The sequence below is a fragment of the Vicugna pacos genome, chromosome 32, assembly GCF_048564905.1.
Source record: "Vicugna pacos chromosome 32, VicPac4, whole genome shotgun sequence".
Taxonomy (NCBI): Eukaryota; Metazoa; Chordata; class Mammalia; order Artiodactyla; family Camelidae; genus Vicugna; species Vicugna pacos.
The window spans coordinates 2,538,068-3,063,360 of record NC_133018.1 but is presented as its reverse complement, the minus strand read 5'-3'; the positions used below and the strand labels follow the sequence as shown (position 1 = coordinate 3,063,360).

General features: G+C 54.5%; 25 protein-coding genes, 5 long non-coding RNA genes and 1 pseudogene across 66 annotated transcripts; 13 read left to right on the top strand and 18 right to left on the bottom strand.

The window, feature by feature from the left end:
* The first annotated feature begins 11,131 nt into the window (after positions 1 to 11,131).
* UPB1 (beta-ureidopropionase 1) lies at positions 11,132 to 35,690 on the top strand. Of its 2 annotated transcripts, none has more exons than XM_006213282.4 (10): positions 11,132 to 11,345; positions 17,057 to 17,228; positions 18,427 to 18,514; positions 22,687 to 22,781; positions 25,565 to 25,726; positions 27,298 to 27,467; positions 31,383 to 31,464; positions 32,370 to 32,412; positions 33,518 to 33,672; positions 35,377 to 35,690. In XM_006213282.4, exons 1-10 carry the CDS (start codon positions 11,242 to 11,244, stop codon positions 35,458 to 35,460), a joined length of 1,155 nt encoding a protein of 384 aa, XP_006213344.1. In that variant the 5' UTR covers positions 11,132 to 11,241; the 3' UTR covers positions 35,461 to 35,690. The 2 variants fall into 2 exon arrangements, with proteins under 2 accessions (XP_006213344.1, XP_072809063.1); XM_072952962.1 differs by having other exon boundaries at positions 11,178 to 11,345; positions 33,518 to 33,648.
* Positions 35,691 to 45,101: 9,411 nt separating this feature from the next.
* Positions 45,102 to 57,804, bottom strand: GUCD1 (guanylyl cyclase domain containing 1). Of its 13 annotated transcripts, none has more exons than XM_072953461.1 (6): positions 57,615 to 57,804; positions 52,231 to 52,318; positions 51,278 to 51,443; positions 50,051 to 50,142; positions 48,033 to 48,274; positions 45,102 to 47,418 (listed from the first exon to the last, which is right to left on the bottom strand). In XM_072953461.1, exons 1-6 carry the CDS (start codon positions 57,802 to 57,804, stop codon positions 47,324 to 47,326), a joined length of 873 nt encoding a protein of 290 aa, XP_072809562.1. In that variant the 3' UTR covers positions 45,102 to 47,323. The 13 variants fall into 13 exon arrangements, with proteins under 13 accessions (XP_072809562.1, XP_072809563.1, XP_072809566.1 ...); XM_072953462.1 differs by having other exon boundaries at positions 45,102 to 47,415; XM_072953465.1 differs by having other exon boundaries at positions 48,033 to 48,175.
* Positions 57,805 to 57,910: 106 nt separating this feature from the next.
* Positions 57,911 to 68,817, top strand: SNRPD3 (small nuclear ribonucleoprotein D3 polypeptide). 2 transcript variants are annotated; one of them, XM_006213283.4, is made up of 4 exons: positions 57,911 to 58,041; positions 59,433 to 59,576; positions 64,794 to 64,986; positions 66,857 to 68,817. In XM_006213283.4, exons 2-4 carry the CDS (start codon positions 59,451 to 59,453, stop codon positions 66,916 to 66,918), a joined length of 381 nt encoding a protein of 126 aa, XP_006213345.1. In that variant the 5' UTR covers positions 57,911 to 58,041; positions 59,433 to 59,450; the 3' UTR covers positions 66,919 to 68,817. The 2 variants fall into 2 exon arrangements, with proteins under 2 accessions (XP_006213345.1, XP_015102624.1); XM_015247138.3 differs by having other exon boundaries at positions 57,951 to 58,068.
* An 11,081-nt stretch (positions 68,818 to 79,898) lies between these two features.
* Positions 79,899 to 86,408, bottom strand: LRRC75B (leucine rich repeat containing 75B). Of its 3 annotated transcripts, none has more exons than XR_012066433.1 (4): positions 86,211 to 86,408; positions 83,658 to 83,786; positions 82,102 to 82,217; positions 79,899 to 81,985 (listed from the first exon to the last, which is right to left on the bottom strand). XR_012066433.1 is itself a non-coding variant. In XM_072953539.1 (3 exons), exons 1-3 carry the CDS (start codon positions 86,385 to 86,387, stop codon positions 82,176 to 82,178), a joined length of 348 nt encoding a protein of 115 aa, XP_072809640.1. In that variant the 5' UTR covers positions 86,388 to 86,408; the 3' UTR covers positions 79,899 to 82,175. The 3 variants fall into 3 exon arrangements, 1 of the variants encoding a protein (XP_072809640.1); XR_012066432.1 differs by having other exon boundaries at positions 79,899 to 80,683; XM_072953539.1 differs by having other exon boundaries at positions 79,899 to 82,217.
* A 6,161-nt stretch (positions 86,409 to 92,569) lies between these two features.
* On the top strand, positions 92,570 to 108,694 carry GGT1 (gamma-glutamyltransferase 1). The gene is made up of 16 exons (XM_015247081.3): positions 92,570 to 92,892; positions 95,378 to 95,577; positions 95,801 to 95,870; positions 97,619 to 97,791; positions 98,288 to 98,452; positions 99,051 to 99,181; positions 99,330 to 99,416; positions 102,417 to 102,609; positions 102,925 to 103,082; positions 104,027 to 104,176; positions 104,583 to 104,719; positions 107,258 to 107,445; positions 107,551 to 107,678; positions 107,774 to 107,886; positions 107,954 to 108,067; positions 108,407 to 108,694. The coding sequence occupies exons 5-16, from the start codon at positions 98,292 to 98,294 to the stop codon at positions 108,551 to 108,553; spliced, it is 1,707 nt and encodes a 568-aa protein (XP_015102567.1). The 5' UTR covers positions 92,570 to 92,892; positions 95,378 to 95,577; positions 95,801 to 95,870; positions 97,619 to 97,791; positions 98,288 to 98,291; the 3' UTR covers positions 108,554 to 108,694.
* A 710-nt stretch (positions 108,695 to 109,404) lies between these two features.
* Positions 109,405 to 124,623, top strand: GGT5 (gamma-glutamyltransferase 5). Its single transcript, XM_015247082.3, has 12 exons — positions 109,405 to 111,528; positions 117,176 to 117,306; positions 117,602 to 117,697; positions 118,215 to 118,410; positions 118,880 to 119,037; positions 119,457 to 119,603; positions 120,434 to 120,570; positions 120,864 to 121,054; positions 121,416 to 121,522; positions 121,689 to 121,807; positions 121,943 to 122,053; positions 124,179 to 124,623. The coding sequence occupies exons 1-12, from the start codon at positions 111,362 to 111,364 to the stop codon at positions 124,323 to 124,325; spliced, it is 1,707 nt and encodes a 568-aa protein (XP_015102568.1). The 5' UTR covers positions 109,405 to 111,361; the 3' UTR covers positions 124,326 to 124,623.
* Positions 119,997 to 120,980, bottom strand: LOC140691001 (uncharacterized). The gene is made up of 2 exons (XR_012066435.1): positions 120,847 to 120,980; positions 119,997 to 120,212 (listed from the first exon to the last, which is right to left on the bottom strand). It is a non-coding gene; the product is annotated as an uncharacterized lncRNA (long non-coding RNA).
* Positions 122,062 to 125,807, bottom strand: LOC140691000 (uncharacterized). The gene is made up of 3 exons (XR_012066434.1): positions 125,402 to 125,807; positions 122,712 to 123,758; positions 122,062 to 122,272 (listed from the first exon to the last, which is right to left on the bottom strand). It is a non-coding gene; the product is annotated as an uncharacterized lncRNA (long non-coding RNA).
* A 5,560-nt stretch (positions 125,808 to 131,367) lies between these two features.
* Positions 131,368 to 141,077, bottom strand: SUSD2 (sushi domain containing 2). The gene is made up of 15 exons (XM_006213347.4): positions 140,931 to 141,077; positions 139,548 to 139,755; positions 139,201 to 139,352; positions 138,648 to 138,815; positions 138,088 to 138,262; positions 137,769 to 137,970; positions 137,459 to 137,544; positions 137,108 to 137,376; positions 136,879 to 137,022; positions 136,631 to 136,789; positions 136,049 to 136,297; positions 135,686 to 135,958; positions 135,366 to 135,542; positions 135,162 to 135,267; positions 131,368 to 135,036 (listed from the first exon to the last, which is right to left on the bottom strand). The coding sequence occupies exons 1-15, from the start codon at positions 141,004 to 141,006 to the stop codon at positions 135,012 to 135,014; spliced, it is 2,469 nt and encodes an 822-aa protein (XP_006213409.2). The 5' UTR covers positions 141,007 to 141,077; the 3' UTR covers positions 131,368 to 135,011.
* A 2,143-nt stretch (positions 141,078 to 143,220) lies between these two features.
* CABIN1 (calcineurin binding protein 1) lies at positions 143,221 to 236,147 on the bottom strand. Of its 2 annotated transcripts, none has more exons than XM_072953337.1 (37): positions 236,071 to 236,147; positions 230,119 to 230,194; positions 229,543 to 229,635; positions 228,366 to 228,479; positions 225,755 to 225,889; positions 224,872 to 225,052; positions 222,456 to 222,585; positions 221,018 to 221,167; positions 219,275 to 219,564; positions 218,120 to 218,288; positions 216,100 to 216,236; positions 215,440 to 215,657; positions 214,293 to 214,371; positions 213,573 to 213,760; positions 212,683 to 212,835; positions 211,636 to 211,830; positions 209,933 to 210,175; positions 209,114 to 209,270; positions 204,949 to 205,064; positions 201,842 to 202,003; positions 200,646 to 200,852; positions 200,393 to 200,538; positions 197,347 to 197,608; positions 195,327 to 195,587; positions 194,060 to 194,211; positions 192,537 to 192,715; positions 184,772 to 184,921; positions 182,578 to 182,915; positions 174,457 to 174,570; positions 152,164 to 152,327; positions 151,423 to 151,519; positions 149,962 to 150,636; positions 148,743 to 148,817; positions 146,769 to 147,051; positions 144,986 to 145,150; positions 143,738 to 143,964; positions 143,221 to 143,656 (listed from the first exon to the last, which is right to left on the bottom strand). In XM_072953337.1, the coding sequence occupies exons 2-37, from the start codon at positions 230,119 to 230,121 to the stop codon at positions 143,513 to 143,515; spliced, it is 6,552 nt and encodes a 2,183-aa protein (XP_072809438.1). In that variant the 5' UTR covers positions 230,122 to 230,194; positions 236,071 to 236,147; the 3' UTR covers positions 143,221 to 143,512. The 2 variants fall into 2 exon arrangements, with proteins under 2 accessions (XP_072809438.1, XP_015102565.1); XM_015247079.3 differs by lacking the exon at positions 236,071 to 236,147 and adding an exon at positions 235,753 to 236,021.
* Positions 236,148 to 238,187: 2,040 nt separating this feature from the next.
* On the bottom strand, positions 238,188 to 240,763 carry DDT (D-dopachrome tautomerase). 2 transcript variants are annotated; one of them, XM_072953348.1, is made up of 3 exons: positions 240,514 to 240,763; positions 239,933 to 240,189; positions 238,188 to 238,435 (listed from the first exon to the last, which is right to left on the bottom strand). In XM_072953348.1, the coding sequence occupies exons 1-2, from the start codon at positions 240,619 to 240,621 to the stop codon at positions 239,977 to 239,979; spliced, it is 321 nt and encodes a 106-aa protein (XP_072809449.1). In that variant the 5' UTR covers positions 240,622 to 240,763; the 3' UTR covers positions 238,188 to 238,435; positions 239,933 to 239,976. The 2 variants fall into 2 exon arrangements, with proteins under 2 accessions (XP_072809449.1, XP_006213411.1); XM_006213349.4 differs by having other exon boundaries at positions 240,014 to 240,189; positions 240,514 to 240,755.
* Positions 240,764 to 242,230: 1,467 nt separating this feature from the next.
* On the top strand, positions 242,231 to 261,344 carry LOC140690969 (uncharacterized). 5 transcript variants are annotated; one of them, XR_012066387.1, is made up of 8 exons: positions 242,231 to 242,426; positions 242,812 to 242,956; positions 247,867 to 248,034; positions 255,198 to 255,364; positions 255,622 to 255,754; positions 255,871 to 255,954; positions 256,297 to 256,448; positions 259,471 to 261,137. It is a non-coding gene; the product is annotated as an uncharacterized lncRNA (long non-coding RNA). The 5 variants fall into 5 exon arrangements; XR_012066384.1 differs by lacking the exons at positions 255,622 to 255,754; positions 259,471 to 261,137 and adding an exon at positions 261,147 to 261,344 and having other exon boundaries at positions 242,232 to 242,426; XR_012066383.1 differs by lacking the exon at positions 255,622 to 255,754 and having other exon boundaries at positions 242,232 to 242,426.
* LOC140685392 (glutathione S-transferase theta-3-like) lies at positions 243,176 to 248,080 on the bottom strand. Of its 3 annotated transcripts, none has more exons than XM_072953343.1 (5): positions 247,941 to 248,080; positions 246,500 to 246,587; positions 245,784 to 245,934; positions 243,942 to 244,118; positions 243,176 to 243,609 (listed from the first exon to the last, which is right to left on the bottom strand). In XM_072953343.1, exons 1-5 carry the CDS (start codon positions 248,050 to 248,052, stop codon positions 243,415 to 243,417), a joined length of 723 nt encoding a protein of 240 aa, XP_072809444.1. In that variant the 5' UTR covers positions 248,053 to 248,080; the 3' UTR covers positions 243,176 to 243,414. The 3 variants fall into 3 exon arrangements, with proteins under 3 accessions (XP_072809444.1, XP_072809445.1, XP_072809446.1); XM_072953344.1 differs by having other exon boundaries at positions 243,176 to 243,467; XM_072953345.1 differs by lacking the exons at positions 245,784 to 245,934; positions 246,500 to 246,587; positions 247,941 to 248,080 and adding an exon at positions 245,294 to 245,662.
* On the bottom strand, positions 249,541 to 256,072 carry LOC102525826 (glutathione S-transferase theta-1). Of its 5 annotated transcripts, none has more exons than XM_006213294.4 (5): positions 255,861 to 255,987; positions 253,956 to 254,043; positions 252,416 to 252,566; positions 250,157 to 250,333; positions 249,541 to 250,000 (listed from the first exon to the last, which is right to left on the bottom strand). In XM_006213294.4, exons 1-5 carry the CDS (start codon positions 255,970 to 255,972, stop codon positions 249,806 to 249,808), a joined length of 723 nt encoding a protein of 240 aa, XP_006213356.2. In that variant the 5' UTR covers positions 255,973 to 255,987; the 3' UTR covers positions 249,541 to 249,805. The 5 variants fall into 5 exon arrangements, with proteins under 5 accessions (XP_006213356.2, XP_072809441.1, XP_031530590.1 ...); XM_072953340.1 differs by lacking the exon at positions 255,861 to 255,987 and adding an exon at positions 254,975 to 255,143; XM_031674730.2 differs by lacking the exons at positions 250,157 to 250,333; positions 252,416 to 252,566 and having other exon boundaries at positions 255,861 to 256,072.
* On the bottom strand, positions 258,613 to 265,418 carry LOC102526214 (glutathione S-transferase theta-4). 2 transcript variants are annotated; one of them, XM_006213296.4, is made up of 5 exons: positions 265,206 to 265,418; positions 264,232 to 264,319; positions 260,214 to 260,364; positions 259,548 to 259,724; positions 258,613 to 258,918 (listed from the first exon to the last, which is right to left on the bottom strand). In XM_006213296.4, exons 1-5 carry the CDS (start codon positions 265,315 to 265,317, stop codon positions 258,721 to 258,723), a joined length of 726 nt encoding a protein of 241 aa, XP_006213358.1. In that variant the 5' UTR covers positions 265,318 to 265,418; the 3' UTR covers positions 258,613 to 258,720. The 2 variants fall into 2 exon arrangements, with proteins under 2 accessions (XP_006213358.1, XP_072809447.1); XM_072953346.1 differs by having other exon boundaries at positions 260,214 to 260,328; positions 265,206 to 265,406.
* Positions 265,419 to 282,250: 16,832 nt separating this feature from the next.
* Positions 282,251 to 283,000, bottom strand: MIF (macrophage migration inhibitory factor). Its single transcript, NM_001287197.1, is given in 3 exon segments — positions 282,251 to 282,416; positions 282,498 to 282,670; positions 282,817 to 283,000. Coding segments are annotated over 3 exon segments (348 nt in total). The 5' UTR covers positions 282,925 to 283,000; the 3' UTR covers positions 282,251 to 282,349.
* An 8,009-nt stretch (positions 283,001 to 291,009) lies between these two features.
* On the bottom strand, positions 291,010 to 306,116 carry SLC2A11 (solute carrier family 2 member 11). Its single transcript, XM_072952890.1, has 12 exons — positions 306,052 to 306,116; positions 302,607 to 302,705; positions 299,960 to 300,120; positions 297,377 to 297,501; positions 296,321 to 296,450; positions 295,651 to 295,799; positions 292,762 to 292,949; positions 292,537 to 292,647; positions 292,074 to 292,175; positions 291,920 to 291,995; positions 291,539 to 291,666; positions 291,010 to 291,310 (listed from the first exon to the last, which is right to left on the bottom strand). Exons 1-12 carry the CDS (start codon positions 306,070 to 306,072, stop codon positions 291,110 to 291,112), a joined length of 1,491 nt encoding a protein of 496 aa, XP_072808991.1. The 5' UTR covers positions 306,073 to 306,116; the 3' UTR covers positions 291,010 to 291,109.
* LOC140690839 (uncharacterized) lies at positions 305,489 to 306,541 on the top strand. Its single transcript, XR_012066160.1, has 2 exons — positions 305,489 to 305,576; positions 306,259 to 306,541. It is a non-coding gene; the product is annotated as an uncharacterized lncRNA (long non-coding RNA).
* Positions 306,542 to 314,455: 7,914 nt separating this feature from the next.
* On the top strand, positions 314,456 to 316,669 carry DERL3 (derlin 3). 3 transcript variants are annotated; one of them, XM_015247101.3, is made up of 7 exons: positions 314,459 to 314,645; positions 314,763 to 314,825; positions 314,904 to 314,977; positions 315,071 to 315,164; positions 315,614 to 315,809; positions 316,248 to 316,338; positions 316,440 to 316,669. In XM_015247101.3, exons 1-7 carry the CDS (start codon positions 314,553 to 314,555, stop codon positions 316,519 to 316,521), a joined length of 693 nt encoding a protein of 230 aa, XP_015102587.2. In that variant the 5' UTR covers positions 314,459 to 314,552; the 3' UTR covers positions 316,522 to 316,669. The 3 variants fall into 3 exon arrangements, with proteins under 3 accessions (XP_031530551.2, XP_015102587.2, XP_006213360.3); XM_006213298.4 differs by having other exon boundaries at positions 314,466 to 314,645; positions 314,760 to 314,825; XM_031674691.2 differs by lacking the exon at positions 314,904 to 314,977 and having other exon boundaries at positions 314,456 to 314,645; positions 314,760 to 314,825; positions 315,062 to 315,164; positions 316,248 to 316,669.
* A 2,004-nt stretch (positions 316,670 to 318,673) lies between these two features.
* On the bottom strand, positions 318,674 to 337,942 carry SMARCB1 (SWI/SNF related BAF chromatin remodeling complex subunit B1). 2 transcript variants are annotated; one of them, XM_072952844.1, is made up of 9 exons: positions 337,664 to 337,942; positions 334,461 to 334,599; positions 332,723 to 332,852; positions 329,588 to 329,725; positions 327,915 to 328,042; positions 324,116 to 324,282; positions 323,316 to 323,506; positions 319,281 to 319,412; positions 318,674 to 319,019 (listed from the first exon to the last, which is right to left on the bottom strand). In XM_072952844.1, exons 1-9 carry the CDS (start codon positions 337,754 to 337,756, stop codon positions 318,980 to 318,982), a joined length of 1,158 nt encoding a protein of 385 aa, XP_072808945.1. In that variant the 5' UTR covers positions 337,757 to 337,942; the 3' UTR covers positions 318,674 to 318,979. The 2 variants fall into 2 exon arrangements, with proteins under 2 accessions (XP_072808945.1, XP_072808944.1); XM_072952843.1 differs by having other exon boundaries at positions 334,488 to 334,599; positions 337,664 to 337,929.
* A 1,071-nt stretch (positions 337,943 to 339,013) lies between these two features.
* Positions 339,014 to 348,399, bottom strand: MMP11 (matrix metallopeptidase 11). The gene is made up of 8 exons (XM_072953121.1): positions 348,273 to 348,399; positions 343,577 to 343,806; positions 342,522 to 342,665; positions 342,307 to 342,440; positions 341,923 to 342,164; positions 341,603 to 341,819; positions 340,627 to 340,884; positions 339,014 to 339,779 (listed from the first exon to the last, which is right to left on the bottom strand). The coding sequence occupies exons 1-8, from the start codon at positions 348,381 to 348,383 to the stop codon at positions 339,646 to 339,648; spliced, it is 1,470 nt and encodes a 489-aa protein (XP_072809222.1). The 5' UTR covers positions 348,384 to 348,399; the 3' UTR covers positions 339,014 to 339,645.
* Positions 348,400 to 351,196: 2,797 nt separating this feature from the next.
* CHCHD10 (coiled-coil-helix-coiled-coil-helix domain containing 10) lies at positions 351,197 to 353,097 on the top strand. The gene is made up of 4 exons (XM_072953023.1): positions 351,197 to 351,354; positions 351,597 to 351,828; positions 352,657 to 352,804; positions 352,904 to 353,097. The coding sequence occupies exons 1-4, from the start codon at positions 351,314 to 351,316 to the stop codon at positions 352,921 to 352,923; spliced, it is 441 nt and encodes a 146-aa protein (XP_072809124.1). The 5' UTR covers positions 351,197 to 351,313; the 3' UTR covers positions 352,924 to 353,097.
* A 349-nt stretch (positions 353,098 to 353,446) lies between these two features.
* C32H22orf15 (chromosome 32 C22orf15 homolog) lies at positions 353,447 to 355,336 on the bottom strand. The gene is made up of 6 exons (XM_072952820.1): positions 355,312 to 355,336; positions 354,641 to 354,727; positions 354,414 to 354,548; positions 354,106 to 354,171; positions 353,872 to 354,024; positions 353,447 to 353,481 (listed from the first exon to the last, which is right to left on the bottom strand). Exons 1-6 carry the CDS (start codon positions 355,334 to 355,336, stop codon positions 353,447 to 353,449), a joined length of 501 nt encoding a protein of 166 aa, XP_072808921.1.
* Positions 355,337 to 358,902: 3,566 nt separating this feature from the next.
* Positions 358,903 to 360,013, top strand: VPREB3 (V-set pre-B cell surrogate light chain 3). The gene is made up of 2 exons (XM_006213352.4): positions 358,903 to 358,959; positions 359,697 to 360,013. The coding sequence occupies exons 1-2, from the start codon at positions 358,911 to 358,913 to the stop codon at positions 360,011 to 360,013; spliced, it is 366 nt and encodes a 121-aa protein (XP_006213414.1). The 5' UTR covers positions 358,903 to 358,910.
* A 1,340-nt stretch (positions 360,014 to 361,353) lies between these two features.
* Positions 361,354 to 369,152, top strand: ZNF70 (zinc finger protein 70). Of its 3 annotated transcripts, none has more exons than XM_072952984.1 (2): positions 361,354 to 361,401; positions 364,146 to 369,152. In XM_072952984.1, the coding sequence occupies exon 2, from the start codon at positions 364,209 to 364,211 to the stop codon at positions 365,553 to 365,555; it is 1,347 nt and encodes a 448-aa protein (XP_072809085.1). In that variant the 5' UTR covers positions 361,354 to 361,401; positions 364,146 to 364,208; the 3' UTR covers positions 365,556 to 369,152. The 3 variants fall into 3 exon arrangements, with proteins under 3 accessions (XP_072809085.1, XP_072809084.1, XP_072809086.1); XM_072952983.1 differs by having other exon boundaries at positions 361,384 to 361,424; XM_072952985.1 differs by lacking the exon at positions 361,354 to 361,401 and adding an exon at positions 363,379 to 363,420.
* A 7,954-nt stretch (positions 369,153 to 377,106) lies between these two features.
* VPREB1 (V-set pre-B cell surrogate light chain 1) lies at positions 377,107 to 386,850 on the bottom strand. Its single transcript, XM_072953682.1, has 5 exons — positions 386,805 to 386,850; positions 386,413 to 386,714; positions 382,875 to 382,880; positions 378,770 to 378,821; positions 377,107 to 377,447 (listed from the first exon to the last, which is right to left on the bottom strand). The coding sequence occupies exons 1-5, from the start codon at positions 386,848 to 386,850 to the stop codon at positions 377,128 to 377,130; spliced, it is 726 nt and encodes a 241-aa protein (XP_072809783.1). The 3' UTR covers positions 377,107 to 377,127.
* Positions 386,851 to 392,213: 5,363 nt separating this feature from the next.
* On the top strand, positions 392,214 to 412,379 carry TOP3B (DNA topoisomerase III beta). Of its 3 annotated transcripts, XM_015247144.3 has the most exons (19): positions 392,236 to 392,290; positions 392,943 to 393,107; positions 398,637 to 398,813; positions 399,602 to 399,733; positions 400,807 to 400,913; positions 401,381 to 401,455; positions 402,631 to 402,827; positions 403,262 to 403,418; positions 404,315 to 404,428; positions 406,009 to 406,099; positions 407,404 to 407,558; positions 407,647 to 407,752; positions 408,415 to 408,561; positions 408,677 to 408,850; positions 409,746 to 409,874; positions 409,963 to 410,112; positions 410,451 to 410,551; positions 411,125 to 411,326; positions 411,837 to 412,379. In XM_015247144.3, exons 3-19 carry the CDS (start codon positions 398,744 to 398,746, stop codon positions 412,313 to 412,315), a joined length of 2,586 nt encoding a protein of 861 aa, XP_015102630.1. In that variant the 5' UTR covers positions 392,236 to 392,290; positions 392,943 to 393,107; positions 398,637 to 398,743; the 3' UTR covers positions 412,316 to 412,379. The 3 variants fall into 3 exon arrangements, with proteins under 3 accessions (XP_006213369.1, XP_015102630.1, XP_015102631.1); XM_006213307.4 differs by lacking the exon at positions 392,943 to 393,107 and having other exon boundaries at positions 392,214 to 392,290; XM_015247145.3 differs by lacking the exons at positions 392,236 to 392,290; positions 392,943 to 393,107; positions 398,637 to 398,813; positions 399,602 to 399,733; positions 400,807 to 400,913 and adding an exon at positions 402,077 to 402,159 and having other exon boundaries at positions 401,410 to 401,455.
* Positions 412,380 to 413,724: 1,345 nt separating this feature from the next.
* On the bottom strand, positions 413,725 to 414,476 carry LOC140690837 (uncharacterized). Its single transcript, XR_012066156.1, has 2 exons — positions 414,283 to 414,476; positions 413,725 to 414,058 (listed from the first exon to the last, which is right to left on the bottom strand). It is a non-coding gene; the product is annotated as an uncharacterized lncRNA (long non-coding RNA).
* Positions 414,477 to 414,548: 72 nt separating this feature from the next.
* PPM1F (protein phosphatase, Mg2+/Mn2+ dependent 1F) lies at positions 414,549 to 433,809 on the top strand. The gene is made up of 8 exons (XM_072952931.1): positions 414,549 to 414,608; positions 418,228 to 418,473; positions 421,118 to 421,254; positions 425,304 to 425,506; positions 426,078 to 426,266; positions 427,898 to 428,041; positions 429,793 to 429,886; positions 430,843 to 433,809. Exons 2-8 carry the CDS (start codon positions 418,277 to 418,279, stop codon positions 431,178 to 431,180), a joined length of 1,302 nt encoding a protein of 433 aa, XP_072809032.1. The 5' UTR covers positions 414,549 to 414,608; positions 418,228 to 418,276; the 3' UTR covers positions 431,181 to 433,809.
* Positions 433,810 to 447,532: 13,723 nt separating this feature from the next.
* MAPK1 (mitogen-activated protein kinase 1) lies at positions 447,533 to 520,686 on the top strand. The gene is made up of 9 exons (XM_072953573.1): positions 447,533 to 447,876; positions 488,239 to 488,421; positions 490,032 to 490,221; positions 498,639 to 498,755; positions 502,719 to 502,833; positions 503,130 to 503,261; positions 510,403 to 510,512; positions 512,176 to 512,301; positions 517,170 to 520,686. The coding sequence occupies exons 1-8, from the start codon at positions 447,761 to 447,763 to the stop codon at positions 512,290 to 512,292; spliced, it is 1,080 nt and encodes a 359-aa protein (XP_072809674.1). The 5' UTR covers positions 447,533 to 447,760; the 3' UTR covers positions 512,293 to 512,301; positions 517,170 to 520,686.
* LOC116279039 (small ribosomal subunit protein eS28-like) lies at positions 461,276 to 461,616 on the bottom strand (annotated as a pseudogene).
* Positions 520,687 to 525,293: the final 4,607 nt, after the last annotated feature.

The window sequence follows — 525,293 nt, the reverse complement described above, 5'->3', positions numbered from 1 at the left end:
CCTGTGCATTTTTGCATCTCCTCTAACTCCTCTGAACTTACTGTCTCATCTTTCTGCATCCTGGCTCTGGGTGATCTGATCCATTCCCATGGACTCAATAATCGCTATTTGCTTAGATTTCTAACTCTCACTCTCTCTAGACCAAATTCTAACCCTTAGGCCCCAGGCCTGAGTGTCCAACTGTTCACAGGGAGGTTCCATGAGCATCTAAACCTACAAACTTGCTTTTCCACTCATGGCTCCTATTTCCTAAATGGCTTTACCATTATGCCAAGGCTCAAGAAAGAAGCCTGATTCATCTTGAATGTCCCTACCTTCCATATGCCATACTCTGTATTTGAGTGGTCACAATTCCCTTTTTTATTTCCACAGCATCTCCTGAATTTACCCTCTTTATTACCAGTGCCTTAGATCAGGGCTTTGTCATGTCTCAGCCAATGCAGCAGACTGGAAGCCCCTACTTCCAGGAACTCACTCTGCTCAGCTCCATGATTTCTCTAATTAATAGATCTGAGCATATTAATCACCTGCTCTAAAATCTTCCACAGCAGTGACCAAACGAAATTCTGAATATTTATAGCCCCATTAAAATGAAGGCACCTCTAGAGTACATTAAATATATATCAAGCAAGCTTATTAAATGAATACAAACCCAGAACTATGCCATGGACAGTAGAGAGTATGAAAGAAATACAATGCGGTCCCTGTCCTCCAGGAGCTTATACTCTTTTGGGAGAGACAAAATGAACACAGAAACTATTAAGTGCCCAAACTGAGATACAAATTCTGAATGCCAGAGGAGCTCAGAAAAGAGAGAGGTCAATGTAAGGTGAAACTGCTGATGACGATCTCACAGAGAACAGACTTCCTGGGGGGAGGGTAGAGCTCAGTGGTGGAGTGCATGCCTAGCATGCACAAGGTCCTGGGTTCAATCCCCAGTCCCTCTGTTAAACAAACAAACAAACAAACAAACCTAATTACTTCTCCCTCATTAAAAGAGAGAGAGAGAGACTTCCTGAGGATCTTAAAGGATGGGGCCACACAGCTGTGTGCAAGCCCTGTACTGAGCACTACTGGCAAAGATAAACACAGCTCCTGCTTTCAAAGATCTCAAGATGCAACCAGAGACAGGTACACAAGTGACTACCTCATAAACAAGTACTTACATGTCAACAACGTGTTAAGTATTGTCACAAATATGCACACAAGATGGGAGTATTATTTTAGGAAAATTAATCTAAAAGTATTCATCTGAAAAGGCTCTATCAGAAGATAAAAACACTGAAATCAGAGAAATGAGCTTCCTAGCTAATACAATGATCCAGGTAAGACCCCGCAAGGAAGGTGGTGCTGGTGGATACACTGAGACTGGAAAAGAGGCAGAACATAAAACATTTCTAAAGCAGTAATGACAGCAACAGGTTTGATGTTAAGGGGGAAAAAGAATCAGACAAGTTTTTAAGTCTGGGAAACTGAAAGAAGGACATTGGTAAGAGGAAGATAAAGTCATCTGAAGGCATACTGAGTTGACGACAAAGTTAGACCACTCAGCTCAGGGAGAATCTAACAGGCCTTAACATAGTAAGATTTAGAAGTGAGACTATTTACATTGCTAGCACCCAGGCTTGAGTGGTATATAATGAAAGAATTTTTAAATATTTTAATGAACTCTGTGCCAGTAGTATTTTCTGTGGCTTTCTTTTCTCCTCACATTCTGCTAGCCTTTATTATCAGTTCTGTTTGGCATATTCTTTCCACAGAAATGAGGTGTGATTGTAACGTAACAAAGCTGAAGTTTAAACACACAAGAACTTATCTATCCAAAACTGATTCCAAAAATGCTGTTTTTGCTCAACACTTTTCTGGAACCGCTCTGTTGGAGTTGCTTGCAGGGTCAATCTACAATCCAAATTTCACTTTGTTAATTCCTCCAACCTGATCATCCAACAATTTAGCTCTGAGTTGGCGTTTTGTTTTTAAAAAACCCTTAGTAGCACTAAGGTTATTCCAGAAATTGCATCACAGACTCTGTAGGCAACTTTCAGAGGGGCTTTCCAAATATTCTAAGGAGTGGCAACATCACTGTGGGGAAGGGACAGCCCCACTGAGAGCATGGCATAGTACTGCTAAGTATTTCACAGACCTGCTTTTCATTTAATTCCCGAAGTAGCCAGAGAAGCAAGTTATTATCATCTTCTGATAAAGAAAAGTAAAAGAAGGTCCAAAAAATTACATAATTTGCTGAAGGTTATAAAACTAATATATAGTAGAGGTGGAAATTTAATTTTAATTTTCTTTTAATTTCATTTGTTTCCTCACAACTTTCTGGTATCTATTTCAACCAGTCATGAAAATTTGTCATAGATCTTGAATTAAGTCTACCTTATAGAAATATAGAACTTTAGAAACCAAAATGTCTTTAAATCATCAGGCCTCCCTTGATTTTATCATATGGTTTAATTATGTTATAATCCAGGTCAGCAAGAAAATAGAATTCCCTTCTCCTCATATCATGTGTTCAGCTGAAGGCTCCTGTGTATTTGTCATCAGGGCTTTATTCATGCACTCTCCGTTGAATACAGACAGTAAGTTTTACTTATACCTCCTTTAGATTCTACTCCTTCACCACCATACACATTTATAAATAGCAGGTGATTATACTGTCTTAAACTGGGTTAGAAGCCTGCAGACTTGAATTATTTAAGAGAAAAACATTTCCACTTGTCCTGCCAAACACGTTGATCAATGTTCACTTAAGTGATGTTATCATCTCCTCTCATTTTGTAAGGTCTACTATCTCTCTTCAGGTGACTAAGCAGTCTGCAATCTTCCTTCCTTTAATTGGATAATTTTCAGGCTTGTCTTATCCTTCCGGTTTTCACAACTTCATGCAATCCTTTTCTCCTGTGAGTACAGTGAAAGGTTTCATGGCTGGAGTCCCTCTGTAACACGTCTGTAGAACTCTCGCCAGCCTCCCACACGCGGCTGCAGTGCCACAGTTCATCTGCTCCGCTGTTCCAGACGCACCGCCTTCTCTGTAACAGCCACCTTTTTCGGCTTATGGTCTTGCTTTTCCTCCTCCTTGGATTGACCTTCCTGTGTCCTGCACACATCCTTCTGGCTCAGATGCTTCTTCTCCCACCTCTCAACCTGGGTGGCATTTTCGGTAATGTTATCACCTAACATTGTAAACACAGCTACTGTTGATCAAGCACCAGCCATGTGCTGTGTCTGGAGCCTTATGTCTGTGACACAAACTACCCAGCTTTTCCTCCTACACCCTCACAAAACATCCCCCATCCCCTGTAAAGTGTGTCACTTAGCGGTCTAGCCCAGAGCCTGACACACAGGTACTCAAGAAGGAGGAGCCATTATTATGATTATGAGAATGAACCCCATGTGACTTATTCATGCTTGACCCCAGGGCCTGGTACAGCGTCTGGCTCACTTAATACATGTTTATCAAAGTGGCCAATGAAGAGAACAAATGTTAAATGGCCATACGATCCTTGTGAGACAAGGACTGTATGGACTGTGGACTGTGAAAATTAACTCTTCAGCATCTGGACAGGAAAAGCACCTAGTAGAGTAAATAGAGATGGTGCTGGGGAGCCCAGAACCATGGCTCTGAGGCCCAGCAAAATGCATGGTAGCAGGTTCAGGAAACTCCTGTTGGCTAGTAACTACAGAAGCTGATCACGGAAGACTGCCTCCTGTGGACGGCTCCGGGCTTGGGTCAGGATCAGTCTGGCGCCCTGGGTGCAGATGGCATGGACAGACCAACTTCCTTGCTCAGGGAGAAACTGCACTGTAGGAGAGGCTTCTGGCAATGAAGGGGCTGCCTGGTTCTTAGAAAACTGAAGCCTTTACCTGCAGCACCCACAGAGACCCAAAGGTGAGCCTCTGGGGCTCTGAGACTTGGCAGTGGCAGTCCAGAAAGTGGTCTGTGCTGGAGCCCAGCAACAGCTAGCAGGGCCCAGTGAGCAGAATGAGACTTAAAATCCAGATCCAAATCTTTGGCAATGTCAAGTTTAAAAAGGAGTTGGTGTGCTGGGATGCCAGAGAGAGACTCGGGTAGCTTCAATCACTAACCTGGAGTGCCAGAAGGTTTAATGCCCCAAACATGGCAGACTAATTATTTCATTTGGGGCATTAGTTACTCAGGAAGAGCTAGCAGCAAAGTTTAAATCTGAAGCAGGACTCAGAGTCTGGGACTAAGCACAGGACTTGCCAGTGGTCAGGCTGGTGAGGCAGAGAACCTGGTATGTTACTATGACACAGCAAGCCCTCCACAATGGGTAATTCACACACAAGACAGCCCTCAGGGCACAAAGTCTACCTTGCTTTAGTGTTAAGGATTTTGAGACACCAGTAAAGTACAGAACACCTGTGTTTGGTCTGGCTTAACAAATACCATTCTTTCCATATACATGCAGTTTCACCCCTAGGCTGTGCACAGCTGTGGACCTGCTTGGTCTCTTAATCCCTATACAGTGTTCTTCTCCCTAACTGAGCCCCAGATACTACTGCTTCCAAGTTGAAATTACTCTCTACAACCACAAGATAGTTGTTTTATCCTTTGATTCTGGGACCAAAATTCCTGTCATCATTAGGTCCTGAAATCTAAGTCCACACCACGAGCAATTAAAGTGTTCCTTTCCCTTTAAAACCAACCAAACCAAACAAAGACACTATGACGATGACAACTACTAAAATCTCCCTCTCACTTGGTCCTTCAGTAAGAGCACTCTTTTCGATGTTCACTTCTTCACATATCAAACTATCTTACTATCTTATATTGTTTTATGGTCTGTTTGTGGTTTCTTGGATTTGATATCCTTGGTTTTTTCCTTGTTCGTGTTAAAGCAGTTCATACAAATCATGGACTACCTGGCTCAACCAACCATCTGATGATTGACTTTCTTCTACAATACTCCCACCAAGTGGTCATCTGGACAGTAGTTGAACACTCAGAACGACTGAGAACTCACTGCCTACAGAGGTAGCCGATTTCATCTTTGGATCACCTGTTGGAAATAACTGTGGGGCTGAATTATGCCTCCCTGAGTTTCTATCCATTGACTCCAGCGCCTCTCCTTAGGGCCATGTGGAACAAATATAAACCTCTTAGGCGTGGCCCCCTTCAGATACCTGAATAAAGCAACAATATCCTTCCTGGGTTTCTTCACTCTGTTCTGCTGGATAAATGCTCCCGGTGCCTTCCACTATTTGTTGCTGTTAGATGTTCTCACCAACATCATCTATTTCTTTTCTGGATGTGTTCAAGGGGATCTATATGCCTGGTATCCAGCCCAGAGCTACAAAGATTTTAGGTGTGTTCTGGACACTATACCTCTCATAACGCAACCTAAGATGGTATCAGCTTTTTTTGCAGCTACAACACACTGTTGACTCACAATGAACTTATAGAAAACCAAATACCTCTAAATGCCACATGTATCGCTGCTACACCCGCTGCATGTTTATGCGATTGTGTTAGTGGGGAGCAGGAGGTAGAGAGGAAGGTTCAGTTAAGAGGAAGGTTCATTTACACGTTGACAATTCATGAATTTGGGTCCTAAAAATTCAACCTGGGATTCTCCATTTCTAATGATACACAAGTCGGTGCCTAGTTTGATAGCCCAAATGATTAGACAAACCAGTGATGGGCCATGGACTAGATTTCAGCTTAGGCTAATCAGCTTTGATTTATCTCATGGCTTCCCTCAGACTGCAGCCTTCTTTTTTCAAATATATGCTATTTATTACCAGAAGAACTGGTGGAAAGAGCATAAATGATTCAAGGCAAAGGCAGTATCACCACTGGAAAAATACCCCAAAGATAGGAATCTAGTACATTAAGGATGGTATATTTATGATTTTCCATGAGAATATTACATCTAAACACCTTTTCCTTGATTAAAAATATCTTACAGAAATACTGCTGTACAGATTTTCAGAGACATTTCAACTTAGCTTATTTGATTATTTCAAATCAAAGAAAGTGGAAGGGGTATTATTATCCTCATTGATAGATGAAGAGACAGACCCAGAAAGGTCACAACTTGTCTACAGTTACATGGGTAAAAAGAGATAGAACCAGGGCTGAACCCCAAGTCCTTGGATTTCTAGTCCACTGCCATTCCCATCGCTCCCATGGCACTCTAATACAAGGGAGGCCCAGCCCTAGCCTGAAGGTACTAACACCCAAGGCGTTCTTCTCCAGCTGTGAGAAACATGTGCTCTACTTGTTCTTGTCATATGGAGAAAAGAAAGTCTCAGTGAAAAGTTGAAAAGCTGTTACAACATTTAAGAGATGCCAAACTCCAGCCATTATAAAATCACAGAATTTATGAAAATCAGTCCAATACCTTTAACTTTAGAGATTAGGAAGAGATAGAAAGTAATTTATCTAAAGTTACCTAACAGCAAAACCAAAATTAAAACCTATTTACAACCCAATTCAATGGTTTTTCTGTTACATTGTACTTTTTCTCAAAATACAAGTGGGCAGCTGTTACCTATAGTTAGGACATTTCTGAAAATGAGGTCTGATGTTTATTATTTACAACTCAAGAATGTTAAGGCTAAGGACCTCACCAAACTCTTAATCCAAGAGAATATGGGCCAGGAGATAGAGAGTGATGAAACATGAGATATCGAACCAGCAACTTCCCAGGAAACAGAGCTGTGCTGTATGAAGTAGCCCCTGAGGGGGGACTTCTTCCCTGCAACAACAGTACTGTCACTGGAATCACTCAAGGACTTGGACTACTTGTGCCTTGATGACCAGGGTGCAAAGATGGCTGAAAGTCTTATTGAAAGAAGAGGATTATGAATCTGCCATAGCCAAGGGTGGTCTTTTTAAAAGCAGATTAAATTAAATAAGCAGCTACAAAAAGACCTGGTAAATGCAATCACTTATAGAGCACCAATTATATGCAAAGCACTACAGATGCTAAGACATGTCATACCTCTATCCTCAAGAAACTCAACAGATTAAATATTATGGGAACACAGAAGTGGGAAGCAAGCCTGAAGGAGCCAGGAGAGGATTTATTGAAGAGGAGACACCTGAGTTGAATCTTAAGGTTTGAGTGAGAATTATCCAGGTGAAAGAGCTGAGCAAAGACAGAGGAATGAAATGGTGTGCAGTGTTTGTACAACCAGAAACAGTCTGACAATGTTGGAGCCCAAAGTATGGGCAGGGAAGAGTCATAGCATGAGATGAGGCCAAATCAGAGGGCCTGATGCCATGCCATCTTGGACTTCAGCCTAAACTAATGGAGTGCACTAAAGAACAGATCACCCTGGGAACCAAGGCCGAGGAGGAATTTGAAGTTGGGAGGCAGAAAACTGATCATGAGTTGGTTGAAGTTCATTTAGGAGATGAGGGGAGTCTGTAAAGGAATGTACAAGTAGCGGTAGGAACGTATAGGATGTATCAGGTCATATTCCAGAAAAAAAAAATAAGGCTATTGAATGATGTTTTCTGATGGGTGGGTCTCCTGATTTAAATATTTCTCTCAGGGCTTTTTTCATGCCTGACGTTTTCATCATCAGAAGTTCCTTCAGTAGGATTTCCCCCACTAAAGTGGAGGTGATCACTACATTTTAGTGTTGGTCAGCTAATATTAAGATGGATTATGAAAGTTTACTGAGAATAGGCAGGGCTAGTCATGAGGGGAGAAGCACGGGACTTAGAGCAAAAACAAGGCATGGAAGTTTAGGCTGCTAAAAAGGAGATAAACTTTGTATGTCACCATTTTGGCTGGGCTGACCCTGCTCTGCTACAGAATCCATTTTCAGTCAGCTTGGGTGCACTATTCCAAAACTCTTTTACGTGAGACGCTGAAGTCTACAGAAGGACGGCAATAACAACAATAAAATAAACCCTAGCAAAAAAGGAAGAACTATGACTTCTGAGCTAAGGAACACCGTATAGGGGAAAGTTAACCCAGACACTGGGCTTTTAGAAAGTTGCTTAGAAATCGGGTCATTTCAGATCTTTTCCCCCTTGACTATAAGTGAAATATTGGCTCCTGTATTTTCATTTCCAGTAAGTGTCATGTTTAACTTGGAAATCTGACAAATACCAAGAACTCCTGCCCCACAGTTCACAGTATTACTGAGAGGATCAAATGGGACAAAAAGAGGCAAAAGCCTTTGTGTGCTATAAAGTGCTAAATGAGGTCATAAGCAGTCCCTCTGGCTCACAGGAGAAAAGAGGTAGATGGGGGCTCCGTGTCACAGCCCTTGCAAGGACTGCTCCCTAATGATGATCATAAAAATCTACCCAACATTGTCAACTGACTATACTTCAATAAAATAAATAAAATAAAATCTTTCAAATCTCTCAAATGTTAATGAGTAGAGCCCATAGTACCTTAAATCCTTCCCTTAAAGATTAAAATTAATGCAGGTTGTGAACTTAAAAGTAATACCTAAAAACAGACACGAATACATTTTTAACAAATCAGCTCTTTCCATAAAACCAGCCTCTATAATGAAACTCTTTTGTCACAAACAAGCATGTAAATAGAGGGATTTATATATGACTAAATTATTAGATTTATATTTCATTAGAATTAGAAAAGGCTTAGATCATTTCTACAGACTGTCTTTCCAGCCTCCTCTCCTTCCCCACTCTCCTTACAATAGGAAAACTGAGGTAATGGTAGAACCCAGACTAAAGATTTCCTGACTTCTGGTCTAAGGTTCTTTTTCTAGAAAATAATTTTCTAGAAAATAATATTTCAAGCATAAGGAAAAGCACAACAACAAACACTAGATCTTTTTAAATGTTAGTATCATATACTTTGAATCTTTTCTAAAAAAGAATAAAACATTATATTTCAGCAGATGATCCCCATTCCTCTATTCCATTCACCTATCTCCTTCTCGAGAGGTAACCACCATATTGAGGTTGTGGTGTCTTTCCATCCTTCTTGTTCATATTTGTATACAATTACCAAGTGATTATATACCCATTAACCACACCATGTTGCCACAAAAAGAGCTGGTCTTCAAACAAGGAAGAATCCCTCACTCTAAGTTGCAATTAAAACCTTTGGGGTTTGGCTGGATTTTGTAAAAAGAAACTAGGGCAGAGCTTAAGCTCCTTCTTAATGATTACCACAGAAGGATCTGGTGAAGCGTCTTGATATTTAGAGTGAAAATAATTTGGGCAAATATAAAAATTTTAATACTTTAAAAAAGTCCTTCTCAAGTTAGCGTTTCACATTTGTGAAACCTTGGTTTATAATGACCTAGTGTGAGTGACCTGTCACTGAACAATAGGGAAAGATGGATTAAGCAATTTAACTATAATAATAGTTTCTACATTTGCTTCAGGGTCCGGCTCTAATGTCACCACCTTAATGAATCTGTCCTCGATCCCTTCAGACTTAATTCCTTCAGCAGTCATTTATTGAGAGCCAAAGCCCTGAGGATACCAATGTAGATCAGTCCCTGCCCAGAGCTCAGAAATAATTACACAATAGTGTTTGATAAATGCTCTAATAGAGGTATCCATAAAGAGCTCGGGGAGTCCAACTTCTCCTGGAGCAAACGGTGAAGACTTTACAGAGGAGGTGCTATCTAAGCTGCATCTCGGAGGATGAGTGAGAGCCCACAAAACAGAAGATATGTCCTAGGTAGGGAGATACTGAATGAGGGGGTACAAAGGATGTTAAGATATTAGTCTTCCAAGGACAACCAAGGACAGACATCGGAGGTAGAGAGCTAAGTTAGAAGACTAGCAGCAATTCAAGCAAGAGATGACATGATTACAGGCATGAGGTGGGAGAGGGAAGGATTTTAACAAAAATCAGGAGATAAATTTAACAGAAGTTGATTGTAGGGGGACCGGGAAACAAAGAACATGGAGGAGATGGGGATGACTCCCAAAGGCTGGGCAAATGAGCGAGCAGTGAGGCCGGTGCCTACAGTAGGCAACACCGCACACGAGGCAAGAGCAGGCCCGAGGAGCGGGGCTCCCAGCCCCTCCGGAGCATCTGCAGGCCGCGATGCGGCCGCTCCTCTGAGACTTATAGACAACCTCCCTTTCCGGGCCAGAAACCACCCTTCCCCAGGCCCAAGGCATCCTGTATCCCACAGCTTCCTCACACCGCACTATTTAAATCTGCTGTATTTCCAGGTTTGTCTCTGCAGTAAGTCTCAGATAAGCGAGCTGGGTCTCGGTGTCCAGGCACCGCCCTCGCCCAGCGCCCAAGCACAGGGGGCCGCAGAGGTTGCCGTTCCTCACAGTTTGCTCCTCGGACACCAGGAAACGCTCCTCAGAACGATGACCCAAGCCGGCGGCCAGCGGCCAGCGGCCAGCGGCGCATGCGAGCCACTTGAGGCACCCGGCCCCACGGCGCCCACTTTCAGCTTCCTCCGCGCTTGTCTCACCTTCAAACACCCCTGCAAGGCGGCGACGGCGGCCCGATCTCTGGGGTCACAGGGTGTGCAAGGAGCTGAGCCCGGCTGTGCCGTCGGGGGCGGGTCTCACTGCCCCAGCTCGCAGGCGGGCCCCGAGGGCTCCCGGGAGCCGACAGCCCCAAGCCCACCCCACCTACCCGCAGACGGCGCAGCGGCATCAACCCCACGACGGCGTGAGGGTCGCGGAATTGGGGCGCGCGACCCGGCCCCCCCACCCAAGGAATGGGTTCTAGAAACCGGGCCTGGAAGGCAGTGGTGCGGCTCCGGCCCTCAGGACACGGCTGGTTCCGTACCTACCTCCGCGGTCCCGAGGAAGGCCCCGCGACGGTCCGACAGTGCGTTCACCTCAGACCCGCTGCAGCCTCCACCGGCCGCGTCCTCGCCGCCCATAGGCGCCCTAGGTCCTGACGCTCGGGGCGGGAGCCTGAGGCGAGGAGGGCGAGGGGCAAGCGCGCCCGGCACCGGGACCTGCGTGAGGACCTCTGACTGCAGCGTTCAGGCGGGAGCTACAGCTTCTGAGGCGAAAGAGGGGGCGTGGCCGGCGCGTGCCAAAGGAGGCGTGAAGGGCGGGGGCGGGGCCACCCGCGAGGCTCGGGAGCGCTGATTGGCTGCGCGCGGAGGAGGTGCGAGGAGGGGGTGCGTCCCCAAGCAAGGCCTCGAAGGGCCCACTGCACCCGGAGCAGAGGGGAGGGCGCGTGCACGGCCCTGGCCACCGCCTCTTCCGCCGCCTCCTCCTCGCGGGGACAAAGGGCAGGCAGGCTGTGTGGGTCTGGACATCGGCACCTGCGGACTCCAGCCATGGCCGGGGCGGAATGGGAGTCGCTGGAGCAGTGCTTGGAGAAGAACCTGCCACTCGCAGACCTGCGGGAGGTCAAACGTATTCTCTATGGCAAGGAGACCAGGTGTGGGGGTCCGGAGATTGGAGAGGGGGGGCCATGGGGCCAGCAGGTGTGGGTCCGGGGGACCAGGCAGAGTGTTTCAGGATCTGAAGGGCTCCTTGGGGGCAGGGGCGAAGACCTGAGTGGGCGAGCAGAGACCCTGGGAGGTCTAGATGTGATGGCTCTGTGACCTCAGATTGCACAACCTGGAATGACCTTTATAACCTACTTGCCCCAGCTGCTCGGAGGAAAAGGACGGTTTTAACTCTTTGTGCTTTCTCTGTCCCAGCCTCCAGTGACCAGCTTCTTCCCGAGACCAGGTCTGTCCCCTGGGTGTCTGTCTGGGTCTGTACCTTCAGCCAGAGCTCCCAGCAGGTCCATTGTCCAGTCCCAGCACCCCCTTCCTGCAGTGTCCCAGCCTCTGGTGTATCCTTGCAGGTAGAGGCCTCTGAATCGGGTTGGCGAAGGAACTTTTTCAGCTGGCAAGTCACGAGAGTTGGTTACTATGCCTGGCGTACATGTTTTTCCCTCCCAGCCAGTTGTGTGCCTCGTAGGCTGTTCTGAGGGCAGCGCACTGCTGGACGCTAGGTCAGCAGAGCTGGAAGACACTTGCCCTTCCACTCTTGTTTCTCTTCAATTCCCTGTCCTCAAAGCAACCAGAAAACAGAAATCCTATCTTGTTGCTCCTTTGCTTAAAACTCTATAAAGGATTCCCACAGCCCTTAGAATGAAATCCAAACTGTGACCCCATGAAGCTCCTGATTAAATGTCCATCCACTTTCTGGCTCATTTGCGGACTCCCCCAGTCCGCCTGGACTGTGTGCTCCTGACCTTGTGGCAGTGACCCAGAGGCAGGAACTTGAAACTCGAGAGTATTGATTGGACCAGGGGTTCCCAGCCACCTGCGGATGTGGAGTTACTGCAGGGAGGCCAGGCCTTAGAGTCACAGGTGTTTTCACAGCTAGTTGATGGTAGAAGTAGAACAGCTGCCTTTCCGGGTGGACGTGGTATGGAACCTTGTCAAAAAGGGCCCTTCATACCCAAAGAGGGGTCCCGGGACTGGATGACCTTGAAGGCCCCTCCAGTGCACGCATTTTGGATTACTGCTTTCCATCTGCAAAGGCTCATCTTGGAGGAAAACCTCTTAGAGTTGAGGCTCTCAAAGAAGGTGTCTTAAAGCAAGGGGTGTCTCAGGGAATGGGTTGGTTTAAGAGTGAGATGGGCATATTCTCCTGGGGAAAGACAGACAGAGCTCGTGGGTGTCGGGGAGAGTCTTAGAAAAGAGAAATAAATTTCCCACGTAGGGCAACTGGCTGGAACCCATTCTAAAGTTCAGGGCGAGGACTGCCATGTGAAGGACTTTGTGTGCACATTTGGATCGTTCCTGAGTGGGGAGGGATTGGAATGGGTGGTCCGATAATCAGTGAGCACCAGGCCTCTTCCTGGGGCTTGGTTCACAATAACCAGGTAAGCGGTTCCCCTTTTCCATTCTCCTTCCTGTTCTCTTTTCTTTGTTCTCTTCCATGCAACACTGAGCCCTTCCAGGCTTTACCTCTAGGGTATAAACCTTTCTGTTGCTCAGTCCTTGTGACTGGGTGCGATTTGGCTCTGAAGAGATTGCAAAGTGAAGATACTGAATTTGTCACTTAAAAACTTCTCCCGTCCACTCCTGACCCCTGACCTGGAACGTGGCCGCCTCTACAAAGGCCGGGTGGATCTCAGCCCCTCCTCTGGTCTCCCCCTGCACTCCACATGAGACCAGCTTCTCTCCCAACTACTTGCTGTGCCCAACACAAAGACGATGCTTAGTAACTGTTTGCTAAGTGAATGAGCTAAATGGGCCTTTGCCTGTGCCAGACAGATGAAATCCCCAGAGAACATCGACTCTCGATTTTAAAACAGCCAGAACCAAGAAGCATTTATTCATTCGACACACATTTACTGAGTGTTTATTTTTGTCTTGGGCACGAGGAGTACAAGGATGAGTTAGCCGTGGTTCCTGCCCTCGAGGTGCTTTTTGTCTTTTGATGGTTTGTCCTATGTCACGAGAGGACGCAAGAAGAGCTGGAGAGACTTTACATGAACAGGCTTGGGGGCAGGTCAGGAAGGCTTCCCAGGGGCGCCAGCTTGAGCTGCAGCCTGAAGGAGATGGAGGAGTTGGTTTGGGGACAGGGAGGGCTCAGGTACTCCGGGCCAAGGTAGACACCAGGGGACATGCCCATTTGGGAGCCATGGGTCTAGAGTGCTGGGGGCATTGTCCAAGAGCAGAGGCAGGAATGGTTGGGGTGGATGCTGAGAAAGTGGGATTTGTCCTGATGGTAATGGAGCCTTCAGAAAATTTGTCAAGGCCAGATGAAAGATGAGGAAGCCTAAGACAGACAGAGTGCCTGTGGGTAGAGAGGAAGAAGGTTCCAGAAGTCTGGATAACTAGACTGGTGGAGGAGGCGAGGGTGGTGCTGGCTTCGGGCTAGTGCGTTCACTTGGTGAGGAGCAGCTTTGGGGAGGGCTGATGAGTGGAGCTGGGGGTCTGTAACAAATTACCACACACTGGGCGGCTTAAGCAAAAAGAAATTTATTCTCATGGTTCTGAAGACCAGAAGTACACAATCAAGGTGTCGGCAGGGCCACAGCCTTCCAAAGGTTCTGGGGGAGAATCCTTCTGTGCCTTTCCTAGTTTCTGGTGGCTTCTGGTCCCTTGGCTTGTCACATCATCACTCCAATCTCTGCCTCTGTCTTCACGTGGTCTTTTTTCCCCCGCGTCTCTCCTCTGGACGTCTCATAAGAATACCCATTAGTGGATTTAGGGGTCACCCGGATAATCCAGGAAGATCTTATCTTGAGATCCTTAATTACATCAGCAAAGATTCTTTTTCCAAATAAGGTCCCATCCATAGGTTCTGGGCATTAGGACATGGACGTATCTTTGGTGAGGGGCACAATTCAGCTCACTACAGAGGTGGGCGTCAGGGTCGGGGGGGAGGCTGGGCTTGGGATTGCCCTAGAGGTGGTCACTCCAGGTGGCGGAGTGGGTGCAGAGTAGCAGTCTAGGGAACCCAGTGTTAAAAGGGGCAGAGGAGGTGGAGATTTTGTGGGAGACTCCAGAGGTAAGATGCAGGGATGGATGACCCCTAGGGCCAGTGGGGAGGATGCTGAGTGGGACAGGGACAGACCTCAGGAAGGTCTGAAGGATGAGGACAGCAGGGAGGCCACTGGCTTTAGCAACCAGAAGGCTCATGATTCTGGAACAAGAGGGGCCTATGTAGAGCACACACCCCTTCTTTCTTTTTTTCCTAGTATTTTAATGGGAGAGACTCAAGCAGCTATCATGATGGATGCGGAAGGTCTGCAGGAGATGGGGAGAGATGTCCAAGGTGTGCATGTTGTTAAGTGAAAAAGGCTCGTGAATGGAAGAGCCTCACATGCAGAAGGACGCCTTTGCCTGTGTAACGCACACACGTGTAGAAAAATATTGGAAAGACTTAACATTGTTAAGGGGGTCACGTCTGAGGTTCTGAACTGGGCTTGGGGTGGGTGGAGGGGAACTCATTTTACATTTGATGCCTTCTCCACTGTTAGATTTTTTTCCCCCGTGATCACGTGTTTCTTTTGTAACAAAGCTCCGGTTTAATTATTTAAAACGCTGATGGTAAAGAGCCATTAGAAGGGAAAGAGAAGTTCCAGGAGCGAGAGGCTGCCAGGGAAGCCAGGGCTGGGCTCCCTTGGGTGAGGTCTGCTTTGACCCCATGAAAGAGGCGGGGAGCTGGGGGCAGGGCCGGAGGGTGTGTTGGGGCCTGGACAGGAAATGATGGACTCCTCTCCTTGAAGTTGGAGGTGAGGCCACCAGGGTTGGGGGCTTAGTACCAGGATAAGGGGCAAAGAGGTAGAGAGGCAGCTATAGGGACCAGGGGAGGGTTGGGGACAGCACGGAGCCCCCTCCCCTCGCCGTGTGAGGTTGCAGCTCATTTGCTTGTCCCCGCCCCTCCTGGGCTGTGGCTGGCCGGTGCCCAGCATCCCTGAGCAGAGCCTTTGTGGGGCACAGCACATGGTTAGGGGTGGGGCTTGAGGGCCGGCTGAGTTCTCCAGGATGAAGTGGGGCAGGGTTTGGTGATGGAAAGCCAGGAGAACGGGAGGAGGGGGAAACCTAAAGGTGGTGGCCAGACAGTGGGGTGGGGGGAGTGCTGAGGAGAGGTGGAGCCCAGAAGGCAGGTGGGGCAGCCTGGCCTGCTTGGCTGCAGCCTAGGAGAAGAGTGCCCACAGGGAGCTGGCGGGTAGGGGTGGGAACAGAGGCAGGGAGGTTGTGCATCGTGGAATAGCTGGCTGATGGTTGATGGTGGAAAGATGGGGCAAGCAGACAGCTATAGGCAGTGGATGGGGAGAGATGGCTGGAGGCTGAAGGACCCCTTCCAGGTGATGGTTCCAGCTGGACTTGTGAACCTGAGACAAGAGCCCTTCCACCTGAGGCCTTCCTGGGGGAGGCTGCAGGCGGAGCACCGGGCTCGCCAGGCCACTCCCAAGGGCAGCCCGGCCTAAGGGGAGGCAGACAGAGCCCTCCTCCCCAACCTGCCCACCAGGTGATTTGTCCTGGGGAGGGTGAGCTTCCTCCTGCAGGCGGGACAGCCTCTGAGGCAGCGGAAGGTGTGGTGTGGGCTCTGCTGCTATTTCTAACCTGCTGAGGCTCACGGAACCCTGCCTAGTTGAAAAGCAGGCTGATTGTCAGGGGCGGAACCCAGCTCAGAGCTGTCAGGGCCATCACCAGGAAACCGCCTGGCAGGGGGCGGTGGCAGGGGGCTTGGGCTGACAGGGCTGTGATTTTGAAAGAGACATCTTTAAGAAAGTGATTTAAAGTAGGAGAGAAATATTATTAGATAATGGCTGTCAGGTTATTTTTTGATGCATTCTCTGGGTATTTCATAACCATCATGGCCCTAGATGGTGAGGCCTTCCTGGCTGGGGCCACATCCTGTCCTCCTTGCAGATTTCACCTCTGGGTTGGCACAGACCACATGTCAGAAGTTTGCCATTTGGTCCATGGTCACGTTAGTGGGAGGTTTTTATAAATAATCCACTTGCTTTTGTTAATAAACAACAAAGCAAGATGAGCCTTTTGGCCTTTGGTCTGGACACCGGGGCCCCGCCAGGCCCACCCAGCACCAGGCATGCAGCTGCCCCCTCCCCTGGCAGGAGCAGCAGGACAGGGTGGTGGGGGTCACCAGAGACTCAAAATCCTTAATGGCAGTGGCCACAGGACCCTCTGTCCACCTGTCAGTCCTGGCCTCTCCACCCAGCCGGCTCTTACCCTCCTTCTCAGCACACAACCAGGCCCCAGGCTCAGCGGTGCACAGATGTTTTGGGGAATCCATTCCCTCTCTCCTGAGCTGACTGCTGAGACTTTCATTCCACACCCCCCCTCACTGTGATTTCAGCAACTCTCACAACTAGTTTCCCTGCCACCCCTTCCCCGCTGCCCCCCTGCCAGACCTGACCACGTCCCCCTCCCCACTCAGGTCTCCCAGGTGACAGTGACTATCAGGCTGGGTCCGCTCTCCACCAGCCAGATCCTCCCTCCTCCTGGCCCATCCCCAGCCTCCCCAATGTGGACTGCTTCCTGCTTTGTGTGCCTTCCTGCCAGGATGCCCCCTCCTCTCCACTGGCTGAAGGACTCTAGGTGTGTGGGGGGGACTCTTAAATGCAGCAGACCTGTTGCAAATCTCCCCTCTTCTTTCCTGCCCATTTAGGGAGCTCCACCTGCCCAGTGGGGCTTTCGAAGCTGCCTCCAAAGGGGACTTTGAGCTGCGGGGCTATGGCTTTGAGGCCGCTGAGGAGCAGCAGAGGCGGCCCCGGATCGTGCGCGTGGGGCTAGTTCAGAACAGGACCCCCCTCCCCACCGACACCCCTGTGGTGAAACAGGTTTGGCCTCTTTTGACCATAAATACATAAATGGGCGGTGGCCCGCTCAGTGTTTTGAACACGAGCACAGTCCCCTACCGGCTGCTTACTCCAGGCCCCCAGGCACGTCGAGGGGTCACCCAAGTGCTTCTGCCCCGGCTGCCCCCTGCCCTCCAGCCTGTCCTTTGTCTTCTTCCCTCCGGGCTCCTACCCTTCCTCTCACTCCTCACTGTTCACCCCACCTCCCCACCTCCCTCTCCTGTGTATGAGCTCAGGTCCCGCTGAGCAGTTGGAAGGATGCCCTTTCGGCCGGCTCACGTGCTCTCTGTGGAGCTCTGTCTCTCGGGCTCCAGCCAGCACACGCCAGTCAGCACCCGTCTGTCCCATGTGTTTCCTCTGCCTCGATCCTAAGCCCTAAGCCAGGGACTCACTCTCCCCAAGCATCTGCCAGACAACGGTGTCTGCAGGGTTGTGGAATACACAGGCATTCGCTTGTGACCTTGCAGTTACTATAAACGTGACCGCATCCTGCATTTCCCTGAAGAAACTTGACACCACCATACATACTTTTCACCACACTCCTCCAGCTGCTCAGACTCTCAAGGCCCTCCCTCTCTGCACAGGTTTTCTCAGAATTCAGCATGCTTGAGAATTCTTAGGGATCCTCAAGAAACCAAAGGTCCGCTGGATTCCAGGTCGGGCTCTGCCTCATCTTCACGTTGGTTGTCCCTTCGCTTTTGTTAGGTTACTTTTTGCCTCTGCATTAGTCGGTTGGGAGTATGTCTCCTTGACCATCCCAGCTTGTCAGGCCATCAGGGGCAGGAATGCTGTCCTCAGCTCTCCCCGCCCCCCACCCCAGCACCTTGAAGTATGCTGTCGGGCCCCCAGCAAACACCACTGGAGCTCTGGTGCACAGTCCCTCGGGGGAGACGGAGCATCGTGAAGCGCTGGTCTCTCTGGGTCTTCAGCCTGGTTCCTCTGGTCTTTATTTGAACAGACATTTCTCGGAATGTCTTCTGGGAGCCAGAAGCCATGTTGAGGACACAGAGACTTTGAGGACACACTCCTCCTGCTCCCACGCTGCTCCCTCCCTCCTGATCCTCTTGCAGCTGGCTGGGACAGGGAGGGTTTTGCTCCACAGGTGTTGAAATGAGTTCTAAAAAGTGGTCTCAACCACTAGAACGAAATGGGTTCTAATCCTCGCTTTTGAAATTGCCAGGTCACTGCCCTTCACAGACGCATCGAGGCCATCACAGAGGTGGCTGCCACATGTGGAGTCAACATCATCTGTTTCCAGGAAGCATGGAGTAAGTCCGTCCCAGGGTGCTTTCCCTGCCACCTCCAAACAGTGCTGACATGTCCCTGTCACCAAGAATGTCTACTGTCTGATTTCTTAAAATCTCCTTTCTTTTCTCATTCATTGAAAGGTCTTTGGTCCACAACACCAGAAACCCAGGAGTGCCTTTAGTGCCATTTCGTGGGATTTCAGGAAAGAACACAGGTGTGCATCCAGCCTGCCACCTGTACCCAGGAGTTCATTGTTACATGTGTCCGGCCACTCTTGTGTGACACTTTGAACTTGTCTACCTCTTCCATTAGACTATAAGCTCCACGTGGCCAGTGCCTGGATGTTGTTTATTTTTCCCATCCCAATCCCCATCCCTATTTTTTTAACGTTAAAAATTTTTAATTGTAAAATATGTGTACTATTTATCGCTGTTGGTAAGCATACAATTCAGCAACATTAAATACATGTGCGAAGTTGTGTGACCATCACCACTATCTGTACCCAGACTTCTTCATCACCTCTCACCCAAAACTCTGTCCTCATCTCACAGGGACCTCCCCTTCCTCTCTCACCCCTGATAACCTCTATTCTACTGTCTGTCTCTCTGATTTGACTACTTCTGCCCCTACTTTTGTACCTCATGTAAGTAGAATCCTGCAGGATTTGGTCTTTTGTGTCTGACTTGCTTCACTGACAGTAATGTTTTCAAGGTCTATCTGGCTGCACGTGTCAGAATGCCCTCCCTTTTTATGGCTGCGTAGTATTCCATTGTTTGGTTGGACCACATAGTGTTTATTCTTTCCTCTACCCTCATTTTGTCTTTAGTGGCTTGAATAATTGCTGGTACATGGCAGACACTAAAAAAATACTTATTGGATGGTTTAACCAACTTCTTCCCTTTCTAGCATCTGGAAAACTCCCACTCATCCATCAGGGCCTAGTACAGATACCCTCTCCTTTGGGGGGCCCTTTGGACTCCCCTGCACAGAACTGAGCACTTTTTGGTGTCTCACAGCCACACCAGGTCAAGGATCAGCTCCTTGTCCAGGCTGGCAGCTTCTGAGGGCAGAGCTGGGTCTCAGTGTGAAGCCCAACTCTCTGAGGGCTGGTTCAGAGAATGGGGAACCCCCTTCTCCTCGAATTTGAACTTTGTAGTTCAAAGTTCAACAGGGAGGGTTTTGCTCCACAGGTGTTGAAATGAGTTCTAAAAAATGGTCTCAACCACTAGAACGAAAGTTGGAACTTTGTAGCCAGCCTCCCCCAACCTCCCTTCCACCTGCTTCTTTTGAAAGTTTGTTTACAATATAGTGGTTGTGAAAACAGGAAAAGAAGCCATTAAAATGAAAATGGAGAAATTTGGAGCGCTTAGCAACATGAAAATGAAATCGGAAAGGGAGGTTTTATTCTCTCGGGGCATTTGAGTCTCTCCTAATGCTCTAAAAGCTGAGAGTGAATGGTCATTAAGGATCTTTTTTTTGTTTGTTGTTATCAACAGCTTTCTTGTTGACTTCCTTAAAATAGCTCATCCTCTTTGCCAAAGGAGCCTGGGGAGGCTTGAGCTCAATGCCAAGGCCCCCGAGACTGTAGCTGGCAGAGCCTGCTGCCCACTTAGCTGCCCCTATGGCCACCACAGCTGAGATGGTGGTGGTACCGCTGCAGCACTGGGCTTCTGGGACTGGAAGGAATTGGGAGGCGGATGCTTCTCTTCCTCCTCTGAGGAGTGAGGAGAGTCACACCGACTTTGCAGGGGGATCAGGGACAAGCTGTGCTGGGCGCATGGCCCATGCTGGGGAAAGGTTGGTTACAGTCATGGTAAAAGAGGTCACACGCCCATATGGCGACCAGTTGCATCCTCACCAGCCACATCGCACAGCTTCCCACAGACCTGCCCTGCAGGTTGGTCAGTTTCAGGGCGATGGGAACAGTAGCAGGTGTCTGGAAACATCCCTTAGGCTGATCCCCCTGAAAGTAATGGACTTGGTTACTGGGAGGAGAAAGATCTAGAGAGAACAGTTGTCCCTCTGAGTCCACGGGGATTGGTTCCAGGACCCCTGCAGATACCAGACTCCGGAGAGGCTCAAGTCCCTCATAGAAAATGGTGAAGTATTTGCATATAATCTGTGCATATCCTCCTGTATATCTTAATGCATTTTATTTTATTTTTTATTTAAAAAATCTTTTTAATTGAAGTACAGTCAGTTACAATGTGTCAATTTCTGGTGTACAGCACAATGTCCCAGTCGTTCATATATATACATATATTCGTTTTCATATTCTTTTTTATTAGAGGTTATTACAAGATATTGAATGTAATTCCCCATGCTGTACAGAATAAATTTGTTTTTTTATCTATTTTTATATATAGTGGTTAACATTTGCAAATCTCGAACTTCCAAATTTATCCCTTCCCACACTAACTTTAAATCTTTAAATCATCTGTAAGTCACCTGTAATACCTAGTATGGTATGAATGCCAAGTAAATAGTTGCCTGTGTGTGGCAAATTCAAGTTCTGCTTTTTGGAACTTTGTGGAATTTTTTTTTCAAATATTTTCCACCCACGGTTGGGGGAACCTGTGGAGGACCAGCTGTATACAGAATTGGTCCAAACAAGGAATTCAGGGCTCCAGATCAAGAAGAAAAAGACAAACAGCCTGGCAGGAAGTGGGCAAAGGGGAGAAGATTGCCTGGAGAATGAATCCAGAAAGGGCTGTGACCATGTGCCAGGTGCTCCCCCTCATTGGTGATACGGGAAACACTTATTTAATCCCAGTGAGATCCCAGCTCCCACCATTGGACTGGAGGATGTGAGAGTGTGACTGAAGCTGCAGAGCAAATGGAACACACTCAGCTGGAGGCCCCTGGTGCCCCCCCCTTCAGTCCCCTCCACCCCCACAAAGGACCACCACTGAGAGCCTGGGGGGGTTGTGTAAGGCTCTCTGAATTGTTGCTACGTGTATATGTACCTGCTATTTGGGGGGGGGGGAAGCAAGGAAAGGGGGCAGGTACAGCTCAGTGGTAGAGCATGTGCTCAGCATGCACGAGGTCCTGGGCTCAATCCCAGTACCTCCATTAAAATAAACAAATAAATAAATAAACCTATTTACCACTCCCCCCACCCCCCAAGAAAACACACAAAAAGCAAGCAAGCAAAAACCAGTGAGTTGCCCCTGGTGGCATCTAGCCAGAGATCACAGAAATAATGCTTTTATCCCTGGGAAGTGCTCGGCACATTTAGTGGTTCCCAAACTTCTGATGAGGGTCATTAAATGAATGGCTTTTCTTGTTTCTGAAGAAGTGTCTTGGTCCCTGGGAGGAGGAGCATTCCTATGGTGAGGTGCGAGGGTCCCAGTGGCCCTCTGACACTTTACCCAAGGAGCCTTGGCCCTGCTCTTACCAACCTGTAGATTAGCCAGCAGCTCAGGATCTGCTGGTTGGGAACGGTTTCTGGCTGTACCCTTTGCAAAAAAATTTTAACATATATATGTATTATTTTAATTGTGGTAAAATAGATATAACGTAAAACAGACCATTTTAGCCGTTTTTAAGGGTATGGTTCTGTAGCATCAAGTACATTCACGTCGGGTGTAACCACCACCACCATCCACCTCCAGAACTTTTCCATCTTCCCAAACTGACACTCTGTCTCCATGAAACAACAGCTCCTTGTTCTCCCCTCCCTCAGCCTCTGGCCCCCACCCTCCTACTTTCTGCCTCTATGAATTTGCCTGTCCTTGGTTCCCCCTGCAAGTCAAATCACACAACAATTGTCCTCTTGTGATTGGCTTCTTTCACTGAGCATCACGTCTTAAAGGTTCACCCATATCTTGGCAAGTGTCAGGGTTTCCTTCTTTTTTAAGGCTGAATAATGTTCCATCAGATTTTGTTTATCTGTTCATCCATCAGTGGACAGCTGGGTCCTTTCCATCTTTTGGCTGCTGTGAACCACGCGGCTGTGAACATGGGTGTGCAAGGGTCTGTTCCGACTTCTGCTGTGACTGCCTTTAAGACTGTAGGAAGGGCATCTGGTCTCGTCCTCATTTTACCTTGAAGTTTCAAAGGGCAGAGCCTGCCTGGCATCCACAGCCGGGGACGGGACTTGGGGCTGTGTTCTTCTGTGGGGACCTCCCCCCCACCAGGTCGAGGAGCCCCCCTCCTTGGATATAATTCTGATCTCTCTCCTCTCCAACAGCGATGCCTTTTGCTTTCTGTACGAGAGAGAGGCTTCCATGGACGGAGTTTGCCGAGTCGGCAGAGGACGGACCCACCATCAGATTCTGCCAGGAGGTAGGATGGTCACTGCTGCTCTAGCAGCTGAACGTGTGCGGGTCACAGAGCGTGGCCACACTGCCGTGGGTGGCCCTTCTCCATGGAAAAGGCACCCAGGTGGCTCTTGTTTTGCCAGATAAGAATATTTACTTCCCTTTTTTTTTTTTCATGTACTTAAAATCATAGAGTTTCAGAGCCAGAAGGGCCCTTAATGGCTTTTTGAGTGAGGGAGCTGCAGCCCAGAGAGTGGGGCGGGGCTGGGAGTGACCCCCACAGTAGGGGCGGCAGCTGACAGGTGGCTGAGCTGGCACTTGGGGACCAGGGGCAAGGTCAGTCCTTGCCCAGAGCTCTGCTACCCCACTTGCTGTTTGCCTGAGTTCCAAAAGCATCTCCGTGTGGCCTGTCTCATTTTCCCTATTAAACCCTCATACTTGGTGTTAGATGACCCCATCAATGTGGCTTGTCTAGGAGAGGCCAGTGCACGGAGGCAGAAAGCAGAGGAGCAGTTGCCAGGGGCTGGGCGGGGAGAGGGGATGTGGCGAGACGGTTCGGGGTTTCCATATGAGGTGATGAAAATGTTCTAACATTGGTTTGTGGTGATGGTTGTGCAGCTCTGAATGTACTGAAAACCACCGAGTGGCACGCTTTGATAGAATGAACTTTATGCTGTATGAACTATCTCTTAATATAGAAGTCCTCCGAAAACCCCACGATGTTCCAAGAGGTTACGAATGGTAACTTATCCTTATTCTCAACTTGAGCAGAAGAACCCCTGTCGTTTCTCCCTGCCCTACTTCAGAATCGATTCATGTATGGAGGAGTTTTCTGAGCAGAGTCGTGATCATGGTGATTCTATGAGCCCTGAGTAGTCCGTGCGAACGTCTGCTCTCGGGCTATAGGGGAAAGCCTCTCATTCACCAGGTTGTTGATTCTTGTGCTGTGAAAAAAGAGGAAGGGGATCAGCCAAGAGGTGATGATGTGCCTGAACTGGGTGGGAGGAGGAGGAGAGGAAGGTGGGAATCAGAGCTGGTCCCTGGGATACCTGTCTGCATTGAGGCGCCTGGGACCACGGCCGCCCTCATGTGGCTCATAGCATCCCCCTGCCCGCCATGCCTTCCCCCTCTGGTCTTTCAGGCCTCTCATCCTGGTCACCAGGTGCTGAAGTTCTTAGAGACAAAGAGAATTTGGTGTCCACAAGTCTGATGTGGATTGGTTCTAGGTTTTGTGTTTTGTTTTGTTTTTTTTTAATAGATGAGATGTATGATGATCTTTTTTCCTTTTTTGTGGTAATAAAAAAAAACGTATAAAGCTTAGCACCTTAACTATTTTCAAGGGTACAATTCACTCATGTTAAGTACGTTCACCTTGTTAGGCAGCAGACCTCCAGGACGGTTTCATCTTGTAAATCGAAACCCGAAACCCATGGAATAACTTCCCTCCACCCCCAGCCGCTGGGAACCAGCATCCCACTTTTTGTTTCTATGAATTTGACCACTTTAGAGACCTCACATAAGTGGGCTCCTGCAGTGTTTGTCCTTTGGGACTGGCTTAATTCACTTGGCACAGAGTCTACAGAGTTATCCATGTCAGGGATTTCCCTGTTTGTTTTTTTTATTGAACTGTAGTTGCTTTACAGTGTTCAGGTGGACAGCAAAATGATTCAGTTATACACACACACACATAATTTTTCAGATTCTTTTCCATTATAGTTTATTACAAGGTATTGAGTATAGTTCCCCATGCTATACAGTAGGACCTCGTTTTTTATAGGATTTCCTTTTTTAAGGCTGAATAATACTCCACTGCATGTATACACCACACTTGGTTTACCCATCGTCCACGGATGGGTGTTGGGGTTGGTTCCACCTTTTGGCTGTCATTGCAGTGCTGCTGGGAACATGGGTGGGGAACTCTCACTCCCAGAGTCTTGCCTGCATTTGTGCATGGTTGCAGGTCAAATGGTAGCTCTGTGTTTAACTCCTCAAGGAATGTGGCATCACTTACGTTCCCACTGGCAGTTTACAAAGGTTCCAGTTTCTCCACATCCTTGTCAACGCTTGTCATCCTCTCTTTGTTTTGTTATTGCCTCTGGGTCTCCAGGTCTGTGGGAAGTGGCATCATATCTTGCTCTTATTTTATTTGTATTGTAGGGTCTGTGCTCTTGGGATAGGACTCTCGGAGTTGGAATACGAAAGTCTTTGGACTCCGTGTACCCTTTAGAATTGGAAAGTCAGCCCTCTCCACACTAAAAAGGTCCCCATATTTCAGTATGTCAAAAATCCTGATATAACGTCTACGTTCCCTCTCATTAGGGGTCCTAGGCTAACTGAAACGTCAAGTGATTGAATTAGACTAGAATTAGTTAAGTTTAGGCTGCTGAAGAATAGAGAATGCATTTCCCCTGTTAGCACAAACCTAGCATATAGTAAATGGTGAAGGAAATGAATAAATAATTATTCATTCTCATTTGTAGCAGAAAAAAAAAAGACTACTTTTAATTCCTTTGGGCATATACCCAGAAGGGGAATCGCAGGGTCATGTGGTCGTTCTGGTTTTGACTTTTGAGGAATTGCCAGGCTGTTTCCCGCAGCGGCTGTACTGTTTTCACACTCTGCACAAGAATGCTGGTGATTCTTACTTAGCTGAGCTTGGGCGCTGGGACAGCGCTGGCATTTCATCCTCCGAAGCACCGATGCAGGAATGGCTCTGAGCCAGGTCTAGGTGTCTAGGAGGACCAGTGAGTTCGTGCATAAAAACTGAGGGCAGTCGATTGGAAAGTGGGACTCCGTTGGTCTTTGCAGCTGGCGAGGAAGCACGACATGGTGGTGGTGTCCCCCATCCTGGAGCGAGACGCAGAGCACGGGGACGTTCTGTGGAACACGGCCGTGGTGATCTCCAACTCTGGAGCCGTCCTGGGGAAGACCAGGAAGAACCACATCCCCAGGGTGGGCGACTTCAACGAGGTGAGCCATCCCTCAGGCCACCAGCCTGGCAGAAGCACGGCTGCGGTGCCAGGAGCCTCCCTGCCTTCCCTGTGTCACACAGGCAGGCGGGGTTCAGTGGGGTTCCCAGTGAGCCCCAAACACCTTCAGCACAGACAGTGGTTCCTTTTTTAATAAAACCTGACTTGGCTTCCTCGAATTATTCTTTGAAGTAAGCAGTGTATAAATTAAAACAAACAACACACAAACAAATGTGAAGTGACTCCCGCAGCCCCTTTGAGGCTTCGAGCTCCTTGCCCATCACTGTCCAGGCCTTGATGGGGGTGGAGGTCCTTGTCCGTGGCTCTCGTGGGGTCTGAGCCAGCCACGTCCACGTGTCGGGTGACAGCGGGGAACGTGTGTGCACAGGTGTGTGAGCTGGGGCTTCATGCCCATAGTCAGGGTGTAAGTTGGGGGGCCATTTTGATGGGTTAATGCCAGTTTGTGGGAGGTTAGGATGCAGGGAGGTGGACGTTTGAAGGAGGGAAGTGAACTCATCTGGTGCCTAAGATGTCTGAACTTGATCTGCAGTAAGTACAGTTGCTCAGGAGGTGACGTCCCCCCCGCTTTGGCACACTCCCTGACTGCAGGGGTCCCGGCCATGCTCAGGCAGACCAGAAACGATGTGCAGAGCTAGCTCCAGTCCCCCAGGGAGAAAGAAGAACCCAGTGTTCCCTGGGGACAGCTGGAGGTGGGGGCGGGAAGACATGTCCCTCACCTGTTTACCCTGGGGTTAATCTTTAGCTCCCTGCAGATGGCCACGGCCTTGTCTCAGTGCACCAGTATCCCAGTTTTCCACTCCATGTGCACATCCTGGTTGTTGGCCGACCCTGGTGAATTTTGAAATTAAAGGGAGGAGGTAGAAGGCAGGGAGTAGATCTGTCTGGGATGCTGACCAGCACCCCCAGGGGGCAGGTGGAGCGGCGGGGCAGGCAGGACCGTGTCTCACCTGCCTGCCCTGCAGGGCCGTCTTTGACCCCGGGGAAGGATGCCCAGGGAGCTTTGAGGAGAAGGGCACTTTCCAAGTGTGATTCTAGTCTCAGACTGGCCTTCGTGAGCGGGGCAGGCACATGCCCACCGGGCTATGGTGTGCCCCCCGAGCAGGGCGAGGGCGGCTCTGGACGAGCCGCCGTTCCTTCCGCTCTGACACTCCTGCGGGGACAGGCGGTTGATGAGGACACTGACCATCTTGTGTTCACACTGACCACACCTCAACCTCTGGTTATACCAGGATTGAAACTTCACCCAACTTTATCCTTGGAAGCAGGAAGTTGCGTTGGGGACTTTTTAACGTGTCACCAAAGAAATTGTGGGTAAATGTTCAAACCACAGTGACTCCGCCTTGGGTTGGCTTGTTGTTGTCATGGCTGGGTTTGGGGGATTTTGGTTCTTTCTAGCGGATTGAAATTTTGGAACTTAAGAGTTGAGCCATACCAGGAGTGTTCCTTTTGGAGTAGGGGTGGTATTTCTTTTTTTTTTTTCCTTCTGTTATGTCTAAGGAAAGGGAAACCCAACTGCTCAGAGGCACCCATGCATGACCCTGTGTCTTTCAGTCAACTTACTACATGGAGGGGAACCTGGGCCACCCCGTGTTCCAGACTCAGTTCGGGAGGATCGCCGTGAACATCTGCTACGGCCGGCACCACCCCCTCAACTGGCTCATGTACAGCATCAATGGGGCTGAGATCATCTTCAACCCCTCGGCCACCGTCGGAGCGCTCAGGTCACTCAGCACGCGGGGCATGGGGCGGCAGGGCTTGCGGGGCGTGGTGGCGGGCAGGTGCGGCCGCTAGGACGTCTGCCCCACCTGAACCCTGGGATGGTATGTTGTATAGTTAACCTGCTTTTCCGGGAGGAAGACACTCAAAAGTCTCCATTACAGTCCCCCCTGAAGAGCTGCTCTCCTGGAGGACATTGTCCTTTGCTGTGATGACGGGATGGTACTGATCCCTGCCCCCAGAGTCGTCAGGACTCAGAAAAGCTCCCCTTCCAAAGTGCCCAGAGCATAGGAGATGCCTGGCCATCGTCACCTCCCTCCTGTCACAGCTGAGCTCCTGGAGGAAGTGGAGGGGTGAAGACTTGGGATTCCTAAGGCTCGTGTCTGCAGAGTCCAGAGCGTGAAGGGCAGACACTGGGGACAGAAGGAGCCAATGAGGAGTCAAAGCTCCTCCTCTTGAGAGGGGCCTCAAGAGATTGGTCAGGTGGCTCCGAAACCTGTTTTGAACCAGACAAGTGTTTTCTTCTTTTTTTAAATGGAGGGACTGGGGATTGAACCCAGGACCTCATGCAAACTAAGCACGTGCTCGACCACTGAGCTATTCCCTACCTGCCAAGTGTGTTCTTCTTATAACACCTAATGCATGTGTGGGTGTTAGCCTCATCCTGGAAAAGACTGAGCAATTGCGATCAGGGCAGCGGATGGGGCACTGGTGGCCCCGAGCCCCTGGGCAGCCCCGACCTCACACTGACTCCTGGTGGGCGGGCTGCGATGACCCAGCATGACGGCACTTCCGTTGTTTTGCTCCTCCCTGAGCCGTTGGGTGGTTTCCAGTTTTGCGTCATCCACAAGTACCAGAGCTCTAGGAATTGTGTGCAGAGATCTGTCTCCCCAGCTCACTTCCTCCACAGCGGCCTTCCTGGCTCAGAGGTGCTGGCTCTCGCTCTCTGCCATGCTGCTGGCCTGCCGGGTGGGGCTGGAGGCCGGGGATCCCAGTCCCAGTGTGGGGGGAGCAGGGGCTAGTTCTGGTGGACAGCTTTGAGCTCCCTGTCGGCCACTCCTGCCCCTCTCATGCTCGCTGTCGGCGAACTTGCAGTCGAATTTCTTGTAAATGTCAGGAGGTGACATTTACTTTACTTTTCTTTAAAGCACGGTGCCCCTGTCTCAAGAGTGGCATCCCTCAGCATTCTGTTCTGTTACTGAGGCAGAACACAACCCTCTCGGCTGCCTCAGACCCGCCAGCCTGTCTGCACGTGGAGGCCTTGTCTGTGTCCAGGGGACACTGTCCCACAGAAGGGGTCAGTCACGTCACAGGTTTCGCCTCGGAGACTCTTCCTGGGCCTCCTGGCAGCATGGCCATTATGACAGTGTCTGTTGGCTGTTGTGACAAAGGGTGATTCCTGGTCGTTCAGCCACAGGCCTGGGCAGAACCTCCTGCTGGCTGTGTGTAAGGCATTCAGCACACTCTGTCTCCCCGACGTGGTCCCTGGATGAACCGGAAGCCAGTGCCCCACTGGGCACAGCTGTGGCCTGGACTCAGAGGGCCACCTCCCTGACCAAGCACCCAATTAAGCAAACAGAAGCACCTCAACATGACATGCATACAACAGCTCACATCCTCAGCTGCCTGTTACGCTTATTAAAGATGCTCCATCTTCCTTCCTCAGCCAACAGTGGTCCAACTCCTATCTTCCAAGGACCTGGTTCTGCAGGCAGTCGAAACACCAACAGGGCTCTCGGGAGCAATATGTTCTACCAGCTCCCTTGGTGTTCACATCCTCGACCAGATCATTGCGGTCTGAGAACCTTAGCCCCAGGAGGCATCTGGGAGAGGAGGGGAAGGCTGTGTGTGTAAAGCTGTTCATGGCAGTGTGATTTATAACAAGGAAAGGTAGGAGGGAGAGGGGTGCCTGGGTCAGGGGACTCCAGCCTGTCTCATCCATGGGTCATGGTGCAGCTACTAAAACAAGTCATCATGGAAGTGATGCAGCATCAGGACAGAAGCACGTGAGCAAGACGTTTCCAGGCTGGGGTCAGAACTCTGGGATTCTTTGCTAAGGATGGTCGTGGAGTGCGGAAAAATTACAACAGATGGCTCACTAGGATGGTGGGATTCTGGGCAAGTTTCTTAAATGCTGGAGTCGGTGAGTGTTGTAAGCAGGATGCCAGACAAATCCCCACCAGCTACACATGAGCATCGGCTTCCAGAAGCATCCATCCCCTTCTCTGGCATCTCTGGCCTCCCCTGTATCAGAGGCCCCCACATACGCACACATGCACATGCTATGGTTTGGCAGGGTGACCTCATTTGGGGTTCTCCCCATTTGAAGCACCCAATAGAGACAAAGTGCTTTTTGATGAACTCAGTCACCCTGACCATCTGTGTGGCCGTGGGGGTCGGAGATTTCTGCCATATCTGCATTACTCGGGAGCATGCCCTCCCACCCCTTGCTGCCTTTCACCTTCCCTCTGAGATTGTTTTTAGGGGATGTGGTTGTTTTTAGGGGAAATGAGGCCGATGTCCTTGTACCCCCGCCAGGCTCTCTGCCGTCCCCACATGCCCCGGGCTCTCAGGAACCTTCCTGTCCCTCACTCGTTGTGAGAGCCTCCTCTTTCTTGCCAGCTGTGGGTGTGAGTCCTGCACACTGCACCCTCCCTGGAGGCCTGCAGGAAAGATGCTCTACAGCTCTCGCTCAGCAACCGTCTGTTTAATTTCTGAAAATGTCATTGACGGGTGTGTTTCTGTAAAAATCCTTTCTTAAAAGTTTTGTCAGCTCGACTTAGCAGCTGGGGGGGCGGGTGGGGAGAAGCAGCAAAATGAGGCCCCTCAATCAAGCCTGTGATTTTTTTAAATCAGACTCGTGCCTCCTCCTGAGAATTAGGCTGGTGACAAGCACCCACCCACCCCTTCCACCTACTCGCTGGTTTAAACCAGGTGCACAGTGACAGGAAGAAAGATTCCAGGGCTTTCCGCTCCCCGTCACTCAGTGTTTCTAAGTGGGCATTACGTCTATCAGTCCAGAACCCTAACGATGTTGTTCCTCAGACAAGAGACAATTAGTGATGAGCAGGCCCCCTGAATTCTGTGGCACGTTTTCCTTCCTGGGCTGGGAAAAGACAGGGTGTCCGGTTGGGGCGAAGTTTCCCACCGCGTCCCCTCCTTGGCAGGTGCTGGACTGAGAAACGCCCGCAGCTCAGCTGTGCCTGTTGGGTGATTTCCTGGACCAGTAGGAGAACCAGGGCGCCTCTGCTTAGAGACCTGGTGGGGTTCAGAAGAGGAAAATGGAGGGCACTGGGAAATGGGGGCCAGCTGGGGGAAGGTGATGCCCGTGCAGAACTACCCCACCCCTAACCCCAACCTGAATCTTCAAACTGAAGATTGGCTCTGTTTGCTCAGGCCTGAAGGGATGAAGACTGGAGAATGGCTTTGTGGGCAGCAGAGCAGGGGGGTGGGGGGTGGGGCAGGCAGTGAGAGCTTCCTCGGGAGGGAGGCACACAAGCCCTTGACCCCCCTGCTCCCTCCCACACACACCAGGTGAGGCTCTGCCCAGCCTGGAAGGTAGGTTCCCGACCCCACCAGGGAGAAGGGAGGAGTGAGAAGTAGCCACACACCTCCTCCTGCCCAGAAGCTTCACCAGCATGGCTGTCTGGTCTCCACACCTTCCCTCTAAAGACGTTTTAGAAAAGGAAACTGAGTCAGGGCGAGGATTTGAGCCCAGGCTGCTTCTGCCTGCAGCGGGCCCTTTCCAAAAGGCTGCTCTGGCTTGAGCGTGGGCTGAACTGACAGGTTTGTGGGTATGGGGTCACCCATGAGCACAGAAAGTCTCGGGGCTGGCCGCCGGGGCTGCAACGAGGAGCCGAGCATCCACAGAGTCTGGCCGGGAAGTGGGCAACCTGGCTCCTCTTCTTCCTCTCTCACAGCGAGTCCCTGTGGCCCATCGAGGCCAGAAATGCAGCCATTGCCAATCACTGCTTCACCTGTGCCATCAATCGCGTGGGGGAGGTAAGTCCCTGAGGCCTGGGGATGGGGGGCCTCAGGTGGGGTGGTGGGGAGACTCCTGCAGGGAGGGGGACCGAGTGCCTTTTCAGACCAGCAGAAGCCACAGTAGATGGAACCGCTGTGGCCCTGGTGGGGACACCTGGTGTCACCCCTCCTCTCTCTGCCCCCTCTCTGCCTGCAGGCCCCAGGTCCTAGGGTCCCCCAGGGAGGTGGCTTGATCCGTTACTTAGAAAGCTATGACTGCCCTTCCCCTATCTTTGTCTGTTTTTGTTTTTAGCCAAAACCATTTTGAAAGGCTCTCAGCCCATCACCACCAAGTACCTAGTCTGTTCGCCCCGCTGTTGACCCCATGCACCACATGAGTCTGACTACAAACACCGTGTATTTGTTACATAACAATCCTCTTCCTCATTCTTATTAATCATATGTCAAACTCTAATCAGAGCATCTGATCAGCCAGAGATAACCACAATCTCCACACTAAGTGGATCTCATTTTTGGCAACATAAAGAAACTCAGAGATTTAATTAGCCAAGCTCACCCCAGCTTGATGCAGTTTCCATTAGGTTTCGGGGAAGATACTGAAAACCTGTGTGGACACCCTCTTGCTGCCTTTGCAGCCCCAGGGCTGGGCTTTGTGACTCCAGCAGGTGGCCCTCAGACACCACCCACAGCCCCAGCCACTCCGCCCCGTCTTCCTCTTCTCCCAGCAGGCGATCATCTCCCCAGAGGGGAAGTCTGGGTCTTCCCCTTGCTGGTCAGATTCCCCACTGGCCCATTGATTGTCTGGTTCAGGCCGGCCCTGGTCACTTTAACTGTTTCTTAACCCACTTGCTCCGGGGCGGGTGCTGATAAGCATCTCAGGAGCTCCCCCTATGGGTGCATCTTACCTCGGTTTTCTTTCCCAGGAGCGCTTCCCGAATGAGTTCACCTCTGGGGACGGGAAGAAAGGTATGTTCCCTGACTTGCCGTGGGGCTTCTCTGTCTGCCCCCCAGACCATGTTTGCATACTTGGCGTGTGGGAGCCTGACTGTGCCCTGGCGTGGACAGCAGTGACTGCCTCCTTCCCCAGAGGAAGATGGGGAAGGGATGGAGTCTGCTCCCTGGGACTGGGGTGAAGATGGGCCGAGGTGTGGGGCAGTCCTGGGGAGTGCCCTGAATAGGGAGTGAGCCATCCACCCTGCAGACCTCACTGCCCCCTTCCTTGTCCTTGTCCACACCCCTCACTCTGGCTGTACAAGTGCCCTGAACCCAGTACAGATAACTTGGGTTACCAGAATCCACAGTTTGTTTTGATCTGAGAGCAGGTCCCACCTCACCTCTGCTAGGAATCTGCCACCTGCCCCCCTCCACTTCTCAGGCCAGGAATGTGGGAGGGAGGGGCCACCCCCTCACTGAGGAGGTGTCTGAACCATCTCAGGGCTAGTCCCCCTGGAAGCAGAGGGGGCAGAGGGGTCCATCTCCCAGAAAAGCACTTCCTGAAAGGGCTCCCGATTCCCCACTTGAGGCCTCGGGGACCCCCCCCCACCCCAGGTCTCCAGTTCCCCCCCGGGTCCCTTCAGGGAAGTGAGGCCCACTGGGCACCTTCTGTGTCCAGGCCCCAGGTGGGCCCAGTGCAGGGCCCACCTGCCCTCTATACACCTTCTGTTACCCTACTTTGTTGGTGAGGGGACCAAGGCTTGGGGGCGGGGTGAGGACACAGCTGGCAAGGCTAGTGATGGCAGGCCTCCCGCTCACCACGCGGGCCACCACAGGAAGCAGGTCACACAGGAAGCCCTTCAGAGCCATGCGACTCCCTTGGGCTACAGTGGCTGATGCTGGAGCTAACACCTCTACAAGGGTGACCTTTAGAAAGGTTCTGGGGCAGAGGTGAGGGTGTTGAGGGTGACTTGCAGCCACCTGCTGGGCCTCCAGGACTGAGGAGGGAGGCAGGGGGGTCCTTGGGACCTTGAGCAGATGCTGGGGAGGGCAGTGGGGACCCTTTGTCCCAAGTGCCCCTCCGCAGAGTCCACCCGGGTCTGCATGAGCTCAGGGCCTTTCCTCTGCTCCTTCACAGCTCACCGGGACTTTGGCTACTTTTACGGCTCGAGCTACGTGGCGGCCCCCGATGGCAGCCGCACCCCTGGGCTGTCCCGCAACCGGGATGGGCTGCTGGTCACTGAGCTGGACCTCAACCTCTGCCGGCAGGTGAATGACATCTGGGGCTTCAAGGTGGGTCCTGAGCCCCTCCGCTCCTCCATGAGGGGCCACCCTGCTGTCAGCACTGGGAACCGCGCCTGCTCTGGCCTCTGAGTTGACCAGAAGCCCAGTGTCTTGCCTCCTCTGGGCCAGGCCTGGTGTGCGGGGGAGGAACCAGTGGGTCAGACGATGCCCAGGCGGCAGGCCTTGATAAACGCTCCACTCATCTGATTTAGATTCTGGGCGCCTTTGAGCAAATTAATCTCAATTTCATTTGTCCAGAGAATAGAGTGGATTGGCCTGTCTAATGCTTTTTTCCTTTCTAGGCGTTTGCACTTATCACAAGATAAATGTGCATGTCTGGCTCTGCCAGTGGCCGGGCCCCACAGTCCAGGCCCTGACAATGGAGGGAAGTGGGTCAGGCTGAGGAATGAAGTCCAGGCCTGCCTCTGCCAGCACCTGGCCAGCCCCTTCTGCCCTGGCCTCACTCCCACTTGTAAAACCAGAGGCTGACCGCGAAGGTCCCAAGCCTTGGAGACCTGACCTCCTGGGATACCACAGGAGTGTGAGTGCCCTCCTCCTGGAAGGGGGCACCGGCAGCCATGGCCTGGGACCCCCCAGAGCACAGCATCTTATCAAGGATGCAAATGGAATTTGCTGTGTTCATGTCCGGCAGTATTTCTGCCGGCTCAGCACTCATTTACATGCAAATCATACACACAAACGAACGTCACATTTTCACGACTGAATGACTTTGCCCAGCATGTCTGGGAGGAACCAGGGCTTCAGATCCAGCCAGATGTGGGCTACAGGCCCCACTCCCCCATTTACGTGTGGATGGGTCCTTGGGCACGTCCTCTGTGTCCCAGGTTCTCTTCAGATAGACCAGGCATTGTCCACATGAACGTCTCCTGGATAGGGGAGAGGAGAGGGCATAGCTCCGTGGGAGAGGGTGTGCTGAGCGTTCATGAGGTCCTGGGTTCAATTCCCAGTACCTCCATTAAAAAAATAAGTAAATAAATAAACCTAATTACCTCCCCCCCAAACAAAATAAACCAAACCAAAAAAAAAGAGAATCTCCTGGCTTGTCTCTCCTCCTGGGAAGCTAGATTAATGCAGGATTCCACAAAAATTAGCATTTGGAACCAATAAATAGACTGTTTCCTCAGCAGTAATTTTTTGAAAGTGGAAGCCTTCCCAAGCTATGGTGATGGACATCAGCTCCTGTCAAGGCTTCAGAAAGGGGGAGGGAGGGTATGCCTGGGCGTGAGCGCCCTGGGTGGGCTTTACAGCCCCACCCCCAGCCTCTGTCCATGTCCATGAGATGCCGCAGGGAGTGGACGGACCTCCAGAGCCGGGTGACCAAAGTGCGAATCCCGGCGACTCCACTCCTGGCTGGTGACCCAGAGCAGGCCATGCCCCTCTCTGGGCTGCAGAACAGCCTTCCTCCCCGCTGCCTCAGGGTGCCCACAGCTCCCTTCTGGTGAACAGAGCACAGAGGTCTTCCAGCAGGAGGGGCTGGGGCATGTGAGTGATCTGGGCATCCGTGATCCTCACCACAGAGCCTGAATTGGCGCCAGAAGATCACACGGGGGTTGTGTCCCTGCATTACAGTCTGAGATGGTCCTGATGCATTTCTGTCCCACGGCTGCCCCCTAGTGGCGGCAGGTGGTGGTGAGTAAATGAGGAAGTTGTGAAACCAGGAAACTCTAAAGTTACTCTGTGTTCCGCTTTCAGATGACTGGCAGATACAAGATGTATGCACGGGAGCTCACCGAAGCTGTCAAACCCAACTACAGCCCCAATATCATGAAAGAGTAGCGGCCTTCAGCCCCTGCGCACCAAGGAGGGTACCTCTGCCCACAGCAGATCAGACATGCACGAGGCTTCTTCATGTCCAAATTCTCTGCTGATGCCCTGACAACATTGCTGTCCAGATTGGTTTAAAAGTGCCCAGGAGGGATGGGGGCATGGCTTAGTGGTAGAGCATATGCTTAGCATGCATGAGGTCCTGGATTCAGTCCCCAGTACCTCCATTTAAAAATAAATAAACTCAGTTAAACTTTAAAAATTAAAATTTTTTTTTAATTTAAAAATATTGGGAGGGGGTATAGCTCAGTGATAAAGCGCGTGCTTAGCATGCACGAGGTCCTGGGTTCAATCCCCAGTACCTCCATTGGGAAAAAAAATTTTTAAGTGCCCAGATTGGGAGGGTCAAATGAGGAGTGATGGCTGAATGGGTGCAAGGTTTCCTTCTGGGCAGGTGATGAAGATGTTTTGGGGTGAGATAGAGATGATGATCACACAACATTGAGGTACTAAATCCATGGAATTGTTTACTTTGAAATGATTAACTTTATGCTACGTGAATTTAATTTTAAAAAAATTTTTTGTTACATGGATTTAAAAAATGCAATTAGAGAAAATCCAAGGCACCAACCATGAAGACTGGTTTGAAGTTAGGAGGGTGGGATACTTCAGTCCTGGGGGTCTGCTTCTCCATTTAGACTGTCAGCAACTTGAGGGTACACGGGGCAGGGCACCGCTGAGGGAGTGCATGAGCCGGACGGCTGTGGGCAGGGGGACGGTAACTGGAGGAGCCAGCTCGGCTGGGCTGCTGTCCCCAGTTATTCGATCACATGCTAATCTAGGGAGGGCTGTGAAGGTATTTAGTGATGTGATTGAAGCCCATAACCAGCTAACTGAGCAAGTGAGATTATCCTAGATAATCCGCATCGGCCTGATTCAACCATGAAAGGCCCTCAGAGCAGAGCCGAGGTCCCCGGATGAAGGAGTAATTCTGCATGTGGACGGCAGCCTCAGCCCATGCCTGAGTGCCAGGCACCCCATCCTGACGGCCTGCCCTCCGGATTTAAGGGTGGTCTGCCCAGCGCCCACAATCAGGTAAAGCAATTCCTTGCAATGAATCCCATAATCTCTCTCCTACCATTTGTGCTTCTCTGCTGGACCCTGACTGATGCAGCTTCCGGTCCTGGAACTGGTTCTAGAGGAAAAGAATCTCAGGGAGGAGTTCTCTGCATTGGTTCTAGGTTTTCTGGAATTCTTCCATAATTTGATTGGATTTAAAGGCACAATGACGATTCCTAGTGGTAAAGAGGGGAGCGGTGGTGCATGGTACGATGTGGTAACAGACGTTTATATGTAGGCCAGCTACCAGCCTGCCCTTTCTGTGGATTTAGGGCTTACCTAGCCAGCCCCCTTCATCATGTGAGGCACTTCTCACTAATTCTCTTTTTTTTAATTTTTAAAAATTATTTTTATTTATTCATTTTGTGGGAGGGGTGATAATTAGGTTTATTTATTTATTTTAATGGAGGCTTCGGGGACTGAACCCAGGACCTCATGCATGCTAACCATGTGCTCTACCACTGAGCTGTACCCTCCCCCCTTCACTAATTCTCTTTATACCTCTCTCCCTCCCCCCATATATATATATATATATATATATATATATATATATATACGCACATGCATACGTATACATACACGTGTGTACATATGTATAGTATATACATGCATAAATTCCATATGTGTATGTCCTCTACTGATTGTGCTTTCTGGTTGGGCCCTGCCTGCCTGTCTAATATAGCAGGTTACTCACCTCTCTGCACCTTGGTTTCCATATATGTAAAATGCGACCATATCTCCTATCTCACTTTATGTCACAGAGCGGGGGGAGTGACATAGACTAGCTGGGCCAGGAGCCCCTTGGCAGTTGTCAGTGAAGTGCCTGCCTGGGTTCTGTTCCTCGGACCACACAGCAAGAGTCCAACCGGTGAAGTCTCTACCCCCTGCAGGTGACCAGCATGTCCAAGGTTGTGGGGTGGGGGCCTCTGGTCCCACTTTTACTGTTCTGAGTCAGAGGAGGGAAGCCTCTTCCCTCCTCTGACCCAGTAGCTGAATTGCATGAACAACCTCATGTCAGGGCCGGGGTGCTCCTGGACAGCCACCTGGGGTGAGGAAACCAGTTATGCCTGGCTATAACTCTGTGTTAACCCCTTTCACCTCTCTGAGCTGCAGGTTTTCACATCTCCTCATGGCCCCCTTTGTACTTTTTCATCAAATCCAGTCCCTCAGACACAGTGAGCTCTTCTGTCTACCCTCCGACTCCAGAACCTTTGTGCTTGTGGTTTCTAGAAGGAGCATGTGGTTAACCTAACACAGAGGCCAGCTTGTGTGACAAGCTGGTGTGTTTATGAAATAGGTACTAATTACCAGAAGAGAGAGGTTTGATTATCCACACCTCTTGCTGCCTGGAAAGAAAATCATCAGGCCTGTCTCAGAGTAGGTAGTCCCTGCACAGATGGAGTCATTTGAAGGTTTAACTCATGCCTGGAGGGTGTAGATGCTTAGCAAAAATTTGTTGGATGAACCCGGGGTAGAAGTTTCTATTTTGTGTGATCGTTGCTGGCTCCACAGGGGAGAAGTTTCTATGTTGTATATGGGGCCTGTGGCCCTTCAGTGAAGTCTTCTGACCCCTCTGAGCCTTCTCATGTCTAAGGTGACAGGTGGCTGGATTCAGGGCTGTCCAGTTCTGCAGGTAGCACCACTGCTGGCTTATGGCTTTACTGCTAGCATCTGGGGGGTGTGTGTGGGGGGGGGTTGCCAAGCCACAGTGTGCCCAATGGGAAAAAGGGCAAGGGCATTCTCCAGGATAGACCATTTATTAGGCCACAAAACCAGCCTTAATACATTTTAAAATGTTGAAATCATACAAATTATCTTTTCCAATTACAGTGGAATTAAACTAGAAATCAGTAACAGAAGGAAGACTCAAAAATAAGGTGAAGATAAATCACACATTCTTAAACAATCAACAGGTCCAAAAAATCACAAAGGAGATTAGAAAATATCTTGAGACAAAAACGAAACCAAAACTTACAGGATGCAGCAAAAGCAGTGCAAGAGGGAAATTTATAGCTGTAAACATTTACTTTAAAAAGGAAGAAAGATCTCAAATCAGCAACTGAATTTTACTAGAAGTAGAAAAGGAACTGGAAAATGAAGAGCAAACAAAATGCAAGGCTAACAGTGAGAGGGAAATAATAAAGATTAGAGCAGAGATAAAACAGAGACTAGAAAAACAGAGAGAAAAATAAAAGAAACTGAAAGTTTGTTCTTCAAAAAGATCAGCCAAGCTGGCAAATCTTTAGCTAAGGTTGACTAAGAAAAAAGGAAGAGCCAAATTACTAAAATCAGAAATGAAAGTGGGGATATTACTTCTGATCCTGTGGAAATAAAGAGGATTATAAGATGGAAGTAGGAACAATTTGTTGGAGGAGTCATAAAAAGGATGTGACCACTTGACCTGTGAGCTGGACCCAGGCAATTGGAGGCTCTCACCCCCTCCCTGTCCTTGGACTATCCTCTGTGCCCACTTTTCCTACACTAGGAGCTACTTCAGTGATGCAGCCTTGAAAGAGAAATGTGTTATTGAGACTATCTGGACTGTATCTATGACTGAACCACATAAAGTTCTCTGTATAAACTCTTGAGATTTTGCTGGGCAGGTGCACGTATCTACTTGTCTTGCAGCTTCATATGTGAATTCCCCTGCCCATTAAAACTGCCACCTGCCAACCTGGTGTGTTCTGCCTGTTTCTATGGTTCTCCTTCCCTCTGTGTGAAGTGGCTGGTTTTGAATTTCACCTGGGAAACTTCTGAGGTTGCGAACCAACATAATTATACACCAACAAATTGGATAGCTTAGATGAAATGGGACAACTCCTAGAAATACAAAACCTACCAAGACTGAGTCACGACGAAATAGAAAATGTGAATAGTCCTGTAACTAGTAAGGAGATAGAATGAGTAATCAAGACCCTCCCAAAAAAGAAAAGCCCTGGACCTAATGGCTTCACTGATGAATTCCACCAAACATTCAAGGGAGAATTAACACCATTTCTCCTCACATTCTTCCACAAAATTGAGGAGGAGGGAGCCCTTCTTAACTTATTCTATGAGGCTAACTTTACCCTGACACCCAAGCCAGACAAAGATACTACAAGAAAACAAAACTACAGACCAATATTCCTTTGAATATTGGTGTAGAAATCCTCAACAACATACTAGAAAACTGAATTCAGCAGTATAGCAAAAGGATTATACACCATGACCAAGTGGCATCTAGTCCCAGAATGCAAGGATGGTTCAAAGTACAAAAATCTGGGGGAGGGTAGAGCTCAGTGGTAGAGTACATGCCTAGCATGCACAAGGTCCTGGGTTCAATCCCTACTATCTCCATTTAAATAAATAAATAAAAACTTAATTACCTCCCCACAAAAAGAATTTTAAATATAAATAAATAAATATATATATATATATATGTGTGTGTGTGTGTGTGTGTGTATATATATGGCTATTTGCTGCAGCATGGTTGGATCTTGAGATCATCATTCTAAGTGAAGTAATCTAGAAAGAAAGAAAAATACCATATGATATCACTTATATGTGGAATATAAAAAAAAGACACAAGTGAACTTATTTACAAAATAGAAACAGGCTCACAGACATAAAAAACAAACTTATGGTTACCAGCAGGGAAAGGGGGTGGGAAGGGATAAATTGTGAGTTCTACATTTGCAGATACTAATTACTATAGGGGACTCCTACACACAAAGTGAGTTGCATTAAGCAGAGAAAGGTAAAAAGAGAGAGAATTTGAATATTTTATGCTGGACAGTAAAGTCAGTCTTCTCCTCGCTCTAAAGGCAGACACTGTCTCTACCAAGGTCTCGAGAACACCTGTGCTTTGCTCCGGAGGGAGGCCTATCTATCTTCCAAGGCCATTGGCTCTACAAACATCCTTGAAAAATTGTCCAGGACAAAGGCATTCGTGGTGTTAGCTGCCAAAGTCATGCAGAAATTCGAGAAACATGAGAGAATCATGACAATAACCTCCCAAAACATCCACCCCTCATTTCTACACCATCTTGACTTCTGGCAACTTCCCCATGAGTATACCACTCCAACAGTTGCTCTAATTAACCTGATCGACAGAAGCAATTCAATTTGTGTCTCAGAGTTTAATTAATTTTATCCACAGCACTTCCAGGGACACAGTGAGTCCTACCTGCAGTTTTAACCTCAATCCTGCCTCCCTGCCAGAGTCTGCAGTCCAACAGGCTGGACAAGTCCCATAAACCATCAAGGCCTCTCTTAGAAAAAGTCAAGCAGCTTTCTCAAATATTGACCCTTGCACTTAGCCCAGATCATTAATCCAGGAATGGCAGGATATATTAGATATTGCTCAATTGCCACTTTGGCCCACAAGGAGGGAGTCTGGGCCAATCTATCATTCATACCAGTCCTGGCCAGTAAGTCGACACTGACCTGAATGACTTTCCGGGCCGAAGTGGTCCCATCGGTCATTTCAACCAAAGTCAGGGACTAATCAAATGGCTACCTCATGGGGTAACTGCCCACAGAGTGCACCTGAATCTCGGGTCACTGATCTGTCTAGGAAGCTCCCCTGAGTAACTCAGGCTAACCTCAGGTGTCTGTGGGCTACCTGATCTATTGGTGATGTTTGTTTAAACAATTGCAGTTCTTTTACAACCACCGCAAAGATGCAAGACACTGGGGAGGTTGGCAAATTAATGCCTGGCTTTCACACAAGCACAATCATCAGGGCACATGTGGTAGTATTTACAATTGTTGGTCCCCGCAGGGGGACCTACAACAGTTGGGGCAGAGGTTGATAACACCTCCAGTGTGGCTTCCTGGCCAGCCGGTAGGCCTTCGGGTTCCCAGTTTAGTTTGAATCATTGAGTCTAATCCTCCTATTTGGAAGGACTTCCTGAGGGCAGTCATCCAATCTGTCCTGTTTGCCCATGCCCCCAGCTAGGTGGCATTGTCACCGAGCAGAACCCTATCGGGCCTTCCTAGAACAGAACCCCCCTCACCATGTCCTCCGCCTGCTTCTTGTCTGTAGAAGAACTTTAGTCTCCTAGGCTTCCCCAAGTTCCAAAGAGTACATTTCATCAGAGAAGTGAGAAAGCAAGGAAAACAGTCAAGCAAGACAAAATAATCATAGTTTAGCCATTAAACAAAGTCAAGGACTGTTAGCTCCTCCCCAGGGGCTGTAGATGATATTCTGAGCCTTGTCCTTTGAGCTGTTTTGCAGATCCCGAACCCTCACCAGGTGGAAGGAGTTAGCCCTGTGCTACCCACAAGCACAGAGACCCCGGACCACCTGGAAGCAGGTTGATGACGTCGACTCCCAGTGACCCCACCACCAGCCAATCAGAAGAAAGTCAGTGAGCGTTCACACTCCCCCACAGCCCCTCTCCCTCACCTTGTCTTTAAAAACCTTTCCCTGAAAGCCTTTGGGGAGTTCAGGTCTTTCAAGCACCAGCCGCCTGGACTCCTTGCTTGGCGTCCTGCAGTGAACATTGCACTTTCCTTCACCATGACTCATGACAGTACATTGGCTTTACTGCGCTCTGGCTAGTGGACCCAAGTTTGGTTCAGCAACAGCATTTGTCTTCCCCACAAGATGACCCGGTGAGGCCTGTGGGAATAGGGGTTGGGAAGACATCTGGTGGTACTGCAGAAATTTTTCCTGCAAGATGCGGGAGCCAAGGATATGCCTTGCATTTCCAGCAGACTTCTGGTAATTAACAGGAACAGTGGTCGCACTAGTCAAAGCCACCCAGTCAGGGAGAAGGCAAATCCTGCGACCAGTTACATTTAAGGTGCTTGCAAAAGTTTGGGACAGCTGCACCAGGGCATTTTTGTTTATAAGGAAGGCTCCAGAGGCAATTAAAAAGGCAAACATCATTCCTGAGTCATGCCCCTCTCCACCCATCTCCTGGGATCTAAGGTGTTTCCTACCTAGGGGCTAAAGTTGCTACTCCCCCTCCAAAATTGGTAAAGCTAAATCCAGTACCTAAAACATCCCTTTTTTCCTTTTTTTTAATGGAGGTGCTGAGGATTGAACCCAGGACCTCCTGCACGCTAAGCACACACTCTACCACTAAGCTATACCTCCCAAGTGTCCCTTTTTATTTTTTCCCCCAGTTATCTTTTTCTCAGACCCAAACCTTTTGTTTGGAAGGGTCAGGTACAAGAGGTACCAAGGACATTTTTATAAAATGCATGGAGACCCAGTATGTTCCCCATTTTGTCCTACGGGGGCCACCGTGGAGGGTCTGTGAGAGCTGTTGCTCACCCACACGGTTGTTTTCCTTGTGATCTAAGACCACGTCCATCCAACGAGGGAATCCAAGTGGCTACTGGCATCAAGATGGACTCCCTGGGCCCCTTCTGGCTGGGCTGTTGCCTAGATGTGCTGACCAGGCTGGCCCGGGGCTGGTCTCAGGGGAAGGAAAGAAGCAACGCGTCCGGAAATAGTCTGAATCCCCAAATTTTGAAGTAAGTTCTTATGATCTTCTCAGCACGTTCATCCAGATGTCCCCAGGAAGTGGCCTTTCTCGAGGCAGCTGCATTCGGTAATCAAACTGCGTTATAAAGGTGTGTGGACCAGGAGGCAGTGAGGGAGGTAGAGGCAGAAACCTTTTTGCGTGGATTTTTGAGGAGGCATCCCCGTCTTGAACGACTCCAGATGCCCGTGGGTGGTGGGGAGTGGGGAGGAGCCACGGGATCCCTTGACTGCCTGCCCATTGTTGAGTGGCTTTTGTGATACAGGGTACACCCTCATCAGACAGCAAATGGCTAAAAATACCACATGGGTTCGTTTCAAGGGCCACAAACAGTGTGCTCAGAGTTGGCTGGTTGGACCCGAATGGCAACTCTGTGACCCTTAAATGTGTCTACTGTGGTGAGGCACCACCAATAGCCCCTAGAGGGGGTCAGAGGTGTGCCGCTGGGGTCATGCACTGGGCAAGGCGACCTCTTTCCCCGCGAGAGAAATGGGCCAGCCGGTGGTGGGGATCACACCTCTGGCCTGCGATGGCAGCCTCTGCCTCAGAAACCACTTTTCCCCCTGGGTCGGGTCCACGGTGGAGGTGTTCTCATGCTCAGCCCAGTGAAGGGCCCAGGTGGCAGTCTGGGAGGCACCGGTGCTGCAGTCAGCAGCCTGATCCCAGTTGGTCCCATCAGAGAACAGGCTCTCACCTTGGGTATCACCATGTGTGACCTTGACAGTTGGAGGTTTTCCAAGTGGCAGATCCGACAGCTCAGCAACAGCCCGAGAGTCAGTAAAAATGTGTCAGGGTTTACCAAGTGGAATGCTGGCCCAGAGCTATGCAAACAGCCTGGGGTCTACCTGCTGAGCAGAGGACTCACATCCATTTTCAGTTCTGGGCCGTGCTGCCCTGGCGCAGTGTACACCATCTGATTTCAGTCGACCCATCAGTGAACCAACCAGACCTGGGCATTTTGGGGAACTTGAGATCACCATTTAGCCAGTGGCTTGGCTTTGCTGGAAGGAGTGGAGGAGTGTAAGTTCCCCCCAGAGGATCAGCTGTCAGAGATAAAGCTGAGGTTTCCTTTGGGCCAGGACAAGTCCAGGACGTGTGTTCCTGGATACTGCAGCTGGGGCAGGTCAGATGGAGGCCAGGCAGCAAACGCCAGCCTTCCTGCCTGGAAGCAGGGCCCCGGGAGTTCAGAGTTCACTTCCTGCTGCTGTCAGCACTGGCTCAGCCCTGTAAGGTCACCAGGGTTGCCTCTGACCATGGCCTGGGCTGCGGGTTGGGAAAGCAACGATGGCTTTCGGTCAAGCGCTGTTTATAGCTCATTGAGTGATGACCTCGGGCCACTTTCTGGGCTGCAGTGTCCCCCGGACTGGAGCAGTGGTTACCCAAGAGTCAGTGTATCTCACAGAATACCAGTGTTACACAGAAACAAACTCTGTCGCTAAATAGTTTGTCGCTAAACCCTCAATGAACAGGGTCCCCTTTGGCAGGATTATTCAGAGCCTTTTCTGCGCATCCCAAATCTCCAGGCGGGGGCTGTAGCCTGTGGTGTTTGCCAGGCTGAACCAACCAGGGCACCCCGTCATATAGAGCTTCTCACTGCGGGCATTCTGAGGGGCATGCCTCAGGGCACGCTAGATAGGGTGGTTTCTGGGGTGCTGAGTTCTGTTCTGAGATCTAAAAAAACAGAACCACACGACCTCCAGTGATCCCTGCCTCCTGGGGTTCATGCTGTCTCTTGCTCCCTCCCATTACCATCTGTCCTGAGTGAGGACACCTAGGCAGCCTGTGGCCTGCAGCCCTGAGTGAGCTTGGAAGCAGATGCTCCGGCCCCAGCCAAGCCTCGAGGTGACTGCAACCCCCGCCAACAGCTGCAAAGACCCTCATGTAAACCCATGGTGACCATGGGGCTTCCAGCAGTGCCAGGAGAGTGCAGGTCTGAGAAGCAAAAAGCTGGACTCCAGTCCCAGCTGAACCCGCTGTGGCAGGTCAGGGACCTGGGTTCCTGTGAGCGCCTGCCAAGAACCCGGGAAGGAGATAACAATCACAAAGGTGGGCCAGGGCTGCCATCGTTTTGCAGTGAGGATGTTTATTGAGAATGGCTCATTACAAACAAAATATATTTATGTATAAAATCTCTGCAATGCAAAAGATCCCTTTTATCCCCGTGTGGCTGGAGTGAACAGCGTGGCCTGGGGCTGCACTCAGCCCCCTGAGTGCGGACAGGGGTCGAGGTGGCTGCAGGCAGGGTGCCTGTTGTCCAGGCTCTGTCTCCAGCCCCATTTTCATGATTTCTGCAGGAACGTGACCCAACGAGGCTCGCATCCTGCCTCCGTGTTGCTCCCCAGGCAGACGGCACCATCGCAGGGACAGGAAGCTCTCATGAACTTCCGGGAGGGTGACCTCTAACCCGTGGCTTGCCCCGGGAAGCCCTCCTCCCAGCCCAGGGACTGAATTTCTCTACAAGATGGGTGGAGGCTGCCCTCCATGTCAGGGCCCCCTCCTGTGCAGCCAGCCCCAAAGCTTCGCTTCCTCTCATTGTTTCCCTTGACACATCCATTCTCGCCAGTTTTACCCCGACCCCTCTTAAGGACACCCACGCCCCACAGCTTTCACGCACGGTACCCCTGGGCATGGGAACCAGAGCTCCCTGGGATCGTGGGCCACCCAGCATTAAGGCCATGGTGATGAGACCAGCTTGAAGGCATCGCTAGTCTCTGAAGCCCAGGGTGGCTGCCCAGCCAACAGCCCCTCCCCAACAGCCGAGGCTGCCGGGTGTTGAGGAGCAATACGGCTGGGCGGTCTGACAGCCCTCAGCAGCGGAGCCCACCCCTGCCCCTCAGAGCCGCCACAACCTGGGGGCGGAGCACGCGGGGCAGATGCTGAGCGTGGTTTGCAGCCTGGGGGAGGGGGAGGGGCAGCAGCTGCCACCGCCGCGCCTTGGGCACTGGAAGACCAAGACACGGAGGGGCCAGGGTGTTGCGGCTGTTGGGGCTCCCCTGGCCCCTCTGGCCTGAGACAACCCTTGAGGGGTGGGGGTCCCCAGCCCCTTTGGGAATAATCCATTTCCCTTATTTTTCAGGTGCAGACCTGAGTTCGAGACCCAGCTCCACCATGGTCCTGGGCTGGGTTTGTGTCCATGTGGAGAGGGGCCCCAGCACGCAGCCCACCAGCCGTGAGTGCCCTTCTCTTAGAAAGAGCGTGGGCTGTGAAGAGAGGAGTCGGTGGTTCCAAAGTACCTGTGATCTCACTGCTACTGTCTTACTTGAGGATGAGTCTCACTCCCATGAAGTGAAAACTTAAATCTCAAAAACACCACTCCCCCCAACCCCAAAAGAAGAAAGAGAAAGGACACAGCTCTGTCCACGCCATGTGCTGTGCTGTGAGATCCCGGGTGGCCACCACCCTTCTCTATCAAGACATGAGACCCAACACTGTGCCAAGGCCCTGGTGTGAACACCAGGGTGGGTGGGAGGCCAAGGCTGCCCCCGGCCACTGCCTCCGGCCCAAAGCCCCCGAGCCCAACCCTTGCGCTCCCCACTCTCAGAGGCAGACCCCAGGCTGCTGTCAGGAGATCCTGGGGCCGGGGGATCGCTAGGCCCAGGCAGCCATTCCTGGCCCTCGGGCTCAGTTGTTCTTGAGCACTGCCCGCCAGCAGGAGCCAGGGTCCCACCCACTTCCCAAGCCCCAACCCTCTCGAGCCGGAGTACCCGGAAGGCCACAGGGCCCTCAGAGTACTTTCTGCCTGAGGTCCAGCCCTCCCCAGGGGCCAGAGGCCTGGCAACCACCACAGGGCACGGGGTCCGCAGCACTTCTGTCCCAGAGGAGGCCCAGAGAGTCTGCAGCCCCTGGGGCTGAGGTCAGCTACAGTATCCAAACAAACACGCCACCCTGACAACATCTGTCTCCAGGGCTCAACCACCAGGCCTGCGGGGAGACGGGCTCAGACTCCTCCCCCTGCCCTGGGTCTGGCGGGCAGGCCACATGGGCGCCCGTAAGGGTGGGCATCTCCTGGGCACAGCTGGAGTTGGGCTTGGGGTCCTGGGGGAGCTCCACGCAGATGCTCTGGGGTACCTCTACGCAGATGCTCTGGGGTCCCTCTAGCCACTACAGTTGTGCGAGGGAAGGGGCAGGATGAAATCAGCGCTGGTGGATTAAGCAGGCAGGCCTCAGCCTCCTGGAGCTCCTGGCAGAGGCGGCAGCTCCACACCAGAGCCCGGGAGCCCAGGCCAGGGCCAGGGCCTCCTGAGTGAGCCCGGCGGGGCAGGCACAGAGGGTTCCCACCGTCAGCTGTCCAAGTAGACAAAGAGGATGTCTTCGTCCGTGCCGTAGCTGGTTCTGGCCTCCTCGAAGTTACTGAGGCTAGTGCTGCACATTCCTGCTGGGCCAGGAGGGGTGGAGCGGGCTCAGGGGAGCACCGGGTTCACTGGCACCTGGTGAGCCACCCCTCACCGTTCAGGAAGCCCTCCCTGCCTGTGGTGGACTTTGTGAGCCTGTCCTCTGACCCTTCCCCAGCTCAGCAGACGGAGAAAGTGAGGCCCAGAGAGGGGAAGAAACACATGAGGCTGCCCAGGGTAAGTCTGTGTGAGTCATGGGGGGTCCTTCCCTGTCCCCATGGGCTGTGGGGAGCCCTGGGTGGGTCTGGAGCAGGGACAGGGCTGGGAAGACTCTCCTTTCTGTCCTCAGAAGGCGGGCCTGGGGGAGACGGGTGGGGCCCTGGGCAGTGGCATGGGGCTGGCGCCTTGGGGGAGAGATGTCCTGGCCCGGCGATGGTGGGGGTGTGGAAGAGGCTGGCACTGCCCCAGGTTGGTGGCTGCTTTGCTGCACGGCGAGAGCGTGGCGTGGATTAGGGAGCCCAGGCAAAGCAGAGGCTTTGGGGAGAAGGTGGTGAGGGGCTCTGGGCCACACCAGGTTGAGTGGAAGGAGTGGTGGGGGCTGAGGGCCCGCCCCGCCCATGTCCCCGCCCACATCCCCACCCCACGTCCCCGCACTCACTGTCGGCGTAGGCTGGGTTGTTGTAGAAGATGCAGCCGGTGGCCCGGTTGTAGCCACGCAGCACGATGAAGTGGCCCTGGTAGTCGGGGGTGCGGCAGAAGCAGCGGTGGCCGCTGGGAGCGAAGCAGCAGTACTTGACGGGGCTGGAGCAGAGGTCACAGTGCAACACCCCCGAGTTCACCAGCACGATGGCCACGTGGCCCTGTGCCAGGTGCGCTTGGATGTCCTGCACGCTGACTGTGCTGTGGGCGGGAGGTAGGTCAGCCAGCGCCACTGGGCGGCCTCCCAGTCTCTCAAGTGGACCCCTGCTTGGCCCCCGCTCTGTCCCGTGTCACTAAGCCTGGGGACACAGCTCGTGTCCGCCCTGAGCTCAGTGCAGAGGGAACATCCTGCTGTGCCCCTGTGGCCCAGGCGCAGTCGGGGGCCAAGCATGAGACCAGGGTTTTGGGCTCTGAGTGTGCCCAGGACATCCTGGCCCCAGCAGACCCTTCACTGGGTGATGAGAGTTCAGCTCCAGAAGGGCCCCCCATCAGGGACCTCTTAAACATACCCCACCTCTCGACACAGTGGATTCTTTCTACCTAGTGCCTCCCTCAGTCCTTTACCCTAAATCATCTGTGGTTCACATTAGAAATTGTTGGTCCAATCGATTTCCCCAAATCTCAGCCAGGCATGGCTTCACCAGTTTTAAAACCAAATTCTTCCCTGAAGAGTTTATTTTTCTTTTTTTCCTAAGTCCACTTGTGGCAGAAGGGGCTGCCTAGGAATGGCTGGTCAGTGTTGCTTCCAGGGGACCCCCAGTGCAGCTGGCTGCTCCAGACTCTTAGGCACTGGCCCCTTCGATGCCCCCTGAGAAGACCAGACCAAACAAGAGCCAGAGGGGAGAAGGGCTAGGGGGGTCACTACATGGGGGGCCCACCATTATCACTGGTGGGGATGCTTACCTACTCAGGGCCCTTCCTTCCTGACCCTCTCCTCAGGAGTGGCACGTTAGCGCCATGTGGCCTGGCCCCATGCCAGCCACGCCAAGTCATGTGACCATCTAGTTTGCTGCCCTGGCCCAGGGAAAAATGCCAAGTTTTTCCATTTGGTCTTTGAAACGAAACAGCTGGCTGAGTTCCCCACAGTCTGTACCAGAGCAGGATTTCAGCTACAGGGAAAGGCAGGGGCTGGGCTGGAAGGAAAAACAGCAGGCTTCACGGGACAACTGGGGTCAAAGTCCCAGGTTCAGTTCACAGCATGGCCGTGGTGCTGGGCTGACCCTGGGGCTCACACTGCTTTGCTATCCTCAGCTCCTCACCTGCGGGATGGGGACAGCCCAAGCTCTCTACCCCACTAAGCAAACACTGGCTGCCTTTCCCTCTAACACGTGCTCAGATGGCTAGATGATGTGTGCGGACATCTTCCCTGTTTCCTGATGGGCTACTGTGTGCCTACATTATGTTAATAATGAAAGCAAACCTGGGAAGAATGGGAGACCTGAGAAGAGAGGTGGGGGGAGCCAGGCCAGGGTCTGAGCGGCAGGCCTGGGGAAGGAAGTTGCTTGCATTGGGGCAAGTTGCTCCCAGGGTCTGCCTGAGTCCTTCCCCCAGATGTAGATGAGCAGGAGGACTATGTCAGGTCACAGCAGCCCGTGGGGTGGTCTGGCAGCCAGGCCTCCCTCGATGGTCCACACCCTGGGCTGTTTCCGCAGCCTCCATTGCCGAGCCAGCATGCGCCTCAAGCCATCACCCTTCATCAGGGTCCCTGTGCTCCATAATATGCCACCGCCCTGTGAGCCCCTGGGGGCTGGCTGGAGTCTGCCTTGCTCACTTGCCCCTCCACCCCTGCCAGGACCCACCCCATGTGAGAGTCTGTGTACAGTCGGTCACGCAGCCTGCCTTGTCCCCACGCCAGCTGGACGGGAAGCTCCAGTTCTGCCTGACTCTCCAGCCTTCCCCATACGTCACCCCCAACCTCCCCCACCGCCAGTCTGGTGAGCAGGCGTGCAAGGAAGGGCAGGGTGGGCGCGGACTCACCATTTCTCCACCAGCACCTTGCAGGCTTTGGCTTGTGCAAACAGCTGGTTCACCCGGGTCTCCTCGGTGTCAAAGTGCTTCCTGTAGAAGGACTGAAAACAGAGGGGCAGTTAGAGAAGCCACCGGCCTGGCTGTCCTCACCCCTGTTGGATGGAGTAAAGAGCATGTCACGGAGTCAGAGATGGTGGGAGAGCAGAGGAGTCTGGCCCACAGGGAAGGCGGCACAGGCAGCAGGCCCGGGCGGAAAGCTGTGTCTGTCCTGGGCCGGCAGGGCAGCTGCTGGGGAGCAAGGGACCACACAGAGGGTGAGGAGGGTGCTCAGGAGGCGTGTGGGCACCCTGGGGAAGGTTAGCTACCCTGAGCTTGTGTCCCCTGGCGGGCATGAGCAGGAGTCTGGAGTAAATGCGTAAAGTGCCCCGGGATGTCCAGCCACCACTCGGCTCAGCCAGGCGAGGTCCACGGAAAATACTGTTTGGTGCAGGGAGCCAGAGTCCTGGGGTGGGGGGGAGGCAGAAGAGACCCTGCTCTTGGGCCCTTTCCTTTGCCCTCATGGCCACACTGATCAAGCAAGATCAGTGAGCCTTCTTTCCCGGCTTGGAAAGTTCAAAGGAGAGTTAGGGTGACCGGCACTGGCCACGGTGCAACAATCCTTTTGCCAATGAGGCCGGCAGCGACTCTGCTCGGCCAGGTTTTGGAGCCCAGGCCGAGATGTGCCTCTGCAGGAGGCGAGCAAGACCAGCTGGAGCTGTGCAGGGAGGGAAACGCACTGGTGTATCGGCAAGGCTGCCATGGCATTCTTTTCCAAAAGACAAAAAAGAGGAAAGGAAAGATGGCACACTGATTTTTTTCCAGAACACCAATACCCAGCTTGGAGCCGGCTGTCCCCATGAGGAGGAAAAAATGATGGCCAGAGGAGGGCAGGGTGTGCTGAGGCTTGGGCCCTGCTTGTGCTGGGAAGGACACAGGAAGGCTCCTCTGAGCATCATCAGCAGCTGTCGCAGGCAGGCGGGTGGTCTCTGGGGAAGGGGGAGGGGTTGCCAGGAGAGACCTCGCTTGCTGCTCAGGTCCTCTGGGCAGCTGGACCCAAGATACCTGGTCCGATTGCTCACAAGTCCTGCCTGGAGCCTGGCTGCTGCTGCTCCCTGGTCTCCACATACTGCGTGCACACTCTTGACCGCACCCTCTTCCAACGACTGCACCCAGTGAAGGCCAGTGGCCGGCGCTCACCTGGTTCTTGTAGCCCTTGTCGACGCCCAGGGTCTGGGTGCAGAAGCGGTGCCTCACGCCAAAGTGGCGCATCAGGTAGGCCAGGTCAATGGTCCAGATGCTCTTGGTTAGCCGCAGCTCCCGCAGGGCACTCTCAAACTCACTGTCGTCCAGCTGGCCCAGGTACCTGTGTGTGGATGGGCCGCAGAGGTCACTCACCTCAAGGGGAAGCTGGCCAGGGTCACCTCCCACCGAGGGCTGCCACCGTCTGAGTTCCCAAGCCCCTGGACTTGGTCGTGAAATCCTACAGCCTGTCCTCATGCTGCCCAGGCACCACGCTGGACCTGGAGTCCAGGGCCTGGACTCTGATCCTGACATCTCTTGCTGGTTGTGTGACTTTGGGCAAGTGACCATCCTCTCTGGCTTCCCTAGCTTCATCTCGAGGATGAAGTGCTTGGACTTCAGCAGAGGCTTTCTAAGTTTTAAGCACAGAACTCTTCTGAACCCTATTGTGCCTGGAATTCCAGGAGGTCAAATGGGTAAGGGAGAGGCTGCCCTGGGGTTCCATGCTGCTATCTGAAAACTCTCCAACAAGGAGATGGAGATGGTATGGTTCCTCTGTGCCCTGATGGTGGTAGTCACACAACCTCAGCTCAGCAGTCAGCCCCCTAGTGACCCAGTGGTCACATGATCCTGTGTCTCAGTCATGGGGTCACTCTGTGGGCCAGGCCTGGGCACCGGGGATTTCCCGGCCATCCCAGAGCAACCGGCACTCTTGGCATGCAGATCCGGAAGGCCTGGTCCACTCTTTGCTCACTTTTGCAGATGGGATAGGGCCTGGATGGAAGCTGGGCCTCCCACAAGCCCCAACCGAGGACAGCCACAGGGACAGTGAATCCCACCAGGTCTCTCCCTGTGTGTCCCCCAGCCAGGGCAGGGGGTGGGACGCGGAGGGCCGAGGCCTGCCCACTCACCGCAGCACCATCCTGGAGCAGGCCAGGCCGCAGTCCCAGTGGTAGAGCTGCTGGATGATGGGCACAGGCAGCTGCACAAAGTCCCCTGCTGGGAAACACAGAGGTCACAGTACCCACCACTGCCACCCGTCTGGAGCCACCGTCCTCAACTCCTGCCCAGATGCTGCAGGGGCTGTTCAGGGGCTGGGCCAAGCCTTACGGGCCACCACCCGTCCATTCTCCTTACAACAGCAGTGATCTCCCTGAAATGCCAGTCAGAGCAGGTCAGTCTAGCACAAAATGCCAGTGAGCTGGTTCCCACACCTCTCAGGGCAGTGCCTTCATGGCTGCTGCCCAGTGCCCTCTGCTTCCTTGCCTCTCTTCCCCTCCCAGCCTGCCCTCCAGGCAGAACGTTCCCATCATGAGCCCACATGCCCCGGGGCCTTTTTACACCTGCTCCCTCTGCCAGGACTGTCCTGGCCCTCCAGGTAGCTGAGCGAACGCCTGCTTGTGGACGTGGCTTCTCCACCACGCTGCCCTTCCATGCCCAGCCCCCGCTGCGTGCACTCCCAGCCCCACAGGCCTCTCTCTCTGAGCCTCTTCGTGATGGGAGTTCCAAGGAGGCAGGGACAGGGCTGGATACAGCAGGTGCTCAGATGTTCAAGTCTGAGTTCACAAGGCCAAGGACTCCAAAGCCCCCAGGGCCACCACAGTGTGAAGACCACAGCTCTGAGGAGGGGACTGGCACGTCATCTGTACGTAAAATGCTACCCTGGGTGACCTCTCAGTCTCCTTGCCAAGTGGTGAGGCGCAGCAGAAAGGGCCTGACGCAGGCGTTCTAGCCCCGGGCCTGCCACTGGCTGGCTGTGGGCTGGGCAACTGACTTCCTCGTGCTGGGCTGAGTCCGGCCGCCTCTAAATTGGGGACTTGGATCTGATTCAGGCGTTCAGTCAACAAGTATTGCCCAAGAGTCTAGTAAGTGCCTGACATGTGAACCAGAGAGATGGTGGTGAGTGACACAGACAGGTCCCTGCCCTGGTAGACAGCAGAGACAAGCAAGTGAAGAGAAAAACAGGGGGCCCAGCTAGGGGAAGTGATCGGGGTGTGCTCTAGAGAGGAGAGTCAGGGCACCAGGCAGAGGGCTGTGGCGGGGCAGGCTGGCGCACACCCTGCAGGATCCTCCTGCCCTGGATCCTGTGACTCAACAGCCAGAGTGGAAGAACGGGAGGGACTTCCCTTCAGCTGTGACTGCTGTGCTCACTCACGACACCCTTTCAGCCCATGTTGGTTCCTCACCTCAGAGGTCCTGAGGACTCTCCTGAACCCACGACCATCCTGCGCAGAGCTGCTCTGGCTCCCGTCGTGTGCACCAACCCAGAGGGCCATGCAGGAGCTCTGGAGCCCATCCTGGCCTTTCGACCTGCTGGCCTTGCCCGGGCAGTCTCTCGCCTGGTGTGGATCCCAAGCTCCCACTCTCCTGTGTCTAATCCCTCCCCAGCTCTTAAGGCCTGGCTAAGATGCCAGCACTTCCAGGCCTTCCCTGATCCCAGGCCGGCTGGACCCCAGATCACACTCTGGCTCACAGGCAGGACCCTCACCTCAAGCTTGTCAGTGCCCTGCTGGGCTGTCGCGTGTCCCCAGGAGGCAGGGACCTGACTGCTTCTTTGCTGCACTATACTGGCCTCTCCCGTCTAAGCCTCACCCGCAGGGCTTGTGGATGGCAGGATGGCGTGGTGAGTGCAGGCCACCCACTGGCTGAGCCATCTGGCCTCTCGGTGCCCGCGTCAACCTCTGTGAAACGAGCCCTCAGGTGTCAGCCTGCAGGATGCCGTGGGCACTCGGGGTGAGAATGTGTGTGAAATCCTTTGCAGGTGCAAGCTGCACCCTGCCCTCCATCAGCCGGGGCCCGGCGCACTGAAGCCAGTCGGGCCCAGGCTTTGCTCCCCACTTCCCCTGGCCCCAGGAGCCTCCAAAAGGAACCCAGTTTGGGGGAGGATATAGCTCAAGTGGTAGAGCACATGCTTAGCACTAACAAAGTCCTGGGTTCAATCCCCACTACCTCCTCTAAAAATAAATAAATATATTAATTAATTAATTAACTATCTAACCCCCCCAAAAATAAAAAATCTCTTTAAAAAAAAAAAAAGGAACGCAGGCCACCACTTAAGGCCCTCCAACATTCTCCCCATGCCGTAGATTCAGTCCTGAGGGCGTCCTGCCTGACTTCTGCCTGTCCTCTGTCCCAGTTCTACCCCCAGCCCCTCTCCTGTTTCTGTACACCGTGGCCAGAGGGATCTCTCTTTTTTCTTTGACTGTTTAAATTTTCATTAACAACTTAGTTACCTTTATACCATAATTTACATGTTTTAAATTTTATTTTGGTCAGAGGTTTTTTTAACTTTTTTTTTAATTGAAATATAGTTGATTTACAATGTCTCCTACTGCTCTTAGAATAAAATTCTCACCCTTTACTAAGGCCTCCAGGGCCCATCCCACCTGCCTCACCTTGGTCCTCACTCCAGGATCTTTGCACGTGCAGCTCTGAAACTCTCTTTCCCCTCAGTACTCAAGGCTGTCTCTTTTTGTCATTCAGGTCCCAGGTCAAAGTCTCCTCCTCTGAGAGGCTTTTTCTGACTATGCCTTTGTGGGGAGAGGCCCTCCTTCACAGTACTTCCTTGTCTCCTCCAGAATACTCAGCAAAACTAATAAAAACATAAACATAAAATACAGCTATCCCGTCTCCCCACTAAACCGTAAGCTTCCTAAAGGCTGAGAATTTGCTAATTTTGTTCAGTGTTACTCCCCATGCCTAGTGTCTGAGGCTTAGTAGTAACTTAGTAAACGTTTGCTGGAAGAAATGAACTTTTTAAGCACCCACTGTGTGCTAGCTCTGCAGACACTACAGGTGCCTGGGACCAGAGCTCTGCCTTCGAGGTATTCATATTCTAAAACAAGCCCCCATGGGGCTGAGGGGAGGGAGAACTCTATGCAGGCTGTTGGGTCCTCGTGGTGGGCGCCTCCCTCTTCCAGAAGCCCTCGCTGTAGCTATAAAGTGCCTTTTTGTTTTTCTTTACACAGGCTGTTTACTCCCCAGCCTTTGCTCCTGCACACCCTTCAGTCTGGAACGTTGTCTCCCATCTCTGAACATCCAGATGCTCTGGCTCCTTCCCTCCCTGAGGCCCTCAATACGGAGGGTTTGAGGTGGTGTCTGCCTCCCACACCAGAAAGACCAGTAACTCCCCAGTGGCAGGCAGGCAAAGGGTTGCATTTGCCTCCTCCCAGCCCTCTGACCACAAGAGGTATGCAGACATGCCTGAACAGTGAACGGAAGGAGTTTTTTTCCTTTTTGGACTTATACCTCAAGATGCCCAGTCCCACTTGTCACCGCAACGTGCTCCTTTCCCCTAGGCTTCCAGACTGTAGCCCTCTGTTCACAGCTCCCTCCTTACTCTGTGGCCTGGGCTCTGGCACTGGCTAGCTGGGCCATCTCTGGCCAGACTTTGACTCTGCCCATGCCTCCCCTATGCTCCGCTGGAGATGTGGCACAGGACAAGTTCTCTAGGGCCCCCGGGAATTCTGCTGCCCCTCTTCGTCTTGCCCTGATCTCTAGAACCCTTTGATCCTCCCCACACCCTACCCCCCTGGTAGCTAAACATCCCCACATGGCCATCCCATCTTGGCACAGGAAGGGCAGCCCACAGGGACCCAGAGGTACTCCTGTAGGGAGTGATAAGGGTAGGCGAGGCCTTCCGAGGCCAAACTTGCTGCCAGATATTGATGCCTGGAGCCAAGAGACTGTCCCACCTGAGAGTTAGGGACTGCCTGGCAGGCACTGGCCTGGCCTCAGTTGGCAGCTCACGGGCCCTGAATACTTAACCCCTCTCAGCCTCAGTCTGCTCAAAAGTGCACATTACAATGGGTTATGAGGATTAATAAGGCTCTGCATGTAAACAGCTTAGCACAGTGCCTGCCCACAGAGACCTCCCTGTAAACGTGACACACTACTCCACTGAGGTTCAGGAAAGGCAAGTGTCTGATCAAGATCACTGGGTCAGATATTTGGAGGAGTAAGGAGGCAAAACCCAGGGTAGCACCTACAACTTGCTGTAATCACAACCAGTGCCCTACTAATGCCTTAGGGCGGGGGTCCCACATGCTCTTGACCTCTCCCATGAGGTGGCACCTCACTTTAAGTTTACCAGCAAGCACTGTCTCTTTCTCATCAACCCTGTGCTTGAAGCAGAGCAGGAATTATTGCTCCCCTCCCCCCACTTAGAAAAGCAAACTTACACCAGGGCACTGAATGTCAGTCTTGGTTTCTGCCCCAAAGGAACTCAGGCCACATGGGACTGAAGGAAGTAGAGTGAAGAACTGCAGCAAGAAAAAAAAGCTGAGTCTGGGGGGCCCTTCCCCGTCGCTCTGTGCTCACAGCCAGTTCCCTGCCCTTCTAGGCCTCAGTTCCCTGAAGTGACAGATCTCCCAAGGCGGGTCCAGCAGGACTTTCCGTTTCTAGGGAAGATGCCGCCCCTGCCTCACAACCAAGATCTTCCCATGACCGCTAACAGAGCTGACTAGGGTCCCAACTAACCGGGGCTGGGGATGGGGGCCAAGGCGGAGTGCACACCTGGCCAGGTTTCGCTCAAAGCTTTACAGCCTGGGCCGTGGGGGCGGTCGGCCCACGGTCGCGCGACGGAACCCTGCCCCGCGCTAGGGTGAGGTTCCCCTTGTTCCCCGGGGTGAGGGCTGAGCCTTCAGGGAGGCACTGACCGGGCTCCAGTGGTGGCCCCTCTGCCTCCGCCTCTGTCCTCATGACCCGGGCAGCGCGGGGCTCCCATGGCCCCGGCCCGGCGCCGGCTGCAGCTTTGGCTTCGGCTGGGGCGGGAGCGGGGCCGGTGCGCGCCGGGTTCCTGCGCCGCCACTGCCACCGCCAGCGCCAGCGCCAGTACGGCGGGGAGAAGAGGAGGCGGCTGCTGGGCCACCCCAAGCCCCGCCCCGGCCCTTCCAGGCCTCGGCCCGCCCTGCCCCTCCCCCGACTCCTACGCCTCCAGGCCCGCAAGCTCTGGATCTCAACGGGTCCCTGCCGCTCGGGGTCTGGGCTCCCGGGGACCCCGCCCCTGGCCTCCCCGGGCCTTGCGCGAACGCGCAGCCCTTCCCCGCCTCGCTCCCCGGAAGCCCCGCCCAGGCCCGGGCGTTCCGAGAACGCTGGCTCCCCAGAGGCTCTTCCCCGGGCAAGCTCCGCCTCTGCCCAACACCGCGCCTCCGCCAGCATCGGGTCCGAGGCACAGCGCGGGGCTCCGCGAGGCCCAGTCTTACTCCGAATCCCGTGGGCCGGCCTCCGCTCTGCTCCGTCTCTGTTCCCCTATCCGTTCGGTGGGGTACCTCGCCTCGCTCAGGGCGCGCCTCACCTGGCGCTGCCGAGTTCCGAAGTTTAAATTGTGAGGGGAGGTCCTGGCCCTCGGTCCCACCACCTGCCGCCACTGAGCCCCGCCGGGCGGTCCAGCCCGTCTCTGGTGTCGGGTGCTTGGAAGCGCGAGCCCCACTTTGCCCTTGCCGGCCCGAGGGTCGGTGTTTCCGGCGGCACCTGGGTCCCGTCATCAGCTCTCTTCCGGGGCCGGAACTATTGTACCAGAGCCTAAGTTTCCCAGCCGGCGGGGTGAAGAGGAAGCGGAGGCGAGACCAAGCTCGCCACTGCGAAAAGGAAGAGGGGGCAGGCCCTGCGCAAGGCACTTTGGGAACGCGTGGTATTCTGGGAGCGCGGGCCCGCCATTCGCTCGCCTCACGCTTTCGTGGTCGCCAGTCTCCGCAGCACCAGAAAGGAAGAGACCGGAGCCGGTGAGGAGAGGCCGGGGGCGGGCGAGGGTAGGTCCAGGCACCCGCGAGGGGCCGGGGCTGGAGAAGGACGCGCTGCGTAGGAGCTCTGCGGAGTCGGGGATGGAGAAGGGCGGGAAGCCCGGCCACCCAAACAGCAGCGTCGCCTCACTGGCGCCTGGAAGCGAGTTCATTAGCTTTTCCTCAAAGTGCGTGCTCTTCACTGTCTACACCTCTCCAGGACGGTGCTTTTCTAAGCACCCAGGCAGTGGTCTTGAGATCATTTCTGGCTGTCTCCTCCCCCGAAATCCTGCGTAATCTTCTTCGAAATCCTTTGCATCTCGGCCTCCATCCCCTTTCCAGGCACGCTCCCCTCAGGCTTTCCACACTTACACAAGATTCTGTCAAGTTTCCCTGTTTCTAAGCTGTGTTAAGTCCATTTTGTAAGTGCTGCCGCCTTTCCATTAGATAGTTCCTGACCTGTAATCTGCCGTGATTCCCCCACTGTGTTCGGTATAAAATCCACCAGGCACCTCACCAAGGGAGCCTGTCTTTCCCAGCCTCTCCTGTTCCCTTTCCTGTCTTGACCACACGGGTGTTCCAACCTTCAGCTACTCATCTTGGAATTTAAAAGTTCACTGCTTTTTCTCTTTTAATTAGGTCAAGTCAGGCACTTGCCCCAATTATGTTTTTCCTCCAAGATAACTATTTCCTGCTTATAGCACATTCTTTGTGAACGCTTTGATGTTTTCTCTGTAGCCTTAATGGTGATGTAAGTGGAGGGTCAGAGACCACTTAATGAGTTGAATTAAATGCACAGTCTTTTCTAGATTGGCTCTTTTGGTGGTGGATCTGCACTGCCCGATACTGGCCACTTGTGGCCACTGGGCGCTTTAAATGTGGCTAGTGTGACTAAGGGACTGAATTTTTAACTTAATTTAATTTTAATTGGGTTTAATTTCTGTAGCTAAATGTGGACACTGACTACCCTTTGGGACAGCTGAGGTCTGCATCATAGGTTCTTGCAGTGGTGTTACCTGCAACTTTGGGTTGACAGGTACACATGCATCCCAGCCCCTCTCTTCCTCAACACACCAATAACTGTCTGTTCCCAGTAGGGGAACACATAGTTATTTGATGAAGATAAAGGGACATGTGGTGGTGGGGAGATGGGAGGCACTTTATTTTCATTCCCATTAGCTTTCCCTCTATCCAGTTCCCCATTCCTCCCCACCCACATGTTGCTTGTGTTTGCCAGGTAGGTTCCTCCAGCTGGGAGTCCTCCTTTTTTCCTGCTTAAAAAAAATGCAGCTTTGTTAAGTTTCATGGAGTGTGAGGCCTTGAGGGAGACACGGTGTGTGCCACTTGCCTTCTCCAGCTCTGAAAGATGAACTCATTGTTGTCTCTCTCCCTAGGACTCTCTTCCTGCCAAGATGTCTATTGGCGTGCCGATTAAAGTCCTGCATGAAGCAGAGGGTCACATCGTGACTTGTGAGACAAACACCGGTGAGGTGTATCGAGGGAAGCTCATCGAAGCTGAGGACAACATGAACTGCCAGGTATCCTGCTTTGCACACGAAGCTGTGGGGGCAGCGTGAGCCTGTGTCTTGGAGGACAGACAGGTGGTGATTGGAGGTGTTTTTGAAGTTCTGGTTCAGTAGTTACTTACTGGGTGCCTGATGTGTGCCACTGTTACAGGTCCCGGGGGTGTGGGCATAAATTAGAGCCGTTTGGAAGTTTGGGATATTTAACTTTGTCCTTTCTTTTCCCAATCCTGTAATCATTTTCCCCCATATTTTGGGGACCTGTTTAAGAGAAGTCACAGGTGTGAGTTTAGAGGACAGTTTTAAGCTTCCTACAGGCCAGGTAGAGGGACACCATCAGTTCTGAGGTGCATAGTTTCCTTTCAGTGAAACACCAGTGTGTGTTTCCCTGACCCTGGATATGAGAGACCATCCTCCTGGGCGCAAAGGAAGGAGATACAGTGTTAGATAATCTCCTCAACAACACCCCTGCACAAAATACACCTTCTTTCTGGATTCTTTGGGTATTTTTAATGTAGCCTGTTATCAGCCCTTTTCTAACATTTGAAAATGTGATGTATGCGCTTGTTAAGTCCCTGTGGTGCTTCTAGAGTCAGGGAGTGTAGGCACTTCTGAGCATCTGAAGTTTGGCTGGGAAGGCAGGGAGCTTTTCTCTCTCAGCTCCCCACAGCCCACGCCTGCAAGGCAGGCCTGATCTGGTGGCTGCAGGACATGGCATCAGCATGCGTGCTGCTGAGGGCCCTGCATCAAGGGATGAACAGGCCTTTATTAAATGTACAGGGATTCGGGTTTACATTCCTGGGTACCAAGTGCCTGGCTTCATTTCACTGTCTACCCCAGCTTACCCACTCCTTGACCTTTGTGTCTACTTTTACCCTACCAGATAAGTTTGTGTGAGTCTCCTCTAACTCTTTGTGAAAGGAGGTAGAGTTTTTACTTTTTAGTAAATACTAAAAACCCAAAATATGTTCCCTGGGGAAAACGTCCATCCCAATTGTGAGCTTAGATATTTAGTAAAATATCAGAAACCATAAAAAGAGCTTTAAGGTGAGGAATAATGAGTAGAAATAAGCACATCATTTTGATTTTCTAGGCTAGACTATATTGATGTAGCCTTTTGGGGGAAACTTTGATGGCAGTGGATTGGATCCTGTGTTCGGTGCGCTGGGTCCTAGATTCTTAGTGAGGCTGGGAGTGGTCTCCTGGCCTAGCTGTGTCAGTATTCAGACTTTTAGGACAACTCGTGATTTTTTTTATGATGAAAGTTTGTTTTATTTAATATATAAGTAGTTTTCACAGTAGTTAAGAATGTTAATTTCCCATTTAAAAATGGGTAGATAATTCACAAAAATACTGGACATTTGACATCCAGAAATAATGACGTTGTTAATAATCAGATGTGCAAATTAAAAACAGTAAGAATGTCTAAACTTGTAAATTAGCAGAATAAAATTAATAATGCTTCCAAGGAGTCCTTGCTACTCTGCCAGCAGAAGTGTAAATTGTTACCTCCTTTCTGGAAGCATATTTAACATATGTCAGCATATCTGAGTTCATGATCCTTACTGTGATCTGCTTTCAGAAATGTATCCACAGTTGTGGACAAAGGGTATCCATTGCAGCGCTGTTTTTAATAATGCAAACCTGAAAACAACCAACATTTCTAACAAGTTAAATGAATTATGATTAACCAAACTAGTGTATGTTACAAAGAATATTATTCACCAAAGAAAATAGCATAGAAGAGTATTTAATGCTGCGGGGAAATGCTGTTGACCCGAATGGGGGAGGAATACAAAACTCTACAATATGTTCCCAGTTAAAAAAAAAAACAACCCAAGCTACAAATGATACATTAAGATGCTTTAAAAGTTTTTGAGGAAGACCAAAGTGAGTGGTTGTCTTTTGGTAGAAAATTGTATGTGATTACATTTTTTAAAATATTTTTCTCATTTTTAAAAATGATAAGCATATGTTAAGTTTGTGATCATAAAGCACAGTAAGTGTTGTCTTTTAAAAAGAGGGTAAGAGTCAAATCCAAAACTTCACTGTGCTTGAAGCAATGTAATTCCAGCTGTTTTGGTGGGGAAAAATGATAGTTGACGGTTAATAGATTACACAGAAGTGATGCTTTGGGGCTCTGGCGTGATCACCTCACCACTGACAAGACCGTCTGAACTGTTCACTTGGCTGCGGCATAATGGTCTGTGGGAAATGGTCTTGGGTGGTGTCTTCATATAAAGGTAGCAACCCAAAAGAAGTTCTCAACGTGACTCAGTAGAAAACCTCCCAGAATTAGTATCAGGAAAATTTTTCAAGTTTCTGGGTAGGAATTTCTTCAGATACCTAGCTCTCTAACTAGAAGGATAACTAATTATTAAGTTATCTACTATATGTTCTTTCTGAGCAATTTGAGAGTGGCTTGCAGGTATCATGCTCTTTTATTGCATGTACTTATGTGTCTTTCCTCTCACTGTGTCCACAGCACAGTTACTAATTCAAGAACTCCAGCACCGAGCTGGTACTCTGACCTGCGATGTGTCCACTGACTACACGTGTGTGCCTTGTGTGTCCTTTATGGCCATGCTGTCCTTTCTGCCTCATTCAGTCCAGGGTCCCTTGCTGCGCTTCACTGTCAGCCCGCTGGATGCTTCTTTAGTCTAGGATGGTCCCTCCAAGTTTGCTTTTCACACCATTGACGATTTTGAAGACTAGAGACCAGTTATTTTGTTAGACTGTCCCTTGATTGGGGTTTCTGTGATGTTTCCTCATAATTAGATTTGGGTTATGCCCTCTTTTAACTGTTACAATATAAGTGATTTTGTCTCCTGGGGTGTCATTCAGGCCCGAAACACTTGTCTGCCCCCATTGGTGCTGTTAACCTTGATCTTTTGGTTAGGGTGCTGTGTGGTCTCTCCAGTGTGTGTTCCTTTCCTTTTGTAACTAATGAGAATTTTGCTGGGGCGGTTCTTTAAGTCAGTACTTGAGAGTGTTCTGTTCCTCTTCATTCTCCTGCCACCCCCCCTCCCCCGCCAAGCCCCATTTAGCATCCAGTGAGGATTCTTGCTTGAATCTTCTTACAATTAAGTTTGCAAAAGGATGATTTATTTTCCTCCATCATTCCCTCTGTATTTATTGGGTCTGCTGCATGGAAGTGCCTCCCCTTATCCCCCATTTATTCATTCATTCATCTGTTATCAACATGGGCTCACATTATCAATATGTCTTGTTAAGTGGGTTATAGTCCACTGCTGGCCTTATTTATTGTGCTGTTCCAGTGATCCCAGATTTGGCCAGTAGGAACCCTCTCAAGCTGACTTCTCTGTCCTTTATGTCTTGGCTGTTTTGGGGAGCACATCCCTAACTTGTGGTACAAGATGTTTGTTACAGGCTCATCTTTAACCTAGCTCTGGAATCAGCCATTTCTTCAAGAGCTTTGCTTTCTTTCAGGTTGGGAGTAGAATGTAGAAACCAGGTTCTGGGTACTGTTGAGTATTTTAAAAGTCTTAGTTTAACTTGTCAAGCTAGGACCTGTCTCCAAAGGGCTGTGAGCTTAATAGTACCAGAAGATTCTGTTCACTGCATGCACGTTCTGTGCCAGGCACTACGCTGAGGTTTTTACATACAGTAGATCCTTCAGTCATTACAGGACCTCTCTGAGCTCAGACAAGGTTCCAGATGCCCAGGGTGACCAATCACATGTGGAAGGAGCTGATCTAAACCCAGTGTGTGACTCCAAGTCTGTGATAAGCCTGTTGGATCCTGTTGCTCATGCCATCTGTGTTTCGTTGTGGCTGCTGGGAAAGTTGAGTGAAATGGGTGTTCCTGCCTGACTTTAATTAAAACCTAGTTGCTGCCTTTGGCTTATGGTACAGACATAGCTGGGCTTGTTGACACACTGTGCAGCCGTAGCGGGGCCTGGGGGCCTTGCACACAGCCTGGCCGTTTCTCACTGGCGCCACGGTGAGAGCCGGAGAGCAGTAGCGGGCCAGTTCTCAGGGTTGCAGTGGGAGTGATGATACTGGACTCTTGCTTCAACCAGGACACGTGCCGTGTGTGAAAGCACTTAGTGTAAGTCTTGTTGCTGTTATGTAACAGCCTCTGTCAAGGACCCTGAAGCGGGTTGGGGAGAGTGTGGCAGGCGGGGGTGAGATGCTCTGGGAGGCAGTGGAGGAGAGGTGACTTGGCAGCAGCAGAGCCCCCAGAGTAGGCGGTGGTGGCAGCCTCAGAGCGTACTTGGCCTTTTCGTACGCTGGGTTCTCAGTCAGAGGCCAGGTGGCCAGTCAGCACTGGAAGGAAAGAGCAGCAAGCCAGTCAGAAATCTGGGAGGCAGCACACCTCCTGCAGTGTGGGCTTGACTGTTCTGAATACACTGTAATCCGTTCCCATCCAGAAGGCTGGGAAATAAGCTACTTTTTCTGTTAAATGTGGTCCCTGTTGAGATTGTTGGCAGGTCTGTGTCCCCTTCCCACACCGAGGCAGTGTACTGGCTGGACTCACCTCTGGCACCCCAGTCCCATCCTGCGGTTTGTCCATGCTGGTAGTCAGCTGTTCAGAGGGCTCCCTGGACCCTGTCCCTCCCACCTCTGTCCACAAACTTGAGGGAACCCATGGTCTCTGAGATGGTGGTCCCGTCTCTTTCTGCAAGCTCTTGCCTCGCACCCCTCCAGTATTCCGGGCCCTCAGTGCAGGCACTGCCACCTCCGCTTCTCAGCACCTGTCCCAGGCCAGCGGGGCTTAGTCTCACCTACTGGAGTACGTCCTCTGGGAGGACGGGAACCTTCACGATGCCTTTGCAGTCTGCATGCAGGACACAGTTTGGACAAGCAGTTCTAAGCTGTCTCAGTTAGCATTATCACCGCCAGGAGCACTTTATGTGCTGGCAGGAAGACTGAGTTAGGGCCCTGGGGCCAGGCCAGTAGAGTTCTAATCAGGAGTCCCTGCATTCTGGCTCTTTGACCTTGGACAAATGCCTTAGTTTTTTTAATCTTTAAAAATGAGAAATCTCATACCTACCCTGCAGGTTCTGTGAGGATCAATGATACGAAGTGCTGAGCACTGTCCCTGGCTCATATGGTAGACACTGGAATTACCCCAGCTTTGCCTGGCTCCTTGATTTTGTTATGTTAGTTCTGCCTTTCTGGCCTCCTTTCCCAGCAGCCAAGGCTTGTCTCCATGTGCCCCTGTTCCCTGCTATCGGCCCTTACTGATGAGCTGGTGATTTCCTTCCAGATGTCCAACATCACAGTCACCTACAGAGATGGCCGTGTGGCGCAGCTGGAGCAGGTGTACATCCGCGGCAGCAAGATCCGCTTTCTGATTTTGCCTGACATGCTGAAAAACGCACCCATGTTGAAGAGTATGAAAAACAAAAACCAAGGCTCAGGGGCTGGTCGGGGAAAAGCTGCTATTCTGAAGGCCCAAGGTAGGTGCTCCTGGTGCACTGCTTGTGACATGCGGGTGTGTCTGGTACCTTTCAGAAAGGGGCCCTGTTATTGCTGGGGCCTGTGACTGGACCTGACCTCTCCACACCACTGCCATCCCTTTTCCCTGCACTCTTGGGGGATCCTGGGTGGGGGCAGGTACCCTGCCTTCTGTATGTTGCCTCACCTGGTCCAATTCAAGGGGCTTATGCAAAATCCAAAGTGGCCCCTTAGAAAAAAGATGGGGATTTAAATGAAAGAGTAGTTGGTCTCCCATAATGGCTCTCTGGGAGGCCCTTTGTTTTCAGAAATTCTGGGGAGTCTGCCTTGGTCTAGTTTGCTGAGCAGAGACACTGCAGTGTGGATTAGCTGACTCCTAAAGCAATGGGGTAAATAGTTCCTAGTGGGGCTGAGGGTGTGTACTGACACCCAGCATTAACAGGGGGAGACAGTCGGGGGGACCCATTTCCAGAAAAGAAAGAAGCAGGTTTGAGCCATCTTTACCCATTAAAGGGTGCTGAACTTATATTTCCAAAGCTTCTTATATTTAAAAGTAAATCCTTCCTTTTACATTCCAAAAATGGACTGGTCTTTCTTGGTGACTTAGTGCGACCTTTTTTCTGGGTTAGCCCAATCAGAGTTTTGTATCTGGGTCCTGAAAAGTTCAGCCATGCTGATAAGTTACGAAAGCAAGTGCAATCGTTAGAAACGGTCTCAAAGACCATCGTGATAAAGAGGTGGACAGTGCAGGAGGGTCACTGGAGGCTCTGTCAGTATCTTCAGCTGCGGTCCACGTTGTACGTGAGGCAGCTTTTGAGATTAAAGATGCAGTTGAGTAATCCTGTACAGTGCCCTTCAGAATAACTGATCAGAGAATCTCATTGACCTTCTCCAACGAGAGGTAGTACGGAGAGAGAACCAGAAGCTCTGGACCTTTTATCCTGGGGAAGGAGTGATTTTCAAAAGTGCTGGCTTTGTGCGGGCACTGCTATTCTGTCTGCTTCGTCCACGGGGGCTGCCCTTGTCGCTGTGTGACTGTCCCGTCTTCTCGCCAAAGGAGAAGCCCAGAGGTGCTTGACTGAGTTGCCTGGCTCACTGACTTCTGCCTGAGCCATCTGTGCACCCCCCCACCCTCACCCCAGCCCTTGCTCGGGTCTGTCAGCACGTGACCCGATTCTCCTGTGGTTTCCCTCCCTCTTCAGGCCGGTTCCAGGCTCTAAAAGGAGAGGGGGTGAGGCTCCAGTTAGTAGCTGTCACGATATTTCCACCTGTTCTTCAAAGCTACTGGTCCTGTCCCAAAACCCTCAGGTCGCAGAACAGCAGTCTTGTGCCCTTTGTATGGGGGGTGGTTTTGTTTTGGGGTTTTGTGGGGGGGTTCTGGGGTTTTTCTTTGTGGTTTTTTCCTCCTATTATGAAACATTTCACACATGTAGAATAGCTCAAAGAAACCTTTCACCCAGATTTAATAGATGTTAACATTTAACTGTATTTGTTTCAGAATTTTAAGTGTGAGTTAAATGCATCTGTCATGTTTTATTAGCTCACCCTCAGCCAGCTCTAAGAATTCATCTTTTCTGTGGTTCCCACAGTGGTTCCCTAAACCACCTTAGCTTTTGGGGCCCTGCCTCCGAGTCTCCTGTAGAGAGCAGTGCTGGGCTGGAAGGCAGGAGTCTGGGACCTCCCACTCTGAGGCCAGGCACCAGTCCCCGCCCATTTCCTGCTGTGAAATGTGATGAGGTGGGCATGGTGCTGGACCAGGTGGCCTTTCAGGCCCCTTCCTGGGCCGACGTCCAGGGCCCTGGCTGCTCTGTGGTATGAGTACTCACTGATCACACTGACCTGGCCTTGTCCTTTCTCTTCCCCATCTTTCAGTGGCCGCAAGAGGGAGAGGACGTGGAATGGGACGTGGAAACATCTTCCAGAAGCGAAGATGAATTTATCTGTTGGACAGAACTTTGCCCTTATTTTTTCTTTAAGGTTGTCTGGGTTTGGGGGGTGCACACCTGTGTATATGTCCTAGGTTATCTTTTGACATCATTTTCTTTAGATCAGGGGAAATGTTAAACTAAATAAATAAGGTGATGGTTGTTGTTTTTTTTTTCTTTTTGACAACAAAAGGACTGTGTTCATTTTGGAGTTTTTGATTGTGTTTGCCTTGGCAGCAGGTTAAACTCTGATACCCAGGGCGATGTCCTGGGATCGTGCCAGTACTTTGAAGTAGCACAGGTTTTGGTAAGAGCATTTGCTGCTGCTCCAGGCTTGTTGCTGGTTAAGCCCTCAGAACGACTCCGAGGACGCACAGATTGTCTCATTTGTCTTCAGACACGGGCCCTCACACAGCACTTTGTTCAGGTATCTGTGGAGGAAATGCCATCAGCTCAACTTGAACAGCCCAACACAGATGATCCTGACACAGAAAATCCAGTGCTTTGCCCTTGTAGCCTGGAAACCCTCTTGGCTCAGCATTTGGCAAAAGTAATCTAATATAAAAAGGTGATTCAGAGAATCCTGGTGGCTCCTGTCCTGGCTTCATAAGCATTTTTGTTGTGATTTGGGGGGACAGTTCTTGTGTGTTGATCAGTGTCAACTGGCACAGCTGCAGGTTTTAACTAAACAAAGGCAACTAAAGACAGAGTGTGCACAATGAAGAGCTGGCAGAAGCATGGAGATTGGAAATGCAGCCTGGAGAAGTCAGACGTGGGAGAGAGGCCTCGCAGGGGTTCCATATAAGGTGAGCTACAGCAAAAACGACTGAGGAAAAGGGATCACTTATCGGCCCTTAGAACATTGCTCACTGAATGTTGGTCAAGTAGTGGAGGGAGAGGAAGAACCCGGCACCAAACAGGTTTTCTAGCAAGTGTTGTCCTATAGTCGTGATGCTACCACGAGGGGACAGACCTTATATTCTTCCCGTAGTAAGAACTGGCAGAGAGCAGGCATCTGTGATCGGTCAGCTCACACGGGCTCGTCCCCTGGAGCAGCCCCTGTGTTGTGTCTCTTGGTCCTGCACCCCAGCTTCTCTGCCACCTTTGGATGAAGTCTGGCCAGTGGTCCGGCAGGCAGTGCTGCTGCAGCTGTGACATGAACTTAACTGTGGAAGGAGTTAAGAGTTAATTTGTTTTAGGTTTAACCAAGAGTTTATTTGTTTCTGATAAGAAATGTGTACATTGAGTTACATATAGAGTAGATTTCGTTGAAGTCCTTTTAAGTGGAATTCTTTCAGGTAGAAGTTTCAGGTCTAGCCTGGATGCCTCCCCTTCCCTGCTGGTGACCTTGATTTAGACATTGGTTTATTGGCTTTTTAATTGAGCCTTTTGCATTGTTAACATAGTGAGCAGTGGTTTCAGCATCAGCTGGGGGTCTGGTTAGAGATGAAATGCCACGGCCTCACCTTACCCTAGAGATGCTGGTTAGTTGGTCTGGAATTGAGACTCAGGAATCTGCATTTTAAACCATGCCCTTGCTGCCCCCACTTGGTGTTTCTGATTCAGTATATCTGAGGCTACATTTTGACCGTGATTTAAAGTATGTTACTTTAGTGTGATTGCTACTTTAATTTTTGTACTTTCACAGTAAACAGTACTTTAATAATAACACATTACACTTAATAGTGATACGTTGCATCCTGAATCTGAAAAGCTGACTTTGGACGTCGTTCTCCCTGGGAACCATGTGGGAGTACCAGCCGTATGCATTCTATACACAGTGAAAGCTAGCTTAACCGTCCCCAGATCCTGAAAAACAAAGGGTGTTCTCATGTTTTTGTTTCTAGTTAAATATTCACTGTAAAAGTTTAGAAGTTTTACAAAATAATAAAATTAACCCAAAACACAGAGATTTGTAAAGTTTCATGTCCTGCATTTTAGAATAATGTTTGTCAGTTATTCGCATTGAAAGAGCAAATAGTTCTGGTAGATTTATTGTGACCAACAGCAGCCCTCCTGCTCTGTCGGCCCTTGTCCCCATTCCCGCCTCCCGGTAGCCCTCTCCAGCTCTTGGCTGGTGGTTTACATTTGCTTCCATGTCTCAGTGTAAACTGCCTTGTGTGGCTCCTCCTTGAAATTTTGTTCAACTTCCTCCTCCTGCCCACCATGCATGAACTCTCCATCACCACCTCCCTGGTGTGATGCTGGTTAGATCATATTCAGTGTTTACATTATTAGGGCTGGGTATTTAATTCACAGCTGAACCAGGTAGTAGACTACTTTGCTGCAGAACTTCCTCTTCCCTGGAATTTATAATCCTCACATTTTGGGGGTGGGGGGGGGTAATTAGGTTTATTTATTTATTCTTAGAGGAGGTACTGGGGATTGAGCCCAGAACCTCATGCATGCAAAGCTCATGCTCTACCACTTGAGCTATACTCCATCCCATTCTTAATTGCTTAGTTTTCCATCTCCTTGTCATGAGTTCAACTCCAAAGTTCTCTGAAGCCATTAATACACCATCTGTTTTATCCATTCCTTCTTGATTGGCCCCAGTCTAGACTGGCTGTCCTTGGTGCCTAACGTGTTGCTGCTACCCTGGGCTTTCCTCTGTAGAATCTCCTGTTGTTTTGTGTGTGTAACCTCTTCCTCTCATGGTTTATTACCTCATTCTGGTAGAGACCTGCTATAGAAGGGGTGCATGGCCAGTAATTTTTTGAGAGCATTGCATATTTGAAAATGGCTTGTTCTCACAATACTCGACTGAGTATGAAATTCTGGATTGGAATTGGTTTTCCTTTAGAATTTTGAAGGCATTTTTCTTCTGGCATCTTGTGTTGCTGTGGAGGTCTGAAGCCACTCTGAGTGCTGACCTGTGTGTGTGACCCCCTTTCCCATCTGTCGCCAGCGTTCTGAGATTTCACACTGACGTGCCCTGGCTCAGGTCTGTTTTCACGCATCGTGCCAGGCTTTCGCTGAACCTTTTCAGAATGGACTCTAATCCTTCCTTTCTGGGAAACTTTTTTGAGTAACTTGTTAATGATTTCCTTCCTTTGGTTTTTTGATTTTTTCTTTCTGGAATCCTGTTATTCATATGTTGGATTTCCTGGACTTCCCTCTGTTTTTCTTTCTCTTTTCTCTCTCTGCCACCCACACCCAATTTTCTTGTTTTTTGATCTCCGATGTGGCAGATTTCCCCAAGTTGATTATCTTAAGATTCCTTTTAATTTTTTTAATAGGACTTAATTCCATGGTTGCAATATCTTCCTCTCTCTAAGGACGTGAGTGTGCTGTGTTGAAGCTTTCATCTCCTGTGTGATGTTTTCTTACCGCTTTTTGTTTTTCTTTTAGTCTCATTTTTATACCTTTCTTTTTAGCTGCCTGGCATTCATCAGTAGTCTGCTTACATTGAAGACTGGGGTATTAAAAAGAATGTGTTTGTGAGGTGAGCTGATTGGACTTTTTGGGTAAATCCCCAACATACTTTTAGGACTTTCCTCTTGGGCTGGTGAGATTCCTTGAAGAAACCTTCAGTCTCTTGTCAGGAGGGCTTACCTTGGCCTGCTGGCCTCCTGGGAGCTGAGTTGAGGGGAAGAGGGCTGGGGATTCTCAGCGTTCATGTATGTCCAGATTCACTTCATCTTCTAGGCTTCTGGGAAGGCCTCCTAGTCCAGAAAGCTTGTCACCCCCTCTAGGGAGTAAGCTTCCAACTTTTTCCAAGGCTGGGGAGGAGCAGTCTCAAGATCATCAGGAGATCATTTTAAGCACATGCTATCATTTTTTTTAACGTGTTTTCTTAGAAAATATATTTAAAATTGAAAACAACTTGGCAAGATAAAGAACCAAGGATGAAGTCATAGAAGGATAACTAGACCAAGATTTAAGAGGTGAATTTTGGCTCTGTTGCCACTACAAATTCTCTCTAGACCCCTGGTTTGTTATCTGTACAAGGGAGCGTTTAGACTCAATTGATTCATTGATACTGACTCGCCTGCTGGGTATTCCATAACTTTAAAAAATAAAGTCAGAGCACACAGACGTTCTTTCTGCTTCTGGCCAAGATGGGGGTAATTGCCTAGATTTATACCTTCATGCCTGCAAAAAGATAAAAACTCAAGAGACTGAAGAAGAGTAATCCCTAAGAGATGGGTAACAAATGGGGTGGTAACAAATACTGCATTGTGAGAGTTTCCAGGCTGTGGCACAAAGGGATCACGCCAGCCTTCCTGGGCTGAGGAGTCATTTAAGTGTTGAGAGGCTGAGGCAGCTCGAGCTCATAGGACAGAATAGCAGAGAGAAGAAAGCTGCACAGAGAACCCAGGTGGTCTGCAGAAGATCCCTCTTGAATATTCAGAATACTGATCAGCATAGGAGTGGGTAAACAGTCTGGGGAAGGAACCATCAGAAAAGTTGTAACAGTGCCTGGCATCACACAGGGCTGGGAAGGGTCCCAGCGGCCAGAGAGGAACTCAGGATAGTGAGTAGACTATTGTTCAAAATATACCAGGGGTTTTATTTTGAATAAGTATAGAATTAGATAGTTTGAATAAATTCAGGGCTGTGAGCTATAGGGGTCATCTCTAGCTGTGCAGTACCTGGCACTGCGATGATGTATAGCAGGGGAGATAGTGGCTTGATGTGTGAGAGTTAAAGATGGTTGGGGATAGACTCTGGATTGGTTAGTTTGTGTGTGAAAGGTATATTGTGCAAGCAAATTGTTTACTATCTCTAGGAATTAACTATAGGAGGGGCAGTCTCTGAAGGATTAACAAGGCCCCAAGGTGTCAAAGCATCATTAAAAAATTTAAAACATTCAATAAAAACATTTGTAATACAAAAATATGTGTTTTAATACAAGTATCCAGGAAATTCTTGGCTCATAAATGAAGAATGACTAGCCCTAGGCTGAGTTCTTCTGGACCCAGCTGACAAATCATAAAAACAAGACATGAAAGGATCAAACTGCTGCCAGGTCAATTAGCTGTATCCTGGAACAGAGCTAGAGAAGATTTATAGAAACATAAAAATATCTAGCACCCTACAAAGTAAAATTCACAATGTCTGGCATCCAGTCAAAGATTATGAGATATGCAAAGAGGCAGGAAAGCACAACCCATATGAGAATAATTAAAACAACCAAAACTGACACAAATGTAAGAAGTAGCAGAGGACATCACTGCAGTTATTTTAACTATTTCGTATATTCAGAAAGTTAAGTAGAGACATGAAATCTAAAAAGGAGGGTTGTAAAGGGAGGAGACATAAAAAAAAAAGAGGAGAGAAGGAGAAACTTCCCACTGACCTATAGCTGGGTGGGACTCACAACAGATAAGACATTGCAGAAGAAAAGATTAGTGAACTTTAAGGCATAGTCATAGAAACTATCCAAGATGAAACAGCAAAAAGGAATTTGAAAAAGAAGAGAGCTATGGGACAACTCCAAGTGTCCTAGTATATGGGTAGTTGGAGTTACCAAAGGAGAGGTGATGAGGGAAACAGAAAAATTATTTGAAGAAATGGTCAAAAACTTCCCAAACTTAGAGGGGAGGATATAGCTCAAGTGATAAAGCATGTGCTTAACATGCACAAAGTCCTGAGTTCAATCCCCAGTACCACCTCTAAAAATGAATAAACCTAATTACCTTCCCACCATTCCCCTCCCCCAAAAAGAAAAATCTAGAAAATTTCCCAAACTTCATGAAAACTAAACCCACAGATCCAAGAAACTAAATGAACTCCAAGCATAAGAAATACGAAGAAAATGACACCAAGGCATATCATTACTCAAAACTGGTGGTTAAGAGAAAAATCCTAATAAGCGGCTAGAGAAAGAAAAGTTATAATCAGAAGAACAGAGATAAGGGTGGCACTTCTCATTGGGAACCATGCAAACACAAAGATAGTGAAGCAACATCTTCAAAGCACTGACAGAAAAAAACTAGGATTCAATGCCTGGAGGGAACTTTTTTTTTTTAATGAAGGCAAAGTAAAAATGTTTTCAGAACACAGAGGCTGAGAAACTTCATCACCAGGAGACCTGCTATACAGAAAAATATTAAAGGACATTCTTCTAGCAAAAGGAAAATTAGACCAGCTGGAAATCTGAATCTACACAAAGGAGTGAAGATAGTATTACGGGGTTTATGACGTATGTAAAAGTAAAATGGGCATGACAATATTAGCATAAAGGTCAAGAGGGGAAAACGTATACCATTGTTAATTTCATTTACAGGAAGTGGTATATTACTGGAAGCCAGACTGTGATAATTTAAAAATACATAATAAATTCGAAAACAACACTAAATACAAAGAAGCCAATGCTCAAGTGTCCAAAAACTGAAGAACGGATAAACAAAAGTGGTATACTCATACAATAGAATATTATTTAGCCATAAAAAGGAATGAATTACTGGCACATGCTACAACATGGGGAGACACAAAAGACCGCATGTTGTACACACAATGCAAGAATAGGCAAGTTCATAGAGACAAAGGCGATTAGAGATTGCCAGGGACTGGGAGAGGGCAGAATAGAGAGTGCCTGCTTAATGGGTATGGGGTTTTTTTTGGGGGGGGTAACAAAAATGTTCTGTAATTAGTGATGTTGGCTGCACAACATGGAGAATATACTAAAAACAACTAAATTGTACACTTTAAAGTGATTGACATGATGAATTTCTTATTATGTGGATTTTACCTCAATAAAAAGAGGAGAGTTAAGCCAACGCAGGTTTATAAATAAATAAAATTACTCCAAAAGAAGACAGAAAAAGAGAAACAATAGATGAGATAAATAGAAAATAAATAGCAAGATGATAGGCTTAAGCCTAACCATATCAATAATCACAGTAAATGTAAATGGTATAAACATTTCAATTAAAAAGCAGAAATTGTCATGAACATAAATACAAAACAGAAACAGACTCATAGACATAGAATACAAACTTGTGGTTGCCAAGGGGGTGGGGGGTGGGAAGGGACAGACTGGGATTTCAAAATTTGTAGATACTGACAGGCATATGCAGAACAGATAAACAAGATTATACTGTATAGCACAGGGAAATATACAAGATCTTGTGGTAGCTCACAGAGAAAAAAAAATGACAATGAATATATGTATGTTCATGTATAACTGAAAAATTGTGCTCTACACTGGAATTTGACACAACACTGTAAAATGACTACAACTCAAAAAAATGTAAAAAAAAGAAAAAGCAGAGATTGTCAGATTGGATTCAGAAAAGCAAGACTACCTACAAGAAACACATTTAAAGACATAAATAGGTTAAAAGTATAAAAGGATGGAAAAAGATAATACCATTGCTAACACTAGTCAAAAGAAGGCTGGAGTATCTATATTATATCAGACAAGTAGGTTTCAGGGATAATGAAAGTCATTTCATAATGATGATAGGGTCAGTTAATCAAGGAACCATAGCAATCTTAAACCTTACACACCTAATAATAAGGCTTCAAAATACATGAAACAAAAAATGGATAGAGCTGCAACAAGACATAGACAAAAGTACAGCCAGATTTCAGTTCCCCTCTCAATAATCAATAGAGCAAGTAGGCAGAAAACCATCAAGGATATAGAAGATTTGAACAACATGGTAAGTCAACTTGACTTTAACATAGGACACCCAACAATAGAAGAATATACATTCTTCTCAAGTACACATCGAACATTTATCAAGATCCAAAGGCTTCAAGCCATATTATGTTGTCCGACCACAGTTTAATTAAATTAGAAATCATTAGAAGAGAGATCCTTGGGAAATCTCTAAATACTTGGAAACAAAATAACACATTTCTAAGTAACGCATGAATCAATGAAGAAACCAAAAGAGAAGTTGGAAAGTAGTCTGAACTGACTTGAAAATGGAAAGACATCAGAATTTGTAGGATGCCACTACAGCAAAACTTAGGTAATTTATAGCACTGCCAACTAAACAGTGTCACTAGCCATCTGGCTCTATTGAATCATTAGACACTGCAGTCGCTGACCTTCAACACACCCTGAAAGGAGTTCAGGGCAGAGATCAGGGATGAGGCACTCTGTGCTCTGGGAAAACTGGCAGAACAGACCTTCAGATAGTTAAATATTTTCAGGAGAAATATTTTATAAACCTGAATTCTCACATCGTTCCATACTTAAAAATGCACTAACCATTAACTAAGATTTCTGTTCCTTGTGACCAGCAGCAACCTTCAACCAAGATGTGTGCTTGGTTGTCCGCACCACCTTCAACAAAATCACGTATATACTGACTTCTCCCCCTAACTCTTTGGAACAGTTTCTCAGAGCTACCTGGGGGGCTCTTTCCTGGGCTGTAGTCCTCAGGGAAGACGCTGAGTAAACTTGACTCACAGCTTTCACATTGTGCATTTAGGTTGTTTTTTTTTTTTAAGTAAACAGCACTAAACACCTATATTAGAAAAAAAGATATGTCTCAGAACAATTAGCTCAGCCAAACTAATCAGACAAGATTTCATTTAAGAACAGAAAAAGAAGAGCCAATGAAATCAAGTAAGTGGAAGAAAAGAAGGCTCCAAGGAGGTATCAATGAAATAGAAAAGAAAACAATAGAGAATAATCAGTGAAATCAAAAGATGATTCTTTAACAAGATCAATAAAATTGATAAACCCGTAGCCAGACCAGTCAGGCAATTAGGGAAAGAAAGAGGAAGACACAATTACCAACCTCTGAGATGGGAGAGGTGACTACTACAGATTCCACAGATGTTAAAAGGGAATCTTATGAACAACTTGATGTCAACAAATTCAATGACTTAGATGAAACGGACAAATTCCTTGAAAGACCAAAACACCAGCGTTCATTCAAGAAGTACTAACCTGAAGAGCCCTACCTCTATTAAAGAAATTTAACAGAAAACTTCACCCAAAGAAATCTTCAGGCCCATGTGCCTTCACTGAGGAAGTCTACCAAGTATTGAAGGAGGAAATAATATCAATTCTATGCAAACTCTTCCCAAAAAATTGAAGAGAAGGGGATGCGTCTCAACTCATTCTATGAGACCAGCATTATCCAACTACCAAAATCTGAAAAAGATATTACGAAAAAGAAAACCATACTGAGATATCACTACCCAAGAGAAAAGGAAATAGATGTTCATGCAGAAACTTGTACATGGATATTCATAGCAGCTTTCTTTGTAATAGCTAAACACTGGAAACAACCCAAATATCCATCAACAGGTAAGTGAATTGTGGTATATCCATCCAGCAGAATGCTACTCAGCAATTAAAAAGGACTGTTGATACATACATCTTCATGGGAGTCTGAAATAATTATGCTAAGTGAGAGAAGTTATTAAAAAAAAGAGTGCACCCTGTATGATTCCATAACCTAAAACCAGAAAATGTGCACGAATCTAAAGGGACAGAAAGCAGGTGAATGTTTGCTGGGGGAAGCATGGAGAGAGGTGGGAGGGAGGCATTACCAAGGGGCACTAGGAATCTGTTGGGCGTGACAAATGTGTTCACTGCTTTGATTAGGGTGGTGGTTTCAGGGATTTATCCACAAATCAGAATGTACGTACCATATTGCACACGTTAAACTTACAACACTTGTGATGTCCACTTAATTATACTTCAATTGTACTACAACGAAGAATTATTTTTTGTTGCTGTTTCGGGGGTGGTAATTAGGTTTATTTATTTATTATTTTTTAATTTTAATTTTTTTAAATGGAGGTGCTGGGGATTGAACCCGAGACTTCATGCATGCTAAGCATGTACTCTACCACTGAGCTGTACCCTCCCTCCAAGAATTATTTTTAACATAAGATATTATTTTAAAAAGTAAAATTGAAGTATATGGCTGGAAAAGGAAATTCCAGTTTCCATTGGTGATTGGCAACTCTCTAGAGGGAGAAATCTCTTCCTTTCTCTCCAGGACCTAGAGAAAAACCTCTGTGCTACATTAATATTGGCCACTGGGGTGATCAGTCAGTTGCCTGAGATTTTGGATTCTCAAGATGAAGACTGTCAGAGCAGCTGACATTTGCTGTAGATTCGTATCTTAAAGCACTTTATCTGGGCTCACATGTCCTCCCTTCTGGGACAGAACCAAAGTCCCCAAGTTCCCGAGTCCTTGGAAAACAGGCATCATTTCTACGTCTTTCCGTGAGAACATCAATCTCAACCTCCTGACAAGGCCTGAGGACGCCGAGTCCCGGGGAGATGAACGCACCCCCGAGCAGGGCTTAGTCCAGCAAGTGCTTCCAGACTCACTCCTCATCAGTCCCCTTCCAGGAGAGGGTACAGCCCGCATCCCCGCTGCCCCCCACCCAACCACTTCGCACATGAGGAAATGGGGGCCCAGGGAGGTCCTGAGCAGTCTTACTGGAGGTCTCTCCCTAATGCAGGACACATGCCAGCAGATCCACCACAATGGTCTTCGGCCCCTAATGGCCTCTGGCAGGAATCTGGGTGAATCTGCCTGGCTCACTTCTTGGCTCCTCCAGTTCCTAGCTCGGTGACCTTGGACAGGTCACGTTACCTCTCCCTGCCTCAGTTTGCTCACCTCCAAAACAGAGGTGGTAATAGCTCTGCCCTCCTACAAATGCAAAGAGAATTAAAGGGGTGTAAAGCCATCAAAACAGTGCTTAGCCCAAAGAGAGGCTATGAGTTGCTCCTTAAATAAATAAATGGCTTCAGCCCTGCATAGTCCCGAGGTTTGGGCTCTTGCCATTCCCCACCCAGAGAGCCCTGGATGGAGGCCCCAATGAGGCTGCAGTGCATGTGCCCGGAGGTCCCATGCAGCAGGGACTTTCCAAACCTTGTGTCATCCCCACTCCAGGAGGATTCAGGGAGGCTTGGTGTACCTAGTTCCCAAGAAGAGGGAACAGGCCCCAAGAGGACCACACCACCAGCGGGTCACAGAGCGGGACCAGGCCAAGTCTGTCTGCCTCCAAGCCTGGGCCTAGGAAGAGGACTGGCCTGAGCGAGGCCCACCTGCAGCCTCCTCGGTCTGGAACTTGGGCTGGAGCTGGCCAGGTGGACACCATCTGCCCACCAGGCTGGGTGAGGCACAAGCCCCCACTTCCTGGCTGTAGAGTAGCCTCGCTGGTGGCCGTAAGGGCCCCAAGAAGGGGCTATGGACACCTGCGTGGGAACAAGACCAACTGGCCTCTTTCAAGCTGTTTCTTGCTCCAGCTCTGTCAGTGCACTGCGTGCGTCCATTTGACAGGCGGGGAGATTGAGACCAGCTGCCACTGCCTGCATTCTCCCAGAGCTCGCCGGGCGATACCTAGCTCAGGTCCTCACACCATCCTGGTGGAAATCTCTCCGAGTGGTCACATTCAAGATGTGTGGGCAGATTCGGGCCAGTGGTGGGCAGGGAGCGAGGCGGCAGGAGGGACACAGACAGCTTGGCATTTCTCCAGCAAAGAGGCGCAGGATATGGGCTTATCAGCTTGCCCGACCCCAGGCCTGCTTCCTCATCCTGCCCTTCATGGCCTCTTCCACCCCGCACCCTGCTTTGCCTCCCCCCAGGAGCCTCAGCCCCCTGCCCCAGAGTGGGGGCTCAGAGGGACACTTCCGTAGCTCCCAGCCACTGGGCAGACCCATGTCTAAAACACGGAGGCCAAGGAGGGGCCAGGACCCCAGGATGCAGCAGTTGAGGGTTGGAAGGCATGGCAGAGAGTGGCCCTGTTTAACAGAGGGGAAGAAGGAGAGACCTGAGGCCCAGAGTCGGGAGGGTCTGGCTGGGTCGGGAGTGGAGCTGGGCTGAACCGGACGGTCTTCACACCCTTCCTACCACCTCCTGGTAAGTGTTCCACCAAAAGCAGTGAGATCAGCAGGACCCGACCTCCGGATGGGGGCGGGGGTGGTGGGCAGACAGCATAGGAGGGGAGCTCCTTTCCTCCCCACCTCCTGCCTGGTCCTGGGACTGACCTCACCCTTCTTGGCCATCTCCCTTCTGGCCCAAGAGGCTTGTACATCCGGCCGCCTGGGGTTGTGTGTAATCAATGCCGATTCACAGTCCCCTGTGGGCCAGAGCTGGTGGGCCCGGGGACGTGGGCCCAGGGGGCCCCGCCTTCTCCTTGCCCTCGGAGCTTTCCTCCGCAGCTGGGTCTCTCCTCATCTGGCAGGATCCTGCTGCCCGTGGACCTGCCCTCCCAGCTCTGTAGGGGAGCCTTGGGCCATGGCTTCCCCACTCCAGCCTCAGTTCCCCCTGGACATCTCTAAATTCCTTTCTTGTCTCTGCCCTGCCCAGCACCTAGTGGGGCTGAACCCCAGCTCCCCACCCAGGGCTGGGAGGTGACCACGGAGTCTGGTCTGGAGCCTGCCCTTGTGGTGCTTGTGGAGGACAGGAGAAGGCCCCCTGCTGGGAGCCAGCTGTCTCCCAGGGCCGCCCCAGTACTGCCCCACCCCAAGGTCCCCTGATGCTGGCCACGCTCACCCCCACCCCCTGCCTGCTCTCTTGGGTTCCCCCACTGGGGAGGACTGTGCATTTGGACCCCCCAGAGCCTGGAGGAAACACATAGTTCTTTGTCTCTGGCCTGATGTTATCTCCTACCCCTGTAGAGCTGCACACTGGCCAAGTACAGGAGGCCTGGGGGTGGGCAGCACTCTGCCCTGTGGAGCACAAGCCTCACTTCCTGTTGGCACAGCCTTGTCCTCAGCCCAAGGGGCCCTGGTGGGGGGTCAGCAGCTGGGGCTCAGGCACGAGCTCTGCCTCTTTCTGGGCTCCCAAACTGCTGCCTCCTGCTCCCTCCTTAAGATGCCCAAGTCCTGCCCAGACGTCAGGGCCCAGTCCCTGGAGGCCTCCTCTAACTCCCAGCCCACAGATGGACCATCCCACCTCCTTTGGTGTCTTGTGGGAATCCTGCCCTGGGAGCACCTGGCGGAGGTCAGTGTGAGCTTGGTCCCTCCCTTTCAGGCGGGCAGGGTCCCTGAGTCCCCAGCCACGGGGCTCACACTCAGTGGCTCTGAGGCCTACAATGCAGAAAGGCCGAGGCAGAGGGGGCATCACCCTTTATTGCGGGGTCTGCACAGCAGGTGCCAGGCCCCTCCTGCTGAGGGAAGGCTGAGGCTCCAGCCTGGACTGACCATCTGGCCTCCAACAAGCCCATCCTCCTCTGTGCCATGAATCCCAGGCTAAGCCTCTGCACTGGATCTGGGGTCGGGGTGGGGGGGTGCTGGGGGCCTCTATCACCCCCTCAAACATGCTCGGGAGCATTGCCAGTCAGGAAGCAGGTACCAGGGTGGGTGGCAGTTCACCTGGTGCAGCAGGCCTGAGGCTTGGGCCCTGGTCCAGCAGCTGCAGAGTCCCAGGTGGAGGCAACGGCTGTGGCCACAGCCATGTCGCCCTCAGGCTCCAGGTCTCTACCCTCGTAGATGGTGGGCAGCGAGGTGCACTGGCTCAGCCGCTGGCGCAGGCCGACCAGCAGGGGCTGGGGCAGGGAGGCCACGTCCACACTGTTGCCCAGGTCCACCCAGGCCAGCACCGGGAACTTGCTGGTGTCCTTGACAGCCTCGGTGAGCTCGCGGGTGGCGGCCCGGGTCAGCCGGTTGCCGTTGAGCAGGAACTGGGTGAGGCGGGGCAGCGTCCAGAGGCTGGGCAGCAGCCGGCGCAGCAGCTCGTCACTCAGCCCTGTGAAGCTCAGGTCCAGCACCGCGAGCCCGGCGCCCCGGCTGCCCAGGTAGCGCGTGATGTGCTGCACGTCCTGCGCTGACAGCGGGATCCCTGACAGGTTCACGGTCTCCCCCGCCAGCAGAGTCCTCTGGAGGCTGCTCTTGAGGCTGGGGGGCAGTGGCAGGTGGGGAGGTACTGAGCAAGGGCCCAGGGACTGCCTTGTGGGTCCCCACCAGCCACAGACAATGGCCTCTCAGGGCAGCCCTGGGTGGTGGCAAGGCCCACCAGGCCCTGCAGGCCGGCCAAACTGGGGTCAAACTGCCACTTGCTAAATGACTGCCCACGACTAGTGCTCGGAATCGCTCTGAGCCTCAGAGTCCCCTTTGGCTAACGGGGGACCTGGCCATGAGGATTATATGCCCATGTGTTAAGGCTCTGTGAGCTGGGACCCTAAAAACCTGTCATGCTCCTGCTCACCACACTGTCACATCTGCTGTCTCACTTATTTTCATGCCAGCCCGGTGGGATGGGAACGACGATCCTCTTCTGCAGGTGTGCAGAGGGGTACTCCAAGAGGTGACGTGATGCTTCCATGGTCACACACCTCTAAGGGGGAGCCAGGTCTCCAAATCACGGGCACTCTGACCCCTGCCCACACTTTTTTTTTTTTTTCACTTGGCTCGTCTAAAGTCAACCCTTTGGAATAAAGATCGATGTTCCTGTGAGGGTGACGGGGTATCAAGCTTGGGGGCTAGAAAGGGAACAGGCCCAGTGAGAGGGGAGGTGTTGGGCATGTAGGTGGGGACCTGTCCTGGGGGAGAGTTCCCTGTGTTCTGAACTGGGAGGGAAGTTTAGAGGCGCTTTCCCTGGAACCCCTCGCTGGTTCTCTCCTGTCATGTGAGCAGGGCTCACTAGGCAGACAGGCCTGCCTAGGGACTGAAAGTGCTGAGAACACCTCCAGGGCCCCCGCCTGCCAAGGCAGGGAACAACCCCATGGGCTCTGGGCTCAGCAGGGGCCACCAGGTCCAAGGGGGCAAGCAGGGGAGAGAACCAGGGCTGAGGTTCTGGGCCTGGGCGCCAGTGGCTGAGTCTGGCCATGAGGCTGTGATGGAGTGACTGAGAGGGGAACCCCATGGCGGAGTAAGCCTTTGGGCTGGTTGTGGAAGCCTTAGCCTGGCAGAGTGCCCAGAGGGCTGCAGGAAACTCAGGGCAAGACACTCTGCCTCTCTCGGCCTCAGTTTCCTTCCCTGTAAAATGGGCATCACGACCCAGAATCTCCGTCCCTCACGGCCTGTCATGGGGACTCAGCTGACTCCTGCTGAGGTCCTCTTGGTCCAGGGGGCCAGGCCCTGTGGCAGGCGGAGGGCTGAGGGATGGCCCGAAGGCAGCAGGCAGGTCACATGGAGAGTAAGTAACTGGGCTTGGGGAGCTTCTGCCACCACTCCCAGTGGCCAGGAGGCGCGGCTGTGCTGCAGACGAGGGTGAGGGGCCCATGGTGGGATTTCAGGCACCAGCTCTTACTGAGAAGGGCCTGGAAAGGGACCCCCAAGGCCTGTGTGGTGGGGCTGTGGCTGAGCTCCCTTACCAGCTCTGGGTCTTCCTCTGGGGCAAGCTGGACCCTCGCTGCCGCTTGGAGTGAGGGGTGAGGTGGTAGATGAGCTACCGACAGATCTTGTCCAAGGACTTCCAGAGCTCATAGTCCTGGGGGGAGGCAGCGTTGTCAGGGGGAGGCTGAGCCCCTCCCGCCCCCCGGGCCTTGGGGACCCAAGCCTGTGCATGCGCACAGTCATTCACTCACGGATCACTGAGCTGCCCACTGGCTCTCCCCCTCCACCCCCACCCCCTACTCCGCCACGGCCTGGCTCCGAGCCAGGGGAGGCTGCCCACTGGGAGCTGGACAGGCAGGTCCGAGGCCCGCAGTGCCCGGCGGGAGGAAGCCCAGACAATGGGCCCTTGTTCCCTGTCCTCAGGCCCTGGGCCAAAGTCTCGGGCTATCAGCCGGCTCCCTGTCCATCCTCAGCGCCCCCCTGGTACACGCCACAGGGGAAGGCAGGACCAGGCCCCTCCAGGGAGCCCTGCTCCACTGACGCCACCCCCAGGGAATAGGAACAAGCCAGGTCAGCATGCTCTTCTTCCTCTCACTCTCCAAGCGAGGCCGCGCCCCTGGGGCCTGGGTCTGGGCTGCCAGGGCGGGGAGGGTTAAGGTTGTGCAGCCCCACCACCTGGTTCCCTCTTGGTCCCCATGGGCCCTCGCAGAGGCCCAGCGCGGGCAGGATACGGGGTGCTCTGCTTTCCACAAAGCTGGCACTGAGCACGCTCCACAAGCTAGCACATTCTTCTACCCAGTCCCTCTGGTAACAGCGCGCACACACAGTGGCAGCAAGCCCTAGTGGTCACCGTGATGGCTCTAGGCTAGCCTCAGAGGACCCTCGGCAGCCCGCGCAAGTGAACGTGGGAGTTCCGAGCTGGCGGGGCCCCTAGTGGGGCCCCGGAGACTTGCTGTGACGAAGGGCTGGGGGCTGGTGGCTGGCCACATGCTGTGTCAGGAGCACGGCACCTTCAGTGCTCCTTGGCAAGGCATCTGCAGGTGCCGACAAAGTTGGTGGGGGCGGGGGAGTGATGTTCTGGGCAGATGTGGTGGCACAGGGGGGAGGCTGCAGGTGGCAGATGCCAACTCAGTGTAGGAGGGACTTGCCTGTGGCATGAGCTGCTGTGGGAAGCAGAGGGTGCTTGTCCCCAAGGGGACATGTGGACAGGGGTTCCAGGTAAGGGCAGCTCTCTTCTGGCTCTGGGAATCGGGCTGGGAGTTTGGTTTTATCAGCGGGTTTGTCAGAATGTCTAGATCCCGAAGGGTCCCCATACGATTTCCTGCCTGGGTGCCAGGGCCTGCACACAGTCCCGCTGCCACTCAGGAAACAGGTCTACCCAACACGACTTCCCAGGGCTGGGAAAGCACACTTCACATGTGTTCTGACTGCTGGCCAGTCTAATACACTGAAACTGGCATCAGGTCCTAGAGAGGGGCGGGGACCTGCCTAAGGCCAGGCAGCAGGCCAGGTGAGGACCCAGATCCTAGCTCTCAGCCCAGGGGTCTCCTGGCCCCTGTCAACCAAACAGCTCAACCTGGAGCCCAGGCCTCACCGACTTGGGGCACTGCAGGTCCCGGGCCAGGATCACAAGCAGGTCGTGGGAAATGGGGTCCACCAGATTAAGGAAGGCCACGTTCCTGTAGAGGATGTCTGTGAGAAGGGTTCCCTCGAGGCCCAGGTCCTGCAGGAGTGAGAGTCGAGTGAGCCAGGGCTCAGGCCTCCCTTCCCCAGGGCCCACCCCAGCCAGCCGCAGCCTCTCACATCCAATCCCCTCTCTCCATTTCCCTCCCAACAGGCAGTGTTGGGTCAGCTGTCCAAGGGCAGGTGGACCCTTTAGATGAGCAGAGGGTCGATGCATCAGGGGCCTCAGGGAGGTGATAAGTAGGTCCAGGAACTCTTAGACTGGTTCCCTGGAGGTGAGACATTCTGCTGAGACACCTTGCCTCCTCTGGGACTGGGCTTGTCTGGGGGATTTTTTGGGGGCTACTCTGATGAGGACCCCATTGCCCTCCAGCATCCCCTTTGGGCCCCTTGCCTCTCTGCACCTCTTCCCAAGCTCTCCTGAGCTATGACTACCATCTCTTTGCTGACAGGTCCAGGCCCTTCCTATCAGGGTGGACCCCTCTCTCAGCTCAGATGTCCCAAAGGCAGCTCAGACTGGGCGTGTCTTGTCTCTTGTCCCCAGCTCAGTAAAGGGTACGACTATCCCCATCTTCCCAGGCACCTGAGCCTGAGCCCAGGAGTCACCCCACCCTCTTCCCTCACCCCATCCCTGCCCAGCTCTCACCACCCCAACTCATTGCTCAAGAAGGTTCAGCCTCAACCCCCAACAGCCTCTTCCCAGGGCTCCCGTTTTCCTGACACTCCTCTGGGCCATCTGGCCAGCGCCAGCTCTATGAAACGTACACCTGAGCTTCACCCTTAACCCCTTCGGTGGAGACCAAGTGCTCTCAAGGTTCTTTGATGGCAGAGACACTCACAGCCTATGGTTTCAAAACTCACCACAGCCTGGCATTCATGACCCACCCGCCTGCCAGCCTCTCTGTTCAGCTTCCAAGCCTCCCACCCCTCCGACAGACCCCACCGACCGACCCCTGGCCTGCCCGCCTTCATTCCTTGGCCACCTCCTCCTGTTTCTCTCACAGGCTTGGTGTGGTGCCTTTTAGGGAATCCATTTAGAGGATATATGGACAAGCTGATGGGGCAGGCACAGCCAGGGCCTCCAGACCCCACGTGGGCCCTCCCCAAGCCAGACAGTGATGTGTTCTGTGCATAAGCCCAGGGCATGGGAAGACAGGCCGGGCCAGAAATTCGCCCAAGGGCCATAACTGCAAAGTCCCTGTAGCTTATGGGGCAGGACAGGCCCCTCAATGATCCTCGAATCCCAACCTCTGGGACATGACGGGCCACCTAGCCAGTTTCCCAGCTAAAATGCCCAGTCAGTGCCTTGAGCTCCAGACACCATGCCAGAGACCATGTCTCTAGGTGGTCTCTGGCTGTTTCATGCTGCTCTGTTGTTTGCATTTTAAACACTGTTCAAGTTGCAGGTGCTAGCTAGGGAGGATCCAGACGAAAGGAGGGGGAGCCGTGAGCCTGGCCTGACCCAGACAGGGTCCCAGACCGCAGCCTGCCTTCTATTGGTCTGGATGGCTCCTCTTAAAGGGCCAGCCCCACCTTTCCAGCCAGCTGGGCACAGAGAAAGGAAACCTAGTGCAACAGGAGGAGCAGAGCTGGGACACTGGCAGCTGGGCTCTGGCCTTGGCTGGCCCCCAGTTTGCTCTGTGGCCCTAGGCTCACTACTTTTCTCCAGGCCTCGGTTTCCCAACTGTAATCATCCACCTGCAAGCCAAAGACCACCAGCTGATTTCAGCTTACAGGGTGGGGCAGGTTGTGGTGGCAGCTGCCACAGGGTGTGGGAACGTGGGCAGAGGGGGAAGTGGTTCGCCCAGTGGTGATGTTGGGACCAAAACTCATGTCTCCTAGGGCAACTCCACTCAGGTAACTGGTGTATGTGGAACCAGAGCCCCGCCCGTCCAGATGTGCTGTTGTGATGTACAGATGCCAGGTGTGTGTATTCGCTGGGTGTGAGCTGCTGTTAGGAGGTCGGGCATAGTGTCCTGTGGCCCTTTCTGGGCTGCCATGGTACCATGGTAAGGTGGCGCCCACTGACCAGCTGGGCTGTTGCTTCCCAGGTCCTCTCTCCGGGGTCCAGTGCCGCACCTCCCTTCACCCTAGGGTGGGGCGCTGCCCTCTTCCCACTGCCCCGCAATACAAGATGACTCGCCCATCACCTGCCACTCCTTTCAGCCGTCCTCCTTTGGGGCACCCTCAAAACACACACACACTACTGGCCTCAAACCCCAGAGATGCGGACCGTCATGGGACCCCCTCCACACTCACAGTCCCCTCCTCACTAGAGCCGACTGCTCTCCCTCGCCCTCCAGCCCAGACGAGACCCCCACCCGCTGCAGCCGGTCGTAACCTCCCCTCGGAACCCGCCTGGCCCGCGCGCGTCCGGGGCCGGCCCTGCCTCCCGCGCCCGAGGCCAGCGCCGCATCGCCTCCCGGCCCCTCCCCCGGCCTCCGGCCCCGGCTCCTTCTCTCGCCTGGCGCAGGAGGCGCAGCAGCTGCCGGGCGCGCTCAGGCCGCCGCTCGCGGAGCGTGGACTGGATCTCGCGGAGCCAGCGCACCCGGCGCTCATAGGGCGCGGGCCCGCACCCCGCCGCCGCCCCGGCCTCCGAGCCCGCGTCGGACCCGGCCCGCCGGCACAGCCGCGCCCCCATGGCCGCCGCGCGGCGCGCGCGGAGCGGGCGGGAGGCCGGGCCGCTTGCGCCCCGCCCCCGGCCCCGGCCCCGGCCCCGCCCCCGCCCCCGCCCCCGGCCCGATCCCGCCGGGGCTGCGCCGGGTGGGGAGCGCGGGATCCGAGTCTGCCCGCCGGGGCCGAGGACCGGGCGTTGGAACTGAGGAGGCTCCTGCTGGGGGCCCCGGAGCTCCCACACATTCAGTTCGGGGGGGTCTCGCTGGAGCAGGCCCTCGCCCGGGCTAGATCTGGCTCAGCGCTGTCGCCCGGAACCAGAGCCGCTAGGGAGAGGCGCTGAGCCGGGCCGGACGAGGTGGTGCCTGGCGCCTCTCAGCCCTCCGGCCCCAGTGCTGACTGTGGAACAGCTGCTCTGGCCGTGCATAGAGCACTGGACCTCGAGTCAGGGCGGGGGGACGGGGGGAGGGGTCCGCTGCTGTTTGCCAGCTTTAGGCAGTGCCAGCACCTGCTTTCCAGACTCTCCCCCTGTAGGGAGCAATTGTGGTATCCGAGCTGTCCACCCTGCGTGGACACTCCTGCACTGACAAATATTTACCACCCCCTCCTGCTTGGCTCAGGGCAGACTTGGACAGGCGGGCCCCCTCTGACATACACCTGGGACAACTGTGGGATTGAGAAGGCTGGTTAACCATTCAAGCCGAGGCTACCAGTAGGCGGGCTGCACCTGTCCCTGAACTTAGGCTTCCTTCCTGACAGGAGTGGGCAGGCAGTGTGAGAAATGGGGTCCCTAGCTGCTCCCGGTTACCGATTTGAGCTAGGAACCCACTAGCTGGAGGGGCCTTTGCTGGAGGCCTGCTGCACCTTAAAGCATACCTCTCCCCAGCTCTGGGCCCCTCACATTTCCAGGGTAAGGGGTATTTGGGGCACTAGACTCCAGACCCCGACTCACACAGCAAGGAGAGTGTGTCTAGCCTGGGAGGACAGTGTAGCTGAGCCATGTGGTGAAGGGAGGCCATCTGAGGGCCCATGGTAAGTTAGGGAAGAGTTAGGCTCCTTCTTCTGGGTTAAGAATTGCTCCCAGGAGTGTGTCTGGAGACAGAATGCTGGGCTCTGTGATCCCCTGAGTCTGAGCCCCTGAGAAAAGGCAGAAGGCAGGTTAGTGTCCTTGTCCCCTGACTCCCCACTGAACCCTAACCCCTGTTGTTGCCTGCTTAGGCCCCCCCATTGGGCCTGTTCCTGGGCCCATCCTATCCTGGGCCCCCCTCTTTCCTGCCATCTGCCAGCTGGACCCATTCCTCCCCCAGCCCCCGTGCCTGGGGCCACCTTGGCATCACAGGTTTCCTCCCTGGCAAACCTACATGCTTGCCTGGCCTGCCGCTGGGGCCAAGGTGTAGTCACTAAACTGACGTGGTGGTGAAGGGACCAGAGACTTCAGCCGCAGCCCCCTTGCCCCGGAGCCTCTCAGACCCCTCTCCTTAGAGCTGACAGCCTGGTAAGACCCCTCCCAATCTCAGGGCTGGAGCCAGAGCTGGGATGTGTCCCAGGTCCTGACCATATTCTTCCAGAGGCTGAGCCAGGCCTGGACACTGTTCCCTCAGATGTGAGAAGGCCAAGGGGGTGGGGGCGCGGTGTCAAGGGGAGAGAGGGCCGAGCCTGGGTGTCATGAAGTGGGCAACCCAGGCAGTGGCAGAGGGGGATGTCCAGAGCTGTGAGTCCTATGGAAAGTGGAGGAACTGTTCCCCAGGCCGACCCCTCACCCCACCGCCCCACCCTCGGTGTCCTTGGCTGAGAGATTCCTGGAGAACATTTTCCGGGAAAGGAAGGGGGGTGGCATCTGGGTCCAAATCCCTGGATGGGCCTCCCTCAGCCTCCTGAGGGGGTGGGGGTGGCTAGCTTGACTTTCTGGCCTAACCTGATTGGGGCAGGAGGCCCCAGATATAGAGCTGTGCCCTTGGGAGTGGGAGCATTGTTCCCCCTCACTAGCTAGCCTCCCTGTGTGCTTAACTGAAGGCTGCTGGCCCCCTCCCTGGAGTTGCCCTGGGCAGCAGAGCTGTGCTAGTGGAGACCCCGTGGAGTTGGGGGGGGTGCTGTGATGTTGCCCTCTCAGCCCTCAGGGCTGAAGTGGGGGTTTAGGAGCTGGCACCCTGTCTCTCGGGGGCAACCCTGCCACCCCTGGGCGGACAGCCAGAGAGTCTCTGGGGAGCCAGAGTCAAGTGAGAGGGATACCGCCGGACCCCAGGCCCTGCTAGGGGCATCCTGGGCCCCAAGTGGGGCCCACCAGGAGACAAGCAGCACTGACAGCTGGTGGCCCAGCTGGGATGACAGGGAACCAAAGTCCAGATGACCCAGCAGGCAAGGTGGAAGGCTATGGCCAGGGCTGCACTGGACCTGTCCCACCTTTGGATCTCTTGTCTACCCACTTAGTGGGCTAGTCCAAGCCCAGGAGGAGGAAGGCCAGCCCAGGACTGACGGTACCTCAGCAAGTAGCCAGGTGCCACTAAGCCTCTACAAAGAAGGACACAGGATGGTTTCAGAACTCACCAGGAGGAAGGAATCAGACAGACATGCTATAGAGACAGTTTCCCCTGGAGCTGGCTCTAAGGGACAGGTTGTGAGCCTTCTGCTAGGCTGGGAAGCACCGTCAGGGTCACAGGTCCGGCTCAGGCTTTGGATTCAAATCCCCCAGAACCTGCCCCCTTTTGGGTTTACAAACTTGGGCAAAGGAGGTACCTGTATTAGCTTTCTCTGGTGATCATAACAAATTACCACATACTTGGTGGCTTAAAATGACAGAAATTCATTCTCTCCAAGTTCTGGTGGCCGCATGTCTGACATCAAGGCGTTGGCAGGGCCGTGCTCACAGTAATTTCTGCCAAACTGTTTCCTCATCTATAAAATGAGGAAAATAAAATGTCTATCTGGCAAAGATGCTGTGGGATTAGATGCGTCAAGGGAGGCATCCAGCACACATCGGTGTTGGACGTGTGTGAGCTCTAATAAATCTTCCCTGGCTTCATACCAAATCCAGCTGACAGCCATCTAGCTTCCATTTAGTGATAATCACTGAGCCCTGAGGATACTTCAGAGATAAAGGCACAGGAGGTCAAAGTAACAGCAGAGGTAGGGAGCTGTGATGGGGGTTCTGGGGCACTGCAGGAAGACATCTGACCAGGAGGCATAGGAGGGCTTCCTAGAGGAGGCAGTGCGTTGAGGTTGGGATCTGATGGCAGAGTGCTAGCTTGAAGTCCCTGGGGCAGGGCAACCGGTAAACCGTGTGGAGGAAGAGGAGGGGCCCCAGCTGACAGGAATCTATCTGGAGGGCTACGTGCACCTTTGAAGGGTTTTTCAGTGGGGGAGGGACATGCTCTAGCACTGGGGCTGCAGTAGGGAAATGGAGGGGCTGGGGACCCTGAGGAGTTGCCAGGTGAGGAGGGGTGGCGGTGGGGGGCTGGGGGTCGGGGGCGCTGGGCGGGAGGGGTTGCAGAGGCGAAAGCTGCTGGACGGTGCGGGCTGTGGCTAACGTGGCAGGTGGAGGTCTGGGGAGGGTAGCTGCCTTCCTCAAGCCCAGGCTTGTGAGTTGACCCGAGGCGCCTGAAACATCAGCCAACAGAACGTTTCAGCAGGACCCAGGGAGAGAGTAACAGTCCAGCGTGAAGAGCTGAAGGAGGAGGCCAAGGAGATGCTGAGAAAGAGGGAGGCGGCAGGGCCTCAAGAAGCCCAGGCTGGCCAAGCAGGGCATTCATGGAAAGTGTGGGGCAGTTTTGGTGTCTGTGAAACCACATGTCTATTAGTCCTGTGCAGGGTCGGGGGGTGGGGGCCGGGGGCTGTGGACAGGTGGGCTGGGGCATTGCAGCCCCCCTCCCCCCAAAGCGAGGGCCATTGAGGCAGTATAGCGACATCCCTAGAGATGAAGCCTGGGGCGGTGGTGGGGGCTGGGGTGTGGGCAAGACTCAGCCTTCAGCCCCCACCCGCCCCTGCAGCTCCCAGACACGGCAGATAATTACTAGGTGATGTGATAAATGCTACCTGTGCAAGGAACCATGGGCAGGGAGGACAGGGCGGCCAGGAGTGGGGTACTTGTGACCGCTGAGCTGGTCACCCGAGAGGGACAGACTTGGCGCCAGGCGCCCAACAGCTTTTAATTACCCCTACCCCTGCCTTCCTGGGGTGCTGGAGACGGGAGATCAGAGGCCAAACATCTGAGATTCTATGACCCTAAAGTTGATTAAGATGAACTTTTGTTCAGCCAGTTTTACCAAATGTCTCCTTCATGCATGTACCAGGGGACATAAACTGCCTGGATGATCTTAGGTTTCCTGCCTCCCACCGGAGCCCCAAGATCCTGCCTGGCGGTTGTAGAGGATGGGGGTCTGGACCCGCCTGCCTGCCTCACTCACAGGGAGGCTCACCACTGCGTTTGGGGTGTTGCATGTTTACCAGCCATGGCCCAAGATTGACAGCGGGGTGAGGCAGCGCTGGCAGGAAGTGGTTTGCAGGGTCTTCCGGGTTCCCTGGGTTGCTGTCCTGCCTCATAGCTTTGGGCAAGTTCTTTTCCCTCTTAGGCTGCCGTTTCCTATGCGAGGAGCACCCTGCTTGCCCCACCAATGCCTTGTTTTTCCAGGCGCAGAGATGGGGCAGACTACAGCCTGTTAGAGCAGGAAGGGCCTTGGAGGCCACTGTGGACCCATATCTCAGAGCGAGGGGTGGGCCAGATGCCTGCCTCCCTGTCCACTAGACAAGGGCCTGAGCCTCTTGTCTGGCCAAGGCCCCCTGAAGCTTTAGGCTGCTGGTGCCAGCCCGGCAGGGGTGATGAGATGAAAGGCATTGGGGTGGTGGTGTGGGGCCCCCATGCTGCCTTGGCAGCTGCCCCTGGCTGGAGGCCAGCTTGGCCCAAGGAAGCTCCTCCAGGAACAAGAACATAGAGAACCCAACTCAGCAGGCTGGCAACCAGCGTCGCCATCAACACTCCCTTCTTCCCAGAGCCCCTGCCCTCTGCCCGGCTCCCGGAATGGCTGAGGAGCTGATGGTCACCCACCATCTTAATGAGTGAGCCAGGGTTAATGGGTTACCCAGCCCAGTGACACATTCACCAGGCTCTCAAAGTCCAGACACATTGGTCTGGCCTTCAGGGTCTGAGCTCAGCCACTTCCTTTTCCAGTTTTGATGCCTCAAGGCTCAGGAATGGTCAGGGAGGTCCAGGTCTCCCTTGTACCCTCACTGCTCTGGAGATGCCCTCAGGGCCTGGCTTGTGGGCTCAAACATTTCCCTCTGCCTGGCTGGCCTCCCCAGTCCAGCCAGCCTGGACTCCCACCCCCTGATCCCCATGGTGTCTGCCCCTCCCTCCAGGTCCTGGGCCCCTCCTCCTGGGCTGGCTGGGAGCTCCTTGAGGGAAAAATCTGAGTGGGCCAGGAGCAGATGGGAGAGTGAATGAACGAATGATGGATGAGGACATGTAAGCCAGGGCCAGGCTAGTGGTGTGGTTCTGGCAGGCAGCAGGCCCCATGAGGACCTCAGAGGCACCTGCAGGCCTGGGCCTGTGGGGGCACCCACCCCACCCCAATGGGCTGGGATATGAGCAGATGGCCCCATCTTCTGCCCCAGCTGCCCCATGTCCTCTGTCAGCCTGCCTGCTCCTGATCCCAGAAAGCCGTGGGGCAAGGAAAGACTCCCACAGATCATGTGACTGCCTTCAGCCCTGGTGACCAGGGTGCTTAGAGTGGCGGCCTCTGGACATCTGAAGCTCTGAAGGTAGGGGAGGGAGCATCCCCTAACCTAGAGATGTAGGGAAATTTCAGGCCTGGTAGGACCCAGATGCTCACACTCCCGCCCCTGCTGGTGCAGGCGTCTGGTTGTGCCCCAGTGCTGTGGGACCCCTCTCTTCGTATCCTAAATGGCTGGGAGCCTACCTCCTCCCAGGGAACCCTAAAACCCAGCCTCATTCAGCCCCACTGAGACCCTCAAAGCTCAGGTCTGTTATGCAGGGTTTGGGACCCCCCTGGACTCCAAGAGGCCAGCTGCTGTCCTGGGTCACACAGCCCCAGGGACAGGACAAGGAGCCAGTCCTCTTCCCACCTGGAAAGGTTCCTGTGCCTTTAAAGCCTCCCCCCACCCAGGCCAGCAGGGGGAGGGAGGGGAGGAGCTGAGCACTGGGGACTCGGCTCTGAGCAGGAGTACAACAGGACCAACCCTGAAGCCAGGTGAGCTGGGGCAGTACAGGTTGCACTCAAGAGCTGTGTGACCTCAAAGCGCGGCTCACCCTCTCTGTGCTGCTGGATAGCGTAGGTGTGGGGAGGGCCTCCTGGGGGTGTCTGGAGACCTGGATTCCAGCCCTAGCTCTCTTATGTCCTGGTGGTGCCCTGGAGGAGCCCCTCTTCCTCTCTGAGCCTTGGTTTCTGCATCTGTGTAATGGGAGTGAGCTGCCCTTCAGGGTGATGGGAGCAGGGCTCATGTGGTCTGACCCTGCAGAGCTGTTGCACAGAAAGGCAGAGCCTTAGACCTGGTCTGAGCTGGGAGCCTCTGTTTTTCATCCGGTAAGTGGATCTGAGTCTGCCTGACCAGGCTTTGTCTGACTCTGCCACAGTTGTGCAGTGAGTGGAGGAGGGCCAGGAAGTGGACTTTTGGATTAAGAGAAACTGAGGCCCAGAAAGCTTTGACAACCTGGGGTGGGGAAGGGGTGGTCACTAGGGGGGTCCAGGTCTGCAATGGAGCCAGAGCGGTGATAGGGGAGCTGAGGTGCCGTGTCCTCAGGCCACACCTGCCCATCTTGGGCTCGGGTTTGTGGCTGTGGTAGGGGTGGGGCAGGCCAGTGGTGCAAGGTGTGATTGCACAACTCCAGGGGGCGCCCACCACCTTGTGGTCATCACGGGCATGTATAGCTATTTCCACATGTTTCCGACTGGTTGTGGTTATTAAGTTTGGGGGAAGAAGCCTTTTTCTTATTGAGAATACGAATTTGCATGAGGGTGGGCACAGAGAGACAGACCTCAACTCCAGGCCTGGCTCATGGTAAGCTTCCTGCCGGGAGCTGTATTCTCATCCCTGGAGGACATGACTCCTCGCCGTGGCCAGGCAGTGGGAGGGAAGACAAAGGGGCGGGGGCGGTCGTGGGTCCACCTGCCGGTCCACGTGCTTCCAGGGCCAGCTGACCTTGGCCGAGGATCTTCTACTGAAGCCTCACTTTGCTGCCTGCGAATGGACTTAGGGCTGTGCCTGGGTTCACCCCCGTGGCTCTAGGGTTGGAGGAGTAACAGAGAAACCTCGGCTGTCTGCTCTGTCCCATTTCCTCACGCTCACCTCTCTGCTATGTCCTGGAACCTGCTAGCTCAGCCTAGATTCAGCCAAGGGGATGGGTGTGTGTGTGTGTGTGTGTGTGTGTGTGTGTGTGTGTGTGTGTGTGTGTGTGTGTGTTGGGAGGGGATGGTGCTGATGGCAGAGTCATCTGGGTGGGTGAGGTTTGCATATTCCTGGAGATGGAGAACTCACCACTTTGTGTGCCTGGGAGGGGAGCCATGGGGCCTGGAGGAGACTGTCAGCCCAGACCCACTGCCACCAGGTCCCCTCTCTGCCTGTGGGGGTGGGGAGCTGACTCGGACAGAATGTAACCACTTGACATGTGAGGGAGTTGCTTTCTTTGTTCGTACATCTTGCCTTTGTTGACACGGCCTCTGAAGCGCCTTCCCTCTTGTCTCCCCTTCCTGGAACCTGCAGCTGCTCCTGGACTTCCCCTGAGCCCCGTGGCCGGCAGCGCTCTGTACTCCACCTCACCCCAGCCCCGAGTTGTCCTGTTAGGGTCACCTGTGGAGTCTGGGCCATCCTCTGCCCACCCAGACCTTCTTGCTACCTTCCTGCTGCTGCCGAGACTGCCCTGTCTCAGGCCACCCCAGGCAGGGAAATAAAACTACAGGGCAGGCTCAGGCTGGGGACAGAGCCTTGTGGCGCTCCACTACTAATGCCTCCCAGCTGACTGCTGTCCAGTGAGCCACTTAGGCGGGGCCAAATCCCCTGATGTTTCTGAGCCTTGGTCCTTGCCTCCTCCTTGTCTATCTTCTCAGTCACCCTGGGCTGCCGGGGGGTCCAGGGAAAGAAGTGTCATGGCCCCTCATGCTGGGGCCATCCTGGTTGGGGATTTCACGGCTGTGCATTTGGTGGGTTCTGTGCTATGCATGCTCAAGGGCAGTGGGTGAGGGGACAGGGCCGGTTCTGGCCACGTGACAAGGGCGTGCAGCAGTGTCTGGTCAGCCTCTCCGTCTCCTTCCATCTATCAGATGGCGCAGCCTTGCATGGTCCTTGTGGACTAGATGTTACAGGTGGGGGCTGCGGGGGCTCCTGGGCCACCTGGACACAGCTAGCTGGGGAGTGGGGTAGGGAGGCGTGACTTAGGAAGTGGCTGAGCCTTGTCCTTGGCAGATGAAGGCAAAGGGGGAATGGAGGGCAGTGTCCAAGTTCCCCTGGGCTGGGTCTGCAGCTACTCCTGACTCAGGACCTTGGTGGTGGGCTAATCAGGGACGTGCAGCAACTTAGGGCAGGCACAGGGTGGCTGGGTGTTCACTGGTGGGCTGTGTGACCTTGGACCTGCTCTGGCCCTCTCTGGGCCCTGCCTTTCAAGGCTGTTCAGGTGGTTTCTTGGGCCTGGATAGGTGGAATCTTCTGGACGTAAGGCCCTAGGCCTTGCTCCAGAGAGGTACCCTTGCCGTCCAGCTACCAGTCCAGGTTCTGGTCTGGTGCTGGTGGAACCTCTGCTGCATGACCTCAGGAACCATCTCTTGGACATTGTGTCTGGTTCTGGAGTTCAGATGCTCTGAACAAAGACAGGATGAGCCAGTGGGGGACCCAGCCTGGGGCTCACTGAAGGGCTTGCCCATGGACACCTGCCCTTTGGAGGGCACTGAATCTGGGGGGTGGGGACTCCAGCATCTGTTACCACCTCTTTCCATCCCACTGGGGCCACACCCTTGGCCTGCTGCCACTGCCAAGGGGACCCTACGGGTCACTGATGACAGTACCTCCCACCTCCAGGGCCCTCCCAGGGCTGCATGAACTTAAAGTCACCTGGTGATAGACTGAGTCCCTGCACTCCTTGCTGCTGTGACGTGCCGGCAGCCTCCGGCCGTCCTGCCTGCCAGGCTAGGCCGCTCTTTGAGGGCCGCCCACTCTCCACCCTGTTCTGAGGCTGTCAGCTGCCCTTCCGGGGGTGCTAGGTGCCCCTCCGGGACCAGGTGAGCCTGGGAGCTGCTCTGGCCTCTCCTCCTCCTTTCCTGCCTCTTCCGCTCCTCGGAGGGGTCCCCTCCAGATCCCAGTCCCAGTTCCAAGGCCCCCTGAGGAGCTCTGCAGGGGCCGCAGGCGTGGCTCTGGGCAGCTCCCAGGAGTGGGGGGGCCCTGGCCCGCACTGTGGCTGCGACTTTCTCAGGGAGACGAATCTGCCTCTTCCTCCCTGGCCAGTGACCCAGCCCAGAGCTGTCTTCTAAGGAACAGAAGCTCTCTTGGGCCCTCCACTCCCTCCAGGCCTCAGGTAAGCCCACCAGGGTCACGAGGAGCAGTTTGGCTGTTTCCCTTCCCGACACCGATTTGGGTGACAGCCAGGCCTCTTTGAGAAAAATGTGGGGGGGGGTGGGAACGGAAGCACAGTTCCCTGCAGGGTGTCTTCCGCCGGGCTGAGGGTGTCAGGCTGGGCCAGGCCTCCCTGTTGCCCTGTCCAGTGAGATGGGGATGTGGTCAGTGCGGCCCACCCCTCTTCCTGCTCCCTGGCAGTCTGAGCCTTGCTGGGTACCTCCTACCCTTTCGGGAGGCCATTGGGCCCTTGGGTGGAAGGATGGACAGACAGATGGATGAACAGGGGAGGCTGGAGCTTGGACCTCAGGAGGTCTTGGCTGGCTCACCCCAGGGACCTGAGGGGAGAGAGGAGGGCCTGAGAGGGCTTCTCAGCTGATGGTCCCAAGCCCGGGGGGAAATGAAGGCAGGCCCCCAAGGTGCCCAGTGTGACCTGACCCAGTGGACAGAGAGGACTGGGGGGCCTCCTTGGTGGGTGGGGCTGTGCCTGTGCCAGGGAGGAGGGCACTGGCCCCTGTCCTGCCCCCCAACCCCGCTGCCTGTGATGGGGAAGCTCAGCGTCTGGACACAGGTTGCAGCCCAGCCCTCCCAGCATGGCTGCCTCCATCAGGAGCCTTAACCCTGACCCAGCCTCCCTGCCAGGGCCCAGGGTGCGCCCTGAGGACTGTTAAGCCTGGCACAGGACAGAGGGCAGAGGACATGGATGTCCTGGGGCAGTGGCAGGGGCAGGGCCTGGTTGGCATTTTGGAGAGAGCTCTCTGGCTGTTTGTTGGAGGACTGAAGGGCAGGCAAAGCCAGCGGGAAGGAGGGCAGGGAGGAGCTAGAAACGGTGGTGTCGAGGTTCGGTCAAGTCGTCAAGGTGGAGAGGAGGGCTGAGCCCTGCTGGGGGTGTGGGGTGGTGGTCTGCTGTGTGACCCCTGAGCCCAGGGAGGAGAAAGCCCTTCTGTGCACGTAGGGGTGGGATTCCATCCTTAGACCATCCCTGGGATACCATGTCTGGCCCTGGAGTTCACACCCTCTGAACAGGGACAGGGTGAGCCAGAGAGGCCCCAGCCCAGGGCTCTCAGCAGACACCAGTCCTTTGGAGGGAACTGAGTCTAGGAGAGGGGGACCCCCTGCCTGCCTCTGTCATCACACCTCTCCTTCCCGTTTGGGGTCACACCCTTCGCCTGCAGCCATTGCCATAGTGACCCCACGGGTCACTACCATCCCTCCCTGCACAGCCTGGTAGGCGGCCAACAGGGAAATAAATGGTAAGCCAGAGGCTGGCCAGCTCCCCTCTGCCACACACAGGCCACCAGGCACCCCCAGCGTTGCTGACGTTCACCTAACACTTGATAGTTTCCAACCTACTTAACCTTCACAACACGCCCCAGTGGGCCCCTCTGTCATTCCCTGGACAGACAGTCAGTGACTTACCCAAGACCCCACACAGATGAGATGGGCAGTCTGGCCCCCATGCCTGCAGGCTCCATCCCCTCGGCTGGCACACGGGGCTTCACCCCTTGGTCACGTGACAGCTCCCTGCCCTGCTCTGTGCTAACCCTCCTCAATGAGCCTGGGAGAAATGCAGGGGGAATTCACACCAACGTGGGAGCAGCTGACAGTGTCCCCTTGACTCCAGAGCTCCTCCGGAGGTAGCGACACCTCACATAGTTCCTGGGGAGGGCTGGGCCCAGCCTGCTCCAGGAACACCCTCTCCCTTTTCAGGAAGACAAGCCTTCTGCGTGGTCCAGGAGTCTCCCTGGAGCAGATTCTGTGGCCACAGGCTCCTGCAGTGCACAAGGGAGACCCCAGTTATTCCTCCAGCCGTTTCAGCCAAACCCATCTTTTGTGACCACCTACCTCCCTGGGAGGCTCAGGGCTGCCATCCGCTGAGGAAGGTAGGCCCTGGTCCCGCAGTGGCTGATCTGATGATTTTAGGAGGAGACTGTGGGTGTCCCCTTGGAGCACAGGATGGAAGCTGAACCCTACATTCTGTGGCTGGCTACTCTGGGGACCCCAGGACGGTGCCGGGGAAGAGTCAGGCCAGGCAGGTCCCTCCTGGAGGAGACCTTTGCCACTGTGAGGAAACAGACAAGGCCCTGCAGAAGCAGGGGCTCCTCCCCAGAAGTGAGATCTGGGGGCTCCCAGGAGGGATCCCTGCTGGAGGTGGGGTTCCTGAGGATAAGCAGGAGGATTTGGGGGGCAGAGATGGGGCCAGGAACTTCCAGCAGAGGGAGTGTCATGAAAAAAGGCCTGGGGGCTGGAGAGAGACACAGGGAGGTATTTCTAAGGCCTGACTTTGGGCTGTGCCTGGTGGGATGGGGGTCGGGGTGTGCCAAGGCCAGGCCGGCAATGGTCCCCTGACCTTCGACTCCCCTGCCCCCATGCCCACAGAGCCATGAAGAAGCGGTATGTGCTGCTGGCCCTGCTGGCCGTGGCCCTAGTGCTCCTTGTCATCGGCCTCTGCCTCTGGCTGCCCTCGGCCTCCAAGCCACACAACCACGTGTACCCCAGGGCGGCTGTGGCCACGGACGCCCAGCGCTGCTCGGAGATCGGGAGGTGAGTGGAGCAGGGCGTGGGGACACAGGCCCTGGGGTTTAGCCACTGTAAGTGGACCTGGGGGAGACCCTCACCCTTCTGGGACTGCTTCCCCCCTGGTAAACGGGCTGCCTGGATGAAGGATGTTTAGTGTGTGTGGAGCTGCCTGTCCTGTCCTTGGGCCTTCTTGGCACCTCTGGTCAGGGGAGAAGGGGACACCACCCCTGAGAGCAGGGTGCGGGTCTCCCAGTGTTCAGCTGAGCCCTCTTCTCAGTTCAACGGTGTCTGTCTCTGCAGGTAAACTCTGTTTCTTTATGCTTTTTTTTAGACCCCTATCTCATATATACACAGATCAATTCCTATTTAAAGACTTAAACAGAAAAAATTAATAAAAAGTAACAATTTTCCATTTTTTTCCAATTATGAAAGTCACATACATCTGCTTGAAGAAGCAGAACGTATGAAGCCCGTTGGTTTTGGAATTACATTAAAGCACCCCAAACGATGGATTCCTCTCCCTGGGGCGGGGTGGCCAGGCGGTGGGGAGGTGGGTGGCGGGGTGTGCATCTCAGGCTGAGGAGCCCGCGGGCTCTCACTCCCCGGCACGTGTGGCCGGCAGGGACGCGCTGCGGGATGGCGGCTCGGCGGTGGACGCTGCCATCGCGGCCCTGCTGTGCGTGGGGCTCCTGAACGCCCACAGCATGGGCATCGGGGGCGGCCTGTTCCTCACCATCTACAACAGCACGACGCGTGAGTGCCAGGCGGGAGGCGCATGGCGGGGCTGTCTGCCTCAGGCTGGACGTGGGCTGCGGACGCACAGCTGGGTGGCCATGGGGTGCACCCGGGTTGGGTGAGGGGCTGGTGTTGGTCCCACCTGCCCACCTGCTTCTCCTTCCAGGAAAAGCTGAGGTCATCAATGCCCGCGAGGTGGCCCCTCGGCTGGCCTCTGCCAGCATGTTCAACAGCTCAGAGGAGTCGGAGGAAGGTGAGGCGGATGCAGTGGGGTGCAGGCTTGGGTGTGGGCGCGGGGCTGAGACGAGGTGCTGGGAAGGCTTGAGCATCACCCCTCAAGCCCAGTCTGGGGCTGGGGATGGCTCTCACGGTCGCTGATGCTCTCCCACCCCTTCCCGGCCCACACACCCTCCATAATGAATGGTCAAGCCCATCATCACAGTGGGTGGAGCTTCTGTTATTTCTGCTCAGGTCCCTCCAGGGCACCTGGTGCCAGCATGGGCACAGGATGATGACTATTACAACAGCTTGCACACCCTGGGGGCCCCAGGCCAGCACTCAGCTCAGCTCTGTTCGTCGATGAGCCCCTTGAATCCTCCCTTGTGCTTGGCAGGGGGAGCATGGTGTCGATGTCCATTTTACAGGTGGGGATGCCAAGGCCCAGAGAGGTCATGACCAAGATCACACAGCCAGATGGTGGTAAAGCTGGGCTTGAGCCCAGGCTGTGTAAACCCTGGGTTTTTGACAGGCATCCAAGCCATTCATTCATTTGTGGGGAGAGCTCTCTGGAGTAGGGAGCAGAGTCTTTTTTTCGCCAACCTGCCTTGAAGCCAGAGGCCCCAACTGCTCATGTAGCCGAGGGGAACCAGTGGCCACCAGGGGGCGCCGCCGCAAGGACCCCAGTGGATTGCGGGATGAGGTTGGAGGGGAGGAGGGGTGGGGAGCAAGGGCTGTCCTGAGTCTGATCCCCACTGCGGACTCTGCCCCCTGAAGGCTGCCGCTTTGGACTCCTCCCCAGCATATATGCAGTCTAAATTTTTACCCGTCAGGAAACTCGCAATATGTAGAAAGGAAATCCTTCAGAGTGAGAGACTGCAGGAATCTTACAGACTTAGCATCTTTGGGTGCTTGGAAATCACATCTTTAACTCGGACTTGTTGAGGCATCAGGGGCTGTTCCCCAACAGATGAAATCAGACATTCCAGGTGGAGCAGGAAAGATAACTGGTTGTGGGTGTGCCCGGGAGGCAGAGGGCGTGTGGTTTCAGCAGGGTCAGGACATCTGAGCAGAGACCCAGAGGCTGGGCCTGGGTGGGGCAGCCGTGCACGTGTCGGGAAGGAGGGGGTGGGAGGACACAAGGTCAGGCAGGTCGGTCCAGGTCCTGTCCGACCTCATGGGTCATTGTGAAGACCCAGGGGACTTGGGTGGATCTGGCCTTCGTCCGACAGGACTCCTCTGGCTGCTGCAAAAAGGGGGCCAAGCTATCTGTCCATCAGGTGACCTGTCAGGAGGTCACGGTGATAACCAGGGAGAGCTGAGGGTGGGGTTGGTGGCTGGTGGCTGGTGCTGGCACACTTGGGGGGACTTTCTGTCAGGCTGAGTGTGATGTGCTTGCCAAGAGTCCCAGATGAGCTTGAGTCTATGCCTGGAGGCATAGGGTGGCCCTAACAGAGACCGCTAGGCTGCAGGGAGGTGGGACTGGGCGACAGTCAGGAGTTGGGGTCTGGCGTGTTAGGTTTGAGATGCCTTTTTCAAGTGGGCAGGTACATCCTCAGGTCTGGCCATGAGGGGAGCAGGCCAGAGAGTGACTTTGGGAGTTGTCAGCAGGTAATGGAACCTGAGCCTGATGTGGGGGAGGGCCCCCAGAGTTAGTGCAGACAGAGGAGAGTGTGGGGGTCGCTGGTGACCTTGGTGAGGGGTGGCATGAGAGCCTGTGTTGGGCTGCACCCTGCAGGCCTGCAAGCCCTGGACCTGGCCGCCCTCCAGACCGAAGAAAGAGCCCAGAGTCAGTGACAGAGACACCCCTAGTTTAATGGACAGGAGGTCTTACATGCCTGAAGCGAGATCCTGGAGCCACACCCATCCTGTGCAGCAGACGGGGCAGGACCTGGCAGTGGTCTTTGTTGGGTGGAGGGTGTGGGTAGGGAGGTTACCAGTTACTAATTTCAAGTTGCTTACCAGGGAACCAGCAGAGGAACACACCCCGCTGATAAGCAGTCAGAGTGGAGATATTCTAATCTAAAGATTAAAACAATCACTAGCTTGGTTTGGGGCGAGTACCTCTCTGTGATTAAGAGGGAATAGGGTGTGGGTGAAGCCAGGGCTGACTAAGTGGGGGGGATGTACAGAACAGGAGGACAGCCATCTTGGGCGGTCTGGCCACACCCCCTGACCCCCTGATTGGCTGGAGGGCAGGGCAGGGTTTATTTAAGATGGGGGGCTTTGTGAGCCACGTGTCAAACCTTCTGGGATGCAAGGCTGTTGGAGACTTGTGCCCAACTTCAGGGCGGGAGAGGCAGCTCTGGAGCTGCGGCCACCACGCCTGGGGGTGGCCGAGATAGCCCCAGTCATCTCAGGGGTGAAAGCAGGAGGGCGCCTGGGAGCAGGGGCTGTGGCTGAAACTTTCTGGGTCAGTGTCCGGCTTTAGGGCCCAGTCGGGGCAGTGGGCCCAGTGGGGAGCCTGGGTCCAGGGGTCTGTTTCCAGTGGAATCATGGGCTCCTCAAAAGACACTGCTAGGACAGGGGAGATGGGGATACAGACCCAGAGACAGGCAGGACAAGGGTTTGGGCTCAGGTCCCAGTTGGGACAACGGAAGAGCAGGGGCCTTGCCATGGGAGCCAGTCCAGCCTTGGGGATGGCCTGGGCTTCCGCTGGGGACTTTGGTGGGCTCTGGTGGAACCCTTGAGTCACAAGAGAGGCTTCGTGGTCCGGGAGGCTCAGCTGGAGAGATGGTAGGGGTCCGGGTTAATTATACTCTTGCTGCACAGCTGTGAGCCTGACACAGGGTTTCAGACACGGTGGCACCTGCAGAGACAGAAGTCTAGGATGGACAGCAGAACCCAACAGGCGAGCCGCCGCCTCTCCCTCCTGTGTCCTTGTCAGGCATCCCTGGCCCATTGGCTCTCCTGCCTGCGCAGTCCTGGCGTGACCTCAAAAATCCATTTCCTTCCTGAGCCTCACAAGTATCATCTGGGGATGTGCTGGGGAATTCCCCTGTGTGGACCCACTAACCATGTCCCTCTCCTTCCACAGGGGGGCTGTCGGTGGCAGTTCCCGGCGAGATCCGTGGCTATGAGCTGGCACACCAGCGGCACGGGCGGCTGCCCTGGGCTCGCCTGTTCCAGCCCAGCATCCAGCTGGCCCGCCAGGGCTTCCCTGTGGGGAAGGCCTTGGCAGCAGCCCTGGAAAGAAGCCGGGCAGCCATTGAGGGGCGGCCTTCCCTGTGGTACGTCTGTAGTCCCTGCAGGGGGCGTGGCAGGTGACAGTGCACTTTCAGGAATCCGGACTGATAGAGGGGCGGGGTCTAGGAGACCAAATCCCTGCCCCTTCTGAGCCTGGTGGTGGGGTCCTGGCCCAGGGATCCCAACGGGCAGGGGACTCTAGGAGGCCTGGACTGGACACTGGAGGACAAGCCCTGAGTGCTGGGGCCACCCACCTGCAGACAGGGGCTCCATGTTCTTGATTCTCCTCCGAAGATGGGTGGGGTGGCTGGTTGAGTCAGCCCTACCTGCCTGCCTCACGGGAGCCCCCTCTGCCCCAGCGAGGTGTTCTGCCGGGACGGGAAAGTGCTGCGGGAGGGGGACCGAGTGATCATGCCTCGGCTGGCCGACACGTACGAGACGCTGGCCTTCGAGGGTGCCCAGGCTTTCTACAACGGGAGCCTCACAGCCCAGATTGTCAAGGATATCCAGGAGGCCGGTGAGCGGGTGACCTCAGGAGCCTGGGGCGAGGAACTCCACAGCAGGAACCCTGAGCCAGGGCCCAGAGACCTGGGTCCTTAGGTCCTACCTGGCCTGGGCACTGGGCCCTCGGGGAGTGCCTGGCAGAGGATGGTCACAATGGGTGTGCAGTCAGTGTCAAGCCACATGGATCCACAGCTCCTGGTTAGCTCAAGGCTAAGACCCTGCAATCTAGGAGAGAAAGCCCTGATGGGTAAATAAATGCAGGTGTAAGCAGGAGCCAGGATTGGGGAAAGCTCTGAAGTATGAATACCGGAGAGCTTCCTGGAGGAGGTGGCACCTGGATGGCAGATGAGGTTAGAGTTTGTAGGCAGAGAAAATAGTCTAGGGCCCTGAGAGAAGGGGTTTTAGTTCTCCAGGAGGGTCACGGGGGATGAGAGTGGGCTTGGTGAGAGAGGTGTGGGAGGGGCTGCATGCAGCATCCTGCAGTTGGGACCTTGTGGGCAGGTTGTGATGGATTCAGGAGCCCCACACTGCCTCTCCCTGAGCTGTGGCTTCTTCAGGTTATTTTTATCATTGTGTCACGGAGGAGGGGCATTAGACAACAACCTTTACCACTGACGCCAGAAATTGGCCTGTAAAGACTTCGTCTGTCTGGAGCTATTTCCCTGGAGAATTAAGAGCCTCCTTCCACCCACACATTAGTCGTAGGAGGAGGGGCCTAAGCAGGGGGGAGATGGGAGCAGATATTTCCCACTTGAAGAAGACCTTCTGGCCGTCAAGAGGGGAGTAGTGGGACCCCGGGGCCAACAGGGCAAGCAGGTGAAGGGCACTGGCCTGGGCCTGGCCGTGGGGTGGGAGCACCATCAGGGAGGACCAAGGAGTGGACAGAGCACCCAGCTCGACAGCCCCCCGATAGTGCGCCCCATCCCTGTGTCACCCCCGAGGGCTGTCCTGTTGCAGGGGGCATCGTGACGGCCGAGGACCTGAACAACTACCAGGCCGAGCTGATTGAGCACCCGCTCAGTGTCAGCCTCGGGGACGCCCAGCTCTATGTGCCCAGCGCCCCGCTCAGCGGACCTGTGCTGGCCCTCATCCTCAACATCCTCAAAGGTGAGCCGCCCTCTGCGGCCTACAGGAGCCGCAGGGTGGGGACAGCCATGCGAGGGCCTGGGGCCCCGGTCAGCTCCCAATGCCAGAGTTCACGGCTGGACAGCTTGGTCCAGAGGGCACGTCTGGTAAATCTAAGTGGTCATCTGTGACCGCGTGGACTGGGTGGCCCTGTGGCTGGATGTGTGAGGCCCAGGCCCAGGGATCCTTGCTTCCTTCTATCCCTACAAAGTGGCCATTGTTCTTGGTTATTAAACACTTGCCATCTCAACGTGGGCCAAGCGGCTCGGGGAGGTGTCAACCACCCTCACAGCACCCCCGCCCCTACTAGCACTCAGTTGTCCTGCCTCGGCTGGGATGTCCCGGGGATCCTGGGGCTGCTGACCCTTGCCCGGTTCTGCCCAATCAGGGTATAACTTCTCCCGGGAGAGCGTGAAGACCCCTGAGCAGAAGGGCCTGACCTATCACCGCATCGTGGAGGCCTTCCGATTTGCCTATGCCAAGAGGACCCTGCTTGGGGACCCCAAGTTTGTCAACATGACTGAGGTAAGGGGCAGAGACTGGCCTGCAATGGGCCAGGAGGGCTTCCTGGGGCCACCCCAGCCTTACTCAGGCTTTACAAATCCATTTCTGACACTGACTTTGGCCTCGGGCCTACTTTGTGCTGGGATGGACTGGTGACCCTGAGTTCCAGCCTCTGACCCACGGAGCTCACAGGGTGGGGAGCACTGCGGGAGACAGACTTGTCAGTGAGTAATTACTGCCCACCTCCTTCACACTCCAACCTCAGGACCTTTGCACGTGCTTTGCCATCAGCCTGAAAGGTTCTGGAGTGGTCAGTGCTGACCGTGAGGAACCCACAGGGGTGTCCTAGCCCTCAGGGGAAGTGATAAGGATGGATTTGACATGGAGGACCAGCGTTTCAAGTGGGCAGAGACCCTGGCCACCTGCTCCCTGGTCACACCCAGGAGCTAACTTTCTAGATCCAGGCCCTGCACTGCCCCACTACTCACCTGCCGGGTGCCCCGGCTTCATCCCCATTATGTCATTGCCTACTTGCGGCCCCTCATTCCAAGGTGGACCTGCAGAACCCCTCACACTGACCTGTGACCTCCCACAGCTGCCCTCCTGGGTCTCTTTTCTTTCCCAGGGACGATTTTGCACCCCCGCCCCCCCCCAGTGACCTGGTGTCCCTAGGGAGGGGTGGGGGAAGCCTGCATCGTGGTCCCCTCTGCCCTCCCTCCCGGCTGAGGTCGGCCTCCTGCTCGTCCACTTGCTGACTCAGCACACCCTTCCTGGAAGGCTGCGCTGTCTCTTGGGTTCCCAGTCTGCCCTTTCTTGTGGGTCATCCCAAGAGAGACGTTCTCTTGGGGTTCCAGAACACTCCAGCTGCTGCCTGTCCCTCTACCCTCCTTGGAGCAAACTTGGCCAACTCCATCCTCTCTGGAGCCCCTCCTATCCTGCCCGCCCTCCTGACTCCACCCTGCGAGTCCAGCCCCAGCGTCCCCTTTGGGCCACTCCCAGCAGCATCTCACCCAGTTCACCAGCTCCTCCTCAACTTTCTGTTTTGCGAAGTTGTAGACATTTTGGCTCATTCCTTCCTCTCTGCCTGTCTCAGCCATCTCTCCCTTGATAAACCCGTTTCCTCCTGAGTCAGTGGACAATGTGTCACAGAGATCCCACTTTCAGTTGCATCTCCCGAGAGCAAGGACTTGTACACAACACATGACCTATTGGACGCCTGGGTCGGACTTTCCCCGAGGCTCCTGTCCATGTTTGCGGGTTCAGGGCCCGTCAGGCTCCCACCGGCACCAGCGGTTCTGTCTCTCCAGGCTCTTGCCCTCTGTGGACCCTCTTGGCTGTCTTGTTGATTTTAAGACCCGGGGCAGTTGTCTTGCAGGATGTCTCACTCCCTGGATTCGACTTTCTGAATCCTTGGAAGTAGGTTCAGGCTGAAAGTTTTCCCCTTGGGTTAGTCACTTTATCCACGGGTGTTGCTGGAAGCCTCCCGAGGCATTTCTTCTGCTTGGCCTCCAGGAACTTTCCTCACTGGCTCCTGCATCTTCTCCCATCTCTGTCTGTCATCTCTTCTTTGTCTGCCCGTCCGGGCCTGCGGCTTCAAGCTGACGAGCCCATGCTTATGCCTCAGTCCAGCCTTGCCCGTGAACTCACACATCAGGTGTGGCCCGTCACCCACCTGAGACAGGCTTTCCAGGGTCCAACGAGCAGGTGTCCCGAATCAAGCTCCCAGCTGTCCCCACAGCTGCCCCTCCTGTAGTGTCCCTCTTTCCAGTCAGGGCCACTCTGGACCGAAAACTTTGGGGCATTCCTCTCTACCACCTGCTGAGACATCATCTCTCACCTGGTTGATGTCCGTAGCCCCCACAACTTGGGTTCCACCCTCCACTGCTGCCAGAGGGATCTGTGAAAACACCTATCAGCTGTTCACTCCTCTGCCCCAAGCCCAGGTGGCCTAGAGCAAACGCCAAAGTCCTTATGGGGCCTGTAAAGACCTAAGGGATCAGCCCCTGCCTGCATCTTCAACCTCCTCTCTCCATAACCCCATTCACTGTCTGCCTGTCACTCACAGGCCTGCCTCAGAGCCTTTGCATTACCATTCAGGCCTCATTTGAGGTGGCTTTTCAGATGTCACCTCCTCCGAGAAGCCCTCCCTGACCACTCTACCCCATCCCGTCCCTCTCCACCCCTCTCACCTGGCTTGTTCTTTCCATCACATCCCTGCCTGCCTTTGTCTTTCTGCTGTGAGGGTGGAGACCTGCCTATCTGTTCCCTGCTCATCCCCCAGTTCTAGGCATGAAGTTACAAGCTCCATGAATGAATGAATGCATGCATGAAGAATGTGGTGAGAGTAGGGGCTCAGAGGACGGACAGACACTGAGAGCTGCTGGACTGCAGCAGAGACAGAGGCTGGAGAGAGGGGGTCAGATGGGCCACGTGACGCTTAGGGTGCAGGAGGGTTGTGGTCAGAGCCAGGGTCGGGGGCTTCCTGAGAGCTGCTCGCACAAGCCTGTACCCCCTCCCCACCTCCCCCACCTCCTCAGGCCGGCTCTGGGGTCTCGGCAGGTGGTCCGCAACATGAGCTCCGAGTTCTTTGCCGCCCAGCTCCGGGCCCGGATCTCCGACAACACCACTCACCCAACCTCCTACTACGAGCCTGAGTTCTACACACCGGACGACGGGGGCACCGCCCACCTGTCCGTGGTCTCGGAGGATGGCAGCGCCGTGTCGGCCACCAGCACCATCAACCTCTAGTAGGGCTGCTGGGCGGCCTGGGTGGGCCAGGGGCTGCCGCGTGGGGACAGGAGGGACGAGGCGGGCGGGGCCAGGCACAGCGGTCTCACCTAGCCGGTCGGCAGCTTTGGTTCCAAGGTGCGGTCACGGATCAGTGGGATCCTCTTCAACGATGAGATGGACGACTTCAGCTCCCCTAACATCATCAACCAGTTTGGAGTGCCGCCCTCACCCGCCAACTTCATCATGCCAGGTGTGGTGGGGGGTCTTGGGCGAGGAGGGGGCTGGTGTTCCAGCGGGTGGCTGACCAGCACCTCTGTCCCCTCCCTCCCTCCCTCCTGCCGGCAGGGAAACAGCCACTCTCGTCCATGTGCCCAGCCATCATTGTGGGTCAGGACAGCCGGGTCCGAATGGTGGTGGGTGCCTCTGGGGGCACGCAGATCACCACGTCCACTGCACTGGTACGTGCCACCCCTGTCCCCCGATCCCTTGCCCTTGGGCCACGCTGACACATCCCCACACCCCCAGGCCATCATCTACAGCCTGTGGTTCGGCTATGACGTGAAGCGGGCGGTGGAGGAGCCCCGGCTGCACAACCAACTTTTACCCAACACCACGACGCTGGAGAAAGACGTGGACCAGGTGGGGTGGGGGTGGGGGACCGAGTCGCAGGAGGGCCACCCAGTATCCTAGAATGGAGGCCTGGGTCTCCTGAGTCATCATGGAGGGGACAATGGTGACCTCTGCCTGTAGCAGGTGACCTTCACATCCACTGTCTGGGCCATCTTGAGCCCCCGGGCCATGAGAACCAGACCACCTGCTCCTATGAGACACAGGAGGCCCAGCTGCCCCCAGCTTGCTCTTCCTGGCCACGTGGCTGGAAGTGGCACCATCTGGGTCTGTGAAGCCCATGACCGCACACGTGTGGTTCGGATGGTGTCTTGGGCCTGGCTGAGGTCCCGTGTCCCTTCCTGTCCCCAGGCAGTGGCTGCAGCCCTGAAGACCCGGCACCACCACACCCAGGTCACTTCCACCTTCATTGCCGTGGTCCAGGCCATTGTCCGCACACCAGATGGCTGGGCAGCTGCCTCAGACTCCAGGAAAGGCGGGGAGCCTGCAGGCTACTGAGCAAGTGCTCAGGCAGGCAAGGCGGGCTGGTAGATTGCCCAGGGATGAGATCCCACCCGGACTGGGAGGGGGACTTCGGGGGACGTGCTTCCCCTGTGAGCGGCAAAGCAGTGCAATAAACGGGGCTGCAGCGCCAGGCTCTGGGCAGTCTTGCTGGCCGGCTCCCGATTCCCTGGGCCTCAGCATCCTGTGTAAAGTGGGGCACTTGGCAGGGAAGGAGGGAGAGAGGGGATTTGATTCCACCTTGGGTGCTGGAGCCAACAACCTCCGCCAGGTGGGTGTGGTGGGGGCTGGGGGCCCAGGACGGGCCATGCCAAGCACTGTCCTTCCTCACCTTGAGCCCCAGGACAAGGGCCAGGCCACCTCTTTGCTGCGCTGGGCAGCAGCACTTCCCAGTGTCAGCCGCTGGGAGGCGCATGGCCCCAGCGTTTCCTCCATAGATGCTGGGAAGCCCGGTACCTCCTCAGCCTGGTGGGCATCTGGCCTCACCCTGCCCAGGTCACCCAGAGGTGAAGCCGAGGTCTGGTGGGTGGGATTGGGCAAGAGGCTGGAGAAAAATGTGTTGGTCAGAGGCAGGCCCAGGGGGCTTTCCAAGCAGAAACCCAGAGTGAAACCCAAGCTGAGCTCAGCTCTGAAGGGAGGCCCGGTTCTCAGGGATTAGTCAACTGGAGGAGGTCCCCAGATCCCTGAGGGTCAGGGCTTGGATCCATGCCCTGGGGAGGGGGCAGGTCTGGGGGGACATAGTGAGACTCAGCCTCCCACCTCCCTCACCAGGGCCAGCCCCTCCCGCCCTCCCTCGGGCCTCCTAACTCATTCTTTACGCACAGTTTAAGGCCAGAAGTGAGGCTCTGGGAAAGCCTGGTGGAGGTGGGCGGGGGAGAGGGGGATCGTAGCCAGATAACCCCCTGCCCAGTGAGCATCCTTGGGGCCCCCTGAGGGCAGGGGCCCAGGGGCCAGGGGATGCCAGGTCTGAGCCCTCCTTCATGAGGTAAAAAATCCTGGTGCTTCCAAAATGTCCACAGGAAAACAGTGTTGGCCCGCAGAGACCCCTTGACCCAGGTCTGAGCCCTGAGCCCTGAGCCCTGGAGTGTGGTGTCTCTGAGGTCCCTGGGGGCAGGATGGAGGCTGGGCTGGTGGGATGGGCAGGTCTCTCCTCAGCCCTCATTTTAGCCCCAGAGAGGCCATGGCCCATTTTCATGAGAGAAGACTGCGGCCTGAGGGGCAGGCCTTGCTGATGGAGGTGGGGGCTGGCCTGGAACTCCCTGGGCCCCAGGCACAAGTGGTGTGCAGCCTCTTCCCCCAGTAGCCTCTCCAGCTTAGGCTGGCAGTGGCTTCAGACTTGGGACCTGGCAGACTGTGTGGCTGTGTGGGCACAGTCCCTCTCTGCCTCAGTTTCTCCATTGTACAAGGGGGCTAGAGACCTGGGAGGGCAACGCTCAGCTGGAAAGGAAGCTGGGAGAATGGGGGCTATGGGGGACTGTGTGGGTGGGACTCCAGCCCACAGCCCCTGCACCCTGTGCCCTGCTAGTCTGGTCGAGGGGTCACTTCAGTGGGCCCTCACTCCCCCTAGCCACCTCCCAGCTGGGCACCCTGAGGCCCAGGCAGGGCAGAGCACAGGCCAGTGTCGCCAGGAGAGAAGGAACCGTCAGCACAGGAAGAGGGAGGCAGACATGCAGCAGGGATGGGCAGAAATGCAGGTGGAAGGGACCCCCATTTCCCCGAGGTCCCCAGTGGCCTTTCCAGGACAGCAGGCCCTAGGATTGGACAGTCTGATGGGCACTGGGTGTGAGGGGCTGGTCACAGGCTCTGTCCATATTCCCCACACAGTGGTCTTGTCATCCTGGGTGTCTGGAGCTCCAGTTGCCTGCCCCCTGAGCACACAGGGAAGTTGAGCGCCTTCCTGGCCCCCTGCCCTGCACCAGCCACCCCCAGGCCGGGCTTTGGCTGAGCCGGGACTTGAACCCGAGTCCTGAGTGACATTGCCTTGTTTTTCCCTTCCCTCTGCCTCTGGCCCCATTCAGCCCCACTTCTGTGCCCTGGCTGCCCGCAGTGTCCTCTGGCTCTGGGGATGCTGAGGTGAGCTGCTGCTGGGTGGGGCTAGTGAAGAGAACAGAGTTGGGGGTTCCACCCTGGCCCCCTATCCCGCTAAGCCCAATTAGGGGCAGGGGGTTCTGCATAGGCCTCTACTGTGCTGTCCTGGCTATGCTGGGACGCGGGATGCCCTGGGAGTTCTGCATCCCAGCCCCTGCCCTGGGACAGCAGGTGCCCAGGGGACAGCCCTGGGCACTGGAAGGGCGCTGGCCATGGTGGGGTGGGGTGGGGGGCATTTGTTCCAAGGTTTATGGTGTGGGTGGTGGGAGTGGCAGCGAGGGAGTTAATAGTAGCCAGTTACCCTTCTCTGGAAGGAAAAACTCCCCATAAAAGCCCTGCTGCCTGGCCTCCTGCCAGGGCCAGACCAGAAGCGGAGAACTGGAAGCCCGGCCTTCGGCCAGCTCTGCCTCTGCGGTGGATGCTCCAGGAAGCAGCAGCCCCACCGCAAGCCCTCCAGCCACGCACCCGCCTGTCTACCTGGCTGCCTGCTGTGCGTCTGGAAACCTGTCTGTCTGTCCTGAAACCTCGACTCTGTTCAACTGTCTCTCTGACCTTCCTTCTCTTACTAGCCTCTGCCCAGCCTGTCTCTGACCTCGTCTGTCCATCTGTTCAATCATCTGTGAGTCCATCTGCACACCTTCTTGGCCACTCATCCACCCATCTCTCTGAGCATCTGTCTGCCTTCTTCCTTCCCCTCTCCCTCCGGGCTGCAGAGCCATGGCAGGGGGCCATGGGGCCACGATCAGCCTGGTCCTGCTGGGGCTGGGGCTGGGGCTGGCCATCATCTTGTCCACTGTGCTCCTCTCTCAGCGTCACTGTAGCCCCCAGGCCTTTGCCCACGCTGCAGTCGCTGCCGACTCCAAGATCTGCTCGGACATTGGACGGTGAGTAAGAGGTGGGTGGGAGCTGGGTGGCCCTTGGCGCTGGCCCCTCCCGGACACTTTGTGACCAGTGGTGAAGAGTGTAGAGAAGCGCATGTGCATGCCTGCTGGCATATGGGGGCCACGTGGATTGGGCTCCAGCAAGGAAGCAGCCCCAGGACACAACCCTTGCACAAACTAGGTAGCATGTGACTGATGGAGGTTTGAGGGTAACGACAGCGTGGGCAGAGCAGAGGTGGTCTGTGAGTCAGTCCTACTCCAGGGCGCAGGAGGCCCAGAGAGGGCACTGCTATGGTGTCACTGGTCTGGCCCAGGTTGACCACTTCGAAGAGGCCATGACAGTTTTCCCAGGCTGGGGTCTTCCCCCAGGGGCATGGGTAAGGGGCTTCAGGGGCTCAGAATGTGAGTACTGGCTGGCGCACAGTGCTGCCCGGGGCCAGTCTCTGCTCCTGGCTCGGGATCTGGGAGACCTGCCCCTGATGATACCATGTCCCCAGGGGTAGCGGGGTCTGGAGTCAGGCCAGAGGTGAGTGGAGTGATTTTGATGTTTGGTGGGCTGAGTGAGGGGGGCTGTGGAGAGGGGCCCCAGCTGGCATTTCCCGACCCTCTTCCAGGAAGCCCAGCCCAAGGTAGGCTTCCACTGCCCACTGTGGCGGGACGTGGCAGGATGCCCCTCTTGGCCCTGCCCCAGTCTGGGCCTGTGGGAGCCCTGGCTAGCGTCCCTTCCCTGCCAGCCAAGTCTCCTTCCTGGAATAGCTGCCTCAAGGGCCCTTGTCAGGATCAGAAGTGCTTTGTAAACCGAAGGGGACTGTCCCGGGGCAAGGGGTGTGTGGCCGAGTCCCACCCAGGGTACACTGGACAGATGGCGTCCGTGCCCCCTACGTCCTGGGCTCACTCCTCTTCCTCATGGCCTCACTCTGCTTGATTCATTCCTTCCTACTTCATCTGCCCTGCCTCTCCCACTGCCCCCTCTCTGCCTGCTCCTGGTCTGATCATCTGGGCTCTACTCAAGGCTCCCTGTCCCCTCCCCCCAGGACTCCCTCTAGGGTAACAGTGGCTGAGAGTGGCAGCTCAGGGACATGTGGGCGGGGGGAGGGTGGGCAGGCAGCTTGGTCTCCCGAGGGGGCTCCCGGGGGACAGGAGCCCCTCCCATGCTCTGGAGAACTGCGCAGGCCCCGTGCCCACCTGAACCTATATTTGCAAAGATGCAAACAAGTCAGGGTTTCAGCCGCAGGGACCACTGGGAGGGGAGGCGGCCCCCAGGGGTGGGGGGCTGCTGCCACGTATGTCCGAGGTGGGTGTGGGCCCGCTGTGTCTCGCCAGGTCTTTGCTTGGGGGGTCTCAGAGGCATGCCCTGCTGTGCGCAGGAGGGCGCAGAATTGAGGTGTCTGCTCCGGGGCACCCCCTGCAACTCCCGCTGGTGAGGAGGGCGGATGTGTTTTCTCCCTGTGTTCTGTGTCCCGCCAAACAGCACTCCACTTCCTGTCTGTGTTTTTAAGAAGCCAGCAGCAGGGGGTAGCCTGGAGCGGCCCCAGCTGCTGTGGAACAGGGTCACTCACCCCGGCTGGGCTGAGGGCTTCCCAGCTGAGATCACACCCCCGAGGGCCCCCGGCCATGCTGCTGTGGGGTCTGATGGGGGCCACCCGCTCACAGCCTCCTCTCCTTCCGCCCCCTCAACCCCCATCTGCCCTCACCAGCAGGGCCTCCCAGACCAGCCTCCTCCCCCTCATTAGCACTGGGCGCTCTTGGTGGGGCTGGGCCTTCTGCTGCCGCAGAGCCTGGCGGGAGGGCTCCTCAGTTACCTGAGTGAGGACCCTGCACCATGCCTAGTGGACAAACAGGAAACACGTGGTGACAATGAGGGTCCTTCTCTGGCCCGCCACCTTCCGGCGTGATTGGCCCAGCGTATTAGGCGTGTGTGCAGACTGGGTGTTCTGAGGCTCCGAGTGAGTGCTTGTCATCTAGGTAACCTGTGTGACCTTCAGGGTTCATGGTGGCTTATAGGCTTTGTGACGTCTGTCTGCTGTGACCGCTCAGAAATGCCACACAGGATCCTCAGGAGAGGATTCATTGTTCCTTCCCAGGAGGCACCTGCCTGGTGTCACAGTGCAAGCAGGCCCAGCTGGAGTTGTCATTCTCTGCTGTCCCTGCAGGGAGGGAGACTCACCTGGGATGCGGGAGGGTGAAGCCCTCCCAGGGTCCCCAGAACCCCAGTGCCCCTGGGGTCAAATCCTAAAGGCCAGAGCATCCTTGGTCACATGAGTAGTTGTAGAGGAGCCTGGCAAGGGCCCAGAGCGCTTGTCCTGTGGGGCACTGGGGTGTGGGCTGGCACTGGGCTGTGTTGGTGGGGAGGGGTTGGCCCCCAAGGACTGGGTCTTGTCAGCCGCTCCAGACTGTCCAGGGGTCTGTGGGTCATGCCTTCGGTGCAGAGGAGAGCAGGGACTCTGGACAAATCACTGTGCCCAGTGAGCCTCGGTTTCCCCATCTGTGAAATGGGGCTGGTGTCCGCACCTCCCTTGTGGACGTGCAGGTGATGAGGCTCAGAGCTCACCTGGCCCAGAGGAGGTGTCCCTTGATGGCAGCCACTCTGACCACTCACTGTTACAGTGGCTTGGACTGGACGTGGTCGGACTCTAAACAGGGGACCCGGCTGTGGGGAAGGCTCCGAGAGCACGAGGGTGTGGTTCCTTCCTCCCTCCCAGCCCCTGTGACCCCAGTGGCTCTCTGGACTCTTGGCCAACTCACCAGGAAATTACTGCATTTCCTTCCTGCTGGGGCTCAGGAGGGAACAGCCTGCTTACCTGGGCACTGTGCACACGCACGTGTGTGTGTGTGTGTGTGTGTGTGTGTGTGTGAGTGTGCGTGTGACAGCAGTGATGGTGACAGCAGCTTCCTGGCTCCTTGGGGACAGGCATCCGCTGGCCAGAACTACCCCCGTTCACAGCTGAGGAGACCCAGGCTCAGGGAGGTCAAGTCATGTGCCTGGTGTCACCTGGCTGGTGAGGAGGAAGCCCAGCCTGGGTGGCCCTGAGCATGTTTGTGGCGCATGGTGGTGGGCATTGTGGATGTGTGAAGGTGTGTGATGCTTCTCTACCAGCCGCCCCTCCACCTGCCTGCCATTGTCCTGGGGTTCACGGCGGTGACCAGGTGGTCGAGGCTCTTGTCCTCGTGGTGGGGGAGACAGACAATAAATCCATACCTGGTGCTGAGGGGTTGGAAGTGATTATTGGTCATTCTGCATATCCTCCTCTATAAAGTTTCTGTTAAAATCTTTTGCCCACCTTTCTATCAGGTGCATATCAAATGCATTTGCTGCATTATCAAGACAATCAAGTCATTTTTCTCCCTTTTAAAAAGTACAATGGACATTAAACCACCCTTGCATTCCTGGGACAAACCCAGCTTGTTCATGACTTAATATCAGTTTTATTTATTATTAGGTTTGATTTGCTAATGTTTTGCTTAGGATTTTTTTTAGATTTTGAAAAAAATGTAAGTTTATTTAAGTTTATGTATCTATTTATTTATGGAGGCACTGGGGATTGAACCCAGGACCTTGTGCATGCTAAGCACATGCTCTGCTGCTGAGCTGTACCCTCCCCACTTGCTTAGGATTTTTCCCTTTATGTTCGTGATAGCTACTGGTCTGTAATTTCCCTTTCTTACCATGTCCGTGTCACAGGTTGGTATCAAGGTTATACTGGCCTCATAGAAAGAGCTTGGAATTAAACAACAACAACAAAAAAAGCTGGGCAATGTTTTCTCCTTTTCCATGGTTTGCAAGAGTAGGCTTTGTTTTGCTGTTGTTGTTTCTTGTTCTTAAAATTTGTGTTGCTCCTAAAATGTTTGGAAGTGTTTACTGGTTAGTCTTCTGAGCCTGAGTTTTTTGTGTATATGTGGAGGTTTTAAGTAACAGATTCTGTTTCTTTAATAAATATAAGACTATCAATTTTTATTTCTTGTTGGGTGAGTTTTAGTAAGTTCTTTCCAAGGAGTGTGTCCAGTTTATGCACGTCATCATGTGTACTGGCATACAGTTTTTTATCTTTTTCATGTCTGTAGGGTCTGTAATGCATCCTCGTTTCCATGCTTGATATTGATAACTAGAGTTTTACTGTTCTTGATCTTGATAAGGGTTTTTTTTTTTATCAGTTTTATTCTCTTTTTGAAGAACCACCTTTTGGCTTTGTTGATTTTGTATAATGACACAATTATTATATATTTATTTCCTCTTTCACTAGTTTCTCCTTTATCTTGATTCTACTTCCATTGAGTTTATGTTGCTTTAAAAAAAAATTCCTCTTGAGATACGTCTTGGGAAGCACAGATTATAAGGTGGGTACATAGATGATTGATCTTTAAACTCTCTTCTAATATATGCATTTCAAGCTATAATTTTCCCTCAAAGTGTTACTTGGCTGCATTCCACAAGTTTTTGTTGTTCCCATAAATATTTATATTTTTATTTTGAAAAAGTTTTGCACCCACAGAACCATGGAAAGAGTACCCATATACTCTTCAATTAGATTCAATAATTGTTTATATTTGGCCACATTCTCTCCCCCCACCCCCATATATCTATCGTTCTGCATTTTTGGAAAGTAAGTTGCAATTATCATGACACTTTTTCCCTAAATACTTAATACATGTATTTACTAAGAATAAGAGTATTCTTCTGTACAACCTTAATACCATTATCACACACAAGAAATTTAACCTTTATACAATCGTACACCTAGTCCAATTCAGATTTTTTCCTAGTTGACCCAATCTCTCCCCCTCCCTTTCCTTCTTTCTTTTTTCTTTTCCTTTCCTTCCCTTCCCTTCCCCTTCCTTCCTTCTTTTTTCTTTCTTTGTTTCTTTTCTTCTTTCTTTCTTTCTTTCTTTCTTTCTTTCTTTCTTTCTTTCTTTCTTTCTTTCTTTCTTTCTTTCTATTTTTATTGAAGTACAGTCAGTTACAATGTTGTGTCAATTTCTGGTGCACAGCACAATGCTTCAGTGACATAGGAACATACATACATTTGTTCTCATATTCTTCTTCACCATAGGTTACTACAAGATATTGAATGTGGTTACCTGTGCTATACAGTATAAACTTGTTTATCTGTTTTATATACATATTAGTATCTGCAAATCTCGAACTCCCAATTTTTCCCTTCCCACCTCCTTCCCCCCGATAACCATAAATTTTCTATGTCTGTGAGTCTGCTTCTGTTTTGTAAATAAGTTCATTTGTCTTTTTTTTTTTAGATTCTATGTATAAATACCATGTGGTTTTTTTCTTTATCTTTCTGGCTTACTTCACTTAGAATGACATTCTCCAGATCCATCCATGTTGCTACAGATGGCATCATTTTTTATTTTTTATGGCTGAGTAGTATTCCATTGTGTAAATATACCACAACTTCTTTATCCAGTCATCTGTCAATGGACATTTAGGTTGTTTCCATGTCTTGGCTATTGTAAATAGCACTGCTGTGAACATTGGAGTGCATTATCTTTTTGAATTAAAGTTTCCTCCAGATATATGCCCAGGAGTGAGATTGCTGGATCATATGGTAACTATATTTTTAGATGCTAGCAGAGCAAGCCCAGATGGGGAGGCCAGGGCAAGGGAGCCAGGTTGCTCACTCTGTGCCATGTCCCCCAGAGCCATCCTCCAGCAGCGTGGCTCACCTGTGGACGCCACCATTGCGACACTGGTCTGCACTGGGGTGGTCCACCCCCAGAGCATGGGCCTGGGTGGAGGGGTCATCTTCACCATCTACAATGCGACCACAGGTGAGTCCACACGGGACCCCCATGGGGAGGGTGGCCTTGTCCACAGGTGCTCACAGTGTGGGTCCTGGAGACATCCCAAGTGTACGGCTGACCTGCCCAGTCCACCCAGGCCCCTTCCTGGGTCCTCTTGGTGTGCACCCCCCATCCCTGCAAAGCCTGCAACACAAATATTAGCACAGGGGCCAGCTCATGGTACAGAGAGAAACGGAGGCCCAGAGCAGGGCCAGGACCATCTGAAGGGGACCATGGCACACAGGGAGTGCCCCTGACCCCCGCACACCCCGCACACCTCCAGGGCAGGTGGAGGTCATCAATGCCAGGGAGACGGTGCCTGACAGCCATGACCCGGCTCTGCTGGACCAGTGCGAGCAGGCTCAGCCTCTGGGCACAGGTGAGAGCCTGGAGGGGCCAACTGCTCCCACCCAACCAGGCCACTGGGCTGGCCAGAACCCCCATGAAGGGCCAGTGCTCCTCGTGGACAGGCCAAGACACCCCGGCACTGGGGGAGCAGCTGGGGATGGGGGCGTTCTCCCGGGGTAGGGCTCTCTGAGTTGGGAGGGGTAGTCCTAGCAGAAGGACCAGCCTGGCTAAAGGTCTGGAGGGTTCAGTGGAGGTGGGTTGGTGGTGTGGGGTCTGGGGGTCCTGGGGCCAGTTTTGTGCTGAGCATCACAGGCCTAGCTGTGGACTATGTACAGAGGGGCAGTGAGGGGCCACGGGGGTTTGAGTGGGGAGGGACATGGTACAATGTGGGCTCCAGGAAGCTCACTCTGGGCTGCTGTTGCTGAGGGGCTAGGCGAGGGGGGTTGGGGGGAGGTGGACCACGTGTGAGGGTGACAAGAGCCCTTGGGGGCCAGAGGGCAGGGTCGGGGTGGCACAGGGGCTGGGGCGTGACACCCTGCTCCGTGCAGGCTCCCAGTGGATTGGGGTGCCCGGGGAGCTTCGCGGATATGCCGAGGCCCACCGCCGCCACGGCCGCCTGCCCTGGGCACAGCTGTTCCAGCCCACCATCGCTCTGCTTCAAGAGGGCTTCCGCGTGCCCCCCGTCCTGGGCCAGTTCCTGAGCAACAGCCTCCTGCGGCCTTCCCTGTATGCATCCTCCCTGAGGTGAGCACCGCTGGGGGGCCCAGGATCCCTCCTCCAGTCAGGGGCCTTGGACGGCCCGTTCTTCACTGTCTCAGTCCTCAGACCTCTGGGCTCTGCGTGGCAGGATGGAATCGGAGGGGCTCAGGCTTGAGGGAGTTTATGCCCAGGTGATCAGTGTGGATTTGGGTTTGGCCACCGCCCTCTGGCCCTCCCTCTGACTCTCTGGACCAGCCGGCAGGATTTGGCCGCCCCACTTGCCCACCCTGCCAGCCCCCGACCAGGTCCTCCAGAAGCAGGGGGCACAGGCCTGGCGGGGGGCCTGGGTGATGAACGAGGTGAGAGGCACCAGCCCCACCCACTCCTAGAATCAGCCCCCATCCACCCCTGCCCCTCAGGATCCTGGACCAGGACCACCTCCCCGTAGGGTTCCTGCAGGAGTGTGGCTGCCCTCCTAGAGCTGGCCCTGCCCTGAGCTGCCCCCACCCCCCAGGCAGCTCTTCTTCAACGGGACAGAACCCCTGAGGCCTCAGGACCCTCTCCCGTGGCCCGCGCTGGCCGCCACCCTGGAGGCCGTGGCTGCGGAAGGCGCAGAGGCCCTCTACACAGGGAAGCTGGGCCAGCTGCTGCTGGAGGACGTTGCCAAGGAAGGTCAGGGCGCTGAGGTCCCCCCGCCCCGCCAGAGAAGGAGGGGTCTGAGCTCCGGGGTTGAGGGCAGAGCCTTCCCAGGCTCCAAGGGAGGCCAGCTGCTCCCCAGGCTTGGAGAGGCCATGTGTCCAGTCCTGCCTACTGCTAGCCTCAGGGTCCCTGTGGTCAAAATCCCGAAGAAGTGGGGCCCTGAGGATTAGGGCCAAGGGAGGGGAGCTCTCGGTGGCCTCCTCCACCTCCCCCATGACCTGCCCACTTCTGGTCTCTGTCCACCAACGCCCCCCAAAGCCTGACCACTGTCCACATGCCCCCCACCAGCCCTCTGGGGACGATGGGAGCCCTGCCATGTGACCCAGGGTCACAGGTGATAGTCCCCGCCTCGGTTTCCCATCTTACACGGAGCCCTCTCCGTCCCACCCCAGGCAGCCGGCTGACCTTGCAGGACTTAGTGTCATTCCAGCCAGAGGTGGTGGATGCCCTGGCAGTGCCCCTTGGGGACTACACCCTGTACTCACCGCCACCACCTGCAGGGGGCGCGATTCTCAGCTTCATCCTCAATGTGCTCAAAGGTGAGGCCCCAGGCTCTGGACAGCCCTCACCTCCTCCAGCTCAGCTCCCTCCTCAGATGCTGAAGACAGGGCTGGGAAACAGGCCAAGACGGTGTGTTCTGGAGCCAGCCTCTGGCGTGGTCCATGCAGGAGGCTCTGCTGAAGGGTCTGGAGTCCTCTACCCACTGAGACCCCCCAGGTCACTGGCCCAGGGCAAGGAGCAGGTGGCTCTGCAGGTGGTGAGCTGCCTGTCCAGTGTGTGCTTTCGGGGCTGAGGCCTGGCCCATTGCAGCCTGCAGGGTGGTGGCGGGGGGTGGTCCTGGCAGTGTCTGGGGCTGGGGCTGCCGGTATGGACTGTATTCATTCCCTGTGGCCGCCAAAACAAATGATCACAAGCAAATAACCAAAACCTGGTGGCTTAAACAACAGAAATTTATCCTCTCATAGTTCTGGAGGCCAGAAGTTCAAGGTCAAGGTGTCCACTGGGCCCCATTCCTTCCCAGGGGCTCCAGGGGAGAATCTGTTCTTTGCCTCTTCCAGCTTCTGGCAGCAGCCGGCTTCCCTGGGCTTGTGGCTGCATCCGTCCAATCCTGGCCTCCGTGCTCTCACAGCCCTCTCTTCCTTGTTTGTCTGTGTTATGAGGATGTGTGTGATTACATTTACCGTCCACCCTGATAAGCCAGGATAGCCTGCTCCTCTCAAGACCCCTAACTTAATCCCACATTTTACTATAAAAGGTAATATTCACTCTTTTCCCATGTAAGGGAATATTCACAGACTCTGGGGATTAGGACATGGACAAGCCTGCCACCGCACAAGATGACCCCCCCCCGCGCCCACCCCCTCCCCAGGGTTCAACTTTTCCGCCGAGTCGGTGGCCAAGCCCGAGGGGACCGTGAACTTATACCACCATCTTGTAGAGACGCTCAAGTTTGCTATGGGGCAGACGTGGCGGCTGTGGGACCCTCGAAGCCACCCAAAAGTCCAGGTGAGTTGCCCTGGGCTGGTGGAGAAGCCCCTCCCCTCCCCCAGATGAGCAGGCCAGTGGGCCACTCCATCAGCAGACCCTGAGAGCCTGGCTGGGTGAGGCTGGAGGGATGTGTACAAGGTTGTTTCTAGAACAGGATGGCCCAGAGCAGGGAGGGTGCACCCCCTGGGGACTGCAGGGAGCCTGGAGTGGCAGGTATGGGAGGCAGTGGTGGCACTGCATCTCAGGGACCCTCTGCTCTGTGGGCCCCACCTGGCCCCTCCCTGACCCTGTCACCTGTCTGCCTGCCCCAGAACGCCTCCCAGGACCTGCTGGGGGAGGCCCTGGCCCAGCACATCCGCCAACAGATCGACGCCCGGGGTGACCACCAGCTCAGCCACTACAGCCTGGCTGGGTCCTGGAGCCACAGGATGGGCACGGCCCATGTGTCTGTGTTGGGAGAGGATGGTAGTGCCGTGTCCGCCACCAGCACCATCAACACACCGTGCGTGGGGCCCGGGGGCAGGCCGGCAGGCCCCGTGCCTTCTCTCCCTAGACCCGAGCCCCCGCCTCCCCTTGCTGTGTCCGGGGGGCAACACTTCCTTGCTGTTCCCTCCCCTTCTTCCTGTCAAAAGAGGTCCTACCCTGACATCTCTGGCTGAAAAGGCTGCTGAGAGGGTGGCCCTGAGCCTAGATAGGGAAGGGTCTTGCCTGGGAGGATGACCTGGAGGGGGCAGGGTGGATCTCTGGGGGTGGGGCCAGGGACAGGACAGCACCTCCAGCATGCTGGAGGTGGTGCTAAAATGAGGGGCTCCTGGAGAGCTGGGGGGCGAGAGGTGGGAGCCCAGCTCACATCCCGTCCGCAGCTTTGGCGCCATGGTGTACTCACCGCGCACGGGCGTCCTCCTCAACAACGAGCTCCTGGACCTGTGCTGGAGGCGCCCGTGGGGCTCCAGAGTCCCCCCGCCGCCCGGTGAGCCGGGTCCCAGGGTTGGGAGGGGAGGTGGGCGGCCCCTGTACCCACCTCACCTCGCCCAGCTGTGGCCATGCAGTGGTGCATGGACGGAGACGGAGGGGCAGCCCAGGAGGGGACTGGCGGCTCAGAGCGAGGCTGCGGGTGACACCTGTCTGGCCTCCAGTTCCAGGCGAGCGGCCCCCATCATCCATGGCCCCGTCCATCTTGGTCAACGCAGCCCAGGGGTCGAAGCTGGTGATCGGCGGGGCTGGCGGGGAGCTCATTGTCTCCGCTGTAGCCCAGGTGAGCCCTGGGGCTCCTGGCAGGAGCGTGCCCCCGCTGGGCAGCCCTGCTGTCCCGGGGCAGGGAGGGGCTGGGGAGGGTGGCTAGTGCCCCACGCTCCCTCCCTCCTGCCCTGCGTCCTCCTCTCTCCCCCAGGCCATCATCCAGAAGCTGTGGCTGGGCCTCAACCTGCAAGCCGCCATCACAGCCCCCATCCTGCACGTGGACAGCAAGGGCCGGGTAGAGTACGAGCCCGGCTTCAGCCAGGTGAGGCCGCGTCCAAGCCCCCCTAGGCCAGACGCCTCAGTGCCTGCTTCAGAGCCCAGGGGTGGGTCTCAGCTGCTGAGAGCCTTACACCGGGCATGCTTGGCTTTGGGGGCCACCAGGAGTTGAGCATCTCAGTGGGGGAGGCACCAGGCTGGTCTTGTGGCCTCCGAGGCAAGGGACAGGGTGTCATCCATGCGTCTCCCTTGAGCACCCCAGTACCTTGGTCTCTGCTCTGTATGGGCCGTTCTCTCCAGACGCCCGTTTCCCAGGTGCAGCCTCTCAGCCTCTCCCTCCCGTTTCCTCAAGTGATCTGTAGCTTGTGTCTTCGAGTTTATCTACAAAAGAGTCTATTAACCCAGGGAGTATGCAGAGGACTTCCCTCCAGGCACCGCGGGCTGCCTGGCTGCTGGTTCTGATTCTCAGTTCCCCAGAGGAGCAGGTCCCGGAGCTGAAATCTCTCATCAGCTTCCTTGAACTTCTCTGGGCTGGCAGCTGCCCTCATGAGGACCCAATTTAAAAGACTAGCAGCTTTTCAGGGCTCCAAGCTGCCTTTCCTTCTGAGCCTCTCTGGTCTCAAGGCTGCCTCCCAGGGCCCTTAGAATTCTGGGGACCACAGAGTGAGGGGCTTGGGTCCAAGGGGGTATATAGTCTTAAGAACCTTGGTCTTTGGGCTGGTGACCTCAGTCCATCAGGCTCAAACTCTCAGGGTCCAAGATCCTCCCTCCCTCCCTGTCTAGGGTCCTCCCCTCAGCAGGACATCAAGGGCTCCCCCCAGGGCTCATCCTCCTTGGCCCTTCTCCTTGACCTTGACTGAAGGTCTTTATTCTGTGAACACCATTCTCCAAGGACCTCAACTCTGAGAATTCAGACATGACAGTCTGGAATCCAGTGACCCACTAGCTGAGACCCTCAGCTCCCTTGGAGAGTTGGAGTGTTGGCTGTGCAGGTCTAAGGGCTCCCAAGGAGAAGGTCCTCGACTCTGGGTGGAGACCTCACGTCTCCCAGGGTCTTCCCGGCCAAGGCCAAAGACTGAGGCCGGGAGGGTCATTGTTCCCCAGGGCCTTGAAGTTTGGTGGCTATGACCCTAAGGAGCAGTCTCCGAGGACCACGGGTCCTGCTGTGGCCATGGGGACCTTGGCCTTCAAATCTAAGGACAGTGGGTGGTTATCACGTCAGGTGGAGAAACAGAACCCAAGGCGGTGATGTCTGGAGACCTCACACTGCCCGCACTCAGGCCTTGCCAGCTGTCAGGTCGGAGGCCCTGGTCCTTAGGGCCCTGGTGGGTGAGATCTTCAACCTTAAGTAGGAACATGCGGCCAGAACAGCACAGGTCTTCACGCGCCAGGAGGGTCACAGACTGGCAAGAGTGGGGACCACACCGGAGGCAAGGCACTCAGCACCTTAGAAACCAGCATCTGGGCCCTGACGTCCTCCAATTCTGTACTCACCATCTCAGACCTGAGCCTTTATTTAGGGCCCGTGCTCTGAGTGCCTCACCTTGAGGACTGTGGGTGCCTTGGGCCTGGGGTCCATGTCCTTGGCCTCACGGGTGTTCAGAGCAAAGGGGGTTGGACATTTCCAGCTGATTCCTCACCAGTGGGGCCCTGAGGAGCCTGGCTCCCATGTCCCTGGCATCTGGGGTCTCCGTCTTCTCACGCCGGCAGGTCCTAGGCTACCAGCAGCGCTGGCACCAGGGCGGGTCCTCCTGTTCGGGAGGGGCGGGAGCGGGATGTTGAGTTGGACTCTGCCTTCTGGAGGGCTTTGCTTTCAAGGTCCTCGAAATTGGAGGCCTCTCAGCTCTGGTCCCCAGTACCGACCTTTTCCACCGAAGCCCCTGGAGTCCTCAGGTGTCACGCTGAGGCCCCGGGTGTCTATTTAGGACAGAAGCGAGCCTGCAGCCCCAGCTCTTCTAGCCTGGGCGTCGTCCTCCGGTCATGCTCCCCAGAGCTGGGCTTCTCCTCCGAGGCCCTTGGAGGGGAGGCTGCAGACTCCATGCCCTGCAGACACAGCTGCATCCAGTGCCCTCCAGCCTCACCCTGAACCCCTAGTCCTGCCTTCTCAGTCGGGGTCCTCAGAGCCCCACCCGGGCCTGGCTCCTCTGTGACCTGGCCTTCTCTCCTTCCAGGAGGTGCAGAAGGGGCTCCAGAACCGAGGCCAGAACCAGACTGAGAGGCACTTTTTCCTGAATGTGGTCCAGGCTGTGTTCCGGGACGGGGCCTGCGTGTATGCCGCCTCAGACCCCAGGAAGGGTGGAGAGGCCTCAGGCTACTGAAGAGGCTGCCACTGCCTCCCGTCCCCCGTCCATGTGTGCCCAGGCTGGCCTGGCCCATGGGACTGAGTGCTCTGGCAGGATCTGGACCCCTTGGCCGGGTGGTCAGCCTAGGGCCGCAAGAGGTGGGGACAGCCGGGCAGATGGACTGTGGGGGCCGAGCCCTCCCCCTGATCCCCCTGTGGCCCTGCCCTGGCCCCTCCAGCTTCCCCAGGCCTCTCACACAGGGCTGTGCCCCCTACCCCTGACCCCACTCCCTGTGTATCCTCCAGCCCAATATTAAAGAATAGACTTCACTGTGGCCCAATTCAGGGTCTTGGTGTGGGAGGGGCCCTCAGAATGCTGGGGGTGTGGCCTGGGGGCACCTGCCCCTGACTCCTGGGGGCCACTGGCCAAGGCCCAGGACCTGGAAGACGCTAAGACCTAAGACCTCCCTGTCCCCCATCCCCAGCATGTTCTCAGCACTGTTGACATTTCAGGTGAGACCTTTTGGTGGGGGCCGTCCCTGCATTGTGGGGCACTGAGCAGCATCCCTGGCCTCCCTCACAGCCAGTCACCAAATAAACCACTGATTGAGAACCGCTGCCCTGGACCCCAGAGCCCCAGCCACTGTGAACGGCCAGCCACTGGGCGGGCCACCCTCCCTGGGGGCGTCTCGCTGTACTGGCCTGGGGGTCCTGCCCTACATGGGCTCCTGGGAGCACCGGGAGTTCCTTTTCCACCCCAAAGGTCCCTCAGGGCATGCCTCTGCCTGGCAGGGCTCCACGTCCCATTCTGCCCTGGAGTTGGACACATAGGCCGGGGATGGGTGTGGGCTTCCTGGCACTGCTGAGCCAGAGCCCCACATGCCGAGGCCTTAAAACAACAGACGCCCGCCCAGCAGCATCCACAGAGCAAGATCACTGGGTCCTGCATGCTGCGGGGGGGTTGGTGCCCCACTCCCGACACCATCTGCCATCCCCAGGGCTGTCACCGACCTAGAGGTGCAGTTGTTACCCCTTGCAAGCTGACAGGTCCCCACCCAGGCTCTAGCCCAGGTTTCTGGAACATCAGACCCACATAGCCACTCATCCAGTCACCTCCAGTCCAGAGCATCTGGGATCCACAGGCACTTCAGACTCAACACGCCAAACCAGAAGCCGCTCTGAGGCAGCAGGAAGTTCTCGGGTGTCCAGCTCTCCCTCCATCTGCGTGGCTTGGCCTTGGCTCCATCTCCTTGTCCCTCTGTCTCCTTGCTGCTGCCACAACCTCGGTCCACACGTGTACCTGCCGTGAGGCCGGGTGTGGCCCTCCTTGGCTCCTGGGGTTCCTGAAGGAAGCCCACTCCTTTCTCTCCCTGCATATCCCACCCCAGGAGACCTGCCTGGCCCTTGCCCACATCCCTCCTGGACCACAAGCAATGCCAACCAAGGTGCTTTCCCAGCCCACGTAGTGACTCCTACAGCCTCTTACAACATCTAGTAACACAGAGGAAATCAAAACCGAGACTGCGGTATCTTTAAAATAACACTGACGTCAATATAGCTCAGCCCTCACAGAATACAGCTAAATAAAGCAGAACAGTTACATAGTTACATTAATAGTAACTTAAATAGTTACATTAATAAGAAGAATCAAAATAAAGCATCTAACATAAGAAAAGGACAATCAGAACAGTAAGGAAAGCAAGAGGAAGGGCTTAGCAACAACCGAAGCAGAAACTGATAAATTTGAAATCAGAAGAGGTTTATAAAATAAGCTATTAGGTAGCCAATCAGTAAAAATGAAGGATGTGTAAATATGCCAAAAAAAAAAAAAGAGAGAAGGGGAAATAACCCAAGCTACAGAACAAGTTAAAAGTATTAGAAAAAATTACTCATTTTTACTAAATAAATTTGGCAACTTTGACAAAATTACTTTCTAGGATGCTGTAAGTAGGATTGTGACAGTTAAGGTATACTTACACTAAAAACATTGCTGTTCATCTGCAATTCATATTTAATTGGGCAACCTTAAATCTAAATGACAAGCAGTCCCAGAAGGGGTGGAGATCTAGACATGCCAATGATCACAGAAAAACTGAGCACACGGCAGCAACGCCCGCCTGCCGCAAGTGCCCGTCTGGAAGGTTTCCCAGGGGAGGCGCGTCCTGTCGTCAGGACCGAAGGCGTCTCCTGCCACTTCAGCTCCCACCGCGCAGAGCAAGAGGAACATTTCCGGTCACTTTATGGAGTCGGCACAGGACTAGCCCCAAACTTGGCAAAGCAAACCAGGGACCTATTGTGTTTGTGCAACTCAACACAAAACTCAACAAAATACTAGCAGGGAGAATCCAGCAACACGTTCAAAGGGACAGCAGGTCCCGGAGGGGCTGACACAGTCCTGCGGGCCATGTCCCCGAGGACCCCTGCCTCTCATCTTCCTCCAGATGAGAAAAGTCAGTCACCTCCATAGAGAGGCATTTGACAAAATTCAACACTCCTTCTTGATTTAAAAAAGACAAAAGAAAACAAAAAACCAAAAAAATCACTGAATAAAATGGAAATAAATGGATATTCCCTTAACATGAGTGTATATATCTCCAGACAGGGACGGCGTCTGTTGGACGCTGACTAGGGGCTATTGCATTGCTTTACGTGTGAAAACTCAGTTCATGTAATTCTCCCGGACGGTGGGAGCTGCGACCCTCCCAGTCTCACAGTAGGTACTGAAGTGCTAACGCTCCCAGGCCGCGTAGGGTAAGCCCCAGAAATGGGAACTGGGCAGACCGATGGGAAAGATGAATCTTGACCCCTACTTCACACCACATACAGAAATTAATTCCAGATGTCCCTCAGGCTTGCAGAGGAAAACGAAAGTAACTTCCTGGGCGAATGTTCCAGCGTCATGTATGACAATGACCTTTGTTTTCCTCATTGAGTTGCATCAGTGCTTTTGTAAAACAAATAAAAAACTCAAGTAAGCAAACCCATCAGATTTTAAAACACACTGTAAACAGATAGTAGTTAAAATGGCATAAAGGGGAGGGTATAGCTCGGCGGTAGACCATGTGCTCAGCACGCACGAGGTAGGTCCTGGGTTCAATCCTCAGTCCCTCCACTAAAAAAATTAAACAAATAAACCTAATTACCTCCCCCACCCCCCAAAAAAACCCCAAAACAAAAAAACAGCAGATAAATAAACCAATCAATCACAACACAAAGTCCACAAAGAGAAGCAAATAATTATGGAAATTTTGTCTCTGCTAAAGGAACGTTTCAGCAGTTATGAAAAAGAAGACTGGTTAACAGTCAGGAGCAGAAGCAGCCGTCGGGGAAAGCAGTACAGTGGGACCCCGCCTTTTCATTTCCACCCAAGTAAATTCCAGTAGGATCAAACATTTAAGGATTAAAATATAAATATCATATAAGTATAAATAGTATATAATAAATATAAATATCATAAGAAAACATGAGAACTCTTTATTTGTGTTCTCAGAGCGGGGAAGGCCTTTTTAAGCCATGACCTAACATCAAGAAGCCATAAAAAAAAAAAAAGGATAGATTGGAACATATAAAAATTTTAAAATTTGATGCGGAAGGTATCTTCAAAGACCAGTGAAAACCTTGGGGAGAGAGTTTCAATACATAACATGATATGGGGCTGGTTTCTTTAAGTCCTTGAATATTTAATATCAAAGATACAACTCAACAGACCACAGAAAGAGAACAGCTGTTTCAACATATAAAAAGTTGCTCAACCTCACTGATAAATATGCCAGTTAACATAACAGTGAGATCCCACGGGGACAAAGTAACTATCTCCAGCCCAAAGGCTTCCTCTGTGAATGCTTCCAAACACTGAAGGAAGGGAAAAAAAACAACAAAAAAAACACACCAGTGGTACACAGACTCCTCCAGAGAACAGAAAAGAGAAAACATTGCCCAACTTTGAATGCAGCCATCAAAATCCTGAGATGCAAACCTAACACAGACATTTCATGAAAGAAAAGCAGAGGCTGATTCTACTCATCCACAGAGACGCAAAATCCCTAAACGAAACCAGAGCAAGACAAATCTGGCGAGACGTGTATAAATAAACACGTAAAATAACTCATCACCACCAATTTGGATTTACTCTGGGAATGCGTGATTGGCTGAACGTCAGAAAATCAAACAATGCAAGTCCCTGTATTAAGACGCTAAGGGAATAGAGAGGACAAAATCATTGACCATCTTAATAAACGCAGAAAAGCATTTGATAAAAATTTCCCAACTCTCACTCCAAATAAAAACACTCAGTTAAAGAGACATAGAAAGGAGCTTCCTTAATCTGTTAAGCTGCTGTTACAGAACCCTACAGCAAACATCATACTTCATGGTAAAACATAAAAACCTTCCTTTTGAGACGCAGACAGGCACTGCTAGCAAAGCTCAGTTTCTTCCCACAGTGTAAGAGAAGCCTTGCCAGGGCAAGAGGGCAGAAAAACAAATAAAAGGTATAAGGATCGGAAAGGAGAGCATAAAACTGGCAATATTTGTAGATACTTTCCAGGTAAACTAGTAGAAATAAATGAATTTAACAAGATCACTGGAATCAAGGAAAACACAAAAATCAATGATATTTCTACTTACTGGTCACAAATAGAACACACCTTTTGAACAGAAATTATTGACAATAGCATGAAAAAAAAAATCAAAGCCTAGAAGTAAAATTAACAGAGGTATGCAAGACCTCTACACTGAACACTACAACATATGATCAAAGAATTTGAGGAAGACCTGAATAAATGGAGGGTTATACAATGTTTATGGCTTATCATTACGGAGACGCCAAATCTCCTGCCACCCGCTATTCATCTATAAATCCAACGCAGTCCTAATTAAAATCCTCTCAGGCTATTTTTTGTGTGTGGAAATTGGCAAGCCGATGCTAAAATTCATATGGAAACACCCAGCACCAGGACCAGCACAGGACATCTTGAGGAAGAGCAAAACGGAGGACTCCCGCTACCAGAGACCAAGAATAAGCTATGGCAATTAAGGCAATTTGGTTTTGGTACAAAAATGAGCTGGGCTCTGGGACAGAGCAGTCCCCTGACCTCTGATGGTGGGGAACATAGCAGTGCACGGGGGAAGGAATGGTGCTTCAATAAACAGTGCTGATCAACGAGATAACCACAGGAAAAACGTGTATCTTGACCCCTACCCCACATCATGCACAAAAATCATTCCAGATGGCTTGCAGATCTAATTATGAAATACCACACAATAATCCTTTTGTAGGAGAACAAAGTATAGCCTTGTGACTTTGGCGCAGGCAAGTGTTTCTTAAACAGGACACAGCAGGTACTCACCATAAAAGAAGAAAACTTGACAAATTGAACTGTATTAAAATTAGGAACCTTTGTTCAACAAGACATCATTAAAACAGTGAAAAGGCACCACATGCGATGCGAGAGTATTTGCAGTGCTTCTATCTGACAACAAGCCCTTATCCAGAACAAAGAACTACAAGGCAATTAGAGAACTCCAGATAACCCAACAGAAAATGCGCGAAAGACCTGAACAGGCACTCATGAAAGTGGAGCTCCAGATGGCCAACGAACAAATGAGAAGGTGCATGGCTTCACTGGTGCCAAAGAATGAAAAAAAAGCTGGAGGGGAGGGTATAGCCCAGTGGTAGAGTGTGTGCTCAGCATGCAAGAGGTCCTGAGTTCAATCCCCAGTATCTCTATTAAAAAATAAGTAAATAAACCCATTTATCCACCCCTTCCAAAACAAACAAAATGCAAAGTAAGTCCACAATACGCTACCACTATACACCCATCAGAATAGCCCAAAAGCAAGAAACAGACATGCCAAGTGTTGGCAAAGACAGGACATAATGGAACTGGCACACGCTGGCTGCCAGTGGGAGTGCCGATGCGTAAAACCACTTTGGAAAACTGGTGTTATCTGCTAAAACTACCACATCCCGCCTCACACCCAGCAGTGCTCCTCCTCGGAACTCACCCACGTAAACGCACACGTCTGTGCATCAAGACACATCCAAGAACGCTTCCAGGACTAGCCATCTTCCAAACCAGAAACCACTCCAGTGTGCTTCCACAGAAAGACAGATAAATAAATCCATTTGCTGGGACGATTCTCAGGACAAAAAATGTCAATTTCGGCACACCGTCCCACGGATGAATCCCAGGGACGTAATATGCAAACGCATCTGGACACAGAGAGCGCCTACAACTCTACAACCCCCTCTGTGTCAGATGCCACCGGGCAGAACCCACCTAGGGTGCGGAAAACTGGAGAGGGCAGTGACCGACTGAGAAGATGTGGGGCTGCATGCCTCTCCATCTCTTGACCCAAGTGGTGGTTAACTGGGCGAGTTCGCTTGGGACTGATTCACTGAGCTGTGCCCCGAGCAGTGCACCCCTGCTTACAACTTATACTTTATTTACCAGAGTCCCTTTGGAGGCGGAACACCTTTATGCTGATGAGGGACTGCTGTCGAGGGACCAGGAGATCTCCGAGGCCATTGGTGGGGTGCGGGGGCAGGAGCTACAATGCTAGGAAGAAAACACATGCGCTGTTTAACCAGCCAGTCATCTCGTGTGAATGCTCCTACGGTAAATGTGAACTCACCCACAAAGCCTGCAGCCTTTGAAGAAGCAAAAACACATACTAATGTCCACCAACAGGAGCCTGGTTGGTGATGTAAATTCTACTGTTGGAGCTTTTACATTTCTAATTGTAGTAAAATACAAATAACACAGAATTGACCGTCTTAGCCATTTTTAAGTGTCCGGCTGGGAGGCATTAAGCACAGTCACACGGCTGTAAAACCATCCCCACCACCCACCTCCACCTTTCCCACCTTTCCAAACGGAAACTGCCCCCATTAAGCAACAGCTCCCCACCGCCCCTCCCAGCCCTGAGCCACCTCTATCTAGTCTACTTTCTGTCTCTGTGAATTTCCTCATGGGACCTCCTGTAAGTGGAATCCTATAGGATTTGTCTGGCTTATTCCACTGAGAATAATGTCAAGTTTCATCCATGTCGTAGCCCGTGTCAGAATGTCCTTTTTACGACCCAGTAACACTCCATACTATGAATGGACCACATTTGTTTATGCATTCATCCGTTGATGGACACCTAAGATGCTTCCACCTTTTGGCTGTTGTGAATAACGCTGCTGTGAACATTGGAGGACCCACTTGAATTTTTTTTTAACGGAGGTACTGGGGATAGAACCCAGGGCCTTGTGCACACTAAGCGCGCACTCTACCACTGAGCTATACCCTCCCTCCCATTTGAATTTTTTAAAACCTTGTGTACGTATTTTCAACACTAATGAGAAACATAAGGCCACCACGTTTTCAGAACTCTGCCTCTGGTGTGGTGGTTAGACAGACCAACTGCTGCAACAATTAGACCCCAAAATATATTACGGCTTAACCACAGGGAAGTTTATTATTCCCACAGCGGCACTGGATGGGTGACAAGGTGGGGCATGGGGATCCTTCCACATGCTGGGGACCTAGGTTGGCACGGCTCCCAAAGCCATGCGGGCATCGGTGGGAGCGGAGAAGGGCATGGAGGGGTGCCTGTGGCGTGTTATGGACTGGCCCTAGAAGCGCCCCACCCCTTTCTGCTAGAAACCAGTCATGTGACTGCGCCAAGGCCAAGGGGGCCTGGAAAATGTAACCCAGCACTTTCAGAAGAGGTCCTGGGGCAGCTGGGACTGCTAAATGCCTGGCAGGTACCTACTCAATCCCACTTCCCTAGTGGCTTTTGTCCTTTGAAATCGGCTGGAGCCAGACTCCTCCAGGAGGCACCCCCTGGGCTCCTGCTCCCACGATGACCACCCCCTCCTCCCAACCATGCACCATGGGGATGGGGGTCTCCCAGCAGAGGCTTGGCCCAGGATGGGCACTCCATCACCTGGGGCTTACGGGAGGAAGCAGCCTGTTGGAGGAGGGGTTCCAGCTCCCATACTGGTCCCTCCCCCATCAGCCACTTCCCACTTTTCAGTCAACAGAAGACCCAAGTGGGAGGCTGGAGGAGAAGTGGGTCTTCCCCACCTCAGGCCCGTGGAGGAGTCTGCGGCAGGGCTGCTGCCTCCGTGGCTTTGTGGCTTGGGCCCCACGCGCCTGCACGGCTCCTGCTTTGGTGGGGACCTAGCCTGGCTGTGGCATCCTGCCCCCTGCCCCTCACCCGGGGTGCAGCTAGGATCCTGGGACTGCCTCACTGGCTCAGGTTGGCTTCCTAGCTCTCGCACGATGTCCCCGGATTACTGTCCCCAAACCCCACTAGTACAAGGGATATGGGACTGGCCGCTGGGTTCTGGTGTCATCACTCCCTGGAGCTGTGGTTTGGGGAGACCACTTCTCTGGTGCCTCTAGGGAGTCTGTGTGTGGTTGGGGGATCCTGGGCCCTCACACACACCCAGCAGCACTCCAGACTCCTTAGGAGTCCCTGGGAAAACCCATCAGGTGTCGGGGCTTCCCAGCCTGGCCTGCCCCTGGCACTGGGATTGTCTGAGGTCTGGGGCCAGGGCCACAGTGGATCCCTTCTCTTGCTGGGGAGGGCTGGGCAGCTCTAGGGCCTGTCCTAGAGTGAGGCCTAGCAGCTCTGTCCCCGCCACCACCCCCACTGCTCCTTGGACCTGACTGCATGTCCCTTCCTCTCAGCCTGTCCCTCTGCCTGGAAAGCCCTCTGACCAGTCACCTCTCTGAGAATTCAACTCGTCCTTTGAGGCCTGTTGGTCTGGATGCTGAGAAGCTGCCCCTGCTCTCCTGAGCCCTGGTGCACCTGCTCCCATGTGTCCAGGCTGCCGCGTGGGAGGAAATTGACCCTGTGCCTGGCCCCGTCTGGTTCACATCAGGAGGCACTGTGGACCCAGGCTGGTGGGAGGCCAGCCCTGCCTTATGTCATCCCCCAAGCGGAAAGCACCTGCCCAGGGACCAAGGGGCGGGCCCTCAGCCCCGTCCTGAGCTGGAGGCCCAGAGAGGTGGGGAGGCAGGGCACGGGGTCTGGAAGGACAAGAGCACTGGCCCCATTCCCCTCCTCCAGTCTCCTTGGTGCCGCCCCAGGAGGCCCCCAACCTCAGGCTCTGCTCTGATCTTTCAAACGTGCCCCAGCGTGCCTACTCCAGGAATCCCTCCAGATGGGATCTGAGGCTGTCACCCAGCCCCTGACCTCTGCCCAGGACCCTCTGCTAAAGGTGAGGCTGAGGAGGCAGGGTGGCCTGGGCTCTTGCCCAAGTGGTCAGCACTGGCTGGGCCACCTTGGGTAACCTGTGCCACCTGAGACTGGGGGGAAGACTCAAGGCCCTCCCAGACGAGGGGAGACGAAGAGGTGGCCTGCACGGACCTTGCCTGAGGTTGTGACCACAAGTCTGCTGGCCCAGCTGCATGGCAGGGGCTGAGTGCTCTTCCTGACGGCCTGGGTCCCAGCAGAGCCTCTGTCTCCACTGTCCTTATCCTCTGCTGCTTCCATGTGGCCACTCTTGGCACTGCAGGCCGCTGTGTAGGGCTCCTCTCAGAGCCTCCCACCCACTCCAGATCTCGTGGTCAACCCCGTCCCTGGCCCAGCCCTCAGTCTGAGTCACCCACCCTGCTGAGGGGGCATCAGCCTCCAACTCCACCCTCCCCAGCGCTTTCTCCATCTGTGACCTGTGACGCAAATCTGACCCCATCCTACCCACCCCAGGCCCCCATTCAGCACCCTGGCCAAAAACAGGGCAGCAGTGGCAGGAGGCCTGAGCTCTGCACCGGCTTCTGGACACGCGTGGCGAAGAGCCCAGGGACCTGGAACACGGGACCTGGTTGGAGCAGCACTACCAGACTGCCTCTGGGGCAATGCCAGGGCAGCGTGGGGGGCCCAGGGCCGGGTTGCCAGCGCGCTGCGGGGTAAGCGGCAGGCACCTACACTGGGGGACGGCAGGCCGGGCCCGCCCCTCCTCCTGGGTACTCCATGGAGACCCTTCCCCTTCCCAGACAAGGTCATTGTTCTAGCTCCACTTTACAGATGGAGAGACAGAGGCTGGGAAGAGACCTGTGCCAGGTGACCTGGCAGTGAACAAAAGCCCTGGACCCAGGCGGACCGCATAGGACTCCCCAGAACCGAGGCACAGCACCAGCATCATGACACCAGGGTAGAAGCACCAGGCTTGTTTTCTCCTCCTCCAGTGGGGAGGGGTGTTTCAGATGTTCCAGAACACTCAGAATTACAAGCCTGGAGTTTAGAGGGTAACTCTCCACACAGAAGGCTGGAGCCACCTGCAGTCTCAGGCCAGGCCCAGGGACTGGGAATCAAGGCAGCCTGGCCCTGGGGCTCCCGTGTTGGGGCCCTAGGTCTGGGGAGCAGGGTCGTAGGCAGGGAATTCTGAGGTACTGGCCTTTGAATAGCAGGTGCTGGAGTATTCAGGCTCGGGAGACAGGTCTCAGAATTCAAGCATACGGAGTCTCCGGCCTGGGGAATTAGAACCATATTTGGGGAACAGTGCTGGGTGTCAGCTTCTGGAACTCCACGGTTAGAGCTCAAGATCCGGGGCTTCGGTGACAGAGCAGGGCACCAGGCCTCGGGTCCACAGGCATTAAAGGCTCAGGTCCCAGGTGTCCAGGTCCCAGGTGTAGTGTGGGGTGCACATTCTTGGGAGTTTGGAAGGCTGGTCTCTGGCCCCGGGGAGGCCCCATGAGTCTCGTGCTGCTGGCCAAGCATGCTCCCCTCAAGGTTGCGAACCCCAGGTGGCCCTGCAACAGAGACTTGTTCTAGAGCAGGCACAGCGGTTCCACTTGTGCCCCAGGGTGAGCCTAAGAGGGGCACAGGGGTTAGGAGGAGTGGGACCATGGGTCTGGGAGGGTGAAGGGGGTCTCACGTGCCGCTCTTCCTGTGACGTAGGAACACGTAGACGAGTGCGACCAGAGCCACCACCGCCAGGCTGCCAAAGATGATGCTCAGCAGCACCGCATAGCTCCGGTGTCCTGGAGAGGCGGCAGGTGGTGAGGGCAGACCAAGCATGGGAGCAGGTGGGCAGGGCACTGAGTGGGGTGGGGCTGGCAGGTGGACAGGGCATCCTCACCTGGCTGGCACGTAGGTGTGGGCCTGGACCATGTGCCATCAGCCCGGCAGGTACTGGCCTCTGCGCCGGCCAGGCTGTAGCCGTTGTCGCAGTGGAAGTGGACAGTGGAGCCCGCCAGGTAACTCATGCCCTCCTTGCGCCCATTGAGGGGTGGGGCCAGCCTGCCGCAGGACACCACTGGTGCAGGGGTGGGGCACAGATGGCAGGCCTGAGACGCTGGACGCTGGACGCCGCCCGCTGGGGGGGTCGTGTCCCAGCACCAGGTGCCCACCCCCTTGCCCGGACCCCCCACTTCCACCCACACCCCACGCTGCTCTCACCCGGCTGCAGACTCTGTGCACGAAGCAAATGCTGCATGTGGGCCACCCGCGAGGCATTGCCTACATTCGTGCTCCCGGTGGCTGCCACGTCGAATCTGCAGAACATGTTATCCCCACACAATTCGGCTACCTCAGCTGCCTGGCTGGGGCCGGAGGTGATCTCCTCTGGGAAGAGGGGTAGGAAAGTGGAGTCGTGCTTGGGCCGGAGCAGGAAGTTGGTGACCAGGAACTCAGAGTCATAGGTGAGCAGAGAGGAGGCGTTCTCCACGGCCCCTGGGGAGACATGCAGTGCCTGGCTTGTGGGTCTGGGGTCCCCCCAACAACCCCTCCATCCCTTCTAGCCTATGCCTGCTGGTCGCTCACAGTCAGCCCCAAACTGGAACAGCTCTCGGGAACTGGTGCTGGGAGGCAGGACCCGGCCGCTGCGCATGGTGAAGTCATCTGTAGGATCATCATTGAGGGTCCCCAGGAGGCCTCGTGTGTGGGTCAGGAACTTCTCAGGCAGCAGGACTGTCACACTCAGGAACGGACCCTGGACATTGACCTCTAGGCCAGCCCCCGATGACAGCATGACTGATACTCTGTCCTCAGCAGCTGCTGACAGGAACATGCCTGGGCACAGGTGGATTTGGGGTCAGAGTCACCCTTTAGGCAACATGCTGTGACCCCTCAGCCCAGAGGTGGATGGGCATCACCCATGAGCCTCAGGGGCAGGGGAGGGCACCCCAGGGCCCAGCCCGCTGTGACACTCCACCTCCCTCGGCCCCATAGGGAGCCTCATACAAGGGTTGTACGTGGCGGCTGTCTGTCGGCTCTCACACCCTGACACTGGCTGCCCCATCTGTGCCCTGGACTCCACCTCCACTTCATGCCAGGGCCAGTGAGAGGTGTGGAGGCCCCGGGTGGGGAGGGCAAGGGAGCGAGGGCCCCCACTGTCTTACTCACCCTTTAGGTCCATCCAGCTCTGCTCTGCAAAGCTGAGCACCTCCTGGTTCAGCAGCACCTGCAAGACCCTGTCCCTACTGGCCAGCCGGACCTCCACCACGTCTGAGTTGCCCTCCTGGACAGCCACAGCGGTCAGCCCAGTGCCTCGGTCCTGAGAGCCTGGGATGGTGGGTGCAGAATGGGGTCCACTCAACACCAGCCTCTTTTTCCCCTGGGGTGACCCTGAGCCACCTGGAGCCCGGCCTCACCCTCAGGTGTCGTCCTGGTCTGGGCCCGCGCCTGCACCCTCAGGTCAGTCAGCACAGCCTCCAGCAGCACATACTCGCCACGTCCGTTGAATGTGTAGTTGGTGCCATCAAAGGTGACAAAGTGTGGGTCCCCAAAAGCGGAAGCTGGGGAGAGCTGAGGGTCAGGCGGATCTCCCTGGCCCAACCCATGGCCCCCTCCCTGGCTGGCACCCACCCGGCGGGCACCCACCCAGGCGCGGGGGCTGGTAGCTGCGGCAGTCACTGGAGGGCCGCCGCTGCATGTAGCGGGAGCACTCGGGCGCCCAGAGGCAGCAGTGGTAGAAGCTGATGACATCATAGATCCAGTGGGAGAGGCCGGGCACGCGGGGTGGCATGCGGTATGGGGGTGCGCCCCAGTCGTGGCCGCGGTCTGGAGTGCTGCCGCCGGTGGAGTCGGCCGTCAGGAGCTGCATGCCCGCCGCGGTGTAGCAGCACTGCTGGCCTGAGCCGTATCGGGGGCTGGGGACAAGGACGGGTCAGGGTGCTGTGGGATCCTGCCCCCAGCCCCCAGCCCGCCTCTTCCCACTGTCGTGGGGCTCACCTGGCTTGCACGGAGCGAACGCAGTGCACAGCCCCGGGGTGGTAGGTACACACGCTGCCGCGCTCGATGTCACAGCCGTAGTCCGTCTGAAGAGCAGCCGGTTGGTGTCACCTGCCCTGGCTTTGGGCTCTGCCATCCCTTCCCTGGGATCCAGCCCCTCAGGGGCCCTCAGATCCCAGGCTCCCCTCCCAGGCCTCTACCTGCCTCCCCCTGCGCTGCCTTGGGTGGCCTAGCCATGTGTCTGGAGGAGGCAGCTCGCCCCTCGTGCCCCCTCACACACTCCTGGGCCCAGACTGGGGTAGGAGCTCACGTGGAAGCGGCCAGAGTCAGCCCGGGCCTGGGCCAGGGTGCAGGGGCAGTCGGGCAGCTCCTTTAGGAAGTCGGGCAGCTGGTCCTCCTGCTCCTCCCAGGCCAGGCACTGAGTGCGGGCCCAGGCCACAGGGTCCTCCCGGAAGTCGTCGCCCAGATGCCAGGCCAGCGCATGCTCATTGCTCCAGAGCGCGTGCACGTCCCTGTGGAGACGCATGCACGCTAGGGGCCAGCCTCCCTGCCCATGCCCCTGGCTGCCCGTCAGTCCCGGGGGGCAGCAGGCAGACGGGCCCTGCCAGCCCTTGGCAGGGCGGCCTTACTTCTCCCCTGCATGGTGTTTGCTGTCGATGATGCGGAGGGCTCCCACTTCCCATCTCTGGTAGTTTCGGGGCGCAGGTTTTGGTGTGAAGGTGAAATAGCCAGAGTTGTGGATGTTTGTGGCCAGGGAGTACAGGTAGGACCACGTTGCTGTCCATTCCTCTGAGTATGGCTTCCCTGGGGACAGAAGGCCTCGTCAGCCCCGGGGCCTGTCCCAGGACCCCCGGGGAAGAGGAGGGGGCGGGCACCAGACTTTGGTGCTCAGAGCAGCCTGGTAGATGGACAGAAGTATGGACAGAGTCTCCATAGGAGGAACGGCCCTGCTGGGTGAGGGAGCCAGGTCCAGCCATCCAGGGGCTCAGAGAGGATGGGGCAGAGCAAGTTTTTTCTATTTCCAGGACAAGCCTTATATCCAAGAGCTGAGATTGTCCATAGCCCTTCCCAGAGCTGATACTCAAACATCCAGGGGTCGGCCTCCCTATGCTGCTCCCCTCTCCCTGCCCCACACTCCAGCCAGTGCCCCTTCCTCAGCTGCACTTTCCTCTCCCCCATCTCTGTTCACCTGTCTCCTCATAGCCCCACAGCTCAATGGTGACGAAGTTGGCAGGCAGAGCCGAGGTGTTCCAGGTCAGGGTGAGGTTGCCAAGGGTGCCGGCAGTGCCGTAGTACTGCCAGCGGGTCTCGTTCACTAGCTGGCTCTTCTCTGACTCCGACACTTTGCTGGGGTGCACTGGGCAGGAGGAGGTGCAGGGTAAGCGAAGGCCTGGGGCCCTTAGAGCAGGAGGGAACCTCCCACAGACAATGCACAGCAGTCCCACTGGAGCAAGGGTCTCCCCCAGACCCTGATGGCAGGAAAAGACAGGGGTCGCGGGATCCTGCACTCTGGTTCTGGTCCTGCACTCTGTCCCCACTCCCTCCATGCTGGAACTCCTGTGTGGATGCCAGCAGGTGGGGAGGGAAAGGATCTTGGGGAACCCACACCCCTGTCATCGGGCGGGCCTCCAGAGGGACTGGTTCAGCCAGATTTGGCCAGGTGTGCATAGATTAGTGCCAGGGAAAGTCCCTGTGGGACCTGGGAGGTTGTGGCCAGGTGCCCCCAACACGTCGGGGCTCACCAGCCAGCCAGGTGCCTGAGCGCAGGAAGGAGCGGCCGTTGTCCATGGAGAGCGTGAAGGGGATGCGGCCAGTCTCGTAGAGCAAGGGTGACACGCAGTGCACTCGTCCCGCGGAGTCCACTAAGCCTCGGGTCTGGACACTCTCCTTAAAACTGAGAGGGGCGGAGGAGGAAGGAGAGGCTGGGCCAGCGTGGGCTGACTCTCTGTCAGGCTCCCAGCCTCCTCCCTGGGGAACCCAGCCAGCCAGCTGTCCCTGTCCTCCTTCCCGGCAGCCCCACCCAGCCAGCCAGCCGGTCTGGGCCCAAGCAGGCATGGAGCCCTGGTGGCCTGGCCCTTGTGCCTCCCACCTGCAGATCACGCCGTCACTGGGGCTGGACCAGTTGAGATGCTGCACCACCAAATCCTTGCCGCCCATCATGGAGCCCGAATAGGGCAAGACCTCCAGGCAGAAGTCCCGTATGTCCAAGCAGCAGCTGCCCAGGCCAAAGCAGGTCGGGTGGCAGGAGCATGGCCCGCTTCGGTCCCCACATCTGTGGGAGCAGCTCCCCAGGGCACCTGGAGGAGAGGGTCCTGAGTGCCCAGCCTGGCCACCTTGTGTTCAGGGCCCGCGTCTACCCGCCTGGGGCTCGTTAGAAGCACCCCCAGGAGGATGCTGACCTGAGATGCACTGCCCACTGTGTGGACAGAGTGGAAACCTTCAGGGCCCCCCGGACAGGATAATTCTTATCCAGTTGGTCTGAAAGACGGAAATGCCTCCAGACATAAAAATTTGGGGGAAGAACCCCTGGGCCGGACTACCCCAAAGGTAGCCCACTTCACCCTCTGGGGAGAAGGTGAGGGGAGCCCCCCTGCTCTCAGGGGAGAGGAGGGGTAGTTCCAGCAGAGGGCCTAGCAGGGCCAGGATAGGGTTGAGGGTAGTTTGGTCGGGGGCTGCAGGGACCTGTCCCTCTGGAGCCGGTGTGGTGGGGAGGGGTGGAGTGTGGAAACGGGTGGGGTGCAGGCACACGTCCCATTTGGCCCTTCCCTGTGCCCCCTCCCCACAGGAGCCAGTCAAGGGCCAGGCCTGGGCCTGAGCCACCACTGCGGCCCTACTTCTCCAGCGCAGGGCCTGGCACTCAAGAGCTTCAATAAATATTTATTGACCGAGGATGTGATGGCTCAGCGGGGTTGGGGAGGAGGCCGAGTGAGCCGGTAAGTGACCTAGGTGGCAGGAGGGTGGGGGCGAGTCCCCAGGACGAGAGACAGGCCAGATAGGGGTTGCGGAGCTGGGGAAAACCAGTCCAGCCCAACCCGGGGCCAGGGTCCCAGCTCTGGAGTTCGGGCCTTTCCCTAGACTTTCTTGGGTTCAACTCACCCTGAGGACCCACAATCTTGCTTTTGGCCAGGCTGGGGGCCCTCTGGGGCTAGGGGCTCCTCCATGTGCGAACACACCCTCCCTCCATCAGGGCCTGGGGTGCAGGCCAAGGGATCTCAGCTCCCCACCTCCCTTCCTGGCAGCCACCGCCTCCTGGCTTCTAGCCAGTTTAGGGCAGACTCGGCCCAGACCACCCCCTGAATCCCAGCCAGCAGCCCCTGGGCTCCCCAGAATTTTTTCTTCCCACCCCCAGTACAGTCACAGATGGTCCAACAGATGGACAGGGGCTGAGCCCAGGGAGGTTCTGCCTGGAGTCTGGCTACAGCAGGCAGATGGACAGACAGATGGGGAAACAGAAGGGTTGGGGGGAGCGTACCTGCTGTAGGCTGGGGGCCTGGGCCAGTGGCTGTCGCCAGCAGCAGCAGGGCCCAGGGCAGGAGGGATCGCTTCATGGTGCAAGCGGCCTGTGTCTGCAGCGCAGCAGTGGCTGGGAGGTGATGGCGCTCACTTGCCAGGGCCTGGCCCCGCCCCACACTGCCGCCCTGTCCCGCCCCGCCCCGCCCCACCCCACCCGACCCGGTCCCCTCTCAAAGTCCACAGGTGCCCAGTGGGCCAGCGGGGCCCAACCTGCGTTGTTAGCACATTCCTGGCCCGAGGCACAGGGGAGGGGGCCCGAGCGAGCAAGCATCCCAGAGCCGGATGTCCGGAGGCTGCAGCTCAGACCCTGGATCCCAGTCCCAGGCCAGACCAGGGCTCCTGCAGGGTAAGGGATGCTGCAGTGGGGGAGCGAGGCCGGGTTGTCCTTGAAATCCCAGGTTTCAGCCTCGCACCCGATTCCCCGTGGGGAGCAGGAGCTCCCTATTCCTCTCCCCAGCCTGGTGCAACTTCGCACTGGGGGCCTGCCCCAGGCTGGCTGTGCGGGTGCAGGCGGAGGGCTCCCTCTCGGGAAGGATGGGAGCTGTCAGACAGACTCCTCCTTGGAAGGAGGAGGGGAAGTGGGGACGGAAGAGCCCAGCCCCAGGAAAGTTAACCCTGGCGTAGGAGCTGAGACCAGAACCCTGGATTCCCCCTGGCCTGGCTCTGCTGGGCCCCTGCAAGGGCTCAAATAGGTAACAGGGTTCCCCTTCCATGGGCTCCGGAGCCACCTGGCGAGCAAAGAAAGGAGCTGCCCAGCCCCACCCACCCCTGCCCTTTCACACCCAAGAGTTTGCATAATCTCCTTTGTTCACCTCCCTCCTAGTGGTGCAGGTGAGGAAACTGAGGCCTAGACTGGGGGCAGGGTCTTCACCAGGAGAGGTGGCTGCTGGGAGCCTCCTCGGCCTGGGTGGGTGGGGAGGACCCAGGCCTGGGACTCACTTGGGCCCCGCCACCTGGGCTAGGGGACTGGACAGGCGGAGGTCTCTCCCCAGTGGCAGTTTCTCAGGGCATCTGAAGGAGACAGTCCTGGGCCCCTCAGGGAACTGAAGCTAGCAGGGGCGTGAGCTTAGGCCTGCAGGCCTGGGCCTTGGGGGCTGCATTCCTGTTACCACCCCTCTCCGCGGGTGGGCGAGCCTGCAGCTCCCCCTGTGAGCAGGGCTCCTACTGTGGGGAAGCCAGTCGGTGGGGGTGGGGGGTTAGGAATCACAGCTCCCAACTGGGTCTTGGTGCACTTGGAGCACCTCTATGGGCAGGTGCCCTGGGTTGGGCCCTGGGGTCCTGAGCAGGGGAGCAGCCCAGATTCTGGCCTGGGGACTGGTGCTGGGGCTCACCCCAGCCCAGGCCCCCCACAGCTTAGGGAGGGAGGGTGGTAGGAAGGCTCCCAGGGCAGGCTTGAGGTGCCTTGAGCCCCAGAGCCAGCAGGGGCCCTGGGGATGTCTGGGTTGCCCCCAGAAAGGGCCCCGAGGAAGGAAGGTGGCTGCCTCCTCTTCCCAGCCTGTGCTCTGGCTGCGTGCATGAGAGAAGCCAGGAGAAGCAGGAGTGCAGCATGGGGACCCAGGGAGGAGGAGTTGGCTGAGTAACTGCTGGGCCCCTCAGTCCCTGTGGCCTTGAGAAAGGCCGGAATCAGGGCCGGTTCAGTGCCTCTGGGTTCCCACGGTGGCTCTGCCAGGCCTGTGCTGGGGACCCTGGCTGGGCCTAGCCTCTTAGACCTTTCTTCCTGGGCAGGGGCGCAGAGAAGGAAGGAGGGTCTCCGTCCCCGTCCTGGACAGAGTGCCTCTCAGGGGAGGCACCAGGCACTAAGGTGCCCGGCTGTGGAGAAGGGCAGGTGGGCCCCGAAGCCTGTGCGTCCCCAGACAGATGGGCTTGGGGCCGGGACAGCAGGACCTGCATGGCTTTGCTGTTGCCTCAAGATTCTTTTTGAACAAGGGGCTCCACGTCTGTGTCCTGCACCGAGTCCCCCGAAGCAGGCGGCTGGTCCTGTTAGAGGGCACGTGGTGGGAGGTCAGCACCCACCAAAGGTCCCCATTCCACTGGGGTGCAGGCCAGCCGTCCAGCACAGCCAGGCCCCCCCTCACTCCTCTGCCCTGTCTAAGCCTGTCTCTGGTCTCACCTGGAAGGGTCTGCCCTGGGTCGCTCCCCACCTGCTTCCCGGCCTGCCGGCCAGCTGGGCCCTAACCTGGCCTGGGGAGGAGGGCCCAGAAGCCCTGGACAGCGATCTTGATCGCCCAGGGGAACAAAGAAGACAAAACAAGTGTTCCATCTTTATTAGAAAAGCAACCAAAAAAAGGATTCTCTGCCACAGGGCCACCTCTGGACGGACCCAGGCAGAGCCCGTCCCACCGAGCCTGGACACGGCCACCTGGGCTGGGGGCGGGCACGTTTACAAAGTCAACACTTCATAAAAAAGGATGGGGGCCTGCTGAGCTCACAGGACCCGCCACCTTTGCATGGCCCGTGGCCCTGTGGTGGGGACGCCCCGCCATGTGGGCAGAGAGTCCCCTGGCAGGTGGGAGCTGGGTGAGTTGCATGGGGAGTGGCCCCTCAGATGTCCATGTAGTCGTCGTCCTCATCCGTCTCACTCTCCAGCGAGGACTCCTGGCTCGACGTCTCCAGGACCTCCAGCGCCGGCTGGCACAGGCTCTCCTTCCTCACGTTGGCAGCCGACTGGGCAGACAGGATGGCTGACTGCACAGACCGGGCAGGGCACTGGTCAGGGGCAGCCCAGGCCTGGCCCCCGCCCCTGCCCCTACCCAGGAGCCCAGTCACCTTCAGCTTCTGCTTGGTCTCCTCCGAGATGCTGCCTTTGGGTGAGAGCAGCGTCGGGGTGGGTGGCGTGACGGTGATCTCAGGGGGGAACTTGGTGGCGGCCGAGGGGATGACCAGCTTTGGCATGTTGGGCAGGAGGCGTGACTTGGCCCGGCCGGGCTCTGCCTTGCCCGGGTGGCCCTCGGGTGGCTGGGCACTCCCACCGCTGGGCACTTTGGAGCTGGCGCCTGCAGGGTGGACCAAGGGGGCTGAGCCGGGTTGCAGCCCCTCCCCTGCTGGGGCCTCAGTTCTCCCCAGACAACAGAGGCACCAAGACGCTTCCTCTCGCTGCATCAAACTGCAGTGCCCTCTCCCGGCGTCTTTGGCTCTGCTGGCTGTGGGCTCCTAGGCCTCCTGCTGTCTCTCTGCCTCCACAACTGCCCGGCTCTGGCTCTGGCTCTGGGCTGTGGGGACGCCCCCCGGCGCCCGGTGTCCTCTGGGAGCCCAGCACACCCGCGAGCCCTGAGCTCCCAGGCCTTGTGCTAGTGTTAGTTCTTACAGCCGGAGACCACCCTAGGATGCATGTCCTGTGGTTGTCCTCCACAGGGAAGATGCTGGGACCCAGAGCCAACACTCGGCCAGCATCCACCCTCCCCTCCAGCTCCAGGCTGAGCCGGAGCCAGGAAGCAGCGGTGCCGGGGATGGCGGCCTCCGGGGAGCAGCAGGAGCTGGGACTCTGGCTGGCGTCCACATTCCTCTGCAGTTCCATGGCTTTAAAAGGAGCAGGGCTTACTCAGAGCCCATGCCGGGCCCCCTGGGGCTGGCACCAGGCCCTGCTGTCCTGAGTGGGGTCTGCGAGAGGCCCCGGCCCTGAGGAGTCCCTGAGGGGCATGGCTGGATGGGGCGGCTGGTGGGAACAGGCTGGGACTAGGACCGGACACCCGTCTGGCTCAGCTCAACCTGCACCTCTGCCTGCTCCTGACTCCTCCCCCCACGCCTGCCCCTCCCCTGGCCCCATTGGGGCACGGCCCCCCGCCTCCCCTTCGGCCACGCAGCCTTGGCCTGGGCTCAGCTCCCTAGCTGTTACCCTCTGTGAATCCGAGGGTGGAACGGGGTGGGGGGTTCTCAGAGCCATTGCCTCCCCCACGAAGCTCTCCAGCCCAGCCTGCCCTGCCTGGCCTGCCTAGCTCACCCCTGGGCCCCCCTCAAGCCCTTCTGCTGGGAAGCCCACCCTGGGGACAGTGCTGGGCTGCTCCTGCCTGGCCTTACCTTGGCTGCAGGTGGGCTCAGCGCCTGTCTGGGGGGTGGCCTCTGCTGGCCAGCAGTGCGACTCTGCTGGGGGTGCCTCAGGGGCCGTCTTCCCCTGCTCGCTGCACCGTGGCTCCTGGGGTGGGAGGCCTGTGCCCTCTGCCCCTCCTGCCAGCTCTTCTCCTCCTGTGGGGACATGGAGGGGCTGTAGGCGACGAGCTTCCCCAGCCCTGGGACAGGACTCCACCTCCACCTGTGCCCCTGGACCAGCATGGGCTCCTTTGGAATAATCACCCGGGTGGGGCCAGGCTGGTACTGGTAGGAAATGCTCACCCGCTATGGACATGCTGTGAACCTGACACAGTGGGGGCCCCACCCCAGCTCACAGGTACCATTGGAGCCAAACAAGCCAGCCAAATACAAAACAGATGGAGTGGTGGAAGCATGGTCAGGCCACAGCATCTCGGTGTGAGGCAGGGGTCGGTGTCAGCATCAGGGGTGCCAGGCAGGCAGCTGGCACCGGCGCGCTCGCCCTGTTCCCCTCTGCCCTGGCCGTGTCTGTTCCCCAAGCAGCTGTCCTCTGCCTTCTCATTCGGCCATCACCCCAACACCCTTCCACTCCCCCTTTGCCAGAAGCAGGTGACGCCAGCCCTCGCTGGCCAGGCAGGGGACAAAGGCCTCCTGCAGGTTGGCTCCAACGCCTGTCCCACTGCCTCCCTTCCTTGGGTCTGATCTGACCCTCCAGTGCTGCCGCCTCCAGCCTTCACACTGTGCGTGGACACTGAGAGACACACTGATGGCTGAGAGGAAGACACAGCGCCAGGGTCTCCATGGGGCTTCGGGGGTTCCAGCTCTCTGGCCTCAGGGGCTACTCCTGGAACAAACGTCTGCAGGACCTGACCCAAAGGGATGCGACTGTCTCACAGCGTGGCTGTGACGGGCTGGGCAGGGGTCCTGCACTTCCCTGACCCTCAGACACATGAGGGAAAAACACCAGTGCTCGAGAGGCGGGGGTAGAGCCACTTTGGCCTCGGTTCAGGGAGAGCAGCATTGGGCAGTGCTCTTGGGTCACGGCCAGCTGGGCACTCCAGACAGGAGGGACTGTCCCCTTGTTCAGATGGGTCAGGAAATGACACAGCCAGGCCCGCACGGCTGACAGCAGCAGCCCCATCAGTGGCCCTCCACGTGGACGACCACCAGAAGGACCGGCAGGCCTGGCCTTCAGGGATGGGCCGGGGTGCATGGGCAGGTGGGCACCCACCCGGGCCAGGGCGGGTCCATGGAGCAGAAGGGAGATGGAGCAGGGGTGGGAAGGGTGTCCTGAAACAGAGAGCAGGACAGCCCCTTGCCCACTCCCCTCTCACCCACTGGTCTTTAAGGTGCTGCCTCAGTGTCCCCTCCCAGGAAAGCCACAGGCATGTCTGCCCTCCCTGGGCTGCCAGCTGCCCCTGTCTGTGGGCTGCCGTTCTCAGTGGCACCTTGGTTTGGAAGGAACTGGGGCTCCCTCCTGCCAACAGAGCACCCGGTCCGTCCTTCACAAGCCCAGGGGCCCGCCTCACCACACCCCAGCAGACACCCAGGGACCACTCACAAGCCTGTGGGGCTGGGACCCCTCCTCTCTCCCAAATCCATGTGGGAGGAGAGACACGGCCAGGTGGGCGCTGTTGGGGGCGGGGAGATGACAGCTTATCAGGGATCGCCAGGCTGGAGGGCGCCCCTGCCTCCCCGGCCCACACTGTCCATGTGAGGAGCAAGGCTTGCTGCCGGCTAGTGGCCAAGGCCAGGGCCCTGCTCGGGGACTCACCTGGGCCCGGAGAGGCCGTGCTGGGGGTGGCCTCAGGCCTGTGTGGCCGTAGGGGCCCTGGGTCCTTGGACAGGTCTGCAGTGGAGGCTGATGTCGAGGGAGGACCAGTGATGACAGTTGAGGCAGGAGCCGGCACAGGACGAGGCTTGGTGTGGGTGTCACTGGGCCGCTGGAGAGTGTCGGCTGGCGCAGGGTCAGAGGCTGTGGGGGTCACGGCTGCAGGGAAGAAGTTCTCTCGGCTGTCCTTGGGGTGCTTTGGGGTGGTGGGTGTGTCCCCTGCAGCCTGTGAGAATGAAGGGGTGGTAGGGAAGGCCAGCTGGGCAGTCCTGAGTCCACGCCACCCCCAGGACACCTGTGTGGGTCCCTGGTGCTACCAAGGAGGCCCACAGGCAGACCTTCAGGATTCTGGGGACACTGGGACACTGCTGGGGGCCCAGCATCCCTCCCGAGGAGGACGTCCAGGCCATGCTGGTGGGGACTTGGTAGAGGGGCTGCTGGTGGGCCAGGATCTCCAGCTGGCCTCACCCTCCCACTCCCGGTGCCAGCCTGGGAGGAATGTGTCAGCCATGACCCAGGGCACAGGGTGGTGGCACCCAACGTGAGGACTGAAGAATGGGAGGTCAGTCATGGAGGGCAACTTCCCAAGGGCCACTAGTGGAGCTGGCCTGACACTGTCAGAGTCGGCTCCTGGGCTCAGACTGCAGCCCCAGAGCCATAGTGCCCTTCACCGCCCCCTGCATGGCCCTTTGCCTGCAGCCTGGCCATGGCTGCCCTGCAACACCCCGCCACAGCTGTGTTCTCAGGAGAGCCAGGCCCTTTGGGGCCTCCCCATCTTCGTCCACACAGTTCCCTCTCCCACCAGGCCCCTTCTACTCTGCACCCAAACCCCACCCTCCCGGCCACATGTGACGGCCATGCCTCCCTGAAGGCTGCTGCACGGTGGGGCTGGGGGCTCCAGGCAGCCTCCTGCAGCAGAGCTGAGGGACTACCCTGTACACAAGCCACCCTCCCTGCTTGCAGGCCCCTAGCTATGGGCCCACTGTACTATCTGAGCTGGTCCACACCAGGGTGGACACGTCTCTCCAGGGATTCCGGTCCTCAGTGAGGGGTCTGCCCACCTTTGTGGCCCATGGCCCACTTGGTGATGACTGAACCCCTGGGCGTCTTCAGACCCAGAGCCCGGGCGGAAAAGCGGCTTTATGCCCCGCTCCACTGAGAGAAAACCCATCTGGACACTGAGGGCAGCTGCCAGCCAGCTGCTAGGGGACAGGGCACATAGCTCCCTGCTGCAGCTGGATGCCTACTTCCCTGAGCCCCTGCCTCTGGACTCCCTCGTGACACATTCCCCCAGGGGGCCAGAGGGAGGGCAAGGGGTGGGAAGGCCAGGCCCGCTGCTGGGGAGGGGTGGTCAGGCCATGGTGGGGACAAAGAAGCCACACCTATTCAGATGGCAAGTACCCACCCTTTGACCACCCCCACACCCCGCAACCTGGCCAGAAATCACTCCCACCCACTGATGGCTCTTGGACCCCTGCGGCTCACCTGACCGGGTCCTGCCCCAGCCCATCTCCTCCACCCGACAGCAGGGAGTCTTTCCAAAACACAATGAGGGATCAGTGCCCTGCTCCCTCTAGAACAAACACCAGGACCCCCGCCCATCCTGCTCCTAATCAGCCTGCATACCCAGCTCCAACACCATCTGGACACTGAGGGCAGTGTCCGTCTTTCCAGATGAGGTCAACTGGGTAGGGACCATCCTGCTTATAGAGAAGGTACTGGGGTGAGGGGACCCCTCAAGCCACACACACACTCAGAGCTGGGGTCTGGGCTCCCCACTTAGGCTGGCAGTCAGGGGCTCCTTCCAGCCCGTGGCTCAGCTGCATCTTGCCCACCTCCCCTGGGCCCCGTGACCACAGGCACAGTCCCAGCCTGCAGCCCGGGTTCTTGGTGTGGGGCAGGCTGAGTCAGGCTTACCTGCCTCTGGGCGGCGGCCCCGAGGTGGACCTGACAAAACTTCACGGCCTGCTCCAGCGCAGCCTCCTCATCCACCTAAGCAAGGAGGTGCCCAGGTCAGAGGACAGGGCTGCAGTGGCCAGCCTCCCCCCAGCCCCTGGGGTTTGAAGACAGCTCCTAGGATAAGCCCTCCCACTGCTGCCCCCCAGGACCCCAGTGTTGTCTCCCAGGCCCAGCCCCAGCTGGCCATGCCAAGTTCACATCTGTGACTGTGTTATTTCATCCTCAGAGGCTGAGGGTGGCGGGATCTGAGCCAAATCGGCCCTTCAAGCAGGCAGGTATTCAGGGCTTTATTGGAATCTGGGTGGTAGGCAGGTCTGATTTGGCCCAAAGACTGAGAGCCTGAGGCACAGAGAGCTGAGAATGCCAGGGAGGCCTGGAGACCTCTGGATGAGCAGCAGGTGGGAGGAGAGGGGCGAAGGAGCTGGAGGTGCTGGGAGGGCCTGCTCCCAACCGGCTCCACCCTGCCCCACCCTGCCCTCACCAGCAGGGAAGGCAGGGCTCCACTTTTTTCTAGTTTACTACTGGTGAGGCGGTGATAAAACAGGCATTCTCAAAATTGATAGTGAAGATTGCCACAATTTGAGAAACATGCAGTTTCATTTCCTTTAAGAGTGAATACAGACTTTTAAAGGTCACTTTTCTTGTTCTTTTGTGAAGGAAAAGCCGGGCTGGTCTAACAAGATAACTCACAAGTCTAGGAATGTGAAGGAGAGGCTGAGCTGGGCTAACAAGATAACTCACAAATCTAAGTATCGGAATACTGATCTGAGTTCGGATGGACTAATTTGTAAATCTAAGTTAATTAGTGTTGGTTTGCTGTTCATGTTTTTTTTGCTTGCCAGCTGGATTTTCAAAGAGAAATATCTGGCTTTGGAATATTGGTTTGCTGTTCCCCTGCCTCCACTTTTGTGATAAGGATGCTGCTAAAGCTGTTCCATGCCTATTGGCCGAATACCCCAAGCTTGTACTTTACCCTATAAAACTTTATGCGCACGTTTTGTATATGTTTTCCTAGCTTTCTGAGGTATAGCTGACAAAACTGTAATATACTGAAACCTACCCCATGGAAAGGCTCAGGGCAGGGCGTGAAAGGCCCTTTCAGGGCTGGGGGGGCTGGCCCAGCAGCGACCTCGCCCAGGATGAGGGCAGCCCAGGACCAGGGCAGCCGGCCACCCACCTGCCTGATGAGCATGTAGGTCTCGGCCATGATCCTCTCGATGCGGCCCAGGTCGTAGGCCATACCCTTCTGGCCCTGCTGCCACACGCGGTAGGCGTCCAGCAGGAGCATCTTGCCGGACTCTGTGTCTTCCAGGAGCTTCCTCTTGCGGCTGGGCCGGGGGGCTGCCTCCTCAGGCTGGCTGCTCACCCTGGTTCCAGGGGCAGTGGTGGGGGAGGCAGCAATGGCTGGAGGGGCCAGGGTGGGCGGGCCAGGCTGCTGGCGGGCGCTGATGCTCAGCTCCTCCAGGGACAGCTCAGTGGGCCGGCTATCGGGGCCCCGATCCCTCGGGGTGCGGCCTGGCTGCAGGGGTGGCGCCTGCTCCAAGTCCAGGCAGTGGGTGGCGGCCTCCCCCGTGTCCATGGGCTCGGCGGGCCCTGCCCGAGGACTCTCCTTGTCCCTCCGCTCCCCGCCCTGGTCGGCGCCGTCTCCCGCATCCACAGTTGCAGGCCGGTGGTTGAGGGGACCCTCTTTGCCCCCTGACTCGGCCCCAGGCCCTGAGCCATCAGCCAGAGGGGGCTTCTTGGGGTGGGGGAGGCCATCCTGGCCATCCTCAGGGCTGGCCTTGTGGGGGACGTCGGTGGTCATCTTGGCTCCAGGGAGGCCACAGGCCTTGGGCCCTGGGCGTTCTGACCCCTGTGAAGAAACCGATGGAAGACCCGGTGTCTCTGGGCACCAGGTGTGTCCAACCCAAGCCTCTCCCGCCAGGGTCACTCTGGCCTTTCCCATCTGCCAGCTGGCCAGGGCTGGTCCAGAGAGCTGCCTAGGAAGGCCCTCCCCGCTCTAGGCCTTGGCCTCAAGTGGGACTGATGGCGCCCTGGAGGTGGCGCTGTGCCTGGGGAATAGCTGGCCGGCACCAGGCGGCCTCCTGCTCGCAGGTGCCTTGCAGGGAGGTGACCTGCCAGGGCCACCGAGTGTGCCCTCTGCAGAGCCAAGTCCTTGTGCTCCAGGCTCTAATGTGCCTTCATGCACAGAGACCAGGGCAAGGGTCTTGGGGGTCCACCCTGAGCCCTTGCACACGTCCAGCCAGGCCTACTGGGCAGGGGAAGCTGTAGCCAGACAGCCCTGGCTCAGGTCCCAGGGCCTCGCCTGCTAGGCTGGTCGCCTGACCTCCTGGGCCTCAGGGTGCCCAGCTGTGAAGAGGGACCACGTGCACACCCTGCTCGGCCACCCTGGGAGCTGGGGGTGAGGCTGTGGGGCCGCCAGCTTTGCCCTCTGCTGCCTACTGGGCAGGACTGCCTCAGGAGCGTCACCACTGTCCTCAGTGACCACCAGCCTACACTGGCCAAGTGTCTCAGTGCTTCTCAAGGTAACTGCAAGTTCCTTCTCCAGCTGACCTTCCCACCCAGGGAGGCAGGTGAGTGATACTCCCAGGTGGGGGTGCGGGGACCTGGCCAGGGCACGGGATGGAGGGGGACACACCTCTGCAAGCTCACTCAGTGTGTCCTCCAGCACCTTCACAGTGAGGATGAAGGCCCGCTGCGCCAGGACCTGACGGTCAGCATCTCGCAGATACTTCCTGCAAGCACAAGGGATGACCAGAGAGGATGGCAGAGCGTCAGAGCCACACAGCACCACCGAGAACATCTGCTGGCCCCTCCACAGCCCACCTGCCCATCTGCCTGGGTCTGCTCCCCAGAAGCCTACCCTGAGCCTCCTCCCTCCACACCCGGCACAGTGTCCTGGGCCCTCTGGCTAAGTGAAGAACCCTGGAGGCAGGGTGGGCAGGTCAGCCTCACTGAAGTCAGGGGTTCTGGGTTCTCTCCCACCAGCCTGTCTCTAGGGTGCCCCTGCCTGGCTGAGGACCCCCCAGTGCTGGGCACAGCACCAGTGAGTGAGACGGAGAAAAGGTGGGAGGTGCAGGCAGGGTGAGGGTGCTGGCAGCACAAGGCCTTACAGCCGGGCCAAGCAGGAGGAAAGGAAGGGCCGGCTCATCCAGGGTCTCAACAGGGAAACCAAACCCAGAGGGGAAAGCCTGTGTCTGCCCGGGAGTGCGGGGCAGGGGCGGTGGTTTCTGGGTTCCAGACAGCAGGACAGAGAAGGCCCTGAGGAGAAGGCTGGGCTGGGCTCCTGCCAGCATAGAAACAAATGCCCAGGAGGCCAAGGCCAAGGGGCTCGGCTGGTGCGTGTGCTGGCACCCTGATCCCCGGCGGCTGCACTCACTTGCCCTGGTCTGGGGTCCGCTGCAGCATGGACGACACCTTCAGCAGGGTGCTGTGGTCCCGCAGCTGGGCCAGCACCTTGAGCAACAGCACTATGGAGCGGTTCATGTGCCAGGCAAAGCTGCCCGGCCGGTCGATCTCGTCCACGGGGATCCGCCAGATGCCCTGTGGGGTGGAGAAGGGCGCAAGAGGAGGGTCACTGCAACCGGAGACCACCATGGTGCCGAGGGAGATGGGGTGCAGCTGCTGCCCCCACAAACGGGGCAAAGGATCCCCGCATACTCTGCACCCTTCCCTTTGGAACAGCGGCAGGGCCCATGCTGACTTGATCAGGCCCCCAAGGGAAGTGCCTGATCAAAGGCCAGGCTGGGGGAAGCCAGGGCCTACGTCTCCGACAGGCGTGGACTTAGCATAGGACTGGGTCCCAGAGGGTCTGAAGGTGCCACTGCGAATCACGGCAGCCATGGCTGGCCAGACAGGCCCAGGTGTGGGCTCCGCCTACATGCATGCCCTCCAGCAGTGCCCAGAGAAGCACCTGCCAGCTGGAAAGGACCTGCAGCTCCTGGGAATGCCTGGTTGCCTCAACCCACCTGTGTCCAGCATTCTGCTCTGGCCAAGACCCCCTCCACATTTCCTACCCTTCTAACTCCACTGTCTGATGGCTGAGCTGGGGCAGGACAGGCTCTGGGGAGCCCCACCACGATCCCCCCAAGCCGTGCTTAGCCTGTCGCGGCACCAAGCACCCGCCCATCGCCGACTCCAAGGTCTGGTTCCCTGCAGCAACCCCACGCACTCTGGGCCAGTCAAGGTGTGGTGAAGCCCAGGACGGCCAACGGGGCGAACAGAAGCCCAAACCTCTGAGCTGCGCGGAGGCCGCAGTGCTGGACACTAGGAGCCATGTCTCCAGGGCAGGCTCCCAGATGGACCCCTACAGCCAACACCCAGAGAAATTTCTGCCCAGAATGAACAGAGCTGTGAGCACCACTGCCTCCTTCATGTGAGGCCCAGGCAGTGCCCCTCCCAGGGCCCTGGTCCTGCGAAGGCTCAGTGACTTCACAGAGCCCACCTTGCTCCAGCAGAACCGGGAGGGAAGCCAGGGCACCTCCAGGACTGACCCACAGCCCCAGGCTAGGAGTGTCCTGACACTGAGAGCCACCGGAAATCTTACTGACACCAGGTGATGCCGCAGTGAAGACTTTCCGGACGACACCAAGTGGGTCTACCTGCCACCCGTGCCCCACCTCGCCCCATCACATGCCAGCACTGCCCACCTTCCCATCCCACCCTCTAGGATTGCCCTCCCCACCTTTCCTGCACCCCCTTTCCAATTCCCAGGACACTGCTCCCCACCGTACACTGATGGTTTGGTGGCATCAGTCACACGGTACTGGATATTCCCAAGCACACTCATTGTTGGAAACAACTTGCTCATTGTGCGGGTAGGAAGCTGAGGCCTGGCGAGGGGCCACCTAGCCCCTCCCCACTGACAGCCCACTTTCCTGGGCCAGGCAAGGCCGCTGACCCCACGACAGGCTCAGCCCACATCACACATTTCACAGCTCAGTTTGGATCTCTTCACATGAAGGCTCCTTGTTAACCTGTTTCCTGTCCACATAGGTGCACACAGGTGTAACATTACACCACCTACTGCAGAAAGAGACCCAACAAATCAGGCAGCAGGTCCACAGAAGATCAGAAGGGACCCAGATACTAAGTCCTGGGAGATGCCTGGCCTGTGGGCACAGCTGGCCTGAGAGCGCGGAGTCCCAGCGGCCGGCATGCAAGCCAACATGGCCTCCTCCGCAGCAGGTGGGCAGGACTTGGGCAGGGCTTTGCAGCCAGAGCCCCAGGACCGTGTGGTATGTCCTGCCCCCAAGGAGGAGGGGAAGGAGCCAAAGCACCCCGCCACTGCCCCTTGGGATAAATCAGTCCTCCCCGTGTGCCCCTGGAGAACTGTGAAGCCCCCGAGTGAACAGGTGCTGGGCACATGGCAGGAAGGAGCCCCACCTGCAGCAGCAGAGGCCCCCGCACCCACCCCAGAGGGCATGCGTGCAGACCTCAGGGACTGTAAGGCAGCACAAGCCGGGCCATGGGCAGGCCGTGGGCAGCAGTGCATGAGAGGGAGACCTGCTGGGAGCAGACGGGGTGTGGAGATCGTGGGGGGGGCAGCACTGGGGGGACCTGAAGGACTGGCCAAAGCAGGATCACAGCGGAGCAGGAGCCAGGGCAGCAGGCCGCCCAAGGAGGGTCTCTGGGACGAGCTCTCCTCGCAGGAGGGAGGCAGCACTGGTGCCAGATGGGACTGCGAGCACGACTCAGGCCCTGCCCAGTTATGAGCTCCCCCCAGACGCCCCTCTCCCAGTCAGCAGTCACCAGCTTCATCCTGGCCAGGGTGATGCCTGCTTGGATGGCTGGGGCAGTGGGGGGCATGCAGTGGCAGCCTCAGAGCAGTTAGAGACACCAGGACTGTGTCAGAGCTTGCCCGTGTGCCAAGCGGCTCATCCGGAGTGTCTCAGCCAACCCCTCAGCCCACCGCAGCGGCCCCGGGCCCCGACCCCCCGGACCACCGCAGCGGCCCCGGGCTCCTGGTTGGCAGATGAGGTCACCGAGACAGACCGTATCCACCTGAATGATTCCTGGAGCCCGGACTCTGGGCTGAGTGCTTGACACAAGTTACCAAACCCTCCCTGTAGCCTGTAGAGCCGGGCGCCCTTCTGCTGCTCTGGAGAAAACCGCATCCCACAGAGGGGTGGGCCTGAGAGGCCTGGGAGCTGGGGTCGGCCACTCTTGGAGATGTCCCTAAGGATGCTGAGGCTGGGTCAGTGGAGTGACAGGGTGCTGCTGGGCCTGCCTGCACCCTGGCCCACGAACATGCCACCCACTTACAAGGGGGCTAGGAAACAGGGCGAGGCTGGGGCCTAGGCAGGAGGGCTGTGAGGCTTTGGCCTCTGATCACTGCAATCTCAGAAGGTGACGCCACCACTGGCTAGAGCACTGCTTCTGATGGCCAGTCCAATGCCAGGCTCAGGCCTACGGCTCACACTGTCTCCAGGACGCTGTGGCCGGGGCTCCTCTCCCCCTCGATTCCATCAGCACCTCCCTGATCACCTCAGGGTGGGCCAGAAGGACTACAGCTCCCTGCACACCAGGACTGCTGGCGCAGCCTCTTCATCCAGTTAGGGGCCAAGTCTGAGCCTGGTGGACGGAGGGCACAGATCCAAACACAGTTCTGGTTCGCACAGCCACCCCAACAGCCCTGTTCAGCCACAACTCAGGCTGTTCTCCAGGGCACCCAAAGCCATTCCAAGGCTCCCACCCCACCTGTCACCTTTGTGGACCCCCTACTTTCAGTCAAGGCTCCTCCCATCCAAGGGCACAGGCAAAGGCTCCCAGAAGAACACGTGCCTGGAGAGGCCAGAGCAGGGGAGACAGCAGCGCTCCGTCCCGGCCACGCTCAGACCCAGGCCAGCTTGTCTGGGAGCAGACGAGGCTCAGGCCACGGGGGCGGGTGGAGATTCAGATTTGTCCTGTGTCCACACCAGCAGGGGAAGTCAAGTGAAGCCAACCACCCCTCGTTCAGCAGAGGAGGAGACTGAGTCCAGACAACCTGTCCAAGGCTGCCCAGTGACCCTGGGGTGGGACCAGGACGCAGGGGCCAGACTCCTTGTCCCCAGGTCTCTGTGCCCTCCCTGAATGCTCACCAAGGAACAAGAAGTTGGCAACACCACCTGTGATTTACAGACAGAAAAACTGGGCACAGTAACACCCTCTCTCCTCAGTCTTCAGCCATGGCCTTGGAAGACCTGTGGACTCCCCCTCGCAGGGGCAGGCTGGGACCGGAAGGCCTGTGGCAAAAGGCAAAAGGATGGGAAGCCGGCGCCATCCGCTGGCACTAACAGCCTCAGAGGCTCCATGATCAAGTCCCTGGGGCCCTGCTGCAGAAGTGGCCTCCAGCCCAGTCTTCCCGGAATCCCGGCCCCTCCCGCTGCCCCCCGCTGCCCCCCCCCCCGCAGGGCCGCACATGGCCCCTTCCCCACTCCACTGTGACTGGGGCCACCCGCAGGGCTCAAACAGAAGCTAGGAGGAAGCAAGCACACCTGGGAACATCCAGAAAGGCCACGAAGGAGCTGGGCCTGGTGCCTTGGGAAGGAGGTGAGGCGGGAAAGGCGGTAAGGCCCCCAGCACATGGAGGAGAGAAGGGAGGAGCAGGCGGCTGGGCAGATGATCCAGAGGGGCCTTCCCAGGACCAGCCCAGCTTGATCAGGGGCTGCCCCGGGGTGGTATCAAGGGCTGACGTGCCTCTCAGGTCAGCAGCCAGGAGGAGCCGTGGGCTCTTGCTTACTGGCCCTTCCAGCCCCTGAACAGAGCTAGCCTCGAGGGGAGGTGGAAGGGCCGTGACCTGTGAGATGAGAAAGTCCCAGGGAGCTCCTGGAGCCCTCAGGGGGAAAGAAAGCACACCCACAAGAGAGTCAGGCCCAGCAGAAAGAGGCATGGGCCCACCAGGCGAGCCTGCAGGCCCTCCAGAAAAGGAATGTTCCAGGTCAAGGCCACAAACCCTGGCCTCCAAGTCCCCTTGACCTCTGTGCAGCTCTCAGGCAGCTCTGAGTGAGTTCCCAGCACTGCATCTGGGCCAAAGCCTGGACAGGCTCTGGGGTCCGTGCCTTAGACGTAGTCCCTGCAGGTCCAGGGGAGGCCCAACTCAGGAGCTGCTCCAGAGTGGCCTCTAGGTCACCCAGGGAGGTCAGCAGGGCAGTTTCTCAAGATAGCCAAGTGCATCCTGGGGTCCAGAGGATCATGTAGATGGGCCAGGCACACTCCCAGAGGGGTTTGTGCTAGTGGGGAAGGCAGACACAGGTGACCTCCAACCAGGGCGAGGGGCAGGGGAGAGGCTGGCAGGAGGAGGAAGGGGCTGAGAGAGTGAAGATTTGGGGCAGTGGGGTGTTCAGGGAAAGCCAGAGAGGGAGCCAAGAAGGAGCAGGAGCTGGAGGAAGAGGAAGGGGAGCCTCTGCCAAGGGAATGGGCAGCCCCAAGGGCCAGCCTCATCACCCAAGTGTCCTGAACAGATAGCACAAAGCAGCATGAACTTTAATCTTACTTTTTAAATCAGTAACAGAGCACACATACTTTTTCACAACTTCAGAGACTCCCCCACCCCCATAGGAGTACCTGACTTATCCAGTTTCCTTTGGATGAGTTTCTGGGTCTGAGTCTTTGGGAATGTTGGGAAGAATGCTGGCTGAACAGCCTTCCCCACAGAGCTTTTCTCCCTCTCCCCAGGACGGACCCCTCTACACTGAGGGAAACAGAGGGTGGGCTCGCAGCAGCAGGCACTATCCTGGAGGCCAGGCCTGGGCGCCGGACCTCAGATGATGAAGAATGCTCTGTTTTCCCAGCTCTCCCAGCCCCTGCCGGTCCCACATCCATAGGTGACAGGTGAGCAGGGCTTCCCAACATCCCTGTTCACAGAGAACACCACGCCTTGAGCACCCGAGGGACAGCCCGCATCCCCAGCAGAGGGATTCCTGCAGCACCCCCGGCACGGGTGCAGTAGTGACTCAGCGCTCCAAGCTCGAGGGCGGGAGAGCCTGCTGGCATCCTACGCCCAGGAGCAGCGGGCTTGGGGCCAGAGAGGAGGCAAGCAGAGGGCCAGCTGTTGCAAGGGTGGCTGGAGCTGGGGAGTGCGAGGGAGCTCCTCAGCAGGGAGGGAGGTTGGGGCAGGAGATTAAGGGCATTTTCCCCAGAGAAGCATAAAACCTTTCAGTTTCCAGGACAGCCTCAGTGTTGCAGCCCAATCCCAGGCTGAGCAAGGAATAGGTCAGTATCTGGACTTTTAAGGCCCTGAGGTCAGGAGCAGCCTTGGGAGAATACCAGCGCCCTCCACAGTTTTGGGGAGACACCTGTCATCTGTAAACCCATGCAAACTTCCTAAGCAGCAAGACCACTTGGAGACGGGCAGGGGGATGTGTGGGGCTGCACTTATGGTGCCTGAGTCCCCGGGACCAAGGATGCTCACAGGGTGCCCTCTCAGCTTCTCCAACACATGACCCCATGACACCTCCAAAAGAGACTAGTTCCAGGGCACACAGCCAGCAGGAGGCTGAGATGACAGCAGAACTCAGCCTACCTCGCTCTTTCTGCTCCACCCCACCTGCCCCCAAGTAAGGGGAGCATCTCAGACAGAGCCAGGCCAGCAGGGAATCACCTCTCCCACTGCTGGCCCAGACGGCTAGGTCTCCTCCAGGAACTGCCCTGGTAGAGCCCCGAGTCCTTTGGGGCCAGGCCTGAGTTTCCAGGTGGCCAGCTTCCCATCTTCCTGGTGCCCTGCAGAGTTGACGGCCTTGCCCTCCCACAGCAATAGGAACCACCATCCTGCTCCAGGTCTTAGGTTAAGGGTGCACCAAGGGCGGGATCGGGTGAACACCCTGGGGGCAGGAAGTCCTGTAGCTTCCCCTGTAAACCCTGTGCCTCTCTGGTGGCAGGGTTGTACAGAGGCCACCAGGGGCGCCCTTGCCTTCCCCCCACCAGCTTAGGTCCAAGCTGGGCTGCGGAGGGCAAGGGATTCCCGCGCCATCCACAGGTAATGAGTCCCCAGCGCAGGAAGGGGCCGGGGAAGCCTGCAATTTGCCTGCCTCTGGCGCCCGCCCGCCCGTTTTCCAGCCTCTTCTGCCAAATGAGAAGTCGCACATGGGGTCCTCAGAACTGCCAGGCTGTCCGTCCCCTCCCCCTCCAGGGAAAAGCAGAAAGGACGAACAACTAAGTGTGTAGAGGCAGCCCACCCGACAACGCCGCCGCGGCCCCGCCCGCGCCGAGCCTCTCTGTCCCGTCCCTATCACTCTGCGGTGGGGCAAAGTGCTGGCCCAGCTCAGGGCTCCGAGCAGGCCCCGCGCTCACAAAGCCCGGGCACCATCTTCCCGCCCCCGCACAGCAGCTATTTATAGCTGGGGAGGCACCGCGCGGGGCGCCGCTGCCCACCCCCGGCCCGCTCACCATCCCCGGGAGCGGCCGGTGTAGCTCCGGGTCGGGTCCGCGCCGCCCGCCGCGAAGTTGCTGGGTCGGCGCGGTGAGCGGCTTTCGCTTTCGCGCGGCCGGCGCAGCGCACACCCCCGCGCGCCCACTTGCGGCCCCGGCTGGGTCGGCTGGGCTCACCCGGGGCTCGCTGGCTGGCTTGTCCCCCGGGCCGCCGCCCACCCCCTTACGTCGCCCCGGCCCGCCCGCCGCCCACCTGGCGCTGTGCGGGGCGCCGGCCGTGGGCAGGGGGCGCCTCGGCCCCGCCGCCAGCGACTTCCTCCGCAGCGGCGCCCGGGAAACCGCGGCCCGCGGGCTTCCTGCTGCGCCAGGCGGGCCAGGAGTCGGGTGGGGGGCGTCCGCCCGAGGCGGCCCCGAGGACTGAGCCAAAGCTCCGGAGGGCGGAGAGCCGAGCAGGGAGAGGGAAGAGACGGTGGCGGCCCCGGGCAAGTTCCTACCCGCCGGCCCCGCCGTGGCATCGGTGCAGCGGAGCTAGGGCGGGCGCCGGGCCATGGCGCGGAGGCTCGCTTGCTCGCGGCGGGCCGGGGCGGGGCGGCAGGGCCGGACGGGGCGCGGGCGCTCGCTCGCTGCTCGGCCTGGAAGCCGGCCCAGCGGCACAACTGACTTTGCCGGCCAATCCTCGCGGGTTCCGGGCCGGCGCGGCGGTGATACCGGGGGCACAGCCCTCTCCGCGAGACTGTGGGACCAGGCATCCCAGACATAGCAGGTTAGGGGCGGCCGGGAGTGCGGAGGGCCCAGCGATAAGAGGCCAGCGCCGCACCAGGCTGGGCTGCCGTCCTCACCCTGCACGGGGTACCTCTGTGAACGGTCCCCTGGAGTTGTGCCCTGAGGGCCCTGTGCCAGGCAGAGGTGTGGGTGCGGGGGGCACTCAGCCAAATAGAGCAGTCCTCACTGCTCCGGTGGGGCTGTGGGGGTTGGAGTGAAGAGGAGGGCAGGACACAGAGCCCAGTGTCCCCGAGTGGGCTTTCCAACTGGGAGGGGCCTTGTTTTACACTGGGCTGTGAGGCCCAGCAAGCAGAGGGCACTGGGCAGAGGAGTGGGAGCGGCAGGGCTGGGCAGAAGCCAGGTAGGCGCAGGATCCCCCCAGCCTCTGCATCTGGCAGGGGATGATGCCCATTCTAAGACAAGGATGCCCCCACAGTGCCTTCCTCTCTGGTTTGCTGTGGTGCAGATGGCCCTGGAATTGTCCACCTACTCCTAGAAGCTTCTGCCCCAGCTGAGAGGCCAAGCAAAGGCAGGGCAGGGCTGGATGGAGACACGCTGCCCCCAGCCCTGGTCAGGCACCATGCCCCCACAGTCACTTCTCTCTCACACCTCAGCACCATGAGCGCCTGGCTCTGTCCTCCTTCCCAACACACCCAGCAGCCTCAGAGCCACCTGGCCCCTATCCTGGTGACACCTGACCTAATGACATCTCCCCAAGCCAGGTGGTTTCCACCTTTCTACCCAGGTTCCTGCACCAGCTTTCCCATACTTGCCACATGCCCCTACCCCTTCAGCCAGGGAGATGTCACACTCTCTGTCTGCCCTCCTTCCTGGGGACACCAGGGCAGTGTCTCACACTCCCTGGAGGACCACACCTGGATTCCCAGAGGTCATGCAGGGAGGCAGCCACCTCGAGGCGGTGCCCATTGAGGGCTAGGTCTTAGGCAAGGGGTTCTCAAGCCACATGTCCTTAAGTCACAATAGTCACCTACTGTCCATACTGAGTCATCATGACACCCACACGTGGAAACAGACTCAGAGTGACATGGCAGTAAGTCCAGTGTGGCCAAGACCACCCCCAGGCCTGGCCGGCTCTAGAGAGGGTAGGGACACTCCCCCACCGGCTGTCCCCAAGGCTGGAGCAGACCCAGGACGCTTGTGCCCTGCACAGCTCACAGCCTCCCTTCATACCTCATCCTTTTCCTGTGAGGTCAAGTCAGACCCAGGGAGGCTGAGGACACATGCTCGTCACACCTAGGCCAGGAAGAAATGATCTGTGTTGTGTGTGGATCCCCAGAAACCATATGGTGCGCACCAAGGCCTGGGGTGGGTGTGGGTGGCCCAGGGTGGGTGAGGGGAGCTCAGGGGTGAGGGGAGAGGTGCCCTGGGTGAACGCTGGCTCCTGGCACCACGAGATGCCCTGCACTTGAGCCGTTTGTGCTAGCCTCTCCAGAGTTGAGACAGGCACCATCTCCAGCCAACATGCCACCAAACAGGGAGGTGAAGACTCCTCCCTGAACCTCAGGGGTATGTGCTTCTTTGCACAAGAGCCACCCCTTAGAGCTTCTAATCAACGCGCTGTGATGCGGGGGACTGGTGGGCCTGGAGAACTTCTGGGGCCTGAAAGAATCTTGTGCCCTATGCAGCACCCTATGCAGGAGAGTCTGTGGGTTCTAGAAGCCCACAAAGCACTTGGTCATGCAGGACACAGGCCCCAGACTGCTACCTGGGAGAAACAGTCACTCAGCCACCTCAGGCTACCCCCGAGCACAGTGCCACCCATGGGGCCACCCCACGGCCAGCAGGAGCCCCATGAGCAGGGAGGTACTGGCTGTTCTGGGTTCATCCTGGGGGTGGGGGTGTCCCTGTCCACCTGCCTGGGCACTAAAGGGTGTGTTCCTGTTCCTGGAGTCACTCTTGTCACTGGCCAAGTCACAGCAAGTGCCGGGGGACTGCCTGAGCCTGGACAGGCTCCCAGGAGGAGGATGGATATAGTGGTGGGTACTCAGCCTGGGGCGGAAGACGTGCCCAGCATCTAAGAAGCCCCTCACCCTCAGGGCAGGATGAATCTCCCACTATCAGGGTGCACCCTCTACCCCACTGCCTCTCCAAGGGACACGCAACCTTAAACCTCCCAGAGCAAACGTCAACAATCCATCCTAAGAGGAAAACAAACTCAGGGCATCACCTAATCACCACGAGGGCTGCCCCTGTTCATCCTCTGCACCGCAGCCACTTCTGAGATGCACAGTGCCTGCTGCTCTAAGGATGACACACGTGCACCCTCCTGGTGGCTGCAGAGATGGAGCTGAGAGCTGGCCATCTGGGGGCCCAGGGACAGTTGCCGAAGCCAGATGCAGCCAGAGAAGGTGAGGCCAGACAGCCATGGCCTTGTCTGTGTGGGCACCCCTGGCAGGGGCAGTGGGGGTGAGGAGGAGGGGGCCGGAGGCTAAGTCCAGACTGTCTTGAGATATTGATGTCAAGTGAGGGGCAACAGAAGACTAACAGTGGCCTTGAGGAAGAGGCTCATATACGTTCATGAGGGGAAGGAAGACTCCAAGGCCAAGAGGCACATGGTGGACCTGGGAGAGGAAGCCAGCCTGAAGGGCGAATGTGTGCAATACTCCAAGCCCACGCCCAGGGCGGCTAGCAGACAGCTTGGGGCAGCTCACACTGGTTGGCAGCACAGCTCCCTGAGCAGCCACAGTCCTCCTTGGAAACATGCACCTGGCCTTTGGCTCACGTGCTGGTGAGGGTGAGCCTGCCACAGGCCCGCATCCCCAGCGAGGTGGGCTCCCAGTCCTGCAAAGCCAAGGCCCTGACCCAGAGGTGGCTGCTGCCCAAGGTGCTACCTGCTGAGCTGCTAGGGGGTGGGGTGGGGGAACCACGTGGCCCTCGCGGCCACCTCTTCTCAAGACCTGAGCCCACACAGACCTGCAGGTTGCTCCTGGTTCCTCCTGCCGGCAGTTACCCCAGCACCCTCCATCCCCATTCTAACCCCGGTCTTCCCCAGGCTGGGTCCAGTGCTGCCTTTCAGGCAGCAAGGACGCTTTCTGGAGTCAACAGTCCAAATTCTCAGTGCCGGCGGTTGAAGTTGCCAGCTGGTCTGGAGGCACAGGCCTCCCTGCTGCGGACACTGGCTCTGTGCGCCACATGCCTGGACAACCTCTCTGCCGAGAGCATGCCAGCCAGAGATGGCTGGGCCTCAGTCCCACGCCACCCAGCTTCCTTCTGGTGCACAGACCCAGCCACAGGCTTGCTACATTCTCCCTGGAGCCTCGCCTGGGCTCTGAAGCTGCAAAGTGTCTCTGACGTCACTGAGTCCAGCTGCTCTGCCTATCTGACCCACGAGCAAGGACACAGGCAGGGAACAGGGAAATGACCTGCCCAGGGAAACACAGAAGGTTGAGTGCCAGGACCCCGTCCCTGGGTCTGGGGCCACGTCTGCTGCAGCAGCTGTGCCCATGCCACACTCGGCTCCATGGGGACGAGCACATGAGCCCCTGGTGTGCACGCATCCCCACCAGGGCCTGAGCTAGAGGGCCTGCCTTGGCCCCAGTACCACGAGGCGGAGCCGGGGTCTTGGTCGCGGATGCCAATGGGCAGACACTGACATGGCTGTGGCCCGAGTCGGCCTGGCTCACCCGCACTTCCAGCACAGCTCAGGGCTCAGAAGCAGAGCTGGCCACTGAGGGAGAGAAACGAGGGTGAGGTGGGGGAAGAAGTGGCCAGTGTCTAGGGTGCATGCTGATGGACAGTGAGCTCCCCATATCAGGGGAGCGGGGAACAGAGGGGAAACGGGCGAGGGGCCTGGGCAATCAGGGTTGGCCAGTGGGCCCATGTGGAGGGCGGGCAAGGGTTTAGTGTGTGCAGTGGGGCTGCTGTATGCGGCCTCCGTGTAAAGAGGGATTGCATGGGCCTGGGGAAGGGGCAGGGTAGAGAGAAGCCAGCAGACTCTGAAGCCTCGGGCTGATCTGGGACTTGGGGTGTGTTTGATGGGACCCACGAGAGCCTCCTTGGAGCAAGAGGATGATAACCCTGGCTCCTGCGAGTCTGTCCCATGTCAGGGTAGAAGCGAGAGCCGCTGCCCAGGCTTCTAGAATAGCCCACACTTTGGAGGGCTGCTGAGCTGCTACCGTTTCATCTCAGGAGGGGAGCCCGCATCCTAGAAAAGCCGTGTCTGACATGCACGCTGAGAAAACTAGGACAGCCCGTCCATTGTCTGACCCCTGGTCCCCAACGAACGGCCTCTCTGGGCCTCCAAGTGGGCTGCTGAGTGCGTGGGGCAAGGCTGAGGCCACAAGTGGGGCAGTGGCCTTGGCCTGTGCCAGATGTCTTACCTGGATGACCTGCACAGGATCCTCGTGCAGGGAGGGGCTGAGCTGAAGGGGCAGCAGTGACCAGGCACTGATCACAAAAGAGAGCCGACGTTCCAGAAGCCGGCACCTGCACGGGCCTTCGGGTCCTGAGGTGGCTCACAGCCGCCACGGCTCAAGCCCACCGCCTCCTCCAGACCCTTCAAACCTCATGTAGATTATAAGGGGAACGAACTTGTCCAGGCTTGTCCTGCAGAGCAGGGCTGAGCGCCTAATCTGCAGAGGTGCCCCCAAACCAGAACAGATTCTGGTGTGACCAGAAGCCACGACCCCAGCACAGCACCCTTCCCTCCTCTAGAGCCACACGCAGCATCTGCTAAGGCCCAGGGGCCTCCCACTGTACTGTGGGAACAGGACAAAGACTGCCCCTAGGAGGGGGGCCACCATTCAGAGCTCACCACACCTGTGGGACACTCCTGCTGGCCGGCAGCGGAACTTCCAAAGGCCTAAGTTTGCGTGCAGCCCACACTGCACCGTGTGTCTGGTCACCCCGTGGCCAGAACTCACCCTCCCCCACATGCCCCTCTGGCTCTTCTCGGTCCACCTGTGCACTCTGGAATCTCTCCAGGCACCTTCTTCAGGTCCACCCTCCAAGCTGCACAGCCCTCGACCACAGCACTCTGCCCTGGAACCCTGCAGTACTCCCACCTAGGCAGGACAGAGGCAGCCTGCTGACTGTGGATGCAGGTGGCCCTATTGATGGCGCGATCTGCTCTCTCCAGGATCTAGGGCTGCCTGCATCCAGCCCAGTGCTGACCCGCACATCCCACTGTCCTCCTGTGCTCCTCCCTCCTGGAACACCTTTGCCCCAGTCTATCCAATAGTCTTGCCAACCCCAAGGTCAGTCCAGGTCACTAGGAGTGTTCCGGATCACCTGCCTCCTTCCTCCTGCTGTGGCTGGTCGACACTCCTCTCCTGCACCCTTAGCACCCAGAGACTCACCCAGGGTGCCGGGGTGCTGCTCACACCCAGCCTGACGAGGAGGTGAAGCTGGGGAGAGGGCTCCTGCAGGTTCAGGGCCCTCCCTCTGAGGGCTCACTGTGCCACTGGGAAGGGCCCGGGTCTGAGCTGAGCATGGCCTGGAGCCTGGGGCTCCCCAGCCCTCCTCTGAGGGGTACCAAGTGGGTTCCTCTCTGGAAATAAAGCCCAGTGCTGAGCCAAGGGGACCAGGGGGGGCCTCCCCCACAGCCCAGAGCTGACCCTCGCTCGTACTTTCTGAGCAAATCTGCCAATGTCCCCATGTAGGGGACAGGGTCTGGGAGTCTGTGCCACAGCTGATGATAGTCTGGGGTCGCTGGGAAAGGTCCACGTGCCCTGGCACATCCTAATTTTAGACTAAATTTAGACACACATTTAGAGGTCAGCTTTCCCAAATTTATGTTTTTAATCAACTAAACTACTGCATGTCCTTCAAGGGCCTTCCCAGTTGGCCCTTATCCACCTCACCTCCTCCCCAGTGACCCTCATCACCCTTGTGCTCTCATCCACAAGCTCCCCCGCCCTGCTCCCTCGTCCTCCTGCAAGGGTCCTGACCCTGTCATACAATGGCCCAGGGCACACAGCAGTAATGGTCTTCCCCGATCCTCGATAACCCCCTGAAGTAGGTCTGGTCAGTCCCACTTTGCAGAAGAAACTGAACATTACCAACGTTGACCAGCTTACCCAGAGCCATCAGCTAGGGTTTAGGAGGGACAAGCATGGCGCAGGGCCCAGGCTGGCGGGAAAGCAGAGCGAAGCCGTGGGCAGCCCACGTGTGTGAGGTCTGGGCCTGCGCCTGCGAGGGAGTCCTTGCTCCGCCCTCCCCTGGCGCTCAGGGGCCACAGCTTGTCACCATGGAAACCAGGCAGGGGCTCCTGCAGCCCGCAGCTCTGGTTTGGATTTCAAACCCAATGCCGCTCTCTCAGGAGCAACTTGTCAAACTTTCCAAATAGGAAATGTGGAAAGAAAAGAGAAAAATTTCCAGTTTGAAGCCACCCTAGAAAGATGGCCTGGCCTCTGAGCCTGGGAAGCCTTGTCTGGGTCAGCAGAGCGGTGGCAGTGCAGAGAACCCGCAGCCTCCCTGGGCTCCTGCCCCTCCTTCCAGGGAGCTGGCGGGTGGGTGTGCGGCTGGGCAGGTGGGCCCGCCCTTCCTGTCTCTGCTGAGCAGCTGCCCGTTCGTGTTTGCTGGTGGATGTGTGAGAAAGGGTTCTTTGGAAAAAGGGCTGGAAAACCACTGACCTCATCCAGCTGTCCCACCCTTGGAGATGGGGAAACTGAGGTCAGAAGGGGCAAGGACCAGGAAGTCAACAGCAGGGCAGGGTCACCAGGCCCAGAGCAGGTTCCCAAAGGATCTGCAGGTCAGCCCAACGTGGACCCCAGGCTGTGGCCCCCGAGTCCTGCCAGGCTCCGGGCCTCCTGCTGTCCACAAGCCCCAGCCACACATACAGAGGCTCCTGGAGCAAAGCCCCACACAGGGCAACCCTGCTATTATGCACAGCAAAGGAAGGGAGCCCTCGGGCCAGAGTGTAACCTTCAACCCTGGGGCTCGAGGGCACTCAGGGCCCCAGAGAACCTCAGGTGGCCCCAGGTTCACGAGAACCTCCCCACCCCCCGACAAGCAATCCCAGGCAGCCTGGCCATGTGAGACACTCCCGAACTGGAGCAAGCGCAGTGGTCGCGCCTGGGCCATGTCCTGAACACCAGGCTGCTCCCTGGGCCTCAGGTGTGTGGCTTGTGGCCACCTCGACACAGTTGGGATCAGAGAGCCCTCGAGTGCCAGGTGCTGGGCACTCACATCCCCACCTCACAGACAATGAGACTGGGTCTGTGTGGGGACCTGGCACCCTGGCTCAGCCAGAGGCACCAGGCCTCCAGGGCATCCTGGCAGGAAGCAGAGAGCTCTGGCTCAGCCCCCAGCCTACCACTCCCTGGCTTGGTGGTTCAGGGCTTGGTGGCTCAAGGCCTCACCTCTAAACACGGTAACGTGACGCCCCTCTCTCTCCCCTGCCAAGCTTGGATGTGGCCAACTCATCGAGGCCAGGCAAACAGGAAGACACCAGGCACCATGGCCATGCAGAGTGGGCTCTAGCCTCCAATACTGCCAGGCTGGGTGCAGTCTGGGTGTGGGCAGGTGGTGGGCAGGGGGCTCGGAGAGGCACTCCAGCTCTGATCCTCACAGGCTGCGTAATGCTGGCCTCTGCTCGCTCATTGCTCATCATGAGGTGGGAATACAGGGCCATGGGGAGGAGGAAATGGGAGCATCGGGGCGGCGTCTGCCACCCCTGAGATCCTCTGCGTCCCAGGGAAGCCAGCGGGGGGGCCTCCATCCACTCGGCAGAGGCCCACTCACTGACATGCTTTCCCACCTCAGCTTAGGAGCCAGGCCACATTCACCACCCTCCCACAGGCCAGAGTCACAGGGAGGGCCTGCGTGGGGAGGGAGCCCCAGTGCTCTGAGGACAATGCAGAGACCCGGCACAGAGGTCTCTGGAGCCCCTCTTCCTCTCAGCCCTGGGATGGGCCCCCGCAGCCCCTGCCCGGCCAGTCCTGCAGCCTCAGCTGACACAGGCCTCCTGTAGCCCTCCCCACGCTCCCAGCCATCCCTGGTCTGGGCCTGCCCTGCTCTGCTGCCCAAAGGCTCATGAGGGCCCCACACCTCCTCCCGGAAGTGCACCCCCTGCTGCCCTCAGAATCAGGTGCTGCCCCTCCAGGGATAGAGGTCAGACCTCCATCCAGGCTGAGCCGCTCACATGCCTCAGAAAGATGCAGCAGGGTCGCCTACTCCAGGAACAAGCCTTTGAGCAAAGAAGGTGACACTGGAAACGTCCTCCTGTCAGGAAAGTTACACAGCAAGCTCTGGACAGGGGCTGGTCTGGACACGGATGCGGACAGTGCAGTCCTCTGGGCTGGCCAGAAACTGGCGTGGAGGCGCCTGCAGGATGTGGGCCAGGGCTAGTCCTGCTATGTAGGTCGCCTGGCAAGGACCGGCACAGCGGGGTGGCAAATGCTAAGGGCTGATGAACACTGCCTTCCTCTGCCCGAGCATCCCAGCACGGCCTCCATGGGGCCCACACCAGGACACAGGGCTGCCTCCGTGGGCCAGGCCAGATGCACGTGGGGAGGACGTCGAGAGGCTGCTTATGTCACGTTCTAGCTGTGAACGCTAGCTCTGAACAGGGGAGCTTGGCCTGGGCAGAGGTTTAAGACTGCTGTGGTACTGTCAGGCCAGGGGCCTGGGCATCCCATGGCCTTGTCCCTGCCTGGTACCCACAGACAGAGGGGCCTGGCTGGGGACAGAATGGTCTTCACACCTGCTCTTGGCTGAGCCTGGCCCAGTAGGCCGGAAGCTGAGAAGTCCCACGAAGCTTGCAGGGCCCAGGACACAGGAAGGAAGGAGAGTCAGAGCTAAGCAAAGAAGCCACAAGTTTGCTAACCTTTTAAAGACTTAAAAACTGGGCCTTTTTCCCCCAGAGAACTTGAAGTGATTCTTTTGTTTACTCTGCTTTTGCAACCGGCCCAGAGATCATCTCAACAACGCTAAAAATAGCACCAAGGCAGCAATTCCTACTACTAAGCAGCCAAGCCGAGGAGCTCGTGTTTCCCCAATTTAAACTTTTCCCTTCCTTCTTGCTCTCTAATTCCCACCGTCGCAACTGGGCTTCCTTTAACCTGACGTCAGGGCAGTAACCCGCCACAGTCCCCTCCATCGAGGGCAAGGCCGGGAAGAGAGGCCCGGATGGGGCAGCCGTTGGTGACAACAAATCCCAGACAGCTTCTTCCCGGCGTCAGTCAACGTCGGTGCGTGGAGCTGAGCCTCTCTTGGGGAAATGGTGGGCTGAGGGGCCGTGGGCCTCTGGGGCATACTGGCGCCCCACTCGAGCACAGACGCAGGTCCGCACGCGGGGCAGGCGCGTGGGACGGTGGGCCTGGTGTGCCAGAGCAGGGCTGAGCTGCAGGCCAGGCTCCCCAGCCCACCTCTGCCTGCGCCCACACATCCCCTGTCCTTCCAGCCCCGCCTGGATCCCAGCTCAGGCGCCCACTTGCCGTGTGGCTGAGTCTCAGTTTCCTCACCTATAACGCAGCAAAGATGGTATCCACAGAAGTCAAGAGCGGTGTGTGCAGCAGTGCCCGGAGGCACGGCAGGTCGGCTGGCCCCTCCCGCCCATCCTCCACCCCAGCCCCTCTGCCCTGTGAGAAAGCCTACATTCCAGGCAGGGCCCAGCGGTGTCCAGCACCTGCCTCTGTGTGCCCGCAGCCCCCACCGGCCCCCACAGGGCTCCTGCTGCCTCCTCTGCTCAGAAGCCCAGCCCTGCTCTGTGGTGTAGGCATCTCCCATGTCACCTCCTCCACCTTCTCAGCCTCCTACTCATGGGACCTCTGGTCACTCCTGTGGAGGGAGGTGGTTTATTCAGGCCTGGGGGTCTCAAAGAGCATGTGTGCAAAAGTGACTGCAACAGTGAGGCAGGCAGGCTGACACCTGCCAGAGGAGGCAGCCTGGGGCAGGGCTGGAGGGCCTAAAGAAGCCGGTGTGAGCTTGGGAAGGCTGGACTGTGCAGTGATGCTGTGCATGGAAGAGCCTGGGAGGGGACCCCAGAAGGGATGCCCAAGCAGTATGTTTTAAAAGGCTGAGGAAGGCACTGAGGGAGGCCGGAGCATGGAGGGACTTACCTGTGGCTTCAACAGACCTGCCTCGTCCCCACGTCCCCACACTCCTTCCCCATCTACCCAGCTCCACCAGACCCACTGCAAGCTCAAACTCAGGCTGTGGCCGCCGCCCGCCCACACAGCCGGGGAAGCAGGCACAGTGCTGACTGGGCCTGTACTCCCTTCACGGTGGCTGGAAACTGGGTTGAAACAAGAAAAAAGCCCTGCCTGCTAAAATCAGTGAACATTTTGGGGAGGGAGGCAGGGCCACCTCTGGCTTGGTTACTGTGGGAACAATTAAAAAAAGTTTTTTTGATGGAGGTACTAGGGATTGAACCCAGGACCTCGTGCATGCTAAGCAGGCGTTCTACCACTTGAACTATTCTCCACCCCGAGGAACTGTTTCTGAATCAACTACAAAGGGGAGAGAAGCTCGCCACACACTGGCCCTGTTTCAGCCTCCACGGGCCTATCTGCCCGGAGGTGCACACACCCGCACCGGAAGCCATGAATCTTCCAGGCATGTGGAGATGAGCCCCTGGCCTCTGTGGTGACCTCAGCGCCTGCTTTGCAGGCCTCCTCTGCCCAGGGAGCCCCAACTCCGCTTCACTGCCTCCCACCCAGGCCTCGTGCCCGCCCTGGGCTCCCCGCTCCCTGCACTGTCGTCCTGAGGAGCCACCTCTGAGTCACGCGGCCACACGCCAACTGCCTGTAGCTCTCCAGGGCCCAGGCCAGGCTGGACAGGGCAGGGAGGGCCACAAGACCGCAACCAGCGATGTCCAACAACTCCAACTTTGTTCTGGCAAAGGCCAGACTGCTCTGCCTGTTGGGAGAGGGCGGGGTGATGGGGCCTTCAGCCGGGGCTGTCCTGTCCTGGTCACGAGCCTGGCCCAGGATCCAGCCTGCTCGGCACACAGCCCACAGACGGGGTTTCCACAGCAGATGAAGGGGTGGGTGGGAGCCGTTCCCTTAGTCGAGTTGTGGACGGCGGGGCTGGAGATGCGCCAAGCTCATTCCTCTCCCTCAGACGCGCGTCCAGCCGCACAGCTGGGCCGCTATGCGCCACGTCTCTGCTGCGGGGCCCAGGCCACCACCCCCTTCTGCATTCAACCCTCTGCCTGGCCCCTCACGCTCCCTGCAAAGGCTTGAACAGTGCTGCCTCAGGCATGGAGCAGCCCTGAGGTGCCCCCAAGGCTACTCTAGCCCCTGCCTCCCTCTGCCCTACCCCATCGGCTGAGCAGCACCCACAGCCCACCAGACTCCTTGAGGGTCCTCGTCTCTCCCGCTGCCCCGCAGCATCCTACAGAGGCCTGAGGGAAGGGACGAGCACGCAGGGCTCCACTGCAAGCTGGCAAGTGTCCCGCAGCAGGACCCACAGCAGCCAGCACTGGCGGACCAGAGGACACCCCTGGAGACTGCTGTCAGGGGGACGATCCCCAGACATACAGCACAGATGCGCGGGAGTGCCCGCCCGCAGATCCCAGGCCGCACACCACGCAGCACCGGGCAGCTGCAAAGGGCCGTGGTCTGCACCTCTCACAGGAGATGTCTCCAAGACTTAGCATTGGAGAAAAAGCTCAAGTTGCCAAAACGTAGCCCCGCCCCAATACACGTACACCCATGTATTTTTAAATGCTGCATAGCAAAACTGTCTGACTGTACACATACACCTTGAAAAAGAGAGCAGCCAGCCACTCACAGAGGTACCTCTATGCAGGGCAGGGCGCCTGGGGTGGGAGACCGGAGGGGCTCTGCCGTGCCTCTGAACTGTCTGCAGAGATGACGTGGTCCTATGCGGATCACACAATTTTCAGAAATTGCCATTAAAAAGTAACCAGCGGGTCTCCCAGCTGAGGCTGGATGATGAAGGGGGCCACCCGGGACGGTGGCAGCTCAGAGGGACGGCAGGTCAGGGTGCTGATGGCCCTCCCTCACCCTCCCTGCCCTCTTCCCAAGGGTTGCCCTGGCCTCTGTCCCCACCCTGGCATAATCCCCAGTGCACACAAGAAGGGAGGAGAGCTAGCCTGCTCACCTGCCCTACAGCCCAGCAGCCAGACCTGGCCCGTCACCACAGAGTCAGCCAAGGTCTACCCTAAATGCTCCTCCACAGATGGGCCTGCTAAGACCTGCTAAGAGCAAGCAGGGCCAGCATTTGCGGTGCACGGGACTCAAGCCATGGCTGGAAGCCATGTCCACCCTGAGGGGCCACCTGCAGGACAGAGCGGAGTCAGCCCAGCAAGGGCCTTCATCCCTCAGGGAATGGCATAAAAGAGGGTGTGAGCCTCTGTCTGGCCTCTGCCCAGAGGTTAACTGTTCGCTGGGAAGCAGAGGAGCAAAAGCTGACCTGGAGGAGGCAAAACCACCCAGAGCATCCCGTTCAGCAGTGGGTGGTCTGCACCTTCAGGGGCTTCTGGCAGTGGGGGGCGCTGCCCAGGTGTTGGCCTGTGTCTCTCCCACAGGCACAGACTGACTGCCCTTCTGCCAGACTCGTTTTCTGGAAGGCTCTGGAAACCACAGGAGGAGCTACAGGGAGCATGCCCAGTGGGGGAGTGCCCTGGAGCACGTGGATGCCAGCTGGGATGTCCTAACTCTGTCGTTAGGAGGCTGAGTGCCTCCCCATGAGGAAGAAAGGCAGGTTGGGTCCCTCCTTCCAGCATCACTGCACAGCTTGTAAGGGCCAAGCACTTCGCCCGGGAGAGGGAGAGAAACTGTCTTCTTGAACACCTACCCTGTGCCCGCTCACGAGTTAGGGGCACCCCCTTGCATTACCTAACTGAACCCCTACAACTACCCTCCAGGCAGGTGAAGGGAGCCCACGTAAAGGAGGGTGAGCAGGAGCTCAGGGGACTGAGCTACTCGCCAGGCTCTTGCTTGGGTTCTGCAGTTGCAGAAGAAAAGATCTGCCAAACGCTGAAGATGCGCCTCTTTCGTTAACAAGTAAAGAGTTCTTATAAATCAGTAAGCAAAGGACCACTAACCTGACAGGAAACGAGTGAAAAGAAAATGCACAGAAAAAAAGACAACCGCTTACATGACACCACAGTCAGTCCCACTCGTGATAAATAGAACACAGCAGCGTTTTCACCCACTGAGAGCAGATGCGAGATGGTTCCACGACAGACAGTGCTGATGAGTCTGTGGTGGGGTGGGGCTAGAACTTCAATCCACCACAGACCCTGTGACCCGGGGATTGTTCCTTGGAGCTTATTCTAGGAGTGGACTCCCACACATGTGCAAAGTTTTACACACCAAGCACTGTCTGCAGTAACAAGAGACTGGAAGCAATGAAAACGACCACTGACAGGGGTGGGCAGGTAACCTGGGACATCTGTGTGCTGGGAGGACTAGGCAGCAATTAAAAAGAACAGCAAGTTCAAATACACCCTCCAAGGTACACTTCCAAGTGAAAAGAACCCAGAGGCAAAAGCATGTGTACTTTGCTTTCTGTGCACTGGCTCATAAGTGGGCAGACACCCCTGGACGGACACCCGCCAGATGAGGGACAGTGGCTGTGGTCTGGGCATCTGGGTGGGAGGCAGCTTTCTTTCACTGAAAGCCCCTTGCTACCGAGTAAACTGATTACAGATCACACCCATCGCTTATCTATAAAATACCCACCAGGAGAGGGCTGGCAGGTGCAGGGGCTGGGCTCCCAGACTCTGAAGCCCCAGTCCAGCCCCCAGGAGGTCAAGCCTGGGAGAGAAGAGCCAAGGACTCAGACACCCCATCACCTGGCTGGCTCTCAGGGGACCTTGTTCTGCCCATATGGCTCCAGAACCAGCCTCTGCCACACCCTCCAGACTGAAGACCTGCCCTCCTGGCTCCTGTCCAGGCCAATTCCACCCTTTGGTGTCCCTCCACATAATGGGAACCAAGGAAAACTCAGAAGAAACCACAGCACAGAGGGACTGTGCGAGGAGCTGAAGCCGCCCAGCTGAGGACAGGTGAGGACAGGCGAGGACCTAAAGGTACGTACAGCAGAGTGAAGGGCCAGCTGTTTCTGTGCAGGGCTAAGCAAAGGAGGGAGGCCTGGGCCCAGGCGGGGTGGCCAGGGGACAGATGTGGGCCCTCGGGCACCTCAGGGATGGGCCATGCCGGCCCGAGGGGTGGGTCTCTACCCCGCATGGAGCACAGGACTGGAAGAGCAATGACAGGCCAGCCCTGGCCACACTTGTCTTCTCAGCAGTGGACCAGCTTCAGTCAGAGTCCCCAGGTGCCCGAGACCACATGGGGGCACGTGGAGCTGCTGCGGGGAAGCAGGGAATGGGCCTGGAGCCCCACCCATCACTGCCTGCCGCGGCCCCAGAGAACCCCCAACCTCGTTGGTGCCTCTCCCCAGATGGGCAAACCGGCGCCGGGAGGGGGCAGCGACTTGCCAGAAGTCGCTTGGCAAGCGGGGACCCACTCTTGCGTCTGGCGCACTCGACCGCACCACCTCGCCTGCCCTCTGAGGATGCCGCAGTCCCGCGGTCTGGGGAACACCCACCCCGGGGTCCGTTCCCACGCCTTCCGTGAGCAGCAGCGGCAGCCAGCAGCCTCAGAAATCAACAAGGCAAAGTACTCACGTTGAAGAAATTGGTCTTGTTCCTCTCGCAGAAGAGCCCCTGTGCCGGCATGTGCTGCAGCTGTTGCCACGGGATACTGCTGCCTAGCAACACGTCGCGGGCCCACTGGAGGTTCTGGGGAAGCAAGAAGTAGGTTGGAAGTGAGTGTGTGGGCAGCTCTCAGCGCCCACGGAGAAAGGAGGCAGTCCCCTCCCTCCCAGCTGCACTGGTAGAGCAGCAGCGAGCAGCAGCTCCCGCAGACATTGATCCTGCAGCGCCGGGCGGCCCTGGCAGCCGGCTTTGATCATCTGGCTGTGGGGTGTGTTTCTGGAATGGACATCTCGCCGAGCAGAGCTGACAGAGGAGAGTGGGGCCTCATACTGCCCGAGGAGGGCACAGACAGGGACGCCTTACCCTGATGGACTTCACAAGCTGGTACACGGACCCAGCACCCCACCTTCTGCCAAGGGACCCCCCCCCCCCATCAGCCTGAACAGTCAGGCCTGACTTGGTGTCAGGCTATCGGCAGCTGAGGCTCTGCAGGACGCCTGTCGGGGAGGGTGCTTGGCCCCAGTGCTCAGGCCACTGCCCTCTGGGCAATGAATGGTGCCTCTTGGTGGAACCCAGGCCCAAGGAGCCTGGCAGGGTAGGAACAAGAGCCTACTAGCCCAGATGGGACTGGCGGCAGGGAGAGAAGACAGGTTTGGGTCGCCTTGGCCTTCTCTGGGCCTTCTCACAGACTGGAGAGCAGTCCTTCCCAGCAGCTGGCTGGCCAGCCACCCCTCTGCCTCAGGTCTTCACCACAATGGCTCCTACAGTGGGGACCAGGGCTCAGCTCCTTGCACACACCATCTCACCTACTGCCGGACGGTGCTGCCCTACAAGGGAGAGGCCACCAGGGGCAGGGCCAGGACCAAACAACGCAGCGCCTTACCTCCACCGCATCCACCCTCCTGGCTGTCAGTCCTCAGACACACCCCCACCTCCCACCCTGGCTGGCTGAGTCCCTTCCTCACCTCACCCTGAGGCCAGGCCTTCACCACTCTTATGTCACTTACCAGCTGACAAGCCCGGCCCACCTGCTCCCACCCTGCTCACTCACTGATCAGACTGAACTTACGAAATAGCTCCCCTGCCACAGCTGCAGGCAAAGCGGGAACTCCCACTCCCTGGCCTGCCTTGGAGCGTCTGCTCCCTGGCCTGCCTTGGAGCGTCTGCTCCCACCTCAGCACAGAGAGACAGCCCCCAGAGGCTGCTTTGGGGGCTGAAGGTCCCTCCGTGCCCAGTACTCCTACAGTGGTCGCAGAGGAACGAGGGTCCCTCTGGGATGGGGACAGGCGAGGTTTCAAGCATGTATCTCCTGGATGACACACAGCAGATAAAGCTGGCTCTTCTGTGGAAGCCCAGGGGGAAGTCATGCTCTGAGGAAGCCTGGATGACTAAGCCTAGCATTGACTCCAAGGCCAATTTCTACAGGGATGTGGCCAGGCTCTGAGAGTGGCCACAGGCTGAGGCTCCACAAACTACAGGCCACCCTTCCCGCGGGACTGCAGCCCCACCTGGTCTAGGAGGCTCGACGTGGGGCTGGGGGCTAGAGGGCCACGGGCAGTCCTGGTTGTGCAAGCGGGCATATGCCTGCTCAGAGCCCACCTGGGGCCCAGACACCTGCCCAGACACGTCCAACAGGCCGAGGTCAGGAGCAGATGGGACAGACCCCAGCCAAAACAGCAAAGTGGGGCCATGTGAAACCAAGGTGTGTCTTCTGTGGGATCCAGGGGCCTGGCCAGGGCCTTGGGGAGCCAGGCTGCAGCCATTTCCAGTGAGCTCCACCAGGGAGGAGGCAGAAGCAGGCAGAGGAGAGGGGAACCTGGGCAAACAGAGCCCTTGACCCTGGAGCCAGACCCCGCTCTGCGCCACACTCACGAGGGAGGGTGAGACCCCAGTCTCGGCCTTCAGTGTGCTAGGAGGACCAGCCTGCAGGTCAGAGGCATTCAAACCCACATCCCAGACCAGTCCTGAGCCAGTTACAAGACACTGCCGTGCACTGCCCTCTCCACAGCAGGCCCAGGGAGGAGCGCCAGTCTGGCGTGGGGAAGCAGGCGGGCTGGGCGACTTCGTTACAAGGAACACAATCCAACTCAGGTTAGCTCAAGCTGGCTCCTCAGGGCTCCAGGACTTGAGAGAGGAGGTAAAGCCTCAGTGCTCAGCCACAACCCCTTGGTCTCAGGGCTACTTGGTTCAAAATGTCTCCCTAGGGAGATCTGAAAGGCTCAACCCCAGCACCCACTGCCTATCTAACTAGGCGTGGACAGACCCTCACAGGAGAGAGTAGGGTATTGGAGACTTCAACCTGCACTGTGTAAGATGACAGGAGAGCCCACCTGACCGTCACCGGGGAGGTAGAATACAAAGGAGGCCCACCTCTGGGCCAGCCTGGGAGGTCAGGGAGGGTTCCCAAGGAGATGACACAAGCCTGTCGTGGGGCCAGAGACTTACTTAGACAAGAGCCCAGGCAAGGCAGGGCAGCCAGGACCCAGCTGAGGAGGCATGGAGACAAGACATGGGCACCTGTGAGGCCAGTGGGGAGCCAGAAGACTCCTCCGAGGCCCTAGGTCAACCTCTCCTAGAGGCGAGTGACCCTGGGAGACCCAGGGCACCGAGCAGTAGGACTGAGAGAAGTTATCCTGGGGCCGTGACCCTAAAGCCTCTTCCAGGGTCCCCTGGGAACCTGTAGGAAGTGTGCCGGTGACCCCTCTGAGCAGCAGCGGCAGGGTGAGAGAGAACAGAAGGCTGGAAGACGCATCTCTATCACCAAGGATATGGTCATGATTTTCATAAGAACACCAAGAAATAAACACAGCAAAGGCTTTCTTCTGGTCAGCACATGTTGGAGTGCAGCACGGAAGTGGGGTGGTGCGCCTCGTTCTAGGACCCCTGTGGGACAGGAATGCACAGCCTCTCCACTGCACCAGCATCAGATCAGGACCGCCCCTCTGACCAAGGGGTTGGGCAGAGCGAGGACCACGGGGTGGGGGTGGAGGTATGAAGCCTGAAAATCAGGCCCTAAAGAAGAGTGCAGAGAGCACTAGCCAAGCTTGCAGACCGTCAATCAGCCTCCCACAGAACCGGCAGAGGGCAGGCTCTGGGCGCCTCCCAGACCCGCCAGGGAGCCGATCGATGGCCAAGGCACAGAGCGTCCAGGCAGCTCCCAGGGACCATCGCTAATCACGGCTGAGGCCCAGGACGGGAGCTGCCAAGGAGGTCGATCCCTCACCCCATGCAGTCGTGTTTACGGACAAGGAGAGCCAGGAAGCCACAAAGCAGGGCTCGCGCTTGGGGCCAGGCCACAGCGGGCGAGTCACTTTGCACGTCTGCCTGGGCCTGTGCGCCTCCGGCAGCAGCTCCTTCTCAGGTTTCGCATAAGCTGTCCCCACACGCTGGGCTGGAGCCTCTGGGAGTAGAAGGAATCCCCCAAGGCCCTTCACCGGCTTCACCAGCACAGGGGTCCTGGTGAGGGGCAGTCCTCTGCCTGAAGGCGCACCTCCCTCCCTTGGAGCAGGGCCAGCTCCATACCCTTGCTGTCCAGCCACACAAGCCTCGTCCAGACTCACTGTCCATCAGCTCCCTGAGGTAACAGACAGTCTGACTTCTTCACTGACAGCTACTCGGGGGCTGGACCAGTACGGGGTCCACATGTGGGGTGTGACAGATCTTTGGGGAAAGAATGAGAGGACAATGGGCAGCATTTGAACTTGCAGGAAGTGAGCAGCCCATCAAGCCCAGAGGACAGGTGAGGCCCAGAGGCAGGACGCTGCCTGCAACATGTGGGGATGGGGGCTGGCCCAGGTGCTGGAGGCTGAAGTGCTGGAGGCTCAGCAGCGAGGGAGCTGCAGGGAGCATGGCTGAGCACTCAGGTGCTGGGGAGACCAGAGCACGAGGCCACTGCTGAAACACCCTTCACTGGTTCCCCGCACGGGTGCTCAGAGGCCCGGGGTCCGCACGCAGACCTACATGCGGGCACGGAGCGACGCACACAGGGTTTTGGCGGTGGGCCTGGGAGCCTTAGGGAGTTTCCCCCATACTGCCTCCCTGGGCCACGGCTGCCCCCTTGGAGGATGGCGGGGCAGTGCTGTCCAGAGCAAGTGGCCTCTGCCCCACCAGAGCCACGTGCAAGCAGGGCTTCCAAGGCAGGCGGCTCTGTCATCAGGGCACACATCCCGCCCAGCGGGGCAGCATTAATTCAGTCCACCCTCACACCACAGCTGCTGCGAAGGGGCCGCCAGCCCCGCTTTACCCCTGAGAACCTGCCCGTGGGGCTGCACTGGGAGCCGGTGTCTGGCTGGGCCCAAGTGAAGTTCCAGCAAGGCGCACTAGCAAGGAGGCCACGCCCTCAGCACAGGGGCTGAGGGCCAGGCCACAGTCGGTCAAGCATGAGCTGACTGAGGCCAAGCCTCGCAGGCAGCGCTAGCCAGGCCTCTCCCCCAGGACGGCCCTTGTGTCAGCCCTGCTTCTGCTAAACCCCAGCCTCTCACACAAGGCCTAACGCACAATGGGCCGTCCTCGCCGAGGGGTCCAGACATGATGCTGTCTCCTGTGGGCGGGTGCTGTGAGCAGCAGCATGGAGGCTGGGCCATCTAGACACCCCAGCAGAGGCGGCTTCTTGTCCTCTTTCTCTTAAGACATCAAGGGGCCCAGGAGGACCGGGGAGAGCAACGAATGGGAAGAACATCCCGTGATGGGACCAGCACACGGCAGGCAGGGACCCAACCAGAGGCCCCCGAGGACAGCAGACCTGGGGCTCCACGCAGGGCACAGCCCGGGGGGGGGCCCACTCCTCACCCCTCCAGGCCCAGCAGTGCACAGGCGCCCGCGAGAGGAGGCTTGACTCAGGTCTTTGATGCCCGCCCACGTCCTAGTTGGGGAGAAGCGGCATCTCGGTTGGCTTGGGTCCACGGTTGGTCCCGATGGTGCCAGGCGCCTTTTCCTGTGCTTAATGGCCGTGTGTGCGTCTCTCTGGAGAAGACGTCTAGGCAGATCCTTTGCCCATTTTCAAACTGGGCTGTCTTCTAATTAATGAGTTGTAAGAGTTCTTTATATATTCTAGATACAAGTCCCTAATAAGAGATGTGATTTGCAAATATTTCTCACCATTCTGTGGACTGTCTTTTCACTTTGACTGTGTCCCATGAAGCACAAAAGTTTTAAATTTTGATGGTGCATAGTTTACTTGTTTATTTTTGGTCACCTGTGCTTTTAGTATCACATTTAAGAAATCGTTGCCTAATTCAAGGTCACGAAGATTTACATCTATTTTTTCTTCCAAGAACCTTACAGTTTTTACTCTGAAATGTAGGTCTTTGATCTATTTCAAGTTAATTTTCGTACAGTGTGAGGCGGGGGTCCAACTTCATCCTTCTGCACATGGCTGTCCAGCTGTCCCAGCGCCAGCTGTCGGAGAGACTGTCCTTTCCCCACTGAAGAATCTCGGCAGTCTCGTCGAAAATCAACTGACTCTAGACATATGCACTCATTTCTGGACTCCCAACTCTACACCACTGACCTATGTATCTCACCTTAGGCTAGTACCACATTTTTAAAAATTGTGATACAAAACACATAGCATAACCTTTACCGTATTAACCACTTTTAAGCGTTCAGTTCAGCAATGTTGAGTACACTCACATTGTTATGCAACAGTATCTGGAGTATCTCCAGGATGCATTTATCTTGCAGAGCTGAAACTCTGTTCCCATTAAACAACAACTCCCCACACCCGGCACCCACTCTTCTACTCTGTTTCTGTGAGTTTGACTCCCTAGGGACCTCACATAAGTGGACTCTTACAGGATTTGTCTTTTGTGACAGGCTTGTTTCACCAAGCATAACGCCCTCGAGGCTCACCCCTGCTGCGGCAGGGGTCAGAATCCCCCTCCTCTCTAAGGCTCAACGATACTCCACACTGTTTTGATGACTGTAGATCTGCAATGAGTCCTGAAATTGGGAAGTGTGAATCCTCCAAGTTTGCCCTTTCTCAAGATTGTCTGGCTCCAGGGACTGTCTTATAACCCACTCTGTCCCAGATTCCCTGCAGCAGGAGGTGGGGGCCTTGGTTCCCACTGGGTTGGGGGCCCAGGCAGAGGCCCCCAGGCTTCAGCCTCCTTCCCGATAAGGTCAGGACCCCAAGATAAAAGGTGTCTGGGTGCCCATGTGGGCTCAGGGAGCCAGGATTTTATGAGCAAGGCTGACAGCCCAGGGCTCAAAATCCTGGCCAAAACCATGCTCTCAGAGATTCCAAGTGATAACTATGGCCAGACTCCGGCACGTGGGACCTTCCTGGGGTGTGGAGGGTGTATGGGAACCTGCTTCCTCAGGTGCCCCCAACTCTCAGGAGCCCACCAGGCCTACCCTGGGGGATCGGGGGAGAGAGAGGTTGTATGCAGCAAAGCCAACCTTGGGCAGGAGGTCAGCCTTAGGTGGGTGTCAAGGGTCCAGCAGGGGCAGACTAGCCCTCAGAAGGCTCGGGCAGGGTAGGAGCCCCGGGCAATGGTGACACTGAGGAAGCGGCCCAGTGGTCCTGGCAGGAGGTCCCACTGAAGGCGAGAGGACCTGGGGTGTACCCACGCCACCCTCTGCTGTCACAAGAGCTCTGTGGGAGGGTCACGGGAGAAGAGCCCTGAGCTCTGCTGGTTCCCTTGCTGAGCCCACCCTCCTCCCCTCTCCCAAATCCTACAGCCAGTAGCCAAGCCAGCAGAGCCCACCTGGGCATGTGTGCCAGGCCTGAGGGGCTGTGGTAAACCCCACTGGGGCCTCTCTGCCCCAGCCAGCCACCAAGCCACGAGATGGCAACAGGAAAATGCCATTGCCAAGCCCACAGGCAGGCTTTAGGAAGAAATTCACTGCTGTTGAACACCCAGCAGGAAATGCGTGTTACCAGACAGCTGTGTTTGGAAAGTGGTCACTGCTGGTCACTGAATGGTTCTGGTTGTGCCCCAGGTCTGCAGACAAGCTGATATCTGGTGGGCAGAACTGTGTGACCCAGCTCTCAAGGGAATGAGGCGCCGCTGCATGGGGCACCAGGACCAGGGGAGCCTCTAGGGCTTGGCCAGGCCCATGGTGCCGGCTGCCTGGCAGCGCCAAGGCACGTCGGGTGCCCACACACAGTTACTGCAGGAAAGGGGTCTCTCTCAGATTCAAGACCAGCACTCCACCTCAGAGAACCAGGGACGCCAGCCTGGGAACAGAGTCAACAGGAGAGCCACAGAAACAGGGTGCCACGCCCCGGGGGTAGGCAGCCTGAGCAGCCTCTGCCTCCACCACCAGGTCTACCAACCCTCTGGGGCCATCACAGAGGACCAAAATGACCTGAGGAATTCACGGAAAGGGCAAAACAGCCGACTGTGAGCAGGGGCAGGGGCAGTGAAGTCACCTGGCCAGGCTCCCCAACATAGATGTCAAGGAGCGAGGATGTGACCCGCCTCCTGTGCCTGAAGCAGGAGCTGGGCAGCGCTTGAGCGGGGAGGAAATCCTCATGCACACAGCCTCTGATTTATGCTGACAGAACCATGGATGCCCCTGCTCCAATGTTCCTTTTATTTTGACATTAACATTGTTTCCCACTTTCAAAAAGTCTGGCCGGTGAGGGGACAGGGTGCAGTAACAGCAGCCCGGGCCTGCTGTGTGGAGTCCTTTATATGCGCGACTCTCACGCTCGCTCGAGCAAAGCCATTTGAAGGGAGGTAGGGGCTGACCCACGGGCTCTGGGGGGCCCACCTCCCTCCACCCTATCCTGTCACTTTCTCCTCCTCCCCTAATACACATCTCGCACAGCAGGAGGCCTGGATGAGGGTGGCTAGTGTCCCTCCTGCCCGAGGCTCAGAGCTCCTGCACAGGCTCTGCTGCTCCTGAAAGGATGGGGCAAGCTCCCAAAGCAGCCAGGGCATGGCAGGTAAGACCTGATGAGCCTGTCAGCCCTCCACCCTCACCCCAGTCAGTACCTGAGCCTGAGCAGCCCCGTGTCCACCCTCCACAATCCCACACTGCCCCTTGTCACCAGGAGGCTAGGCCACTCTGGCAGCCTGTCTCCTGCACCGCCCCACCCCTGGTCTCCCTCCACCCCTCCCTGGTGCGGCCCCAGCCCCTCACCCGGTGGGTCTTGCTGTGGGTGTAGAGGAACGCCAGCCGGTAGAGGCTCTTGTAGTGCTGGGGGAAGCGGCTGAGGCACAGGCGGAAGGAGGCGATGCACTGCTCTGTCAGGAACTGGCGCTGCTCCTCGGCACCTGCCGGCAGCCCCTGGGGGAAGGGCGCCGGCTCCCCAAGGGGCTCTGCTCTCTTCCTCCCATCCCATGGGGAGGGTGCAGACGCTGGGGGCTTGGCGGGGACCCCAGCGGAGGCTGGAGGGTCTGCAGTGGGCTTCTGGCTGCCCTGCTCTGTGGCCTGGAAGCCCTCCGTGCTCTCCAAGGACTCCTCGGCTTTCCCTAGAGCTGAGAACAAGGGAAAGACAGTCGTCTCAGGCTCAGGCCCTCGGCAGAGTGGGGCCCGTGCCCAGGCAGGGCCAGGCTCCACTGTCAGGGCTGCCTCTGCTTCCCTGCAGCACCAGCAACTGGCACTGACCTGGGCGCCGTTACCCGCTGCTCATGGCCGGACGTGGGCTTGCGCCCTGGAGCACTGACGAGGGAGCAGTAGGCTGGTGGCAGAGCCGCCCACAAGGATGCGCCTGGCAGGTGAGGGAGAGGAGCCCACTCGGGGCTGGGGCTGCTGCCCACCAGGAGCGCAGCAATGGTGTCAGAGACCACCCCATCAGACCAAGCCTGGGGGGCACTTGCCCAGCCCCCTGCGCTGTCTGCTGGGTGAGGGCTCTGGACCCATCCCCTGCAGCACCCACATCTCAACAGGAATGTTATCACCTTCACCAACGTGGTGACCGGGAAGAGGGCTTGGAAGGGAGAAATAGGTCCACGGAAGCAAGAGGCTTCATGTCAAGGCCTCTGGAGACTGCAGTGACTTGTTCCACCCTAACCTTTACCAGGGCCAGCCCTGCGTGCTCTGAACTGAAGGGAAGAGGCGGGATGGGCCGCTCTGTGTCTGGAAAGCCGTGCACACACCGGGCTCTGTACAGCCCACAAGCAGGCTGGAGAGAGGCCCTGAGGATCCCCTATATGGCAGACTTCACTACTCGATGGCCCAGGTCTACACGACAGGCCTCACCGTCTACCGGTGAGAAGGATCTCGTCTCTAAGACTGGACATGGGCCGAACTGGGAGCATGGCTGCATGCCCCACCCCTAGCCCCTGACAGTATGCCTGTCAGCCGCAGAGGGTCAGCGTCAGTTTGGGGCAATACAATGACTGCCCAGTGAAAAAGCGGGACCCAGGGCTTCAACACCCACAGGCCTGTTCAGCCCCTTCCCAGACCCTAACAGGAACACCTTTCCCAACCTACAGGGGATGTGGCTTCACCTCCTTCTAAGGCCAGCTGGAGAGGCCGGCAAGGAACAGAGAGCTGCGGGAGCCCTTCCCTAGCACCATACCCACACGGGAGCCCCCAAACCCCGACTCTCCCATCCAGGGCCTGTGCGGGGACTGGCTGGGGCCAGACCTGGGCCCAAGGGGACAGGTGATCCCCAACCCCACCTGTCCTTCCAGCACACCTGGAGAGGCAGACTGAGCCTCTCTGAACCTCAGGTTCTTCTCCTGGAGAAGGGACCAGTCAGTGTTTTTCCCCAGGGTGGCTGGAGGCTTGGATGTTTAGTTACTGATGTCCAGCAGGCACCTGATGGGAAAGCCTTCAAAATCCTCGGCAGCCAGACCAGCCAGGCCTCAGGGCAGCGCCAGGAATGCCTAGCCTGCCTGCAACCTCCCTGCCAGCAAGCCTGGGAGAGGGCTCTGCCCACTGACTTCCACAATGGGGCCTGGGGATCCCATTGGAGCTGGGCACACCCCAGGACCAGATCAGGGCTCCCCACCAAAAAAAAAAGGGGGGGATTCAGACCAAAAAGAAAGCACATTTGTGACACTTAGGATCCAAAGACTTGGCTCTCCCCCGGGGCTGCGGTGGTCATAACCACAAGGACAGGGTTGCTGGGGCTCACCACGTTCCTGGCGCCATCTTTACTCTCACAACCCCAGGAGCAGGCCTGGGGAATCACTCCCAGCCTACAGGGAAATAGTGAAGGCCCAGGGAGGTAAGAAACTTGGTCAGCTGAGGTCCCAAGACAACAGGCAGGGCCATGGGGACGGAGGCCGAGTTACCCAGGCTGCTCAGGTGTTCAAGCAGTCCCTCTAACACCCGGGCCAGATCTCCACACCTCCCTCCTCTCTGGTTCCCAGAAAGTCTTTACCGAGCAGTCCTGCTTGGGAACCGGGAACGGGCAGCCTCCTTTCTGCGCAGGGCTTCCGGGAACCCTCCAGGGAGCTGGTGGGCTCGCTGAAGAAGTCCTGTGTTGAGCTGGAGTCTGAGAGTGCCACAGCCGTGCTGTCCTGGCTGCGCTCTGTTGGGAGAGGGGAGGGGCAGCAGCATGAACCCCCATACCTGCAGGATGGGGGGCCTCCCAGGGTGAGTCCCCTGTCGGAGGCCTAGTGACTGCCCTGCAGAGCAGAGGGGACGGCCTGCACAAGGCCACTCTGATCCGGCCTTGCAGACCCATCCTGTAGGCCACCAAGCCACTCACTAGAAGCACCAACCTCCATGGTCACCTTCCTGGGGTTTCCCCAAAGAGTGGTGTTCTGGTCAATGTGTAATAATTGGCCCTCGGGAAAAAGCCGGCATTTGTAGCATTTACTGATTTCTTTGGTGTGAATACTCCCACCAAGGCCGATTTCGAGTTGCCAGTGCGGTGTGTCTGAGCGTGGAGTTGAGAGAGACGCAGAAGCGAATTACACACCAGCGGATCATGTTTCTGCTGTAACAGGCGCACACAACCAAGCAGGCAAGTGCTCAGCACAAACGCTTAACCAGTTGCTGAAGGGCATGTGAGGACTACGGTGGGAGTACAGACCCCTGGGAGGCACAGACGCCAGGCAGGGGGCACCCATGGGCCTCCGCAGGTGCTTACGAGGAAGGGCGGGGTGGGAGAGAGACTGGATGACCCTCCTGGGGTGCAGGCCTGGAGAAAAGGGGTGGCTGCACGCAGTGCATGGAGCCCCGGCTGGACCCTTCTCCCCAGGGGAACAAAAGCCTTAAGCCACCAGGGGAGGGGCAGCAGGGGACAGGTGAAGACCACTGCAGAACGGAAAAGAAAAGGCCGACCCTGAGGGAGGGGCTGGGAACCACCCAAGGCCCAAACACTCCAGGCCGCCCACCTTGAGACATGGACAGTCTGCCGAGGTCCGAGGTCAGACTCAGATGACAGAGAAGCAGCCACACCCCAACCCAGGCTGGCAGAAGCAGGGCAGGAACCTTCCAGCAAACCCACCCTCTCTGAGTACCGAGTACAAGGTCAGACCAGAGGACCTGGAGGCCGGGGGACACTGAGCGGAACCACAGCAACAATAGAACCCAGCCCAGCTCAGCTTCTGCCTTGTCAAACTCACTTTCCTTCCTCCGGCCTAGGGACAAAGGAAGCCCACTCCAGGCATAAGGATTAGTTCCTTCAGTCTCTTCTGTTCTACACACGATGTCAGTTTTCAACATGAACAGTGTAAGACGCACACGCGTGTGCAGAAGGAAAGAGCACTGTCAGGATACAAAGTAATCACCAGAACCAGGCTCAGAGATGGCCCGGATGCTGGAACTACTGACTGCGAACTTAGAGCAACTAAGACAACACAACTCATAAACCTGATGAGCGTGCTACAGGCTCCAGCAGGAAAGGTGGACACACCCACGAACAAAGGGGGAATTCAAGGAGTAAGAGGGAACCAGGCAAGAATCAAACGGAGACACCAGAAATAAAAAACAGTGGATAACAGAGACGAAGAATGCCCCTTGTCAAGCTTCTCAGCAGACTTGACACAGTTAAGAGGAAAAAATCAAAACCTGAAGGCAGGTCAGTAGAAATAATCCAAACCAAGAGAAAAAGAGTGCAGGGGGCTGGGGGGGGGGCAGTGACGAGAACAGAGCACCCAAATGCTCACTTACTAACTGGATCCCAGAAAGAGATGAGTCAGAAACAGGACAAGTATTTTAAGAGATAATGACAGAATTTTCCAAAAACAATGAAAGACATCAAATCACCAAAAATCTCAGACAACACAAAGCAAGGCAAGGACTTCCCCCACACACGTTAGGGGGAAAAAAAATCACACCTGGATGCATCATATTAAAACTGCTGAAATCCAAAGATACAGAGAAACTCTTGACGGTGGAGAGAGACATGTCACACATGGAGGAAGAGTTGAGAACAACACAGACAGAAGCCATGCAAGTCGGATAACATCTTTAACAACTGCTGAGAGGAAAAGCTGTCAACCTAGATTTCTGCAGCCAGTGAAAGTACCCCTCAAAAATGAAGGACAAACAAAGGCTTTTTCGGGCAAACAAAAACTAAGAGGATTCTTTACCACCAGCTCGGAGCCAGGAACCACCGAAGACAGCTCCTCGGGTAGAACAAACTGAAACGAGACAAACTTGGATCCACATAAACATACGAAGTTCCTCAGAAACAGATAAAGAAATAATAAAAATAAAAGACATCTTTTTCCCACTTCCTTCTCTAAAACATCACTGACTGCTGTGCGGAGCAGAAGCGGTAGCAGTGCCCTGTGGATTCATGGCACGTGGGGAAGCGAAACGGATGAAGCTAGGGAACGGGAGTGGGGTGGCCCTCACTGCACGCAGTGTGGTGCCGGGCGTCACGCAGAGATGTACTTTCTTAGCCCTAAGGCAGTCACTATATTTAAAAAAACAGAGATACAAATAAATCAGAAATAGAGAGAAAATGTTACCATTAAAAAACAAACTGTGCTTTGTCCTGAACTTGGCATCTCTAAAGGTGAAGCACAGTTACATGGGGCCGCCCGTGCCATATGACCTTGAACAGGTCAGTCCCAGCCCCACCTGTGAGTTGCCACCACATATCATCTCCGAGAGGCCAGTGAGGCTACGGGGAGAAAGGCAGATATGCCCCCAGGCCTAAGCCAATGTTTGGTATTGACTCCCAACTTGCTGATGCCTAGAGAGGGCACCAGGTGGGCAGGCAAGGCAGCGGACACACCAGGGATGGTGTGGGCAGGAAGGTGGCACTCTGCCCCCAAGGATGAATTGTGGGGCTCGGCTGACCCTCCTTTAGAACAGCATCGAGGGCCACCAGAGAGCCGTCCTGCATGGCTGGCACTCATGGCTGTGTTCCCCCTACCACCTCAGCCAGCATGTGGGGCCATGGAGGGGCCCACACTGAGGGTGTCCTGGCCCCTGTCCTGCCGCGGGGCCGCTCAGTTGCAGAGCCTGACTCCGCCCAGGACAGGCGGGCCCCTGGGGACCAGCCACTGCCCAGGCCCCTGCAGGAAAGAGGGTAGCCCCAGCAGGCAGCCCTCTTCTTCTTCCAGAAGCCCATCCACACAAGACCTGCTCCCGCTAATTACTAGTGAGGCCCGGTTATAAACAGTCCACTCTCACTGTGAATCCCTGGAGCGTTCACTTCCATGCCTCGGGCTGCTCCACCCCTTCGCAGCATTCTTAGAGGGACGCGCACCAGTCTGACGGCTGCTCCTCAGCCCTCTGCTCCAGGTGGGCCCACAGCCCGGTGTCAGGGAACGGAGCAGGGTGCAGAGGTCACAGCTGGCCTGTCTCACCAGGTCTTTCCTTATGCAGATTTGACTCAATTCAAATCCCCTGGACACTCAGGATTTCCAGACCAGCCTAAAAGAGTTCTCTCGTGACAAGACAGAAGTTTCCTGTTGTGTTTTCTCCACTGGCTCCAGCAGGATGACTAGAAAGGGTTCACAGCCACCTAGTTCATTAGCTCAACTCCATGACATTTTGAGGAAAAAAGCATGTGGTCATGTGATCAAAAATGCAGCAACTCTGGCTAGTGAACCCTAAAAAGATCACGAATGTTCTGCCAACCAGAAAACCACAGGTTTCTAAGAGCAGTAAATTTGGGTGGAATCAATATTTTGAGAAATGTTTCAGTCGGATAAAATCTGCTCATGTGGTCCCTGATGACCACTGGGAAAGGACTCGCCCCCTGGAGTGAGGCTGGCTGTGGGGCGGGTGCCCTGCAGGCCAAGGAGAAGGAACAGACGCACACAGGAAGAGACACCAGAAGCCCGGGCCCCGATGCCCAGCATGGAGAGATGGTCTCACTGCGCGCCCCCTGGCCACACCCCCACCACACACCACTCTGCTCCCCGGGCCAGCTAGATGCTGACCAGAGAGGCCTGGGCAGCTGCTCTCGACGCTGATGCCAGGAAAGCAAAGCGGCATCCCACAGCTACCTGATGAGGGTCCCAGGTTCCTCTTCCAACAAAGGACGACTGGGGAAACCTGCCCTTCTTAGAGCCAGAGAGAGAGACCCCAAAACCACAGCACTCCCCTGCTGTCCACAGGGAAGACTCTGCTCGGGCCCAGCTGGCTCCCAAGCTCCCTCCCCTCCAGGTCTCTCTTCACCTAAGTGGTCACCTTGGCATCTAAATACCACAGGACTCTCCAACCTCTGTGTTTTTGCTCCCATTGCCCCTCCCCCAAAATGACCCTGCAGGCCTCTCTGGAGGCCCACCTCCTCCAGGAAGTCCTCCCAATGCACCCAACCCCAGAGCCAGCTCACAGCACTCCCACTTGGCACCAAACATTGCCCCAGGGACACACAGATCTCACCAGGTAGCACAATTAGGGCGAAAATGCCATGACCAGCTACAGCCTGAAGATGTTTTTTAAAAGATGAGAATGAAGGAGAAAACAAAGAAGGTGATAGGCTCTGCCCTCTGACAGACTCCTTCCCTGGCCCAGCACCAGTCCCACCCTATGGGAACACCCCTGACAACCTGAGCTCACATGGAGATGGTCCCTGGGGCCCACCACAGAGCACCCTGGACCCTACATACAGTGAGTGCTTTCACACACCATCCTTGTAAGGCAAGGTGGCATCTCAGAGTCTCAGGTCTCTGTTACTTTTTTAACCAAGAAAGAACAAAGCAATGGAAATATAGGGCTGAGCTACTGGCCGGACAGGAGGGCAGACCGTGTGGGGAGGCCAGCACTGCACGTGTGTCTGGCCAGAACCAGGAAGATGGGCCGTGGGCAGAAGCCAAGCACATCAAACACACACCCTCCAAACCACAGGACCAGCGGGTGGCGGCGCTCCGGGTCACGGGGAAGCAGGGAGCCGGACTGAGGGTCAGCATGCGGTCAGCTCGGTCCCCGAAGCGAGCTGAGACAGTGCGAGCAGAGGCAGCCTGGAGAGCAGTGTGGGCGGGTTGGGGCAGCACGGGCAATATTGGTGGAGAAAGGTAGGCGAGCGGGCGAGGACGAGCACGGATGGGACACAACACGGACGGTGAGGGTGACAGCATGGCAGGTGAGGATGGATGGTCGCTCCCGCTCTCCTGACCGTGGCTGGCCTGCCCACCCCCGTGAGCTCCAACACACCCCTAAGACACTGGCTGAGCTTTGCCCCTCGGGAAGGCCTCCCCCCACCAAGGCCAGGTCCCCATGGGACCCTCCGCTGTTCCATCGCTCACACGTGTCTCCTGGTGCCCACCACAGGGACCAGGGCAATGTAAGGGGTGCCCAGATTGGCACGGCCACAGGCTGGCTGGAGAACCCCGCCCGCAAGGCTCTTTCTGGCTCCAGCATCAGAGGTGACAGGCAGCACATCCTGCAGAAAGCGAGGGTCCTCCCACGCTAAGCTAATTGTTAAGATAATGATTAATTGTCAAGCTGGAGCTATTTTCCTAAATCTCTTCCAAATCTCACGCCAAGTAAGCACTGGCCAGGGCTGATTTCTGGAGCGGCTGAGGCGGGACCCCTAACCTCACACACAGGAAGTGCCGACCCTCGGCTTCGCTCCCGGTCCAGCTGGCGGCAGGTCCGCCTAACAGGCTGCTTGGTGCAGGGGTCTCTCTTGAAGCCACACCACAGCTGGAGAGAGTCAGGGTGACTGCCCCCGACCCGGGCTCCTCCTGCTATGCGGCACCGCCTGCCCCCCCGCCAGCCCCGATGACCTGGGGGGCCCTGATCTAGAAGACAAGGACCTTTGTTTACCACCCACGAGAACATTGCCCAGTCCTACAGCTGAGGAAGCTGGGGCTCAGAGATGTACTACAGCTGAGGAAGCTGGGGCTCAGAGACATTGCCAAGCAAGTGAGGGGAAGGACTGGGACTGGCACTCAGATCCCTGACTCCAGGGCCTGCTCTGCCGGGCCTCCCTGTCCAACCTCAAGTGGGGCCCCAAACCCCACCCCCACCTGCTCCTCTTCGCCTGCAGCAAGGCGAGGCACACCCAGCATCCTGACCGCAGAAGGGCTCCCCTCTGGTGCGCATCCTCGCACAACAGGAGAGCCGAGGCTGGTCTCAGGCTGGGGAGTTGACTGGGAAGCAGGAGGCCACAGGCTCTCGTCCTAATGCCTGGTCAGCCAACCCCAGCTGGGGCACAAGAGGCAGAAAGAGAGTTGGGTGGTGTGGCCCCTCGAGGCTCCAGCATGTCCCCCAACATCAGCAACCTGCTGCTTCTGCCGGGGGCCAGGGCCCTTCCTTGGAGCTGGAAAGGCTGCCCAAAGGCCACTGTCACGTTACAAGATTATAGCTAGCTTAGGGTCCCGAACATCTCCACATTGCGGACACTGCTTTCTCCCCAGGGTGAGGGGTGAGAGCTCCAAAGGCCTGCACAGCCAAGCTGGGTGAGGACACCGGCTGGGACCAGCAAAGGCAGGCCAAGCGATCTCGATGGCCCCACACCACCGACAAGAATCAATGCCAAAAAATTTTTACCACCATTCAAAAATACACAACCATGGAAATTATATTTCAGCATATTCACACGGCTTCCTCTACAAACTTCCAGAACCGGACACACTCTGGTGGCACCCAGGACAGGTCCCACCAGCACCTGCCCCCAGCACCCTGCTTCCACAGCTCTGCGCACACACGGGTGCCCGGGCGGGATGCTGGCAGTGGTGTGGGGCGGCGGCACGGCCCTCCCCCAAACCCAGGAGGCTCAGGGACACCCTGAGAGGAGAGCCTCTCTCCCCACACCTGCCTGCACTAAAGCCTCACAGGAAGGAAGAATCCTGCAGGAAGAACTCCCAGAGCAAGGACTTGTCTCCAGCATGCTTTTCAGTGTTCTCAGGAGTAAATGGTTGGGGAGTCCTTGAACCTGAGGTGAGTAGGAGGGAAGGATCAGGACCAGGACCACAGTGCAGGCAGCAGGTGGGCCAGTGCCCCGGCCAGGCACAACCCCTGTGGCCCACGCTCAGACTGGTCTCTGCGCACACACCATCCCGAACCCAGAGGAGACATCACCAGCGTCCTCTGCTCTCAGATCACAAACTGCACCCCGGGAAGTGAGGCCCTGCCTCCCTGTCGCCCTACAGCAGTCCTGCCCTGGCCCTGTGCTCACAGCCTGTCTCCTGGGCGCGCGCACGCAGCCTGATGAGCTGAGTGACACAGGGCTAAGGGCCCAGATGGCCTTCAGCACTGTCACTCCCCCAGGGCTCCACGCTGCGGCCCTCCAGGCCCACCAGTCTGGTTCATCGTTTTAACAGTGAGGAGAATGTGAAGACGGAGCTGTGAGGCCAGCATGCAAGCCTCCCGGTGTTAGTCAGGGATATGGTGGACGGGCCGCCATCTGCCCATCCCGCGTGGGAAGCCAGCTGACCCCCACCACCAACCCGCCCGGATTCCCTCGACCCTCCCCGACCGTCAGAAGGACGTGCTATTCCTGCGGACACCAACAGCCTTTCAACTGCCCTTAACGTCCCCATTTTGCAGGTGGGGAAATGCAGATCGGAGGGCTCCCAGGCGGGCGGTGGCAGGCGGCGACCCCGAGCATGTCTGGGAAGCACAGGATCACGAGGGTCCATGAGGTTAATGAGCAGCCGCAACATTGCCCGTGTCACCCCAGACCCAGCACCCCCCTCACCAAAACAAAGCGACTCATTGCCCAAAGCGCCCTCCCCCGAGACTGGCGTGCTGCCATGGGCTGGCAGTAGGGAGAACAGGGACTGTACCGTCCGGCGTCGCCTGCTGGTGGGGTTTTTTACATTTGACGTAATCGTGGTCAATCGGAGTGGCTGTGTAAGGTGGGGATGTCAGACCTGGGCCAGAGGAGGAGGGGAGGGAGGCTCCGGGGCCCGGCAGTGTCCCAGCTGAAGAGTGGGAGTCCTCGTCCACCAGGCAGGCCTTCTCCCTATGGGGCAGAGGGTGGGGTGCAGGTCAGAACCTCCACATCACATTGAAACAGGACAAGTGCTGGTCTGGATGGTACCGTCACAGGCCTCCTCCACCATCCCCAGGGCCCCCTGCTCCCAGGAACTCTGGTGACACCTGTTCCCTCTGGCTAGTGTCCGGGGGCTGAAGGAGCCAGGAGCTGTCCAACCTTTACGACTGGGCTTGCTGGCAGCTCAAGTCTCAGGCTGGGAGACCCCTCCTCGGAAGCAGCCACCCAGCACCCCTCCAGGCCAAGTCAGCCCCCTTCATGTGAAAGCCAGGGCTTGACAGATTTCACCCCGCCAAGTGCACAGATGGAGAAGACGACTGGATTCAGCGCACGCTCACAGGTGCATGAGGGTATCTGCTGCAACACCACGGACAAACAGAAACACCCGACATGCCCGACACGCCCATCAAGGCAGCCACAGAGACCACAGTGCACGCGAGCTATGGAGAGCACAGCCACAGACGAGGGGTGCCGCCTCTGTGCACTGGGTCCCAGACCCGCTTCGGGGAAAAGCAAACTCTAGAACACCTCCAGTAGTTTGTTTTTATAAAAGAATCACTGTACTTGTAAGCGTACCTGTAAGTGTGTGCAGACACACAGAGAATGACCTATGAAACAACCTGAACAGTGGCTAACCCTGGGGAGGGGAACCTGACACGCTTCAGTCTACGTGTTTACGTGCCACTAGCATCTTCTGTAACTAGGATATGCTTGTGTATTATTCGTGTAACTTATAAACTGAAAAAGAATTACAAGCTATTTAAAAAAGAATTATCACTGTGCCTTGGGGGCCCTTTGTGACTATAACTTCTGGGCACATTGTACCCACCCGTCCACCTGTCCCATCGCTGACAAGTCTGGAGGACAGGCCCGGGTGGGGTCTCCCTGGCCCTTGGCAGAGCCCTCACAGTGCCCGGCCAGGGGGCCCCAAGACAGGGCAAGCTGAGCCAAAACTCTGGGATGAGGACGCAAGGCCACCCACAGCAAGAGGAGGCCCGGGGGTCTGTCCCAGGCCCACAGAGGGAACCACACTGGGACCCTAGTGTCCCCGAGCTCTCTGAGGCCACAGGAGGAGCCCACACCTCCCACAGCCCTTCCAGCCTCCTGGGAGAACGGGTAGCAGACCAGGCCCTCAGGGGCTCCCTGCAGAAGAGGCCAAGGGGCAGGAGGTTGCAGTATGAAAATGCAGTCCCCAGAGGGGAAGGGGCCACCTGAGGATGTGGGCACAGCTAGGGAGAGGTGACAGGGCTGCACACGCAGGCTCTCGGGCTCAGAAGCACCTCGGCCAAGGGAGGGGGAGTCCATGCCACTCACTTCTCTGAGGCTTTGGGCGCGCTTTTCTCCTCGCCCCTGGCAAAGGGCCCTTCCGCAGCCTCCTTCATAAAGCTGACCAGCACCTCTGCGTCGACCCCGGAGTCAGGCCTCCCCAGGAGCTTCAGGATGGAAGCGTGGAGCCGGAAGTACACCTGGATGACAACACTGGGGTGTGAGCTGCCTCCCAAACTGCAAAGGCTCGTCCCTGCCAGTCAGTCACACTGACCGGCCCACCCAGCCCTCACTCAAGGCCAGCTCCACCATCAACACAGACGTGGACTAGCAGCATCCCAGCCCAAATGCTTCTCAAGGGCCAGGGGACAGGGAAGGAAGCCCCAGCCCCCTCCACTGCATCTTGTCCAATAAGAAAGACAAGTCAAAAAACAGAAAGGAAACATTACCATGTCTACATGTTAGTAGGAAACAAATCTAGAAAGACGAGGACGCGGCCAAACTGTTAATACGCATTTTTGGGGCTAGGGAACGAGGGCCATAGGGCACTTTAACCTCCCACTTCAAACACCTCTGAATTATCTGATTCTCATATTTCTTTTTAACCATGAATTGTGTTCATTTTATAATAAAAAAAAATACCTAAGTGCAAAAAAGGCATAAGTAAGCAGATTCTGTCCCAAATTTCAAGCTTTCGGGACATGTGGGATTCGCGGGAATGGACACACAGCCTCAGAAAGGGTGAAGCTAACAAGCCCAGGGCTTAGGGAAGACAAACGCACCCAGATCTGCACTGTGTCCTCAATTTCCTCCCCACGAAGCACGCTGGCTGCAGCCAACAGACCCTCCCAGGAAGGCCATGGGCACCAGTGAGAGCACAGGGTGAGCACTGGGAAATCACAGGCACAAATCCCAGTCCACACATGCTCTGCTCTGAGGGGGCAGTGGAGGGCCCCGAATCGGCCCCTGGCTCAGTCCTGCCAGGCTGGGTGCCCTGGGCACACCCTGCAGTAGCAGTCTCTCACCCACACCTGGGGACGAGGGCGCCGGCCCCCTCCTGCCAGGCCAAGGGCATGAATGCTACTCTCACATCACCACTGAACCTGATTCTCAGACTAGTGTGCTAAAGAAGAGAGACCAAACACTCCCTTCCTCAGAAAGGACAGCGAGCGCCCCTCAGAGACAAAGGAAAAAAGGCTGTGTGAACTGAACTGCACACAGATAAGTTCCAGCTGCTGCAGGGGTGTCACTGGGACCGTGAGCCCCATCCCCAGGGAGCCGGACGGCCCTCCACCCCCACCCTGCACAGTGTCACCTCCAGGGCCTCCATGGCAAGCTCGGGGGGGTTGTGGTAGTGGATCTTCTTGGGGTAGCGGGCCGCCTCCTCATGCAGGTAGTGGCCAGCCTGGCGGTAATGCAGCAGGTAGACAGTGGGCGGCTGCTGCTGCTTCTCAGCCACCTTCCCCAGCATGTAGTGGATGAGCCACTCTTCCTCGTCCCCGTCACCCTCGCAGCGGGCCGCCGAGGTGAAGCAGTGCCTGGCAGTCTCCAGCATGCTGTCCCGCCGGTCCTCCATCTGGAATGAGACAACAGTGCCCAGCCAGCCTCAGCCCTCCTTACCCTGTAGCGGCCTGACTGCAGACGTGGGATCCTCCCAGCAGCCCCAAAACCCAGAAACGCGACCACCATTCCACTGTGGGAGGCTAAGCACCAGGAGGCCCGGAGACTTCGGGGTCGCACACATCAGGCACGGCACAGGGCTGGACTGACACCCAGCTCACCCGCTGACTTGTTCTTTCTTCTACCTCCTCCTGCAGGACCTAACACTGTTACAGGCTCATGAAGAACCCACAGGACAGCCTCTAAAGACCCCAACCACAACCTGCGTGGCAGCAAAGAGAGTCCCTGTGCCTGGGCAGGGGAGACCACAGCAGGAACTGCGGCCGGCATTGCGGGGAGCCCGCAACAGCTCCCGCATGGCGGCAGTCTTGGGCCATGGGCAGTTCCAAGACGAGCCTCTGTTGCAGGCAGCGCAGCTGTCTCGCGCCCCTTCATGGTAAGCAGGCAGAGCTGGGGGGACAGGCCCGGGCCACGGCAGGTTTTCTCGCCCCCTCCTCTGCACACTTCCTAGGGACCAGGGTGTTTGGAAGGGCGGATCCCGAGCCCCGTTCACTGCCCGCTGACTGGGAGCCTGTGCGTCTGGGGCGGAACCTACTGCCTGCAGAGTCAGCCAGGACAGAGGGCCAGCCTCTACGAGGTTTTCCCACGGGGACCACCACCTCTTCCCGCCCCTGCGTGAGGAGCTCTGGGCCAGTGTCCTGGGTGCTATTCTCGCAGGACGTCCACTCTCCAGGCAGGTGTCCCTTCACCCCAGGACTCTGGGGCTGGGCACCGCAGTGAGGACTGTGCAGGGCCCGGGCAGCTGCTCCAGTGCCCAGGGTCTTGGACCCTCCTCTCCATGGCCCCAGCCTCCTCCCATCTCTTCTCAGGGCAGAGGAAGGAGAGACTGTGAGCACCAGGTTCTGGCAAGGGCTGTCACAGCACCATGACGCTCACTGCTGGATGGTCCCTCTCCAGGAGCCCCCAGCAGCATCACCCTCCCGTCACTGCTGCGTCCCTTTCGCGTTCTTCCCTATCAGTTTAGCTTCCACACCAAGCACACCCCATGTTAGTCAGAAAGAGCAACAAAGAGCTGTGACCTCTCTGCAGCGCTGGGACTCCCCCACTCAGAGCAATGTTGGAGGTGGGGCATCACGAGGCCAAGGGTTCTGGGAGCCCGTGACCTGTTCTGCAGGGTTGCCAGGCACAAGAGAGTCCTGGGCATGAAGACAGAGAGCCCCTCAAAGATGGAGGGGCTGTCAGAAGATGAGGGTAGCAGCCATGGCTGAGGGTCTTCCATCACTGAATCCTCCCAGCAATACCCCGATTATTAACAGAGCCACTGTCACATTCTGGGATTTGACTGCAAATGATCAGTTCAAGTACAGGCCCCCTTAGCACCCTGCGCTCCTGGGAGATCTTCCTGGAGGTGGTGTCTTACTGCCACACCCGCCCAAACCTGCCCATTGGCCCTTCACTTCCACCTCAAGGAGCCAAGGGTGTCCTGCAGAACACAGACTTTGGGCCAGACACCCAGCACCCTACACTGGGCAAACCCCACAAGAGGGCTTCAAACTTCCCAACAGTGTCAAGAATTGCACAAGGGAACAAAGAAGAGACGGCTGCCTCTCAATGGCCCTACTCTTCAGCCATCCAGTCCCAGGAGCCGGGCCCTGGACTCACCCACTGGGTGTCCTTGGGCCAGGGATCACACTGCCACTGAGCCCTGTCCTCACCTGCTGCACGAGCTCGGGGGGCAGCTCAGGCCTCCACTGCTTCAGCTGGCGTGAGGCGAAGGAGTGCAGGGCGTAGGACATGGTGCCGAACTCAATCCACAGGGACAAGTTGGAGCTATCGATCTCTAGCGCCCGCCGGAAGCAGCTGACGACAGGCGTGGCATGCCTCCAGATGGGCCCGTCGCTCTTCAGCTCATTGGAGTTCAGCTTGTCCTGAATGCGGCTGGCCCGGGCCAGAGCCATGCCTGCCCAGGAATCGAACCTGCAGTCATGACAGGGCACTAGCTCACCTGCCGTCCACAGGCGAAGTGCCCACCTGGACTAACTCCGCCCCTCGCTAACTCTGCAACCATCACCTGTCCAGCCACAACTCTGAGCCTCGGTCCTTGACCCACAGAATATGGCCCTGCAGACCCACCTCAAAGGGAGAGCGCCCAACCAGCGCAGGTGACCCAGGCCCTCACGGGCGCCCAGCCACTGCTCTAAGCACCACCACCACCTGCAGCCCACAGACCACCCCCAGTACAGACTGGCCTGTCACTCAGCTTGCCTCTGTTCCCCTGCCTGGAGGGGGTCTCTGCAGGACAGTTCTGACAGGGAGGAAAGGGGCTGCTCTACAGGTGCAGAACAATGGCCCGGCCACAGCACAACCTTGTGACCTGTAACCCTGCCGACCCCACCCTGGCAAAGCCGGCCTTCCACTCTCAGCGACCAGCAGCAGGGGGCACCCAGGACCCCTGCCACCCAGCTTCCACCCGGTTCTCCCACGGGGACCCTGAACAGACCCTGCCCTCTCCAGCTCAGTCCCCAGCAGCAAGGTGGACAACAAGGGGACCACATGATGGCTGAGCCCCCAGCACCCTGAGACCACCCTGAAGAAACTGACAGTGAGAATGCAGAAGCCTCTCTGAGACATTAAGACGATTTCGAGGCCCTTGAGAGTCTGGCACTTCCCAGCACAGAGAACAGACAAGGCAGCAGCCTCCTGGGCAGATGCTGCCCTCCATAAGCCAAGCATTCCTAGCTGCCCCTCAACCTAACCTCACAACCAGCCCCCTGGCTTCCCCAGGGCATGTAAGGTCAGGGAGACGCATTGCTTGCGAGGCTCACACATACGCTTACTGCAGTCCCAGCCCCAAGGACGAGAAAGCACCAGTGAGGGAGCAGGAGAGAAGCCTGGAGACTCAGTGGTGATGGAGGACAGCAACGGAGCAGGCTGCGCCCCGAGGCAGGTCCTGTTTGCAACCCTTCCTCCTGGGGGGACTGCCCCGGGGGGCAAGCACGGGGTGGGTGTCAGCCTCCCCCACAGATGTGGGACCTGTCAGGGACTCTCCACCTGGGCCAGTGCCTTCCACACTGGGGCATCTCCTCTCTAAACTCCCGAGCGTCTGCAGCAACCCCGCCACCCTACCGTGAGAGAAGGGGCCACATCACGTGTGTGCCAACGTACCTGCCCTAGATCAAAACAGAAACCGCTGTCTCCCATCACCAACACAAGTGAACAAGAACACAGACATGTTATCACAAAAACTTAAAATGCTCCCCCGGGGGCCACCAGGAGCCTCATCCTGATATGGGTCCTGATGTGAGCAGAGCAGTGCCCAGCCCACACAGGAGCACTGACCCACAGGGACCAGGGCACCAGGGACAACATAAGCTCAGGAGGGGCATGTCTGAGGCCTGCACTCCCACCTGTGCGGGGCAGGCCTGGTCCTGGCACCAGGCTCAGGGCGGTTTCTATGGTGGAGGGCTGAGCTGTACTGGGCCTGCTCCTCCCTCCGCCCTCCCCCCTCCCCAAATGTCACTTTACAAAGTGCCCAGCCAAGGTGGACCACTTCTAGCTCAGCAGGAGAATGTCTGTCACACAGGGGGTAAGACACTGCTGCCAGCGCCCTCACAGAAGGGAGAGCTCTGCTCTCCCCACAGAGCTGCCACCAAGCACTGCACCAGAGTGCTTTGCTGTCCACCAGCCGCCTGCCACGGCTCCCCTGCACCCAGCGGACTCAAGAGGTATGGAGAAGAGTGGTGCCCAAACTTGCATTTTAGCGAGCACAGAAGATGAGGCTGAGCTCGTGTCTGCCTGCCTGCGGGGGCAGGGCCCGGACAAACAAGGCCCAGGGCCACCAAGTCCCACATTCCCAGGGGCCTCTCCAGGCCTGAGGGCTGATGCCTTCTGAGCAGGCTGGGGGAAGGCCCAGTAGAGCAGTCGTGACCCTCATGTCACTGACTGAGGGGCCATGCCAGGCTCCCCGCCCCCTGGGACCAGTGGGCATTGTCACCTCCTCTCTTCAGAGGTGGAGGCAGTAGTGACTGCTGTCTCTCGCGATGAGCACTTGGCCAGCCTGGGCGCAGCTCTGACACATGGCCCAGCCCCCAGCGACCCTGGGGAGGACAGCCAGGGCCACCACCCTCTCTGCCTAGAGGAAACCACAGGCTGAGCAGAAGGGGATCCGGGGGAGCCTCGCCTGCTGCTGGAGAAGCCAGGCAACTGGCTTCCCCACAGATCCCAGCCCTTTCCCGGCCAGCTGGGTCCTGGCGAGGTGAAACTCGCGGCCCCCGTGAACTCTCAGGAAGGCTCCCAGGGCCCACAAGGAAGAGAGCAGGAGCCTCACAAGAGGCTCTGCTGCCAACACTCCGCGCCAGACAGGGACAGAACTCCCGGCTCGGAGGTTTCTACTACCCTCTCCCTGCCCCAAGAAAGAAATCGACCATAGTCAAAAGACACTGCACACCAGAGACTGACACACTGTAACTGACTATACTTTAACTAAATAAGAAAGATTGTAGCAGAAAAAGCTAGAGCCTCACCAGCCGACTCTGGGGGGCCAGGGGCCAGGAGACTAGGCTGGGACAGGTGGACGTCTGCTGCCCGCTCTGAGCCTAGGCCGCCCCGGGGCTGGGGAAGACAGCCCTGTGCTGCTCTTCTCTCTGAGAGTCTGCCTTTCCTTGGCACCACCCTCTCCGCGCTCTCTCCCTCCTGGGCCTCCCCACTGGTGGCAGGGAAACCCCAAGCTGAGCTGCCTCCCCTCACCGCAGCAGCACTGACCTGTCGGGGCAGACGCAGATGTCATGCATGTAGAACTTGATGGCCTTGGACTGCTCCTTGTTCTTGAAATGGTAATCAGCCAGGAGGTAGTAGAGCTCATTTACCACTGGAGGGGAGGGGTCAGCCCCTTCTGGGAGGCAGGGCACCTGGCAGGTGAGAGGGCAAGGATGCAGGGAGGCAGAGCAGGGACTCAGGTGTGACCAGGGCCCTGACGGCAGCGGTGTGGGACGCGGTCCAGGCGCCAAGCTCCTACCTCAGTGGAGGTGCCTTCAATGTAGGCAGAGACTCTGTCCAGGCTCAGGGCTGGCCTCTCCGTGCGGGGCACGATGGTGGCGATTCTCTTGAGGAGGTTGGCCAAGTCAGCAGACACGGTGCTGGTCTTGTAGCTGTCAAATTCAGGAAGAGTCTTGGGCTTAAAATACTCAAACATGAACAGGGCATCCTCCCATATCAGGTCCATCTGGAAAGAAGGCAGAGGCGGGTCACTGTGTGGTCCAGGTAAAGAACATGGGGAGTTCATCCACGGAAATGCATGGTGTCTGATGTAGGCCAGCTCACAATACACAGAGAGCCTAAAATGACTCCTATGTACTTAAAATACCTGCTCACCCACTGTAATCTCCAAACCCAGGTGTCTGGTGAGCAGAAATGTGAACCAGTGCAAGCCCAGACTTTATGAAGACAAACACTGGAACCGAGGGCGCACTCATGTGTCACGAGGCCACACAAGAGGCAGGTTCAGGGATAAGTGTGAGGGGCAGACCAGACGCCCCCTGTGCCCCAGCGTCCAGTCGGTCCTCTGGCTGACAAGTACTGACCAAGCACTAGCTCTGGACCAGGGTGGGTCTGCACACTGTAGGGGCCCTGCTCAATGGAGTGCACGTTTAGGGGATGAACTCCCTTAAGGTCAAAGAATAACTGACCGTGTTAAGAAGCCATATCATAAAATGACACACCTACTAGTGGTCTGAAAACCACACGATAAAAAATGGAAACCTTATGTGGGGAGGGTATAGCTTAGTGGTAAAGTGCATGCCAAGCATGAAAAAAAGGTCCTGGGTTCAATTCCCAGTACCTCTGTTTAAAAACATAAATAAATAAGCCTAAAATTACCTCCCCGCCATTAGAAAACTTTTTTTAAAAAAGAAAGAAAGAAAAACAAAAGACAAAACAAAACAAAAAAAGGAAACTTTCTAAGGAATGATATGCGTTATCCAAACTGGGGGGAATCTACTGGAAATTGCCAGTCTGCATTTCTGAATGATTAGTCAACATTTACGAAATTAGTCTCTGAAAGGAAAGCCGTTTTCCTCGGGATTTCGATGAGACTAGTCCACCTGACACAACTCCAGCTCACCTGCCGGGCTGTGAGACAGCAAACCTGACACCCTCAGGGAGCACAGGCTCCCGCAAGCCCAGCCCCTGAGCAGGGGCAGGCGGCGCCCTCACCTGCTGGGCCGAATGCTCCTCCAGGTACCTGGCCTTGCTCTTCTTGCTGGGGTAGCTGTACAGGCAGTAGAAGCACTGTTCCAAGGCCGTCTCCAGCTCCTCCTTGTATGGATGAGTGTCTTCAGAGGTGGATGCGGCAAGCTCTTTCTGGAGTACGCGCACCTACAGCGGTGACGGAGGAAGTGCCTGGCGGGGGGGCCCGCAGCCCTCGGGCACAGTGGGCCACCAGCTCTGTTACCCTGAGGGGTGTGTCTGGGCCTGTCTTGCTAGGGGGTGGTAGTCACCTTCGAGGAAGCCGAGGGGCCACTCAAGGCTCCCCATCCAGCACCCCACCAGCTTCAAGCAGTGCTACACTTGTCCACCAAGCCATTCATCTGTCCCCCGAAATATCTACTGAGCACCTTCTTATGCTGGGCAGGGAGACACCAACTCTGCTCTGGGGAGATCAGACTCCCACGAGGGACCATGAATTAAATAGTTGTAACGTAAGATGACTCATCCCAGGAGGGCCAAGGAAATCTCGAAGACAGACGTTAGTGAGGATCACGGAAGAGGTGGTGTCCGTGGATGTTAGACCCAATGGCTACTGTTATGCCAACTATTAGCAAACCATACTTTCTTTTCAAGCATCCATGGTATTTTTACCGAAACTAGACAAAAAGCAAGTCTCAACAAATTCTAAAGACCAGATATGATGTAGATCACAACCTCTGAACATAATTCAATAAAATTGGAAACCAATTACATAAAGATAGCAAACACCATGCTCATGGCATGCAACTAAAAGTATACTTGGGAAAACTTACAATATTCAACACATGTATTAGAAGAGTGATCACTAAAATAAGCATTTACTTCAGTAAGTTAGAAAAAAACACAAAGCAAATCCAAAGAAAGTAAAAAAAAAAATAAATACTGAAGTGGCAATGGATGAACTAGAAAGCAAAGAAAAAAATTGATCAATACACCAACAGCTGGTAGTTTCAAAAAAACTGATTTTGATAAACTTCATTAAAGACTCATTTTTCAAGAAAGAGGAAAAGAAGCACAAATAAATGGTTTCAGTGATGAAAGAGGGGGCATAACTAAAGGTGCTAAAGAGAGTTTCATAATCATAAACAAATGCGATGAGCAAGCTGATGCTTACATGGACACTATTCCAAAAACATTACTGACTTTAGAACAGAAAATCTAAATGAACCCATAATCACCAAAGAAACAGTCAACAGTTTAAATCTTACTCTGAGGGGGTTGGGGACAGGGAGAGGGACTGGCAGTGCACACTCCAGACCAGGGGTGGGGTGCAAACTACAGCTTGTACAGCTCGTGGGGCAAACCCTGTATTGCCTGTTTCTGTACAGCCTGAGAGCTAAAAATGGCATTTACATTTTTAAATTATTTTTAAAAATTAAAAGGAGTTCTGCTCTGTAACACGTGAGAATTATATGAAAGGTTCAGCACCCGCAAGCTTTCGCATTAAATCTTTATACACTGTTTACAGCTGCATTGGTGTTTCAAAGGGCACACCTTTGAAGTGGTTTCAACAGAGACCGTGTGGCCTGAAAGCCTGGAAAATTTACCCTCTGTCCCTTTACAAAAGAAGTTTTGTTGACTTCTGGCCAAGACAACAGGGGAAAAAAGACTGAAAAGGAGGGAAGACATATGTATGGACAATATGACTGTCTACATAGGAAACTCGAGAAATCCGTAACCCACCAGAACGAAGAAAGGCAATAAGCAAAGGACCTGTGTGTAAGAGAAACTTCACGGTCTACCAAAAAAGCCACCAACTGAGAAAACCCGGGAGCAGGGCCATCCAGTAACCGCCCCTTCCCTCCAGGCGCCACTCCCCGAGCCCTGGCCTCACTCTCAGCTTGTCCTGGTCAGCACCAGGGTGCAGGCAGGCAGGGCACCGGGACAGACAGACCCTGTGCGGGTGGAAGGGGAGACGGCAGAAGGAGCTGCAGATCCCTGGGCAGCAGGATGGACAACATAGACTCTGCCTGGCATGATCCTTCCAAAACTGGTTCTGGACTCCAAGCTAACCCAGGGGAGCTCCCAGAGGCCCCTGGAGCTCACAGGATGGGCCAGACACTCCAGCATCCACAGCTGGAGCTGGAGCTTGCCCTCCTCGGACACTGACCTGCTCCGGGGCCCTGAGCCAGCCAGGGCTCCCTGCCAAGACTCCATGTCCTCAATACCAGAGCTGTGCAAATTGTGAAGCCCCTCGACACATGAGCTCTACACACAATCTCAGTCCCATTCACTCATTCAACCCACACTTATTAAGCACCTGCTATGTGCCGGGTGCTATGCTAGGTGCTTGGATCATTCAGTGAACAAAACTAGAAAACACACCTGCATGGAAGCTGCATTTCACTGACAAAGAGATAGACCAACAACAAATAAAATGGCACGCTGGGGCCAGAAGAGGGCCCAGGGAGAGTAGGGGGCAGAGGAGGGGGATCAGGAGGACAGGAGCCATGTGCTCACCACGAAGGTACAAAGCAAAGGTCAGCAAATCTTTTCTTAAAGGTGCAGATAGCAAATATCTTAGTAAACATGGCTTTAGAGCTGACATGCAGGGGAATGGGCACGGCTCCGTCCCACTGACCCATCTATGACCAGGCACCAGAGCTGGGCTGGGTGCCCCTCTGGCCCTGTAACTGGTCTGTGTGCCATCCAGCTTCTCACTCAACAGCAAAGTCTGGGAACAAGGATTGGGCTGCTTGTATCTCGAGTCAGCTGGGCAAGTGAGAGGAAGCCCACCTGCGCCCCCCAAGCATCTCCTGAGAGAATGAGAGCAATCGCTGCTGATGGAGCAGCCACTACAGCCTGAAGGGTGGTGCCTGACAAACGGACCAGCGGGCGGCAGGAGACTGAAGTCACCACCTCTAAAATTACTAACAAGGCAACAGACTCAGTGAGGGCCAGGGGGTCTACGTCCACCAGCAGTTCAAGGCCAGGTCCAGAATCCTGGGCCTCAGGTCGCAGGGACTCCAAGCTCAGACTTTCTGGCAACTGTGAGTTATCACCAACATGCAACAGTCAGAGAAGGGCAGGGCCCAGTGGCAGGGGAAGGCCAGGTGAGCCCCAGCAGCACTTACGTAGAAGCGCAGCAGAGCCCCATCAGAATTGCAGCACCAGGACCTCCGGCCCAAGTACTCATGGGCTGTGTTGAGCAGCATGAGGGAGGAGGGGAGCACGGGCGCCTCGGCCATCACTGTGGGGAGACCAGACGGACAGATGGGTTAGCGTGGGGTGTGTACAGGAGCAGCAGGGTTCAGCCTCTCTTGTCCTTACCATGGGGATCAGAGATTTCCCCTTCTTTCCTTTCTCATCTTCCTTTCATTTCAAATATGTAATGACTTGACTGACTCTACTAAAGCAATACGTGCTTATCAAAAAACAATTCAAATCACACAGCAAAGTATAAAGAAGGACTGCTTCCTCACCAAGCTCCAGCCCCCAGATAACCCACGCTGGGACATGGAGAACAGCCCTGGAAGCATCCTTCTATGAGTGGGTGAGACACTTTGAAACAGAAAGATAAGTAATTTGTAATGATGGAACCCATAGTACACACATTACTGCTTAACTTAAAAACTCTTGTTTAGGTCTATCTAAATATAATAGAAGAAAAAAGAACTCCCAAATCTCAGTTAAATATTCACCACTGGAACTATCATTAATTCCCTAAAGATCCCTTGGTGCTTTTGAAACTCTAGGCCATAACCTCGTGGTCTTGTAAGTAACACTTTCTAAGAGTATCAGGATAGAGTACGTTAAGGCAGAACGTGCTAGAGGAAATCATGCCCCATAGAGCGAGGGAGGATTCTTTCACTTTTTCTTGGTTAGTCTCCGTCAAAGAGACATGAAAAGCGCTGGTAAAAAGAAGTCGGAAAATCACTCAGCTTGAGCCATTCTGGGTTTTCATGGGTCTTCTACGTTCATTTCCATATTCAGCAGCACCAAGAACGATGACACAAGATCAGTGACAGCAGTGACACGTCCTTCCCCCAGCTCCCCGTTTTGCTGTGCATGTTGCCTGCGGTGCTTCAAGGTTCTGTCCTGCAGCCATGAGCCCAGTTGCTTTCCCTCAACCGCAACTCCACGTGGACTTGGTGCTCATGGAAGAGTTCTCTCCCCTGGCTTTTCCGGTCCTGAGGAATTTCATTCTGACTCACGTTGGTTGACTGACTTCACCCTCCAGCCATGTTTCTAAGAAGCACCCGGAGGAGCTGGAACCCACTGTAATTACAAACTACTTGGCCAGCTGCCTTGGCTCACGCCTTCCCTGGGAGCTGTGCAGACAGTGGACATCACCCCAGCTGCACTGGACACTGCTACGGAGAAATCTGAAATGAGTCTCACTCCTTGTCCCGTGAAAGTAAATCGCTTTTTCAGTTTAGAAACCTAAAAAATCTTTATCCTTAAAATGGATCCTTAACCAGGAGGTATCTTGACATATTGTTGTTACCGACTTTTCCTGGTATATACTGCACTTTGAATCTGCGGATTCAGCTGTTACTACAATTTAGAGACGCCAGGTTGGTTGCTTCTCTCACTTCACTGCCGGGGCCTTGCGATCCAGGGCTCTGTTCACCGTTACCCTGGACCACCTCTGCTTTCCACATCCGTCACCTTCTTAGCCACACTCCTCGCCTCAGTCTGTCACATTCACTCTGCTTCTTGCTATTTGTTAGTGTACGATGGCCAGATATGGTTTGCGGCGTTTTCCTTAGTTCTACAGTTTTCCTTTTCATTTCACTGTTTATCGTCTTAAAAACTTTACAAGTGATTTCCTCGTGCCCACCATTCACAGGGCCTCTGCCTCCACTCCGTGATACCTGCTTTCTTCCAGGCCGAAATGGCCCATTTTTCGCAGGGTATGTCCTTCCTTCCTTTCTGTCCCCACTTGGCGTGGGGTAAGCACACCTGCCAGGTCACTTCTTTCTGTCTCACTCAAAGTCAGCCAGGGCGGCTGCTCAGATCAGGGACGTGCCCCAATCACCAGGAATGAATTTTCTAGGGTGCTCTCCCATCAAGAAGGCCAAGCTGCCCTTTCCTTACAGCTGTACTATTAAAGTGGGCATCTGGCTCGGTCACCTTCCACAGCCAGTGTCCGCAGAACAGAAGGGAGACCGCTTGACCAGGGCTGCAGGCAGTCCTTGCGGGGCCACAAGGTCTCGTTCTCTCCTGAGAGCCCCTTAAAGGTAGGGTGGCTGCATGGGGAGAGGAGTGTGGTCAGATAGTCTTGGGGGCAGCTCCTTCAGGGTCTGCTGTGGCTGCAGAGGCTCCAGCTCCCAGACTCGTGGACCCCCATGGGAGCCACGTCCAGTCACTGAGCGTGATGGGAGGGCACAGGGACCTGGACAGGCACTTGCTGCAGAGCCCCCACCAGGTGGCCAAGGCACAGTCAGGCCACAGCCCAGGTCTCAGTCCGCCCTGCATCCTCTCACGAGCACAGATCCCCAGTGACCCATCTCAGAGTCTGCTCCAGAGAATCAGTGTGTGACAACGTCCCACACTAGCCCCTCACCACCGGCCAGAAGTGCCCTCCGTGCTATCTGCCCCAGAAGGCGCAGGACCCAACAGCAGCCCCGCCGCTGCCACGGGGGCCATAGCACCAGCCATGCTCTACAGAGGAGAGGACTGTCAACGCACCACCCTCCCTCGGTTCTCCTCCTGGAGGTGGAGGCAGGGACAGGCACCACTCCAGCAGCCAGAACCCCTGATCTGTCCCTGGGCCTGGCCGTCCAGAGTCACGGCATTTGACTGTTCCCCTTATTTGCTTACTGACAGGTTTTTTTTAAAAAACCGTGTTGTGTTTGCACAATTAATTGGGGAGAAAAAGAGACTCTTTATCTGGAAGTCTTTTTGTATCATTCTTATAAGAAAAAGAATACACATTTATAGCTGCAAACCTTAATTTTTCTTTTCTCACCACTAAAACCTTTTTAGAAAACACACAGGCAGCACCATTTGTCAAGAGCTCTAAAGATATCCATTCTAAAAATTTATCAAATAAATCAATTCAGCAGAAACAAAAGGGTACAGTGAGGTGCTGGCGACAGAGTGACCCATAAGAGAGAAACAATGCAGCTGTCTTGACAGTCCGGCAGGGGGTTCAGCAGACCAGGGCACCTCTCGTCAGCACCACGAAGACCACGGGATGAAGCGGACACAGCTTTACAAAAGGGTGTGAGAGCCTCTCTGTCTTGCTCCTTCTACATTCAACCCACACGGACCAGCTCCTCGAGTCCCTGCCCAGCTCCCCGGGTCTCCATCAGGCCTAAGCCCAACGCCCACCCTCGCTGCCACTATGGCACGGTGCCATGGATGCTGTGGGTGCTGTGGGCACCCTGGGCAGTCCCGTCTGCCTCCCCCACGTGAACTTGTCAGGTCAGAGGCTCTCACTCACAGAGGCCTGACAAGCAGTGAGCAGCAGTAACTTTCAGGGGAGTAAAGGACGAAGCGGGAGCAAGTGGGAGGAAGGAATCTCGAGTTCACTCCATGGTCGTTGGAACACAGCTGACTTCCCTGTCCGCTTTGCTGACTTATCAAACACTGAGGAAAAATCCCCAATAAATTCAATTTTAAGCTGGCTGAACAAATATGTAAGTCGAGTATTATAACCACAGCTATATAAAAAGTACATGTGTACTGGCCAAGTTTAGGTAGAAAATGCAAGAACACCAAAGGGGAAAGCTCCCTTCGGTAGGATTATAGACACCCTGCCTCAGTGCCGTTTGGCTGCTGTTTCCATGTAGTCTCTTCCACCACGCCGACCCGCTCCAGTGCCATCCCCAGGCTCCCCAGGCCCCGGGCAGCACTACCCCGGCCTGGACGTGGGGAGCCGACGCTGGAGGTCACACACCCAGAAGTGGAACCTGCGCTGCCGGCCCAGCCTGCCCTCCAGCCGCCACATCCCAGCCTTGAAGGCCCACATGCAGGAGAGCTACAGGGCTGCATGGGGACCAAAGGAGGTGGCAGGCATGGCGCTCTTCATGGGCCCTTGCCACCTGCCATTTCCTCCGCATTGCCACCCGCACCAGACGAGACAAACATCACACGCCACAGCCCCGCCCCGCGCTATACAGCGAGCTCCCTGGGGAGCCTCTGCCTCCATCCAAGTGCCACGAAAAATCCTGCCAACCAAGCCCAGGCCCACTCACAGCACCTGGCCCTGGGGCAGAGATAAAAGTCCAGGATGTTCAGGCTGAAGACCACCCCACCGAGGGCCACCCCCACTGGCCCACGTCCCAGCACCTTCGTCAGCCGGGTTCTGGAGCTGCTGCTGGTGGCACAGGGAGCGGAAAGTATCCTCCTCCTGCCGGATGACCCGGTGCAGGATGATCCAGGGCAGCACGGAGGAGACATGGGGCTCCTTGGGCTCCTCCTGCACAGCCATGCTGCAGTCGATGACCTGGGGTGGGGGGTGTGTCTCAGCAGGGCTGGTGCCCCTGCACCTAGCAGCATGCCGGCACGCCATAGACCAGAGCGCCACAGCCACAGCTGGCTCTGCCCTCCCTCATGCCGCCTGCAGTTCCTGATGCACCAGACACGAGGCTGACTGCTGAATGGGGCACAGGGGAGCTGACAACCCAAGGAAGGAGAGCTAGGATCAGCCTGGCTGCTGTGAGGGAAGCAAACAGGGGCCGCAGTGGGGCTTCAAGCAGGGGAGGGTCAGGTAGAAGTTTCCAGGTGAGCGGCTGTGCCAGGCCCAACCCCAGAGAGGCACCTGGGAAGTAGGGGGTGAGGGAGGAGGCGGAAGCAGTGGTCAGTGCGTCTCCAGTGACCACACCCTGGAGGGAGGCTGCCAGGGGAGGCGCGGGAGGAGCACATCCCTAGTTCTTGAAATGTGCCTCCATGGAAGGGCAATGAGGCCCGAGGGTAGCCTGGGCTCAGCAGAGCAGTGATGCCTGCGGTGCCAAGTGCAGCCCCGTCTCTAACCCCAGACACGAGCGGCCCCGGCATGTCTGCTATCAGTGCACAACCGGCCCAGCTGCCGCAGCCAGGGAAACCCACACCCCCAAGGGGGTGCCCGCTGTGAAGGAGGGGCCGGCAGGGCAGGAAGGGGCTGGTTACCTGGATGAGGTTGTTGGTGAGCCGGGTGAGGACGGCAGTGGAGGACGCCTCCTCCAGGATGCCGCCACTGCTGTCTGCCGAGAGCGCCTGCTCAATTCCCCGCAGCAGCTGGGTTACTGTGGCCACCCACTCCTCTTTGGCGGCCGCTTCAGTGGCATTGACCATCTGCTGGACTGCCTCATTCAGAGCCACTTCAGAGCACTCGAAGCACTGCTGGTGGTCCTCCAGCCGGAGCAGGGAGTCCTGCACGCGGGAGAGGGTGGGGAAAGGTGCTGTAAGGGGCGGGGAGTGGGCAGGGAGCTGGGGACAAAGGCACGAGGGGCAGCTGATCCCACCATCTAGTTGGTCCTCCCCCGAGCCGCCACCAACCGACCGCAGCTCCAGCACCATGGCTGGGGGAGTCTCCACAGGAAGGGCTGTCTGTGGAGGGGGCCTGAGCATGGCCACAGAAGGGTGGCCTTGGCTCCATCAGTCCCTGCCTCTGGATGCCAGGTCAGGGAGGCCCGCAGACAGTGCTCCGCAGAGCAGCTGGCCCAGCCCTCTGGATCCCACACCTGCTCCCACTTGCCTCCAAATCTCCCCTGCAAGCGTTGCTTCTGTCACGCTCCCCTTCCTTTGTTCCAGGTCTAGTCTGAGCCTCCTTTATCACCAGGCCAGCTGGTGAGTGGGACTCAGCCTGGCCGTGAACGCACAGAGCTGCTTCTGGGAGCCCCATCAGGCTCTGATCTCACCCCAGCCGAGAGCTACCGCCCTTAAGGTGACAGACAGGTGTGGGGCAGAAATGCATCTGAATGCAGATCAAAACCACCTCCAGATTTAGACACCCTAACTGCCAAGATATCGGGACCTGTTTCTTTAGGGAATCAGCACTCGAGCAGGGAGGGGCCACTGAGGTGTGATGGAGCCATGGGCACAGATGTGGAGGCACAGGACTGAGCCGACCCCTCATGACTAAAACAGGCCCGGGGCTGGGCCGCCAGAAAGTCAGAGACAAGACAAGGACATGATACCACCCTGGCACGTGAGGCCAAGGAGAGCTAAAAAGCAGAACGACCACCGATGAACACGGAAGCCTGGTCACCAGTGGCCTTGTGACAGCCGGCACCCACCCCTGGTTTGCTGCGCCCCAGGCCCAACGCTCACAGCCGCTAACTCAGAGAATCCCCACGCCGGCCCCCAAGTGAGGACAACGCCCATCCCCACAGCAGAGGGCTGAGAGGCCGCCCAGCGCCCCGCAGACGCAGGTGCCCACCAGCTCAGGACAGAGGCGTGGGGGGAGCCCAGAGGGCACTGCTGTCCTTTCTCTTCAACCATGCCATCCTATGTGGCTATGCACCCTCTCTCCAGTCTTTACACTGTGTGGGTATTTTATCCACTTTCACAGGGACTCGGTAGTTAATTTAGACAGTAGTAAGAGAACACAGGCAGACACACAAACGGGGGGATGGGATGGCTGGTACCCTGCTGGCTCTCCTTCCTCCTCTGCTGAGCAGAAGTTCAGAGCCAAGCGCGGGCTCACCCCAAGCCAGGCAGACCTCTAGGTTCCATTCTCCCAGCGCCTTCTCACCACAACTTCCTGGCTGCCGAGGGAGCAGGTTTTTACTCCCACTTCTCTCTGTTACCTTCTCAAGGAGAATTCTCCAGAGAATAAACATGTGCAGAGCAAACAGGACAGGCGGCTGAAGGCACAGGGCAGCACACACCTGCAGCAGCAGCAGCTGGGCCGGCCTCTCGGGAACAGACGTCATGAACTCTAGGTGTTTGGCCCGGTCAAGCCCGCTGGTGCACAGGGTGGGGCGGAGCAGGCGCACAACCGCCTTGTGGTCGCCAGCCTCGTAAAGCCGCTGGGTCTCCTCCAGGGACTGGCATCGCTCCAGCGATCTCAGGTTCTTGTCAATCTGGAAAAGGCCCGGAATCGCTGCCTGACGACAAACCCTTCACAGGCTCCTTGAATGCGGCTGGGGTTTTGCATTTATCACACCCAGACAAGGAGGACAATGAATACTTTACCAAAACCATTTCTGTTAAGGTCAAGGCATTTAAGTCTTTGAAGAATAGACATACCAAAAAAACAAAACAACCTCAGAAGCAGAGAGGTTCCAGAAAGTATCTGCCAAAACAGTAGGGCAGCCTCGTGGTCACAGCTCAGCCAACCAGACTCCTGGAACCACAGTGTATCAGGCTGCCAGAGACCCGGCGAGGCCCTGGCCAGAGGCTGGCACTCACTACTGACCACAGAACCCTCTCCTCACAGGAGGCCCACTGTAGTCCCTGGACATCAGCAGCAGGGGTGCTGCATGTGGCCTGGCCCTGAAACCACTCCGCAGGAGTCTGAAGGCCACCTTTGGCTAGTGTGGATGCATCACAGACATGGACCTGTGGGCATGGGGCCTGAGGCTGCAGTGAGAGCAGGGTTGGAACCCCAGCCCCCTGACCCAGCCCCAGGCCCGGACCAGCACTGGCTTGCTTCTGCTGGGTGCCTCCAGCTCAGCGGGGTCGCTGCCACACACAAGCCGGAGAGCTGAGCAGCCACACTCTCAATTGTGCCGGCAGACACCCCCGCTCCCGGGACCTGCCCCCAGGCGAGCCCCCATCAGCGGCACACCTGCGAGTCCATAGTGTCCCGTGCGCCAGAGCTGCCTCTCCCGGCCTGCAGCCTGCCCTGCTCACCACGGGGGCTGCCCGCCTTGTCCTCACAGACAGGGTGGGCCTCTGACCAAGAAGACAGCAATAAACAAACGCCCACTCACCTCCTCCAGGGACACGACCGAGTCATTGTGGAGGTTCGGCAGGCGGATGACGATGTCTCTGGGCTCGGCGCCTGCCTCAGCACGAACAGCCGCGGAGCTCTGCAGCATCTCCGTGCAGACATCATAGTTCTCCAGGGCCTGCTCCATGTCTCCCTGCACAGGGGACGGGCACTGACTGCGCCGCCCTGCGGCCTGCCCTTCTCATCCCCCAAGACTGCGGGCCCCATGAGGGCACTTCCAGCCAAACACTGCTCTCCCCACTAAAAGGGCGGGCATGTAGCTGGGGCTCGGTAAGCATCTGTTGAATGAATAGCTGAGTGGATGATTCACACCACTCTGAGGGGCGTGTCTTTAACCTCATGGTGCAGGTGAGGACACAAGACCCAGAGCAAGGCCAGGAATCTGCTCGAGACCTTAAGCGAAGGTAGCAAAGCCAGGATCAGGCCCAAATCTAGACGTAGTCCCGAGTCCAGGACTAAGTGTGGCCGTGTCCTCATTCTCCTGTAGTGCCCTGGGCACCAGTGCACAGTGCTGGGTGACAGGCAGCCCGCACCGGCCCGCAGACAGGCTCCACCAGGAAGCCCTCCGAGAATTCACCCAGACAGGTGGCTACTCCCATCCAGAGAGCACTGCACCTCCTTGTGCGCGCACTCAGGCTCCCAAGAAAACACACAAAGAGGCCATAATGTATGGTCTACAGGGGCATACAAGACCCCTTCCAGAGCTGCGGTTGTGCCAGGATTCCCAAGATGTGCCGATTCCCCACCATATCCACTTCCTTAAACTAAGCCCAGGCCCCAGCAGTGCCGCATGCATGCACACACCCCAACCATGCGCCCGGCTCTCTCCCCACCGACAGGGTCCTTCCTGGAGGCCAACCACACACCAACCTGCAGTGCCAGGAACCGAGCCTTCAGCCAATACACGCGGACCACGAACTCCAGCCAGCCATCCTCAAACAGGTCCCGCTGGGACGAGGCAAACGACAGCTGCAGGAGGTCCCCCAGGAAGTGGGCTCCTGGGAAGTCAGGCCCAAACCTGCCACTTGCTGCACCCGTGGGGCAGTTCCGAGGAGACACTGAAAACCACCAGGCCTGGAGTCAACCTCACATCCAGGGCCCACATGCCCTTCTGCTCCCAGAGGTCGCCCCAAGCCCTCGTCACACCGGCCTCAGTGCCAATGGGCACCCCAAGCAGCAGGTGTCAGAGCCAGACAGAGACCCTGAGAGTTGGAGGACCTCGTCCCGCAGGCTGGATGTGGAGCATCTCTGTTCAGCAGGTGATAGTCTGAGTCAGAATGACCCACATCACCTAGAACAATTCCTGAGGACACATCAGGTGATAACCGGAGAAAACGAGCCCACGTCCTTCAGTCCTGAGTAACCAGAGCAGGCACATGGCTCCCCCTGGGGCTCAGCTGCTGCCAACTGCTTCCCGAGTATCCAACGGTCTCTCGGAGCCCCTGGATCTTTCCTGGCCTGACAAGCTGACCCAGGAAATGTGCCCCCTACACAAGTAAGTCTGAATCATGACTCAGCCTCCCCAGCCTTACTTCCTCCCAGCTGCCAAGGGTTCAGTCACCCCTACCACGGAACACAGGGCACCCCTACCTGCAGAGCTTCTACCCTTGGTCAGCAGCCACTGGTCCAGCTGCAGCTCCATGCAGGAGAGAGCCATCAGCATCATGTCCTGCCAGACAGGCAGCAGAGGGTCAGGAAGGGGTCAAAAAGAGGGGTTAAGGGTCAGGAGTAGAATGAACCTAAACTAAAATTTACTCTGATGAGAGCATCAATCTTCCCTCTACCTACTTTCTGCTTCATAAGTGATCAGTGGCTACTTGCCAGGATGTAATAAAAGGCTCGTGGACGGACACTGGGACAGATGTGCGAGGAGCCAGGCGACCCACCTTCAGTCCTGAGGGGCTGCCCTATGGAAGTGGCAGCCCTGCCACCCACAACGCTCAACCCTTAAAAGTGCCAGAGGGGTCAGGTGGCTCCCGGGGCACAGGAGGAAGCTGGGACTCAGCAGTAAGGAGACGCTGCTCTGGCCAAGTGGGCACAGCTGGGAAATGACCAGCCTGATTCGTCTGAGAATCAAACTCTTGTCTCCTCTAGCTGCTTCGCACTGCCCTAGGGGAGCAGGCCTGGTGGGCAGAAGCTGCCAGAACGCTGCCCCTGAGGTGTCCCAGCAGAGGCCACACGGCCAGGGGCACTGACCCACATGGCCCTATGAACATGTCAACCCTGAGCTCCCCCACCTTTTGTGCCCCCAGCCAGAAATACTGCCTGGGGGCTCCGAAAGCTGCCAGGGCTGCCTCCTAGGAGTCAGCTTTCCTCCTCCAATGGGAGAAGGGCCACAGCATCCGGTTCCCTTGGGCCCCAGGAGGCACTGAGTGCAGGGGCCTGGCCAGCCGAGTGCATGTGCAGGGGGTGTCCTGTATCCACTAGGAAACCAATAACGGCCCGGCACCCGGATCACAGCGAGTCTGCACTCTTTCCAGATTCTCGCTGCTCTCCCACATCTCACAGACCACCCCATCACTAGCCGTCGGAGCCCAAAGCCCTCCCCGCCAGAGTTCCCCAACCCACCACCTTGGTTCCAGCAGCAGCAGCCTCCTGAGGGCCCTGCACCCCACTCTCACCCCAACTGCATCGCATCCTCCACTCGCCCCAGGCATCTTTTTCGGCACAAACCAGCCCTATGGCCCCTGCATCACACCCACTGGGGTGCCCAGTCCGCGACGGCCCCGGCCCCAACCTTGATGTGCTGGTTGCTGCAGTCCCGGAGCAGAGGGTTGGGCAGACTGGTGCTGTGCCTCCTCCAGCTGTGGTAGGTGCTGAGCACCACCTCCGCCAGGCCTGGCGGCCACCGCAGCAAGAAACGAGAGCCCATGCTCTTCAGGTAGCGCATCATCAGCTCCAGGGCGCCCCCGTTGGTCAGGTTCCCCAGCAGGAAGGCCTGCACGTCCTGCTTCTCTGCCCAGAGGAGAGAAACAGCCTGACTTGACTGAAGGCCCCTCCAGGCCAGGGCAGGGGCAGAAAGAGGTCAGCTCCCTCCCACTCCGGCCCACACCACCGTAAGCAAGTCTCTCTCAACCTCCGGGGCCACGGTGGGCACAGGTGCGGAGTGAGACCACGCACAACAGCACCGAGCCCAGCGCCCAGCGGCCCGTCCACACGCAACAGCCGTGTCAGACACGTTCAACCGGCAGAGCCCGTGCCCTTCAGGCAGCAGGGTCAGGTGCCAGCCTGGACGGTTCAGCAGACCTACCAGCTGATCACAGAGCTCAGGCCCAAGACAAACTCAGACAGCCCCTGGACCACACTTGAAAAAAAACCCGACCCACCCCCCACCCAGAATAGCCCTTGGAGTGTTACAGGAGACCGGCAGGGAGAATTCCCACAGCTCGACTCTTACCAGCTTCCATGAACGTGGCCGAGTCAAAGGACAGCCTGTGAGGCCCAGCACTCGGGAAGCTCTCCAGTTTGGCTTCTGACTGGACTTCGTAGTTATTAAAGGGATCATCTTCCTCCTCAGGGTCCAGCTTTCTTAACCTGCGCGGAACGCACCAAACTCACATTCCGACACAAGCACCTGAACTCCTCCCAGGAGAAAGGAGACCTGAGATAGGCACGAGGCTATGACACACGGGCAGCAGGTCCGGGACCCGGGCCTCTCTCAGGCCCTGGTGACCTGGCCTGGCCTGTGCCCCCTTCACCCATTCCGTCAACAGGTGATTATATGCACCCGCCCAGTCAGCTCACCTCCTAGTGGGAGGGACAGAGAGTAAGCAGACACACAAAGAACCCAAACAGGGACCAACCCCACAGAGAGCCTGTGACAGAGTCCACAGGGTACCACCCGGAGAGCAGTCAGGAAGGCTGCGCGGGGGGACGTCCATGCGAGGATGCAGGACAAGAACAGGAACAAAGGCACAACCCGATGAGTCCCCTAGACATCCTGAGACCCAAGGGAGGGGGGCCTGGTGAGGCAAGAGAAAGCAGGGGGGCGGGTGGAGTGCAGGGCCACCCGGGGCCCTTCAGAGCGGTCCCCACGGGTCCTCAGAGAGCCTGGGCCTGGGGCAGCCTCTCTGGGCCAGCACCCCTCTCCCCATGCTGCCCAGGACCCTGCTGGAGCAGACCCTGCAGACGGACAGTCAGGGCACATCTCGCCTACCCCCTGTCCCCAGGCACTGCCCTGAGCCAGCGTCGTGTGGCTCCTGCCTGACCATCCAAAGCAGCTGAGTGGAAATCACACAGGAAACCAGCAGTCGAAATAAAGACACAAAAGAAGGGGAACACCGTTCCACACAGGGGCCAGGGGCAAGACCCAAGTGTGGGAGACGGGAAAGGTCCCTTACACCTCCTGGCACCTTCTGCAGCTCTTCCGAAGGGAAACGGCTCCTGGTGGGGCCTGAGGAGCTGAGCAGAGGGCCTTGTGTCCCCGGATCTCTGAGAGCAACTCCACTTCTGAGCATCTCACTTTCACCACAGAAAAACAAAGGCAACAAATCAGGAAAATCATTAATCCTGCAGCAAAACAGACTCACAACCCACCTAAAGCCCCTGGTCCTCCTCCTCCTCCACTTGGACACATCGTCACTGAAACCAGCTGTCACTGTCACAAGCCAAAATGCCAGCCGAGGACACAGGTAAGGATGCTCGCTGAGCCCACATCTTCCAAACCCCACTCCAGTACCCGTGAAAGAGTAAAATGGTACAAACGCACAAACACAGGGATGGGAGAAGCCCAGCCAACAGGAGACATGCCATCAAATGTCAGAAGGCAGAAGCTGACCTATGGCAGAACTGAACTGCTCTCTGCACTCAGCTGGGGGCGGAAGGCGGGGCACGGAGAGGTCCAGAACTTGCCTCCCGCCCACCCCAGGAAGGCTCGGAAACCATGGGCCCTGGAGCAGCTGATGGAGGTCGGAGGTCAAGGACAAAAAGCAAGTGAAGAACCACAGAAGAGGCACAGTGCACAGTCGCACAGCTCCGGGACACCTGGCCCGTCTCCTCTGGGCACCTTCCCTGAGGAACACTGAGAACCAGGGAAACCAAGGGATGAGCCCATCACCTGAGGGAATCTCACTGAGCCTGGAGAAGCTCAGCAGTGGGGTGCCCTTCCGTGGGGGTGCCCCAGCGTCTGCACCCAAGAAGCAGCAGCCCCAGGCCCCCAGCAACAAGTCACTTCCAGCCCCACGAGGGCCAGGCAGCGCAGGGTCCTCGGAAAGATGCACAAGTCGTGGCTCCTGCCTTCAGGAGGATTCAGAGGCAGCAGCAGCAAGAAAATCCAAGATCCCGGTCCACAGAGCCCTGTGCCCGGCCATTTGCACCGATGTCATGGGAAGACAGAGGAGGCACACAGAACGGGGGTGGCCACGGAATGAGAGACATTACGGGTGATGGAGGCTGGAGGTTTGTGAAATGCACAGTACCTGGACGGCAAGAACTTCACCAGGAGCTCCTGGAAGTCCACCCTCTCTTCTTTTTTGCACTTAGTGTTTCGGACGCGGGCAGACCGCCGCTTTGCTGTCTCCCCGCTCTCCTCTGAAATCTTCTTCCGCTTTACCCCTTTCTTGGATTTGTCTCCCCCAGAAACATCACCTTCACAAAGAGCGCAAGTTGAAATCTTATAAGCAGCAAGCTCAGAAAAGGTGCCGCAAGGCACGGCAGCCTGTCATGTCTCTGCCTACACCTTTAATCTTATCTTCTCTGGCCTCCAACCAACCTCCCGTCTCCTCCTCAACCACAAAGGGCCCAAAAGAAGTCCACTTCAAACCGCTCAACTCTCACACCTTTCTCAAATTCACAGGGCCCACAAGCCACATCTCAAAACTCTCTTCCACAGCTACAGACCGCCAGGGTCTCAAACTCCTATTCCTCCTCCCTCCCACCGGCTGGCCTCAGGATGAACCTGGGACAGGACAGAGCAGGCAGCGATGACCTGACATTGCCCACCGCCCACCACCCAGCGATACAATGTGGGTGTGTCATGTGACTCATACACAGAGCAGGGGTGTCATGTATGATTAGGTCAAAAGCGAGAAACAACCACGTACACGTTCATTCAGAAACTTCCTCATCAGTGACACAGAAATCGAGGAAAGGCTTAGGACCTTCTGTCGGAAATTATTTCCCAACTCTGATGATAATAAAAATCTATAAAACCATTCAAAAGTATACTACCCTGTGTGGTGGTAACTTCGCTGACTGTTTCTTAAAGCCAAAGAACTCAGAATGCCAGTGCACAGCAGCGCTGGGTCTGGACACAAGACAGCAACAGAGCAGAACAGCAGAGGGACCTGCCAGCTCACAGGTCACAAGTAGGGGCGAGCTTTATACCAGGACTTACCAACTGGGCATCGAGTGGTCTGAGGAGCTGCCGCCCTGAGCCCCAGCCCCTCCCTGTGGGAGCTCCATTGCTGAAGCAGCCCCTGATGGGGAGGTCCTGGGAGCAGACCCAGAAGCACCCCTGTGGGGCAGGGAGCACCAGCAGGACCCGACCCTCTGGAGAAGCCAGAGCCCCTCAACACTCATTCCTGCTCAGCAAACGGGGTCTCCCCAGAAACCAACCCCACAGGCCAGCTCACCCGTGGGAATGCCTGTCTCCAACAGGCTGGGGCTATGCAGCGGGAAGCTGGCTGTGGCCACGGGGCCATAAGGGAGCACGGGCTCTGCAAGGGTCACAGCCGGGTTGGTGCTGACAGGGCTCGGTTGGATCACGCTGACAGGTGCCACCACCACGGAGGATGACACCGGCAGCTGGCTGGGGTCCTGGTAGTCGGAAAGGTCGATCCTCCTGCCGAGGCTGGGCCGTGGGGGCTCGCAGGTGGTGAGGTGGTTGTACGTGGCCAGCAAACTCTCCCCAAGGCACTTCCAGCTGCAAAGAGAGGGTCACCATACCTGGTCAGTACCCACCATGGGTGCTCCAAGCACAGGGCCAGCCGGCCTGTGAGGATATGCAGCAGAGGCGCCCAGGGCCCTGTCTCCAGGGGGGTGGGTGGGTGGTCCCAGTTCACAGACAGCTGGTGGAACAGCTGGGCTGGACCAGGAGCCCAGCACCCCCCACCACCCCAGTCCCCAAGGGGTCTTGGCCTCAGGCATGTTCCAATCCCACCAGGCAGGCAGGGAAACCACTGACTCACTTAAAAACTCCTTCCCAACAAGGCTGAGTCTCTCAGACCTCTGTGACATCGCTCTGTGGCCACTACCCTGATTATCTGGGAGTAGGGCTGCTGACAAGGATGTGGTTTAACGGGGTGAACAGCTCGTGGGCTGGGGCCTACAGGATGTGCACTGAGACCGCTGTGCGTTCTGTCGTGACAGGTTGTGTGCTGCGTGTTCTGCTGTGGTAAGGTGTGGCATGTGTTATGACACATGCTATGTGCATGTTTTATCATCATGGTGTGTTCTACTGTGTGACATCTGCTCCTCTGTGTTGTGTCGTGAATCACTGTGTGTTGTGTGTTGCGCAAGACGTGTTGTGGCATGACATACCCACTCACCCTTCAACAGCTTCCTGCGCCCTCAAACTGAAAACCAAGTACTCAGCCTGTGCCCCTGGGGCTGCCCCACCTCCTCTCACACCCACCTGCACTCTCCCCATGCCAGCTTGCTTTCACTTTTGCCACAAACCTCAGGGCCTTTGCACAGGCTTCTCTCTGCCTGGCAACAACATCCGCCCATGCCCCTAGCCCCTATGCCTGATCAGTGCCCACTCCTCCATCAGACTCCAGCTCTGGCTCTGAGCCTTTCCTGACCCCCAGAGCAGCATGGACGCCATCATGAACTCCCTCTCCTCGAGGCACCAGCCATCTTTCCACATGTGCTCCTCCTGCTGACTGAGCACCCAGGGATTGGTGTGAGGGATGGGGCCCCATCACACCGAGCCCCCAGCAAGAAGCCGGCATGCAGTGAATGTTGTGGAGGAGTGAGGATGGGCTTCAAAACCCAGAGTCTAACCAAATGAAAGCTCCTAGAAGAGATTTCTTACTTTTCCTTCCCTGCCTTGGCCCCTCACAGCCCCCAGGGACCCTCCCCAGCCCCCACCCCCTAGACGGGATGGACATCCCGACCACCGATGAAGGGAAGGGAAAGGCACCTGCCCAGAGTCCAAGAGCAGCCCAAGGAGCAGCCCACCTTCCCAACAGTGGCAGGGGTAGCTCAAGACTAGCAACAGCAGAGCCAGGCTACCTTCGACTGGGAGGAGCCCCAGCCTACTCCCTGCAGCCGGCAGCTGGCGTGTACCCAGCTCCTGCCCCGGCACCAGCCCGGTGGGACCTCGGCCCCTCCTGCATAGAGCCCCGCACCCCCAGCCCCAGCCCCGGACCTACGTGAAGAAGGGGATGGGCTGCACCAGCTTCAGATCGGGCTCCTTCTCCCGCACGGTCAGCGCCTGCCTCCGCCTCCGCAGCCCCAGGGCCTCATCCACGATGGCCTGCGTCTCGGCCGCGCTCACCGATACATCATGGATTGACATGTCGCTGCAGGTGTGAAGAGAGAAACTGCCGTGTTACACGCTGGCGCCAGGGTTGAAATTCTACACAGGACGGATGCAGTTAATACCCTCTAATCTGTACTACTGCTTCCTGTGCATAAAACAACCACCTGAGTGTGGGTCAGAAAGGGCAGTAATTAGCATTCTTAATACCCACATACACTAAAAATGACAAATGCCCCCTGTTCTGACTACCGTTCATCACTGAGCAGCGGGGTTTCCTCCGTATTAACAGGATCATAGAAGTCATGTCAGATAAGCCACAGAAAATAAAACCTTGCTCTTAATTATTGTTGAAAACCTTTCAAGGATTTAATTATCCCATCCTGCCCAACCCAAAAAAGTCATCAGACCAAGCGAGTTCAGCAAAGCCTACAAAACTCTACAGAAAGGGCAGGAGTTTGAGGCCTCGGATGCCTCCCACAGACACACCTCTGCCTCCGGTGGCCGGACAGGACCTGTCCCCCTGCCCCCCTGCCCCCCGCCTGCACCTCGGAGCCGCACACATGTGGACTCATCATCTGTCCACACGCTCCGCAACTCCCTCTCCAAAGAAGGTTCGTTCCTTCCAGACACATGTGAACCAGAGGCACAGTCTCATGAAGGATAAACACCAAGACAAATAACCACTAACCCCCCAGCAGGTAAGTTCCTGGACCAAGTAAACACAAGAGGGCAGGGTAAAGGGAGGCAGCCTGAGCTTGGAAAGTGGCCCAGAGGGGACCTGGGAGCTAGAACATGGAAGGAGGCACGAAGACACAACTAGGGGAGAGGTGGGATGTCCAGGTGAGGGCAGCGTGGGAGCCAGGGTACGGGACAGCACAGAGCACAACAGGGCCAGGCCCGGAATCTGCCAGAATATGGGATGGCTTTTCTGGGGGACCAAGGAGCAGGAGAAGCAGGGGGTCAGGTGACAAAGGGCCTCCTGGGCGAGGCCACCAAACATGAGCCTGGTCCTGGAGGCAGGCGGTCAGCCAGGGTTAGAGGCGAGCTGGGGACATGGAACATGGGCAGCGCAGGAAGCACAGCCTGGGAGAGGGGAACGGCGGGCAGGGCGGGGCCGAGGGGACAGCAGGCTGCCTCCAGCGCCCAGGGATGCCACGGGGCCAGGGCAGGAGGCACCACCTAGATTAGGTGCATGGTAAACAGACACAGCAGATCAAAGCTGGTCCACCAGGTGAGGGCGAAGCGGGATGAAGTACAGAGGACAGGAGCTTAGAGAACACGGTGCACACGCTGCAGACAGTCCCCTGGCCACCAGGCTGCAGACCCACCATTTAAGGAACATGCGGAGGGAATCTTTGCGGAGACATGGCTGCTCCTCGAAGATCTTCTCCTTGAGAACCAGCCCTTTGCTGTACCGGCAGTCCTTCTCCAGAGCTTTGCAGATGAAGTACAGGCACGCTGGTGGTGAAAGAAGCAGCGTGACCTTTGGGCGTGCACTGAAGCTCTGGCCTTGCCAGTGACACCAGGGACCTGTCCTACTCTGGGACCCAAGAAATGCAGGGTAAACAAGGAGATGCCACTTTAACCGATTCAATCGGGAACCGCTTCTGAAAGAAATGATACCCACAGTGATATCCACGGGTCGAGGGGCAAACCCACACGTTGCGGGGGGAGGGCAGGCTGAGAATCACAGGCACCCTGCACGACCCTCGACCCAGAGATCCCACCTCTAGGAAAGTAAACCCCACGGGCCTGCAGGGACTCGCCTGTCTGAACAAAGCCCTCAGGAAATCGGGAAGCAGCCCAGGGCCCTGCCCGGGCCTGGGTGAGGAGGTCACCACCCCCCCACATCACACACAGGGCTGGGGCTGCACCTGCTGAGCAGCTTGGGGAGGGAGCAGGGACGTCGTCAGGGAGGCCCGCTCGCATGGGGAAGAAGGCTCCTGCGCTCACCAGTATCTCCCACTCTCCTCCTTTTCTTTTCTTTTTTAGAAACTGTTTTTACAAAAAAAGCTGCTGCCTGCAATATAAGGCACGTGCATCGTTCACACCAATATAATGAGGGGGGGCTGAGGGCTCTGGGATCACCAGCAGGAAGGCTCCTCCAGAGGTAGCAGTGGTGACAGGCAAACAAGCACCCAGGGAAAAAACAGAGGGTATGGAGGCCCCAGGGGTCACAAGATCTGTGCGCTCACCACGGAGGAGGCCCTGGCCGGTGTGACCACTCAGGCCCACAGCCTCCCCAAGGACCCCCGGGAAGCGGCACCGGTACAGGGCGCCAGCTCCACTCTGCCTGGGCACTGGGACCCCTGCGCCTGGCCCAGCTCCCGAGACTGAGTGTGGGTGCCGGTCTCTTGTGTCCAGGACAAGCAGAAAACGGAGCTGCGGAGGAGGAAGGAGAGGCAGGGCGGACACAGGGGCATGGGCGCAGGGAGAGGAGAGGCGGCGATGCTGCTCATGAGCCACCAACTCCCCGCAGGACAGGCAGCACAGCGGTTCCTGCTCACACAAACTAGGACACGGTTTCTTCTGGGACTGTGGTGGCTGGAGGGTGGCCCCCCGAGACTCCAGAGAGAAAACCAGGGTGGCATTGAGCATCTGGACAGGGCAGAGCTGACCACGCCACTGCAGAGGGAGCCCTGGAGGTCCCAAGGGAGCAGGAGATGGTCAGCACGTGGGTCCTGAGCACCCTGCCTGCACATCTGAGTGCATGAGCTGCCACTAGGCCTCACTTTAACGCGTGACTTTTGCTTCTGGCCGTCAATGCATATAAATCCGTCAGGGTTCTCACAGACACCCGTGTCAGCAGGGAGCCAACCCGATCCTCCTACAGGGATGCAAGCTCAAGTGCACCTTCCAAACCAGGGGCCCGGGAAGGAAGGCAGAACACTGAAGCCCATCCACCTCTAGGTGGCATCCAAGCTCCAGGAAGAACACCTAAGAGCCCAAGTCTCTTGCACCCCACGGGGTGGAAGCCAGGGCAACCGTCAGCAGGCACACAGGAGGCACACAAGGACGTTTGTGGTGTAGACACGAGAGCCTAAGTCTGCAAACACACAAGCGTGCAAGCACAGGGTGGTCAAATTGTATAGACGAACAGGGCAGACAAGGCGTTCAGATGGCCCCACAGCCAAGAGGGCAGAGAAGGCCCACGCCCCACATGGCCCCACCTGGAGCAGACACACAGCAGGCTGGGCGGGCTCTGCTGACAAAGGAGGCCAGAGGGCATGTGGAGGAATTGAGCCTCAGAACCCCAATTGGTGCCTGCCACGGGATGGCCCACGCAAGGGGCCAGCACGCCCCCTGCAGAGCAGGGCAAGGCTGGGGACCGGGATTGAACCACCTGGAAGGCAGACTGGGGCCCCGCTGGGCACAGATCAGACCAGGTGCCCTGCTGCCCCACCAAAGAACGAGACACCGGAAAGAGGAAGTGAGCTCCTGGCAGTAGGAGTGGGGCTGCAGCCGCTAGGCCATCTGTCAGCACATTACAGAAACGGCCCAGGATGGGATGAAACAAGAACCGGAGGGAAAACTTCTCAGAGGACACACTTCTCACTGCAGTTACTGCCACGCATGGATAAACCTCAAATGAGGAAGAAAGACATCAGAGCAAAGCAGGGAAGCAGACACAGCTTCACCTTCCCTGAAAGTTGGGCAGGAAGCTTCCAGCTACCCAAGCCGTGTGCCCCCACATCCCAGACCAAAACTCGAGGGACTAGGGGGAAGCAGCCACGCCTAACTCACTTGTGTAATCGCTGAGGGTGTACAGGACGGTGATGAGGTTGTCCAAGCAGGGCCAGTGGTCAGGATTGCACCGCAGCCCTTCCTCGAAAGCATGGCGAGCCAAGGGCACCCGGATGAGCCTCAGAGCCACGTGTCCAATCTTATACCAGAGATTGACGTCGGTGGAGTCCAGCATGACTGCCTGGAAGCAGCACAAGCAGAGGGCCGCGCTTGCTCAGCTCCCCACTGAGCAGGAGTAGGGGTGACAGGCGGGCTCACACCGGCCCAGCCCCCCAGACAACTGGGACCAGAAAAAAGAAATCACTTGGGGCTCCTCATCTCACTCAGAACACTTTCTTAATATGTTTCGTCACCCTGAACATCTGCATTCCTTACATATTTAATAGGTAAAAGGGCAAGCAGAACTAAGAGAAAATACAGGCAGCATCTGAGATTCTAGAAAGATCTCTTCATGCCCTGAGGGGGACAGCCCCACCTCCTCATCCCTAACGTGAGCACAGAGACGCCTTCCTTGCAGGAGGGAGCAAGGATGGATCTGTTCAGAGGGTGCCGGTGAGGCAGAAATAACGGTAATACTATGGAGAACAGGCACAGGTGCCAGGTGTCAGACTCTGTTCTCAGCATCCTCCTTTATATCACTCTACCTATACTGCTGCAGACCTGGAGACCCAGAGAAAGTAAGCAATCACCCAGGGTCACGTGGGCCCTGCACAGCAGAGGAAGGACGCACACACAGCCCCTGGACTCGCTGACATCGCCCACTGGGCAGGGCCTGGGGCACCACAGCTCACTGGTGCACTGCTCACTACACACTCTGCAGCCACAGGACCATCACCCCACTGGCTCCCCGGAGAGCTTCAGAGACACTGCAGGCGGTGAGCACCTCCAAGTAGAACTCCATGGCCGTCTCCAGGTCCTCTCGCTGCGCTGCCAGCTGGGCCAGGTTCTTGTACGTGGAATACTTGAGCATCAGCCCCGGGTGCTTCAGGCCCTCTTTCTCATCACCAGACGAAACTGCCTGTGAACAAAACAAGAGAGGAGCAAAGTGACACAGAGGCCTAGAAGCCTCGGGCACAAGACATCTGTCTTCAGGGCTGGCCTCTGCTGCAGGCCCCCAGGCCAGCCCGGTGCCACTGGCCACTGGTAAATGAAAGCACAGCCCCAGAGGATCTTCAAGGACTCCCTCCAGACCTGAGCATACAGAAAAGAAAGGCCAGACCACCACGAGGCAGTCTGCAGGCCACCAGGCCACAAGAGACACAGAGGGAGCCCTCTCACCATTACCCATGCCAAGGGCCCAAGCTTGGCCGGTGACCTTTATGGCATTGGAGCCAGCCGGCAGCTCCTCCCCACCCCTGCCCCAGCAGCTCTGAATGCGGACAGGGTGTAAGGAGGCTGCTGGGGTAACAGGCAGGGCCCGGAGCTTCACCTCAGACAGGTGCCTGGCAGCCAACCTGCGCATCTGACACACCCCACAAGAGAAGGGCAGTCAGGCAGCTGTCACTCGTCACGTGACTGGACAAGCCTCTTCAACTAAAAAGTTAGTGTCCCAAAGACCCCTGCAATGTGTGGACAGTAAATCCTACCCAAAATATCAAGTGTGAAAGTGAGTCAAAAGAGGAGAGACTGTCAACATGCTTTCTATAAACTCTGATTCCACTGCAGCTTTTGCGACCACTCTTGAAAAACCTTACAACTTTTAAGAACCCCTGATTAGGAAAACCACTGCTCTAACCACAGGACAAAGGCAATGTTCTCAAAGAAACACACCCCTCAGGCTGACCAGAGCTGGCCCCCAGGAACCTCGGCCCCTCCAGGCCCAGAACTATTCAAAAAATGACACTGACAGAGAGTGCATGCATCTAGACCAGAGGTGGACAGTCAGTGGGGCATCAGCACAGCAGTGGGAGCTCTTGTAGCCAGCTTCCACCTCACTGACCAGCTGGACTCAGCACCATTCTGATCTCCAAACAGGCACTGCCGCCCCCCGGGGATAGGGGTCGCTCCCCGCACACGTCCCTCCAGCAGGCCCAGCACGTGCGCCGGCCAAGTTGCACACGTCTTTGAGGGGGTCAGAGTGTTCTAGGGCCTGTTTATGCCAGGTGTTTGTGGAACTGTAATTACGAAATTTACTTTAATGCCAGTGCCAAATAAGTGTGAAAAGAAACTTTCCTATGTATTTTCCATACTTTTCAATTGTTCACAATAAGCGAAAGGGGAGGATGCTCAAACAATCTTTTAAGGCTGAAAGTGATACAGAGATGGACACACCTCTGACCACGGGGCCGATGCTCAGCCAGTGAAGCGGTCAAAGGCCCCACGCCCCGCCCCCGTCGGGTGCCAGGCCCACCAGCATCAGCTCTGAGCTCAGGCTGCCAGCTCCACACTGAGCCTTACCCACTCCCATCGACTCCATGGCCTGCAACGGAAGACGCACTCCTGCAACAGGCCCAGCATGTGGCCCACGGAGAACGTGGAATAAAGTCATCTCCCTCCCTGGGCCCTCACCTACTTCCTACTAACGGGGCGTGGAGGTCACAATTCCCATGGCTCTCATTTCAAGAACTAAACCAGCACCAGAGAATCGTAACAAGCTACACACTTAGGTATACGGAGAGACACAGTGAGTGCAAGAAGGGATAACATCTTACTGAGCATACTCATAGGTGGTAGAAACCACCCAGGCAGGGCTGGCAATGCAGTGTCTGCCTTCCTGGGACACAGGAGACTCTGCCCAAAGGAAAGGTTGTATTCCAGTAGACGGAGCCTGTCCCGCTTCCTCAATGCACATCATCTGGGTTTGGTGTTTGCTTGGAAACAAGTCCTTTCCTCCTAATGAAACATTCATCTTCCTAATTCAGTTTCAGGCTAAGACCTGTTCCCAAACCTCCCAGTGACACTGCCATGACCTGCCAACCCAAGCTCGATGCACTCACCACCATACGGCCCCTCTGCTGGGCCCACATCCTGCCCTGCCCGCCCCTCTCTGTGTCTCCACGTGGCTGTGGAGCTCTCCCAGCCCTCTCCCCAACGATGCTTTTCAAAAGCCCCTGGTGCATCTACACAGGCCTGCCAAGCTCAGGGACCAGCACCCCAACAGCATCTGCCTGAACGTGCTGTCAACCGGATCTTCAGGGTCAGGAACTGAGGCTCCAACCCTGGCTCTGACTGCTTGGGTACGTCACTAAGCCTCTGCTTCCATGACCAGGAAACGGGGACAGCACGCTGCCCCACAGGGCAGAGCGGCTGTGAACGTCTGGGAGTAACAACAGCTGGCAGTTACGAGCTCTCACTCTGCGCCAAGAACTGTCCTATGTGCTTCTCTGGATTCACCCGATGCTCATGGCAACCCAGTAAGGGGACACCCTGCGGGCAGAGGAGCTGAGGACAGAGGGGGACATCATGTGCCCAGGCTCCCCAGCCCAGAAGTGGGCAGGGAGAGGGCAGGCCCAGGCTGCCTGGCTCAGGGCCCACCCGGCTTCCTGGAGCCTCACCTCTCGCAACAGGCGCGCCTCCAGGAGCTCATGGTAGGCCTTGGCAGACTCCTCAAACCGGTCATGTTTCTGCAGATCCAGGGCCTTGTGGTACAAAGCAAAAGCCTCTGCTTCCTGCAAACCAAGACAGGAGGCATTTTTATGTCGTACAGAGGTTTGTCTCTTTAAGCCAACAACGTGTGAGGGGGTTGCAGTCAAGGCCATGTCTCTGGATCCTCTGTGGTGGAAACAGTTCTAACACTCCAGCCCCCCAGGAGCTCCTCACTGGGAGAAGAACCCCTCAGCAGACCCCCACGAAGACATGAGCAATGCAGGCTCAACTGAGCCTAAGCAATAGTAAAACACAGACTGAGGGCACAGGGTCAGAGCAACGCCAAGGTTCCCGGAGACCCGCAGATGCTTCCCGGGTGAAGGCAGGAGAGCGGCCACACCAGCCGGAACAAGTCATGGACTAGGCACGAACAGGGATGGTTTCCACGGTTTATGCCCACCGCGCTGACCTGGCCTGAGCACTGCTCGGAGGGGCGGAGGGGGTACTGGGTGCATCAGGCCCCTCTGACATCCCTTGAGGACCAGAGACAGCTGGCATGAGACATAAGAGGGCTCCGGCTGTCCTGGTTTCTCCCATGAAGGGGAGGTGTGTGTTTACTCAAGGGAAAGCCAAGACAGAAGCCAATCCTGTCGTACTCAGGCAGGACGTGGGTGGAGGATGGATGGAAGGGAGGTGAGCAGCTGAAGTGAGAGTGGAGCCAGGCAGTAAGGACAGACCAGGAATCGAGAGCACAGACCGTTGGCGAGACCCAAGCAAGGCAGCTCCCCTCCAGGACCACCTCGCCTGGGAAAGCAGGGAGCGCACCAGGGAGCCTCCACGCATCACGGACTGTCAGCGCTGCCAAACCCTGGGTGCCAGCTCCTGAGGCCCGTGCGGAGAACACACACAGAGAGCCAGCCCCGGCTGAATGGGCCGCGCACACTCACAGAAGGAACAGGGTTCTCTGCAGCGTGACCATCTCGCACCGAAGCAGGCTGAATGTGAGGCAGAGAGCGGGCCGTCTTTCAAAATGGGATCTTCCTCTACAATCCCATTAAGAAGACATCTGAACACATTTAAAAGAGGTGCCACCTACAGAAATGAGAATCGCAGTCCACTTGCAGAGAAGGACCATGGATTACGCACCTGCGCCTCCTTCGTCTGGGTTTTGTGACTTTTAAAGCTTCCTTCGTGCTCATCCTCAATCGTGGAGCTGGCATTTAAGGCTGCAATTCGAATCTAGAAGCAGAGATTTGACAGAAGACAAGAGCTGCTTTCAGATGAGCTGTCACTCGTCTCTCCAATAACCCACCGCGAACTTAACTCTGTGTAACACACACTGCCTCATACAGTTACGCTCCCTCAGCACGCGGGACTGACAAGCGGTCGTCTAGGAAAAAAGAAGGATCAGAACAATCTGTTCGGCCAGCATGTCCACTACAAAAGGAACAGAGGCTGGGCACACCCCAGCAGCAGCCCGACACAGCAGGAGACCCAGGCGTCGGAGAAACAGATCCCAACAAAGCGGGTTAACTTTGTGCCTTTGTAGCAATGGTGATGAGGCCCTGCAAACCACATCAGCAAAAAGTCAGGCATCCACAACCTTGAATGTGCCAAGAGCCCTCCCAGGGAAAGGCTGCCCTAGACTGACAGCCTTCAGGGCCCACCTGAGAAAACACCCTACCACCCCCACCATGCGGTGAATCAGGGAGTGGTACGCACCATGCTCAGAGGGCTTCACACTGCACAGCACAGCACCGCTGCCCATCACTGGGGGGCGCACCCGCCCACAAGTGTCCTGGAGAGAAAATGGGACAGGCTGAAAGAAGGCCCAGGAAGAGCCAGGAAGCCACCGGAACCATCTCCAAACCCTCGGACCTCCAGGCTCTGGGCATACAGGCTAATGAGACTCAGGACGGCTATGCGGCTTGTCACCTAGGGAGGCCCTCAGTCCATGGGACAGAGCATGTGCCCTTCCAGGTAGGGCACCAGGCTCCGGGTACCCAGAAGACTGAGACCAACTCATTCCCCCAGGGCTCACTGCTCCCTAGGGTAACAGATCTATAAACGATTATCTTTTTCAAAAGCTGAATGAAGTAAAGAGAAAGAAAGGCCACATCAAAAGCTGGAGGAGAACAATTCATTCCAAGGGACGGAGGGAGGCCAAGGAGGAAGCCCTGTGTTCAGTGAGGACCGGACAGCGCTGTGGGGATGCAGGGCCAGGCCAGCAAACTGCAACAATCCTCCGCAGGCAACAGGGGCACCACCGTGAGCTTTCGGGAGAATGAAAGTTCAGAAATATACAGGAAAAAATATAGAGGTAGGCAGACCAGTGCGAAATCTGCAAAAAGTGATAGGAGGGGTGAGGACATGGGGAAATGAGAACCTCATACACTGCCGACCAGGGTGACAGGGGAAGAAATACACTGATGTCCGGGTGACAAGTGGAGAATTCAGAACCTCATACACTGCTAAGTGGGGTGACAAGGGGAGAAATCAGAACCTCACACACTGCTGACCAGGATGACAAGGGGAAAAATCAGAACCTCACACACTGCCAAGTAGGTGATAAGAAGAGCAATCAGAACCTCATACATGGCCAACCGAGGTGACGGGGGAGAAATCAGAACCTCATACACTGCCAAGTAGGTGACAAGAAGAGCAATCAGAACTTCATACATGGCCAACCGAGGTGACGGGGGAGAAATCAGAACCTCATACACTGCTGACCGGGTGACAAGGGGAGCAGCTGCTCAGAACATCTGACACAGAAATTCCACTCCTAGGTTTCTACCTACAGTGAAGGAAAGCACGTCCACATCAAAACATGTTCACAAATGTTCCCAGCAGCATTACTCATGACAGAGTAAAAGTGGAAGCAAATCAAATGTCATTGCTGATGTATGTCCCTATAATCAATTATTACTCAGTCATAAAACAGAATACAGTCCTGACATGGGGGTGTGGGGAAAGGTGAGGGTGATCAGTAATAGGTATAGGGTTTCTTTCTAGGGTGATGAAAGTGTTGTAAAACTAACTGTGGTGATGGTTACACAACTGTATGAACACAGTAAATCTTGCTGACTTGTATCACCTAGAAAGATGAGCTGTATGGTGTGTGAACTACTCGCTGTTATTAAACAAAGAGATGCCAAGGACCTGACTGGGGCAGTGGCAGTGGGGATGGACACATTCCCGGAGGCAAACGCACAGAACTGGGCACCCAGAAGGTGGAGATGGGTGTGGGGACACCAGGGGTTCTGGCCTGAGGGGCAGCATTAGCAAAAGAGTCCTACCTGAGAGGCTGGGAAAGGTCCTGGAAGGGCCCCACAGGCAGCGGAAAAGAGCTGTGGCAGACAGACTGAAAACGTGCTACACTAGGATAAAATACAATGAACACGACCGCTGCCAACAGCAACGACTTCACGCCTGGGCTTCCGCCACAGGCTCTGAGTTCTCCACAGGTCCTCACAAGGAAGGTTCACAGACAAGGAAGACTCAAGACTCCCCTAGGCAGATAGCTATTTTATCTCCAGGGTTATCCATGTAGGGAAAGACAATGCTGGTGATTAACTCTGGGAATTGCCGCTTCACCATAAATTATGCCATGATGGACACTGTGACCACCACACAGTAACGTAATATGTAGCTGCAAAATTAATGAGGGAATGTTCACAGCATTATTATGCAGAATAACCAAAAAGTAGGAACAACTCAAATGTCAATCAACAGATGAATGGATGAATAAAATGTGGTATATCCACACAATGGAATATTACTCAGCCATGAAAGCGAAGGACCACTGACAACACAGATGAACCATGAAAACAGGACGCACGAGAAAGTAGTAGCCACAGACTACACGATGTATGATTCTATTTCTCTGAAGTGGCCACAATAGGCAGATCGATAAGGCAGAGTTCGACCAGTGGCTGCCTAAGGCTAGGGGAGGGGTGATGGGAAGTGGCTGTTAAATCAAACAGGATCTAGGGGGATCACAAAATGGAATTTAAGTATTATCAATGAACCTGCTGAGTTACAAATAACATAACTACACTGCAGGGGATGAGGAGGAAAAGAACTAGCCTTTGGAAAACAGTGTCTTGACTGGATACCATATGACTATAGACAGAAAAGAACTGTGATTCCAGGCCTGGGGCAGAGAAAATACACGGTAGGCTGGAACCTTTTGCGGTGCCAGAAAGTAAACGCTGAAAAAAAAAGATGAGGGTTTGTTGACAGGACACAGCAGTAAACGCAAACGAGACCCCAAATAGCCGGAGCCAAACAACAAGCAAGAAAATAATGGTAATATTAGATTTCCACTCACAGAATAAAACAAATACCCTGGGATCCACACCAATACGATAAACAGCCAAATAAACAAGAAGGGATAACACTTCCCTCAACTGAATTTCAATTAATAAATATAGGGAAAAAAAAAAGAAACAGATAATTATCTTCAGGCAAACACCACAAAGACCCACAGATGGACGGTCTAAGGTCAGTGGGTATAGATTTGCCAGAACCAGGATTTGCATCCTCTCAAAGTATCTCCCCCAAAGACACTTACTAACTGGAAAGGAAAGACAGCAAGTTTTCAGTGTAGAAAGCTGGCAGACACCAACTAAACCGAGAGATCAAAGGAAATATCACCAGCAATAAAACATCTCAACATCTTGACCACTAGATACAACACATTGAGGACACACTGTTACTCAGGCCTGAAACCCATAACCTCGCCCCAACCACGAAAGAACAATGGACAAGTCTAAACCGAAGGATATCAGACAAAGTAACTGACTAGGACTCTTCAAAAGGAGAGAGGCCAAGAAGGTAAGAAAAGACTAAGAAATGTACAGGACTAAGGAGGAGACTAAGGAGAAATGACTAAACGCACTATGAGATCTTGGAATGAAAGTAGACCACTAGTGGAAAACCTGGTGAAAATTCCAACCAGGTATGTAGTTGAGTTAATAATAACTGTATCAATATTAGTTTCCCATCCTTGATAATTGTACCAGGATTATGCAAGATACTACCATTAGGGAAGCAGGGTGAGAGACAGATGGACACTTACTGTGTTATTGTTGCAACTTTTCTCTAAATCTAAAAGTAGTTTAAAATGAAAACTCTAAAAAGAGGTAAGGGGGAACTGACATAGAGAACAAACTTATGGTTACTGGGAGTAAGGGGAGGTGGGAAGGGATAAATTGGGAGTTCAAAATTTGCAGATACTAACTACTATACATAAAATAGATAAACAAGTTTCTTCTGTATAGCACAGGGAACTATATTCAATATCTTGTAGTAACCTATAATGAAAAAGAATATGAAAACCAACATATATATATATTTATGTATAACTGAAACATTATGCTGTACAGCAAAAATTGACACAACACTGGAAACTGACTATACTTCAATGAAAAAGAATGCTAAAGAAAGAAAGAAAGGAAGAAAGAAAAAAACAAAGAAAGAAAGAAAGGGGATAGGTGGAAGGATGGGGAGGGTATAGCTTAGCAGTAAAGCAGTTGCTTGGCATATATGAGGTCCTCGGTTCAATTCCCAGTACCTCCATTAATAAATAAATAATTAAATAAACAAACCTAGTTACCCTCGCCCCCCAAAAAGAAATAACCACTTGAGATTATGTACTCATCATCTGTAAGCAACGTGAGGATGAGGACCATGTCCATATTATTCACCACAGACCTCAGAACCCCACTTAAAGGAGCTTTAAAAAACATAGTAAAAAAGCAAGCAGCTTTTGCATAAAGATGAGAAAAAAAAGTATCCAGTACTCATTTCTCAGACTCCCAGCAGAGCAGCTGCATTTTCTCAGAATAGCACATCCAGGAGTGAAACCTAACAAGTTTCCAGACTCTTTAATAGAGGCTGGTTTCCGTGGCTTTCAGGACACATAACCGCAGCACACTAAACACCTCATGCGCTGATCCAGTGATAAGTGGTGATGTTTCCTCACCTGCCCTGGGAGTTGGGAAGCCTAGGTCTCCAGCTCAGCTGGGGCACTACCCGGCTGTGTGACTGACTTGGCCAAAGATGCCCCTCTCTGGATCTCAGTTTCCTCCACTGTCTGAGGCTTCGGACTAGACCAGGGGTCCACAAGCTAACTAGCCCACTGTTTCTGTACAGTCCAAGAGCAAAAAAAAAAAAAGCTTTTTACATTTTTAAATGGTTGAAGAAATTCATATTTGTGACACGTGAGAATTACATAAAACATAAAATTCAAATAGTGTCCCTATACTGTATTGCAACACCACCACTCTCAGTACAATACCAGAGCTAAGTAGACAAAGCAACACTTCTGAATTCTGAGGCCACTATCACCCTGATATCAAAACCAGACAAAGACACCACAAAAAAAGAAAATTACAGGCCAATCTCACTTATGAATATAGATGCAAAAATCCTCAACAAAACACTAGCAAATCGACTTTAACAACATATTAAAAAGATCACACACCATGAACAGGTGGGATTTATCCCAGGATCTTTCAATATCCGCAAATCAATCAATGTGATACATCATATTAACAAACTGAAGAATAAAAACCGGGGCGGCAGGGGGGATAAATGGAGGGAGGGTATAGCTCAAGTGGTAAAGTGCATGCTTAGCATGCACGAGGTCCTGGGTTCAATCCTCCAAATATAAGTAAACCCAATTACCTCCCCCTCATAAAAATAAAAAAAAAGAGGAAAAAAACCGTATGATCATCTCAATAATTGCAGAAAAGGCTTCCGATAACATCCATTTACGATAAAAACTCCCCAGAAAGTGGGCACAGAGGGAACTTAATAAAGGCCGTATGTGACAAACCCACAGCTGACATTATCGTCAATGATGAAAAGCTGGAAGCATTTCCTCTAAGATCAGAAACAAGACCAGGATGCCCCCTCTCCCCACTTTCATTCGGAGCTAAGCAGACAAAGTACGGCCCCCAAAAACTTACACTAAGTATAATTAGACTTATTATAGTCACAGGGCATGATAATAATATTATGAAAGCCACTGTATTTACAACAAAAGTTTGCCGACCCCTGAACCTGAACTCTGAGTTTATTTCGGGTCCAACCCCGGCCCCAGGTAGCACAGAACCCGCATACACAGCACGCCCTGAAGTAAGCTGACCCCAGAGAGTGGGGCCCCCAACCCAAAGAGGCGCTGCAGACACCGGGAGATTCCACCTGGCCAGCGTCCGCCTGCGCCGGGAGGCAGCGCGGTCAGGGCTCTCGGTCGGAGTCGCCCGGCCCTCGGGAGAGCTGGGGACTTGGGACAAGCGAGTCCCCTCGGCTTCATCTCCGCCCTGTGAGGGGCGCTACCCGCGCACTCACCGCCGGCGCTGCCGTGAAGATGAAGCGGAAGGACGGGAGCAACGGGCGAGCGCCGGGCTCCGCACCCACAGCCTCAGGCTGGACAGCGGCTCCCGCGCAGTCACAGAAACCCCCTCGCCAGGGCGGAGCCCTTCCCAGGCCCCCCGAGCGAGGCGGGAGCCGGCGGTAGGCCCGCGCGGTAGCCGGGCCCGGGCCCGCCGCTCGGTTCCCCGCCTTGGAGTCCCCGCGCCCACCGCCCCTCAGGCCCCGGCCCCTCGGGCCCCGCGGAACCGCGCCCCGACCCGAGGGCTGCCCCGACCCCGCAGCCCGCGAACTCACCGGACGTCTCCACGGCAACGGCCCGTCGGTTCGACCCCGCGCCGGCCGGCGGCGCGCCTGACAACAAGGCGCGCCCCCATTGGCTCCGGTGCCGGCTCCGCCAACCAATCGGCGAGCGCGCACGCGGCGTCCCGCCGAGCCGGCGCGCGGGACCAACGGGAGGCCTGGCACCTCCGCGAGATCGCGGCTGCGGGCCCGCCGCCCCACCGCCTGTTGCACCTGGGAAGCCGAGCCTGGGCCTGCCCCGAGCAGCCGCCAAGTGACGGGCCGCACTGTTGTTACAACCTGCGACAGGTGCTCTGAGGGCGGTGGGAAACTGGGGAAACCTGGAAGGAACCAGCGGAGGAAGAGCATTCTCACCCCTGTTACCCGTGCCTCACCTCTTTCCGAAAAGGATTTGAAGCCCCAAAGGCACAGATACAATTAACTATTGAAGTAAAAGAAAACGAGCGGAGGGTGGAGAGGGATAAATGGGCCGAGGAGGGAGTAACAATTTCAGAGGCGGAAAGAGGGTCCAGCGTTCAAGGGTTTCTGACAACTGCCTGAGACTGACAGGTTACCTACGATCTTGGGAGCCAAGCGTTTTAGGGAAGGGGTCCCACTGGTTGAAGTTCATAGTGCTTGAGTTCAGCAGGATGATTTAAATAAGAACGAATGTTATGGCTTTCTCTTTACTTAAGGATTGTAAAATCTTGGTGAAGAACTTGTAGACTCATTTCAGTACAGCAAAGCTTTAATGATATACCATAAGGTACAAAACTAATTGTCACCAACCTTGATTTTGAAGGGAGAAAACCGGGTGGGGGAGGGAGGTGAACAGCATAGACAGATGATTTTGAAGTTTCGTGATTGCAGACTTGCAGCCTTGGATGCAGCTCCCGCCCCTGAGTTGTGTCTTTAAAGGTGCTCTGGAGTGAAGGTAGAAAAAAGATGGGGAAGGAGGGCCAAGCAGCAGGGTGTTGTGCGGGAAGGATTTACAGTCGGGAAACACTGCAAAAAACAGTGCGGGCCTTGTGGGAGCCTCCTGCAGTACCGTCTTACCAGGGGGCAAAGCTCGAGGCCACAACAGGGAGACATAATGCCCGAGTGGGCAGAGGGGCCAGTCCTCACACCAAACATGACATCACTCACTAGAGCACGGATGAGTGACTGAAGTTGGGGAGACCACATTGGAGGCTGTCACCTTATAGTCCTGAATCCCTCCTTGGGCACTTCAACTCTTCATTTATATTCAACGCATAAACATTCCCTGAGCCCCTTTGGGAAGCAGAAGGAATGAGTACAGAAATAGGACAGGGAGCCAGGGGAAGGAACTCCAAGCTCTAGCTTTTAGTGAGTCCTCGGTTGCAGTCAGATACAAACAGAGCACGCACAGGAACATTCCTTTGAAAACTAACTTATTAACTAGGTGGACTGCACAGCCTGAAAATCTCAGTTTGGTATTTCATTGGTGAACACGGATGGGATGATCGAGGCTTTCACTGCAGGGAAGCACAGCATCTGAGAGATGTAAACTGCATCTGGAAGGAAACTGAAAAGGAGACTTCCTTTGGGTCCTCCCCACCTCACCTGTATATCCTCTGAAATGTGAAAGCATGATACGGTCTTTAGGTTGGGGGGGCGGTCTCATTCATTCCACTTCCAGAGGCAGACATTGCATTTCCAAGTTTGCCCTTCTGGGATATGAATTTTACAAGTCGCACAGCTACAGAGAATTCTCAGCTAGACACATGGGAGGAGATGGAGTTTGGCAACGCTCAGGGAAGGTCCCTGAAGTCCAGCTTGCCCTGCTCCCCTGCTGGGCACAGGAGTCCATGGGCAGGGAGCTGTCTAGGCTGAGGTCAGGAACATCTGGTCAGCAGAGTCTGCAGGAAGGCCCAGGCTGGACCAACTGCCAGCCCCTCCCCACCAGGCTGAACTTGGACATGGAGGACAGGGCCTCCAAGCTGAGCTCTCCACCCTCAGGCTTGAGCAGCCGAAATACAAGATGTAGAAACGGTGGCCCTGAGACAGAAACATCCCACCTCCCAGGTTCCCGAAGGTCCCCACCTCCTAAAGCAGCCCTGCTGCCCAGGGTACCCCAGAATGACAGGGAGGGTAAAAGGGAGGTAAAGAAGTTATGTTTGAAAGACAAAGCTGTCTTCATTTATTTGTCATGATGATGGGGAAGAGGACCGTGAGTTCACAGGCATGGCTGCACAGAACAGGTGGGGGTGTCTACCAGGCTCTCACTGCCAGGAGGCATCTCTGGAAGGGGCTGCCAGCTCACAGACTCTAGACATCCTCCATGCCAATCAAAAAAGTCATGACTGTCCCATTCTTGCCAATCTGCCAGGGCTCCAAAGGGAGAAAGCGGATAATTATCCTTCAGGAGACAGAGAAAAAGATGTCATCAGCTCCTTGGCTATTGCCTCATATTCCAAGACCCCTAGCCAGGCACTCCCACCATGGGCTCCCAGGCCAGCCTGCCTTAGCCCACCAGGTATTTCGCAAGCCTGCTTCACCCCATTAATGCCTGCCCCCCAAGCCCCCAACAGGGAAGTGGGTATGTGGGGGCGGGATGGTGACTGCACATCCCACCCAGGACAGACTCTCAACACAGCAGCCTCTGTGGTCACTGTAGGCTCTGTCTGTGGGCTCAGAGAGCCCCCCACTTCTACACTGCAGGCTCCCTGGGGGCATGTGCAGTGCCCCCAGCCACCTAGTTTCTCAAAGCCTGGCTCAAGAAGCCCAGGCACAGAGTGACCCCCATCTCTCCAATAATGTCTGTGGAGTGAATGTGCCCCTCTCACAGAAGTGATAGGAAGTTCCTTGTGAAGAAACAGGACACCTAGGATTGCCTGGGCCAGAGAGGTATATTGACAACCTCACATAGACAGCTTTCCCATCTGTAAAAAAGCATAGTGGAGGTATCCGCCTCGTCATGGACAGGGGGACAAAACTTATAAGGATTAGATGGGATCATGCATGTGAGTTACCATAGAGGATCTGGCACCTGGTATGTTACATGTTACTTATTGTTAGAATCATCACCCAGCTTGAGCACTAGGTCTGAGCACCCCCAGGGAGTGACCATTCTTCACCAGCCTTTCTGGGCCAACAAAGGCTCCATTCCGGAAGGTTCTTTGAAGCTTCTCATGCACTTAGTTCCTTGTAGGCATGGACTTGGCTCGGGAATATATTTCACCCAGTGAGAAACTTTAACCTTGCCACAGAATCCTAGGTTTGGGAGCTGTAGGGGCTTCTTGGGAATCATTTAATCCATGCCTCTCTACTCACAGAACAGAAGGCTACAAACCAGAGATGGTTCACTTCCAGGTTCATCTGGGTCCACCAGCTGCAGTGTACCCAGAACCCAGGTCTCTAGACATTCAAGCCAATGCTTTTACACTACTCCATGGCCCTCCCGGGAACCTGACCTGGGACATGGTTGGGCCACAGGCCCAAACTTCACAGCCTCAGGGCATACCCAAAATTCCTTCTGACCAGCTTGGAGAAGTTCTAGAAAATTACTCCTGTTTTCCTAAGATGTGGAGAAGCCTGAAGGCAGATGATAGTGGCTCTGGTTTTGTCAGAGTAATGACATCCTACTCTGCCAGGTGCCAAGGCAGGTACAGTGCCATCCCATACAGCGTCCCAGGGAGTGATTAAAGGAGAGCCTTCCCACTTCACAGATGGAAACACTGAGGTCTAAGAGGCCACGCCTTGGCCAGGTGGCATAGGGACCACTGCAGAGCCAGGAATTCATTCAATAATGCTACCACTATCAAGGTGGACCCACCACAGGGGCCCCGAGGTGTCGAGGGGCCCAGCGGCACAAACCCTTCTTGCGGGCGGTTGAGGAATTTATTTCTTCTCTAACCTTAGGAGGAGCCTTGAGGTGGGTTCCCTGCCCTGGCTCTCGCATCAGTCCCAAGGGGGTCCTCTCCCTGCCCCTACGCACCGGTCCTGGGCCAGGTCCAGCTGCTTGGTGAGGAACTCGAAGAGGCGAGCGCTGTGGTCGCGGTTGTGCTCGGCCGTGCCCACCACACCGATGGAGGAGACAAGTAGCTGCGCGCAGGGCTCTGCCGAGCCGTTCACCACCATGGCCAGGCCAGGCCGCACCGCCACGTTCACGCGCTTCAGGGACACAAAAGTTTTCCCTTAAGCCGGTTTAGGCCGGGATCGCACTGAGGAGCGGTGGAAACGCGTGGGCCCCGCGGGATCTGGGCTGGGGGCACGGGCCGGGGTCCTTGGAGGTCACGTCGGGGTCATGGCTGGGCAAGGTGGCACGGCGCAAACGTGGAGGGTGGGGCCTCGGGGTCCTGAACAGCAGGAGGTCAGAACTTGGCGAGTCGCGGGCGGGCACGTTAGAGTCGGGGTCACGGTGGGGAAGCTGAGCGCGGAGAGCCCGCCCCTGCCCCTCAGCCTCCTCCCGCCCCCTGGTCCCCAGCCCACGCTCACGTTCTCAGGTTTGCCCAGGATGGTCGCAATGGCCGCGCAGAGCCGCTTCTCCAGTCCCGCGGGCACGCGGCCAGCAGGCAAGTTTGTGTCCAATTCAACGAACGGCATGTCTGCAGGAAGGCAAGCAAATGGCTGCGGGGTAGAAAGGACGCCCGGAGTCCAGGTGGGTGTTCAGGAGGATCCAGCAATAGGGAGCAGCGACGGGGCGCCGCGGATGTCCGCTCCTCATTGGCTGGGCAGGCACGCATCCCCGATTGGCTGACCAGGCCACACCCCTGGCCTCAGAAGACAGCCAGGGTGTGCGCTGGTGCGGATTTCCGGAAGTACTGTGGCCGCGCCCTCTCGTGTAACCCTACCCCAACCAGACGGCCAGGCCCGCCCACGCTCCGGCAGCCCTGGCCGCAGTTTTTCGTCTCTGGTAGTTTTCCGGCGCTGCTGCGGTAGTCTGCTTCTTAGCCAAAATTTCGATGGACGTCTGAACACCCCCCCCCAAACACACACACCCGTAGGGGCCTTCCCCAGGCTCGACCTTAATAACGTTACATTGTCACGGAGGCTCAAAAGTTTTTGAATGAATTGCCTCCATGTCAGATAGACAATTTTACGTTCAATGCGGGAATCCGCGTTCCTCTTGATCAGACCTAGTGACACGTGTGGGCTCGAGTGGGCTGCACAGAGACCCTTGGGCTCACTGCATCCTTGCCTGGGCCCCGCAGGTATCTGCCTTTGTGGCCTCTTCTGCCTGTGGGACCCTTGCCTCACGGTGAAGGACCGCCCACCAGGCAGGGTGGGAGCCAGGTCCCAGCGGAATTGAGGCAGGAAGCCCCATAAAAAGACCAGCAGGACCCCTAGGCAGGGCCACTGCTCTTCTCCCAGCACCGTTCTGTTCCCTGGCCCAGAGGCTCTATCTCACTTTCTGCCTCTAAAGCGGCTAACTTACACCTAAAATGCTATTGGTTCCCTGAGCTCACTTCTGATTGGTTATTTCTTTCACTCCTGACTGGGTATTATTCTCACTTCTGATTGGTCTACTTCCCCAACTTCTGATTGGTTCATTTGTAGTACTTCATTTGCATGGAGCTCATTCCTGATTGGTCTATTTCTACAAAGCTTGTTCCTGGTTGGTCAGCTTCTGTTATACTTTATTTGCATATGATGTTGCAAAGTGTAAAACTGGCAGCCTATAAAAAAGGCCTGTGTAAACCTACAAACAGGGTCCAGAGCTGGAAGTATTAAGTCTTCTGGGCCTGCTGGTGTAATAAATTTGAGTTCTCCAATTTTCTTGAGAACTGCTTGGTTTCTCGCCAGGATCCAGGTTCCTGTCACAACTGAGCTGTAACACATTTTTCTGCAACAGAATTATCAGCAATGTTTACAGGACCCTATATTTTTATAGGCAAAACAAAAAATGTTCTTTAAAATGTGGAAACCTATTGACATGGCTAAAATTGTACTCTCAGTGTTACAAGTTTTTTTAAATTGTAAATAAAAAATATAATTGAAATTGTGTGGGTGTATATGAAAAATTTCAATTACCCATCCAAAATTCTATATAAGTGTGCATATTAAAGGAGCCTCCATGGGAGGCAGGGAGGCCAGGAGGCTCTATCTGTCTGTGACACTGTCCCCTTAGCAGTTTATTAGATGATTCAGATATCAGAGGGTCTATGACATAAGACACATAGATTGTGACTGTCCTAAGGGACAGATGGCAGGTCTGGGACCCAGAGTGGAGAAGATAACGCTGGGGTCACAGGTAGACATGGGAGAGCAAGGCTTCTCAGCAGCACCTGGAGGGCCAGGAACTAACCTGAGACTTCCCTCCCTGCAAGGAGGTTCATGAACCAGCTCTGTACCCCACCTATGGGAGACAGTGTCACCCCAGAGGGAGGAGACAGATCTAGGAGACTGAGGTAATTCCTGGTTGAGACATCTCTTTACCAAGTCAACTGTGACATGTGCTCAGCCCAGGGGGCATGGAACTGTTAGGTAGTTTAGACAGAAATGAGCACAGGGCAGGGGGAGACGAAGGGGAAAGGAACAATCCAGAACTCAAGGAACCTGAGCTGTTAATCACAAAACTAGGATATAAAAACAGGAAAAACAAAGGAACAGTGCCATTTTTTCCTCTCTTGGATTGACCACCTCCCAATTCTCGGGAGGGTACTTTTACTATTTTTTTACTTCACTAATAAAAATCTTGCTTATATCACTCTTTCTGTCTCTCGTCAAAAATTCTTTTTTTTTTAAGGTGGCTAAGAACCAAGGTAATTCTTGTTTTCCTTTTCCTGGTAACAGAACCAGCTCCCTGGTTCCCTGAGAGAGAGAAGCACTGAGGCTGAAGGGCCCAAGTCACCTGACTTGGCCTAGGGCTGAGGAGGTCTCCCTGGAGAAGGGCATGGTAACAAATGCCAAAAGACCAGGAAGAGCACCAGGCAAAAAGGTGAGTAGAGACCCTGTAAGCTTCGGAAATAGCCTGCACCAAGACCAGGAGAAGCTGGGAGCTGGAGCATGGCAGGAAAATGATGGGCTATTGTGGGAAATCAGAGGAGGTGCCCCAGAGGAGGTGGGAGGGGCAAGGCCTCGAATGCAAAATTCAATGACTTGTCCCCTAGTCTCAGAGCAGTAAGGCACCAAGGGAAAGTTTCAAACAGGAGAGGGCCAGGGTCAAATTTGTGTTTACTAAAGCTCTTTCCAGAGATCACACGAAAGTCAGCGTGCAAAGGGTAAGGGTAAAGTAAGCAGACAGACGGAAGAAGGAACGCAGGACCAATGGGTGGAGGGCACTGTGGACCCGATGCTGCGTCGCAGGGTGTCTTGCTCACAGTCAGGGAGAGGCAGCGCCATTTCTTTATTCTGAGGACAGAGCTCCACCGATGTTGCCCTGCAGGCCTGCCACTCTCACTGCAGCAAAAGCTGCATGAAGGGCTTCAGCTTCTCCTTCATGGCAGCGTCTGCTGGAGGCAGGTCCTTGGCCTTCATGATGGCTGCATGGGCCTCCTGGAAAAGGCCCTCCCCCACTGCAGCCTCCACACGCTGGCGCCAGGCCTCCAGCTTAGGCCGGCTTTTGAAGATTTGGCAGCCAGCACTGACAGGCTAAGGGGAAAGGGAGCCAGCTGGAGGGGTGGGGCCCGGCCAAGCCCAGGGCAGCAAGACCTCATCCCACCCCTCCCTTGGGTGGATTTCCCCTCCTCTGCCACACATGTGATGGGCTGGGGGTTCTCATCCAGGAAATGCTGGGAAGCCCCTCAATACCCCTGCAGGATGGGGTTCTGAAACCCCTTTTTACAGATGATGACACTGAGGCTCCGAAGGGGAAGTGACCCACCCGGGGTCCCCCAGTCAGAATGGGCAACTTGAGCTGGTCCATTGCCTCCCTCCCAGGATGCCCCACTGCCCAGTGGCCCACCTCACCCCATGACACTCACATGCATCAGCTCTGTGATGGCCACCAAGTCAGCCACTGAGATGTGGGATCCTGCAAGGAAGTCCTGGTCCTTCAGGAACTTGTCCTCAAACAGCTGCAGGCACCTGTCCAGCTCAGCCAGAGTAGATGCTAGCGTTTCGGGCGGCACTTGTTGGCCCAGGAACACAGGGAACATCATCTGGCAAGTGGGCAGGTGGAGAAGGGTTCAGGGACTCATCTCTTATACAGACACAGATAGCCTCCACCTCGCCCTGGGTCCTCACTTTGGGCAGCCACAAGGATCCTTCTGCCATGCCAGTCTGCCCATATCTTCTCCCTACATAAAAGCCTTCCATGGCTCCCATGCCCTCACTACAAAAGTCCCAATACAAGGCAGAAGCCATCCTTCACCCGCCCTCACTTCCCACTCCATGCCAGGCTTCTCAAAACTGGAATGTGCGTGCAAATCCCTCTGGGGTGTGGTTAAGTGTACAATCCCTTCTTTTTTTTTTTTTATGGAAGTACTAGGGATTGAACCCAGGACCTCCCATATACTAAGCATGCACTCTACCACTGAGTTATACCCACCTCCCCAGGTGTACATTTGTAATCAGTACACATGGGTGAGGCCTGAGACTGCTTCTCCAACAAGCTTCCAGGTGGTGCTCAAGCTCCTGGTCCACAGACCACACTGAATGACAAAGATCTACACCCACTCTCCTCGACTTCTCCCCACTCTGCCCTCCAGTGCACCAGGCTCCCTCCCCCAGAACAGCTTTTAAAGCTATGAAAACCTCTGTGCCAAGTGGACCTCCAGAATGGTGGTTGTATACCTCCGACAGGGCCTGAGCAGGCCCAGCTCACACTTCCTCACACACACAGGGTGCCTGCTGTATACCGGGCACTGTGTAAGTGCTCTTTGGGTAATAACACAGAGTTCACATTCCAAAAACATCTGCACGTTTGGTAAGTGAAAATGGTATCTGCATGCTGTTTCAATGTGCACTGACTTGATTTAACTGGATTTAAATGTGTTTTCATCCATTTATTGACCATTTGTCTCTGTCCTTCAATTACATCTCTGCCGCTTTCCTTTGCCCATTTTTCTCCTGTGTCATTATCTGATGGGTGTCTAAGAGCATCTTAAATATTAAGAATGTTACTTTGGCAGGGAGGTTATAGCTCAGTGGCAGAGTGCCTGCCTAGCATACACAAGGTCCTGGGTTCAATCTCCAGCACCTCCATTAAATAAACAGACAAACAAATAAATAAATAAACCTAATTACCCCCCCAAAAGAAAAAAATCTATTTAAAAACTTATAATAATTTTACTTCTTTCTAACATAACTGCCGAGATCTTTCCCAGTTTTTTACCTGTTTTAAGTTTAATTCTTTTTTTTTCCATATACAAATTTCACTGTGTAAAGTTGATTAGTCTTTTTTTAAGTCTCCCGCTGTTATTAGGGTTATAAATTCTTGCCTATCCAGAAGTCAGATTAACATTTATTTCTTCCGGGTTTTTTTCACGAACACCTCTCCATCTGGAAAGTATGTGTGTAGCAAAGGGGGGTTCAATTCTTTTCTCCCCCAAAAGGCAATATTCCCAGGCAGCCTGGAATGTGCAAAAGGGATTAATTTCCAGCAGCTGAGGAATCAAGGCAGATTGGGGGAGTCACTTCCCAGCTTTGTTCCTTGGTTTCCCCGCTAGGAAACAAGCCAGTTGGACTAGGGAGTCTCTGGCATTCTAGAATTTGGTGTTCTGAAGTCTCAGGTCTGAATGGAATGTTTTAGACAGAAAGCACCTTCCCCCGAGCATCCTGGGAGGGCTCCCTCCCCCGTCCCCTCCCCCAACACCACGGTTCACCTTCTGCCACAGGGTCCGGGTGCAGCTAGTTCGCAGGGCCGTGTGCTGCCATGCCAGGTACTCATCCACGCGGGCTCGGGCCTGCAGGTCCTGGGGGTACCAGTGGTCGGGCGTCTCATACTTGCGGCTCAGATATAGCAGGATGGCCACACTGGGGGATGTGGTGGGTGCAGGGAACATGCCCTAGTCACTTTTGAGCCATTCCACAGGGCCCAAGCCCTGGGTGAGGCAGGCCCCTGCCCCTCATGTGTCTTTCCCCAGCTCCTGTAGGTGAAGCATTTCACCATCTCCATGGTACAGAGTAGGACTGTGAGGCTCAGAGAGGTCAACTGATTGCCCAGGATCACACATCTCTACACTGGGCCATCCCATGATCTGACCTGAGGGCACCAAGTGAAAAACAAAATGCCATGGGATTTCAGAAAATAGGGGCATGCTCAGAGAAAGCTTCCACTAGGAAGGGGAGCCCACCTGGGTCCTGAAGGATGAAAGCAACTCCAGTACCACTCCCCAAAATATCCAGAGCATGGAGAGCACCAGGAGTAAGATCAGCTGCCCCTCCCAGCCCTGGGCACCTCTGCCCATTTCAACCCACTCTACCCTGGGACCAGCACAGGTGCTCAGGGCACACAAGCCATGATCCGAGCCATCAACAGTGGACAAACAGATGGCTTACTGGCCCTACAAGGCCAGGCAGCAGCCCAGGGACCTATTACCTCTCAGCCAAGGTGAAGTCCCCATCCTTCAAGGCTGGCACCTTCTTCAGGGGATTCACCTGGGCAAAGTCATCGCTGTGGTGCTGGCCTGTGGGAGAGACCAGTGAAGCAGGTGGGAGAACTCCAAGCTCTCAGATCTCTTCCTACCCCACCCCCAAAGTCCAGGCACCAGCTTTCTGAGGCCTCTCTCCAGGTGGGGCATCAGGGAAGAGGAGGCCACTCTGCTGGTCACTGAATCACACACACTGAGCCCACCAGAGGTCCACCCTTCCTCTGTCCACCCTCTTTGGAACCTGGGCCAAGTAGCATCTCCACTTGGGCTTTAGGGGAGGGTGACTTCCTGCAGCTGTAACCCCCCCAGCCCCACCCAACTCCACCCCTATGTCAGACACTCCAGCCTCCTCCCTGGGCTCTAGGCTTGTCCCCTGAAATTCATGTTTCTACTTCAACTGGGTGAGCCGCCCACACCCCTGAGCTCCAGCCCTCCGCAATCCTCACTGTCACCAGCAATCCCTTCCCTTCTCATCCACTCAGCATCAGGCAGGTCAGCTCTTCTCTCCTTCCTGTGCCAAACCTTCAAGGCTCCTCCCCCAGGGGTGTTCCTGGGTCTGACTCACTTCTGCATACCTCCTCAACCAGGGCCAGTGTGGAGGATACACCAATTAATGTGTGGCATTGAGGGGCCTCAGTGGAGCCAGGCTCCAACCTGGCCATAGGACCACCTTCTGGCCTCTTTGCCCTTCTACTGGGTGAACTGAGTCACCCCTACACATTCTCCCTGAAGAAATTGCCTCTGCCCAGCCCCCACCCCAAAGAGGGCTGAAAAGGCAAAGCAAAGTGGCACCCAAGCAGCTGGTGGTCCAGGCTGGGGCACCAAAGGCAGAAGGTGGGCAGGCTCAGCCAAGCAGGGCTTTCCCTCCTGGCCTGCCTGAGGGTCTCTGAACCCAGAGGTTGCCCTGCTGTCCGGTTGCACCCTGCCTCCGCCACTGGATTCTGTAGAAGTGGTGGGGACCTAGGCAGGCACTGGTAGGAGTAAAGAGGAGACCAGATGCAGGTGGACAACCTTCTCCTGTCGTCAGATGCAGAAACTCAAGAGAGGGGAACTGCTTCTACTGGGAAGGAGGAGACAGTTTCATTGCTTTCTCCCAGCCCCAGTACGGAGGTACCGGGTCCCTTCCTCCACTTCCCTACACTCTCCCACACATCCACACCCCCACTGCTCTCTGCCTGCTCTGTTCTCTCTTAACCTGTATATTAAAGAACGGTTAGTATTCATTAGGCAAAGGGCGAGACACTGAAAATACACAACCAATGGGCGATACCACGGTTTCCAACGGTAGTCTGTCTTTTCCCGTCTGTCTGCACAGGTCGCCCGACAGTGTGGCGCGGGGGTCCGTGTGGAAGCGGGGGCCCAGACCCCGAGCCTGCCTGCCGGACCCACCTTTGAGCAGGTCCACGGTGCGCAGCTCGAAGGGGATGCCGTTCTTCTTGGCGAAGATGTAGACGGCACGGCAGGGCTGGGACAACAGGTCCAGGTAGAGCTCCAGGCCCATGGAGGGGGCGAGGGCGGCGGGCGGCGGGCGGCGGGCGGCGGGCGGGCCCGGGGGCAGGAACGGCGGGCAGGAACCGCCAGGGACCCAGCCAGCGGCCGCGCGCCGCGGGGACCCGAGCCTGGCCACGCCCTCCCGTCTTATTGGACTGCGTCAGACAACTTTGGGCCAATCAGCGGCGGCCCTGCTCCCCCGCCTTCCCTCTTCGGGGTTCCCCGAGTCAAGTCTCTTTCTTGGCGGGGTGGACACAGAGAGACAGACTCTGACCCGGGTCTCGCCGCCAGGTCACTCCCCTTCCCAGGACCACAGTGCCTACCTGCGTCAAATGGGGCGGGAGGATGGTACCGGGGAGACGGCGTCAAGGGCGCTTCCAGCGCAGACCCTCAGTGAATTTAGGGTTGAAAGGGCTGCGCTGCAGGCAGTTGGGCCGAAGCCCCTTTCCCCCAGGGAGGGAGGGGGCTGAGGGAGGACGGACTTCAGAGACCCCAGGGAACACAACTGGAGGAGGAGGAGAAAGGAGCAGCAGCCCCTGGGCCCAGTGCCCAGGATGGAGGCTGGGGAGGGTGTCTGGGCAATGTCCACACCCCAGGAGGATTCCCCTCCCCAATCCCCGGGGTCAAATTATTTTACGCTCCGCTCCCAGCTAATCCCTCCAGAAAAGCAGAAGCCCTATGGGGCCCATCTAGAGGTCTGCAGAGGGGCCCAGAGCCCCCGCACTTGCTCTGCAGGGCCAAATTCTCCCAACCCCAAGCCCCCTCTCTTAGACAGCCTCCTGGGTAAAAAGACCCTGGCCCCAAACCCAAGATTCAGAGAAAGCCCCTTGGCAAGAGGATCCATTTTGGAAAATTTGAGAATAGCTTGGCCTCCCTGGGCCCCCTGCTCCCACTTTGAGGAAGACCTGTCTCCCCAGGAGGGCACCTTCCTGGCCAAGTGCTGAAGCCCTCTGCAGGCTGGGCAGGCCATGTTCTCCACCCCCTTCAGTGGACTGCCCTCCTCCACAGTCACTTTTGGCCAGATTACTGCAATATCTAATCTCCCTGCTCCCTCTCTGGCCACCCTCCAGTCCAACCCCCACCAGCAGCCGGAATATTATTCCAAAAGGCAGTCTGAGCACTCTGTTTCTGTTTATGGTTTGCAGCTCCTAGGTGTGGCATTTAAGGCCCTGCATGATTGAGTCCTAACCCCAAGAGTTACTTGGGTTTTCCCTGTCCGACCAATTCCTCAGGACTCATGATTTACAGTCCTTGGTGCCAAAGGGCCACGTCCTAGGAGGCTGGATCAGTATGCCTGCAGCAAACACATGTGGATGCCTGCTACCCCTGCTGTCTTTCTCTAAGAACTAGAAGGCATTTGTTCATTTCACTCTTGGAAGCCATAGTTGGGGGCTGGGGGCAGCTGACCCACAGGGCCTAGGAAAGGGGGCTGTCTTTTGAATAGAAGCCAAGACCACGGCCAGGGCAAAAGGAAGGTCAAATAAATCACACATTAGAGTTAGAAGCAGAGGCTCAGGCTGAGCCCAGGTTTATTTCCCAAACCTAAAAGAAAATGCAGTGGTTAAAGGAGACAAGATCAGGGCTAATCATGGCTTTCAGGCAGCTGTGAAGATGGGGTGGGGTGGGAACGTGGCCCAGGGAGCAAAGGTGCTGTGGGACTCAGGCAAGTCACTCCTGCTCTCCAGGTCCCCCTCCCATGGGACATTGGAAATGAAAGTGCTTTGTGAACTGCCAAGGGTAGAACAGGAGAAAGGCTTCCAGGCTCACTGGATCATGGCCAGCACCCTGGACATCAACTTCTGCTTTATGATGGGGTCTGCAGGCTGAGAGTTCTTGGCCTTCAGGATGACTTCATGGGCCTCCTGGAAGAGGACCTCCCCAACTGCTGCCTCCACACGCTGGCGCCATGCAGCCAGCTTGGGTCGGTCTTTGAAGACTTGGCAGCCAGCACCCACAGGCTATAGGGAGAGAGTGGATAGGATGGGGGTGGATGGGTGAAGCCAAGCATGGTAGCATCTTCCTGGTTTGGGAAGGTTTCCACACATAAGCACAGTCCCACCCAGGTGGGGCAGTGTGAGCAGGACTTCAGCGGCACCCCTGCCCACAGCACTTACATGCATCAGCTCTGTGATGGCTACCAGGTCAGCCAGAGAGACGTGGGGCCCAGCAAGAAAGGCCTTGTCCTGGAGGAACTTGTCTTCAAGCACCTGCAGGGTCACATCCAACTTTGCCAGCGTGGCTGCCAGCATCTCGGGAGAGACCGGCTCACCCAGGAAAACAGGGAGCATCACCTGGTGGGCGGGCAGGCAAAGTGGGGGGTTAGGAGCCATCCCAGCCTCGGGGCAGGAAGGCCTCCCCCAACCCCCCCACCACCACTTCCTGGTTCTGTGCATCTTTCTTCCACCGCCTGGCTAGGCCTTCAGGGAAATTCCTAAAGGACTCCTTATCCTGGAACTGTTCCTGCTTCCACAGTCTCTGATTGGCTGAGCCCTGGGCATCTGAAGAAGGACACAAACCCCTCTGAGATCTGAACAATGAGTTTAATACTTTGAGGGGCCGGGGTTGGCTTAGGAACTATCTATTTTTTAACTGCTTTCCCCACAATGTAAAATCAGTACCTCATACCAGATAACCAGGAGGCTAAGCTTTTAAGGTCTCAACTCTGTCGCTTCTAAACTACATGAACAAGAGCAAAACACCCAAACCCTCTAAGCCTCTGTGTCCTCATCTATGAACTAGGAATAATAGTACACGGTTCATCTAAGGGGAAAAGTAAAGCCCAGAGAGGGATGATCAGTTGCCTGAAATAGCACAGCCAAGAGAAGACTAAGCCAAGCATGGAACTGATGTCTTCTGCCCCAGTGAGCTACTAAGGAGGAGAGTGGGAGAGGGTGGCGTCCAGGATCCCAGGGGGAGGGCATTTTAGGGCAAAGCCATCAACAATCTCAGGCCTGACAGAGCTGTCAGGGCACACAGTGGCTGGGGAGCCTGAGACTCTGGAAAGGTAAATAGGGCTAGGATTGTACACACGCCCTAGTGGCTTCAGTTTTCTCCCCCAAACAAGGTAGACAAGGTCAGTGATCGTCCACCCGTGGCCTGGAGGCCAGTGCTGGGCTAATGACATTCCTTTGGCTGCAGAGTTTTTAAAGCTATGGATCAGTTGGTGACATTTAAAAGTGGAGACATTTCATAACAAAAGTCCAGATTTCCAGCTTTTTTTTAACATAAAGGTGCTGGCCACACAGAGCCAGCATTCCTACCTGGCTTCCCTGCTCAGCATCTAAGCCTGCTGCTGGGGAGAAGCTGCTCCTTGGGGGTGGGAGGGGTGGGGTACAACGTAATCAGTCCGCCCAGCCCCACCTGGCCCACCTCTAGTATAAATAATGTCTATATTATCTGCCTCACCCCTGCAACAGACTGTCTACGTTTCCCTTCTGTTCTGATGTGGTGGTTCCAAAGTTCTTAGAGTTTTAAAGTGTTTCTATTCCTCTTTAAATGTAAAAGACCATCAAAGAGTAATAAACAAATTCTGATTTATTCACATAAGGAAATGCTATAGAGTAGTTGGAAAAACATAAATTAGATCCACCCACAGGAATACGAGAAAATGCAAGTTGCAGAATGGTATGACAGCGTTTATATAAAATTTCAAGCACTCAAAGCAAAACCTTATTTACAGATACACATAAATGTAACAATGTAGAAAGCCATGAACTGGAAGGACTTGAACCTGATCCCAGGGCTTCAGGAGGGAACAAAGGCAACAAAGAGGTCTTTTGACTTTTGTTCTTTAATGTTTCTTTTTATATTAAAAAAAATTATAGGAAAGAGAACAATGAAAGTCATGACCCAGAATTAGCCACGCACTTTCCAAAAAATGAGGAATTCCACTTCTTTTTTGTTTTTAATAGCTTTTTTTTAATGGAGGATCTGGGGATTGAACCCAGGATGTGCTCTGACACTGAGCTATACCCTCCCCCGAGGAGTTCCACCTCTGATTAGGACACCAACAGCCACAAAAAACAATTGCTCCCACCATAACAACACTAGAAAGAAAATAATCTTATTTCTCTTTAAAGTCATCAAGGAATATAAACTCCTTGTTCCCCACTACCCCTAGATGGCGAACAGATGGTGAATTTGAAGCAGAGAAATGGAAACGCTAAAAAGAACCAAATGGAATTTCTAGAACTGAAAAATACGTTTCTCAAATAAAGAACGTCTAAGATGGGTTTCACAGCAGCTTGGGCAAACAGAAGAAAGAATGAGGAAGTCAAGTTCAGGCCAATAGAAGCTATTCAAACTTAAGAATGTGATGGTGCCCTTTTGGGGGTGACGCTCTCACCCCTCCCACCTGGGTGGGGGCACCTCACCTTATGCCACAGGGCCCGGAGGCAGTTTCTCCGCAGGGCCGTGTGCTGCCACGCCAGGTACTCATCCACGCGGGCTCGGGCCTGCAGGTCCTGGGGGTACCAGTGGTCGGGGACCTTATACTTGCGGGTCAGATACAGCAGGATGGCCACACTGTAGGGGAGGGGAGGATGTGATGGGTAGGGGCAGGCACGGTACCAAGTCCCTTCCTTAATCTTCCTGACCACATGCCAAGGTATTTGCTCAGTTTCCAGACTAGGAAGCCAGGCTCAGAATAGGGAAGGGACTTGCCTTTGGTGGCAGAGCTGAAATCTCTCTAAGGCTAATAACCAAGCTCATCCTATCACCAGGCAAAATCCCACGACAGAGTATTCTGCCAAGTGTTCTGAGACAGATTCTGATGGGAGGACCAGAGAGAGCTTCCTGGAGAAGGTGGCACCAAAGCTGAGCCTTAAGGAAGTTCAGTTCTTTCCAGCCTGCATCCATTCCCATCGCCCGACATTCAGACCCCCCATGGCCTGATTGTGCAAAATGGCTTTCCTATCATCCCTTTGTTCTCCCTAAAGCATCCTGCTGGAAACACTGGGGTGCTGCAGGATCCTGGACCAACAGGACAGAAAAGGCTCTCCTCCTGTCCTGGGTTATGAGGGCTGCCACGCTGTTGGGAGGAGGATGGACCTGGAAGGACACTGAATGTGGGAATTTGGAGCCATAGGAAGGCCTTCAGAAGTTTGGGGTACCCCTAGAGCTGGACCCCTCAGCCAAAAGGACAGTAAACCTCTATCTGCCACTGGCCCAGGCGACCTGGGAGGAAAGCTGCAGGTTGCTGGGAGCAAAGGACCTCCCTCGGGGCAGAGAAGACTCAGGGCGATGCAGATTACACGCTGCCCCAGGTGCGTCCCCACGGGCACCCAACACTGGGCAACACTGGGCTCAGGTAGGGGCAGCAGGAAGGACGATGGCTCTGCTCGAATGTCAGGGGAGTCCTCTGGGGTTGCATCCATTCCAGGGGCAAGTTCTAAAGTTCTAGGTTCCCCTTGTTGTGGGAGGGGTGACTTAGGTGATGAAGGGGACGACCTGGGTAAAGACTGGACTTTCCCCTAAAGAGACTTCTACTTCTTGGGACTGCTGTGTTGGAAAACATCCATGTGTCTGGGGGTCCAACCACTAGAAGCGGGGCCCACCCAGGGAAGCAGCAGCTCAGAGAAGAGCCACTGGGTAGCCTAGATGCCCCTGGGGCATCTCAGCACAAGTCTGCCCAGAGGGCTGCCCTATGGAGGATGAGGCTGCCTTACCCTGCACCCCTGCCTTCCCCCTCCCGCACACCACCACAGGAATGGTATAGATGTGAAAAAGCTTGCTCTGCCAACTATCCCTGTGAACTGGTACACAGGCAGGAGCCTGGGTTCCAGCCCTGACTCTCTGGGATGCTGGGCAAAGGGCCCTTCACCTCTGAGGGCTATGGTTTCTCTTCTATAAAACAGAGAGCTCAGATGAGGTGGTTCCATTGAGGTCTGGTGGCAGTCCCAGAGCCCTGGTTACCTCTCAGTCAAAGTGAAGTCCCCATCCTTCAAGACAGGCACCTTCTGCAGGGGGCTGATCTGGGCAAAGGCATCGCTGAGGTGCTGGCCTGCAAAGAGCCCACCGTGGTGGACAGTAGAAGGAAGCACTGAGCCTGGGGTGGCTGTGCCCATGCACCCCACCCTGCCCGGTGCAAGGCCCAGGGCCCAATTTCCTGGCTCTTCCCAGCCCCCCACTGCTCTCTGGTGTGGGAAAGGCTAGTGGTGGGGAGGGGAGGCTGCCCTGCTAGCTGGTGCAAAATAGACATTGACATCCTTTGCCAAGTCCTGGGGGGATCACCTCCCCCATCACAGCACCCCCACCTCATAAAACAGAGACAAAGGTGCTCCAGCCAGGGCACCCCCGCTCACTGCCTTTCCACCATCACCAACATCAGGAGCTTACAGGCAGGTGTCCCCAGCTGCAGGGGTGGAGCAGCTGGCCACCTGAGTGGACTCTGACTCCCTCCAGTGCCCCTTTCCCTATGGACTGGAAGGTAGGGGCCCCTAATACAGACAGATGACCTTTTCCTGGTGTCTACTTACTAGCAATCAACTTCCCCTTGCCTCACTGTGTCCCTTGGCTCACCCTGCCCTGAGCACTGGGGAGAGAGATGGCCCCATCTTTAGGCTCTGCATTCTTGTCCCATCACAGCCCCTGAAAGATGCCGCCCAGTGTCCCCAGAGGACCCTGACCTCTGCTTTGAGCTCATATGAGTGTTTTCTGTTCCTTCAGATGCAACCAGAGAGAAGCTTCTGAGGGGCACTTACATGTCATAGCTGCCCTGCTCAACAGCCTTCAGTGGCTCCCTATTACCACAGGATCAGGGAGAAGCACCTCAAAGCCCTACACTATTGCCTGCATCTTCCACCTAAACCACGCCCTGGCCTCCATCTTCAGACTGTTCTTTCACCAGGGACCCTCTCCTCCCCACTCCCACTGCACCCTCTATCTGACAGCCCAGCCAGGACATCCCTTTGTCCCCATGCCCTCTCCCCTACCCCACATTCTGCAGGGTAACTCCTGGGCAGAACACGTGGCAGTGCCCAGAGGAGGATGGGAAGAGATGGTGATTCAGGCGGAGGGGCAGGCTGGTCCACAGGAATGGTGGCTGGCGAGGCCCACAGTAGCGGGAGCACTGGGTGGATGGCTCAGCCAAGTTGAGTTGTCCTACTCGCCCCTCTCCCAGCGACAAGGAGTTTCTGCTTTTCCCCCACCCATCAGCTGCCTTGGCATGCCAGCTGTGCCCTTGGGGCCTTGGAGACCTGCCAGAGCAACAAACACTTCTGCTCAGCATACAGGGCTCGGAGCCCCGCAGTCCCCCTCCTGCTCCCAGCACCCCTGGTGGTGTGCCCCTCTTCCCAGCAGGAATAAGACAGGCAGAGGGCAAGGTAAGTGAAGGCAAAGCTGGAGGAGGAGGAAGGGACTGGGGTGGGACAGGGGCAGAGGACCCAGTGCAGCCAGGGCCTGAGCAGAGAGCAGGGCTTTAGCCTGCGGTTGCTGAAACTCAGCAGTTGGGGTCACAAAGGAGGCACTCACTCTGCCGCATCCCCACTCGCGGCCCCCTGGACCCCTCTCCTCCTGCCTCCATTTCTTTCCCTGGGGCGCCCTATCCCTACACCCAGGTGCACCCCACTCTGTTCTCCAGGTCTTGCTTTTCCTCATGTCTCCACACCTCTTTATTTGCTGTCAGCTGAGCCCCGCTGTCCGTTTTATGGGACCCAGCAGAGTTGAGGGGGATCCCTGAATCTCAGAGCTCCCTAGTGGCTCACATTTTCCGGGTAGGCCCAGGAAGTGGGTGGCGAGGGGAAGGGTCCCCCTAACTGGCGTTTGGCCTCCCGGATCCCTCTCCGACTTCTCTGTCCGCCAAACCCGGCCCGGGCCCACCTTTGCGCAGGTCCACGGTGCGCAGCTCGAAGGGGATGCTGTTCTTCTTGGCGAAGATGTAGACGGCGCGGCAAGGCTGGGACAGCAAGTCCAGGTACAGCTCCAGGCCCATGGTGGGGGCAGGCCGGCCTCGCGACGCCAGGGACACCGGACACAGCAAGGCGGGCGCTGGGACTGACGACCGGCGGCGCGGCCCACCCCCCGGCCTCTCCCCATTGGTGCCCGGGCCTCGCACTTGGGTCCAATCGCCCGCGCGCGGCGGGTCTGCGGGCTGGGCGGGGGCTGGGTCCAGCGCGCGGAGCCGGGAAGGTCCGCCTGGGGTGGGCGGGGGCGCGCAGAGGGGCCCCAGTCCCCGGCTCTTCTCCCAGAGGACGACGTCTTCAAGGCTCAAACCCGATGTAGCGTGCGTCAGAAGTTCCTGTTGTCCCCATTTTAGGGATGAAGAAATTGAGGCACCGAGTGATTACAAGCTCAGCAAGTCTGGCTCCGGCGTCCATGCTCTTGGTCCCACGCTCCAGAGATCGTGTTGCTAACAAGCGGCAAATCCTCAGGGCTTGAGGTCTGCGTGGTCACTCACTTCGCCCCAATGTACGCCTAGAATTTGACCACTGGTCTTGCTGCTCCTCAGTCCAACTTCCTGAGCTTGCTACATCCCTCCTCTGGGCCTCTGCTTCTCCATCTTCAAAATGATGGGGAGAGGGGACGGTGTAGCTCAGTGGTGGAGTACCTGCTTAGCATGCACGAGATCCTGGGTTCAATCCCCAGTACCTCCATTTAAAAAAAAAAAAAAAAGGTGGCGCTTTTAGAAGCAGAGAGCAGAATGGGTTACAGGGAGCTGGGGAGAGGGGCACATGGGCAGATGTTGGTCAAAGGGTATAAAGTTTTGGATACCGACGACGAAAAAGTTATGAAGATCTAATGCACAGCCTGGTGATCAGAGTTAACAACACTGCATGGTGTTCTTGAAATTTGCTGAGTGTGCAGTTTTTGTTTTTTTTAAGTATTTAACAATTTTTTTTGGAGGGGGAAGCAATTAGATTTATTTATTTAGTTAGTTAGTTATTACCAGTACTGGGGATGGAACCCAGGACCTCGTACACGCTAAGCAAGAACTCTACCACTGAACTATACCCCCCTTTTTTTTCTTTCTAATTTTGTTCTTACTTTATTTTATTTTTTTAATGGAGATGCTGGGGATTGAATCCAGGACCTCGTGCATGCTAAGCACATGCTCTACAACTGAGCCATTCCCCACCTCCAAGTAGTTCTTAATTATTCTCGCAACAACCAAAAAATGGTAACTGTCTACTGAAAACAAACAAAAAACACACCAGAGTGTTGTGAGTTAAGTTTTATCCAGGGTCTTGTTGAGAACTATAGTCTGACAAATAGCCTCTCAGCTCTAGGGAGCTTCTCTGAAGAGGTAACAGGGGAAAGGTAGTTTATATGTGATTTTTGTTAGCAATACACGCAGTCAAGCAAACATCTTGGTAAAAGATTACTGCTAGTCACTTTGGTATCAAGGTAATGCTGGCTTCGTGGAACAAGCTGGGAAATGTTCTTCCTCTTCTATTTCTTGGCAGAGTTTGTGAAGGTTTGGTGTTAATTCGTGAAGCATTTCATAGAATTCACCAGTGAAGCCATCTGGTCCTAGGCTTTTTTTTGTAGGAAGTTTTATGATTACTATTTCAAATTTTTTTTTTTACTATTTCAAATTCTTATCTGTCATAGATCTATTCAAATTTTCTATTCTTGAGTCTATTTTGGTAAAAAGGTGTTTCTAGGAATTTTCCCATTTCATCTGGGTTATCTAGTCTGTTCACATACAACTGTTCACTGTACTTCCTTAAAATCCTTTGTCTTTCAGTAAGATCAGTAGGGGTGTGCACACTTCCATTACTGATTTGAGCAATTCAAGTCTAATTTTTCTCTCGGTCATTCTAGTTAAAAGTTTGTCAATTTCATTGACTTTTTAAAAAATCCAATTTTTTTTGTCTCATTGATCTTCTCTAATTGTTTTTAATTCTCTATTTCACTGATCTTTCCACGTTTACCTTTATCATTTCCTCTCTGCTGCTGCCTGTGGGTTTAGTTTGCTCTTCTTTTTCTAATTCCTTAAGGTGTAAATTAGGTTATGGACTTGAGATCTGTATGTGTTTGCAGTTTAAATGTCCCTCTTAACATTGCTTTTGCCCACATCCCATAAATTTTGGTGTGTTATGTTTTTGCTTTCATTTGTTTGAGGTAGTTGCTAATTTCCCTTGTGAGTTCTTCTTTGATCTATTGTTTAAAACCGTATTGTTTCACTTCTAGACATTTCTTTTTCTCGTTTTCCTTCTGCTATTGATTTCTCACTTCATCCCACTGTGTACAGAGAAAACACACGTTGTATGATTTCAGTCTGTTTACATTTATTGGGATTTGTTTTATGGCCTAACGTTGTCTATCCTAGAAAGTACTGCACATGCACCTGAGGCTGCTCTGCTGCTGTTGGCACAGTGCTCTGTGCACCCGACAGGCCCGTGGGTTCAGAGCATGGTTCAGGCCCTCTGTTTCCTTGGTGGTCTTCCGTCTCACTAGTCTAGCCATCAGTGAAAGTGGAGTACTGAAGTCATCAACTATTACTGTTGATAGTTTAATCACATCTCAGCCTTAATTTTTAAGTTCTCTTTGGAAGCTGGGGGGGCTTGCACCTACCACCCAGCCCTGCATCAGATGCTATGCTCACCCTACATCCCAAGCTCAGCAATGGTGGCTGCTCCATTCTTTATTAGTCAAAGAAACAGTGGTTTTCAGCGTCTCCCCTAAGGAAGGAGGCTCAGAGGGCTGAGCCAGCCAGGCCCTACTGGGGGCGCTGCTTCTACTTGAACTTCTGCAGCAAATTGCAGATCCTCTCCTTGACCCATGGATCCAACGTTGAGCAGTCCCACTCTGCCAACGTCATCAGCCGCTGGTGGGCCTCCCAGAAGAGGCCGGAGCCGAGGGCCAGCTCCACCCTCATGCGCCAGTCAGCCAGCTTGGAGTTGTTGAGAAAGACGTTATGGTTGCCCCCCATGGGCTGTGGAGAGACAAAGAGGATGGAGTGGTCAGCCTGGGGACCCGCCAGATTCCTCTCCTACAGCCTCAGCGGCTCTCCCCATCCACCCCTGAGAAGAGTGAGTCTGCTGACCCCCAGGTCCTGGGTCAGGGGTCGCAGGCTGTGTAATAGATGAGGGGTGGGGATGAAAGATCCAGGATCCCCCAGGACTCTCAGTCACTGGTCTTGCTCCAAGGCTCCTGAATCCATCTTGGAGGTGACCCTTACTCAGGGGGTTTCCACTGCTCCAGCATGAAACCTCCCATGGGGTCCTGCCTTCTTCCAGGAAAACCCCTTGTCCCCAGATGAGGGTGGGAGGAATTCAGTTATCTGTCTCCTGTGTTGAGCCTCCCTCTGTGATCAAGCACAGGGCTGGAACAAGAGACCCAGGAGGCAGCCTATGACACATGCAGCCAGGATATCTGGGAGATATCCCACATGGGGTGGGAGTGGGCAAAGCAGAAGGGGTGGGGGTTGACAATTAAGGGGTTGCACCTCCTTGGACAGAAAAACTGGAATTTTTTCCCGGTGCAGGTCTGCACTGCGCACGGACCAGGGACCAAAGTGGCTACCTTGCATACTGACCAGGGCCCCCATCGCCCCCTGCACACCTGCATCATCTCCACCAGAGCTACCAAGTCGGCCAGGGAGATGCAGTCTCCGGTGATGAACATCTTGTCCTGCAGAAACTTCTCCTCGAAGAACTGCAGGTTGTTCCTCACCTCTGCCAGCATCTGCTCCGTCTTCTCAGCAGGAACCTCCTCGCCCGTGATCATTGGGATCAGCAGCTGGCCAGGGGAGGGGAGAGGAGGCTGCATCTGACCCTCCGGGCCTCAGTACCCTTGTCCGCTAGAGAGGTGTGGACAGTACCGAGGATAGAAAGTGGTGTCACCTCATTCAGCAGGTCTGGTTAGTGGCAGTTGCCTGGAGCCATTGTTCAGAGGGATTCTGAGGTCCCAGCAGGAAAGAATCCTGCGACTGATCAGTGATTTGTCACAGGCATAGGACAGGGAGTCACGGCACGTGGGCTGGTTATGCATCATCTTCAAATCTGCTGGTCTTTATGGGCCCTTGGACTCTGATATTTTCTAATTTGGAACGAAATGTCTTGAGTCCCCTCCTGGGCACCCTTCCCCTTGTCTTTATAAGGCTCTTTCATACCCAGTGGCTCACATCAGACTCCCGTCAACTCCGGAAGGCGGGCAGGAAAGGGCCCTGCGGAAATGAGGCCCAGAGAAGGAGGACACTTGCTTGAGACAAGCCATGGCCCCACTCACCTTGATCCAGAGGATCTTGTTCATAGGCAGCTGGATGGCCGTGTGCTGCCAGGCCATGAACTCGTCCACGCGGGCGCGTGTGTGCAGGTCGGGCGGGTACCAGTGCGAGGGTGTGCTGTACTTGCGGCACAGGTAGAAGAGGATGGCCACGCTGCAGTGAGGCCAGTCAGGGCTCGCCTCTGCCTCCCTAGCACCCCTCCTCCACCCACCCAGAGCGGACGGGGCCTCCAGCCACAGGCTCTAGGCATTGACCCACCTCCAGAAGGAGGACCAGCCCCAGAAAGGCAGGCAATCTGCCCATCAATGAGGGCAGGGAGGGAGAACTTCAGGCGAGAGGGAGTTGGTGATTGGGACAGGAAGGGCAGTCCAGATGGGGACAGTGTGTGGAAATACGGATAAGAGGGAGCTTGGTAAATTTGGAAAAACTAGAGTCTGTGGGTGTGAGTGGAAGAGGGTAGGGGAGGAGGGGGAGAGGTCAGAGACGGTCGGAGATGCCTGCAACCCTCTGCCCATGCCCACTACCCCCGCCACCACACTCTCAGTGTCTCTTAGTCCTGCATCTTCAGGTTGGGACCTCCACATTTATTAACTGCCACCAGCCCTCCCGCCAAGTGGGGCCCACCCACGCCACCAAGTTCTCCTATACCTCCTGCCTCCAGAGCCAACCAGAGCTTGCTGTGACTGGAGGAGCCCCATCTCCTGGGGGACAGGCACCTGGCAGCATCCCAGGCCCTGGGATGACCCTGCAACGGGCATTTGGCCTTTTGTCTGCACAGCACCATTTCCCCTACTTTGCCTGCAGGGAACTGCTGCTCCACCATCAGCGATTCTGGCCAGGGGTGACCAGCAGTCATGGGTCCCAGTGCCCCGACCAGTGAGTGACCCACAAGCAAGCAGGTGACTCAGACTCTGCCTGTCCCTGTCCTTCCCTAGGAACTTCAGATCACCCACGAAGGAGAGGCTGCTTGTTTCCCGAGGAATAGGTGCTTCAAAGATGCAGCTTCAGAACTGCTGATGAAAGTGAGAAGCCGAACGGTGGGCTGGGTGGGGAAGGGCATCAGCCCCCCAATAGCCAGGCCCAAATTCCCCTGGTTTGTCACGTCCACCAATAAATTCAAACTGGTCAAGCTGTGTCTGCCTTCTGTGGCTGGTGTCCTTAGCCCCTCACTCAGAGCCCTGATAGACACACCTGGGCAGAGGGGCTGGGAGGCTGGAGGGGGTGGGGGAGGAGCAGGTCATGGGAGAAGACCCAAGAGGGATGGTAGTGGATTCACAGCCTTCCCAGGCCCAGGACTGGGACCTGGGAGGGAAGGACCACCTGGAAGAGATGGTGGCATATAAGGCCAAGGGCAGAGGGAAGCAGCCCTGGCACTTTGAGGTTGGGGCCCTGCTCTGGAGAGAACACGGAGAGTGCAGCTGACAATCACTTGGTAAAGAGACAGGTGTGGGGGCAGGGAGGGTATAGCTCAGTTGTAGAGCATATACTTAGCATACACAAGGTCCTGGGTTCAATCTCCTGTGCTTCCATTTAAAAAAAAATTAAATAAACCTAATTTACCCCCAGAAATAATAAAATAACATTTTAAGAGATAGGCATGTGACTTGTGGATCTAACAGACCATCAGAAGGAGCCAGATGGGGTGAAATGAAGGAAGACTGTGAGGCACATCTACAAAATGGGCTGATGGGGCTATTCAACTGTGCATGTGTGTTGGCCTTCAAGAAAGGGAAAGAATGACCCAGAGGGAGTCTCAGGGCCAGAAGGGCTGTCCTGCCACCACAGGCCCAGGATAGTGGGGGTGGGGCCAGGTTTTGGCCTCCCTGGTCCCAGAGGGTGGGGCCACCACCCTGATGGGCAGAGAACAGAACATGGAGCCAAAAATGATAATCCTGCTAAAAAAAGAGAGAGAGAAACCAAAAACCCAAAATGGAGTCACTTGTGCTAAGGCCCATGTCAGCAAACCAAGACTTAATATCTAACCTAACTGAAGTTTCAGCTTTTCCCAGAAATGTGACCTTTTACCAGTCAGTCTTGAATTCCCTGGTCAGCACTAGTGAGGAATTCTGCCTGATAAACCCATGCCTGCCCCCCAAAGGAAAATGACTTTGTCCCAGACAATCCACTCTTTCCTAGAAACTTCCTTTTCCTACCTCCGTTTGCCTACAAAAGGCAGCTCTTCAGAGCTCCTTTCTAGGTGGGATGCTGCCCCATTCATGAATTGTTGTATAAAGCCAATGAGATCTTCAAATTTACACAGCTGAATTTTGATTTTTAACAATTTTCAAGCCTTGAAATCCAGTGCAGCTTGTCTTGCTAGGTTTCAGATTTGCTGGGGATACTCGAGCTCTTTCCCTTCCTATTCCTCTGTTTTGGAATGGGAAGGTCTAGCCTATGTCTGTCCCTCCCACTGTATTTTGGAAACAAGATAACTTGTCGTCTGGTTTCACAGGGTCATAGATGGAGAGGAATTTTGGCCCAGGATGAATCAAACTCTGAATCTCACTCAAACATGATTTGGGTGATTTAGAGGATGGCTTTTTGGACTTAGAGTTGATGCTGAAATTATTAAGTCTCTTAGAGACTTTGAGGGGAGGTGAATGTGTTTCACACATGGGCAGAACATGAACGGGGGGGAGACTGTTATGAGTTGAATTGTATCCCCTAAAAAGACATGTTGAAATTCTCATGTCCAGTACCTCAGAGTGTAACCTTATTTGGAAAGAAGGTCTTTACAGAGATCATCAAGTTAAAATGAGGTCATAAGAGTAGACGCTAATGCAATATGACTGGTGTCCTTTTAAAAAGGGGAAATTTGGACACAGAGACACATGCACAGAGTGGGGTGATATGAATACACACAGGGAGAAGACGGCCATCTACCAGGCAAGAAAGAGCTGAGGCCACCAGAGTCCAGGAGAGAGGCCAGGAGCAGATCCTTCCTGGCCCCGTCAAGGGGAGCATAGCCCTGCCAACACCTTGATTTCAGACTTCTGCCCACAGAACTACAAGAAAATGTATTTCTATTGTTCCAAGCCAGCCAGTGAGTGGTGCTCTGTTACGGCAGTCCTAGCAAAGTACCAGGCCTTGGGCCCCAGACTTCCATGGTCCACTTGGGAGCTAGACTTTAAGTTATGAGACCCCCTGTGAAGCCATCTGACAATCAACCCTGCACCTTACCAAACCTCAAGACCTAACTACCAATTTACAGGAAATAAAGGGAAAGGAATCCACATTATGCAATACCAAGAAAACACAGTCAGCAGAATTCAGACCGTGGCAAACTCTGCAGGACAAAGGGCCCGGCTTCTTCACTCACAGCAAACACGCAAAGGTCCAAAGTGGGGCGTGGAGGGGGCTGCAGGGAAAAAGAGACTGAACAGGCAGATCAGTCGGCTGCAAATCTTGCCGCTTATGTGGACCCTGATTCCAATGCACGAACTACAAAGGAAATATTTATGAGATATTCTGAGACTTTTGAATATGAACGGGCTATTTGATGAATTCCAGGAATAATTATTAATTTTATGAGGTGTCGTCATGGCATTCTGGTGGAGCTTTTTTTTTAAGAGCCCTTATCTCTCTTAGAAGTTCATTCCTAAACACTTTATGAGTGAAGTGATGGGGTGGCCAGGAGGCTGGGGTAAAGAGTGGGGTTCAGATGATGCAAAAAGGGCCCCTAGTGGACACCTGCTGGAGCTACGGGGATGGGTGCAGGGGCTCGTTCTGCTCATTACTTAATATTTGTTCTACTTTGGTGTATGTGTGTAATTTTCATCTAGTTTCTGGGGGGTTTTGGGGGGATGGTAATTAGGTTTATTTACTATTTTTTTTCTATGGAGGTACTGGGGATTAAACCCAGGACCTCCTGCATGCTAAGCACGCACTCTACCACTGAGCTCTACCCACCCCTTGTAATTTTCCATAGTAAAAAAAAAAATCGGTCGGCACTAGCCGGTGGGGCTGCCGCTGAGTCTCCGCAGAGGCAGACGGCAGAGAGGCTCCAGGGAAGACTATTACCTTTCAGATAAGATAAATTTTCCATCTTTGAGGCTGGGCAGCTTCCGCAGGGGGTTGATCTCGATGTACTCCTTGCTGTGATGGTGGCCTGAGAGGGGCAGGAAGGTCTGAGGCTGCTGGGACCCCAGGGAAGAGAGGCCCGGGTATTCCAGAGGGAGAAATGCCTTTCTCTCCAGAGGAAGCACGTGGCTCCCCCAGGTAAGAGGGCAAGTCAGCAGCAGAACAGGGTCTAGGTCAGGACTCCGGACCCCATTCCAGGCTCTGTGACCAGGGCAACTCTGGCTCACAGAAGCTGAAGGCCTCCAGCTCCCACTCCCAACTCTGGGCCTGAAGCCACAGCCTATGAATAAAAGCTCTAGGGTCCTGGCTCCCCCTGCCCCCCTCCCCCAGCCCCCCGGAGACCTCCTTCAGATCCATCGGAAACATTTCCAGGGAACCCTACTCACACCCTAATTATTTCTGGGTCTCCTGTATCTCCTCTGTTCTAGAGGCTACTGCCTCTGCGAGCAGAGATTTTGAAGCCCCCTCCGTGCCTGGGTGGCGTTCAAGGCTATGAACCTCACCTGGGGTTGGGGCTTGAACACTGGGAGAGGATGGGTGTGGACGGAAGCAATACGAAATCAGCACCCACCTCTGTGACTTTTGCCAGCCTAATCTGGCAGGTCCTGCAGCTGACCAGGTGCTAGACACCCACAAGGAGGAGGTGAGGGCACTGGGAGGGAAATCGGGGGCCCTCCACCCCTCCTCCCTCCATTTCACCCTGTAAAACCTGTTCAGCAGAGTCAGCAGGGACTGGCGAAGGCAGGGTGGGCAGGTGCACAGCCCATAATTCTCTTGGGAAGCATTTCTTGTCCCATGGACTCCAGAGGGGAGGGGGCTCTGATCTGTCCCTGTCTCCGTTTCTTAGAAACGCCCCAACATTGTGTCCTGCCTTCCCCCAGGACCTAGCCCAGCCAGGCAGTGCTGGGACCCACCTTTCAGCAGATCCACAAACTGGAAGTCGAAGGGGATGCCGTTCTTCTTGGCAAAGATGTAGACGGCACGGCAGGAGGCGGACAGCAGGTCCAGGTAGAGCTCCAGGCCCATGGAGACACAAGTAGGGCCCCAGCCACGGCTGGCAGACACCCAACCTGAGCTGATATGCAGCCTGCACCCTGGCCCTGTGCCCACCAGCCCAGGCCCAGGACCCCGCGTTCTGGAACCTCTTGTTCACTTGGTGCTGTCATGAGGCTGGGAAGCCTGGAATTCTCGCAGCACCAGGATTCTGAGGAGGCCAGGAGTGGGCTGGGGAGAGGCCTGTGGATCGGGGCCAGGGGGTGGGGGGTGGCTGTGACCCTGTCCTTCCCCTCCCTGGGGGCACCCATATGTGTCCCTGGCCTGGGTCTGAGAACAGTTTACACATGGGAGTTCCCTGGGCCAGGCCTTCAACGCAGAATGTGACTGAAGGGGCTTTGCTGGGTCCAGGGATGATGACTCACCCAGGAGGGTTCCAGAAGCAGAGACTGGGGGTATTCACAGATCACCTTGTCCTGAATTGCAACTAGAAATGGGTGAAGAGGAAGAAATGGGAGCATGGGGAGCTGTCGGGCCATCAGGGATGATGCCACCGCAGACACAGTGGGAGGCTAGCCAGATCGTGCCACGCAGAGGAGCCTGGGAACTTCCAGTCTGGGTTGGGACTGGCTGTGGCCAGGCTGTGTGTCTGGACTCAGCACCTGGCAGCTGAGAAAGGTAACTGGACACCAGGGGGAGGCCTGAGTGCTGCCCACTCCAAGCTGCGTGATCCTGTGAGAGTTCCCAGGAGGACTCCCTCCTGGAGAGACCCTACTTCCCTGCACAGTGAGGCTGGAGGTGTGCGGAGGGAGAGAGCAAGTTTACTGCAGACGGCGGAGGGCAGGGGCCCAGTATCCCCTCAGTGCAGCTGCTCCTTCACTTTCTGCACCAGCTTCTGGGCCAGCTGGGGGTCCTACTGGGCCTCTTGGGGGTCCCAAGCCTACAGCACAAGCCTGTGGGCCTCCTGGACAAGCTTCGTGCCCAGGGGGTTCTCCACAAGGGCCCACCAAACTGCCAGCCAGGGCCAGTCTCAGAATAGGTCACAACTGAAGGCAGTGGGCTGGGAAGACAGAGCAGTTGGAAGGGGCTCAGGCTACACCCTGAGTACCCCGAGAGGGCAGGCGGGCAGGAGAACCTCACTTGCATCAGCTCTTTGAGTCCATCAGATCTGCCAGGGAGAACTGCTTGGTGGCCAGGAAGGGTTTGGCTGCCAGGACCTCCCAATCCAAGTGCTGCAGAGACAGTGTCAGCTTCCCCAGCAGCCACTCCAGCCACTTGGCATCCACAGGCTGCCTAGAGAAGTCGGGTAGGAGACACTGGGCCAGAAAGAGAGGGGGCACTTATATTGGGCCCCTCCAAGCCTCCTCAGCTTCCTCTCCACCCTCCCCAGATGCCATTTATCAGTGATGCCCTCTGGGGCTCTGTGTTCAGAAGGAATCTGAGCTTTCATTCAGGCTCAGAAGAAAGACAGCTAGGATAGATTAGCAGTGTCTGCATAGGGCAGTACACAGCAATTAGTATATGGGCCAATTGGTCCCTTCCAGCTCTGGGGGTCTTGGCTCCTGCTTACCTGCACAATAAGGCAGGAAGGCTCACCTTGCACAGGTAGACGTTGGTGGCAGGCAGCTGGATGGTGGTGTGCTGCCACGCCAGGCACTCATCCACAGGTGCAGGCCTGCTGGGCTTCCCTCTGCCCTCCTTCCATGCCCTGCCTGCACTGCGACTCTCCATCCTGGTGCACACAGCACAGGACCAGGGGGGAATTCCTGCCTGCTTGCTTTTTCATGTTGGGAGTCCTGTGGGACTGCCCCTGCCTCACTCCACCCATGAGAAAACCAAGCATTTCACTGAAAATAGAAATGTGGGTAAGGGAACAGGGCTGTGCTTTCACCTGCACTGTTTCTATCCCTTATGGGCAATTCCCTAAATGCTTGTGTCTGGACTCTCTGTTGGTTGTAAGGAGCCCTTGGTTATAAAACAGGGTGTAGGCTTCCTGGTAATTAAAGACAGCGAGTTGTTTCCTCTGGATCCCGCTAGGATGCTAGCCACGGAAGTAGATGGCACACGCTCAAGCTGTCACCCTCTTAGAGCCACAGACTTGAATATCTGCAATGAATGCACCAAACTGGCAAAAGATTGGTAACCACAAAAGTATTAAAAGTTCTACCTGTCAGTAGGGAACAAAGCACAATGAAATAGAAAACTGGGCAAAAGATATGAACAGGCAATTCACAGAACATGAAAACTGAGTGGCCCAAAAATACATAAAAAGAAGCTCAAACTTACTAAAAGTAGGGAAATGAAAATTAAAATTACAATGAATACCATTCCACACCCATCAGGCTAGTGTGTTTATAATATGTTCAATATGCTATTACAAGCTTGTAAGAGCAAAGAATTGGAAACGTTCTAAACGGCCATTAGCAAAAGAATCTAACACCGTGTAGAGTGAGAATTAATGAATTAAGCCCAGGTACCTGTGTGAGAGCATCTCGGACAGCTGTGGGGCAGAGAGACATTAAGGAAATCCCAAATCATGAAGCCAGCTACAAGGATTGTGTTAGGAAGGTAAAATTTTACCTTTGTCCTCTTGGGTTTTTTTCCAACTGGGTCTGACTGGCATTCAACAGGAGAAAAGCTTCTAAATGTATTTAATACAAGTTTCACCTGACTTGGGACCCTTCATAAGGAATGAAGACACAAAGTAATGGCAAACTTTATGCGCCTTTCTATTAGATTGAACAAAGAGAGGCAATTGCGGGAAAATAACTAAACTATGCAAAGAGGCTAATGGGAGACTATTTTAACAAGGTTTGTACTAAATTCTCTTGATCTCAACTTTTCCCCCATGATGGTAAGAATGTTACTTTCCTTCTGGTACTTGGAGGACATTTTTCACACGGCAACTTCATCTCTTGGTTTTAAGAAACAGAAAGAATGTCAGCGTTTTTCTTGCATTTGCTGTTTTTCAAGTGTCTGACTCAAAACAGTCAATATAACCACCATGCGGTGGCTGTCCGTGAATTCCTTTGATTATAAACACATACACGACGGCAAACACCAGATTCCCGAGCGTGGTTTCCACGGTGGAGGCTGAGGCGGAAGCGCCTGGGGGCTTCACTTAAGCCTCACCCAGGCGGAGAATACATTATTTGGACACAGTCTTTCTAATGATAAATGAAAGCCACCATATTAACAAAAAGGTCACTGAAAAAAATAAAAATTATGCCAGACGGCCCTCCTCTTGGACGCGCGCCTCACCCCGGCCCTCGGCACAGCATTTTAACAGCAGTTACTGGCCCCTCAGATGCAGCCAGTGCGGGTGCCCTGGAGCCCCGGGGGCATCACCGGCCACGCCCCGCCGCGCGGAGCTTGGTGGGAGCTGCCCGCCTCGCCCCGCCCCTCAGAGCACCGTCCCGCGGGGAGCATGCTGGGGGTGGCAGGGCCCACGACTTCACCAGCCCCACCCAGCCCCGCCCACGCGCGGAGCTTGTCGGGAGGAAGGGGGTAGGTGCGCGGGTTGCTCTGGCAACGGGCAGCGCCGGCTACTGACGGCCGGAGTGCGCTGGTCAGTTACAGTCCAGTGACCCGAGCAGCCACTGTGTGCCCAGGGCCTCCGAGGGCGGCGGGTGGTTCCGTTATTGCCAAGAGGCGGCCGGGGCTGGAAGAAAGGGGCGGGAAAGCGCTGGGGCCTCCTCTAGGGCGGGAAGGGAAGGGTCGGGGCCTCGGGAGCTTGGACAGGGACCCGGGGGGCGAGGGAAGGGAGTGCAGAGTCTGCGGCCGTGTCGAGTGGAAGGAACTGAGCAGGGTCTCAGCGGCAGAGAAGGAGGAGGCGCGAAGGCGCGAAGAGGAGAGGGTGAACTCGAAAAGTGGAGGGGAAAAAGGGAGTTGGAAGAAAATGAGAGCGGGCGCCGCGCCCCACTCCCCCACCACCGCCTGGCAAAGCTGAGTCCACGGCGTCATTCCCAACCTTAGAAGCCCCATCACGGAGCAAACCCTAGTAGATCCCTACTAATTTTGGGAAGATGAATGTTTTATACACAGGAGAGCGGAGGGAAAGACCGGTCAGGGAAAGGAGGGTGGGCAGGCAGGAGGAAAAGAAAGGAAAGCTGTTCTGACCTGAGTCAAGAGTCCAGTTCTGGAGCAGGAAGGGATCTGAGGATGCTTTCCCGTGTAGGTGGAAGTCTGACCACAGCTCTTAACCACCCTGAGTCCTACCTCTATTTGTGGGAGACTTACCTGTGGGTTAAGGAGGGAAAAGAGGAAGGGACAGATGGACAGTGGCAACACAAGACTGTGATGCCAAAGGGAGGAGGGGGAGAGCACACATGGGGCCCACCCTGGTGAGAACTAGACACTGGTTTTAAGAGAAGTATGTGTCATAAACACCCCAGTCTCATTTCAGTCCTTCTAGGTGAAGTGGACCCAGTGTTAAAGACTACGGGGTCAGGGCAAGAACCCTTTCAGTAACCCTTGTCAGTAGGAAACTTCATGTGAGATTCCACCCCCCACATCTAGTTCATGCTTTGTTCATCCTTTGCCAGGGCACCTTGGGATCCCAGCCCACCTCCCTCAAGGAGGACCTTGGAGGTCTTCCAACAGAACCTGCTATGACCTTGGGTGTACAGTCCCTGCACCTGCAGGGCAACTTACTGCTGACCACACCAGGGAACATCCCAATAGGGAGGTAACTGAGCCCCAAAAAGTTTTCTGAGGCTGCTTTGTCATCTGTAAAATAATTGTAGCTCTACCTGCTCTGGAGGTGCTTATAGAGACCTAATGAGACACTGAAAGTGCTTTTAAAGGGTGCGGGGCTCTCAAATGCAGGGACGTGTTACCAAGAAAGCCCAGTCCACGTAGGTTAGGGTGCCATCGAGGAAGAAAGGGCCTGGAGCCAACCTCTCCAGCCAGGCCTGCCACTGCCATTTGCTAGCAGGGCTGGGACAGCTCCACGGGCTGCCAGTCTGTTTGCCCTCATTCTCTCTGACCCTGCTCTGGGTCCAGAGACCCGAATTTGAATCCTGGATCTGTCACTTACTAGCTGAGTGATCTTGGGCAAGTCATTTCAGCTTTCCTGTTTAAGTGGAGCTAAGATGGCCTGTGAATGAAACCACACAAACCAAAGTGTTTCTGGCTCCGGAGGAGGCCACTACTGTGGGGGAGGAACCCTGGTTGGGAATCTATTAGAGACAGTTATTTTGTCACCAACTGAAATGGCCTTGGGACAGAGTGCTGCAGCTGTCTTGACCTCATGGTTGCCTTGACCTCATCCTTCATGTCATATCATTTTCAACACTGCCACTTCCATCAGCCATAGCATTGACCTTGGCCCCGGTTTTCTCCTGTGTGACTTGGGGATAATGATGCTCTTAGGTCTCTGCATCGGGGGGATGTTCAGTCCTGGAAGGCAGCACGTGGTGGTGTGAGAACCGAGCCGTGGAGAACATCGGGGCCCCCTTTATAGCCTATAAGAATCTGACCCACAAACACCGGGGGAGGCATTGAGTTATGAGTGAAGAGCTGGTTGGAAAAGGAGACTGATCAGAAAAGCAGAAAAGCAGGTCATTGTCAATACACTCCAAAGGATAAGTAATCCTTTTTATATAAAGTGATTATTTAGATTGAAAAATTAAGAATTTTGAAAACCAGTACCATAACCATAGCAAACACAAGCAAAATACCCTGACATATGATTGCTGGACACACCATCTTTAAAATACTCCCTCCTGCCATGTTTTTTGACTGCAGACTCTGATTTCCTTTCTTTGTGACAATGATTTTGTAATATTTCCCACAGACAATAGACGATTCCACCTTTTCTTTGGCAGTAAGCGTGTCCCCTGGAGCTGTTTATGCACCAACATAGTGATAGTAATTTAAGAAGACACCGAAGTGACTTCAACGCAAGTGAATATATCCCACTTAACCCCTACATTAGTGATCCCCCAACTCTACCACCCTCCTTAGCCACATCCCAAATGCCCACAGCTACTCCCATGGGAGATGCGTGACAGAGGAATCTGCAATGGAAAGAGACAGTGGGCTTCCACCAACTTGTAGAAACCTCTGCTGCAAATTTTCCAAAAGCACCTGACGACACTAAGCATGGCGAGGACCCCCTCCAGGGCAGTCAGATGCCCTGGAGCTTGAGCTCCATTGGTCTTGACTCTAAACCCAGCTCTGGCCTGGGTCACTGCAGCTGTGCCAGGCCCCATGGTCACCCAGAGAGTTCCAGGGGGGATGGCATATGACTTTGTGCACACGGGTGACTGGGTCACTCTAATTCTGCCTAATTTTGTGTTGACCTGCAAGCATCTCTACCCACCCACCCTCGCTCTTCCCCCTCCCATCCACACAGCAGGGAGGTTCCCGGCATGTCTGCCCACCCCAAAAGCCCTCCTTTGGATGGGAAGAGGGTCCTAGGCCCCCCGAGCAGCTTTCTCCCAGCTGAGCACCCCCTGCCTTCTCTTGCACACACAGAGCTGGTCAAGCTGATCTTTGAGCCACAGGTACACTTCTGAGCAGGCTAGGGGTGGGGGCCAGCAGAGGCAATCCCTGCTCGGATCCCTGGCAAAGCCCGGGCCGGTTCCCCTCAACCTGCCTGTCCTTTGCCAGGACTGAACTGCTGAGACGCCCACAAGTATAAAAACTCCTTATCAGTCAGGGAAAGGAAACGCATAAAAGAAGAAGAAGAACTGGGAGAAAAGAGAGAAGGCTGAGCTTGAAGGGAGGGTGGGGGTGAGGACGGGTGCTGGTCCTGCCACTGACCTGCTATGTGACTGCAGGGGAGGCGCCTTCTTTCCATCTCTGGGCCTCAGTTTCCCCTTTCAAGTAGGGCCACCAACCCCTACCTGACAGAATTGTTGTGAGGATAACATGAGGCAATGTCTTCTTGAGAAACTGAGAAAGGCCACTCAGCCGGAGCCCTATCCTTGTGGCCCCAGGGGGATGGTCGGCCTGGAGGCCCTGGACTCAGGCTGGGGCCCTGCCTGTTTAGAGAAGTCGCCCTGGCCTTTAGTCAAAGCTGAGCCTGCCCTGGGTGGAGCAGGCGGTGCGGCCCAGGCCCCCGGCGCCGGCCCAGCCATCAGAAACTCCCAGCGCGGTTGGTGAGCCCGCCTAGCCAGGCCACTGGAGAAGCCTGGAAAATGGAGGGGTTGCTGTTGGCGCTGCCACTCCAGGGGCTGCAGAGAGGATGACCCGTGGAGGCCAGGGTCCAGGGAAGGAAAGTGAGCATGGGCAGTGACCCCTGGGGGCCAGGCCATGCAGCAAGGAGCAAAGGGTCCAACTCAGCAGGCAGCTCTGCCTCTTCCCAAGCATTCAGAGTGGGCCTTTTAAGAAACAAACAAAATCTTACCTGATAGGCTAGTTTGGGATTCATTTCCAGCAGAGCATGGGTGTCAGGTTCTGGGGACAGGCCGGCAGCAGGTCAGGGTCAGCAGCGCAGCTTTGAGAGTGAGGAGGAGGAAGCCAGGAAGGGTCGGGTTCACAGGCGGGTGTAGGGGCGAGGAGGCTGGGTCAGCACCCTTTGGGAGTCTGGGGAGATGGAGAAAGACCTGCACAACCTGGGTGGCTCACTCTGCTTCACCCTCAACTAGAACGAGGGTGCCCCTGGGCACCCACATGGCACAGTGGGCCGAATCCCCAGAGAAGCTCCAAAGAAGCTGAATGGAACCTGCCCACTTTATTTTCCCAAATCCTTGGGTCAGCGATATCGCAGCCGCTTGCCGCAGAGGGGGAGGGGATGGAACTCTGTGGGAGTGAAAGGCGCCCCCCACCTCCAAGCCCTTCAACTGTTTCTGGGGTGGCGGGGGACGTAACCCCATTCCACCCTCCCCCTTTGGGGCCCATGGTGGTTTAGGTCCCCCACCTCGGCCTTGGGTTGGGCCAGAACCCAGTGTCACTGAACTTCAAGGGCACGTTGGATCTCAAACTAAGAATTCTCTCCCAACTCTTTCCCATCCCAAATGAGGTCCAACCCCCAGATCCAAATTTGGCTCCAGTGTTCTGCAGAGATAATCAAAAAGTCAATGTAGAAACACCCTCTCTCACGAATTTTTCTAGGGTGGAATTCAAATCAAGCTTTAGGCTAAAGCTCAAAGAAATAAAAACTGAAAGTCTGAAGGTCAAAGGATTAAAGACCAAAGCATTCACAGAGCCTGGCCCTCAACTCCCTCTCCAGGGACCGCGCCGCCAGCCAGCCACGCTGCCGGGATGCTCTCCACACCTCGGTATTTGAACTGGCCTGTCCTGCTGTCCACTTTCAACAGGCTGAGTTACTAGGACTAACCAGATGGTGACAGCCCCATAGCCCCACTGACTCCAGGAAAATCAATTCCTAGGGCAGCCTGTAGGCTGCTGGGTATCCTCAGAACTCAGTGCTTAGCCCCGTGCAGACTCCTCTTCCTGCCACTTCAAGATCCAGGCAAACTTGGAGGAGAGCGGACAGGGGAGAGTGAGGGCCCAGACCCCACACCCTGCGGGTTTGACCCAGGGGAGGGGTCGGATAGCCCATGAGACCGTGTTCGGTGGGGCGGGGAGCAACTGCTGCCTCCCTTCTCCTCTCTGAGCGCATCTGTGCCACTCCTGCCTTCTCGGGAATGGTCAGCCCCTGCTCTGTGGGCAGCCCAGCCATCAGGGCCCATTTACGATACCTTCTTTCTTCCAGAATGTTCGAAACCACATAATTTCTCTTTCCCTCTGGGAATCCAGTGCTGAGCCCTGCCTAGTGACAGGTGTCCAGGTGTGGGACTGCCCAGTGCAAGGCCCCCACCCGTGTCCATGCATCCTGCCTAGAGCAGGTTCCCGAACTGAGGGCTCTGCCCGGTTGGTGTCCAGGACACCAGCTGTCCTCCATTCAGGATGCCCCGGCCTTGAGTGGCCGCTGTTTCTGCAACCTAGTTTCTAGTGGGAGGGTCTGAGGCCGCTGTGAGCATCCAGCCGGGCAGCTGCCCGCAGCCCCAGCATGGCTGGTCCAAGCCCCACAGCCGAGCCCCGCGCGATGGTGCTGGGCTGGCTCCTGACGTGATTTCATCCCTTTTCCTCACCACACAGAGGCCTGGCTGTTTTTGTTGGATTCCAGGGCCTTCCCTGCTTTTACTTTCTCTTTGCTTTCTGGTCCAACAATTACTTTTTCTGACATATTCCTCTAGATTTTGTCTCTTGGGGTCTCCCATGGCAAGAGAAAGAAAAACCAGGCAATTCTGGCATTCGCTGTTGAAACAGTCTCCACCCAGGAGACCCAAGAGCAGCCACCTCCCCTCTGCCAGCCCCACTGTGGCTCTGGGCTCAGCTGAGCCTTCTTGAGACCAAATTAGGTCTTTAAAACCTAATTACCTTTAAAAACCCATTACTTTAGGGCTGTGTCCCCCTGACCCCCACCCACAGTGGTTGTGCCACCCCAAAAGACGCCCCCAGATCTTCTCAGAGTCTGGTGCTGATCTTCCGCCCTTGGATTTGCCCAGGCCCCCCAGCCTCTGAGAGCTGCCCAGCCTGTGGGATGGCTTCTGGTTCTTACGGAGTCCCTGTCTGCCTCCTTAAGCGGCCAAGCCCTCAGGAGTGTTCTGAGCCGTCTGGCTCCCCGCCACAGTCCTTGCCGCTTCCCCATGCTCTGCCCTGTCGGCCCCCACACCCTCCAGGGCATTGCTGGTCCTGGAGTCGGTCTCTGGTTCCCTTCTGGGTCTCATGAGCCCTTCATCTCTGCCCAGCCTGTCCCCTGCCACCTCACAGTCTTTTGAAGACATTCCTCTTTCTCATTTTCCACCGCTCCTGTGCTGGGAATAAGACTGGGGCATGCGTTTCAAACCATTCCGGTTCCTTCTGCACCTCCCACAGGAGCCTGATGCCCAGGGCAGAGGACTCCCAGCCCAGGTCTTGGGTAGGGCCTGGCTAGCTTCTGGGCATGCCGCGATTTCCTTGGGTTGTTCTATCTCCACCCTTCTTCTCTAACTCCTGTGAATACTGTTGTCAGTTAGCCACCCTTCACCTCCTGCAGGTGAGCCAGGCTCTGTCTCCCAGTTCCAGCCTCGGATGGACTTTGAGGTGCAGAAGGGGTTTTGACAGGAACTCGTGGGCCACTGCCTCCATGTGGCCTGTGACTCACACCAGGAGCCTCCAGCCCTGGCTGACTTTGCAGTTGAAAGTGCCTGTCTGACCCAGGAGAGGGCCCAGCAGGGGCTCTCTGCACAGACCTGCCCTTGCCGCCAACCCTGCTTGCTTCGCTAGGGAGCCTCCCACAAGGGCCACTAGTTAAAATCCACTTACATAACCTAGGCACCAGCACACAGCACCCAAATCCCATGGGGAACCGCCAAGCCCCCAAGCACACACAGGTGTCTCCAGAGCCTCAGACTTGACGTGGGTCCCTGGTGAGGGGGTCACTGGTGGACTCAGAGCTTGACGCCAGCGTGCAGGAGAGTGGGTTGGAAATGCCTGCTTTCTTCCAATGCCAGGAACTTTGCCACAGTGTGGGAATCATAGAAGGTGCAGAGGGCAGGCAGAACCCAGCAGAACCAGCCAAGGAGGGCCCAGCTGGCAGGCCAAGGGTAGTGGGGCGGGAGGGCCACTTTAGGGACAGAAACACTTCACAGTGAAATGTAAGGAGATGAGGGAAGCCCCCCTCCCCCCCACCCCTCCTCGGCAGGCACACCAGTGGCTCTGGTTCAGGGAGGCTGGGGGTGGGCTGGGGGGGCACAGTGAGGGCACCTTTGTCACAGGCCAGAGTTGGGGCAAGGACTCGGAGGGATGGGGGAGCTGTGTAGCCCCCTATATGGTGGTGGTCTTCCTTCTATGAGTGTGTGTGTTTGTGTGTGTAGTTGTTTGTTCCATGAGGTATAACATACACACAGAAAAATGCATAACAGTTTAACAAGTACAATGCAGTCACCTGTAAGAAGAGGGGGGAAAAAATCACTGCAGCCCCCTCGTCACACCATCCTGACAGGAGGGGGATCATTTCCTGGCTTTCATCACAGTTTTACAGCCAAGGCCTGGACCTCTGAACAACAGTTTTGGGCTCCCTGGTAGTTGAACTTTAAAGAAATAAAATTGTATTATCTGTATCTTGGATCCTTTTTTTTTTAAATCTTGCATCTTTTGTTCAACATTTTATGCCTGTGCAACTGGTGCTTGGTGGTACTAGTCCCATAGTATAGCTTGTTCATTTCACTGCTGTGTAGTGTTCCATGCTGTGAATACACCACAATTTATTTATCCATTCTGTTCTTGATGGACATTTGGGTTCTTCCTCAATGCAGGTTTCTTTAGGGTATACATCTGGGAGTGGGATAGTGGGCATATTAATTTACAGCCAACGTGATGGATGGTACTAGCATCTTGTGTCTTTAACTGCATTTCCCTGATTTCTACTGAGGTTGAACACTTTTTCCACGTGGATGTGCTGTTTTGTGAAGTAGCTTATAAAATCCTTCACTGATTTCCCATTGGGTTTTCTATTACCAATTTGTAGGAGGTTTTGTTTGTTTTTTTTTTAATTCTCTGGATGTGAGCTTTTTTATGGTGTCTTACTAATATAACGTCAAAGGTGTCCATCTCTTCTTCAGTTGTTTGTGTTTTTTGTACCTCATTTAAGAAATCATTAAGATGATATTCTCTTATATGATCTTTATTTCTTAAATTCTTGGAGAACTGATTTCTGCATGGGTTTGTTCTTTTTCCCCATGGGGTGCCAGCTGCCCTGCACTGCTGACTGAATCATGCTTCTTGTCATGCTGATTTCAACACTGCCCTGACGGTACATCGGGGGCCACGTGTGTGTAGGTGTCTGCTCCGTGCTGATTTCACTTTGCCGAACCACATAGCTCAATAACAAATCTTGATATTTGAAAGCAAGTCCTCCCACCTTGTCTTCTTCAAGAAAATGTTTTGGCTTCTCTTGGCCGTTTGGATTCTCATGTAAATGTTGTAAATTTGATTGCCAAATTCCACCAAAAAATCTGTTAGAACTTGTTGGGACTGTGTTGAATCATAAAGCAGACCGGGGAGAAGTGACAACGTTACAGTACTGCCTCCCATCCGTGAATGTGCGTGGGTCTCCCCATTTACATGCTTCTCTGATGACCCTCAGGGTGTTAGTTTTCTCTGTAGAGTTTGGGGCATCTTGGATTCGTCCCTTGGTACAGGGCAACGTGTTCTCTGTTTGCTTGTTTCCTCCCCCGCCCCGCATCTTCTCTTCTCTGCATGTATGGAGTCATGCTCTGTATGGTATCTGTGAAGTCTCTGTGAATTCACAGCCTATCCTGAAAAATGTCTGTTTCTGCACCGATACTTGCTGCATGCTGGTCTGCTAAATACACTATTGGTGTGACACCATGGGGCTTAAATGTCTAACATGTACGAATTCACGCCTGAAGCCACGTGCTCACTGGAAGCAGTCCAGTGTCTGCCCCTGCCCCTGCCCCTTCCCCTCCTGACCAGATCCTGGAGTTGAAGTCTAGTTGTTCACCAGGATTTAAAGAAAAGTCGAAAGGAATGAAACCCAAAGAGTCTTTTCAGGTCTCTCTGAACAAGGAAGTGGGCTTATTTTATCATCAAGAATGTGATCTCTGAAATATCAAAGCAAAAGGGGAGACCCGCTCCCCGAGGAGTCGGCTTTTCTTCTGGAGAAATACTGGAAGGCTCTAACAGACTTTTAAGTTAAAAAAAAAAAAAAGCAAAGTGCAAACTAGTGTCGAATATGCTACCATTTGTGGAAAAAAAACGTTAGGGGAGGGCGGAGTGTTCTACATATTTCTATGTGCATAAATCTCTGGAGGGATTTGAGGGGTTACCTTGTGAGGGAAGCTGCAGGCAGGAGGGGCTTCTCTTTGGGGACCCTCGGAATGCTTTGAATTTGAGCCACGTAAATCTATTACCTATTCAAACGAGAGCAGAATTAGGCAAGGAACCAAGTCGCAGGGGGACACTGTCGCAGAGACTACTCATTTGGATTTGTAGCCCCGTCTGGATGTTTGCAGGGGCAGAGGGGACAGTAGACCTACGAGAATATATAGAGTCCAGACCCCGCTGCTCCTAGATTTTCTGAAAACTTTGTCTTTTTATGTGGGCTTCAAACACGGAAGTGAGGTGTGCTGTCTTCACCAGGAGGGGAATCTGGGCCAATGGCTGCTGGGTTTGCTTTGCGTCGCCCCTCCCGGACCCTGCCCCTCCCCCCTCATCTTCCAAGTCCGTTTTGGAATTCTCGCTGGGAAGCCCAGAGGGCAGGGACCTGGCTCTGCTCATCTGGGAGGAGGGGCTGAGCAGCAGGAGAGAGTTTTACAGAACAGTTTTAGGGGTGGCCCTTAGTGCCCGCCCACTGGAGCAAGGAGTCAAGGAAGATGCCAGCAGCCCAGAAACACTGGAAACTTCCTGAGCTCCGGGGCCAGCTGAACCCCCACCCCCAAGAAAACTGAGGGTCAGCCCTGCGCCGTGTGTATCTACTGCTCTCCAGGCAGCAGGGTGGCCCATGGCCGGGCCGGCCCACTCCTGTGATTGGTGGTTCACCCCACCCCCATCCCACCCCCTGCCAGGGCCGTGTGACCCCTCTGGGCCCTCCTCCTTCCTCTCCTACCCCTGAGTGGAGCCAGCCACCCACCCACACCCTCTTGCTGGACTGGGTTCCTTGACTTCTCAAGATGTGAGCACAGGCCTCAGGCCACTGCCCTCCACTCCAGCTCCCCTGGTGATCTGTGATGCCCGGCAGCTCCGTGGTTTAGGGAATACGCAGGAAGGACATTTGATGTATCTCTTCATTTCACAGATGGAGAACACTGAGGCCAGGAAGGGAGCAGAGCAGCACTGGACCCCAGAGGCCCTTGGATCTGGCTCCCAGGGGCAGTCCCTGAGGCAGGGGTCTCAGGCAAGGCGGGGAGGAGGGCAGTGGGGTCTCTGCCATAAAGACATGCCTGGAGGGGACAAGGTGCGAGGCCAGTGTAGAGGCTCCACTGCTGGGCTCTCTAGAATGGACAGCTCTGAGTGGCCCGGGGGCCACCAGCCCAAAGATCACAGAGCTGGGTGATCAGAGGCTGCTGAGGGACACAGGACCCAAGAGAAGCTCGCAGGGCCTTGGCTGAAGCAGAGGCGGGCCTTAGTGCCCTGCCACACCGGTGGCCACAGGGAAGGCATCCAAGAAGTTTGCAGCATGGGGCTACAGTGGGCAGGTTGGGGCAGGCATTCAATGCAGAAGGAACAGCACCGGCAAGGGAGGTGAGAGGCAGCAGGGCTTGTGCAAAGTGGGGCTGAAGACAGCAGGTCATCCTGTAGGCCAGAGGTCTTGGTTGGCAGATGACCGCTGGAGTGATGGCAGAGCAGGTGGCAGTCTGGGCCCTGGCTTCCATCTGTCCCTCACCTCCGTTCATTTGAGGTGTTATTTGGAAATGTTTCTACTGCTATTTCCAAGGCTGACCACATCCCTGTGGGCCTTGGGGGAGCCACTGGGGTTGGAGGAAGGGACAGGCGGCTTGGGGGACAGTGCAGCCCATGCTCTGGAGGAAATGGAGCTGACTAGGAGCTGGCTGAGAGTGGGGTGCAGCTGCTGCCGTCCTTGGTGTGCAGAGCACTTATCAGCTCCAGGGGACTTGGGAGCATGGTGGGCAGGACCTAGAACATGTGTCCCTAACCCACAGATGCCCCCTCTGCCCTTGGATTCCAAGGAGCTACTGCCTTGGCAATATCCCAGCTGGCCACAGGGCCTCGGGCACTTCCAGATTCCTGGGAGGCAGAGTGCCATGCTCGGCTCTCCTGAGCACCTCCGTCCTCCCCGACAGAGCAGGCCCCCAGCCTGCCCTTCCTGCCTCCTCAGCCCTCAGGGGCCCCTCCAGTTGGGGAGACTCTTATGTGAGGCCAAAAGGTGAGTTGGGGCCAGTGGGGGCAGATGGTGAGGCTGGATGCTGGGAGATGGCTGGCCTGGTGCCAGCACAGCCAGAGGCCCAGGACAGTGTCCTCACCTGGGAAATGAGGGAGCTGGACAAGACGTTCAAGGAGACTACACTTCAGCTCTCATGACCACAGATGGTGCAGGCTCCAGAGCAGGGAGAGGCTGAGCTGGGAACCAGAGTGTGCCGGGGAGCCAAGGGGATGTGACAAAGGCCAGGGCCAATGTGCTTGTACCCAAGGAGGCCCCAGCCCACAGCAAGGCTGCAGCTAGGGTCATGCCACCCCCTCCCCCAGCAGAGATGGACATGAGGCTCCAGTCCTTTCACTGAGGACAGAATGAGACTGAGGTAAGCTGGAGGAAAGCCCACATAGACCTCTGTGGAAGAGGAGTGTCTTCCCTCAAAGGTGGGCCACTGCTTCCAGACTCCCTTGAGCTGATTCTCCATCTTTCTAAGGTCATGACCATCCCCACAGGTCTTCTGAAAGTAAATACTCACTGCCCAGGGAGTTGACTGGGGGCTGCGGGAGGAGAGTGCCCCCCAGACCTAGACTGAAAGAGAACAGGCCTCAGACATCCCTCTTAGCAAGGTGGCACTGGCAGGCGGCCCCAGAGATGGAAGGGGGTGGGGTAGACCTACGTGCAAAGTGCCCACAGGCTGGGCTACGCAGCCCTGGGCTGTTCTGTTGCCACAGTCAGAGGGCAAGTGTGACTTGTCCCCTGCCACAAGCCCGAGGTGGGTACCTGAAGCTTCCTGGCCTGCCTGCAGGGAGTTCACACCCATGCCACAGCGGGTGCAAGGGCCGGGCAGCTGGCAGCCTTCCCAAGGAAGGAGCTGGTGGCCACAGAAGGGAAGTGCTCGAGGCCTGGCCCAGACAGTAACCCTTTTTCCCAGAGCCCCTCAGCTTCCAAAGACAAATTCACACAAATCTGGAATTTAAAAAATCACCTCCATCTAGGATGTTCTTGTCTACCTTAGGGGCTGTGGAAGAACAAGGGGTCTCAGTGGTGTGGGGCCAGCAGGAGTCCAGAGGTGATGCCCCCAGGAATGGGGTTCACATGGCCAGAGGAGCCCCTTGTCTGGGCAAGCAGCTGAAATGAACTTGACTTCTCCCACAGGGCAGGAAGGGTGGAGCTGGCCCCTCACTTTAGCCAAGACACAGGTGCTGGTTCTGGCCAAGGAGTGCTGGCTCCAGGCACATGAATTCCCAGCACTAGGGGCTGAGCATCACTTGGTGGGGGCCACTGCATGGGGACAGGGAGGCTCTCACACTGCAGGGTGGTGGGACACTCCAGCCCAAAGGCAACTGACCCAGCCAAGCAGCACTTTGCGGCTGGAGGACTGCCCACTGTCCCATCACTGCCCGTACAAGGAAGCTAGCCCCTGCATTTGGGGAAGGGGTCCTGGGCCACAGAGCACAGTCACACTGGACCTTGACACTGATTTAGTTCTTGATGGTACCCTGGGCATCAGGACCATCACTGTCCTAGTGGGGTTAACTAGCTACCTGAAGGCATTTAGAGCTCCTGTACCACACACCTGAAGGACACCCAAACCACAGGGTGCTCCCTCAGGGAACTGCTGTGTCTGAAGGGGCCTGGGCCCAAACATGGAACTGGGGTGAACAGGGCAAAATAACCAAGACCTCCGCCTCCTGAGCAACTACCCCCTCTCCCCCTAAACTGTCATAAAGTTCCAGAACAACAGGATTTTCCAAGGCAAGGCACTGATGCACCAGCCTAGCAGAGAGTGACCCTGGGGTGGAGAGGGGAGGGCTTTCTCTCCTGTCCGCACACTGATCCATACCTCCCCCTTTTCCCTGCCAGCCCTAGCCCACGTGGTGGCCCTGCCTCTGGGAGAGTGGGGAGGGAGGAAACAGACAGGAGGACAGATTCCCGAGTACTGATTCGAGTTTGATTCCTGGGTCTGCGGCCTTTGCTGCCACCTGCGCCTTGGGCCTTCTGCTAGGGGCGAGAAAGGCGAGGCGAAAGGCGCCCTCTCAGCAGATTCTGGGGTGGGGCGGACCCCTCTCGGTCTCCTAGTGACTGTCCCGACCCTGCACCGATTCCTCTGAAAGCCAAGGGAGCCCGAGGCAGCCGTAGTCTCCACATCGTTTATTTCTCCCTTCTGGGAAGTGGAATTGCTGGGGGCGGGGTGAGCAGAAAACCACGCAGAGACCGGGATCTGGGGCGCGGCCCTCAGGCGAAGGTGGAGCCGTTCCAGCCCACGTTGGCCGCGTTCATGTCGTAGTAGTTGATGTAGATTCTGCGAGGGAGGAAGGGGGCTGAACGGGCTGCGCGATGGCCACCGTGGCCGCGCGCCTCCAGCCCCCGGGCACCCACGCACCTGTCCGGGCTGATGCGCAGGCGTTCGGCCAGCAGGCCACACAGCAGCTTGCTGTAGGAGCGGTTCTGCGCGCCGCCGATCTTGCCTATGCTGTGCAGGCTGCAGAGCGCGCACGGCTCGCTGGAGCCCCCGAAGGCCATGAGCTGGTCCGGGACCACGTGCACTGCGATGTACTGCGGGGGAGGGGGCGCGCTCAGCCCGCCCGAGCGACCTCGCCGACCCGGGCGGCCCCCGTCCCTTCCCCGCCCGGAGCCTCATCCCGGATTCGCAGTCCCCCTCCCCCAGCCCGGTACCACCTCGCCCTGCCCCTCCGTCAAACCTGCGCCGGCTTGCCCGTGGCCTGTGCCAGCTGCTGGGTGAGCTCGGAGAGGAGTCCGTCCGGCACAGAGGCGCGGGGCACGTTGGTGTTCACCACGAACATCGGCATGATGGCGAGGATCCGCGGGATCCGGAACACAGGAACCGACCAACTCGCGCGCGAATGCGGCGGAAGAACCTGAGCTACGTGACCACCGCCCAGTGCCCCGCCCAGTGCGGCTGTGGCCCCGCCTCCCGTGACGCCACCACCGGCTGAGGCCCCGCCCGCGAGGCAGCGGCTTCCTCCCGACTGGTGACGTCACCGCGCCAGAGGGAGACCCCCCCCAACAAAGCGGGACTCCGAACTCCTACGTAGGGGTGCGCCCTGAAAGTGTCATTTGCCTCCTCACTTAAGCGTCTCCACAGTGTTTGTGTGTCCAGGGCTCCGTTATCGCTGATGCACTGTCTCCAGCCCGGGGTGCTCCTGCGAGTGCACCCCTCAAATCCCTTCTCCAAGCGGCGGCCAGAAATCGGCTCGTCCCTCACTTGTCAGTCCTTTCATTTAGTCACAGATATTTACTCAGCGACGACTGTGTGCCGGGAGTAGGGATACAGCGGTTAGCGGGACAGATGGCCCCTGGCCACTGAGCCTGCACCCTTGCTCTTCAGGGTGGGTGAGGATGCTGGGAGGTCCCCAGGAGAGGGGCAGGGAATAGGAGGTGACCCCCAGACAGAGCTCCAGGGGCCCAAGGCAGTCGCCATCTCCATCTCAGAGCCCACCCCAAACCTCTGGTTCCTTGGGCAACCCCTCTGCAGGCCTGGGAGACTCCAGCTCCTCAGGGAAGCCCCACCCTGGTCAGGTCCTCTGGGGGTGCCCTCTTACTGAGGCCTGGTAAATTCTCTGTTTCTTCCATCAAGGGAGAACCCAAGGTGCCACGCATACAAGGCATGGAGTAAGTACTGGCTGAATGAATGCATGGGTGAGTGAAATTAGCCAAGACACAGCAGGAAGAAGGCACGGCAGCAGCTGGGTTGGGGTCCTGGCCATGCTGAGGGCCAGGAGTAACTCTGCAGGCCCCGCCCTCCCTGGGCAGAAGGGCCACCTGATTCTGCTTTAAGGAGACCCCTGGTTAGGGGGCTGCACTGGGGGTGGGATCTCTCTCAAGGGAACATGCTGGTTTGGCCAAGTCTGAGAGCTCTCCAGGAAGGGCCTGTCCTTGGTCTCTGGCAGGTGCGGTCTGGTTAATAAGGCACAGCACAGGCTGGCCTGGATGATGGCCATTTGACAGAGTAAGGTCACTGTGCCTGTGGGACCAGCCAGCCTCCAGGTAGGAGGTCCCATAGCCCGGCTATGCAAGTACTCTGTAAGCGGAGGTCCCTCACGCTGGGCCCAGGTCACTTCCCTCCTCAGTCTCACACCCCAACAGTCTTCCTGTGCCCACAGCTCCGTTCCCACTGGAACACTCCACGCATGTTTCCAGCTCAGGGCACTCCTCCAAGCCCCAGCAGCCAAGTCAGCATTTCTCCCTATGTCCAAATCCAAGGGCATGACTTTTCTCCCACCCCTGATTGCCTGCCAGTGAAATGTGCCTCCCTCCGTGGTCCTTTATTCTTACTTCTCTCTGTCCCCCACCCCAACTTTAGTCTAAGTTAGCTGGCAGCACCTTTGGCCTAGCCTGGTCTGCTCTGGGGGGAAGAGTCTGTTTCCCTAGTCCTGGGGCACCAGATCTGGCCATGTGACCCACTTTGCCCAATGAAATGTAAACAGAAGTGACACGAGTGACTCCAGGCAGAAGATTCTCTGTTCACCGTTTTCTAATAGTGGAAGTGGGTGACACGGTGGAGCCTCGCCAGAAATATCTGCAATGCCTCATAGGTAGCGAGCCGCTGAGGTCTTCAGTTTGTTACTGTGGCCCAGGGGAACCTTCCCTGGTCAGGACAACCTCTGTTTACCCTAGCCCTTCCTAGCAGCAGTCAGTGCCATTTTTCTAGAAGGGCTTCTGAGGAGGTGCTAGGTTCCCAGTGCCCCCTCTTACTAGCTTTGGATTCTTGGCTAACCTCTCCGAGCCTCAGTTTTCCCACCTGTAATTTGAGGGTGACAGCAGCATCCACTTTACAGAGGGGTATAGTGAGAACCAAGTGGCCTAATTACTAGTGAGAGTCCCCTCTGATGCTAGAGGTAGTACTATCACGATGCCTGGGGTGACCCGGTCCCCGCCCCACATCTTGCACCACGCTCCCTGGTTCTCTGAATCTTGTGTGCTGCCCTTTGGTGCTGGGCTCCCCTCTCCTGGCTTGGACGTTGGCCCTGAAACGCTGTTGGCCTGCACGTTCCCTCATCTGCCTTGGGCTCAGGTCATTAGGTGAGCCCCAGAGCCCCTGGCCTGGTCAGGCCCTGTCATGAGCCCGGCACCTGTCCTCTCCTTCAAGGCCATCGCCACACTTCTATTTGTGACTTATTACTTCATTTTTGGGCCCCACGGAGCGGGGAGGGGACTGTGTCTTTTTGGCTACTGCTGTGTGCCTACCTTCTGACCCATTACTGGGTGACAGGCAGAGGGCCTCCAAAGATGCCCTGGCCCCAATCCCTGGAACCTGTGAATACGCTCCGTTACGTGGTAAAAGGCACTTCACAGATGTAATTAGGGTTACAGACCTTAATGTAGGGAGATGCTCATGGATTATCCAGGTGGGTCCAGCGTAATCACATGCCCCCTTAAAAGCAGAGAATTTTCTCCAGCTCAAGTCAGAGATGCGGCTGAAGAGGCAGTCAGAGATCCTCGGAGCAGAGGGCTCAGATGTGCTGCTACTGGCTTTGGAGAGGAAAGGGCCTCCGTTGGACAGCCCGGAGGAATTGAATTCTGCCAACAATCTGAACGAACTCCGAGGTGGGTGCCCCCCAAGTTGACTTGGAGACGCCCTGACTTTGGCCGTGAGACCTGAAGCAGAAGACGGATGGTTTCGCATTCGGTTTGTGACCCACAGAAACTGTGAGATAATAAATGTGTGCTGTTTTAAGCTGCTAAATTTGTGGTAATTTATTCTGGAAGCAATAGAATAGCAACACACCTGGCATTACGAGAGGCTGTATAATTACCTGCGGAACCGCAGCACCAGGCGGCCCAAAGTCCTCTCCCCATCCCCCCACTGACACAATCCCAGGTCTGTTTGCTTAGAGCATTCATGGCCCCAGGGCCACTGGCAAGCAGGCGTGCCCACCTGAGGCAGCTATGGCCCATGGCGAGGGGGCGGTTTATAGGGAAGCAGCTGTTTTGCAGATGGTGTGAAGGAAAAGCCAGGCTGGGCCTACTCATAAATCTAAATGTAACAGGTGTCGGATTACTGATCTGAGTTCTGCTGGGCTAACTCGTAAATCTAAGTTAATTTAAGTGTTGGTATGCTAATTCCCTGCTCTTTTTTTTTTTGGCTAGCCAGCTGGATTTTCAGAGAGACATATCTGGCCTTGGAATGTCGGTTTGCGGCCTCCCTGCCTCTGCTTTTGTGATAATGATGCTGCTAAAGCTGTTCCATGCCTATTGGCCGAATACCCCAAGCTTGTAATTAACCCTATAAAACCTCATGCACACATCTTGGAGGTGCTCAGAGCTTCGGAGCAGAAGCCCCTCTGAGCCCACCGGTGTAGTAAATCTGAGTACTCCAGCCCTCTGAGTGGTGCTTGTTTCTTGGGCTGGTCTGTCGTTTCCGTAACAATGGAACCCTTCCTCCTGCCCCCGACTGGAACTTGGACATGACCCCAAGATGTGCAGCAGCTGCCAGGCAACGCTGAGCTGGAAAAACACAGGCAAAGGAGGGGGAGCTGCAGGTGGGAGGAGCCTGGGGCTCTGCCGGCCCCTTCAGCTGCCTTTCCGTTACAGGGAAGAAGCCCTCAGGGTGGAGGGAAACGCCCCCAGACGAGGAGAAATCAGCCCACACGAAAGCTAGCAGTGGGCGCCCTGGTGGAGTATCTCCACAGGCAGGACCCGGGTCACCCACGCTACTGGTGGTGGGCGGGCTGCCGGCCCCCTGATGCAGGGCTACTGCTGCCCTCTTACTGCCTCTCCCAACCCAGACCTGGCCATCGGTCCCTGGGTGGTCCACCCTCCCGCCGGCTCCCACGGCCCCTCCACCAGCCTCATGTCCCTCAGCATCCCTCCCTGGTCCATTGCTCCCAGCAAGAACCCAGCTCCCGCTGTCCCTCCCCACCAGTCCCGGGTCCCTTGTTCACTGAACGTGGTAAAGGTTGCAGCAAAGACAACCCCTCCTCACCCACGCCCAGTCACAGCAGAAGATCAACCCTGCTGGCGACCCCCCAGCCCCACCCATCCAGCTGTACTCGAAGGTACTGGAGTTTAAAAGGGGTGTCTGCCAGGAGACCACCAAGCTGCAAAGGCAGGGCTAAGTTTTGGTGAAGAGCTAGCGGTCACGGCCAGCTCTCCCTCACCAGGTGAGACACAGTTCAGAGAGGGCGATCTGGGCTGAGTCTCTTAAAAGTCTGAGCCTCAGCTGCACAATTTCAAGATGGAGGAATCCCTTTCCCATAGACTTGCATGAAGATTTAATGAGATTAGGGACAAGTCAAAGTGCCTACCTACAGTTGGTGCTCAGTAAATGCTACCCAGTCTTACCTCATTGTCACCAAGTGTCCTGGAGCAGGAAATGGACTACCAGGCCTGACTCTAATGGTGGGCAGTGGACAATGTGGGGGACGATGCTTCCTTCCCCTTTTTGGTGACTAGGTCCCATCCCCCCCATCCCTCCCTGGATCCCACCAAAGCCAAGGCCAGGCTGTGAGGGACCCCCCAGGGTACTGGCTGTACCACCTTTCTACTCTCTGTGTCCACCCTGCCCTTGGCTCTCAGTCTTCCTGTGGGCCAACACGAGCCAGATAAGGCCAAGTGGACACAAAGGTGGCGTCTGCCCCTGGAACGTCACTCCACTTCCAGGGCCATGGGGAGGGGCTCAGCCCCCAGTGTCCTTGTCCCTCTCTGGGTGCTTGGTTTTCCCCAACCTTCAGGGATTCCCTGCTGCCTGCAAGGCAAGTTCTTTATGCTACAACAATGGTCAATTTTTTTTGACCTAGAAGTCAAGGTAACTCAATGGGAAAAAGATGGGCTCTTTGACAAGTGGTACCAGACAACTGGACCTCCATTAAAAATAAGCAAATAAAACTCCACTCTTATCTCCCACACTCACAATTAACACAAACTGATCATCCACATAAATGTAAAAGCATCTGGAATGTCTGGAAGGAAATCTCTGCAGTGTTGGGACAGGTAAAGCTGTCTTAGGACACAAAATGCATAAAAAATCAAAACAACTAAGTGGGCTTTATCAAATTACAAATTTCTGCTCTTTCCAAGACACTGTTAAGAACATAAAACATACAGATTGTCAGAAAACACTTGAAATACATATATCTGACATAGTACTGGCCTCCAGAATGTATAAAAAATGCCTATGACTCAAAAAAAAAGACAAAGGACCCAATGAAAAATGGTAGACACTAGGAGACAAACTAGATGGCTATAGATCTGGTGATGACTTTTTAGATTTAACACCAAGGGCAAGATCCAGGAAAGAAAGAACTGATAAGTTGAACTTCTTTAAAATCAAAAACGTCTGCTCTGTGGAAGACACAGTCAAGAGAAAGAGAAGACAAGACACAGACTGGGAGAAAACAATTTGCAAAATATGAATCTGATCAAAGATTGTTATCCAAAATATACAAAGAACTCTTAAAACTCAACAATAAGAAAACAGACAACTTGATTTTTAAAACGGGCCAAAGATTTTTAACAGACTCACATCAGAGAAGATACACAGATGGCAAATAAGCATACGAAAAGATGCTCCACATTGTATGTCATCAGGGAAATGCAAGTTAAAACAATGAGATACAACTACACACCTGTTAGAATGGCCAAAATCCAAAACACTGACAACATCAAATGCTGGTGAGGATGTGGAGAAACAGGAACTCTCATGATTGCTCGTGGGAATGCAAAATAGTGCAGCCACTTTGGAAGACAGTTCAGCAGTTTCCTACAAAACTAAATGCACTCTTACCCTATGACCCAGTAATCATGCTCCTTGGTATTTATCCAAAGGAGGTGAAAATGTATGTCCTCACAAAACGCATAGCATATTTATTCATAATTGCCAAAACCACCAAGATGTCCTTCAGTAGGTGAATAAACTTTGGTATATCCAGACAATGGAATTTTACTCAGTGTAAAAAGAAATGAACTATTAAGTGATGAAAACACATGGAAGAAATGTAAGTGCATATTACTAAGTAAAAGAAGCCAGTCTGAAAAGGGGACATACTGTGTGATTCCAACTATATGATGTTCCAGAGAAAGCAAAATTGTAGGGACAGTAAAAAGTTCAGTGGTCCCAAAGGTTGGGGTTGGGGAGCGAATCAGGAAACAGCAGACCCAGAGAACAGAGAGGATTTTTAGGGCACGGAAAATACTCATTGTGATACTATAATGTGGATACACGTCATTGTACTTTTGTCCAAAACCACAGAACATACAACAACAGGAGTGAACCCTGATGTAAACCATGGACTTCGGGTAATAATGACATGTCAATGTAGGGTCATGGATTGTAATGTCCCTACTCTGGTGGGGGTTGTTGATAACAGGGGAGGCTATGCATGGGTGGGGGCAGGGGACACACGGGAAATCTCTGTACTTTCCTCTCAATTTTGCTGTGAAATTAAAACTGCTCTTAGCGGGGAGGGTATAGCTCAAATGGTAGAGTACATGCTAAGCACTCATGCTACCATGAGGTCCTGTTTTTGTTTTGTTTGTTTGTTTTTTTAGTAGAGGGACTAGGGACTGGACCCAAGACCTCGTGCATGCTAAGCAGGTGCTCTACCACTGAGCTGTGCCCTCCCTGCATGCATGAGGTCCTAGATTCAATCCCCAGTACTTCCTCTAAGAATAAATAAATAACTAAACCTAGTTACCTCCCCCTACAAAAAAAAACTACTCTTAAAAAAAATCTTTTTAAAAAAATAGTGGACAAAAGCTTTGAACAGATTCTTCACAGAAGAAGATATGTGGATGGTCATATTACCACACGAAAGGATGCTCAACATTATCAGCCATCAGGGAAATACCCCAATTAAAGCAGAGATGCCACTGCACACTCAGCAATATGTCGAACTTTTTTTGTTTGTTTGTGTTGTCTTATTTTTGTTTGGAGGGGGGAGGTAATTAGGTTTTTTTTTAATGGAGGTACCGGGGATTGAACCCAGGACTTTATGCATGCTAAGCACGTGCTCTACCACTGAGCTATATCCTCCCCCCGACACTCAGCAAAATGTCCAAATGAAAAAGACTGACAGTGCTGAGTGCTGATGGGGATTTGGAGCATCTGGAACGCTCATCCATTGCTAGTGGGAGTGTAAAACTTTTCCAAGGTATGATCACTTTGGAAAAGTTTCTTCTAAGTTAAACATCCATTCATATTAAACTCAGTAATTCATTTACTCAAAAGAAATGAAAGTGTATGTCTACACAACTTGTAGGGGAATGTTCATAGCAGTTTTATTCATAATGGCCAACAATCAGAAACAGCCCAAATGTCCACCAACAGGGAAATGGGTTAAATTATGGTATATCCATATGGCAGAATACTACTCAACCACATAAAGGAACATTTGCTAATACATGCAGCAACATGCATGACTTTATCAGGAGCAAAGCCAGACAGAAATGCACGCATATGGTGTGGAATCATATCACATTCTGAACCTACAGTGATAGAAGGTAGGTCCACACACGGTTGCCTGGGGCCTGGGATGGGGTGGGATACTGATTGCAAAGGGGCACAAGGGGACTGTAGGGACAATGTGAATGTTCTACCTTGACTACGATGATAGTTCCTGGGTATGGACACCTGTCAAACTCATCAAATAAATGTATGGTTGGTTACTCTGGATATATTTTATTATATGTAAATTACACCTCCATCAAGTTGACTTTTAAAAACTCAATTCCTTGGAAAATCTTTCCCTGACCACACCCCTCTCCAACAACCCCTGCTCTATACACTCTTTGCAACCTGTATTTTCTTCTACTGCATATCTCCAAGTTTGCCATGATGTTGTTTATTGGTTTCCTGTCAATGGCCTCTAGACAAGAAGTCCCAGACCCCATCTCTCTAGCTCACCCCTGAGGGCTCAGCACCCCGCCTGCACAGAGCAGGTGCTCAGTGAGCACTCAAGAAACAAGGGGATGCCGGAGCTGGTAAGTGGAGGCCAGAGAGAGGAGCAGCTGGCTGGGCCCAGCCACACCCTCGGGCTAGAGCTCTGTGGACTGGACGACCTCCGGGCCCCTCCACATGGGGCTCTGGCTCCACCCGGGGAAGTTGAGTCTGTACAATTCCTCAGAGATCTCCAGGAAGGTCTTGCCTTTGGTCTCCGGGAGGAAGAAGAAAGTATAGACGGCCGCACAGACACAGACGCAGAGGAAAGGCACGTAGAGGAAGTGGGACAGGCCCTCCTGTGGGTTCAGAGAGACCCGAGACCTGGTGCGGCCCATTCAGCCCCAGACAGGTCCGGATGAAGGACCTGACCCTCTCCGTTCAGATAAGCCCCATCCCTTCTGGTCTCAGACTCCCTGGATGGAGCCCCTCCCCTTCCTCCCTCATGGGACCACCCCTCCCACCTCCCCACACCACCCTACCCTTTCTCAAGCTGACAGGGCCAGGGGAGGGGAGGGGGCACCTACCATGATGAAGGGGAATCCCAGCCCGACCAGGAAGAGCATGGTCCACATGAGCACTCCACAAACCATGTAGGCAGCAGGCCTGGCCATCTGGTCAAAGAGCTCGGTGGCCAGGATCCCGGTCACTCCGGCTGGAAGGAGGAGTGGGGATGGGGACAGAAGCCTGCCAGCTAGGGCTTTCAGGCCTGCCTTCCCACCACCTGGCCCCAGACAGGAAAGTGGGGCCTCTCGGGGGCGCTCCTCCTGCGCCCATTCTCTCCCCAAAGCCTGTACAGTTGAGTGGGGCAGGGGCGCAAGCTGGCACATTCACACCCGCCCAGCCTTCGCCCAGATAGCCTGCTCCTTCCGCAAGGCCCAAAGCCTGGAGCCCTTGGGCCCACTCACCGGGGCCGATGCCAAAGCTGAGGATGAAGGCGAAGATGCAGGACATGGCCAGGTAGGGCATCCAGGGGAAGGAGCTCTGCGGCAAAGGAGGGGTGCTGAGGGGAGATGGGAGGCCGCACACACTGCCACCCAGCTCACATCCCCGCCCAGCTACCTGCAGGCACAGGGCTGCCGTGAAGACGCTCCCCCAGCAGGTCATCAGGCAGTAGCCCCCCATCAGCAGCACCCGCCGGCCCACCCTCTCGATGACCACACACTGCAAAGGAAAGGAGCCCAACCTGACTGACCTGCACGGGCCACGGTCCCTGGGTCCGGGGGCAGGCAGTGGGGAGGGGCCCCAAGAGGAAGCTGGGGTGAGGGTGGGGGGCCAGGAGCAGTTTACTGCTTCAGGGGATTAAGATATGAATTTTCCAGAGGACCTCGGTCACTCAACTTCAGTTTCCCCATCTCAAGATGGTGATGTGAGTGCCCGGCAAACAGCAGGTGCTTAATATGTGCTCACTAACTCGCGGCATTTTAACGGAGTGAGCTGAAGTGGAAGTGGCTTGGCACCCCGAGGGTCCGCCGCAGGGCTAGGCGGTGGAGGTGGGGGGCGGTCGGCCCGGAGCCAGACTCACGCTGACCAGCGTCGCCAGCAGCTCGCAGCCCCCGGTCCCGATGACCGCGTACTGGACCTTCTCCGGGGGGATTCGCGCCTGGACGAACATCGCCGACGCGTAGGAGTACACCTGCGGGCGCGGGCGAGGGGCGGCTGCGCGCGGGCTCCCCCACCCTCGGCCCGCAGCCCTCCTCTACCTCCCCACCCCCGCCGCCTACCCCGGCCGGGAGCCGGGAGGGCTCACCGCGTCGTTCCCGCACAGCTCCATGGCCCCGCCCAGCACCACCAGGCTCGCCACCTGCCTCCGCAGCGCGCGGTCCCCGAACAGCTCCCACGGGCGCCGCGCGCGCCGGCCCCGGCAGGCGGCGCGCTCCTGCTCCAGCTCCGCCAGCTCCCCGGCCAGGTCCGCGGGGCCCCGCAGCCGCTGCAGCGCTGGGGAAGGGGGCAGGGGCAGAGGAGGCTGAGTTCCCAGCCCCCGGCCCCTGGCCCCTCTGAGGCTCCCACAGTGAGCTCCCCGTGCCCACCTCCTTTCTCCTTCCAGGGACTCCCTTGGTTGGATGGGGGTGCTCTTCCTGGCCCCGTCGTTTCCCATTATCACGGACCAGAGGGGACTTTAACAACTCGAGGTTCTGCGGGTACACCACTCAGGACACCACAATTTCGACAGACTGCCACTGGCGTCCCAGTTCTCCACCCCTCCCTGCATCCGTGTCTCTTGCTATGGGATTTGGCAGTTACTGTCACTAAGGGGGCATGTACACACCCGCCCCGTGGCGCTGGGCTCTGCCTCATGACACTCTCACCAGGCGTCCTGCCTGTTCCAGCCCAAGCCTTCAGAGTCCTGGATCTTTCTACTTGCTCTTCTGTCATTACTGTAAAAACCTGTGGCAGGGCTAGCCCTCTGGTCCCAGGAAGAAGCAGAAATGGCCCAGCTGGGACATTCCTAAGTCAGCCTATGCCCCACTGACCCACATGAGCAGAGCCTCCAGCCGGACCCACCCTTCATCAGCCACCCTCGAGAACTCGCAGAGGCTTGAGCTAAGTAATGGCTTCCCTGCTCTGCCCCTGAGATGTGATTGTTAGGCAGCAAGAGAAAACTGGTACCCAGAGTAGGTGCCACCTTAACTCGGGCCTGTGATACACAGTGTTGGTTCCCAGACCAGGCAGAGAATGGGGAGGAGGCTGGAAGAATGATGCTCCTGTGTGCAGGGCAGAAGCGGGGAAGAGAAAAAACAGACCTAATGAACTTCTGGACCTGGGAAGAGATCCTGAGTGTCAAAAGCATGAGCTGGCTGCTTTTAGCTAAGTAGTCTAAGCTGACTGTAATGAAATCCTAAGCTCAAAAAGACCCTCAGAGGAAACACAATTTAATTAAATGTAACTTCTTCCAGACCTTTCTAGGTTAGTTAAAGAAGAAAGAAAAAACAAACCTGTTTCTCATCTCTAGCTTCTCCAACTAGCAAGAGTCCTAAATTAAGTTACCGCGTGAGAGCCAAGATTAAATCCAGAACACTGCCAGTAAGCCCTGGACTAAGGGTAAAGACTAAACCAAGGGTGGGGCTTAACGCAGCGCCTCACAGACCCTCATGGCTGGAAAGAGGGGCATCACAGAGGCTTAAGAGTCTTGGGCCAGAGCAGCCCGGCATACTCCCAAATTCCAGTGATTAAGAGAGAAGCATGTCTCAAAAAGAATTATGGATGTGGCTCTTGGCACATAAACCAAATGTTCAGAAAATTCACATCGTTTTGGAGAAAGCTGTATTGACAAAAAGCTCTGCCAGTTGAAAAGACACTAAGGTGGTTTGAAATGTGAAGACCAGCTTTCTATACGTACATTTTCCAGTGCCCTCTTCAGGGGTCAAGGAAGGTGATGGAAAATGAAGGATATCTCCAAGGGCAGGACCAAGAAGCTGCGGGAACCAGGGCCTGGGAAGCCCCTCCTAGGGGGTGGAGCCAGGGCTTAATGGAGGGCAACTCCCCACCCCAAGGCAGTTTGCCCAGGGGCACTCAGCATTGCTGTAGGCAGAGGACTGCTCTCTACCTCTTTGCCACCCTTTTTTGGAGAATAAGGTTCATTCTGGTTACACCAGCCCACTTTCACCAGTGTCTGCTAAGTGTGGGAGGGGCAGAAGACTTGGGTTTTTATTTCCTAGGTCTCTGGATCAAGAAAAGGGACATACAGACTTGATATGATCTTAAGATCCTAGATTACAAGCCTGAGGCCATGATTGCTTGAGACTCTGGGGGCGGGGGTGTTTCCAGGATGACATAAGCATGTTCTGCACAGGGAGGGACATGAATAGTAACAGTGGTCACCATGGCAAGCTGGGAAGAATAAATTAGTGGGCCCTGGTCTTCACCCCCCCCCAAACCTATGCCGCTTGCCATGCGAGTGGAGATGCCATGGATTTTCCCATCTCTGGACTTCGGGGTCAATGATGTGACTCTGGCCCCTCACGCTCAACAGTGGGCATGAGGGGCCAAAGGTCTGAAAAGTGCTTATGCGGCTGGGTTTGCCTTCTCACACCTCTGCCACCATCATAACAGCATTCCTGGGCTGGTCCAATGGTACCAAGAGTGGGAGGGGGGCATGTGCAGCAGAGCTGAACGCCTCCAGCCCAGACCAGCTGCAACTGGCCGACTCTTAGCTGACCCCTGGCACCGTAAGCCAGCCCAGCCAAGATGGGCAGGGACGGGCAGCCAGCCCAGGCAGCACATGAGTTGCAGATGCAGGCACTGATTGCTGTTTTCAGCCAGAGCTTTGGGGGTGTTCCTTGGGCATCATCACTGGAACCACAGCTGACAGAGAACCTCAGCCCAGCCAGCACTGGGCCCTTGAGGTCTTGCTTGGTGTTTCATCCTCTCGCATGTCTGGGGTTGGGGGGTTCTTCCTCTGCTCCACCCTGGGTTCCCAGATGGCAGAGGCTGAGTCTGTTCCAGCCCATTGCCTTGGCATTTAGCACAGCCCCTTGATAAATAGTTTCGAAGGGATGGATAGATGATGAAACTGAGGCACAAAAAGAGGGATAGTTTTGTCCTGAATAAATGAAACCTGAGACCTGAGGACCCACATGCTCTGGCCAGATGTACACCATGGCCTAGGGTGGTCTGGGGCCTGAGGTCAGGGACTCACCTGCCAGGCAAGCCTCAGAGTCTCCACGGTCAATGAGGAGGTAGCGCGGGCTCTCGGGGACCAGGGGAAGGGAGGCCAGCTGGAGGGCCCCAGGCACCAGGCAGCTGGCCAGCAGCAGGGGCCAGGCCTGCGGGCCACCCAGGAGCTCCCTGGGGAGACAGAGGAGAGGCTGAGCCAGACGCCTCCTTACTGGAGTCCTGCTCCCTACTGCCTGCCCCACTAAGGACAGAGGGTCTGTGTTACTCTGTGCCTCCTCCTAACGGCTCTGGGCCTGGACCCCCCAGGTGGGGACATGAGAGAGGGCAGGGGCATGGCCCTACCTCATCCCTTGCAGCTACTCTCCCCAGGGCTCTTCCCAGGGCTCCAGGCTCTGCCCTCACCCCTCTTTCCCGGGATGCTCCCTTTAAAAGCCGAAACCTGCACCCTCTCCTCTGTCCAGACCCATTCTTTGCTCCGCGATCTGGAGAGGCCAGAAGAGGCAGATGCACACGAAGTGCGGCTGACCGATAAGTGTTCTGTGTACCAGCCAGAGGCCCGTGGACAGGGCTTCAATGCCTGAGTACAAGGAAGCAACGCCTTAATCTCCTTGGGAGGTGGGAGAAAAATTTAGGCAAAGAAGGGCTTTTCCTGGACCCCTCTAATCTCTCAGTGCCCGGCGAGGGGCACTTACCTGAGTCCGACCACCTGACCCATCACGATTCCCAGGGCGGTGAAGATGGCTGAGGTCATGGCCACAGCTCCTCGGAGCTCCTTGGGAGCACTCTCCCCCAGGTACATGGGCTGGACGTTCATGCTTACACCTGGACGCATGTGCAACAGACGGTCAGCCACAGGCCTGCTTCTCCTGCCGCCTCCTCAGTGCCACCTGCCCCTCCCCTACGGGATCCCAGCATGAGTGCTGCTCCCTCAGTCCCTACACTCGGAAGGGTTCCTCTCCAGCTGCTGGAGGGCCAGCAGGATGCCAGCCCCCCACCCAGGACTTCTGAGAGAGAAGTCCTCAGATCAGCTCCCACCTCACAGTTCCAGCACTTTTTAGCCCCGGTCACAGTCAGCGGAAGGAATGTGGGGGGCTCTGAGGGAGTGGATGCTCCCCAGCTGTCCCAGCTCTCACCTCTCACCTCAACTATCCCTGGAGGGTCCCCCCTCATCCCAGCTTCCCCAGGGAGGCTTCTGGCACCCAGGCAGCCAGTGGGAAAACAGCTGGACAGTATCTCCCACCGCCCACCCCAGATGCTGACACCTAGCAAGAAAGTGGGAGGCCATTGTATTGGGGCGTCTTCCAGCTGGGAACACGGCAGGTGGGGTGTGCGGCTCCATCCCCTCCCTGGCCTGGGGTCTGGAAACAACCCTCAACAAGGTCCTGCCTCTCTCCAAGCACTGGGTGGGGGCAGCCAGGAGGAAGGTGGGTAAGCTGATGGCCCCAGACTCTTGGAGGTGCCCCTGTTCTTCCTACAAACACTTAGGGAGGGATCCCTTCTGTGCTCGGACTCCAGGCACAAAGACAAAGTCTGACCCGGTCCCTTTTCCCTGGAGTGTGGGCTGTACCCACTTTAAGTGTCTATTAAGATGCACCATATTTAATCATTCTGCAAAAAAAAAAAAAAAGGTGGGCACGGATGGAAAAGAAATCAATGAACAAAGAGGATAAAGGAAGGAATGAAGGGAGTAGAGGGAACGCATGAAGAAGAGGAACAGGGAGGCAGGAGGAGACACCCCCGCCCGGTACCTGCGCTGACTCCCACCAGCAGCCTTCCCAGCATGACCATCTCAAAGGACCCGGCCCTGCGGCTGAAGCCAAACAGGGTCGCTGCGGCCACCACAAAGATGTTATTCACCAGCAGGGACTTCTTCCTTGGGGAAGCCAAACACAAGGAGAGAGGTTTGGTTCAGTCCCAAGGGGACCCTGGGAATCGGGGGGCCCTGATCAGACCAGTGTGTGTGCGGGGACGGCATCAGTAGTTTAAGCCACATGGACAGAAATGACACTGGCCACTGTACTTAGGGTCACTCGTGGGATGCCCCGAGAGGCATACTCCTTCCTGATGGGACAGATGGCAAATCAAGGAGGGGGCGCAGGGAACAGCAGCTGTGGGCTCCAGACACTGGGCTTGGAGGCGCTGTCCGGCAGGCCACTCAGGAGAGCGCACAGTAGATCATACAGCTGGCTGTAGCCACAGGGAACCGAGCCAGAGCAGGACACGGCCCTGCCCCCATCAACAGATGAGCCAACGCTCAGACCACCTGTGTCTGGAGGACGGCGGATGACAGTTGACCGTAACAAACGCTATCTGGCGGTAACTCCCACGGTGCCTAATAAGCCATATACGGCTCTTCACTCGTATAAATTAACAAAGGACTTAGATTGTGGCTATTTCTCTGGCGAATGCATTTTGCTGGATTTCAGGACACAGACAACACCAGAAACATGTAGCTTCCACGGGCAAGTCAGTACTGCACCGATACCAACCTCCCTAAGGGGATGCCAGCTCTCCAGCTCAGGGCCACCCCCATCTGCTCCACCAGGAGCCACCCATCCTTCAGGCATCCCTCTGGCCCACTACTTTGATACTTTATGCTGAAAGGACACTCGATGCCTCGGTAAGGTGCCACTGGAGGCAGCCTGTTCCACCCTGAGTGTCGTGATCCCACACTTCCACTGGGTGACTTGCAAACCTGGAAGTTTTGATGGAGTATTCTCTAGGGGGTCTAAACCTACTGTGGGATGCTCTGCTCCTCGATCGTCTAGACCTGGGAGACTAAGGTGCTCCAAGTGCCCAGGTGGCTGCCTCCAAGGAGAATCACAGTGCAAGACCAAAGTTTCTGAGCAAAGCCACCACTTCAGCGATTTACTCTCCTCTTAATCAGAAACAACTCCTGGCTTCTCATTGGGCCCAAGAGGAGAATCCACACCAGACTTGGGTGTTTGGCTGTTGTTTTAGCCAACTGAGTCCTGATTTTCTGTCACTAGAAGTTGAGACATCCTAACAGATACTCCTGTTAAACACACCAGCGTGATACCTGTGCAATTCTGCATCCAACAAAGGAGGTTCCATCAGTGAAAGAGGAAGGACAGGTGCCCATGGAACTCAGTGTTGCGTTAGGAACCCCATCATCCAGAAGCAGATGGCCTTCAGGTGTGACATCAGTCACTGCTCCCACTCAAGCATGAAGACTGGGGTCACCCCAACAGGCAAAGAGCCTCAGTCAGTGGACATGTTGACCCAAGACAAGAGCAGAAAACCGGAGGATGGAAGTCACCGGCGACAGCATGACCAGTCCAACACCAAGGAGCAGCCCCTCTACCTGTGTTTCCAGGCTTTGGGTCATATGCTTTAAATGAAAGTCACCGTGAGTTTCCTCTTCCTCGATTAGTTTTTTCCCTACTCTTTCTCCTTTTTCCCTCCTCCCAGGTGTCTTGAGGGCAGTTAAATTTACCATTAAATGTGTAGATTGCAGAATATCAAGAGGCTCGCCGCAGGGCGGGCAGAGTGGTCATCACTCAGAATCCCTGAGCTCGGGAAGAACACGTGTTGTGTTGGCCCTGGCGGCTGTGCCCTGAATGATCTCAGGAAGAGGGGAATGCACATCCGGCAGGTGGCCGAGTAACATTAGGAGGGGCATGTAGGGAACCAAATACATGGGAGAAAGGTGTCCACACATGCTGGGTGGCCAGCCGAGGGGTGGCCCATGGGAGCCGTTAGTTTTTCCGCCCCGCTTCCCTTCGCCCCTGCTGGGTCACAGCTGCAGGCAAGTGACCCAAGGTGGTCCATAGCAACCCGTCTTCCTGGATTCCGAGCTCAGTGAAGATGCTGGCGGAGGGATGTGGTTGGAGTCGATGCCCTGAAGGCGGCCTCCCAGGAGGAAAGGCCATGCTGGGGCAGGCAGTTGGGATCCTCACAGCACCTTGGACCTGCCCCTCTCAGGCCTGCTTTCCAGTACTTCCTTCCCTCCCACGAGCAGCCCAGCATCCTTTGCATTACCCCAATTTTTCACACAATTGGTCAGGATCTGCCTGTCCTGTTTGGGACGCCAGAACTGTGTCAGTTGGCTTCCAACAGGGAAATCGAGGAGGAAACGCTTGTTCCCAGTCAGACCACACGTGTTGGCAGCCATGAATCAGAAAGCAGGGGTCTTCCCTCCCACACAGCGCGGGACTCTTCCCTCTGCCACCTCCACGAGGAGACATGACACTGCAGGCAGGGCAGGAGGCTGTGTGGGGACCTGCCGGGCACCCTGCCCCCATCCCTCAGCTTGTAGCCTGGGGTGGCATCGTTAACGGGCTCTCCAGGGGTACACGGGCGGCACTTACCTTCCAAGTGTGATGGCCAGGGGCCCAGCAAGCAATGCTCCAAGGAGGCCCCCCAGCGGGTACAGAGACACGATGAGGGACCACACCAGCAGGACCAGGTGGTCAGGCAGTGGCCGGCCGGTGCGCATCTGCCACGTCTCATTGGTGAATTCCTGAATGTACTGGGGACAGAGAGGCCAGTCACCCCTGGGTTAGGGGTCCCCATGAAAGGCCTTCTCCCCCCAGGCCCTGCCTCTGCGCAGCAGGCAGTCTCCTGAGCAACCCTACTCCCCATGGTGGGACTGAACTCGCCCGAGCACCTGGCACATGAAAGCACCATGCCCGTGTCTTTCAAACACAGTGTCTCCTGGAGCTTAGCACTGGTCAGTCTCTATTTGCCCCTCTGAGTCCACTCTCAGCCCCGTCCCCTTGCTTTTGGCCTGGGCCACATCAGAGGAGGCAGGAGGGCTGTGTGTCCCCAGGGCTCCCTTCCTGGGAGGTTGCCTCAGGCCATCTACAAAGCCTGACCAAACGTCACTGCTCCACTCAAAGAGGTGAAGACCACATGGCCTTACCCATCTGGTTTCAATGACTGCTCCTTCCATGTGTCCCTTGGGGGGTAGAGGTGGCACACTGAATCTGCATGACCGCACTCCCACTGGCCTGTGTGTCCTCGACATCCCACATGTCCTTTGAAAATCGTCCTTTGTGGTATCTAAACCAAGTGACTTTTCTGGAGTGTGCAGCATGTTTCCTGGGTACCCCAATGGTGACAAGCCCTGGGAAGTGTTCTGTTAGATACACGTTCTCTGTTCATTGTTAAGACTGGGAATCAGGCCCACAACTTGCCCTCAGCCACAGGTCAGGGCTGGTTGCAGCCACATGGTCTGGACACCCAGAGCCCCATCCCCCAGAGCTGCTGCTCCAGGTCAGTGAACAGAGGCTACGTGGTTAGGGATGGCTGCACTCAGGAAGACCCAGATACCCTCCCCTTGGTCAGAGATGAATGTCAGTGTCAGCCCTCTCCTGCCCGGGCCAGCCCTCTCCTTCCCAGGCCAACTCCGGGTATTGGCTGTTAGCCTGGTACCCGCCAGGTCCCTCTGGGGGAAGGACCTGTCCGGGGAGCTGGGACCAGAGCCAGCCTCCCCTGACCCTGGCTGCAAATCCTCAAGGGTGACCATTCAAGGGGTTAAAGAGAGCCTGTGAGGCCAAGAAAGTCCCATTTTTAGGGGCTCGTGGTGGTCCAGGGGATTCCGCTGCTGACAGATCCCTCTCAGTTTGCACCATCAGTTTGCACTGAGGTGGACACTCACACTCTTACTGAATAAACAAATGAACAAATGCAGCGAGCCCAGACCTCCCTTTCTAAACCTTCCATTTCATCCTTTCTTCAAGGGACCGGGCTGCTATAGTTGTTTCTGCCCAGGATGTGCACCCATCCCCGGCTTCCACCATGTGCTAACATACCTCCCTTGGAGGGAGGTTCTTTCTCACTGTCAATCACAGCCCCTATGCAGTTGGTCACCTGACCCAGACCTGGCCAATAGGAGTGCTTCACTTTCCTGACCACGTGATTGGCCAAATGGGCATGTGATCCAAACGAGCCAATCAGAGCCTTCCCCAGCCTTTGTGCTGGAACTACCAGGGAGGACTTTTGTCTGGGGCTTCCCAGTCTAGGACAGTCTGAGTCTGATGACAGCTGCTATTCTGTCCTGGGAGAAGGATGAGGCCCCACAGGATCAGGTGAGCCCCATTTCTGTCCTGGGGCCTGGTTCCTGCAGCCCCACTTCCTTCCCAGCTGTGTGACAGGACACTTGCCCCTTCTCACTTAGGTGAGTTAGAGGTGGCTTCCATCACTGGGGCTGAGAGAGCCATCCTTCCCACAGGGACTCACTGAACATCGGCACAGGCTAGGCCAGCATCAGGTGCTGGGGAGGGAGTGGGGACTCCAGCTGGGGGTTGCGGAAGAAAGGCTTCAGGAAGGTGATGGCCCCTTGAGGGGCTCCTGCAGGTGGCGCAGAGAGGGCTTCCCAGCAGAAGAAGCCTTCAAGAAAGGGCTGGACGTATTTGAGGAACTGCATTTAACCTGCTTTGGTAGCAAAGTTGGGGGAATGAAGGTGGGAGATAGGTGGACAGGTTCTGATCCCAGGAGGCCTTGGACTTCAGGTAGATGAGTCTGTCCTAGTCCTTTAGGCACTGGGGAACCACAGAATGTTTCTGGGCAGGGGAATGACTTGATCAAACTTGAGAAGATCTGGAAGGGGAGAAGCTGAAGGCAGGGTGGCCAGTGAGGAGGCTGAGCCAGAGATCCAGGCAGGAGAGATGGGGTCTGAACTGGGATCATGGAAGAGATGAGAGGAGAAATGGCTAGAAGGCAGAAGTAGTTAGGAAGGACTTGGTATCAGAGAGAGGGAGGGCAGAATCAGGGTGGACCCCCAGTCACTGGGAGATGGTGAAGTCATCTGCTGACATCAGGGACCCAGGAGGACGTGTGAGTTTCAGGGGAGGTTGCAGAGTTGGGTTTGAACCCACAGGACATGTGGGACATCCCAGTAGAGGTGGATGCATGGGAGAAAGCGCCACCAAGTGGATGCTGGCCTGAAGAGCAGCTCTTGGCCCTCACTCAGCACCCACTGGGATGGTGATGGTGGGCACGGAGGGTACATACCAAGGTCGGGGCATTGATGATGGAGAGGTTGTAGCCAAACTGGAAAGTCCCACCAATGCCAGCTGCACAGATGGTTAAGAGTAGGACCCAGCCCTGAAACTGAGAAGAGAGGAGAGGACACAGAGTGACCAACGACAGCCTCCACCTCCCTCCCGGGGTTGGAACTAACCAATCACAGCATTTCAATCTCTCTGAACCAGGCAGTGATGTCTCCACTTTGCAGATGAAGAAACCGAGGCAGAGGGGAGAGGAGTTGCCTGGATCACACGGCTGGCAGGTAGCAGAGGCACCCCAGCCTTCTGCTCTGAGTCCAGGATCCCGCTGCCCCCTCACCCCGACCCCACCCCTGGCAGCATTTTCCGGAGATGGGCAGCTGTTCCCGGCCCTCCTTGACGGGCTGGCCCCAGGCATGCTTGCTACGGCTTGGGGGACAATGCTCCAAGCTGGAGCCCCAGGGGATTGAAGCTGTGCCTTTAGCAGGACAGGAGCCCCTGAGCCCCAATAACTCGCTTCAGCGAAACTGTCTCCAACAGAGTGGCTGGGCCTTCAGTTCTGCCCTCCTAGCTTGTTCTGCAGCGAGGCTGAGATGGGGCCACACAGAGCTACACATGTGGGGACTTGGGGGCATATGGAGGAGCAGAGAGCAGCCTGGCTCCCGGGCTTTGTCTTTTTGGAATCACTTCCTCGCTGGCCCCGGGGATGATAATGTCCCTCCAGGCTGGGGGACAGCCAAGGTATGCATGCACCACACACACCTGGTACAAACATGGGCAGCTTTTCATCCCCCTGTGACACCCTTAGAGCTGGAGGGAGAACACCCTAAGGCACACTGCCATGAGGACTCAGCACCCCAATACCCCGTCATTAGGTTGGTATTTTTTTTTAGGGATTCACAATCTTATTTCTGGGGAAGGTATAGCTCAAGTGGTAGAACACATCCTTAGCATGCGTGAGGTCCTGGGTTCAGTCCCCAGTACCTCCACTAAAATAAACAGAAAACAAACTAATGGTCACAATCTTATTTCTATTTTTTCTCTTATACTTTTCTCTGAAAATTCAGTATGTGCTGAAAGCTGAAAGCTCTCCGCTCTCCCAAAGAGCAGTTCCCAGCAATGAACAGCTTCCCTCAGATATTCTCCTAGATAGTCGCCAAGTGGTTAACCTTACAAAAATAAAATTGCTGATCTTTCCCCAGTAAACCGATACCACCATTTTCTTCTTCTGGCAAAGGGTCCCCCAAAGATGAAGTCCTGGTTCATGTTTATATTTTTTAAAAAAATACTTAAAATACACATTTCATGGCACAAGGATGTTTGGCTAAGGCCTTTCTGAAGAATTTCCAGGACCTCAGAGCTACTTACTCATCCAGCAAATACTAAGTGCCTGTCCCAGCCAGGAACTGAGCTGGGGGGTAGACACAGCTGGAAAAGACAGATCTGCTTCCAGAACATAGTGAGAAACTGGACTGGGAGTCGGGGTGGGCAGGGGGGTGGAGGAAGAGGCTCTGAGGGCAGGATCCTGCCAAAGGTCTGTAGGCTGGTCCATGACTGGCACCCTGGCTGCTCACAGTCCCTGCAAGGTCTAAGTACCTTCCTTCCAAGCCTGAAGCCATATGGGGAAGGTAGGTCAGAATCCAGAAGTCCTGTCTCACTGGAGTCACGTGGACACTCCATGCGGGCTGTGTGGAGGGCAGAGTTCCACTGAGATAGCAGATCTACAGGAAGCCACAAGTCATGCAGTGCCTGATGTGAACTGAGCCCATGTGGCCAAGGTGCTGGCAGGTCTCCAGGACAGCATAAATCACCTACTTCCGTGAGATTGAGGTTGTCTCCTCCTGTGACTGGTCATGGTGACTGGTTCAGACATGAGCTGTCCTAGTGATTCAACCTACCTACTATGGGCAATAAACCTACAGTTCTAGGTGCTGGGGATATAGCGATGAACAAAAGATGAAATCCGTGACGTCATGGGACGTCCCTTCCAGTGGGGGAAGATAGGCAACAGCGAAATGAACAAGGAAGATATATGTCGGGGGAGGGGGGCGCAACAGAGACAAAGCAGGGAGAGGTGAGAGGGAGAGTCTGTAGAGGGTGGTCAGGGAATAAGCACTGAGAAGGGGCCATCGCACGAAGACTTGAAGGAGGTGAGGGAATGCGTCATGCAGGCATCTGAAGGAAATCTGTGCAGGCTGGCGGGAGAACCCAGAGATAGGGAGATGGGCGGGTCTGGGCGAGCTCTTCCGGCTACCCCACATCCTAGGTGACGCTGGACGTCAGGGAGCCTGGAGAAGGCGATGAAAGTTGGGGAGAGGAGTGAAGGTGGGGAACAGACCCAGGACAGGATGAGGCGGGGAGGACCGCAGCGCCCAAGGGCTGCTGCCTCTGAGGGCGTGCCCAGACAGCACGAGGACCTGAGGGCCCAGGCATCACGAGGGACGCTAGCCTGGGACGCGGCCGTTCCGCCAGTCCTGCACGCTGATACCCCACGCAACCTTGCACTCGCCCCAGCCCATCCCTGAGCGTGAACTTCACCCTGCTCAAGCTCGTCTGGGCCCGGCACCTAGCTCCACTGTGCAAACAAGCACCAGATACTTTCGTACACTGGACGCTTTCTTTGAGCCCTCCAGAGTGCACTCAAGCCCGCAATCCCTCATCTGAGAAGCCGGGGCCGGCGGAATTCAGACCTTCGCCAAACGCGGATCGGAGGGTAAGGGGAGGCGCATGCGCGGCGGGGCGATAGCGAGGCGTAAACCCATCTCGAGGCGGAGGCGGACGCACGCGCAGTGGGTGTTGAGGGAGGTTCGGCGAGATGAAGGTTCGCGCACGGCGCGTGGTGCCCAGAGCGTGCGGCCGAGACGCCTGCGCAGGGTGGGGCGGTGGGGGGGGGGTCCCGCGAGCCCGTCACCTGGGTCCGAGGCTGTAACTGCGGTTCCTGTTCATCCTCCATCCCTTCCTATCCTCAGCTCTGAAGGTGAAAGGCCACTGACTCCTTACTCGGCCGAGCCTGGGGCCTATTTCTGCAGACCGGAAGGGAGTTCTGGCCCCAGGTCACCCCGGCCATCCCCCAGCATCCACCCCCGCAGGTCTCGGCCGGTAACTCTAAACACCGCGCTCCAGGCTCGCCTGAAATCCCGGCCCTGGCCCCTCGTCCCCACGTCCCCTCCCCCGCTGCCGCCTCCAGAGTGACTCCCTGCTGGTCCCTCCTGCGCCCCGCCCCTCGAGCCCCCTACCAGCCCTTCGGCCCGGCCTCCTCTCCCACTCATCTGGCGCCCTTGCCCGCCACCAGGGCCAAGGAGGCCCCTGTCGCCGGGAGGACCCCGTCCCCAAGCACTCTGAGGGCAGAGCCCTTGATTCTGCACAGACATCCCCACTCTCCTCCAGTACAGGTGTCCCCATCCTTTCCCCGGAGGAGGAACAGTATTAAGAGAGACAAAAGGCAGACCCACCAGTCCCTGGAGTGCTCTCATTTGTCCGTCCTGGCAGAGCCCGTGACTTGGAAAGCAGACAGGAGAACCTGTCTCGGATTGCAGCCGTGGAATCCGTTGCGCGAGAGGGCGGCCCGGCCTATGTGCCAATATTAATCCGGCCCAGTGGCCCCTGTAAGGTAAGGAACCACAGGGCCCAGTGGGCCAGATTAATCTTTTATTTCTCAGGGCTTCCCAGGTCCTGCGTGGAATCCAGGAGTTGGACTAAGGCCAGATGGAAACCAGACTTGCCAAAGATGTTATTTGTGGTCATAGAAACAGATCTGACAGTGACCCTAGGAAGTCACCTGAGCAAAGACTATGATAGGAGTACACCAGAATGGATACTGCAGTGCCTCTATTGCTCCTGCTTAGTTTTTGCTTTATTTTTGCTGATCTGAACTTTTCAAAGTTTCTTCAAAACACCATGCACTTTTAAGGGAAAATGCAATAAAATATTAGCAGTTGCTAACTGCATGCTTTTCTGCATCTACTGAGATGATGTGATAATACCCGGTTCCCCACCCCACCTTGGTTCTCCCTGAAATGCCGCCTGAACTCTTCGTCTGCCCCCCAGTGTGTGGGCTCCCCGGCCATTAATTATTATCCTGAAACAAGGAAGCTTGAGGTTTCTCCTTGGCAAGCATTAGCTGGGAGCTTAACCTTGAGTATGTGAAAGTTAAGGTCGTGAGGGTTTGTAGCTGCCAAGGGGCTGATGGCTAATCCTCTCAACAAACCACACGTGGGTGGCTTCAGGCTCCTTCGCAGAGGAGTCCCTGAGACTCCACAAGGGGTGGGGGCCTACAGCTCTGGTGGGAGTCTGGCCAGGCTGTCAGATCTCTGAGTCCGGTACAGACCCTGCGGGATGGGGCGGCTTGACCAGTTAGCTCCGCTGGAGTCGAGGTAGCGTGAAAAGAACGCCCTTGACTCCGCCTCCCGGATGGGGCTTCCCGCGTGGATTCACACTCACTCGGTTTTCCCGGTGAGAAGGTGGAGGTGAGGGCAGGGGAGGTGGGGTGCCGGCCCCATGCCCACTAGCTCTCAAGACCTCCCAGCTGGTGGCCAAAGTGGGCGTGACGCCCCTCCATCACTGTGGGAGCCACGCCCCGAGCTCGGTCCTACACGCTGGGGGCTCTCTGTAGACCGGGAAACTGAGGCCCAGAAAGGGCGGGGAGCGGAAGGTGGGGGACCCACCCCTGGTACTCAGCAGGAGGTAGGGAGCAGCGTGGCTCGCACCTAAAGGGATAGAGCAAAGCTGGCTGGAGGGCTCCACCGTGTCCACGCCCCACCGAGCCGCCGTTGCTCCTAGGCGCAAAGAAGCGGCTGGGCCCCCTGGCCGACCCAGGTCTGCCCCAGAAGATGCCTCTGCCGTTACCCGGGCCCAGGGATGCCGCCCTCCAGGGATTCGGCCTCCAGACCCACGGGGGATCCATTCAGGCCGCCCCCGCCAGTTTCCCTTTATCCGCCCGCGCCGCCGAGACCAGCTGCGGCCGCGAGGGGGCGACAAAGCCCGGGCCTGCGGGAGTTGGGGCCGCGGTCGCTGGACCTCCCAGGGCTGCGCGGTGGCAGGGAAACAGAGGCCCACGTCAGGGCCCCCGCCAGGTGCCAGGCACTCCTGGGCGCCGAGTCATGGCTGAGCCCAGGCATCCCCTGTTCCACGCATCCCAAGTAATTTTGCTTCCTTTATCCTGCGCACCCAGCCTGTGCGCGGCCAGTTACGCCATGGCTTTGGGCGGGAGCTGGGAGGCCTGGCATCCAGCCCCTTGCCTCTGCGTCGCTTTGTGCCTCCCCTCTCTGTTCCATGACGGGTGGGACAGAGGTCTGGGCAGTTGCCTAAACCCTGGAGCCAGGGCTCTCCAACAGGGCTCAGCAGGCCTCCATCACTATGAGTGGTGGGTGGGACCCCACCACAGATGATAGAGATACGTGCCTGCCCCCATCAGAGGGCTAAGCTGCTCTGGCCCCACTGCCTCCTCTCTGAGCTCTCAGCTGTCTGTCTGTCTCCCTCGTCTGTCAGCTGTGGTTTTCAGGAAGGACTGTGGGGTTGGGGGCAGCCCCCTCCTCCTTGAGGCCTTCCCTGTTCTTCCCACTTGGACTGGCATCTCTACCCAATGCTGGGAGCCTCCAGAGGGGGCACTGGGTGGAGCTCAGGATGCCAGCTAACCTTGGGCACCAGGCTGCCAGGGTGGGCACTGAGTTACCACCAAGCACAGCAGGTCAGCCACAGGACTGGCTGCAGCTAATGCCAGTGGGGCCCCTGCAGTTCCAACAATTACTTTCCATCTCCCAGCCTCCGTCTGCTCACCTGTAGAATGGGGACATCATAACAACTGTCCCTGCACTAGACATCCTGTGGACAGGAACCCAGCCCTCTCTTGATCTCCAGACAGATCTTGCTCATGGGGGCTGAACCTTGGGGTGCTGCAGCCCAGCTGGACAGTCCCAGCCTGGGCAGGGGTATGGAGGGCAAGGCCCAGGAGCAGCTCCTGCAGGCTCTGCACCAAATCTTCCTTCGCCTCCCTTCTCAGAGCTGGCTCCCACCCCAGTTCTGGGTCATTTCCAACATAATGATTCAAAAGAAAGAAAAAATCCCAAGGAACAACCAGCTAAACTGCCCCTCCTGGCCACCCTTTGATATTTGAGGACTGAACAGTTGGGCTGATTGCAGATAGGGGCTTTGAATCCATCTTAATTAGAAGGAAAGAATGTCCTCGTGGTTGGCTGTTCTAAAAATACAGCTGTGCCCACATCTGGAGGGGAAGGGTGGGAGGCAGGGGGTGGGGATGGCGGTTAGACCAGACTCTGAAGCTCTGACGCCTGCATTTTTTGGTCTGGGGGGAGCCCCCTGCCAGCAGGGCCCATGGAGTGGGGAAGGGGAGCATCAGAGTGGCTGGTCCCCTGGGACTGGGCCACCTAGTGCAGGTTTGGGGTGGAGCTGAACAGGCAGCTCACCTCTTCCCCACACCCCAGCCCCAGTTTCCCCAGCAGTGCAGAGCGCCTGGGTAACGCACGCTGGTTCTTTCACCAGCCTCTGCCTGACCTGGGCACAGGGGGCCATTTAACTGCAAGCTTGTGACCAGGGAGAGGATTTTTTTCTGAATTTGATATTGAGGGCTATTTGTTAGTTTTTGTGAACTTGTCACTTGTTTTGTTGGTGTCCTCATTCTAAGCAGAGATTCAGTTTCCTACCTAATCTTGCATTTGCAACTGCGTTTGTTTTCTTTAAAGAGGCACCAATACCTCATGCAAGTGAAGGCCATCTGAGGCTGGGAGACCGGCTAGAGCAAAATGTGGGGGCAGGGCTTGTGGTGGTATCTCCAGGGCAACAAGGGTTCCTGTGGCTGGATGAGCACCTGGCCTGGGGCTCACCCTCCCGGATGTGTGTGAGCAGGGCCTGGGCTGCTTGGCAGAGGTGTCAGTGGTGCAGGCCAGGTGGGGCATGGGTAAACCCTGGGCCTTTCCGAGCCTGTCTGTCTGCCTACTTGGGGTGCTGAGTCACTACTTCTAAGCAAGGGTTCCAGGTCCCCACCAGGCCACAGACCAGAGCTGCCTGCTGATCTGGCCAGCAGGTGACAAGTAGGAAGACCATAAGACAGTGTGCCTCAGGACCCACCCTGACCCAGGACCACACAGACCAGATCCCACGTGCATCCCCTGGGCATTCAGACCCGCGTGGGGCCGCGTAGTCTCCTCACTGTGTCTCCAGGCTCCTGTCTCCGTGAGCTTGTGTCCCCGGCCCTGCCATTTGGCTGACTTTGTCAAGCAGATAATCTTCCAAACACAGCCGCACAGCCACACTGAGCCCAAAAATAGCTGAGGCAGAGGAGGGGGAGTCCCTGCCAGCTGCTCTGAGGCCCTGGGCGCCAGCTGGAGGTGGCTTTGACATGCGGGGTAGTGGCCACAGGAGGAAGTGGGATTTGAGGAGCATTTGCTGAGGGTAGGTGGTGACAGCCAGGCGTTGAAGGTCAGGCTGGCCTGGTAGCTGGGGCTGGGGCTGGAGAGGAACCATCTCATCCAGCCACAGAGGGTCAGAGACTGAGAAACCAAGGTCCAAGCGGAGAGCCCTGTGCCCCAGCTGCTCAGCAGGAGAGCATTCAAGGGGCAGAGTCGCATGTCAGAGACATCCCAGGAGCCCAGAGGCAGCAGAGAGGTTTTGCCTCCAAACCACAGCCGGAGAAGGGCCACAACGTGCATGTACGTGTATGTACGACGAGGAGCTGGGAGGGCTTGGCTGGGGAGGCCAGGAGGACTTCCTGGAGGTGGTTCTGTCCCCACCGCACCCCAAACTCCACCTGTCCCAAACCAGTGGTGGTCTCCATCCCAAACCTGGGCTTCTCCCACATCTCACCCCTCTGCCAAACGCTAGGGGCTGTGCCTTCCACATCCTTGGTCCTTTCACTCCCTTGCTGTCATGTGCCTGCTGCCATCCTCCACTCTGACCACTGCTTCTATTCCTGGCCCCTCTTCCTCCAAAGAGCTGCCATCTGATCCTAACCTTCCCACCAGGCTGAAAACTCCCGTGGTGCTCCACTGCCCTCGGGACAGAGACCACAGCCTGTAGGGCCCTGCTCAGCCAGCATCACATGGCACATGAGTCCTCCCCTTGCCGCTGTCCCTCCATGCTACCTCAGGACCTTTGCATGAGCTGTTCTCCTGCAGGGCCTGGCTTATGCCTACTCATCCTCCCCACTGACTGCCTCCTCCCTCTCCATCCCACCCAGAGACCTGCAAATTCCTGGAAAGTTGATTCTGATACCAGGCTCAGAGGGCCAGGCCGAGGTCGCTCCCTCCACTGCCGTGGGGTTGGCCCAACGCAGCACACCTGGACAGTTTGTTGTGTGTTCCAGTCATGAGCAGCTGCTGCCCAGTGGGTTCCGGATTCAGTGCTAAAAATACCCAGGACCCAGACAGGAAGGGCCGCTGGGGACACAGCTGCTCCTGGGAAGTGCTGGCTGGAGCTGCAGCGAGGCCCACCCACCACGGCTCGGGGATCCATGTGCCGGGAGGGGTTGGGCACTGAGCTCACAGCCTCTGAGAATAGGCCCTGTGAGGGGTACCACATGTGGGTCAAAGGAAAACCAGTGCCTCCTGCAGTCACCTTGTTTCTGCTTCTTCCCACTTGTTACCACAGACATGTGCTGCCTTTGGAATAAAATACATTTAAACACTGAGAGTGTGGGGTCCTGCCAGGAGGTAGATGAGCTCTGGTCCCTTCAGGAAGGCCTTCTTGGAGCAGGGAGCATCTCCACCACCCTCCCTCCCTCTCCTTTGAAAAGAACATCTCGGCCAGGAGGGAGGGAAATAAGTGAATGAAGGAGTCAGAGATGCATGCAGTCCTGGAAGAGAGATGCTGAGGCCTGAATAAGGGGTGGCCGTGGTGGAGGTCTGTTAGAGGGGAGGGAAGGACTGGAGAGTTCTGTGGGGCTGGGGAGAGGCAGGGCAGGGATGGCTTCAGGTTTCAGGGTTGTCACCGGTGGCTCATGAGTGTCTCTCCTGGAGTGTGAGGCCTGTGAGAAGGATGGCCGGCTGAGGGCACGCAGGAGTGCCATCCTGCCTGTAGGCACTGGGAGAGACTGGACAGGGGATTCAGGGGTTCTCTGGGTGTCCCCAGACCTGAGGACTCCTGGGTTCATTGCTCTGCAGCAGACAGGGTCCCGAGGCAGTGAGGTGGATTGGAGGGCAGGCCCATCGTCACCTGGTCTGGGGACCATGGGCCCTTCTCCTGCCGTAGTCCTTAAGAGAGCCCGAGAGAGAGAAGGCAGCCCAGCCAGGAGGTCTAAATAGCCATCACCAACCAGCACACTCGCCTGCCTGTGTCACCTAGGCCCCTGGGGACACGTGGAGCCCAGGGCTTCTCTCCATATGTAAGTGTCTGGAGGTGGCTGGGGTCGAGCAGTGGACCTGGTGCCTCCAGAGTGGCCTGTCCTGGGCCTGACACTGAACAGGAAAGCCAGAACTGGTGATGGAGGTCAGCCTCTGGCCCTGCAATGTCTCCTGCTCGGCCTCAGCCCCGACCTGAGGATACCCCAGGGCTCTGAGAAGGGAGTTCAGCAGGAGAACTCAGCCCTGCTCCCTGGATGCCGCGCTCAGCTAGCTGCCCCCACCCTGGGCTCCAGCCTCCGAGGAATGTGCTTCTCTTCCTGAAAACCAGGCTCCTGCCTTATCAGCCCCATCAGCCCCATGGAAGGGGAGAGACAGACCCCCCCAGCACAATGACAGCCCCTCCCATTGGCCCCAGCTTGACCCTGAGCAGAGGGCCAGGCAGCTAGCGCCAGCTGCTAAGGGCCTGGGGGCAGGAAGGCCTCCCCTTCCCCACCAGACAAGAAATCTGACCCCCCTGGCTGGCTCCTTCCAGCCTGGCAAGGGCCGGCACCCACCGTGGTGTCTGAGGCTCTGGGTCTCCGCCCAGTTGGCTGCCATGCTGCCTCCTGGGTGGGATCCACTCTGCTGGGCTCACCTCACCTCAGACGTGACCTCAGCCTGCTTCACTGGAGAACAGAGGCTGTCCGAGGGGCTTCTCAGCCTGCTCCCACCACCCAGCCTCGCAGCACCTTGGTCCAGCTCCTGCTGTAGCAGGCTGACCTCTCTTCACTCCTGAAACAGGCACATATCCCTCTCAGCGCTCCCAGCCCCTCCCTCCCCTCCCTCTCCCCCCGAGTGGGGCTCCTTGAGCCACTCCCCAGGGGAACCCCCTAGTCCTCGTGGGATCCACCTGAGGTAACTTTCTCAGCCAGTTCTCCCCACTCCAGTCTCCTCTGGGGGCTCAGGGCCCTGTCTAGGGCTTCCTTCATCAGCTACACTCACATCCAAGGTTGAGTTCCCATTTGGTAAAGGCAGGTCCATCTGGGCACCTTCCTCTCTTTCATGCCTGCCATTATCCAGGGACCTTTGGTGTGGCTGCACCTCTCAGTCTCTTCCAAGGCCGTGTCTCCCCAGGCTTCTCACTGCCTTGCTCCTGAAGCCCTTTCCTGGCTCTGCTGCAGGCCCGCCACCCCCGGCTGCCTAGGCCTGGCCTTGCCCCTTCTCCATCCAACCTTGCCCCTTGGGCATCTTATGCAGGGCCAAACCTGCAAATGTCATTGGTCTGCTGAGGACTGATACCTACACTGGGACCGTCTGCCTGGCCTTTCCTCCAAAACCACACTTGGATTTTTCCAGGCGGATGTCATACAGATACCCCAAACTCAGTGAGGTCAGAACAGGACTCTCCCTCTGCCTGCCTTCCCCTCAAGCATTCTTCAGCTCAGTAGAGGACACCGCCTTTCAATCACCCTGTGGCTCAGGCCTGAAAGTCACCCTTGGCTCTTCTCTCAGGGCTCTGCCTAGTTGGCTGGCAAACCCATATCCTGTTCCTCCTGGCCCTCCAGGCTCCACCTTGCCCACCCACATCCCTTGCATCCTCCCCCTGCTCACTGATTCCTCTGGAAGTCTACTGTCCTCACAGCAGCTGCAGGGATCTTTATAAAGTGACAGTCGAGCATCACTTCTTCACAGAGGCTTCCCAGATCACCCCATCTAGCATGGGGCCGCTACCCAACCCCCCAGCCTCCACTTGGCTGCTACCTCTGTCAGTGCACTGTTCTGCAAACTCACTCTCATTTTAACACAAACCCATGGCTCCTTTGGCTCCACCAGGAAGGATAGCATCTTTTGTTGGCTACTGTGTTTGCAGCATCCAGACCAGTGCCTAGCCCACAGTGGGTACTCAGTAAATGATTGACTGTTCATTAAAATGACTAAATGGAGTTTCTCTTTTCCACCAAAATAACAAGGCCTTTTCCATCCCGTCCACTTGCGCCAGTCGGCCTTGGCACCCTCGTCCCACCGGGGCTATTAAGTCCCAGTCTGGCCCCTCCTCTGGCGGCCATCGTGGGGCTCCCCCGGGGGCCGGTAGGTTCAGCGGGGCCTGTTTACGCTCGGGGATTTGGACAGGCAACCGAGCTCCTCCTTTGCTGTAGGTTAGGTGGCACTGCCTCTTGGTCTCGGAGGGAAGGACAGCCCGGGCCGCCAGGCAGCCCAGGTGAGCCAACAGAGCAGTGCGGCCAAACCCCGGTTCCGCCCCGCCCGCAGGGCCCCGCCCATTCAGTCTCCCGGTGCCTCGATCCGGTTTTCTCCTCTAACCAGTAATCCCAGCCCCGCCCCTGTGTTTGCCCCGTGGGTCCTCGCTATTGGTCCTCCCCTGGCTCGCCGCGAAGCGTCTAGTTCCTCATTTGGCCATATGTTCTCCCGCGTGGCTTCCGCGGGCACCACAACAAACGCCACGTGCTCGACCATGGGGCCTGCTCATTGGCCCCGAGTCTCGACCCGCCCACGCCCCCGGCTCCCTGCTTCCTCCTCCTATTGGCTATCTGCCCCAAGACCCCGCCCTCAAGCCCTGGCGCGCTGCACCTCCGACGCGGATTAGCTGAAGGCGGGAAGGCGGGGCTTAGAGGCGGGTTAAAGAGAGGGCGGGCTATCTGGACACGCGTGCTTCACAAGGTTCAATGGCTTGGCGGGGGCTGGCGACCGAGTTCCTGCAGGTGCCAGCGGTGACGCGGACCTACACCGCGGCCTGCGTCCTCACCACCGCCGCCGTGGTGAGTGGACCCGACGGGTGGGGCGTCGCCAGGATTACAGCCCCGGGGGTTGCAGTGGTCTTGGTTGGACCCGCCCCCCGGGGGCCAGCCCCTGACGCGCCCCTGGTTCCGCAGCAGCTGGAGCTCCTCAGCCCCTTCCAACTCTACTTCAACCCGCACCTCGTGTTCCGGAAGTTCCAGGTGAGGCCACCCTACCCCTTGCACCTGCCTGCCCCGCCCTCCCTGCCCGCCCCGCGCATGACCGCCCTCCCCTCGCAGGTTTGGAGGCTCGTTACCAACTTCCTGTTCTTCGGGCCCCTGGGATTCAGCTTCTTCTTCAACTTGCTCTTCGTGTATCCTGTGCGGGCCAGGCCGGGGTGGGGAGGCGGCGGGGAGCCGGGAAACTGAGGCCCCGCCCGGTGGCACTTCCTATACAGACGCTGCAGGTTCCGCTACTGCCGCATGCTGGAGGAGGGCTCCTTCCGCGGCCGCACGGCCGACTTCGTCTTCATGTTTCTCTTCGGGGGCGTCCTTATGACCGTATCCTTCTCGGTCTCTGGAACCTCTGGGCCCGGCCGGTGCTGGCTCTGGGGCCCCTCCTTGAGCGCCGGCCCGAGACGGAGTCCTTCCCTCCAGCTTAGGATGTACTGAGCGTGCAGCGCGTGCTCAGCTCTAGATGCCAGGGATAGATCTCCAGTGCTGTACACAACACACCGCAGGGTGGTGCACAGAAGAGAGGGCGACAGGCCTGGGGGCCGAGCCCAGAGAGCCAGTAGCCAGGAGGAGCTGGGGTAGGGACGGGCAGTGGCGCGGGGCTGGGGTGAGGTGGAGAGGCAGGGCAGATCAGGTGGTGCCTGGAGGCCACAATGTGGCCTTGGACTGGGAAGGGCACACTCGGGCCATAGGGGAAGGGAAACCAGCAGGAGGGTTCCGGGGTTTAGAAGTCCCAGGGGCCCTGGGCAGGGCCTGAGGCCTTGACTCTGGCCCAGCTGCTGGGGCTCCTGGGCAGCCTCTTCTTCCTGGGCCAGGCCCTCACGGCCATGCTGGTGTACGTGTGGAGCCGCCGCAGCCCCCGGGTGAGGGTCAACTTCTTCGGCCTCCTCACCTTCCAGGCACCATTCCTGCCTTGGGCGCTCATTGGCTTCTCAATGCTGCTGGGCAACTCCATCCTTGTGGACCTGCTGGGTGAGCCTGCTGTCCACCCTGCCCTCCTCTGGCAGGCTGTCTGGGATCTGAGGGCCTGCTCAGCCAGAGCCCTCCCTCCACTGGCACTGGACCTCTCATCTGTGTCCCCACCCCGTCTCCCCACCCTCATGGCTCCTGTTCTTCCAGCCCCTGGAACTTCCAGCTGGCCTGTACTGTAGGTTTCACTTCTTGAGGCCTGACCTGCTGATGCTTCTGTAGGTCCTGACCTAGGTGGGGACAGGTGGGTCAGGGTTCCTGCTTTGAGGCTCCCACTCCTCCGATTTTTCAGGCCCTCCCCGCCCCTGGTCCTGCCCACTTTCGGGCCAGTCCTGGTCCCACCCTGGGCTGGCCATCTGTGCAGGACATTGGGCACTATGGAGTCCTAGAGCAGGTTCTGGACTGTGGAGGGTGGCCTTGGCAGCTGGTGGCTCTCCGCAGGGATCGCTGTGGGCCACATCTACTACTTCCTGGAGGATGTCTTCCCCAACCAGCCAGGAGGCAAGAGGCTGCTGCTGACCCCCGGCTTCCTGTGAGTGCTGGGATGACGCCCTCCCTGCCTGGCCTCAGGTGGCTCCCCCACCTCATGGGGCACCCTGCTGGCTGCAGCTCAGCTTGGGTCCCTCCCGACAGGAAGCTGCTACTGGACACCCCAGAGGAGGACCCCAATTACCTGCCCCTCCCGGAGGAGCAGCCACAACCCCCGCAGCAGTGACCCCTCCCAGGGCCAGGGCCAGCCCCGGGGACCTATTTTCCCAGCCTTGGGCTGGCCTGCACCCCCTGACCCCAGCTTGCAGCACAGCTACCTGTCATGGAGGCTGGGCCCATACCCAGGTCCCCCCGAATAAATACACTGACCTGCAGCCTCTTTGCCCATAGCACTGGCTCTCCTGCCTCGGCCGGCCACACCCTTCCACACAGGGCAGGTGCTGCTGGCCTCGACCCAGGGCCACCAAGCCTGGCTTGCCCTCTCAGAACAAGTGCAAGGGGCAGGATGAGTGGCCCAAAGGGTCAAGAACCTGCCCAAGGTTGTCCAGCAGAGCTTTGAGCTCACAGGTGGCCGAGCCGGGGTTCTCTTCCCCACCCTGCTGCTGCCTCAGTGGAGCCCTGGGCAATCCCACCCACTCTGGCCACTGCTCCCTGCCAGCCAGTGAGGGGCATCATTGGTGGCGGAGCCAGGACTGGGCTGTCTGGTCATGCCGTCTGCGGGGCTCCTGCCTGTGGTTCCCGCAGGCTGACGCCTCCCTGGGCCCCTCCTGCCCTTCCAGCAGCCCACAGGTGGCCCTCTGCCTCATCTGCCTGCCAAGCAGCTAAAGGACTGGGCCGAGGACCCAGGGGCCAGGTCAAAAGAGGGCCAGACCCTTTCTATGACCCCAAAGCCTTAAGTTCCACCTCAGCAGAATCCTCGGCAAATTCTGCCCCTGCCGGTTTTGGCTGCAGACCCAGAGCCTCATCAGGCCTGCAGCTCACTTTTCTCTGTAAAGTGGGCATCAGATGACCAGTCTGCGAGCTGGTTTATTCCTGGGTCGGCAGCAGCGCGAGGGCTCCTCCAGCGCTGGGTGTCACATTCACAGGTGACACAAATATTCACTGCGGAGTCAGACCTTAACTTCATGGGGAAACCTCTGCAGCAGCAGGTCCACAGCGGGGCAGGCTGGCGGCGTGTGAAGGCCCCACTCCAGGCCGCTCCCAGGCAGGTGGCCAGCCGGCCCAGTGGGGTTGAGGCAGGCAGGGGTCACCACACCCCACCAGCTGTGAGGCTTGGGCTGTCCTGCTTATAGACCAAACACCTCACCTCAGCAGCGGAGCCCACTGGTCTCCAAGGCCAGCTGGGCTTGGACTCTTCCTCTTTGTTCAAGGCCTTCCAGTGGAGCCCAGCTGTCCCCTTGCTGGGGCTCCAGCAAGTTCCACTCCTGGATGGAGGGCAGTGGCTGGAGTACAAACTCCTTGGGAGCTGTCATGTCTCAGGATGTGCTCACGAGAACCCCCAGCCAAGAGGGCCAGGCCCGTATCACCCCACATCCTACAAATGAGAACCCTCAGCACTCTGCTCCTGCCTGACGTGGGCCTTGGGCTGGGCTCTGGGTGCCATGGGGCCCCTGCCATGTCCTGACCCTCAGCCCTGCCAGCACCGAAGGCGGGCCAGCCTGGTGCAGGGTCTTCAGTTAGACAGCAGCTGTGCCCAGTTCACCAGGTGGTGCCTGGCCCAGTGAGGAGGCCCACCCACATGTCGCCCTGGCATGTCCCATGTCCCATGTAGAGAGGGACCTTTCCATGTTACAGAAGAGGATGCAGAGCTGGGAGGAGGGTCAGCCCATCACCCTCTAAGCTGGCGTCAGGCTTGGCTTGCTGCTCCAGGCTCTCTGTCACTCCTCACAGCCGGCTGGGAGGGAGGAACTGGCCCGGCCGTGGCATCAACCGGGGGTGGAGATGGGCCCAGTGTTTCACACATGCGGCTGGGGGCATGGTGAGAGTGGTACACACCTGTTAGACCTGGAAGAGCTGGGCACAGGCCCTCGATCCCTGCACAGAACAGGGCCTCTGCAAGGCCTAGGGAAGCAATGCTCCCAGCTAGCAGCGGCCTGGCCAGCTGCACACAGCAGAGCCCCGGGCCCTTGGGAAAACCTGTGGCTGCTCCAAGAGGTGGGACAAGGCTGTGGGTGACAAGCAGGCAGCCCTGCCCTCTGACAGCAAGGAATTGCCCAGCACGGGTGGGTGGGAAGCTGGCATGGAGGAGGAAGACCTGCTCTGACTCAGGATGTGCAATGGAGGAGGGCAAGGGGCCTGCCCGCCAGCCGTGGCCACATGCCCAGCCACCTGCCTCGTGCCCTCCCCACTTCTTACTTTCATGCCACCACTTCAAGAAATGGAACAGGACCTGTCACCTTTTATTTAAAAAGTGTTGCTCGCCCTGCCTGGGGCTCCTGTACAAAAACAAAACATAACCCAAATGAGGCCTCTTCCTGACCAGAGATGGACGGTGGGGACTGGGGCTCAGCAAACGGAATGTGTACCCGGGGAAAGGCAACCCGGGGGAGGGCGGCCCAGAGGCTCCTGCCCCGTGCTCCTCAGGACAGCCAGGCTGCCCTCCTCCTTGTCCCCTCCTCCAGAAGATGGAGGAGAGTCGGTCCAATCTTCCAGATGCTCCGTGGGAGCCAAACGCCACCAGGTGGTTACCAGGCCGGGGCAGTGTTGGCCAGACGCCTCATCCGCCTGCAGGAGGAGAAAGGTGGTGACCCAAGGCGGCTGCCCTTCACCCAGGGTGCCGTGGGCAGAGACAGGACGTGGCTGTGGGACCCCAGCCCTCCCTCAGCCTGGACCTAGAAGCTGCTCTCTGTCCTGCCCACCCCTCCCAGGGTCCTGACACCTGGGTTGGGCTGTGGTCAGATCCTGACCCCATGGCTGAAACTTGCTCCCCGCAGGGCTAGTTGGGGACTCATCACCCAGGGACCTGCCAGGAGAGGCAGGGGGCACCTTGTGTTCCTGTCCTGGTCTCGGATCTTCTTCTCCATCTCGGCGTCCGTCAGGGTCTCCAGCAGTGGGCACCACTGGTCAGCATCACCTGTGTTCCGGATGGCAATCTCCACCGTGGGCAGGGGGTTCTCACTGTGGAAGACGGGAGGGAGGAGGTGCTGGTTCACAGGGTAGCAGTGGAGGGGGCTCCAGAAACCACTGTCCACCCTGCCCGCCAATGGATGGGACGCTGGAGCCTAGTCTCTGCCCATCTCCTCAGAGCAGCCTCTGACAGGGCAGCAGGGATGCTCCAGTCACCAGAATCTCACAGCAGAGCCACCTGGACCTCCCCTCCCTGGCAACAGTGCTGCCCCCATGACCCCGTGGGCGCCTCTTCAAAGCAGATGGTCAACTTGCTGCCACCACAGCATCTCCAGTTCTGCAGACTGGGGAGGGGTCCATGGAGCGGTGTTATGGGGGTGGCCATTATCACTGGACCCTCTGGCTAAGCGGCCTTAGCGGTGGTGGGGTCAGCCTCCAAGAAGGTTAAGAAGGCTAGGGGATGCCTGGCCGAGCTGCTGCCTCTGGATCCAGCCAGGCAGGGGGGCCTCAGCACATGGCCCAAATCTGGACCTCTCCCACCTGCAGCCGCCACACTGGCCTCCTGGGCCCTCAACTCTCCCCTCCGGCCAGGCCACCTGTCCTGTGCCCAAGGCTCGGCCCCCAGAAGGCCCCTCAGGAATCGGCCCCCTGAAACCCTGCAGAGGCAGCTCTGAGGGAGGGCAGGTGGGGCCCAAGGAGGCATAAGACACCTGGTTCTGACCCCTCATCTGGCAAATGGGGACAATGTCACTGCTGTAAGGAAATTCAGAGAATCACTAAATATCCAACGTACATCCATGAGTTGGGGGGCCAGGGGCCCTCCAATAGCCTCCCCAAGACGGTGCCCAAGGTTGTGGGAGCGTCCATCCAGGCCTGACTGCAGAGCCCCGCTCCCCACGACACGGGCAGTGCACACGCGGCACCCAGGGCCCAGGCCCATCCCGGCCTCCCTCGTGCTGCTTCTCTGCCCAGAATCTTGGAGGCCACGAGCACAGGGAGCACAGCCCGGGGCGGCCCCTACTCCCTTGCAGAAGCGGGGTTCACCTCTTGCTGCCGCAGCTTGGCCTGTAGGGTCCACGCCCACAAGGCCCAGAGCCCGGGCTTGTGCGGGTGACTCAGAGGCCAGTGGCTGGGCCCCGGCCGCCCCTCCTCTGCTGCTCCCGGCAGCCGCTCTCCCCAGCCAGGCGCGGGCTGGAGATCCAGAAACCACGGAGGCCAGACCCAAACATCGTTCCTCACCTCGAGGGCTCCCAGCCGCCTTCCTCGTGCGGGCAGACAGGAAAGTCGCCAAGCCCACGCCGACGAGAACAAAACATGTTTTCCTCTTAACTTCAACAAGGCCTGGCGTGCAGGTCCTGTAGGCCCCTGTGTTTACCTCCCCGGGGCTCTGGGAAAATTCCACCCAGCGGGTCTGTTCTAAAATAAGAACGGCTCGAGCCAAGCATGGAAGGTCGAGCCTGGCCCCACGTGTGTGTGTGGGGGGACACTCAGGCGGAGAGCCGCCCTGCCGACCACCCTCCCAGGGGATGCTGCTTCCCTGGCCTCGAGGCCACTTGAGACCCCGACACTCCTACCACGCGCAGCGTCCAGGCAGGAGAGGCCCTCCGTGGCTGAGGAGGCAGAGGGACCAGGAGGTTCCACTTGGGTGTGACCCCACTCGGTCTGACGGCCAGCTGAGAAGCACGTTGTCGGTGAGGTCAGAGACGGTGGGGGGAGGTGACCTGCTCCCCAACCAGGTGGAGGGGGACAAAACTCGATGTCACCCCTCGACGTCACCCTCCTGTTAACCATCCAGTCACTTTCAACAAGGGGCCAAGCCCACCCAATGGGAAGAACAGTCTTTCCAACAAACGGTGCTGGGACAGGACCCAGGAGCAGCCGCGCTGTCCCAGGCACACACCAAAGGCACGAGCAACAAAAGAAGACAAAGATAAATGGACTTCATCAAAATTTAAAGCTTTTGTGCTTCCAAGGACATTGTCACCAAGGTGAAACACAACCCAGGAAGGGGAGGAAACATATGCACACCATGTACGTGACACGGGCCCCGTATCTAGGACACATAACGAACTCTCACAGCTCAAGAATAAAATAACAACCCAATTATAACACAAAGGACTCAAACAGCCTTTTTTGCAAAGAAGATACACACATGGCCAGTAGCACATGAAACGATGTTCAACATCATTAGCCATCCGGGAAATGCAAATCAAAGCCACCTGAGATGCCCCTCCACCCCGGCCAGGGTGGCGACCAGTAACCAAGGCTGGCGAGGATGCAGAGAAAATGGAACCTCCCTCTGCTGGCGGGAACGTAAAATGGCACAGCTGCTTTGAGACAACGGTCCAGCGGTTCCTCAAAGTGCTACAGAGTTAGCAAGTGACCTGGCAAGTCCACTCCCAGCTGCACACCCAGGAGAACAGAAAACAGGTGTTCCAGAAAAACCTCTATATGGCTGTTCACAGCAGCACTACTCTTAACAGCCCAGAAGCTCAAACAACCCAAATGGCCATCAACTGATGATTGGATAAATAAAACATGGTCCATCTATGCCATGGGATATTACTGAGCCATGAAAAGGAATGAAATTCTGACACAGGCACCACGTGGATGAACCCCGAAAACATGCTAAGCCAGCCACGGAGAACCGTAAGTTATATGATGCTGTTAAGTATCCAGAGCAGGCAGATCTACAGAGAGGGAGATTAGAGGTTGCCCAGGACAACACAACTCTGCGAACCCACAGAAAATCACTGAGTCGCACGCTCTAGACGTGAACGGTATGCTATGTGAATTCTACCTCAGCGAAGCTCTTACAGAAACAAACCAGCCAGCCCTGCCCCCGGACGACGGAGCCTGACCTCACACTCCCCATCCTGCCCTCGCCAGCTCTCCGAGCACCTGGCCCCGGCACACACAGGCCCACGAGCCACGCGGGCTTGGGAAACACAGCGGTCCTCCTGAGGCCAAAGGAGGTACGTGGATGCCTCCAGACCCCTAGGCAGGCCATGCCCTCCCACCTGGCTGGCTGGGCTACTGAGGAAGGACATGCTCCCCCTGGTCCCCGGGGAGTGTCCCTGCTGTCAATCCCGAGGATTTGAAACCTGCACATTCAGCACGAGTCATCCCCCTGCACGACTGGAACTGGTTAACTGGCTGCTGAGATGAGAGAGGGCCGGTCTATGTCCTGACCTGCCGCCCCAGGGCCCCGCCCTGATTGGAGTTGCATGTCTCTCTGCCAACGGTCCGGAGCCTGACCAGGGCTCCTCTGGGTGGGCAGCTGTCCCCAGGAGTCAGAGCAGGAGGGAAACTGCCTCGTGTGAGGGCACCCTCCGCGTCCCAGTCAGACATGAGTTCTAACTCAGTCGGCATCTGGGGATGAGGTACTTGAGGTTGACGTCACTTCCAGGACCTCAGGGTCAACTCTGGAAAGCGAGGCCACCCCAGGCTGGTCCCAGGCTCATTGGCCTCGGCCTGCGGGTAGTGAGTGGACACACACTGCGGCACCACGAGCAGGCCTCCCACGGATGTGGGGAGCATGCCAGCCACCCCCTCCACCAGTGCCGAGGCCTCCTCCCTGGGCCTGGATGCCCATCTGTGGACCAGGACCCCGAGTCAGCAGGGCTGCTAGAGGGTCACAGGAGGTGACGGATGTGCCGTCTCAGCCGGGACGCTGGGGCCCCGTGCCCTGGGGTGTCTGGTCATTCCTCTTCTCTTGCTCAGAGTCACAGGAAGCCTCAAGACAGTAGTCTCCTGGGATTTCTGGGAGAACAGCTGAGACACAACCAGACTCACGCGCTCCTTGAGGGGCGGACTCTGAGTAATGACCTCCACATGTGGATGACAGTTCATGAGCAGAGAAAACACTAACACTCTGCCCTGGTGCAGAGGTGCTTGGCGCCGCCCCTGCCGGCACACCAGAGGGACGCAGGAGGAACTTGCCCAAGGTCCCACCTGAAGGCGTAGGTCTTCTGATGCCAGCTCAGCTGCCCCCGGATGCTGTACGCAATGGTGGTGACGAACTCCCCGCCCAGCCCCAGCTCCGAGCACAGCTTCAGGGCAAACTTCTCCGGTGAGTTCTCCTTCTCCGACATGTCCCACTCAAACTGGTCCACCAGCGAGATGTTTCCCACATGGATGTTCAGCTGGGCCAGGAACAGGGACACGAGTTAAGAGCCTGGGCCATGAGGAGGTGGTCTGGCTGCTCCGGAGCCAACAGGTTGGGCTGGCCCTTGTGCCTCTGGCTGCAGCTCCCCACCCACAAAATGAGGCTGAGCCCACAAACCTCCTGGGCAGCCACGAGGGTCTCTGGCTCATGGCCTAGCACAGTCACCCTCTGGGAAGGTCACCACCTGAGTCCCACCTGCCCCTATTCCCACCGCCTCTTCCCCTGTGACACAGCACCTTCCCCCAGGGCCCTGGCAGGTGAATGAGACAGCATGGGGCATGCAGGGCACAGCCTGCCCACGGGAAGAGTGAGGAGTGAGCCTATCCTATAGTCAGCTGGCTTCTTCTCTTCTGCACCACCTGGGCTCCGTTCCGCGCTTGGCAACGCCACGGCAGCACCCCCAGAAAGCGCCCAGGACATGATACTCAGAGAAGTCAGCCCACACCCCTCCCCAGAGAGCCACATGTGCCTGAAAGAGAGCTCTCCAGAAGCCCAGTCCCACAGCACGGATCCCAGACAGGCCTGTTGAGTTCTCCACATGCCTTCAGCGTCCCATGACCCCTCCCCAGGCTGAGGAACCACCCACCTTGATAATGACACGCTGGTCTGACTGGTCCTCCAAGATGCTGTCCGTGGGGTAGGACTCAATCTGCTGTCTGATGGCAGAAGCGATGGCTGGGACGAAAGTCAATGGGTTCAGATCCAGGTCGTCGCAGAGAATTTCTGAAAACATCTCAGGGGTCATCAGCTTCTCTGAAATCAGGAGAGAGACAGGGACTGCCAAAGGACTGCAGGGTCCAACCTCACCGAGCTCGACCCTGACTCAGCAACCCCTTCCTCCTCTGCCAAACCTCCTGGACAAAGCTAAGGAAGTAGACGAGGATGATGGGTCCTCCCAGACAGGGTCAGGATGGGAAGCACTGGACAGGCACCCCCTTTAGGCCCCCATTCCATACACACCTCCTCCCCCCACCCTGGGGGATGGCCAAGACCCTAAGTGTGCCCTCATCCCAGGCTCCCCGGCTCCTAGGCTTAGACAGCATAGCTCCAAAAGATCTAACCAGAGACATCCAGGGAGAGGGAAACAGACTTCAGAGCTGATGTCCGTGTCCTCCCCTCTTCCGCCCCAGGCAACCAGGGAAGCCCACATGAAGACACAGGGAAGGGGGTAGAGGGAATAGCTCAGTGGTAGAGCACATGCTTAGCACGCATGAGGTTCTGGGTTCAATTCCCAGTGCCTCCATTCAAAACAAACAAACAAAAAAGACACAGGGAGGTGGCCTCAGAAGGAACCAACACAGCTAACACCTCACTCTCAAGACTTTCAGCCTCCAGAAGTGGGAGGAAATAAAATCTGTTCCTCAGCCCGAGCCTGTGGTGCTGTCACACAGCCTGAACTAACACAGGTTCCTCCCAGACAAGCCTCTCTGAGACCAGCGTCACATGGGAGGATGGAGCAGGTGCAGGTGCCAAGTCCATCCACCACTACCGCACCAGCAGAGAAATCCCTCAGAGATGACATTAGGGTGCTTGTGGTCTTTTATGGACCTTTGCTCAGTTTCTGACTCTGCACTCAACAAGGTGATAGCGTGGAGGTGTGTGTGGATCCCAGATCCTGGAAGTGTCAACCAGGCATGAGCTTCACGGGGACCATCTGCAGCCGGCCAGACTGCAGCAAGGTCCTGTGCGATTGGATGTTTTCTCCCACCTGCCCGTTTCTCCCAACCCAAACCTCAAAGACCATGTGCTGCTCTGGGATGAGCCACAAAGAGAAAGCCAAGAATGAATCCTCTTGTGGGCACACAGCACAATTCTGTCATCAAGAACCAGGTCTGCCGCTATTTCCTCACTAGCCCAGAAGGGCTAGGGACCAGCCCTCCTAACAGCACCACTGGGCCAGACCCAACGCCCAGCCGGCCCACGATCAGTAACGCACACAGCCAGCGAGTGTTGTTTATTCTGGAGATGCAGCAGGAAGCTGAGGTGCTCAGGCCCAGCAGCCTATGAGTATATTGTGCAGAGTCTGTTTAAAATTAGCCTTTTTAGTTTGTGACAGCTGTAGATTCACATGCTGGCTTTTTTTTAACTGAAGTATAGTCAGTTATGATGTGTCAATTTCTGGTGTATAACACAATGTCCCAGTCATGCGTATATGTGTGTGTGTGTGTGTATATGTATATATATATATATATATAAATTCATTTTCATATTTTTTCATTAAAGGTTATTGCAAGATACTATATTCAGTTTCCTGTGCTATACAGAAGAAATGTGCTTTATCTATTTTTATATATAGTGGTTAACATTTGCAAATCTCAAACTCTTAGCATATGCTGTCTTGATCATCGCAGCTATACACCAAGCCCTGAGACTGGGAAGGCATTCCTCCCGCCTCCTTTGTCAGAATTGTTGTAGCTGCTCTAGTTCCCTAGCCTTTCCACGTAAGTCTTAGAGTAATTCTTGTCTACATCTACAAAGAGTCTTGCTGGGCTTTGCATAGAAACTGCATTAAACTTGCATATCAATCAGGGAAAGCCAACACCATGGCTCCACAAACAGGGTTGTCTGTCCACTTTTTAGATCTTCTTTAATTACCTCCATCAGCACTTTGTAGTCTTCAGCATACAGATCCTACACATCTGAAAGGTTTACACCTAAATACTCCTCTTTTTAATGGAGTGATTGTAAATAGTAATGTCTTTTCACATTGGACACTTGAGTATCCACATGCTCACCGACAGTATACAGTACTTAGAAATACAATTGATTTTTGCATGTTTATCTTGTGTCTTATGACCTTGCTGGACTCAGCTGTTAGTTCTAGTACATTTTTTTGGAGTAGAGCTCCTGGGATTGTCTATGTAGACAATCAGGCCATCTACAAACAGGGACAGTTTTATTTCTCTCTTTCTGATCTGTATTTCTTTTATGTCATTTTATTGCCTCATTACACTGGCTAGTACTTCCAGCACCATGCTGAGTAAGAGTGGTGAGAGCAGACTTCCTTGCCTTGCCCTGATCGTGGGGAAAAAGAGTTCAGTCTTTCCCAACTAAATACAATGTTAGCTAAAGGATTTTGTGTAGAGGCTCTTTACCAAGTTGAAGAAGTTTCCCTCTACTCCCAATTTTCTGAGTTTTTATTAAGAATGAATGTTGAATTTTGTTAAATACTTTTTCTGCATCAACTGGTACGATCGTGTGATTTTCCTTCTTTAATTTGTTAACATGGGTCACATGGACTGATTTTCAAATACTGAACCAGCCTTGCATTCCTGGAACAATTCTTGGGCCATGATGTGTGATTCTTTTTATATTTTGCTGAATTCTATCTGCTAATATTTTGTGAAGAATTTATATATCCATAATTATTGTCTGTAGTCTACTTTTTTTGTGCTTTAATTTTGGTATCAAGGTCATACTAGCTTTATAAAATGAATTGGGAAGTGTTCCCTCTTCTTTTCTTGTCAGACATTGTATAGAATTGGTGTTAATTCTTCTTTAAATGTTTCATACAGAGAAACTATCAGGGACTGGAGATTTCTTTCCTGGAAAGTTTTAAATTACTACTCCTACTTCCTTAGTAGCTGTAGGGACGTTAAAATTACCTATTCCACATTGGGTGAGTTGTTGTAGCTTGTGTTTTGCAAGGAACTGGTCCAAGATGTCCTGGTTAAGGACACAGGGCAGGTCACTCATGCTGCTCTACCTGTGCCCCCTCACCTCTAATCCCTCCGAAACGAGGGCTCTCATGCCCCGTTAGGTTATCCCGAAACTTATACTAGTACATTGGGTAACAGTGGTTAAGATTCTGGTGATTCTAAATTTTCATTCATTTAAAAATGATATTTGCTATGTTTTTCCCTGAATATAAATAATATACTTGTTGTAAAAAGCCTGAAAGATTCAGGGGAAAAAAAAAACAGAAGAGAATAAACCCAGGTGTAATCACCCAACCCAGAAGCAGACAAGGACTCTACGCTCGGGTGGGGTCCAATGGCAGTTTTCTCACCTGCATTTGTAGAGTCTGGACTTCGGGAGGGGGAAGAGTGGGCATCTGATCCAGACTCAGAGGATGAGAAGAGGGAGGGCAGGGGTGGATGGGGCTGAGGAATGGCCAGGTGGCTGACTCCACTGGAGCCACAGCAAGGTCACGATTGAACACTGTGGACCAGCGGCCTGCAGGCCGGGCCCAAGCCACCACATTCACTGTGGGAGGAAGGAACCCAAGGCCCATGTGCCCAGCCCACAGGAAACAGGCAGAAGAAGGATCTGAACCCAGGGTCCACACCCTCTGAAACCACACCTCAATGCTCTGAATGTGGCGTTCCGAGCCCAGGACCCCCGACATCTGCACGATAAGACGGCTGGTCCCGGCCACCACATACCGTTCATGTTCCAGGTAAAGGCATCCCGCAGCTTCTGCCCATCGATCTCCATGTCCAGCCGGATGGGGACCAGCACCTCGGGCTGGGATGCGTTCTCGTGGATCACCGCGGGGTCGTGGTCATCGAAGCTAGAGGGAGGTGGCGGCATGTCAGCACGGGGGCCCGGGTCCCCGCGCCCAGGACCCTACTCTCTGCACCGCTGGCCTCCACAACCTGACAGAGAGGAAGCCCACTCTTCACGGGCCCTGTCCATGCTGGGCTGAGTTGGCAGAGACAGAGCCAACGGGAGTCCTGTGGCCACAGGGGCAGAGCACCAGGCTCACAGACACGCGGGGAGGGGGAGCTGCTGACTTTGGCAGCAGGATAAGACAGAGATGTTCTCTTAAGGAAGGGAGGTCTAAGCCCCAGAGCAGGCAAGACTTTCCCAAAAGCAGTGGGAAACTCCTTTCCTTTTGGAGGTGTCCCCAAAAGAGGAAGGACGTGAGCAAAAGCCAAGGGTGGGAGGGTCGAGAAGGTGCTGAGGGAACAGCCAGGCCAGTGAAGGCAGGGTGCAGACTGGGCGGGGCAACGGGTGGGGGGGCGCTGGGGAGCTACAGGCATCAAAGTGGCCCAGCTCTTGTCTCCAGCCTCGGCCCTGAGGAGCCCCAGGAGGGCTGTTAGCCAAGCAGCTCCTCGCTCACACGTGCAGTTTAGGAAGAGAGGAAAGAGGCGGGGTGGGGGCGCCATGGGAAACCCAAGGGCGTCTGTGGAAGATAGCGGGCTGCAAGCTGCTCTCAGAGAGCATGGGGCACAGAGGACAAACCAATAAACAAACGAGGAAAACACAGCCCATGGCAGACACGCGCCTGATGGGGAGCTGGCCAAGGGCGGCTGGATTCTGGGGACTTGGAAGGCTGAGCAAGGAGACGTTTGCTGAAACTGGCTTTGTGGTGTGAGAAGGAAGGGCTCAGGGACTCTAGCCTAGGTCCCAGGATGGAGAAGCCTGCGGGCAGCATGTGCCAGAGGGGGGGACACATTCAGGGAGAGCTTGCAAAATGCCCCCCGAGGATATCTACATCCTAAGTCTTGGAACCTGTGCCTGTGACTTTACAGAGCTAAAAAAAACAAGGAGAAAGCTTTACAGATGTGATTAAGTAAAGAATCTTGAGAGATTATCCAAGTGGCCCCTAAATTACATCACAAGTGTCCTTATAAGAAAGGGAAGGGGACTTCATACACGCCGAGGAGCCCATGTGACCACAGAGGCAGAGATTACAGCGATGTAGCCACAAGCCAAGGGGTGCGGCAGCGCTGGGAGTTGGAAGAGCCCCCAGAGGGAGCAGGGCCAGGCCAACACCTTGACTCGGGCCCAGGGAAACTCCTGGTCCCCGGAACTGGGAGAGAATACACCCGTGTTATTTCAGGCCACACAGTTTGTGGTGTTCTGTTTCAGCAGCCGCAGGTAACTAACACAGGAGTCAGGGGACGGCGTAAGAAAGGTGCGAGGACTGCACCCAGGAACTTGACCCGAGGAGCTGGGGAGCAAGAGCCCGGGGCCAGAGGGGGCGAGGCCGGGGCTGGACCACGTCGGAGGCCAGGGAGACCAGCTTCGAGAAGGAGCAGCGTTTCAGGAACACAAGGTAGAAGCAGTGTTCTTCTGGGGAGCAGGAGACCAAAGGCGGAGGCACACTCACCAGAGAGGGAAGGTTCTCTTCTTGTCCCGGCCCATGCGGTTCCTGTTGATGGTCGTGGAGCAGGGCACGGCGTCCAGGTGGTGGGAGCTGTTGGGCAGGGTGGGCACCCACTGGCTGTTCCTCTTGGCTTTCTGTTCCCTGCGAGACACGGGAAATCCCTCTGCTCAGGCCAGGAGCCCAAAACTGCCCACGAGGTCCCGAGTCGAGGTCAGTGGACACCCACTGTGCTCCTGCTGGGACCTCTGTGATCCCAGACTCTGCAGGCGGCTAGTCCCTCAGCTCCCACTGGCAACCGCTCAGAGGCATCCAGGTTAGGGGAAGGTGCTGGGGGCCCCATGCATGGCCGAGCAGACCCCAGCCCACTGCAGGGGCCAGAAGCAACATCCTACATGCTAGGAATGGGCTCCAGGCAATACCGTCCCTTCCACAAGGAAGGGGTACAGGGGCGCTTCCCAGAGGAGCAGCCCTGGAGTGGAGCCTTAAGCACTGAGTCAGAGTTCACTGGGGGGATGGACAGAAGGAGGGCATTTTGGGAGGCAAACAGATGGCAGCAGGGAGGAGGAGCAGGTTGTGGGCTCGGCAAGGGCTGGGGCTGGAGACACAGAGAGGGTCTCAATTACAGGGGCTGGCTGCTCAGCGAGGAACTGGCTGCACTCAGCCGCTGGGTGGGAGTCCCTGGGGGTCTGAGGCAGGGAGGGACTCCGTTAGCGTTATCTCACACGGACGGTCCAGCCTGAGACAGATGAAGCCACGCTGTGGCCTCTGGGCCTTCAGACCGGTACAGGTGAACAGATGTAATGGTACATACTGTCTAGAAAACAACGTTCAAAGTAATTTAAGGAACCCCCATCAGTGACTGTGCGTAACTCACCTGTCTATCCCAAACCCCTGCACTTTATCTCCAGGGAACCAGACCATTGCCTGGTTTCCTGCTGCTCAGATGGTGCCCTCCCAGGAGGGGCAGCGGACACGGCTGGCAACCCCCTCCCTCCCCACGGGGTGGTGGAGGGCAGAGGCAGCAGCCATGGCTTCTGTTATAAACCTGGGGCCACTCACACCAGACGCTGAGGTCCAGGAGCACCCCTGAGGGTGGGGGCTGGGAGGGATTGGGGGCACCAAATTTGCCCAGGACCCCCCTCACATTCCCCACACTCAGGTCTGGCTCTGACCTCATGACCTGCTTCCACCTTACACCGGAGACCTGGGAAAACGGGGAACATGGAGAGAATTTAGGTGAGAAGTTGGGGCTACAAGATGGGGTCCCTGCCACAGATGATCTGGCCGGTGGTTTCTAATCCTGGCCCACAGGCTCACTTCGAAAAACGTGAGTGGAAGGTTCCCGAGCCCCACCCAGGTCACGTGATTCCTGTCTCGGGGGAGGGCCTGGAATGTGGATTTTTTACAACTTCCACGGGCGATGCTGGTGCAGAGGGGCCTGTGTCTGGGCACCTTCGATGCAGACCACCCTCCCTTTTCTGACAGCTCTCCTCCTAGCACTCGCACTGCGGCTTTCACCAGAATCTGGCCTTATTTCTGGAACAGGCTCTCATTTCCAGGCCTCAGCGGCCCCGCCAGCCCCTCCAGCCAGGGGGTCTCAGGTGGACAACGCTGGTCATCTCACAGGCACAGTGAGGGCGACTACACGGCCATGCACAGAATCCGAGGATCTGAGTCATGTAATTCAACATTCCTGCCACCACAAGGGGATCTGTCCAGGAGCCCCCACGGGGGCATCCAGCCTCTGCCCGACCTGTCCACTGACCGGACAGGAGGTGCCAGCCCTCCTGGGGGGCTTGCTGGGCAGGTGCTTCCTGAGGGTGGAGCCCAGGGAAACGGCTTTCCTTGAACCCCTCCCACCCCCGACCCTGTGGTTCTCACCTCCAGGAACAGGATTCTCCTCCTTCAGCTCTCCCTCATGCGACAGAAAGTACTGACCACCCCATAAAAGATGCCCGGCTGATGTGTGATGTGAGAATTCAAAGTCCCATCCATGTGAACATAATTTCCTTCTGCGCCTTCTCTAGGAAAGTCTAGCTATTACCGTGTCCTTCCCACAGCCCTTGAGGAAAAAGGAATCCACAGAGCACACATCTAGAACAGCGGCCAGGCTGGATGCATGCCACCTTTTTGGGGGGTTTCGGTGGTGTCATAAAAACAATCCAGCAGTAAAATTGAGAGACGATCTGGAAAATGACTTTGCATAACCACGTCACTTGAAACAATCCCCGGCCTGAGTGCTCCCTGGGGTCTTGTGCATATGAACGTGTTTTCTTGAGGGCTGAACTCGGAATGCAGGTATTCTGCAAGTCTCACTCGTGTGAACCATGTTTCGGGTCACTGCGGTCTACTTACCTATGACACATCATCACGTCCCGGTCTACTCGGGTGTCTGCACCTTCCCTCTCCTGGCCTCTCTCTGAGGCGGGGCACTCGGGGCTCCCTACCTCCCACCAGAACTCACACGCCACCGAGAGCATCTCTGCAGAGGTGATGGGTTTTGTTGCTGCTGCTGTTCTTTTAAATTGTTTCCCCGGAACCAGTTTCCAGGGGTGAAATTAATGGGCCAGAGAATGAAAGAAAAACTTGAGGTCACAACAGGAGCCCCACGCTGTGTGGGTGTGCCTCCTCTACTGTGCCCCCCCCCAGTTCTTTATGTTGCTACTTCTTTTTTTACTTTGCAGTTTTCAAGTTACACACAAGAACAAATGTCCCCTATGTTTGTCTACTCCTGACTTCAGTGTGGGCTACCCTTCACTTATTTACCTACTGGGCTATCCATTTTCTTATAAATCAGAATGAGCAAGCTCTTCCTAAAACGTAGCAGCTTCCCCATTACTTGCCTACTTAACTGCCGCTGTGAAAACATCCAAATCTACTGTTTGTTTCTTTACTGAGTTTATCTAGGCCACTAATTTTTCTGACAGATTAGTCCCACTTTCAAAGCATTCCTAATGATTCTCCGGAATGCAAGACCTGGCTCGTGTTTCTCAGAAATTCCAAAGACGTAGAAAAAACTTGGAAACCCAGCTAAGATGATTTGTAAGCACAGTGGGAAAAGTGTTAAAAGGCACGCTGGTTCCAGAATATGAGGAAGACACCCGTGGGTGTCGCGAGTGGCCTGCCCGGGTGCAGTACCTGAGGTAGGTGGGGGGCTCTGTGCTGATGGACACCGCCTTGTACTTTTCATCATTCCCATCCAGAATCTCTTCCACCTCGGAGGCTTTTAGCAGAGTCACACTGGTGGCCAGGGTCGTGTATCCATGATCTACAACCAGAGACACAGCTGCGGTCACCCTGTGAGCAGGCAGCGGGCCACAGCAGCTAGGAGACGCAGCACACCGAGGTCCTCACATGCGGGAGGTGGGAAAAGCGGGTGTCAACCTGACTACTGCCGAATGCTGGCCTCTTCCAAAAGGGCAATCTGGACCAAGTGCTTTCTTTGGAGGTTCTACCGGGTTAGCACCCCCTTGGGATGAACAGGGACCAACGAGTCCCAGGAGCACGAGCTCCAGGCAGAGGAAGAGCAAGGGGCAGCGGCAGCAGCCACAGCGTAGCTCAGCGAGCAGAGCTCTCGGGGAAAGGAAGGCTCCAGAGCGCTGCCACCAGTGGGAAGAGGTCTGACACCGCCGCAGTCCACAACACGAAGCGAGGTGGAGATGGAATGAAAGATGAGAAATAATTTTCTTTTAAAACAAGAGCCCAGAGAGTGGAAAAGAGCTGCTTCACACGAACAAGAATTCCTGGCTCAGCACCAGTCAACGCGAGCTGTCTGGGGAGCGGGGCGAGTTCTAGGCAACTCAACCCCCGGCTCTCCTAAGGGACCCCGGCCGAGGGCCCAGAGCCGCCGCCTGGCTTCTCCTGGAGAAACAAATCGGTTACGGGGAAGGCGTCTCCCAAGCACGAGGCGGAAGAGGTGCCGACACCCTCTTCGGGGGAGGCTTGCGGAGGGAAAAGCAGGGCTAGGGCTCACTGCGTTAGCGACTGGGCTCCATGGGGGCGGGGGGAGGACAGATGGGGGCTTTTTAAAGCGAGAGAGTGAAATGTTACAAAAGCAGATAAAAAGCAGCTCCGGCTCCTGCATTAAAAGAACGCAACTTCGCGCACAGAGGACGAAACCACAGCAGCGCCCACAGACCACACACCCGGACTGGAGGGCTGCGAAGCACACGCGCACACAGGGACACAGGCACGCAACACAGGGACACAGGCGCGCGCACACAGGGACACAGGCGCACGTACGGAAGGGCACGGGCACACGCACGCACACAGGGCCCGGGCTGCTCTCTACCGAGCGCCCCCGCCAGGTGGGAAGCAGCTTCGCTACCCGCCAAGCGCAGCATCAGAGCCCAAAGCCCTGGGGCGCCTTGGTGTCAGCAGAGCATCCTCGCCGCCCTCGGGTGGCAGCGCCCCAGCAGGCCCAGACACCCAGCAGACATGCACACGAGCGCGAGCGGACCGGCGGCCAAAATGACGTGCTACGCGATGGACGTGCTCCGAGAAGCGAAGCGGTGAAAGCCCGGAGGGGAGCGGGGACTGAGGCCGCCCCCCACCACTGGGCTGCATGGAGGGTGACTGTGGGACACGCCCACGGCAGATGGCAGAGCATCACAGCATTCCTAAAACGTTTTGAGACCAAAGTGTCTTCACGGCACCCACTTGGCCCCGGCCCCACCCCTCACGCCCACTGGCTCCGCTGAGAACACCTGAGCACCACCACCTGTTCTCCGCGGCGACCCCGCCCTGGATGCTACCGCCAAGCCACACTAACTAAGGTAGGGGCTGCAGTGAAGACACACTGGAGTGAAAACGTTTTATCTTCATGACATAAGCGAGTGGTTTTGAAACAGGTTTACAAACCCTCGTGAAGACGCACCCTTAGTGTTAGGTTTTGTTTTTTTACCATGTGACGATGCAACTATTTTCTTCCTCTCTTCCACAGTGGCTAGTCGCCTCCAGAGCGAGGGGTATCTCTTGTACAGAGAACCTCGGAACATACGGAGGTAGTTTCCCACCTATGAGTAAAGCAAGAAGGCTCATTATGAGGGACGCATCTTCACCAGGCAGGGGAGCGCAGAGGCCCTGCTGGATGAGAGACAAACAGACCTCGGGTTGGCCCCCAGGCACTGGGCTTTGAGCAGCAATAAAAACACCATGTGCTGACATCCAAGGTTCAGCGACAGTGAGCATCTGGCCCCCATCCGCCCCTCTGGCCAGGGTGGTAACGTCTGTATCCTGATGACAGGATCAAGTTCACAAAGACCTGAACAGACACTCAGGAGGCCGTCTCCAGAGCTCACCAAGAAGCACGTGGCGATTCTGATTTTGGACAAAAGTCTCTGGCACTTTCCAGAAATGCAAGGCCTCTCCGACTTTCTTTTATCTTCAGGCTTGACTTTGATATTTTTACGATGTAATAAAGACCAAAAAGGTCTTTTAATCTTAGACAAATGCAGGATAATTTCCCCCATGGCCCCTGCTGCTTTGTTTAGTAACAAAACTCAAACCAGAAATACCAAAGGAATTTTCCAAAGAGTTTAAAAAGCACTTATCAGCAATCACTAGCTTGCTATATAAATCACTACTGCTCCAAATGTTAGCTTCAGTTTGCCTGTTCCAAATACTCAAAGTGAAGCATGACATGCCTGATGAAAAGAAATCCAGTCCTAAAGTTTTTATAAAGACACTCTCACTCTTTCAATGACCTTTTCAGAAACGACCATTTGAGGCACATGGCAGGGGACAGCCAGTGCACTGGGTGCTGGCTCCACCTGTAACCGGGAACCACTTCCCTTTCCTGGGTCTCCCTACTCATCCATCAAATGCTCAACTGTGAAGTTCACCTGAGGAAGGAACACTTCTACTATTTCCCCACTTTCCTACCTCAGGATAGTATATTCATTTTTTAAAAGTTCTCCCTTTTTCAGGAATCAAAGATTCGCATGATGGACAATCAGGGCACCGAGCAGCACAACAGAAGGCAGTCATAGCGTCATTCGTGCTCCATACTGTAGGCACAGCCCCACGTGCGGTATTTGGCCTGAGTGTTACCACCAAAGGGTAAGCATGAGCAGCACTGCTCACAGCACCACTGCGCATGTTTTCCTAAGCCCCTCTCAGCTGAGTCCATCTGCCTGAAGATGGCGGGAGGACAGTGACACGCTCACTGCAACTTTGGATTTCCTCCTAAGGCCGCTGCACCAAAGTGATGTGGGGCTGCTGAGGGTGCTGCTGTGGCTGGTGCTGAATATGGTGCCTGTTTGCCAAGGGGAAGGGGGCTGTGGGCCACCTACCCAATGTTGTGGGGGGAGCTGCTGGGTATCGGTAGGCAGCACTCCGATCCTGAACCCTCCCCAGACCTCCCAAGGTCTGACAATCGATAAGCTAGGCCCCAGAAAGCAAATGGCCTCTCCCTTTTCCCACCTGGTCTGTATAAACTGCATCTCAGGACAAATGTTCTCACTCAACAGGGCTTAACGAAAAGACTGCCGTGAGCTTTCTAGAATCTAAAACATGCTATGGGGAAGAGCTTAGAGACCATACAGTCTGAGCATCTCCTTAGACACAGGACAAAAGCGACATGGAGGCAGAGCTGGAATCAAGCCTCCTGCCTTCTGCTCCGTCTCAATTTGCTCCACCTTATAAACGCAAGCCAGACTTTCAAAAGGACCACTGACTCAGAGTCAAGGCCAAACTGACTGCTCTTCCTGCATTTTTAAACAACCTGACCATCATCACATATTGAAACTCCTCCCTGCCTTTGTACCCTGCATCTCAGCAAGTAGCTGCCAGCAGGTAAGGACCATTCTGAGCTCTGGCAGACGGACGGGCACTGGCTCCTCTTCCCAGCACAGCTAGCTTCAAAGTGTAGCATTTTTGTGATGAAGTGAAAAATGTACTGCAGCCTGCCTCTTGTGTTTTATAAAAATTGGTGGAAAAAGAAAACATTCAAGTTCTGATGCTCTTGATAACACTGGTCTCATAACTCAGTACAACTCAGACAAGCCAAGAATCACAGTGTGTCCTGAGAGCCTCAGTGTGACTCTCATGAGATTTAATTTAGTCCCACTATGTTCAGTTGTGAAGGAAAAAAAACCAAACACTGGTGAGGGGAATGTAATGTCTCATACTGAAAACTGCCACAAGGAGAGGCAACTGTTGGCATTTGTAATTACTTTAACTCTCCAAGATTTGCACTTACCTCGTTACAGGAGGGAGACATTACTGCTGGGTACTTGCACATCTCAACACTGTATCTATCCATAATTTAAAAACATATGTGTGTGTGTACATCCATACACTATCTGGGGACTGACACAAAGGACTAGTTTGAGGCAATCTGGAAAAACTTTTTATACTTGGTACAAACTACCACTGAAGTTGTAGGGTTTTCCTAAAGTTAGTCTTCTAGCTGATTCAACGAAGTGCTGTCACTTTCAGTTAAGAATTAAAGATTTTTAGGATCTTTCCCCTGTACTAACTCAGAGTCCGTCCAAGATATCCAAGTGTCAACTGCTTCCGAACTGCAGATAGATTTAGCTCAGGGACTGGGGCCCTGGCCATGAAAAAGCAAGCATCCTCCTCCCAACCTATTTCCTCACTGGTAATCAAAGGTCTAAACACCCCCTCAGCCCACCTCAAAGTCAACGAACAGTATGGGGGTGAGCCCTCCCTAAGCCCGGAGTTCTGACCCTGCGATTTCAGGATCCCAGCTGCAGCAATGGGGGAGTGGTGCACGAGAGGGGTCCAACATCCCCCAGTACGTGTCTCAGGGAAAAACCGAACACCCCGTTTCTTTTGGTCCGGCTGGCATTGTGGAACTCAGCGCGAAACCAGGGGCGCGTCCGGGGCCCCGAGAAACTGCTGGGTAAATCCGGGTGGCCGGGGCGGGGCGGGGCCTGCCCGACCACGCCCAAACCAGACCACGCCTACCAGCCCCGCCCCACCGGCCGCGCACGCGCGCGCACGCCCGCCGCTATGAATGGAGGCGCGCGTTCTCGGCGCGCAGACCCGCCCGAGGCTCCCGCGGGTACCCGGCCGAGGCCGGCGCCCGGAGGACGAAGACGTGCCGGGCGCTACCTCAGAGCCAATCATGTAGAACTCGCCGTCGTCCTCCAGCTGGAACTTGACGGGCTTCTGCCCGAAAGTCTTGCTCAGCGCCATCATCATCATTGCGGCGGCGGAAGCGGGCGGCCACGGCCGGGCTGCGAGGGTCAGGAAAGCTGAGGCGGGGTCGGGGCGCGCCGAGCCCAGGGGAGCCGAAGCCGGAGGCGAGGGTGGGCCAGGCCAGGTGCTCGCGCCGCCGCTGGGCTCCTCCGCCGCCGCAGCAGACGACGACCAGGCCTCCCTCAGTGCGCAGGCGCTAGCGTTGACGCTGACGCGCGCGCCGCCGCCAAACAAAAGGTCGGGGCGCGCCCCCGCGCGCCCCTTAAAGGAGCCTCGACCCGTTTCTCTTCCTCCCAGGCCCCCTCCCAAGTGGAGGTTCCGGGGAAAACTTCTCACGGACAGAAATAGCACGGAGGCCCTGACTCAGGCAGTGGCTTTCCCGGCCTCACAGCTGGGACTGGAACTTGGCCCAGTGGAGGAGGAACGAAGCAAGGCCTGAAGGCAGAGAGGAGGCCTAAAGTGCTGGTGCCTCAGTTTCCCCACCCAGAGAACGCGGGGCAGCTGCAGGAACAGATATCCAGTTCCAGGCCACAGCTGTTTCTGCGGCTGGAAAGGGCAGAATGACAACACTGGGAGGGAGCTGGCGGGGACGGCTGCTCTGGGCTTGGCAAGATTCCGAGGCCCAGGTGGTGTTCGCACTGGCTGGCCCATCATGATGGAGGGAGTCTGCTTCTCTTCCTTAACTCCCAGTTCACTGACACCAGACAGTCCTGCCCTGGGGCACTTACAGCCGGAATGGGGCCTGACACCCAGGAAGGCAACAAAGCCATGTAACCGGTTGAAGAATGCTGTAGGTCATAAACGGCCCAGGGCTGACAGTTTCCCATGGTCCTGTCTAATAAACTACAGCTGTGATAAGTGCCGCTATGAAAAAGATGCGTGTGGGGCCAGGTGGAGGCTAAGATCCTGTAGAGCTAGGAAGGTTGGGCCATGGTAACAGAGTTTTGTTCTGTGTCCTGAACAGTGGGATAGGGGCTGGGGCGTGGCATGATCCGAAAGAGTGACCACCACTTAGTGGAGGATGATCTGAGCAGCCACCAGGGAAGTGGGAATAGATTACAAAGCCACTCCAGGCATCCAGCCAGACGAGATGGAACAGGAGTGGGAGCCAGGACAGCAGGTCCCCAGCCAGGCCTCCCACCTCCCCGGCCCAACTCTCCCCCTATCCTGCCCTTGCAGTCACAGAGAGACCCCAGGCAGGCAGGTAGAAAATGACCATGTTTAATGACAGTCTTCAGTAAAAAAAAAAAAAAAGGCAAAAAAAAAGGCTTTATACACACTGTACACATTTACATGGCTTTGGAGGGCCCAGTGTGGGCTGAGGGCTGGAGGGGATCCAGCCCACAATAGGACTGAGGTATGTTGGGGCCTCCAGGGCCCGGGGTCTCTGACAAGAAGCACCTCCCTCCCCAGCTGACTGGACCTTTTGGCCTGGATCCTGGAGATTTCTAGAATCACCAACTGGAAGGCAGCCCGTTCTGGAGCTGACTTAGTAAAGGGCTAAAGGCATGGGACCTCGGGACCCAAGTGCCAGCACCCTGCCGGACCTCACAGCAGGGACAGTGAGGGCTCCAGCTACCCCAGCCCTGCTGAGGTCCCACCCTGAAGGATGGGAAGGAGACCAGGGGCAGTTGGCTTTGACAATGACCTGCACAGGTAGGGCAGAGCCAGCCCAAGGCCACCTGCACCCTTAATGCCCAAGCCTCCCTGCCCAGTCTGAGACTGTCGCTGGCAGTGGCCACGACCCGCGTGGCCCTTCCTGCAGTCCCTCCCTGCCCCCCTGAGGAGACACGGCTCCGAGCCGTGCCTGGTGCCCACAGCCACCAAGATGGCCACAGTCTCTAGCCATCAGTGGCCTGGCAGGGGTCGGGGCCCTGAGGACATCTAAGCTGTCATTAGCGGAAAGTGTTGGCAGCCTCAGTACAGCCGAAGAAGTCGGGGCCCACGAGGCGGGGGAAGCCCTCCAGGGCCTTCACCTTCACAGGGTCGAACTTCCAGTAGAGGCGGCCACGCAGGAAGTAGGCGTAGCCTGAGGAGAGAGGAGGGTCAGTCTGGGCTAGTGGGCACAGGGCTGGGCACAGGGGGAGGTCCCGGTGGGCAGGCCTTGGCCACTCTTGAGTTTCTTGAAACCCTCAGGCCCCAGGGTGTCCCTTCCAGAACCTGGCTTCCTTTGGCTGAGCCCTTCTGCCTGCCCCAGGGTCTGATCTGAGCTACTACCCAGCCTGACAGAGGCCGAGCCTCAGAGGCCCAACTCCTGCCTCTGGGGAAAGCGACTCTCACTCCCCTCACCAACCCTCCTGCGCCCTGGGTCAAGGTGGGTGACACTGGCAACGTGGGAGCCCCAGAGCCTAGGACCACTGCAGGACAGCTCTCCCAGTGGTCCCGATGTGGAAAAGCACAGAAGCAAATGTGGGGACATGAGAGAGAGCACTGGACTGGGAGTCCCTGATATAGTCCTTTGAGATCACAGGAGGTTGAGTGGCTCTTGGCTGGGAGCAGGGACTACCTGAGTGGGGTCCTGGCTCCCCACTGTCCACTGGGTGGCCCTAGTTAGGGACCTCATCACGTGAACCTCTGTTTGCTCTTCTGGCAACTGGGCACATAATTGCATGAGACATGTAGGGAGCTCAGCACTGTGCCAGGAGCCTCGTCAGCCCCCAGCGAACAGTGACTACGATTTTCCCAGCTATCACCGAGGGACCTGGGAAGGTCCTTGCACCTCTCTGGCCCTCAGATCTCCTCATGTGCAGCCCATGGTGCAGCACTGCCCTGGCAGCAGGAGAGGGTGTAGAGCAAGGTGCTGTGCACAAAGGACCTGTGATGAGAGCTACTGCCAGCCAGCCCCTACTTCCACAGCCACCCTGCCCCCAGCGCACCATCGGCATCCTGAAAGGCAGCATCGATCTCAGAGGGCACCCCTCGCCAGTCAGTGGCCCGGCGGGGCACGGGGCTGTCCACACGGCGGGTGCTGGGGTGGAAGCGCCAGTAGTCTCCGCCTCGGAAGAAGTAGATCTTGTTCTTCTCGGGGCCCCAGACCAGCGCAGCGTGGACCGAGGATCCTGGCAGACCCAGCTCAGAGAGGGCAGCAGGGCCCAGGATTGGCGTCTCCCCATCGTACTCCCAGTACTGAGCACCTGCCAGAGAGGGGAGGCTCACCAGAGCTGCCCAGCTGCCACATCCAGCCGCCACCACCACCATCTACTTTCTCTGCCTCAGTGTCTTTGCCCATAAAAGTCAGAGGCCAATAATGTCTGCTTGGCATCGCCTCCACCCACACAAACCATGAGGGATGCTGGGCGATACAGGTGCTGGGAGATCCATGTAGGAAAGGTTATTCTAAGCAACAGAGAAGCCGCCTGGGTTCCCACTCCTTCCCTGCGTGTGGCTGCCCCAGACAAGTGCCTGCTGCCCACCCTGGGCCGGGCCCTGCCAGAGCAGGCCCTGGCTGGGCCTTTGTGAAATCCCTGCCACCTGTAATGCCCCAGGCTCTAGTCTCTGCCAGACCTAGGTCACATCCCTGCTCTGCCTTTTCCAAGCTATGCCCTTAGGTAGCTTACTTCACCACCTCCAAGCCCCAGAGCCTCGTCTCTAGACCAGGGGCATAATCACACGTACTCCACAGGGTGCCAATTCGAGGCCCACTGTGCAATACTCTCTATTCTACTCCCACTTGGAGAGCTGCCTTCTCCGGGAAGCCCTCCAGCTGTGCCCAGAGGAGTGAGGTGTGCTGTTCCTTGGCCCTGAGGCTTCAGGGCACCCTCCATCTGCCCACTCTGTCTGTCTGTCCCTACCCTTGGCCATGATGTTCCCAGAAGTCTCCTGAGTGACCCCCCCCAGCCCCTACCCACTCACCTTGAAAGAACCAGATGTGGCCCTGGGCATCTTCGAAGGCTGCGTCCACAGGGCTGGGCAGTCCCCGCCAGTGGCGAGAGGCAAGCGCAGGGTACCCAGGCTGCAACCGGCCCCTGCGCAGCCGCCATACAAAGCCTGCCTGGAAGAAGAAGAGCTCTCCACGGATGGTGGCAACCGCATCAAAGGAAACCTCGCAGGCGTCTGGGGGGGTGTCCGGCTAGGGTAGGAGAGAAGAGTCAGAAAGAGCCCATACTGGAGCCACAGAGGCCATTTTGGTGGGGAGCTGGGAGTAGGGCCTCACCCACCCTCCTGGACCTCACCTCCAGCGGCGCAATCTCGTTGGTGTCCACCCCAGCCCCAGGGCCCAGGTCCGGGGGACTGGAGGTGGGGGCTAGCTGAGGCCGGCCGTAGAGGTACTGGATGCCCCTGCGGTCATCCGGGCTGAGGCTCAGTGGGTAGCGGAAGGTGTAGAAAGGGGACATGAGGGCCTTAGCCGCCGTCGTGTGCTGCAGCCCAAGCACGTGGCCAAATTCGTGGGCAGCCACCTGCAGGAGGTCTGTGCCTGGAAAAGGGAGATAGCCTAGCAATCCCCGAGCCTCCTGCAGCAAGACACTGTGCTCGGACCCAGCTCAGGGACCCTGGCAAGTCCCTGTTCTCTACGATTTTCAGTGGCCTCATCTGGAAGGTACGTCCCCAGCCCATACCCTGGTTGTCCCCGATGGTCCAGGTCTCATCATAGTCGAAGTGGACATCCCCTTCTCGGTGGGTCTTGGGGAAAAAGGCGTGGGCCAGGATGCCCCCAGGGCCATCAAACGGTAGGTTGTCCCCATGCCAGTACCTGCGGGAGGGGCAGGGGCAGAGTCAGTGGCTGCTGACAGGTGGGGCTTGTTTCTGGAGGGGTCCCGGGCCACCGGTTCACCTGGTGAAGTCGATCATGATGTCAGCGTGGCCCTCGTGCACCTCTGTGAAGGTGAGTGGTGTTACGTCGCTCCACACCTGTAGGGCCTCCGCCACTGTCTGCCGCACTTGTTCCCGCACCAGCTGCCACGGGAAGCGGAGGATCCTGGGAGGAGGAGGAGGGGCCTGGGCCTGGCTTGGGGCAGGGTCAGCCCCAATGGCTGTTGGGTCAGGAGTTGCCCTTGGACGCTCAGTGGGGCCGCATGGGTTCAGGACAGGCCAGGTGTGCTCTGGGCCTCTGGTGTTGCACACTGGTCCCTCCACCACATGGGCACATCTTTGTGTGTTTGTGTGTCCTTACGGGCACACAGGTGTCTGCACCAGGTGGAAAGAACACAGAACCAGGAGCCCCAAGACCCACCTTCTAGACCTGACTATACCGCTCACCATGGAGAGACCTTGACCCCTGGACCCGCCCCCTCCTAGTTCCCAGCTCCCCACCTAGGGCATTTCTGGGGTCCCCAGAAGTCTCAGCTCCAGTACCAGGGGACACCACACCTGTCTTCACGCCTTGTCTCCCAGGCTGAGCGCCCCCTGTAGGATGCATAAGTCTTAGCTTCTGTATCACTCCCAGAGGCCTCAGATCATCTGAGCGGATCCAGGTTGCACCAAGGGATCTGAACCATGGCACGGTTAATGCTTAGCTCCCCAAGAGGATGTGCCGTGTCTGCCTTGTTTACCACAGAGTCCCAGGGCCTGGCCCTTAGTAGGTCCCCATAGAGACTGGCTGGGGGACTGAAGGCCATGCCCCCACGTGTCTATGGGATGCCTACCCGTGTGCTGAGTGTCACAGAGGAGGCACTGCCCCTCTGCTGTGGGAGGGCCTGGATGGGTGGGTACTGTCTGTGGTGCATCTAAGTGTGGGTTTTGGGTGTTGGCCCATGGATGGCTCAGGGGTCAGTGGGCCACGAGGATCTAGCCCCAGCCTGTGTTTCAGGAAGCAGGGGTGAAGGTAGCAGGCTCACACGTGGACACACAGGTAGAGGCTGAGAGCCTGCTGGAGGCCGCTGGCCCTACCTGTAGGTGAGGTCCGTCTTCTCCCAGCGCCCGCCCGACAGCACGAACCGCTTTTGTCGGTTGCGGGCACTCAGCCCCTCAGGTGGGTCAGGCACGCCGCAGCGGGGAGGTCTGGGGCTGCCAGCAGGCCGAGGGGCCTCCTGGGCGGCTGGGGCAGGTGCTGGGCTGCTGGAGGGAGCTTCATGCCTGAGCTGTGGCCCCCTCCTCACTGGGTGGCGGCGGTGGGCATCCTGTGCAGGAGAGAGGATGCGGAGGCCCAGTCAGACCCTGAGTCCTGGCAGCCCACAGTCAGAGGTGTGGGCTGCTGGTGCACCCTCACTCAACCCCAGCCCCCTGTGTCCAGGGCCAAGCGGAGGCTGTCACACAGCAAGGCCCTTTGGTACAGGCTGATGGGTGTCCTGATGCTGATTCCAAGGCCTCTTACTGTCTCCTGCCTCCTCCTGGAGGGCCGGGACTGCAGGTCACCTACTCCAGCCATCTGGGCTGGTGACGACTGGGTGGGGGTACAGTTCCTGACTGTACTCTTTGCACCCACCCAAGAATGGACCCCTCAAAGCTTCTGAGGAGGGGCCAGGCAAGCTTCTCTTGCTCCCCCCGCACCGTCAGGAGACACTTTTCCACCTCCCTTTCTTCCTGGGTGTCCCCTGTCCGCACTCTGCCCTCTCCAGTTATGGGACCTGGTCCCTGCGCGGGACACCCATGGCAGCCACTTCCCAGTATGGAGGGGCTGCAGCCCTGCCTGGATTTGCTCACCTGGCAAGTGGGGATGATACCTCCCTATAGTGTTGGTCTTAGAAAGAGCCAAGGCGGTGCCCGCAAAGCACTCAGCATGGGGCCAGGCACCTGGAACTGACATCTAATTTCTGGGGGGCAATTTGTCTCACACTCTGCCAGGACTGGGTACACTGTGGGGCTCGATGTGGTCTCCTGGCCCCTTCTGTGTGAGGAGAAGGCAGACACCCTACCAGACACCCAGCCCTACCCTGCCAGAGCCCCTAGACCGCAAATGGTGATTCTGACCTGGAATGCCCACCCTCTGCAAGTCCCAGAATGGAGGTCACTGCCTCATGCAGGGAAAAAGCAGAAGCTCAGAGAGGGTGGGAGACACTGTGAGGTCACCCAGCAAGGGCATCCCAGGCTGGAGGTGAAGGCTTGAGACACTGGAAGGCAGTGGGGAGAGGCATGGAGCAGTTCTCTTTGTCGGGAAACTCAGTGCCTGTCTGGTCTGGGCCTGTCTGGTCAGGGCCGCTGTGGCCTAACCACGGCCATATTTGGGGCAGGAGCCGGGCCATCCAGGCCCCACCCTCGGCCTCTGCCTCTGGCGGCTCTCCCAGGCCCCAGGCACCCTAGAGCTCCGGTTAGCATCCCAACCTCCCAGCTCCCGATTCCAGAGTCACCAGGAAGAGACACTCAGCCCCCAAGGACACCGCATGAGGAAGAGATCTTCTGGACACCTGGAGCTTCTAAACCCTGGGGTCTGTGGAGCTATTTGGGGTGTGAGGGCCTGGACTAGTTTCCCCCCATGTCCCCCTATATTGGCAGAGCTCAGCTGATACTGGGCATACTGTTCGTAAGTGCTGGTTGCTGTTGTAGCTCACCTGTGTCTAGGCTAGAACCTTGCTAACAGCTCCACGGACACTCTCTTTCCCCTGACAGGACCTCTCACTATCTCTGCCTTCATCATCCCCATGTCTCAGATGAGGAAGAGCCCAGGGAAGTTAAACAACTTGCTAGGGGAATAGCTGGCTGGTGGCAGGCTGTCTGTGCCCACAGCCCATCCCGACCTGCTACTCTGCGCTGCTTTTCAGGATGGAGCCTCCCTTCCCCTGGAGGAGGGACCATGGGCAAATCATCCTCCTCTCGTCTGACTGCCCTATCTGCCATATGGGGATGGTGCCATGGCAAAGGCTGAAGGACCTCCCTCTGTAACGCCCGCTGCAGCATCTGGAGCAGAGCAGAGCCTCTTCCCCGGCCTGGAGTCTTGCCCCAGTGGGCCCTCCCCTCCCACACCCGGGAATCTGCTCCACCAAATCCCCTACGGTTCCCACCACCCACCTGGCGTCCAGCTTCCCAAAAGTCTCTAGATTTTATATCATAAAACAAGAGTCGCAGCTGGAAGAGAGCTCTCAGGCTCAGAGAAGAAGAGTGACTTGCACTGGGTCCACCTGCAAGCCACATCGTGTTCACTGGTCTTGAAGGGTGAGTGAGCAGGAGTCACTAGAGTCAGGGCCTCCAGCCGAGGGGGTCTTTTGTTTGGAGCGCATCTTCTAAGGGCTCTTGGCGTCAGTTCCCCCCTCACTGGGATGGGATACATGCTCCCTGCCCCGCTACCACTCTGTCTTCCCCAGTCCTTTCAGGCCTGGGCCCTGGCTTCAAGGCTTGGCATAAAGCAGCCTGTTACCTCAGATGGGTACACTGGGCCCCCTGGGACAGCTGGAAGGCAGTGAGGTGGGTGGTGGGCATAGACCACCTGGGGGGCTGGGGACCAGGCATACCTCATTTCCCAGGGGAAGATGCAGAGCCCAGAGAGGTCAAGGTCTCAGCCCAGGGCCACACAGCAAGTCAGGGGAGAACTGGACCTAGACATGGGGCTCATGCCTCCCCACCCACAGCCCCCAACTCCCAGCTCTGGCTGGCCTCCAAAACCCACATTCCAGAGAAGGGCTCCTCCTCCCAGCATGTCTGCCTCCTCCCCGGCCAGCAGCCTCCCTGGGCTTGCCCTGGGGTGGGTACCCAGCTCGCTCACCCCGCCCTCCTCTGACAGGCACCAAACCACAGCCTCAAACATACTCGAGGAATTTCTCAGGGAACTCAGTTTCCTGGCTAAGCTGGAGGCTTGGGGTCAGTTGGGAAAAGAGGAGGTGCCCAGCAAGGGGGAGATGAGGGAAGACCGCAGCCTGGAAACTGCTGGGTAAGGCCAGGCCAGCTGTGCCCCTCTCTGGGTCTGTTTGCTGTTGGCCCAGCAGGATAATTAATCATAGCTACTCCCTCTGCTGTGGGCAGGAGGTGACCCTGAGGGGAGGGCACTTGGCTAGACCATGAGGAAGGCAGGGGAGCATTGCCACACCATTCTGTGCCCCACTGAGGCTCAGAGAGATCAAGCAACCTGCCCAAGTCACACAGCTAGTGGGCAGGGAGGTCCATCTCCCCCTCACCTCCCCTGCTGACTCCAGAAGGGAAGCAGCATCCGTCCCACTGGACTGCGGGGCTTTCATCAACCCCGAAGGCTGTGAACCGGGATGGATAAATATTTACAGAGCTTTTCTGGCCCTGCTGACAGCAGCCTGGGGATAAACACGTCAGAGGCGACCCCAAATGCTCCCTGCATATCTGCAGCGTGACAGACAACAGCCCAGCTCAGACCCGGCCCCAGTTGACCCCACACAAGTGGCAAAGTGGCAGCTACAGGTGATAGAATGTCTCCAGCGTGCCTGGCTGAGCCATCTCCCGGCCTCACTTCATTTACTCCTCAGCCCCACAGTGGGCACTGTTAGCTCCCACCCACCTAGACAAGACTGGAAGGGTGAGGGGCTCACCTAGGCTCTCCAGTTCCCGAACCACGGGGTCAACAGCTACTCAGGGTGATTCCTGACTACCTCAAAGTCTAGGGGAACTGGACGGGCTAGGGAAGAGACAGAGCCCCTGTACCCAGGTACCCCCACCCCTTCTATCCCCTCCTGTTCCCATAGCCAGTGCAGGGCAGGGCAAGACTGGCCAGTGTAGAGCTGTCATGGCTGGCAGAGGAGCCCAGCCTGGCCAGAACTCCCTCCTCACCAGATTCATCCGGAGACTCTGCCTGACACTCCTCTAATGCCCGGATCCCTGCCTGAGCCAGCTGGATGCTTAGTTGGGCATTCAAGTGGGCTGGGCACCCAGTTGCCCAGGCTGTGGCCCCAGGCCCATCTGCCACCCCTCTCACTGGTCCCCCAAAACCCCAGCTCCAGGGGAGGTGGCAGCCTTCTGGGAACACACAGGCTGTCATACATGCTGGGGATGTCCCTTCTCTCCTCCTCCCCTCATCACACCTTTGTCTCCCTTCCCTGTCTCACCCCACCACCTGCTCTCTGAGGGTCTCCACTACCTGCTGTTGGCCCCTTCTTTCTCACCCCCACCTTGCGGTCACACACACTATAGCTCTCACACTTGCGTGGCATCTAGGCTCCACTCCTCCCAAACTCACCACCTGCAGGTGCCCAGGCGGTAGTGCCTCCTCCATGCTCGACCCCACTTCCCCACCACAGGCTGCCCTGTGCACCAGTTTCCTTAACCCTCCAGCCTGGAGGTGTGTGCACTGAGACCACACACCTGGAGGCTGACACCAGCATGAAACCTACGAGGCTTTGTCCCTGCAATGAAAAAGGAGCCATAGCCACTCCCTCTGTACCTCTCCCAACACACACATCAGGATGGCGGCTGGGGCACCGCGGAGCCAGTCCCCTAGCTGCGAGGGGGCATGCATCCAGCGCGGAGTCCCGCCTCACCAGCCTGAGCGATTAGGGGTTAGGCTCCACTTGCACACCTCCAGGGACGGGAAGCTCACTATCTATCAACGCCAGCAGGGACCCAGACAGCGTTTCAGGCAACGGGCCACGCCGGGCCAATCCGGGCGCCCCCGTGGGTCCAACTCAGCCATTGGGCCCAGCCGCGTGCCGGGCGCCCCTCGGCGAGGGGCGGCCAACCGGCGGCGGGCACTCACCGGCGGCCGCGGGGCCTGGGCCAGCAGCGGCGGCGGCGGGAGCAGCAGCAGCAGCAGCGGGAGCAGGAGGGCGCGCGGGGCCGCGCCGCGGAACCGGGCGGCCCGAGCCATCCGCCCCGGGGCTGCTGGGCCTGCTGGGCCGCGCCGGCCGCCGCCCCTTATAGCCTCCGCCCCGCCCCCGCCCGCGCGGCCCCGCCCCCGCGTCTTTTGTTCTGCACTCGCCCCGCGCCGGCGGCCAGGGTGGGGGAGGTGGGCGGGGAGGGCTGGCCCGGCGGGGGCGGCCCGCGGATCCGGTCCATCCCCGGGACGGGCCGGGCCTGTGGTCTCAGGGGCCTGGTGCTGGATGACCCTGGCCAGCTCGTGCTGCTCTGGGCCTCAGTTTCCCCTGTGCGATGGGGAGTCTGAGAGGAGTCGGGTTTCACTCCTCCCCTCATCCACCCCTAACTTTGGGAGATGCATCCCTAGCTGGTCTCCTTGGTGACCTGACCTCTGACCTGTTAGCCTGTGGCAGGTGGCGGCAGCCATAGGCTAGTTCCCCCACTCCTCAGAGCCTCAGATCCCTGTGATCACAGCCTGTGGGGAAAGGGATATTAAAATGTGTCTCAGGAAAGGGGAAACTGAGGCCTATGAAGGCCTGGCCAGCCCCCCAGCTTGGAACAAAACAATACACAGTTTATAGATAAGAAACTGAGACCCCTCCCAAGAGGGAAGGCCCAGATCAGGCTTTTCCAAACCAGCAGGCAGGTGGAGGGGACAGGAGGCCCTCTCCTTGGTCAGCTGGAGGGAGGGTTCAGTCAGAAGGCCATGGGGAGCAGTGCCTGAGTCGGGTACTGGGGGTCAGGCTGTCCCTCGGTCAGTGAAAACAGGAGGGGGACCTGACCACATGCTGGAAGGGATCCTCTGGGCTCATATACTCCTGGTGATGACTGAGGGGAGCCCCACCACCTGGCTCCACCCCATCACAGGCAACACTGCAGAGCCAGATCAGAGACAGTGGCTCCCGTCCGGGTGGACAGGATTCCGAGCTTCTGCAGGGTGAGGCTGTGGGCACCCAGTCTGGGCCTAAGAAGAAAGGACCATCAGGCTGACTCAACCCTGCCTCCGGGTCCCAGTCCAGGGAGCCTTCACAGACTCTCCAAGGAGGCTCCACAGAGACGCCTAGAGGCGAGGAAAGGGAAGACAGCAGTGATTTTTAGTACCTGGGCTGTTAGCAATCTTTCTTTAAAGTGACTCACTTAAAAATTGAAATACCCTGGGAAGGGTACAGCTCAAGTGGTAGAGCGCATGCTCAGCACCCACGAGGTCTCAGGTTGAATCCCTCTTACTTCCTCCAAGAGGAAATCAATGAAGAAACCTAATCATCTCCCCCTCAGAAAAATTAAAATACCTCCTTCAGCCCCATTTTAGCAATATTCGTCAAGAAATCATGGATCTGATTAGCTCATTTACATTTTTTCTAATGCGCATGAAAATGCATGAAGTAAAAACATTCACTTGTGTCACTACCTTAAGTGGTCTTGAGTGCCTTCCGGAGGCTCATGGTCGTGCTTTGGGGAACCACAGTGGTCCACCAGTCCTGGGAGCTCAAGTAACAACTACCCACGCTGTAGGCCGCAGTGCAGAGCCATGGTTACAGCAAGGTAGGCTGGCCACAGAGGGCTTCCTGTAGGAGGAGGACCCTGATGCACCTAGGATGGGCCAGTTTGGCAAACAGGAACAGGTGGGCAGGGACTGCATGGGCAAAAGTTGGACCAGCCCCCCCATGTGTGTGAGGAGAGAGTGACCCACCCTTCACACGCTCCCATCACCTCAGGGTGGGTGGTCACCCCCACTTCAGAGAGGAGAAAACTGAGGCCCAGCCTAGATGGGAGTCAGGGGAGGAAGGGCACTGCTTCGCAGGCTGGCTGTGAGTACTGTGTGTTAGGGACACAGTAGAGACATAACCGAGCCTGCCAGTCACTGCCGTTGCCCCTCTCCCCACCTTCTCTTTCACTCCGCTCCTCACAGAGGGGCTTATTTCCCCACCTGGGAGCCACCCCCATCCTTTTGCTCTGGGCTATTTCATCCTTCCCACAATCCCGAGGCCAGGAGGCCTCCCACGGGCACAAGGGACAGCGATAGCGGTGTTGGTAAAGAAATCAGGCTCCTCCCCTCCAAAGGTAATGATATGACCACTGAGAAGTCCCTCAGGAAAGACCATGAAAACCTCGAATACCTAAGGGCTGGGAAGCGTCCTAAATCCAGCCTCCGCCCTGCCCAGGGCCTGGAACCAGGTGGTAAAATTCGAAGCCACAGGATTCCAATCTGCACAGATGCCGCTGTGCACTCAGGTCACCGCCTTTGGGAGGGACATGCTGCGCAAACCCTATCAGGGTCTGGCGCTGCATCCGTGGGACAGGGGTTCGGGCTGGGTGGAGAGCCACGCGGGGGGGCTCATCTCATCTCTGCCGGGGCTGCCTAGGGCGCGGGTCGCGTTTTTGCCGGGAAGGAGTCCAAGACCCGTCCGGACGCCCCCTGACGGGGGTTCTGGGGACAGTCGTGCGTGCCTTCCTCTGGCCAAGTGAGGGGTGGGTGCTTCTATCCCGACCCAGTTCACCCGCGACCCTGATGCCACACCGTAGCCAGCAAGCGCTGTCCGATAGGGACAGCCCCCAGCTCAGCTCGCTGCGCTCCACGGTGGTCTTTGAAGGACCATGCCTGTCGTCCCTGCGTACGTCCTTCGGGCCCTGCGACACCAGCCAGTGTCTCCAGGGCGCACACAGCCAGGAGCCAGGAGGGCACCGGGAGGGCACCGGGAGGGCGCCGTGAGGGAGCACGGTTACCGACACCAGAGGATGCGGGAAGGGAGAGTCCTGGGGTCCCGCAGGAAAGCAGCGTGGCCCTCCGGCCGCGCTCCCGCTAGGGGCGTGTCCACGAGTCCCCGCCTCGGCCCCGCCCCGCTGCACCGGCTGTGCGCCTCGCTACTGTGTTAGTCTCCGAGGCAGAACCGCCGCCGCTATCGCCGTCTCTGACTCTGCTCCGTCGGTCCCCCTGCCCTGACCATGCCCCGGGGGAGTCGCAGCATGGCCGCCAGGCCAGCCAGGTGTGAGCGAGACCGGAGGCCCGCGGGGAGGGAGCTGGGAAGACCGGTACCCCCAAGGGCGAGCCAGCGTGACCTTGGCGGCTGCAGCGCCATCTTGGTGGGGGAGGGGCGGGGTGCTGCAACCCAGGGTCTAAAACGGTGGCCACCACCCTCTGGGAAGCAAAGAGGGTGCCTCTCCGAAGTTGAGGGCCCTGGGGGCCCCGGCCGGCCCGGATTAACTCTGCTTCCCCCACACCTTGCAGCCGCACCGCCGCGCCCACTGCCCACCCGCCAGCGCACCCACCGCCCTCGGCTGCAGCCCCGGCGCCCGCCCCGTCGGGCCAGCCCGGCCTGATGGCGCAGATGGCGACCACGGCCGCCGGAGTGGCAGTGGGCTCGGCTGTGGGACACGTCATGGGCAGCGCTCTGACCGGAGCGTTCAGCGGGGGGAGCTCGGAGCCCGCCCAGCCTGCTGCCCAGCCTGCTGCCCAGCAGGTGAGCAACGGGCTCAGGGGAAACTGAGGCCGCCTTCTCTCAAGGCCGCCTAGCAGAGAGCTCCCTGAATGTCCAGCGAGGAGTGTCCGAGGGTGTCCAGAGCTGCCTCGGCCAAGGACTTTGACCAGGGAGGGTCCTATTCCTCGCTCTGCTGTTGGCCTCTAGTCAGTAATAGCAGGGTCTCCAGCCCCTCCCCTGAGGCCAAGGTCCCTAGACCCCGGTGGAGATGGGAAAGCCGAGGTTCTTAAGGAGCTCATACTGGCCCAAGGTCACCTAACCCTAGTAGAAGGGAGTTGAAGTTCCTGAGTCCCAGCTCTCCCACTCAGGTCTGCCCTGTAACCCCTGCACCCAAAAGAAAAGGGTAGCGAGTGACTCTGGGCCTGTTCCCTGCTGGCCTGTCCCCCACTAGGCACCCCACCAGTCCTAAGCCAAATTCGGGCTTTGTGGCAGGGTCAGGGGTCATGAGGATCAGTGTGGCTGAGCCTGGAAGGTGCTAGAACTTGTTGGGGTGGGGCTCATACTCCAGCAGAACACTGGGCTTTTCTAGAACCTTCTGCCTCACTCCACCACCTGCCAACATGCTTGTTATGGTACCAGCGGTAGTATCAGCAGGGTGGTTTTGAGAGAACTGTGGGCTCACCCTGTTTCATGGATGGAGCAGCTGAGACTGGACAGGGCAGACTGGCCCTGGGTCACTTGGCCTGCCAGGGACCCTTGGGGCACCCGGGCTGGGCGTGTGGGGAGGGGCAGCTGGCCCCCCCAGCTTTGGAGTCCTCTTCTGGCTGCGACTCTCAAGCTGACCTTGCTGCCTCCTGCGCTGTGCCCCAGGCCCCTGCCCGCACTGCCCCCCAGCCCCTGCAGATGGGGCCCTGCGCCTATGAGATCAGGCAGTTCCTGGACTGCTCTACCACTCAGAGTGACCTGTCCCTGTGCGAGGGCTTCAGTGAGGCTCTGAAGCAGTGCAAGTACAACCACGGTGAGTAGGCGGCCCCTGACCCAGGCTGGGGCGGGAGGGGTGGTCCTGCCTCCTGCACCTGCAGGTTCACCTCCAGCCTGTGCACCCCTCCCTCTGCAGGTCTGAGCTCCCTGCCCTGAAGAGACTGCTGCAGATTCAGGGGCCAACCCTGCACCTCCCTCCACTCCTTCACCACCAGCCAGACCATGACGTCAGGTTGTACCCGTGTAACTGGGACTAGGAGTGAGGAGGGGGTTTCTCAACCCCTAGGTGACCCGAGACAAAAATGTGCAATTAAAAGAGTTTATTTTAGACCCAAGTCTGCTGTGTCCTCTGTCATTGGACTGTCTGCAGGGTGAGGGAAGATGCTTCACTGTGAGCTGGTGTCCTGGGTTGGGAGGGTGACCTTGTAATCCTGTTGTAATCAGTCTCGGGCAGTCCAAACGGGGATGAGGCATCAGCAGGTGATCTCAAGGGCGTATGACACCTGGGGCTGGAATCCCTGGAGGAGTATGTTGTCTCCTCTCAGGGACCCCGGCTTCTCCACACCCTTCTCTCTGTCTCCGATCCCTTTCTTAGCTCCCACATCTTAGGGGCGTCTGAGGCAGCTTTGTATTGTCTGTGACCTTCCCCCTCTTGCTGATGCAATTTCCCAGTAATTCCCTATTCTGCAAGAGGAATGCGGCTGGGACTTCGGGCTTGATAACACAAGGTAAAGGTCATGACCAACCCGCTTGGGTCTGAGTCCAGCTCGGCCACTTGGCTGTGGTGTGCCAGGTCACAGGGCCGTCAGAACAGAGGCGCTGGCCCTTCAAACGCCATCACACAGGGATTTTGTTCAGCAGCTCTGCAATGAGCGCCTCCCCTGTGCCTCCTGGACCCTGAGGATGCTCCTGTCTTTGGGCTCTTAGACTCTAGAAGGATGCTGGAGACCTGTCTCCCAGTATAGTGTGTTCCATCACGGGGGTATATGTGTGTCCAAGGGAGGCTGGTGTTGGGGTCCACCTCTCAGCACACACATCTTCCCCTGGGAAGGGTTTGCACTTCTGGTGTGAGCATCCCCTCAGGTATCTCTGTCATTTCCTTACCTGGCTCCTGGCCCAGCTGGCGGGTCCTGGACAGCAGGGAGCCCACCCTTCGCCTTGAAGGAGGGCCTTGCTCCTGGTGGCCACGCTGAGTGCCTGCACGCCTCCTCCGGCCATCACCCACGGAGGGCAGGCCTGACAGCCAGCGCAGCTCCTCTGGAAGGCCCAAGAAGCCCTGCCTGTGGGGCTGCCCAGAAGATGCACTCCCCCACCGGGGGGCACTTCTGTGACACTCACCTGCCAGCTCTGGATACCAGTCATCCAGGTTCTCCAGCATGGACTCATAGCGGGTGGGGGCCCCGTCTTCCCCCTTTGCAGAGGGGTGAAGACTGATTTCCTGGCTGGCTCGGTGGTCTCCACCCCCACCTCTCACTCTGAACCCACTTGCTGGCCCAGACTGGGGCCAGGACAAGGCATTGGATGGGAAAGTCAGGACTAGGTGCTGGCCAAAGCGAGGGTGGGGCGGGGCTTGGGTAGTCTTCAGCTGCTGTCCCCACCCTTACATTCCAACATAGCCGCAGCGGGGAGTCTTGGGCCCCACTTACTGATGACCTGCACCAGGACATATGTGCCACACTCCTGCAGCAGGGGGCTGCCCACGAAGGGCGTCAGGGAAGTCTCCTCCAGTCCCTCACCCAGACTCACCAGGTGCCCGTCCTCAGCCAGGAGGGCGATGGTCACTGGGAGGGCAGAGAGGGAGGCAGGGCAGGGCAGGCACCCCTGCCTGGGGGCCGTCAGCCAGTCCTCCCAGCACCCCTCCCCGCCCCCTCACCATCTGGGGGCACCTGCCCCCTCCGCCTCAGGTGGGCAGTGAGGGTCACCAGGCTGCACCAGGGGTTCACCAGCTCCCAGCAGCCGGCTGCAGGGGAAGGGCAGAGGTGAGTGAATGGGACCCTCTATTTTCCCCCAAACAGACCCTCTGCCTCCCTCCTGTCTCTTCCCTACAGAGCTGGGAAGGGAGCTACAGAATAGCAATGTCTCTCCTCCATCTCCCAAGATATCAGTGATGGGTGCACAGCTCATGCTTCCTGCATGGGACCTTACACTTCCACTTCAGCCCCACTTCCAGCCCCCCTGCCCCCGACAGCCCCCCTCAACCTGCATTAGCCCTGCCTCCCCCAGACGGTTGAGAATCTGCAGCTGTGACTAGAGCTTCAGGTGCGTCATGCATCCTGGAGCTTGAGGACCGCTGATCAGCTAAGAAATGGAGCAGTTTGAAAACATGCTCCAAGGTAACAGTGGTGGTGAGGGCGGAGTAGGGGTGGGGTAGAGGCCACCCTTGAGGAACCCAAGTGAATTTCCCAGGACCTCAAGGCACTCACTCCAGACACTCCCATCCCCTTCCCACGTGCACCCCCTTCCCCACACTGCCTCCCCACCCACCCCCAAGGCAGAGGGACTGAACCTCACCACCTGTCTGCCAGGACAAGGGACTCCACTTACCCCCAAACATCACCGTGATAAACATGGCTGCAGAGGAGAGGAGACAGATGTGGGGGCTTTGGTCCTCCAACCCCCAACTTCTGAATAAAGCAAGGATCCAGAACCCAGATCTACTCTGGGTTGGGCCCTGCAGAAGATGTATGTGTGTGGAGGTGATGGGTGGGTGATAGTTGGGTGGGCCCAGGGGAGCTCCCTGCCTGCTGCCCTTGGGGCTGGGCTCCCCCAGCCCAGAGGGGTCCCTGCAGCTACTCCTGGATCCTTGGCCTCCTCTTCCTCCCACTTACTGGATCAGAGCAGCCAGAGAAGGCTGAGGCCCTCCCAGCTTCCAAGCTGGTCTCCATGGCAGTGGGAACTGCCAAGACGTCAGGCAGGAAATGCCTTCCCCCCAGTGTCCAGGTAACAGGTTCTGGGAAGGGTACAGGCATTCCTGACACAGGGCTACAATGGGGGCTGGAGCTTCAGGGTCCAGGGATGTCCAGAGACCACATCCCCCGACCAGAAGAGACAGAGCTCCCAGGCTGAAAGTGGGGGAGGTCCTGGGGGTGGGGTGCCGGCCAAGGCTGTGTCAGAAGCAGGGTCCCCACTAACCTTCCAGGCCCCTGCCCCTGGGCTCACTCCCAGCCTCCCTCTCTTCTGTCCTTGTTTCTTTCCTTTTTTAGTCCAATTTCTTGAGGTATGACTTACATACCACAAAATTCACCCTTTTTAGTGTCCTTGAGTTGTGACAAGTATCATGCAACCACCAACATGGTCAGGATAAGTAACGTTTCCATCACCCCCACACCAAATTCCCTTATGCCACTTTGTGGTCACTCCCGGCCCTAGCAAGCACTGCAGTGTTCTTGGCCCCTGCCCTCTCCCTCTGCCTTATAGAGGGAGCCACACAGTGTGGAGCCTTTCAAGTCCAGTCACTCACTCAGCTCCACACACCCACGTGAGACTCACCCAGGTGGTCACTGTATCAGTGGCTCCTTCTCATCACCGAGGAGGGCTCCCTGCCTGGAGGTACCACAGTCTGGGGACCCACTCATGTGCTGCTGTTTGGATTGTTTCCAGTTTTTGACAATTATGAATAAAGCCGGTACAAAGACTGGCCTGCAGGTCTCTAGGTGAAGAGACACCTTTCCATTTCCAGTAGATAGCGGTAAATACCATAAATACTGACCAGTAGAGGGATTGCTTTGTCACGTGGGGAGAGAAATTTAATTTCTTTGCAAGAAACTGCCCATGTTTTCCACCCCTTTCATATTGCTCCTCTACCCATCTGCTTGTGGCTGGGGCTCCCGGATTCCCAGCAGGTCATGAGCACCTCTTTCTTAGCTGTCCCTCCGACTGGCTCCCCGGGGAGTAGGCTGATCATCCACCCTCTTCAGGCAGAGCTCTGGGCAGGAGGCAGGAGGAGGACCAACTCCTCCGTGCAGCTCACCAGGGTTGCTCCTGACAAGACTTTCCTCGGTGCTAACACCTGTAAAGGGGATGAAAAGCATGCTCACAGCACCACCGTGCAGCAGGTCAGCACAAGGATTAAATGCAGTTTCCTTTAAAGTGCAGCCTCGGGCTGAGCACACAGCAGATGCTCAGAGGCAGTACTGGGGAAACAGACAGCATGTCCTAAACCTACCTACACGCAGGGCACTTCCTTCCCGGCACACCACTGTTTCTGGGGACCCACGTCCTGCAGAACAAGCGCAGGAGTGGCTGCAGCTAGATCTTGGAAGGGATGGCTGCTCGGGGCCCTGGAACTTCAGCTCCAATGACCACCACTCTGTCGTCCAAGGGGTTTTACTCTAGTGCCGCTGAGGAGGGGTCTTTTGTCTTGAGCATCACGGAGGTACTCTAAAGAGGTTAGGAACGGAGTAGGACCCACAGTAGGGGGCTTTCATAACCTCCCCTAAGTGAGCCCTCAGGCTGCAACAATAGGGCACTGTTTTCACTTGTTTTCTTAGTATTCAGGTATGGGAAGGCCAACAGATCAGGAGATGACCACCGTTGAGAAGATGGTTTGTGACGCACAGTTCCCAAGAGGAGGGGGCACGACACACTGTGGGGGGCCAGGCCACGTGGGAAAGCACCAGGGTTGGTCAGGAGGTAGATGGAGGCGAGCTCTGTGCAGGACCCCTTCTTGTGGTTTCTGAGAGAAGGAACCAACCTGCAAGGCAGGATAACTGGTTGGAATAACCTCAGGGCTCTGGGGCACAGGGGCTGTCCCTGGCTGTCTGGTACCTGGCCCTGGGTGACTAGGACGGGAAGACAGTGGCTCAATGCAAGAGCTCCCTTAGAGAAGGTGGTTGGGAGCGTGGGCTCAAGAGTGGCTGGTTTGCATTTGAAAAGTGTGCTACTGTCTCTAGGAACTGACTGAACCTGGGAGGGTTCCAGATCTCTCCAAGTTCTCTCCAAGGTCAGCAAGGTCCAAGATGTCAAAGCATCAAGTTTGAATCCCAGCTCACTCAGGTTGAATCCCAATCAGTCAGCTCCCCTCTGTCTGGCAAATTAAAGGGACTGAATGTTGGCCCCACGTCCCAGAACTCTCTTACCTACAATGTGCACAACCACATTGGGACCCTGGTGGTATCTACTAATACTAAATGGAAACGTTCCCGACCCCCCGGGGTCCCCAGTCCTGGGTGTCTACTCAGCAGGAACAAGAGCACAGGTGCACCGGAGTCACAGGCAGGAACAGTCACAGCAGTTCTCTTTGTTATGGCCAAAGACGAAAGCACCCAAATGTCTACTAATAGGAGATGGATAAACTAATTGTGGTCCATCCACACAGTGGATGTGAAAATGAATTAAACATGGCTGCACACACAGATGATTCTTCTACTGCTGAACAAAAGAAGCAAGAACTAAAGAGGACACACTAGCATCCCATTTAAGTTGACTTTCTACCCCAAACTGATCTAACCACAGAGTCAGAAAGATGGTTACAGGTGGGGGTGAAGAGGCCGTCACTGACAGGGGAGGCTTATGAGGGAGACTTCGGGGGAGGTGGAAATGTTCTAAATCTTCATCTGGGTAGAGGCTGCAGGGATATATATATATATATATATATATATATATACATAAAAATCGGGGTTGGGGGAGAATATAGCTCAGTGGTAGAGCGCATGCTTAGCATGCACAATGTCCTGGGTTCAATCTCCCGTCCCTCTATTTTAATTAATTAATTTATTAACCTAGTTACCTTCCCCCACCAAAAAAAAAAAAATTTAAATAAATAAACTTAATTACCTCCCCTACCAAAATAAAAGCCTAAAAAAGAATCTAAGTTTCAATTTTATAAAATAAAATAAACATACACTTGAGATGTGTGCACTTTACCGTATGAGTTACACCTCAAAGAAAAAGTAGCCACCTGCTATAACTGCACGCGTGGATTTCCAGGCTCCTGTTCTCAGAAGGTCCTGTGAGGCCAGGACCCTGCTGTTTGGGAAGACAGGGCCTGGCTGTTGGGCCCCCCCAGCGCCACCCCTCCCATGCTCCAGTCAATGGGCTGATTTGCATGCCCTGCCGTGGTCCAGCGGCCTCCCCTGCTGTTCCCTGAAGCACCTGGGTTTCGTCCAACAGAACGACTCCCGCCGGCCTCCCTGCCCCTGGCCATGGTCTGCTGGCGTCTGGCCCTCCTCCTAGCTGGGGCCCTCCTGGCAGGTGAGCCCTCCCTGGGCCCGGCTTACCTGGGGGTGAGGTGGGACACAGCATGGGTTCCAGAAAGCCCTTGAATGGAAGCAAATTGCTATGGGCAGTGGGGAGGGTTCTGGAAGGGGCATTGAGGTGGGGGAAGATAAACTGCAGATGGCTCTGCCATAGACCTTAGGCAGGTCACTCTTCTGCGTGGGCCTCGGTTTCCCCATTTGTGCATGATCAGATTGCTAGGGTCCCTTTGGACACTGACTCTCTGGGGCCTCAGAGACTAGCCACCTTTTGGGTTATACAGGGGGGAAACTGGTGTGATCTAGTCCCGAGAGAACCTCAGGACACACTAACACTGAGAAAGCCCCCAAGGGCCAGTGGCCTGAGGCTCAGCTAATGGGTAGTAACAGCCCAAGAGCCTCCCTGGGGGTGGTCAGTCTGTAGCCAGGGTTTGGAAGAGCCAGTGTGACCAAAGTTTTAGGGGTCAGCAGGGTAAGGGATGAGGGCGGGCAGCAGAAGAACGCAGAGGCCACCAGTCCCACTCTCTGAACTCTAGGTCCTTAACTGAACATAGATCCTTGTGAACATGGCACTAATGGGGGCTGAGGGGGTGCCAAATCAGTGCTCCACCCAGTGCTGATCCAGTGGCACGGGGCTGTGAGTTTTTGGATTCTCCCAGGAGTCTGACCAAGGCTTTGTAGGGTGGGGCAGGAGGGAAGGGGCCCAGGCCAGGCCTGAGTGTGTCTGTCTCTCAGTCTCCCAGCCAGCCCTGACCCAGCCGGAGGCACTGCTGGTCTTCCCAGGCCAAGTGGCCCAACTTTCCTGCATGCTCAGCCCCCGTTACGCCACCGTCGGGGACTACGGTGTGTCTTGGTATCAGCAGCGGGCAGGCAGCGCCCCCCGCTACCTCATCTACTATCGCTCAGAGGAGGACTACCACCGGCCCCCGGACATCCCTGATCGCTTCTCAGCAGCCACAGATAAAGCCCATAACGCCTGCATCCTGACCATCAGCCCTGTGCAGCCAGAGGACGAAGCAGATTATTACTGCTCCGTGGGCTACGGATTCTAGGGGTGGGATGTGGGATGTGGGATGAGTGCCTCCCATCTGCCTCCTATTTCTGTTCCTGACCTTTCTGTGAGCCTTCATTTTCCTCCTCCATAAAATGGGTTAGTAATACTCAATATATCAATAATATTCTGAGGGTCATGAGATCCTTGCTGAAAAAGCGACTGTGGTCCATCTGAGAGTATGGCGGCAGGGATTCTGGGGATTGTTGCAGAAGAGGAAGCACCTGAGAACCTTGGGGTGGGGCCCAGCCTCCCCACTGGCTCCCAGGGGGCTCAGACTGGTGGCTGTTGCCTTCCTGTGACCTGAGGAGCCGGAGGGAGAGAAAAAGGAACCAGCCTTTGCTGCTCCCGGCTCTGCATGGCTGGTTGTGGTCCAACGCTCTCGGGGTGACTGGGCTTGGTGCCCAGGCTCCTAGCTTGGGGAGGGGCAGCCTCTGCCTACGTGGATGGGGCAGGAAGACGCGTGGGCGTGTGGGGAGGGTGAGAGCATTCAAAGACACCCGAGGGCCAGGACAGGAGGTGCTGAGGGCAGGTGGGCAGAATAGGAAGCAGCCCTCCTCTCAGGAAAGTGTGTTCTAGAGGTTTCCTGTTATAGGGCTGTGGCCCCCGAGGGAGGTGCAGGATGGACCGGAGCATTGGTGTTGAGGGACTACTGGGTGGAGGGGCAAGTCTTGTCATCAGAAGCCGAATCAAGTTCTAGGGTGGGGGAGCAGGTTTAAGAACACATGCCTCTTCCCTCCCAGTTCCCTTAAGAGGCGCCGTCTGAACGGAGGTCATCCCTCAGATGCAGAGTTGGGGTCTCGAGGGTCCCGCCTATGCTCCCAGCCATCTCCTGGATGCGCTCCTGGCCCTCCTCATCTATCTCTGCGGGGACGGGGTGGGCAGGCAGGACCACGGCTCCCCACGAAGGGAGGGTACATCCCCAAAGGACCCGGGGCCTGCGCAGGGTGACGGGCTCCGCAGTCCTGGGCACGCCTCCTGGGGACCCCAGCCGCTCCACGGCCTCGGCTGGCCCCACCCCACGGGCAGGTGCCCTCCCGGCCTCAGTTTCCTCCTCTGCGCTCCCGCCAACGCCCGCCCAGCCGGGACGCGTTGGGGGAAGGCCCGGAGCCCTGCGCCAACCAGACGGACTCCCCCGAACCCCTCCCTGCATCCCGGAGCCCAGCGGTCAGACAGCTACGCGCGGCGCGGCGGGACCAGAGAGACGCGGGCCTCCGCGAGGCCTAGAGCAGCCCCGGAAGTGCCGCGGGCGGGGGCGGGGCTCCGGGAGCTCGGGCTGCCGCGGGCTCCGCGTCAGCAGCCGCCGCCGAGGAGGCCGCGGCCCCGCGCTGGAGCCGCTCAGGTGCGGCCCCGCCCCGCCCCGCCCCGCCCTCGGCCCCGCCCCCGCAGGTGAGCGGCCCCGCCCGGCCCAGGTGAGTGGCTCCGCGGCAGCCAGTGTGGCCACTGTCCCTCGGCGGCGTGGGTATGGGCGGCCCCGGTGGGTGGAGGCAGGTGCGGGCCTCCAGCCCGGAGGTCCTGACGGGCCCGAGGGTCGGCCGAGTGTCCGGGCCCTGGGGCCCCCGGAGGATGGGGTGACCGATGCAGGAGGGGCCTGGGAAAGCCCCGAGTAGGTGGGAAGCACGGGGTTCCAGACCTTTGGATTTTCGGTCCAAAAATTTTGAAAACACCGTAGGGCGCAGATAAAGTATCGGCAACCTTCTCACCGCAGTGCAGACTGCAGCGTGTAGCTGGTACCTGGGAACAGCAGGATTTAACAGACGGGTGCAGGGAGAGTTACAGTCTCCAGATGCTGAGAAAGAGGGATCGGAGGGCATGAAAATTAGAGTGGGAAAAGCAACCTTCTGAAACTGAGGGAGAAACGCAGGATGTGGGAGTAGGGGGTGGGCTGTCAAGCAAGCTCAGAACCTGGAGGCGTCCAGGTAGGTAAGGTGGGTCAGTGGAGGGTGGGCCCATAGTGTTACATCTTCCAGGTTTTCATGAGAAAACCAGCTGAGTTTTAAATATTGGCAGCTAAGTCGAACAAAAAGGAAAAGCTCGCTTCTGAGAGCCAAACAGAACGTGGCTGTGCCAATCTGCAGCCTCTGAAATGGAGGGGTTTGAAAAGGCGGTCTTGGTGAGTACTGCCAGAGAAGGGAGAAAGTGAGGGCCCAGGAGAGAGGGTTTGGCTGTAAGGAGGTCGTTGGAGGCTGGAGCTGAAGTCCCAGCCGAAACTGGAAACTTGAAGTTTGTCTTGGTGCCAGACACAGTCTTATGATTTTCCTTGGCAACATGCAGCATCTTAGGAGGAGCTGGCAGAGGAGGCTGGTGGTTAGTGGCTGGTGGCAGCAGGGCAGGGGAGTGAGGAATGGGACACTAGTCAGAGAGTTGGCTGAAGTGACGCCCATGGTTGGACCCACTAAAGAAAAGCTCTGGCTAGACGGAGAGGGCTGGAACTCGGATGGGAGGAGCGGGGTGAAGATGGTAGGACGTTAGGCTTGACGGATCGGGTGAGAGGTCGGGGAGGATTGGAGATCGTGATTACGAAGAGGAGAGAGAAGTGGGGGTGATCACAGGGTTCAGGAGAATACTTCAGTTCTGTGCTCCCCCACACACCTGGTCTTTTTAAGATTCATTTAAAAAAAGAATCCAAATAGGAATGAGTTCCATCGTGATTGTTCTAATTAATTTAGGGTTTTGTTTGTTTTTTTGAGGCAGTTAACCTCTGAGCTTCAGTGCAAGGGGACTAGTACCTTTGTTTGGGGTCATGAGGAATAAATGAGATATGCTTGTAAAAGTCCTGGTAGTGCCCAGCACGCAGTAGGTGCTCAGTAAACTCGAGCTGTCAATACAAAGGTACTTGAGGTGTTCCCCCTGAGCCCACACAGCCACACAGCTGTTTCTGAATGGGGTCCTGCAGGGCTCCCTCAGGGCTCCCACAGTGGGGTGGGGGGCCAAGTGGGATGGTCTGGCCTCCTTCCTCGTCCCTGTGAAACTGTCCCCTCTACCCCATCTACGGGGTAGCTCTGCTTTTGTCTGCTTTATTTATTTATATCTCCCAGGTAATTGACTTACTTGAATAAAGAGTTCTTTGGCCAAAAAAAAAAAAGTGGCAATCAATTTGAACACAAAAACAAATGGCTTTTCCTTCATTTGGTCATTTATTTAGTTAACTGATGTGTGTGTGTGTAGATCGTGTGGTTGTGCTGGCAGCTGGGGATTCCAGTGTGGGGGGTCCTGTACTCTCCCTTGGGGAGGGTGCAGGCGATAGTGGGGAGAGTCACCCCATATTTGTTTGGCCATCAGGGTGGTGTGGGCTGTGATGGACGTGCACACTGAGCTCCACAGGTCACAGAGGCGGCGCCCTGAGATCGTCAGTCTGAGGGTGTGGAGGAGGGGGCACCTTTGGATGGAATCTGGAAGGATGAGCAGGTGACCATCTGAGAAAACAGTGGGACCAGTTGGGAGGCACACAGGAGTTGTCACGCTGGAAGATTAGGGGTGTGTGGGAGGAGAAGCAGCGGGCGTGGAGGGGCTGGGCTGCTGTAAGGTGGGTGACACCATCAGGCCTGTGTTTGGGGCATTTGACCCTGGTGTCCATGCAAAGAATGGACTGGAGGGAGGAGCAGATGCTGGAGATGGGCAGCCACTGGGAGGCGAGTCACACTGAGGCCTGAGCTGTGCAGGGGCACAGAGGAAGAGGCAGAGACCCCTCAGGAAATGGATGGGCGAGGTGTGTGGGTGAGAGTGAGAAGGACCAGGCTGCCTCCCAGGGTTCTGGCTGGGGCACAGGGCTAGAGGGTGTGCAACCAACTGAGTGTGGGAGGGAGGTGGGCCCTCTTTCCCATCAAGACCCCATCCCCAACATCCTCCAGTAGCCGGAGTCTTGCCCCTTTTCCAGAATGTGTCCACTTCCTGTCCCCGCCCACTTTTCTGAACACCCTGAGCCTTTTAGGTCTCACAGTGTGGTGTTGTCTGTCTGTCTGTCTGTCTGTCTTCCTGGCAGTTGTTTCTGGTAAGTCAGACTTGTCTCCGACTCGGTGATGATCACCACACGGGCAAGATGGCATCCTCTCTTTGGTTCCATCCACTGAGACTGCAGCACATGCTGGGTGTTTGACTTGCTGACTCGAAAGTGTCCCTTGTTTTCTTTTCAGATTGTGAGAGCAGTCAGTGTGTCCCCCAGAAATCCAGGCGCTGGCGGGGAGCCTGGACCCACAATGGAGATTCCCCCAGCAGCCAAGCTTGCTGAGGCCTTTGTGTTTGAGGACGGGCTGGATGTGCGGCAAGGCCTTTTTCCAGAGGAGGACCTGGGGGACACTTTTCTTCAGGAAAGGAGTTTAGGGCAGATGGCTGTTGTCTACAAGGAGATCCCTCTGGGGGAACAAGATGAAACGCAGGACGATTACTCGGGGAATTTCAGTCTGTGCTCCAGCCCCGTCCAGCATCCAAGCGCCCCCTCAGCGAACAGACCCCAGGACGATGAGCTCTTCAGCCAGACCTTCCTCCAGAGATCGGACCTTAGCCTGTGCCAGATCGTTCACAGCGGAGGAGAATCGGGTAAGCACGAGGGTGAGACGGTGGGCAGGGGGATCTCGGGCTCCGGGGAGCCTCCCAGAACTGCCCAGCCAGCCAAACCCTACACGTGCCGGGAGTGCGGGAAGGCCTTCAGCCAGAGCTCGCACCTGCTCAGGCACCTGGTGATCCACACCGGGGAGAAGCCCTATGAGTGCGGGGAGTGCGGAAAGGCCTTCAGCCAGAGCTCGCACCTGCTCAGGCACCAGATCATCCACACCGGGGAGAAGCCCTACGAGTGCGGGGAGTGCGGGAAGGCCTTCCGCCAGAGCTCGGCCCTGGCCCAGCATCAGAAGACGCACACGGGGAAGAGACCCTACGCGTGCAGGGAGTGCGGGAAGGATTTCAGCCGGAGCTCCAGCCTCAGGAAGCACGAGCGGATCCACACCGGAGAGAAGCCGTACCAGTGTAAGGAGTGCGGCAAGGCCTTCAACCAGAGCTCCGGCCTGAGCCAGCACCGGAAGATCCACACCCTGAGGAAGCCGCACGCCTGTGAGCTCTGCGGCAAGGCCTTCTGCCACCGGTCCCACCTCATCCGGCACCAGCGCGTGCACACAGGCAAGAAGCCGTATGCATGCGAGGAGTGCGGCAAGGCCTTCAGCCAGAGCTCCAACCTCATCGAGCACCGCAAGACCCACACGGGCGAGAAGCCCTATCGCTGCCACAAGTGCGGCAGGGCCTTCAGCCAGAGCTCTTCGCTGATCGAGCACCAGCGCATCCACACCGGGGAGAAGCCCTATGAGTGCAGCCAGTGCGGCAAGGCCTTCTGCCACAGCTCAGCGCTCATCCAGCACCAGCGCATCCACACAGGCAAGAAGCCCTACGCCTGCAACGAGTGCGGCAAGGCCTTCCGGCACCGCTCGGCGCTCATCGAGCACTACAAAACCCACACGCGGGAGAAGCCCTACGAGTGCGGCCAGTGCGGCAAGGCCTTCCGGGGCAGCTCGCACCTCATCCGGCATCAGAAGGTCCACGCCGGGGAGAAGCTGTAGAGGGCGGGCCCGCGCCTCCCCCAGATGGTACTGGCACCCTGTCCTCCATCCCAGGGGCCTGCCCGCCTCCCTGGTACCCAGGCTGCCTAGAAACCCCGAGGCCCAGCAGGTGGACTGGGTGAAGGCAGGGGAGCCTAGGAAGGGCACCAGGACAGAGCTGCTCTCAGTCAGCTTGTGCTCACGGGTGACTCCCAAGCCAAATAGGGTTTAGTTTTGCCCTCTCTGCTTCTTCCAGAATCTTGAAGAAGAATAAACATGAGAGAGAAAGTGGAGTTAAACCCACGGAAACAGGAGATGAACTCTACCACCAGTCCCTTTTAGAAGTAAGCGAGCTCACAGTCCAAATCCACTAAAGACAGAGAAATCCAAAGTAGAGGCGCAGCAGCTGTCCTCGGGCATTGGTGGGGTCAGCCAAACCGGGTTACGAATAGTCTGGAAGGATTCTGGATGGGGGATGAGCTTAGGCCACAGCGGGTCTCAGTCCGCCACGGGGGTTGGAGCAAGGGCACTTCTGGCTGCTGGCTGGTCTGGTCCACAGAGGGCAGAGGCTTGGTCCTGGGGGCCAGAGGATGGTTGCCGCCAGGAGTGACCCCCTCCACCGACTACAGCGTGCCTCGGATGTCCGCGGGGCAGCTTCTGGTCTGGCAGCTCTCAGCCTCCTCCCCGCCATCCAGGGCCAGGGGACCAACGGTGGTTCAGACAGAAGTTCTGGGTTCAAGTGCCACTTCTGGCCTCTCCTGCCTCTGTCATCTGGAGGAAGCCCCAAGGCTCTGTCTCCCCTTCTGTGAGGCAGGGACACTGGGACCCTGCCACATCCCGCCAGGGGTTGGCGCCAGGCTCCCGTTCAGAATAGGACCGCACTCAGAGGGCCTTTGTCAACTGGCTACTGAGACTGGAAACCGGAGCGATCCCCTCCTGGAGAGGAGACACACCCCTGTTTGGTTCCCAGCAGGTCAGGCTTGCAGCCAGCCCTCTCCTAACACCAGGCTCTTCCACGGTCCCTCAAGCCTGTACCCTGGGCTGGGGGTGCCCTGGGCTGCAGCGGCAGTGTGTCCCATCCTGTACTCCTCTCTGTCCTCCCCACCGGGCTTCCCGCCCAGGCCAGTTCAGTCGGGCATCCCCAGAGCTGGGGCCCACATGGTGGTGTTTTAGAAGCTCCCCAGGTGACGGGAAGGTCTCACCGTGTGGCAGGCTGAGAGCACTGTACTTGCTCCCACACAGCCCCAGTGTCTCCCACCTGGCAGGCCTGCTCGCCTGGCTGTGCAGAGCTTGAAGGTGTAGGTGTCTGCATCCCCAGCCCCCCGACCCAGGAGTGGGGGCCTGGGCCATGACACGTCTGGCTGGTTGGTAAGCGTTTGTCCCGGGCCTTTGTGTGTCCATGATGGTCTTTAGTACTGGCTGCCCCAGGCTCCTCAGAGCTAGTGTTGGGGGAGGCAGTCTAATCTTGAAGATTTCTGAAAGTTTATGGCTAAAATCCCACGAACCTGTCATGGTAATGCCGGTGATTTCAGCCAATCCGAAGCTCAGCTTGGCAGCTAAGTATAGTTTTGATGAATAAAAATGGACAAGCCATAATTGTTCCTTCGTAAGTGAGGCTTGGTTGGCCAGAGATGTTAAAATGAGAGGCCTGTTGGGCTGGGAAGATCGCCTTTGGCCAACTCCTCTCTGCTATGTGAGTATGTGGAGCATTTAACCAGCAGCCCAGGGTCCCCCAGAACCCCCACATGAACGGGTGGACTGGCCTGACTGGGCAGCCCACACGGAGGAGCTTCTGTCATTGACCCGGAGTGAAGAGAGAACACTGACACCCTTGCTCGGTGCAGGACAGCGCCCCCCCCACCACGATCTACCTCCTCGCCCCCCACCCCCCCATTCTGCCTCGGCCTTGGCCAGGCCTGTCCCTGTTGGGCAGGGTGAGCATCTGCTTCCTACTTGGACATCCCCCACCCCCCACCCCGCATACTGCACACCAAACTAAATTGTTTTCTTTGCAGCATCACTTTGCACACGTCACCACTCTCCTTAAAATCAGCCTTCAGGGGCTGTTCCACACGTAAACTCCCTTTTCAGGCAATCTGGGGTCCCCTCCCACAAGCCTCCTGGGCTCCTGCCACCCCCAGATACCCCCACTCCCAGCTTCTCTCAGCTCGTGGTGTGCGGTTCTCACGTTGAATATGCACTTTCTCCTCCCTGCCACATCCTTTCTTCCTTTTGACAATTTATGTGACGTGGGTTTCTGAAGCCTCCAGCGATTCTCATAACCACGGTGAGGCCAGGCGGGTGCTTTCTGTTCCAGAAGCGTGGACAGACCTGGTTCCTTCGGTTCAGATTCTTTCATCCTTTTATTATGTATTTTTAAATCCTTTCATTTATTTAGGTTCTTGAACAGTGTGATGTTATAAGAGATCATCCTGGTAATATTTTAATTGTCCTTGAATTTCATTGTGTGTTTTTGTTTATTGTGTTACCTTTTTTCCTTCTTTTCACAGATGTTGTTGGGTGTTATAAAACACCAGTTCTTGATTGTTTCCTGATGAAATTGTTTTGTCAAAGTACATGCTCTTTCCTTTCCTTTTTTTTTTTTGAATTAATAGTTTACATTTCTAAGATTAACTATTTAGATACAGTTTATTGTTTTCAATGTTTCTAGTAAATGTGGGTACTTTGGCCTATAATTTTTTTTCTTATAGTTAGAGCTTTTTCTGTGCTCCATAAGGTTGATAAGCAATATTTTTTGCTATTGTATTAAGACTTTCCCTTTGGCCCAAGTATTGTTATTTTTAATACTGCAAAGCGGTAACTTCTGGGGTCATTGCTGTTACTATTGTACACGGTATGAACATTTCTAAGCGTCCATGGAAGCTCTCTGGGCTGGAGTATGTTACCAGCTTTTATGAAGCCTCTGTGCACTCTCAGGAAATGTGTTTTTACTCCATCAATTCTATTCATTAACTCAATTTTTAAATTATTTTATTCAAATCCATACTTTCACTAACTTTTCTTTACTTCAGAGTTCTTAATCTGGGGTCTAACGACTGTCTAGCAGTCCATGAGCGGGCAAGGGTTTTGAGGTTGTGGACCCCTGGGGACTGAACAAAGCCTTGTGGATACGTGGACGAACGAATTATTCTGGGAGGGGGTGGTCTGTAGCATTCACCACATTTTGGATGGGCTCTGTGACCCCAAAGTACTTAAGAATACTCATTCACCTGGTCGAGTCATAGTCAGATCTTGTTTTACTTCATGTAGTTCTGTTTTGCTTTCATTTCTGTTTCTATCTTATGTATGCTGTTACTGTGTTAGTAGTGCAGTTATCTTCTTTAGAAATAGGTAGGGTACATGATCAGCAAGTAACTATCATATTTGGGGCATAATAATTGAATAGTGATATTCTGAAAAACTGTGCCTTTGAGTACCCTCTTTGCCTCTTTTAATGCTTCAAGCTTCAACTTCTCTCTTCCAAATATAATTGAAGCCCCTTACTCTTTCTGAATTTTCATATGCATGAGTGTTTATTTAGCTCTGCATTTTACTTTAAAATTTGTGTATATTTTGCTACATATCTGTAACTTATAAACAGCGAATTGTTAGATTTTGTTTGATGGTTCTTTCTGTGAGTCTTCTTCTTCTTCCATGAGAAGTCCTATCATTAACATTATTGCTTAGAGTGATGCATAATTTATTTGCATCTTAATATTTGATATATATTAACTCATTTAACCCCAAAAGGTCATGCTCACCACCTCATCTCTGTGAGTTACTGTCCACATGTGAGCATCACTTCTGGGTGGACTGGAGGTCTGCATATTTGGAAATATTTCTTTAAGTTTCTGTTCTTTTTTACTCCCAAAGCTTGTTCAACATAACTTAGAACATTCCATAGTGCTTTGCCTTTTAGCAAATACTACGAGATGCAGCAAAGAGTGAGAACCAGGGAATAGTCCACCCTTTCTGAGGGAACCCATGCAGTCATAGGAAAGAGAGGTGGGGACCCTGATCGTGTACCCCTCTCCCCATCACCTGTCTGTCCCAGGCTGGTTCCCTCAACCTAGGATGGGCCAGTTTGGCAAATGGGAAGGACCCCACTGTCCCTGGGATGTAGGAGGAGAACCCTGTCTGAGATCCCAGCGCAGTCCTGAAGTCTAAGTGTGGAGCATGAGCCTGGCCTGTTCGGAGATGGGGTCAGCAGGAGCTCCACCCCTGCCCGGTGCTCACCCGCCTGTGGGAGGCCAAGCAGCCACCTCTGCACTGGCTTCTCCCCAGGAGCTGACCCACTGTCTCCTCTTCCTCTTTGCCTTAGATACTCTCAGGCCAGAAGCCAGACCTGCCTGGGATCCCCCTGTGGGCACACCTGACTCAGCTTTTGCCCAGAGAGTGGGTCCAGAAGGGGCTCTGGGGCTCCCTGTGCTCCCTGGGTTGAGGGGGAACACCCCACCCCTTCCCCTCTAACCCAGGCCTGCCCATCTGGTTCCAGGGCTTGCCGCCCCCTCTTTGGCTACCAGAGGTCGCTGTCCCTTCGCTGGAAGTGCATGGGGACCCAGCACCCAGACTCCGGATAGCAGATTCAGGGACCTCCAAATGATGCCCCTTGGACACTGAGGCCTGGAGCCCAGGGTCATCTCAGGCGGTGGCAGAATGGGAACCAGGATGGGGGGACAGGCTTAGTGACCACCCAGTGATGCCCGTGGGCCTCACTTGGTTCACACTTAACGCCTCAGGGCATGTGCACCTCTGGGGACAAGGTCCAGGGTCCACAATCCAAGGAGGAATGTGGGTACGGGACCAGGCTCGGCTTGGACCCGGGTCTGTAAGTGAGCCCAGCTGCTCTGCAGAGCTGGCTGAAGGTCGCAGTGACCCTGACATAGACGCCCCTGTGTCCCCACTGTTGCAGGGGGGCATGAGCCATCCAGTAAGTGCTGACCCACGCACCAGGAATGCCCAGGGCTTCCGGGGCCGTGTTTGTGAAGGAGGGAGAGGAATTGTCCAATGTCTGTCCACACAAACGGCCATTTCGGTCCGGCCAGCACCTGCTGTGTGTCTACACGCTGAACTGTCTGGCTCCCCCTACTTGACTGGTTGGCTCCCAGTCCTAGAGACGTACGTGCAGGAGGCTAGAAGGCGCAGGTATGTCGGCATGATGCTGTCCAAGTACATTTGAAAACTTGGACAAATCACGAGGTGCTCAGCCTGCTCTGCAAGGCCCTGAGGGCCCTGCCCCCTTCCTTGGATCCAGCCCTGCTGGCCTCCTTGCTGTTCCCGCACATCTGTGCCCGACAGCCCATGCTCTGAGACCTCCCTGAGATGCTGGAGCTGGCAACCAAGATGTCTCAGAGTAGGTGAAGGATAAATAAACAGTGTACATCCAGACAATGAAATATTATTCAGCAATAAAGAAAGAAATGAACTATTAAGCCACAAAAAGACCTAGAGGAACATTAAATGTGTGTTCATAAGTGAAACGAGCCAATCTGGAAAGCTACCACTATATGATTCAGACTATTTGGCATTCTGGAAAAGGCAGCAGTATGGAGACAATGAAAAGCTCAGTGGCTGCCAGGAGTTGGGGGTTAGGAGGGGTGAGTAGGTGGAGTACAGAGGATCTTTAGGGCAGTGAAAATTCTCTGCGTAAAGCTACAGTAGTAAACGTGTCATTACACATTTGTCCGAACGTACAGGATGTAAACTGAGTTCTGGACTGTGTTGTGTCAGTGTAGTTTGGTCAGTTGTAACAAATGCACCACTCTGGTAAGGGAGATTGATAATAAAGGAGGTGATGCATGTGTGGGGGCAGCGGGTATATGGGAGATCTCTGTATCTTCTGCTCAATTTTGCTGTGAACCTAAAACTGCTCTAAAAAATAGTGTTCTTTTGTAATTGGTGGGGTGGGTATAGCTCAGTGGTAGAGCACACACTTAGCCTGCACGAGGTCCTGGGTCCAATCCCCAGTACTTCCATTAACATTTTAAAAAGTAAAACAATAAAATAAATTAATTGACCATGGATATATATTTTTATTTCTCACTCTCAGTGCTGTTGCTTGGATTCATGTGTCTATCTTTATGCCAATACCACACTGTTTTGGTTACTTTATCTTTTAGCAAGTTTTGAGACTGGGAACTATGCTTCTAATAATTAGATCTCCCCACCCACCCAACTATCCATCCATCCAGTCACATATTTAATTACTAACCTACCCATGAACATACCAATCCACTCACTAATCAAGCCATCAATTAATCATCTACCTCCCTCTCCGTCCATCCATACACCCACCCATACACCCACCCACCCACCAATCCCTTCCTTCCCTCTTTCAAACTGCTTATTTTTTTTAATTAAAGAAAAAAAATTTTAATAGAGGTGCTGGGGATTGAACCCAGGCCCTCGTGCATGCTAAGTGTGTGCTCTACCACTCTATACTCACCCCTTGCCAAGCTACTTATTGAGAGCCTTGAAGTTACGAGGCACTAGGCTGGGGATCAGGTGCGGAGTCGGCAAAACTGGGAAGGGGCTACACCCTTGGCAGCGGCAGCTTTTCCTCTGTCAGTGAGGGTCCTGGCAGAGGGAATTGAGATCCCTTGGGGTCCAGCTCTCCAGGATTCCAGGACCCAGGACGAAGCTTGTAGAGGATGAGGGGAGGCAGCCAGGGAGCTGCACCAGGCCCAGTCCAGGGCTGGGAGGGGGCTCGGTTGTGGGTGGGGAGGGCTCTGCTTCCTTCTGTGAGCTGCAAACATCCGGCTACAGCCCTGAAACTGCCCCGTCCCCATCCCAGGCCGCACCTGGCCCTGTTTGTCACCCGTCCCACACCCCGCTGACCACGGGCTAGGTTTCTCTTCCCCTTACTTCTCCTCTTTTGTCACCTGGAGTTCTGGTTTAGGTCAAAGGTAGGGTTAGCTTTAGATTGCAGACCCCAGGGGGCTGCCAGCAGGGCCACCAGAGCTGAAGGAGGCGACCAAACCCACTCCATCCCTGTATTACCTGGGGCTTCCCTGCCCCTCCAAAGCCAGAGCCCCAGTACCAACCCCTTTGTCCAGGAATCCTAGTTTTCCTACAATTTCTGGCCTGCGGGGCCCCTTACCCAGCTCTCCCTGAGCAGAGGGGAAGGCTGGGGCCCAGGGAAGGGAAGCAACTTGCCTAGGATCACGCAGCGTGTCAAAGACAGGCCCAGGCAAGTGCTGGTCGTGGTGACAGCAATGGCTGGGATAGGTGAGGGTCGCTGTGGTCCAGGCACGTCACAGGCATTGGCTCCTTTAATCCCCAAGCCCACCCTGTTGGGTGGCTGAAGTTGCTGCTGCTCCCAGACCCCTTCGCTGACCACCCAGCACCCCAGGACTCCCCTCCCCTTGTCTTCCTCCCAGGGGGTCTCATTTGTGCCACGAGTTCCAGGCCGTGTGTGGACAAGTCTCCCCAGGCACCCAAGGTCACAGCCCCCACCCTCATTGTGGATAAGCAGCTCTGTTCCAGGACTGACTTTGACCTTCACTGGACCCAACCCACCTTGCCTGGGGCATGAGAAGCCAAGAGCCCACCCTGCCCCAGTCTTCAGGGGCCTGAGGGATGGATGGACGGATGGTCAGATGAGTGAGTGACCAGCTTCTTAAAGGATAGTCATGCTTCTGGGCCCTCATTGTTACCCCAGAGGCAGGGCTCCTAGGGCAGCAATTGTGAGGGTCCCCATTTCTCTCTCTCTCCCCGTACTTGGCCCAATACTCACTCGCAAAGAGTCCCAGATGTGGGGGCAGCAGGTGAGGTGTGACCCACAGTGTCCCATGGCCAGCCCTGGCCAGCCCTGCCCACCTGGGGCTCCCCTGAGCTCCAAGTGTCTGGCTGTGCGGCTGGCCGCAGCTCTGTGCCGGCATTTAGAAAAGTTCCTGGGGGCTCCAAGGAGAGGGTGCCACAGACTCACAATTCGGGACAGAAAATGCTGCTTCTGACAATTGATTGGTATGATTTCTGCCCTACTCAGGCCTGGGCACAGGGGCTTGGGCGGCCTGGATGCTGGGATGCAGCCCCCTTCTCCAGCTGGGCTGGTAGAAGCTTTCAGAACTGGAGCCACCCCTCCGCCCCACCCCGGGTAGAGGGCAGCACCTGCTGCCAGGGCCGAGCCAGGCGGGGTTTCCTGGCTATTTCGTCAGCGTCAGGGCCTCTTGGTTTCGCCAGGGCAGCTGCAGGGGGTGAGGGTGTGGGGCACGTGGGGAGCCCAGGGGTGCTGGCCTGAGGCCGGCTGCGGCCAGAATAGTCCAATCCCAACGGCCACAACAGTCACACACAGCGATGAGCCAAACGTCCATTTTCCATCTGACCGTCCCTCCCATCCCTCCAGGGAGTGAGGTTCCATTAACCCCAACCCGACTGCACAGAGGGGACATGGGTCCCCAGCCACCAACCTGGAGTCAGGGCTCTCCTGGCCCCTGGCTGCCTCCGTGCCTGGCACCCCCCACCCCTGCCCTGCCCCCTCCACCCCGGGTGGTCTTCCCAGTGCAGGAGCCCGTCCTGCACAACACCGTCTCTCTCTCTACCAGCCGGTTCCCTGTCCGCCACCACTGTCTTGAGCCCCTGGCTGGGCTACATTGCCACCACTGAGGTCCCCGCACATGTATGGGCTCAGGAAAGGGCTGCTGGGCGGTGGCTTTGCTCTGGGCCATGTGCACATACACTAGGAGCCCTGCCCGACCAGAAAACCTGGGGTGGGCTCAGACTGGCCTGGGGTCCCCCTTCCCCAGCCGCAATGCCCTGCAGCCGAGGCCCAGCACCCTCCGAAGCATCCTCCCTCCTCCCAGGATGCTCAGGAGACCCCGACGTCTCCCTGGCAGGCCGGGCCCTGGGCGGGTAGGGATGGTCCATCCTGGTGAGGACCCGAGGGTGGTCCAGGCTCTGGTGCCAGCACAGACCCAGGCACAGGGGACGCCAGCCCTGACATCCCATGTCCCCAGGTCGAATTCGAAGGAGCAGGAGGGACCTGGGGTGTTGATGTGGCTACAGGAAGATGGTGTCACCAAGAAGTGGGGGCTTGTGGGGAAACACATGAGTGGTGGAGTCCTGGAGGTCATGCTGACTGTCAGCTACTCTATCCCCGGAGTGTACACAGGGTGCCTGATGACCCAACCCCTCCCCTGGCCCCTGTCCTGGCTGCCCTGAGACAGTCTCCCCAATTCCTGCCCATTTCCCCTGGGACAAGGCTCCCCAGAGGACTCATCCCTTCCTGGTCCCCACCACTCTGTGCCCTGGGGCCACTAGTCCTGCAGGGGCTGCCCCGGCTCTGAGCTGGGCACGCAGGCCCTGTGAGCCCCTCATGGTCAGTGTCCCTCTGTGAAATGGGCAATGGTGGCCCGGACAGGGACTTTGAGGCTCCATGAGGGGCTGTGACGAGCCTGGAGAGGTGCCCAGTGTCGGCCGCTGGGGGCATCCCCCACATGGGGCCGGGCGGGTGGATGGAATCTTATCGCACGAGTGCAGGAGATGCTCCCTGGGCGGGGAGCTGACCTGGGGGCTCAAGGACACAGTGGGGTCAGCGGTGGGCAGGAAGCTGACCTAGGAATCAAGGATGGGGTGGGGTCAGCAGCGGTCTCCGCAGTGTCCCCCCACCCCCTGCAGTGAGCAGGTGGTCCTGTCTACTTGCCCCCAGCACTGGCCCACAGCAGTACTCGCTGAGGGTTTGTTGAATGAATAAGTGAGTGAGTGAATGAGTGACCCATCACACAGGGCCAAGGAGCCTTGGAAAGAGCCTGGGGGCAGTTCAGCTTGTGTGTAGCCCTGAGCACCTGCAGGACCAGGGCGGACTGTGTCAGCTCTGAGAACCTCTGTCTCATCCCTGAGGTCAGAGGTACTAGCACCCACCTCCCAGGTGGTCTGGGGATCACAGGAAGTGAAGCACGAGCCATGGGCAACTCTCGGCCAGGGTCACCGTCCTCAAGGCAGAGAGATGGCACCTGCAACAGAGCTGGGGACAATCAATCCACAACCAGGTGGAGCTGGGGACAATCAGTCCCACGACCAGGCAGAGCTTGGGACAGTCAGTCCCATGAATGAGCAGAGCTGGGGTCAGTCCTGCGGTAAGTTGATCAGGAGTCACGGAGTTGCTGGATGAGGCGGGAGGGTGTAGCTCAAGTGGTAGAGTGCTTGTTTAGTACATACAAAGTCCTGGGTTCAATCTCTAGCACCTCCTCCAAGAGTAAGTAAATAAGTAAGCCAAATTATCTCCCCTCCAAAAAAAATTTTTTTTAATTTAAAAAGGAGCTGGATGACAGCCGCCTAGCACCCCGCTGAGGCACTGAGGGGGTGCAACCGTGGCCAGCAACTGTGTCCAGGGCCCAGGCACAAGGCCTCATCCCTGCCCTGCCTCCTGCAGCCCTGGGGAGGTGGGAGCGGGTAGGAGAGGCCTGGGAACAGCTCCTCTCAGCCCAGATCAACTGTGGTTCAAGCGTTGTGCACCTGCAATGTCAGGAAAGGTCACAAGGGAAGAGCAGACAGTAGGGCTTCGGGGAGCTGACTGTCAGGCAGAAGGAAACTGGGAACATCCTGCCAGCAAAGGGAACAGCAATAGCAAAAGGGCAGAGGCAGAAGGCAGGTGGCCTTTGGGGATGTAAACTTTCAGCTTAGTCTGGTTGGAGGGGAAGGTGTTGGGGGAAGGAGAGGCAGTGGAGAAGGCTGTGGGGGATGGGAGGGGCAGAAGCCAAAGGGACTTGCATTTGGGGCCTAGGGTTTGAACTTACTGTCAGGTGACTCACAGGGTGGGTTGGGGTGGGGCAGACCACGATCGGGAAGCACTTGCAGCGGCATTCCACGCCGCTGAGGGGCACCTGGGACAACAGGGTCTGCCGGTAGGTGCTTGGAAACAGGACGTGCACTCCTAGGTAAAGATTTATGGGTGGGTAACTAGTGTCATGGGCAGCAGGAATAGGTGACAGAAGGTTTTCGTCATTGTTCGGGGGCTAACAGAGCATAGAGGCTGCCTCGTCCTCATGATTTTTAAACAATCTCTATTAACTACAAGGTCCTGATGAAAGAGAAGTGATTCGCTGCACAGAACAGTCCTGGGGAGGGTCAGCAGAAGGACAGGAGAAACTGTAAGGAACCAAGATGTTGTCAGTCATTCTGCAAAGAAAGGACATGGTGGGATGAAGGAAGGGGTAAAAGGTCCGGACCAGGGCTGGCAGGGAGGGCCTGTCTGAAGGTCACCAGCCATGGGCAGCTCCAGCCGGGAAGGTGACAGGGGTGGGCAGGGCCTGGTGCTGGAGGAGGAGTGGGAGGGAGGAGAGGCAGATGTGTCCTGGAGAGTTTCCTGGGAAATGCTCCCCCTTCCCCCCCACCTCAGTGAGACCTTGAGCCTCTCCCCTTGGGTTACCTTCCCACTGGGTGCCTAGGAGTCCCCACACTCCACCCCTAGAATCCCAGAGAGGTTGCAAGTTAAATACAAGCAAAAAATGAGCAGAGAGCACGATTTTGGATTGACAATGAGGACAATTTATTGTGAGTTGACTGGGTGCAGGGAGAAGGGCTGGGTGGACCAGGGTGAGAGGGGAGGGTCCTGCTGCTCCAGGCCCCCTGAGGGTGGTGGGGGAGGCTCAGGGACCTAAGGACATTCTGCAGGGACCATTCTCTTCTCCACGGTGCCCACCTCGTGCGTGACCTGACAGCTGTAGCTGCTGTGAGACTTCCACGTGCTGGGCGACAGGGTCAGGTAGCTGCTGGCCGCATACTTGTTGTTGCTCTGCTTCAAGAGCTTGGTGGTCTCCACGCCCTGCGTGATGGTGGTGCCATCTTGCTTCCAGGCCACCGTCACGTTGCCCGGGTAGAAGTCACTGATCAGACACACCAGGGTGGCCTTGTTGGCTTTGAGCTCCTCAGAGGATGGCGGGAACAGAGTGACCAAGGGTGCGGACTTGGGCTGACCTGTGTGGACAGAGGAGAGGGTGTGAGATGCAGGTGGGAGTCCAAGGGTGGGGCTCCCCTAACCATCACGGCCTCTGTGATGGTGCACTTGGTGGCCCTGTTTTCCTTCTTTGTCCCCCCTCCCACTCAGCCCTTGGAAGCAGACAGCCCCCCAGAAGCCCTTCAATGTTACTCTCCCAGGTGACCCAGCCGAGCCATCCCATCTGCAGCCTCCATCTCCCCGTGTGTGACCAGGAAGCTCCCCTCCTTCCTCCTGGGCCCTGGAGTCTGAATTCGGAATTGACCTTGACATCCTGAGCCCTCAGCCCAGCATCAGGCCCCCATCTCACTTCATTTTTCTAGAGCCCAGTTGTCTCCTAGTTGAACTAGTTTCCCCACTCAGGCTGCCAGGACGATTCTGAGGTCGTGCGGGGTGGCCCCGAGCCAGAGCCTGGTTCACGGTGGGTCCTGGAGCCTCTCCTCCCCATCAGGCATCAGCTCTGCCCCAGCTGGGCCTCTGCTCTCCCAGTGAGTCCTGGGTCCTCCCCACCAAAGCCCCAGGCCCCTCCGCCCGTCTCCCCGTCCCTGCTGCCCTGACTGCATGACCCTGATTTTATGGGGCAGCCGAGCAGCTCTGAGCCCCCCTTCCCTTCCTGTCTGTCATCTCCTGAGTGTACTGCACCCTTTGAGGCTGGCAGGAGGCCAACCCGTGGGCAGGGGAGACACCTGGGCCCCTGGGGGTCAGGGATCCAGGGACAGAGGAGTCTCTGCCCCACGGATCCCTCTCCTTTCTGGCCACCGTTCCAGGAGCGCCAGGCTGCTGGTCACCCCGCCCTGTCTCACTCGTGTCTCTGCGTCCCTGTGTCCTCCTGGCACAGCAAGGGACCCGAGAGCTTCAGCCCAGAGTGAGTGGGACCCTACTCTCCACCCTCCAAGGGCCTCCCTTGGGCTGCCCCTCTGTGTCCCTGGAGGCTGGGGTCACAGACCCCCAAACCCCAACCTCCTGTGTAGCCCTCCCAGGCTGGGCATCCAGCCCTCAGCCAGACCCCAGGGCTCGGGCACTGTCCCCAAGACCACCCCAGTGCCCCCCCATCAGAACCGGCCTCGGTCTCTGGACTGGCCATGTCTGACTGTCAGACTCTGGAGGCGGCTGCCCCTGCTCTTGGGGTTCTTTCTGCTGGTTACCCCAAGCCCAACCCCCACCCCCTGGCCCTGCGGAGAAAGATGGGGGTCAATCCTTAAGACTGTGAAGGCAGAGGGGGAGCAGCCCCAGACATGGAAAAGTGACTTTCCCAAGACAGCAGAGGATGGGACAGGCTGGGAAAGGCGTGAGAGCCACTTACCTAGGACGGTGAGATGGGTCCCGCTGCCGAAGACATACCACAGTGACTGAGGCTCAGACCAAAATCTGCCGGGCCAGCACCTGGGGCCCGCCCCCCGGGGGCCGGGCTGCAGTGGTGACCTGCTGGGCGTGACGGGCACAGGGCTGCAGTGGAGGGGGGGGGCTGTGTCCTGGGGCTGGGGGAGGGAGCAGCCAGCCCCCTAGTGGCCAGGGCACCCTGGGTGAGCCCATGGCCCAGAGGCGTCTCTGTCCCCAACCCCCTGTCCTAGGCAGGTGCCTCCCACGCCTTGGAGTCACCCAGTGTGTCCCCCACCCGAGGCTGTCCTGGTCACCCCTGAATCCTCAGTGCTGATGGAGATGCTGAGGGCCGTGTGCCAGCAGGTAGCCATGTGATGCGGCAGTGAGTCCTGAGCTGGCTCGGACCTGCCCAACCTCTCCTGGCCTCATTTTAGGGCCTCTGAGTGTTCCTGCCCCACAATTTCCCACAGTCCAGTCAGGTGGCTTCCTCCCTGGGCCTGTGGATAACAAGTCATTCCTGACTCCTTGTGTTCCCATGTGGGGAACCCCTGCCCCATTGTCTCCACCCGTTGAGACATAGTTCATTTCCACATCTTTTGTGAAGCCTTCTTTGATCTCTCAGAGCACTGTCTTTCTGACTTTCCATCCATCATCCATCCATCATCCATCATCCATCCATTATCCATCATTCCTCCATCATCCATTCAACATCCATCCATCCATTATCTAACATCCATCCATCCATTATCTATCATCCATCCATCCATCCATCATCCATCTATTATCTATCATCCCTCCATCCATCCATCTATCCATCCATTATCCATCCATCCATCCATCCACTCTGCGGCCCTGAGTAGGTGAGAGGACATTCTTGGGAGAGACCACTGCTTCTCTTGGACCATTTTGTTAAAATGCAGGACACAGCGTTCTCTTAATTCCCCAGCAAAAGAGCCAAGGGGACATCCTGGCTCCTCCCTTTCCTGTTCCTCCCACCTCCTGAATCTGTCTACCTCTCTGTCCACTCTGCCTGGGACATCACCTGGCCCCCCACCCCGAGGTCTGTCTAGTTCTGATTTCCCACCCACCCAAGTCTGGTCGCGTTTCCTTGCAAAAGTCCCCCAGAACTCCCCAGGTGAGGTCTGTCCTCCCAGGACATTTCATCCAGGTCTGGGCCTGGCCGCCTCTGCTGCCTGCTCTCAATTCTCCCCCACCACGCAGATCCCCGGGAGATCCCTGAGCACTCTGTCCCTGCGCTCCCTCACCCAGGTGGATCTGCGCACTTGTACTCCATTCCCAGGGAGGCCCCTCTGCCCTGCAGGCATCACATTGCATGTAGTTGTCACCTGGCCACCTCTTCCCATGGACCTTGAGTTGCGACCAGATCTCATTCCCCTGGAATCCCAGCCCCAGCACAAGGCCTGACCCCAACGGGGGAGGTCCATCTCTCCCCATGTCCTCCTGACCCCCGCCTTTGCTCTGCAGTCCCTGCAGGGCACTGCGATGCCAGCCTGACCTGATGTCCACAGGTGTTGACCCACTCTCCATGGCAGAGAGGAGGAGGCTGGGGTCACAGGGGAAGAGGGGCAGACTGTGGCCCCCACAGACCCTCTCCTGGGCCTTTCCAGGGAGGCGTCTGCACCCCGGGTGGACTCTGGCTCCTGGGGGCTAGTCCCAGGAGACAGCCCTGCCTGATGGTCCTTGGCTTAGGCTCCAGGGACCTGGGGACACCAAGGAAGTTTCCCCCCACCACATAGTGTGGTGCTCCAGGGACCAGTGCCCTCCCAGTGAAGGGAAGGGCAGGGAGCTGGCCCATCACCTGAGGCTTGGGCACCCTAGGATGACAGCAGTCACCCCCTGCAGATGTCCTGCCCTGCCTCCCTTTTCTGCTCTGCCCCAAGGACCAGGGCGAGGAGGGCGAGGCCCTAGGCTTGGGTGCAAAGTTGAAGAAGTGCCAGAGACCTCAGTAATTAAGATAAATAATATTTTAATACAATAGAAAAAATAAAAATGGATGCAAACAAACCCACACTGGACAAAATGTCATCACTCACATAAAGCTACTGTTTGCCCACCCAGGGGCAACTTCTCCCACGGCTCCTCCCCTCTCTCCTCACTGCCCCTCTCTGTCCCCACTCACAGTTTGGACTGCAGGGACCCTCATGTCCCGCCATGACTCACTTGGCCCCTTACCTGTCCCACCTGCTCCAAGGGCTGCTTCCTGCCGAGGCCTCCGTGCGGGGGTCCCTATTCGGCGGTGCCGCTGTTGAGGGCAGCAGGCCATGGGCGCCCACTGCCAGGCCTAGCAGGATTAGAGGCCAGTGCTGCCCCCTGGGGATGTCATGGCCCAGCTGGCCTGTCCTGGGTCTCATTCGCCCTCAGGGTCAAAGGTACCTCTGGCTGACAAGCTGTCGTGGGCTCCCTGGAGGGGGCTGGCAGGCGACCCCAGCCTCTCTAGCTGGCTGTGGCTGTTCCAGCACGTCCAGCCCGCGTGGCCTCAATCTCCCCCTGGGCCTTCTCACTCCTGGCTCCAGTGCGTGGCCCCCTCCAGGGCCCATGGCCGTTACTTCTGGGGGCCTCTCCCAGCGGGGCATCTACCATCTGCTCTGTTGTGGTTGAGATCTGGGCCTCAACTGCCTTGTACCGCAGCCCCCTACAGCCCCGACCCCTGAGACCTGGGTAGGGCACACCTGCTCCTGGTCTGGCTCCCTAAGGGCACTCCTGGCTGTGGAGCTTCTCCCTGGGGGCGCAGGGAGGCCGTGGAGGGTGGCTGGGTGCCTGTGGAAAAGGAGTGGCCTGAGTTCAGTGGGCTGGGTTCCTCTTCTGACCAGACCTGCATGGGGGGCAGGGGGGAAGCTGAGGGGGAGGGAGGAAACAGCTGCGGGTTTAGCAGGAAGCCAGGGCTCCAGTCTGGGAATCGTGATTTAATTATAAAACTGGTGTTTAATGCACCATGTTCAGTGTTTCACAAGTTTCATCTCTGTGTCAAACACACCCCCCCTCATAGGTTTGATCCCCTTTCACTCCCCAAGAGAGGTACGTCACGTCCAGTCACTTCTGCCCTGCTTCCGAGTCAGAGGGAGCCCCCGCCTCCTGCTGGTCAGCCCCTGCCCGCTCTCCATCCCACAGGCCAGCAGGACTCCTCTCTCCCAGATCATCTCCAGAGCAGACATACAGGTCCGTTGTCCCCAGGTCCCAAGTGTGAATGTTCTAGAAACTTCCAGGGTCTTGGGGTCACTGAACCTACTCTATGGCTCTGTAGCCCTCCTCTGGGGGTGGTCTCTGCTATTGTGGAAGGTGCAAAACGTTCTCCAAAGCCTGGAGGTCTAGAGGTTTCATCTGAGGTGGGGGTGGTGAGGTGTCACCCTTGTTTATTTAAGGCCAGTGTGATGGTTAAGTTTATGTATCAGCTTGGCTGTGCCACAGTGCCCAGATATTTGGTCAAATATTAGTCCAGATGTATCTGTGAGGGTGTTTTTGGATAAATTCAACGTTTAAATCAGTGGATTAACAGTAAATCTATGCCTTGAGTAAAGAAGATTGCTCTCCCTCTAGTGGGTGGGCCTCATTCAATCAGTTGAAGGGCTGAATAGAACAAAGACAGACCTCCCAGAGCTAAAAGGAATTCTGCAGCAGACAGACTCAAACTGTACCTCTTTTCTGGGTCTCCAGCCTGCTGGCCCTCCCTACAGATTTTGGACTCACACCTCCACACGCATATAAACAACGCTTTAAAATAAATCTCTCTCTGTTTACACACACACACACCTTGTTGGTTCTGTTCCTCTGGAGAACCCTGGCTCACACAGCTAACTCCATGGCGTGGTGGTTGTCATCCCCATGTCTCAGACGGGGCGGTGAGGGCCTTTGCGTAGGTGCAGTGACTTAGCCGAGGCTGCAGAGCAAGGAGAGAGTAGGCCTGTCTTCATCTGGCGTGGAGGTGGGGGAAGGGTGACCACGGACTGTACCAGGCCTGGGCGGGCAGTTTTGTGCCACATGTCCCTCTCTGTCTGTGTCACTGGAAGTCACTGTAAACTGCTTCCACTTCTGTGGTAGTACTGTGATAGCCTCGTCCTCTGTGCAGACACTGCTGACTGTCAGATCGTGTTCCCCGAGTGGAGCCAGAGAAGCAGTCAAGGACCCCTGAGAGCCGGCTGCTGTCCTCATGGACGCCCAGCACCAGGGCCTGCCCGGCTTCTGCTGGTACCAAGGTACCTGCTTATCCCTGTTATCTCAGGAGCAGGTGACCTTGGACGTCTGTCCAGGAGCCACTGGACACTTAGGGTGGCTGGGTCAGTCCATAGGAGAGGAGGGGAGAGGGGACTTGACGATGAAGCGCCCATTCCCAGGGGGACCCGCCCCGAGGCTGAGCTCTGGGTTTGGGGCAGGCCCCACCCAGGGTCCTGTGGGTGCTGAGCCTGTGGGCAGGGCCTGGGCAGAGACTGAGGAGAGGGAGCAGGAAGGGGTCTAGACCATGGAGCCCTGCAGCTGGGCAGGGCTCCCCCAGACCCTCTTCTTGTTGGCTCACACTAATCCGACCCCTCCTGTCTTTGCTGTGGGCTCCAGTGCATCTGAGGGGCTGATCCCACGAGAAGCAGGTGGGGCGGGGCCCTCTCACGAGGCTCTCTGTCCTCTGGAGGGCTTCTTCCTCTGCCCTCCTGCCTCAAGGGCGGTGGGTTCTGCTTCTGGGTCTGAGAGGTGGTCAGAGCCAGAACTAGCCTCAGGGCTGGGCGGAGCCAGTGCTTCCCAGGAGGGTCACATTTGGGGGATCCACACACCTCCTCTCATCAGCACCCCCGCTAGGCATCTCAGAGCCACCAGAGCAGAAGTGGGAGCAGAGCCCAGCTGCTCCCCTGTGATGTCTGCTGCCCTGCTACCTGGCCCCAGTCATACTTCCCTTGGAATCTGCATTTATTGAGGGTCGTTTACATTTCAGGAATTTCCTAGGCCTGGGTCTAAACAGACTCACAAAGAACAAGCCAGACCCTTTCACCCAGTGGTCCCTGCAGGAGGCAGTTTGAATCGCTGGCAGTGCCATATCCCTGTTTGTCTCCTGGGGAGCGAGGGAGAGAGGCTCTTGGGTCCCGCAGGTTGCGGGCTGAGAAAGCGAAGGGTCAGGGGCGTGGGGTGGGAACTCATCCAGGGAGAGGGCAATGGACGCAGCAGGGAGCGGGGCTCCCAGGAGACTGCAATCCGGGAATCAGGGCTGCGAAGCCACAGCTGAAGGGTGGTCGAAATGGCCAAACAGCAGGGGCTGAGCTGGGGGAGGAGCCCGCAGTTCAGAACCAGATGGAGCCCAAGACCTGCCACGGGAGGTGAGCACACGCTGTGGGTACCGGGCACGCCTGTTCCATGGCTTTCAGCTTTCAGGTGCTCCTGAAAAGCATCCTTAGCTCTCCAGAGCATCACCTGCTTGACCACGTTCGTGGTTTGAGTGAAAGTGTCTGAACAAGTGAGGTTGAACCCGATGTTGAGGGCTCAGCGAGTGTGCTAAGACTTTCACGTGCATGGAACCGCCAGGGAACTTGTGAAAATGTGGGTTCGGACACCACAGGTCTGGGATGGCCTTGAAACGAGGCATTTTTCAAACGCTCCCAGGTGGGGTGGCCGTGGCCCGCCTGCAGACCACATGTGGAGTCACGGGAGGTCGACCTAACCTTGCACTGCCCCCTGGTGGCCTTGTCCCACAGGTGCTGGAGGCCTCCGTGGCCCGGGGGCCAAAGGAGCGGTTCCCAGGGACAGCTCTGGCCTGTGCTGAACTGAAGCTGAGTTTGACCTGGATTGTCAGAGTGTGGGACCTCGGGAAGTCGTGTCTCTGGTTCAGGGATGTACTGATGAGACGCAGGAGAGGAGAGGAGGGTTCAGATTTGAGGGACTTTTTGGTGACTTCCTGGTTGGAAGGCCCTCATTGGAAGACAGAGGAACCAACCTGACTCCCAGTTCTCTGGGTTTCTTGTCGTGGCTTGGAATCCCAGGATCACAAAAGATGAAAGCAAGAGAAGGGCCATTACAGGCCGGAGACAGTTCTTCGGGGACCACCTAGCTGGGATTTGGAAACATTGTTTTATAGGAGACTCAGGCCCTGCCTCTCTGAGGGGACCCCCTCAGGGATTTTTCTGCCAGGATGAATGGATGGTCTCAGTCACATCTGGAATCACAGGGGAGATGGTTTTCCTGGCTCCTCTCTGAATGGGAGATACGTCCACAGATGGTGTGGACACTGATGTACGGGGTCTCTTGCTGTACGGGACATGTTGACCCACCACCCAGGGGCTCAGGGTGCAGTGCCATGGGCCAGCGTTGCAGGAACCCACCCATTCCCTCTACCTAACGAGCCTATCGGCGGGGCCACGCCTCTCATGTCCCTCCTGCCCCCGCGTCTTCCCATGGGTCCAGAGCATGAGCACCCCTGGAGTCGTCAGGCAGGAGGAAGTGAGGGCGACCCTGATTACCCAACCAAGTGTGGTTGGGTTGAAACATGGAGGCAGGAACTGGGTATTTCTCTGGAGCAGGGGTCAGCAAAGTATGGCCCTAGGGCCACATCCAACCCAGCCCTGTGTCTGTAAATAATGTTCAACAGGAAACAGCCTTGCCCACATGTTTAGGTATTGTCTGCCGTTGTTTTTGAGCTAAGTTGCCATGAAGAACATATGGCCCAGAAAGCCAAAAATATTCACTATCTGGCCCTTTATAGAAAACAGTTTCCAGCTGCCGCCGCCTTCCTACACAAAAAACTAACTTCATTTCTCTCACCTGGACCAGTGTTCTCAGCTGGGGTGATTCTGCCACCTTGGGGACCTCTGGCAATGCCAGGAGACATTTTTCGTTGTTCTAACTAGGGGCAGGAGGGCATCTGGTGGGTAGGGGCCAGAGTTGCTGCTCCAACTCCTATAGTGCACAGGACAGCCCCCCACAACAAAGGTCTGAAAAGTCTCCAGCACCCAGCGGAGGACTAGTCCCACCTATTTCATCACTGCACCCCTCTCCTCCCCAGAGGCCCAATAAAGGTGTTTTATAAACTGCTTACCCTGTGGAGGAGGGTATAGCTGAAGTAGTAGAGCACATGCTTAGCATGCACAAGGTCCTGGGTTCAATCCCCAGTACCTCCTCTAAAAATAAATCAATAAATAACCCTAATTACCCTGTAACTCTTGTGCACAATCAGGTGACACCAGGGGGTGCTGTCCTCAGCTGGGGTGTCCTCTAAGGTGCTTATGTCAGACCCCTGCACCCCCAGGGCCCACAAGACCAGAGGTTCCAGCCAAGCAGGCCATGATGGCCAGTCTTCTGCGACCTTCACCTAGTTGGCACTTGAGTGCATCACACTGACCGTTCACAGAACATCTGGGCAGAGCACCCATCAGGCCACTCAGCCAAACAACTTCCCAAGACATAAGCAGCTTTAATGCCCTCATCCGGCCTCTAAGGGGGTTCACAGAAGCATCTCAACATCCACACAGCCAATGACCCTCCCCCACCTCCGCCTACACCCACCTCCCTGCCAGGACGCACGCCCCTCTTTCTTTAGTTCAAGGTAAGTGTGTCCTGGGGTGCCAGGGGCCCCGGAGCAGCAGGCTCCCTTTCTTCCTTCCTCTCCATCTCCCGCTCCAGGCTCTGGGCCCCCACAGCACAGTAATACACAGCCTCATCCTCCGGCTGAAGCTCAGAGATGCTCAAATAGCCCGTGTTCTTGACCATGTCTTTGGATCCAGAGAAGCGAGGAGGGACCTTGGGGCCCTGGCTCTTGTCTGAGTGGGAGAAGTATCTCAGCAGGAACCGTGGCGGGTGGCCAGGCCTCTGCTGGTACCAGTAGATGTTGTACATGCCGACATCAAGGTCACCGCTCAGGGTGCAGGCCAGGCGGACGGTGGTTCCAAGGGACGAGGACACAGACGGTGGCTGATTCAGCACCGGCTGAGGGCCACAACCTGGGGACACAAAAGTACGTGGGCAGCGGAGGCAAAGCAGGGCAAGGGAAGGGGCCGGGGCGGGGAGCCGGGAGGTCCGGCGGTTCTCACCTGCGCAGTGGGCCAGGAGCGCCAGCAGGACAGGAGCCCAGAACATGATGCAGCCGTGCAGAGCTCTGCCACCTGTGGGCACCACGGCTCCAGGGCCCTCACAGGGCTGGGCCAGCACCCTCCTCTGCCTCCCAGGGGTGGGGCAATTTCGTACTCAGCTCCTGGGCACCACCATCCCAGACTTTCTTGGGTTTGCATTGTCAGTTAGGGGAACGGCCTCATGGTGGCCTTTGTGGGTCTGATTTGGCCCCGTTTAGGGAGGAAGCACCTGCTGGGAGCTCGCGGGCCAGTGCCCAGGAGGCCAGCCTGCAGGCTCGAGTCCCCAGGGGAGACTGACCTCAACGTTCCCTGGAGGAAGCCGAGCCCACACAATCAGGTTCACGCCCACATTTACATGCCTGGTGAACCGAGAAGAGCAGACAGGTCTTCGGGGTGGAAAACACCTGTTCGGTGCTGCGGAAAATGTAAGGGGACCCTGGGATGAGTGGGATGTTCTGCCCCTCCCATGTGCCTGACACTCCCATCCTCCAAACCCAGCCCCTTTCCCTCCCAGAATGAAGCTGGAGTGACCATTCATCCATCTATCTACCTACCTAGTTCATCTGTCTGTCATCTATCCATCTGTCCATCCATCCATCCGTCCATCCATCCATCCTTCCATATCTCTGTATGAGAGGACACAGCAAGAAGGCGGCTGTCTATAAGCCAGGAAGAGTGGTCTCACCAGAAACCAACCCCAATGGCACCTTGATTTTGGATCTCTATCCTCCAGACTGTGAGAAATGAATTTTTGTGCTTTAGGGTTCCCAGTCTGTGGTCCTATGTTGTGGAAGCCCCAACAGGCTAACACAGACCCAACACTCATTCTTTCCTGAAACCTCAGGCCTATATTTCTCCAAAGACACTTAGGAGGCAATTACAGAGTCTTGGAACTAGAGGAAGCCCACACACAGGAACCAAGACATTGAGTGAAAGAAAATTTTCTCTGCATGAAGTTGAGTGAGCCAAAAAATCTCAAGGGAAATCATCGTGCCCCCTTCTGTTCAATAAATATCCACCCCGCTCCTGCTCTGCCAGCACCTCAGAGGCCATGGCAAATGTGAGGGCCAGGTCCCGTGGAGAGATGGGCTGGCGGGCCTGCTGGAGAGGTTGGGGCCTACGACGTCCCCAGTCATCCTGTAAACCACATGTCCTCTTCCGGCCGCCATCTTGGCAGACCGCTGATGGATGTTCCCCTTCGCCCAGGATCCCAAACACTGAGGGAAAAGGAGTTGATTTCTGGGGTTCTCCAGGATAAGGATAGAAAGGAAATATTAACTGGGCTCAAGGAAGAGGGAAGACTGAATCTTTTCGCAGCCATTGGATCAGTTAGCATTTGCAGGAAATGGGACACACTCATTGGAGGGTGCTATGGGTTGAACTGTGTCCCCTCCCCAAGTTCACATGCTGAAGTCCTAACCCCCCAGTACCGAGAATGCGACCTTATTTTGAGGGAGGATCTTCATAGAAGCAATTAAGTTAAAGTGAGGTCATTAGGGTGGACTCCAACCCAATATGACTGCAGTACTTACAAGAAGGGGAAATGCAGACACAGAGACAGACACACGTGGAGGGAAGACCATCTGAAGTGACACAGAGAGAAGACAGCCATCTACAAGCCAAGGAGAGATCCTTTGACTGGATCCCTCCCTCATGGCCCCTAGAAGGAACCAGCCCTGCTCACATCTTGATCTCAGATTTCCAGCCTCCAGAACCATGAGACCATACATTCTTCCTGTTTAAGCCACCCAGTCTGTGGTAACTAAGAGCAGAAGTGACCCACAGCCTATCCCCAAGAGTCTCAGGGTAGAGGAGGCAGGGTGAAAAGGACAGGGCTCCTCCCGTGCCACGTGGCGGGCAGGGAAGGGACCAGAGGAATGTTCTCTTAGGGTAAAATCATGGAGGGGAGGCGCATGCTCTGGTTCACTTTTTTTTTTTTAAGTGCCAACTGCCATGCAAAGATCTGGATGAGAGGAAACAGAAGAAGAAGAATTTTACAATCAATTTATCAACATTTGGATGGATCTACACTTGTGAGCAGTAATTTTCCACTGTAATTTTAATCAAATGAGATAGTTTATTTCAAATCACTGAGTAATGAATTATCAAAGTAAAAATAGGTAAACGTTTCCTTTTTAAGATCTATTTTTCCACTTTCATTTTTAAACAATCATCACCATAGATATTTGTGTCTGTTGTACGTTCACACTGTAGATGAATAAACAAATTTCAGTAAATTTCTGGTGGTTAATTTTTTCTTTTTTGCATTAAGCCATATTTACTCATTTACAGCCTCCCCTTAACCTGTGTGGGCATTTGAGTGTGTGAGTCTGGGCACAGGGTGACTTTATTTGCCTTTTTTCAGGGGGAAGGTAATTAGGTTTGCTTATTTATTTAATTCATATTTTTAATGGAGGTACTGGGGATTGAACCCAGGACCTTGTGCATGCTAAGCATACACTCAGCCACTAAGCTATAACCTGCCCCCCTCCAAGCTGAGGATTTTAGGTCCAGCCAGACAACTTTCAAGTGCAAAGGCCACAGATGAACTGTCATCAACACACCATGGTTAGCCACAAAGGCAGATGTACCTGGAGCCGATAGAAATAAGATGTGAGTCCAAGAAGCACAGACATGCCAGAACTGACTTACAAGCCATACTGGTGACAAGAAGGAATAAGATTTACCCAGCAGATAAGGTCCCTGGTGTGCTGGAGGAGCCGGGAGGCGTGGGCCTCACTGTGGTGTCACAGTAACGACTAGTCTTGTCCTCAGCCCGCAGCCCTGCAGTGGTCAGGGAGGCTGGGTTGCCCAACGTGGAACCAGAGAACCCAGCCGGGACCCCTAAGGGCCGACTGTTCTTCTCGTAGGTGAGGACACTGGGGACCTGGCAGACGCTGCTACCAGTTTGGGGCATACCCCGGAAGTTGCTGCTGCTTCTTGTGCAGAATCTGGTGACCGTGTATCCCAGGGACCCAGGCACCGAGGCCAGCTGGGTCAGCACAGACTGGACTTGGAGCCGGAAAAGATGGCAGGAGGAGCAAGCAGGAAGAAGCCCTGAGGCTGGCAGGTGAGAACTTAGCTTCTGGAACCAGGCTGTCTAGTTTTGAAACCTGGCTCTGCCTTTTACACCTGTATGACCTCTTTCCTCATGCGTACAATAAGGATAACACTAATAACATCTAACTCCAAGAATTAGATGCACTGAGAATAGAGACGTGCCTAGAATGGAGTAAGCACTGGGTGGTATTAAGTACCAACAGTATCATGAAGACCGTGGCCGAGTCTTTGCCCAACTGGAGAGAAGAGGGACCCAGGAGCTCTCAGCCATCCCATCCACCACAACCCGGAACCTGTGCGTAAGTGAGGAGAAGCTAAGGGTTCCTCTGAACCTGGGTCACTTGTCCACGTAAGGGCCCCCAGGATGGCCAGACCGCAGCTCCCTGGGAGGTCTGTGGGGAGGATGCAGCTGCAGGGCTGCCCAGGCAGAGCACACAGGGCAGCTGTGTTGTGGAAAAATAGAGTGCGAGAGGATGGTCGTATCCTAGGTCTCAGGCGAGGATCCTTGGCTTAGTGCAGGAAAGAATTCAAGAGCAAGCCATAGTAGAGTGAAAGCAAGTTTATACAGAGAGATACACACTCCATAGACAGTCTCAGGAGAGTGGCCCAGGAGTGTGGGGTGGTTAGTTTTTATGGGCTGGGTACTTTCATATGCTAACAAGTGAGAGGATTATTCCAACCGTTTTAGGGAGAAGCAGGGATTACTAAGAATTGGGCCGCACCCCATTTTTGGCCTTTTATGGTCAGCCTGGGAACTGCCATGGTGCCCATGGCCATGCCATTTAGTAGCTAATGTAATACAGTGAGTGTGTAAGGTACAAGATCCACTGGAAGTCGAGTCTTCCGCCATCTGGGGTGTAGTAGGTTCTAACCAGTTTTTGTCATATCCTCAATGGCTGTGTCATTCTTTTAATGGTTGTGCCCTGCCCTCTCCCCTTCTGTCTCAGCTGCAGTTTCTCAGCTGTGATGGAGACCCCCAGGCTTCCAGAGCTGACTGCTCAATGCCATCTGCGAGTCCAGGCCTCAGGTCCTTCCTCCTGCGGAATGAACCCTGGAGCTGGGTCAATGGCAAAGGGGCTCTGGTTTTGCCTCTCTGCTAACTGGTGGCACCACAGGACCCAACCTTAGCCCTGGCCACCTTAAGTGGGGGCTGTGTGGAGACAGACTGTAGGGTGGCAGGGTGGGAGCCAGGAGGGAGACGGAGCAGGATGGGGGCAGCCAAGGCAGGGAGGACTGACTGGATCTCCGATGTATTCTAAAGACAGTGATGGATATCGGGTGAGAGGAAGAGAGGAATCCAGGGAGCCTGCAGGCACTGGGCTTCAACAACCAGGACGATGGAGTTGCCATTTTGGAGGTGGAGACCCTGCCAAGGAGTGGGTTTGCCAGGAGTTCTGTTTTGAAAGTGCAGTCTTCCTGTGACTCTTAATTTTTGGCCTTTCCCAATCTTAGTTTCACCACAGAACTTTCTTTTCCAAAGCATCTCTCAGGGATAGTCTTCCAATAAAGGCAAGTTCTGGGAAATGTCTAAGGGAGAAGAGGAATTGCATGCATGCTATTAGTTAAAACACAATAAAATAAAGTCATGAAAATTATCTTAAACCTTCCATAATCCTGTTGCTCTAACACAAAAAATTACTTTTATTCTCCAATTCATCTTCCAGATATGTTTTGCATAGTTTATTCATTCACTCCACAAATATTTGTAGCATTGAAAGAAGGCTGTTATACATATACCTGCAGTTTTTAGTTATTTTAATTATTAACAGCATATAGATTCTTTAAGAATAATTTTTTAATTGAAGTATAGTCGATTTACAACGTTGTGTTAATTTCTGGTGAATTACAGCATAGTGATTCATTTATACGTATGTATATTCCTTTTTATATTCTTTTTCATTATAGGCCATTACAAGGTATTGAATATAGTTCCCTGTGCTATACAGTAGGAACTTGCTGTTTATCTATCTTTTATTTAGTAGTTAATATCTACAAATCTACGAAATAATTAATATTTTAATATTAATTTTTTAATTATTAACAGCATATATGTTTTCATGCTTATCATCCAGTTTTCATCTTTGTAAATAATTGTCATTATTGCCTTCCCGCGGAGGGGAAGAATGGGGTGAAGGGCTGGCTAGAGGACACCCTGAGACTCCAAGAGAGGAGGGGCCAGGGTTGGGTTTGGGGGCCGTGCGGACCCCCGCCGGCTAGGGCCCACTGGAGGATGTGCGCCGGAACGCGCGAGCCTGGGAACCTGCAGACGCGGGCGTGCGGCGCCGGAAGGGAGACGGGGGGTATGCCGTCCGCGGCCGGACCCGGAAGTAGGGCCGCCGTCTGCCGCTGGGAGCAGGAGGCGGAGCGGAGCCGAAACCGGGACGCGGGTGAGCGGGAGCGGCGAGCGGCGGGCGGCGGGCGGCAGGCGGCTCGGGAGGTGGGCCGGGCTGAGCCCTGCGTTCTCTCCACCTCCTCCGGGCTTGCGGCGGATTCGGGGACGCCGTGGGTAGCCCCTCCGCGCCGAGCCCCCGGCAGCGCCTTGAGGCGGGGTCCGTGTCGCAAGCGGGAGCTGAGGCTGCGGAGACCGCGCGGCGGTCCCGGCGGGGTCGGGGTTCCGGCAGGCTCCACCCGCCTTCCCCGGCCCGACTCAGGCGCCGGGGCGTGCTTTTATGAGGGGTCGGTGTAGACGAGGGGCGGCGGGAGGGCACCTCTGTGAACAAATTAGCTGGAATCCGGGGCAGTACTTTCTCACAGAGGCCTCGTCTTGCCTCTTTGTCGCTCGGCCTTTGAGAGCAGGACGTGAGAAGTCAGCCCCACGTGGGCTTGGTGGCCAGCGAGCCCTGGGGTCCCTAGAACCTTGGCAAAGGTCACCTGGCTCTAGTCTGAATTGCTCTCAACCTCAGTTTACTCATTGTTTAAAAAGTTACAGCGCGGCCTTGTAGGGTTCTTGGCGAGATTAAATAAAGGAGCGTTTATAGCTGTAGCATGTCCGCAAAGGAGGAGCTTAAGAAATGGTTGTTTCTTTCTCTGACTCCATAGGTGTTTGATGCGATACTAAGGTGGGAAATCTCAGGGGTCTAAATGCTGTGCGGACCACTGCTAAGCCTTCACTCCCAAGCGCCATCCACTTGTGCGTAAGACACTGACAGGAAAGGACTTTATCTACAGTATCTGCCAAGGACACATGCCATTGTGGTGTCCCTGGTGAGTTGGCAGGGTAATAATAGGCTAACCTCTACTCCCTTTGACTTTCAGCCCTCTTAATTACAGCTCTAATTTGGGATGTTGGGTGTCGACAGACTCTTAGCACTTGCTTATCTTCCTTTCTGAAATAAGAGGACAGACTTCAGGCTCGGAGCTTTGACAGACCACGAAATTGAACCTGATAGAACATGTAGGTCACTGGAAGGAATCTAGTTCTCATGATTGATTACAGGCCTTCAGCTCCAAAGAGGCTATAAAAATTTTCCTTTTTTATATATTAAAAAGCAAAAACAAATAAATAATAATGTCAGTAAGGCAAAGGTGTTAAGATGGTATATAAATGAAGTTTGAAAACCATTGCTTTCAGCTTCTGTTTTTGCTGGCTTCCATTTTGAAATTGGAGATATGCCTTAATGGAAAAGTAGGGAGGCTCCAAGATTATCACAAAAAATTAATGTTAAGACTGCAGAATGGGGGAGGGTATAGCTCAGTGGTAGAATGCGTGCTTAGCATGCAAGAGGTCCTGGGTTCAACCCCCAGTATCTCCATTAAATAAGTAAATAAACCTAATTGCCTCCCATCCCCAACCAAAATAAATAAATGAATAAATAAAAGATTCCAGACATCTCTTAAGAGATGGAACCTGGTGCAGTTTAAAAAAAAAAAAAGTACCTGGCTTGAAGTAAGGTAGCATGAGTTTCAGCCCCAACTTGGTAAATTCCCCAGCTTACCTTTGGAAAATTGCTTTCCTTGGGTCTTAGTTTGTTCTTCCTTGAGATGGTTGTACCGGCTCGTCATCAAGACTCCTCTCCCCAGGATTCCATGATTCCGTATCTGTAAAGAATGTGGGGTTTTTTTCCCTAATAAAGCAGTGGTACTCAGAACGTTACAAAGTACTCATGCAATACTGGAGTATAAACTGTTAAAATGGAACACGTGTTTCTTTAGAGCCAGAGCTGCTGGAGATGGGCCACATAGCAGGTACACAGTCTGAGAGGTGGACAGGTGACCTGAAATTGGGACTGACGCTGCTGTACCTTTGTATGACTGACTGCCCAATTGCACCTCTTGTCCTGGGTAAATGTGATCTCTTTAAAGATGCTAGGGCAAAATGTTTCTCTCTGAAGGGATCTGTACTGAAGAATGTGTTAATTATTTACTGGAGAAGTGTTTAGGATCCTTAGATATGAAGGGGAGTAGTAGAGACTTGAAACTTATAGAAACTTTGACCCCACAGAGAAAGGAACATTGAGAAGGGGAAATGTTTGCAATACTCATACCAATTTAAAGTCAGTTTTTAAATTTTGGACATCAGAGGCATGGAGAATACAGCTCAGTGGTAAAGCACATGCTTAGCATGCACAAGGTCCTGGGTTTAATCCAGTACTTCCATTAAACAAACAAACAAACAAACAAATCTAATTACCTCCCCACCTCAAAAAAATTTTTTTTCTAAATAACTTTTAGATATTGAAAAAAGTATTTTTATTATTAGTTTGCAAGCAGACTTGGGCTTTTATATATTCAAGAGTCATTCATTCAGGCAGTATCTGTTAATTGCCTATATTACTTGCCACTAGAGTAACATCCCTGTTCCCCCGGAGTTTACCTTCCGGGAACTGTGAGACAAAAACCAGATGAGTCGGTGGAGATGCTCTCTGGTACAGAGGGAAGAGCTGGAGGGATGCTCACGGAGGCCCACAGCATAAATGTGGGTGAGCTCTGGTCTCCCCGATGACCCTCCAGCTCCCACTCAGAGCAGCTCAACACAGCACACACACCCGAGGACACTGGCAGGACACCTCCAGTGTGATGGCTGGCAGCTCTTACGCTGCAGAAGTGAGAAAATCTGAGGGATTTTAGGATTTTAGGGCAAAGGGATGGGAAAGCCCCTGCAAAGCACTCTCCCTTTGCTTCCATGTTCCCCGAGGCCTCTGGCTTCTGTTGGTGTGGGAGGGATGAGGGAGGTCTGTTCTGGGCCTCTGACTATCCCCTGGGACAGAGAGTGGAGGCTGCATAAGACCAGCTGTGGTTGCTCATTCATTCATTCATTCATTCAGCCAACACTCGCCCAGTTGAGTGCTGGGTGTCCTAGATGAACTACACTCCATCCATGGAGGGGCACAGCAATGGTGGCAGGAGTGGTTTTTCCTGGGAGGGGCAGGTGGTGGAGGAGGTAGACCGAGGTGAGGCCTGGGGGCAGGGACAAGCAGGACACTCGGGGAGGGGGTACAGGGTGAATTCTACCAAACATTTCCAGGAGACTTAACACCCATCCTTCTGAGACTATTCCAAAAAATTGCAGAGGAAGGAACACTTCTGCCACCATCATCCTCATACCAAAACCAGACGAAGATACCACAAAAAAAGAAAATTATAGGCCAATATCACTTATGAATATGGATTCAAAAACCCTCAACAAAATGCTATCAAATCGACTCCAACAACACATTAAAAGAGTCATTCACCATAATCAAGTGAGTTTTATCCAGGGATGCAAGGATTTTTTTTTCAATATGTGATATACCATATTAATAAACTGAAGAATAAAAACCATATGATCATCTCAATAGATGCAGAAAAAGCTTTTGATAAAATTAACATCCATTTATGATAAAAACCCTCCAGAAAGTGGGCACAAAGAGAACAATAACCTCTGCATAATAAAGGCCATATATGACAAACCCGCAGCTAACATCATACTTTATGGTGAAAAGCTGAAAGCGTTTCCTCTAAGATCAGGAACAAGACAAGGATGCCCATTCTCACCACTTTTATTCAACATAGTTTTGAAAATCCTAGCCACAGCAATCAGAAAAAAATTAAAATAAAAGGAATCCAAATTGGAAAAGAAGAAATGAAACATCTGGTTGCAGATGACATGATACTATATGTAGAAAATCCTAAAGACGCTATCAGAAAACTACTAGAATTCATCAGTGAATTTGGTAAAGTTGCAGAATACAAAATTAGTATACAGAACTCCGTTGCATTTCTATACATTAACAATGAAATAGCAGAAAAAGAAATTAAGGAAGCTAACCTATTTACCATCATATCAAAAAGAATAAAATACCTAGGAATAACCCTATCTAAGGAGGCAAAAGACCTATACTCTGAAAACTGTAAGACACTGATGAAAGAAATTGAGGACAGCATAAACAGATGGAAAGATACACCATGTTCTTAGATTCGAAGAATCAATATTGTTAAAATGGCCATACTACCCAAGGCAATATACAGATTCAATGCAATCCTTGTCAAATTACTGATGACATTTTTCACAGAACTGGAACAAAAGAATGTTAAAATTTGTATGGAAACGCAAAAGACCCCAAATAGCCAAAACAGTCTTGAGAAAGAACAGAGCTGGGAGAATCATGCTCCCCAACTTCAGACTATACTACAAACCTACAGAAATTAAAACAGTATGATACTGGTACAAAAACAGACACATAGATCAATGGAACAGGATTGAAAGTCCAGAAATAAACCTATGTACTTATGGTCAATTAATCTATAACGAAGGAGGCAAGAGTATACAATGGAGAAAAGACTTCAATAAGTGGTGCTGGGAAAACTGGACAGCTATACATAGAAGAATGAAGTTAGAACATTCTCTAACACTATATACAAAAATAAACTTAAAGTGGATTAAAGACCTAAATGTAAGACCGGATACTATAAAACTCCTAGAGGAAAACATAGGCAGAATACTCTTTGACATAAATCATAACAATATTTTTTTCAAACCAGCTCCTAGAGTAATGGAAATATAAGCAAAAATAAACCAATGGGACCTAATTAAACTTAAAAGCTTATGCACAGCTAAGGATACCGTCAACAAAATGAAAAGACAACTTACAGAATGGGAGAAAATATTTGCAAACGATGCAACTGACAAGGAACTAATTTCCAAAATATAGAAACAACTCATACAACTTAATATCAGAAAACAAGGAACCCTATCAAAAAAATAGAAGACTTAAATAGACATCTCTCCAAAGAAGACAGACGGATGGCCAACAAACACATGAAAAAATGCTCAGCATCGCTAATTTTAGAGAAATTGCAAATCAAAATTACAATGAGGTGTCACCTCACACCAGTCAGAATGGCCATCATTTAAAAGTCCACGAACAATAAATACTGGAGAGGTTGTGGAGAAAAGGGAACCCTCCTACAATGTGGGTGGGAATGTAGTTTGGTGCAGCCATTATGGAAAACAGTATGGAGATACCTCAAAAGACTGAAAATAGACTTACTGTATGATCCAGCAATCCCACTCCTGGGCATATATCTAGAGGAAACTCTAATTCAAAAAAGATACATGCACCCCAATGTTCATAGCGACACTATTTACAATAGCCAAGACATGAAACAACCTAAATGTCCATCAACAGATGACTAGACAAAGAAGTTGTAGTATATTTATACAATGGAATACTGCTCAGTCATAAAAAATAATAAAATAATGCCATTTGCAGCAACATGGATGGACCTGGAGAGTGTCATTCTAAGTGAAGTAAGCCAGAAAGAGAAAGAAAAATACCATATAATATCACTCATATGTGGAATCTAAAAAAAAGACAAATAAACTTACTTATAAAACAGAAATGACTCACAGACATGGAGAACAAACTTATGGTTACCAGGGGGGAAAAGGGGTGGAGAGGGATGAATTAGGAGGTTGAGATTTGTAAATACTAACTAGTATATATAAAGTAGATCAACAACTTTCTACTGTATAGCACAGGCAACTATGTTCAATATCTTGTACTGACCTGTAATGAAAAAGAATATGAAAACGAAAAAAAGTAGGAAAACAGCAACCCTCTTGAAAAAAAAATGGACACAAATATGAGCAGGCAGTTCACAGGGAAGAATCCACCTGCCTTCCCTGAGAGGGAGAGCTCTTTAAAGGAGACTTAGCGCTTGAACCAGGCCTTCTGCATCCAGCTGCCTTTGGGCTCCAAGGAGCATTCCAGGCAAGTGGATGTATTTTTCCTTTAGGCGACAGTGTCCGACTTAATTAGCCGGAGGATGGCCTGCAAAATGAGAGGTGGGGCAGGCCAGGCCGAAAGGTGGACCAGACCCTGTTGGGAAGGCCTCATGAGCTCCACTTGGGGGTCAGGAGGAAATGGGTGCCCAGCCTGGGCCTGTGTTAGGTGAAGCACCCAGGGACCCTGATGCGCCACCAAGGTGGAGGTGCCACTCTAGGCCCCTAGGGGAAACTGGCTCCAAGGGCAGGGGGCTAGGCCCAGAGGCCCTCACGTCTTCGTAGTGTGAATTCGGGGACAAAATCAGCCTGGGGTTGTGGGGCCACCTCAACATCTCTTGAGTGAAGCCATGTTCCCCAGGTCATCCCGGAGGCTCAGTTCCCTCAGGCAGTCATCTGCTGGGTGCCTTCAAGTCTCCCTGAGTTTTCTTTCTTGCCTAGGATTTGTTTTGTGTAGAGAGGGAGTTGCCCGTTGGTGGTGTGGCTCCCGCAGGAGGCGTGGCTATTTCCTGTGTGTCTTTCCTCCTTAGGAGGTGGTGCGGTGGCGGCAGGCAGCTGCGTGGGGCAGCGTACGAGCTGGGTCACTGTCATTGCCCTAAGCGTGCGTGAGGCCGGGGCCCCGCAGCACTGACACACGATGAAGACCGTGCTCATGGTGGCAGAGAAGCCATCCTTGGCCCAGTCCATCGCCAAAATCCTTTCTCGAGGTAGGAGGGCAGCCCGGTCCTCTCACCGGCTTTGATCCATAAGCTGGTCGGTTCACTTGCAGGGCATTTCTTTCTTTTCCGAAGGGTGACCCCAGCCCACTGGAGTAGATTGTGTTCAGGCCGGCAGGTATGGACAGAGCTCTCGGCCACTTAGTCACTTGGTCACCGTGGGGGGTGATTACTCAGCGTGAGCAGGCCGGGGCTCCCACACGGCAGGGAGGTGCTCTGGCCCTGGCAGGGCTGTCGGTCACAGTCAACAGAAACCAGCCCTGCTAACTCATGCAGAGAGAGTCTGCTGGAAGGAGGAAGACATGGCCAGACCCTGCATGGCCTGATCTGATGAGGCCCTGCTGTGGGCACTGCTGTCCAGGCCCCGGCAGCTGCAGCCACGCTCCTCATGTCACTGGAGGGACCCCAGGGCGCCTGCCCTCACCCCACCCTGGCCCCTGGGTGATTGGGAGGAAGCTACTTCTCTCCTGCCTCTGAATTCCCTCAGTAGGAAGAGTGTTTGGGTGCTGTGGACCCAGAGGCGTCTGGTGGCTGAGGGCGGAGGACACCCCGGGGCAGCAGGCTGAGAAGTCGTGGTCTGAGGGAGAAGGGAGCCCCCATAAGTGCCTGGTCCCCTGAGGCTGAGAAAGTTCAGCTGAGGGGGAGCCATCAGATCTCTCAGCACCCTCAGTGGCCTAAGGGAGGTCATCATTGACCACTGCAGGGAGGGGGACCCTGGCCTGCCCGGGGCTGTGTGGGGTGCAGCTTGCTGGAGTGGCCGTTACCCTGCTTCTCCCCAGGGAGCATGTCCTCACGCAAAGGGCTGAACGGGACATGCTCGGTGCACGAGTACTCAGGGACCTTCTCTGGCCAGCCTGTCCGCTTCAAGATGACATCCGTCTGCGGTCATGTGATGACCCTGGATTTCCTGGGTGAGCCCCCCACCCACTTGCCTACCTCCATTGCACAGTGCTGCCCGGGGTCCTGGTGGAGCTGGGGGAGGGCCCAGGGCCCAGAGATTTGTCCAGAATCCATGAGTCCTATGGCCAGCGGTTTGAGGAGAGCTGACCTGGGGTCCCAGGCCATGTGCCCAGAACCAGGTTTCAGAGCTCAGCACCCATGGGTCCTCGTCCAGTGGTGCCCCTCAGTCACTGTGTGCCCTGTGCCCCTTCCTGTGCAAACTGGAGGCACTGGTGCCCACCTCAGCAGGGGCCTGGCCCATTCAGGTGTTTGGGAGAGGGCTACTGCCCTGCCACACATGGCTTTTGTCTAGTGGGCATTTGGTGGTTGTTATTACAAGGCTGGGGCTAGGTGCAGGGCTGCAGTTGCCGAGGGTCCGACATGAGCCATGACCCTCACTCCGCTGGGGCTGGGCCTCTGTGTGTGTGAAGGGTTGTGAGGACAGTGCCATCACCTCTCAGGATTATTGAGGCCCGGGTGCAGCAGGGAGGTGGCAACACTTAGCACAGGCCACCCACAGTGAAGCCTCGACAGTTCTTGCTGCTCTGTGACTCCCACCAAGTGGTATGGCCAGGCAGTTGGACCCCAAATTTACCACCAGCAGAAGCAGGTGGGGAGCCAGGATTTGAACTTGGCTCTGTCTGACCAGTGAGGCCTGGAAGGAAGCCTCAAGGCTGGGCACGTGAGCCCCAAACCCCACATGGAGAAGTAGGGGGTGCCCCGGACATAGGGCAAAAGGGGACTAATGCTCCCGGGATCTGCTGAGTCCCAGTCGGGTGCCGGCCGACCACCAGGCTGGAAGAGGAGACAGGGCATGCCCAGAGCCTGCGTGACTCCCGCACATGGCTGAGGTGTGGTGTGGACTCACAGCTCAGGGTAAGGACGGGCCTGCTCTGAGCAAGTGGTTCTCTAAGCCTCCCTGTCCCCACCGTCCTCTTGGGTCCAAGTCCCTGTGAGGAGGAGGGTGGGGCAGAGGGGGCTGGGAGAAGCCGAGAAGTGTGTGACTCTGACGTGTGACTCTGACGTCCCCTTGCCGCGTCTGTAGGAAGGTACAACAAGTGGGACAAGGTGGATCCCGCCGAGCTGTTCAGCCAGGCCCCGACTGAGAAGAAGGAGGCCAACCCCAAGCTGAACATGGTGAAGTTCCTGCAGGTGCGTCCTGGCTTCAGCACCCCACTCGCCCCGACGTGCCCCGGGCCCACTCCTCCCTGACACCGTCAGCCCCCAGAGCAGGGCCTGCTCTTAAAGTAGCGCATTTGGTTTCCTGATTTTAAAACAAATGCATACATGTGACGGAAACTTGGAAAATAGAGATATGTAGAAAGAAGAAAAAGTTATTTATGGTCACACTACCCCAGGCAGCCACTGTTATGTTTAGTTCTTTCCTCTAAGCTTTTTTTTAATGCAGTTTTGGGGGTTAAGATCATATGGCACTTATAACATTTGTTGTCCAAAAAGCAGCAGTTGTATACGAAATTCTTTCTTGAGAGCCTAAGGAAGCTGACTGTAGCTGGCTCCTCCGCCCCGCCTGGGCCTGCCCTGGGCTCCAGGCCTCCTGACTGGGCTCAGGGCTCTGGGGCTGGGCCGAGGCAGACGCGAGTCCCGTGTGCTGTGCGCAGGTGGAGGGCAAAGGCTGTGACTACATTGTGCTGTGGCTGGACTGCGACAAGGAGGGGGAGAACATCTGCTTCGAGGTGAGGCCCAGGGCTGCACGCCTACCGCCGCCCCGCCCTCCCTGGGCCCACGCTGCCGCAGGGGCACCAGCCCTGCCGGGGTACCAGAGCCTCTCTCCTCGCTCTGGAGATTCTGTAGACAGTTTGAGAGGCACAGGCTCCACTCAGGGTGAAGAGCTTCCCCTCACCTGCTGGTACATTGTGAGGGAGCGGGATTTCCCAGATGGGGGCTGGAACAGGGCTGTCTCCAGGAGAGGGTGGTGCTGAGCGCAGTGGCCCCCCCTCCCATCTCAAGGCAGCGACCTTTCCACCTTCCACAAGTGCTGGCCGACAGCCTTCACTCGCCTCCCTCTTCTCACCTCCCACCTGCTCCATCCTCTTCTACCACCTCTGTCTCTGCCACCCCCAGGCAGCCCTCCCCCAGGAGCAGGTGGAGCTCCCTGCCTGCCTGCACAGGTACCCCAGGCCATGACTCCAGACAGGTCCCCTCCTGCCTCCGTCCCCCACTCTCACCCATGGCTTGGCGCCCTCAGGAAACCCATCAGGCCCTTCCATCTCCCACAGGGCTGCTCCTCCCCAGGGACCTTTGCGTCTGGGGTGGAGAAGGGTGGCAGCTCACCGGCTTTCTCCCCTTGGAAACAGGCCACTTCCTCCCCGTAAAGAAGCTGCGTGGCCAGGTTCCAGCGGTGACTCCCCTCCCACTGCACGGCCTTCACTAATTCTTAGTGAGTCGGGGCTCCAGGACCCCAGAACCCCAGGACCCCGCTGTGCTCTAGGCCTGAGCCGCCCCAGCCCCCTACTCCCATCCACGGCCTTTCCTTCTTTTTTCTTCTCTGTCTTTCCTCCCATCTCTGAAAAGTCTCAAATCGACCCACCCCTCCTAAACTCCCTCCTCTAGAAAGAGGGGAAGTGTGTCCAAACTGGGGGGACTTGGAGGCTGAGTTCCCTTGCGTTCTTGGCAGAAATGCTTCTGGGTTTGGAGGTTGGTGGGGGATGGGGAGCAGCCACAGGGAGAGAGGGGGCAGCAAGAGGAGTGGGACTTGGAACATGTTTGTTGCCCAAAGGAAAGGAGTCCTGACGAGACAGACTTCTGGGAGGGGAGGCGATGGAGGCGGGTCTGGTGGGAGTGGGAGGAGCCAGGCGGCACAGGTTAGGGCGGGGCAGAGCGGAGCCTTACAGCCGGGCGCCTCCCGCAGGTCCTGGACGCTGTGCTGCCGGTCATGAGTCAGGCCCACGGGGGCGAGAAGACGGTGTTCCGGGCCAGGTTCAGCTCCATCACCGACACAGACATCTGCAACGCTATGGCCCGCCTGGGCGAGCCCGACCACAACGAGGCGCTCTCGGTAGATGCGCGGCAGGAGCTGGACCTGCGCATCGGCTGCGCCTTTACCAGGTGCCCCTGCCCCCCCACCGGCCGCTGCCTCGACTGGTCCTAGTCTGTGCCCTGTCTGATCAGCAACGCGAGAGTGTCACCACTTTTAAATCCCTGTGAAAACTCCCTCTGTAGTTGATGCAGACCACAGACAGAGGCCCCTGCTCCACAAGAAGAGTGGGCGGGTCTAGGGGTGCTTGGAGTAAAATGGGAGGACCTTCTGCCCCAGTGCTCATAGCCTCTGCTCTCTCCTGTAGCTCTGTCAGCGCACACGCGGCTCCCTCTGGCCCTGTGCCCAGTAGGTCCTCTTCCTGGGCCTTCTGAGCCCAGAGCATCTGCCTTGGGCCTCCCGCACTCGCCAGCCAGCCAGCCCCTACCTGCCTCCCACCGGTGGCTCATGATGCTTGACTGAACGCAGGACTGAACCATTTTCCTCTCTCCCGCCGCCCTGGCAGGTTCCAGACCAAGTACTTCCAGGGGAAATATGGCAACCTGGACAGCTCGCTTATCTCCTTCGGGCCGTGCCAGACCCCCACACTGGGCTTCTGCGTGGAGAGACACGACAGGATCCAGTCCTTCAAGCCCGAGACCTACTGGGTGCTGCAGGCCAAGGTTCGCCCCATTGTGTTCACGCTGGCTCCCTCTGGCTTGGGTGTGGATTCTGGGAGCCCCCATCCTCCTCGTCTTAGTCCCCAGGCCAAGGGCACATGTGTGGACAGCTGGCCCACCAGGCAGTGGTCGCAGGTGCCCAGGAAGGCCCCGGCCTTCATGGAGGCGGCAGGACAAGGCTGGGCCTGGGTGCGTTGAATCTCGATTAGAGGGAGTAATCTCAGCTTTGGCAGTGTGGGGTGTGGTCACGTGTTGGGGCCACAGCTGTGGCAGTCAGGCCCGAGGACTGGACTGAGGGCCCTGAGCCACTGACTTTTAGGGGGGAGGGTTTAGCTGAGTGGTAGAGCATGTGCCTTTTGCTCACAAGGTCCTGAGTTCAATCCCCAGTGCCTCCATCAAAATAAATATCTAATTACCTCACCCAAAACAAAAAACAATGAAACAAAACAAGCAAACAAAAAGTCTTAGACCCCCTTCTCTGCGTGACATGGAAGCTTCTCCTGAGATTTAAAGCATAATTCAGAGCTGCTCTGGTTGATGCGGGTCTGGGACCACACTTGGTGCTGTACTGGCTCAGTGGGTGTGCAGGGATCGCGTGAAAGGTGGGGGCCCCGATGCCCCTGAAGGACACATCAGCCTTGGCTTCGGGCTTGCCTCATGAATCCTGCCGCCTGGCCTCAGCAGGGGTCCTGGTGTCAGAGCAGCCTCCACCTGGAGTGGGGCTGGGTCTCAGCCTGTGTACCTGTGTGCCTGCACACCTGAACGGGTACGGTTGCGAGAGCTTTAGAGCCGGGACCGTTTTGCTCACAAAGACCAGCTCCATCTGTCTCATTCTCCCCTAGCAGTGGCTCACCTGGACCTTTTCTCTCCCGGGTTCTCCTGTGTCCTTCATCCTGTAGGTGATCACCGATAAGGACAGATCTCTCCTTTTGGACTGGGACCGAGTGCGAGTGTTCGACCGGGAGATCGCCCAGATGTTTCTGAACATGACCAAGCTGGAGAAGGAAGCCCAGGTGGGCCTGCTCCAGCACAGCTGTCCACTTGCCTCTGGGAGGGGCAGCCCTGGGATGCCGCTGCTGACCTAGGCTCACGTGTTTCTGCCGCTTCCTAAAACAGACACCTTTAGAAAGAAGAACAATTACTTATGTGTGTGCTCCTACTGAGATATTTATGCCTGGGCAGTAGCTTCAGTGCATCGCCTACCTGCTCTGACCAGGAGATGCAACCCCACCCTCAGCTACCCATCAGGCCCCTCCACACTCCCCTTGCTGCCACCCTGTGGGCATTGCTTCCTTGGAGCAGATTCCTCCCACAGGTCCTTTTCCGGCAAATGCCTCCAGCTGACAGCCAGAGGGCCCTGTGTGCCTGCAGCTAGCGTGGGCAGCTCTGGGCCTCTGCTTTTGTGGCCTTTATGTGCTGCATTTCTTGCTCAAGGTTTCAAGAGTGGGAAGCCCATGCCGCACAGCTGTTAGGACGAGGTTGGAGCTGGCGGCGTGGGGCGGGGCAGGTCCGAGACCGCTGCAGCTTACGCCCTGCCATTGTGTTGGCTACTGTGGTCAGTGAGGCACACCTGCCTCCTTCAGCCGCCTTCCCTGTCCTTCTCAAGCAGTCCTGGGTGCCCTGCTGGCCAGCTTGCAGGTGACTTAGGCTCCAGAACTTCTCCTAAAGCTGCCCCATGCTTCTCCCCTTGACGGCCACCATGCTCAAATCCCACCCTTTGTGACCCCAGCCTCCACTGCTACACAGGCACCACCTGGCTTCTGCGTGAGCCCCACGTTTATCCAGAGTGCAGGGGACACGGCCCTGGCCAGGTCTGTGTGGGGTTGGCAGGGGTGAGGCGTGGCAGTTGACAAGTTTAGATTGTTTTTGCCACAGACATCTCTTCTGACACCTATTCAGCCCAGAGGTTGAACCACAATTTTACTTAAAGTGCGTGCTGTTTATAAAACTTTCAAAATGGTTACCACATATAAAAGTTATGATATTTCACATAAAAGTTCCAATTTCCAGCTTCTCTTGACAAATTGGAAGGTGTAGCAACACTAGTGGGCGCAGCGAGGCACACGGCTGCTCTGCGAGGGGCCTGCTCCCCTTGGCCTCTGGGCCCTACCATCCCTGCGGCCTAGGTGACACTGGCTGCTGTTGGGCTTTCAGTATGTGGCCCCTTTTCCTGACCCTTCCCAGTTCTTCCAGGTTTTCTGTTTCCCTAGAAAATTCTCTAGGAAAGAATTTCCTTCCTTTTGCCCTTCATGGGCCTGAACAAATTTCATTCAAGCCTTAAGACCGCTGTGAAGAGTGAATCGAAATAAACAAGTTTATACGGTACAGCACAGGGAAATAAATATATTCAAGATCTCATAGTAGCTCATGGTGAAAAAGAATAGGAAATTAATATATGTATGTTCGTGTATGACTGAAAAATTGTGCTGTACGCTGGAAATTGACACAACATTGTAAACTGAATATAAAACAATTAAAAAAAAAAAGGAGTGAATCAGAGAAGCAGGGAAACCAAACAGAAGAGACCAGACCCTTGGCCACATCCCCTGATCCTCTTGTGTTCTTGCCCCTCTGAATCTGTTCTGTTTCCCAGGTGGAGGCCACAAGCAGGAAAGAGAAGGCCAAGCAGAGGCCCCTGGCCCTGAACACCGTGGAGATGCTACGTGTGGCCAGCTCTTCTCTGGGTAAGTGTGGACATCACTCCAAAGCCCCCAGGAGAATTCTTGGGGCAGGTGTGTGCCGACCTTGTTCAGCCCTGGTACCACGCCTGGGAATTCAGGGCAGTGCCCACTCTCACCTGTGCTGGCACCCTTCCCACCCCTGCTCACCTGTGCCAGGACCCCCCACCCCTGCTCACCTGTGCTGACACCCCCACTATGCACCATCACCCGAGGCTTAGAGGGAGTCAGAACATAACATGGATTTTATTTCTCTTAAATTCCAAAGCAGTAACAAGTGACAACAAACAGCAGGGAGGATTCCCTTTCATAAGACTGTTGGTTAACACTAAACAGTGTATTTGAATTGTGGGGAAAACCAGACCATTTCATGTCACTAAGTGTCTGAGCAGCCACTGGGCCCTCGTGTGTCCCTGGCTGGGTGCCACCCCCTCCAAGGCGTTAAACAGTGGAGTTCCAGCTCCAGAACCAAAAATTGGTACAAATCCCAGCCAGGCCCCTTGCTTCCTTGTCCTGAAGCTTCAGTTTCCTTGTGAGAAAATGGGCGACCGCAGTCCCCTTCTCTCTAAGCTGTTTTAGGGTTCCCTGGTGTGAAACTGAGCATCCTAACAATAGCAGTTGTGACGAGGTGGCCACCAAGAGGGACAGGCAGCGCTGGTGTCCCTGGTGCAGGGAGAGGCCAGGTGTGGGCAGGGCACTCGAGGCCCGTTTCTCCTGCTCAGGACAGTGTAACTGGTGTGACGTGGTCTCTCTGAGCCTCGTTTCCACAGTGGCAAGAAGGTTATGTTGAAAGGCTGGTCTCTGACAGCTGTCAGCCCCCAGGCACCAGTGGCCCCTCTGCAGCCTCAGGAAACCGTAGGCAGTGTCTTGTCAGAGCAGGACCTCTGGGGACCTTCATGGGTCAGCGATGACATCGAGTACCTGCTAGCTAGGCCAGACTGTGGCTCAGGGAGGAACAGAGGGACGAGCCTCCATCAGTGGCCCTGGATTTGGAGGACAGAAACCCCCGAGGGCTCAGGATGTAGGGCATGTGCAGATTCCACTGTCTTAGCCAGACATCACGGAGCCCAGGGCTTAGGGTGGCTCCGGGCAGGGCATGAGACAGGTGTTCTGAAGGCCACATTCCAACATCTCAGGGGTGACACAGGCGTGCCTGTTGGAGGTGGGAAGCTTGGCCCTGGGAAAGGCTGTGTGGGCACAGTCCCCCGGCTGCTCAGAGCCACGCTCGCCTCCCAGGAGCCTGAGTGCCCAGACCCGGGGCGGGCATCTGCCATCCTGGCACTGGGGCCGCTGGGCCTCTGTCTCCACAGGCATGGGCCCACAGCATGCCATGCAGACGGCCGAGCGCCTCTACACGCAGGGCTACATCAGCTACCCGCGGACCGAGACCACCCACTACCCCGAGAACTTTGACCTCAAGGGGCCTCTGCGGCAGCAGGCCAACCACCCCTACTGGGCCGACACGGTGAGGCTGGAGCTCCGGCCCACGGGCCTCGTCCTCGTGGGTGGGCAGCCGCACCTGAACTCAGCTCTGCCTCATGTCCCCCCTGCAGGTGAAGCGGTTGTTGGCGGAAGGCATCAACCGCCCGCGGAAAGGCCACGATGCTGGCGACCATCCCCCCATCACCCCCATGAGATCCGCCACAGAGGCCGAATTAGGTATTGCAGCTCCTCTGACATTCTCACCCTCACACCCCCCGCACACATGCTCACGCCCTCACACAGACACATTCCTACACACGCACACACACACTCAGGCTTTGAGCTTCCAAGGAGGGGGGGGGTGAGGGGCTTTGGGACATGGCACCTTTGGCCCTTATCAGGACTCCTTGGCAGTGTGGGGTCCCCCTGCCCCGGCTGGGATGAAGGGGCCACCTGAAAGTTGTGCTCTGTCTCCATGGATGGGACAGGAGTGAAATGGTGGCAGCAGGTGTGTGAAAGCAGGTGCAGGTGCTGCTGCAGGAGGTGGAGGGTGAGGTGGATGGGCAGGCAGGTGGCCAGACAGATCGGTTGAGACCGGGCAGGGGACAGGCTTAACCATGGGGTGCCCTCACTTCCCTGCCACAAGGTGATGCTGGTGGCCCGCGTGCCGGGATGAGGCAGGGGAGCGAGGCTGCGGTGGAGACAGAAGCCCCAGTCTGAAGTGAAGGTGGCAGGTGGTTTGTGGGGCAGGCCAGGCCCTGGAGAGCAGATCCCCTGGGAGCAGGGGCAGGAGGTGGGAGCAGGTCCCTCCCGGTCTCAGGCTCTGGAGCAGGCCAGCGCTGGCGTGCCGGGCTTCCTGGTGCCCCCGCCTGGCCGCTAACCAGCCGTGCCCACCACAGGGGGCGAGGCCTGGCGGCTGTATGAGTACATCACCAGGCACTTCATCGCCACGGTCAGCCACGACTGCAGGTACCTGCAGAGCAGCGTCTCCTTCCGCATCGGGCCCGAACGCTTCACCTGCACGGGCAAGACCGTCATCTCCCCAGGTGGGGTGCGGCCAGGCAGACGCCCCTCCCCATCCACAGACGCTCGGGCACCTCTGGGGACCCAGGTGGGCAGCCCTGCTCTCAGGCCCTGAGCGGCGGTGCCCTGTCTCTGCAGGCTTCACAGAGATCATGCCCTGGCAGAGCATCCCCCTGGAGGAGAGCCTGCCCACCTGCCAGAGGGGTGACAGCCTTGCCGTGGGCGAGGTCAAGATGCTGGAGAAGCAGACAAGCCCCCCCGACTACCTGACGGAGGCCGAGCTCATCACGCTCATGGAGAAGCACGGCATCGGTGGGTCCGGCAGTGCCAGGGCGGCCAGCTGAGCCAGGGCTGGGGGCTCTGCCTGGGGCCCTGGCCACAGGACCACCACCCACCACCCCCGGGCTGAGTGCTGGCCCAGGGCGCTAGTGATTCGCCTGCAAGGAAGACACAAAACTCAGATCAGAATCCACACAGGCGACAGGAAAACCAAGTTCTCACCAGACCATTTCCCTATAGGGTGTAGATGTGCCGGACAGGGGAGCTTTTGGGGACGCTGATGCAAGCACTCACAGGCGAGGGGGTCTCGCCCAGGCCCAGGGGCTGTGACCCCCGTCCTCATGTTTAGGGCCGGCCTCGTGCTGGGGCCTTCTCCCCAGGCAGCGCTCACTGCGAGGGGAACTGCTGACCAGGTCCGTCGCGGTGACAGGCTCTAGAGGGCCAGGGGACAACCGGGCCACGGTGCCTGGACCTCGGTGGGCTCCTCGGCCTTAGGAGCAATAAAGGCATCACCTGGCAGCGCCGGGCAACCTTGACGTCTCTGGGGGAGGTGCACCCTGGAACCGGGATCCTGCCCGGGTTCTGATCACGAGGGACCCAGGAGCCAGGAAGTGGGCAAACCCAGGCGGGTTTCAGAGGGATGATTTGGCAGTGAGTCCCTTCCACGTTCCTGGGGTCGGGGCTCTGGTTCTGGAAGGGGTTCTGCCACAGGATCAAGGCAGGGAGAGGCCAATCAGATCACATTTACCAGGTGTGAGAGGCAGGCAGACGAGCTCTGTGACCTTGGCCATGTTCCTTAACCTCACAGAGCCTCTGGGAGCATGGACCCTGGGTTCACAAGAAAGGTTCTGAGGTGTGGCATCCGGGGCCCCGAAGCAGGTGGGGTGAAGGGGGAGCCCAGGGCAACGGGGCCTTGCTGTGTTCACAGGGACGGACGCCAGCATCCCTGTGCACATCAACAACATCTGCCAGCGCAACTACGTGGTGGTGGAGAGTGGGCGGCGGCTCCGGCCCACCAACCTGGGCATCGTGCTGGTGCACGGCTACTACAAGATCGGTGAGCCCTGCCACCGCCCCTCCCAGGAGCTGCCCCAGCAGGGCTGGCCCCTTGGTGTCGGGGCTCAGCAGCGTCCCCCACCCCACAGATGCAGAGCTGGTGCTCCCCACCATCCGCAGTGCAGTTGAGAAGCAGCTGAACCTGATCGCCCAGGGTAGGGCCGACTACCGCCAGGTCCTGGGCCATACCCTGGATGTCTTCAAGAGGAAGTTCCACTACTTTGTGGACTCCATCGCCGGTAAGGAGGCTGGAGTCAGGGCTACCACCTCTGGCAGTGAGACCAGCTCCCAGATCCGGGCTGTGGGCTCCAGGCGTCCACTGGGAGGACGGGCCAATGCCGGAGTTACAGAGCAGTTGGTAACAGCACGTGCAGGGCAAATGGCTCATCTGACAAACGGGGCTGCTGCTCACTGTTCAGTTACTGATGTGGAAACTCCACCCTTGGGGCCAGAGACCAGTTCACTCTCAGACCCTTGGCCCCATGCAGTGGCTCCCCCAGCCCACCCAGTACCCTGGCCACTGGTGGGGAGGTGGGCACCCGAGGTTGAGGTGTGACTCTGCGCCACTGGTTTTCAGGCATGGATGAGTTGATGGAGGTGTCCTTCTCGCCTCTGGCGGCCACAGGCAAGCCCCTCTCCCGCTGTGGGAAGTGCCACCGGTTCATGAAGTACATCCAGGTAGGTGGGCTGAGGGGCTGTGACACCCAGGGACAGGTGTGTACAGACAGGGCCGCTCTCATCACCTCTGTAGGCCTCGCCCCAGTTGCATCACACCAAGTGACTGACCAGCCTTGGTGGCCCTGCCAGCAAACTCCCACCATTGCCCCCAGATCCCAGCAGCATGTAAGCTGTTGGGCTGCCTTTTTCTGGACAACACAGTCCTTGCTGTCAAGGATACTAACACGTGTGCAGGGATTTGAGAACTTTCTGCATGTGGAGCAAGTGTCCTGAGACTTAGTGGCCAGGGGTCCACACCCGAGAGGCCATGACAGAGCTGGGTATTTCGTGTTCCCTACTGTGCGTGCCATGTTACATGCCATGTCTTATGTGTCATGCACAGGTGTTACACGGTAGATGCTACGCATTGGGTATGTGTGTGCAGCCACCATGTGCTATGTGCTTGTGTCATGGGTCTTGTGGCATGTGTCACATTGTCCTCTGGGGTATGACACGTCACATGTCACGTCCTGAATCGGGAGAACCACGGTAGGCAGGGTGGGTGGCCCCAGCAGCTGCATGCCCCCCTCACAGGCCAAGCCGAGCCGCCTGCACTGTGCACACTGCGACGAGACCTACAGCCTCCCCCAGAACGGCACCATCAAGCTGTACAAGGAGCTCCGCTGCCCGCTGGATGACTTCGAGCTGGCTCTGTGGTCGTCGGGCTCGCGGGGCAAGAGCTACCCGCTGTGCCCCTATTGCTCCAACCACCCGCCCTTCCGGGACATGAAGAAAGGTGAGCCGGCAGCCTGTCCATCCCCTGGGCTTCTGCGTCACTCTGCGCTCTGAGGCGCCCCTGCCCTCCCTGTGCGCTCTGGCACAGGGACACCAGGTGTATGTGCTCAAGGCCCACTGCCCTGGTCACAATTGGACAGTTGACTGTAGTCGGCTCACTCACGACCTGGGCAGTGGACGTGCTGGGCCCATCTGGAGCTGGGGTGAGTGCGAGGGTGCCCCACTCAGCCTTCGGTCACCAGCACTCTCAGTGATACCCATCCCTGCCCTCCCGCAGCTTCTAGGGCAACTGATGGCCCCTCGTTGGCCACAGTGAAGCTGGAGGCCACCAGGAAGGCCTTCCGCAAACGCTGTTATAGCCCCCCTGGTAGGGGGACCTCAGAGGTCGAGGAGGTTTTGGAGAAGCAGGGCCCAGGGTCATGGTGCGCAGGGCAGGTGGGGCACATTCTGCTGGGACGAGGTCGGGGTGGGCAGGCAAGTGTGCATCACAGCTGCCCACTTCCCTCGCCAGGTACGGGCTGCAATGAGTGCACACACCCCACCTGCCAGCACTCGCTGAGCATGCTGGGCATCGGCCAGTGCGTGGAGTGCGAGAGCGGCGTGCTGGTGCTCGACCCAACCTCTGGCCCCAAGTGGCGGGTGGCCTGCAACAGGTGCAACGTGGTGGCACACTGCTTTGAGAATGCCCACCGCGTGCGCGTGTCCGCCGACACCTGCAGCGCCTGTGAGGCTGCCCTGCTGGACGTGGACTTCAACAAGGCCAAGTCCCCGCTGCCGGGCGACAGCACGCAGCACACGGGCTGCGTCTTCTGCGACCCCATCTTCCAGGAGCTGGTGGAGCTGAAGCACGCAGCCTCCTGCCACCCCATGCACCGTGGGCCTGGGAGGAGGCAGGGCCGGGGCCGGGGCCGGGGCCGGAGGCCGGCAGGAAAGCCTGGTGCCAGGCGGCCCAAGGACAAGATGTCAGCCCTGGCTGCCTACTTCGTGTGATGGCCCACCCTGGACTCCACACCGTGTCCTTGGAAATCATTAAACATATTCTGTTTTCTCCAGAGCCAGCTGCTCGAGGCCTTTCTGCCGTCAGAGGGTCATGCCCGTCCCGTTGGCCCTCCAGCCCTTCCCTCGCCCCTCCCTGCATTCTGCACACACCTCCTGAGTGTTCTCCCTGCTGGTGTCGTGCAGAAAAGGCCGGGGAGGTTCTACCTGGACATTGGCCCTCACTCCCACCCCTTGCCCCCCACCTGGCATCACTGAGCAGGTCTGACCTCATGGCTCTGGGGCCTGTCCCATTCTTACTGTCAAACAGCCATCCTCTCAGACAGGCGGGTGAGAGCCTCAGGCACCCATGATCTCACTCATGTGCCACACCACCCTGGGGGCCGCCGCCACCTGCCCCTCCCCAGCCCCCTCCCCATACCCACCTGCCCGAGTGGCACCGCATGGGGCCAGCACACATTTACTGCGCTGGGACTCCACCCCTGCCCAGGCTCTGACGAGAGGAAGAAATGCCGGAAACATGTTGCCCACAGGCTCCCCATTTTGGGAGTGGAGTCACAGCTGATACTGGAGCCTGGCACTCGGCTGGCTGGGCTGGGTGATGTGGGGAGGCTGCTTCTGTAAGGGTGGAGCCGGGAGCTGAGACTGGAAGGAATGTAGCAGGAGGGCTTGACAAGACGCTGCAGGGCAGAAGTAATCCTTGGCCCAGTGCCTGCCCACGAGGGGCCAGCTGGCCAAGCAGCAGCGCCTCGCTCCAGTGGCCAGCTCCTGGCTGCCAGCCTTGAATGCAATTAGCACTCCAGAGAGTCTAGTGTGGGCTGCAGTTGAGGGGACTTAAAGTTTATCAGCATTCATGGGCTTTACAGTGTGGGAGGTCCTGCCCTGTGACTGCCTCACCTCACTGTGGTTCTCAGACTTCACCCTACGCTCCTTCTGATGCAGATGGTCCCAGGCGCGCTTTGAGAAACGCTGGGGCAGGGTCTCACAACAGCCCTCGGAGCTGGATTGGGTGCTACTGTCCCTGTTTTTTGTTAAGGAAACTGGGCACAGGGGGGCTAAGAAACATTTTCAAGGTCACAGGTTATAAGAAGTGGCCTTAGGTCTTGCTGGGGTCACCACACTGATGGGGTTACAGGATCTAAGAAGGTGTGAGTAGAATCGGATGAGCCAGCGCCCCCTCCGCCCTGCTCTCTCCACCGGGACACCCCCTGCCTTCCAGACCCACCCACCCCAGATGGTGTCCTTTCAAACTGCTCTTTCTTCAAAACCCTCCTGTTAGTGAACCATCCCAGAGACCTTAGTTCTTGGAAGGACACAGGCAGTGTGTGCACCTGGAGGTCAGATGGGCAAGGCCCTTACTCCATTAAAAAAAACGGTTTTTTTAATTATACTTAGCAACTGCATTGATGTAACAATGAATATATTAATATATATCAAAACATTTTCTTTGATCTAAAAGTTCAATTATCTCTTCCGGCATTAAAACATTTTTGTGGGCTTTTGGGGCAGTGACAGAAAGGCCCCAAAGCTGTTCATTTCAGGTCCTTGTCCCTGGACCTGTGCAGCTACGTGGCAAAGGGGAGTCAGGGCTGCAGACTGACATAGGGCTGCTCATCTGACTTAAAATAGGGAGTGTATCCCAGTCCAACTGGGTGGCCCGATGTCATCACAAGGGTCCTTTTGTTCCTGACTTTGAAGGTAGAAGCAGCTTGAGCCAAGGAGCCAGGCTGTTGGAAGCTGAAAAAGGCAGAACAGATTCTACCCAGAGCTCCCAGAAGGAAGACACCCTGCTGATCCTTGAATTTGGCCCATTGAGACCTTGGAGGCTTCTGACCTCCAGACTTGTAAATATTAAATGTGTGTACGTTTGTGACAACTGTCACCAGCAATAGGAAGTTAGCCCTTACAAGTATGGAGGACCCCCGCGCAGTGTGGGCTCGCATCCTTGCTCTGCCGCTTACCGTCTGTTGGCTGCGCAAGCTGTCTAATTTCTGGGGGCTGTGATGTAGGGATTGAGGTCCCCCATCTACCCGGCCACCGCAGGTAGGGACGTGCCGCGCTGGCCGGTGAGAGCCACCGGGGTGCGGGACGCGGGATGCGGGACGCGGGACGCGGGCAGCCGGCGGCAGGTGCGCGCGCCCACCAGGAGGGGCCGCCAGGGGGCAGCAGAGGCTGGCCCCGCCCTCCTGGGCCCGACTGCGCCTGCGCGGCGCCTGCGGCGGCCGGACGGGAAGTGGGCGGGGCCGGCCGGCAGCGGCTCGCTGGGCGCGCGGTGGCCGAGTGGCAGGTGAGGCCCGCGGGGACCTGGGGTGCGGCATCCCGGGGCGCGTGTCGGGGGCCGCGGCGCTGGGGGAGGTCCCCGCGGGGGCGCTGAGGGGCCAGAGGGGCGGAATAGGGGGCTGGGGCGCCGCGAGGGGCTGGGGGCCGAGTGGCGGCTGAAGAGCGGGGGCAGCAGCCGGGACCCGGGAGCCCGAGGCAGGCTCGGGGGCCCGGCGCCGAGGGTGCACCGTGCGGGACGACGGGCCCGCGGGGGTGTGGCCGAGCCGGGGCCGTGCACCGAGGGCCATGATGCAGGATGGGGTACAGAGGGTGAGGAGCCCCTGCCCTGGCCCCTACCCCGCAGCTCTGTCCCAGCGCCCCCAGCCCGGGCCTGCCCCTACCCTGACCCCTACCCCAGTGTGTTAAAGGTGTTTTAATTAAGGCGAGTGCGTGGGCTGCAGCAGCTTAGCCAGACGTGTGAGATTGAACCTCAGGCAGGGAGGCAGGCGACGGGCTCCATCGCTCCAGCTGGTGACTTCAGGCAAGCCCCTTAACCTCTCTGTGCAGCAGGGAGAAACGGTACCTGGCTGACGGGATTTCAGTGCAGGACCTAACATAGTGGAGCCAGGGCCTGGGCCTGGCGATGGGCCCCTCCCCGCAGCCTCCCACTCAGCGGGACTCTTCCCCCTGGGTGACACACGCACTCCCCACATTCCCGAGGCACAGTTCTGTGGGTGAGCTCTGCTCCCACCACTGGAGCTATACCGCGAGGCTCCCTGCTGCCTTTTGTGCCACATCCGGCCTGTTTTACACTTCCTCCTGCAACGGGCTGGAAGTGACAAAGGCATGGGAAGCCCCCACCTGAGTCCAGCTTGGCCATTTCCTGCCTGTGTGGCCCTGGTCGGGTTGCTGACCCTCCCTGAGCCTGTTCCTTCATCTGTGATGTGTCCTAACGGCTTGTACTTATCAGCATAGTTGTGAGAGGTTAGCAGGACAAATACCACTTCGCCAACCTCCCGCACGTGTTCATTCCTGGAATTCCTTTGCGGTATCCCCTGCAGCCAGCCGTGTCCTTTAGACCTGTGTGCTGCTGGCCCCTGCAGCCACAATGTCTCTCCGCTTCCTCTTTCAAGGGGCCAAGCCTCAGGCTGCACACCCCAGCCACTGGGGGTGTCAGGAGGAAGCTGACACCTTCCCTCTGCCCTCGCATTTGCCAGGTGCCGCTGCGCTGCCCAGAGGCTGCATTATACCCGAGACAATGGGGTGGGACCTGACCTCAGGGAGCTTCTAATCTTGTGAGAAGTCAAGCCTGTAAAACAACGTGAATGTGCCTAATGCAGCAGAAATACACACTTCAGAATGGATAGGACAGTGAATTGTGTGCAAAAAGTACCTTAAGAGGAAAAACATGTATATGTAGGAAAAGATCTGGATGGATTTACACCATACTCTTCCCAGTGGTTATTTATGAACGAAGAGACAGGAGTCTCCACTGGGAACATTTTTAACAATGAATATGATACTTTTGTAACAATGATGCAGTTTATCGCTTTCTCTCTCTTCACTCCTGTTCCAAAGTCGAACAGGACTCAACAGGTAGTTGAGTGCCTAGAAAAACACAGTTGTACAAATATGTATTAACTGAGCTTCTGAATCAAAACGGGTAAACTAGAGCAAAATAAATATTTAAATGGAAAAAAACGGAAAAGTGAACTTTCTGGGGTCAGGTGTAAGCAGAAGTGCTGGGGATGCAGGGATGACAGTGCGCGGCACCCAGAGGTGCCGATTCAGCGGAGGCGGACCCAAGAAGCCTCAGAGCCAGGCCTTGCCGCAGGCAGTGGGCACAGAAATGGGAGAGGGTCTGTGAGAGCTGCCAGCCTCTGAGGGGTGGGCAGGGTGCCATCCAGTGAGGAGGAGCCAGACTCTGCAGCCCCACCCCAGCCTGACCCCCCAGGGCAAGTGACTTGACCCTTTTGCTACAGCCCCACCTGTAATGTGGGGGTAATACCCACAGGGTACTGGGAGGTGAGAGAGGAAACGTGCTCAGAGGACGAGGACTGCGGCCCTGGGGCTCTGGGCTAGCAGCACCTTTATTCCACCGCCACTGCCTGCTCTTGAGCAGTGTAGGGGGTGTCCTTCTAGGAGAGGGAACACCTGGCCGCAGGTGTGTTTGGCCAAACTGGTCCAGCAGGTGGCAGTGGGGCTGGTGGCCCAGTGTCCTACCCCACCCCCTAGCCTCTCAGCAGCTCCCTGGTCAGGACTCCCCACCAGATCCAGCTCCACCACATCCCAGTCCTGCTGCCTGCCTGCTGGCCACCGTTGTTCCAGAGACCTGCTCCTTAGCCGGTCCTCGGAGAGCTCTGAGCCACGGCCCTGCCCCCACCCCTCCTGGCACTCCCAGGGCTGCCTCTAGGCCCCTTTGTGGGTAGGAGTTCCTCCCTCTGGCTGTTGTCCAGGCTCCAGGTTCCTATCAGTGTGGTGGACATCACAGATCCAGGAGTTTGTGGAGAAGAGGATGGGCGAGGCAGGAAATTACTTGTGTCCCTACCCCAGCTGGCCCCAGAGAAGGAAGGCTGTGTCCCAGCTCATTTCCTGGCCCTTTACTCCTCCATGGGATGCGGAAACAAGTCTGCTGGGTCCTGTGACACCCACCTGTCCGCTTTCCCCCAGAGAAACAAGCAGACACAGGAGAAGGGGCTCCAGGCCCGGGAAGCAGCATCTGAAGGCTGGGAGGCAAAAAGGAGGTTCCTGCGTCCCCCACAATCCCCCAGCCGGCCGTGAGGTCGAAGGCAGGGGTCTTGGAATCTGTACTTTAGGCCATGAGCCCTCACGTGCATCCTGGGAGGTCAGTGAGCCTGCTGCCCTCCCGCTGGATCCTCATCACTCATCTAGGGAGCCTGTTCCGAGCTGCCTGGATTTCAGGGCCTACAGAGTATTTATTTCTGGGCCCAGAATTGCAAGGGAGCTGGGCAGCCAGCTGTTTCCCGGGGCGGTTCAGTGTTACGTTTCTCTCCCGAGCAACAGGCCAGAGCAGTTTGCAGGCCCAAGAGGCAGCTTGGCCTCTCTCTGCCCAGGGGCATCTGAGCTTGCTGGGAGATTTGCGCCATCTTTCTGTTGTTTGTCATTGGCTCAGGCCAGCTTGGCCTGGTCCCCGGTCACACAGTCTCCCTCGTGGTTACAGTGTGGGTGTCGGTCCTGCTCTCACCTGATTGCTCTTTTTATTGAGCACCTTTCATCTGTATTCCCTGTTTGCTCTTTGCAGCCTGGGGCTGTACTGTGTTCCCTTGTGAGGACATGGAAGGGTGACAAGGTGTGTGAGCCTGTCTCCAGAACCTTCCATCACACATGCCCCTTCTTTCTGAGTTATTCGCACGTGTCTACATCAAGAAATTAACTTTCAATTCCTGTCTCTGACAGAAGAGAGATTTTGTGTGTTTTTTTTTCTCCCTGTACCCTGTGCCTTTTGCCTTCCCAGTCCGCTTTCCCTCTCCCCGTCCCCCGGGCCTGCCCTTCTGAGCCCAGTCCTTATTCCTCCAGGAGACCTGTGTGCTCTGGACAAGGACACCCCACCCCGCCTGGGTGGTGAGTCCCCGAGACTGCGGGCATCCCCAGCCTGGGTTCTTGCTGAGCCTCTTGTCCCTCCACAGAGTGAAGACTGACAGGGGCCCGGCAGCAGCCCCCGGGGATGCCCTGGGCATGGCCTCTGCAGCCCCGCAGCCCAGCAGTCAGACAGCAGAGGAGACCCCTGGCTTCGTGGACGCGTTCCTCCATCAATTCCCAGCCCCACTGAGCCCGGAGAGTCCTCTGCCATGGAGGGTCCCTGGGACAGTCTTCAGCCAGGAGGAGGTGGAGGGCGAGCTGGCTGACCTGGTGATGGGCCTCCTGGGCGGCAGGTGGGCCAGGGCACGGGGGGGGGGGCCGGGAGGGGAGCACGGGTGCTGACTTGACCCTGCACCTCTGCTCAGTGTCCAAGGGCTTTGCCAGGGCGGCCGTGACAAAGCACCACAGACCAGGTGGGTTAGAACAACAGAAACACCCCATCTCACAGCCTGTGTTGGTCCGTGGGGTTCTCAGGGTTGAAAATGGAATCTGGCATGAGCTGTCCCGAGGTCAGATCACCAAGTTCAGGGCCATGGTGATTTACATCCCATTCCCACCCACCCCTCATTGTCAGTGATCATGTCTCAGGTCCCCAGGCAGCGTGTCCCTGATGCTGTAACCACTGATGTATATTTTCACTTTCTGCTGCTGGACTGTACGCTCCTTGGAAACCCCAAGGAGGGCTGCACAAGAGCATGTCTCGGGTTCCTAGTCACTGGCGTCTTTAGGAGCCTCAGGGTGCTGGATGGGACCCCTGGATGAGGCGAGAGGGGTGCCAGGGAGCCAGGCCGTGGCCCACAGCCAGGCATTGTCTGGTCTCATGGCTGGAAGCTGCCCTGCCCCCAGCAGGCTTGGCTGGCCTGCAGGAAGCTGCTGGGCTGTGTCCCTTACCCTCACCGGGAGCAGGAGAACCCAGTGGAGTAAGGGAAGCCCAGCGGCTGGCAGGAAATGCCTGTGCCGCAGAGGAACTCACTTCTCCCATCTTGGCTGGTGGTTTTGCAGAAGCAGTTCCGGTGGGGAGGGTAGAGCTCAAGTGGCAGGGCTCATGCTTAGCTTGCACAAGGCCCTGGGTTCAATCCCCAGTCCCTCCATTGAAAAACCAAATAAATAAATAAACCGAATTACCTCCCCACTGCAAAAAATGATTATATATATAAAAAAGAGCAGTTCCAGAGGCCTCATCGCTGAAGTCACTCTCATTTTAAAAAATTACATAGTTATCCCACTAGGTCCCTGAGCCCATCTGTAGATACACCATGGATGCCCAGAGGGACGTGACCACCTGCCCAGCTATCAGGAGGTCCTTGCTCTCAGGGAAAGCCAGTGTCAGCCTGGCACAGTCATGGCCACCCTGGGCGGGGCCTGGCCCTCAGGGACAGGCTCACGGTGTGTCCTGGAGGCTGTAGGGGCACCCCCTATGCCCTGGGTCCAGTCTCTGCACCCCCAGACTTCCCAGGAGCCTCCAGCATCCCTTTGCTTCTGCCTGGAGTCTCCCCTTCCCCCCGTTTGCTTTCCCACACCCGCCTGTGCTGACCCCAGCTCTGTTCTGGGTAGCCTGAATGTCACTTTTGAAGCAGCCAACCATGTCTCGCTCCCCAGACATGGCCCCAGGCGGCGCTCCTGGAGTCACCCCATTTCTCTGGTGCTCTCTGCCCCATTCATCCACCCAGACCACATGCCCCCTGGCCTCAGGGCCCTTGACCTCACTGGGCCCGGAGACTCACTGCAGACCTGGCCGGTCCCCTTCCATCCACTGCCAGACCCAGTGCTTGCCCCTCAGTCCACCCTCCGAGGCAAGGTCAGGGAGGTCTGGAAAAGCCCATTCAGATCACGTCACGTCCCTCTTCAAGCCATGCCAAGGTCATGGCTTCCGTTACTCTGACAGTGGCCCCCCCACCAAGGGACCCCCTTCACCAACAGCCCCGAATGACCCACCTTGCCCAAGGATCCCTGGGCTGCACACAGCCTGGCCTTCCAGACACATCCCGTGGATCCCATGCTCCCTGGAGTCCTCTCCTGGGGCGGCTGTGACCAGACACCACAGGCTGGGCAGCCTGAGCAGCAGGAACATGTTGTCTGGGGGTCCTGGAGGCTGCAGGTCCCAGGTCAGGTGTCGGTGGGGCTGGGTCCTTACCTGGAGGCTCATCACTACAGTACCCTCCTCATCTTCACGTGGTGTCTCCCCGTGGTCTGTGTCCAAATTCCTCCTTTGTTATTTTTTTAAATTTATTATTATTATTATTATTATTATTATTATTTTTGTACTTTGGTGGGGAGGTAATTAGGTTCATTTGTTTTAAGAGGAGGTACTGGGGATTGAAACCGAAACCTTGTGCATGCTATAAACATGGGCTGTACCACCTGAGCTATATAGTCCCCCCTTAATTTCTGCTTTGAATAAGGACACCAGCATCATTGGATTAGGGGCCCACCCTACTGCAGTGTGACCTCATTTCAACTAATTGTGTCTGCAGGAATCCTATTTCCAAATAAGGTCACATTCTGTGACACTGGGGGTTAGAGCTTTATCATGAATTTTGGGGACACAGTTCAACCTGTAAGACTCCCCAACCCCCTGCTTGTGTTGGTGACCAGGAGCTGTCATGAAGCCAAATGTGCTGGGCAGTTTGGCCTGGCCACCGAGGCCAGTAGACGCAGCTCACATGTCTGTGACACCCTCTCCCAAACAGCCCCCACCCACGTTGGTGCAGCCAGGCCCCCATAAATGGCATTATAGGGACGTCTGTCTAGCTCCCCAGGGACCAGAGGCCAACCTGCTTGTCGTGGCTGTGCATGAAGTGTGAGCAGTCACTGCTGCGTCTGGAAGGGCCTCCCTGAGTGGAAAGGGGCCCTTGGTCTCCACCTAGAGCATCGGGGCAGGCCCTGGGCTCATGGGTTCTGCCGAGCGCCAGTCCCTCACTCCTGTTCTGTCCTCAGGAGCGCTCCACCACCACTTGCTGCGTGTCTGGCCCACGAGGCAGTTTCCCAGCTGCTGCAGACGGACCTTTCTGAGTTAAGGAAACTGCCGGAGCAGGAGGATGAAGACAAGGAGGAGGAGAAGGCCCCTGTGACCCGTGAGTTCTCCCTCTCGGGGCCCCGGGCTCAGTGGGCACGGGGTCCAGGCCGCAGGGGAGCATCGGGTCTCATCTGGCCCCCTTTTCCGTCCTGTTTTGCTGGTGGATGGGCAGTCGTGGGCAGCACCAGGCACGTGCTCACAACAGAGTGGCAGAGTCCAGTTGCAGGGAAGGGCCTCCCTGTCGTGGAGTCGGCTGGTGGGAGCCGTGCCGGCTCCCAGAGTTTCAGAACAGCCTGGAGACAAGCAGCCTGGTCCGGGTTCATGAGGGAGAAACCCGCTTGCACACCTACTCTTCTGCCTCAGTGGCTGACGTGTGGGTGGTGACGGGGGAGCTGTTCCCGGGGCAGCCTCAGCCATTTCTCAGCTGATCCAAGTCGAGACCCATCAGGCAGAGACTCGGACCCTGAGAGCTTGGGGAGTCGCCATGGAGGCCTGTGTGTCCTGCTGCTGGCTGGGGGCCAGAGGAGCCCAGGTGGAGCAAGCCTCACATAAGTCAGGGCCCTCGTCTCGCAGGCCTTTCTCACTTTCCTCGTAGTCCGTTCCGACAGTATTTCACCCAAATGTCGGTTCGCATTGGACCAGAGCCGCAGGGAGCGAGGTGTGGGCCTGGCCTGGAGCAGGGGCTCACCCCTCCCCATGCTGGAGAAGGTACAGCAGGGCACTCAGGATACAGGGGGGTCCTGGGCAGGGATGGGGGTCCCGGAGGTGAGGGAGCAGGGCTGGGAGGCAACGGGAGCCTCAGCAGATTTCCCTTCCTTTGCCATTTCCTATCCAGCTGTGTTACTTTGTTATTATTTTTTTATTGACATAACTGATCTGTAACATTGTTTGACCCAAGTGTACAGTGTGTCCGTTTGATCCCTTTTACATATGGTTACCCAGCACCTCCACCACCTCCCATGATTATTATCCATGTGGCCTTAGTGGCATTAGTGTCACATGGAGGGCAGAGGGAGGAAGTGGGGGGCACACGTGGCCTCCACCGCTGGGGTAGGTGCCGGCCTTCCGCCCTCTTCCCTGGCTGCCCGCCCGCCTTCATCCCAGCACAGCCTCGCAGGCCTGCCCCGGTGTCCAGCCGCAGGGCAACAGACAGCCTTTGTCCTCTGAAAAGCCTGTCACCAAAGCCAGCCCCGCCCAACCCTGCCTGCATCTACCGGGAAGTAGCGCCACCTGCTGGCGGGAAGGAGCGCGCTGCTGACACCCTAGAGTCGGTGCCCCACTCCGAGGGCCAGGGAAGGGGGGTGGATCTCAGCCACCGCCCTCCGAGCAGGCCTGGGCTGGCCGCCCTCCTCAGCTCACCCTGTCATGGGAGTGGAATGCAGTCACCGCTGCCTTTCGAAGCCATTCTTGCAAACTGGCACCATGTGGGTGTTACAAGAATCCCAGCCCGAGGGCAGGGGTATGACTGAGAGCTTTCTGGCCTGCCACAGGGATTGGTTCCCAGGAAGACAGGCTCTCCCATGGGCAAGTGGTCCTCCGTGGCTCTTTGTCCTCATCTGTAACTGCCCTTTGCTGGAGCCCAGGGTCCAGTTTACACATGTTGACTGATGTGGTAGCAGGACCTGAGGCGGAGGGTGCACAGTGCCTCTGCCTCCCTGGCTGTTTCATGCCTGACACAGGCATGGAGCCCGGGTCCAGGGGAGAAAAGAGGGGCAATGGCGTGAAGACCGACTGGACAGGGCTCTCCGACTCGGTGGCTAGGGAGCCACTGGGCCAGGGTACATGGACCTGTCTTGGTGACTTGAGCCTTCCCTGTACCCACAGCCCCCAGGTCAACCCTGCAGGTCCCCTGTTCTCCCAGACACCTGAATGGCCCCCACGTCCTGGTTGTGGTGGCAGCGGCCAATTCGAGACACTCTGCCTTGCTGCATGGGCTCCCTCGGATGTGTCTCCCTACCTCTCAAGTGCACAGACCCCCCCCAAGCCTCCCCAGCCTCTGCTCGCCCACTGTGCAGCCGCCACCCCTATTCCACTTCCCGCTGTCCTCTGAGTGCACCTGCTTTCAGCTCCCTGCCCTGGAGCCCTTCCCCCTGACCACTCACACCTGGGCCAACAGGGTCCCCGTGCCCGGCGTTTGAGGCTCTGAGGCACAGCCCCAGGGTCCCTTTGGACCTGTTACTTGTCAGTCTTTTGTTTTTAGAAGCCAGGTATGGGTAGGATTTGGGGTTTTCTTTTAAAATTCATATTATGGGGGGTAAGCATTCCCTGTTGTTACATAACAGATTGTCCCCATATTGAGCCACTTGAAACAATAAACATTTGTTATCCCACAGTTTCTGTGGGCCTGGAATTTGGGAGCAGCTGAGCTGGTGGTTCTGGCCCTGGGTCTCTTGTGAGGTTGTGGTCAGACAAAGGCCAAGGGGGTGGGGATTGGGTCACTCAGCCTCGGGATCCCGCTCAGCAGATGGCCTCGCTGGTGCTTGGGTGTCCTCTAGCCATGGCTGCTGGCCTCCCTGAGGACCAGCAATTCAGGAGGGAGGGGCAGAGAGAGAGAAGCAGAGACGGATAGAGACACAGAGAGAGACAGACAGAGAGAGAAACGGAGGCAGAAAATGAGAAACAGGGAGAGGGAGAGAATCAGGGTGAGAGACAGAGGTGGGGAAGACAGAGAGATGACAAGAGAGACAAAGACAGACAGGGTGAGAGAGAGAGAGAGAGAGAAATGGGAGAGACAGACAGGGGAGGAGAAAGAGGGAGGGGCAGAGCCCTCGGGGTGGAAGCCTCAGGGCCTCCTCGGACTGCTCAGGCCACTTCTGTTTTAGTCTTTTCAGAAAAAGCAAGTCACTGAGTCCCAGCCTCAAGGGGAGGGCTCCCACTTTGGAAGTAAGAAGTATTAAAGCATGTATGGGTGTATTTTAACACCAGCATCTGGGGCCAGCATGTGAGAGCACACCTGCCCGGCCCTGCAGACGCCTCTGCTGACCGTGTCGGGGTGGCCTTTCCTACCTCTTCTCTGGGCCCTAGGGGTCAGGGCTTTTTCACGTTCTCATGATGAAACCCTGTGTGGAATTTCCCCTCCTCCTTTTTTTTGAGTTTTTTCTTAATATCAACTTTTTTTACACCATGACATAAGCATTTCATATGCTTGCAAAGTATTTCTGCTTCACCCTTTGACTGTTTAAAATTAAACGTTATTCTCAGGTAATTGTAGCCTCATGTGCAGTTATGAGAAGTGACAGTGAGGGACCCTCTGGTCTTTATCCAGTTCCTCCAGTGGTAACATCTCACAAAACTGGAGTAAAACATCAAAGACGACCAGGATCTTGATATGCTTTCATTCCATAAGGATGGTCGTGTTACTTCTACGGCCTCCCTAAGCCCCTTCCCTGCCCTGACCCCTGACAGCCGCCCATCTCTGCTCCTACAGTCTGATCCTTTCAAAGGTGCACATAAATGGAATTATGGTGTGTGACTCTCGGGATTGGCTTTTTTCACTCGGCCTGGCTCCCTGGAGTTTCACCCAGGGTCTGTGTGTCAGTAGCTCCTTCCGGCCTTCCTTCCCCTGCACGCTGTTCAGGGAGTTTGTCGTTCGCCCCTTGAAGGACACCTGGGCCGGTTCCAGCTTTCAGCTGTTGTGGACACCCTGCTGGGACCCCTGGGGCAGGTCTCTGCAGTCTTCATGTCTCTGGGATGTGAGTCCCAGGGTGCAGTTGCTGGGCCGGAGGGCAGTCACAGGTTTAGTTGTGAAGTTCATTTGTAATAGCAGCTTAATCCTTTGTCTGGAAAGTAGACCATAATTTACTCTGTCATTGGACATATGTTATTTCTAATTGAGGTACAATTATAAACGATTCTGTACTGATCCTTAAGATTATTTTGCATTCCCAGCTCTTTGCTCTAGGGGGCTCCTGGTGCGTGTTGCCAAACCGGACACTTCTTGGGCCACTGACCCAGGCTGTGCACTCAGTGTCTTAGGCTGCTGTGCTCTCAGGGGCCAGCAGTGAGGGGCTGGCGGGGCCTGTGCCCGCTGGGGCAGGAGATGCAGGAACCGCAGGAGGGGGACCAGCGGAACCAGCACTTCCCTGATGGTCCTGTCCCGCCCCGCAGTTCTGGACGCCGCTGGCCTGGCACGGAGCCTCTTCACCTGGCTCTGGGAGGCATGCAGCCGGTGGCAGAAGCAGGTGCCCATGGCGGCCCGGGCTCCACAGCGGCAGTGGCTGGTCTCCGTCCACGCCATCCGCAATGCCCGTCGCAGGATGGAGGACCGGCATGTGTGCCTGCCCGCCTTCAACCTGCTCTTCGGCCTGTCTGTGAGTGCCCACCACCCAGCCCGGGGTGGAGCCTTACACCCCAGTCAGGACAACCTGCTCGGGGTGGGGATCCTGGTGCCCAGTGGGGTTGCTGGCCAGAGCCCAGGCGGGAGGGGTGCGCACAGCTGCTGTGGTGCTATTGGCTCTGGAACAGCCTCCCGGAGGTCTGGGAGGCCCAGTTCATCCTCCCAGCACTTCTGGGCCTGGGCAGCCACCGGCCACCCAGCTCTCCCAGCTGAGGGGCTGAGGAACGTCTGTTGGGGGGGCCCAGGCACCATGTTCACCCAGACTCTTGCTTCTGAGCCTGCTCTTCCCCGGCAATGGTGGCCACCTGGTCCCTCACCTCATCCCACACTCCCAGCAATGGGCCCATCGGAAGTGGAGGCTCCCAAGGGGTGTTCCCCACTGAGCCTCCAGGGTGGCCTGTCTACGGGTGGAGGCTGTGCTATTACGCCAGATCCTGCCCCGGTCAGTGCCTGGCTCCACCCCAGACGAGAGCCTCTGGCCAGGTCACTGCCTCAGTCAGTCTCAAGGCTGGCAGGGCCGTGACCCCCACCATGCTCCCCACAAGGACCCTGTGGACCGCGCCTACTTCGCTGTGTTTGACGGTCATGGAGGGGTGGACGCCGCAAGGTATGCGTCTGTGCACGTGCAGGCCAACGCTGCCCGCCACCCGGAGCTGCCCAGCAACCCCGCAGGGGCCCTGCGAGCAGCCTTCAGTCGCACCGACGAGATGTTCCTCCGGAAAGCCAAGCGAGAGGTGAGACCGGCCGATGGGCATCCCGCAGCTGGGGGGCCAGGGGGCCAGGCCGGGCAGAGGGAGAGAACCTGTAGTGGCCGGTGGTGGCAGAAGGCCTGCGCTAAACCCTGAGGGCAGGCACCTCCCTTCACTCCTGCTGTGCAGGGTGCTTGTTCTTTTTTTGAATAGAAGCAGCGCGAGGCTGCCCCTGCTCCAGCAGAAGTTGTGTGGGCCTCACGGGAAAGGGCTGCCTGTTTAAAATTTGCCCAGGATCTTGTCCTGATCAGCCACGATGAGATGACAGATGCAGAGACATCTCCTTTGAAAGGTGTCATTATTTGTAGTTTCCAATGGGAGACTCAGGGCTACACAGGAAGCACTAGGGTCGGCAGGAGGCAGAGAGGAGAGCGTGGCCCAAGCCTTCACTGTGGCCTCCGCAAGGAGGCCTGGGCAGGGCAGGCGGGCTCCTCACAGCAAGCTTAGGGTCTGGTCGTGTGACTAGGCCTGGTGGGTTCTGGGCTACAGGGATGGTCCCCAGCCATCCAGGCCAGGGGAGATGCTGCCCAGGGGAAAGGAAGTGGCTGAGGACATGGGCTTTGACTGGCTGGATCTTGCAAGAAAGGCACACCCCTCAGGGAGACACTTGCTGTCTAGGAATTGGCTGTGGGTGGGAAACTCTCTTCAGTATTCAAAAGGCCCCCAGCTTGTCTCAGCATCATAAAATACAGCAAACCCAACAGAGGACCAGTGCAGGCAGACCTTGGCGATCTTGGGGGCTTGCTTGCAGACCACTGCAAGAAAATGAATAGCGCCATAAAGCAACTCACATGAGTTTTTTCGTTTTCCAGTGCATATAAAAGCTATTTAGTGTACTGTCATGTATTAAACATGCAACAGCATTACATCTAAAACAACATACATACGTTTAAAAATACCTTATTGCTAAAAAATGCTAGTGTCAGCTGAGCCTTCAGTGAGTCGTGATATTTTTGCAGTGGTCACATCAAAGATCCCTGACCCCAGGTCACCATGACAGATAATGAGGAAGGGCAGGGCATACTGTCATCGGACGCCCTGAGCACAGACTCAGCAGAATCAACAAGGCTGAGCTTTGCATCTGAACAGAAAACCTTCCAGCATCTAGGACCGTGAGGCGGGAGCCCAGTCCTCCTGGCCACTGTCACCCAGAAGCTCAGGGCTGCCTCTCAGAGTCGAGAAAGGACTCTCTAAAGCAGATGTTTGGAGCAGGTTACGATTACTTAAAAACACCTTTTCTGAGGTATAATTGACATGTAGCAAACAGACTGCGAATCTACAATGTACGGTCTAGGTGTTGGACAGGTTGTGCCAGTGTACCCCTTAGCACAGTAACAGATGTATTCATCACCCCAGAGGTTCCTTCTGTCCTGTCATCCTCCTCCCACCCCCCCCCACTCCCCAGACACCCACTTGTCTGCTTTCTGACACCGTGGACGGCAGGGTCTGCGTTTGCTGATTTGATGTAAAAGCCCTGCCTGGTCCTGGTGAGCATCGCTGAGGCCCTGCATGCATCAGTCCCTTCCTGTGCCCCGTGGATTGTCATCTGGCCAGCATGGAGCCTGGGCCTATGGTGGGTACTGCCATCCTCACCTGTTTGCACCCTCTGCCTGCAGCAGCTGCAGAGCGGCACCACGGGAGTGTGCGCACTGATCACCGGGAAGACCCTGCATGTGGCCTGGCTTGGGGATTCCCAGGTGGTCCTGGTGCAGCAGGGGCAGGTGGTGAAACTGATGGAGCCGCACAGGCCAGAGCGGCAGGTAAGGCCCCCCACTCTGCCCCTCGACCCCATTGTGCTGGCTGAGAGCAGGCAGGTGCTCAGGGCTCAGGTGGACTAGGATACGGTGGATCCCTGGACCATCTTCCCAGGGAACTCCTGGTGCTCCTCCAGAGGGAGGGCTCCCCGCCTGATTCTAATGGCCAGGGTCCCCTAAAGCTGGGGGCATTAACAGCCAGGAGCCCCAGGTGAGCCCAGAGCTGTATGCAGGGGAGAGCAGGGCCCTCTGCCTGGCAGGGGGCCCAGTATGTGGGGTCAACGTGCAAGGTCCTGTCCTGAGAGCTGCAGGACAGGGACAGGGTGCGGGAGATGCGGAGACAGAAATGCGTGGGAGGAGCCAGATCCCCGGGCAGATGTAAGCCCAGTGGGCAGGGCTAGAGTCCAGGAGAGGGCAGGCTAAGCCAGGACCGCCACCCAGAGACTCCTGTCCGCTGCTCTTGTGGCAGGAGGCACTTTGTCAGGAAGCCTGGGAGCTTCTGGAGTGATCAGACCACCAGAGGGCGATCTGAGGCCTGATTCACAAGAGACCTGGCCCTGGATTGCCGGCCAGCTGTGGGGAGGACCTGCCCAGCTAGGCAGGAGGGATAGAAAGAGTCCAGGCTCTGGGGCCAGGGAGTCTCAGAGGCCTTGGGCAACTAAGAGGCAGGCGATGCCTTTAATCTGGGGGCCAGGGAGCTTGAGGTGGGATGTTCCCAGTGAGTGCGAGGCCTGGAGGGGCTGGTGGGACGTGGGCCTTGGGCCACTGCTCCCGAAGCTGCCGGGTGTGCAGGGGGAGGGTGTGGCAGGAGAGTGGGCGAGTCCCCTCGGAAGTGACGGGAAGCAGTGGAGCACAGCATGGCCGGGAGCCCTGGAGGAACGGCCACCTGCCTGGGCAGTGCACAGGTGAGCGAGGCCTCTTGGGCCCAGGTGGGCGGGAGGGAGGCTGGGGGTAGCGAGAGGAGACAGCCAGGCGGGGGTCTTGCTGCACAGAGCTGCACTCCAGGTCTGCCTGCTGCTGGGAACCCACCAGCCGCCAGCTCTGGGCTTGACCTTGGAGAAACTGGTTCAGGCAGGTAGGAAGGATAAGGTGGGAGGGTAGCTGCATGAATGGGTGTCCAAGCAGACAGGAGGCAAAGGAGGAGGTGCCCTGAGCCCCAGGATGCCCCAGTCCCAGACCAGGCAGGTGCCAGGTGGGAGCCGCAGCAGAGATGCTGTGTTATGATCCTTCAGACAAACTTCTCCAGGGGAATTTATAGGACCAAAGAGATCTTTAGGACTTGGGGCTGGGTAGGCCTCTGCCTTGTCCTCTTAGACCTGGCACCGTAGCCCTTTGTGGAGCCAGACAGTGCCCAGGTGGGGTTGAGGCGGACAAGGACCCAGGGGCAGGGATTGGGGACAGGTTCCACCCAGCCAGCCCAGTGGCCGCACGCTTGGTGCCGTAATGGAGGGGCAGCATCCCCGCGTGAACAGTGAGGCAGCCAGGGACCCACGTCTGACCCCAAGGCTCTCTCTCCTGCTGCTGCTGTGAGCATCTCCCCGCCCCACAAATGCCTCTTAGGAAGACCGTCCGTCTACGCTGGTGCCACCACCTATTCCTGCATCACAGGCCGTTGAGGTTATTCATAATTCCTCACTGTCTCACTAATGCCTCCCCTGAGCGTTGCCCAAAGCTGCGCTGCCTCAGACACCAGCCAGTCTCCCCTTGGGCGGCAGCGCACTCCCGGCCCACCCAGCCAACCCTGGCTGTCTCCGCAGGACGAGAAGGACCGCATCGAGGCGCTGGGTGGCTTCGTGTCCCACATGGACTGCTGGAGGGTCAACGGGACCCTGGCCGTCTCCAGAGCCATCGGTGAGTCTGGAGAGTGCAGGTGCAGACACCGTGGGAGCTTTCATCCCGCAGGACACCTAGGGGATGAGGTGTACTCATGGGAGGGGGTCCTCAGAAAGACCTAGTAGGGGACCCTTGGCTGGCTACTTTACGTGCTAAAGGTGATTTTTTTATAGCCCACAAATGAGGCTTATCCTCCCCTGCTTCTCTTTCATGCTGATGGGTTTTTTTTTTTCCTATCTTAATAAAAAAGGTAAGGAAAGCAGTGCCTGCTCCCCCATCCTGTCTTCTCAGCATCATGTCTGGATACCCGGCTGCAGCAGGGGACTCAGACCTCCTTCTAGGTGCTGAGAAATTGTTCCCTTCCTGCCGCCCCTGCGGTGTGGCCCCAGCCCCTCCCAGCCTCCTGAAAAAGCAGTTCGCTGCTTCTTGATAAATGTGGTGCCTTCCTTAGAGATGGACACCAGGGTGGGGGAGGCAGGGAGGGGCCAGGCTCCTTCCCAGGAGAGGGGACCAGCAGGAAACTCTCGGGTGAGGTGTGAAGAGGAGGCAGCAGAGGGCCGGGTGGGGCATGAGCCTCTGAGGAGGCTGTGCCGTGTTCTTTTCTGCGAGGGGGAGATAAGGAGCCAGCATCCAGACCCTCTCAGGAGGGGAGCTGCAGGGGCTGGAGAGGGCCAGGGCCACAGCCGGGACAGTGTCCTGGGCCTGTCACCCCCTTTGAAGTGAGACAGCTGTCATGGGAAGCTGACCCCTCGCCTTGCTGGGTTCTAACTCTGCCCTTGGGGACACAAGAGGCCACATTACCCTGCTTTGTTCCTTTGTAGTCCCCGGCACCCCACAAGACAGCGTTTTCGCCCTGTGTCCTTGCCCCATGGGCCAGGCGTTGGAGGCTGGGTGGTGGCAAGGAGGCCCAGGCCTGGGGACAGGGGTCAGGGGAGCAACAGGGGTGCAGCCTCACGACCCTCTCCCACGCCCAGGGGACATCTTCCAGAAGCCCTACGTGTCTGGCGAGGCAGATGCGGCCTCACGAGAGCTGGTGGGCACAGAGGACTACTTGCTGCTGGCCTGCGACGGCTTCTTCGACGTGGTCCCCCACCAGGATGTGGCTGGCCTCGTGCAGGGCCACCTGCTCAGGCAGCAGGGCAGAGCGGAGCGCGTGGCCGAGGAGCTGGTGGCTGAGGCCCGGGAGCGGGGCTCCCATGACAACATCACAGTTATGGTGGTCTTCCTCCGAGACCCGCAAGACCTGCTTGAGGGCGGGGCCCAGGGAGTGGGCCTCTCAGAGCCAGAGACCAGCTCTCCACCGAGAAGCTAGGAGGTCCAGGCCCCCCGCCCCCTGTTGCCCTCCCCCTCAGATGCCTTAGGACCCGACAGGATTTGGGCAGCGGATGCCACCCGCACAGCGCTTGCCCCACTCACCTCCCTCCATGCTTGCGTCCGCCCATCCTGGTGGCGTCCCAGGGGATGGTGGGATCTCCAGAGGAAGCCCAAGGAGGAGACCTCAGCGAGGGGAAGGGCCCGGGAAGCGGACAGGTTCTGTGCCCCATTGGGCCAGGGTGGAACCATGGGCTGCGGGGGGGGGCCGCAGCCAGACCAAAGACAGCGGGCATGCACGTGGGATAGCAGAACGCTGTGTGGGGGACTCTCGGGCAGAACTGGGAGCCACAGACATTTTCAAGTGCCCTGGGCGCCAGCAAAGATTTCCCATCCGCCCCTCACTGCCCGTGCCTGAGAGGGCTTGTGGGGACAGATGTGCCTGGCAGGTCCCGGTGCTTGGTGGGTCCTGGCCGAGCTGAATGGCTTCCCAAAGTGGGGAGGGTAGCCTCGTGGGGAACAGGGGGGTGCCAGGGGTCCGATGTGCAGTGCCCACCCGACAGTGACCTCCCCGGTTCCCTCTTGCCCCTCATGGGAGGGGACGCTTGACAAAGACGCGTGGGTCTTGTTTGCCGTCTTCTTCTCCAGGGAAGAGGACGTCAGAAGCAGTATTTCAGGTTCTGTCCTTGTTTATTGGTGCCAAGAGGACCCACCGTGTCACGTAACTTAAACAGAGCTCAGCATTTATCTTATTCTTTAGAAAAGCTAAGTATTATTTTTTGGTTTTTTTGAGAAACTTCTTTTGCAGTATTACTGAATTTTTTTCCTAAATCAGGATTGAAAAAACACTTTTCCAGGTGGTATTAATAAGTGCCTTAAACAGCTTTTGGTGAGGCTGTAACTGCCGGGCCCGTGACGGAGTCCCATAGCATGTTTCACTTTTTACAAAAGCAGGATTTATTTTGTCATAGTGGCATGATTTTGGCCAGAGTTCTGCCCAGAAGAGTTCTTTCTACCTTTGTGCTGTGCCAGTGAGAGCGAGGGCTAAGCTGAGTGGCTAGGGAGTCAGTGACTGTGGCCCTGCCGCTCACATCTGTGATTGGACCCCAGGCGGAGGGACTGAGCTCTGTTGAGTGGGCAGGTCCTTACTGCTATTTGGAATGTTCCAGAAGGTCTTGTGTGTTGGTAGCTAAATTGGTTTCCTCCAGAAACATGCTTAAGGGGCCACGCGAGGCCGAGGCAGCCTGTGGGGCTCGGGCAGTATTTCCAGGCAGTGGGGATGACGCTGGGAGTCTGTCCCACCCAGGCTGCACCCCCTCCTGGGTTCTTGTGGCCAGTGGCCTCCTCTGCCCGCAGCCCACCTGCATGCGACAACCTCACGGCCCGGTGGACCTTGGGAAGGTGGAGCTCAGTGGCCAGGTGATCAGGTGTTTCTCCATTTAACCTGAAGGCCCAGCTCTCTGGGGCCCAGAGGTCCCCTCGTCGGCCCCTCCCAGCACAGGGACCCAGGGAGCCCAGTTCACCCGCTGCGAGGGGCTGGCCTCAAGCGTGCACCTAGGCCCAGAGCCGGTCTTCCCTCTGGACTGGGCATGCTCAGCCTCCACCAGTCCTGGCCCTGGTCTGGAAACCTCGGTCCCCTTCTCAAGTCCCAGCTGCATCACTAGGTCATGTCTTTGCACCTCCCTGGGCCTCAGGGTCCCCTCTGTAGGGCGCAGGGCTGCACAGAGTCTGTGCAGCAACGGCTGGCATTCTGGAGGAGCAGGGTCGCTGGACGAGCTGGGCGACCTGGGGTGGTGTTGCCAGTGCTGAGGGCACCCTCGCCAGCAGGGAGGGGTGATTAAGTATTATTAGTGTCTATTCTTAACATTAAATGAACTGGAAAAGAATCACTGGTGCCAACGCCTGCCCTGTACGGAATATGAGAGCCCAAGCAAGCTTCCCAGGTGGAGCTGATCCCAGCCAGCAGGGCAGGGGAGGCTGGGAGAGGGCAGGGCGCCCACCTTCAGGGTCAGGCTCCCAACCCACTGAAATCCCAGGGGCAGTTACAGCCTCCCTGGCCTGGCCCAGCCCATCCTCAGCATCCAGGACTAGGAGCTGGGCGTTTAGTGGGGAGGGTGACGGGGGGCAGGCCCCATGGGAGAAGCACAGACTGTCTGGGGTCCTGAGTCAGCTTTGAGCCACCCCTGCCCTCCCCGGGGCCAGCACATGGCCCATCCTCGCCCTTTCCCTTGCGACTGGAGCTCCAGTGTGGACGTGGGTGTCCTGGCCACCTCAGCAGTATTCCTGGGGTGATGGGGACAGCTCCACTGCTCCCGGGCCCAGCCCCCATCCAAACCACAGGGAAACCAGGCGGGCCCCGTGCCAAGGGAGCTGTCAGGTTTGATCCTGGCTACAGCCCAGAGCAGGGTAGCCATGGGGGCCTGCACTCTGCCAAGGCTCCAAGGGTTTGCCAAGTGCGGCTGTGGCCCTGCCAAGAGTTCTGTGCAGTCTCAGTGGGCTTCCTGAAAGTGGTGTTCTGTGCGGGGTCGAGGGGTTCTTGTTCCTAGATGGGGTGGCTGTTTCCCCACTCGACAAGTCCCAGGGGTTGCTGTGCTCAAGTGTCAATAAACCACGAGCTCTGAACCCTGTCACCTGGGTCCGAGTACGCCTTCTTCTCCCGCCTCCAAGTGCCTGGTCCCCTGTTGGGGGACCATCTACCAATCTCGCAAATCGAGCAGATGGATTTGGGACAGACCTGCCCCTCTGGTCCACCAGCCAGCCCGGTTCCCGTCCTGGGCCCTGGCCCCACCTGCACCAGCAGCAGGAGGGCATGTTCACTGGGAGCCTCTTCAGGGAGTCACAGGAGTAGGATCAGTGCCCTGGGGAGCCCGCAGGAGAGTCCTCAGGGGCCTAGGGAGTTCAAGGATGGTGACCCTATCCCCAGAACAGTCAGCAGCTGCCCAGGAAGCCTCCTGTGCTCCGGCTGAGCTCAGACCTCAAGGGAAAATGGGAGACATGAAAAAGGCCTTGACACAGGCTGCACTACAGCCCCACATGCTGCTTGAACTCCCCACAACGGGGAGTTGTGCTTTTGGGACAGTTGGGACAGCTAGTGGGGCAGGGACTGCTGCGTCCCTGCCTCCTACTCCTGCCCAGGTGCTGAGCCTTTGCCCCCCTCCTTGCCTGTGGGGCCTTCCTGCTGAGGACCATGGTCCTTGCCCGTCCTGCCCAATCACTCCCCGAACCCAGAGCTCTCACCGCCTAGGCGGCCCAGGGCAGTGGTCTCCCACTCAGACTGCAGCAAGGGAGGCAGCTTTATCTGTCTCCATGGTGTCACAATGGGGATGCTGGGGCTCCCAACCAGGCCTTGGGCCCCCCAGCCCCACCTACGCACCCATCTGGCCCCCCTGCCTGCCCCCTCCACCTCCACTAAGCTCCTAGCAGAATCTGCCCAGCAGAACCTCGTTTTTAAGTATATGCTGTCTTGTTCGTTCCCTGATGAGTTTCCTCACGTGTCTGAACTACACCGCAGCCAGCTGGTGGCACCCCCCTTCCGCCCCCGTCCTCAACTCCAATGGCAGAGCTTGGAGGCTGAGAGCACGCTGCCTGGGGGACCCAGCTGAGCTGCCCTGGGGCAGCTGGGCCTAGTTCCCCTCCTGGACCAGGACCAGGCCTGTGTCAGGGCATGGGGGGTTGCAGCAGGGGGCAGACCTGCACCCAGGGCCCAGTCCGGCACAGGCAGCTGAGGCATGCAGGTCTGCTTGAGGGAGGGTGGGATCGGGTGATGGAGACCAGGTCTCGGGCCAAACAGCTGGGAGCTCTAGCCTGGGGAACCGGGCTGGACAGCCAACAGAGCCAGAGAGACAGGCAGGAAGCCAGCAGGGAAGGCTGGTGACTAGCTCCCCCAACCCTGGTTCTCTTTGGAGGGTCCCAGGGCCCCTAGCTGCCCCCTCTGGTTGTCACCAAGCTGGTCTGGGTGGAGGGGGTCCTGAACCAGTCAAGGCCAGGCCCCCGGCCAGCCCCAGGCGGGAAGCTGCGAATCATCTTGGGTCTGCTTCTGGGGACTTGGGTCTGGACGTCGGGGCACCCAGGGCCGAGGAGTGTGTGCTCCTCAGAGCAGCCTGGGGACTAGGCAGGCCCCTCCTCAGGCCACTGTCTCCGCCAGTGGCTGTGGCTGTGGAGGGGAGACCACGTCCTCCTCCTCTCCCCTCTCCGTCCTTTCTAAAATGATAAAAGTAAGACGACAACATGACAAAACTTTGAAAAGAGAAGAAAAAACAAGATTTGATTTCCAGCGTGGAACCAAATAAGAAAGGTAAGTGTTTAGAAACAAAGCTTAAAAAAGAAAACCTCTTGAAATGAAAGACACCTTTTTGCCCAAAGAGACTAAAACAATATAAAGTTGCTGAAGATGAAAGACATGAGATATAAGTTATAAATATAAGCTATAAATTTTAGAGTCAGAACTGCGTGTACATCTTTCATTGGCAAAAATGGGCTGCAATTTGGTACAGTTCACATCCATTGGCATCATTCTGTTCTCCCTGAGGTGAGGCCTTGATGAAGCCGGTTCTCAGCAGCTGCTGTTCACACTCCACCGGGTGGGTCCCTTCCAGAACGTTCCCTGAGTTCCCTGTCCCAGCCGGGCTCGCCGAGGGTGGCAAAGGCAGGCCGCCCGCACCACCCCTGGCTCCAGGCACCGGCCGGTGCAGCACACCTGGGCTGCTTCTCCCATCTTGAAAACATCACATGTTTGACGTAAACACATTGAGAAGCAATGTCACAGATCAGATGTAAAACAATTTCGGGCCCACCAATCAACCTCGAAACAATCTCGCCAGTGGTACGGAAGCCTCAGCAGCATTTCTGTAGACGCTTCTGTACAGATTTACCTGTGTGTGTATCTCCCTGCACACCGTTAGTTTGTCTCGTCTCTCATAAAAATGGGATTTTGGGGGCTAGATGCAATCTGCCCCATGTCTTTGTCGCTCAGCGTTCAGTTTCTGATATTCATCCATGTTGTATGGGTTTCTGGCTTTTTTGCAGAAACAGCTGCTGTGAACGTTCTCATAGATCTCGTGCCCATACACCAAGGCATGAGGGCCGGGCAGGATTGGCTACGGAAGTTGCAGGGCCTGGTGCAAATCAAAACACAGGCCCCTTGATAAATTATTAGGAATTTCAGGATGGCAGTCACGGAGCCATGTGCTGGGGCAGGCCGTGTAAGGGCAGATGTCTTCACCCCCACCCAGGGGGTCGTGCAAAGGGCCTGTGACACGCAGCAGCCTGGGCTTGGGTAGTCACTCCCCTCTGGTTTAGTAGTTTTGTTGTTAGATTGCAGCTCCTTCAGGTCAGGGGCCACCCTCTCACCTCTGTAAATTCAGCCCCCGACATGGGGTCAGCATGTGTCTGTCCACCTACTGAGTACAGGCTGTAACTCGCCAGGTGGGCTGTAAGGATCAGCAAAGACACAGCTGAGGACGCCCCCTTGGAAGCAGGCGTGTGGCAGGCAGAGGGGCAGAAAGCAAACCCCCAGCTCAGGTCCTTGGCCGAAGAAAACGCGTCTCTGAGTCTCCGCTTTCTGTCTGCTACTGTGGGCAATGGTGTTGTCCCCCTTGGGTCACCCTGAGGATGGAATTAGCGGTCATTCTTCTCACTGTAGAGTTCCAGGATGCAGGCCAGAGACCTGACCTTGACCTTGAAGGGTCACTCCTCTTCTGGGCCCTAGATCTTTTCTCTGTCCTGGAGGGAAGTCAGCCCATCACTGAATCCCCATAGACGGGCCCCAAGCTACTGAGATAGAGGTTCAAAGTTGAAAAAGGTAATCCTACCAGCTGGAGCTCCTGCCAAGATGCTCAGCGTGGGGCCCCTTTTGTGGGGCGGATGAGGCACAATTGATAACAATGGTGCACTTTAGTGTTGGCCCTCTGAGACCTGTGTGTGATGAGCTTAGAGGTAAGATTATGATAATTGTCCAAAACTGCGACCTACCGCCATCCTCCTCCCCGCTCTCTGGTGCCAATCTCAGTCCGTGTGGTGCTTGGGACAGCTTCATCCTTCCACCAAGCTGCTGAGTGACACCCAGAAAGCAAGAGGGGACTGCCTGCCCCTCCCCTACACCAAGTGACCTCTAGAGGGCGGGCAAGGGTTGCCTCTCCTGCTGCCTCCTGGACAATGTCCCTAAAAGTCACGTGGACACTTCTCACCTAAAATGTCCCAAACTCATTGCCCTCCCCCTCCCCACCCCAACTCCACCTGGGCTCAGGGACTAGTGTCACCATCCTCTACCCTGGTACCCAGAACCCAGGACCTGCCTCTGCCCACCCTCCTTACTTCCAGATGCCTCCTTTAAGGAGTCCCCTCCGACCTGTGGTCCAAATGGCAACACCTCTGAGAGTAAGCGAGGGACCCACTAATGACTGAGCTGGGACAGCAGCACCCATGGGACGTCCGGTCACTGAGCACAAGAGGCATGGATAGTGACAAGTGGGGTGACCAGGGCACTCAGTGCCACTGTAGCCAAAAAGGGAACAGCTAAGATCTCCACCAGCTGGAGTCCTTCATCGGGTGGAATCTTACTCAGTATTTGAAAATGCTATTCCCAGATAATTTTAGAAAGTGTAGATAGGGGGAAAAAAGGAAATTTAAATTATTATAAAATTAGAAGGCTTAGGGTAAAAATTTAATGATGTTAAAAGCCAAAGCCAAATACAAAGTGTACCAAAGCATGTATGTGATCACCTGCATAAATGTATCAACGTGCAAAGAAGTGTGTCCAGTCTATTCACAAGAAAGGCTGAAGGGAATCCCACAACTACTGGAATCATTACCTCTGGGTGGTCAGACGTTTATTGGGGTTTTTGTATGACTATTTTTGTAATTTTTGTAATATTTTCCAGATTTTTGGTAAGCAGGTCTTACTTTTAAAATCAAAAAGCGGGAGGAAGCTTTAACGTTATTTAAAAAGAGAGAAGCTGTTGGTCCCTTCACAGTTGCTTGCTGGTCTAGACTTGGGGTGGAGAATGGGCTGGAGCTGCTGGACGGAGCAGGTGGGCCAAGGCCAGGAAGCCTGGCTGTTTGGCAGCACCTCCCCATCCGTGGAGGCAGACCTGGGGAACCCTGGAGATGGGGCAGTGGGGGAGTCAGGAGCTCGGGAACAAGGGCCTGGTGGCCAGTGACACCCTGAGTGCGCCTGGAAGCTGCTGAACCATCTGAGTCCGAGGCTGGCAGGTCAAGGCTTTCCTGAACCCCCTCTGGCTGCTGTTGGAGAACAGGAGAGACCTGGAGAGGGCGGGGTCTCTTCCATTCACGCAAATAACACCCGTCTATTCGCCCTGAGCCCGTAGATAATACCTGAGAGGAACACACAGACTCACGCATTGGGCCACGGGTGGAAGCGTTTAACTGCGCCCGGGAAGAAAAAGAGGGCGGGGAACAGCATTCTGGGTGGAGGGAAGGGCAAGTCGGCAGCCGCCCTGGAGGAAAAAGCATGTAATCCCTGGGCGGAGAAGGAGACGGAGGCTCAGGGCTGGGCCAGTGGAGAGGCGGAGACCAGGCTGCCTTCGCCAAAGTCAGAACTGAGCTTGGCCGCCGGCTCCTGCTGTGGCTGGGACCCTGCGGGATACCGGGGCAGAGACTGCGCTGCACACAGAATCAGCCTGTTGGAAGTCAGAACTCTGTGCGCGCCGGCAATAGCCTTGAACACGCTGTGCTGAATCTCAGGTCTCAAGAGCTGATGAGCTGATTCATTTAGAAGGTCAACATAAACGTGGCAAAAGTGGGGCGCGTGACGCCTCCCCTCTAGGCTGGCTGGATCCGGGCGTATGGCGGAGCCGGCCAGCGCTGTGTCTTGTCCCCTGTGCTTCGGCAGTGACAAGCCTCCGACGGTCTCCGCAGCGGCGTGCACGTCTCGGAAGAGCCCTGCGCGGCGAGGGGAGCTGCCCGGGAGCTGGGGTGTGAGCGCGCAGCCAGCGGTCCACGAGACCCGCGTGCTCGCCCCGCGCGATCTGGGAGGATCCCGCTCAAAGGGCGGTGGTCCGGAGGGCGTGCAGGGCTGAGAGGCGGAGCCGCGAGGGGAGCGCCCCTACAGGAGCGGAACGTGGGTGGAGGAGCCGGTGGGGCCGCCCTGCACCGAGGGATGGAGCGAGCCGGGGGATAGCCCTCTTTCTAACCCTAACCCTCCAGGCTCCTCCCCTTGCCCGGCCCGGTCCACAGCTGCCGCGGATGCAGCTCGGGGTTCCGAGGGGACGGTGGCTGTGAAGGGCATGGGCACAAGTGAAGGTCACCCTTAGGAACTGGATCTGTAGGTAAAAGGTTAGATTATGGTGCATTTTTATAATGGATTCCGATGTGTCTGTTCACAAGACTGTGGCAAAAAGCAATGAAAATATACAAAACGATCCCATTTCGATGTGTATAATTATGTACATATACAAGCGTGCTCTTAAAAGCACAGAGAAGAAGTGCAGGTGCCTCTGGAAGGCTGATGGAGGGGCTTCTCCCCTCTGGCCCTCCTGCCTTGTTTCACAGGCTTTGCGTGGTCTGAATTTGTAAAAATGAGCATGAAATATCTTTGTGATTTAAAAAATTCACCAAATACAAAGGAAAGATACCCTTTGGGAAGCCAGGAGTGACCAGCTGAGAAAGAGGCTGAGGCAGGGACAGCTGGGAGGGCCACTGGCCACAGGGGGGCAGGGCAGGCAGTGGGGATGGAGCGGAGGGCTGGCTTGCAAAGTGTTTCAAGCCCCTCCTTCTCCACTTCCCTCTCCTCCCTTCCTGTCCCTTCCCTTCGAGATGGCAACGTGGCTGGAAGCCAAGGAGGCAGCTGGCGTGGTCAGAAAATCAGATAGGCACAAGGGAATAGAGCAAATATATTAAGTATAATGGGGGCCAGATTTTTCTCACCGTTGAGAAGAGAATTACAAATGTGGAAAGGGGAGGAGGCTAGGAAGAACCCTGAGGAATTGGAGATGTCAATGTGCAATATGCATATTTATATATATTTATGTTATATATGTATGTTTATATATGTATGCATACATTTGTATTTATATATATATATATACCACACACGTATGAATGTGTTATATGTTTTCCCCTAGCTCTTTCCACTGAGAGGACCTACAGGCAATGTCATCCCATTTGCAACAAGCACACCAGGCACCCAAACCCTAGTTTCTAAACACCATCATACACCGCAAGGAATTAGGGCTCATTGAAGAAATGGCTGATTCCAGGGCTGGGGCTCCAAAGAATAATGTGACATGTCAAAGGATTTGGAGCCAGCTGGAGGAGCTCACATTGACCAAGTCTGGGGCAACTGGAGCATCAAAATAAAAATGATAACAGACTACAACCCACTAAGTTATGTGGGAACCCATAGGTCCATAGCGATTAGGGAGAAAGGAGAGCTCTTCCTGACAAAGCCAACTAATGGAATTCCTAACAGTGCAATAAGTCAAGAGAAAGGTGTACAAAGAATATAGGAGAGAAAGAAAGAGACAGAGAAAAAGAAGAAAGGAAGGAAGGAAGAGGGAGGGAGGGAGGGAAAACTGTCTCTGCAGATGATGTTATTATATAGAAACTCTCCAAAAATTCATCCCCCCAAAACCCTGTTAAAACTAACCAGTTAGTTTAGCAATGTTACAGGATACAAGTTCAATACAGGAAAATCAGTAATGTTTCTATAAAAGAGTAATTGGAAATAGAAACTTTAAAAAACTACCATTTACAGTAGCTCTAAAAAACATGAAATATTTGCAATAAATCTAATAAAATATGAACAGGATCTCTATACTGAAAACTACAGAATTCCGATGAAATAAATCAAAAAGAATCTAAATAAATAGACAGGCTATGTTCTCTCCAAATACTCAACATAATAAAGACGCCAATTCTCCCCAAATTGAACTACAACTTCAACACAATTACAATAAAAATTCCTGGGCAGAATTTCTTTTATAGATAAAGACAAGCTGATTGTAAAATTTATATGGGAAGTCAAAGGAACTGAAATAATTGAAATGATACAGAAAAATATGAATAAAGCTGGAGGACTCACAATACCTGATTTTAAGACTTACTGCATAGCTGCAGTAATGAAGACAGGCACAGGACAGACACACAGATCAATGGATCTAGAAAGAACCCAGAAATCAGCTGTCACAAATACAGCCAGCTGATTTTTTGGTGGTAGAATACATGTAACATAAAATTGGCCTCTCTAACCATGTCGATTGTGCTGAAATACGTAAAATGTACCACTTTAGACATTAAAAAATAATTTTTAATTCTACTGGATGTGATAATGGTATTGTGGTTACTTTTTAAAATGCTTTCTCTGGGATTTTAAAATGCAGAATAGACAAACAAGATTATACTGTATAGTACAGGGAAATATATACAAGATCTTGTGGTAGCTCACAGCAAAAATAAATGTGGCAATGAATATATATATGTCCATGTATAACTGAAAAATTGTGCTCTACACTGGAATTTGACACAACATTGTAAAATGACTATTACTCAATTAAAAAAAGTAAAAAAAAAGCTTTCTCATTAGAGATTTTTCCCCCATGTCTATTTTGCTGTTTGTTTCAATTTATTCTGAGGTTTTTTTGTTTCTGTTTTTTTAAGTGTGGCTTTGAGTTCCCAGGCATCTGAACAACAGAGCTAAGAGGTGCCTTCAAGAGCCCCAAGATAACGGTCCAGGACCCCGTGACACCAAGTCCTACATCACACACCTCAGTCAATGGTGAATTTTTCAGAAGGTGCAAGTGAGGAACTGGAGTTTTAAAGGGAATGACCTTACAACATATTCTGTTGGAGCAAGTTGGTTGAAGTGGAAAAACATTTTTGGCAGGTAAAAATCAAGCCATCCATCAAAGATACATCACCCCAATGTTCATAGCAGCATAGTGATTCAGATATTTATATATATATTCCTTTTCATATTCTATTCCATCATGGTTTATATATATATATAGTTCCTTGTACTATACAGTAGGACCTTGTTTATTTTATACACAGTAGTTTGTATCTGTTAATCCCAAATTCCTAATTTTTCCCTCCCCCAGCCCCTTTCCCCTTGGGTAACCACAAGTTTGTTTTCTGTCTGTGAGTCTGGTTCTGTTTTGTAATTAAGTTCATTTGTATCATATTTTAGATTCCACACATAAGTGACATCATGTGACATTTGTCTTTCTCTTTCTGACTAACTTAAAGGCACATCCTTTCTAACAGAAGCACATATTCACAGTTTGTCCTTTGATTTGATTTGAAATTTTCGTATTTTTATATGGGAATTTTCAGTTATTTATGTTTTTCTGATTTTCACATTTCCCTTCCTTGTTGCACCCAGGTTACCTTCCCTTCTTGCTGCTGTCTGTAACGACTCCTTGCACGTCTTTTCTATTTACGAAGTGAGGAAAGTGTCTAGTACACTTCTGCTTACAGGACTCTTGATTTTTTTGCTGTACAAATTCCACTTTTTCCTTGTATACCTTGTAAACATTTATAAGGTATATGTACAGCTTTTTACACTGGAAAATATATGAAATGATACAATTTTCAAAAATAACTTTTTTAAAAATAGCTTTTTTTTTTCTTCATTTCATATAAAACAAAGACTGAGCACCTTGCTTTTTCTGCCTTCTTCCTGTCTGGTTTTCATTGAAGTAACCTGAGGTTAAAACCCCTATTTAAAAAAAAATCCTCTTTCTCAATTTCTTCCTTTTGCAGTTTGTTTGTTACCATGGCAACAACAATTATTTCAGCTTATCAGCATCAAACAGTCTCTACTGAGTGGTGTTCTTATCCAGCTATCTCTCTATCTTTAGCTAGTTTCAAGGCTCACTGCCAGCTCTTTTCTCTCATTTCATCATTCATGAATTTCTGATTCACGTCCTGGTGATTTATTGTATGATTCTGAGCAATTTTGGCAGAAAAGGGAGTTAGTGGGGTAGTGTATTAGTCAGAAACTCTTGTGGTTTCAAGTGACAGAAGCCTACATCAAATTGACTTCAGTTAGAAAAAAGAATATATTGTTTCATGAACCTGAAAAGTCCAGACTCAGCAGGATAGCATCTCAAAGAGTGTCACTGGGAAATGGTCTCCATCTCTGGACTCTGCCTTCCTCGTCTGCTCTTTGGTCTCAGAGGGTGAGTCTCACACCATGACATGTTTGGCCCCAGACTCATACTCACCACCTAGCACCCCGGCAGGCAGGGAGCAGTCCTTTCCTAATTGTTTCTGCAAGAGTCTGGGCTGAATGTCACTGGCTGGGATCAGGTCTCTGCCCATCCTTGGAACCAACATCTGTGACTCTGATTGGGGAGCCCTGGGTCACGTGCTGCCTCTTGACTTGGGGCTGGGGCCAGCCCTCCAAACCACATAAGCATGCAGAAGGGACAGTTCACCGAAGAAAAACTGGACTGTTGCTGCTGAAAGGAGGAGGGGGTCAAGGCTGGGCAGGTGAAAAACACCAGATGTCCATTGTTTTCTAAGATTCTGCAGATCTGTGAACCAACTGTCACCACTCTAGAGAGACAATAAGGAAGATATCCAGGTGGCCAGCTGGCCATCTAAGCTGGCTCTTAGGCTTAGACCGTGGCTCAGGATGGACTGACAGTGGTCCAGAGCCTTGTCCTCAGCTTCTCAGCTTTGTGCTTCTAGAAACGTGTGGTTGTCAGTGCAGCTAAGTGCTCGTCCCCTGTGGGTCTGGCTCCTGCCAACCTGACTCAGCAGAGGCTGATGTCTGTCTAAGCCTCATCTTGGAATGAACAGTAATCACCAAAGGATGGGAACAGGGCTGTTTTCTAGTCAGTGCACTTTTCCTTTTGAAACTGCAAATGAAGCCACAGTCTAATCAGAAGGTTGCTCAGTGCCCATGGAAATGGGCAAGAGCAGTTCTCTGGAGAAAGTCAGTGGCCAGATGCATCATGCCATGACAGTATGGAGACTTTAAAATGTCCACAAATGCTAGAAGAATGAAGAGAGACCATGTGACAGGGAGAGAGCGAGGAATGGGGTAAGGCTGAAAGACAAGATAGAACTGAGAGCCCTCTAGTCTGGCTGGAGTGTGGAAGAAGAGGAGGGCAGATTAGGTGGGGTTGGGGGTGGAACGGGAGTGACAAGGTCAAAGTCATTGATCTGGGTACAAGGAGAAGCAATGGGCCATGGGCAACACTGGCAGCTGGAGGGTTAAGGTAGTGGGTGAGCCTGGTGAGCGCTGACAGCAGGTTTCAGGCAGTGGGAAGGCAGAGGGGTGGAGTGGATGTTTAAGACAGCACTTTTAAAAATTCAGTAACATGTGATATCACTCAGGTGGAATCTAAAAAAAAATGAAGAGAGCACTAATGAACTCAACTACAAAACAGAAACAGACTTGCAGACAAAGTAAACAATCTTATGGTTACTGGGGGAAAGGTGGTGGGAAGGGATAAATTTGGGTGTTTGAGATTTGAAAATATTAACCACTATATATAAAAACAGATAAAACCAAATTTCGTTTGTATAGCACAGGGAACTGTATTCAATATCTTGCATCTAACCTTCAATGAAAAGAACAAGAAAATGAAAATATGTATGTATGTGCATGACTGGGACACTATGCTGTACACCAAAAATTGACACATTGTAACTGACCATACTTCAAGCAAAAAAAATTGAGTAACTATGTAAGGTGACAGATATTAACTAGACCTATTGTGGTGATCAATTCTCTATATAGACATATCAAATCATTATGTTGGACACGTGGACCCAATGTAATGTCTTATGTGAATTCTACCTCAATTAAATGAAACGGTGCTTTTCAAAGGTTAACATGCACATGAACCTCTGGGGATCTTGTTAAAATGTAGATCCTGATTCAGCAGGTCTGGGGTGGAGCTCGAGACACTGCATTCCTAACAAACTCCTACATAACCCTGATGCAACTGGTCTGGAGACTACATTTTGAGTAGTGACAATTTCAGAAATATTAAAGAAATCAAATGTATAGGAGGTTGTGATGGGTTGGAAGTAAAGGGGAGGGGTTGGGAGCTAAGTAAAATGAGTTAAGGCTCATACTCAAACTTCCAGCTTGAATATCTTGGTGGTGATGCAATCCACAAATAGGAGATGAGGAACAGGTTTGGGTGGGGTAGATAAAAATAACAGATAACATTGATTGGGTACTTGCTACGTGCCAGGTTCTTTGCATGATGTTGTCTTATTTATTCTGTATAATAGGGAGGTAGGTACTATTGTGCTCTTTAAGAGTGAGGAAACTGAGGCCAAGGTCACACAGGCAGTAAGTGGAGCAGCCAAGATTCAAACTCTCTGGCAGTCTGAGCACAGATCTCCTGCAGTTGACCACAGCCAGTTTGCTCATGCAGAGTTGAAACACCCGCAGGAAGTCATGTGGAGCTGTGCAGCTGGACAAGCTGACCAGAGATTCTGAATGATGATCAAGGACCTGGGAGTTACTGAGGCACTGGAGGGAATTAAACTATCCAAGGATGCTTACAATCAACCCTTTCAGAGTGCTGCCAATCTTGCTCCATTTTCCTTTGGCATTTAATTATTATAGAGACAGACTCTGAAGAAAACTACTTTTTTAGCTTTTTAATGAAATAACCTCCCCCCTGTTAACTGGATACCATGTTTGTTTTTTATCCCTGAAATTTAAGAATTTTTCCAGATTATGTCTTGGAGTTGGTTTCTGCTTATTTATTTTTCTGGATTCAGAGAACTCAATTTCCTACCTCCTCTTCTTTTTAGACCTAAGGCAAATTTTCTTTCACTGTGTTATTGCCTCTGACTGGTGTGCTCTGTCTTCTCTAGGGGGTGCCTAGAGTTTGCACCTCCAGTGTTCTCCTCCCGTACATCTTCTTCTCTCTTAATTTCATCATTTTGACTTACAGTTATCTTCTATGCCACTGACTTGCTCTTCTGTGTTGTTAGGTCTGCTTTTTACTGATTCATCCATCGCTTTTACCTTGGCTATTGTGGTTTTAATTTCAGAGAACTCTTCATTTACCTTGGCCTGTTCCTTACAAGATGCAGTGTCCTGAGTGGGGGGGGGGTAGAGTGCATGCTTAGCCTGCTAGAAGCCCTGGGTTCAATCCCCAGTACCTCTGTTAAAATAAATGAACCTAATTACTACCCTCCCCCATTTTTTTTTAAAAGATGCACTGTCGTCTTTTAATTGAGAATAATTAGAATTATGTGTTTTCTAAAACTGGCTTCTGCTTCATGGACTAAATATATTTCAAAGGAGTCTTTTTTGGCTCTAGCACTTTCTTTTCTCATGTGCTACATACTTTTCCCCCCAGAGGTTTTGTTTTGTTTTTTCTAATATTTGCCTATTCACCGTTGAGACTGACTAGTTATGTTGATGTCTGGAAGTCCAGGGTTTTGAGATTAGTGTTGGACAATCAGATGCAGGGTCTTCCACCCTTCCTCCCCCTCCAAAGACGGCACGGGTACTGGTTCAGAAGCAGAGCTGGATCATTTTCTCTCTTAAATGTTCGTGGCATTTACCTGCTTCAGGATTCCGACGTGTATTTTTCAGCCTCTGGTGTTTGTGGCTAGTTCTAGTATCAGTGTGTTTGTGTCATTTTCTCTAGCTCTTGATGGTCTGGTTCTTAGTGTTTCTACCTTTGTGTTTCTATTTCATTATGTCCTGTGTCTAAGATTCTGTCCATCTGTATCAGCCTGGGTCTCAGTTTCTGACTCTCAGTGTCTCAATCCACTATTCTCGAATCCCTTACTCGCTGTATATTTCTTCATAGCACTTATCACAACTCGAGGAGTCTCCTTTCCTCCCTCTCTCCCCATCCATCCATCCATCCATCCATCCATCATCTGGACGTAACTTCTAGGAGGGTAGACGCCCAGAACAGGGCAACACTTGTTGAACGAGCCTCTGATCAGCAGGTCCCGTCATGGCCTCTCGGCCTCCACATCTGGGTTTCACACTTTCTCAGGATGCAAATGTCTTTTTCGGCCTCGGTCTCCCTTCCGATTTCTGTTCGGGTCCTGGCCCGGGCCCGCGGTGGGCTGCGGCGGTCGTCGTCCCGGTGGCGCCCTGACTCAGGCAGGACCCACTCCGCGCCCTTCGCCGGGCGGGCAGTCCCTTGGCTCGGCCGACGGGCCACATCCCGACGCCTCGCGTCCGTCTGCGTCTGCTGGGCCGCCTCCCGCGCAGCCTCCTCCTGAGCGCACGTGACAGCGCCGCCTCCTCCGCCGCCGCCGCCGCAGCCGCCGCGGGGCTCCGCCCTGAGCGCGCCGCTTCCGCCGGCCCGCGCAGCCCCGCCCCTGGGCCGCGTCAGCCAGTCCGCGCGCACGCTTTCCGGCCCCGCCCAGACGCCCTCCTCGGCGCGCTCCCCTCCCTCCGCCTGCCGGCCCGCCCGTCAGTCAGGCAGGCAGGCAGCAGTCGGTCCGAGTGGCCGGCCCTCTGCGGCTCTCCCGCGCGGCGCCCTCCCTGCTCCCTCCGACCAGCGGCGGCGGCTGCGGCTGCGGCGGCGCGGTCCCCCCGGGAGGCGCGGCGTGGGCCGAGCGGCGGCCGCGGAGCGTCGAGCCCAGCGCGGCGGCGGCGGCGGCGGCCCGGCAGCCAACATGGCGGCGGCGGCAGCGGGCGCGGGCCCGGAGATGGTCCGCGGGCAGGTGTTCGACGTGGGGCCGCGCTACACCAACCTCTCATATATCGGCGAGGGCGCCTACGGCATGGTGTGGTGAGTGTCTGCGCCGCGGGCCAGCCGCGCCCGCCCGCGCGGCCGCGGCCTCGGCCTCCGCCCCCCTCCCAGACCCCAGCCGGGCTGCCCCGCCGTCCGCGCGCCGGGGGCCTCGGGCGGGGCCAGGGCGTTGCTCGCGGCGCCTGGGAGGGGCGCGGGGCGGAGGCCGGGACCCCGGAACCCCCGGGACGGGAACGAGCCCCCCGCCCCCAGAGTGCTGGCCTCGCGGCCTTCCCTTGACGTCCGCCTGTGGAGCCGCGAGTTACTTCAGATGCTCACGGCGGCCGCGGTCTGGAAAGCCGTTCGTCCGGCGTTGTGTGCACAACCCCAAAGTCATCGTCTTGTTTGCCCCTCTCGCCTGCGTTTTCCGCGGCCAGCTTTGGTTTAGCACCTTCCTTGGTGCCTGTGCTGCTCTCTTGCGCAGGCTTTCCAAATAGCGTGAAGCGGCACCCTTGTTGGTGTGGAGTGTTTCAATCTTGAAGTTTTTAAGTGGATTTTGGTGTCGTACTGTTCGCGTTTCAGGAAGGATAAGTCAGTCTTGCTCTCTTGACGTTAGTAAGGAGTCATTTGGAGTTGGACTTAATTTGATTTTTTCCCCTTTTACCCCGTGTGAGCTCTCGTACTAGCATAAAGGCATCCAGACGTTTTAGCACAATGACTGGACTTTTCCTGTTCGTGTTTCAGGGGTCAGTATGTGTGCAGCCCTGATGGAGTTCTTGCAGAATCACACGCAGGCTCGCTCGTCTGGCTCCAGATCCCTCAGAAGCATTTGTGGAATGGGGGTGACAGTGCTGTTTTTTAATTAAAACCAACTACCTGTCATATTTTGTGCTAATGAAGACTTGTGGAAGTGTAGATTCCCTTACACCTAAACCTTCATGTCTTTTGTGTTGAATGAAGAAAGCAAACTATGAACACTGTCAAGTACTGTGCTAGGTACGTTATCTCATGTTACCTGAACAGCCACCTGCAGGGAAGGAAGGGTGGTGATATCTCTCTTTCAGATGAGAAAATATTTCAAGGTGAAGCCAGTTTCTAAGGTCATACAACTAAAGAGTGAGACGTGAGATTGTAGACTGAGATCCTGTTTCAGTTGCTGGAGCTCTTTTCATTACTCCCTGCTTTTATTAATTAGTGTTATTAGTAATTTTGGAATTTTAGCGGATTTTACTCTTACAAGCAAATTTATTTCAGAAACATACTCAAGTATGAAAGGTCATAATTTTAGAAATGCATAGAGGGAATGTTTAACCAAGAATGCTACCTAGGTACAAAAACTAGTAAAAATTCTTTAAAGAAAAAAAAAAGACCTGAATATTTTCATTCTCTTCAGGAACAAAGTGCTTCACAGTATACAGCTGTGAAGATTCACATGAACTCAGAGGCTTAGGAGCCACAAGAGAAATTAAATTAGGTCAGGTCTGAAAGAAATAAAGCCCTAGAATGTGACAGAGAGATGGTCCTGTCCGCAGCATTGCTTCTCTGGCGTAGGTCTGATTGCTGTGCACCTGCAGGTAAGTGTGCCAGTCACCAGGCTCATTGTGAGAGGCTCGGAATTGCCCATCGCATCCTTGGGCCCTTAGAAAAAATTAACACCTAAATGTGTACTGAAAAAATCTTTATAGTTTTATGATATCTCAGTTGAAAGTGTTTTTTATTTTTTTTTGTTTTTCAAATCTGATAAGAATTTTTCCTACCCTGAAGATGATTTAGATCTGGTAACTTTCTATCATGGCTGTCGACTTCCATGACTTAAGTCTCTATTAGGTGAAATGCCAAGTTCTCTTACTGTAATTTTCCTTTCTTAAGTAAGAGCCAGGTACAAATATTATTGGAATTAGAAAACTGAGTCCGGATTATAGCTTTTTATCTTCGGGTTGATGATATTTAATACAAGAGTTTAATCTACATTGTGTGTTATTAGTATTTAGTAAATATTTGTTAACAGTGCTGGGCTTATGAAAGATTTCTTGATTGAAATATTAATATTTGAATAACTGAAATTTTTAAAAGCTTAATGTTTCCAGAAGGACTTAAAGATTTTAAGGAAGACTTTTTTTTTTCATTTTCTAATCTGTTCATTAGGAATTTTGCCTTTTCTGTGCAAAGTCCTTTCCTAATCAGTATGTAAAGGATATAAAGAGTGGAGTCTGAATTGAGCCTTTCTGAGTGGGTGTGATTTTGATAGAAAGATAATAGATCCAAGTGACAATCTAAGCTGTGGAATCCAATCCTGAAGAAGTATTTAGGTGGCAAATTGTGGAGGACTCTGTAGGCAGAATGGAGTTTGATTTTATATTTGTGCAACAGAGAAGCATCAGTGTTTTTGAAAACAGACAGGCACATGATTAGTTTTGAAATTTTGGGAGACTCTGGATCAACACTGGTGAAAATGACAGGAAAAAAACTGAGGTGGGGAATCAGGCTATATGACCTTCTGGAGGTGAAGTGATGCAGTGGCAGTGGAAGATGGAGATGTTAGAGTCAGTAATGGGCTCTTGTCAGAGGAGTGGTGGACTTTTCATCATGGCAGATATGGGATGAAGCAAAGGATGATGAGGTCTTACAGGGTAGGAGGCTGAAGAGGTGGGATTTGTATTTGGGAGAGATTGAGACAGGACATGTTCATGAAGTATGGGCAAGGTTGTTAATTATAAGGCTTCTAGTGTGGGGGCATGGTGGTGCCGTTATTAGAGAAGGAATACTGTAGGCAGAGGAGATTTGTTAAGGAGATATAGTGAGTTCTGGTTTGGACTTGTTAAATTTATGATGCTGGTTGGCTCTTTAGGCTGTATCTAGAAGGCATCCTGAAAATAAGAGGGACATCGAATCTGAAGATGAAAATTTGTGTAAGTGGTAGCCTGGTGTGGATAAACACAGATTCTTATTTGAGATAATTGGTTAGGTGAAGTTGCATGCGTATATTCTGCTTGTTTATCTTTTTAGTAAACAATCCATAGCATTCGTTAGATTTTCAAAGGGTTCATTATCCCAGAGAGGTTAAGAACCAGTGAGACAGAACAGAAAGACCAAAGAAATAACCTTAGCAAACAAGTAGTTTTAAGAGTTGGGCAAAGGAAGAGGAAGCTGAGGACTGGTGAGATGTGTAAGACTTGGAGGAGAAAAGAAAAAATGCTATGAAAGGGAGAAGTTGATGCTGTCTGCATCATCTAAGATAAATACCTATTTTGGATAAATTCAGCTTGAAATATTTTCTGAGTGTGACTGAGGGGTCATGGGGTCATCTCCATAGAGATCTTAATTGAAGCTTTGAGAGTGGACAAGATGAGAAAAAATGTGTGAGCTGAGCGGAAGGAATGCCTGACTTTAGGTGTCTGCCACAGAAGAGGAGGAGGAGGTGTGGTCAGAGAGCAGAGAATTGGGAGTCCGCATTGTCAGAGGAGCCATGGACATAGTGGTCACTAGGGATCGGTGCTGAGGACTGTAGCGAGCACAGTGCAGCTGGACGACAAGCTATTGGATTTGTTGACTTTCAGCTCTCCTAAAAAAACATAGTTTTAACCAAAATTTCGTTGTGATGACATTCCTGATGGTACAGTATCTGGTCCTGTTAAGGTTTCTGTGATTACGGCAAGCTCGTAGAACTACTTGTCACTTGTTTTTTTAAGCATATATTAATTAGTCCTCTTAACCACACTGTAGAGGTTGTTCCTTTCAGTAAGTGGAAATTTGAGACACAGCGAGGTTACTTAATTTGCCCACAGATACCCAACTAGGAAGTGGTAGAGCATCTCTGTCTGGTTCCTAAGTGACACTCAACCAAGGTCAGAGTTGAGAAAATACATACTTTCAATAACAAAATATTACTGTCTACTTTTTGCATGATTTGCTTTTTAGCCTTTTTAAAAACCTTTCGTGCAAGGTCATTCACTTAGAATTCATTGAGTACAGTTACCTGCGAGGACTCCGGTCGTGCCTGCCCTTCAGTGCCTTCTGGTGCTCTTGCTCCGGACAGTGGGGTGGAGTTGGGCTGGGCAGGAGCACAGAAGTCTGGGGTGGCATGGGGCTGTCTGTGTCTGGCTTCACAAACCTTCCGGCTGGGTGTTGATGTTTGACTGGGAGTTGGCCTTGAGAAGTGCACACATTCCAGGTAGAGGAGAACGCACATACCGAGGCACAGAAGTCTGAACACAGCGTATCCAGTCAGGAAAACCAGGAGTTGTCTGGGAAGGGAGGGTGGGTGCCTTGGGGAGGCAGCTGGGGTAGGCAGGACTTTGTTTTCTAAGGAGTTGGAACTTGACTTGGTAAGTGAAAGTCATTGCAGGATGCCCTTTTTCAGCTGCTGCTTCATCAGATTTTGTGTCCCCTTCTTTGTCTCTCTTTGACTTTCTACCCACTGTACTTGTTGTGTCTTTTTTCTGCTTATTTAGGGCTACTCAGTGGCTGTGGCTTTTATCCCATCTCCAAGGGCATTTTGAAATGTACATATGGGTTTTGCTTTGCTTTTTGTTGTTACATTGATTGGGGGTTGTTACTGGCCTTCAGTGTGTATGTGGTGGAGGCGGACCTGCAGTGGAGGAACGCCTTATTAAGATGCCAGTGGTGTTTCCCTCCAGCCCATCCCCAAGAAAGGCTGGGCCCTAGGCAGGTCCTGCCTTCCTCTGAGATTCTTCTTCTCAATGAGCTTGTCCTTACTACTCTCAGCTCTAGCCCTCCCCCCACCTCTCCCTGGAACTTTGCTGGATATTCGTACCACCTGCTTGGAAGGCAGGACCAGCAGTAGTATAAATCATCGACAGACACTCCAGACCAGATTCCTAGTTGTGCTTGTTCAACTGTTAATGTAACTTTTAATGAAGAAGTCTCTTGTATGCTTTTTGGAGCTCAAATATGTGAGGATACCATCTTAACACAAGCAACAGAAAATCCGGAGTTTCTGAAGTTTAGGGTGCAAGTAAAATGCAAACAAAATTCATTTTGAAATTAGTAACATCCCTAATAATGTGCTCTGGTGGTTGGCTATAATTGATATGCCATTCTGATGGATTTAATTTGTATGTTCTCAATTCTCAAGTAATAATAAAAGGATTTTTATGAAAAGCATCCAAGTTGAGTTTTTCAGGAACCATGTATAGTTTATTCCTCATCTTGCTTGCATTCGTGTATGTCCTAAGTGAAAAACAACCAATTCCCCAACGAACGTCTCGAGCTACCCCACCACGGGTCCAGCCTGCTCTGCTCGTCCACCCGCCTGACCCTGAGATACTCTTTCTTGCTTTTTACTTCTCTTTTCTCTTTCACTTCTTGGGGCTCCAGTACATTGGAAAGCCAACAGGGTAGAAGTTCTACAAGGTCCCTCTCAGGTGCTCAGTCTTAGGGCAGGCTCTGGGCTCTGAACCCGTCTGTGGCTGATAGGAGGTGGGGTGTAGGGGTGAGGTCTGCATGGACCATGACCAGCTGACTAACATTAGTTGCAAGCTTGCTTCAGGTGCTGTGGTTTCAAAGTCATTTTCATCCTCATCTTTACAGATAAGGAAACCAGGTCTCAGGTGACTTGTCCAAGGTTCACAGTCAGTAAATGTATAGCAGAACTGAGATCTGTCTAGACTTCAAAACCTATAATTTTTTTTTTCCTGAACTACTGTAGGCTTTCCTCTGTGACAGCAAGTTGCCTGGAAACGTGCTTCCTCCAGCCTGGGTTCCTGAATGTATTGGCACCAAAGTATAAAATGATGATTGTCATGGCCAACTTAGGCCTGTTGTGGAGATGGGAGAGGGAGGAACCAGAAACTTGGAAGGGGTGAGGGAGGTAGGGTCAAAGCAGCTTCGTTTTTATCAGAAGGGTGTTTATCAGTATTGATCCTTCTCACTCCTGCATACCTCCACTGGTTGCTTGATTTTCATTCATTTAATAACATTATTGAGCGTGTACCTGATTTACATGCTAAGCAGTAGGATCGAAGTGGTTTTTACTTTTTGGTCTAACAGGAAAGTAATCACATTTACTGAATATGATGAGGTGCAGAGGAGTAGTCTGGGAGGGTTTCCTGGAGGAAGTGCTGTTTAATCTGGGACCTGGAGAATGACTTGGAGCTAGCTGAGTGAAAGGTAGGGAGGGCACTAAAGCGTTTCAGGTACTACTTGTAGAAAATGGGTTGTAGAAATTGGGGAGTTTGTGACTAAGATCCAGGACTATTTCTCGTGGTGTTGCAGGGACAGGAAGAACAGTTAAAGCTTCAGGTATGGTTGTAACCAGGAGCTAAAAACTAGACCAAGGCAGCTACTTCCCTCTTTACATTTACAAAATCTTCTTGCACCCTGCATCTCTGCACAGCTGTTTTTTTGTTTTTTCTCTTTTCACTTTTACTACATCCCCATGCACTTGGCAGAAGGGAGCTAAGCCTAACTTCCTGGAGGTATGTGTCTTCTAAGCACTCTGACTCCTGGGGGAGATAATTTGATCCAGCCTGGGCTAGTATCCACCACTGGTCCGGGCACCTGAGGCCCAGGTGGAGTCATGTGATAAGGCTGGACCTCTGTAAGGTGGCACGGTGAGGCGGGGATGGGTATGAGATGTCTCCCTCTGACCTCTGACTAACCAGGTTAGTTCTTGGTACTGCTTCCCTGGCTCTTGTGCTGGGCGGAGGCCTGCTGTTGGGAGATGAGGGGAGGGGAGGAGGGGAAGGAAAAATAGTTCAGGCAGGAGAGGGGCTTTGGGCTGCTTTTGGGGCTCTTCCACCTTCCTGTCTCTGGCAATATGGGGTTGCCAAATTGGGTGGCATTATTTACAGTTTATTTAATATTTGGTACATATATAAGATGTGAGGTATGCAGCCTAACAATAAACACCCCAGAACCCACCACCCACTGACTGACTTCAGATTGGATCTCTGGCTGAGAGTCTGTACAGTAGGCTGGGTAAGAGCGTGGGCTCTGGACAGCTGCATGTGGCCTGGGCTTGTTTTTCTCTCCTAGAGAAGGGATAGCGATACCCTCCTCAGTCAGTGCTGGGAGGATTGGATGAAACTCGTAGGTGAGCCCTGAGCCCTTAGCCTTGGGTTAGCGCGCTCTCGGGTTAGTTGTTACTCCCTGGAAGTGAACGAGCCTGGCAGGACTGGGGTCCTCCCTCACCTCAGTCTCTTGGACATCGTCCTAGAGTGCGAAGCAGAGTCCGCAGAAGTGAGACTGTTAGACTTGGGTCACATAGTTGTGTGGTCTAGGCCAGCCCCTCTCCCAGTGAGACTTAACAGAGCATCTTCTGTGCTCTACCCTGGTCCAGGTCCCCCCCCACCCCCCGCCCTGAGGAGTGCTGCAGCATGTTGGAGACCGACTGGTATGGAAACATTACTGTGTCACGCAGTGAGAACACTGATATGAGATCATTCTGGACAGAGCCGCCTGCTCCACCTGGGCTTCCCAGTCACTAGTTAATTCAGCAGTGGTGTCTGTCTGTGCTAGTACACATACTAGTTGTTCAGCTGCTTCACTGAACAACACGTCTAGTCCCCAGGCAGCTCTTGCCTGACTTGAAGGGAGGATTAAAAAGGCTTGGTCAGACCTTGGCTTTAAGTTCCTTCTAAGGAGCATCCTTTTGTTTCTCTTTTTTATAGCACTTATCACAGACACAGGTCTAAATATTTTCAGAATTTATTGATAAATCATTTAATTTTAAGTGGCTGTCCCTATTTTTTTGCATTTGGGAAACTGAAAAAGGTGGCTTATGCACAAACCTATTTTTAAGTAGTTATTCTTTTTTTAACATTTTTTTACTGATTTATAGTCATTTTACAATATTGTGTCAAATTCCAGTGTTCAGCACAATTTTTCAGTCGTTCATGGACATATACACACTCGTCACATTTTTTTCTCTGTGAGTTAATCATAACATTTTGTGTATATTTCCCTGTGCTATACAGTATAATCTTGTTTATCTATTCTACAATTTTGAAATCCCAGTCTATCCCTTCCCACCCTCCACCCCCCTGGGTTATTCTTTTTATTGTTATGAAATGAAGATAAAACCTCTGAGTAGTTCCTGTAGTAAGCAGATACTTTTCTTTTTTCTTACATATGCCCCCTATTTAAGAATTACATAGTCTGTTGTAAGACATAAAACTGTGGTTGACAGATAAAAAGTTGATGGGACATCCTAACCAAGAAAATCAAGTTTCTTGTTCAGCCAGTCAGAATCTTCTGCACAAATTCAAACTTTGTTGCTATAGTTTGCAACATTATTTTAAGTAGTACTGACATTGATGGATTTGTGTTTCCAAACCCGGGTACTCTCCAAAGCCTCCTACCCAGGTGCTGGGGGAGGCTGGTGGTGGAGTCAGTCTAGTGCAGCTTCTGAGAGTTCCCTGTAAGGCAGGCTGGAGGGGCCCGGCATACGCGAGAGCATGAGGCTGCAGCTGCTGAGCTGTCAGGGTCCCACGTCCTGCAATTTGAACTTTAATTTGGGTTAACAGACTCCTTTAAAATGCTCATCCCTCTCTTTGTACCATACTGATTTTTTAAAAAAATTGACCAAACAGCAAGCAAAAGGAGGCTGTCCCTTGTTTTCTACTTTTTATTTTAAAACAGCTGTATCAATATAGATTAAAATTCATACAATTGAAGTATTCAATTCACTGCACATTTACAAAGTTGTGCAATCATCACCACAGTCCAGTTTTAGAAAAGTTTCATCATTCCAAAGTTTTTTATCTGGTGTTTTCTTAGAGTATTTTGAGATTCATCTATGTTGTTCCCAGGACAAGTAGTTATGTTGCTTTTTGTCATCAAAGAGTAATTAATTGGATGGCTTCATTAGATTATGGACATTTGGAATGTCTCCAGTTTTTGTTGTGTATAATTCTGCAATGAACATTCATCTGTAAGTCCTTATGTGGACATGTGTTTTCCGCTTCCCTTGGGTACGTAGGGTAGAGCTGCTGTGGGTAAGTAATGTGTGTGTATTTTGGGGGGAAGGGATGGTAAATGATTTTATTCTAAACCGTAATAAGACTGCAGATTTATTGAACAAACATGAATACACTGTGTGCTGTCCACTGTGCGGGCACTGGAGCAGCATGGTGACAGTCCCGGTCCCGATGCTGCAGTAGTTTACTCTCAGAGGGGTGGCGGACTGTCGCCCGCACGTGACACTTAAGCTACTGGTAGGTTCTGTGAAGAAAATCAGAATGGGGTTAAAAGGGTACAGAGTGGAAAGAGGAGGGCATGATTTTTTCTTTCTGTAATAAATTACACGACGTTTTAAATGCTACATATTTAACAAATTTTTCAGCAATCTTAAATGTATAGAAATGGTGTAAACAGTGCAAAGGTTTTTCCCTGGATCATTTGAGAGTCAGTGCTGGTCGAGTGCCCCGTCTCCGCAGAGCAGCGCACACATCCTGCACAGCACGGCCGTCCCTGCCGGGCAGTGACGCCGCCCTCCCGGGGCTGCTTACTGCTCTTCAGACCCTGCTTAGCAGGTGATGTTGCACTTAGCGCCTGTCTCCTTGGTCCCCTTCAGGCCGGAGCAGTTCCTCACCCTTCCTTTGGCTTTAATGCCTTGACACTTTGGCAAATTGGTGTGTTTTTAACTTTCTGAGAAACCACCAGACCGGTCTGCAGAGCACCATTGTGCACCCTGTCTGCAGGAGGGGATGCTCCGGTTCTTCATGGTCTTACCAGCACCTCGATTTGATTCTGTTCCGTCTGGAGAGGTTGTAAGTGGTACTGCGTGTGGTCTCACTCTGCCTCTCCCTCATGACTGATGACGACTGTGTCTCTTTGTATGCTTATTAACCAGTTGTGTATTTTGTTTGGTGACATGTTCAGTCATATCTTTTGCCTATTTAAAAATCCTCATCTCTCATTTGATTTGTTTTTTAAAATTTTTTGAGGGTGGGAGGTAATTAGGTTTATTCATTTACTTTTTTAAGAGAGGTTCTGGGGGTTGAACTCAGGACCTTGTGCATGCTAACCATGTGCTCTACCACTGAGCTATATCCCCTCATTCGATTTAATGTATATAGTTCAGCTTTCCAGGTTTTCCTCTAGGAGAGTGACAGCCAGGAATTGGAAGCATAATCAAAATCTAATCATGAGGCAACACAAGAGAGACCCTAATTTAGGGATATTCTACAAAATAACTAGCCTGTCATCTTCAAAAATGTTAAGATCACGAACGTGAAGAAGACTGAGGAATTGTTCCAGGTTGAAGGAGTCTAAGGAGATGGACAACTGAATGTGACCAGTGATTCTGGATTGGCACAGGAGAATGGGTCTGACGACTGCAATGTAGCAGTGTTAACAGTTTTGATTTCGTATGTATGCTTTCTTTGTAGGAAAAACACAGTGAAATATTAGAGGTTGATGAGACGTCATATTGGCAAACTTACATACAGTTGCTTCAGAGAGTAAAAGTTTGATTACCTGTGTTTACAACTTTTCTGTACTTGGAGGTTTAATTCGTTTTCACTGAAGAGTTGTTGGTGAGTCTCAGGAAGGTTCTTGTGAGGGTGTACTGAAATTTGGGGTAAGCCTCAAAAGACACCTTTCAGCCAAATGAAAGCGCACTGGCCTGGGAGTTCGGGGACCCAGGTCTCAGTCCCTGCCTTCATAGACACTGGATGGGCGTGTGCTCCTCACTTTGCTTCTGCAGGTTTTAGTTTCTCTGCTGTGTAAAAGTACGGGATTAGGATAATCTCCAGGGTCCCTGCCCACCAGAGAATCATGGGAAATTAGCACATGAGTACACAGACTGCATGAGGAGGACGCCTGCGGGGAGTATCTGTTACTGTTTTTTTCTGTCTAGTTTAGTTTACCTGAGAAGTCTCTGAATAATGACTAAAGAGAGGTAACAAGTAGGGGAGCTATTAATAACTGGCAAAATTATTTACTTCAGTGTTAAAAGCCCAAAATTAAACCCTTGAGAAAAATGACTACTTTTTATACCATAAAGATAAAGTTGGAACTTACTAATACTGCTGTACCAGAGTAGCAGTTTATCTCGGGGAATTAGATTATTCATGTGTATTTGACTGAAAAGAGAGGTTTTAACTCAGTGGCTGGAATGGATGCTCAGGCTGCTATATTGTACTTGGGAACAAACATATAGTGAGAGAATGTGGCATTTCAGAGAGAGGGAAATTCTTAAATAGAACTGATTAAAAGTAATTCTGGAAAAAAAACCCAAAACCTTAGTACAGTCCTATTTATAGTATAGGTAGTTTTAACTGAACAGCTGAAGGAAATAAGCAAAAATACATTTCTCCAGTTAATATCTAAATTGCCACTGATCACAGGTCAGACTTGTGAAGTAGAAGGTAAAACCTACAGGACTCACCTGGGTCACCAGGTTTTATTCTGAGTCAGTGACTGAGTTCAGGGTACTGCTAGTCATTGCTTCAGTAAATATGGGAGAATGTTGAGTTTGGGGCTTATTTGAAATTTCCTTCCCTTTTCAGTCTGTTGGTGCTGAAGCCATCCTCAAGCTTGTATTTCCCTCATTGCATCATCTTTCTCTCTGTTCTGTGGTTGAAGATGCTTTTTTTTTTTTTAAAGGCTCAATATACTGCTTTCCCATAAGTTAATTTTTACTGCAGGACCGTATAGGCATATAAAAGTACTTGATGCTGTGTTTTAGACCAGTGAAAAACCATTCTATAGTAGAGCTTGGTAACCTCTTTCCAGCCATTTCTAGGAATGTCCACCTCTTACTGAGCCATTCTGCCTGTTTTGTATTTTGCTAATGTTTCCAGCATCCTTTCAGGACAACTCTGATCCCTTACCATTCAAGTGGTGATAAAGGTGATATTCTTTAGGAGTGCTGTAAATTCTTTCTTTAGTCCGAAGTGAGCTGGAAAGAAAAGGCATTCGTGGGTCTCTATCCACTCTGACATAACGGCTCATAGAAAGAGCCGTTTATTTCCTGCCACTAGGAAAGTATAAGACAGAAATTAGTCATAAGAAGGCCACAGTTTTATAGATAGTTCAAGAATGCTTCTGGTTACCCCAGCAGACAGGACGTAGCATTCAAGAACTGGTAAATGTTTATCTCACATCCTAGAATTTAATACTTATCAAATATAAATTGGAAAATATTTTGGCCTTACATGGTTTCTGGCTTCAGCAGGAAAAACTCTAGTGTTTCCCTATTAAGTAAGATGCTGGCATTGGGCTGAGGTGTATTTTATTCATGGAAGTACCCATCACTTCCTGTTTTGGTTGTTTTAACATAAATGAGTGAATTTTGTCAAGTGTGTTTTTTGCCTCCATGGAGATGATTGGTAATGAGAGGGTAGTTAACTCTCTTTAGTGTTACTAACATGACGATCATGTTAATGGATTTCTTTATATTGATCCTCCTTTATATTCTTGGAATAAATCCTGCTTGGTTATATTGTATTCTCTTAATGTGCTGTTGGATTCTGTTTGCTAGTGGAATATTTTGTGTTGCTATTCATAAGTGATACTAGTCTATTTTGTTTCTGTGTGTGCAGTCTGTCTCGTTTGGGGTTTGTTGTTACACTTGCTTCATAAAGTGAATTTGAAAGTTTTCCTGTGTTCTGAGATAGTACGGGAACTACCGTATCTTCAAATGGAGAGTTTCCCCGTGTAGCCATTGGCTGATGCTGTTTTGTGTTTCTCGGCCTGCCTTCCAGGTTGTTCTCCACAACCACCATGTGACTGCTGTTTCTTTAGAGCTTATTGTCCGTTAAGCACCTTCATATGTATCACCCTTATGTGAGGATCCTTAAGCAGTGTACTACTTTGCAGTCCCTGGTTTTGAATTTTATGTAAGTGGAATCACTGTGTGTATTCTTCAGCTAGCTTTGTTCACTCATCATGTTTCTGAGTACAGTTGATCATTTTCACTACTTTCATGTGTAGTATACCACAGTTTATTCATTCTACTATTAATGGACATTTGGGTTGTTTCTTGTTATTCCAGTGTTTCTGAGAATAACTTCATCCATTTCTCCTGATACACAAGAGTTTCTTAGATGCATCCCCAGTAGTACAGTTGCTGGGTGGGAGGGCACATGCATGTTCACTAGGTGATGCCACGTTGTTGTCATAAGTAGCATATCTTTTGTTAAATCAATTCCTTAGTACCTTACATTTGTTGTTGTTACTATAATTTCTGTCTGTACTGGCTTATAGAAAGGCTTTGACTTACAAATTGATTTTATGTCCTGCAACCTTACTAAAGTCTTATTCCAATAATTTGTGCTGAAATTCTTTTAGGACAGGTATATCATCTGAAAATCATGACAATTTTGTTTATTTTCATTACTTAGACTTTTTTTCCCCTGTCTTAAGAGCAGTGGTGAGAGTGGGCGTTGCTAATGTTAAAAGTAAAGCTATTTAATCTAATGAGAAGGGCTGTCAGTTCTGTTGGTTTTAGTGTAGATTTTCTTACTAGTTTCTCTTTTTCAAGTTTTCAAAGTTTTTTTTTTTTCATACAATATAAATGCTTTATTAACTAACAGTCAGGAAATCATCCTTGTGGGCCAAGTGGCCAGACCCAGACATCCAGGACCTAGCCACAATTTCAGCGCAGCCTTCGAGCCTCTCGCTCTGACTCCACTAGGGTCAGCACGTCTCCCTCGCGGACGGGGCCTTTCATGTTTCAGATGATGGAGCGGCTCGTGTCATCCATGAACTCTACGCGCACCTGAGTGCACTGTCCCTGCGAACCGGTCCGGCCCAGCACCTTGGTGACCCTAGCCAGCTTGATGGGCTGCACACAGCTCGTGTCCATGATGGCAGCGCGGCGGCGGTCGGGCTGAGAGAAAGTTTTTCAAAGTTTTTAAAAATCCTGAATGATTGTTGAATTTCCACAGTGCTTTTTACTGCTTCTCTAGAAATTTTTATGTGGTTTTTCTTCTTTAATCTGTTACAAATTTCCAATAACGTTAAAAGGTTTCTCTAATGCTGAATCAGTTTGGCATTCCTGGGGTTAAGCCCAGCATGGTCATGAGGTATCATTGTCTACTGCTGGGTTTGGTTTGCTCATGAACACTTGGGGTTTTCTCCTTTTGCTCGTGAAGGAAATGGGCCTGTAGTTGTTCCTTTCTCATGTTCTCCTCTGGTTTGGTATCAAAATTAGACCATCCTTACAAAATTAGTTAGGAAGTATTCCTTCTTTTCCTATATACTATTTCTGTTTCTGTAAAATTGGAATGATTGAGTCCTTAAAAGTTTGGTAGAACTTGTTTGTAAAGCAGTCTGAACCTGTTCATTTGGTCTTCATGGGAATGTGTTAAACTACTGATTCAAAAATTCTTTATAAAACCGACGACATAATGCCATGTGCAGCAACATGGATGCTCCTGGAGAATGTCATTCTAAGTGAAGTAAGCCAGAAAGAGAAAGAAAAATACCATATGAGATCGCTCATATGTGGAATCTAAAAAACAAAAACAAAAACAAACAAACAAACAAAAACAAAGCTTAAATACAGGACAGAAATAGACTCACAGACAGAGAATACAGACTTGTGGTTACCAGGGGGGTGGAGGGTGGGAAGGAATAGACTGGGATTTCAAAATTGTAGAATAGATAAACAAGATTACACTGTATATAGCACAGGGAAATATATGCAAAATGTTATGATAACTCACAGAAAAAAATGTGACAATGAGTGTGTATATGTCCATGAATGACTGAAAAATTGTGCTGAACACTGGAATTTGACACAACATTGTAAAATGATTATAAATCAATAAAAATTAAAAAAATTCTTTATAAACAACATAAGACTTTTCATTTTCTATTTCTTGATAAATTATATTTTTCTAGGAATTCATTTTACTTGTTTCTGTATTTATTGGAGTATTGCATTTTCTTACCACTTTTAATTTCATTCTGATGTATTTAAACAGATGTAAAACATTACTTGTTTAAAGAAAAAATAATAATGTAATTAGTGTGCTGATTGTAGAATAAAACATTGTCAGTATTTTAGAAATGTCTTATCAAATCTCCATCTAGAGGTGACCACTATCCTCACTTTTGTGATAATTGCTCTTTTCTGCCTCTCTCCTTTTTAGTTTTTACTTAAATTTTTTTATTATTTAAAATTTTTTACTTTTATTGAAGTATATATACAGAACAGTGCATATATCATAAGCTTATAGCTTGATAAACTTTCACGAACTAAGCACACCCATGTAACTAACCAGTGTCCAGATAAGCCTTCAAACCCTAGCACCTTAGAAGCCCCCCTGGACTCCCTTCTAGGGGAACCTGTCTTGATGCCTGACAGTGTGGATTCATTTTGTTCTGTACTTCACATGAGGAGAATCATGTAATGTGTTTGTTCTCCTTGGTATCTGGCTTCTTTTATTCAGCATTATGTCTGTGTGGTTATGGATTATTCATTCTCATTGCTGTATTAGAATTCCATGGTGTGACTTTCCTGCTGCTGGGATCGTTCCCAGTTTGTGACTGTTATGAATAGTGCCGCTGTGAACGTTCTAGTGCATGTGTTTTGGTGAGCACGTGTGCACGTTTCTGCTGGGGACACACCTGGGGCAGAACGACTGCCACACAGGTGCAGAGGTTCCATTCCAGTGCATGTTGCCACACAGTTTTCCAGAGTGGGTAAGTCACAGCCCCGTCCTGGGAGGGCACAGGAGTTCAGACTGCTCCCCGCCCTCAGCAGCACGGCGTGTTTTCTGCCTTCATTGTAGCCGTTCTGGTGGCTGTGAAGTGGTATGGGTTGTTGGTTTTGTTTGCATTTTCCTGATGATTGTAGCTCTTTTTCATTTTTTTTTTTTGCTGTCTTGTTGTGAAATGTTCAGGTTGTTTGCAGGTTTTTTAAAAAAAAATAGGAATTCTTTCTAGATCCTGGACATGAGTCTTAGTTTTAGATTTATGTATTGCAAATATCTTCCCTGTTCTGGGAGTTGCCTTTTCATGCTCATAATGGGGTGTCTCTGATTCTATGTCATGGATTTCAATTCTTCAGTGAACTTCATCATTTTGTCATCTGTTTTCTGCTGGCTAGATGGGCAGTGTTGAAAGGGCTACTCTGGGAGGAAGCCCCAGGGAAGGAATAAGGACAGGCCTTTGGCTCGCAGGTGGAAGGATAGAGTTCTTCCCCCTTATTTGCTCAAGGGAAGAAGGTAAGGGCACTAGCGGAACAGACATCACTGAGAAACCATGGCAAACTGAATGTATGTGAGGGTTTTTTGCCAGGTGGCCTTAGCTTCTGAGTCAGGTAGGAGATAAGGTTGGTCATCCGCCCAGAGCGCATCGCGTGGAGGATCCGAGACTTGGAAGGCAAGGAGAGAGTTTGGGACGGCTCTTGTGTACTTGCAGGCCAGCTGGGGATGCGGTAGGACTGCCCCTGCCCCTGGAGATTGAGCACTCGGCACACATGCGTGCAGGAAGGGCTCTGCAAATACCTGCCAACCGGCCGGCAGAGGAGTGCCAGTGATGGTGCGTGGAGGCTGGCTAGCCGGGTGCTGTCCCCACACTTTGCCGTCTCCTCGCATTTCCCTTCACATCCTTGTGTTATTTGAATACCTGACAGAAGGAAGAAGTAGGTCCCTCATGACCTACGTGCCTCTTCAAGAGCAGCAGGAACATGTCTCTTCTGTCAATTTAGAAACTGCATTTAAATCTCAGCTCTGGCTCTAATAGCTCGGCGACTGCCAGCATGTCATTTAACTTCTCAGTCTCATTTCACTTTTTGGTGAAACAAGCATCATGCCGTTTGAGTGTGGAAATGGCTAAATCATTGTATAATCCTGACCCATCTCAATGTGGGTCTACAGCATTGAGATGGGCGACTTGGGTGCAGGCTGGACACCTGTGTAAGTAGGTAACTTGTGGAGCTTCTTTGGGGGTTTTTTAATTACTGTTATTTTAATTGGAGTGAAATGCACGTGGCATCAAATTTACCATCTTAACCATCTTTGAGCATGCATTTCAGTTAAGTATATTACATTGTTGTACAACAGATCTGTGGAACTTTTCCATCTTGCAGGACTGAAACTCTACCCTTTAACAACTCTCCATTCTTTCCTCACTCAGTTCCTGGAAACTGCCAGTCTACTTTCTCTCTCTGTGAATTTGACTGCTTTAGGGGCCTCATATAAGTGAGCATAGTGCCCGCAAGCCTCATCCAGATTGTCCCATAGGGCAGATTTTCCTTCTCTGTCAGCCATGTGTCTGTTGATGGATACTTGGGTTGCTTGCACCTCTTGGCTGTGGTGACTAATGCTGCTATGCAGGTAGGTGTACAAATAGCTCTTTAAGACCCTGCTTTCAGTTCTTTTGGCTATATCCCCAGAGGTGGAATTTTCAGATCATATGGTAATTCTATGTTTAATTTTTTGAGGAATATCATACCGTGTTTTAAAGCAGCTGCAATGCACCATTTTACATTGCCACCAACAGTACACAGGTGTTCCAGTTACTCCACATTCTCACCAGTACTGATTTTTGGGGGGTTTTTTGATAGTAGCCATCCTAATAGTAGACATCAATAAATATTTGTTCTCTCACATTTTCTGTGAGTCAGGAATTGAGTGGGCCTAGTTGGGCCCTAGTGAGGTGGGCCTTGTGCTCTGTGTGTTTGGTTGTTGTCAGCACAAATATTTGGCAGCTAATGTGGGAGTGACTTCTTCAGTACACTGTATGTTAAACACTTGCTGGGATAAAAATCTGAGTAAGATACAACCGTTACCTCAGAAGCGGTTTTCATAAATACAGTCGGGAGCTTACAGCTTGGAGGTCTGTGCGTGCATGTGTGTGTGTGTATTTTCCCTTTGTTCAGACACAATTATAAAAGTACTTAAATGGTCATATAGTATCGCCATTGTTAACAAATTAATGACATTAAACATTGAAAGTTAAAGAACATTTAACTTTTGTTCCCTAGGTTTTAGTGGAATTTTAAGTCTTCATGATGAATTTTCCAGTTAGTCAGACTAGACTTCATAAATACTCTGCTAACTGCACAGGTGAGTTTGGGAGACTCCCTTTTCTGCCATCCTGGGATCGGGCCTTCACAGCTGTCTGAAGGCCCCGTCTTACTGTGTCTCAGATGTAAGCCTCCCTGAGAAGGGAAGGTGGGCGCCGCCCTTAGGTTCTCACAATCACTTAACAGAGCAGAGGGCGGGTAGTATGTTAAAGTTACTTTTTAAAGTACCCTCCTAGCAACCGAGGGAAGGACTTTGTCCATTTTTCTGTAGTTGACCCTGTGGCTTTGCAGTACAGTTGGCGCTCCAGTTCTAGGAGGAAGTTTTAGGTGGTCGTTGTGTTCTCTCCTGTCCTCTCCAGACCAGGTGACATCTACAGAGCTTTCTGTTATCTCGTTTGTCCTCATTCCTTGGCTGTAGTACTAATCTGTTGCTGTGTAATAAATACCCTACAGCTTCGTGACTGAAAACATCGATAAACATTTGTGATCCCACATTTGATCCCACATTTTGATTGAGGAGTGGGCCTGGTGGGGCAGTTCTGGCTCAGGGCTCAGTTTTTATGTCACAGTCCCCTTGCATGTAACACTTGACATGTTGTTCCTGAGTCCCATTCAGTCTGTATTTCTCTGCGTTTGTACAGACTCCTCTCTGCCAAGCCTGCTCCTTTTCTCCTGAGCCTTTATGGTTTATAGTTTCCACTCCCAGCTCCTGAGTTGCCCTTTAAAATTTGCTTGCTGTGTTTCTTCAGTTAAATCTTATCTTTGTTCTTTGTTTGAAACGTGTTTGTTTATTTTGTTGGATTTTGAAAGAGGAGGCATTCTGTACCATTTCTCACTTAGTGCTTCCCAAAGTTCTATTGTGTAGGACTTTCTGGGCACATTCTTAAGTAATGCAAGGGACACAGAATTCAGAGGAAGGACCAGATGTTAATCCTAGCCCTGCCGTTGGATGGCTTTGGCTAAATCTATGGTTTAGCTTCTATGGTAGGAATTTAACTCTTTTAAAGTTGTATATAGTTGGTGTATTCTTAAAAATTAGACTAAATTTTATATCTAATGAGAATATAAGGAAAATTAAAATAATGCAGGGTTTATAGTGATGAACAGGAAATTGATAGAATTATTAAGTAATTTAATGATTATTTTAAAATGATAATAAAATCATAAAAATGAGATTTTTTTTTAAATTTGGGCCTAAGACTTAGATAAAATTATTGTTGTGTAGGTGGTAGCAGTATTATTTGCATTTGTATTGAATTTATTCATTATATGTTTTTATTGAAGTATAGTCAGTTTACAGTGTTGTGTTTAATGTATGAAATAAGATTTTGCAGGTATTTATTCTTCTAAATAACCGTACATCTGAGAGACCAGTATTCTTTCCATTTTATGGGGCAGGTGCTGCGGTTCAGCAAGGTTAAGAGAGTTGCCGTAGTTATAAGCACAGAGTTGTGACAGTGCGAGAACTTGAATTTTGGGACTTCCAAGACACTCTTTGTAATGTGACTCAAAATATAACTTGAGTAGTTTAAGTTATTTCTTCTCATGCATCTCAGTTCAGCGCTTCGTAGATTTTCTGGAGTGCGTGAATGCAGGAGTGTCAGCAGCTGTCCCGGAGATCAGCTGCTCTCCAGTGTGCCAAGGGCCACTGTCTCCGGCAGTATTTCTGTCTGGGTCTTTAATTGTGTTTGGGAACAGATGTGGTTATTACTCAAGGGAGAAAGGGAGAAGATGATATAGGGAGAAAAGAAAAGAAACTGACTTCAGAAATAAGATTTCCACAGTAACTTGAGCAACGAGGAATTTGAGTAATTTCACAGAAATTCCTAGTTGTGCTGACCAGTATCCTACGGAATTCTTGTAGGTCTCTGGAGTCCTTGGGGATCCTTTGTGTTCACTCTCAAATGACAGGAACAGATTCAGGCCAGGACCTGAGGGCTGGAGGACTGGGTTGAGGACCTGGGAGTCAGCAGGAGTCAAGGCGGTGCTTCTTGTCAGTCTCCCCGCAGCTCTGTCTGCTGCGTCCTCTCTCTGCAGGATGAGGCCCAGGTGTGCGCCCCCCAAACACACATTCCTCTACCAGCCTGGCCCTCGGGTTCCCAGGTTCTCTGAGAAGAGATGCTAGTTGGCCCAGCTCAGCCTTTGGGTGGGCTTTCCCTGTGCTGGGTGTTAGCTCTCCAGCCAGGGCCAGGGAGGGGCTATACTCTCAGGGGGCCCAGGCTGGGCGATCTGGCAGATCTCTTGGGTGAGGGTCACCTGGGCTGGGCAGGTACCTGAAAGGTGTCTGTCACAGAAGGTCACCTAGGGAGCTTTGTAAAAAGAGTGCCAGGCTCTGCTCCCCAGTGGTTTTGTTCAGTCGATAGGTATGGAGTAGAAACTGGGTACCCACACTTTTTAAAGCTCCCCGGATAATACTGATGCCTACTTAGATTTGGAAATCATTTTACTCCAGTACATACGGATTAATCAATACATATTTGCGTTAAGGAAATAATGAAAGGATAAACAAGAAACTAATAAAATTCTTAAAGGGTGAGGGTGCATGAAGACAGTGATGGAAGCAAGGTTTCTCTCTCGCTCTTTTTCTAATTTTAATTTGAACATTCAACCCATTTAAAATTTAAAGAAACATTTTAGTCTAAACAATTAGAAAACAACCCTCCAGAAGCCTCATTTTAAAAAATTGAAGATATCAAAGACCAGAAGATGTCACTGTTACTGTGGTCAGATTTCTTATCTGTGATGGAATTCCAGTTTTTGGTATTAATCATTTAAATGTAATTCATTTTTCCTCATCAGCATAATCCCATGGAAGTTAACGCTGGAGGCTGGAGAAGTGGCAGGGAAGTGGAAGACAGCACATCCTGCAGGGAGGGTTCCTCCCCAGCAGACCTAAACCAGGGGATGCTGGCCCAGGACGAGGCGGGCTGGGAGGGGAAGCATAGGAGCAGTGAATCTCAGTCTTAGGTATACATTAGAACCACCTAGAAAAACTCCCAGTGCCCAGACTGCACCCTAGACCAGTCTGGCCAGTCTCTGGCTGCGAGACCAGGTGTTTCTCCACCTCCGTCTGTGGTTCCAGGGTGTGCGCAAGGGTGAGAGCCCAGGCTGGAGCAGCAGGGACCCACCACCGCCATGGCGGGCCACCCCCTTTAGCTGTAATGTATGAATCAGGAACGCGGGTAGAATCTTTACTTTGTGTTAGAAACTGCTCTGAGTGCTTCGCGTCCTCTGTTTAATTTATTACTCCACCTGTTCTCATTGTTGCCTTTTTATCGTACTAGTTCCCTTATTCCTTTTAAGTCTGGTCTAGTTTCCCTCTTTTCACATTCTTCTCATTCTCTGTTCTTTCTTTTTAAAATCTTTGTTACACATGCACACACACAAATTTATGTATATAATTTTTAACAAAAGGATGTAATATTAAAACTTTTTATTTTGAGATAATTTTAGACTTAAAAAACAGTGCAAAAATAGTCCAGAGAGTTCCTGTGTAACCGCTGTTTCCTAATGTTGACATCGTATACATGTATAGTAATACCAGGACCAGGAAACGAAAACTGGGAGAATACGGTCAACCAGATGCAGCCTTTGTTCACATCTCCCCGTTTTCCCACCAATGTCATTTTTCCTTCCAGGGTCCCATTTTGCATTTAATTATTGTATCTCCTTAATCTCTCCCAGCTGTGACACTTCTTCAGTCTTCCCTTATCTTTCATGACTGTGACACGTTTGAAGAGTTCTGGAATGTTATTTTGTAGACTCTCCCTCAGTTTTTGTCTGATGCTTTTTTCATGACTGCAGTGAGATTAAGAGTGATGTGCTCCTCTTGAAACATATCAGTTTATGTTGTTGAGTTTTTTTTATCCCTGGAGGTACCAACTTTAATCACCTGGTTAAGTTGGGGTCTGCCTATTTATCCTTTTGTAATTGGCAGATACTTGGAGGATGTACTTTGAGACTATGCAGATACCCTGTTTCTTCTCAGATTTTCACTTACTAAATTAAGCCTCCATCCATCGATCTTGTCTGAAAAAAAATTGTGGTATTTGCCTAATAGCGGTTTTTCTGTTTCTCTTATTCCTTCGAATTGGAGTGCTTCTGTAAGAAAAGAGTTGCCCCTTCTCCCCACATACATATTCAGTTACTTATTTGTGTCAGTATGCGCTCATGGATATTTATTTTATTCTGTGAGTTAGAATCCAGTATTGTCTTTTTTTTATTCAAGTTGTCGCAGCTTTGACTTTTCTTGTTTGCTTCTGCCGACTGACCCCTTTCAACAGTCCCGCCCTTAAGTGCCTGCTGAGGTGCCGGGTGTGCTCACTGCTCCTGGGGCATTGTTGCTTCTAGGTCCTCTCAGCGAGCGGGCTGGGAAGAAGTGTGTCTGCGCCATCCCGGGCCTGCTCTCACATCTGTGTTCCTGTGTCTGTCCATGTGTGTTAGAAACGGGTCACACTGATGGCGCTGCCTCTAATCCAACACCATGCATTCTGTTGTCGCCTCTCCGCTCCTGTAACTCTCTGCTGGCCTGGCTCTCACTGTGTTCCGTTTATTTGTTCAGTCCCATTCTGTGTGTCCACATAAGGCAGAATCAGGATTGCTAACCCATATCCTTGTGAGAAACAAGTTCATGAACATGATGACCGGATCTGTGTGCAGCCCTTTCCTGCTTCAGTGTGACAGCACCCGTTAAATGTTGTTTCCTAGAGTTACTTAGGCTAGTTTCTTCCTCCTGCCCTTCGGTGTGTTGATGTTACTTGTTTGTAAGACAGGCTCATTTGTTACTATTTTTGTTCTGTTTTGGGTTCTTCCCATAAACTGGTTGTTTTGTTTCTTTAGTTTTTTGAATATGTGATGCAATACTGTGGTTTGCAGAGTCCGAGCTGTACCCAGGGTGGACTCAGAGAAGCGTCCCTCCCTCCTCACCCTGGCCACCCATTCCCTTCCTCCCCTGCACCCCTGTCCCACTCGCCCCCTGTATGAAGCCAGTCTCTAGTTTTGAATTTATCCTTCCTATATTTCTGCTGTACAAATAAGCAGTTACATGTACATTTTCTTATAACCCCCTTCTTTCTTCCTTTTTAATAGACTTTACTCTTTTAGAATAGTTTCAGATTCACAACAGAATTGAGCAGAAAATACAGAGAGTTCGCACATAGTCCTCCCCACCCACACATACTCCCATACCCTCAACATCCCTCATCAGTATGTCATATTTGGTACAGTTGATGAACCAACATGGGCACATTATTATCAACCAAAGTCCATAGTTTATATTAGGGTTCACTCTTGATGTACATGCTATGGGGTCCCCTTCTTTCTTACATGACGGATAGCATAGTATAAATCTCTTTTGTGCTTCACTGTTTTCACTTAACTATCTTCGGACCACTGTGTATCCGTTCTTACAGGTCTTTTCATTCCTTTTACATGTGTGTAGTGCTCCATCATGTGACTGTCACAGTTGGTTCAGCCTCTCTCTAGTGTATGGGTATTTAGGTGTTGTCTAGTATTTTGCAATTACAGAGAATGCTGCAGTGAATAACCTTGTGTGTATGTATTTTCATATCATTGGAGATGTATCTTCAGGGTAGATTCCTGGGAGTGGGATTGTTCAACTAGAAGAGGTGCAGAGGTGTGATTCTGGTAAGTGGTGTCCCACCAATTTCTTCTGAAGGATTGTGTGATTTGCCTCCCCCTTAGCTATGTTTGAGAGTTAATTGCATGTATTTTATAACACATACATGTCAGTGATTATGAAATTTTGTCCAGGGTCTTCCTTTCCTTGTCTGTTTTCTCTTCTGTCATAATGGGTTGCAAAAAAAAAAAAAAAAAGTAAAAGTAGTTTTCCAGAGCTGACCAAAGATTTTCTAACTGGCATTTTAGAGTTATAATTATATGTTACATTTTTCTACTTTACCTAGTTTAGCATCTGTTACGTAACATCTCACCACCTGCTTAGTTGTGCAGGCAGCTCTTTTCAGTTTAGATAATAATGCTCTGTGCTTCAAGTTTCAACATTTTCCTATCTTAGAGAGTCGTTTCCCACATGTCTGGGTGGATGTTAGTATTTCTGACCTTGGGGCAGTTCAGGAGAGACTTGACTTCTCCACTCCTCTGTGTTCTGACGGTGGGGATAGCCATCTGAGCCTCTTTCTCTGACTTGACTCATTGGGGCACCACTTACAAAGGTGGGTAAGGGCTGCATTATGAAGCAGGCCACCCTGTGCTCCGACCTGAGGCCCTGGGCTCTGCGGTTCCTTGTCTGCTGGTCCTGGCCAACCTTGGCCTGGGCTCGTCTGCTGACCTCTCCTCGTTCAGGGGTCTCTCTTCTCTTAACTTATCCACCCTCATTTTACAAGAGCCTGACTGTTTATTTTGTCTGACCTCACTTACTGGGCTGATGAGATCTGCTGGAGAAAGCCCCTGAATTGTCTGTCACCTTTGGCACCACTCGACGTCTCTGGATTCTCATTTCTGCTGGTCTCTGACACGACCTTTTTACCTTGCTGCTTGTCCTCAGCCAGTCACGCCCTTCTCACCTCCCTCGTGTGTGGTTTGCCTTTGCAGCCCCTGCCTGCTGGCCTGTCCCACACTGCGTGTTCGGTGCACGTGTGCATCTTGTCTCAGATTTTGGCTCATCCTGAGGAGGAAGATCTAAATAGCTAGAACCTTCGAAGGGTACAGGCTGCTTTGGGAAGCAGAATGCTTTCTGTATCGCGGTCATTACGGTGTTTTTTATTTTTGTCCTCACTGCCTTCTCCAGCTTCTTTTCCGTCAATCTGTCAGAATCTTGCTCAGTTATGAGCCAAACCATGGTTTGTCACCCCCAAGAGGGCATAGCCAGCAGAGGACGACGGGCCTCGTGTAGCGGCTGAGAGCCTGGTTTGGAATCCGGTTCTGCCAGCCCCTGGTGTGTGGTCATAGGCAGGTGGCTTGACCGCTCCTTCTGCTGCAGTTTCTTCATCTGTAAAGTAGGGACTGTGCCTTCCAGGTAGTGGTGAAGACGGCGTAAGGACTTCAGTAAAGCTCTTTGCGCTGGGCTGAGTCTCAGTAACCTGTGGCCGCTGTGGGTAAGGAGGTCCTTTCTTACTTTCTTGTCCTTCATGTCAGAGGTGCTCGGAACTGCCTGTTAGAAAGTGTGGCCTTGAAGGAGGCTCGATGCGCTGAGCCTTGGATGATGACTTGGAGCTGTTGTCCTGGCTCACCGCTAGCCAGCCTAACCTGGACCATTCTTGATTCACCCCAGTGAGGGTGGGAGGGAATAACGGGGGAAGGTAGGGGGGTCCCCAGAGCGAATCCCATCTGCTTCATCAGGGCGTCTCTCACGACGAGTTCAGAGCTTAGGCGAACAACACAGGTCATTTCTAAAAAGTACTGCTTTGGATTAGACCTGTTGCGAGAACACGAACTCTGACTTTGAGCCTCTCTGGCTGCTTCACATAAAACAGAGCTGTTACGGTTGTGGGATTTTAGGGTGATCAGAGTCACAGTACCAAATCCTGATGGGTACCTTAGATCTAGTAACATAGACTCAGTTTTCCCTATTTGTGTGGAGACAAATGTCAGTTTTTCATACTTTTGCCTTTAATAATTTGTGGAGCCTTTACTGAATATGAATCACTACAGGTCTCCATGTTTCTGTGTTACATCTGTGCATACATGTGTGTGTATGTACATTCAGCCACAAATGAGTGTGGGTTTTTCCCCATTCTCTTGTATACATATAAAAATTTTAAAAGAAATTTTGCACTTTTTATGTTTGGAAGAAGCCTGAACACAGAATAATGGAATCTTCTTTTTGTAACTTGACCAACACTATCAGCCCAGACATACAGGCACAGCCCAGCTGGGACCAAAGCTCAAACCTCCTGATTTGAAATCTGGTGTCCTTTTCTGATACTACTTTCTTTTTAGGGTTTCATTTGATAAATTAACAAATGTCAGTAAAATAAATAAAGTAATAAAAAATGACTATCCCACTTTTCTTGGATGACCTTCTTTCAGGCTTTTTGTTTGCTGTTTTTACAGTCCTCATAACCCTTAGGCTTTCCTCGTTTTTGAGCCAAGCAAGTGGTTGCTCAGAGGTGTCAGGTAACCCAGCGATGTCTCAGCTGTTAAGAGATGGGGCCAGAACTGGACCTCGTCTATTTGACCCCTGTTTTATTACCTAAGAGGTTAAAAAATGCATGTGTAGATAGCCAGGTTGTTCAAGCTCTGGGTTTGGATTTCCTTTCCTAGAGAGGTTGTATATCTGTTATGATGTCAGATTTTAGGCTGCGATATGTGTAGAATATTGGAGCACTGATACTTAAAGTAATGCACAATTACAATGATTTTATAGCTAAAATGACTTTAGCTTTTATTTGCTCACTTGTTGGTTCTTACCCTCTAGAAAAACCTTTGCACTGGCTTTCTTGGTTAGTAAATTATGAGAAAATCAAGCTAAAGTCACGAACACATTTTCTTTTAAAGCAGTCATTTGTATTATCTACCTACTTATTTTTGGAACATTAATTTGGATCAGTCTAACTTACTTAGCATCTGAAGACAAGTTAATTTTTATCTGTGAAACAGAGTACTGTAGTTTTGTGTTGAGATAATTAAAGTTCACCAAAATGGGTAGCTCAGAGAACAGCTTAATAGCTTCTCTAAAAATAACCCCTTCACAGTTGATAGGTAGCATTTTAGTTGCTTAACAGCGTGTACAGTATGTGGTGCTAATGCACGATAAGATACCTCCTTTATTTAGACAAATTTTATCGTCCATGAATACTGTTGAGCCTCTGCAATGAAATGGCCATAATGACTGGGGAGGGTAGGGAGAAAACCTGACCTCAGCAGACATTTTATATTCATGTCAAAGCCTTGGAAATGACTGGAAGCCTGGGCATGTAGTCTCATGACACCGCCACTGCTTAAAACCTGGTTGGAACATGTGCCTTCAATGTGAAGAAAATCAACCTCGTAATTTTATAACATGGCTCAAATTTTAAAAATCACCTTTTGAGATGTATTTTTTATCTATAATGTGCCTCTTCTTTGTGCACAGTTCAGTGAGTCTTGGCAAATGCACACACTTGTGTACCTGCCGCCACAGGGAAGACACGGAACGTTATAACCCAGGAGTGCCCTGGTGCCCCTTTGTAGTCCATCCTCATCTTGGGCGGTCATGGCTTGGTTTTCTGTCTCTCACAGTCGGCCTCAGCTTACCTGGAGTTTCAGACAGATGGAGTCACAGAGTCTGCTCTCCTTTGTCTGGCTTCTCTCATGCAGCGTGCTGTGTGCACCTGTCGGTCCATGTTTCCTTCGTGTTGCTCAGTGCTCTTCCATTGCACGGTTAGCATAGTCTGTCCTTTCCTTGTTGGTGAATATTTGGCTTGTTCCAAATTTGTGATTATTAAGAGTAAAGCTCCTACAAACATTTGTATACAAGCCTCTGTGGACATATATTTGTTTTTTTAAATTGAAATGTACTTGACATACAGTATTATATTAGTTTCATTTGTACCCCATAGTGATTTGACATCTGTATACATTTGTGAAATGATGACCACAGTAAGTCTAATTACCATCTGTCACAGTACACAGTCAGTGCAGAATTACTGACTGCATCCCCCATGTTGTCCATCACAGTCCCATGACTTACTTATTTTATGACCCGAGTTTGTACCTCTTGACCCCCTTCACCTATTCCCCCCAACCATGGCTATCCCCTACCCCTTTGGCAACCACCAGTCTGTTTTCTGTATGAGTCCGGGTTTTGTTTTGTTTTGATTTTTAGATTCCACATGTAGGTGAAGTTGTCGTATTTGTCTGACTTACTTCACTTAGTGTAATACCCTTTGGGTGCATCCATGTTGTGGCTGACGGCAAGATTTCTTTCTTATTTACGGCAGACTAGTATTCCCTTGTGCATAGACGCTTCTTCGTCTTTGTCCAGTCATTCATCCATGGACACTTAGGTTGCTTCCATACCTTGGCTTATTGTGGACATATATTTTCATTTCTCTTTAGTAAATAATTAGAAGGGTGTGGTAAGTGTCCGTTTAACTTTTTAGAAACCACCAAACTCTTTCCTAGTGGCTGTACCATTTGGTAGTTCCACCTGCACTGTAGGAGAGTTCTGGCCTCTCTGCACCCTCATTGACAGTTGGTATGGTCATTCTTTTTCATTTTTAGCCATTCTAATTGGTGTGTTAGGTAGTCAATTAGCATTTTCTTTATGACTCATCAGCCATCTTTTTGTGTGTCTGTTGTCACACAGTGTTCTTAACTTTTGCTTATTTAAAATATTGGGTTGTTTGTCTTATTTTGAAATTGTGAGAGTTCTTTATATATTCTATTTTTATTGAGGTATAGTCAGTTTACAATGTCGTGTCAGTTTCTGGTGAATAGCACAGTGCCTCAGTCATACATGAACATACATAGATTTGTTTTCATATTCTTCTTTTACCATAAGTTACTACAGGATATTGAATATAGTTCCCTGTGCTGTATGGTATAAACTTGTTGTTTATCTATTTTATATATTGTAGTTGTACCCACTGAACTCGTGGCTGGAGAGGCGGGTGTCCCAATGGGGGGGGGCTTTCTTCTTTACTGTTCCCTCCCCGCAGGACCCATCCCACAACAATTTTCTTTTTTCTTTCTGTTTCTTTCTTTCTCTCACCAGATTTTGTGAGAATCCTCCTGTATTTCGAAGCGAGAGACACTCTGCCAGAGTTCAGCAGGTGTTCTGTGCAATTCAGTGGATCTGTAGATATAACTCTTGGTGTGTATTTGGGAGAGGGTGAGTTGTGAGTCTCTCTACTCCGCTCTCTTGGCTCCTCCTCTCTAAATATTCTAAATACAAGCCCTACATAGTGCACGTTTTCTCTCCCATCTGCACAGTTCATTTTTGACCTTGGAGATATTACCTGGCTTGTTCGTCACCTCATTCACTATGTCCCAGTCAGCACCTTTCCTTTCAGTCTTGCGTACTCCTCCTGTCTCCACTGTGGTCCCCTCAGAGATGTGGTTCCCCCCCCCTTTTTTTTTTTTAATTATTTTACTGACTTGAGAGTGCTGCTGGGTTGCAGTGCCCTTGAGCCTCGGTCGCTGAATGTCCTGCAGCAGGCGGCATGGTTTCCCACAGTGAACTGACCTCAAAGTGCCAGGTACATGCCTGTTGCTTCACGCAGCCCACTGTCGTGTCTGCCTGGTACCACTGCCCTGCTTCAGATGGTTTCCTTTCCCACAGTTCATCCTTCACATCACGGCTGGAGAGATCATTTACAGATACAACTTGGGTACTTTTAGACCCCCCTTAAGGTGGAAGTGCAAGTAAGATAAATCTTAAACCCTTGGCACGGCTGCCAGGTCACTGCCTCATCCTGAGCCATGTGTGTTCCAGCCACAGTGGCCTTCTTTGGGGTCCACAGGTGCTCCAAACTAACTCCTCTCTGCTCAGTAGAAAACTTACCTTCGCGGCTACCCCTCACCTGTCTAATTCCAGCTCATCCTGCAGGTCTGTTTCAAATGCCACTTTCTTAGAGAGTAAGAACCTTCCCCAGGCCCCTAATTGAAGCCAAGCTCTCTAGTCGTCCACTATGGCGGTAATTATATCATGTGCATTTTTTCTCAGCATCCATCATAGTCTATATATTTATAATATAGTCCTATTTTAATATATGTCTCTTTGTATTTCCCCCATGTTGTATAAAGTTTATGGGAGTAGGGAGCTTTCTGCTTTCACTCCTATGTCCATAGCACTTAATACAATGTGGATAATTAATAAATGCTTGATAAAGTTGATTTTAACATCTGAATGTTTTTAAACTTATTTCGGTATACTTCCTTCAAGATCCCAAACTGACATTTTTTTCTCTTGAATACAACTTCTGTCTACTCATTTTCTGTCTCTGCCATTTGCATCAAATCAGTAAATTGCCCTAATGATAAGAATTCTTAAATTCTTAATCTTTTTTGTGTCATGGTCTTTTAGGCAGTCAGTGAAACTTGTGGCTTCTTTTCAGATGAGTGTTAGTAAATGAATAAATGATGTAAGATTACCAAGGAGATGGATTATATTGAAACAGCACTTTTTTAATACTGAGAAACTACGTCTCTAATATATGTGCTTCTTTATTAATGGCTTAAATAGATGGATCAGGCAGCAAATGTAACAACTACTATAATTTCAAAGTAGTGTGTAGAAATATTTCCAGATTTACGACTGTAGTCTTTTCATTGGTGTTAGTATTTCTAGTTTTTAGCCTCCTTCAGGCTACAGAAATACCTGTATTTCTGTTAGTGTTGCTCTTGTGGCTCAGGGATTCTTTCCGTCATCAGAATAAACTACAGATTTCTCAGCTTTCTCTGTGTGACAGTCTCTTGCTTTTTGCTCCGGTGGGCCCTGAACTCCAGCCACACTGAACGACTTGATGCTCGGAGCCAGCCTCCATGCCCTGGAGCTCCGTCTTTCTGCAGACCTTTATCGCCTAATAATCCTGCCGGCACCTTCTGAGCGTGGCCCAGGACACTAACCTGGAGCATGTCTGCCACACAGTAGGTGCCCCGTAGGTTGTAGCTGCTGTTAAATGACAAGTGTTCACAAAGCAACTTTCCATTATCTTCACTGCCACTCCGTTCCCAGCAAGTGCACTGTGCGTGAGTGATGTGATGTAGGAGACAAGGCAGCACAGCACAGCGGTGGGAGCAGGTGCACCATTAGCCCTGTTCCAGCTGCTGTCCCCCTGCACTGTGGTCAGGGTGACCTGGAAAGTGGGAGAGATGACCAGGAGCCGGGACCAGCCAGCCGTGGGTGTGGCATGGGGAGGAGTGCAGTAGCGGACTGGAGTGGAGCCTGTGCGGGCACTGCTGGCCCTGGACCGTGGTCGGGGCCACGATAGACCCACGTGTACCCAGAAGAGAACAGGTATGGTCAGGATGGTAGGGGGAAGATCGATGTCATGGGACACAGAGAAACGCTGTCAGAATAAAGCAATTCAAGGGAATAGTCTTAAGAATAAAGATTAGTTCCTAAACTCTAATAACCAAGTAACTAGAAATCCTGAAATTTCGGAGTAACACCTTTTTCAAGGATAAAAGGACAGTTTTTACACAGCAGTTGGGAGCAGGTCTTTTTTCCTTCACATGCTTTTCCCCCAAGCAGGACCACTGCTGTTGGGCCCAGCTGACGAACAGCAGTGGATCTGAAATGGCTCCTCTATTCCTCAGAGTCCAGAATATGTCAGAGTATTTCTGCATGTCCAAGTGGGAATCCAAAAATAATTGCTTTCATTTATAACCTAAGAGCTTAATACCGTAAGTATCTGCCTGCAGCTGCTCTAAGCTGATACTTGGACATGAGAGTGAGTTTTCACCGCCTGTGGTCACGGCAGTCTCTTTCAGCTGCTAAGTGGTGCCTGTTGTTAGGTTGAAAACCAGTGCAGGGAGCGCACTTGTATGTTTCTTTTTCCTCAGCATTTAACATTTTTCTAGAAATCTTTACTTTCCTCGGATTTTGTACATGTGAAGTTGTTGGACTCCAGTTGATTGTGTGTTAGGTGACTCGACCTTGTCCCACAGCTCCCTGATGCTCTGTTTCCCCCATGGCCAGCCTTTTCCCCACTGTACCACACTGTGGCTGGCGTCTCAGTCACTAGGTATTTCTTCAGTGTATATAAGCTGTTGCTAATTTCAACCACTGTGTTTTTTCATCTCTAGAAGTTCCTTTTGAGTCTGTTTTATACCTTCCACTCTCTCCTTATCATGCTCTACTTTCGTGAACATATGGAGTATATTTATAATAGCTGTTTAATGTGCTTGTCTACCAATTCTGTCATTTCGTGGATCTGCTTTTTAAAATTGGCTTTTCTTCTCATTTTTGGTTATATTTTCCTGCTTTTTTTTGGGATATTGATCAGATGCAAGACACTGTGGATTTTACATTATTGAGTGCTAGATTTTTTTTTTTTTGGTATCCATTTAAATTTTTTTTTCTGGGCTGCAGTTAAGTTACTTGGAACAGTTTAATCCCTTCAAAGCTTGCTTTTAAACATTTTTAGGCAGGTCCAGAATAGATTTTAGTCAGAGATTAATTTGGCCTCAGTACTGAGTCACTATCCTTCTGAGGACTCAGTTTTTGGCCGGTGCTGGGAGGTCTTTCCTAGGGGATAGCACAGGAACTTTTCCCATCTTGTTCACGTGGATTAGTCCATCTGCTCCTTTCCGATGGCTCCTTCCCAGCCTTGGAATTTCATCCTGCACGTGCTCTGATCATCACTCAGCTAAACACTCAGCGGAACCCTCTGCAGGTCTCCCAGCCTTCCCTGATGTTCTCCTCGCCTGTGCTCTGTCTCACAGATCCTGACTTACTTGGACCCTACAGATCTCAGATTCTGTCTCAACTCAGAGACCTCCAGGCTGCAGACTTCAGGCAGTTAGCTGGGAGGGGTCACAGGACTCACCTTACTGCCCTGTGTTGCCTTTTTTTGGGTGTCCAAAAACTGCTGTTTCATAAATATTGTCTGGTTTTCTCAATTAAGATAGGAGAGGTAAGTCAGCTCCTGTTCTTTCATTGTGGCTAGAAGCAAAGCCTGTGGAGGTATTTAGAACTTACTACCTACTCCTCATTGGTGGTTTTTCCCCCAGTGGAATAGACAGAATGGTTAAGACAGAAATATAGTGTAAATTATGTCTGAAATCATTCATGGTCCCATCATCCTGCTTGTTTTGTGAATTGCCTCCTCGGGATAAATATTTGTGTGGGGTGGTGGGGAATTAGATTGATTTATTTATTCATTTAAACGAAGGGACTAGGGATTGAACCCGGGACCTCGTACATGCTAAGCATGTGCTCTACCACTGAGCTATACCCTCCCCCCAGATAAATATTTTTAAGCTGCAGTCTGTGGTTTTGTTTTGAACTTCACCTTTAGTTAATAAAATCTTCATACTTAGTTTAATAGCTGCACAGTGACCTATTGTATTAATATTCCACAATGTATGAATCCGTATGTTTGGCAATATAGGCTTTGTTCTTTAGGTTAAGTTTTCAGTTACTTTTTTAGAAGTATTTGTGTTCCATCAACCCTTTCATCTTTACTTTTATGGGAGATTAAAGTAACTAATTACAGGGGAGGGTATAGCTCAAGTGGTAGAGTGCATGCTTAGCATGCACAAGGTGCTGGGTTCAATCCCCGGTACTGGCTCCAAAAATAAGAATAAATAAACCTAATTACCACCCCCTCAAAAAAAAAAAACTAATTACAAAGCATTTATGTTTTCTTCCACTTACTAAATTAAGTACATATTATCTACATGCTAATTGTTTCGTCAGTTTTGGAGGTATCATTTAGTGGAACACCTTTTTCAGATGGACTTTTATGTTGGAATAATTTTAGGTTTGCAAAGAAGTTGCAGAGATAGTACAGAGGGTTCCTGGAAGCCCCCACCCAGTTTCTGTTTCCCCTGATGTTAGTGTCTGACATTACTGTAGTACAGTTATCAAAACTGAGAAACCAACACAGTACAACTAAACTCCAGACTGACTTGGAGTTTGCTTTTCCACTGATTTCCTTTTCTGTTACAGGATTCAGTCCAGTACGCTGCATACGTTTAGTTGTTACATCTGCTTCGTCTCTGGTCTGTGCTGTTCCTCACTTTTTATGATCTTAAGGAGTCCTGGTTAAGTATTTTGTAGAATATCCCTCAACTTGGGTTTGTCTGGTGTCCTTCTCATTGTTAGACTGAGGCTCCAGGTTTGGGGAAAGAATGTCACAAAGAGGAAATTACTTCTTTCCCCTCATCCTCTTCGGGGGTTCACAGTGTCCACGTAGCGTCGCTCGTGGTGACGACTGTGATCACGTGGTTTAGGGGGCATCTGCCAGGCTTCTCCATGGTTAAAGTACTGTTTTTCCCTTTCCAAATTGTATTCTTTAGAAGCAGGTCACTGAGTTCAGCCTGTTGCCAAGGTGTGGGGGGGCGGAGATTAAGTTCCACCTCCTGGAGGGAGATTCTACACATTTTATTTGAAATTCTGTCAGGGAGACTTGTCTCTTCTCTCTCGTTTATTTGTTTATTCAATCATTTATTCATGTTATTATGGACTTAGTATTTTTATACTTTGAGTTGTAATCTAGCACTGTATTATTTTTTTGTTGTTGCTCAAATTGTTCCAGCTGTGGCCATAGGGCGCTCTTTCAGGTTGGCTCCTGTGTCCCTTTGACATGCCTGTGTTAGTCTCAAGCACTTCCTCACTTTCTAGCACCACACGCTGCCCAGGCCCATCTTGCGTCTTCCCTGTGCTCACCTAGAACCAGCCATTTCTCTAAGGAGCCCTGGTTCCTTTTATCAGAGGAGGATATTTAGAAACTGAGATCTGGGCACTGGATATAGTGGAATACTTTCAACTCTGTACTAATGACCAGAAAAACGTTTTTAGCAGAAGTGTAAAAAAAAAAAGTATCCAAGTAGTTGTCAAAACCTTTCAGACACAAAACAGAATGAGCCTTTTCAGTCATATGTCATCCTTCACTTAACCAACTTTCAGATGCATACTGGATATAGAGTTCCGCATCGAATGGTGCAGGACAGGGAGCCCCAGCACTTCTGAGTCGCACCTTGTGCTGTGTTCCCCCTTGGCTCTGAAGGCTGACCTGGGTCTACATTTGAAATCTCCTTGGTCACTAGGAAGGATCGGTGGCTTGGAGTTCATTGGCACTTCAGGTATCTTGAGGCTAAGACAAGTAGACGCTGAGTGGTCCAGATGTGAGGTACCTGCGGCTGACAGTTTGTCCCTGTCCCAGGTCCTTTGTGCAGAGCCAGGGCCAGGAGCGCAAGTGGAGCAGCACACACCAGAGAAGTCATACTGAGGAACCTCACATTTAGTACATCCCCCGCCTTCCAGAGCAGATAGACCTTCTTCAAGACCTGGAAGATGAGGTTCAAATTGAAAAATCTTGGGGTTTTTAGAGTTTGGTGCCAGCAGTTCAAGACCAGGCCTCCAGGGTAACCCTGTTCTCTTCCCGGGTGGCGTGGTGCCCTGCTGTGAGCTGGCGCTGGGGACACCCAGCCGACAGTCCCTGCACAGCGCGCCCTGCACACAGCTGCCCCCAGCAGAGCTGCTGCAGGGGGACCCGCCCAGCAATGGAAGCAGACTCAGGAGGAGACTCGGGGGAGTTCCGGGGCTCCTGAGGGCAGGGTCCCCGGACCCCAGAGTCTCTGGAGGAGGGGCATGGTTGGGTGCCAGCCAGCGTTCCCAGAGGACGGCCTGCTTGCTTTCCTCTCCACAGGCTGCCTTTGCCTTTGCTGTGCCCCTGGTCCTGCTGCTCATCCTTCAGGACCTGGCTCCTTAGGCCGCGTCTTCCTTCCTCCTGTCTCTGTGCCCAGCTCTCCTGGGGTTTCAGGAGCGCTTTACTGGGATGGAGGTGGCGTGGGGCTGCTCCTGTCCCTCCCCATGCTGTGTCACAGGCTTCTTCAGAGCAGGGCCCCTGTTTGTTTTTGCCACCAACCCTGACACGAAGGCTCCCAAGTGGGAAGTACTGACAAGTGTGGCTTGAATCCCCTCCGGGGCTGGCGTCACTCTCCTGTTGTTGTGGTAACTCTGTCAAAACAGGAAACGAGGCTAGGTTAGCATGACTTGTTCATAACTGACTCATGCTGGTCCCCTTTTCTTCCCTAAGTGATCACAAAACATCTGTTAAATAGCGTCCTCCAGAGTTTCATGGGCTTCTCCTTCCACATTTATGGTCGGTTAGGGGTCCGGAGTCTGTTCCCAGCCACCCCGCCCTGAGATTGACCATGTATTCGGGGAGCCCTGGTTCCTTTTTTTAACCGCTCTCTTACAAAGTAATTGATAAACAGTGTGCTGCACAGTATACAGTGTAAGTTTTCAAGTGTGCAGTTTTGATGTTTTGTACACTCATGAAGCTATCAACACAGTTAAAATAATGAGCATACTCATCGCCTCTGAAAGTTACCTTCCATTTGTGTAATCCTCCCACCCTCCCGCCCCAAAGCAGGTAGGAGCCCCAGGTAGACACAGCTGATCTGCTTTCTGGCCTCTTAGATGAGTTTGCATTATATCTGAATACAGGTACTTTTCTTTTAGTCTGGCTTCAGTCAGCACAGTTACTTTGTGATTCATCTATAAACAACATAGTTTATTCCCTTTTATTGCTGAATAGCAGGAATCTATGTGTTCTGAGACTTGAGTGTGCTGCCCTCTGGCCTTGGCCTCCTGTTCCCCACCATTTATGGATCTCAGGACAGAATTCCTCTGGGACTTGAGGGTGCACTTATGTGAGGTGACTGTGTGCTCTCAACAGCGTGAGTTCCTCAGGGGCAGAGTATGAGTTATAATCTTTGTATCCTGTAGTATAACTTAACACTGGATAAATTTCCCCCCTTTGTTTGGGGGCTTGTGTGTGTGTGTGTGTGTGTGTGTGTGTGTGTGTGTGTGTTTTAAATAATATACCCTGTTCCAGTTTTAAAGATTATTTTCTCAGGAGGGCATGAGGTTAGAGATATTTTGCACCTCTTTCCAATAAGTATTCTTTATTTTTCAAATACTTTTATATTGGTCAGGAATTCCAAAATAATTGTGCTTTCTCCTTCAAAGAGTATTCCAGCATTCTACTAATATGTCTCCTATGCTTTTTCCTAATTAAAAATAATTTTTAAAATATATTTTGAAAAGGTTCACACGGTTCTTCAATGGAAACAATATAAAAAAGGTATACACAGTGAGGGGTTTTGCTGTCTGTTTATCCCACTCCAGCCTGGCAGGCTGTCTCGACCTCCAGCACCACTCATTACTGCCTTGTGTATCCTTCCAGACTTTCTTTGCAAACACAAACAAATGCACATATGCAGAGATATTTATTATATATAAAAACTTTCACTCCTTATTAGAAAAAAAAGATAGTGTATTACTCCACTGCTAGACCTTGCTTTTTTCACTTAACACACGTTGAAGTTCTTCCCATGTTCCTTTTCTTGGCTGCATAGTATTCTACTATATCAGTGTTCACACCCGTATTTGACGGATCTTTTTAAAATTAAACTTTTATTTTGAGATAATTGTTAAGTCAAATGCAGTAAAATGTCCTGTTTTCCCCGCAGTGGTAACATCTTGCATAACTGTAGTACAATACCACAGCTTGGAGACTGACACTGATACTATGTACAGGCCTCATTCACATGTCACTAATTTTATATGTACCTGTGTGTGTTTGTGTGTGTGTGTAGGTCTGGGCAGTTTTATCACATACACTGGTTCATTCTTTTTTGACATCTGTTTTCCCATTTAACATGTGTTTTTCCCCCTTCGTATTTTAAATAATTTAATTGTAGTTTTTAAAGTAAACATTACCATTTTAGTCATTCTTAAGTATACAGTTAAATAGTATTAAATATATTGATGCAATTGTGCAAGAGATCTGCAGAACTTTTTCATCTTGCAAAACTGAAACCCTGTAACCTTGAACACCATCTCCTTGTTTCCCCTGCACCCAGCCTGTGGTGACTAACATTCTGTTTGCTGATTCTGTGAGTCTGACAGATTTAGGTACCCCATATGGGTGGAATCATGCAGCGTTTGTCTTTTTGTGACTGGCTTGTTTCACTTAACAGTGTTCTCAAGGTTTGTACATGTTGTAGCAGGTGAGAGAATTTCTTCTTTTTCAAGACTGAGTCGTATTCCAGGGTGCATATAGACAACATTTTCTTTATCCATTCATCTGTCAGTGGACACTAGGGTTGCTTCTACTTCTTGGATATTATGAAGAATGCTGTAATGAACATGGGTGTGAGATCTTGTTTTGAATATATCCCCAGAAATGGGATTTCTGCATCATATATGATAATTGTATGTTTAATTTTTGATGTACTTCCATACTGTTTTCCATAGTGGCTCCACCACTTTATAATTCCAACAGTGCACAAAGGTTCCAGTTTCTCTATACCTTCTCCAGCACTAGTTATTTTTTGTTTTTTTGATAGTGTTAATTCTGATGTCTGGTTGTGGTTTTAATTTGTATTTCTCTAATGATTAGTGATTTTTAAGCAACTTTTCAAGTGCTTTTTGGCCACGTGTGGTTCTTCTTTGGAGAAAAGTGCGTACTCAACATGATGTCTTATTTTTAATTTTTTTAATTGAGCCATTCTTGAATTCCTAAGATTAAATAATACTTGGACATAATGAATTATTATGTGTTGTCAAATTATATGTACTAGTCTTTTGTTGATTTTCAAGCTTGTGCTTATAAAAGAGATTCTTTAGTTTTGGTTTTACTTCTCTTCATATTCTTAACCATGAGCAGTTTATTTAACCTTGGATTTTTGTTTTTGAAAAGTTTACCAGTTAAAAAGAAAAAGTGAATATCTAGGTTGAGCTCCTGCAGAGGCAGTGTGGTCACAGACCGGACTGAGACCCCAGATTGCAGCCCACATGCTTACAGGGGGACATGGCCACAGCAGAAGCTGCATGTGGTGATGGTTGTGGGACCTAGTGCTGCACGTGTCGCTTCACCGGTGCTGAGTTAAGGGTGTTGTTCTAAAAGAATAAATACATTTTTAAAAAGCGAAGATTAAAGTCTTAAAAGAAAACAGCCAGGGTTGGTAATACCAAAGTGGTTTTAAAGTAAAAGCTATTGAGACACCAGAAAGCCCTTGGTAAAAGGTAAGACCAGTGAAATGTATGTGCTGAGTATCAGAACAATAAAATGAGGTATATAAAGTGAAACTGAAGAATCCAAGGAGGAGTGGGCAGATGTGGAGTCGTGGTGCTGTGGGCAAGCTCTGCTCAGTTCCTGGGCATCTGGGTCAGCTGCAGAGGCAGCAAAGCTGAGAGCAGACAGGAGCTGACCCAGTGCCCTGGATGGGCCCCCTCTTTCCCGGCGGGACCTGTGGGAATGCTCTCTTGGCCCTCACCTAAAGGGCTCAGTTGGGTGCTTGCTCCCTTATGGAGCGTTGACGCTGTGGGCAGGCGCACTGGCCGGAGCCGCCCTCCCCAGCACTTCTGTCCCCAGAGGCAGATCTGTGGTCACGTCGGACGACCGTGCTTCAGCATAACTAGATATGGACAATGTTGAATTTAAACCCATATTTTATAACTATTTTAACTTATGTTTTCTTTTTTTGAACTCATGCTCTATGGTTTGAATTACCAAAAATGTTTTAATTTCTAAAAGTATTCATTCCCAACGTTGAAAAGTTTGCTTGAATGCCGTATCCCTTTGCCCGTCTACTTGATAATCAGTGGTTTAGGCATTTATACAGCAAATCAAAGCAAAATAAGATTTGGGTAGTGAATCTTTTATTTAAGGAAATAGACTTCACTTCAAAATATTGGGGTGCCTGGTGTTGTGGAGAGTGGGAGCTGAGTAAGACAAGGTCACTCCTACAGTGTGGCTTGGGATGGAGGCAGGCGGAGATGTCAGGAATTCTCAAAGTGGACTGACGGATATCATTGTTGAGGCACAGACTTCTCTTACTGCCTCTTGTTTCTGGCACTTATCCTGAGGAGGCAAGAAGTACTGTGTACTGCCTATCAGTGTTCTTTCACTGCTCCCTCAGTGGGCCAGGTGTTGGTATTTATTCATATGAAAAGCTCTTATAGAAAAGATTCAATAGAATATTGATTGTAGAGATAGTAATACTATTCCAGGTTAAAATTCATCATAAAATTGAACATACAATTACTATTGCTTCTGCTTGGAATTCTATTAAGTCAGACCTTGAGGACAGCTTGGAAGGAACTGTTATGGCTGTGAAGGTATTTTTTGAACAAGACTTCGAAGGTTTTGTTACAAGACTACCCAGACATCTTGATTAAATTTATTGGGGTGGGGAGAAAAGAAAGAGTCATGTCATTCTTCAGGTAAAGACACAGTTGTTGCAGGCAGTCAATGCGTCCTCTTAGCCCCCCCCCCCCTTTTTAAATTGAAGTATAGTTGACTCACAGTACTGTATTCGTTTCAGGTGTACAGCTTCATGACTTAGTGTTTTTACAGGTGATGCTCCATGAAAAGTTAGGACAGGATGATGGCTACAGTTCCCTGTGCTGCGTTACACATCCTTGTTGCCCTCTCGGGTCCATTTTCTTAGGGATGAAGATGTGGGTGATGGTCAGTTGGATGTTGCTGCTGAGTCACTGAAATCGGATTCAACAGAAGGAAGTTGTTTTGGAGGCAGAAATGATGGCTCTCACCAGAATGCAGTTTCTGTTGAAAGCAGTGGGGGAATGGGGTGGCGCACACTCCTGTATTCCCGGGTTATGACAAGGCGCCCGCACAGATCCCGGCCAGCCTGTTAGGTTTGAGAGTCGGCTGTGCGGCCTTGCCAAGGGCCCCCACTGTGAGTAATACTCCTGCCGCCTTCATGTGTACGGAGCAAGTATTTCCCCCGGGTGCTGATAAACATTTAACCCTCTGCCAGGGTGTCTGAGAACGGTTTTTAACGCCATCCCCCCCCTTTTTTTTTTTTAGCTCTGCCTATGATAATGTCAACAAAGTCCGAGTCGCTATCAAGAAAATCAGTCCTTTTGAGCACCAGACCTACTGCCAGAGAACCCTGAGGGAGATCAAAATCCTGCTGCGCTTCAGACACGAGAACATCATCGGGATCAATGACATCATTCGAGCACCAACCATCGAGCAGATGAAGGATGTGTATCCTTTTGGGCAGCTGGTTCAGTGGTGTGACTGGGCGGATCCAGCACTCACCAGGGTGGAGGGAGAGCGAAGAAGCGCATTTAAGGGGAAATTGGACTCTCCTTGCCGTCTGCTGTAATGCCTGCACCATTTCCATCTTTCTCTGATGCATTTTATCAGTTGTCAGTAACTGTTTTTAGTCTCTTTCTGGCAAATTCAATATCTTCACTGTCAGTTTTTGTAAAGATTTCCTTTAAAAAATGCAGTTACAGAATATTTTGGTTACCACCACTTGAAGTCATGTTTTTTCCATTCACTGCATGGTTTTCATGATGGAGGAAAGGAGCGAGCAGCAGAGGCAGGAGGGCGCTTCGGGTAGCACTGGTCAGATCCAGACTCTCCTGGCCTGAGTGTCATTGTACCTCTGGGTCTCAGTTTCCTCGTCTTTAAGATGGAGGTGCCGGCCTTTGGGCTCTTCAAGGCCGGCTCAGCTCTGAGGTTAGGTCGTTACCTACAACCAACAGTTAGAAAGTGGGCCTGAGCAGGTCCAGAGGACGCTCTCTGGTGAAGACTGTTGGAAGGATAGAAGCATTAAGAGTGCAGAGAAGGTCCTGCTGGAGGGCGGCCACGGTCTGGCCAGCGCAGTGCTCCTGCGAGGTCACCCCCTTTGCATCCCTCATCTGCACCGACCGGCAACCACTGTCTCTAAGCAGCCCTTTCCGTTTTTAAACAGCTGTTACTAAGCTGCAGTGTTGGTGAAATGCCTCCTCCTGCCACCTGTTGTCCTGCTTTACCTTTTGCTTTGAAAATCAAGTGTCTTTCAGATGACGCGTTTTCCAGTCGTGTTTCCTTTGAGCCCCATTCTGTGCCTCATCCCGCATGAGTCTAAGGTGTTTAGTTCTTACACAGAAGTGACTAAAGGACACGCGAGAGCACTGCCGATGAAATGGCGTTGTGGTGATGTTAGAAGCTAGAGGCTTTTATCATTTAATTTCTCTAAGAACGAAGTTAGCTGTGGCTGAAATTCTGGATCTTGGCTGCACGGAAGGGCGAGGAGGCAGGAGCAGCAGAGCCAGTGCAGCCGTCCTCGGCACGTCGTCGTGGCCTCACGTGTGTCGGCCCTTAGTGTTCATTAGAGTCAAGCCTCAGTAGGTGAGAGTTGAATTTAGTAGCGCTGTGTTCTTGGCCTGTGTTTCTAAGTATTATGGTTGATTTCTGCAGAGAAGGACGGGACAAGGATGGGACAGGGACGGGGACGGTATACAAGTATTGCCAAAGAGAGGGTGCCTGCTGCTGGCCGCCCTCTCCCAGCCCTTCCCAGCACGTCCCTGGGGGCGTTTGTTGCTGGCAGACAGCTGGGAGAACAGGAGGCTCCAAACCCCTTTCAGCCCTTCTCAGGTCTCAGTGAGGCCAGCAACGCGCAACAGGCAGGGAGGCTTAATGCCTGCTGTCCCGCAGGACCTGAAAAGGAGTCAGTGACCACCGAGGGAGACCACCTTCTCGTCAGTCCCTCATTTCCCTCTTGGGCCTCAGGACGTAATAATGGACCATTTGGGGTCATTTTGTGTTCAGTGCTTTGCTAAGTGTAACCAGTTATTTTGGTGCATCACCTTGACCTTTCCAAACAGATACATAGTACAGGACCTCATGGAGACAGATCTCTACAAGCTCTTGAAGACACAGCACCTCAGCAATGACCATATCTGCTATTTTCTCTACCAGATCCTCAGAGGGCTTAAATATATCCATTCAGCTAACGTGCTGCACCGTGACCTCAAGCCTTCCAACCTGCTGCTCAACACCACCTGCGATCTCAAGGTCAGCGTATACTCCTAGGGTGATGTGTGTTGGAAAAACTTGTTTTACGGGGGCATGCTTACGTTTATTGTTTTCTATATTTAAAATTACACCAGAAACACATGAAAACATTTTTTGGCCAAAAAAAAAAAAAAGCAAGTAAAGAATGCTAGTCCTCCTCTCTATCCTGTTGCTCTGTCCTCTCTGGAAGTGACTGCTGTAACAAATTGGTGTATCTTCCCAGAGTTCTCTGTGCTCTTATATACACATGTCCTCTATACTTATATTTATGAATAGGATTGTGTGCATTATGTGTATGTTGCAAGGTCATCCATTTCATGGGTCACCTTTTTCTTCAATAAATTTTATACAAAAAACACTCAGAAAACAGCAGAAAACTTAACTTCAGTGATTTCAATACCTGAGTAGTGCATTCCCAATAAACAAGGAAACCCTAGATCCTTTGTGGAGCCCTCAGTGCTCTCTTGAAAATGAGCAGCATTTCTGTATATTTCTGTTTTAGTAGGTGGCAGAGCTAAATAAGGAGGGAGAGCTACAGGTTTCTGAGGTGTGAGGGGTATGGACTCAGTCCTGTAAGAATACACGTGAATTTCAGGAGACCTAGATAAGTGAACAACGCCCTGCCCCGCATTCACGGACAGGAGGACGTAACACTGGTAAGACGGCAGTGCTTCCCAGCGGAGCCTACAGGCTTAATGCCAGCTCTGTCAGAGCCCCAGGTGGCTCCCCCCCGAAATGGACAAGCTGATCCTGAAATGCATATAGAAACTCAAGAGACTCAGAATAGCCAAAACAACCTAATGAAGGAAAAAAGAGGAGTCACACATCCTCATTTCAAAACTTACTACAGAGCTCTGGTAATTAGGACAGTGTGATATTGGCGTAAGACTAGGCCTGTTGATCACTGAAGTAGGATTAAGAGTCAGTAAATAAACCCATGTGTTTATGATCAACTGATTTTTTTTTGCTATTTATTTATTTATTAACTTTTTTTTATTGAGTTATAGTCATTTTACAATGTTGTGTCAATGATCATCAGAGTTTTTATGAGTGCAAATATCATTTGTTGGGGATAAGAATAATCTTTTCAGCAAATGTTGCTGGGACAGTTGGATAGCCACATGCGTGTAAACACGTGCGTGCACACACAGATTGGGCCCCTCCCTGCCTTACACTATGTACAAAAATTGACTCAAAATGGATCAAAGATTTGAATTTAGGGACTAAAACTAGAATGTGCTTTAAAAACAGGAGTACATTCTTACTGTCTTGTCTTAGACATGACACCAAAAGCACAAACAATGGCGTTTGGAGTTTTTTTTGTTTTTTGTTTTTTTAAAGAACTTGATTTCATCAAGATGAGAAGCATGCACTACAAAGTAAACCATCAAGAAAGTGTGAAGACAACCCACAGAGTGAGAGAAATTTTTATAAATCATATCTCTGATAAGAGACTTAATCTAGAATATGTATTAATACAACTCAACAACTAAAAGATGACATCCCAGTTTAAAATGAGCAAAGGAGCTGAAAAGGCCAAGGACCTGAAAAACATAGACAAATGGCCAGTAAGTGCCATCATTAGTCAGTAGGGAAGTAGGAATCAGCACCACATGAGCTGCTGCTTCACACACACCAGAGTGGCGTAATCAGAATGTCCAGTGCTGAGCGTTGGCAGGGATCTGCCCCCAGGTGTGCACCTAAGTGAGATGAGAACCAGCTTCCACACACAAACTAGCCCACAGATCCTCACGGGAGCATATGGCCCTGAAGTGGAGGCATTTCAGCCATCCAGGTGCCGATGGAGAAAGAGACGGTGGAGCCGGGTGGAAGGTGGAGTGAGAGGGCCAGGGCCCCGGAGCACCGTGCTGCGGGCCGCCCGCCCAGCCTGCTGAGCCCTGCAGACAGTGCACGCCAGTGGCAGAGGCCTGTTGTCAAAGACCACGTGTGTAGGACAGACAAGTCTGCAGAGATCTGCCTACACACACAGGCAGGTCTCAGACAAGTCGACTGGTTGGCGCCATGGGTGCATGGGACTGGGGAGGAATGGGAGGGGCTGCTAGCGGGCTCAGAGTTTCTTCCTGTCATGAAGGTGTTCCTGAAATACCGAAAAGCATTGACTTGTACACTTTAAATGAGTGAATCATGTGGTGTGAGAATTATGTCTCAGTTAGACTGTTTGGAAAGTACATATAGATACATAGCAATGACTGTTTAGTGAACTTCAGTTCAACAGACATTCCTGTGAGAAGCCCATGAGGTGTACCTAGCAGTGGAGACAGGTGTCCCTGGAATCTGAGAGTGGTTAGGTCAGAAGTCTGGTGAGCAGTGGACAAGTGTACTGATGTCTGCTGTGACTGTGGTACTGAGTGAAACAGTGTGCAGATCTGAAGGAGGCTGGGGCTGTCACCAGGCTGCCCCTCTGAGGATGCTGAGGCTTTCAGTGGGCAAGTGTCTGCATTGGACACAGGGTATTGTAGGCAGAAGGAACAACAGAAATAAAAGGAAGAAGAGACTGGTACACACACACCGAGGCCTGCTGTGTGTGGCTATGGCTTTGGATAATTGGGAGTCTCTGGTGTGTAGATTATGGAACCTTCTGGAGCTGCCTGAGAAAGGCAGTGGGTTCTGTGATCAGGTGGTCAGCCTATCCTATCGTTGGGTGTTTAAAACAGGGTGGCAGACATGCCGTGAGGTTTTGTGGTGGACAGCTTCCTGCGTCAGCTTTGGTTCGGGTGGACTCTGTCACCGCTTGGGGCCCTCCTGAGTTGGTGTCGTGTGCCCCCACAGGGCTGTGCCAGGTCCTCTCCCCTGGGCCCTTGCAGACCACAGCCATGCCGGCAGTGGAGGGACGAGGCTACTCCTAGGGACGGATGGCCGCACCTCACTGGCTCTTACGATTTTCTGGAAGAGTTACAGTGAATATGTATGTCTCCTCATGCTTTTTTCTTTGCATTTCTTATCACAGCCCTGTTGGGATAGATCGCTTTTGTTTGTTTTTGGAGAAACATTCTCAGTCAGTATTTTAAGTATGTAATACTTCTGGGAAAAGTCAACTCTTAAATTTTGTTTGAAAAATACTCATCCTGAAGAAGAAGAAAAACAGACCAGACTGCTTTTTCTGTGGTGTCTTCACTGTCGATGGAGTTGTCTTTCCCCACCAATATATTCACTGCTCACCAGAGTGTTCACCCACAATGATAGACGTGTGTTGTTGGCCATCTGCACAATCCAGGCATTGTTTTCAAAACCCAATGTAACACACACTCAAACACAATAGGGTGTTTTAGATATTTACAGCAGTGTGGTTCACCCACGTTAAAAAATGTCCATGTGGGGCGTGCGTCATCCACGTGGGCATAAATACTCAGGAGAGTTTCCTTCCAGAGACGGGCGGGGCGTGTCTGACAGCAGGTTGGGTGCATGTGTGAGGGTGGAGGGAGTACCCGGGGAGGGGAGTCTTCCACATGCACGGCGGGGTCACTGCACACCTGTCGGTCATACCCTCAGACCTGGGGTGAGAGTGATGCCAGCCCATGGCCCTGTGCCTCAAAGTTTGCAGCCTGTGACCTTGCTGACTTATTATTTGGGTCTTTTTGAATTTTTGTGTAGGTAATTATGCTGTTTCTTCCTTTTTCCGTTGGCTTCTTTGTTACTAAAGTATTTCCTACTCTTGAGCGCTCAGCACATGAGCTCTTCTCAGTGTCAGACCTGTGACTCTGGTAGCAGGCAAGGCCAGCAGCAGTCCGTGGCTTTCTGGCTTCTGCACATGTGCTTTTACTTGTTATCTGGAGCCCTGAGACCCAGCAGACGTGGGCCTCTCCAGGCATGGAGAGGACAAGGGTCACAGGCCTGATTTGGAGAGTCTCCTGGCATCTGTTTAGCGACGTTGCTGGGGAGTGTGGTCGCCAGCGGTCCTTGCCCCCAGAAATCCCAGGAGGAATTGGGAAGACTGGGATCACAGCACGTGGTTCTGGGGGGTGCCTGGGGAGGAGGACTTTGAAAGGTACAAAATGAAACATATTTGGGGCATTTGTTTTATGAGATTTTGAGTTTACACAGCCCCAAAAGTAGCCAGGTAAAATGCAATGGATCATTTTTTATTTCTTGTACCATATCCTGCTCGTCTGCCTTCCTTCATGTGGAATTGCGCTGAACAGTATTACTTTCTAATTTTGTACCCTGGCAGTTTTTTGGTTAATGTCCTGTTAGCTTTCAGTGTTGTGTTAAGGGAACTTTTTAAAAAATCACGTGAGCTTTCCATTGATGACAGTGAGTGGAGTTGTGAGATCTGTTAGAGGTCTAAACCTGCATCTCCCTCTTTGTTTTTTTAAAATTATAACCAGTCATTTTTGAGAGCCTGCGTTTTCTACGCCTGCTACCAAAACATGATCCCCTTATACCACGTCACTGTTCTGAAAATTGGTAACTAAAGAAAGGATTAAACACTTTTCCTGTCTTTTCACTAGAATCTGGGCATCAGGGTGAGCATATAGCCCCTATTGGTAAATGAGGGCTCGTCCTTAAAATAAATGCCAGCTAATAAATGCAGAAGGGATAATAAAATTAGAAAAATCACTATTTTGCAGCCTCCAGTGAAGGAATTGATTTGTGTAGGATAATCGAGGGTCCTCTGCTCACCCTGCTTAGACCACCCCCTGCCCCAGGGCTGCTGCCGCCCCATGTGACCTCCCTCTTCCCTCACATCTGGACCCCCCCACCCCAGCCCCACAGCCGCCTCGGGCTGCATGACCCATCTGCTGGCCTCCAGACGAGGAAGAGCAGCTGCATGCTGAGTCCCCGCCCTGAAGTCACGGCACTGCGGCTTGCCCGTGCAGGTCAGTCTTCCTAGTGGAGCTGTGCCACTGATTCTGGGTTCTAATTTTTCCTTCTTCATATTGCCACTTTGAACAGTGCAATTTTATTAACAGTGTTAAGTGTTAGTGTAAGATTTCACCCTTGGTGGTGCTGTGCACCCTGGTGTTTATTTTTAAGGGATTACCAGTAGTTCAGGTGTCGTGCAAGATGGTCAGTGCTAGAGCCTCTGCTGGTTCACCCACCCTGGTTGTTGTGCCACCTGCAGACATCTAAAACAAGGCATTTATTCACCAAATTTTGAGAGCCCACTATGTACAGGACATTTAGGAATAAAAAGTGAGTGAGGATTGCATTTGTCTAGGGACTTACGTTGCAGCCGGGGCCCTGGGCCTCTGCACAGCTAACTGTCATGGATTGCGGGTGTGTACGTCTAACAGAGTGTTAGGGGCGTTCAGAAGAGTGATCGATTCTTGGGACTGGTTTTGATCCCGGGGAAGCTCCTCAGAAGAGGTAATTCTCATGGTGAGTATTTAGGGCAGGGGCTCACAGGGCGCTGCATAGTCGGGGAGGGTGAAGGTGATGGTGGGAGAGCTGAGTGCAGGAGGACGGTTTGGCGGCTGTGTGCGAGTGGTCTTCGCTTAAAGAACTTGGGCTTTTAGTTAGTGGGCCGAAGGGATTGGTTAAAAGGTTTTTGAACCAGGAAGATGACTTACATTTTAAAAATTAAACTTAGGAATTTAGCGGAGGAATTAGATTGCAGGCGAGTAAAAGCTAGTTTCAGACAAACTACAGGCACCAGCAGTTGAAATGTAGAAACAGCCGATTCAGGAGCCAGTGCACCCTGCACACCCGCCCCGCTAGTCTGTCTGGGGCGTTGCTCTGGCTGTCCCAAGCCCTTCCGATGGCTGGCGTCGCTTCAGTGTTCCAGTGTCACTTCAGATGGGTTCTCCTCAGAAAGTGTCTGTCCGTCACAAGCACTCTCCAGTACTACGTGCTAGCTGTTTCTTGTTCTGTAACGTCATCTCAGAATTTTGAGGCCTGGGACAGAAATCGTGTTTCAGCCCACAGTTTCTGTAGGGCAGGAGTTCAGTCGGGGTGCAGTGGCGGGCGGTGACTGGTCTCTGCTCCCATGTACAGGCCTCAGCTAGAGGATGCAAAGTCATCTCTCATACACCTGGCAGTCGAGGCCAGGGACAGCCATGTGTAGCCCCTGTGGCCCAGGCATCCTCACTACCTGGGCAGACGGTTCCAACTACCGCAGTAGAGACAGTGCCAGGTGGAGGCCATGTTACAGGTTAGGATGCAGCCTCAGAAGTCACATGGCGTCACTTCCTCTTTGTTCTGTTCAGATTGTTTCAGAGCTTTGCTCAGATTCAGGAGGAGGGAAGATGGATCATGCCCTCTCAATACAGGTTCAACCACAGAGCTTGTAAGAAGAGTGTCGGTAAAGCTTATTTATACTGGAGTGGCCCTCTTTAGAAAGTACAGCTGTGTTCAGTCATTCACACCACTTACCCCTGTCTTTATAGACATGGATCTCATCAAGCCTCAAGGAGCAGCTTCTGTCCACGTCCACACTCCCAGAGGAGTGTTGCAGGCATCAGCCTCAATACTTGGCCTCACTGGTCTGTGAATTTCCTGTATTCTGGGTTTTTTCAAATCTGGGATTTGTTCTGTGCTTCTGGTGACCCACAAAAGCTGTGTTCCAAGTCCAGACCCATGCAAGCTGCGTGATGCTGAGCGTAGCGGGCACAGTGACTCTTCTCTGAGTGCGCGAGTCTGCGTGGCTGCGTGTGACCATTTACACAGCAGGAGGCAGACTGTTGGGCTCCGATTGAGCCTGGATCAGAGGATGAAGTGTTAGCCCTGAAAAAAGAAACTGTGGGTCACAGGCACATTGAAGGTTGAAGCCACACCAAGTTGATGTGAACTGGTGGTTGTGCAGCCTGCTGAGCGATGCCTGGATGGCTCCAAGGCCTCCCCTTGGGTGGGACGAAGAAATCCACCCTTCGTTGCTTCCTGAGCTGGAAATCATGCTCATGGGGGTCATGCTGCTCATGGACCCCGCGCTCCTGCATGAGTGCGGAGAAGCCTTCCTGCATTGTGCCCCACAGGGGCTGGTGGAAAAGGCTTCAAAGACACAAATCAGGTGCGGGTCCGTTGCGATCAGTCTGGCTGAAGTTAGAGCTGCCGTGACCCCTCTGAAAGGCTTCTGGCCAGACGTCCCCCAGGTCCTCTGACAGCCTGGGACTGTCGAGGCTGCGATGGTGCCCGCTGGCAGGTGGGCTTGGATAGGCGGGGCAGCACTTGTGCTGGGTGGTGTAGACGGAGGGCCTGTGGCCTGAGACTGCCTTCCAGGCAGCTCTGTCGGAGTGCGTGTCGAGAGTGGCTTTGGGGTGAGTGCCCAGGGAGGCAGATGTGGTGTTTGCTCCTTTTGAAAATGCAGTGACAGGACGTCAAGAGACGGAAGTTGTGCAACACAGATACATGCTGCCTCTTGAATGCAGCAGCTGAAACGGGTGGTGGGGCTGGTGGGGTCAGAGGTGCAGCGTGGTGCCCACGTCCACGGCTGGAAGGAGACGGGGTGAGGTGCTTGGGTGCTTTCAGAGCCTTTCTGAATTATGGAAACATACAATATGGGATATCTAAGCATACAATATGGGCTGATGTCCACGAAGATTTTAAAAATATCTCAGGCCCGTCAATTCCTCCTTGTCTCTGCTTTTATGGCCTGAGCTCAGACCCTTATCACCTCCAAAGTCATCTCAGTCTTCCAGGCTGCCTAATACTGTATTCTGGCTTATCTTTGTTCACATGTCTCCTTTTCGGGCTAGTTCCCCAGGGGCCAAAGAGTAGGTATCCTGCAGTTGGATGGGGCTAAATGTGCTGTCGTTACTTTTTTTTTTTGGTGGGAGGTAAGTAGGCTTTAATTAATTAATTAATTATAATGGAGGCACTGGGGATTGAACCCAGGACCTTGTGCATGCTAAGCTCACGCTCTACCACTGAGCTATACCCACCGCTCTCACCACCCCTGTAGTTACGTTTTGTATGTGGTGGAGCCTGGAATATCACCAGCATCTCGGAGGATGAGGGCCAGGTGAAAGGCAAGCAGGTACTTTTGTGAGTCAGGAGAATTAGAAGCTGTATTTTTTTTAAAAAAATTCATCTTCTATATGTGAAGCATCTACTGAAGCTTCGGGAGTGGGTCTGACTACACGGAGGAAGCAGGAGGACCCTGAGGGCAGCGAGCTGGCAGGAAGTGAAGTCAGAGAAGGAGTGTGTGTGCGGGCTGAGGAGCCGATCCTGGCCATGACCTCCCTAGGAACGCGGCAGGAGGGGCTGATTTTGGTGACTTTATTTCTATGTAGAATGGTTTCATCAGTTAACCTTAGCCTGACTGCCGTGGGATAAGCAGATAGTGTTCGGAGGGTTGTGAGGATGAGAGTTGTGTCTGTAGATTTCTAGCCATGCACCTGCCACATCGTAAGGTGGCAGGTCCTCACCATCATTGTTGCTGTGGTTTTCTCCGTGTTTACGATGCTTGATGTTAAACTGCTTAGACTCTCTAAGAAAGTGTCCGTTCTTTTCTCTCTCAGATCTGTGACTTTGGTTTGGCCCGTGTTGCGGATCCGGACCATGACCACACAGGGTTCCTGACGGAGTACGTAGCCACGCGCTGGTACCGGGCTCCGGAAATTATGTTAAATTCCAAGGTAAGGACGAAGTTTGCATAAACAGAAAACCAGGAGGCAGAAGCACTTTGGATGTGGGTTGCAGTGAGCCTCCCTCTCAGGCAGCCTGTTTGCAGCCAGGCTGGAGCTTGGCCAGTCTGGTCAGAGCCAGAGCACTGTCTTAGTCTGCTGTTCAGTGCTGAACTTCTGGGCCTTGGGTTTTGGCCTTTCCGCCTCAGCTGGGGTAGTGCTGACCTGTTGTGGAGCTGAAGGAGGTGCCTGTCTGGTGGCTGTGACAATGCATGCTCCATGTCCAACCCCTTGGTCAGCTCTTCTGAAGTCTTGCCTGGGGCAGCCATCACTCCTGGGCTGTCGCTGCTGGGGCAGGCTGGGTTTGTGTGGGGTCATCCGATAGCCTGCGTTCCTGGAAGGACGGACAGAGCTTTGCTGTGAAGGTCAGGTTTATCTGATGATGAAGAATGCTGCTTTAGCCAAATTAGACTGTGATTTGAGGAAAACATAGGTGTGGAAAACAAGAACTATTACAGTTCTCAGAATTGTGAGCTGGTCCTGCTTCCACATGACGTGCGTCCAGGTCACAGGCACCCTCTTCTAACCAGTCTGTGTCTGGTCCTGAGAAATGATTGAAAAATTTATAAAAGCCAGAAAAAGTGAAGTATGGCGTCTTTGTTCTGTTTGTGAGCAAGGTGGTGAATGTTCCGGGCTGCCGTGGAGACGTGTGTTTGTAACACGTCATCTGCAGATAGCATTTGAATTAGGTGTCAGATTTGAGAGTTCAGGGGGCCTGACATACTTCCTGTATCCAGTATCTCAGGGTTGAGATTCTCGAACTTCCATCTAGCATAATGGAACATTAAGATACATGAAGAAAGTTGTACAAATAGACTTTGGCCCTCGTGTTGAGATGTAGGAGCCAGAAAGCATCCTGGGAGTCTGGTGGGGGCAGAGGAAGGGAACAGGTACTCCCTTCCTCCGTCCTTTATGAGCAAGAGGGCTGGGGGTGAACGCCAGATGGCTGTTGTGAGGGCATGGAATTCCTTTAAAGCAGTTCATTTTTCTTGGAATCATACGTTTGTTCATTTTAGCAGTAAAAGTAAAATCCCATTAAAATAAATTCCATTGTAAGCAAGGATTTAGTGAAACAGATATTTCAAAGAGAAAACTGCTGTATGGATTGCCTTCTAGTCCGTATGACGAATAAGCCACTCATCTGGTTCTGCCTGCCGACTGGCCGTCTGGCCCGCTGGAGGGAGCCGTGGGTGCGCTCTGCATCCTGGTGGCCTTGCTCTGCGTCCTGGTGGCCTTGCTCTGCATCCTGGTGGCCTCGTGCTCCCGCAGGCCTCTGTCCTGACTCAGTGCTCCTGTCTTCACTTCTCGTCCTCCTCCAGGGACGCAGCCAGGAGGGTGGCCTCTGCTGAAAACTGAATCTGAGTCCTTTTCTGTTTGCAGCCTGTCTAGCCTGAGAATGCTGCTTCCAGTAAGGCAGTCAGGGTTTTCTGTTGACTAGAGCATTTTCAGTCCTGTGGGAGAACTGAGTGTGCAGTGAGCTCCAGTGTTCCCCTAGGTTCTCAAGTCACTACCAAAGTACTTCCGCCCCCTGCCTTGTGTCAGACCCTCTGACATTCTACCAACATAAACTAGCACTGCTCCTAGACTAACACTGGGAGTGTCCTGATCCTCCTTAAAGGGGGTGGGGGTGCTTTCCCCTCGGCCGCAGCGCCCTGGTGCATGCACCGAAGATGGTCAGCGTTCGTTCAGTGACGGCTCAGTCGTGCGCCCCCCCCCCCCCAGTAAAGTCCTCTACACCTGTTTGTGCTTTGCTTTCAGTCCGTGATCTGATCTGGTTTCAGGCCCCGTGCTCGTCTGGGACGGTCCTTCCACCCTTCCTGTCTTCATGCTGGCTGCTTTGCCAAGTGCGGGTGTGTTGCTTTGTGGAATGGTTTGCATTCTGAGTTCTTGAGACGGGTTTCTCCTCCTGAGGGGCTTTAGGCCACACTTTGCTGGCACAAACCCACGGATTCTTGGAAGCCACATGAGTGGTGTTTCTGTTTCTGCAGCCTGACTCCCCAGGGGGCACCCCAGTGCCTCCTACGGTTATCGTATTGAGATTTGCAAAATGTGATTTTCTACATATATTGTTAATTAATTTTAAAAATTAGCTTACTTTAAAACAAATGTTAAAGTAGCTATTCCTCATTTTAAACTGTTTTCCACAACAAAAACATTTTAGTGAGAAGACTGGTGTTTTCATTTTGCAGATCTCTTCATTGACTGTCTTAATCTGAAAATTGCTAGTCTCATCTGGTTCTGCACTCAGTCTGACACATGTCATTTTGGTTTAAGTTAGTGAGGAAAGGTCTTCACGCGTCATTGGAAAAGGGACTGTGGGTAGTGTTGCAGTTGCCTGTGGCTCTTTGGTGCCACACAGAATCTAGCAGCAAGGGGTTAATTGCACTGTGGAGTCTGAAGCAATGTCAGTGAACCCTTTGCCCTGTTTTACTGAAACCCATTTCATTGCTCTACCTGACACTTAGACCCAGGCGTGATTTTGTAAGGCCGAGCGTGTGGAAAATACTGGTTCACTGTGTTGCACGGATCCTGACTGTTGACACACTTCCTGTGTGATACTGAGCCACGCCGGGTAGCCTCTAGGAATGCCCCCTGCACACATGTGGAGAGGAAAACAGAATCACGGTAGTGGCTTGAAAAGGAGCATCACCTCTCAGATCCTGAGCGGGAGGTCATGCGGGGCTCTGGACCCCCTTGCGGGGCTGCTGGGTCCAACTCCAGGTCCCCTCGCCTCCGGTGTAGGCTCACCAGCTCTTTGTCCTGTGCCCCATTTGCTTTCTCTTTCTCTGTGTGTGTGTTTAGTTCTCTTGAGTCACTTGAGAATAAATTGTGGGCGCACCCTTTACCACTGAACATTTCATTGTGTGTTTTACTCCTAAGGACAGTGGCTTGAATGTTCCCCGGGGACGTTGGATCATGTTTAGTGACATTTTTGGCTCTTGGTGCTGCCAGCATCAAGTGGTCAGAGGTTGGAGCTGCTGCTGAGCGCCCTGCGCCTCGCAGGACGGCCCGGCCACAAGGACTGTCCAGCCCGATAGGGCCACAAACAGCTGACCCCGTAGCTGGCGCACAACTGGGGCTCAGAGTTGGGACAATGTCCTTGTGGTAACCCTTACAGCTCCCCTCCCGCCCCACCCCCACCCCGTTCAGGCTCACACGTTTCTGTCTCCCTTAGTCTGAAGTAGTTCCTCAGCCGTCCTGGCGCTGATGCTTTGGAAGGGTGTGGGTCCGCTGTCCCGCAGCACGTGCCTCAGTTCTGTGTCGCATGTTTGGGTGTGAATAGCACAGGGTGGCGGCCTCCTCCTGGTGGGAGCTCAGCATGCGTGAGGTCTTGGGTGAAGTCCCTGGTACCTCCACTGGAAGGAAAGAAATACATACCTGTAAAATGAATAGAAAAAGAAGATAAGGAATAGAGATTAGTAAAAATATGATGAAGCCAGCAAACTTTTTTTCCCTCAGAGATCAAGGGTTTAAAAAAATGATTTGCAAAATGGATGAAGATATTCTGGAAACGCAGCAGTGCCCCTTCTTTTGAGTTGGTTTCCAGAATGAGTAAGTGGGCCACAAATGTCCTAGAGCAACGGTTGTTACTCCTTTTTCCAGCTTCGGCTTAAAAGGATTCTAATTCCGTCTCTCAAATTATTTGAAAAAAGAAAGGAAGTATGCTTAAGAAATTCTGGTCGAATTATAAGTTAATGCACTTAGAGGAGAGAAATGAAATCAAGTAATCTCTTGGTTGCTTAGCGTCCTATAAGAAAGCCAAGCGACTGTTTGTCTGTCTGTGTTCTCTTCATTTATTTTTGAATTACAGAGCCCAAGGGGAGGTTGACATCCGGCAGCCCTACCTGTCACTAGGGTCGCCTTGTGTCGTGGGGCCCGCAATGTCATTCTCCATCTTCTCTCCCTTCCCTGCAGGGCTACACCAAGTCCATTGACATTTGGTCTGTAGGCTGCATCCTGGCAGAGATGCTCTCCAACAGGCCCATCTTCCCGGGGAAGCACTATCTCGACCAGCTGAACCACATTCTGGGTAAGGCTTCTGAGCACATGGGGCACTAGGTGTCCCCAGTTCACCTGCCCAGTTTATATCAGAGTACTTCACGACGTTAAGAAGAGGTCTAGCAACGCTTTCACCTGTGATAGAATGAGCTTTTGGTCTTCCTTGATGTGAAACATTAAGGACCCTCGTAAAAACTTGATATGGAAGATAACAGGGAGGGGGGTGGAAGACACGAAAATGTCAGGGTCCGTCTGCCCCGCTGCGGGTGCTGCGCGGGTGCTTTACATCCGTCTCCACCCCTGACAGCTGGCTGTTCTCTCTGATAGGTATTCTCGGATCCCCGTCACAGGAAGACCTGAACTGTATTATAAATTTAAAAGCTAGAAACTACTTGCTTTCTCTTCCACACAAAAATAAGGTGCCGTGGAACAGGCTGTTCCCAAATGCTGACTCCAAAGGTAAATATTATTTCATTCATTATTTTTCTGAGGCTTAGCCTTCTATTTGTTTGTTGGTTGTATTTCTTAAGTGGGTGGGCCCCTAGCCTGCGGCTCTCGGGCAGGGCCTTACTTGGGGCTCACTCGCCACTGCTTTCTAACCTTTGGTTTAGGAGTGGTGGCCGTGGGGTCAGGGGGTCTGCAGGTTACTGTCTGGTTTTTCACCTTTTAGTTTCTTTGCTGCTTTTTAGCTTGGATCAAGTTCATTTTTTTAGGTTCACATTGTCATTGATGCTTTTTAAAGTCGGATTTATAGGAGTAGTTACGTTTAGGTTGTGTAAGCCTTTGAGTTTTAACAAACCTATACAGTCCTGCAGCCACCACCACAGTCAAGACCCTGAGCATTCCCATCATCCCCAAAAGTTGCCTTGTGCCCCTTTGGAGTCCGTTTCCATGCCTCATCCCCGACAGTCTCTGAGCTGATTTTTGTCCCTGTAGTTGTGCCTTCTACACAATGTCACAGACACACAGCCTCTTGTGTCTGGGTTCTTCCACTCAGCATGACGCATCTGAGATTAAGATTTATCCACACTGGTGCCTGTGTCAGTCTCCTTAGCAAGTGGTGCTGGAACAATTAGACGTCTCTGTGCAAGGGGAAAAAAACTGAACTAAAAATGGAACATAGAACCTAAATGTAAGGACTAAAACTATAAAACTTTGAGAAGTAAACAGGGTAGAATCCTCGTGACCTTAGATTAGGTGAGGATTTCCTAATATAACACCTTAAGAGCGTGAAAAAAGTGAGTATATTCGATTCTAGTCTTTGCTATTTTGTAAGTTAAGTTTGTTTAATAATTAGATTAGCCTCATTCTCATTTAACGTGTATCCGTTACATATATTAGGTAGCTATTTTTTTTTTAACTTTAGATTGATATAAAAGTATGGTAGGCAGAATAATGACCCCATCCCCGAAGACATCTGCATCCTAATCTCCAGAATCCGAATCCATAGTGGGTCCATGGCGAAAGGGAGTGAGGTGGCTCATCACTGACTTCAGATGGGGAGGCAGTCTCACCCCCGGGGACCAGAGAGCAGCTCGCCGGCACGTGGGTGCTGGGCCTGCCATGTCTATCTGCCTGCACAATGTGATATTTTTTACCAAAATTTGACTTTATTAGGAAAGCTAACATTTTTTGGTAAAAAAAAAAGTTTCAAAAATCAGGAAATTTTTTTATTGAAGTATATAGTTGGTTTACAATGTTGTGTTAATTTCTAGTGTACAGCATAGTGATTTAGTTATATAGATACATAAAGACTATTTTATTTTTTACATTTTTAAAAATATTTATTTATGTAAAATTCTTTTATAATTAATTCCCTAACGGTTGCTGTTCATAGAATTGTATCTTGAACATCCATATGTGTATACATGTTTTTAAACCTAACAGTGGTCTACTTAGTTGTTGAATGTAAGTGTTGACCTGAGCCAAGTTCCAGAAACACTTGGTGCTTAAAAGAATAAGAAATAGTCTTTATCACCAGGACCCACAATAACATTTAACGTTTGCTCTACCAGCACGTGTACAGCATCTGCCTGTTAAGTTAGTTACATGATGACGTCATGCATAGTGATTGCAGGACTTCTTAGAGTAGAACTTTACACACGTTGCACGTGTCAATGTTAGACTGGCTTGTGTGCTGTGGCGTCCCAGGGGTGTTTCATAGACCTGGTTCCTGAGCTGCCTTGTACAGAGTTGTGTAGTTAACAAAACTGCGTAATTGAGACTTCAGGAAAAGGAGAACTCTCAGGCTTTCCTTCCATGTGTTTCCTCACTGTTTCCTGTAGTTAGTCATGATCTGCATTAAATGATTTCTGAGGCTTTTTTTTTTAAGCTTATTTTCTTTAGGTGTTAAGGTCATGAACTTTGATGTTGATTCATTCAGATAATAGTTAACAGCACTCAAGTAGAGTGACTTGAAATGCAGGCATTGGGTGGATTTAGTGAAGACTCGGGGAAGGAGCGCACTCGGAATGGGATGAAAGGCGGGTGGGCGGCATCCCGTGTTGAGAGCGTCAGCTGTGAGCGTGGTTCAGTCTGCAGCCCGGCCAGTTAGTAGTGTGTGCCCTGTGGACAAACTGCTCAGCCTCGCTGGGCCTCTGTTTTCCCAGTTATAAAACAGGGCTAGTTAGTAGCTGCGTCACCAGGTTGTGTGAACGTCCAGACCACTGGCACTGCTAGGTCTAGATTCTGAGATCTCAAGACTGAAATTTCGTCATTTAAGTATCCGAGTTCTGTCTGTCTCCATGGTTACTGAGAACGGCTGCATAGTGTTCCCTTCTCTCCTGCAACACCACCCACTCTGCAGCCTGGGGCCTCCAGACAGCCTCCATGTGATACTGACATGTGAAATACACAAGGAATTTGGTGAAACAAAAGGCAAGTGTCTCTAGGTTAGCATGGCACCTTGTGAAATGAGATGCAGAGGAGGACCTTACTAAGGTTAACCCTTACTACCCACAAAACCCACCAGCACGTACTTGCTTGTAGGTCCACGTTCTGGGCACAGCTGGGGGGTCTGCTTCGCTCACCTCAGCCTGTGTGGTCTTGAGGGGCCTCACAGCATCTTGCAGCTGGTTCACTTCCACGCCGTGACCCTCCGCCAGCAGGAGACCGGCTGGGCAGCTCCTGAGGCAACAGCATCCCAGAAGGGCCAGAGCGGACGCTCAGGGCCTCTCAGGGTCTCAGGACAGCACGTTTCTGCCACGTCTGCTACTTTGGACACATCACAAGTTCAGCCCAGATCCAAGGAGAAATAACCCACCCACTATGGCAAGAGCTGCAGAGACTTGGGGGCAGGATGTAATCTGCCACTAGGTTGCTTCTGGGTTTTACTGTAATATATGTAAATGCGTTCACTTACTAAATAGAGGAGTGTCTTTTTTGAGGCCCTGGACATAGGACAGCAGTAAGATAGGTTTAAGAACCTGTATGCATGTAGCTGAAAGTTCAGATTGGCGTGAAAATGACAAAGAAATGAATGGCAGACCTTGGGGAACTGAGGAGATGGGAACTTTCAAGCTGAAACACTGGTGCTTTTAACTCTGGTTAATAATAGTTCACAGAAAAACAAATGTGTCTCTTTTTAAAAAAAATTTGGGGGGGTAATTCGGTTTACTTATTTATTTTTAGAGGAGGTACTGGGGACTGAACCCAGGACCTTGTGTACCCTAAGCTTGTGCTCTACTATCTGAGCTATACCCTACCCCTGTAAGTGTCTCTTAAATATAGAAAAGAGTGCCCATTTTTATTCATTATATGCGGTATGAACACTGAAAGGTCAGTAGTGGCATTTTTTCCACTCATCACAGTAGCAGGAATCAGAAGGCTGGACACCCCTGCGGTCAGGCTTGGCGCAGCTGATGAGGAGCAGGCTGGTGGGTCTCTCTGTGGCAGCAGTCGGGCAGCTCTGTCACATTTTTTGTTCCAGAGCTCTGGGCATTGAACCTTTGGGCTTGCCAACCGAGTAGGGGGAGAAGGGGCGCTTCCATTTGTGTCTCTTTAATTAGGAGTGAGGTTGGATGTTTTTCTATGTTTCTTGGAAATTTCTGACTACTGAGTCCCTTAAACCAGTAGTATCCTAGGTTTCTCTTCAAAGGAATCTAGGATTCTCTCCAAAATTACTGCAGTGAGGGGGAAGAAATGATTATTATTCAGCAGATGGTACTGGGTTAGTTGAATAGCTGTTTGGAAAAAAACGGTTTAAATCATTATTCACACATCAAAGTGAATCCAAAAGAATTGATGATTAAATGCTTTTTAAAAAGTCATCCTGTTAAAAAGTAACAATATTTGGCATAGTCAGTGTTTTTCTGATCTCTGCGTGAAAAAAAGAAAATCTTCCTAAGCTTTAAAAAGAAACCAAGAAGACAGGCATAAAAGAAAGATATAGATTTAATCACATAAAAGTTTAAAATTTAAACCCAGTCAGGTGTGGACGAGAGGGATAAAATGTTCTGAACTGAGTAACATTTGAAGGTTCCCCGTCCTGTTCTGTTGGAGGCTGCGCACAGCGTGAGGCCATGTGCCTGGAGTTCGCCTCCTGAATAGAGACTCGGGCACCACCACTTAGGTCTGTGATTTTGGACAAATCAGGAGGATGAGGACACAGCTTGTCTGCCACATGCTTAGTGCTGTGGTTTCCCCAGAGGAAAGTGCTGTGTGGGTGTTTGAATCGTGAGCTGAATTAGCTACTTTTTTAAATCGATCCTTGGTGGTTTGTAGGAACAGGGCTTAGAGGTCAGGAGGTCTGAGAAGCACTGGTGTGGTGCAATCTGCACAGGTGGCCCTTCCTCTGGCCCTGCTCAGAAATTCGAGCTGAAGAGGAGTGACAGATGGCGGCCTTGATCTAGGACCAGAGCTTTGCTGGGTGGGTAAGATAGACCTGGAATGCTGCTGGAGAGCCTGTCAGGGGCCCCACCCCAGGTCTGGCAGGCTGGGAGGGAGAAGGGACTGCCGGGCCAGAAGGGTGGGTCCACGTTTCTGCACAGCCACCGGAGGTAAAGGAAGGTAGGGCTCTGGGGGGCCACCAGGGAGAGTTGGGGACCACCAGGGAGAGTTGGGGACCATGGTCAGATGTCACCCTGGCCTCAAGGGGACTTCCAATCTTTTCAGGGAAGTGACATCTGTCCAAGGAGGCATGTGCCCAAGCAACGTGGTTCCTGGCATCTGAGCGCTGCTGCGGGTGCCAGGTGGCGGGGGCGGGACAGCCAGGCGCTTGGAGTGCGGGGTCAGCACTGCCAGCTGCTCACCATTTCTCTGCTTTCCCTCTGAAGTCGAGACTAACACAAAAATAGCACTGGAGTAAAAGGAGGCTAGAGATGCAGGTATTTTTCAAGAGGCAAAAAAAAACACCTCTCTTCCTCTGAAGTTGTTGCCTGGAGGTTTAAAGGCCTAGGATTTAACTGGAAGGAGCAGAAAGGTCTGTTTTAGATGCGCTTCAGCTGCAGAGCAGCCCGTTTGTTGCCTTGGAGTGTGTCCTGTGTAGTGTCAGCAGGATGTGGGGGTTAGGAGTAACACCGTCACAGTCTGACTGTGGCTGGGCCCTCGACTTCGCCTGACCCGGATCTTGTCTGTCTCGCCTCCAGAAAGTCTGTGGGGATGTGTCTCAGCTTTAGGGGAGGGTGATTGGGAGCAGAAAGTGAGGCAAGTTGGTCCCCGTGTTAGGGATGGTAAGACAGTCCACCCGTCTGCCGGGGCTGCCGTGGGATGCAGGTGTGAGCCCAGGTCCCCAAGTTCCTGCCTTCCCGCGGCACTGTCCTGCCCCTTGCGGGGCTCCTCTGAACCCCGCCCATCTCAGGGCCTCTCAGACCCCCTGTCTTCTGCCGCCCAGACTGGCCTCCATCAGTGGCCAGACATGACTGGACTCCTGAGAGCCACCTCTGTTCTGAAAAGTTCTCCAGCCTGTAAACCAGATGTCTTTGCCGTCCAATTTCCTAACGTGTGCTTGTATGTTGTAAAGACGACAGAGGAAAAGTTAACTTGAAAATATACTCTCTGTAGAAATTCATTATGTGTGTGCTTTAAGGAAAAAAAAGGTACTGCTTTTCACAGTTCACTTTATGCACATGAGAAAAGTCCTTTTCCTGTGGAATTTCTCATTATGTCCCACATGGTTTACCATGTTGGTTATCTACTAATTGAAGATGGATGGGGTGGTATGTGGGGAAATCGCAGAGCTGAGCACACACGTGCATCCGCACATGCACACCTGCACCCACATATGCACCCGCCCTGTGACCTCCGGCAGCAGGGTGCCCCTGCCACAGCTGCTCTCTGGGTGGGACACTGTTTGTCGGAGTGGGTAATTAAGTTCACTTACTCGTTTTTAGTGGAGGTACTGGAAATTGAACCCAGGACCTGGTGTATGCTAAGCGTGTGCTCTATCACTGAGCTATACCCTCCTCGCCAAGAACACATTCTTACAGTGAATACACAACTAAAGTGATCTTTTCTGTCCCCTTCTGCCCCTGGAGCTTAGTGGCACGTGCTAATGTGCAGGAGAATGAGCTCGATGACCGGATGAGAAGTCACCACTGTGGGGGCCGAGGCTTTACTAAGGACATGACAGCGTTGCCGGTTTTGTTAGTGTCAAAATGTTCTCTGAAAACGTGTTCTTGCTGCTACCTAGTAGTTTCTCAGACTTGTTTGTTGGAGCCCTTGGACTTCTCAGGGGTGTCTCAGGGCCGTGAGCACCACTGGTCTGAGGTTCATCAAAGAAAAGGAGAGATTTTTAAAAGGAGCCCCCCTTTGTGAGCTCTTTACTGGAACAACGATGTCTTTTCCAGCACATGTTCTTTCTCACTGAAACCTCCTCCTGACATGAAGTACAAGAAATGTTTTCTCACACTGCCTTTAACCTTGTAACCTTGTCTCAGCCACTGTCAGCCACGCCCTTCGGCTGCCCTCCCGGCCTGAGCTGGTGCCTGGGAGCCAGTGGGCTGGGCTGTTGATTAGCCGTCCCTCTGCCTCATCCCTGTTGGTCCCACACTTGCTCCCTTTACTGCACTGTCAGCGTGGAAGACGTGTTCAGGGCTGACCGCCGGCCGGGTGGAGGGAACACCTTTAGTTTGGGGCTTTGGAGAAAGACGCCAAGCTGCAGAGGAGGCTAGGAGGCTGGTGCTTCACAGGTGACTGTCAGCCAGGACCTGGACAGAGGAGACTGAAACCACATGGGAGGACCAGTGACCTTGGAGGCGGAGGCCTTCTCTGTATGTTGAGGGGTGAACTGACTGTTGCAGGAGTGACTTCGGAGTTGACTGAAGGGAAGTACATGCATGAGACCTCTGCTCTTGGCCCTGCAGAGCAGAGCAGACCGGAGCAGTGATTCAGGGCTGGTCCAGGCTTTGTAGGTTCGGATCCTGGTCTTCCACATTCAGCCTTTTCTGAGCATGCGCCTTGCTGCATCTGGTCTGCTCCCGTCAGGTGGTCGGTGTGAGGAAGCTGGAGACAGAACAGCAACCCGTGGGGGCGGCTCCATTCCCCATGGCCCCGCTCATGCAGCTTAGCTGTTGGTGGGGTCGTTTACCTAAACAGGAAATGGGACGGATTTCAGTGGCTGTGCCTTTGGCTTCTCACCGCTGCACACTCTTTCTCTTCGTAGCTCTGGATCTACTGGACAAGATGCTGACATTCAACCCCCACAAGAGGATTGAAGTGGAGCAGGCTCTGGCCCACCCGTACCTGGAGCAGTACTATGACCCAAGTGACGAGGTAAAAGCCCTGAGGCCACCACAGTCATGTCCCCCAGCTGGGGGGCCCCTGCACAGGGTGGGGCTGGGGAGCACAGGAGGACAGGATCAAGGCTGGAGACCGTCGTCATGGTCTGTGGCAGCAGAGGCACTGACCGCAGTGGCCGCCCTGAGGGGAAGAGGAGGTGGATGCCTGCTGGGGAGCGGCTGGGTCAGTGGGGGCCCCAGTCCCTTGGAACTTGGTACTTCATGTCCTCCCTGGAAACACGAGGCTGTCATGTGAGGAGTGACCCACCCAGGGCCAGGCTCCCGTTCACGCTGGACGCCCCAGGGACATGCCCCATGTCGTGTTCTCTCTAGGAAGGGCCCAGCTCCTTGGCTCTTTGCTTCTTCTGGGGGCTCAGTTTTGCCTTCTTTCTCTGAGGATAACCAAGAAAATGCAATAAGAACCAAAAGTTTGGCTCCTTCTAGTATGATGAGTATGCAGGTGATGGGCCTTCATAGTCCTGTTTAAAAAGGGAGAACCAGGTAGAGTGTGTTAAAGGGAACTCGAGGAGGAGAGGAAAGATAACTGTGGACGAGGAGAGCTGATAGTGAAGGAAGAAGTCGGGAGAGGAAGCATTTCTCAGTCACTTCCCCAGAGATGACTGAGGCCCCCTGCGAAGGTGCGACCCCAGGGTGCATGACGGGCAGTGCTGAGAGCGGGGCTGGGGCTCTTTCTCGCCCTGTGAGCTGGACGTTCCTAAGCCCCGGGTCCTAATCCCAGGCCAGGTGGTGCCCCAGAGCCAGAGGGAGCGGGAGGGGTAAAAGGATGGCGTGTGGAGGGTCTATAGGAGGGTGGCTGCGTCTCGTTCTGTTGTCCCCCTTTCAAGAGGCCAAAACTTAGTGCAGAGTTTGGGGTCTTCTTTCCTCTTAAGGCCTGGTGTCAGGATTCCACGGGGAAGGTCGGGAAGGGCTAGGTGTCCACTCACCGACAGCAGTGTGGCCGTCAGGTCAACTCTGCACCATGGCATCATTCAGGGCTTCTGACATTGAAATATAAGCGTTAATAGACTGATTTCATCTGTTATCATCGAGTATGCATGTACTTAATTAGCTCTGATTATAGAGAGAGTACTGAAAAATAAAAATGAAAACTTGCAGAAAAATACAAGAAAGATCATTTTGTAGTTTTGTCACTCAGTTATAATTATTAAAATTTTGGAATGTTTCCTTTTCAGTCTTACATTTCTGTATCTAAATTTTAAAAATAAGCAGGGTTCATTTCGTTGAACAAATGTGGGCATGTTCCCACAATGTCACTCTTCCTTGCAGCTTCATTTCTAATGGCTCAATACTGTTTCTTCATCTAAAGATACTGTAATGAATTTAATCAGAGGCATTTACTTTGAGGATCAGGGGTTTGATGGTGTAAACAGCCCCCCACCAGCAGCAGCTCCCCAACAGCAGCAGGTTTCTGAGATTTCAATACACAGTAAAATAAAACATTTGAAATATATTTGGGGAAATCTTGAGATGGATGCTGCTACTCCACATGCTTTGTCCAGTGCCGTGGGCAGCGCAGTGCGCCCCGCAGACACCCACGCCGGCGTGTGGAGTCCAGCCCCTAAGCCGTGCTTGTCCCATGAAGCAGTGAACAGTTGCCTAAGACATAACCGCTTTTGTCTAAATGTTTTCTTTTCAAGCCCATCGCTGAAGCACCGTTCAAGTTTGACATGGAGTTGGATGATTTGCCCAAGGAGAAGCTCAAAGAACTCATTTTTGAGGAGACCGCTAGATTCCAGCCAGGATACAGATCTTAAATTTGTCAGGTACCTGGAGCTTTACCTGTAAACAAATCCTCGCAAGGGAGAGCGAGCAGAGATAAAATGTCATTAGAAAGAGAGGAACGCTTGTGGGTCTGCATGGGAGTTTGTGGGCCTCGGTGTGCTGGACAGTGCAGGTTGTTGGCTGATTATTTTTTTTTTAAGTGTTAAAAAAAAAAGGAAATGCAAATCTTGTTTTTAGAGAACATATGAATGGGGAGAGAACAGGGCTTGTGTTAGAAGTCTGGAGATGGAGAGCTGTGACCACAGCACAGTGGTATTGGAGTTGGAGGAACGGGTCCTTCCATGGTGGGTGTCGGTCCTTCGCCGACATCTGTTCCATCCTCTCCTGCCTGCTCGTTTCGGCTTTTCATAGATTGGGGTCAGGCGGGGGGTTGGTCCCTGGTTGACTGTTGGTCTAGTCCAGGCTCAAGAGCAGGAGCTGCTAAAGGTGTTTCAAAGCGAGGGCGGGTGTGTAATTGGTCAGAAGGCACTGGAGGGTGGAGGGCCGCCTGCAGCTTGGGCCCCGCAGGAAGCCGTGCCTCTAGGAGAAGGGACATGTGTGAGCTGCGTGCGGGATCCACAGGCAGGAGGGAGCTGGAACCACAGCTGATAGAGTATCACCGTCACCAAGGAGGGGTCAGGAGTCCTGACTGCCACCCATGCAAGGGATCTGAGGGCCTGCAGTCACGCCACCATCGAGTGCCTCTGAAACCCGGGGCCGCCCCTTCTGTAAAGCCATGTGTCACTCGATGCAGAAGAAAGAAGAAACCGTGGCTTTTCCGCTTGACACCGGGCATGGACAGTCTGACCAGAAACTGCCACCAGGGACATGCCGCAGTGTGGCAGCCCTGCTGATCACAGCACAGGATGGAAGGACAGAGTGTGGCCAAGGTCCGGGCTGGGGCGGACGGCGGTACTGACGGAGGATGGCTGACATCAGAGCAGGAAGGGTCGCGGTAGAGGGTGGGAGTGGGGCTTGCAGACCAGAGGCTCAGACCGGGGTGGTGTTGGGAGACGCAGCGACCCCAGGGGAAAGCAGAGAGCAAACCCAGGAGACCCGACTCCTAGCCTGGCAGCTGGAGGTGGGGGTAAACCCTTGCTTGGACACACCTTAAAGGGCAGGCTCCAAGCCAGGCAGCGTTGAGGGAACGCAGGCGTGCAGATGGGAGCCCCTGCGGAAACGGGACAGTCTGGGGAGCACCTGTGTCTCACGCCCTGTGGGCAGGGCAATCTCTCTGGAGTGTGTGTCACCTACTAGGCTCTGCAGTGTCAGTCGCTGCCGACAGAAAAGAAAGGCAGCCCCAGGACCCAGCCACACTCCCCCTCCTGCTCCCTCTCCCAGAGCCCACTCTGCAGTCCCTGTGTGCATGCCAGGTGGGCTGGCTGCCTTTGGTAGATGAGATTTGTCTGGCCCTTTACAGACGAGGCTTGCTGACCCCTGACCCTCAGAAGACTGGGCTGAGCAGCTCCCTGGCCATTCTCTTCCACGGTCGTTTCCCTTTGTGTTTGTGGGCCCCATTTCCTCCTCTTCCGGTCTCCGGGCGCACACGCCGCGTGCTTCCTCGGGCTAGGCACGTGTTAAGAACCCGGTGAGCAGAGCAGACGGACTGAACGTGGCCTCCAAGGAGCACGTGGTCTAAGGGGGAGAAAGACGCAGAACCGTCCTGCCCATTTGTAGTGCAGAACCACGTCTGGGGTTCTCGTGACTGTCAGCTTCCCAGTGTTTAGTCACCACTGAGCACCTCCTGGTGCCAGGAGGGAGGAAGCAGAGAGACAGGGAAAGCCCAAGCTCTGCTTTCCAGCAGGACCCGCAGAAACAGACAGTGTGGCCGGTGCTCGACCAGGGAGGGCAGCCTGACGACTGGGGGAGCCCTTGCCACAGAGTGCTGGGGGTGCGCTCCGCTGGTGGGGAGGCGTCGGGCCATGTGGGAGCCCTGGGAGGGCCCGGCTCTGAGGACGCCAACCCCAGGCTGGCCAAAGAGCCTGCCACCCCCTCGCAGGTATTCTTAGGCCTGGGAGCATCAGGGCAGCTGACACTGGGGTCAGTCGGGTTGTCGGGACCTCAGAGAGCAGGGCCTCTCTCTGGGGTGTTTGGTCAGGGTGCTCCTGAGGCCGCAGGATGGTGCTGTTGACCAGGTGCCTCCTGGAGCCCAGGGCTGCCCTCCCAGGGTCCACCCCCTTTCCTGGAATCCAGCACTGCAGCCTGTCCTCAGTGGAGAGGGGTGGCAGACAGGTTGCGCGGTGTTTAGGTGACTTTCTCCAGGGGCACAGAAGGCACAGTATGTGCCCACAGCCTGATTTTCCCCAACTGTTCTCTTTTTTTGCATTCTGTTTTTATTGCGGTGTAGTCAATTTACAATGTTACATCAGTCTCTGGTGTGCAGCGTGTTTGTCACGTACACATACGTGTATTCATTTTCATATTCTTTTTCATTAGGTTAGTACAGCATACTAAGTAAGGTTCCCTGTGCTGTGCAGTGGGAACTTGGCTATCCGTTGGATATATAGTAGTCAGTATCTGCTAGTCTCCAACTCCCAGTTTATCCCTTCCCACCAGGTGACCGTGTTTGTTCTCTGTGTCTGTGAATCTGTTTCTGTTTTGTAAATAAGTTCATTTGTGTCTTTTTTTTTTTTTTTTTTTTTTTTTTTAGATTCAGCATAAAGCAATATCATGTGGCATTTGTCTCTCTCTTTCTGGCTTCACTTAGAATGATGATCTTTGTCTGGGTCCATCCCATTTGCTGCAACATTTTTTAACTGACAGTTTTCACCTTTTCTAAAAGTTGGAGGTTTTCAGTGGACACCCCCATTCCCACCACGTAGATTCGTGATTAACACTTTACTTGCTTTGTCTTCTCACCCATCTGTTCCTCTATGTGCCCATCAGTCCGTCTTATTTTTTTCATGTATTTCAAAGGAAATTGCCAGCATCTAGACTGACTTATAATTTAATCATTTAGAATATTTAAGTGAGCCCAGAAGAAGGTGGGGTGGGGGCCAGGCTCGCTCTCAGATGTATCTGTTTGTGATTGCAGCGGCATCCCGTGAAGCCGGCAGCAGCCGGGGCACGACTGCGGGAGCTGTGGGAGGGTGGGTAGCATGCTGCTTAGTGTCATAGTTCGTGGCGGAGCTAGGCAGAGAATCCTGGTCCCTTAGATGCAGAATTCCCTTTTCTTGCACAGTTTCTGCAAAACTGCCTTGGACTAGATTTAGGTTTGCTCCCCCGGCGGGTTGAGGGACCATGGTTGTGAGTTCCCAGCCCACAGAGAGGGTGGAGCTGTGACAGAGTCACACGGGGCAGTAGAGGAGGGGACAGCAGGCTGCATGGGAAACAGGCGCTCACAGCCACAGGGACCCTCGGGTGGAGGGACACCCCTGCTGGCAAATGTCCTTAGTGGAGGTCCTGAGCAGTCGTAAAGGGTCACAGTAGGTTCATTGTACTTTGTTTAAGGTGATCAGTTTTAGAAATGTGTGCGGTGGAGAGGTGGAGGTGGTTAGGACTCAGGGTCAGCCTCCTCCCCACAGCCGTCTCCTCACCAGCTTCCCCGAGAGGCTGGGGATGGTGGCCGTGTGCCTGGCTTCTTCCTCAGGTGGACTGGTGACTAGGGACAGTAAGCTCCTATTTCCCTTTGGTTTCGTTCAAGATGAAAGCATTTCAGGGCACTTTTGATTTCCTCCTGGCCTCTGGTTTGGTTGCAGTGTAGGACAGCGGTCACATCCCACCGCTGAGCCCGCTTGCCATCACACTGGGGCCTGTGTGCACCTCCTTCCTGCCCTGACTCCAGTGGCGTACAAAAACCCTCCCTCTGAAAGTGCCCATGAGATCCCAGAGTGACACCTGCCAGCGACCCTGTCCTGTCAGGCAGCATCTCCAAGGGAAGGTCTGCTCTGTCTGCCTCTCGCCACACTTGGTGGCCTTCTGGCCATCCCCATGGGGTTTCCTTCCTGTGCCAAGAGCAGAGCGCGAGGTCTGAGCTGCAGTGTTTCGCCTCTCCCAAGGACGATCCAGATGGGGGTCAGTCTGTGGGTCAGCAGGCCCTCCCAGGGAGTCTGTGCACGTCTGAGAGCTGCTCGCCTATCAGTGGGTAGTGTGGCTTTAACCCGGAATATCTCAAGCGAAAGAGAGACGTCAAAAGAGTGATGGGGGCATGTGTTCTGGTGTTTGGGGTGCCGTGCTCCTGGCAGGCCTCTGAGGGCAGCCAGGGGCGGGAGAGCCCTGCCAAGGGCGCAGGGTGGGTGAGGGGTGCCGTCTAGAGGGCCTGGCGGGGAGCAGCTGTCGGATCACCGATGATCTCTGGGTGATGGGACCCTATCTCTGGATCCGGGCCGCCAGCCACATTTCCAGCCAGCACTTTGTTTTGTTTGTGATGCTTTGTCCTGGGCAGAGAAAACCTGAGTGTTAAGAACACCCTTTCTGTTGCTTGTCTGGTTGATTTTGTCCCCCCGGTCATCCAGAGAGAAGGGCTTGCTGAGAATAGAGGGTGGCAGACAGGGTTTTGCTCACAAGCGTATGAGCAGAGACGCTCAGACCCGGGTTCCCACCCTGGAGTGATGAGTGTTGCACGGTTAGGAAGGGGCATCTGGGCAGCGCTGGCGCTGGCCAGGCGGTGAGCAGGCCTGTGCCTTCCCTTTGAGTGTTCTGGAAACATCTGCTGGGAAGTGTCTGAGAGGAGGTGCCTGCGGCCAGGGCAGAGTCGGCCCCTGCGGTGCTACAGGTGTTATTCGTGCTGCAGTCTCCGAGGGAAAGGACTTCTTTTGCAGGAGGGTTTTTCCTTTGCTTTTGCGCTTTTCCTTTGTCTAAATGTTGCTGTCGGCGGTGTTTTCACACGGGTTACCTTCACTCATAGGTTTGTCTGTCTGTTCCCCAATAGGACGGGGGCTCCGAGGACCAGATGTGCTCAGACTTCGGTGTTCTCCTCCCGGCTCCTGACCCCGGTCCTGTCTCCAGCCCGTCTCGGCCTGTCCACCTTGACTCCTTTGAGCCGTCGGAGGGGCAGTTTCTGGTAGTTGTGGCTTTTATGCTTTCAAAGAATTCCTTCAGTCCAGAGAACTGTTCCTGGCCCCTGTGCGTCGCCCCGGTGGCCGTGGCAGTCTGTACTCTTGAGTGCACCTGCTGCTTACCGCCGCTTCAGTCACTAACCATTTTCTGGTTTGAACGATGCAGTGGTCCTCCCCTCCTGAGTCCTCTGACCCCTCAGGCCCCTTGTCACTGTGCCCCGCTTTCCGGGCCCCAAGGCAGTGCCAGCCCCTCTGCACGTCTCCTCCCAGCCTGTCTGGTCTGGCAGGGGCTCGTGGGCACCCGGGGGCAGCTTCTCTTGTATCATGTTAGCCACTAGCATATGGAAGGTATGTACTATTTGCCCAGCTTTTAGAGAATTCGACCCTTTTTCTAAATCAAAGGGAGAAGTGCTGCTCCCCACATTCCTGCTGCACCACTCATAGAAGCTGGACACTTGCCAGAATGTGTCCGTGCAGCACTGGGTGTTTGCAGGACTTACACAAAAAAAGATTTAAAGTGGCAGCTTCCCTTGGGATGCAGTGAGAGGTGTCCTGGGCTGTGGGAGGCTGCCTGCCTGCTGTCTGGGGCAGAATTCTGCACCAGCGTCCTCACCCCCAAGCCGCCTTCACCATAACCACACTCATGCCTGAGGATTTAGCGGAGAGGAACACTGCGTCTTTAAATGAGAAAGTGTACAATTCTTTTTCCTCCTACAGCATGTCAGCATCTCAAGTTCATTTTCAACCTACGATATAGCAATTGTAATAAAGCCTTCGTGAGCTCATGACATGAAACCCTGTTCTGTAATCCAGTGCTACCCGAGGTTCATGGCACTGCCGGGCCAGGGCGTCAGGAGGAGCTAGCACTCAGGCGTGTTTGGAGCTCTAGCCGTGTTTTCCCAATCTCTCTAAGTATCTGTCCCTGCCGCGCACACGGTGCCGTTGGCTCGGTGTCTGTCCCTTGCGGTGCCTCCTTGCCTCCCCCACTGCTCTCTGTGGTGAGAAACCTGCCTTGTTCAGTAATTACTGTGCCCTCGCATGACTGTTACAGCTTCTGTGCGGAGATGACTGTCCAAGTGCCACATGCCTATGATTGAAACGAAACTCTGTTGTTACCTCTGAGTTGTGTTCCACGGAAAATGCTATCCAGCAGCTCACTTAGGAAAAATAATTCTATTTTTAGCTTTTCAGTTCTCAGCTGTCCTTTTCTCTTGTTTGATTTTGACAGCAATGGAGAATGGGTTATATAAAGACTGCCTGCTAATATGAACAGAAATGCACTTGTAATTCATGAAAATAAATGTACATCTTCTATCTTCATATTCATGTTAAGATTCAGTGTTGATTTCCTCTGGATCAGCAGGTTCTGTTTGTGCTTAGGACAGAAACGCTCACTGGCCTCACTGTCCCGCCTGGGCACTGCCCAGACGCTGTGGTTTACAGGAGACGATTTAGAAGGCATTTCTGGAGGGTTCTTTCCCCCTTGGCACAGCGGAGGGTCAGTTCTGACAGGTTCCTTAACTCATATCCTGGGTCTGAACTGCTCTGTCCACTCTGTTGAAGCAGCCCGCACGTCTCAGGTTGGATTCTCTGGTTCTTCCTAAAGAGGGGCTGCCTGTGTCCCAGCCGAGCACTGGGAAGGACGCCCCACACCCCCTGGCTGGGTCGGGGTGCTGCTGACTCATCTCCAAAAATCAGATGCACAGCTAGACTCGTGCCCTAAAATACACGGTTTTCACCTCCGAGCGCGGAGCTGCCCTGCAGAGGGCCCCGCAGCGTTGACAGGACAGATACATTGAAGAGTTATTTTCATTTTGAAAGGAACGTTGACAGTTTTGTTGCTCTCGTTTCTTTGTACTTTTTAAAAGGAAGGTTAGAGTTACTAGGAGATTAACTGAGCCCTCTAACTAGAAAGCCATAGCCTTGGCCACTAACACCTGGGGAGGGGGCTCTTCCCACCCCAGAGGTGACCTGCAGTCAGGGCGGCGTGAAGCCACTGGCCGTGCCCCACACCGCTGTGGCCGCGGTTGTGTGCTTTTCACTGGTCGTGCCAGACTTGGCTTCACAGAGCAGAGACTTGTCTTCACCCGGGTACCTGTGAGAGGCACAAGGTGTCACGTGCGGTAGGCCCTTCACTTGGATCTTCCTGCACCCCTCGAAATGGACAGATTGGGTCGTCTGAATTCACGGCGATGATCCTGAAGGCCTCCGTTACGGGTGTGCAGAGAGCTCAGACTGATGGCTTTTGCGGTGTCTAAAATGTAAGCAAAACTTCCCTGCCGAAGCATTCCAGTCTTCCCGCTGAGTATGAAACAAAGCGCCCGGCCAGCCAGTGGGGTGGACGGCTGTGCTGGCAGAGTCACGCCAACCCGGGCCCGTGGGTGGCGTGCGGTGTGCGGGGCGCTCACACAGCGCCCGCCGCTGCTGGCGCAGCGCTGGGCGTGCGGGGCGCACATGCTTGTCGGCGGCCCTGAGTCAGGCGCACTGCCCGTGCCGTGCACCCGTCCCGGTCGCACCATTCAGAGAAGACTGTCTTACCTTTATTTGCTTCTGTGTTAATACGATTTTTAAATTGGTAACTTTTATATAGTATGGTAACAGTATGTTAATGCACACATGCTTTGGGTCCTTCCATAATCCTTTTATATTTGTAAACCAATGTTTTGGAGCAATCCCAAGTTTAAGGGAAATATTTTTGTAACCGTAGTGGTTTTGAAAATCTGAGGAGTCCTTTTGCTTATACAGTTTTAAAGCGTCCATGCTTTAAAATCGCCGTGCTGGTGTTTGAAACACGGTGCCTCCAGAGTGCAGACGAGCAAGCGTGTCCCAGCAGAGTGAGGCCTGGTCTCACTGCGGCCCGGCCGCGTGCCAGGAGCAGCGGGGTCCGGAGGGGCTTCACCTGAAGGTCGCTGCCTGTTTTCCGAGCTGTTTATCTGTGTAGAGCGCCCAGGCGAGTTCCGAAACGGCTTTGTCTCTGTTTTGTACGGTCGGTGCCTTGTCGGTATCGTAGCCTAGGACTCTGAATAGGCTATCCAGTACAGTGGTCAGGTGAAAAATGTTAAAGGAAGATTTTATGAAGAATCTGAATGTTTATTCATTATATTGTTACAACTTAACATTTGTTTGTGGCATTTGTGATTTGGTTAATCTGTATAAAAATTGTAAGTAGAAAGGTTTATATTTCATCTAAATTCTTTTGATGTTGTAAACGTACTTTTTAAAAGATGGATTATTTGAATGTTTATGGCACCTGACTTGTTAAAAACAACTTACAAAAAAATTAGAATCATTAAATTGCGTCCCTGTGTTACCAAAATGACATAATACTGTGCATGTATAGTTGAATTGGAATTTCACACGTGAAAATATGAAATCAACTTTCCCCAGTAAGTGTGTCTTCTGACTTGACTTTGCTTGTGGTCCTTGGGGATGGAGCATCTGCATCCATGGCGTCTTAAGAGTCCATGTCACTTCCCACGTTGTCCTCAGACCTTGGCCCCGGGGGAGGACAGCAGTGCCACGGGCGTCTCCTCTCACACCCCGCCACCCTGGGGCTCCGCACGGGGCACAGGCCACCTCTTTCAGACCAGGAAACCATGACTGTGTTAGGGACCATCTGGCACTGGCTCTTGTCAGCACCGGGAATCCCACGGCGTCTTGCTGACAAGAACAGTGGGGGCCGTGTCTCCAGTGGGGCAGGACCCATGGGAGAGGTGGTCACAGTGCTGGGTGTCCAGCGTCATGCCTGCATACGAGCAGTGAGCCTTCGTGAGTGCCTCCTCATGTCCCTTACTTCGGTGGTGAGGTGGGACTGCAGCGTCTGCTCAGCAGCTGGCTGTTCTCTGTTCATCTGAGAGAGAAAAATGCCCAAAACTTCCTTCCCCCTGAATGGGGGGTTGCAGATGGGTGTTCGGGGGGTGTCACCTCTGCTTCCCCTGAGAAAGTGATGCAATGGCTGTCCTCTCGACCCATAGGAGACCCTTAATGTGACCGTCTTTCCACTCCACACAGGGTCCAGTAGCTGTCTCGCCTGGTTGCCCGGGACAGCTGAGGACCCAGGTCACTCTAGCTGGAGGGGAGGAGGCCCCTGTATCGTCCCGGGGGGCATGGGACATAGGCCAGGGGAGTGAGAAGCTGGACAAGGCGGGTGCCTGTCTGCCTGCCGCCCGCTTTGGCCCATGCGGTGGTGGGAGTGGTGACCCGCAGTCAGGGGGCCTGGAGGTGTGGGCCAGGGGACACTGGGCTCAGCTGGTCACCCGTGGGAGGCCAGTGTGGATGAGGAGCAGCAGGGTGGTAGCGGTGACGGGAGGGGAGGCTGGCCACCCTGAGTGGGGATCACCCCCCGGGAGACCTCCCTCTGCTCAGTGGGTGCTGACCAGACACCTGGCCAAAGCCAGTCTCTGGAGTCACCAGCCTCTGAGGGGCAGAGGGGACCTGCAGCCAGGAGCTTTGTGACAGTCACTGTGTCTGTCGTTCCTCAAAAACACATGGATTTAAAAGCCGGGCCTTTATGGTAGGAATGTGAAGATGATCCATTTTGATCTGAAAGCGAAGCTTGCCTCTGAGAAGATCAGGAGTCCCTTGGGGGTCAGCACTCCCTTCCAGGGCCCTGAGAGCCACCCCGGGCTGTGGCTCAGAAAAGAGGCACATCCTTGTTCCGAAATCAGAGGCTTCTGTAATGACTGATGTCTAGAGGAGCCGTTTCCCGTCCTCTTCCTCCCCTTCACCCTGTTTCCCAGTCTCTTCCTGAAATTGGGAGTCTGAGGGAGTCCGTGTGTAACAGTGTCCCGTGTGCACACACTGGGTGTCAACATGCTTGCCCCGGACCGAGCGGAAGCAGCCCCTGGTGTGCTGGGTTGTGTCCAAGGGTAGCTTCCAGCTCTTCTTGCTGGACACTGGACAGCCGGCTGTGGCCGCAGGCTGGGAGGAGACATGCTGGGGAGTAGAGACATCAGATGGGGGGCACCTCACTGGGTGGGAGTCGGTTACTTTTGAATTTCTTGGCCAGAGGAGCAGGGGTGCCAGTGCCCCTTTGTGAGTGTGATGTAAAGTGACAGAAGCCTGGGATCAGCCGGGGAAATGGTGGGAGGACTTGGAGGGCACGTCTGTGTAGTAGGGGTTGGGGGCAGTGGCCTGGGGCATTTGGGGCAGAGAATAAAGAATTGGGATTTTTCTTTCTTTTCCTTTTTTAAATGTATTTGCAGAGAGGATGTAATTAGGTTCACTTACTTATTTTATTTTGATGGCAGTACTGGAGATTGGACCCAGGACCTCGTGCGTGCTAGACACCCACCCTACCACTGAACTGTACCCTCCCCCCTGGGTTTCTTCAGTTGCTTTTGAAAGTCTTTGCTGTACTTACACATCGGTGTTTTTCAAATTTTCAAATATTTTTTATCACCAGTGCCCTTTCATGAAAGGAAACCAGTAGAAGTTCACCTGCTCTGAATAAGCAAGGGTGGGACGGCCCAGACCCCTGCCTGTCTCCTCCCGCAGGGAGCAGAATGCTCTTTCCCCAGAGGGACCAGACGATGATCGTGGAAGCTGTAGAGAGAAGAGCAGGTGCTACAAAAGAGACAGCAGTGGAGGCAGAACAAGACCAGAGAGGACACCACGTGCAGTGTGGACCGGGGGGCCGGGGCCTCGCCAGTAGATTAGCTGGGGTCATCCTCCTGATTTAAAAGTGCAGGAAAAGTGATAAGACCACCAAGAAGTCCAAATTAAGGTTGCAGGGCAGCGGTAGGTAGATGGTGAGGAGGGGGAACAGAGCCCCCAGCGTGGCTGCTGGTCTGTGAGTCCAGGTGCCTTGAGCACCGCAGGGGGCGGATCGGACAGCGCCCTCAGTGCTGGGGACCTGGCCCAGGGCGGGCATCGGGGCTGGCACGGTGGGAGTTAAAGCTACATCCCAGCCAGGCGCTTACAGAACAGTCGCCTGAGTGCGGGAGGCACCGGCTCTGGGCATTGGAAGAGGCGTCACTGTTGCCTCGAAGAGGAAGTCCATGCCTGCAAAGGCGGCTGCATCGTCTGTGGATGTGTCTCGGTCCAGCAGGAAGTGCTGGGCCAGGCCAGTTTCAAAGAGGAGGAAGAGGCGGCGGTCTGTGGTGGCCTCCTGTGGCTACAAGGCAGGGGCCGAACGGGAGACAGTGCGCACGCGTCGGGTTCCAGACGGATCTGGGAGGGGCCCTACTGCCAGGGTTCACGCCCTGAAAAGATGAATGGCCGCCGCCTGTGGTGCAGACAGCATTGCGGTGAAGTCAGGAGGACAGAAAAGGCAGATGAGCTCATGACAGCAGAGAAAACAGGATGCCTTAGCCCGTCTGATCTGTTCTCTCCCGGATGGAGGCTGGTGGCGGGACAGGCAGCCCACCTCCCTGACCGTCCACCCGGGCATGGGCACTGGCAGGGGGGCAGGGGCCGCCCAGCTGCTCCGAAGGAAACGAGGTCCTCGAACAGCTGGAACCCCGAGGTCTTCATAAGAGCGAGTCAGACCAGGCACATCCTTCCCTTTTTTAGATGCAGTGGCTTCCACCAGCCTGCCACATAGCCACCAGAGACACGATGGGTGACGGAGTTGCCCGTGGCTGATCCCTGCCCCGCAGTGGGTGCTGGCCCGGCCTGCGGGTTCTCAGTTTCCCAACACTGGCTGCCCCTAGACAGGCCATGTGTCTGCAGCCCCCACCCCACCCACCCTGATTTCAGAACACACCATCATCAGGTGATGCCCCACCTGGGATCAGAGACCACGGGTCCACGGGCAGCAGAGGTCCCCAAAGGAAAGCCGTGAATGCACCCCAGCACCCCGAGGAGCAACTGGCTGGCTGCTGAGCAGTTGGCCAGGCCCATTTCACACTCCACTCCAGGGAGATTGACAGCTGGCCAGGTGGGGAGGCACGGTCAGGGCCTAATCTCGACCCCATAGCTGGGGGACTTCCAGCCCTCAGGGTATCTGCAGGTGAAGTCGGGATGATGGCACCTGCCTCACAGTGGCTCCCAGGACTCCTGAGGACAGGTGTGTCTTGCACCTGTAGTGGGTTCCACACTGGTGCTCTCCCCCTACCCACACTTTGTCATTTGTTTTTTGCTGCTTGGCTTTGTGTTTTGTGTTTCCTGGAAGTAACAGGCATCCATTTCTGATTCTGGAGGCCACATCAGGCCCCCAAGGGAGCTCAGCCTCTCCCTCCCGGGCCCCACGTCCCCACCTCCGGCCACCTTGACAGCACCCACAGCCTGGGGGTGAGGTTCCCCCCCAGAGGCGCGTTAGGAGGTGTGACGCTGTACGACTTTGGTAAGGGAATCCCTCCAACCAGAGCACACACGTTCCATGGAAGGTGCCTTCAGATCATAAGGAGGCTGCAGAGACGCCGAGAATTCTGGGACGTTTCTGTCCCCCCACATCTTTCATTTCGCCTGTTCCCGCTGGTGCTTTCTTCTGTTTATCCTGTGCAAAAAGTAGACCTGGGGTTATATTTATGACTACATTTCACTCCCCACGACTTTAATATTTGCACTGAATCTGGAAGGCAGTTAACCTTCCTTTGTCAGAACCCTGTCGGATCACAGGAACCCATATCTGTCAGCAGTGCTGGTTCTCGAGCCTCCGCTCCCCGAATCCCCCAGGAGCTCCTCCCCACCACATTGGGCCCCTCTCGCGCACATCTTTATTTTCTTAGTAGACCCAGTTGTTTTCAGTGCAGTTGCAGGCTGGCAGAGTAATTGGAGGGACACTAACCAGAGTTCTGCCCCTCAGCTCCCCTGTTCACTCTCTCCCTCCCCACATCCCCTGGCAACCGCAGAGGTTTTTTTGGTCTCCGTAGTTTTGCCTTTTCTGGAATGTCATGGAGTTGGAGATGTACAGAATGCAGCCTCCCACACTGGCTTTTTCCACGTGGTGACGTGCATTTAAGATTCCTTACTTCCTGTCTGTGGTCTGATACCCACAATATATCCACCGAGATGTCACTGACAGATGAAGCTGTATATATTTAAAGTGTACACAG

Excerpts from the sequence above, each read along its gene's own strand:
- DDT (XM_006213349.4), bottom strand. The coding sequence starts at position 240,621 with ATGCCGTTCGTTGAATTGGACACAAACTTGCCTGCTGGCCGCGTGCCC. Across the intron at positions 240,190-240,513 it reads TCCTGGGCAAACCTGAGAAC|CGCGTGAACGTGGCGGTGCG; the intron begins GTGAGCGTGGGC and ends GTGTCCCTGAAG. Across the intron at positions 238,436-240,013 it reads CTGGACCTGGCCCAGGACCG|GATAATTATCCGCTTTCTCC; the intron begins GTGCGTAGGGGC and ends TGTCTCCTGAAG.
- CABIN1 (XM_072953337.1), bottom strand. Across the intron at positions 210,176-211,635 it reads CCCAGCTGCTGCTGCTGCAG|GACTCCCTGCTCCGGCTGGA; the intron begins GTGTGTGCTGCC and ends TCCCGCGTGCAG. Across the intron at positions 194,212-195,326 it reads TTGCCATGGAGGCCCTGGAG|GTGTACTTCCGGCTCCACGC; the intron begins GTGACACTGTGC and ends GTTGTCATCCAG.
- PPM1F (XM_072952931.1), top strand. The coding sequence starts at position 418,277 with ATGGCCTCTGCAGCCCCGCAGCCCAGCAGTCAGACAGCAGAGGAGACC. Across the intron at positions 426,267-427,897 it reads TCCGGAAAGCCAAGCGAGAG|CAGCTGCAGAGCGGCACCAC; the intron begins GTGAGACCGGCC and ends CTCTGCCTGCAG. Across the intron at positions 428,042-429,792 it reads CGCACAGGCCAGAGCGGCAG|GACGAGAAGGACCGCATCGA; the intron begins GTAAGGCCCCCC and ends CTGTCTCCGCAG.
- SUSD2 (XM_006213347.4), bottom strand. The coding sequence starts at position 141,006 with ATGAAGCGATCCCTCCTGCCCTGGGCCCTGCTGCTGCTGGCGACAGCC. Across the intron at positions 139,756-140,930 it reads AGGCCCCCAGCCTACAGCAG|GTGCCCTGGGGAGCTGCTCC; the intron begins GTACGCTCCCCC and ends CCTCTCCTCCAG. Across the intron at positions 137,377-137,458 it reads GTTCGCTCCGTGCAAGCCAG|CCCCCGATACGGCTCAGGCC; the intron begins GTGAGCCCCACG and ends CCTTGTCCCCAG.
- GGT1 (XM_015247081.3), top strand. The coding sequence starts at position 98,292 with ATGAAGAAGCGGTATGTGCTGCTGGCCCTGCTGGCCGTGGCCCTAGTG. Across the intron at positions 107,446-107,550 it reads ACCAGCACCATCAACCTCTA|CTTTGGTTCCAAGGTGCGGT; the intron begins GTAGGGCTGCTG and ends GCCGGTCGGCAG. Across the intron at positions 107,679-107,773 it reads CGCCAACTTCATCATGCCAG|GGAAACAGCCACTCTCGTCC; the intron begins GTGTGGTGGGGG and ends TCCTGCCGGCAG.
- DERL3 (XM_031674691.2), top strand. The coding sequence starts at position 314,553 with ATGGCTTGGCGGGGGCTGGCGACCGAGTTCCTGCAGGTGCCAGCGGTG. Across the intron at positions 315,165-315,613 it reads TCGGGGGCGTCCTTATGACC|CTGCTGGGGCTCCTGGGCAG; the intron begins GTATCCTTCTCG and ends ACTCTGGCCCAG. Across the intron at positions 315,810-316,247 it reads CATCCTTGTGGACCTGCTGG|GGATCGCTGTGGGCCACATC; the intron begins GTGAGCCTGCTG and ends GGCTCTCCGCAG.
- LOC102526214 (XM_006213296.4), bottom strand. The coding sequence starts at position 265,317 with ATGGGCCTGGAGCTCTACCTGGACCTGCTGTCCGCCTCCTGCCGTGCC. Across the intron at positions 259,725-260,213 it reads ACAAGATCCTCTGGATCAAG|CTGCTGATCCCAATGATCAC; the intron begins GTGAGTGGGGCC and ends TCCCCTGGCCAG. Across the intron at positions 258,919-259,547 it reads CTCTGGTGGAGATGATGCAG|CCCATGGGGGGCAACCATAA; the intron begins GTGTGCAGGGGG and ends GTCTCTCCACAG.
- LOC140685392 (XM_072953343.1), bottom strand. The coding sequence starts at position 248,052 with ATGGGCCTGGAGCTCTACCTGGACCTGTTGTCCCAGCCCTGCCGTGCC. Across the intron at positions 245,935-246,499 it reads GACTTCACCTTGGCTGAGAG|TGTGGCCATCCTGCTATATC; the intron begins GTAATAGGTCCC and ends CACATCCCCCAG. Across the intron at positions 244,119-245,783 it reads CCCGGACCCTGTGGCAGAAG|ATGATGTTCCCTGTGTTCCT; the intron begins GTGAACCGTGGT and ends CCCACTTGCCAG.
- VPREB1 (XM_072953682.1), bottom strand. The coding sequence starts at position 386,850 with ATGTTCTGGGCTCCTGTCCTGCTGGCGCTCCTGGCCCACTGCGCAG. Across the intron at positions 386,715-386,804 it reads GCTCCTGGCCCACTGCGCAG|GTTGTGGCCCTCAGCCGGTG; the intron begins GTGAGAACCGCC and ends TTGTGTCCCCAG. Across the intron at positions 377,448-378,769 it reads GACCCATCTCACCGTCCTAG|GTCAGCCCAAGTCCGCACCC; the intron begins GTAAGTGGCTCT and ends CTGTCCACACAG.
- UPB1 (XM_006213282.4), top strand. The coding sequence starts at position 11,242 with ATGGCCGGGGCGGAATGGGAGTCGCTGGAGCAGTGCTTGGAGAAGAAC. Across the intron at positions 18,515-22,686 it reads CTGTTTCCAGGAAGCATGGA|CGATGCCTTTTGCTTTCTGT; the intron begins GTAAGTCCGTCC and ends CCTCTCCAACAG. Across the intron at positions 25,727-27,297 it reads GGGTGGGCGACTTCAACGAG|TCAACTTACTACATGGAGGG; the intron begins GTGAGCCATCCC and ends TGTGTCTTTCAG.
- SLC2A11 (XM_072952890.1), bottom strand. The coding sequence starts at position 306,072 with ATGAGAGCACTCCAGGGACTG. Across the intron at positions 292,176-292,536 it reads TGCTGGCGACGCTGGTCAGC|TGTGTGGTCATCGAGAGGGT; the intron begins GTGAGTCTGGCT and ends TTTCCTTTGCAG. Across the intron at positions 291,667-291,919 it reads CAGCTTTGGCATCGGCCCCG|CCGGAGTGACCGGGATCCTG; the intron begins GTGAGTGGGCCC and ends TCCTCCTTCCAG.
- CHCHD10 (XM_072953023.1), top strand. The coding sequence starts at position 351,314 with ATGCCCCGGGGGAGTCGCAGCATGGCCGCCAGGCCAGCCAG. Across the intron at positions 351,355-351,596 it reads ATGGCCGCCAGGCCAGCCAG|CCGCACCGCCGCGCCCACTG; the intron begins GTGTGAGCGAGA and ends CACACCTTGCAG. Across the intron at positions 352,805-352,903 it reads GCAGTGCAAGTACAACCACG|GTCTGAGCTCCCTGCCCTGA; the intron begins GTGAGTAGGCGG and ends CTCCCTCTGCAG.
- TOP3B (XM_006213307.4), top strand. The coding sequence starts at position 398,744 with ATGAAGACCGTGCTCATGGTGGCAGAGAAGCCATCCTTGGCCCAGTCC. Across the intron at positions 398,814-399,601 it reads CGCCAAAATCCTTTCTCGAG|GGAGCATGTCCTCACGCAAA; the intron begins GTAGGAGGGCAG and ends GCTTCTCCCCAG. Across the intron at positions 409,875-409,962 it reads GCACGGCTACTACAAGATCG|ATGCAGAGCTGGTGCTCCCC; the intron begins GTGAGCCCTGCC and ends CCCACCCCACAG.
- MMP11 (XM_072953121.1), bottom strand. The coding sequence starts at position 348,383 with ATGGCTCGGGCCGCCCGGTTCCGCGGCGCGGCCCCGCGCGCCCTCCTG. Across the intron at positions 340,885-341,602 it reads CCACATCTGGTTCTTTCAAG|GTGCTCAGTACTGGGAGTAC; the intron begins GTGAGTGGGTAG and ends CCTCTCTGGCAG. Across the intron at positions 339,780-340,626 it reads TGCCTTTCAGGATGCCGATG|GCTACGCCTACTTCCTGCGT; the intron begins GTGCGCTGGGGG and ends CTCTCTCCTCAG.
- GUCD1 (XM_072953461.1), bottom strand. The coding sequence starts at position 57,804 with ATGACGGGACCCAGGTGCCGCCGGAAACACCGACCCTCGGGCCGGCAA. Across the intron at positions 52,319-57,614 it reads TCGGAACTCGGCAGCGCCAG|CAGGGGACTTTGTGCAGCTG; the intron begins GTGAGGCGCGCC and ends TGTGTTTCCCAG. Across the intron at positions 51,444-52,230 it reads TGCTCCAGGATGGTGCTGCG|GTACCTGGGCCAGCTGGACG; the intron begins GTGAGTGGGCAG and ends ATCCACACACAG.
- SMARCB1 (XM_072952844.1), bottom strand. The coding sequence starts at position 337,756 with ATGATGATGATGGCGCTGAGCAAGACTTTCGGGCAGAAGCCCGTCAAG. Across the intron at positions 329,726-332,722 it reads GAGCCCCCCACCTACCTCAG|GGAACAGAAAGCCAAGAGGA; the intron begins GTACTGCACCCG and ends CGTGTCTCGCAG. Across the intron at positions 319,020-319,280 it reads GACCAGGACAGGAACACAAG|GCGGATGAGGCGTCTGGCCA; the intron begins GTGCCCCCTGCC and ends CTCCTCCTGCAG.
- SNRPD3 (XM_006213283.4), top strand. The coding sequence starts at position 59,451 with ATGTCTATTGGCGTGCCGATTAAAGTCCTGCATGAAGCAGAGGGTCAC. Across the intron at positions 59,577-64,793 it reads AGGACAACATGAACTGCCAG|ATGTCCAACATCACAGTCAC; the intron begins GTATCCTGCTTT and ends ATTTCCTTCCAG. Across the intron at positions 64,987-66,856 it reads TGCTATTCTGAAGGCCCAAG|TGGCCGCAAGAGGGAGAGGA; the intron begins GTAGGTGCTCCT and ends CCCATCTTTCAG.
- ZNF70 (XM_072952984.1), top strand. The coding sequence starts at position 364,209 with ATGGAGATTCCCCCAGCAGCCAAGCTTGCTGAGGCCTTTGTGTTTGAG.
- C32H22orf15 (XM_072952820.1), bottom strand. The coding sequence starts at position 355,336 with ATGTTTATCACGGTGATGTTTGGGG. Across the intron at positions 354,025-354,105 it reads CTGGTATCCAGAGCTGGCAG|AGGAGCTGCGCTGGCTGTCA; the intron begins GTGAGTGTCACA and ends TGGGCCTTCCAG. Across the intron at positions 353,482-353,871 it reads CCAGCTGGGCCAGGAGCCAG|CCCGAAGTCCCAGCCGCATT; the intron begins GTAAGGAAATGA and ends TGTGTTATCAAG.
- GGT5 (XM_015247082.3), top strand. The coding sequence starts at position 111,362 with ATGGCAGGGGGCCATGGGGCCACGATCAGCCTGGTCCTGCTGGGGCTG. Across the intron at positions 121,808-121,942 it reads TTGTCTCCGCTGTAGCCCAG|GCCATCATCCAGAAGCTGTG; the intron begins GTGAGCCCTGGG and ends TCTCTCCCCCAG. Across the intron at positions 122,054-124,178 it reads ACGAGCCCGGCTTCAGCCAG|GAGGTGCAGAAGGGGCTCCA; the intron begins GTGAGGCCGCGT and ends CTCTCCTTCCAG.
- LRRC75B (XM_072953539.1), bottom strand. The coding sequence starts at position 86,387 with ATGGGGGCGCGGCTGTGCCGGCGGGCCGGGTCCGACGCGGGCTCGGAG. Across the intron at positions 83,787-86,210 it reads TGCTGCGCCTCCTGCGCCAG|GACCTGGGCCTCGAGGGAAC; the intron begins GCGAGAGAAGGA and ends TCACTCCTGCAG. Across the intron at positions 82,218-83,657 it reads ACCTGCAGTGCCCCAAGTCG|GACTATGAGCTCTGGAAGTC; the intron begins GTGAGGCCTGGG and ends GCCTCCCCCCAG.
- LOC102525826 (XM_006213294.4), bottom strand. The coding sequence starts at position 255,972 with ATGGGCCTGGAGCTGTACCTGGACTTGCTGTCCCAGCCTTGCCGCGCC. Across the intron at positions 254,044-255,860 it reads CACCGTGGACCTGCGCAAAG|GCCAGCACCTCAGCGATGCC; the intron begins GTGGGCCCGGGC and ends GGCTCTTTGCAG. Across the intron at positions 252,567-253,955 it reads GACTTCACTTTGACTGAGAG|TGTGGCCATCCTGCTGTATC; the intron begins GTAACCAGGGCT and ends CCTCCCCTACAG.
- MAPK1 (XM_072953573.1), top strand. The coding sequence starts at position 447,761 with ATGGCGGCGGCGGCAGCGGGCGCGGGCCCGGAGATGGTCCGCGGGCAG. Across the intron at positions 447,877-488,238 it reads GGCGCCTACGGCATGGTGTG|CTCTGCCTATGATAATGTCA; the intron begins GTGAGTGTCTGC and ends TTTTTTTTTTAG. Across the intron at positions 498,756-502,718 it reads AAATTATGTTAAATTCCAAG|GGCTACACCAAGTCCATTGA; the intron begins GTAAGGACGAAG and ends CCTTCCCTGCAG.
- VPREB3 (XM_006213352.4), top strand. The coding sequence starts at position 358,911 with ATGGTCTGCTGGCGTCTGGCCCTCCTCCTAGCTGGGGCCCTCCTGGCA. Across the intron at positions 358,960-359,696 it reads AGCTGGGGCCCTCCTGGCAG|TCTCCCAGCCAGCCCTGACC; the intron begins GTGAGCCCTCCC and ends TCTGTCTCTCAG.